General features: G+C 39.4%; 11 protein-coding genes and 1 long non-coding RNA gene across 30 annotated transcripts; 7 read left to right on the plus strand and 5 right to left on the minus strand.

Moving 5' to 3' along the window:
• Positions 1–59435: 59435 nt before the first annotated feature.
• On the minus strand, positions 59436–114949 carry ALDH1A2 (aldehyde dehydrogenase 1 family member A2). 2 transcript variants are annotated; one of them, XM_068143925.1, is made up of 13 exons: positions 114621–114949; positions 89067–89171; positions 88730–88870; positions 87010–87139; positions 82067–82128; positions 79230–79358; positions 78989–79102; positions 69993–70095; positions 67296–67480; positions 66421–66585; positions 65896–66053; positions 65038–65112; positions 59436–61717 (listed from the first exon to the last, which is right to left on the minus strand). In XM_068143925.1, the coding sequence occupies exons 1-13, from the start codon at positions 114717–114719 to the stop codon at positions 61645–61647; spliced, it is 1539 nt and encodes a 512-aa protein (XP_068000026.1). In that variant the 5' UTR covers positions 114720–114949; the 3' UTR covers positions 59436–61644. The 2 variants fall into 2 exon arrangements, with proteins under 2 accessions (XP_068000026.1, XP_068000025.1); XM_068143924.1 differs by lacking the exon at positions 114621–114949 and adding an exon at positions 113138–113487.
• Positions 114950–116484: 1535 nt separating this feature from the next.
• Positions 116485–168729, minus strand: LOC137443841 (uncharacterized). Its single transcript, XR_010988002.1, has 5 exons — positions 168666–168729; positions 140248–140388; positions 139593–139760; positions 122229–122308; positions 116485–116659 (listed from the first exon to the last, which is right to left on the minus strand). It is a non-coding gene; the product is annotated as an uncharacterized lncRNA (long non-coding RNA).
• On the plus strand, positions 126588–155103 carry AQP9 (aquaporin 9). Of its 5 annotated transcripts, none has more exons than XM_068143927.1 (6): positions 126588–127026; positions 140003–140129; positions 142414–142551; positions 144807–144925; positions 147025–147242; positions 149097–151594. In XM_068143927.1, exons 1-6 carry the CDS (start codon positions 126925–126927, stop codon positions 149110–149112), a joined length of 720 nt encoding a protein of 239 aa, XP_068000028.1. In that variant the 5' UTR covers positions 126588–126924; the 3' UTR covers positions 149113–151594. The 5 variants fall into 5 exon arrangements, with proteins under 5 accessions (XP_068000028.1, XP_068000027.1, XP_068000031.1 ...); XM_068143926.1 differs by lacking the exon at positions 149097–151594 and adding an exon at positions 151626–155103 and having other exon boundaries at positions 126598–127026; XM_068143930.1 differs by lacking the exons at positions 126588–127026; positions 149097–151594 and adding exons at positions 127095–127177; positions 151626–155103.
• A 7225-nt stretch (positions 168730–175954) lies between the features above and the next one.
• On the plus strand, positions 175955–217813 carry LIPC (lipase C, hepatic type). 2 transcript variants are annotated; one of them, XM_068143949.1, is made up of 9 exons: positions 175955–176104; positions 202488–202675; positions 203853–204032; positions 206179–206296; positions 208247–208480; positions 209835–210077; positions 212873–212993; positions 213645–213863; positions 216610–217813. In XM_068143949.1, the coding sequence occupies exons 1-9, from the start codon at positions 176023–176025 to the stop codon at positions 216707–216709; spliced, it is 1485 nt and encodes a 494-aa protein (XP_068000050.1). In that variant the 5' UTR covers positions 175955–176022; the 3' UTR covers positions 216710–217813. The 2 variants fall into 2 exon arrangements, with proteins under 2 accessions (XP_068000050.1, XP_068000051.1); XM_068143950.1 differs by lacking the exon at positions 208247–208480.
• Positions 217814–220737: 2924 nt separating this feature from the next.
• ADAM10 (ADAM metallopeptidase domain 10) lies at positions 220738–264817 on the minus strand. Its single transcript, XM_068143946.1, has 16 exons — positions 264529–264817; positions 252629–252779; positions 244582–244700; positions 243791–243949; positions 237208–237311; positions 235643–235792; positions 234630–234722; positions 233829–234012; positions 231685–231848; positions 229561–229744; positions 228479–228629; positions 226010–226193; positions 224729–224837; positions 224218–224438; positions 223476–223602; positions 220738–223016 (listed from the first exon to the last, which is right to left on the minus strand). Exons 1-16 carry the CDS (start codon positions 264581–264583, stop codon positions 222922–222924), a joined length of 2250 nt encoding a protein of 749 aa, XP_068000047.1. The 5' UTR covers positions 264584–264817; the 3' UTR covers positions 220738–222921.
• A 1832-nt stretch (positions 264818–266649) lies between these two features.
• Positions 266650–293972, plus strand: MINDY2 (MINDY lysine 48 deubiquitinase 2). The gene is made up of 9 exons (XM_068143947.1): positions 266650–267443; positions 276335–276392; positions 278066–278130; positions 281428–281586; positions 282461–282563; positions 283119–283261; positions 288956–289129; positions 290252–290425; positions 291720–293972. The coding sequence occupies exons 1-9, from the start codon at positions 266772–266774 to the stop codon at positions 291837–291839; spliced, it is 1668 nt and encodes a 555-aa protein (XP_068000048.1). The 5' UTR covers positions 266650–266771; the 3' UTR covers positions 291840–293972.
• A 5791-nt stretch (positions 293973–299763) lies between these two features.
• SLTM (SAFB like transcription modulator) lies at positions 299764–327616 on the minus strand. Of its 6 annotated transcripts, none has more exons than XM_068143937.1 (21): positions 327315–327616; positions 326470–326557; positions 316027–316091; positions 315578–315763; positions 315243–315290; positions 314375–314402; positions 312558–312972; positions 311951–312000; positions 309898–310016; positions 308140–308289; positions 307937–308046; positions 307684–307844; positions 307250–307341; positions 306863–307026; positions 305884–306058; positions 305201–305325; positions 304026–304193; positions 303160–303474; positions 302568–302706; positions 300770–300924; positions 299764–300432 (listed from the first exon to the last, which is right to left on the minus strand). In XM_068143937.1, exons 1-21 carry the CDS (start codon positions 327507–327509, stop codon positions 300324–300326), a joined length of 3057 nt encoding a protein of 1018 aa, XP_068000038.1. In that variant the 5' UTR covers positions 327510–327616; the 3' UTR covers positions 299764–300323. The 6 variants fall into 6 exon arrangements, with proteins under 6 accessions (XP_068000038.1, XP_068000037.1, XP_068000034.1 ...); XM_068143936.1 differs by having other exon boundaries at positions 312558–313026; XM_068143933.1 differs by having other exon boundaries at positions 302568–302718; positions 312558–313026.
• RNF111 (ring finger protein 111) lies at positions 327567–383525 on the plus strand. Of its 7 annotated transcripts, none has more exons than XM_068143939.1 (14): positions 327569–327657; positions 347604–348499; positions 355902–356028; positions 359796–359959; positions 361277–361474; positions 362349–362668; positions 363425–363680; positions 364453–364810; positions 366408–366533; positions 367248–367374; positions 377946–378038; positions 378956–379051; positions 379913–380040; positions 380597–383525. In XM_068143939.1, exons 1-14 carry the CDS (start codon positions 327608–327610, stop codon positions 380712–380714), a joined length of 3057 nt encoding a protein of 1018 aa, XP_068000040.1. In that variant the 5' UTR covers positions 327569–327607; the 3' UTR covers positions 380715–383525. The 7 variants fall into 7 exon arrangements, with proteins under 7 accessions (XP_068000046.1, XP_068000040.1, XP_068000041.1 ...); XM_068143940.1 differs by having other exon boundaries at positions 363428–363680; XM_068143941.1 differs by having other exon boundaries at positions 327570–327657; positions 379937–380040.
• A 968-nt stretch (positions 383526–384493) lies between these two features.
• CCNB2 (cyclin B2) lies at positions 384494–391692 on the plus strand. The gene is made up of 9 exons (XM_068143954.1): positions 384494–384601; positions 385708–385836; positions 385914–386036; positions 386387–386557; positions 386630–386788; positions 389224–389460; positions 390275–390415; positions 390983–391093; positions 391399–391692. The coding sequence occupies exons 1-9, from the start codon at positions 384575–384577 to the stop codon at positions 391495–391497; spliced, it is 1197 nt and encodes a 398-aa protein (XP_068000055.1). The 5' UTR covers positions 384494–384574; the 3' UTR covers positions 391498–391692.
• Positions 391693–392636: 944 nt separating this feature from the next.
• MYO1E (myosin IE) lies at positions 392637–480083 on the minus strand. Its single transcript, XM_068143953.1, has 28 exons — positions 480012–480083; positions 451045–451188; positions 447996–448085; positions 446997–447091; positions 439917–440004; positions 438229–438318; positions 437114–437245; positions 435604–435738; positions 433366–433498; positions 429655–429851; positions 428065–428145; positions 427592–427678; positions 426514–426600; positions 424664–424831; positions 423812–423897; positions 423168–423249; positions 422288–422394; positions 418355–418453; positions 414701–414845; positions 412480–412594; positions 411654–411823; positions 411080–411225; positions 405448–405594; positions 403883–404040; positions 403034–403126; positions 400139–400343; positions 394131–394300; positions 392637–393708 (listed from the first exon to the last, which is right to left on the minus strand). The coding sequence occupies exons 1-28, from the start codon at positions 480012–480014 to the stop codon at positions 393632–393634; spliced, it is 3330 nt and encodes a 1109-aa protein (XP_068000054.1). The 5' UTR covers positions 480015–480083; the 3' UTR covers positions 392637–393631.
• A 5139-nt stretch (positions 480084–485222) lies between these two features.
• On the plus strand, positions 485223–501918 carry FAM81A (family with sequence similarity 81 member A). 2 transcript variants are annotated; one of them, XM_068143951.1, is made up of 9 exons: positions 485223–485415; positions 489129–489196; positions 490433–490706; positions 491443–491561; positions 496155–496284; positions 497478–497584; positions 498690–498825; positions 499190–499385; positions 499782–501918. In XM_068143951.1, exons 2-9 carry the CDS (start codon positions 489150–489152, stop codon positions 499919–499921), a joined length of 1149 nt encoding a protein of 382 aa, XP_068000052.1. In that variant the 5' UTR covers positions 485223–485415; positions 489129–489149; the 3' UTR covers positions 499922–501918. The 2 variants fall into 2 exon arrangements, with proteins under 2 accessions (XP_068000052.1, XP_068000053.1); XM_068143952.1 differs by lacking the exon at positions 485223–485415 and adding an exon at positions 486303–486634.
• A 14386-nt stretch (positions 501919–516304) lies between these two features.
• CHRNA7 (cholinergic receptor nicotinic alpha 7 subunit) lies at positions 516305–564327 on the plus strand. The gene is made up of 10 exons (XM_068143955.1): positions 516305–516539; positions 517659–517798; positions 546094–546138; positions 549544–549653; positions 553432–553511; positions 554687–554854; positions 555193–555387; positions 556713–556799; positions 557823–557932; positions 559960–564327. Exons 1-10 carry the CDS (start codon positions 516485–516487, stop codon positions 560476–560478), a joined length of 1509 nt encoding a protein of 502 aa, XP_068000056.1. The 5' UTR covers positions 516305–516484; the 3' UTR covers positions 560479–564327.
• The last annotated feature ends 12389 nt before the right edge of the window (positions 564328–576716 follow it).

Here is a 576716-nt window from a genome sequence, read left to right on the forward strand (position 1 = left end):
TGAGGAGCACTTATACCATGGTTCCCCAGGGCATTTCTCAGGAGGAGGGCCATGTATCTAAACAAATACCTGGCAGGGGTAGGACTGGCAGAGGTTTTCACTTTTGTATCTTTGTTCTGTGATAAGTATAACATAATGCCTTTCACTGAAGCTGAGAAAATTGAGATGAACTGAGTTTAAACCTCAGAACTCTCTACCTTTCCATCTCTTACTCCATAGCAATGTTTGTGTTTCACTCCAAATTATTGCCAGTCTTTACTGCTAGAGGGACAACTCCTGATAGTAAAAGACTAATTACTGATTCTGTGTTCTAGGTACTGCAATACAGGGCTACTCTGTATCTACTGGTTGAAATCGTTGATCCTCTGGTGGTAAGTGCATAAAAGCACATTTCTGCAATATTTTATCTGGGGTAAGAGTAGTGCTCTGCTTAGATGGAAATAACTTCTCTCTATTTACTCATGTGGTCTATGTGATCTGATGCAGAGTTAAAACGTGCCTAAGTATATAGATTAGTAATGGTAACATACTTACCTCGTTCTGTTTCTGCTGCTGCCAAAACATTATTTATTTCAGTAACTCTATGTGGCAGTGGGTTTCACAGGTTGTACAAAGAAATGTTTCCTTTACTTAGTTGTAAACTTATCTGAATGAAACTGGGTTCTATATGTGTGTATGTAACTTCTGACCTTGCATTCTGAAAGTGGAGTAGGTCTTCCTTTTTCTTCAAAAGATCTTAACTTGATTAAAAAAGTTTTCATTGCCCAAGTTCTGCTGGTCACATCACATATAGCAAAAATAAACACACCAGCTGATGAATGGAGGACTAGTTACAAGGCTAGAAGAGGGGGAGGTTGTCACCTACATCTGCACAGGAAAATTAAGATTTATTCTTGCTTGATTTCTGCATGCAGTATATTTCTTGCAGCCAAGCTGAACTCCTGCATTTAAACACGTAAGCTGTATATGTAGTTAATTTAAAATACAGGGATAATCACATCACTTACTTTGAGTTAATTTGTAAGAGTTTAACATGTCAAAGCTTTAATCACACATATTTTTAAAAATCCTACATCACTTTGAGCAATGATCTAGGCATAGGATCTTTGTATTGACCTGCTAATGGAATGGGAGCAGCATTTGAGAATATTGCTTTGCTTAACAGACTTGAAAATTATTTAAATTAAAAATAACAATTAAATGTTTTCACTGAGGGGTGTCTAAGTGCATTGCAAATTAGGGTAATCATAAAAAAAATAAATAAATTAGTCTGCATCAAAAGAAGCACAGCCAGCAGAGAGAGGTGATTCTGCCACTTTACTCTGGAGCCCTCAACACAGGGAGGACATGGACCTGATGGAGTGGGTCCAGAGGAGGGCCACAGGATGACTGGGGGGCTGGAGCACCTCTGCTGTGAGGACAGTCTGGAAGAGCTGGGGTTCAGCCTGGAGAAGGCTCTGGGGAGACCTAATAGTGGCCTTCCAGTACCTGAAGGGGGCATACAAGAAATCTTGAGAAGGACTGTTTACAAAGGCCTGTAGTGATAGGATGAGGGACAATGGTTTTAAATTAGAGCAGAGTATATTTAGATTGTATGTTAGGAACAGGTTCTTTACCTTGAGGGTGGTGGAACATTGCAACAGGTTGCCCAGGGAGGTAGTTGAAACCCCATCCCTGGAGATATGTAAGGTCAGGCTGGACAAGGCTCTGAGCAGCCTAGCCTAGTGTTGGATATCCCTGCTGACTTTAGGGGGTTGGGCTAGACCACCTTTTGGGGACCCTTTCAACTCTAACCATTCTATGATTCTATGATCATTGTCCCTTTACACCTGAGGAATCTAAAACCTGTAGAAGTGTTTTCACAAGTATTAGAACCATGGAAACTTACAAAAGTCTTATTAGCCTATCCTCTGTATCCAGGCCAGAGCCTTAGCCACAGGCCCAGACTGCTTCAAGATTCTGGCTAAATATACTGTCATTCATTTTCCTAATTCTCACTCCTCAATCAAATTAGATATAGGAATTGGAGTCAGTCTTGAAGAGTATGAAAGTCTTGTTCTTGCATTTGCTGGGGACAAGAGTGAGCCTTAAGTTTACAGAAGTAATCTGTCATTTATTGTGTTTTCCTTGTATCAGGTGTGTTCTATTTCCTAAGCCTTTTCCTATGGAACTATAAATGAAAAATAATTCTAGTATTTAACAGTTTGCTTAGGAGAAAGTTAAACTGGGGAGAGGTTAATTTGGTTGGTTGGTTTGGAATTTTTTTGTGTCATTATCTGGAAGTACCACTATTTCTTCATTTATGGCTACTTTGCATATTTGAGAGGGAAAACCAAACTTGCACTGAAAACAAAAATGTTGATTTTTTTTTTTTTTATAACAACATGGCTAATTAACTAAACTAGGCTATTAATGGAAGCAAAAATAGTCAAATATTTGTCAGGCCTACATGTATTTGAATGATTTGTTTGAAAGGAAGGCGAGTCCTGTATTCCACTTTAGACAAAGTAGTGACAGAAAATGATTGCACTTCATTTAGGTATTTTTTTAAGTTACCCAAAGGCATAATATTTGCAACTTAATAACTTAAATATCCAATGAAATTAATTTAATTGTAAGGAAGCTATTTCATATTGTTTCAGTTCTGTATTTCTTCACATTTGACAAGTACCAGCATTTAACCTTTTAATTGAAAATTACTTCGGAGAGCCTGCCAGAAACTGCAAACACTAACCCCCATTACTGAGTCATGTAATACAATAGGTACAAAATCAGATGTCCTTTACAGGCACACTCTGGGGCTGTATGTGTGGGAAGTTCTGTGTCTTTCCAAAATTAACTTCCTTCTGCTACCAAGGCTGATTGTGCAGTTTAGAGATCATTATTTCTAAACACAGATACTTGTAAGAAGCTAAGTTGATTATTCCCCTTTAGAGAAGTGCTTTTACTTGATATTGTTATAGGCAGGAGCAGTGCTTCAAGGGAAAGAAAAATTTGATTTTTTTATGCTGGTAGTAATGGCTGTGCATAGCTATAGCTCACATCATGCAACCACAGCAGTCTGAGAGGATGCGTGCAACTCGAGAGCATGCCACAAGGACTGTGGAAGGGTTACATTTCACTCTGTGAAAGATTCTTAGTTGAAATCTGCTCAGTGTTACTATTTTGTCTATAATGGTGTTTTCAGAAGTATTTTCTAAACATGAATTTAAACTGATGACAGTCGTTGACAGTTCCAAAATTGTTGCCCAAATCTGGGCACCCAGAGACAAAATAGATTTGTTTTCAGACCCTCAGAGTGTTTTGGCTGCCCTGAAGGCCACAGCTGTAGGAAGTGGAATTTAAGAGTCCACAAAGTAGGAATTTTTACTCTGCTAATGTGATTTGTGTTGATGTATCAGGATTGCCTACTGCCAGTGAAAGGTATTTCAGCATTGTAGGAAAATCTAGATTTTACTGGCATGAGAAGAACCTACAGACAGGACCTAGGCTATATCTGAGTTAGGAATGGGAAGTTAAAGGTGATCTAGGGAACAGCAACCTGCTAAAACAGACTTGCTGTTCTCTGATGGTGACAAGTGCTGCATCTGGGAAACTTCTTCATGTAACTTCTTTATAGCTCTTTTGCCTTCATTGCATTTAGGTGAAATGAGTTAATGGATTAAAAATTTAATGATAGGTGAAAAAAAGGGTAGAACTGGTGATCATGTAAGCTTCCTTCCTCTAAGACACCAGCCTCAACAGAAAGAAAAAAATAAAAAGGTTAGGTTTAACTCATTGTGTTTAAAATTTAGGTTGTGCAGCTTAAAAATCTGCGTTGTGGTGATCTCTTTTGAATAGGGGTTAGTTTTGAGACAGAATGCATGAGTGCTCAAAAACCTTTTGTGTAAAAATGTGAGCCAGACTTTGGTCAAAGTAGAATTTATATACACTGATATCAGGCAAATTCTCTTGAAAAAGCATGCTAGAGTAAACCCTTTTGAGAAGGGAGACTTCACTGAAGTGAGAACTGTGGCTACGTTGTTCTGTGGACTGGCAGGGAGCATGCTGCAGCTTGAAGTGCTTTGCATTGCTAACTCTTCTTTCCGTAGTTAGGTTCCACAGCTACTGGGTGGTTATATATAAAGTTTGGAATTTTTGTTTCTAAATACATTCAAATTTATTACGGTATTTAACTGGAAATATAAAACATTAAAAACAAAATTGAAAAAAAATCTTGTTGAGTAAGGATGAATTTAGTCTGTTAATAAACTAAATGTGTGCATATACCCCTTGAATGGGAAGTAATAGGGCATATTATGTAAAAGCAGGGATTAAGCTGTGATTATGGGAAGGAACACATAGAGCTCTGAGTGTGTGCTGTGGAAATACCTGTGCCAAACTAAAGGAACATAGAGACTTTGGAATCTGGAAATAAGCTGTAGTTAATGATATTTGCAGATAAATTTTCTGCAAGTATCCACTTAGATATTTGTATGACAGAATGTTTATATTTCTTTAACACTTCATCCTCAGTCAGATTGCTCACGTGAGGCAGCAGAATGAAGCTACAAGATAGTGCTGGTCAGCTTCTCTTTTCAGATCTGGATGTTGTGTGGCCAAAATGAAAATGGAGTGCTTCCTGCCATCCTAGCTTTACTAACAAGTTTGGTTTTCTGAGAGGTCAGCACATGAATGTGTCCTGTAACATTACACATTGCCTTTACTCAAAAATTCACATGCATGGAGAAACTGACAGAAGAGTTTATTTTGGAAAATTAGTAAATCCAAATGATGGATACCATGTGTCAAAATAATCCTCCGTGCACGTGCTTACATTTTCACATAGATATTTTTGAAAATGATGCTGTGGAAACTAAATAGAGAATCAGCTTGCCAATGAGCAGGCTTAAGCCACTTTTCTGTGCAGACTGCGAGGTATGGTATCCTTTACTAAACATGGAAGCAAAAGGAGTTCCAGTTACTTCAGCCCTTTGCTATTCTTCTCCAGAGGTGCCAAACGAGATCTAAAGGACCAGCTAGTGGAGTCAAGCAGAGTAGGATTGAGGCTGACATTTCAGAACTAAAGGTGTGAGAATAGCCAAACTGTCTTTCAGATTCATTTTGCATCCCTCGAGCGCTCTGAAAATGTGGTGCTTAATTGAAGCTGGTTCAATTCTAGAGCTACTAGAGAGAGATAGGCATCTCCATAATGAGTTTATTTGATGTCCATCCTGTATGTTCTCAAAGGGAAGATGTGATGGAGAATGTTATAGAAAATGTTCTTGGCCTCTAAATGCAGTGTTTAAACAAGTGAATAGTCTTTCTCTTATCTGCTTGCCTTAGGTAAATCTCAAACAACTTTCATCTTTGTCAAATGTGAGTAGAGAATGATTTTGGGGATGTTGAGATTCTGCTGCCCTGTTTGATTACATTTCATTTCATACAATCATTTAATTGATTACATTCAGGGATGGGCTTGCTTGGAATTTTTTTTTTTCCCCTTCCCCAAGTGCCCAGATACAAATGAGCACCTGTACCTGTCCAGGGTGATACATAGCAAAATCTTGAACTGTAAGAATAAAGCAGAGTTCCTAAGTTTCAGGACGTTGAAGTAACTAACAAGATAACTACCTGTGAACAGAAGGACGTGAACTTGTTTTAGTTACTTTCTTAGGTGTTCTGAGTATAGTTAGTGCAACATTTCTACATAATCAACAAGTAATTTGAAGTAGTAGCAGTCTGCTTCACCTGCACAATGTTCTGTATGTGGGAATATATATGGAAGAGAGGTGGAGGTCTCATTGGTAACAAGGCCTAGCCTGCTTTTTTTCTGTCCCACCTCCCCCCCCCCCCCCCCCCCCCCCCCTTAGGGAGCTGGGAATGGGCAATCCACCTTTAACAGCATAATGTTAGTATCACAGCGACAACCAAAATGTCTTTTGTGGACGCTTAAATTTGTGCAAATATTTTAAAACTTCGATGGAGTTAGGGTTTCAGTCCTCTTCCTAAAGCAGAAAGAGGCCTACTGCTGTCAGGCTAAACTGTTGCCATGAGAACAGGGCATTGCCTGCCATTTTCTTGCTTATATATGCCTTAAAAAAGATGCTGGGACTGTAAAATAAATTACTGTTTCGTAATTTAGCTTTAAGCAAAAGAAATATTTCAATGGTGATAGTTCTGGAAATGCTTTAACTTTTAAATGCTGACACCAAATAATAAGTAAAACCTTGTGATTAATGTTTCCAGAAGGGGCTATTAACATTATCCTACATCTGTTTGTGATATAATCTCCAAATGAAAAACACTCACTTAAAGAAAAAGAAAAGGAACCCTAAAGAAGTATATGTTTATGCAGCATTTCAGTGCAGACTTAACTCTAATGTGTGGATATCCTTGGTAAGATTTAAGCAACTAATTTTTCATCTGATCATTATTTAGTCAAGCCTCTATGGTACTCCTGAGGTTGCTTAAATTTCATTGACAACATGTCATTTCATTTGCTGAAAAATGTGGCCTTTTTTAATTACACTATGTGACAGAGCTTTTTATTACTTGGACTAAAATTAGTCATCCTATTTGATGAAAATGTTTAATAGTAGGTCAGGCATAAAGTTCTGTGAAATATCATTTCATAATTGTTCCTTGCTGATTTAAAGATTTGGGATTGTATAGGAGAGTTGCTTTTTATGACTAGGAAGAATTCGCAGGCCTCCCATCACCTTTTAGGAAACACTTAGGAGTACTGATGCAGAATTTGTAGAATCCATAGCAGCAACTCATTCAGAAAATAATTATTCTGACAATGATTACCTGTATTGGTTGGGAACAATTTGCCCATTTAAGACCAAACCCTAAATTGAGATATGTCACCAAGACAGTTGTATTAATATCAGACCATATGTCTTCACTTCAAATTTATTTTGCTTAATGAAGGAAAGTTTGTAGAATTCATGTGTTCTGTGAAAATGTATGCTGAAAAAGCATCCTTTTTTATGTGAAATGGTGTTTTTCTTAGTGTTAAACTACAGTTTGCACCATGCCAATATACTTTCTAAAATTGGCATTTCTGACAGGTTTCCTAGATTCCTGCTGATCTCTGTTGAGTGCTGTTCTCCATGGACATACAATGCCCAGTTTTCCTACTTCTCTTCTTCTAGCTGGCATGAGAAATCAGTAATAAACTTAACAGTTACACACTGTATCACTTAAGGACCATGTTTGATTAATTTTTTTTAAAATGTTTTTTCTTAATGACACATCTTTTAGTTGGTGCTGTTTCCTACTAGCATACTTGAGCCTCAACAGTCAACTCTGTTGTGGTTTGGGTACAAAAGTGATGTGTAATTTGCGATGCATGGAATGTAGCATGCATATTGTAAGATGTCTTATGCAGACTTAACATCTGCCTGTGGTAGAGCTAAAATACTATCACAGGTGCTGTGGAGTGTCATCTATGAAAAAAATTAATGTATGTTCAAAATGAATGATAGGATAGGAGCAATGGGTTGATTACGGCATGAGATTTAACACATCTAAGTGCTGGGTTCTATACACTGGCCACAACAACCCCATGCAGTGCTACAGGCTGGGGTCAGAGTGGCTGGAGAGTGGCCAGGCTTGAAAGGACCTGGGGGTATTGGTTGATAGTAGGCTGAACATGAGCCAGCTGTGTGCCCAGGTGGCCAAGAAGACCAATGGCATCCTGGCCTGTATCAGGAATAGTGTGGCCAGCAGGAGCAGGGAGGTCATTCTGCCCCTGTACACTGCACTGGTTAGGCCACACCTTGAGTACTGTGTCCAGTTCTGGGCCCCTAAGTTTAGGAAGGATGTTGACTTGCTGGAATGTGCCCAGAGAAGGGCAACAAAGCTGGTGAGGGCTTTGGAGCACAAGCCCTATGAGAAGAGGTCAAGGGAACTGGGGTTGCTTAGCCTGGAGAAGAGGAGGCTCAGGGGAGACCTTATTGCTGTCTATAACTGCCTGAAGGGAGGCTGTAGCCAGGTGGGGGTTGGTCTTTTCTCCCAGGCGGCCAGCACCAGAACAAGAGGACATAGTCTCAACTGTGCCAAGGGAGGTTTAGGCTGGATGTTAGGAAGAAATTCTTCACAGAAAGAGTGATTGGCCATTGGAATGGGCTGCCCAGGGAGGTGGTGGAGTCACCTTCACTGGAGGTGTTTAGGAAGAGATTGGGTGAGGCGCTTGGTGCCATGGTTAATTGATTAGATAGTGTTGGATAATAGGTTGGACTCAATGATCTCAAAGGTCTTTTCCAACCTGATTAATTTATTCTATTCTATTAGTAATCTCAAAAGTCCCATGTTTAAAGTTAGACTAATTCCTGTATGCTTTGCTTGTAGTGGTCATACATCAGGCTAACCTCTGCTAGCTAGAAAACAAGCAAATCCCCTTTAAAATAAATGGAGTTGAAGGTTGCTCCATAGTTTATCCTAGAACACTGTATTTCTAGCCTCTATGGATAGATCAAGATTTAGTCCAAGTCATTTTTGCCAAACAAAATCCTGACAACCTTGGACATGAGATTCTACCTCATACTTAAGCTGCCTGAAAATGCTTTCATGGAATTGAGAGTATTTTAATGATGAAGTCTGAACTTCATATTGGCAAATAATTTGTTTAACCAATTGCTTATATCAGATATGCAGGGCTTTTTTAATTTCTCCCTTATACACACACACACATACAACTTGTGTGTGTTACATGCATGGAGTTCAGTAACAACAGATTAGATTACTTGTCTTTCCAGGAAAGAATGTGTAATACACTTAATTTATGCCCATAAGAAAACAAAATTAAAATACCAATTAAAATAAAATTTCCTCATATTTTTCAAACAGTTTTTATCCTCAGTTATTGAGTTAGAACACAATGAGAACATTGCCATTTGAGGATATGTACTTCTTCATATCTAGGCATAGAGCAGGAAGAAGGTTTCAGATTATTTTACTCTGTTTACTAAGTAACGTCTCACATACATCAGTTGAACTTTGTGTGAATGAATAAACACTGTTGGTATTGATCATAGAAGATGACATTGAAGTTATTTCATTCATTTGGTTGTCCCTTCCAACCCAAACCATTCTATGATTCTATGAAAATGAGCCACAGCAAGAAAATTTTAGTAAAATATATCTTTTATGATTTGTCTCTGCCAATGCAAAGATGTAGTTTGCCATTTTGTGTTCAGTCCTTCAGACTAGTGTATTAATTACTATTTATTTCTCTGTATTAGAGGCTCATCTACTGTGTCACATTGTAAAGTCATATTTTGCACAGTTAATTTTTTTTTCCTTTGTAAGGGATTATGTAATGCATTTTACCTGTTAGTATTAGTGATTGAGCATAACTGACTCCTTTCTGTTGTCTTAATTATTCTGTTTTGACATATTTTTCTCTGTGTGAGCTCTGATAAAGTGTGACATTTCCCTTAGAGAAGTGGACCTTTTTACTGCTATTTGTTTTACATTAAATCTCTTTCTGAAACCAGTTTGTTACTTGAAGTGTAGACAAAACAATGCCAAACTTCAAACTTGTATGCTCATATCAGAGTTCTTAACTAGCAATATTGAAACAGCTGTGCATGCTAGACTTCTTTATACCCACAATTACTGAATGAATGTGGAAAGAGCGAGTGCAAAGGAGACTCCAGTGGATATAGATCTCAAGTTTTTTGGTGGTCATAAAAATTATTCTAAGTAGTCTCTCAACCTGCTGAGAGCTTCCTGAATTCATTATCAACAGAATTTACTCAAAGATCCTTTATGGAATGCTCCTGCTGAGTGATCAGAAATTATGATTGTCATGTTTTCCTACAAAATATATCTGCAACCAAGGCAGAAAGAGTATTGTTGAGGTATTTTTAGGCTCAATGCTACATGCATTGTTATCATTTTCAGAGGGACTTAAAAAGTAATCGTGGCCAAGGAAATTCAGATTATTTCCCTCATCCCAAACCAGTTTAAGCAAAGCTGTTTAGACAATTAAAAAATACCAAACCAATCCAAACCTAACCCCCCCCAAAAAAAAGAAAGAAAAAAAAAAAAAGGCAACAGCAAATCTAACCAATCAGCCAAATGCCACAAACTCAAACCAACCATTTATCATATTATCTGCCACTCTGGAGACAATGAAGACTTTAAAGCTATAAAGTGTAAAGAGGTATGTTTGCTTGGTTTTTTAATAGACAGAATTTGTTGCTTATATTTGTTTTGGAGGGAAATGTGTGCATGCACTTGTAGACAGTATACTTACACAACATATGTGTGAGACAAAAACACTAGAGAACATGGCATCTTCCAAGCAGCCTGGAAAAAAAGTCTGCTTTCCAGTCTGGGTAGGTGTCTTGTTCTCTCATGTCTCATACTTAATTTCTCTGCATGGTTTCCCTGAATACTGGTACAGGTCTAGGTTTCCACTGACATAAACAAGAACAGATTTTGGCTTTTCATTCAGCAAGTCCAGTTTAAATCAGTAGAAATCCAGAACTGTGTTATTAGTATTTATATTAATTACTTCAGGTTGACTTCAGAATAGTGAAAGTAGGTCAAATTTGATCCAACATTTGATAGCTAGTTTATACATATGAGATGTGGACTAAAGGCCAATAAGGGTTAAGAAGACAGTCCCAAATTCTCCTGCACTTTACCTTAGATAAATCTGAGTGCAGGCCTCCAGAGGTGAAAGGCTAGCACATTAACTGGGACCTTAAAAGCATGCTTCAGCACACAAACCTGCAGTATCTTTTGAAATCTATGCAGGTTTCTCCTGCCTGCTGTGCGTAATTTCAGAATATGCTGTCACCATTAAAGAAAAAAAACAAGTTTGCTCTTTCATCTGTGCACCCCACGGCACTGATTGGGGGAATCAGTCCCCAGGCTCCCCTAAAATTTGTGATCTTTGGCTCCTGCTGTAAATTGATTCCGTGCTGTGCCTCCTGACATGTGAACTGGGTAAAATCCATTTTGAAGTCTTTTAAAACCTGGCATTAACCCTGTGGCATCCTCTTAAGTGCCGATGTTTTCTCATTATATTATTTACTGGGAAGAATTTGCCTTTAAAACTCTAAAAGCATTGCAAGCTAACTTGTTAAAATCTCAGTATTAAAGATAGGCACTATGTCATTCTTTGAATTTCTCCTGAGACCTGATGTTGGGAAAAGTGAGTTCAATTAGTCGTGAGTGAGGTGAGTGCCTCACTACTGTGCAAATTGCTCTGGGACCATTTGGCCCATGTCTACTCATGAACCTCCCCCCTCATAAATACAGATGTGTAAAGTAGTCGATATTTTGTTTAAGCTTATCTTGGACTGATTATCTGAAGCACTCCATTTTATTTTTTTTTTCTTCAGTGCCATGTAATAAAAAGACTTACAATTTTCAGATTTCCCCCTCTGCTCTTTTATATAGAAAAGAGTAATGTCTTTTGTACACATAGGTCTCTCTCTCTTTACATCTACCCTGTATGACTTGGTTCACTGCCCACTGAAATGAAGTGGACTTTGGGATTACAACATAGCAATGTTTTACTCAAGAGTTTGGGACAGGAAGTCAGAATGAATAACTATTGGAAAACTCCAGGGATTTTTAAGTAGTGACAACTTGATTCCAAAGAGAAGATGACTTTGGAGACATAGTAAAACCAGTAGAAGTTCTTTAATGATAGAAATGAGTTGCAACCCTTGTGTTACACCTTAAGACAACAGTACTGGAAGTGGAATATCCTTGCACTATAAAATCGTAATAAGAGGGATCTGAATTTGACCTGATGGGCTTCATGCTGGCAGATGCTGCTTGCTTTTGTGCAAAGGGCTAATTATGAAAATGGCCTCTCTGTTCTTTAAGCACTTACTTTGGTTTTGTTTTTAAAAGAAAAACTGAACTTCCCTTCAAGGAAACCATGCTCAAACTAACTGGACCCTGACTAGAACAAGCTTTTGAGAACTTGCCAAAATGACATCTTTTCCATCTCCATTCTGCTGTTTATGTAAATGTCTGGCATATGGTTTAGTTGGTAGCAACAGATAAGGCATAATATTACTTGTTGTTGTATACTAAAAGTGAGGTGAAACTGTATTTCACTTTTCCTTTGAGAAAAATGCTGGTAATACAGAGCTTGTCAAGACCCTTTCCTGTGTTTGATAGCTTTATCACAGCCCCAGCTCGAAAGGTTAAATGTTTTGGATTACACAGAATGTACATTATATGGAGGGCTTACTATAAATCAACAAGGCAGGTATGTTAAACACAGAAAAATATCTACAGCTGTTCTCTTACTCATCCTGGTTGTTATTTAACTCCGTCTCTACCCAAAGGAATATTTTTAGTTGTACTGTCAACAGTTTCAAAACAAAGAAGCAACTACAACTGGCAAATGAGGAACCCAGCTGGTGCTATGTTTAGGCTCCCAATGAATATACTCTAATCCTGACACCTGCAAGCTATTTAATCAGGATTTACAATTGAACATGAAGGATGAGAGGTCCAGAGGGCTGTGTTCTTGGTGTTTTGTTTGCAAATGATGGAGAAAAACTTTGTTATCGGATGTTGTAGTTATTTGAAGTTTGGTGCCCTCTAACCCATGAGGGGACCAAGAATCATTTATCACTTCACAGCAAAAGCAAAAAAAAAAGTGTGTGGCTTACACACTAGCATTCTCCATTAGCTTTTCCTGTATTCCAGTGTAAACATGCCTTGGATTTATGAACAATGAAAAACAATTTCCAGCAGGCACATGGAAAGGAGAGATTATAAGGAAAGTATGCATTATCAGTTCTGTGTCAAACTGAAAAGATCACTTTAAATTCCTCAGTGCCAGTAATATACGTAATGATGAAGTGTACTTTAAAGATGAGCAGAAAGAATATGAAGGAAATTGAATAAACCAAGGTTTTGTTTTGGGGGCGCTTTTGTTGTTGTTGTTGGCTTTTTGTTTGTTTGTTTTGTTTGACAAAAAAAGAAAAGAAAACGATGCCCTTTTCCATAGTATGAATCTTGAATCTTAACATGGCACTGTCAAGGGTGAATGACCCCCTTCATAAAGGTCTGCATTGATCCTCCTAAACCCCTCCATTTCCCCAAACAAGAGACATAACATGAATAAATTTGAAATGTCACCATACCATACTATAACAAGCCCAGATGTGCCTTTATGTTGCTGTGCTTGTTTATTTATTTACTGAAGGTTTCTAAGTGCTTCTAGCTGAGTTCATGACAAATTTAACACGTCATTCTGGCAGTAGCATCAGCCTGTGTACTTGGGGTTTGTTTGTGGGGGGTAGTATGCTTTCCTCTTGCTGTGTCGTGCTGTCAACAACATAGTTATGAACAAGCAGGGTGTGATGTAATTGACACCCAACAAAAAGTGGTTAATCAGATGTCTGAAGTTGTTAGGTAACAATGCTGCTGCCTCTGGGTTTGATTCAATGATGTAATGCCTGTAAGTTATTTTTCTGTTGGTTGAGGCTGTTGTGTAACTCAGTATCCTGCAGAGGGTTTGTATGGCTGGAGTCACAGTACAAATCAGAATTAATTTCAAACTTGGCTATGCTGTTTAATTTTGTTCTTGATTTTTGAAAGTTAAAAAAAAATCATGTTTTTCAAGGCGAATGAGTGGGAACAACCCGGAAGGGCTCAAAGCAGTCATCTTGGGGGTTGGAGTCGGTGATCTTTCAAGGTCCTTTCCAACCCCTAATGTTATGTGATTTTGTGATCTTCATGGATTCTGTAATCAGCTGGAGGCAGACTGGGGCCAGAGAGCTTTGCTCCAGAGCAACTTGTGTTCTGGGCTGCTACAAGTTGTGCTGGCCAGGATGATCCCACAAAGGCTCTTGTGCTATATGACCCCTCTGCTGCACTCCCCCAGCAGGCCTATCCCACACTGCACAGCAGGGAGTCTTTTGGGCTTTAAAGTTTTACTTCACAGCATTGACTATACAGAGGGACTTAATCTAGGGTCTCTTCAAATTTCTGGTTATAGCTGCAGAAACATGTATTTTGGAAGGATGTCAGCACTCCCCCTTTCTAGATATATGCAGTCATCCCTTGGCATGTGGATGGATTACATCACTTATGCAGCACTAATGATATGGGATCTTCAGTGCTTGTTGAATTTTTGCACTGAAAAGTAATTAAAACATCTCCCTTCTTCCTCAGCTTTATCAGTTCAGGCTTTGCAGTTTCTTTGTTACTACATTCCTTGAAACAAGAAACTATGCCTTCTACAAGTATTCTTACTTCTCTCTCAACATCTTACCTTTAGTCCAGGCCTTCAGATGTCAGTGGCATTGACCAAATATTTCTTGTGGTGAATGCTCTGATTACAAGCCCTGGAGACCTACCAGACTTGTACTAAATTCTTCTGTTAGGGAATTATCAGCTGTTGTTAGCCTCATTCCAGCTCAATTCTCTCTGGAGAATCTCCTTTACAGTTCTTCTATTGTCCTTTGGTGTCCTTTCTGCTACAACTTGACCTTCCCTTAGCTTGTCATATCCACTTCCTTCATTATTTTTTTTTCTGTTGATTCCAAAATTAAATTGCTGCCCCCAGCTTTGTCAGATTAATACAATACTGTCAAGTTTTTCATGTGGAGTTATACATGGCATTGTTTCTGTGGACAAAGGAAACAATGCTCAGTACTGTCTAGGGACCCATAATGTGAAGGTACAATAGTCACACGTTCTGTTCTGGTTGGAGCTTTGCAGCATGAACAGGTTACTGCCCAGGGGCTCCCTTCTGTTTCTTTTCCTACTCGCTAGAGATCTGTCATGATAACTGTGTGTAAATGCTCTCTAGGCTAATCTGAGAAAAAGGTTATGCATATATTTTTTAAGTGTTTAGGCTAACCTAGTCATTTTAATTGGACTAGATTAAGAAGCAAGTAGTGGGGGTGGTGATCTTGGATATGCTGGGAAGCAGCTGGAACCAGTAACTTCTTCATTTGAGTCAGCTGCAGCCAGAACAAGACTGCTGAATTCTGTATCACTTGGCACTGCACTTAACAGCACTCAGGTTGACTTTTTGCACCCCTGAACCCTCATCCTGTTCATAATGTCTGTGAGGTCAGATACAAAATGTCTTTCAAGGCCATTTGAGTAGGGAACTAGCATTGTCAATCTTAAACCTCCATTTCCACAGTTGTGTTTCTTCTCTGAAAGCCTCTTTAGAACACAAAAGTTACTTTAGATATGTTAAAAAGAATGGAGAAATGAGACAAAGAAGAGTTAATAAAATAGGCAGCGTGGTGAAATACCAGCACTGCAGCACAATTTACAGATAAAGAACCTAAATCACACACACTCTCTTCTACAAGGTGAAAACTTTACTTCAAAGATCTGCCTTAAACACACCTACTTGATAAAACATCAAATTTCTTGAGACACTTTTTTTTGTAGCTAAAAGAGATGCTTGCTTTCACTGACACTCTCCTGTAAAAATATCAGTGATGCAGCAAAATGTTACATCAATAGATTGACTTGCATGCTTGAAATCTTGTCAGTCTTTCTCAGTCTGTGAGTTCAAATGACAAAGGGTATTGCTTCATTTCAGGAGCGCTGCCTTGCTCCCCACAGCTGCCACCAACGTTACTGATGCAGTTTGAAATGTATCTGCTTTGGCAAGGTTGTAAGATCTTCTCCAATGCTATCTGAAGTATTCCAATAGGTATTACATCTCTAAAAACCCCCCAAACCTGGGGAATAATTTGTTAATTCTTGGGAAAGCACCTCACAGAAATGTTGATTGCTTACAGAAATGTTGATTGCTTACAAAGCAAAGCATATATAAATATCCTAATTCCTGGGTGTGTGAAGGGGTGTGGGTCTGCCGTTAGGAAAATGGAAGCTTTGACACATGCGTTGCTACCTCAGGTTTGAGGATGCAACAAAGTTATGCTGTTGCTTTCGCAGCACCTGGTGAGGAGGGGAAATCTTGGCTGTTTGACTTTGTAAATGTGCTACAGTACTGCACAAAATAATAAAAGGCTCAGAAGAACACTGAATTTATCTATTGTTCTCCATTGTAATAACTTAGTTGCTTCGTTAGTCCTTTCTCATTTGAGTAACAGTTTGGAAAATACTAATAGGGATGGTGAAATGTGTTTCACAGCACATCCCATTTAAAAGCATTTCTGTTTTAATGTGGAGTTTCAGATTTAGCATTATGGACAAACACATCAGTTCAATTATTTTGTTGTTCAGATATATTGACTAGTAAACTGACAAGTCAGGCATAACCCCTTTTGTGTTTAACTAAGTGTTGTGAATTACTGCCTGCTTCAGCATATGAAAATGAACTTGGCTTTTTCTTTGAACTCTGTCTTTAGAAGTTCAGGGTGGGGAAGTACAGTGTTTATTCAAGAAGGCTGTGAATCTATGTACCTCAGCTAGATTATCACTTTGCAACATTGACGGGTGGTTAACAAAACAAATGGCTTAGTAATGCATGAGCTTGGTTCCACAGTTTCTTTTCAACAACCAGATCTGTTCAATGATAGAATCTGTTAGCATTGTGAAAGAGAAGCCTCTGTCCTTCAGATTATTTTTTCCCTTAAGAAATATGAAATATGGAAGAAATGGTAGTTGTATCTATTCTTAAACTGGATGAATCATTAAAAAAATGAGATCCTTTACTCACAAGTATTCCCACTGACAAGTGTCTCTCAAGACAGAATATATTCTCTTTAGTTTTTCTTCTGAGGAAGATTTTGGAGGATTAGGTCCAAATTACTGATGGGAAATATAAGATGTAAAATGTTAGTTTCTTGTGGTACATAAGCAGAGTTGTTCCTAAACAAACAAAAAACCAAAACCAACAAAAAACTCATGACAGACACAGCAATGCTGCTGGAACAATTCAAGTGCTTCAAGTCTTATGAGGAGCATTTCCATGAAGGGTTCAGAATGTCTAAATGTTACTTAACATACAATTTCTCTTGGCAATGTCATAGTAATGCTCATGATTGTGAGTTGTATAGAGCCACAATTGGCCTGATTTACTTTCTAATCCTTACAGAAAGTGAGGTATAAGTATGAGTTACTTTAGGAATAAAAAATTTTCAAGCAATATTTAAATTGCATGTGGTTTCATGTTTCAGAAGGTGAATTGTATAAAGTAGCAGAAACAATCAAGTTGTTTGGGTCTAGGACTAGTCTGTTCTGAAAGCTGAATCTTTGAAACCAGATGAAAATGAATACCTCCTCACATAGAATGGGCCTGTTGAGGCAGCAGGATATGATGCTAGCCAGACTGTAAGCTGTTGCCTCCACTAAGTACCATACCTTAATGAAAGCAAATAAACCCAGGAAGAACTTCAATTTTTAGCTAGTTAGATCCAAGCTTATAGTCTATAGGAAAATACATAAATTCACCACATGGGGTGCAGATCAGATAGTTATCTGCATAGCCAATGTAAATCTCAAAGGTTTAAAAAAGTAAAGTGTTCTGATTAGAGGTTTTCCATTCTTGGACATCTGTACATATAAACATAAATGCACACATATCTCTTTCTCTCCTCCCTCCCCCCCAAGTGAATTGCACGTAGGTATTTTCTGTAGAACAATATCAACAGACAAATGCATTTCCCACATTTTATCGTCCCTGAAAAGGGAGAAAAGAAAGAGAGAAATAGGAGTATAAAACCCAAATGTCAGAATAATTTTTAGTATATATTTGAAATGAACAATTAAAAGTAAATGAAAACCAATTTGCTTTGACATCAAAGTAGTTTTGAAAATGTCAACATTTGCAGTATTTTTTTTTATGGTTTTGAGTTCGTTCCTAAACTGATCTTCATATACATCTGTTAAAACCTTTTCAAGCTCTGGTGACTAGAAGGTGTGCAATAATCATTCTGTGTTCTCCTACCATGATTAGACCTTCCAGAAATTATTATTATTATTATCTTTCTGTTGTTGAGCATTTCAAAGCATGTTGCAGGGTCCTGTGGGAAAATATATAATGCTTGTTTCCTAAGAATCAAAAGTAGACCTGAAAATATAAAACACTTTCATCAGAATGTTAGCTTCTATTGGAGGGGTTTCACTGGCACTAATTCTCATATATTTGAAATGTTTGAAGATCTTCCATACATTCCTCTTGTGAGCCATGTCAATTGCAAAGGAAGGCAATAATACAATTTGCAGGCCTTTGTCCTCTCATGATATTTTTGATTAAAGGTTATTGTGGTTTAGCAGAACACTGGCAGATCCAAAGGCAACAAGCTTTCCACAGATACTTACGCCTGTAAACCCTGCTCATACTGCAAATATTCTGGTAGTGCCTCTGATTACTAGCATGAGATATGTTTGTGGACAGATAGATCTGGGATGAATCATAGAGAGAATCCAAAAGAAAAACAAAAGTTTCATAAAAAGCACTTAGTATATATACGAATAGAATTAATGCAGGTGCAGAAAAAACAAGCAAAATTCAAAGACAGGGTAGGTAAACACTGCTGTTTTGCCTGCAGGTTGCATTGCACATAACAGCTGCAGTTTACATGTGTCTCTTTCCTTTAATAAGTGCAACAGTAATAGATAACTTTTGCTATGTCAGGGAGTTAGTATTTTGATGGGCAACTGAGGCAGAATCTCTAGCACATTCCTCTACATCTCTACACTCCAAATATATTGGATTTTGTATGAATATGAAATAGTACAGTTAAACAATTGTGCATCAGTATATTTCAGTGCTTAGCTTGGATTAAATTAATATTAGGCTACCAGAAAAAGACCCAGGACATTTGGGTTTAACTGTTATTAATATGTGATGTGATGATGTTGGATGACATTTTGTGTGTTTGTTCATATGCTGCTTGACCACACTCTGGACTATTGGTATGGACTCAATTTAATGGAATTCCCATTATGACACCAGATGTAAAAACCTGAAGAAAAAGGTGGGCTCTTTTCCAAAATGGCTAAATCTATAGCCACTTTTAAATAGCTATACTCAATAAACATGTCCCATTTTGATATGGTGCCTCTCAAATTAGTCTCCAAATACTAGGATTCAACAAATTTTTGTGAGAATTTGGGGAAAGGATTATTTATTACCTAGCTATTAGGATATAGGGAAAAAGAACCCAGGGTGAACAAGCTGTTTGTTAATCATCTCAATAGCATGGGAATTTAAACAAATGTTGCATATGCTTGCAAACAAATGGTCAGCTTCTGAACCATGTGTTTAGTTAGTGAACTGGTTCTCTGGTGATATTCTTTCATGTGCTTACTGAGGACATGACTATGCCTGCATTTCTTCTAAAGATGTTAACTTAAAAGCATCATGACACTGAAAAGAAGTTGTCAACCCTGAGATTGCAACTATTCTTCATGATTCCAATGACATTAAAAAAAAAAATCACTCCTTTCATGAGAAGAAATGAAAGTGTTAGACCATATGGATCTACATCACATACTTCATAGCCTTGTTCCCATGGTACCTGAATTTGACAGAAAGTGCTGCTCAGCTGCATCTTAGCTTTTAAAGAGAACACTTTGTGCTTCTGGTTTTGCATCCTCTTATGAAACAAACACCAAGCTTTGAACTGGGGGAGGAAATTTGGGTTTGCTTTGTTGCTTTGCTTTTATAATCCAATTAGAATGTGCACTCCTGTATCTCATCGTGTCAGGGAGGGATGGAAGAGTTAGGTTCTCAAGCACTCTGTTCATTACTGTGAGGGAATACTCCTGCTGGCAGGAGAGCTTTCACAATACAGTGACCTGCAGCAGCTTCTGTAATTCATTTTCTGGTATGTCCTCCCCTGTCATACCAGTCTTACCCCAAGAAAATACAGCTTGTCGCAAATAGCATGAACTGGATCTCCACAACATTTTTGGCTAAACCTGAGAAAGCCCTGAATAATGCTCTGGGCCTGCACATAGCATCAGGCGGCTGTTCTGACTCCTTATGGTTTCACTGCTATTGTGCCAGACTAGTTTGATGAGAGCTGATCTTGGCAAGTCACTGCAGTCATGCACTGCTGTTGCAGGGCACACATTACAATTGGGTCAGTAAGGAAAGTGCTCCAGAGTGATCTTGAAATCTAACAGTGACTGTATGAATACCTATGTGCTCCTTGACCTCAAACAGTACATGGCTAACAAATGACAAACCACAACTGTTTCAAAGATTTGTGTGAGCAGCTGAGCAGAGACCTTTTCCACAGGAAAAGAAAAATATATTTCAGGTTTTATGTTTAAAATAGTTGAAAAATGCTTAAAGTGTTTGATGCTGAAGAACATGAAAAGCTGCAAGCCACTGTTCATAAAGCTGTTGAGTTGCCTAATCTTTCAAAAACTCCTGGGGAGTGGGTTACTATAGCTATAATTGTGTTAAAGACTGGAAAGCAAGGCCATATCTATCATCAAATTGTTATTTCTTAGTGGTATTTGGAAAAATTCTGAATCCTGGGTTTCCCATTCCTTTCTGAAGAGCCTTTAGAGTAGGGTAGGAATAAAGCGTATACATTTCTGTAGAGAGAACTCTTAAAAACCTACAAGCCCAAGAGAATGACAAGTTGAACTTCATTTCCCCTTGTAGGTTTTGTATGTTTTTTCGTAAATAACTTAGGTGGAATATTATTGGTATCAATTCTACAGGACAGCTGAAGAACAATGAACTAATAGAACAACATTTCCTGCTGTGTTGTATAGAACTCCTATAAGCTTTATCTGTCTGATGTTTATCCCCCTTAAAGCAAATAGCATACCTGAGAGCAATGCTGAGATGACATGTGCTTGTGTTGCTGGCTACACCAAGCACAGCTGTTGATGTTTGCAGACAACTTAGCCCCATGCTTCTATTCAGCATGTAGTCTCAAGGTGATGAGAAACTGTTGAGATCCCTGCTGAGTAACAGAAGAAAGAAGCATCTTCTCCTTCACAGCTTTTATCTAAAAACAAGTTAATCAATATGCTAAACACTGATAGTAAAATACACTCACTTAGGCTGATGTTCTGAGGAGGTCTGGAAGGCACCATTTGTCCACAGCAAAACTCTGTCAAAGGAAAAATTATCTGTGGAAGTGGTGGAAGGAGTAAGAAGGAAAACAGTGGTAGAAACAGTCAAAGGTGTTATTTTGCCAGCATGGATAGTTTTGTTCATTACAGACCATCATTTCTTCCTGCATCAAAATCTTTTATCTTCATAAGAATAAATTCACACACATTTCTACCATAGTCTGTGTAACTAATTAACAGATAGTTGGCCTGTTCTCAACATTGTCAATTTAGGCTGAACATATAATATTTTCTGAGGTTTGATGACCCTTTTTTGTGCTCACATTTATTCTTGATGATGATTGCCAACCCATTGTCTTTAAGTCTGATATGAACAAGTTGTGCAAGACAGTGACTGAAAGATCTCCTTCCTGGGATATAATAGGTCCTATTGATTAACATGTATAACTGAGGTTGCTTTTAACTTTCCTGCATTTCCTTGTATGTAGTAGCACTGAATTTCTCCGATCATTTTATTTGCTCATTCATGTTGCAAACACTTTTTTTCAACTCTTCATAATTATTTTTAATGTTGTTTATAGGTTGAATTGCTCCCAGCTGTTTGGGACTAACTTCTGCTAAAACTTGTGGCACATAATGACCATTTAATCTCTACTTTTTTGCTTCCTTTCTTTTAAGGGAAAGGATCTTTTCTCTTTTTCACATGACAGCTCAGAGTCCTGAAGAGTGTATTGTGAAAAGTTCTTGGTTTGATTTCTATTTATAAGAATCAGAATTTTCTTTCTTCTTTCATTTTTATCTCTGTTTATCATTCTGTTCTTTCTTACAGTGTCAGATCACTTGCTTAGTGTGGAAGAAAGGCTTGCTCATCTGTAGCTATTCAGATTTAACTTCTACCTGCTTGGTTTTTTTAGAGCCAACCAACAATATGACTTCAATTTTTGATGAGATGTCTCTTCATGCTTTTTCTCCTCAAGTGAATCTGTGCAAGAGTGGCTTTTAAGGGGTAAACCAGTGCATCTGATCCTATTGAAAGCTGATCTCTGGGGATCCCTTTGAGAGTGGGAGCCACTGTTCTATTGAGTTCTACATACCTGAAGCCAGCCAAAATGCATTAGTGATGGTAGTACTTCCAGAGGAGACTGATACCTAATTAGCTACTATGTTCATACTTGCAGTTACATCTGTGCCCATCTGTATGATATGTGTTTGTATATAATCAGTGCACTATCTGTCTTATACATATTTCTATCATCAAATGAGAGTGTTTGAATGGAAGTAATTAAAGAAAGAGAAGTTAATGTGACCATCAGAATTCCATATTTCAGGTCCCCTTAAGTGAGGCAAGAAAGTACCACTGCTTTTCATGTCTGCTCCTGAGGTAACCCTTGAGATTATGAATGTAAAAAATTACTTAATTTGCTCGACAACGCTCTCCAAACATCTTTCACGTGCCAGCATTACAAGACTACTTTTCACATAGGAACTTAAATTGTGATCTAATGGGTTTTTTAAGGTGGGAAGCTGATTTAAGTTATTTGTCTTGATAGCTATGCACTTCCCTCCCTTGCTTCCCACTGCAGGAAGATGCCTCCTCAGTTAGCCCTGCATGCATTTGTTATTGGCATGTTAAGCAAAAGCTGAAGTTACTGTCTCATGTGGCTGCCCATCGCTTACTCATTCTTCCTCAGGCGAAACAGGTTTCTTCTGCAAGTTCCTGAAACTCAATCTTTACTCATAAATTTCAGTTTTCTAAGCAGCAGAAACACTGAAAAGATGATGAGATCTGAGAAAAAACACTCTACACAGATTCCTGTTCTGCAAATCAGTTTCAGGCTTAATCAGGAGATATTTAGCCTAGGATCAGCACTGCACTAACATGGCTTTGGGAAACAAGGCTGTAAACCCTAAAATTTTCATTTGTATAGGAAGTTATTTAAATATTAAAGCTTTTAGAGTGCTGCTGCTGCTTTGGTGCTTGCCTTTAAGATCCTCTATAAACTTGAAAAATGTTTTTTTAAAGAGCCCCCAAACAAAATCAACAATGAAACAAGCATCATCCTTATTAGACATTTCAGCCTTTAGGATGTAAAATGGAAGTCAGTGCTCACTAACACTCTCTCTATCTAAAGATAACAACTTTGTGGGTTCATGCTCTACCTGCTATCTGTTGCATTGCCTAAGAAATAACTTGCTATATGCTCTTGACTGCAGCAGTCTGACAGCCAACTGTGTTTTCACTTGCATCTTTGTGTTTCAAGTGAAAATGGAATATGGAATCAGTCAGGGTTTGCAGCATGACTGTGTCATGGTGTCAACATAGGTGAGGAATATCCCTTCCCAGCTGTTGTATCACAAAACCTGTGCATCTGGCTAGCCTGCTATGTATTTTTAAAACTCTTGAGTTCCCACTTATGCCTTCACAGCTTATCCTTCCTTCCTAGTTCCCTGGAACACCCACTGTGTTAATACATTTTCTTGACCAGGGCATTCATGCACTCAGCTCTGGACAGGTCCAGATGCTAACTGGATGAGTCACCACATCAAGTGATCCTGCTCTGGCACCAGCAGCTGCTAAGAAGTAAGGGATGGAATAAAAGAATGCACAGCCTAAGAGCATAGAATTGCTAACTGTTTCACAGAGAGGGGAGACTTTATAAAAGGGATGACTTTAACCAGTGTTATCAGGAAAGTATCACAGATATTTTTTGAGTGGTTGAGTAGTCTCCCTAGAGACTTTATGGAGGATCTATTTGATCTATGCCTTAGGTGGTCAAAACTAGATTGCCCAAAAAAACTAGAAAGTTTGCTGCCAGAGACAACTGTGCAATGGCAGGCAAATGATAGAATCATAGATTGGTAGGGATTGGAAGGAACATCCTGAGATCATCGAGTGCAACCCCCCTGACAAAACAGGATCACCCAGGGCAGGTCACATAGAAGCACATCCAAATCAGTCTTGAAAGTGTGCAGAGAAGGAGACTCCACAACCTCTCTGGGCAACCTCTCTGGGCAATCTGTTCCAGTGCTCCATCACCCTTAACAGTAAAGAAGTTTCTCCTCATGTTGAGGTGGAACTTCCTGTGTTCCAGTTTGTACCTGTTTCCCCTTGCCCTATCACAGGACACCACTGAAAAGAGGTGAGTGTTGATATCAGGTAGATCTTCCTTCTCTTTGTTCTTTGACCACAGCTTTTAGAAGGAGCACTGTTTGTAAATGTTTGGATAGAAGTTAGACTTCCTCACCATCGTAAACCTCCAGGGCTTTGTTTAATACATCCCTCTGTTGAACAAGATTCTGGCACGCTGATAGCTGGAAAACAGTTCAGAACTCACTTGAGATCCTAAAATATATAATTTAATTGGACACTTTACATAAATTCTTCTGTGACAAAATTATTGTGAAACACCAGAGAATACAGGAACGCAGCTGAAGGGGTTTAGTTTGCCCCATTCCAATGGATATACTAGTTGTTGACAAAAAAACCACTTTAGTGGTGAATACTTGCTCTTTGCAAGAAAAGAATACTGAGAAACTCTGATTATAAGACTACCACAATCTAATCTGTCTCCTTTCCCTAAGTTTGTGGTTAAAATCTGTTGGCACATGGCCCACAACATATTGCCTCTCTTACAGCAGAGCAAAAGTATGCAGAAGTATTTCCTCTAGCAATCAAAGCTTCAGTGCAAAAGTAGTGACCTAAATTAACTGTTTGGAAGAAAAAGGTTAAAGGTGTTTTAAAAAAGCATTCCTAACCAAACTGAAATAAATCAGCAAACTTCACCCACACATCCTCCAAACCTGCAATCAACAATAATTTCATAGAAATAAAACAAATGGATTGCCACATTCCTTCATGTCTATTACACTTCTGTCTTCATTGCAGAAATTACTCAAAAATGAAAAGCTGGAAGGAAACTTGGCTGTTGGTAATAGCTTTATCACTTGTGCTACAGCAAAAGTACTCTCTACAGAAATTTCTAAGATGCACTGTTTCTGGTTCTAATAAGCCTTCTTAAAGTCTTCCTATAACAGCTCTAAGTGCTGATTTTGTACATAATAGGAGTGAATTAGGCCTCTGGATAACAGAAGTGTGTTAGAGCTATGGTTCAGTTATGCCTAACAAAGTTTACACCCACCCCACCCCCCAATCCAAGAAAGGAGCTTATTGCTTGATAGAAGCACCTTAGCATGCATATAAACTGTATTTTGTATAAGGTTAAAGTGATCTCTGGAATGGGGGCTTACCTTTAAATCAGCTTTTAGGATGCCCTGTTTACATAAAAGGATCAATAAAAGGGATCATTTGTAAAATTCTGTGTTTAGCTAAAAATTGAAAAAACCCTACCACCACACTTAGTACTTGATGTTGTAAGAGAAGAGATGGGTGGTAAATGGAGGGTATTTTGAATTATATCAGGATTAGAAAGGTGTGCCCATTTTTGCTGTTATTTACTTCAGATTTATAAGAAAGCAATGAACTCCACAATTTCAAATCAAAGCTACAAAGAAATTGGTTCATTTGCATCACAAGTATTAGCTAGGAAGGGAAAAAGGACAGCTTGAGGCTTCTTCAGAAGTAGGGTTGTGGACTAAAAGTCATTTTGACTATATTAAGTTTTGTGTTTTAATAAAAGATGGATGAGAATGAAAGATTATTTATTAAGTGTTTTGCAAGAGAGTTTGTTGTACTTTAATGTTTTTGCTAGGGAGGGTATCTTTGGCTCTGAGAAAAGTGGGTATAAAAATTCCTAGCCTGAAGTAATGGCTTGTCAGTTTTGACAGTGGACAGCAGGATAGGTAGTTCATGTTGCATGTGGAAAAAGAGAGGGAAAATGAGATGCTGAATCTGTCCAACAGGAGAGGTGGCATTTATTAGGAAGAAACTGAGTAGTGTACAGTCAATTGTGTCACGGTAAAAAGAGAGCTCCTGAAGAAGGTCCCATTACAGGAAATAGTGGTACAGGAAATACTGAGAGCAAGAAGCAGAAAGAATTTGGAAGGCATTGCTGAAGAGTTTATTGTGCTCTGAGAACCAGAGAGCATAGGAAAAAAACCCTCCCAAGTAGAACTCAAGAAACCTCACATTTTCCTTAGCATTGTGATGTAAAATATGAAATGCTTTAGAGTAAACTGTTGAATAGAGTACACCAATGTTTGTATTTTTATTTGGAAGAGACACTGTCACATTTTTCTCAATCTCATAAAATGCACAGACTTCATTATACTGCTTGAAAACAGTGGCAATGTATATACACTAGAAATGTATTTCAAATTGACATCTCTCTCCATGCCAGAACTACCTTCCTGTAAGTAACTTCTTTCAACAGCAAATTATTAGCATTGTCTTTTGGCTATTTGCACAGAAATAATGGCTAATACAGACTCATAGGTGATATAATGATTCCTAATAGAAGCAGAACCAAAGTAAAATCAGTTATTAAGTGCTGATTCTGTGATACTTGTTTTGTGCTCAGCCAGGTGCCACACTGTGTATGACACCTAGATTGATATCACTCAGCAAAGTGAAGCCCTGCTTTTTCTCTGCCCAATCTTTCATGGATGCCATGCTCTGACAATGGGAAGACAGTAGAAGTGGGAAGTGAGCTCTGTCCCCGTTTCCCCCACTTTTGCTGATACTGTGCATCTCTCTTCCTACCAAAGGCTCAGAGAGGGTTAAAACGCTGCTGACAAGAAGGCAGCTGATGGCAAGAAGGGAGAGTGACAATCTGTGGTTCACGCCCTGCAAGAGGAGGAGGGGAAGGAAGAGGTGCAGGCCAACATCCTGGGGACACTAGCAGAAAAAGGCCCCTGCAAAAGGTCCAGTCTCTTAGTAAGGTGACATTGGCTGGGAGAGGAGGTATTTCTGACAGAATAAAATAGAAACCCTGCTCTATCTTTGGTGCCCACACACTTTTCTCTATAGAGTTTAATGATATTGAGATTCTTTCTTTTATAAAAATCATAGGTGCATCAAATGGTACAAGCATCAAATGAAAACATTCACTTCTTTCTTAAATTGAAACCCCATGTATGTTGCAGTAAGGAAAGAATTTGCTTATTAATTATTTGACTAATTTAGTATCTGGATTCTCCTGAGAGAAGATTAAATCTCTATTGTATTTCAATTTGATATAAAGTAACTACCTGTGAGAAAAGGTTATTAATTCAAAAGTTGCTCTAAGGACTCCTCAGAACTGATGCTAATGCACTTTTGATCAAACATATCCCTGGTGTAAAATGCTTAAATACAGATACACTGACAAATATTGTTCTGTATGTGAGCCATACTTATAACATTGAGGGATGGGTTAATGTAGTGTTATTTGACACTGACCTTTACTCAGTAATAACTCCATATGTCGGAATGGGTATCAGCTCTTACACATCACAACAGACCATTTTAATTGTTTCCCTAGATTATTCTACTTACAAAAACTAACCAGTAAATGTAAAGTGGTTTGCCCTTCACTCCCTCATCTCCCAGCCACATACAATCCAGAACACAGAGCTTAAAACTCCAGCTGTTTATGTTCTGCAAAATGTACTTCCATCAGAGGAGAGCAGGGATTTGCCATTTCCATTTCAGTAATGTTCCTTATATGGAAAGGAATAGCAGCTGTAACCAAGACCAAGCCCACGTGAAAGGTAAATGATAAGGAGAGGGATAAGTGGCAACAATAGAGACAGAAATTAAACAACTGGAGGAAGCTTATACAGCTAAACAACACCCATTTAGGTATTCTCCACTTTCAGCACAGTCTTTTTCTGAGTGTCTTCCCTACAGTTCCCCAGGATTTCATTGGGGGTTGTTGACATGGAGCAAATTAAGTGTTAAAAATGTCCCTTACTCCCAAACAATAAAAGCAAAACTCACAACAGGTGCAATGACACAGGCATCATCTGCAATAGAAGGTAGTAGGCAGGACCCAAAAATTTGTCTATCAAGTATAAACATAACTAAAATCATTCTGTAATACAAGTGTGAAATGAGGGAACAATCAAGCTCATAAAATGGCAAGATTCATATCCTTTAGATAATTTTAATCTATCTGTATAGAAACAACAGGATTGGTGTTAAGTGCTTTGCTAACAATGCTTATCTTAGGCAGGCAGCCAATGGCAATGCAGTAACAAGAGTAAGAAGAGTTCTAATTTTCTTTTGACATCAGTGCACGTGTCAAATTGCATTATCGTTGCTCCATCAATTTCCCTTGTATTGTATATGTTCATACTCGCACCGAGCTGAAACTTGGCTTCCAAAAATTAGTGAAATAGATGAATTTTTCTTACTGCTGAGATCCTGTTGAGAGTAGAAAAACAGATCTGCACTGCTCAGTTGTCACTTTAATTTAGAAAAAAGAAAAAAAAACTTTTGGAGGGTACTTGTAAGTTTAAAAATAAATATCTAACATTGTGACAGAGGTGATGGAAACAGAACCCCAGTAAACATGACATTTCATATGTATGACTATAACGTGAAAAGTTATGTATGTCTGACTTTACTAATGCCAACTCCGACTCCCAGCATTCTTATGCTTTGCACTTTATCAATTACATGTTCCAGGCTAAACCAAACCTTTATTAAACCACAACTTTTATCCTAAGATTTTCATGTACATCTGCCTTCTGTGGCTGCCTTGTAGATCAAAATACCCAAACATGTCTAGAGTTATTAGCTGTAGTCCTTCACACAGTGAGGACCTAGGTACTTGTGCAGCTGGAAACTGATTTTCATAGTTTCATAGTTTCATAGTTTCATTCAGGGTTGGAAGGGACCACAAGGATCATCTAGTTCCAACCCCCATGCCATGGGCAGGGACACCCTACACTAGATCAGGCTGGCCAGAGCCTCATCCAGCCTGCTCTTAAACACCCCCAGGGACGGGGCCTTGACCACCTCCCTGGACAACCCATTCCAGGGTCTCACCACTCTCATGGGGAAGAACCTCCTCCTCACATCCAGCCTCAATCTCCCCACCTCCAGCTTCATTCCATTCCCCCTAGTCCTATCACTACCTGAGATCCTGAGAAGTCCTTCCCCAGCCTTCCTGTAGGCCCCCTTCAGATACTGGAAGGCCACAATTAGGTCACCTCGGAGCCTTCTCTTCTGCAGACTGAACAGCCCCAACTCCTTCAGTCTGTCCTCATAGGAGAGGTGCTCCAGCCCTCTGATCATCCTTGTGGCCCTTCTCTGGACACGTTCCAGCACCTCCACATCCCTCTTGTAATAGGGGCTCCAGAACTGGACACAGTACTCCAGGTGGGGTCTCACCAGGGCTGAGTAGAGGGGGAGGATCACCTCCCTCGAGCTGCTGGCCACACTTCTCCTGATGCAGCCCAGGATCTGATTGGCTTTGCGGGCTGCAAGTGCACATTGAGAGCTCATGTTGAGCTTTTTGTCCACCAGCACCCCCAAGTCTCTCTCCTCAGGGCTACCTTCCAGCCAGTCACTGCCCAGCTTTTCAAGTGTTATAGTCAGCTCTAGTTAACAGAATCATTTGATATGTGGCCATCCTTTATGATGTAGTAGTGGTGCTTATGTTCTTGCAACTCAGTGCATTTCTGTTGCTGGCTCCCACCGATCACAAGTTTACATGCTATTGCACATGAGTAAATTAAATCTTCAGTATCCTTTTTCTTCAGTGGTGTGACTTACTAGATTCATATTCTGTCCTTACCTTCATCAGGGACTGATTCTTTTGGGAGGGTGCAGTTGTTGATACTTAGAACAGGTGGGAATCTTTTATCAGTTATTTCCTCTTCTCTTGTCCTTTGTAGTACTTCTCTCTGCACAGTTCTGCCCAGAGATCTCAGAGCAGAGCAGTTCTTGCATTTTCCCAATTGTGAGCTCCTTCTTGGATTGCTTTACTTTTCTGGGACTCCAAACTGGTTTCCTCTCTGTCCTTCTTAATTCAAAAGGATGAAAGAGTAAAAATGAGCTAACTCACTACAGCTGTCAGTTTTGACTCATAAGGGGCTTTAAAAAAAATCCCAGACAGCATAGACCTTCCTCTTTAAAGCTAAATTCTGCTGGTGTTAGAAGTTTGAAACTATAGGTTATGACCAGTATCTTTAGGTTATGATGTTTAGTCCTTTATCTCCATATATGATAAGTTGACTTCTTATGGAAATGCATAAAAACTGGGATTTCATAAAATGTGTTTTGTGCTCATGGTAAAGGTGAGTACAATGGGAAATGTATAAATGATGTTCTTTGAAACTTCAAGATACCAAAAGATTTTTTTCCCCACCTATTGTAGGACACATTTTGCCTCCTTTGCAAAAGTACTTTGTCCTATGTCCAAACTAGTAGGGGACTGTTTATAATCAGCCTAGTTCATGCACAGTTTCAAATATAGGCAGTATTTGTTGTTACCTCTTCTGATCTGTGGCTGCACAATATTCAATGATAGCTGTGCTTCTGTCCCAGATGGTTTCCTTCATCTGTGAGCAGGATGAATCTTAACATGTGGCCCAAGTTTGGAAGTTTTAAAACAGCTAACTTGGTAGCTACCAGTAGTTGGTATTCTTGTGATCCAACTTAGAGGTAACTCAGATACAGCCACAGTGTACTGCAGACATTGTCAGTACCTTGCAGCTGTCGAGCTATTTGGTCTTGTCAATGTCTAAACAATGATGAAGCTGGAATTTAGGAAAACACTGCTTTCTTGTGATTGTCCCTCCAAGTATTTGTTTGGTGGTCACTTAGTGAGGTATTGTGTTGTCTCACTGATAATTTTTTCAGTATACCATCATAAAGCTTCACATTTGTACAGGGCATTGATACCACAGTTTAGGTGTGTGGTAGCTTTATCTCTTGCAGGGAATTAATACCACAATTTAGGTATCTTTATTTCTTTGATCCAGGTGCATCATAGCAGTAACATATATTGCAGTATTCTTAGATTATGCTACACATGATGTTATGAGGATAACCACTTTGTATGATTAAAAAGAAGATAAAGAATGACTGTTGCTAAATAAAGAAGCATAGAAGAAATGGGACCAACAATAGAGCTGGTATAGAAATTGTTACCATAGCAATCTCTTCAGATGAACTAGAGAATGTTTAATTGCCAAGCCCATCGTAGAAGGGTTTATAACTTGATTACTCAACTCACAGAGGGGAAGTAGTCATGGGGCATGCCTCAGAAATCTCATTCTCATCTGGGATCCAAATGTGAACAGCCAGATTCATCTTGATATGATTAGGAATAGCAGAGATGTTTTTGTCTAGACTGCAAGCTCTCTGGGATAGTAACCAGGCTCTTTAGTATTGCTCTATAAAGCACCTATTTTGGGTGGTGTCCCTGAGTGTCTAGTATAAATAATGACATGGAGATAATGAAAACTAACCAAACATAAATCTGTTCATTTGTTACCAAACTATTCCAGTTTATTGAGAGGGTTTTGCAAGCCAAGGTCACTGCACCAATATACCATGCTAATTTACATGTGATGTTTTCTGACACTCATAGATTAATTCAGAGTGTGTCTGTGGGTCACCTTTCTTATCCTCCAGCTAAGACAGGACATCCCTCACGTGATTCCTACTTTCTAACCATCTCAGATTTCATTACCATAGCTTCTCATGGCCTATCCATTCTGTATCCAGGGGACAAATTCTGCCTCTAGTATCCAGACCCCTAGCAACATCATGTGTTAGGTATACTCTTTTGCTGCCTCCCATACATGGCAGGCACTCCACAAACATCCACAACACTGTCTCAGTCTTTCCCTTCTATACCATCTCTAATATTTTCCCTTGCTTATATGTCTACAGAAAACATGCTGGTGAGTAAGTAATCAGGGTGCTGTTAGGGTGGTGATTATATTTTCAGTTGCTAAGTGCATCTTGCCTCTCCATGTACAATTAACTGTATTTCAGTCTACATACTTTTGGGGCACAGATTATCCTTGGACTGTTATAGATTAGTTCAAGATTTAGCACAGATAGGCCTAACTGGTGCATGTGTTCTGGGAGCATGTTTTATGTAATCACAGAGAAGTACAAGTAGTATTTATTTTCTGTGAAAGTTCAGAAAGAGTCTGTTATACGTGGTGGTGAATACTTGTTAGATTTGTTTAGATACAGTCTGAAAAGTTAATAGGAAGTAGACTGGTTGGCCCAGATTGCTGACAAAATCAGATGGGTCTTCCCTAATTTGCCATAAGAGGACAGGAAAGAAGAGTGTGGTTCTGAAGTGTCAGGTAAGTAAGATACAGTCCATACATGGTAGTAGTGATTGTTTATGTGGAGGCACCAAGCAGAAACAAACTCTGCAGCTGATGCACATTACACACATCCCACCATAGATGAAGTATTACACCCTCCAGGATGTCTGTACCTGAGCATGCTCAGTTGCTCAGAATTTTTTGTCAGTTTCCTGGCCTTTTCAGACTTTTGTAGTTTCAATTTTAAAAAGCCCTGTTTCACTTGGTAGATTTTCTAAAATCCCAACAATTAAGGTGTGCCACCAAACCTGAAACATTATTTTACATTTTCCATCGCTTTTTTAGAACACTTTTTATATCTTCTGGACTCTTCTTTTGTTACATCAGTGAGTGTAAAATTCACTGTAGCACTGGGAGTAAGCCCCACCTGTACTAAGAGCACATCTGCTTCATACTGGTTTACTGCTTTCACCACCTGCATTCATGTTACAGAGGAACATCTGGATACTATTACAATTATAAAAGGTGCAGGTTTTATTCTCAGTGCAGGACTGGACTCTTGATTTCACAACCTTCCTCGAAGAGTGAAGCTCAAGTAAATACATCCTGTCCCGTTTATAATCAACATATACTTAACATCAATAAAACATAATAGATCTTTATGTTAATTATATCTTCATCATCATCAAGCATAATTGAGGTAGTACTAATAATCAGTGTTGCCAAAGCGTAAAGACTATGAATTCAGATCACATCAACTGAGAGATAATTCTGCTCTTTATGTCCTTTTCTTTTTTCAAATAGCAAATCAGTCATGGATTTCTTTATCTCACAGAGAGAGGAGAGATGGAAGGCATAAGGCTAACTGGTTCTTGCTTACTTGAGTTCTGTCACACAGAACAGAAGCAGGCACTATTAATTATCCTTCAGAGTTGTTTCTAGAACCTATTCCTACTCTCCCCACCCAAAAGTAACCCAGTAGGACAATGTCGCCTGTCCTTGATTTCCACATGAGACTGAGCATTTGCATGTGCAGGGAGGTACAAATCTGTTCTGCAACCATACCCACATAATGGAACAAAACACAAAATGAGTAAGTGAAAGAGAACATGGAATGGAAAACAGAAAAGGCAGAAATGATATAATGAAGTCCAACTGGGAAGGAGTATGAAGCTGTACCTGCTGCATGTGGTTCCTGATTTTTTTTATGGCAGTGTTTTAGAAATGTGAGAGACTGTTGTTGTGCCAGAATGGACAAGGAAGCATAAATGTAAACACAATATGAAATCCTTCAGGCATTTTAGCTCATTTACAAATGTGTTCACACCATTTTATCAGTCAGGCATTGCTAAACAGGTGTGACCATTTCCTCCTGACATGCTTTCCATGTTTCCTCTTTGTGTGAGACTTTTTACTTCTGGCCATGGCTTTTTAAATACATAGAAGAGATATGAGCAGCTTGTACAACACAACTGTGCACTTGCTGAGTAATGTATTGGTACGACCAGCATATTATATGATGGCAGAAACTAGGTTTTATATTACTTCTTGAAAGATGGTGTTTCCAAAATAGTTTATCATAGCACCAGATGATCAAATCAGCAATAACATACCTGTGACATTGTGTCAGTGAAAACATTTTTGGAAAGATCAAATCCTGAGCTTTCATAGATGTCTGTGCTCAGGCTAGAGAGAGACATTGTAGTTTGTCAGTTACTCTTTTTATCCTCTGGAATGTTCAATTAAGGAGTTTGTTACATGGAAGACAACCATTGTGCATGTATTCTGCCTTCAAATGCATTCACCCTTCTGAACTGGCTCAGCTGTCCTCCTTCTTCTGACATATTATGTGTATCATCCAGACAGCTGTCTCCCCTTCTGTATGTAACGATAGTGGTCTCTGATAATATATTTACCTTTATACTGTCTAGGCCTCTGCCTTTTTCACTATTTTCTGTCTCTTGGACATCATTAGTCTCATTCTAAAACATGGACTGTGTTGTATTTGTATGAAATGTGAAGAAGACTTAATTTTTCAATTACATCAATGAGGTCAATATCAGTTATACATAATAAAAGTGCTACTCTTGCTATGGACTGTGCCTTGGATTATAATGGCTTTAGTGACACTGTTTTCATCTGAATCTGCTTCAACTGTGAATCTGTTCAGAAGTTTCAATAAATATCTTTTGGCTAACTTCTTCAGATAAATATCTCTCGGAATCAGAGCAACTTCATCAATGTGATTCCGTATCATCTGCCTTTCTTCTCTGCTCAGATGTTCTGATCACTCCCACTACCTATAAATATGGCCTTCTGTTTGAACTCTAAATTAATTCCTCCTCTCAGAATCTATCATACTTCTACCACACCAAACATGTATGCCAGTGTTCAGATTTGCTTTAGCCATAATCCTGTCTGTGGCTGGTCTTGTCTTCCCACATTTTCCTAATGCAGTTTCTTTCTGTGTGGATTTCCCTGCTTTCCCTCCTTCAGATTCTCACTTGTGTAAAGCAGCACTGTCTAGATTCTCTCATATGTAAGAAAGCATAACCACATTGCCGATGTCCTCAAACACCTCAAAAGGTTCCCCACTCAACTCACAAGCTGCTTCAAAAATCAGCATTACTTGACTTTAAAGTAATCTTGGGACTATTCTATCTTTCTTCATGGACATCTTTTCTTCCTTTGTTCCTCTCTTCCACTAATGGAGGCCTGATATCTACTCCTACATTCTTCTGTATTTGTCTTTCCTTGATTTGATTTCTTTGAACCATGGATTTTCACCCATTTTCAAAAAGTTTTTCAGTATTGATGTAAGAGAAGTGATATTAATTCACACCATCTTCTTTCCATCTTTGTCTCCAATTTTCTCTTGCAGTTTTACATTTCTGAAGCCTCAGTATTTTCACAGTAACACCTATTGTTGTGAAGCACCATCTGGGATATGACTCTAATGAAAAAGGAGATACAAAATAACTTGGGTTTGGAGATATGCTGGTGAGAAACATTTGCTTAACCATATGGAAACTGCATTTCTCTAGAGTGCAGATCTAAAGCTAAAACAGTAGGGATGTCAAGGCTGCTCCCCAGAAAATTCTTAAGAACTTGTACAATATCTTTTAAAAAGTCTGTCACTTTTCTTGTTTTAATGGAGAAGTTCATTAGCAAGTTAATGAGGAATGGCACTTTAAAGATGTTCTTCTGTAGCTTCACTCTGTTCCCATTTAAGTCCTTAGTAAACTACATAACTGAGAAGTGTTGTGACAGTGTTAGTGTTGTTGATAAGTCCACTCTAGAAATCCAAGGCAATCATATTCTAAATCATTGCTATTCTTCATGAATTAGATGGAGGATATATATGGTGTGCATAAATGTTGCTCTTCCAGATCAAGACTTGTGAAATACTAATCAGAGAAAGTTTGAATGAATCAAAAACCCACAACAACCAAGCTCTTTTTTGGGGTAGGATGTAAGAACTGAGTCACAGTTTGATTTGGTAGATTTTTGGGGCAGGAATGCATGTGGGTTTTGTTTGTAAATAGAATTTAATTTCACCCACTGGAGGTAGAATTATGCAATTAAACTTTCAAAAAAGCTTCTGGCACAAGGATATTGCAGCACTGTAAAACAGCGAAAGGACATTTCACACCCAGAAGTTATCCATATGGCCACTGACCACATGTTTGGTAGAGATGTGAACAATATGTCATTGGTATTTACAATTCCAGGTAGTTTTCTTGTATGCAATAAAAAGTAAATACTTAAGCAACAGTCTTTGCTGAGTAGATCTTTAATGGGTGTGGGAAATTCTCTTTATTTAGCCAGGAATGCCCATCATTTGCTGTCTTGGGAGATGTGTTGGCAACAGATGGGTTCTCAAGAGCTTTGTTTCATTGTTATTTAATTTTTTTATTTTTTTTTTTAACTGAAAGGGTGAGAGGAACTGTGGAAAATAGGGGAATAAGTAGAGAAAAAGAGAAAAGAAAAATAAATTTGGAAGAAATAATGGAATGAGAATCCCAGGAGAAGTGTTGAAAAATATGGGACAATTGAAAGCAGTAAGTTAGGGTGGAGAATCCTGGCAATATTCAGCACATCCAGGGTACTGTAATGGCAAAAAGGGAGAAAATAAGAAAAAAATACTACTTAGAGATCTGTGGCATTTCCCCCCTCTTTTCCCTCTCCTTTACCTGTGGTAGTGGAAAACATATTGTGAGACCATTTTTAATGGAACTAAATTCAATAGTGCAAAACATGGTGCTGCCAGAAAGTGGCATCTGACTTGGTCTTCTATGCAACAGTACCACGTGCAGCTTAGCAAAACAAAATCTGGGTTAAACCCCTTTGATTTCTTTCTTCTTTGGGAATTTTATTTAAGGATGTCCTGGGAGGATGTTTGGAGATTGTATTGTTGTGTGGAATATGGCATGCTGCCCACATCTGTGTGAGGTTTTTCAGCAGAACCTTAACACTTCCAAACAGATGTTTAAAAAAAAAAACAAAACAACCACACACAAAAAAGCCCCCAAAAAACTTTTCTGAAATGCAATATGCAAAGGCCTGACTATATTTTTGTTACAGAACAAGGAAGATAATGTTTTGAATCTTACATGAGAGGTAGTCAAGAGCATTAGTTTAAAAATCCTGTCAACCTCTTGCATTTTTTTTTTTTTTTGCCCACAAGCCTTCTGGGATGAGACCTTTCTTCTCCACAGGAAAAATCAAGAATAATTTTGCATTAGGCAACATAAAAGAAATGATACCTGAGCTAACATGAAGGTGGCCTCACTATTTCAAAACTGTGTCAGTTGCACAGAAAATGATGGCTGTGATTTCTCAGTACAGGACGTAATTTGAGGAGATGGACAAATGCAATCTGTCCTTCACTAGTGAAGCCTGGAGAAGAGGAGGCTCAGGGGTGACCTCATTGCCCTCTACAACTACCTGAAAGGTGGTTGTAGCCAGGAAGGGGTTGGCCTCTTCTCCCAGGCAACCAGCACCAGAACAAGGGGACACAGTCTCAAGCTGTGCCAGGGGAGGTTTAGACTCGAGGTGAGGAGGAAGTTCTTCACTGAGCGAGTCATTCGTCATTGGAACGGGTTGCCCAGGGAGGTGGTTGAGTCATCGACCCTGGAGGCGTTCAAGAGGAGATTGGACGTGGCACTTGGTGCCATGGTCTAGTCATGGGGTCTGTGTTGATAGGTTGGATTCAATGATCCTCGAGGTCCTTTCCAACCTAAGTGATACTGTGATACTGTGAATTGATTTTGTGGTTTTTAGACTTATTACCCTTCAAGACACGTCAGTAACTTCTCTGTTTGGTTTTTCCATTCCAAACCCATTCTCTAATTTGAATGTCTGGAAACTAGAGGATTTGAATATTAACACTAGCAGAAGTCTAGTGTTGTTGTCTAGTCCAGAGAAAGGAGTACCATTTAAGACCTACCAGGTGATTGATGAACTGCAATGAAAAATATGAACATTGATTATGCTGAACAAGTGTCCAGTCCATCTCCTTGCCCAGAGGAGTGATACTGTATCTCTCAGGCATTCCCAATAGACATTTAACTATTTGCAAAGATGCCCTTGGACACCACAATTTTTCAGATGATCTAGTCAAGCATAATATTTTAACATTAAAAGGATTTTTCCTAATGTCTAATCTTAATTCCCATTGTCAGACTGTTTCAGTACTTTTCATATAGCCTTTTACATGTTCAGAGATTGCTACCATTCCTAATCTTACCACTCCCCAACACTTTCTAGGGTGTTTTCAATGGGTGATATACCTCTAACCTCATTATTCTCTTCACTGTCGCAAGTCTGCAACTGTAAACATGTGTTCTTGCTTATGCTTCTGTTTCTCCACTGTTGTGTTTCCATTATTATTGCAACAACCTGACATGGCTGACTTGTATCCAGTTTGTGATCCACAATAAACCACAGTGTATTTGGTTTGGCTGAGCTGGAGTCAAATCTTCTCAGAGCATCTTTCTAGTGCTGTGTTTTGCAGTACCTTTGCTGGGTGTTGATACCACACCAGTGTTTTTCCTACTGCTGCAAAAGCACCCAGGCTGTGCTTTTCCAACATTTTCCCCACTCCAAGAATATTCGGGGGGGGGGGGGGGGGCAAGATCTTGGAAGTGGACACAGCAAGGCCAGATGACCCAAACTGTCCAAAGGGGTATTCCATGCCATATGAGGTCAGCTCAGATGTAAGAATTAAGTGAAAGAAGGAAGTGTGGGCATAATGGTCAATGGCTTCTGTCCTTCAGAGCAACCATTACACGTAGAGCCCTGATACAGACCGACCACGATGTGATGATAGGAAGTAGAGAACAACATCTCTCTTCACTTTTGCTTTCCACATGTGGCCTTTTGCTTATTATTATGATTATTAAATTTCTTCTGTCTTATTACTGGCTTATATTTTCCTCTCTCCCCTGTCCATCTAAGATGGGGAGTGATAAAGCGGCTTTGGTGGGCATTTGGCACCCAGCCAGGGCCAAACTGCCACACACAGATACTTTGCTGTAAGTTTCCCTTCATCTGATGTGTCCACAACTGTGTTAGCTGTGCCATATTTTGAACACATGGTTTGGTTCTGGTATCTTCAGCAGAGTTAGTTCATTTTTAAAAAAAGCTTAGAAAGTAATGATGAAGTATTTTTGTGGTCAGGCATATTTTGATTCATATCTGACTCCTTCCCTGACTTTTCCTCTATGTTTTTTGTGTCCTGAGGTCACCAGAGATAAATGATTACAAATTAAGTCAAAATACCGAATCTGAGAAGAGGCTTATTAAGTATCTTAAATTTGATCATTCTCCTTAAGGTGACATGCCTGAGGACTACTCATAATAAAGGATCACCACTCTTTTCTAAGTGCTTTAAATAGGCCACAATGATTAACCTACTCTGTCTTGTCTAATTGTTTTCTCATCTGACTGCTGCTGGATATTATTTGATTTGGTTCTTTATAGGCCGGACCCAAATAGTTTTGAAATAGGTGTTCAAGAATGCCTCATTCTGAGGGATACACACTTGATGGAAATACCTTCCCTTGCTTGTTTCTGTCATGGTTCCTGTAAACTCTCCTCATTTCCCCTGTCAGAGTTTTGTAAGTCCCTGTTTCATTTCCAGTTGGCCATCTTACACCATTACAGCTTTCGACAAACATACTGCTTTGTTTTACGCTTTGAAGACAGAAGTCAAGATTTCAGGAGAGATCATGAGGACAAAGACTAATGGTTCTCTGCTGTAGTCACAGGTCTTCTGCTTGGAGCTTGCATGGTGCTTTGGAGACTGTAACTGGCACTGGCAGCTGGCCAGCTCAGGGGGACTTCTCTGTCATCTTGACAAGGAAAAACCTATATAGTAGAGGGGATAGATAATAATTACAGATATTCTCCTGCTTGCTGTATTATTTAGGGGAAAAGTGGTGTTTGGTAGTAGTGAATCATGCTGAAAGTCTTTTCAGTACTTGTCAGTTTAATGGATAGCCATCTCTCAAACATGGTACTGCTGTGTCCTGTTGTCTCAGGGTGAAGAAACCTTATGGTTATTATCTTACAAGTGTCTCACAGTGCTGTCAGCCACAGTACACGCATCTTGAATTCTTGTGAGTAGCTGCTGTTACTGGACACAGTGGCATGATTCAGAAACTTTTTTTAAGGTCTGAAGTTCTTGAAGTTCTGAAAAAAGTACATGTTGGTGATAGGCAGAACTTCTGACATGAGTCTTATACTCATATGTCTGTACTGTAGAATTACGAGTTAGGGACATATATGCACCATCTTGCAGTAGCAGATTGCAGCACTTCAGTAAAATATTTCTGAACATTTAAAAACAGCAGGTTTGAGCATTCTGCTGTACTGCTGCTGTTAGGCACAATGATCACTGCTGTATTGTGCAGACATGTGGCTTCCCTTTACAAGCTACTAGCTTACTTTACTGCTTGAATTTCAGTAGCAGTTGAAATGCAGAGGGTAGCATTTTAGCAAACTATTGCAGTAATATTTGGGGAATGTGAAGTCAAAGTAGGGATGATCTCAGAGTCCTAGAAGCTCTTGAATCCTACCTACTGATTGAAGTCACCTTTTTATGTAACAGCATGACAGTTTTGGCAGCTCTTAAGACTGTAAAGAGCTTGCTTAAAGTGAGAGCAGAAACTGAATGGAAGAAGGAAGAGAACTAGGCAAGACAGAGATATTCTGTAGTATCTGAACATATTCTGATCTCATCACCATCTACACATGATCTGTAAACGGTAATGATGATCATCTGTGTTCATCATGGCAAGACAGTATGGTGGTCATGTGAAGGACCAACCTAGCAAACAGCGAACATGAACTAACTTTATCTGCGTATAGAAAGGAGGCTTCCATCACTATGGATAGAAAAGCCTGTGGAATTTTTACATTTCTAATCAATAAACATAACACTATACACAATATTCCCCATTTCTTCCTATTTAACTCCTTGCAACTGTAAAACCTAACAGCTCTCTGACTGATGTGCTGTGACTCAGTTTGAGCCATTTCACTTCTTTATCTCTGTTTTTCATCAACTTCTTACTCATCTTATCCATGAAACTAAATTATTAAAACAGGAACTTTCTCTTCCTGTGCGTATTTTTCTTGTGCCTAACAACTGCCTCGATCTTGGTTGAACCCTCTTAGTGATACCAGAATACAAATAACAATAGCAGGAGCAGCAGAAGCAATAACAAAGTAGGTGGTTTAACCTTTGATGGTCTTTTCCTGAGACATCTCTAGATACTGGAATAGAGTCACTTATCTATTTATTTATTTTTCTCTCTGTGGTGACTTTGAGTTGGCATATTGTCATACTATAATGCCAAGTCAACAGCAGTGCATGCATAGGCTGGCTTTATTGGTCACTGATCATTTTTTATTTCCTGTAATTGCCTTTTGTTTGTAGTTGTTATTTTAAAGGTGACCCCTAACCCTGCTCATGGAAAGAAATAATACATAGACTGAAGTCTGAAACTTTCTTAGTATTACTACTCAGAGCAAATGAATATTAGCAAGGGCTGGTACTGCTGTTCATCTGCACCTGCATGAAGGAAAAACTTGAGGGGTGTGGTGGTGGTGGGTGTATTTTTTTTTCCTGCTCTCCCACTCATCCTTTTCCAGCTGGTCCCTCATCCTGCTCCTCTCTTGGATTTCAGTTTCTCCTGTACTCATTTATGTTGTGTGGAATTTGAGGTTTCTCAATACACATTCCCTGCCCCCAGCTCACACACTCCCCATGGACTCAGCTTCCTCTCACACATTCCACACTGGAGCGTACCACTCTGGAGGCAAAGTGGGCCCAGGGAAGAGTCCATCTGAAACCTCTCTGTCCCAGGCTTGCTCTTTCTTCATCCTCACCGTGTGAGAGTACTTTCACCAGTGAAAATGCAAAGATAACCGTTCTCATGGCACTATGGATTAGAAATTCCTGAAATATTTCCAACATCAGCTAGCAGAAAAGCAGGGTGATAGAAAACAAATGGTGACAGGAAGGCAACAGGGAAATAGGGAAGAGAAATTTAGGGCTGTATAGGCTAAGGCAACAAAAAAAAATGAGAAAGAAACAGACAATAAAGCCAGGAGCCAGGAAGGAAAAGAAAACAGGGGAAAAAAAAAAAACAGCAGAAAGAGATGAAAAGTTGAGAAAATGTGAGGGCAAATCAAAGAATGAACAAATGAACCATGCAGGCTGTAAAATGAAAGAGAATGAAATTAAGTGCATGGAACAAATATTCAAATAGTGATCAAGGATAGAGAGCAGATGCTGAATATGAGTGAGAGCCAGAAACACAACAGGGATTAAAAAAATCCATCAGAAGATTTGGTTAAATTCTTGTTCAGTTCATATTTGGTTTGATTTAAATAACCCATCCCTCATTTTCATTTCACCTTGCCCACTAGGAATCTGGTGCATGCCACAGCAGATTCTTTTATCAAGGGCTGTTGCTAGTATTTTGCTTCTACTGTGTTTTTGTTGGTTTGGGTTTTTTTTCTACACTAGCACTAACTGGGCCTGTTATCTGGTTAGGTCCAGGATGTAAATGTTGTGACCTTTGTGGGAAGGGATTTCTTCTATCGCTTAATGTGTTCATGTCTGAAATATATGCTCAAACGCATAGTCATCCAAACCTGCCTGCATCTTAGAGTACACTCTATTCGTGGGAAGTCTTGGTGCTCCCCATACCCACCCTGCAAGGGGGGAAAACCATGGGGAAAAGAACCAATGTACTGGTGTGTAACTTTTGCACCAGGGAAGGCCATTATATAGCAGTTCAGAGTAGCACAATGAGCAGCAGAAATAAACAGGCAGAAAGGAACTGAGCCAAATACAAGGATTTCTCCCTCATAAAGTATTAAAGACAAATACAATATAAAACTTCATTTATGAGCTGCTCTCAGTTACAGACAACCTCTAGATTGGCAACAGCACCTTTGCCATACTACTTTTAACAGAAGCTGTCTTCCTTTGGTACTGTACTTTTCCATATGAGCTTGAGGGGAAAGTAATTTACTTTAATAGCAGCCACCCTCATTTTGAAGCAGACCTGGATTTAAAGCCGGAAGCAATTAAATGTAATGAAGCCCTTAGCTTCTGCACTAGTATCAGAGCCATGTTATTCACAGCCATACTTACATGCCCTTGTTGCTAATGTGTCAGTGTTTGGTTTTTTCGATCACTGTGGCCTGCATTTTTAATACCTGCTGGCCACTCTGTGATACAGTATCTGTGAAGGTTAACAGCTTTACAGTAACGGTCTGAAAACAAGGAACACTCACCTCAGGACTGGGGTGTTTATGAGATTTCTGCTTATGATCTAAATATGGCTTTCTTGTGCTCTTTCTCTTTTATTGGTTTATATAGCAGCAGACTGTCAATTCCCAACTCTAAACACAAAATCTTTAAGTCAATTATTTCCAAATTTCCCTTTCAACCCACCAAAAGTGGTAAAATTAAAAATAAAGCTTGTCTTTTAAAGGAACTTGCATACCCTTGACTATGCCTTCTTCTTTTCTCCCTCAATAATTTAATCAGATTTCTCTGGATGTTCCCTGAACGTGCCCCTTGCTCAGCTTGGTATCTACATGGCTCCTTCTTTTGTCTGGCTTGTTAGCTCTTTGGGGCAGGGAGTCTGGAAACTTCCTGAAGTCACTGGGAAGTGAGCCATTGGCTTGAACAGGGATAGGCAAAGGCCTGTTTGTGTTAGCTCACTGGTAACAGTAACCAAACAAACCTCTCAGTGTCCCTTTCAATTTACCAAGATCCAAATATCAGATGTAATGTGTGACAGAATCCCAAAAAGAGGGTCATCAAAACAATCAAATCATACAGGAATGCTGTGGGATCCACCCGCCAGTGTAAATAACTCTGTGACCTCAGCTTCATTATTCTTCCTTTCTAATGTCAATAACTTCCCACCATAAAAGTGTACCATGAAATGGAAGATGGCCTACCAGCATGGCTTTCATATTCAGAGGATAAGTAAAAATATATCTTTCAGTGATATACATATATACATGTGTGTGCATATATATGCAGTGAGGCTGCACACTGACTTTTATAAACAGTTATTTTAATTTTTTTTTAGAATGTTCTATTAAAAGCAGGATCATACAAAGGGCTTTTATTGTGGAGACTCAGGAAAGCAACCTCAGCTATCTGCATCTTCCTTCATCCAGTGGGACTTGACTAGTCAGCCCTAGGGAGTGATATTTTCCCATATCATAATCATGAATAAGGCAGCAATATAACAGTGCCACAAACTCTAATCTCTTTACTCCTCTAAAGAGACTGTTGATTAGTCTCACCCTTACCAAGCTATTTTCTAAACAACACTAAGAGTTTCCTCATGAGATTAGAGGAAAAGTATGGCCCAAGTATTTTTATTAAAAAAAATAAAAAATTACTGAAATTGTTACAGTGCTGAGGTCAGCAAGATTTTCTCAGTGGCCAGTACCCTGTTTTGGTGTCTACTGCCAAACTGGGTGTTTCCTTCTGCAGTTAGAGGTGAAATATGTAAGTAGATCAGAGCTACCACAGATTTCTTCTGGCAAGGCAGCACTTCCAGCTCCTGAGGATTTCCAGATGGGCCAGCTGATGGGTAGGTAGTAGGGTGACTCCAGGTGGAACTGAACTCAGTGGAAGCTGGGAGCTGATATTTCCATGGACATCTTCCTCCAGCTTTTTAAAGTTTCAGCTCTCAGCTACAAAGTAGCCTTCCTACACGGTTCCATGTGCTGATTTTTTTTTGGCCATGAGTGCCACTGGTCCATATTCTATGTCCATATTCTAATGTCCTATTTGAAAAGAGTGAATTTTCAGAGCAATGTTAGTGTGGGTTGACATTCATGTAGACTGCCTGTTACACTGCAGATTATTTTAGCAGTCTCCTTGCTATGATCCTGCATTCCTTTACCTTATCCCTTAACCAAAACAAGCCAGTCTCTTTACTTGCCATTCCAGAGCAAAGCTTATCAAATAGTACTTATTTATTTAGATGCTGATGGATAGCCAAGATCATGCCTTTTGCAGTAGCAGGGTATGAGAGTCAGTTTCAGGCCCAAAAGGCTGTAATTATTGCACTGTGGGCCAATTTTAAATGAGATTGTCTCATTCACTTAGTGCCAGTTTGACATTAGAGCTGCTTTTATAATGTGGGACTGAAAAGATGGCATAACTCTGCAAGGCATACATGTAATTCTTAGGTGCATATTCTATAGCACTGCTCATATGTAGTTTTTCAGGTCCCATTCTCCTCAAAGCCCTGCTTCCCCCCACTTTCCCCCCCCCCCCCCCCTTTTTTTTCCCTGTCACAGGCTATAACACTTTAAATAGACTCTAAGCTTTCTTTAGAAAACAAATGGAAATATATAGAGTTAACAAGGTATTCATGAAGCAAGAGCATTTTTCCTTTCTAGGTTTGGAATGATCCTTGCAAAACCCAGCAGATGTGTATCTTTTGCATACACGCAGAACAATTACATCAAGGACATTATGGACTTGTTACTTGACAGATCTTATTGTTTCTTCCAGCATATGTAGAGATGCCTTTCCAATTCAGTAGATCTTGAAAGATCATTTAGAGGAATAACATCAAAGCATACCTTGCATAGCAGTGAAGACCCTTGTCTTTGAGACACTTTGCATCTCTTAAGAAGTGACAGCTATGCTTTCCACAAGACAAAACTTTAGTTGCTTATCTGACCTCCTGTAAACAACTGTCTGCCCCAACAGGCTCACTTTCCTGTCCTCACTAAATATAGGAAGACCCTGCCTGCCAGGCCAGGGTGATGGCCCCTGGGCAGCACCTGACTGCCAGAGCTCCATTCCCAGCAAGAGACAGCAGACATAGATATTCACTACACCCATGGCAGTGTGTGGGGCCTGGAAGCACCCTCTTCCATCTTTCTGATGGAGCAGACCAGCACCATGACTTTGTGAACAGTGTGAATGGGAAATCTACAGCAACAGGTAACATACTCTTTCAGTCGTCTTCATCTTCCCCACACAGAGAGCTGGACACATCTTGGGCACTGTGAGGGCAGTGTGTACACTGCCCCACAGCTTCCTCTGACCCCTTCAATGCAGCAGATGCTGTTAGAAGCTGTGGGGTTTAGAAATCTGCCCAAGCCACTAGGAAACATCCTGGTCTCTGGCACAAGCTGGACATGAGGAGGAAGTTCTTCACTATGAGAGTGGTGAAGCCCTAGAATGGGTTGTTCAGGGAGGTGTTTAAGACCAGGCTGGATGAGGCTCTGGCCGGCCTGATCTAGTGTGGGGTGTCCCTGCCCGTGGCAGGGGGGTTGGAACTAGATGATCCTTGTGGTCCCTTCCAACCCTGACTGATACTATGATACAACATGGCAACTCTCACATAGGCAGCAGCACAGCCCAAACCTGACCTGAAGACTACACAGACAGAGGCATATGCTTTCACAGATGTAAAGTTTGTGGGTAGTGTTGAGCTTTCAACATAGTGTGCAAACTTTCACTGGTTTTATTAATTACTTGTTCTCAAGTTTACAGATTTTATTATGTTAAAGTTTATGTAAGAAGAAAGTATCTTTTTTAAACCCCTGTGGATTTTTACATTTTTGAAACTTCTATGAATTACATACAATATATTGATACAGCATTTATTGATAGTCCTAAAATCTCCCATGAAATCTGTATGTTCTCATATAAAATGAGTAAACACTTATGGGCACATATAACAACATATACTGTCAAATCTTGTCTCACCTGAATATGTGAATATTGACACTTATTCAAAAGTGATGCAAACCTTCATGGAACTGCTTTATGCCCTTCATCAAAGCTTTAAGTTGCAATATGCCCTAAATTTCAGAGCAGTATTTGTGATATTATATACTATTTATATACTATTAAATGAAGCATTGCAAATTGCAATCAAAAGTTAAATTTAACCTGGCAAAATTAAGCGTACCACATATAAAACCAGTTCTTAAATCCAAAGTTTTTGTCATAGTTCACAGTTACCATGAACATCTATTTTTACTCCTCCAAACTGAAAGGCAGAAAATGCAATTCAAACCAAGTAAAGGAAAAGAAAACCCAACCAGCTCCCACTCGCAAAGTAGAAACCCAAAGCACTTAAAATTACTCCTCCAAGGGAACAATTTTTTTTTTCACAGTTTCAGAAAAAACAATCTCCCCCTCTGCTCATAGCTCACGTAGTGCACTTCTGAGTTGATGTACAGCTTTCCACCGGCTGCTGTAAATGTAGGGAGGCCATTGTGGCTGGTTCATCCCAAGAAAGCACTGCATGTCATTGGTCTTTCCCACACGGCTGCTGACAGCAGACAGCTGCTTGGATGAGGCTGCAGTGCAGCAGGTGCCTCAGGCCAGGGGCCGGGAGAAGCAGAGTAGAAGGGCAGGGCTGCAGCAGGGTCTTGGCTGCCCTGGCAAGGGTGCAGGGATGGCTAACAATTCTTGGCCCCGAAGCTTCCCCGCCCACAGTGAAGGGCCGCGCCGCTCCCTTCTCTGCAGGCTGCCGGTACGCGGCCTGGCTCAGGCAGTCTCTGAGGAGCGCTGTGACGGGCAGGGCTATACGGGTCAGCCTGATACCAGCAATGACCCGGTGTGCTGGCGGCTTGGCTGAGGACAGCTGCCGGCCAGGATGGCCTTGCAGCACTTCATCTGTTGTCGACATCCAGAACGGGCCTCGCTAAAGCTGCCTTTCGCCGGTATTGTATCCCTCCTGTCCCCATCCAGTGCCATTGCCTTGGTGCATAGGGTTCATGCATGGGGTGAGCACTGGCTCAAGAAGCAGGTATGGGTAGTTAAGAACATGGTGAGGGTTAAGCCCGTCCTTTGCAGTCTGGCCCGACTGAAAAGCCACTTAACAGCTCTCTAGCGGCCTGTTTGTGAGCTTGGAGTGCATGTGGCCTCAGTAGTGGGCTCCACCATGGCAGAGTAGGGTGTCTGTGAGGCTAGGCACAGGTGACTGAGGCTTGCTGGCAGCATATGGACATGGGAAGGGTGTGTGGGTTGAGCACTGGAGCAGTTAGAGAGGAAGCTTGAACTGGAATCTTCCTTCAGGTCAGGTGGTTGGGGTTTTTTTTGTGGTGGTGGTGTTTTTTTGGTGTTTGTTTGGGGTTTTTTGGTATTTGTTTCTCTCTCCCCTGGCCCAAAATAGTATGTGGGATACAACTAGAGTGGTTTTATAGCAGAGGGGAGCAGCATATGTTTGATCCTATGTCAGCACTGGTAAGACTACTAGAAAAGGGATATGTATGTGGAGTAACTGAAAAGCAGGGGACAGGAGGGTTGTGCTTTCTTCAGCTTGGGAATTCATTTTATTTTAACTGTGAATGCGGAGGAAGCTTTCTGCAATAGGCCCCCAGAAGGCTCCTTGGTGGTTCCTGGAACCCCATACGAGGGCACAGTAAGCCTTGGAGTCAGCAGTGAAGGCAGGCTGAGCAGGTGCTTGACACCTGATCAGTCACAGGGGCTGCATGAAGAAGACAGTGACAGAAGTGGTGATCTGTTCCAGCATATTTTAAAAAAGCCCTGTAGATCATGTATTCTCTGACTGCATATGTTTTCTGAAAGCAAGATAAATCATCTTGTACATGGGTCTGCTTTAGCATTTTAGAACGCACCGAGTGGTTAAATGTCTTAATAGCAACTACATGCAACCCAAACCCTGGCATTTGCATGATGATACAAGGTTGTCAGACCTGTTAAAAAAATCCAATAATCTAATCCACTTAACGAGTTATATTAAAGTTCTATAAGTACAAGATGCAAACATTGTAGTTGTTTTCCCTGTTTATAGCAATCTTCCAGCTGTTGCTTTACTGGGACTAATTTGTCTCCAAGGGGTTTCAACACTATCCTCCCCAGTGTATTATGAGAGCCTGTAATGTCATGTAATCGGGGCCATATTATTTTTGTCAAAATCTCTGGGAGTGATGTAAGAGGAAAAAGGAAACCAGCTAACTCCCAACCATTTGACCAAAGGTTAGATTAGTTTTGGCCTTCTCCCAGCTAGACCTGAAGCTTTTCAGTCAAACATTTGTTCTGCCCTGCTCAAAAAAAAAAACCCAAACCAAAACAAAAAAACCCCACAAAACTTTTCTTCCTCCAATATGTTTTTGTATTTGTTTTTCTTCACTAATGTCAAGTGTTGCTGTGGATTATGTCACTGGATCAACAGATATCACCTGATATCAACAGGTATCACTGAGTTTTGGTTTACAATTCCTACAGATGCTATGGAATGCCATGGGCATTAAGATTAAATTTAAAGTAGGTCATATTACACTGTGCAAGAAAACTTGTTATTTTTATTGTGTATAATAGCTGCACAATCTTAGTCCAATTTACACCAAGCTGGCCTGAGCATGATGCTTTATAACACTGCAGAAGCTGTTTATCTGCTCTAAAGATGCTAGAGAATCTCACAGCAGTGATGTTTTGTAGGTGGTATGAAAATCTCCCTGCAGACCGTTCTAGACCACATACAGTCTGAGAATCTTCCGGTAGTGCAGAACAACTAGCATCTGTTTTGTGTGTGTATATTTCTACATGAGTGATGTATTCTGGTTTGGATTTTTCATTTTTTTCCTTACACTTGTGTATACACACTTAGGGCAAAAGATGATAAAGTTTGTGAGATTCTTTAGGCTGTTAAGTAAGCATCTTGATTTCACTGTGAAAGGATGGCATTAAAGAGCTTCGTTCTATGTTATGAGCAAGTAATACCTGAAAAGAACAAAAAGAACATTGGTCTTTAAGAAGTCTGGCTGCTTCTTTGGTGTGGAGAGTAGGTTGGGCTGCCACCACAAGAATAGATTTCTAACTGGTCAGCTGGACTGAAACAGCTGGTGCACTAAGCTATGAAACAGATTCAGAGTGAGAATGAAGCAAGGGAAGGAACAGGAAAGGGCTGCACTTGGATGCTAAGTTTTGATAAAAGTTCAGAGATGTGCAACATTTTGCAGACATTCAAACTATGTCTTAATGCATCTGACTTGTATGCTTTCTTTTAACTGCTTTTCTGCTTGTGCTTACGTATGTATTGACTGATTGACTTCTATTTGTCTGATTGACTAAAAGTCCAAATCCTATTAGGGGCCAACTCAGAGGTATGTATTTTGACTGCTTAATGAAAAAAAAAGTTAGTGAATAACAAATGTAGATATTACATGGTCAAACAATGATTGTCATAGAAAGAAACCTGATTAATAACTGAGAAATGTTTATAGTACTAATCCTGTTAAATCCTTTGTTACAATAACTAATACATTCTATTGTCCTTTATTTCCATAGTGCTTTAAAAAGCAGAAAGCGTAGAAGTTGCAGTCTATTTAGATGGTGTTGTTTTACTTCTGGTTAAATCAGTTTCTAAATGATAAATTTAGATGGGAATTACCAATAGTTGTTATGGAAACATTAAGAAAATAACTGAGGGTTGTGCATTTGAAAATCACCCATTACTTCTACATCAATGTGCTAGCATCTAATTTAAGCTTCCAAATAAAGTCACAAGAATTCAGTACTAGTCATGTACTTTTTCAGATTGTTTAGGAGAGTCTTTCAATCCTTTCAAGTGAAGCTGCAATTAGTGTTATGCATTGCTGTTTGCTAGTCATACACTCTGTGGAGGAGCAGAGATAGTTCAGAGGTTAATTTTATTTTCCTGTAGCTATGATGGGTGGATTGTGGCCACCCCATGGGAAGTAAAGGTTCAAAAGTGACCTTGCAAGTTATTCTCCGTAGGAAGAAACAAGTTGAGAGTCTGGCTGGGGTGTGTTCTCCACCCTTGGGAAGAACACAGCTTGCATTGCATCACTTGTTTGCACTGGCTCAGGCATATTATTGTAGGTGTGAAGACAGCTGAATTGTCTGTAGTACCTGGTACCTTCTTAAGAGGATATTGCACTGTAATTACACTGTAAAAAAGAGAGCTAAGACCAGGCAGCTAGTGTGATGTAATGCAGTTTGTTCAGTATTAGACACAAAAGAGAGTAATAAAAGAGCAGAGAAGAAAAACATACAGGCCAGTATAAATCACCCTATGTAAGTGCTTAGGTGAATAAAGAACCGAAATAATAAGTGGCATGAATTTAGGAAAAAAAGAATTGTCATTGATTATCTGATCAGTTTACAAAATCATTGGTGATTATCAAGAACTAGAATTTAACTTCTTGAGTTTCTGCTTAAGTGTTCACTCTCTATATATCTAAGGTGATATCTTTCTTTTACTTAAAGGCATGTATTTTGTAGTTTTTTGGTTTGGTGTTGTGGTTGGGTTTTTTGTTTTAGTGTTGACATTGTCAAGGCATTGTGCCTTTGTTGTAGTGCAGTTGTATATTGGTGCCTTGATGGTTTGAATTCTCAGGATTGAAGAACAGTGTTACTAAGAGGCTCTAGTCAGAGTTCCCTGAGGGCAACCCAGCACACTGCGTATGTTGAAATCAACAATAGTTTCAGGTTTAAAAAAAATGAAGCACTGACTATAATTTGGATTAATCTAGGCAGGGATGTCCTTCAAGTAAGACTCCTAGATTAGGAACATGTGCCAGCTGAATCTCACCCTGATTTGCTGTATCTGTGCTGTAGGTGCTATCACCTGTTCTGTGGGTCTAATATCCCATTGCTGTCTGAAGAGATGTGGTCAAGAGGGTCAACAGAGTTTAGAGAACAGTTCATCTCAACCTGGAGCTCTAACCTGAATGCTACTGCCTGTGCTGGCTGAGCCTGTTAGAAATCTCAGGTAGTGGTCTGTCTCTAGATGCAACTTTTCAAAGCTTTTAATCAATCATCTACAAATTGATTAAGCACAAAGCCAGCCACAAAATGATGCTGGATTGCTTCCTTGAGTTAAAGCCTTGCAGGTACCTAAATACTCATAGATCATAGGTTTTCAGAGGTGCTGTCAATTCAATTGAACTCAGCAAGGATGCAGTCTTAAGTCCTCTGCAAGCTCACCTCTTATTGTGGGGAGCGACATAGGAATGGGCAGAGGAGGAGAATGCAAGGAATTGAACTGTGTACAGCCAAATGAAACACATGCAGCCTGAACACATATGTGTGTGTATTAAAATGAAAAAATAATAATTAGTAACATCTAGGCATATATGTAACTGTGGAGCTTGCCATATAACTGTGGAGAAACAGGAAACAACACTGAGAGATCCTGCACCGAGTCTAAATATCTAGAAATTAATGACTGGTGTGGCTATTTCTAACAAGAAAAAGCGATCTCCCTACCTAAGTTCTTAAAAGGTCATTAATTTCAAGGGGTTTCCCCAGCTGAGTTCATCAGAAGTGAAAAGTATTTGAAGTCTGTCCCTACAGATCTGCAGACAAACAATCCCTCTGTAAGAGTCTCATCAATTCTCAGCCTGTGTGCTTGTATGTATTATTTTTTCTTTTACAGTAATATAACTATAGTTTTGGTGTGCAAGAAGCATGACTCAGATAAAAGACAGTACCAAAAAGGGTGCTGTGTTGGGAGTCAGGAGGTCTGTGCTTGATCCCAGCCTTTTTTTAGCAGAATTCTCTCTCTAATCTTAGAATGAGTTGCTGCATTTTTTAATTTCAATCAGCTCCTTGTCCATAAAATGATAATAATATTTTTTCCCCCCTGGCTTTTCATTGTTAAACTTACAAGGCCAAGTCTGTGATGTTTGTAGAGGACAGTATGGTCATGGTTTTGATTGACTTCATACAAATAATGAGGTGATCAGTTAATGCCTGTATCTTCTTCTTCCTCCCCCCCCCCCCCCCCCTTTGTGCCATGAAGGGGGATTGACAAAGATGATGCAAAAGAAAGCAAATATTGTTATCCCTGCAGGTCATCGCAGCTGAAATAACTTCACTTTATTAGAACAGTTTCAAAATGAACTCTTACCTTATAACTATAACTCCCTCAGTTCTTGTTACTTTGGTTTGTAGACTGTCCAAAGCCTGTTTGTGTTGCAAATCTATTCCATAGAAAGTGCTCATATCTGCTTTCTCATGAAGATAGTACAAGTTTCTTTCCAGATCTGAACTTCTTGAACATCTTTGATTATAAATAAACAGTTGAAGCAAATTCATGGCTTTGTATTCTGCATGGATTTTGGAAATCCTGAATACTGTGCAAGATTTATGTATTTCTTATACACTGAGGAACCTTTCAATTTAGATTTCTAAAATAATGGCACTTAAAGGGCAATTGGAGCAAGCTGTAGAAGAGGAGCTCTGTAGGGGACATAATCAAGTGCGTGACTGGGAGTGAGGCATGAGGTTGTATGAAGTGTGCTAAGGACAGCAGGGGAAAGAAGAGCTGAAAGCCCACTTAAGCCACCTATTCATAGTATAGTATCAGTCAGGGTTGGAAGGGACCACAAGGATCACCTAGTTCCAACCCCCCTGCCATGGGACACCCCGCACTAGATCAGGCTGGCCAGAGCCTCATCCAGCCTGGTCTTAAACACCTCCAGGGACAGGGCCTCAACCACCTCCCTGGACAACCCATTCCAGGGCTTCACCACTCTGATAGTGAAGAACTTCCTCCTCATGTCCCACCTGAATCTCCCACTACCCCTTCCCTTCCATAAATTTCATTATGGTTAATCAATTTTTCTCTTTGCTCAGCACCTTCTATAGCTGCTCAAATACTAATTTGCCTATGACTGAAATGGGAGGTGGTTTGTGACTCAAGATAAAGCAAGAACATTTCCCAGAGCTTTAACAAACATTCAGAGCAGAAAAAGTCTTGACTACACATACAAACCTATGAAGGTTATAAAACATGTTTGAACAATGTTATGAACATGCAGTAGCTGCTTAATTTCCTGATAAAAAGAGATTACAAAATTATTTGCTGTAAAGTTTGATCTCTGTAATTAGTAAAAAGGTATGTTGAACTGGTGCAGATGAGACTAATAATGTATTACCGAACATTGGCTGCTGTGGCTGAGTCCAGTCTGGAAGGTCAGTTATGTTTGCTGCTTTGGTTCTGCAGACAAAATCACCCAGGAACATAATCTAATGAGGAGCAACTGCGTGGCCTGCCCAGCGTTTAATGGCAGAGCTGGAAAGTACTAGCAGAGATTATATGCACAGTGAAGTTAAACATCCAAGTGCTTTGCCACAGCCAGAACTTTTGTAGAAGTGCTCCAAGAGGAGGAGGAATTAAGGGAGAAAGAAGTCTACTAGAGAGAATAAATAAGAAAAATTGATAGTCCTGAAACTTTGTAAAAAGAAGATAAATTGGAAGAAGCCTATTTTCCTTTGTCAGGCAAAATATGCTGGTGGCTCAGCACGCTGATCTGCTCTGTGCCACATGGTTCTTGCTGCTGAGCACAGCTTTCACAACTAATGCATGCAATTCACGTTTGCATTCAGAACTGCTGAGAACAGCAGTTTGGTGACTGTTACTACCCCAAAGAGACAAATAGTAATACACTTTTTTTCCTACTTAATTTTTTCAGAATTCCAGAAACATCATGAAATCTATTGGCCAGTCCATAATCCTAAGACTTTTAGAAGCTCTGAGCAAAATTCCCTCACTCAGACAGCTTCTGCAGCCCGTAGTATGAATTTTGCCTGAAAAAGAACATGGCCTCAAATGTTTGAAACTTCACGCCAGAAGTCTAGCTGGTAATTAGTCTTCCTGGAAAGGACATTATAAAAACAAATCATTAAGCCATTTGTTGCTGTTCTACCCTAGAACACAGTTACTTAAAAGAGCCTCTTTGCCAGAACCCTGAGAAAGAGCTTGGGATATTATTTGTGTTTTTAAAACAGAAATCAACCAGCAACCCTGTATTTTAGCAGGGCTGTGCAATAGCCATTCTATTATATATGTACCTCTTACTACAGGGAAGAAAACAGGTTTGACTTTCTCATAGGAAAGAACTGCAAGGTGGTTTGAAGCAGTGAGAAACAGTATTTGCAGAGATTTTGTTGTTGTATTTTTTTTAATGTCTTTTATAATGGAATAAGAAATTATTTCAAAACGTTTGTCCCAGAGCCTTGGCTCTGACTTCCTGAAAGGCATTGGGCAGCTGACGTCTACTGACATTTTCCCACTGGAGCAATCTGAAATGGTGGCACCAGAAAGGTTCACAAAGGGAAATCTACTGGGAAATGTGGAGGGAGTCAAATGTCCTGCATTCCCTAAAGAAACTTTGTACCAGCAAGTACATTTGTCCTTGGGAGGCAAACACTGCAAGAGGAAGACTGATGGAGAAGTCAGGCTGCAGCAAAGACGGGACAGTAATCGCTCTGGGTTTTGTTGCAGTTTCAGTTATGGGAGTGGGTGGTTCTGTGTATATTGATCTGATCAGAGGTCAGTCAGTCCCCAGAAGATCTCTAGTAATGGCATCCTGTGGCTCAAGGTGCCTAGTATGCAGTGTGGAGAAACTTGTTTCTCCACAGATTCTCAGAAGAGTCCATTGCTTCAGTTTAGTTTCATACGAGGACAGAAAGGGCACAGTGGTCTCAACAGCCTCACTTAGACTTGCCTCCTCCCCTATACTGGATGTGGCAGCCTCTGTGATAAGGCAATCCTGGTGCAGTAGAATATCATAGTGTAGAAGCTTTCCTTGTTCTTCTCAGAAGCTACAGGCCACTCAGAAACCACAGAGTGGTAGCTCTAAGAATGCCCATTGCTTTGGAGGTAATGTAATTTTCTCCTTAATTTCACAGCCAAGTAATATTTAAAAGAGAGTTTGCACATGATGTTGGTAGAATAAGGCTAAAGAACATCTGGAGACTTTTCTGGGCTTTTTGTAATGCTTGATTTGTCTGCTTAGTCCCCATAGCTGTACAGCCTGGGGATGGGGCATCTCACTAGCCAGCTCTGAGTGAGAGTCACATTCTCATGGTAAATGAATAAGTGGGAAGTTCTGACTAGTGGCAGGACCATCAGATGCAAGTAGCATGCTTTAGCTGTCGTTAATCTGCAGTTTCTTGGTGGGAACAAGGCATACCTTTCCATTCAGCATCTTTCCCAGAAACCTGAATGTTTGTGAAGTTCAAAATTAAAAACTAAAAGGAGGCCTTTCTTGTAGGAACTGACTGCTTTGAGATTGGATGTCAGGTGCCAAAGACTGAGGGCGGTTTTGAACAAATAGGAAGCAGGAAACAGCAGAAACTTCACAAGAGAGCCTGTTCTGTGTCCCATCTTGTGGTCCCAGGAAAATCTGAGAAGAGCAGTGCACCGTGAGCTGGAGCCTTTTTGCCAAGGAAAGCAATGCAAACACATTTTCTTTTTGATCAGCAGCAGGAGTGAGCTGCACCCAAATGTCTTGCTAATTAAGCTGCTGTAGGAATTGGGAACTCAGACAGGCATACAGAGCAGGAAAACCCCCCAAAAATATGCGAGTTAATATTAGCACAAGTTACACCAACCTCATAATGAGGAACCAAAGGGAGAAGGATTTGGGCTAAGCAAAATCATGAAAAAGGATCAAATTGTGTATGAGTGCATATACACAAATGCTTGAATACTTCTCGTGGTGGATTGTTGAGAGGCCAGTGAAGCTAAGTTCCTGCTTCATTACATAGACAAATTGCCAAAGGAAACATTATCCGAACAGTTCTACTTCAAAGGCAAGCTTTGGGGAACTTGCGGTACTTTCAATCTGGCCAAAAACCAAGTGTAAAGTGTAAAATATACATGTTTAGGAAGTAGGACACATGCCGTTCAAGACAGGCCTTTCCCATGCTCTCAGACCAGTGCAGCTTCATTTGATGTGCAAATGCATGATGTGTGATCTGTCCTGGCAATGTGCTGCCTGCCAGCAGCACAAACATTTCACAAGCACCCTTTTGGGTTCCTTCAGCCTGCTGTGTGTGCACAGCCTCCTTGGTCACTTCTGCAGCTGGAGCTTTTCTTACAATCTGTTGATGTTGTGGTTGCACAATCCAGGTTTGTTTAGCAGGTCTCAGAAAGAAATTCCAGGCAGATAAAAACACTTAGAAACTAGCCTGGAATTGCAGGATTTGATGTTACGTACTAGGATTAAATGACAATACAAGGAATGGTTACAGTAATGCACTGGGAAACATATCAGTAATGCAGAATTGATTGATCCTTAAGGCAATTTGTCCTGCCAGATGTTCCAGCCATCCTGGGCATTGGAGACTTTGGGACATTACGGCTGATGACAAGGGCCCTCCATACTTTTTTCATAAATGTCATCTAAAATCAAGTGAAACAACATTCCCTGGCGTGCTTCCTGGCACTGGAGACACAGCCAAAAATGTATGTGCCATGTACAGTACAGGATGGCCTCTGCTCTTTGATGCAACTCATCCCTTGAACTAATGAAAAGTAGTAGGGCTCGTCACAGAGAAGCAGTGGATCATGGGTGCAGTCCCTCCTTCAGTAGTGGCTTGTAGTAGTATGAATTTAAATCTGTTGATATCAGGAAAAAATAGCTGTGTTCTTTATACTGCAATGGGGCTCTGGAGTACCTGTGCTAGGGGGGTGAGTTCAGTTTTAGCGAGGGTTCAGCTGGCTGAACTGTTTTAGAATTAACAATTCTGATTATCCAGTAGATGTGCTTTTTCTCCCTCCTCTAACAGGAAACTCAGTGGATTGGGCACATTATGCAACAGCTGTAGTGACCTATCCCAGTTGTACCAAGAGGGAAGTCACCCTTGTGCTGCTGCTCACTATCTTTGGGACAGATAGTCATATGTATGTGTGGGTAGTGTTGAGCCCTCCGTCTTAGATATTGGAGCACTTGGCGCTAAGCACCACTCCAGCGTAGCAGCTCTTCACTAACATGACTGAACCTGCACTACGGCCAGCTGTAATAATCTGTTGCTTGTGTTAACCTTGAATTCCAGTGTGTCAGTTCTGGTCCTCTGAGAAAAATTAGGCAAGTGCTTATTGAAACCAGCATCCCAGCACTCCAGATTGTGCTGTGTGGAAGAGGAAAGTGGGGTGCCAAGCCCTAGTAGTAGCATATTCAAGCCACACTTCAGTCACATGAAATGATACCACTACTTTCACAGTAGTCTAGTCTAGCCTGTTAAGCAGCCCAACTTTAGCATGAAGTCCCCTGCTTCGATTTAGAGGTTCCTGGAAGGGCCACACATAGTTTCCTGATACCTGTGTGCTGTCAGTGGACACAGAAGATGAGGAAGAAAAATGTGTTTTATGCAGCTGTAGTGTAATGTGCTGAGAAAAGTCTGTTTTGAATGGGTTGGGAATGCTGATGGTACAGAGGCGCTTCCTGATAGAGCACTGTGAATATCAGTCATTGTGGTATGAAGTTGTTATGAGAAAAATAACTTCCTGTGTTGATGGACTTAGCATGCAGTGAAAGAGCAATATATGGATGCAAATGTAAGGTGGTTGTATATGGCCTCTCCAGAGCTGTAGATGCAACCATGCAGACATGAGTAAACAGTACAATGTATTGCTTGTTTTTGACTTCCTCTCTAGCTAAACTAGTGCCCTGAATTCAGTTATGGGTTCTGTTTTTCCCAAGACAGAACTGAGAAATGAGAGGAAAATGTAACACAATGCCTCTGTGGGAAGGAAGGGAAACAGTGGTGTTTGCATGCTGCTCAGGTGGTATCAATATCTATCGCTTTGCCTGAAGGGCACAGAAATGAAATACCTTTAGCCTTTCTTCCCATCTTTTTTTCTCAGAAGAAATACATTTATCCATTAATTTACTTTTAATGACTGGTGTTCCACAGACTGCTTATTTGCTATGGACTTAAATTTGCTGTCAACAGTCCTTGTTTTTATGGGTTCCAAAACAACCTACCTTCCTTCATTTTGCTTTCAGGAAAGGACTCCATTGCTAGTGCCTATATGACTGCTTGGAGTGGTGAGATAGGTTGCAAACAGGTCAGAGAGAGACAGGGCGTATGGTTAAGTGCTAATTGTCCACTCACAGTCCAATGACAAGAGTGTTGTCCCTGCCACTAGTTAAATAGAAATTAAACTGCTAAATATATTCCTGATATCCCACACTATCAGGAACAATACTCCTTTTTAAGAATGCAATTTCACTCCTGTTACTAAGTTTTATTCTCTTTTATCCCATCTATTTTAGTCAAATTACTTTATCATGATTACCTGTAGAGTGCTGATTAAACCAACAGTATTATTCTGGGACACTGAGGTATAACCATTGCTTGCTATACAATGAAGTTTCTTGGCCCTGTTAACTCCTGGTGCCTAGGCACCATTTCAAAGAGGAATGCTGTTTCTAGAAGTGGAAGTAGCCCTGAAATAAAAGGATTGCTTGGGGGAGAGTTATATAGAGTACCTGACCATGTGAATTTTTACAGGCTGTCAAATAATATTCAGTCTGTCATTCTCCTGTTTTAGCATTTTGAAATTAAAGACAAGTAGAATATCACTCTATAAAAGATGGGAGTGTTAATTTCATCATCTCTGTGACTCATCTACTACAGAAAGAAAAGGCATCATGGGTTTTTTTTTAAACATTATCTGAAACTCAAGCTGTGATGCAGCAGTTTGCAAGGGTACCCCACTGGTTCTGATGATTTCAGACCTTCCCCCATAGCTAAACTTTAATGACCATGAGGGTGAGGATGAACTTTGGCTATGACCTAGATCTGCAGTTCACAAGTGTTTTTCATACAGCTGCAATAATATTCCAGAAAATGTAATTGGCCTTTTACTTCATTCACTTTTGCAAATGAAAATAAAGCTACTGTGAGAGCAGATCTTTTGCTAAGAAAATATTGTTTTAAATATTTTTATAGCTCTGTCAACAATAAAGGAGTCTCACAGTCTAAAGTCTTTCTCTAAACCTTTTTAATGGAAAAAACTTCATAGAAAATATCCTTTTACTTTTTTAATAACATATAACTATATACATGATTAAAAACTGTAACAAAAAGCTGCAGGGACTGGAAGAATGGTGTGTTGGATCCATGCAGATGGTGCATTTAAAAAAGGATTTCACAAATCCATGTACATCAAATGGAGCTGCAGTGAGTGACGGGGTTGAATAAAATGGCAACTCTACATTACTTTCCTGAATGTACTGGGAGTACAGCACAGACATACAAAATACACAAAGGGAATACAAAAGAGTACATGGTGTAAATGCTGTTAGCACAGGAAGTTTCTCTTTTAAGTAAAGAGGAGAAAATAAGTAAATTCTCCTTTTTCACATTTTTATATTGTTGTTTAAAACATAACTAATCTCTTATTTTCTGTATTTTGTTTTTTCTTCACTCTGGCAAACTACAGAGGAAATACATGGCATTTGCATTTAACAACTCAGGAATATTTTGATTCCTCTCCATGTTTGTGAAGGTACTGTCATTTCTGAGTAACATCATGTATACCTATTGCTCTAAAAACACATACACAGTTTGACAGGAGTTAGAATGTCAAAATACAAAATATTGAGGACCACCACACTAGAAAGTGCTGGATACTCTTGTTCTGATCCAGCAGTATGTTTAAGGACACACACAACTTCACATCTAAAAAGAATTCCTTGGAGAGTAAAGGAAGTTAAGAACGTGCAGAAATGATTTGCTGATCAGGCCTGGAGTTTTCAGCAGCTCGTTGTATAGATCCTGCAGCTAGAAAAACTGTTACACCTGAGGCCATAATTCTGTTCTTCAACCCCAAATGGTGTACCTACACATTGTAGATTATTCAATGTACTTTAAAACTAAATTTCCATATCTCTAAGTTAAAAAATAAAATGAAACCTCTTTAAAAAAAGACTGGGGAATCAATGAGCCTTGCAGCTGGAAAGAAGAAAGAGATAGTGTTCGGTTTGTTAGTTACAAGTTGGAAGAGATTCTGTAGGCAGCAGGTAATAATGTGACAGGTTTTAAACACCTCACTTCTAAAAGAACTTGCTCATATTTTTGCCCTGGGCCAAAAGTGAAAAAAAAAAAGACATAACTGAAAAGTCAGTACTACCCAGTAAGCTCACCTGAGGCTCACAAGCACAGTGAGGACAGCAAGCCATCAGTTAGCAAGAAAATAGCCAAGCCTACTTCTTGTCAGGTGGCCTTTTGCTGGGTTCTTCCTGCTGTATCAAATAAAAATTCCCAGTGTAATCACAGACAGTTTAATAGTAGACAAATAAATGGAGTCTGTGTGTGCATATACTTGCTTTTTCAAAAGTGAAAGGAACAACAGCAATGACAACAAAACTAGACAAGTAGTGACAGCTGAAATATCCTGTGAAGCCTCAGGATCTGTTCCTGTTCTCCTTAACACCCTCCCACCCTATCTGGCCATGCTCTTTTGGCAGGCAGGTAAAACCTTTCAAGTTCAAGTAAGTGAGGGAGGATTTTTCCTTACAGCAAGACATAAAGTAATTATGAAAATAAACTCTGAAAAGCAGATTGCTGTGGGTCCTGAAAGCCAAATCTCTCTAATAAGTATTTGCATTTCATTGTCCATATAGTGGTTTGATTCCCTCCCTAGCTTGACCTCTTTGTGTGAGCATGCTAATAGGAAAGTTGCCAGTGCACCATTTTTTTGGCTTGTTAACGGTCAGAGTCTTTTATTTCTTTAAGAACATCAATGGTACTTCTTTATGTTGTTCACTGCTAGCATTTTGGGTAAAATCTGGCTTATGAAGTTCTGATTGAAACTAGAATGTTAGTACAATGCAGGTCTGTTTGAGAAGGCAGTCTGAAAGGAGTAAGAATTACTTTGTTTATTTGAAGAAGGGATAAATGTGTGTGTGCATGCATTTGCATTTAACAGTTTTACAGCTAGAACCATTATTAAATTATGGCCAACAGCAATGTTATCTCTTGTACAATTAGTTTTATAAAGATGTAATGATTCTCAGGAGAGTTCTATGAAAACATGCAGAGTTGGTTTGCATTACCTACACAGTTATGTGCCCAGTATATATGTTGCAACCTAATTTCTTAAATATATATTGTGTAACACTTTTCATTCCTGAGTGCTGGTCTCCATAAGGAATAGAGGGTGGTATCATGTGCTCTTCTGCACACTGTGGTCCTTCATCATTTTAGGAGTTCTTCTGAGGGATCTTTATTGTCACAGTTTTAACTTCAGAATATTCTCTCAATCCGCATTCACCCCTAAAAAACAAATGGTAGCATCATCTTAAACCAGACCTTAATTTGTTGTTAAGCAGAAGTCTGCGAAGTGATTCCTTGATGAAGTTCAGATATAACCTAAAATTCTCCTTGAAGATTCTCCCTTTCAATGGCCCTGTGAAGAATTTAATGCCAACTGCATACAGAATATTTCTGGGGAATTCATCAGAACCTTCTTCTAATGACTGTTGCTTTCAGAATGCAGTGGATGGTCTGCTGCTCAAAGCAATCAAACCCCTCTGTATGCCCTTGGTGTTGCATAGCCTACATTTTAAATTTTACACAAAAATGGGGGGAGGAACTCCTGTAACCTTCCTTGGGAAGTTAATTCATTTGGGCAGACGTGTCAGTATTTACCACCCATTACATTCCACCTGCAGTTTTGAAAATGTTCTGAGGTCTGTGTTGGCTTGGTGAGCCTTATATGTGAGTGGCTGATGTTTGACTCAGACTGATGACTTGATAGGCATTTTAAGATTTACCAGAGTCTAAGTACATGCAGGGAAATATATTAGTAAAGATTTTTTGACATGTGGAAGGTTCCCATTGATATGGAGCACCCACCCACAGCTTTCAGTAGTAGATTTGTTTCCAAAGAATGACTAAGACTCAAATGGTCCAAAGAACCATTCCATTGGCTCAGTGGAAGCTGTCACCAGGGGCCACTTGGAGCCCAATAACTAATGCTAGTAAGTCTGTCTGTGTGAAAGTTCCTGCTTGTTTCCATAGGGCTGCAGCGTGGCTCCAGACACCTGTTTGTCGGACACATTTTTGCTAGTCAACAGATAATCTAGCCTAGAGTATCCAGTGCCTTTAGGTGTGTTCCAACTACCCTTTGGTTTCCTGTCTTGGTCTGGCAAACAACATTCAATGTATTTATTGTCTGTTTCTGCAGCGCAAAGCTTTTGTTTCTTACATGTTTGTTTTCTGGCCGAAAGTTTGAAAGTGGTCAGCTCTGATGAATTCTAATGCAAGCGTTTTTCAGAAGTTAAAAAACTGTCCTTGTTGAGTAAGAAGATGAGTTATTCCAGACATGGAGAGCAGAAGAGTCAGTGTGTGTGCGCTCAATTAAAGGACTCATTTGTCCCTACAGCCTAATATAGGGAATTAGAGAGCAATAACTTCCTGTTCTGTGAGCATTTTGGGTCGTCTTGGATTACAGCTTGATATCAGGGTGAGAACAAGAGCTTGTGAAAATGAAGGAGCCCACAGGTAAGGTTTGTGTGATGCTCTTCCTTCTGGTTGTGTAGGTATGAAGAAGGGGAACAAATTGATCTTTAGAAAGAAATATTACATACTGTCTTTCCTCTCTCTGTCCCAGATAGAAAAAAGACAAGAAAAAGAATTATAACTCCAAGCCATTCTCCTGCTGGCACTGCTCTGTCTCAGAGCTACCCAGACAATAGTAATTCCTATGACATTAGAGGATGATTCTGAAATAGAATGGTACCTCCTTCCTTTGAAGATTTTTGGAGAGAGACTAGAATGGCCACATGTGGCTATCTGGGATGAGTCACCTGCTTTTTATTTACAGGAGTTACATTTTACCCACTCAAGTAGTGATAAGTTTTTTTAAAGTGTAAATGTGAAAAAACCCACCTCTTTTTGACTCTTCAATCAACACAAGAATATTTTAAGTAACCTCAATGTAAATAAAGTTGTTTTGTATGTATGAGTTCTGGTTCTCTACTGGCATGCACATATACCCTGCTACATTTTGTGGGAGTGTAAAATAAGTATAGCAGATCTCAGCTTTCTGTGTCCATTTTTCCCCATGTGTGATAAAAATCTGTGAATTTAAATGCAGGAGCAAAACAAGTCCCAGATAGTACAGTGCTAGCACAGAGAGCACAGTGTCACAGTTATGATCTGGCTTAGCAATGACACACATATATAGACACTTTCTTGTCTCTCTTTTTCCTTTGTTCTTTAACTGCCTGACAAAATTACTTATGTGTAAAATGTATCCCTTAAAACAGGGATCTAAGAAACTATACCATTTTAATTAAAAGTACAGATATTAACGCAGGGAAGAAGAGGAATTAGAAGGTGATATCTGATCAAAGAGGTTCTGAAAGGAGTAAAATAATTAGTCCAAAGTAGGTTTTCAGGCATCTTTGAGAGATTACTGCCATTCCAAACATTTATTGTTTATGATGAATATTTTAAAAGTTGTAGATGGGAATCAAAGCATACAACTACTCTAGATTTTTCTATGGAAATTGGGGTGGTGCCTACTTTCTCTCCACTTTCAAAAAGCTCTACAATACCAATATGTGAATATTTTGGTTGCACAGTCAACCTCCCTGAAGTCAATGGGGTCATTCTTGGGTGTCAAGTTACTCATGTGCTCTATCGAGCTTAGTAGTTTTAGAATATTTTCACAATGATAAGAGTTAGATGAGCTGACATATTTATGGCCAGTGTGAGATCACCTCATAACTCATGAATGTGAAGAATAGTATGAATGTGTTATTCAAAGTACTCCCTAATGAGGAAAAATATTTCAGACTACATAGAGCGTATTTTATAGATCAAGTTGTATACTTCAACATATTTAAAGTTTTAAAGAGTTTGACTTTCCTTCAGTTTTACTGCTGAGTTTGCCATTAGCCATGGGCTATTTTGAAAGCTTAGGTGAGGCATATCTGGTATACATGCCTCCTGCACAGAAATTAATAGAATCCTTTGTATGAGTAACCAGACTGGGGCTGATGCAATTGCTAAACTTCCTTGTGATTGTAATGAGAATTAAAAACTGCTAAGATTTTAAATTAGGTACATGGGACAGTATTTGAGCATGGAGCTCCATTTCAAAATATTTGGCACTTTGTTCTAAGTGGAATAAGAGAACACAGAAAGCTTTGTAATGGAAGGTGATTTTGTGAAAGGAATGTAAACACACTTGTCTGTCCTTCTCTAGGCCTGATTTTATTTAAAATTGTTTATAAATCTGGACGGGATAGATAAGATTTCAATAAAATTCAGATGCACCTAATATTAATAAAACTAGGAAAAAGGAAAATAAGGAAAAAATAACAAAAGAGGCATAATATATGGCAGAACAGCTCTCAAACAGGTACACCAAACCAGTCAACAAGCACACAGCAGTACAAAAAAGGAGACTCTTATCATGTAAATCGATTGCATTTAGAAAGGGTGATGCTTATCAGTCATATTACATTATGCCCTGAGCCTTAGATGGGACTATTTCCTGATCTTAATTTGTATGGAATGATTCACTAATGTTTCTTATGTTGTAGAGCTGAAAAAAGTTTACAACACAGCAGTGTAATACTTACATTTCTCTCCCATTGCCAGACATTTTGAATCCTCCAAAAGGACTTTGGGCATTTAAGGCGTTGTAGCAATTTATCCTGTAACAGGAAGAGGCACTAAGTCCCAACTGTGATGTCAAAGAGACATTTGGACAACTCAGGGAGAAGCTGAAACTTGGGAAGCTAAAGACACTATACCTCTTAGTAATAACAAACACCACATGTTGAAAAGAAATGAGGGAGTTATGACACAAAACCACTAATCTGCTTCTTACAAGGAGAATGTGGTTTTGCATGTGAGGACTGGAGGAGGGCACCAAACACTTGGACCAACTTCAGTATTGAACTCTTAATCTGCTGACAAACGTCAGTGTCAGAGCTATTAGATTAGAATTTGTCCTTTTTCTCCTTGATTTCTCAAGAATCTTTAGTTTACCCAGGCTTGACATACCAAATTGCAAACTATTAAACTCTGTAAGTGACATTACCTATTTCTAAGGACTAGAGAGGTGTCCACTCAGTTAAGGAACTGTTGTAGAAAGTACAGGATTCATTGTGACTTCAGCATAAACCTCACAGGATTCTTCTGCTCCACAGAAAGGATTGTTTACAATCTGTTTTGTTTGTTTTCAGTAATGCCATTCAGCAGTGTGGCTGCCATGCTAATGGCAAGCAAGGTGCTTTCCAATTTCCAATAGTATTCTCCTTCAGTGAGCAGTCACAACACCTCCCTACAGCTGTTCCATATCTTGGCTAGTGATTTACCACTGGGATGGTCTAGATAAACACTTCTCAGACAAGAGTACAAAACTGAGGTGTCTTAATGATAGTGAGTCAAACTTTCTATCTCCAAGAGCTGAAGTGTGATAACTTTTGCCTTACCAGACTGTCCCAGCCTGCATTGCTGAAGAGACTGTCAGGGCCTTGTTTATGTCATTTGTAAAGACAGCAGCTACCAATCCAAAATCAGAATTGTTGGCTCTCTCTATAACTTCATCCATGGTTTTAAATCTCAGTATTTCTTGAACAGGTCCAAAAATCTACAACAAAGATTAATCATTAATTAATAAACCACTCCACTCAGAAGCATGTAGTTCATGTTTTGTTCGGCTTTTTAAATTGTCTTCTCTCTCCTGTGGTAGTCTTTATGAATTCCCACAGCAACGTTTAATAGTGATAATAGCTGTCTGTGAAACTATGAATTTCTCAAAGCAGTTGACTCAGTGGTGAGGTCTGAGACTTTATAGTCAATGGAAAAATATTAGCTTCTTTACCCAACAGATGTCATAAGTTGCTTTTTTCTTTTTCATTTTTTTTTAATCTAGTGGTAATTTTCACTGTAAACAAAAGGGAAAAAAGGTCCTATTTAGGACATTATAACATGATGTTGCCCATGTGTGTGCATACCTCCTCCTTGGCAATCCGCATGTCATCTGTTACGTTGGAAAACACCGTAGGTTCAATGAAGAAGCCCTTTCTTCCCAGCCCTTTACCCCCACATTCAAGTTTTGCTCCTTCAGTAATGCCACTTTGAATCAGTTCCAAGATCTTGTTGTATTGTTTTTTATCAATCTAAAAGAAAAAAGAAACCATTTGACTTGCATCCTGTGTGTTTGACAATCAGGTCAAAATTCGCTCTTTTAGGCAAGTTATGTCCCAGCAAGTACACTTATGTTTATATTCACTACTCTTTGAGCTGGAGATCCCAAAGATCTACAAATAGCTGTTGACTGTAACCTAGGACTCAGTCTTCTTAAGGCTATGTTTCCTTATGTATATGGCTCAACCCACATTCTTGCTAAGCAATCTATAAGCACAAACAAAGCAGATTATTTTTTGTCCCATGTTGACTTCCTGAACATGGTATAAGCCCAGCTGTTTATTAATGGCAGGAACAGTTTCCAATTCTGCCCATCTTTTGCTTAGAATTCCTGTCTCTCTAGTGGTCAGCAAGCACAATTGCAATTGTAGACAATCCTTGAAATCAAGTGCCCACAGAGACTTTGAGAGCTTCTCACAGTTTACAGCTGTATCTTGGGGGCTGAAGATCAGAATCTTCTTGTTAAAGCTGGGAGACTAACAGTGATATTTAAGATGAGAGTTTTTAGTTAACTTGAAACACTTCTAAGCTGCACTCCATTAGAATTTTAATCTTTAAAATGTTTTTCATGTCAGCTACCATGAACCGTGAATGAGTATGCCATAACTGACCTCTGTCATAGTAGAGTTTAAATGTTTGCAGGTACCTTTTGGGCTGTAGAGTAGAAGCTTTATTCCTTTACCTGTGGGCCTTGTTCTGTAGTTGGGTCAAAAGGACTTCCCACAACTCTCCTCTTTGCACGCTCTACACTTCTTCTAACAAACTCTTCATAGATGGATTCTTCCACATAAATCCGTGAGCCTGCAGTACAGCATTGACCTTGATTGAAGAAGACCCCTTGGTGAGCTTGTTCCACTGCATAGTCCACTAAAAACCAAGACAGCATATGTTGCTGTGAAACTTCATAGACACATTTGCTATACACAGTGTCATGTGTAGTGATCAAATCAAAGCATACTATTGTGTGTTGGGTCATAATAATTTAATTTTGTGTCATAATCCCTGTGAAAATATGGAGGGTTTAAATGTACCTAAAGTTGTTTCCCCCCCCCATGTATTCCACCCTGGGCACAGTAATGCTAGAGGAATATGAGGAGCATTACAGCTATTTCAGAAACACTAGACTGCAAGGGACCACTTGGCACTTCAGGCATTGTCTAGGTGAAGAAAGGTCCACAGGTAATAAATTCCACATGCCATCTCATAACACAAGCCACAAAATATTGCTTAATAACCAACTGCAAAAATTAAATCAAGACAATGCTTTAGCAGTCTATAGGATTGGGATATGCAAGAACAACTTCAGCAGTGTCTCATATAATAGCAATATCTAAATTATCAGCTGAAATATCCACTATCCCAAGGAGAGAGGATCCACTTACACATTCAGATCTAAATTCTCCCACTGGGTACAATAGCTGGCTAGTCAAGAATGCTGAATTCATCTTTAATTAGGGATACCCTGCAGCACTGTAATCAGCTGTTGCACTTTGGAACACTGTTTCAAGTATAACCTTTTATGGAATGAACAGAGCAACAGTGGTTTACTTGCAGCACATTTTAGACAACTTCATCTAACAGAAACATCTTATTCTGCCCTCAGCATGGTCTTGAAATCTATTTATTTTGGGTGTTCCCTGGACCACATTCAAATTTTCCCAGGCATCTCCATAGAGACTGAAACCACTAGTGGGTAGAACTGATTAACTGACGCTTCTTCCTCTATTGTTAATGGAGTTTTCACCATGAAAGGGTCTAACCATTCTTCTCTGGGTGTTTTGGTGCTCTGAACTTTCATCAGCTTTGTCATGCTTTCTGCTAACTTTTGGCACACGGCATTCCTCAAACAGAACAAATAGCTCTTTGGGAATGGTAATCAGATTGTCTGCTGTTCTTAAATCATCAGAGCTTCAAAGTCTGAATCTCAGGTCAAGTGCTGCTGCTTGTAATTATGAAAGGGACAGAGAGCTTTAGTATGATATACTGTGAAACAGACAGTCCTGAAGTCCTATGCTCTCCCTCTGTGTCCTGGTAATCCCCCTGTTGCCTACAACATCTCCCTGGGTCCTCAAACTTATTTGCCAGATATGGCAGGTCACAGATACACAGCTCTGTGTGGCAGCTTGGAGCAATTGTCCTTCCACTGTGGAAAGCCATAACACAGACCTGCCCTCAGCATATATCAGTCTGCTAGAAGTGTTCAGGTGATCCAGTCTGAGTTAGTAGATTAGGAACATTAGAGATATGGTAATTTCTGGTGGGAGATGGAGATGAGTAGGTGAGGTAGATGGCTGTAACATCTGAGTCTGTCTGCAGCTGACAGGAGCCTTTTTAGCTTACCAGGATGGCTGTGGCTGTAATGCCCTCAGCCTGGAAAAGCATTTCTATGTAGAAAAGCTGCTGAAAGTTCTACAACTTTCCCCAATCTTTCAGACACAGTTGAAAATAAATATAGGATTCTAACCAAGTATTGTAATTCATGCTATTCAGAATCATTGTTTTATTCATTTTCTCCCTTTAAATTGAAAGACCAAATCTTTATATGCCTATGTATTTAGGTTACAAAGTTCTCAGAAAATACACTGGGTACAGGGTGCCTGCACACAGCCTGAAACAATAGCTCAAACCAAAGTGTGAACTGTCCCATTGATCTTAATGGGGTGTTAACCTTAAATCCTCCTGATGACAACTTAGATGTCAACATTTTTAACTATTTAATTGCTGAACATTTAAACAGAAACACACAGTTTGTGCTCTTACGCTGTCCTAAGTGGCTGTCCTGTACCTTCTCGGGTGCCAAAAATCTCAGCTGCATAACATCATTCAGCTGCCAAAACCTTCAGCTCCCTGCTGACGGTGGCAATGAGGATGTATCAATACCCAGTTCTTCATCTGTGATATTTTTTTCTTAAAGGAATAATCTCAGCTTATAGCCACGATCAAAACAGATTAATAAAAGTATACTGCACTGACTAGATTAGCAACTCACGTGTAAATTAAAGCCTTCCCCTTTCAGAATTGTTGTGAAGCAAAAAAATATACAGAATTTCTAGATTTAAAGCACTAAACCACCTTCCTGCAGAGTTTAGGATGACAAATGTATGACCATGACTATGAATAACACCATTTCTACGTGCTTGGTTGTAACTTCTGTCAGTTTTCTTGATATCTGTGGATCTGTGGGTTCAAATGTTGTATTTTCATAATAAATATCACACCTTAGGTTGCTGCTGTGAGATTAAAAGTGCAATTAGATACAGCTATACTGGACAATGTCACCTTGTATAGAATATATGTCCTAAAATGGAAATAAATTAATAAAATAAAATAGACATCACTTGAACATGCTTTTAAGGAAAATACGGAAGTGCTGACTTACAGTCTGCATCTGCAAAAATAATGTTTGGGCTTTTCCCACCCAGCTCCAGTGTAACTCTCTTCAAATTACTCCTTCCAGCTGCTTCTTGGATCAGCTTTCCAACCTGAAAGGAAATGGAGACATGTTTTACAGGCAATGTAGTCATACAGTTCACTTCAACAGCCAGTGCTGGCTGTCACTAGAACAGCGCTTTATATAATCCAGCAGGTTCTTCAAGCCAAACAGCTTCTCATCATCAGTGGACAGCTTCCTAGGTTTTCTAGAAATGAAGAAGTGGTTGTACCCTTCACCCATTTGTATCTATGCTGAGAACCTGATAACCTGGCTAAGTGCTTTCTTTTCACAGGGACATATTTTAAGACTGCAAAGAAAATTCTATGTGAAGTGAGATGACAGTGAGTTCAGACTGTTTTTATTCACGCAGTACTCTAGCCTCTATACCAGTTTTCTTGTTCTAAGGTCAGGTGAGTGAGATTCCTTGCAGTAAGGGGTTAATGGATGAGAAGCCGAACATCTTAGAGAACTGAAGGCAATCTGTTGGAGAAAGTTAAGTTACCACTGGAGTAATCAACAAGCAAATGAAACAGAAACCAGGGCCCCCACAGAAAAAAAAATTCAAACCAAATCAAACCCCCACAGGATAATGAAGGAATTGTCAACCACTTACTGCACCTTTGTACTGGTGATACTACAGCTGAGTATGACTGAGGTTATTTCTTTTAAAAAAATTGTGTTTTGATGGAATGGAGTGTTAACATTATCACAAAATTCCTTGCATTTCCCCTTAATTGGAGCTGATTTTATTGCTATATTTGACTGAGAGCCAGGAGTGAACATGAAAAAGAAGGACTCTATCTGCCCTCCACCCCCACCACATATACTGAGCATGTCATCTGGAAATTCCAGTCTCTCAAACTGTGCTGAAAATGTACACTGGAAACCAGTGAGAGTGCTGTGTTTATAGGCAGTGCCAGCCTAAGCCATTTACACCTTCACTACCTTGAACCTCCCTCTTCCAAGGAGCAACCACCACCTCTTTCCCTTCAAAAATTCACAAAGAGCATAACAGACCAAGAAGCCCAAGCTATGTGTCTAGCTCACCATCTCTCCACCTTCCATTCTACCAGTTTAATGTCAAAAATCTTGCCTAAGTAAAGATTTTGAAAGGATTCTTTGCAAACAAATGATTGGCAAATATGCAAGCCCAAAGACAACGTGTATGGCAAATATTAATGTCCACAGGGCTCCCAAACAACCGTCTTAATTTGGACAAGTATGGTGCAGAATATTGTTAAAACAGGGAGGTTGTTGTCAAGTTTCCATGTATAAACTTAACAGACAGCTTCACTGTGTCCTTCCAGTTAGAAATCAGTGTAGACCTCAGGATGGCAGGGCTCATGCTGTTCAGAACTTTTGCTCACTGTGCTCCTATTGTCCCTATGCACTCATAGATTGAGAAAAGTCTGAGCGAAGGCACCAGTGCTGTGATTATTTAGTGACAAAGGCAGCCTTTTGTGACTGACCCTCTCTTTATGGAGAAAGACAGCATGAAAGGGATAAGTGATAGTGTTGCAATCTGCATGGTCTTCAGTACATGCTTCCTGCTGAGTCTCTCAGCTCTATCTGTGAGCTCCCAACAGGCAGCACAGCCTTGTGAGGAGCACTGGAAGAGAGGACTCCCCCACTGATAATGGAGCTTGCGATTATTCGGCAGGAATGTTGGCAGAGAAAGCCCTGACTCCCCATCCGTGTTTTGAATAGGCTTCAAGATTGATATCAGGAGTATCCCTGGATAGCTTGTGAAGTGCCCTAACCTTGTAAGCAGCATGGAGGGTGAGGCAGATGTAATTTGGCCCATTTCAAAGAAAACAATTTGTTATTCACAATAACAACAAGAAGAATAAAGAATCATTTTGTGGCACCCCTGTACAAAAAAACCCATCAAACCCAAACGACTATTTGATGAATAGTCCTGGACTCTGAACTGTATGACATCAGGCATTGAGAGTGTATCATGATATAAAACATTTGATTGTTGCCTCTTTATGCCTTCTGTGTTTGGAAGCTTAATGTCCTCTTTCAAGGATTTACACAGGCACATTCTAAATACTCTGCAGAAATTCAAAACAGTCTGTTGCCTTTTGTGTTCTCCGGATTTTCTGTTTTCAGACAGAAATCAGTCTTTCTAAGTGGTACAGGTGGGTTGGCCTGTTACTCTTAAAGCACCACAAGTCTCACAAGTCAAAAGCAAACCACCAAGTTTTGTGATACTTTCTCTGCAGCTGTGTCAGAATATCTGGCTTCTCCTTGCTCTAAGTCTTTGCTTGCACATTAAAGTCACTAGGGAACACCTGAATGTAGGAGAACACTAGTCCAGCTGAACAGCAGGTATTTTTCTTGCATGCTGCTACAGACCGTGAAGGTAAGGCTGCACAGGAAGCTATACAGATGAAAATATTCCATGAACAGTGCAAAAATTGACAGAGAAGGCACACATCTTCAGTTACATAGGCTTTTTAAGTAACTGGGCTGCTCTAGTCCAGCTATTACACCTTTCCTGGGATACTGCTAGAATAGCTGAAGAACAGTAAGTGGTTTAAGTTACAAGAGATTAAGTTTTGAGGATATGGCACAATCAGACAGAAATTTTCTGTTTTCTGGAACTGCAGTTTTCATTATCCAGCCATTGAGGCATTGGGTGTCAGTGCTTTGACAAAACCTTCAAACCTATTCTGCAGCTTACTTTATTGTTGTTTTGTTTTGTTTTTTAAATTCCAGCTTGCATGCAGAATTTCTCAGTAACATTTTAGGGCTGCATGGCATGTTCAGGGTGTGTCTTCAGCAAAGACAAGTGAATTTTGAGATACTGACATGAAGAAGAGCAGCTTTATTTGACAGTGTAATGCCCTGTGTGAGAAGCAGCCCTGAAAAAGAGCATAGTAAATAGTGCAGCACAAGTAAAAAGACAATCCCTTACAGAAAGTCCTGGAGAGACTCCTAAACTAGAAATTGCACATTTGTTCCTTGGGTTAAATCCTGGGACTCCCTGTGGGAGCCCAGAGCTACACTGTGAACTTTGTCAGGGGTGATATGACACCCTATTTGTTTCAATTTTAAGAAGATGAATCCTTTTGACATCCATCTTTTATAGGCCTTTGCCTATAAAAGACACAACAGTTGTCCAAGAACAGCTCCCTAAGCTTTACCAAACCCATCAAGAGAGTAAAAGGGAAACAGCTACTTTTAATTCAGGAGGCACAAGCTGCCCAAGATAGGATGGAAAAGATAAAGCAGAAGCAGGAATAAATGACAATGTAGCCTCCCTAAAAACGCCTTACATTGAACAGGGCAAGTGTGTAGCATGGTAAACTAACACACCTCTCAGAACAAGTCAAATCACCTTTAGAATTCTTATTGCTAAAGTAGAAAATGCCAGGATGTAATTCTTCACGATATCTAAAACCAGCAAGAGATTGTGTGATCCAGGAGAGCTGGCACAAGTCATCACTCATGCAGTAGGTAGACATTCTGTCTACATCATGTATTGTGTCATTCATCTCACTTCAGAAATGAAAGGAGAATCCTGCTGAGTAAATTAGAATCAGTGGTAATACAGCTGTTAGCTACAAACATTTGTTTGGCATGAATCAGCCTCCACGCTCCTGTAGTCTGCTTTGATGGTCTCTCTAGTATCTTGTTGACTAATGATGAGATCATGGTTTGTTAATCTAAGTGCATAAGAAAAAACATTCTGCCAAGTAAAATGCAGACTCTCTTACTGGGGTTTATTGCAGTTGTTTACAGATCTTTTGTTTACACAGGCATCCAAACCAATTTGTTGGATATTTATTTGGGTTACTCTACAGAACTTCATGAACACAGACTTGAATCCTATCTTTAATCTGTCTGCATTTTAATGGGTGATAGTTTGAACAAAGTGGAAACCATCCACTTAGGATACATTTTGTCTTGGCCAGGGCTTCAAATGTTTTGTGTGCTATCTATAATTCTCATCTTGAGAGTGTTTAATAACTGGAGTTGTAAGCTGCTCTGATTTTGACATAGCACATTTGATTCTGAACAGAAGTTATTAGAACTCATTAAACTTTTGCAACAAGCAAAATACAATTTTCAGTCCAGCCAGTGCTTTACATGCATCTATTTTAAAATGTATTACTTCTTGCTGTCCATAATCATCTCTGATCTTAAGCCCAGAACATACTGCACCCAACTATTCCATGTGCACCAGGAACTTAGGGCTATTCAGTTCCCATTCAAAAGGAGCACACACAGAGCCCTGGCCAGACAGCTCACAGCAGTCAAAACAGCTGTATTTCCAAAGCCTGTAACTGAATTCACAGATTTGAGTAAAGGCAAATGAAGCGTAAAGCACCTTTTGATGGCTGTTTTTCTCTGCTTTTGAAGGCATCTCACTGTTGCTACTTAACAAAAGCTCTTTCAAAAAATAAGAAAGCAATATGAAGACCCTCTCTGCATTTCTGATAGGTGTAAAAGTTATCCCCTCATCAGAACTTGTCTTGGAAGAAAATGAGGTCCACTATTTGTTTAACTGGGGAAGAGACTCGTATAACCTCTCCTGTACTTCTGAGCTCTGCAGCCCAATGTAACAGACACATGGGTAAAGCCAGATATCTTGAGTTTGGATCTGTTCTTAAGCTCAGAAAATATAAACAACTGAATTCTATTTTAACTGAGTTGTTGCTAGAAATTTTTTATGAGGAACTCAAATAGACAGGAATACATGGAACAGTGAAGAAACTGAGGCAGTAAGGCGCAGAGTAAAAGGGAAAGAGGTGTATAGTGAACAACTGGGATAGTGTGGGGAGCTTTACAGAACCACTCCCATGGTCCTGATGAATGAGAATTTCACCCTACAGGTAGGGACTAGAAAGATCAAGCAAAATACAAGAAGACATAATGAGATATTTAAATCAATTATGGGCTTTCAAGGGAAGGTAGGAAAGGGATAGGAGCAAGTGTTGACATGGTCAGATTGGCTGGAAGAAGGATTGGTCTTGGCAGTTTAGGTTTCATCTGATTGTGGAAGATCAGGTTAAAAATTATGTCAGCAAAGCCTGAGGAGATTGTTGTAATTAAGGAGGATCATGGATTACCCCCGACTCACTAAAAGCAAGGCAGCAAAACCAAACAGGTTTGTTAAAATGCCCGTACCAAAGAAGCTGCTGAAGAGCATGAACCAGAGCAAGCAGAGAAAGGAAGGGGGCTGCTGGAATCTAAGGTGGCACAGTATTTTTAGGCTTGCTTTCGTACTTGGTATGATTTTTGTTTTCAGTGTGACAGTTGTCAAAGTGAAACTTGTAGCCTGCCGAGTGTCTGCAGAACAATTCTTGGTGAGCTGTAAGGGAAGGATTTTGAGAGCCATACATTAGGGGACTGGGAGGGGAGGGTGTTTCATAAAGAGCAGGCAGGCTAAGGGATTAAAGAGCTGGCAGACTACTCTTTTAATGTGCATAAGCTAACCCATAGAAGAAGAGGTCAGAAGGAGAGGGGGAGAGAAGTGAAATCAAGCAGTGATGTACCACAGAAAAAGAGCTCTATGATTTTTCACATGCTATTTGGAGGGGAGTGTGTGAAAAGTAAACAGTACTACTAAAAACAATTTTCAAAGCACTATGGAACATAAGAAATGGAGAGTCCAAAGTGGACCAGCATCATAGATTAGAAATCAATATCATATATTAGAAGTCACTTACGTGTTATCATTGCAGAGGCATGGGTTTGAGGCCTCACAATAGTCAGGAGGTTCAAGAGGTACTGGACTAATGCATGGATGACAAGGCCAGGACTTTCAGGCTCAGGAAGTTTTTAAATGGTTGATTACCAGAAGTTAGTTGTGAGGCTACAGCAAGGAAAACATCACTCTACACTTGCTCTCTTCTTCTATAAGCCTCTGTTACTGGTCATACTGCAAGATAAGGTGCTAGGTTGGATGGATCTTTGGTGTTCCTATGTCAGGCTTTATTGTGTTGAGGTTGAGAACCTGGCCTTTTGGTTCATATTTCTATGGATAGAATTGTGCAAATTTTGGAAAACATTAACAATACATGCTTTGTAGGAAGAGAAACCTGGTTTCTGCCTTTACAAAAACCCTTGCAGGAAACAGATAATTATAGTCTGGGTTTTGTAATATTTACAGGCAAATGGGCAGTATATACTTCACAGGTTAAGAGTCTGTAATTTTTTTTCCAAAAGAACCTCATGGTGAAAACTTGAGAAAAAAACTATGCTTTAGGTATCTCAATTTGAATAACCTTGCTTTTGTATTGATAGGTTTTATCATTAACTTGCTCAACTTGAAAGTATTCCCTGACTTAACTAGCACCTGGATGAAATGGGGAAATGGAAGTTAATATCATGGTGTTTGTATATCTGATGGTTATCAGAAATGCACATCACTGAATTGTAAAACTGACATGCCTCAGACTAGACCAGAGAGACAAAATATTTTCATTATTATTTCATTAGGAATTGATACCTGTTTTGGAAAAGTCAAAGACTGTACAGTACAGCATTGTGTTTAAAATGTTACAATGTTGACTTGCTGATAAAAAATTTCAGTGTTACAGGAAATCAGAAACAATATGGAATAGTTTACACTAAATCTGAATTAAAATGTTCCATCTGTTCTTGCTTTAGGTTCTTAGAGAATTGCTTTTTCATCTCTGTAATGCTTTTCACTTCCTATTAGTAAGGCTTTTAAAGGTAGGCACTGAGTTAGTACAAAACCCACAGCTTTTGAGTTTAAATGCCTATTAAAACTAAAGCTGTCTGGAACTACAATAAAAATTTATTTTGGCTACAAAAGACAACTTTGAAACCTAACCCATCTGTATTTTTCCTCCTCCAAACACTGCAACATCCTGTATAACAGAATATTTATCTTAAACAGAGATCACATATCTTTATGAAAACAATTGTTTCAACTTAATTTATGGGGGGTACTCAGCTCATATTAAAGTTTTCAGTATTCCAGGATGCTAATATAAATTGGTTATAGGAGACATAATGCATAAAGTAATTCCATAGAATTATCTGAAATCTGATGTTACATAGAATGTAACTTGTATATCCTAAACTAAAATTGTCTTTAAAATCATGTACAGGTATGTAATAATAGCAAAACAACTGTGTGTGTGAAAATTAGGTGTATGACTGCAGCTACATTTTACTGGTAATTTAGGCTCCTGCATGGTGACTTCCAAACTCTGTTACAGGATAATTCCACCCACACATATCTAGTAGGACTGCTTGGTCAAGTGAATTTATCAGCTCAAATCAAAAATAAATTGACTCACTGTGAAGAGCAGTATCCCTGTGATCCATAAAGCCTCCCACTGCCACAAGTGGGAGTCAAACATATCAAAGATAGCCTGGATCTCTGGGGTTTAGCTCCTTCCATACAATAGTTAGTCAGATTTTGAATTGAAAAGGGCTGGGTTTAGCACTCTTTAAATATAACCAGCCTTGAAACTCCCACTGAGATTCCTTTCTGTCTGCCTTCAGACGATGAGATAAGGCCCCTTCTCCTGTGACTTCAGTCTGGAGTACCTCTATCATCCCCACCCCAACCCTGATAACAGCCAGCTTTGCACATATTTGAGAGCAAGACATGATCTGAGTTTTGAGGGATTCATTACTCTTTCTGTAGATTACTGCCTTTGTCTTCACACTGAACCTCCTCTGTAACATCTGCACCATCAGGTTCAACAGTTCTAAGTGCTGGATCCTATACTTGAGACACAACAGCCCCATGCAATGCTACAGACTTGGGGAAGTGTGGCTGGAAAGCTGCCTGGCAGAAAAGGATGTGGGGTGCTGGTCAACAGCCAGCTGTGCGTGAGCCAGCAGTGTTCTCAGGTGGCCAAGAAAGCCAACAGCATCCTGGCTTTTATTAGAAATAGTGTGGCCAGCAGGACTAGAGAAATGACCCTGTACTTGGCACTGGTGAGTGCCCAATGTTGGGCTCAGTTTTGGACCCTTCACTGCAAGAACAGAATAAGGTGCTGGAGTGTGTCCAGAGAAGGGCAATGAAGCTGGTGAAGGGTCTGAAGCACAAGTCTGGTGAGGAGCAGTTGAGAGAACTGGGGTTGTTTAACCTGGAGAAAAGCAGGTTCAGGGGAGATCTTACAGCTCTCTACAGCAAGGAGATTGCTGTGAGATGACTGTTGGTCTCTCCTCTCAAATGACAAGCAATAGGGCAAGAGGAAATGGGCTTAAATTATACCAGAGGAGGTCTAGGTTGGATATTAGGAAAAACTTCACCACCAAAAATGTTGTCAAGCCCTGGAACAGGGACGTGGTGGAGTCATCATCCCTGGAGGTATTTAAGAGATCTGTAGATGTGGCACCTAGGAATATGGTTTAGTGGTGAATTTGGTAGTGCTGGGTTAATGGTTGAACACAATGATCTTAAAGATCTTTTCCAACCTAAACAATTCTATGATTCTACCATAGACTCATAGCAGTACATTTTTGGCCGTGGACAATCTCCTTTTCTTCCCGCACTCCTTCCTTTTTTAGACCTCCTCTTCATCCTCAGTATACTTGAATGCAGCATCAAAGCTGAAGTACATTTGACCCAGTTTGCCCCCTTCCTTTTCTCAAGTAGGCCAAGATACACAAAGTATATATGCTAAAGCAGCATTTATGTGTGCTGCAATATACATGGGATGTTCTGCCTACTTGCATGTGATTCACATCCTCATAAGCCCACAGGAAATCCCAGCAATATTTTTCCAGGCATATCTCCTATGCTGAGGTGCCGAGCACAGCAGGGGCTGGAGGAAAGGAACCATTTCTGCTTTGGATGTACTGCAGTACATACGTTTAGCTGGCAAGGACAGACTGCTGTTATTTACATATAGCTCTTTTACTCAGGGACAGTGAGAAATGTAGCACAAGGACTTAATACTATCTCCCTAATTATTTATTCACACATCCATGAAAACTCTTACCTCAGTGGATCCAGTAAAAGCAATCTTATCAATGCCAACATGAGCTGCTATGGCTGCACCAACAATTGGACCAAATCCTGGCAAAATATTGACAACTCCTGGTGGAAAGCCAGCCTGTCAAAATAGGAATGAATGACGGGTAGCATGACTTATGAAAACTGACACAGCGCATTAAATCAGACATGTGCTGGTAGTTCTTTCCCCAGATGGAGAGACAGAGACATTGTTCAATTATTCTTACCTCCTTGATGAGGGCTCCCATATAGAGAGCGCTGAGTGGTGTTTGTTCTGCTGGTTTAATAACTACTGTATTGCCACAGCACAGAGCTGGAGCAATCTTCCACGCAAACATCAGCAGGGGGAAGTTCCACTGTAGGAAAATACAGAAGTTGATGGAAAAATATTGCAGTGGTGTTTCAGTTTTTTTTAAGATGTCAAGCTGCTACCTCACTTATTTCTCAGGTTGATTCTTGGCATAAATCTTTCTCAGCACAAAGCAAGGATTTTTTTTTAGTTACTGCCATTAAGAAAGTGACAACAGTGACCTTTTAGTTCTTTTCTCTCCTGTTCAAAGAAATACAGCTGCATCCACAGCCTTTGTAAAAGAGTCTTCTGTTATCCATTAATTTTTTCAGTCACAACTTTTAATTTAATTTACTGCTTTGCAATTGGCACTTTTAATTCCCCATGACAAATAGTCCTCGCTTCTGCTACGGTTGGAAAAAGTTATTTGTTCATGCTGAACCATTTCTGGATGAAAAATTCCTATCCCTGAATACATTTTAAGATTAAAAAAATTATACTCAAAATTAGGTAATACTTAATTGACTCAGTTGCTATTAAACCCCCATAAATGTTAGCGCTTGATCAAAGTATTTCATTTTCTTGGAAACTTCTTATTGAGTAATTTATATGGAAAGCATTAGAAGAACAGTAAAAACCACTCTTTGCTGGTACAAGATTGTGTATCATCATTAATTTCAACTTCATTTACCTGCAGCAGAAGGTGTAGTGAATATTAGTTTTGTGTACAAAGAAGTTGTGGATAAAGGTAAGAATAACAAGACTTTCTACAAGGCCTGATCCCACCAGCTTAGGTGGATAGTCCCACTGATTTCAGTGGGAATGCCAGAGCAATCAAATAACTGCTTTTGCACAGTCACTTGTACAAATGCATAGAATAATCTCCTTTGGAAAGAAAATAGAAAATATCAGTCACAAAGAGTCAGCCACTGGCTAGAACATGTTATTGTGATGCATATCAGCTGCCACTCTCACAGACATCTCTCTAGCCCCTGGCTAGGTTGAAAAATACACAACTGTCTTTCTGTCACCGAACACCCAATTTTTTACTCCCTCAGTTGTTTATAAACTCCAGAGACAAAGTGATGTTTTAATTCCATCTCCAGTATATAAACCTGGGAGGGGAGCTATAGGGCCAACAGTGTGCTGACAGCCTGCACTTCTAATGGTATTGCAAGGACAGCTCTAATGAGTTTTATAGGCCGGTCTGTAGCCTTGTTTATGCTACAAAGCTGCCAAAGAGCATATATTTTGATGGAAGGTAGGATGTGAGAGCGGATGAGGAGTTTAGTGTTAGGCTTGCTGTTTAATTTTATTTTTGTAATAACACATTTGCTAGTGTAATGGTTGGGTGCATGCAGTGGCCCAGGGGCTGTATTCTGTGCCTGGTAGCTGTGGAGGAAATACCTAACAGGTTTGCAGTGGTGTGAGAATAGATGCGTACTATGGTCATGCTGAAGTTTTGGATGACAAACTTGAGGGGAAGAATCAGTTAGTATGGGGATGACTGGGTACCCTGAACAAAGAGTTTCACAAATCTAAACTAAATACATCCTGCTTTTGGCATGATCTTCAGCAAGTGGCCAAGTTTCTTCAGCAGACCTGTCAGTTAAGCTCAATGAGACAAGAATAAGAGACATCCAGGAACTCTGGGGTATGATGTTGGGGGTGTTGTTTTGCAAGTGCTTAGCCACGTGCCTGGCTGGAGAGTAAGGCCAGAGCCTAGAATCATTCATTCACAAGCACTACTCCAGAGTCAAGTTAGGAAAGTGCCTAAGTGTTTGCAGGAGGCCTATGGAGCCACTGCCGAGTGTTTGCACATTTCTCAGAGTTTCTATGAAGCACCAAACACAATAGCCACCCCTTAACAAAGACGTGAGATAACAACAAATCTAAACAATGTTAAAGCAATCTTTTCTGGCTGCTTCTCTTTTAATGGAATTGCTGCATGTTGCTGTTCAGTGGCTTTGTGGTTAACATGAACAGAATTTAAAAAAAAAAAAATATCAACAAACATTTCAGAGAATGTCCTGATCAGTTCCCCGATGCTTTGTCAAGGGAAAAAAGCTTCCACACAGTATTTTAATAGCTGTGTGTGAGCCTCCCGTTGCAACTTCTGCCAAATCTGGTTAACTGGTTCTTCTGAAAAAGTTTGCTTCTCAGTATAATTCCCATGCAGTGTTCAGCAAGGCTATATTAAGGATGTATATTGAGATGTAGGGGGAGTATTAAATTTGATGAAATGCTGTGCTTCTCTCTCATAACAAATAAAACAAACATTTCATGTCTTTTATTATCATTACAATTAACATTGTGTAGCTATGTCTCCTGGAGTTCCCTTTTCTCCTCCAGCCTTGTAAAAGAAATAGCAGGAAAGAATGGAATTAAAATGCATCACATTCTCCCCGGAACTGAGGAGCCTGTTAAATCACAGTAAAAACTAAATAAATAAAAAGACTACCACAGCAAAGCATCAATTTTCCATAAGTTGTGTGAACATCCATAACCACTGACAGCATATTAACACTGTGTTTTGCTTTGCTTGTTTTAATCATGAGAATTCTATGACTTGAGACCTTAACTCCTAATAACAGAGCCTAAACCCTATTAGCATGTTCAAATAAGCATTTGCAGGGAGGCTGTTAAAGATATGTCAACAATATGAGCTCAGCTTTTTTTGTAATGGAAAACACACATAGCTGAAGACCATGTTTTATGTATCTTTAAAGAGAGCTGGTTCAAATGAAAATAAATAGCGCTAGTAGAGATACTCACAGGGATGATCTGTCCACACACTCCAATGGGTTCATGCCTTGTAAACGTAAAATAATCTCCATCTGAAACAGATGAGCACTGTTACTCTCAAGTGTAGTTTGACTTGGCAGAACAAAAAAAAGAGGGGGGGATGTAGCTCTAAGAATCAGCCTTTGATGGCAATAAAGGAAAGCAGACTGCATATTCACAAACATCAGATGTGGATGGTATGATGCTAAAGGGAATTATTCAATTAACTTTTTGATCTGATAATTATTTTTAAGGTCCTGATGACAGAAATGGCACAAACTCTAGCGGTGAGAGGTATAATTAGTTAAAGTGAGTGCTGTGCTATATCTGCAGACCTTAAGTAAAGCACTGTTGAGCTCAGGGCGGTTTGAGGCAGGTCCTGAAACAAACAGATCTGTGATTTGGGGTCAGACCTGTGGTCTGTGGGAACCTTTCATATAGCCCAGCCTACTCCGAGCAGCAGGTCTCTGTGCTGGCTCATTTCGCACAGTTGGTGTAAGTGACTGTCATGGGGGGGCTGATGGAGTTCATGCTCTTTAACAAATCTGTATGGTTGTTGCTGCTTCAGCACTTGCCTGTGGTCTGGGAGTACACGCTGAGGTTAGACATGCTGTGATATGATGTAGGTTCTTCCCAACTGATAAAGAGCAGAAAAATGAGCTGCTTTTTGTGGGGACTGGTTAAGGTATTGTCTAACCATTGATGTTGTTAGTCTGCTCAGCCTGCATCTGTGCAAAGTAGATTTACAGCACTTTTGTACCTAAGTTGAATCTTGTAGCTGTATAAACTAGCCCAGGTTCAAACCACTTCTGAATTTAGGTCAAATATTTTTTAGTGAGGCCCCGGCTGAGCAAAGGACTACACTAAAGGCATGAGCTGAAGATGCCCCTTGGCCCTGCTGTGCTTGGTGATCTAGAAAAACTTGAATCTTTTTACTACGAAATATCACTTCAACTGAATATGTGAGAATGATGAGAAGGTGACCTGGGCTCAGCTACAGATGATTTATCAGGAATGGTCAGACAGAGAAACAGAGTAAGAGGAGGAGAGATTGTAGTGCTTTTGCTCCCATTGTCCCTGTCCAATACAAGGGTATGTGCTTTCCTTCACACTGTGAGAGCTGCAGCCAGCCTTGTTCAGTATCAGGGAAAGACTTACGTTCACTACAGAGAGTACCTTTTGGGAACCTGCTGCAATGTCCTTTACTATACATCTGGTAACAATAAATTAGTTAATCCATAAAGCCCCTTGAGTTCAAGTAATGACTTCAGCTTCAATTTGATTAGAAATAACTTGTTTTTAAACATGCTTATTTCTGTACATCTACTTTATGGGGTTTGCTCAGTAGAAACCTGAGACAGGGAAGCTAACACATCAGCTGGGAGCTAGATACAGAATAATTATGAGAAAGGTAACGACAGTTTGCAACCAAGGCAAGAGACAGAATAGGGGAAATAAAAGAAGGGAGGGAGAGAGAGAAAAGAGGCTTAACTGAGGAAGAGGAGGAAGAAAATAGTTGATCAGTTGGTTTGTGCTGCACTGAAAAAATGTCACTCTCTAGACGTTTAACAGCTTTCCAGTGGAGATGAGACTACTTGTTTCACAAACTGAGATGATGTTTGATTTTCTAGGTTATCTGTGACAGATGCTATCAGTGGTTCACAGACCATAGGAAGTAAAGTAAAATAGAAGTCAAAATACAGGAAGTATCAGACCAGACAGAAGTAAAGTAGAAGTCAAAATACAGGAAGTATATACAGGCAAAACTGTCTAAAGTGCTCAAGAGGCATATAAAGGAGTCAGCTAAAAATACCAGCTTGTACTTGGTAGTAGTGAGAGGTGGATTCTCAACCAGAAGGATGGTGACAACATAACAGTAACACAGTTACATTAGTACTGTCTGACTTTAGATTGTCACTGCATAATCACTGCCACATGTCTGCATGATTCACAACATAAAGTTATAGATAACCTGAACCTGCTTGCCAAGTCAGGCAAATGGTGGTTAATTCTACCAAATGTGGGCAGAATGTTCTTTCTACAGAGCAATACCTCCCATGCAGAGCTGCTTGTCCTGCTTTCTTCCACTAGACTCTAGACAGCTGCCCTTTTATGACACCTACTTCCAAAGTTCATCATCCACAGACTTAGTATCAAAATGGGATTTTTGAGGAAGTGAATCACCTTTTCTGAACGGTGAGTACGCAAAGCTCCCCTGAGCTCAGAAATTAAATAGGAGACTTATAAAATGTGTTAGAGTTTTATGATTAGTTTATACAAATCATGCCAATGACACATGCTATTGCTGATGATTGTTACTTTTTATCCCTCTACTAGCTAGCTAGAAGCCAGAAGAACATTGTCTGAGAGGGCACTGCCCATCAGAGGAATGTGACAGTCGGATCCCACATCCAACCTACAAATTTGCCTTATAAATTGGGGTTTTTTTTAATCGTCTCAGCTGATGTAAATTTTCATTCTTCAGTCCTCACTACTATTAATAGAGCTACATCAATTTGCAGCTGCTTAGCACCTGGCCCAATTATTTTTTATATTTTTAATCAGAAAGAAAGCAAGCCCCATTTATCCACAGATCTCACCTTGGGACAGCAATACCTTCCACAGATGTGGATGCTCAGATTTCCATCAGGAGCTCCCATCTAGGGCATTTTATTTGTATAACAACTGTAATACAGTCACATGCCTCATATAGTAGGACACAGCAAACAAGAGCGTAAGGAGAGCTGAGCTGGTTCTTTAAGCTATATTATATCATATATTGATGTAAAGATATGTTTTTGCTTGCATTCAGTTTATTAGTTTAACAGTTGCGAGTCTAGCCTCATTCTGTTTTAATTTAAATAATCAAGGCTTTACACATGGGAGAAACGGCAATATGAAGGTTTTAGCAGCTCTGGGACCAAAAGGAATGTGACTGTAAAATACACTGTTCTTCTGCTACTTGTCTATCATTTGCCTATTTTTATTGTAAAATTACTTTAGAAAAGAAAACCTCAACAGAAACAGATGAAAATTTGGGAAGTTTCAGATTTAGCAGCACACTGAACAGAAAGAGAAGATCTAATAGAGCTGGGTTTTTTTAGGTTGGTGGGTGGTTGTGGGTTGTTTGGGGTTTTTTGGTTTTTTTCCTTCTTGTTTGGCTTCCTTTGATGAACTGACAGTAAGTGAACCATTGTTTAACACTGGCCTTGCTCTAAAATAGCTTTATGAGAATGATATATTTATTGTGTGAAACTAAAGACTACAGAGGAGCATTAAACCAAAAGGAAAAATAGTTGATACCCTGAGAAAACCTGTAACTATAGTTACAATTCCACACTACTGAGAACTCTGTATGTTATCACTGAAGTTTGCATTTAGGAAAGCATGCTGAAAGTGTGCCTTCATTTCCACCAGCACAGACCAACACACTGAAAAAAATCAGTTTTCATCTGAGAGGAGGACAAGAATAAGCAGAGAATATTTATTCTCCTTAGCCTGGCAATGCCTTTTCGTGACCGACCTAAATTCTGTGTACCTGCAGGGCTAACAAGTGAGAAGGAGGCATTCACTGACCAGGGAGAAAGAGATTAGAGAACAGGAAATTTATTGAATATATGATTTTATGGTGTGCTCTGAACTTTTGCACGTTTACATGTGAAATGAAAGCAGCAAAACCAGAATTTATGAATCTCAGCCTAAATGGCTGTGGAAATCTTCAAGTGCTCTTACAGGAGAGTCTACACTTGAAGCATTAACATTGTTATTTCTTTGATGAAGATACACTAGTCATGACAGACATCAACCAGTACACACTGCAATTTTAATAAGCCAAAACAATAACAGTTATGTGATCAGTTTTCCTCCTGAATACTTTGGGGCCACACTGTCAATTTCTCTGCTTGCCTACATTGCTTGCTTGATGCTTTGCTGTACAGAGGCAAGCTAGTATACTGCAGATACCATATTACATAATGCAATTTTATGTGTCTTCCTGGTCTCCTTCAGTAAAGTGTAATAAACGTGCATGTATAATGAACAGTGTGCATCACAAAACCAGAAGAGTCCACAGAATAAATGTTGGGTTTCCTTACTCCTTTTCCAAAGCTTTATTTTACACAGGTAAAAGATGAATAGATTTATCTTACTGACTGCACCTGTGTAAAATCATTCTTTGCTATCACATGACACTTGGCATCATTACAGCAGTTGGCACATCTAGCCAAGACTGCAAATTACTATGTGCACAATGGAAAAGGCACCTGTATTTGCTGAACAGCTGGGAAGGAAGGGTGGGAGGTAAGGATTTTTCAGTTTTTAACTCTTTAGGATAAAATAAAAGCAGAATAGTTTCCTAGCACTCATAAAGATTTATCTCATACATACAGGATAAAACTCATCCCACTCAAAATTTGAAGAAGCACACATAACAAAAGAGATATCTGATATGTATGTACAGTTCTCTATAGTAACATTACAAATTCTTTCACAGTAAAATTAATTTAGATCCAGTGTTACTCCCAAGTAAAATGATTTGCATAGGCATTAAGAAGACATAAATAAACAAGTTATATATATGTAAGCATACCATTTCTTAAACATGCAGCTAATGCTATTTTCATGTGTTTCAAGGTATTTGTCAGGCTTATACCACATCCATTTAACAACATTTAAATGTAAGTATTGAGCTTTCTCCTTCTCAAATGGACACATGCAAAAGAAACAAAACACTCTTTTGGATATGTATGTAGGGCAGAGCAATAGTAGGTCATCTAGCCCTTGCTGACTTTTAAACAGATGCTTCAGCCACGTACTACACATGAGAAGACCAAACCAAGGTTTTCTTTCTGCCTTTCACAGAGCTGTAATCTATTAGGCCATTTGGCCACAAGAAAGAAGTTTTAGGAGCATACCTCTGCTTTAATCCCCCTTACCTACAGGAATGGTCATTCCATGGATTTTGTCTGCCCAGCCAGCATAATACCTCAGGGTTTTTATAACTCCCTGAAGATCTACATAGAAAGCTTGCAAGAAGGGCTTGCCACTGTTCAGTGATTCCATAGTCTAGAGGACAAGAAAAAGTTAAGAGATATAAGCACAGTAGCATTTTGTACCTCAGTATTCACGGTCTTAACAGCTCTTCAGTCATGACAAAGATTTTAATGAACAACAACCGGTTATGCCTTTGCACAGTGTTAACCCAGAAAGTTCAGGACAACTCTCTGATCCCCTTTGTTACTTCTTTTCTGAGAATGTGACCCAAAAAGCATTTTCCTTAAAAAAAAATGCTCTATGGAGCTTTCTGGGGGGGACTGCTTTTAAGAACGTGCATGCACATGTGTTGCATGTGTGTATCTCTCTCTTGTGGGTTTGTGTGTGTATCTACATGCATGTACACATGCTTGTGTCTATTTTGGACCTAATAGCCCCTGTGTTTGGTCCAGATATATAAATGCCAAATTGCTTTAATCAGGAGCCAAGGAAAAAATGCCTGTCAAACTAGGTTCTGTTATGTTAACGATAACAGCTGAGAAGGGGCTCCTTGTAACCCCATATTAATGATCTGAATCCATAAAGAGAAGAATGGACATATCCCTCTTTATATAATTGATGTGAATATAAAAATTTCTCTATACGGCTGCCAAGACTCCTGCTGAGGTCTGAGATATCTGTACTGTACAGCCAGTTTATTTATTGCCATCAAATAAACAAACTCTCCTCTAGGGAAGCTCATAAATTAACAAGCTAATGTTCTTATTTTTAGGTTAATATTCCTACTTTTTAAAGTATCTTACAAGCTATCCTCTTAGGAGTTCCTAAGATCATTTAGCAAAAAGAATCCAATAAAATATCGTAAGATGTTGAGCAGCTTAACTCCTTCTCAATAGCTGTCTAATAGAAATCATTAAGAATGGGCAAAATACGCCCATGTGTAACACACCAACTATCAAATGAGTTTCTATAGAGAAGAATGGAGGCCTAATTCTGCACTGACTTATATCCCCAGGAGCAATTAATGGCATTGCCTGCAGTGCAATTCAGTAAAGAACTTGGCTCTAGAAATACAAATCAAATGACAGGCAGAGTAAACTTGATTTGCTGTGCACTTCCTTCTCCCTGTGGCGATTTTACAGTATATGCTGGTGGTAAGATGATTTAAGTGTTGACAAAGCTGGAATTAAGATGTTCATCAGCTTAGTTCAAAGCACTTGACATGCGGAAAACAACATTAACAATGCCACCGCTTAGATGGCTTCACACGTGAGTGAAATAGTGCAGTACCCAAAATTCATGTTACCAGCTGAGAGGCAGCCAGCATGTCACCTGCCATTTCATTGATCTCGGCACAAATCACCCAGTCTTCCATTTTTTAGTTTAGAAAAGTTACAAGTGTGCATAATAGGCATACTGATGTGTGCACACCCCTTTGCTTGTCTGGTGTCCAATGTAAAGCTTGTTTCTGAATCAGTTGGAAGACTCCTGTTCACTTCTGTGAGCTCTGGATTAGGTCTTAAGTAGACAATCAGCCATCTTAGCCATCAGGCTGAGTGTAGTTTTCAAAGGTAATTGGTATTAACACATTTAGGAACCAATTTGCTCTGGGAATGTAAAATTGACAGGTGATTTGACTGTTGACTTTCATGTGCCACTTACAGCAAGAATTGCCCTGTCTCTTTCGACCAAGTCTGCTAGCTTGTCCAAAAGGTGGCCTCTTTCTGATGCATCCATTCTCCTCCAAACTGAACCCAGAGAAAAAGCAAGGCGAGCTGCCCTCACTGCTTTGTCTGTATCAACCTGTCAAAAAGGAAATAAAAAAATCAAAGGCACTGAGTTAAATAAATCACCAGGCTTAGGAAATTGCTGTTGTACAACCTTTGTGACACAATGGGTTTTGGAACTGTGGTTAGTAAAATAACTGTCCAGCCATGCTATTCTGAACTTGTTGTTTTGATCTGTTTATATGTTACTACCCAGTCATGGGATGTATTACCTTGTCAGCTTCCTGGATCTCACATATCTGCTCTCCTGTTGCTGGATTATATACTGGGAATATCCTCCCACATTCAGAGTTTTGCCACTCATTATTGATGAAAATCTATAAAAGGAAGAAAACTCATCAGTCCTGCATGAGCAAACTAAAGTATACAACCACAGACTCCTGGGAAAGGCTGCAGATTCTAATACAAAAGAGCAGAAGCTTAGTTAAGCCTGTGAGGATGACAGGTTTTAGGAGTTAAGGCTAAGGGTCTGCCTCTTATGTCTTTCTCTGACAGTGTCACTACAGAAGCAACATCAAACTCTAAATAACTTGTTTGACATTCAAATTTTGCCCGCTAACTGTAGCAAACAATTAAAAAAAACATTAAAAAAATATATAATAAATGCCTGTATCAGAGAAAAAGCCTTGAAACTGCTGGAAACAAGACAAGGATTTGAGTAATCATTCAGTTCGGTAAGTAAACATTTGGTCACTGATACAATCCAGTCAAGGCTGAATAATCTCAAACATCACAGTTCTTCAATACACAGCCAGTTGATTATGGCTTCAGTGATGTCTTGCAGCACAGAATTAACTTGCCTGTCTGCTTGGAACAATGAAAATTGTTCAGTTCTCTCAGTGTTGACATAATTTTAATTGTCACAGACAACTCAAATCTCAACTTTATTGATGTTGACAACTGTCTTGAGTTTTTTTAAAGTAGATTTTTACTGATAGTTGCATACCTGCCAGTTCTTTTCTACTGAATGACTTTCAAGAACAGAATGCTGTTATTTTTTTAGCAAATAGGGAAATCACTCTAGGAAAATTACTGAATATAAAGTTTTCCAGGTATTCAGACTCTTCCTGTCCTTGCAATCTAAGAATGAAAGTTTTCAAAACATCCATGCGCTATATGGGTTCACTGAAGTTCAAGTACCAATGTTCTTTCATTGTATTGCATGAGATATAACTTTAAATTTGTAAGGGGAGGTTTTGGCAGCACTGAAATCAATGGAAATTTTACCAATGACTTCAGTGGGGACAGGAGTTCATGCCTAGAATGTTTTTATCCCTTTTTTTGCATGTGGGGTTAAGTTGTCTTTATACAGACAGGGACCTCCAGTTAAAGCAAAGCCCCATACTCCATACAGATACTACTGCTATGGAAGAGCAGGAAGCCAAGGGATTCTTTGAAAGATTCAGGAGGCTCAGTTCTAATCACATAGTGGAAAGTGGCCTATAATTTAGGTCAATATAATAAATATCAGTCCAGCTTCCTCACAGAACTACCTAGACACTAGGACAAAAATTTCACACAGATTAGGCAGACTAAACATAACAAACAACTTGTCCTGAGTAGTACTTTGCCATCTCTTAATTCTTGCACTTTCTGCTGCCTTACTACCATGCAATAAGGAAGCTGTTACCTTTGCGCTGGTACATGGCTCAGGTCAGCCAGGAGCGCTCTGGGAGACAATGGAAGACAGTTCATAGGTAAGGACTTTGCTTATATGGTCTTAGGTTGTTGGTTCCTTTTTTGGCTTGTTTTCTTTACACCAAAGTTTGATGTGGCAAAACCAGGACAAAAAAAGATTGACATGTTTTGAGTAGAAATGAAGGAAATGTAAGACCTCCCTTTTCTAGTCAAAGAATAGTATGACAGAATTACAGATCAGCTGCTGCTTTTTTAGACTTGAATCATGCAGTGAGGATAGCCACACCAACCTGCCATCCAAATAGTCAAAAATGTGCTCTAGTTTGCATGTTGCAACTTGTCTGATGGCAAAAAAGAAAAAAAAACAAAAGATCATCATCAAAACACTGGGTGTTTAAGCAAAGAGGATCACCAGAGTTTTAACATATTTGTAATGAAGAAAGGAAGCAAATAGGGAGGTAGCCAAAAATTGATGAGAAGAAACTGATCTGGGAGAAAAAATCCAAACTCTATTCTAGCAAAAAAAGAACATCCAGGAGAAAATACAGTCATAATGCTCAAGATGAACAGTTGTAACACCAAAGGGCATAAAGTGTCTGTAAAAAAAAAGAACATGGCGAGAACACTGGTGTGCCTTTGCATTTGAAAAAGAAACTGCGTGCTGCTATTTGCACACGAAGGCAAAGATGCATCTGTTATCAAACATGAGCTTGCTCAACCTGTTCTCCAAACGGGGCTTATTAGCTCAGGCTCAGTGCCACACTAACTGCAGTGACATAGCTTCTGGTTTGGAGGACATGGGCAGATATAACCCGTGCCTGCCTGGAAAAGACTCTGGCAATTAACAGCTGTGCACAGAAACCAACACTTATACGTCCTTCTGCTTTTACAGATGCTTCCATTGTGTTTCCTCATCTTCCCAGTGCCTCTAGCCTCAGCCACTTCACTGCATGCCCTTCCATCCATTTCAGAGTTTCCCCTCCCCCCCCCCCCTTTTTTTTTTTACTTTCCTACTGCACCATTACCCATCTATTGCTTTCTTTGCAAACTGAATTTACCTCAAATCTGTTCATGCCCTTGGTCTGTAAGCTCCTCAGACAACTGGTGGTGTCTCCCCACTCAGTGATTACACTGCTTTACAAACTGAAGTCCTGGTCCCCATTAGGGCATTGTGGAGCTAACACAGCCAAAATAAGATAATGAAAGAATCACCACTATGATCTCTGGTGACTACACCATAAGCCGAAAACCTCCAGTGTATCATTGTCACTTTTCAGACTGTAAGTGAAACAAAGAAATATTGAGATCTGTGACCTGTGTGGAAGAAGCATTTTACTATCATCCTTTCCATTGAGTTCAGCGGAGTTAACTCCCTGACCAGTGTGTGTGGTGTGTGCTGAGGAGTGAGGGAAAGGGAGAAAAGCTTTCAGCTTCAGGAGCAGATGGCCAAAAGGAGATGTAAGGATGTTTGTTTAAGGTTACAGTACATACATAAACACATAAGTTCCTCATGTAATCAGTCTTGAAAGAATAAAACAGTTGGGTTGAGTACAAGAACGTGAGAAGTGGTGACACCCACAATTCAGTACTCTTCCCTTGTAGAAATCATCTGTTACTTTAAAAAAGTTTCTTAAAATGTTAACTACATTCTGCTGGGACAAACACCAATCATCAGGTTTGTTGGTACACAGGACACACATTTGTTCTTAAAATATATTTCACCATATGAATGAGAAGAAATGCCTTGGAATTACAAAAGAGTGTTGCAGTTCAAGTTGGCTGGACCTATAAGGTGTAATATTTTACTGACTGCTCCATTTATCCCACAGATTTAGAAAAAAATAAAAAGCAGTAATAGATATTTCAGATAGAGCATGGGAAGAATCTATTTGGCATAAAGTTAGAGCTGAAGGCAAGAGAAATTGCTACTGTTAATGGTTAATGTTAGTTTCTTCCTGTTCCACTTTCTATAAACAACGTATTGCCTATACAAGCTCATTACTGTAAACTGAGCACATTTAAATTGGCAGTAAAATCAGAGTATTTACTCTAGTGCACAAATAAAGTACCTAGTCCCACGTTTTGGAACAGTTTCAAGTCTTGAAATCCAGCAGCTGGCGGCTTTACAAGCAAAACCTTACACTTAAATAATTCACTTTTGAAAGTTTTAGGTGTTCTGTGTCAGGTAGTACCATTCAGCAGATATCCCCTACCACCAAGACACAGATTCTTTTGCAATAAATTTGCATTCACGGGGGCTTTTATAACTCTTCCAGCACTACTGACTCCAATGGCTGTTGATTAAACGTATATATCCTGTACATTTAATCTGACTTTCATTATGGCCACTTCGTAAAAATGCCATGAAATGGACAAGCGATGACACATGGCAAGAACAAGGAATCCCTGCAAAGCCTCAAATTGTTGTTTTTTTTTCTTTCTGCCTTATTTATAGTGACCATGGTAAAGGCTGACTCTAAATCAGGGAGAATATTTGACAGCAAATGTTCCTATCTATGGATTATATATAACCCATCCTAAATACCAGATGAAAAAGAGGTAACCCTAGAGAAAAAGAAGGGCTTGCTTCCATGTAAATCATGCTACAAATTGGACAACACCCAGTGAGTTCATTATTCAACCTCAATTGTGAAGGCTATTCACGTTTATTATTCCTCTGGAATCAATGTTAATTAAGGCTGACTGGGGCTATAAATCAGCCTTTGGTTTTTACAACTTAATTCAGCATTAAGCCTATATATGTAAATAAAAGGTAACTGATTAACCACTTGAGTTTTCTAGGAGTTACTGAGGTAATTTGTTTTTGTTGAGTCCTAGTGTTACCTTTTGTGATTTGCAGTAAGACAAAGTATATGGTATATTGGCTGTGTGATACTGTGACTAGTTAAGTAATATGGGCTGTTGGGTGCTATCAACAAAACTGTGCCAAAATGCAAAAGCAAGAAGGACACACTTGAAAATTCTGGAACATGTGAACACTTAGTTTGCCATCCACTCTCAGTAGAGCAAATATCTCCAATAATGTCAGAGCAGGAAGAGAAAAGGCAAACCTTTGTGTTTTACTTAGGTGTCCCTGTCAGTACAGTGATTTGGCCAAGAACAAATCCAACTGGCAGAATGGACAATGCCTCTTGTAGTTGAGGAATCTGGTTACAGTTGGTGTACAGCGGGCTAAGGAGAACACTAAACACTGTTTGTTCAGCAGCAATGTGACATGTAGAACAGGGCAGGAACTGAGGTAGCAGAGGGGTGAGGGGATGGGGAAGTTTTGAACGGGCCTTACAGTGTAATAGAGGCAGTTGGAAGCTCCCAGTCGTCCATGTGAATGTGACCTTCAAGTGTCATTATTCTCATGAGTTCTCATCCTAAAGGTCTCTTGATAATTTCTGTTCCTTCCCAAATGAAAGATGGAGAGGGCATAGCATTTTTCCTGAAAGAACAGGCACATCCTGCCAGGTATTTACAATAACACCCCCCCCACACACGTTCTCATAGACCTGATAGGACTTTCTAAGATACTTGTCCGACCACATATTTTCCAGGTTCAAATTCTGTCAGCGGTTAGTTGCATACAACTACTGTTGACAGAGATCCATAGGACTAATCAAGGAAGCAATCTGACCTATCCCACAAGGCACTTTGAGATTCCATATCATACAAAAGAAATATTAAAATAAAAAGTAAAATTCAATGTTATCATGTAAACATTCAAGTTACTTTCAGGCTCTGATGACCAGTGGCTGGAAGGAAACCATATGCTATATTTTACAGAAGACCTGCATTTCAGAAGCATGATACAGTTAGTTCAATAGCATTTTTGGATGCTCATCAGTTCTGAAATCAAGCCAAGAGTAAATGTTTTTACCATAAATCAAAGCAAATTAAGCTTTGCAAATAAACAACTACAATACCTTGTTTAGGTAGTCATCTGGCCCTGGTAGCCATTTCAAACTGTGCAGGTAACTGAACAGATAGTATTCAAAGAGGAAGGGATGTGCATAAAACCAGGCTGAACAATCTGATCTGCAATGCAGTAGCAGCAAAATTTCGAGCAGGGAGAAAATGGATAGGATTTCCTGTTTTCATCACTCTTTACCACTGAGGAGGTACTAACAACTCTCTTTATGGGTGTGTGTATAAATGTAAATATAATTACTTAAAATGCAGCACAGATCTAATGCCTCCCTTGTAGCTCTTAGCTGAATGAGATTTGGTTTCATGGCACCATAGATTCCCTCTGATGTTCACCCAGGGGCTAGCCCTGGATTTGGAAAATGGAACTGATTTTTAAATTCACTGGAGATTCCTGCACGTTCACTGCCTCTCTTTTGTATTGTCTTGCTTTAAAACCCACACAGAAAAAAAGTAATGTGGGTTCCTTTAATTCATAAGAGTAATCAACACAGGTGGCAACAATATAACTTTTCATTTCCTTTCTTGAAATGTTCTTAAATGATGTGCGAGTGAAATGATGAGCCACATTCTTAATTAGATACTGCTTCATGATGATGTCATCAGACATTTTCTTCAGGCTCCCCAGCTGTACAATAAGAATTTCAGCCAGTGGACAGACAGTGGGCTAGCATTCAACTCTTTGGAAATGGAATTATTTTCCCATGGATTTAATAAACAATGTTTTTGTGCTCTTGCAGATCCAGAAATGTTTTTTTGGTACAGGAAGAGGATTTTAACATCCAAATAATAATGGCTTCCCACAGGAGAAATGGTTCTGGATGAATGGAGGAAGGAATGGGAATTTCCTAACTCAATTGATTTAGTAGCTGGTTATGGTTTCATTCCATCAAAGATATTTTTTTCATATGTGACTTTCTCCTTGGAGAGCTTTTGACATTAAATCTGCACGGATGGGGGAGGGGGCATCAGATGCCGAAGTACTTTACAAAAGAATCACAGCTGTTTGGCCCTCAGCATCTTCTCATAGCTAGAGGCATTAAGAAAGACATAATGGCATTTTTTTTTCCCTTTTTTTTTTTTTTTTGGTGGGGAGGGACATACAATTTTAGAGGCATGCAAAAAATCCAGCAGCAGCATTTCCCTTGGTAAATACTGCACAACATCACAGATACTGGTCACCTGTGCCTCAGTCTGGTCAGGAAATTTCATATCCTTTCCCATCTCAGCAACTTCATTTCCTCTCCTTTGGAAACATTTCAAGAGTCCTAACGATTAGTGCAATTGTAAGAGAATGAAGGGGACTGCCAATCAGAGGTGCAGCTTGTTTATTTTTTCAAGCTTTGTTTTCCTTCAATTTTATGGCTGTCTTGATACAACAAATCTCTTACATTCTAGCCGGGACACCCCTGGGAGTGACGGGAAATCAACAGCTGCCTATGGAATTGGCAAAAACCTGGTTTATAAGTAGGCACTAGGGAAGCAAAATCCAACCCCAACAGAATGATTGCCGACTGGCCAGCGACTGACCAGTGGTGCCATTTTATTGTATTTTTGCGAATAGGATTGTTCAGGTGAACAGCAAGAGTCACTGCTCCTTACTGGCAGTTCACTGATAATGAACAGACTTTGAGGCCAACCTTTCCAAATGTTTCTCAAAGCTCTCCACAAATGAGGTTTTCATTGGGCAGTGCCAATGACTGTGTCACTTTCAAAAGATAAGCCTACATAAACCAAGGCAGGCAGGCCTGCTTGAGCACACCACAGCAAAGATTATCATGTTGTTCATTGCAGTTACCACAGAGAGTATTAGTCCTGCAGAAGCTACCCAGTTTTGTTTCTTGCAATGAGATGGCTTTCAAATGTGGAGGAGCCGTAATTGCCTTAAGAAGAGTAACTGTGAACTGTACATGAGTAACACTGAACTTTGCACCTAACTTCATTATGGCAAGCAAGCTGCTGTGGACATAGCTGGTTTTCAGCCACTAGAGGTCCAATCCCACCCACAGTAAAACAAAAGTCCAACTGGTTTCTGTGGGAGCTGAATCAGGTCCCAGCTGAAGAAAAGAAAGCATCCAGAGGGATTTCTATAGTGGGAGACAAAGCTGTTTCAGTGGAAACTTGATACTTGCTCTAGAGCCTGTGAGGTCTGCAAAAGTCAAACAAAACCAGAACATGTTGATTTTTATTTTTCTTGACTACTGTGTTGTCTTGGCTCCCTCCTTCTCCTTACCTCACACCCTCTCCATTAAAAAAACCAAAACCAAACAACCCCGAACCCAGAGCCCATATTTGTAAAGAAGATGAGCTGTTTTCTAAAGCTGTGTGTGTTCTGGGTTGTTCGGGCTTTTAAAAAACTCATTGGGACCTCACAGCCAGAAGGATATTGTCATGACCTTTAGACATGGTCTAACATAAATGGAGGTTTCCTTCATAAACTCAAACTTGGAATTTCACACAAGAAATCTAGAGACCAAACTTAAGAGTGTACTGAGGGGGTTGGAGAGTTTTAAACACTTAAAAACATACTACGACAGGAGGCTCAAGAACCTTGACTCAGAAATAAAATGCATGAGTGAACGAGTCTGTGAACACAGCAGCACATCCACATCCAGTAGAATTACATTTATGCCCCAAGTTCTGTGCCAAGGTGCATGTCTGGATGAGAAGAGTAGAGTAATTGGCTTTTCTTGATATAATTTCCAAGCAGCAAGTTCTGAGCCAAGCCTACTGAAATCAAAAACAGTCCTTGACATCAGCGGACTTTGTATCTGAAGCCAAGTATTTAAAGTGTGCATAACTGAAGTCAGACTTCAGCAGACATAAGCTGGAAGAGGATGCATACGATTGAGCACCTAATGGTGGCATCTTATGCAGCAGCTCAGCTTCTTTACATTGTCTGTGGGATGGGAGGAGAGCAAGAGGCACTTCCTCCAGGCAATACTACCACTCTTCTGTCCCTGTCTCTTCAATGCTGTTGCACTGGCCCACTGATCTAGACATCTTGTCGAGGTGGTCAAGTCCCTTGCTGGGCTAGCTCACAGTTAGTGTAGCTTTGAGAAATGGTATGTAGGAAATAGGCGTGACTAAGAAAAGAAACTGGAGGAATTTGGGTCTCTGAGCAGCAAATGGAATCAGGAGAGAAGGCTTGAAGCCTCCTGTCAGTCTGCTGTGAAAGTGGAATGTAACATGATTTTTTTCTCCCCTATGTCCCAAATCCTTCACACCAAATGTTTGACCTGCCTGTCTTCCTGTCTTAATTAGTCTTCTGTCCTTCTGGGAGCTGGGTCTGTTCTTTTGCAAATGACGGCACATCAGACAGGGGAAACCTGTCCTGTTTATTTTCTAAGCTGTAGGGGGCACCCATTTGAAAAAAACTCCCATATTATCTAAACGGTTTTGTTTGTATGATTTTGAATTAGGAAGTGTGAGTAATTAGTTAAGAAGATTAAATAAGTCTTAACAACATGCAGTAGCATGCTTACTTTCCTCCTACCCCCCAAGTATTTCCTGCACAAAACCCCAGACTGCCAAACTGTGATGATACCCTTTTCTACATCAGTTTCTCACTGTGCCACATGCTGGCATAGCATCCGTTATTTCAATTCAGTCTCATTATGGGGACTATTTTGTGCCTGGTTGTTCAAGAAAATTAATCTAAAGAGAAGAAAGTCCAGATTGTATTGTCTGTGGAACTATACCCACCACAAACATTTCACTTCTTCTGGCTGCTTTATTAAACCTGTGGGAAGAAATTTTACTTACAACATGTAAAGGCTTTCCCCAAAGTACTTTATTTTCTTTTTTTTCCCCTTCCCTCCAGTTAATGAAGACTTTATCTGCTATGAGTAGCACAATACAGGTGCAATAACACTTTCCCGTAGCTCAGGTAATATTTCATGTATTCCTAAGAAATTAAGCTCCTAAGCTTTACTGATCCTTTCACTTGTGGGGCTCTCTTTAATTGCTGAAGAAAAACATTTACTGTCTTGCTTAACTGCGTCAGAAAACATTGTTTCTGAAGCCAGAATGACTAAAACATTAAGTATGCTCTATAGTTCCAGTAATTACAAAAAAAAAAGCCATTACTGAGTAGCTTGGGAAAAGATGGCAGCACTTTTTGTAGAGTATGATCCTTGATGTCACTTACTGCTACTGAACAAATGAAATAATGAAAGATTTCTAAAAATGAATGAAATCAGGAGTGGAGAGATGGGAGTGCTTATTTACAGAATCCATCACTGGGCTGTCACTGGGCTTCAGTGAAGTTGTGGCTATCAAGAACTTGATCCTGGAAACTCTTCCACAAGCACTCATCTATAATGGTGGAAATGAGGAGGGGTTTGTACAAACAAGACTGCATTGTTTTCCTATGTTTTGCATCATTTGTGCATTGCAAGTCTTGTATGTTCATTACATGTGACATAAACCAGCACAATCTATTTATTTGCACACGGGAAACACTTTCTGCCATTTCAAAGAATCCAGCAGATCATCACTTGATGGTAACTGCCATTTTAAATGTTCATCACCAAAGAGTAAGTTCTCCCTTAGAAATTGGCTATGCTGCATAGACAAACACTTCTAGGAGGATTTTAGACTATAGACAACACAGAAAAATGCAATGGGCAAATTTGTTTTGACTTAAAAGCTCTGTCTGAGAAAACTACCTTATAACTACACATGAGAAATTGCTGGAATGTCAACTTCATTTGCAGTGGCCCCTTTTGGCCTGATCACCCTCCCTGGCACGATAAATCACTGGCAAGATCCTTACCTTAACACGTTTGATCTCAGCTCAGCAAGACTTGGTTTTGATGTGAAGAACTCCAGATCTGTTAGGTCAGAGACAAATAGCAGAGCCACTGACCTGCAAAGTGCTAACTCTATATTAGACCCAAGTGAGCAGCCTTTAAGCTCCTGGAAAGTTTGCCTTCACTTCTACTTTTCATCCTGAATATTTTCAAACGTTACTGTTAGCAAGTTTTTGCTAAATTGATGCCAGTGAGTTTTCCTTTCATGTCATTTTGCATGTACACAACCCACAAAAAGTCAAACAAAATAATCAGCACACAGTATGAGAAGCATTATCTTGGATAACCTTAGAGCAACATGAAACAAAACTTTGTATTTACCAGTGTCTTTGTTTCATGTATATAAATGCCTTGTACTCACCCTTTTCTACCTAGTCCACACTTCCTAGTATCAGAAATAATGATATGCACTAGTACATTCATTAGGGGGATTTAAAGTGCCTGTATGTACCTGTTTGTACATACGGAAATTCAAACTACACCAAAAAAATAATAAAACTATTCCAGCTTGTGACATTTGCATTCCCAAACTGAACTTTCACAAAAACCAGTTTTGTGGCCACTTGGTTTTGCAGCCTTGGTTTGAAAGTATTCCTCATTGTCCTGGTTAAACAGTCACTTATCTCTACGGCAGTCAGCAGGAGCGTTAGTCTACCAGAAAATTGGATGTTCTTAATGGGCTAGGGGAAAAATAGCTTTGCATCGTCAGCATTAAGCTAAATCACATTAAGTACCCACTTACAACATAGGGATTACCTCTTATGCCATCTTTGGTGAAAGCCTTTAAAACAAATTGTTGTGTTTGTTAGAAAAAGCTGTGAGATAACAATTCCCAGAAGTCTGATTTAGAAATCCTTTTTGCTCTTCAAGAAAATACAAAGGAACCCAACACCTGTCCTCTTACTGACTGCTGCAATGAAATCACTCAGGCTGTAAATTCTTCCTAATAAAAAGTATTGGGAAATTCATGTACTTACAATATTCTTCTGAAGAGAAGAAACCTTTAGCTAGATTCCTTTCCTCAGAGTTCAGTTCTAATTTATTCTCCAGTTCTTTCTCTTGGAAAGATGTTGACTTTACATATACAAAACTGGAATAGGTCATTATACTCATTCATAAGGCTGACTGGGGAGAACTGGGCTTAAACTGTCAAAGAAACCATCCTGACATTCTTGGATACCTCACAAATTTACACCCCAAAGTACACTGTGGTGCTAAGACTAAAATTGGATGTGAAGCACTCTTGTAAGAGCTGATTATAATCCCAAGCAAATAAACCACTTCAGGGTACAGCAAAGTAATGTCCACATTTAATAGAGTTTAACATTTTTATATATGACTGGCAAGATGTTCTGCATAGAGATATATGTAGGCCTGGGTGAAAAATGAACTCTTCTATTTACTTTTAAATAGAAGCAGATTAACATCTTTAAGTGTGTAAATTAAAAACATGACCCTCACATTTTGCCAAACATGCAGCATTAAAAACATGCATTAAGGCAAACCAAAAACCTAACTATACAGAAATCTCCTTAAATGAGCAAAGTAGATTTTAAGTCCTGTCAATAAAAATCCTTCCTTAAAAGCAAATGTTCATATATGTAGAACTGAGATTCCACCTCCACCCCCCATTTCCTTTAAAATTCATGTTTCTTTTCCCTTTTCTAACCAAATTCCCTTTTTCTCTGCTGGAACCCCTTGTAATGATAACAGAGTGTGGGCATACCTCATTAGTCTCCCTGCAGTTTACAAGACAGGATTTATGCTCAGTGTAGTGAACACAATGATACATGATCACTAAGTGCCTAAAATCACTATAAAAATTTTAATCTGAGAATTTTTTCACCCCAAAATTGCAGATGCTTTTGGCACATAAAGGTATGAAAAGCAGCATTAACTGCAGCAAACATATGTTACCCAATGCCTGGCACTCTGCAAGGAGCATACCAGTAACTCACCTTTTGTGAAGGTTAATTTCAGGCAACCTTTGGCAGTTATCTGGTATAAGGTATGTCGCCAATTCAATCCATTAAGTAATAACTAAATTCTCATGGGACCTAGCTGAAGTCAAATGTTGTTATTCCAGGTTCACTGCCTTTAGTCTCCCCAAAGACCATTTAGGCAAACAGCTGGAAGAGCTAACTACAAAGGTTCCCACTCACAGGGAATCACTCCAGGAAAGCAGGTAAAGGATTCTAAGCAGGCAATAAGTTATGAAGGATTTGTCCTCTTGCTGCCTCAAGGAGAGAAATTCACTGAGACAGAGAGTAAGAGCATGAATACATTTGTGTTTCAGCTAGAATCCAAACAGAAGAACTGTCCTGCACTAGTCACAGGACATGTGCTGCACTGGGCTTCTGGCGGTTATCAAAATAGCAGGGCTTTCCTTCTCCCTCCATGTTGGAGCACCTTACTAAAACAAAACCTTTGAAAAGCCAATTGAAACAATACCAGAGACAAACACCTGGGCTTCCAGTACTGTCACTACACCACATGGATGGCAACACTCCTCCTAACAGAAAAGTACAGAGGGGTACTGAAAACACCAGCTTTGTATCTTCCAGCAAAGAGGGCACTGCCTCCCAGACAACGTTCAAGGGAGTAACAGGGACAGCTGCTGATAAAGTGACACAGAAAGAGAGTAAAGAGCACAAAGGAAGGGGTCTTTTCATCTATACTCTAGGTGCATGTAGAGGTGAGCACACAAAGAAGCGTGCAATTAAGATCATATAGGACTGTAGTCATGCATTCATGTGTAAAAGCTGGCTCTGAAATTCATCTGAATTTCTCTTTCCCAGAATAGCATGCACAGAAAAAGAGGGTTTATCTTCTAGTAGCCTGGCTGGTTTAGCAAGAGATCCTGCCTCTGACACTGACCTACTGTCTGAATTAGTCGTGGTTACACCCCCACAAATTTAAATCCCCCCATCTGTGAAGGAGCCTTGTCACCAGTTTTACAGTGAGACTGAATCAATTAATGCTTTCTAAAAGCTTTGATGGAAGGAGCAGAATATTAACACTTGCAGTTGAGTGATGCAAGCTAAAAATACCTTCAGTAATGTAACAAATTAATTTTGAAACCACTATCAAAGGGCTGAACTACCAAGACTAGGTCAGCAGCAGCACAGCTAACCCGGTCTCGTACAATGTTGGATGGTCAAGTGAAAAAGCACAACTGCATTCTCACCTCTCAGGAAAAGAGCATCCCACAGATATTACAAAGACAGAAGAGGCCATTAAACAGCTATGGTAAAGAAAGGGTGATAAGAACAAAAAGAGGAAGAGAAACAAAATATCAAGCTCTGATGGAAAAGGGGGTGAAGGCTTAACTAGATGTCCAGAAAAACGCATATACGTGTTTCTCCGGTAAAGGACTGCTGCAACCATACATGACAACTGAAGAAACTAGAGGGAATGAAATAAACCCCACCGTTTTGAAAGGCAGGTGGTAATTTCTTGGTAGGTTCTAACCACTCAAGAGTAAACTTAAATTATTTCTGTTACAGATGGGGAAAAAAAAGCACACAAGAAAATGTATATGGTACTAGAAAGTTTTGAAAATACCTAGTGGAATCTGGATGCAAAGAACATGTGAAATAAACTCCAAATAAGTGTCAAACAACAAAATGAAGCAGCTCTGTTAAAGAAAACCAACTATGTAGCCAACTGGCAGTTACATAAATGCCTTCTCAAATAAATTCAATGGTAAAGAAGTATCAAAGGCAGTTTAAAACTAATTTCTATTTTAAAGACTTCTTATACTAGCAGAGTGATAAATAAGAGTGAGTTGCGGTGTCACGGGAAGTGCTTTACTGGTTGAGCTGAAAAGACTCTGCGTGGTTTTTCAGCTAACTAGATTACAATTTTCATCTAGGTCATCTTGTAGTTAGAAAAGTGCAAGTGCCTACAAACAGGCATAGAAACCTAAGTGTAAAAATGGGCGGTTTGGACTGTATCACAGAGAGGAAAAAACCCTAGCATTTGTGAGCTTAAGGAGGTGAGAATTATCATAGGCACACCACGATTTCTAAGCATGACCTACGTAGGGATGACAAGTCAGGCTGCAGAGAGGGAGGAGTAGCTCTGTGTACAAGGAATCGCATGGATATTTCTTGGAAGAGAAACAAAAAACATAACACAAACCCACAGATATAGAGGCAGTGGGGGGATAATAGTAGGAGTGACTTCTGGTAAGAGCAACTGAAGTGGAAAAATAATATGAAGGCAGTAAGATTGGTGCAAAAGTAACTGTATTTTAGTTCAGTGACAGCTGCATTGATGAAGCGTCCAGAGGACATAGAATCTTCTGTATCCTAATCTAAACAACGTTTGACATAGTCCCGTCAAGGACTAAAAATTGTGTCTGAACCCCTGAGAAATGGTTACCACATAAATAATTTCAGCTTCATTGCAGGAGAGGAACACATGAAGAAGCTGTACTCTCTGGGATACTAAACTTGAAGAAACAATTTTTTTTTTAAAGAGGAAGTAGCTTAGAAACTCCCTGCTTGAAGCTAGGAAATTAAAATCCACAGAATCAGCATGGAGGCTTAAGAATGTGAAAGAGTAAAAGAAGATTTGCATTCCCAAGGCTAAAAACGGGAAGCAGAAGCAAGAAAATAAATGGGGTGGCTAAGCAGTGGGATACAAGATGAAATGCACACCAAAAACACAGTGATAAGAAGAAACAAATTCCTAAATTTAAAAGGCTGCAAAACACAAGATAAAAACTAAAAATGGCTTCTCAGTATTCTGAAGGAAAATACCCAAAAGGTAACACATATTAAACAGCCAAGAGAAGCCTAAGTTAAATAAACAAGTAAATACAGGCTGTGGGAGAGTCACTGGATTCTGAAAACAACCTAGCTCTGAAAGGTATAAAAGGGAGACTGAAGGTAATTCCAGAAGTGGCTGCTCACTTGGAGTGATCTTTATTTGCTATACCAAAGTAGATTATATTTGTGGTCACAATTTAACATGTATTGTAGGGCAAAGAGGGGGGGACACACAAAAAATAACAACATAAAAAAAAAAAGGTTTGAATGCTAGAATATGACAGGTAAAATACTTGTTCTCAGGAATCATCTTTATTAATAATCTAACACCATTCATACACCAAAGATCATTTAAAGGCCAGGTCCAAGACAAGGGTTCTTCAGTCCCAGCTGTGCTGCCAGAGTTCAAATGTTTCTGAAATAAATCCCAAATGCTTCACAATTCTTAGTTTTCAAAAGCTGAGGCCTCAGGAATTGCACAAAACCCACTAAGGATATACTAGAGTGGTGTGGGAGGTGATGAAGGTCATGTATTAATTGGTGTTTTTCCCACTGAAGCATGAGAGAACAATGCCACAGTACAGACCTGGAAGCACCAATTGGAGAGACCTAATTTAGATGAAATGTAAACTCAAGGTTCTGCCAGCTCTAGTCATTTGAGGCCAAATTTAAAGGAAGTTGACCTGTTCACAAGAGGATAAGATCAGCTTTTAGATTACAGTGAAATAATGCCTATATTTATCTGAAATAGTAAATGTGTCTGCTTTGAACATAAATCAGTTTCACTTTAGAGCAAAGTCTGTGCAAATATGCATTTGAAATTCCTGTAGGGAAAGGCACTTTTTGATAGTTTCTGATTCAAAATGGAGAGATTTTTTTGTAATCATTGCTAGATGACCAGAGTGTGGTAAGAGAACAGTACCTCCCTGGCATCCTCTTGCCATCTGAGAACAGCAAAGTGCTTGCAATCTGTTCTCCTTTGCAAAAATGTCTACATCTTTATGACTTTCCAAACAGATTTGTGTAACTCATTTTAAATTGGGGCATACTGGAAATCCACATGGACACTAGCAACGTGGATCCCTTGTGTAACTCCAACAAGTGCTGTAGGCCCCACCACAGCTGTCCCCCTTTTAGATTCTTGAGTTCAATTCAAAGTCTTCATTACCTATGGATCCCTGGCAAATTAAGGTCAATACACTCTAGTGGTCAGCATGTGCCTTGGTTTTTTACCTCCAGGTGAGGTTAACGGAGATTGAGTTGACGTTAAACATTTTCATTTGGGTCACAGAATTTGATGTGGATGGGACTCTGCTCTGAAGTATTTTCCCACTATAGCCCAACAACACTGGAAAGTATTATGTTTCAAGTCATAGGGTAAAAATCTAGTTCATTAGGTTCTCAAAGAAAGAAACTGACTTTGAGTGTCCAAGAATGAAGGCTGCCTTTTCTTTTGTTGGTTGGAGACTATTTCAGCAATGCTCTAGCAGCAACACTTTGATGTGGCTTCACATATCATACTTTCAGTAATTAAGTACTCCTAAAGCTTAATTACACTGCATAACTTAAAACTGATGTGTTGCATTCACCTCACAAAGGTAGATTGCCATTAGAAGTGACAGAAAATGCTTGTCAGTAGAAATGTATTTAGACAAAATCTGAAACATGGAACTTGTGTTTTGGAGGAAAAAACCCTCATAGGTGTATGCAGTCTGAACAGGCTTTCCTCTCTTCATCTGGGTAAGCACAAAAGTAATGCATATTTGGGCCCTTAGATGGCAATAAGTTTTTTTCATACTTCATCTTTCTCCATATAATACTTAGTAGTAAGTCTTCACATAGCTATTTATGCACGCACTTGTGCTTGAGTAGGGATGCCAGCACTTGTCGGAGGATTCCTCACTCAAGGACTGCACAGAACTGCAACTTCCGGAAGATTCTTTTAGACTTTAAAGCATCTGTGCTGGTAGTCTATTTACACAGCTTCCTTACAAAGTTGTCTCTGTATAAATGCATTTTTTGTCTCTCATTTCTTTCAGCTTCGGTTGCTTGTTTCAGAGACTTAAGTTCTACTCCTTAACACAACAAACGGACTAAAAGTTGTGGGCTTTTTAGAAGTGGTCAGAATTAAACAACTTCCACAAAATAAGCAGCAAAGTGTTTACAGTTCACTTTAGGAAAGACATTTGCAAAACTGTAAAAGAAGAAATTTACTTTATGCAGGAAGAATTTATGATATTGACCACTGAACTCCTCTTTTGCCATTTATCTTGGTAAACCTGTGAGATTTCTTGGAAGATAGTTAGGCAAATGAGGAGCTGAGATGAATCAGTGGATATAATTTATTTAGACTTTAAAAAGGCTTTTGATGATAAAGTCCTTAGCAAGAGGCTATTAAGGAAAGTTAGTAACCATATGGTGAAAGATAAAGTCCTGCCATGGATTAAAAAGTGGTCAAGAGATAAGATAAAAAGTCTGGAAATAAATGGATAATTCTCCCTGGAAAGAGGTTAATAGCAAGGTGCCCCTCCATTACTGTGACTAGCAATCGATACCTTGGTTCACCTGCTTTTACAGATCAATAATAGTAAGATACATAGTTTGCAGATAAAAATATTCAGACTAATCAGATTACTGAAGAAAACAGCACCAGGGCTGAAGTTAAAAAGCATTTGGGCAACTCAAAGGTAGATGAAATTTTCCAAAAGTAATAAATGCAAAGCAAAGCCTGCTGGAAGGAAGGCTTCAGATTATGTTTAGATGCCAGTATGTTCCCAATCACAGAATTGCCTGGTTGGAAAAGACCTTAAGATCAACCAACCATAACTTAACATCTGCCTGGACACAACTGTTAGATCATGTCCCTAAGCACCTCATGCAAACATCTTTTAAACACCTCCAGGGATGGTGGGCAGCCTGTTCCAGTACCTGATGACCCTTTTGATGAAATTTTTCCTAACATCCTATCGAAACCTCTCCTCATGCAACTTGAGACCATTTCCTTTCATCTCATCACTTCTTACCTGGAAGAAGAGGTTGGCACCCACCTCACTAAAAACTCCTTTGCAAGTAAGTTGTAAAGAGCGATGAGGTCTCCCCTCAGCCTCCTCTTCTCTAGGGCCTGAACAACCCCAGCTCCCTCAGCTCCTCATGGGACCTGTATTCAAGACGCATCACTGGCCTCATTGCTCTTTTGTGGACGTACTCCAACATCTCATTGTCCTTGTATGAGGGACCCAAAACTGAACACAGTACTCAAGGTGGAGCCTCACCAATACAGCAGTAAGATTGCTTGCCCAGTGACTTGCAGTATCTGTGAACAGCTTATTGAATGTAACTGCTAATGTGAATTGTAAGGGACAGCAAATGGACATAGTAGCTCCGTTGTGTGGTACTCCCAAAACCAAAGCAGTTTATGTCAGCAAATAACTTCAGACTAGGAATGCCCACTAAGGTCTGTGGGGAACAATTTTGCACAGACAAGCTGAGCAGATGTCATCAAGAGTTTTTGGATTGTTGGGATTTTATCAGAAAACATGGATACATCAAGACAGAAATTTAATATGGCAACGTAGCAGGATTGGTGAACTTCAGTGGGAAATGCTTCCAAAGGACAGAATGGAATCCAGAGTTAAAAAGGGATTTACTTTTGTCAGGTGTGTGTTTGTAGGGATCCATACTCAAGTTTCTGCTCTCTTCTTTTTTGCTTCAGAGCAGGGAAATGAATTTGTCTGTGCTTCCACTCATGCACTGATTATTACTGACCTTCTGGGTTTTGGCATGCCAATAAATATATGCATCTTGTGTAGCTGAATACTTAGAATCATACACATTTTTGTAAAGATGAGAAAAACCACTAACTGCATAGCTCTTGTCCTTCCAGGTATCATCTGTCCTTGCAGACTGGGCAAGGGGAAGAAAACTTCCCCCTAGCCAGCAATATAGTACTGTACAGCTTGATGCATTAAACCAGTTTGGATTTTCCCTAAAGATTCATTTTTTTCCTCTAAACATTCCACACAGTAACAGGTCACTGTTGCAACAGTTACCTGTAGCAATAATAGTGGTTGTCTGCAGCAGTTTTTCTAGTTGTTGCGAGTTTCAAGCTGGTACTTTCTGTATTTTTAATGCTTTTAAATTAACATGGTTGCAGCAGCTGTATTGGAGTAGAAAAGACAGGGGTCTGGATATGCATAAGACTGCAATTGTTCCTTGATCCCTCATGCAAAACCTGGGCAAACTGGGTTTGTGCAGAAGACCTTAAAGGATTGGTGGGACAGAAAGAATCCTATATTCAGGCTGTTAATTTGAAAGAAGTGCATAAATTGCAATTGCTATATGCGTTGATGGATGGTAATGCTAACCACAAACTATGCACACACTAGAAGAGAATTCAAATTTCAGATTTAAGCATATAAATACATACCTTGAAACTTAATATATGATGACGCCAAGGGACATACCTAGTGTCAGCATCAGATGCTGAAGTGTTCCATAAAGGGTTAAAGCAGGTGTTCTATTTGTCTACTCTTCATGCAAACATCTCTAATTTTCTGTGACCCATCTCTTCTAAATGGACAGTGCTCACGGAGCTGACCCAAAAAGCTAGCTGATTTCAAGTGTCAGTCACTGACTCTGACTTCAAAAGGCGTTAAAAGAGTGAGCTTGCTCAGGTGGGGAACAGAGTGTGTTCACCGCTTCGCCAAGCTTTGCCAAAGCTCGCCTTTAGATCAAAAAGTTACAAAATTTCTGCATGTTATTCTAAACAACACAGATTTTTCTGCCTCCTATCTTAATGGCAGTCTAGAAGTTTATCTGTAAAACACATGCCAGAAATTTTGGTGGAAAGAATTTGTAATAGTGTTCTGCAGCATTCATTTCTGGGCAATGCCAAGAACGCCCAATGGGAATGAAAATACAGAAACTCAGTAACAAAATGCTTCAAACCCAAATGGTTATGACAAGAATTTGAAATATATTTGTTAGTTCTTGTCTTCCCAGGAGCAGTTTGCCTACACTTAATACAAAGTGCTGCATGCAGTTTTCTGCTGCACTGCTGTGTAGTTTACCTGATCTGCTAACATCAGGCAGCAACTGACCTGATGTTACCCTGCAGTGTTAAGAGTGCAGGCAAACTCTTGTACACAGGACAAAACCACATGGTACTCAGCCAATTCACAAACTATTGGTACAGTAACATTTCTGTGCCTCTTCACTGCCACAGCATCATAACTTCATTGCTTTAGGGCATCTCTTTATAAACAGCTCTCAGAATTCTTCAGCTTTCCTCATGCTAAAGTTCTTCACCTTTTTCTCAGGTTTAAATCAGTTGGCAACCAAGAAACAAAAGGTGAAACATCCACCTGTTTAGTGTCCCAAAGATGATGCAAACTGAGAATGTTTGTTCACTCAGTTATTTGAATTAGTGACAGAGGTAGGACAGGACAGAACTCTAGGGTCCTCATTTTATACCAAGCTGGCTTTTAAAGACAACATGACTTATTAAAACCACAATGAAAATACTTTGTAAAGCTGACTGTGATTATGTTGTAACACAAGAATGATAGCCACATCCTGTAGAAACGCTTTCAGCCCCTCAAACAGAGGCAGCAGACGAAAATGCTGCAGAGGACTCAATCCACTGGGATGATTCCACATCTACTGTCAGATACTAGGGAGATGCTCAGGTCTCAGGAGGGAAAGTGGAGTTCTGTAAGAGCATGAAAGTGGGTGGCCTTAATATAATAATCTGAGAACCCTCTGATCACCCTCAGAAACTATCAGGTTCTCAGAGCCATCAGCTCAGAGGTATGCTTCCTGTACAAAGCATATTAATAACATGTCTTTACTAGACATCATGCTATGGCTTATCTCACGCATATTATATTTCTGGACCTGCTCATTCTGTGAGAGTTTCTGACATGCAGCTGACATTTGTGGAAGTATGACCTGTTGTCATACTTTCTACCTGTATGCTCTCTTACTTACAGAGTATAACACTATCAACATTCTCCTGACAAAAACTCTGAGGAGGGCTTGCTGTGCCACAGACCTACAGAATAACCTCATTCCAAGCAACACTGGACGATCCCCTGTTGTGCAGCTGCAATCCCTCCCCAAATGTTAGCAAGTAGAGAACTAAAGAGTCATAACAATGAAAAGAGAGATAATCTTGCATGGAGCAGCTTTAGTACTTGCAGAAAAATTCTACCCACTGTGCCTAACACTCATCTTCATGCCTAGTCTGGATCCTATTCATCAGTTCTCACTACACACTTTTAAACTATGTTCTTTTTCACAGAGGCCAAGCTAAAGTATTAAAAATCTAGGAAGAGTATTTCCAATGGCTGTTTTTTTCAGAGAAGCATAGCCTGACTCCTTATAAGAAGTCATGACAGATACCACTGCACATCTTACATAAAAACACGGCATTGTGTAACTTTCATCATTAAATTTATTATTTCTGACCAATGGAAAACTCTCTGTGCTACATCAGGTGTACAGATCAGGACTGAATGCACAGCTCTGCTTACTCCAGTAAACCTGCCAGAGGAATACATCACAAGTTTCAATAATTCTGAGAAATAATTGAATGCATGAAAATTACATAGGGAGGACTTCCTTTATCTGTGCTCTTGGAAGGTGCTTTCATAATAATTCTAACAGCAATGTAGTGTTTTAAACATGAATGAATGATAACTCTACTTTTTTTCTGGTACTTAATACAAGTGTTCAACAAATCTTGCTAGGGATCCCTGGAATATCAACATGTTCTATCCTAATACAATTATTTCCCAATGTTAGAATTCCAGAAATAGGGTTTAATTGGCAAAACACATGGTAAAATTACTTCGCTTAGTTTAAATGTTCACAGGTACCTCTATTTTTCACAAAGAATTAACTCCCAAATGGTTAGGATTTCATATAAAGAGACAGCTGTAATAAAGGGTTCAAGAATTCTGTGTCCTGGTTGTGTATTTAACATTCTCAGCTAACTAGCAGGAGCAAGGCTGCTAGGAATGCTTACAGATGTCTGATTTTACAAGGTTTGGGGTTGTTGTTTCTTTCTTTCTTTCTTTCTTCCCCCTAAAGTGCTTCAGTCTAATGTTATTTATTGTTTATGGAAGTTGTTTGTCATTTAAGACATGAAGTGACCACTCCCTCAGAAGAAAGAATCAAGTTACAATCCATTATTGCATTTTTGATTGTTTTTCTTTGTAATAGGTGGGAAAGTGGATCCTGGATAAAAGTTCTGCCCAAGACAAGACCCCAAGCTGAAGACTCCAATTATCTATAAATCACTTCTCTTCCCTGCAGAGGAAGCGAAAAAGGAGTGAAGAGCAAGACAGGCAGAAAGAGACAGAAGATATGCTAAGTGAAATATTTGATACCTGTCCTAAACTTAAATTTCTCTCAAAAGCAACCTGATATCCCAAAACCAAGGTTACAAGAAACACGTTGCTATTGTTGTCAGCTTAATAGTGAAGAAGTGAAATAACTTTGGTTTATTTGTTCCATGAGTACAATATGTGTAACATCTTGCATATTCCCAAGTTGATAGCACTATTCTGAGTAATTAAAGGTTACTATCCAGCTTAAAGTCTCACAGATAAGAAGATGTGATTGCTGTCTTTTAGATTTTTCAGAACCAATTCTTTAGTTTCAGAATAGAGAAGCATGAGTACACTTACTACGCAAACTGACTGCGACACTACTCTCAAGTATTACCCTCTGAACGCTCAAGAAGCATTTTTACACTGAAACTAGCAATAAACAGAATTCACACTGAATACCATTTGCACAGTATGATTGCTCCCAAAGCATAACACCACACAACATCAAATAACTACATTCCTTATTTAAACTATTGTCAAAGAAATTACATGCTTGAAAACATTAGGCACCTTTCAATTTTCATATTGCAGTTTGCCTTAAAATGTAAGGAAATCTAAAATTCTTGACTTTCCTCTGGAGCATTCTTCTAGAACATGGAATTGTAACAAATTAGAGGACAAATTAGTTTGGGCACCCACTTTAAAAAAAAAAAAAAGAGAGAGAAAAGATGAAAAGCTTTTAAAGTGATGGGGGGAGGAAGGGGGAGAATCCACTACATTGGCCAAAGTGAGTTTCCTATCAGCTTTAAAGCTTCTGAAGTTGTATTTCCAGTAGATAAAAACATTATCACCTTTTTCCAGTGCTGATGTGCTTACTGTCCTATTAAGTTACCCAGTAATTAGAAACAAAGTCTGACACATTGTAATCTGTTTATACAATACATTTGAAACTTCTCCAACAGCAATTAAAACATTCTTTAACTGAGGATACTAAAGATGCAAAAAAATTCAAAAGATATCAAAGAATTTTTAAAAAATCAAATTGCATTTATGAACAAATGACTCTTCTTAAAGTACATTCTAATAGACAAAAATAATTTAGTCACTTAACACACCACGGAAAAACAGCATATTTTTTCCTAAATTGCCTCAATGGGTTTGTTCTTAAGTCTCTTTATGGAAATCACACTTAAAGGTTAGTAGGAAAAAGTATGTCTTCTTGCAATATTGTTCAAGGGTGTATTCAAGTATCACAGAAGTTAGTAGAGAGACCTGTTCCAGGGCTGTAACAACCTGGTAGTATTAAGAGTCCTCCAGGAATTGTAAAAGAGTCCCTTGGGTACCCAGGGTAATTCAAGAAAGAAAACATTTTTACTTTCTGATTGAGATAGACTGGTATGTATAGTAACTTTCTCTAAAGTACATCAAAAGCAAATTAAACTTATTCAAGAACTACTGATTTTGCACTGAAAATAAACCCAAACAGCTCTGTAGAAAACGTGTTTGAAGAGAAGTGGCAAAGCCAGTCCCAACAGATCTAATTTGCTTTTCAATTATCCTGTGGTTTTTCAATACAGGGTAAAAATCTGTTTCCCGTATTACAGATTCCAAGCAGCCTTTTTGTAAGTTGTTGGGGGCTTTTTGTTTTGGGTTTGTTCTTTTTCTTTTCTTTTTCTTAACATCTCAACACTCAAATTGGTTAGGGAAGAATTAAATTGATTTAAGCAAAATTCCTCCTTTGGAGGGAAAGCCATGATTTTCCCTGTCAGAACAAATGAACACAACTTACCTTGGTGTATTTGATTTCAAGGTTGAGAGTGGGAGAAGGCAGCAGATGCAGAGATGCCATCAGAGCTGCAGGATCTGCCTTCACCTCCCCTGGCATCTCAATTTTACTGGAAGTCATAGTCTTGGGGGGGTTTTATAGTACCACCGAGCCCCCCGCTCTGGCCTGATCTTGTGTTGTGTTTTGGGTTGGTATGTGTATGTCTCCCCCCCTCCCCCCCTCCAAAGACCAGCGCCGAAGACGTTGCTCTCGTCCTCTGTATATAGGCAGGTGTCAAGCCGGGTCTCTTCTTATTGGACATGGGGGCAGAAGCAGGGGGGCAGGTCCATCCTACCTAGGGCGAGAGCGGCACAGCCCCGCTCATTCACGCGGCGCAGCCGCGGCTCCCCGCTGTCCTCCACCGCCCCTCCTCACACCCTCCATCACACACACTACCCCCCTCTCTCCCCGCCGTCCCGTCCCGAGCGCCAGGGATTCCCCTGGCAGCCCACGGGCGGACAGAGCTCCTGGGCGCGAGAGCCTAGCTCACGTTCGAGGAGCGGGACTGGGGAACCGATTCAGCGCTGGCGAGAGAGCTGAGGTCACTAAAACTCCACTACTCCCCCTCGTCTCCCTAGTGCCGGGCAGCGGCAGGGAGACGCCGTGGCCTCGCGTAGCCCCGCCCGGGGCATCCTGTAGGGAACCCCGACAGTCCCGGCCGCGGCAGGGGGCAGCGCCGGGAGGCACTCAGGCAGCCCGGGCGGAGCGGGGAGGGGCTCGCGTGACAGTGACTCGCTAACGGCATTGCCTTGCAGCACGGCTGCGACCCGCAGGAGCTAGCGCGCAGCCGGCGACGGCCAAACAGCGCAGAGGCAGGAACTCTTCACGGAGCCCTGGCCGAGGCGCGGTTGAGGGCGCGGGGCCGTCCCGCAGCGCTGACGCCTAACCGGCAAGACGAAACCTCCGTTTCTGGCGCAGCTCGTCTGTCGGCGCTCCCCGGCCCTCTAGCGCCGCCCGCTACCTCCGCTGCGTTGCCCGCTGTCCTGGCCGGGGCTCCGCGCAACACCTGGCGCTGCTGCTCTCCCCTGCTCCCACCCACCGGACGCGCGCTCCCTCGCAGCCGCCAGTCCCCGTGAGCTTTGCCCGCAGCGCGCCCGATGCGCCCCGGACCGCCTCGCTTTTATTTTTGCGGTAGCTGGCGTGACAGTGGCCGCGCGCGCCCGGTGACACTAACGGATGCGCGGAAAACAGCCCCCGCGCCGGCCCGACCCGCGGAGCCATCCCCGGCCGCCTGCTGCCCTCTGCCGGCCACGCCACCGCCCGTCGCTACGCCACGGGGCCCCGGCCGCCCTCGCCTCGCGGCCGCTTCGCGCCACGCAGCGCGCCTCGGCTCGCGCCATGCAGGTCGCAGTGTTCCCCCGCCGCGCTCCATGTCAGCCCGCGGGGCTTCCCTCGCCTCCCGCCCACCCTACGCCATGCCGAGGCTGTCTGCCACGTGTCCACTCACCTCAGTCCTCACGTCCCACAGCGTCTCTCCCACGACCTGGCTACTGCATGTCCACACGGGGCTCCGAGCTGGGCCAGCATTCCTGAGCTCAGTCCTCATGTGGCCTCAAGGTCCTGACCTCCTCCAGGCAGGCATTGCGGGATGTGCTCCTTGTCCTGCTTCCCTCAGGCCTGCGCTGCCTTTGGGCTGGGAGCACCCTTACCTTTGATTTGTGGAGCCAGTCCTCACAGAGTGGGATTCTTGCTTGCCCTTCTCTGCCTGCATGGAAAAGAACTCTGCACTTTTCCTCACTTCCATTGCAAAGCCCAACACTTTGCCCTTCTCTCTTTGGCTGGGGACTCTGCAGTGCTGCCTTGCCTCCCATCTTATAGTGCTACTGCAGCTGCTAAAGACACGGACAACCTGTATGGAAGCTCAGGGGCTTGGGACTCGTGCAGCAAGGACACCCAGGTGCACCTCTGCTTCCAAATTCCTCTCATGAAAGAAAGCTATCAGGAGAAACAGGTGCTAGCTGCCAGGGCAAGTACTGCAGCCCAGCTGTGATTTTCTCTTTTCTCCAGCAAAAGGAAGAAGCCTAAGGAGTGGAAGAATTTGTTCAAGCAACAGCAACCTGTTCCCAGCTATTATTTTTAGGGGGGAGCCCTCTTAGTGGAAGGCCACATCAGGCAAGAGCTTGGGCATGCCATACAGTGGGTTACTAGGACATCAGCAGCCAAATAGAGCCAGATCCACTACTCACCATCTCAAACTCATGCTCAGCAAGCAGCAGACATGTGGTTGACATCTGTATTAATTTGCAGGACGAAACAGCAAATGGCTTGAGTTTGCACTCTGACTGGGCTGGTGGACATAAGATATTTATTGTCAAAGCCCTACATTCTCTCTGGCCAAATTGTCCAGTGCATTTTTGTTACTTTAGGCAACATGAATAAAGTTGTGCTTACTGATGCAAACACTCCCAACATGTTGAAACCTATCAGATGTCATGTTATGAGATTACCATGTTGAAGATAGGTAAACAGAAAGGACACAAAGGCTTACATCTGCCTAAAACTGGTAAATCAAAGCAGCAAGAAATATTACACATGACCTTTATATTCAGCTATTCAACATTACACAACGGGATCTGTGCATGTCTTGATTTTGTTACAATTCCTGTTTGATTCTGTGCTCTGTTTGCCAAATTTGAAGACATTTGAAAATACCATCCCAGCATTCTCTCAGTGTTTTATACAGGAGCATGGGACAAAGACCGCTTCAGTACAGACATCACAAGAAACAGTGCCACTTAAGTAATTTCAGGATGATGTGCATATTTCTGTAAATTTCTAGCTCAATAATGAAGAGACTGGAGATTCTGCTTTCTCTCATTTTTCATCTTCTTTTTTTTTCCCTTTTTTTTTTTTTCCCTTTTTTTTTTTTTCTCCCCTGACAGAGGAAATGGATCCATAATACTGTGCTGTAATGTGACATGCAGATCTGTCAAAATGTGACACTTGGGATGAGTGAGACTTTTAAACGTCAGAAATTCAATTTTCAATGGCACACTGGCAACACAGACCTAACACTTCATCACAAGGATGACACCTTCTAAGAGCTGTTTTAAAATAAATCAGAGTGAGGAAGTGCTCTTTGAAAAAGAGACTGCATTTAAACAAGTTTCAGGAAGGAGGAAACTGTATAACAGTTTTTATTATTAAATAAAGTCAATAAAGTTCAAGAAACTTGATGAGAAGGGATTCCAGTGCACATGAACATGCAGTTCAAATCCACATGATCTGGAGCTGCTTAAGCAACCTCCATCAATTACTTGTACAAACCACATTGTTCTCACACCTAAGAGCAAAAGTAAAAGCAGTCAGAGCCCACCACCTTCAGACTAACTGCTACCTATGCCTTGTTGGCAATCCCCAAGTGGAGAATGGCACTGCACTTACCACACTGCAAGCATCTACAGCCAGCCTCACAGGACCCACCAGAAGGGCATGGTGGATGTGGTGCTGTCATTCTTCCCAACAGGAAATGACCAGCCACAGTTCCTGCAGAAAAAGAGACCAAAATGAAACTTCAACCACTCTGTGTTCCAGCTAAGATTTCCACTTACGAAATCTGAACTTAATTTTCTGATATATATATATAGAGAGAGAGAGTAAAAACTTCAGCCTTATGTGTCTTGTTTTAATTGCCTGCTATTTTCATTACTGACCATGATGGTAGCAAATGCTCTTCAAGAGATACTTGTATTTTAATTTATCTGCAAACATAAATCACACATTATAGCACTTTTTTTCCTCTAGGTTAATTGAATCAATTCTCTAAATGTCTTTAAGCCTGATCATTTGAAAGAGGCTCGCTGTTTGAAATCTGTTAAGAATTATGGCCCTTGAATTGTTTGCAGGGTGATAGCAGTCCTTGCTCCAGACAAAGGTATTTCGTATATATAAGGTAAAAGCATTGTTATATGCATAAGCCATATTAGCTGTAAAGCAACACCCACGATACTGTAATTATCCTACCAAATATTATTTCAGAACTGTTTCAGTTATCCCAGTGAATTGCCGTAATATTACAAGTCTTATTAACAACTGTCTGAACCTGGATGTATTTTAAGTTCTAAAATAAACAAAACAACAAAAGGAAATCTATCATTGCAGAAAACTTGATATAATATAATTGTTACCATAAATTAGTAAATCAGATCAGTTTTCTTACATGTGATATTGGGCATTTTATACTCAGTAGAACTGTTAATTGCTGCTATGGTAAATTCAGTCATAAGATGAGACTTGGATTAAAGCAAGCCACAAATAATTCAGGACAGTGTCAAAGCAAATATGCTCAGAAAGACTGTCAGTGTTTGGCTCATGTTATAATTGGATCAGTTCAAAATTCAGAATTATTATTTAAGCTGGCAGTTGAAATGTAACATGGCCCTCACTAAACTATTGTGCTGGGGCTGGTTTTGCCATGTGTGGAGTGACCCTGCCAACCCCTTAGTCTGAAGGCTTTCTGAGACCATCCAGCTCACGCCTGCTCCTTGGCTGGTCACCACCCTGTGCATAGTAACACAGAGCAACACACAGCCACGGGGGTGGTTTAGCCCAGTCTCTGCCCAGTGGCACCTGTACAGTGAGTGGCCGTGCTGTGTGAGAGTGCTGTAAAGAATGCATGTTGTTAACTGTGAAGTTAAAGGCAATGTGCACTTGATTGTAGGGATTCTATTCTGACTTTAAATATATAAAATCTTCTCTATTCTGAATTTCTGTTTGATTTACCTGTTTGAATTTATTATTTGTAAAACACATTGTGCCTCAAATGGAATGACCTTCTGCTAATGTATATCACCTAATGAATGGATGCAATTAACTAATTCATATTGGAATATTGCACTTTCCAGATCACATTTATCATCACTAAATGTATGATCTAGTTTGCAAGTTTAAATTTTTTATTATTACCCTTTAAACTGAAGAAATAAGTCTTATATTTAATTACCTGAACTTACATATTCAATTAATAGCTTCATTACCTTAATGAATATAGATACTGCACAGAAGTAACAGAAGATTGCTGCCTGAGTCTGCTCCTAAGTGCACCCTCTAAAGTGTCATCGATGACAGCTTCTTTTTATTAAAAAAATCTCGACTAGGGAGTTTGAAGGAACTGGGCCTGGCAATCCAATATTCCTGTTTGGGTAGCAGCCCTTAAGTACCAAGGGGTCCAGGATGGTTGGACCTTCTTCAAACAGGAGTTCTTGAAGGCACAGGAACTGGCAGTTCCCACGTGCCGAAAGATGAGCTGCCGGGGAAGGTGATCGGCCTGGATGAGCATGCAGCTCTTGAACAAATTAAGGGGAAAAAAGAGGGTGTATCACCTTTGGAAAGGGGGGGAGGCAACTTGTGATATGTTTAAGGATGTTGTTAGATCATTTTGGAGAAAGCCCAGTTAGAACTTAAGCTGGCCACTTCTGTGAAAGACAATAACAAGCATTTTTATAAATATATTAATGCTATAAAGGACAAGAAGAACCTCCACTCCTTATTCGACCTGGAGGGTAACATTGTAACTAAAGATGAGGAAAAGGCTGAGGTTCTAAATACCTTCTTTGCCTCAATTTTCAACAGTAAGGCAGGAGGACTTCAGGATAACTGGCCTCCTGAACTGGTTGATGGGGTCAGGGACGAGTGTAGTACCCCTGAAATCCACAAGGAATTAGTTTGGGACTTGCTGAGCCACTTGGATACTCACAAGTCCATGGGACTGGATGGGATCCATCCTAGGGTGCTGAGAGAGCTGGCAGATGAGCTGGCCAAACCTCTCTCCATCATTTTCTACCAGTCCTGGCTCACTGTGGAGGTCCCAGATGACTGGAAACTGGCCAATGTGATGCCCATCCACAAGAAGGGCTGGATGGAGGAACCTGGAAACTACAGGTCTGTCAGCCTGACCTCAGTGCCAGGGAAAATTTTGGAGCAGATCATCTTGGGGGCAATCACTGTGCACCTGAAGGATGGCCAAGGGATCAGGTCCAGCCAGCATGGATTTAGGAAGGGCAGGTCCTGCCTCACCAACCTGATCTCCTTCTATGATCAGGTGACCCGCCTGGTGGATGTGGGGAATGCTATTGATGTACTCTACCTGGACTTCAGCAAGGTGTTTGACACCATTCCCCACAGCAAACTCCTGGCCAAGCTGTCAGCTCGTGGTTTGGACAGCAGCACTCTGCACTGGGTTAGGAACTGGCTAGAGGGCAGTGCCCAGAGAGTGGTGGTGAATGGTGCCACATCCAGCTTGAGGCCAGTCACTAGTGGTCTCCTGCAGGGATCAGTCTTGGGCCCCATCCTGTTCAATATTTTTATTGATGATCTGAATGAGGGGATTGACTCAGTCATCAGTAAATTTGCAGATGACACCAAGCTGGGAGCAGGTGTTGATCTGTTAGAGAGTAGAAGAGCTCTCCATAGGGACCCTGACAGGCTGGACAGATGGGTGGAGTCCAACATGATGACCTTCAGTAAATCCAACTGCTGGGTGCTGCACTTTGGCCACAACAACCCCATGCAGTGCTACAGGCTGGGGTCAGAGTGGCTGGAGAGCAACCAAACAGAAAGGGACCTGGGGGTACTGATTGACAGCTGGCTGAACATGAACCAGCAGTGTGCCCACGTGGCCAAGAAAGCAAATGGGATCCTGGCCTGCATCAAGAATAGTGTGGCCAGCAGGAGCAAGGAAGTCATTCTGCCCTGCACTCAGTATTGGTTAGGCCACACCTTGAGTACTGTGTCCAGTTCTGGGCCCCTCAATTTAAGAAGGACATTGAGAAACTTGAATGTATCCAGAGAAGGAACAACAAGGCTGGTGAGAGGCCTCGAAGATAAGCCCTATGAGGAGAGGCTGAGGGAGCTGGGGTTGTTTATCCTGAAGAAAAGGAGGCTCATGGGAGACCTTATTGCTCCCTACAACTACCTGAAGGGAGGTTGTAGCCAGGTGGGGGTTGGTCTCCTCTCTCAGGCAACCAGCACCAGGTCAAGAGGACACAGTCTCAAACTGCGCTGGGGGAGGTTTAGGCTCGAGGTGAGGAGAAAGTTCTTCCCAGAGAGCCATTGGAATGTGCTGCCCAGGGAGGTGGTGGACTCACCATCCCTGGAGGTGTTCAAGAGGGGATTGGATGTGGCACTTGAAGCAATGGTTTAGTAATTATGAGGTCTGTGGTGACAGGTTGGACTTGATCCTCGAGGTCTCTTCCAACCTTATTGATTCTATGATTCTATACAGCAGCCTGAGATAAATTTATCACCTGCACTGTTAATGTTTAATATGTAAAGGGAATCCCAGAAGCAATGCTTTCGTTTCTGGAAAGACAGAAGTTTTAAATGTTCAAATGTATCATTCTGAGTGAAAGGGAACTAAAAGACGAAAAAGCAGACAGACTGGCACTTCACCTACTACAGGACAAAGGATGAATGGAGCATGGAGTCAAACCAAACAAACACTCCTAATGTGGGATAGAGGGGACAAAACACCAGGAACTGCAGCTGTTACAGAAAATGGCAAACTTGAGAGGCCATGTTGAGTGGGAAACAGCTGAAAGTAGGTGGGTTGGTGAGTCAGATGTAGGAAAAACTCTCACTTTCCTGACAGTAATTAGGTTTCAGAACCATTAATTGACCTTCTTATTTAGCTACATCTGTTTGCCAAACATGCTACTTGGGTTTTGTGTGTTAGTGGAATCAAATCTGTCATTATCTTTGGCTTTTGTGTTAAAACTCTTGTACTGATTAGGTAAGCTCAGATCACCTGCTCTTCACAACACTACAGGTATCCATAATAAGTCTCAAGGTGTCATTTGCTATGAGAAATCAGTGCTCTGTAGAAAGATGGTTTTGACAATGTATCCCATTCAGGTTAAGAAAGAATAGGGTTTAGATGACTTCAAAACTCATTGGATATGCTCTGAGGTTTTCTTCATGCTGCATAAATGCATTACCAAGGTATCTTTCTAATAGGAAAACTGAATTTAAAATTTTTATCTCTATTTCAAGGGCTTTTTATAAAGAATTTGGAAAACCAGTTAGCTTGAAAAGAGCATGCTGTCAATAATCTCCCCTTGCATTTATTTCTTGTGTACATTAATGTTCAAAAAAGGGAATATGCAGAAAAAGAGAGCAGGGAATTGGCTGCCACAAAGCATTTGTCTGTACTATTTGGTCTATTCTTTAAAAGTAAAGTTCTTTTACAGAAAGTCTTTTTCTAAGGCATTTCAGAAAGTCAGCCCTGTCCATACTCTAACCTACCAGATAAGCTTGCAGCAGAATCACATCCAGCACATTCAGAAGGAGCACTGCTATTGCAGCAGATAATGCTGGTACACGTAACCATCTGTACAGCATTGCCCTAACACTTCCACATTTTGCCTGCACTGACAGTCCTGTCACAGAGGATTGGCTATGGAATGTTATCTATGCCCCTTTATGCTAGCTATCACAGAGATTAAACTGGCTTGGAAACTCTCAGGGCCTTTGTATGATACACACAGACTTGTCTGCACAACGGTTAAAAAATGTACTGCTGTCAATCAAATAACTATATATAATGTAGTTGTGTGTGTAGTAACGTCAGTTATGTACTGAGGCCTAATGGCACGCCCTGTTGATTGAGAACAAAGAGAAGCCTGAGGTCCTGCTTTAGAGAAACTCCAGTTTCATTCTCCCTGAAATCAGTTTCAGCAACAGTGGACTTCATCAGGCTTTGAGTTGGGGTTAAAGACTACTGGCAAAAAGTTTAGAACACACATATGAGGTGTGGTTTTGATCTCATAGACATGATCTGGACCAAAATATTTTATCTGGACATGGAGATCACAGAAATAGAGAAGAAAAAACAAAGAAAATTTCTAGGTCACCTTATGTGCCCTGTCCCTTCTCCAAGCTGGGCTCAGCTAGACCTGAGCTGCACATTGCAGATGTTTGCCCCCATGAGCACCTTTTGAGTAGGAACCATAGCAGAGACAGAAGGATTATACAAAAAGACAAGAACTAAAGAAATAGAGTGCTTGTGCTCTCAAAAAGCTTAGAATGCTGAATTACGGTGTGTTCAGATCATTCTCACCTGATTTTTTTCTCCTTTGAGATCCTCAGCAGCAGGACCAATCCATACATCAGAGAATGTCCTTTAAGGTCTTGCAGCATCTTTTGTATGAAAACATAAATACAAATTAGGTAAATGAATTTGACCAGGGACATGAATTATAGTAGATGTACACATTCAGATTTTGCCCAGCTCAATGAAAATCATCAGATTTAGACTTAAAAAATAATTTGGCCCATATTAATACAATAACCCCCTCCCCCAAAAAAAAAAAAAGGAAAAAAGGTATGGTATATTTATAGCCTTGATCTCTCTCCATCTGTGTTGCTTAAGGTTTTATTACATCAGTAATAACAATTTATGTGATACTCTGAATAATGTGCTATTAAAAAATTCAGTACAGTATATACTGTTGCCCATGGGATTTAAACTATGGGAGCTAGGTATATTATTCTCTACTTTGCTATTTCTGTAGGACTGAAGATTACTATAAAAATGTTTTGGTTATACACACTGTGTGAATTTCTGCTCTGCTTGAATCCAGGTGAAGAGAAGAAGTAGTTCGGCCTTGGGCTAAGGGTCTCAAGGGTCTTAGTCTTGAAGTCTAAGGTTACACTGATCACATGTTCAGGCATGAACAGTAATAGCAACATGCTTTTTTGATGCCTTTGAATAATGTCAATAGACTTTTGAGGCATAACATCCCTTAAAAGAAGCCATTTAGGCCATACTCTACAGCATAGCAACTTTATCTCTGTCTATTGATTTTATTTCTTGTAACAGGCCATCTAATTTTCCTGGCATAGAAGTCACATCGACAGTTTTGCAGTTGCTATGATCACCCTTGAAGGACTCTTGAAATGCCGGTGGATCAGAGGTATGTTTCCTGTGTTTTATTGTGCTGGTGGTAGGATTTGGCTCAGCAACCCCTCTGGTGATGGAATTTAAAAACGTTTATATTGTGACTTCTTCATTCTTGGCAAAAATCTTAAGATCTTTTTGGTCAACTCTGTTGTGGTTCTACATTTAATATGACAGCAGCGTTTACTCTCCTTCTATGCTCTTTGCTTGTATACAACTTCCATTTTGGAAAGATGTCTGAATTTTGTTCCCTCAGGCAGCACAGCTGTAGATATTTATGGGTGGCACTGCCAGTATCCTCACCATTATGACTCTGGGAGCAGGGCCCAGGTGAAGGAGATAAGTAGAAAACAGTAATCGCAGTGTATTTTTCTTTCCATTGTTCAACCAGGCAAGCCCTTGCTCACGATTAAAAGGCAAATAACATGAAGCATGAATCACATGAGTTAGTAATTATGGTCAAAGTTTTAATGGTATTTATCTTCACATGTTACTTTTCTTTCTTATAATGCTGCATACATATTTGTTAGCTTTGGGAAAGCTCTTTAGACCCTCTTTCTGACTACAATAAAAGGAGAAACATGACTCAAATTTTCTGTGCTGCCTCCTTTTCTATTTGAAAATTGTTCCAAAGTGTAGCACAGTTGTCAAAAGCTGGAAGGATTTACCAAGGGAGCAATCATTCCCCAGGTACTCTCTTCTATATTTTCTTAGAGCGTCTACTTGAATCTTGTTATGGAGCTGAAGAGGACCTTTAGTCTAACTTAACACCACAGATAATAGTAATGGAGTTAAATCATATGACTCCTGTAAAGTCTTGAAGAAAAAAAAAAAAAAAGGCAAAATATACACATTTGTGTGAGTTCTCCATCCTGTAAAAACAGGAAATTGTTATGAGTATGGCCACATGGTCTGGACAAATGAGTAGAGAGGTTTCTGTCTCTGACTTGTTATTGCCCTCTTGTTAATTGAAAAATATTACTAATGCCTTCACATCCATTATGAGACTAAACTAAGAAATATCTGCATACTACTTTGTGAGGGAGACCTGCATCTGTATTAAAGAAAGAATTGCTATGGCCCAGCAATCAAAAACTGCTTTCATGAATGTATTTATTTTTTCCTGGAAGAAAGGAAGTGGTTTATCTCATTCCTGCTGTAATGAATGACTTCCCTAGCATGCTCTCTGTTCCACTGTATACATAATTCTGAAAGACTTCTCTCACAGACACAATAAACATATACTTAAGCATGCTGTGATAATTAAGGTCCTGAATAATATCTTTGTTTTGCAGTGGTGTAGGGTAAAGGTTTTCAAACTGCTGTACACAAGCTGTTTACCAGAACTTCTCAGGGGCAGCTCTCAGCTGCCTGTGCAAGTGTGGACCTGCACTACAGGACCTGTAGCACTCTTAACACAACAGTGTGCCTGCACAAGTGCTCACCCTCACTCATGCAGCACCAGTACATTAGCAGTCATCTCATAATTTGTTAGCTACACGCCCATATGTACACAGGCCAACGTTTTCTGAAAGAGCTAAAGGCAGAGTAGTATTTGAAAGCAGAGGTAGAGAAAGGTGAGTAAAAGGACACAGAAAAGCAATGAAGAATAGGGGTGAAGTGGGTGGTTAAGGGATGAAACTGGTGGTGGTAAAGTGCCTACATTTGCTGGGAACATGCATCAAGTCCTATCTTGAAGCAAGGAAGAGCACTGATCAGATAAAAGAAATGGCCAGTTTGCCCACTGCTGTCCTATTTGCAGCAGACAACAGTACTGACAGACCTAAACATATTTGCCACCAAGGTGGAAAATGTTGAGTACATATACAATCCAAGGCACTGAGCATCTACAACACATGCCAAAATAATCTACCAGAACTGAACTAAGACTATGGTGTCAAGTCAATGACAGAAGTTTTTGGTAAGTCAACTAGATGGTTAGACAACAGAATCACATATGATAAAATCATACGTCATAATTGCTGACTTGGATGAGGTGATTGAGTCTACCATTAGTAAATTTGTGGATGACACCAAGTTGGGGGGGAGTGTTGATCCGCTGGAAAGTAGAAAGAGACTTCAGAGAGACCCGAACAGGCTGGGTTGATGGGCTCAGGCCAACGGTATGAGGTTTAACAAGGGCAAGTGCAGGGTCCTACACTTTGGCCAAAATTACCCCGTGCAGCGCTACAGACTTGGGGATGAGTGGCTGTAGAGTGGCCTGGAAGAGAGGGACCTGGGAGTGCTGGGTAACAACTGACTGAACATGAGCCAGCAGTGTGCCCAGGTGGCACGGAAGGCCAATGGCATCCTGGCCTGTGTCAGGAATAGTATGGCCAGCAGGACTAGGGATGTAATTCTGCCCCTGTATTCAGCACTGGTGAGGCCTCACCTAGAGCACTGTGTACAGTTCTGGGCCCCTTACTCCAAGGAAGATACTGAGATGCTGGACTCCAGAGGAGAGCAACAATAATGGTGAAGGGACTGGAGGGAACATCTTATGGGGAGAGGCTGAGAGAGCTAGGGTTGTTTAGCCTACGGGAGACTCAGGGGGGACCTTATCACACTCTACAACTACCTGAATGGATGTTGTAGTAAGGTGGGGGTCGGGCTCTTCTCCCAGGCAACCTGTGACAAGATGAGAAGGCATGGCCTGAAGCTGCGCCACAGGGGGTTTAGGTTGGAGTGGACTGCCCAGGGAGGTAGTGGAGTCGCCATCCCTGAGTAGAATAGAATAGAATAGAATAGAATAGAATAGAATAGAATAGAGTAGAATTAACCAGGTTGGAAGGAAAGATTCGATGTGGCACTTAGTGACATGGTCTAGTCAGTGTGGTGGTGTTAGGTCATAGGGTGGACTTGATGATCTCAGAGGTCTATTCCAGCCTCAATAATTCTGTGACACTTAAGAGATGAAGAGTGCAGTATTTTTCTATAGGAGACCCAATTCCTAGCATAATGCTCCATATGTGCAGCACCTGTGCCCTTTTAAGGTAAACATATTGGAAACATACAGCCACTCAATACTTCACTTGCCTGTGCCCTATATACTCCCTATACAGGGAGCCACTGGACCAAAGCAGATTTCATTAGATGTTCCTAATTTATTCTGCCTCAGCACTCTTTTGTAAACAGGGTGGATCACTAGAGAGCAAGGAATTTAATCCAAAAAGAGGATTGTGGGTGAATATGCAAATTCACCACGCTACACCGAGGTAGGATTCCTCACTATTTGCTGAAATCCCTCAGAATTGACAGGCGCTTTTATTTACAGGGCAGAGCACGGCATTCTCACAAGCATTCACTCTCTTTTACAATCTCCCCTTGAGAAGTTTTTGGCCAGCCAATAGCAGCATCGTTTTAATCCCAATCTAGGTCAGTGGGAACTTTTCAACCATATTTTGTTTCCTTACTTTGTGGTGTCTTTTTTTTTTTTTTTTCCCCTTTCCTTTCTTTTTAATCAGCGTGACAGGAACAACATTTTGTTATTTTTACCAGAGGAAAATAAACAAACAAACAAAGGTAACACAACAGGAAAGGTAATGATTAATCCATTCTCCAAGAGAGGAAAAAAAGAAGGGTTCTGATAGTGAACTTACTGGTATTATCTAACCAGTGTAAATAGAAGTGAACTCAGAGAAGACACAGGATGGAAAACTCAGGATGAATTGTTAGGGCATGTTGAGTTAGTTCTGTCAATGCCTGCAGTCAGATGATTTCACTGGCTGCACAAGATGAAATCTCATATTTCAATGTATGAGTAAAAGTGTCAAAGTTCAGCTGGAGCAGGGACAAATACAGAACAAATTTTGTGTGTATTTCTAACTACGGCACCCGAGCAACAGAGGAAGCCAAAATGAGCCGGAAAAGCAAAAGGAGCTTAAAGGAGAAATTTGTCTTGAAGAACAGCTTGATTAAAGAAGCCCTCTCAGAATTCCTGGGAACTTTTATATTGATAGTAAGTGTCAGCTACTTTCCTTTTTTCCTACTGATCTAATGTTGGACAGTGCTTGTAAGGCAACACATATGCTTTTTCTTGCACTGTACCAGCAATGTGGTTACTGCCTGACAAACATTGCACAGCCTTGAATGAATAACTTCTATTTCTGGTAAGTTTGTAATTCCTTTCTTCACTTAATGCAATTATAGGAGCAGAATTTCAGAGAACTACCACATTCTGAAAAATCCATATATGCACAATGAACATTAATAATATTCTTGCTTTTTCTTTTTTTTTTTTTTTTTAAGATCAGTTGATTGTGCTTTGATTTCTGTGAACAACTTTCATTTGTTTTAACAAACACACTGTACTGCATATTAAGAGAATTTCAGATGAATTATTTCTGTGCAATATAGTAATTTAGCTGTGATCTGTGCTGAATTTTGGGGGAGTTGCATTGCCTAGCCTTCGGAGGTTTTGTAAGTTAACTAGTTTTTGTTTTTATCTCTACTGCATGAATTACATAGATACTTGGTCCTGTAGTACTGCTACAGTTTAGATAAATAGCAAAACTTCCTATTTTCCTATATCCCCAGATTTTTTTCCCTTAATTTCTTGCTCAGTTTTTCCATGCATTTTGCACTCACTGGGACACAGAGCACTGCCCTGTGATTTACCAGGGTAGAGAGCAGGCTCAGTAGCAGAGCTGGAAGTCAAGCAGCTGCAGTATTTATGCCGAACTCTTTTTTTCCTCCTTTTAGTCTGAATAAGACAGGCTTGCTCATTGCTAGATAATTCATCATAGTGAAATAACAGAAAACAATAAGAAGCAGGGCTAGTACTGAGATGGTATATTTTATAACCCTAACTGTATTAGCTAAATTTCAAGTAAGTAGCCTAAAAATTACAGTAGCTCATAAAATACATGAAAATAATGGTCTTTGCCACACTTCAGCTAACTGAAGTGCACAGGCACTAAAGTAACATTATTCTCAAATTTAATACCATCCATAAGACATTATTACAATAAGGAGCACATTTAGAAGCAAGAAGCACAAAGCACTTTACAAACATTAATTAAGTGTCACAACACCCTGGTAAGAGGGGAAATGTCATTATCTTCATTTTATATATTAGCAAACCTGATTACAGCAGATGGCAATGGAAGCCCGTGGCAGAACTCTGAACATGACCCAGATCACCTGACTTCCAGTACTCTGTCCTCACCAGACGATCATCCGCCTCTTTCCATTAATACAATTAAGCAAGTGAAGAAAATGTATTAAAGGGCAGATTAGACCACAAATGCCATTATTTAATGTCCTACTGCACAAGACCAGCAGGAAATGCAAACCCAAAGCCCATTTTCTATTACACTCACCATAATGAATGCAGTAGAAAATGAAGCTACAAATTTGTTGATAATCTGAGCAGAGAAGAGCTTCAAATGGATTAAACTGTGCCTTTCTCACTGTTTGGATACTCCAGTGTATCTGTAGTGTTTACTATGAAGAAACTGACTTTTCTGATGTTATTTATTGCTATTGCATGTAGGTTATGTCAGCTAGTAAGTAGTTTCTCTTTGAGAACAGACAAACATTACACCCCTAACTTAAAGGTGAGCTAATGAGAGGGGCACCCTGGTAAATCAGAGGGCAGAACACTTGCAGAACACTTGTAAAACAGACACCATGTATGTGAAAGCAGCAATAGCTTTCTTCCACCATCCTATTCATAGAGTCATAGATTCATAGGTTCATAGAATGGTTTAGGTTGGAAGTGACCTGAAAAATACCTATGCCTTAATCCTTTTACAAAGTGAAAGTGAGATGAGAGCTCACCACCTACATTACAGTTGATCCAGATCTTTGCTGAAAGACATTTCATGTTAGCATGATGGGTTTTACAGCTTATGAGGAGCACCTGAACCAGGGAGCAAGGCAAAGATAAATGTTTCTGTTGCTCACAGGCTCTGTCTGGAAGTCAATGCTAACTGACTGAACCTTAATCTGCAACCAACCTAGCACCTCTGGCAGTTAGTTGGGTGAAACTGTGTCCTTCCAAATCACCTCTTTCTATTTTTTCTTGAGAATAGCATCACGAGCTCCCTATTATTAAAAGCTTAAACTACCATCTCACGTCTTGTAACATTATTTGCCAAACCGGAAAAAGGTATAAAGTGAAATTGCATACCAGGCGAAAACCAAGCCTTCACCTGGGGTGAGAAGGGTTCTGCCTGTGATGTTGAATAGATTTGAGACAATAGGCCTTGGAAATTCACTAGGTATACAGTTTGGACAACACCTCTTGGTCATCCCTACTTAATATGCTGTGGTTTGCCTTGCTGCATGTTTTCAGAGCATGTAAACAGTTATTTTCTGATGAAACTGAAGTGAAAGGTGAGCTCCAGAACCACAACAGATGTGCTAATTAATGGTCAGACTGGAGATACTTTTCCTGATATGTCTGTATTCTGGCTCTCTAAACCATCTGCTTGCTCTGTATGATTTGGTAATACAGACAGAACTTGTATGAGTCCCTCTCTCCGCTTATCAAAGCAGCAAATTTCAACTTCAGCACTCAGCGTTTCTCACTGAATCCTCAAGGAACCTGAAAGCACCCTGCTGTACAGGTGGGTCCAACGGCATACAGAGCAGCTGCCATTATCACCTCTCTGGGTAATTCTTCTGGTAAATAGGCAATATTTTACTCAGCTGTATTCTGCTGGGGAAGCACAGATTTCTTTCAGTATCAAGCCTTGAATTCTCCAAGGCATAGCACAATTTCTCTAATTATGCTGTGTGACAAGAATTGGGGCAGAAGAACCAAAATGTACAGTCCATAACCAAATCCAAATTGCCTGTGATTTTGGTTATGGTGACCTTTTGGTTACTGTCTTGATCTACACAGCATTCTCTTTGCAAGGTTCCATCAAGCTGAGAAAACATTGCACTGTCACCTCTTTGGTGATGTTTTAGAAAACAGAGTGATGCATAGTACCCAAAGCTTGGTCTCCACCTGGAGGTGGGGCACCCCTTGCAAAACTGAAGCAAAAGTCTGTTTAGGCATAGAGGATGCAGCTCATGAGCATGAGTTGAATTCAGGACAGCCCACACTGCAAAATGTGCAACCCATCCCAAGGAAGGCTAGTTATCTTTTGCTCATCAAAAAAAAATGTGTCTTGCTTTCATATTCTGAGCACTTCATTATTTACATTATCACTCCTACTGTTTAGCCCTGCATGAAAAATATTTAAGTATGATATTCCATAGATCTGCTCAGGTCAGGAAACTAAAATTTAAACAAGCTTTCCATATCTTTCTCTTTGTGGCCTTACATCCCAGTGCATGTTAATTACAATGCTCTACAGTAATATATATACCTTGTTCTAAGCATGCATTAGAATCTGTATGACGTTATTACTTAAGAGCAAATGCAGCTTTTGCTCATTTACTCCTTAAGTGTTTAACATTAATTGCTACTTAGAAATTTATAACAAAGCTAAATTCCACATTCTAGATTTTTGTGAAAGGGAGACTCTATATGGTGAAATTGCTTACAAGTATTTCCTGAAGTACATAGAATCACAGAATCAGTAAGGTTGGAAAAGACCTCAAAGATCATCAAGTCCAACCTGTCACCCAACACCTCGTGACTACTAAACCATGGATTCAAGTGCCACGTCCAATCCCTTTTTGAACACCTCCAGGGACAGTGACTCCACCACCTCCCTGGGCAGCACATTCCAATGGCCAACAACTCTCTCTGGGAACAACTTTCTCCTCACCTCGAGCCTAGACCTTCCCTGACACAGTTGAGACTCTGTCCTCTTGTTCTGGTCCTGGTTGCCTGGGAGAAGAAACCAACCCCCACCTGGCTACAACCTCCATTCAGGTAGTTGTAGAGGGCAATAAGGTCTCCTATGAGCCTCCTTTTCTTCAGGATAAACAATCCCAGCTCCATCAGCCTCTCCTCATAGGGCTTGTGCTTGAGGCCTCTCACCGGCCTCATTGCTCTTCTCTGGACATGTTCAAGAGTCTCAATGTCCTTCTTAAACTGAGGGGCCCAGAACTGGACACAGTACTCAAGGTGTGGCCTAACCAGTGCTGAGTGCAGGGCAGAATGACTTCCTTGCTCCTGCTGGCCACACTATTCTTGATGCCGGCCAGGATGCCATTGGCTTTCTTGGCCACCTGGGCACACTGCAGGCTCATGTACAGCATCTTGACTAATCAGCTCTTAGACAATGAACTTAAGTTTGTCAAAGTTAGATAAAAAAAGGATATAAAACATATTATTTTTGCATATAACTTGACAGCTTTTTAATTATTATATACAATGTCCATGCAATGCTTGCATTCTGAAAAGCACTCATATCACAAGAGATATCACAAGGCTTTTAACAGCAATACTAAAGTACAATCAATAAATAAAAGTCACTCATTAATCTACTGTCATAGAATTTAATCCTACACTTCCAGGCCCAACCTGTTCATTCTCTGGGACTAACATGCTTCCTTTCCCTGTCATGACCAACCCCAAGTTCTTTCTGTTTCTATAACTGGAGCAGTTGCAGATATTTTGACCACTTGAAACTTTGCTAATGATTTTGCTGAAGATGTGCGAACTCTTCCTCTTTCCTGCTACTGTATTAAATCAGCACTGCAAATGGGAGTCAGAATGGTAACAAAGACCCTTAGTTGTGCTGAGGTTAAGGAGGTGTTCTTGCACACTGGTATCATTTCTATATATTTATTATAATCAAAATCAATTTACTTATTTTTCTAGACAACAGTTCTGTTTCCCTGAGGTCATTCTTTAATTTGGGTGAATACTTGGCACTGTGAAATAATTGAAAGGAAGGTTATCCAATTGTTCTTGTACCCCAAAAGCAAAAAATAAATCTGAAAAGTCACAGGAAATCTTTTGTTTTCAATACAAAATGAAGTTTTCCGGTATATGACATTTTAGACTTGTAGGTGACTCAGATGTTCTGTTTCATGAAAAAGAGAGTTAATCTTCATCCTTGCAACATCAGCCCCACCCCATAACTCATTTAACCAAAAGGTTCCAGTAAGCTTAATTTTCCAAGATTTGTAGCTACACTCTTTTCCAGGAAGTTTATATCTGTAGGACTGAAGTGTAGGCACTCTCCCTGAGCCTCACAGAAGACTGGCATCCATTCAACATTCAACTGCAAGTGTAAATCTTGAATTATTTAGTTTGTGTTTTAAAGACACAAATTGACAGGATGTTTTTTCAAAAGCTAATAAAAGTAATAACTTTTTAATTGTCACAAACAGTTGAAGAATGGAATAAAAAAATAATGAATGCAGTTCATGCCATACAGTGAGTTTATATCTTTGTGAGCTCAACACTTCAATAATTCTCTCCTTCACTCAAAAATTCACTTCTGGCTAAAAGTGAAGTCTAGTCAGCTCTCCAAGCCATAGTCTGGTTTAAAGGCAAACTCAGATCAGTTCCTCTAACCCATTTCTTAAAGGTTTCTTTACTTCTAAATGCATTCCTTTTGTCCTTCCCCCTCCCTCCCCCCCCCAACAACAGAAAACAGCTCATGAAAAGAACATAGTCAGACTTTAATTACATATGTAATTACATATAACCTCCAACTATGAGGGCACAACAAAGATCCAGCCACCATGTTCCTGCACCCAAAGCAAAGAGTAAAGGAAAAGATACATTCACCCTTATACTCACGCCTAAGAGGACAGAACACCTCCTTTCTCAGAAACTGAAGTGCCTGCTCCTGTGATCTCTCTGGATTGTACAATTCTTTGAGCATCACTAAACACGTATTAAGAGTCTAGAAATATTTCAATTGCTTCAGTTGGTGTAGGAAGCAAAGCAGAGAAGTGCATCTCAACTCAAGAATAAATGAGTTACCTGGGAGGGAACCAGCACCTATATAAGCTCTTCTTTTCTCCTCCAGAAGCTACTAGGTGAAATTTTCTTCCCTTGCCTAGCTTTATTTCCTTGCCCTTTTGCAAGGAGCCATGTTTCACTCCTGAAAGTTTGTATCTGAATATGAAATGTTTCACTTCCTCTCATTCCTTAGTAAAGAAAATAACAATAACCTTCACTGAAGAAACTGATTTAAGCCAGTTACCCTATATAGTTCAGGAAAGAAAAGCATTTTCCATTTAGGGTGAAGAGTGCAATATTAATCATAATAAAATATGAGAGAATGTAGATTTTGCATTCTCCCTAGGTGAGTTCAAGCTTTTAATTTTATGTGTGCAAAAACAATAACAAAAAATGTAAAGCATCACTTTATATAACACAGCACAGTCTGCCCCTCAACATTTTCAGTGTTTTTTCAGAGCAATTTGAACCAGCTCTTCATATGTTTTAAAAGATCAATATACTAAATTTATCCAAGGCTTTATTAAATTTACATTCATGTCTCCAAGTAGTAATGCTTTCTGTCATTGCAACAATGGTTTCAAAATGGCAACCATTTTAAGGCTTATGCCAGTGCTATTTAATTAAATGAGAAGGGTGTGGTTTTTGACTCCCTAAAGCTTTATTTTATTAGATAGGAAGTCTGGGGAACAAAAAATAGGGGGAAAGGGAAATCCATTTGAACCCCAGAGGATATTGGTTGTGTCCCAGGAGATCATCATGAGAACGGATATAGTGATTGCTTTGTTACTCCAAGTTTGATTAAATTGTATTGTACAGAAATCCTCCCCACCAGAATATTTAATTAAAAAGAGCCGTGTGCTTGTAAAGTATTTAAAAATTACTTTACTGGTAAGCTATATTTTTATCTCACATTAAAAACTTTAAGTACTACCTGATTTAAGAAAAGAAAAAGAAAAGGAAAAAAGGCAAATATTAAAAACTAAATTAGATGAAGATTACTCTCTCCTGGAAGAACAGGATTTCCCTGCAACTTGAATTCTTGTGGAGGTAATGCCCTGAATTTTAGTAGATCTAACACATCTGGCTTGGTTACTATTCGCTTTGCTGTCCCTGTTGAAAGCATGCTCAGGAGCCCTGCCTGAATTAAAGTCCTACACAAGACACAAAGAGAGCAAAAATAAACTCTGAGTGGAAGGGATTTCTAATCCATTGTAAAATATGCTGTTATGCAATGCAATAGACAAATTCTTAAGCAAGTCATGTGTTGTAAATAGGGATTGGAAATGAAACTGAGTTCTAAAATATAGTCCAAATTAAAGACCTTTGGAAGGGCACCAATTTACTAATCAGCCTCATATATGAAAAGTTAATTTTTTATTATTTTTTACTTTTTTTTATAAGCAACATTCTTACCATATATAGAAATATTAATAGAGGGCAGGAGGGACTGCACAAGACTACAATAAACCACAAACAACCCTCTCAGGCTTTCATAGGCAATTTTGGTCAAAAAGATTCCTATTTGCAGTGAAGGGTAAATGCAATCACTTCTCCCAACCCTCAAAGTACTTCCTGCCTGTATCCCTGTTTTTAAGGGCCTAATAAATATGCAGTGCTAAGTCTGACTGCTTGGAGAAGGCACGGAGGTTTTAAGAAGTGAAATACCAGAGCTTGCTCTCATATGCTTGAGTGTCCCAGCAATATTGCTCTGCTTCTGCAGACTAAGAACAGGTAAGTTTAGGACAGCAGGACATTCATGGTAAGCACATAGCTTGAGTATAACATACTGGCTCTTAAGAGCCTGTCCTCTTCACAGCATTGTGCAGGTGTGCAGCAGAATCCAGAGCAGTACAGTCTAGAAAAGGGGAGCAGACAAACTTTGGTCTAGCAGGAAATGCCTCTCAGGAGAATGACAGAAGAACATAAGTGGGTGAATGGTGTGGGAAAGGGGCAGGGTTGCTGTCTTACCTAAACAGGCATTCATGCAGAAAATTGTGAATCAGAGAAGGGATCCTTGGAGATTATTCATAATTAGCTGTGGTTGTTCAGGTATGGTTCTGTCCTGAAAACTGACTAAACCAGACCTTTCTAAATGTTTTTCTAGTGTTTGCTGATTGAAGTTTACAGTTTTGGGTTTTTTTTAAGCTGCTGACACTGTATTCCTTGCAGCACACTGAATTTTTGCATTTTTGTAGAGCATCATCAGTTGTGTGGCCATTGAGGCCATACTCAGGGCCCACAGGGACATCTGTGATACTCACTGTAGGTATGTAACTCACCACAGCTTGGCAGCTGGTGATGTACAAGATAGAACAAACCAGGACACTTGGCCGCACCTTTCGTGTTGCCTTAAGAGTGTATGTCTATGAATGCAGTAGGAAGGGGACTTGTTTTATATAACCATTCTGCTTTAAGATGTCTAAAGCTTTACAGGCCATGTAAAAATAAAAAAAGTAGATTCCCTAAATTCTGCAGTCAGATCTTACAGGAAATCCTATTTACACTGAAAACTTCCATTACAATCATTTGCAAAAGATAGAGGCAAAATGGTCATCAGGCTTTCTCATGAAAAGTTTTGCAGGAGTAACAAGACATTATGCTCACTGGAGGCCAGTCATTTTCCTTTCCTAACTCCAACTTTGTTAGCCAAGACAAAGAGAAGGATCTCATGTCTATGAAGGAAGTTCTTTGGCAGAGAGCACACAGACAGCTATTCCACAGCTGAAAGTGTTATTTACATAGTAATCTAATTACTTTGTGGAAAAAAAAAGTCAGTACTGAAGCCACTCCAGTAAATTTAAGCAGATCAGGCTATAGACAACTGCTATGATGAAAACCTGGTAACATAAGATAAGACAAGATAAAGAGATCTGGCTGTATTCTACTGCAAATTAAACTCCTATCAACTCCTCCTGTTTTAATCAATGAGCTTGTGTGGGTGCAGCTGATAGTTGAGTTTGGCCTAGAAACTTAGAATATTTAGTTACAAGCTGATGATCTAGTTGGTCTTAGCTCAGCCGAAAAAAGATTCACAGGGTATTAAATTGCTGCTCATGTAATTACATGATTAGGTGATAGTTTCCAGTTATGTGACCCCAGCTCTAGTAGGTATGAGAAATCTTTTTTTTCTCTCTTTTTTTTAAGATGACAGCAGATGAAGAAAATATTACCATGTCATGGTTCACAACTGCAGGTTCAGTTGCCAGTTTCCCCATCCCAGAATGGGCACACACTGACTTGTGCCTGCAGTAGTGTTCATTGAGTGTACATGAGTACAGGTAGTCATTTAACCAGTCCACCAAGCAAGATACCAGTGGAGCTGTATTCAGGCTGGCTTGTTTGTCTTCTTATTTGTAGACAGAGTTTTCTGAGACTACAAATCTGAGTGTCTGGAGTTGCACATCTCCCTCTGACATGCAGAGCAGAAGCTATTATGAGAGAGGACTACTACCCAGCTATTTTTGTAGGACTCTATTCCGTTCTAGTAATCAGGGAACAACCTCCTGTTGTTCTTTTCTTTCCTCTTCTGAATTTGTCATTGATATACACGTGTGCTCACTGTACCTTACCCTTTTCTATACTCATCTCCAACTCCTGATCCCTTTTTTTCATCCTCTTTAAAGAAAGGGGTAATATTTTCAAAAGAATGTCCTTTTCTGTGAATCTGCAAAACTTTGCCTGTGCCACTTCAGAACACAAGTGCATAATTTTAGCTCTAACTGCTTGTCTGAATGCAAACTGCACACCAGTGTACACAGGGTCCCATGCCAACCTTCTGAACTTGCTCCTTGTCTGAGCAAGATGCAATTTCTCGAATAATCCCTTTGAGAAGGCTGGAACATGAAGGCTACAGCATGCTAAATCCATCTCTTCTAGACTTGTACCCAAATCTTAAACTTCAGAAATTCCAGCATGCCCATACCTTCCATATTAAACATACAAATACATGATGAGAATTATCTCATATGAAGTTTTTAAACATCCATGTAATTTAATCTACAAATGACTAAAGCGTATTTTGGTTTTCACAGTATCACAGTATCACAGTAAACTAAGGTTGGAAGAGACCTCGAGGATCATCGAGTCCAACCTATCAACACAGACCTCATGACTAGACCATGGCACCAAGTGCCACGTCCAGTCTCCTCTTGAACACCTCCAGGGACGGTGACTCCACCACCTCCCTGGGCAGCCCATTCCAATGACTAATGACTTGCTCAGTGAAGAATTTTCTCCCCACCTCGAGCCTAAACCTCCCCTGGCACAGCTTGAGACTGTGTCCCCTTGTTCTGGTCCTGGTTGCCTGGGAGAAGAGACCAACCCCTTCCTGGCTACAACCACCTTTCAGGTAGTTGTAGAGGGCAATGAGGTCACCCCTGAACCTCCTCTTCTCCAGGCTAAACAATCCCAGCTCCCTCAGCCTCTCCTCATAGGGCTTGTGTTCAAGGCCTCTCACCAGCCTCGTTGCCCTTCTCTGGACACGTTCAAGTGTTTCGATGTCCTTCTTAAACTGAGGGGCCCAGAACTGGACACAGCACTCAAGGTGCGGCCTAACCAATGCAGAGTACAGGGGCACAATGACTTCCCTGCTCCTGCTGGCCACACTATTCTTGATGCAGGCCAGGACACCATTGGCCTTCTTGGCCACCTGGGCACACTGCTGGCTCATGTTTAGGTGGCTGTCGATCAGTACCCCAGGTCCCTCTCTGTTTGGGAGCTCTCCAGCCACTCTGACCCCAGCCTGTAGCTCTGCATGGGGTTGCCATGGCCAAAGTGCAGCACTCGGCACTTGGACTTGTTAAATGCCATTCCACTGGATTCCGCCCATCTGTCCAGTCGGTCGAGGTCCCTCTGCAGAGCCTTTCCACCCTCTAACTGACTAACATCTGCTCCTAACTTGGTGTCATCTGCAAACTTGCAGATGTGTGTGCACTTGTGCAATGAGAGAATGCTTAACGTAAGCATACGTCATCCTCTGCAGCTTGGAATATGTCTTGTGTCTTTGAATTACACAGTTCAATCAACTACAGCTATCTAACACCACCCTGCCCTTACGTAACCTCATAGCACCAGTCAGCATTTTCTTTGCTTGCATGATTATAGCCTCAAGGCAAGAACTGCACCTTGGTATATGACATAGTCTCAGGGCACTTTCGTAACAGAAACTCTGTCAGCCTTGCAAAGATGGTTAAAAGGATAATTTTATTGACAGCTTTCCTATCATATTTTGGTACTAGTTAAGACCCTTGGGGAAATAATGGAAACAAAGTATGATTTTGCCTGTTTAAATTGCATCTATTCTAGCAGGACTTGCTTGTTAAACCTCTGTCACCAAATCTTTGATCTTTGGCACAGCCTATTTCTAAGGCAGGAGAGATTTTCCCTTTATTTTGCAGTTTCTGAATGCAACTGCCTTGCAACTGAACATAAGCATTGCTAAAATAACTAAATTTCATGTATGCAAATATGCATAGTTGGGACGAATATTTGCAATACAGTCATTGGTGACAAACAGTAATGGCAGAATGCCTGGAGAGGAGGAAGACTCAGGGGTGACCTTATTGCTCTCTAGAACTACCTGAAGGGAGGTTGCAGACAAGCGGAGGTTGGTCTCTTCTCCCAGGCAGCCAGCACCAGAACAAGAGGACACAGTCTCAGGCTGCACCAGGGGAGGTCTAGGCTGGATGTTAGGAAGAAGTTCTATACAGAGAGAGTGATTGCCCATTGGAATGGACTGCCCGGGGAGGTGGTGGAGTCACCATCATTGGAGGTGTTCAGGAGGAGACTTGATGGGGTGCTTGGTGCCATGGTTTAGTTGTTTAAGTGGGTTGGATTGGTTGATGGGTTGGACGTGATGATCTTGAAGGTCTCTTCCAACCTGGTCTATTCTTCTATTCTATTCTATTCTATTCTATTCTATTCTATTCTATTCTATTCTATTCTATTCTATTCTATTCTATTCTATTCTATTCTATCTAAAGTGAAGTAAGGAAATTAACCAATGGCATTGGCTAAAAGTAAATGATTTTATAGGAAGAAGACAAAAAATCATATTCCCATGTACCATCAAAGGAGGAGTGTGTATATAACATATATCCAATTCAACATCAAAGTAATTAAGGTGGCTCAAGATAAATGTAGTCACATCCCAGAAATGGTATGATTCAGATCGCTTACAGTTGCAGAGACGCAAAACTTTCCAGACCATAGATATTATCAAATGGATGTCTTCCATAGAATGTTGTGTTCTTTTTATCTGCATGCCTGTGTTTTGCTGAATAAGATTTTAAAGACTCAGCTTTCCTACCAACTTTAATAGGACCTAAATACATGCCTGAATCCAAAGAGAAGCTTTAGAAGTGAATGAGCTAAACCATGTACTTATATGTGTTGCTGAACTTCATTCTGAGGGGTGCCAACATGAAATGGAAGCTAGCTTAAATGCATTGAGAATACTCCAGTGTGAATTATTCAGGTATCCTCACTTCAGTAATTGTTTTAGCTGCAGAGACAGTGAAATATTTTGATAGAGCAACATGTGATATCAAGGCTGCGTAACAGTAACAAACACTTTAACCTTCAGACTGTCTCATTCCAGAGTTCCATCATTATACAGTAAAAGAAGTTGAAGTATATTTCATAATATTTATAGTAACTTTTTAATGGCTTATAACAAGAATCTGGAACTTAAAACTTACCACAGAATTAATGGCTGGCGTTGATGATCTCAGAGATCCTTTCCAGTCTGGACGATTCTATGAATTAATTCACTCTTCACCTTCAGATACAGTGATTTTTTTGTAAAGGCTGTGAGATTTTGTTTAGGCTTCAAGTTCTGATGTGTATTGCATCATTGTACTCAAAAACTGTTTGAGAGAGAGAGAGGGAGAGGTCCTTGTTAGCAGACATCCTTCCTGGTCACAGAGCTAAAGCACAAATTTTCGTTGTAGCAAAGGCAACACCGGCAACACATGCTGCTAATCTCAAATTCTAGCATTGTTAGAGTATTTAACAACATTTTCAGGTATACCTGGACAGCAGCAGGAGTTGCAAACTAACCAATAACATTTTATAGACATACTCACAGTTTTACTTTTTCAAAATACAGGCACTTGGATTAGGGTGTGTAGGACAGGCTGTCCTCAGCCGAGGAGTCCATGGTGGGACCGTGACAATAAGCATTGGATTTGCAATGGCAGTCACCATAGCAGTTTATGTATCTGGAGGGGTTTCTGGTAAGTGAATTTTTTTTTTACATATAACATTTATTGCCATGGTTTTCAGGCTATTATATTAAATTACTTCCATTTCATGGTATAAATTATGTATCTAGCTATAGCAAGCACCACTAACCTGTTCTGCATTTGCTTCTTTAAGGGATACTCATCTCCATTATATGCAAGATTACACTTCAATCCCAGTAGGGCAGAGCAGTTGTAGATGATGCAATGTGTTTTTCTCTCAGTGAAGGATTCTGCATGCAGTGCATTTTCTCTGTTAAAGAGGAACAGATATTTCAGTAGGCTGTGACAATCCAACATATGAGTACTACTTTGGAATATTAGTTCCTATGTAGAATGTTAGTAAATTGTGTGGCTCTTTGGCCATGCTGAAATATTTTGCATCAATTCATTTATGAAATCCTAAATTCATGTTAGCATAAAATATATAGTCTGCACACTTGGTCAATTTGAGATGTTTTATTTATGAAAAGTACCATTTTGATTTTTTTCCATCCAATTTTCCTCAATGTCTAAATAATTTCCCACCATTTTTTCCAACTTAACATTTCACACAAACTCATGAGTGTGATCAATTCAGCCACAAAAGAATGGGGAACATACTGTCCAAAACAGACTTTAAAAAAAACAAAAAACACTATACTACCAGTGGTACAAGAACCAAAAACCTTTTAACCCCTCTGTTGTCAGCATGAGAGCTGACTTTTCCTTTCCACATTTAATGTTAATCACACATCTTTAATATTATTCAGATTTGTCCTGGCCATCATAATTGCCCAGTATTACATACAGGTGGAGAACAGTATCAAGTGTTGAAAGAAAGGAAAATTATTCATTCCAGTCAGAGTAAAGAACAAAAGACAAGATAACAATTTATCAAAATTCAGATGAAGGGCTGTTAAATCAGGTGCCATCCATCTATTTGCTCTGTACCAAAGAATTTGAATCCTTCAGCAAGGAACTCAAAATTAATTCAAGACTGGTGCTACTAGGTCAGCGTTTTGGAAATGATACAAAGAAGGTTTCTATCCAGGTTGTTATCTGTGTTTGTCAGTTCATTATGTATCAAAGGTGCCTGGACTTCATGGGGTAATGACTCACTGACCTAAGTGCAAACAAACACAGAAACTGTACATAGAGGCCCTTTCTTCATCACTAGCTTTTGACAGACAAAGGTCATGCTCTTTTAATTATTTTATTAAAAAGTTATTTTATTAAAAAACAAATTCAATTTTTTCCTGGTAACCATACAGCTGAAATGAGTCTTTACCTAGAAGGTAAGCAATGGATCTGCTATGTCCTTGCAAAGCTTTTTAATCTGTTTATTTGGCAATTTTGTAGTTCTTAAGTATTAGATAATTGCAAAACATGAAGTTTTCCAAAAGTATTCAGCACTTTTTAAAAGCGTTGATAAAAGATGTTGAAGGAAGTGACTAGCATGTGACTTAAATATGTTTTAACAATTGAAATTGTCACAGAGAATTTCAGTGTTCCTGAAATCTTTTCCATGTGAGCTTAGGTGTAGCTACTGCAACATACAAAGGAAGGAAATTCCACAGGAAATAGAACTCTGTTTCAGCTCAGTTGCTTTATCAGTTTCCTTATCATGGACCTTTCTGGAGGGTGTAAGAGCTTGATGAAAACATGCGATGAAAAACTAAGCACTGCTGTTCACAGATCCCATCTAGGCATAGCTCACCAATAGGCAGCATGATGTTGGATAGCCCTAATATAATATTATTTTATTTTATGCTCATGAAAAATGAGTGTCTAGGCAATCCCAGGTTGAAGAGAGGGATTTAAACATGACTTAAATGCAGGGTACTCCAGATCTGCCTCAAGATATATGATCAAGCCAATAATATTTCTTAATCTTAATACGTGCTTGCTACACTGAACGAATGTTCTGTTGCCTCAGTTCTCCCTTAAAAATAAAAAGGCAAAGACCTTGAGGGGAATGATGGACCCTCCCATCACAACCAATAGGGCAGATTTAGGCTTTTTCTAGAAAAGCTTTCTATAGATTTATAGATTACATACTGCAGGACAACAGTCTCATAAATAGCAGTCTGCAAACACCAAAAGGGAAGCTGGATCTTGGTACCTTTCCCCCTCCCCCTCTAATTTCATCCAACTTGTTTTAACTTAATTGCAAAATAACATCTAGAAAAGCATGTACTAGTCTTATGCTGAAAAGTGGCCACATTTTTACAAATCCTTCACCTATTCTCATGTATCTGAGTCATCCATAAGACTTATTTTGTGATTTATATTTTAGGTGGTCACATAAACCCAGCTGTTTCATTAGCCATGTGCGTGACTGGAAGATTAAAATGGACCAAATTACCAATTTACATATTAGCACAACTCCTGGGAGCATTCATGGGAGCAGCGGCTGTCTTTGGGATTTATTATGGTGAGTAAGCCTTAGCCATGCTCACAGGACAAACTAGAGGTCAGGCCCCAATTTTTCAGTGAATGCCAGGAAGGCAGAGGACTGTGTTCAGACAGGGCTAATGTCAGGACTGAACCTAAAGCCATAAAGAAGAATGGAAAAAGCTTAAAGAGTTTGCAGTAAAAAAGAAGCTCAAACGTTCCAGATATCCTACAGTTTTTCTGAAACACCAATACTCCAGGAAATGTTCTGAAATTTAGAAAAATTATTCATGGGAAATCAGATACTCTGAGATCATGTATTTCTCAGTAAGGATTTTAAATTACTTAATAGCCAGGATATAGTGCTATTCATCTTCCAAGCAAATTGGAAACATGAAAGACCTGATTCAAGTGCCTGTAGGCAAGTATCATCAACATCGTTCATTGAAGTTACAGGATATGAGATCAAGTCCCTCCTGACTAAACTTCAGACCACCCTAGAGAGGTAGTTCTCCAAGGGAATGACCTCTGGGTAGAGTGATAAAGGGATCACATATTAGAAGGGGGAAAAAAGAAAACACAAATTGCCCCTACCCTTGAGGCATGTTTCTTTTACACGGTGTGCCACAAAAGGGGAAAAACCTCAGTAATTGAGTCTGATTTGATGAACCCACTGAATCTGATCAGTTCCTTCATTCACCTACTCCAGTTGGGGAGTGGGGGATTGTGCTTTTGTGTGTGTGTGTTTCATTTGGGCTTTTTTTGTTTGCTTGTTGTTGATTTTTAAGCTTAGAATTTGAAACTCTGGTATTCCAGAACAGGATTTCTGCCTGAATCTAAGTTCTCACACTAGACAACAAGGAATAGTGCTATAGCTAGGATGCAACAGTATGTCAACGTGCATGTGTTCTGCCAAAGAGCAGCATTAGAACAGGGAGTCAAGATAGAGAACCTAGTCATAGGGTTGGATTTGAACGCTTCTTCCTGTTATTCATGTGTGCAGGATTTTTTCCTATCACTCCCTCTGATAAAGTACTTTTGCCTCCCTCTTGTTCCTATCAATTCCCAAACCTCTCCTGAACTTTTTCCTTCCTGCAACTTGCAGGTGTGTTGTGTAATCATTGAGGTCCAGCAAAAATTCACCAGTAGAAAAACAAATATAGGAGCTCAATGTCTCTATCTTCCCCATATGCATGTATTTGAACTAGGTGCTTTCCTTCTAAGCAATGTCCCTGAAAGAGTGAGGGAATATATGTGCTAGACTGCTGAAGCTGAGGCCTTTTTAAAGTTACACAAAGTAACTCACAGCTGAGAAATTTTCTTTTCCTTATCCACGTTTTTCCCCTCTAAGAGTTAAATGTAGTGAAATAATCTGATGCTGCAAATGAGAGCACCCGACCAAAGTAAATAACTAAACATTCTCTGCACCCATGTGGTGGCCTTAAGCAAAGCTAGAAAAAACAGAGGCAAAGAGAAAAAGATTTGTCTTCAGAAGAAACAAACAATCCTCACCCTAATGTCAGTGGGAGATGGGAAGCTGTTTCTTTACTCACAAGTATGAGTTCATCACTGGACCCACTAGTGAAATGAAGGCAAAGTATTTCTCATTCATGTCTGTCTTCATCGGTGTTCTCCTAATTCTAACATTTCAGGTATTGCCAAAGCAGCAAATTATTCTGACAGAGAAGTGATAAGCATATTTAAAATATTTAAATATAGTAACATCAATATACATAGAAATACACTAAGTATAGTAAGAACTGAAGTTTGGGGGCTGAGCTCTCCCATCATATCTTGGATGGCTAGCACAGCAGTTGGGTGTAAAGCCTACACAGAGCACAAATTTCAAAATCCTTTACAAAAGGAAGTCTCTCAGGAGAGTTCATTCCCAGAAGTCATTGCACAACTGCTAAATGGAATAGCAGATTCCACAACAGTACAATCAGGACACTATGCATTTTTGGGGGCATTATGCCAAATACAGCACCTCCTGGAAAGTAAAGTAAGTGTGCTCAGAAGCAGAAAATGCTCCTTGGCACTGATTTTGGAGCAATAAATAGTGGGGGAAAAGCCCCATTTTGAATGCTGTGATACAGCACTTCAAACAAGTACGTCACAAGGCACAGGAGGAAAGATGAGGCAGAAGGGTGTCATTTGTAAGTACATCACCTTCAATCTGTTAACTATGCTCACAGAAAAAATTATAGGTTCCAGTTGGGAATGTGAAGTGCACAGACTTACTACATTCTAGTCATAGAAAATGCAGTGCAATCAAGTAATGACTTTTTTCTGTAGATGCCATTATGGAGTACAGCAATGGAAAATTTGAAGTTACAGGGCCTAATGCAACAGCACATATCTTTGCAACATATCCAGCTCCCTATCTGTCCCTTGTAAATGGATTTGCAGATCAGGTAAGTGCAATCCCTGTCTTTGTTCTACAAATTAAACATATTGAAGACAGTAAAACCAAACAGAACAGAACAAACCAAACAAACCAAAACACAGATCTCTAACAGGTATGATGCATCTCACTGTTTTGGTCATGTCACTGTGTTCAATAGCAATGATGATGCAGTGCTGTTTGTGGGGGTTACACTTCGGTCGTAGTTTACAAGTAAGACAATTTCAAGTTGTTATTTTCACATGCATCATATTAATTATTGCACCCTACATCTTTAATGCAATACATGTAAGAGGTTTTCCCCAGCACAAATTAATGTTTCTTCATAAATTTTGTTTGAGCTGTGTTCATTTACATCAAAATCCATCCCATTTTGTGGACCTATTATTCCTTAAGTAATGCTTAAGCAGCCAATTTAACACACCTTGAACTACTGAGTTTTCAGCTACCATACATCTCCTCTCCAACTTCTCTTCACAAATAATTTGCATTCATTAATATTTTTTCAAATTAATGAATCTGGGGGGAAAAAAAAATCTCCATTTCCAATCTTTCTCCTCTAATCCCACTTATCCAACACTGAAAAAATGAAGTTCTATATCTTCTACCCACTTCTAATCAATTTGCCTCCTTCTTCAGTCATACAGGGAAGAAATGCTCTGTAAGATATGAAAAACTAGACTGTTGAAGCACAGGAATTTCTTATGTAAAGGCTTGAAGATTGTGCAATCTCACATCAAAAAAATCCAAACCTTGTTATGAAATTTTATAAGAAAGACAATCCTTTGGCTCAGCCTTCTCCAGAACATTTTTGTTTACACACAGATATTTTAAAACAAAATTAAAACCAGAAGAAATAAAAAAATTTTAAATAGCTACAAACATAATTGTCGTTAAATCAGTATAGAAATTGAATATTTTGACATGACTGAAACTTTTTCCTGCTGTTCCCCCAAAGTTAATGATTAATAAAATTGACGTTTACAAAGCACTGGATTCAAGCAGATGAGTACCTCTGTCAAAGTAATTCCAAGAAAATTTCCCTCATCAGCTCAGCTGTTAAGTTACACCTGCAACCTTAATTTAGGTTATTCCTAGTTTTTAATCTGCTCAGTTTTGACATTATAGATTTCACTTTTTTTTTTCTAACCTTATTGAGTAGCTGGATAAAGAGATGAATGTATAGGCCTGTAATGGGTTGGGCAAGCCCCCTCCCCACCACGCGCAGAAATAACGACTCAGACAAACGGATTGCAAAAGTGATGGAAAGTTTAAATAGAAAACCAGTGAGTGCGTGCAGAGAATTAGAAACACAGTGACAAGAAGAAACCCCAAAACAGACCCGGAGAGATCCCATTCCCACCAGAGGGTGCACCCAAAACTCCCAGGGCTGCTCCTTCCCCCCCCCACTGCTAGGCTAGTCTCAGCTGGCCAGATCTGAGACTGCCCATCCCCCTGTGGCCTTGGGCCTAACCAGGCCCATGGCCGGGAGATCTCTCCCCCAGTTACCAGGTGGCGGAGAGGAAGGAAAGAGGAAGTGCCAGACCCCGCCATGAAACTTATAGTGGTGCAAGGGATCATGGTAGGAAATAACCTAATTCCCTGTGTCCACCCACTGGGCTGGACTTCTGGACACAGGAAACACCCCTGTAGCAGAGGACACCCAGCCCAAACTACAACAAGGCCAATTTATCAGCCTGAGCTACAGTCATATAAAATACTTATATCAATGTAACTGATTGTGTTGGCATAGCAAAATCACCCCAAATGAAGTAAATGGAACTGTTAAAACTGATGTGGTAACAAGGCGTCAGACCTCATATAGCAGATGCTCTTTAAATCCTCTATTCTTCCCACACCAGGTTGTTGTAGTTTTTAAATTTTCAAATGCCCTAGGCACATTTATTGTATTTTTGTTTCAGCACAGACAACAAAACTCTTCATTACTGTGTAGAAGCACTGGTTCCAAATTTTGCTGTTCTGTATAGTGAGATAAATCTAAATACCAGCTCTAAGCCACCACAATCCACAGAGCTGCCATAGTCTCTCTTTATTAGTGGAAGGAACCAGCACATACTTACTCAATATTCTTTTCTTTGCATTGACCAGGTGATGTCAACAGCTGTTCTTCTTCTGGTTATATTTGCTGTTTTTGACAACAGAAATAACAGTGTACCAAAGGGCCTGGAGCCAATTGCAATAGGACTTCTTATAATTGCTCTTACTTGCTCCCTGGGAATGAACAGTGGCTGTGCCATGAACCCAGCCAGGGATCTAGGCCCAAGGCTCTTCACAGCCGTTGCAGGATGGGGGATGGAAGTATTCACGTAAGTATGCCTGGATATGAACTAAAATGCTCTCGGCTAAAGTTGATTTCTTGGAAAGACAGATCCTGATTCAACATGGTACCAAATCATACTTTATATACATATAGGTAATTCCTTGCATACCACAAGAAGCTATTCATGCACTTTAAGCCAGATATCCTCTAGGAATGAGGCTTTAAAATGGATTTCCTGCTTCTAGGGCAAATCAAACATGCATTATCTCTAATATCAATCATTGTTTCAGGGAGACCCTTCCCAAAATATTAGAGATTCTTAGAGGTTACTGAAAACATAAGCGCTCTTTCTTCTCTTGTACTGTGCCATTTAGACAAAAAGGCGGGGGGGGGGGGAAACAACAAATCATGAGAGAGTTAGTTGGGAGTATTTATTGGGTGCTGTAAAAAACAGAGAGGTATTAGATTGATTTAGCCTATTATTACCACTGAGTTATTGCAGGAATACACAACAATCTAAAAGCCTGACTTCCTGCCTGGGAGCAAAGGAGTGAATGGAAGAAAGCTCCCTTCATTTTCCCACATTTCAGAGCAGACTCTCAAATCCCTGTGCATGCATGTACGCATGCACACACACACACACTCTTGGCTGGCTGAATGCACAGCTAATTATTTGCACATCAGATCCACAGCTTACACATACCCAGTGTAAAAGGCACTCTGGGATATCTAAGTAAGAGTAATCTGTCATCAGGAGATAGACTTTTTGGTTTGTTTTTCCAGTTATTTCCAGTTACTTACAAGTAGGAATCCCCAGAAGTATTGCAGACCACTAGAGAGCCCTGGTTAGCAAAGACTTCCTTTTAGCTACTTCACCATGTGCAGATAATCTGTATTTATTTAGTATGACTTCCATCTACATAAATCATGTGCCTTACTAGAGGAGAGCAGTAGCAAACCTTTTCTCACAGGAAAAAAAAAAAAAAGCCAGGCACACCATGGAAGAAAGAGGCACAGTCATGCCACAAGCCAGCCCAAAGCTCTGATGTAACACAGCTCTGGCCAGCTGTTAGTGGGAGGTTAGTTCTCCATCCCAGTTACCTCCACACTTTTCCTTTCCAGCAGCTCTCACCACTGTGCCATTAGACGTAGTTGTTGACTATGATGGTAATTACAGTGTCCTGTGCTGTAATCTGTAATGGATTATGAAATTGCATATTTGCTGAAAATGTCTGGAAGCCTTGATTGTACTGTGGCCTAGTCACAAAATACCTGTGAACTTCCCTACTCCCCAAAAGTAAGGTCTTACTCACTTACATTGAAGCTGTTATGGGAAAACGGTACATCTGTACCAATATGGGCCCTTCTACAGTCTAGTGTTAGGATTTATATACAGAGGGTTAATATATCCTTGATGTAAAGAGCACACTAAGAAATTTTAAAATGAGAATGTATTAAAAGAAAAGAAAAAGGAAACAAACAAAAAAAAAGAGATACATGACATTGCTGGTCATTGCCAGAATAAATTTACAGCAGTCTCAGGTATGTGTAAATTGAGGAAAAAAAGGCTTTCTCCCTGCCTTCAGTTGTAAGGCTACAACTATAGCCAAAAATGAAGGAAATGATAAAACAGGAATATGTTCTCATTTATTTACAGCACAGATCCATGTGTGACTTAGGAAGAACTTGAGCTTTGTTGGGTAGGTGGAAGCTCTGGATCCGTTACAGACTATGGGAGAAGTCTGAATAACTGTAGGTGGGATCCTAAAACTTCTAATGCTCTGATGGCATTACATGCAAGACACAAGTCTGTCTTGCACATGCAATGCACAAGTGATGCATCAACAGTTGACAGCTAATCCTTGGATGCCTCAATTTAACTGGAATTCATTACCTTGAGGCAGATGCTTAAGTAAAAGGCACACCCAGGAACGGGGACTTAAGCGTGAAACCTCCACAGTGATATGAGGAGTGTGCTGTGCAAACGGAACAATTGGAAATACTGAAGAGACATCAAAAATTCATTGGAGTGAGGGTGGAAGTAGCTCTTTGGAGCGACGATGAAGTATCTCACGATGTGTAGTCTTGGTCAGCAGTGTTTGAGTCCTGCCCACAGAGGAGTGAGAAGCGGCCCTACAGAGCAGTGTTTCGCGCCAGCATTTGAAGACTATTCCACCCCTGGCCTAGTGCGGGCTCTCTCGCAGCGTTGCTGAGGCTGGGTCTGACCAGCAGCGGCAGCACAGGGGGTGCAGTGGTGGCCGCTGCGGAGTGGGAGGTGGGGTGGGCACAGCCCGGCCGCCGCCGGCGCGGTAACGCTGACACCTCGTGGCCGCCGGATCCGCGCAGGGGAGTCATCGTCCGGAATAAACGACACTGCATTTTGGGAAAGGTCAGGAGACTCGCCTCTTGTCTGCACAGGGATTTGGGCGGCGACCTGGCCTCTAAAGTATTTTGCATTCTCTCCAGAGTGTAGACAGCAGGCAGACACTTCCCGCACTGGGGAATGCCGGAATTATCCTGGCATGTCTTATAGCAAACAGCGTTATCTCATCGTCCCACAGCAGCCGTCTAGGAGAGAAAGGTATCTGTAAATCTAAAATGTCCATGTAGTTCACATGCTGTAGTTTCTTGGAAATTCGTGCAGTTAACCAAAGTGCCATTTAGCAGTCCTCGCCTTCACCGCCAGTTCCCTTCTGCATAACACCTGATGATGACAAAGGCAGAGCTGGATGTTTCCCTGCTTACTTGGCAGCAAGGCTGAAAGCTAGGGTGAAGTTATGGTGTAACTAAGGTTACTTCAGTGAAGCTGTCTTTGCTGTCACAAAGAGTATCTTGCTCCTGTGATGGAGGATTGAGTCTTACGGAAACTCATAACTTGATGTGACCTGATGTTATTTCAGCTTTGGCGTTGTCCTCTACAAAGGCTTTACACCAATTGCCTTAGCAAAGGGTGTTTAAATTGCAGCTGACAGCAGCTGTGCAAACACAGGTCATGATTTGGAGAAGATCACGCAGGAGCCAATGAAGTGAATGTCAGCTCATGGAGCAAGCTGAGATAAATCTGCCAAGGAACACCTTCATTAGATGCTCACGTACACACATGGGCCCACACAGAGGAATACATGCAAGTACTTGATATAAATGTTCTCATGCTTATTCATTCAGTAAAACCTTAATCCATGCTTGTTCCAGAAAGTCGAGGACTCAGCCACGAACAGATCTATGAACTCAACAGAAAAATATCAGGTGTTGTTTTATATCCTCAGGGCAAAATATCAATAATTCCGAAGGCAAGACATGCATCTCCAAGGCATTTCTGAACAAGAAATAATATTATCATTAACAGAACACTGTAAGATTAACTTTTGTGTTGCTGTTAACCACAAGTTCATTTATGCATAAATATATAAAACTGAGAGGTATCCTTACATTTTCAAAATTGTCCTGGCAACTTCCTGTAAAGTTCCTCTCACAGATGAATTTGTCCCTGTGTATTTCTGGGAGAGAAAAAAAAAATGTTGCTTCTCTGTATGCGTGAAATTGAAGTGGCTGGATTTTTACTGCAGACTCACATAATTATTACAGCATGTTATCAAAACACCTTCATGCATCAGCAGAGTTAAGAAAGTTTGTGCTCCAAACACAATACTCAAAATTTTACTGTCTGAATGTGAATCTCCAGGAAAGGGAGAGCAATTCTGCAAGCCCAAGTCTCCTGCATAAAGAGGCCATTATTTATTATTTGATAATCTGTAATGGAGGATTTGTGTCTTTAAAAACATTCATAGATCTACACATTTGAAAATGAAATCCCAGTAGTTGTACAAATATTTCAGTGGAGCCAATGTGCTGGACTTTCTTAATGAACACAATAATTCCATAAAAGACTAACTTTTAGGTGTATAAAATGTCTAAACACTTATTTGCCTCATACTGAAAGACCCTGTATTTTAAACAGAGGTAGGATACAACATCGTGAACTCTGAAACTTAGCCACTCTGGTCAAGTATAATCTACTTTACAGTCACTGTGTTGCATTATATTCCTCAAGGCAAATATACTCAAAATCCAGTATAATCTATGGGACTGTCAAGAAGAGCACTGTATGCTATTGCAGGCCTGAGATCATTTTCCACAAATTATTCCCTGCCTCAAAACAGACAAGCAGAAGCAGTAAAGGGGCCTTATTTACTCAGGTGCAAGTACAGCACGTATACCAACACGTCTGGTGGTTGTTTCTTAGCATTTCAATTGCAATATGGGCAGGACAGACGGCAATGTCATCCATTCACAGAAACATGAGGCAAAAAAGAAAGGTCTATAGTGTTGTGAGTGTCATGCCATCATATTGGTTCACGATAAGGTACGGCGTTCACTACAGTAACAAAAATAGTTAATGTTCTCTCTCTTTTTTTTTTTTGTCTTGCAGGGCTGGAAATAGTTGGTGGTGGATCCCTGTAGTTGCACCCATGCTGGGAGGTGTACTTGGAGCAATGACCTATATGGTTTTTATTGAAATCCATCACTCAGATACTGAGCCAGGAGAAGAAAATGATGTGTATGATAAATACGAACTGACCAATATGGAGTAAGAAGTGAAGACTTTTTGCACTCATTTTATTGTGCAGTTTATACACAAATGAGTATTTGACCCATTTTATAAACCCTCAATTTAAAATTCACATTTCAAAGGAGAAAATCTACATAGAAGACAAGTTCAAAACTGACCATTGGGCTGATTAGTTAGGGTTAGGTGATCGGTTGGACTTAACGATCTTGGAGGTCTCTTCCAGCCTGGTTGATTCTGTTATTCTGTGATTCTGATCACATTCAAAACTGGGAACTTGGGGGGTGGAATGTGTAAATAGTTGGATTTTTTCATACAGCTTTCAGATTGAGTTATCTCCTAGACAAAAGTGTAGTGAGATGATGCACTGACCTGCTAATTCAATGCATATGATCTTATTTGTGTTGCCTAGTTAACTAAAGATAAATGAGATGTTGTCACTTCATGCTTCAATGCTGAATTAATGTGTAAGAACATCACTTAAGAAAACTAATTATTTTTGAAAACTACAAACAATATCCAAATTGCCTAAATATTAATTGAAGTAGTTTTAAAGCTTACTAAGTTGGAGGCACTAATTGAACAACAAGGAATCAACTCATCAGTAATGGTGTTTAATAACTGAGGATATGATCATAAAGGGTATGATCACAAACTGTGTGATGTAAGATCAACAGCAAAAAGACAGGGGTCTGCTTCTGCACAGGTTCTTCATTGAACAGCATCCTGTTACTTTTAAACTAATTCCCTGACTTTGATAGTAACCAATATTAAAAGCCTAACACAGAATATTAACCTATGTTTTTGTACTTTTCTGGATAAAATTGATTCCTATGAAGACTGGCCAGGAACAGAGGTTTATGCTGTACCAAAATCAGCACAAGGTCCATGTCTGTAAAAGGTTTACAATGACCTTGTGCTTCTAATCTACCTGAGGGGATTTAATCTGGTTCATGGGAGTAATTTTATATTTTGGTAGCAGTAATTAAAATTATAAAATGGTCTTAGATCTAGATCTGCATTCCCCAAGGAAGGCCAGCTCCACTTTAGAGTGCTGAAGCGTGGGCTCCCTGTCACAAAATATAAGTGGTTGGACATACATCGCTTCCTAAATATCCATCCTTGAAAAGTGAAGGTTTTTTTTCTGATTAACCATTGTGAATTGAATGTATCTGATTAAATCAAAGTTAATTTCTACTATGTGCATTTATATACATACATACATATATATATTTGTATGTATGTATACACACACACATGTGGTTATTGGTGGTGATCATGAATAAGTAGACATCCTGCTCAGTGATCCTCCTGAGCAAACTTGGCAAAACTTCAGGGTCTCAGTTCAATGTACTCATTTTAGGCTGTCCTTCCCTGTGGGTTCTTAAAACTCTGAACTCTAGAATTTCACACTGGTTTTCTGCTTTCTTTCTGGAAGGGGGGAGCCCTTCATGTTGCCAGTAGTTGCCTGTGGTAAGGCATCCACAAAAGCAGTTTTGAAAATGCCGTTACCAGAATCTGTCAGCATTTGGGCAGATCAGGCTTATGTCACTGCATGTCTTTATTATGCTTCCTGGTATGCCATGTTGAATTGATGGCAGCAAAGGGACAGGATAAGCAGGTCAAGCAAAGCTTAGCTTGCTGCAGGTAATGCTATATACTCAAGGGAGTAACATTCCAATTTTAATTATGTTTTTGAATAAAACTTACAGCACTAATGAACTCAGGCTGCCCAGAGACCATATAAACCCTCTGCAAAATGCTCATTTGATTCAGCATTTCTCTGTTGTGAGTTAAAACCAAAGTAGCTATGCTCATTCACATCTGACTGCCTCATATTATGATCTGGATAACTGCAATAGCAAAAAATGGGGTTTACAGAATCAGTCCACAATCTGAGCAGAGGAAAATCAAGAGTACAATGTAGAAATTATTCCTAGCTGCAGAATTTTCATATATTGGCAGCACAAACTAGTTCATCTGTCCTATATAGTGATAAATTGCACTATGTAAACCAAACAGGTGTGGGAAAGCAACTACAGACTGAGTCTTTTGCTGTCCCTTGTAATGAGTGCTGCCTCCCATCCCTTGGTGACACTTGGCAGGAGCACTCCTAAGTGGTTGCCAACCATCTGTGTCTACAGAGGGATTACATAAGTAGGAACAGTCAGAAGTCTGCTCTCAGGTCTGAAAGGCACTTTGCCACCTACACCAATATGTAGCATGATTTCATGTGTGGAAAATAAAAGAACAAACAGCTAATTAACCAGAAATAACCAATTTTATCCAAAATGCAGGCTATCGCTTGCTGTGCTAGAATTTGGCATAATCAATAGTGGAATACAGGTGAGGAATGAAAAAGGGATGGTTTATTTATAGAATCTACTGAATGATTGGCCGACACTTGATGTGCATCTGTGGATCAGCCAAAGTAAGTGAAGTTGTGCACAACAGGTTCTGCCTGTAAATCAACACAAAATCTTGATTCTCCTACTTATGCCATTCCTATGTGTTGAATTACTGTACAAATGATATTTACTTGTCCAAAGTTTCAGCATGCACATTGCAAGCTGTGACATAGTAGTGTGATAGCACAGCAACATAAAAAATATTCTCACAACTTGTTTACAGTTCTGTGCTTGCTTAAATAACTTCCTTTTAAACAAACAAGATGTTAGACACCTGTCTCAGATTTGACATGATTTATGTTTATAAGAATGAATGTGCTTTAAGGACTAAGCTGAGTCTTAACTACAGAACTATGACCAGTGTCTCCATAATACAGTGGGAACAACAGCAGCAGTCACATCATGACATCATGATCTGTTTTGTGCATAACAAAACCAGCATTTTTCCTTTGCATAAACTATGCAATTTTCTATTATCAGCTGATATTCAGTGGTCACATTCTCAATGAATTAATAGAATATGGTTGGCAACAATCAACAGTTTTTCCAGCTGTAAGACCTTCTGGTTAATGAATTAGTAGTTATCAGGCTTGATCATTTTGATGTTGAAAAATAAATAATTTTCAGAGCATTGCTCAACTTTCAGTCTGTGTTTGGTTTGGTTGTTTTTTTTCGGCAATGTGTTTGTTCTTTAGAGCTAAACTTAGTATGGAACAAATCTGGAGAGTGATCCTGCAAAGAGTACTGGGTTCAAGGCTGTCATTCCATGGAAGCCAGTAGAATTATTTACAGCAGAAGGCAATACAGGCAAGGACGAATACTCAGATAATTGACCTTGGAATATAATGGAAACTGTACTTGTAGTTTTGACTGTGGGTCTGGATGAATGTCTTGTGGTTCAAAATAAATGCAGTCAATCCATAATAAATGCATTTCAGTGCTATTTTTACATTTATAAAAAATTATCTCCCCTCTGGCACCTAAGGACATATTAAGAAATAAATAGCTGCCTATTATGACCTACAATGTTTTATAGCCTTGTGCTGGAAGAACACATTGACTTACAAGCTGTATTCCCAGAGCATAGACCCTGTGGCAGATTTTGTGGGTTTGAAGCAGTGCCAAAGCAGAGAAATGCTGATAGATCAGTAATGGATGGTGAGGAGCCACCAAGGCAACAATGAGAAGGCCAGACGCCTCACCTCTGGCCCTTCTCTTGGTCCTGTCTGCAGTCTGCCTAAGGACACTTTCTGCCACTGTTTTCCCACTGATCTAATGATAACCTAGGTAGGACTCGATGATCTTTGAGGTCTCTTCCAACCTTAGTGATACTGTGATACTGTGATACTATGAATCAGGATATTTTGCTTAAGTTCCTCTTCAGAGATTGCTTTTAAGGCAGGCATATCTCACATCAGATTTGGATTACAGTGCTTAAAAAAATGCCCCAAGATAATTTATCTATCTTGTTATCCACAGATTTGTAACAGGGCCATGCTTTGCTAATTTAATTTAAAAAGTACCTGAAGATCTGATCAGGAGGGGAGGGATGGAGTTGTGAAGGGGAGACAAAAATATTAGGAGCTTCAAATCTTCTTAGGAAGCCACAAAGGCAAGAAACCTCAACATTTGAGTTGCAGCAGGCATATTTTCCTTCATCCATCCTCATGACTCTTGCCTTCCCGTCAGGATTTCTGATATCCTTTTCAACTTCCTGACAGTACTATATGCTGTACTCTATAGGGTACATCTCCAGAGAGTTAAATACAGCATGCTTTTCTCTATTGCTTGTCAATCGTAGAATATTCTCATGAGAGCAAACTGAAGTTCGCCTCACATGCTTGTTTCTTGGCAGTTGCTTGCATTCCCCACCCCCCTTCACACTAAATAACTTCCAGTAGCAGCTGCTCTTCTTTTATTTATTATAATTGCTATTGTGCAACAGATTACCTCTTCCAATAATACAAAACAGCACAAGATGATCCACCAAAAAAGAAAAGAAAAAAACCCAACCAAAAAACCCCTAAAAACACTGTTCACATTATTTGGTTCAGAATTTGATTATCTTTGCATTTACAATTTGTTAAAAAAACTGTTTAGCATTATTGTACTGTAAGCATTAGTGGCTTTCTGCTTATTTGCACATTTCAATGGCATATAGTATGAAGCTATGCATGATGCATTTGCAGCATTTCTCTCTATCTGCTGAACATAATTTCATTGAAAAGGTGTCACTAATATGGGGAATATTACAGCAATGATCAAGCTTTCTGGCCAGATGACCCAGTTAGGTCCTTTTCCATGACATGCAAGGACAGAGCAACACAGTCCATCTTAGACCTGCCCAGGGACTGAGCAGTCTGTTTCAAATTATTAGAACTCAGGCTTTCCTTTCACACTTCAAACCATCCAGAAATCAAAAAATAAGGATCCTGCTACGTGCTGCACTGACAAATAAAGCAGTAATAAAGAAAAGGGAACCTTTCAAGAGTTGGTAAACTAAAGCAATTTCTTTTGGCAAGAGGTCAACAAAAAGCCTGACTGATAAATGCTTCCTTGCTTTGGAACACAGTGTATATTTTACTGGGGAACACTGACATAAAGAGACAACAGTACAAGTAACACCATCAGAGTACTGTCTTTAGGTTCTCCTATCAGAAAATTCACACTGTCTTTGATCCAAATTCTAGCATTTCTGTATCACTAAGAAGACCAGTTTGGGCACATTAATACTATTATTTCCTCAGCATCAGGCACACCGTGAGGAATAATAGTACTTTGTTTCACTGCACAGCCCCTCTGAGGAAGCCTTGACTGCCTTCCAGTTAGCAACAAGGCTGTGAATGAAAAAGAACAAAGCAAACAATAAGACTTGAAAAGTCAGCATCTGAATAGAAAGAAATTAACAAAACCAGAACTGAACATATGCAACACTTGGCAAATCTCAGGGAAAAAAAAAAAAAAAGGCTGGGGGGGGGGAACACAGCAGTAACTCTCCTGAATTAATTCCCAGCCCTGTCAACTCTGTTGCAGCCCCTCACAAGAGATTTCAGTTTTGGTTGTGTCAGAAAATCTTGTGATTCTCAAGCAATTCTGCTAGTTGAGTGGCACATTACACATGGAAGAGCTCAATCCCAAAAAATCATTTGCAGCGGCCTCTTCTTCTGTCCAAATTTCACTTGAGCAGTGCATTATATTGACTCTCAAACTCAGCACACAGACAGTTGTTAAGTTTGTGGTTAAGGTGCACGTACATTGCAGCTTTTGCTTTGCCTGACTATGCTGGCAGGTACTGTACAATTTGTTAAACTTTAAATCAATATAACTAGGCTGGTAAAAGCTATCTGAAGTATTATAAGCTATTCCACACAAATAGCAGGGAAAAAAAAAGTAGCCAAGTGATAGCACCTAAATTCTCCCCTGGTTACTAATTGCTGTTGCTGCTGTGCTGTTTTTCTACACAAACATGTTGGACTGCATTATGCTGAAAGTGTTTCAGTCAAGTAGAGAAATGCTTGGTGAAAGCCAAGATGAATAGTCTTCAGAAGAAAGTAAATAAAAGAGATTGAGTATAAAGACTGTACCTGCATCTGGCATCTGAAGATTTCACAGGGTGGAAATGTGGAGAATGCCTTAGAAGAATAATAAAGATTAACAGTTCAGCAGCAGATGCAGAGTGCTCTGCTAAGACACTGTTCACGCCTGTTGCTTTATGTTTCCAATTAACTTGATTTTGGAGCAATGGATGCAGTCCAAAGATTTACATAACTAACAAGTATAGTGAAAATTACAGATTTCCTGGGTTGGGTTTTGTTTTTTTTTTTTAACTGAACAGTCACCAGATGCATTTGCAATAAAGGCTGAAATAAAAGTCTTCTGCTTAAAGCAGTGAAACCAGTTACTTATCTAAAAGGAATACTTCCCAAAAGATCATGATGGCTTGTAACTATTCAACATGGCCAAAATTTTAAATACTTTTAGCCAGATCAATCCCTGTGGTGCATTCATCAACCACTGCTATGAAAATATGGTTAATAGGTTCCCCAAGGAATATACCTGAAGAAGGTATCCCTTACTTATTTAGCCGTCGAGCACTCAGTGCTTTTTACTTACAAATCTTACAACGATCCCCAGTGATTGGAAAGCTCTGACTAAATGGGAAAGCAGACACAGAAATAAACTGAGCTGGTAAATGTCATGCTTGTTGGAGCATAAGCAAGAGCATGGCCTGGCAGAGGGACACAATCTGTGTGGTTGTGCTATCACACAAGAACAAAGTGAAAACTGTTTCTCTCAACAAGACTTTGGACAGTAAAGGTAGGGATGAATTTTCATGAAGATAGAACAACTAGTTGGGTATAAGTGGGCACTATGGAGATTCATCTTTCCCTTCATATGGGAAATCACCTGGGTTTTAGCAGTTCATTCACTGCCTTCAAAGAATTTCCCAACAATTTTCTAGAGCTTCCCCATCTACACTCTAAAAATCCTGACACTTTCCAGGAATTCACTTGGTACTTTCTAGGAATGTCCTGCCTGTTTTCTAGGAATTTTCCCTATGCTTTCTTCAAGCTCTCACAGAGTGCTTTCCAGAGATGCTCATGATTCTTTCTAATACATCTCCACTCAATTTCGGGTTTTGGTGTTTTTTTCTCTTTTCTAGAAAATCCCCTGTTCTTTTATAGAAACCTTTATATCCTTTCTTAAATTCATCATCAGAGAGCAGTAAGAGAAGGGCTGCTTGCTGAGCAACTAGAGCACAGACAGGACAGCAATCCATGGCACCTGCTTGAGGCAAACAGCCATCATCAGATAAATACAAGCTAGCAAGGCATGTACAAAGACAACTGCAGGAAATCAAAATCAGTCAGTATGCAAGACAAGCAGAGAACAGGGCTTGAAACAGGCTCACCTACTCAATGTAGCTCACGTAGGCACATTTCAAGGAAAAAAAGTACTGCCATTGAATAATGTCTACCTTCAGTGCTCTGTGAAATAACCTAATTAGAATCTCTCTGTTCCCTTTCAAATGACAAATTGCTATAGATTTTTAACATGAGGATTTCTGAAATGTTCATTTTCCATTTATAATCCATTATAGAATTTATTTTATGATGGGATGTAGGCAAACTGTTTCCTCTTCCTTCTGAAAATGCATGAGAAGTTATTCTCATAGAAAACCATTTCATCATAAACTTAATTTAAAGGTCTGGTTTCTTGGATCGTACATTAGCTTCACATTTCACCCACCCTACAATATTTAAATCATACCCTACAGCTTGTTTTCATCATTCCTGTTTACTCCACATTGCAGAAAATAGTTGTTAAATTTCAACTACAGGATTCTTGTAGTTGCTCAGCTTTAAAGTTGCTTAGTGAAAGTACCAGAAATAGTTTTCATTACTCCAGGTGTGTTACTCAGTTTCTTTGCTAATTATAGACAGCTGGCCAGCCATGGCATGTCAATATACCTCTCAGTGCCCTTGGATTCATAGAAAGTCCAAGTTAATGTCTAGTGAAGAATACATTTTAAGTTGTGTCTTCACATTTTATGTATATCCTCATTGTGTAATGAAATATGAGATGTACTATATTAAAAAAGCACATTTTTCTAAATGCTTAATGTTTCATATTGAAAAAGTGGGGACCAGCAAGTATTTAGCACATACACAGACAGCAGAACAAACTTTCCTACACATCCTTTTTCAGCTGCTACACAAGCTATTCAAATATTGCACGTATTGTTTTTATTGCTCTGTGTTGAGCATTCCTCACTACAAAATTACTGCAGAATAAAGGTAAAGACAAAATTATATTGTGGTAGGACTACTTTTTGGTAGGAAATTAAAATATAATTCAGACTTTGTGCTATGGCCAAAATCATTCTGTTTAATATATCTGCACATTCTCTTTCCATGTTTGATAACATAACAAGCTCCTGATTTAAAGACCCTTGAAATCAACAGAAACATTCCTATCCATTTCAAATTAAATGTTTCAATTTGAATTACAGAGATGGAGTAAGGAAATCTGATATAGTGTTGCCTTCTGTAGATTGTTAGTGCAGCCAGTGGCAGGTGCTACTTACTACCCCATGGCTGACATGGAGGTGACCTTCTCCTACTGCAAATAAGTACTTTCTTTTTTTGAAGAGTCAAGGTACCTTTTATTTGCTCTCCCTGTTTGTTCTGTAATGCACATAGAGGGTGGGAGATGAAGGGGTTTTTGTAGGCATTCAGAGCTATAGTGGTCTAAAAATTTGTTCCATACACATGACTCCATTCACTTCAATAAAACTGCACACACAGAATGCACAAACTGAGCCTTTAGCTCAGTTAATATAAAATTAACTTCTCCACAATAGCAATTACAACACTGTGATCAGTAATGAGATGGTTTGTTTGGATTTGCCTCACATCAGCTATTCAGCATTTTAGCATAAAGCTGCTCTAACAACGGCAAGAGAAAGAACTGAGGCAGACATTGTGTAGGAATGACAGCACACTTTAAAACCATGGTAAATCTGCTGGTCCTCCCTTCCCTGTATTCCAGCAGCTGCTAACAAGCACACTGTGATGCAGCACTGGCCCTCATGAACAGTAGGTAAGCAGCAGCTGCTCATTCTGAGTTCCTCCACAGTGACAGCAAAAGGTGTGACAACGGAAAATGCCATCTAACTTTTATGTCAGTCAGCTGTTTTGGTTACTTTAATAGCAGTGGTGGCACAGATCATGTAAGCCTTCTGGGAAGTCAAGTGACTCAACTGGCTAAGCTGTGCAAAAGCCTTTTGATTCCCAAGTTGCTCACCAGAAAGCTGGTGTGTGCTGCTGCCAGAGCTCCTACCAACAACATACCAATCATTTGTGCTGCATATTACCTTCATCATGGTGTAGAATGAGAGTTTCAGAGGACCCCAGAGAGCTACTGAATTGATCTCTTCTACTGACTCAGCTTTTCATGTAAGTGAGCTGATGCCACCAAAAATTAAGAGAACTCGAGTATTGACCCTCAGTATCAGTTAACATAAATTGAAATGTGACTAGCTTATTAAGAGACGACTGACGTGACAGCCTGAATTAACATGTGGCAATTTCTTCCTGAAGAGTAATTACAGTAACTTCTCATGCTGGAACATAGCTCGCCCTGTGTTCCAGGGATTCACTGTTGTCAAAGAGACAAGCACCAGCTAACAGCAGTGGTTTTAAAATGCCTTCTTCATGTACTTTCACAATTTCATGATGTTTGCGTTTATTTCCACACCTGTATTGGCTTAAACTTCACAGGCTGTGCAGTTTTGCTATGAGGCCAGCTTCTCTCAGCCAGTTCGATGTGCAGCCACTAGATGTCACTTGGTTAAGGTGTTTTTCCCCGTCCGTGAGTTTATCAGTGTTGGCCGGTAACTCCAGACGTATGTTTTGATTTTAAATCGTTTTCAATAAGAAATGAGGATGCTGATGAATATTTTACCAAATTTAATGATTATGATTATTTCATGTTTCAGAACCTGGGCTCCTAAAACACTGTGACAAAGGTTAAGTCACTCCTTTTATTCAGAAAGTGTAAGTCATCTACATTTTTCTATCATGTTTGAAATTTAGGCCCAGACTTGTAGCTCCACTAAATCATACGTTTGCTTGTTTTGCAATTCTGTTGCAACTTATGGAATTACAGAACTGGGAAACACAGTGTGCAGCAGCAGCATGTCTGATGAGAGTAAGTATGTGGTGACTTTGGAAGAAAAAGCACAAAGCCTCAGCTAGTTCCCTTTCTTCTGCTCAGTTCATATGATGAGTCAGAAACGAGAGACCAGAGAATGAAACACACAGAAATAAACCCAAGAAGTGTCACTTGGCCTGCTGTGAGTAACAGAAATGCTGTCAAGTACAGCATTTATGGTTTAAAAGCTCTATGTATTTTATCCTCAGTGTAATAACTCTGCTTTCTAATGCTTCTGACTTTGAACCTGGACTAAAAGCTCACCCTTGCACAGCAGACCCAGGTTGAAAAGCATTCTCCCCTACAGAAAGCTTTGCTTGATTTTGGTACCATTATTAAAGAAAGCTGAAATCAAACTAGAAAACCCCTTATAACCAAAATTTTCTTTCATGATGTCAGCGTCACATCAGAGATTAGTGAAACCATAGACTGAAGACTTTGGGGAATTTAGGCAGATGAAATCAGAGGAGGATTTGTCCACAGGATTGTCTTCCAAAACCCATTTCTGACTGTGTATCTTGTGAAGCAGAAGTTTTATACAAAGTGACTTTAATGTATACAACCTACAGATTATAAATCAATTTGTAAATGATGCATCTACAGAGTCTAATTTGAAGACAAACCTATTCAAGAAGAAAATGAACAAATAGATGGATCTTTTCAAGCAGACTATATCAGCTTTCCTAAATAAACTGGTCCTAAATGATTCATGGCCTGTGACCACTTTGCTATGAGAAATCACATTCAGATTTCAAAGACTGCAGCAATTAAAGCTGAAAGCCTTCCCTGTGAATTTAGCTAAATAAATTCATCATAGCAGCATATGACATAACATACTGTAAATTGCATATCGAAAGCATTAAAATATCAGAGATTAATATTCAAGAACTTCTTTGCTTATTCTGATAGTACAAAGAGTATGCACTTCTAAGGTGAGGGTGGAAAATTTAGTTATGCTCTTTTAGGGTGAAGGCTAAAACCTTGAGCAGAGAAGACGCCATAAAAAAAATAGTAGGAGATACCTGGGGTATCAGGTTTCTCTACCAGGCAAGCCAATGTTCTTCCAAGGAGAGTGCAAGATGCAAGAAACTTTACTCAGTGTTAAACCAACCTTAATAATTACACATAGGAGAATGCTTGCAATTATCCAGGGGGGTGATGTCGTCAGCACTTCCACAAGATGACAGCTTAGCCATTACAATGAAGGAGAGCTGGAGTGCAGATTTATTACTAAGTTCTGGGGCTGCCAGAAACATAAAATGGAGAAGTTTTAAGGGCTGTAGAATATTGCAACGATATGCAGAATGGTGAGATCTTATGTTACTTTTATGGTTTATTCCAAAATGTTGTGCACTTCGAAGTAATGGCTATGTTAACTCTCTTAGGATGTTAGTTCCACTCTAGCAGCTCTAAACCTCAGTTCAGCTGATTATTCTAGTTGCTAGTAATTAAGATTGCATTTCATGAGTCTCAGCCTTACTAAATTGTTACATTTTTGTATGCTACAAAAATAATACTAACCACTATAGTAATTAAATTATTCATATTTTACATTGGTTCCACTTCAGATGTATGTATAATGAGTACCAGAGCAGACAGACAATTTTTTTGTTTGTTTGTTTTGTTAATGGGAGAAACATGGAATCATTCACATTAGACTCGAATCTTTCTAATTTATCTGGCTGCTTTAAAAAGAACAAAAAAAAAAACATCTTCAAGCTAAACCAAGGAAATTAGTCTTTGTTCATCTTCACACCTCACTTCAGCCCTGCCATGGTTCTAAGGATTTCCTTGCCTGGATGCCCTGCTGTGCTGCAGAACGCACTAAGAATAATGAGAAGGTTGCTTTTTTCTCCAATACTACCACACATGTTGTCATCACTGCAGTGCAAAACAAGAGTAAGTCTATCATTTTACAACACTACCTAGAGCCATCCCACTAAGACCAGTAAGGCTTATCCAATTTACACTATTGTAACAGACCCATTTCTAACCTATACCAGGGAAATCAAACAAAATTTGGTCCCCAGACCAAAAGATTAAATGTTTTGGGTAATTTTCTGCCCTGCAAATTCATTGTCTCACTGGTGGAGAATATGTTAGTGAGATCCCAAGTCTGTAGCTGAAAGTGAGTTTCTGTCCTGGCTGGGACAGAGCATTAGAAAACCTTCAAATTTAAAATAACATGGAAAGCTGCATCTTCAAAGCCTGTCCCCTTTCCTTTCTGAGCACACATCAAAATGTCCTGTTATAAATAAAAGTAGCAATTGCTCTTTACTTTTTCTTTCTTCTTAAATTCCTCTTTCAGTAAAAGTTCCAGTCACAACCAGAGATCAGATCAATGATTGTTATACAGATCTTTGTTGCAGATTGTAATGGGTTGGGGCAGGCCCCCTCCCCACCACGCGCAGAAATAACGACTCAGACAAACGGATTGCAAAGGTGATGGAAAGTTTAAATAGAACAGTGAGTGCGTGCAGGAAAAAAAAAAAACTAAAAATACAGTGACGAGAGAGAGAAACCCAAAAAACAGACCCAGAGAAACCCATCCCTACCTGAGGGTACATCCGAGACCCCCAGGGCTCCTTCTTCCCCCTCCCATTGCTAGGCTAGTCTCAGCTGGCCAGATCTGAGACTGCCCATCCCCCCGTGGCCTTGGGCCTAGCCAGGCCCAAAGCCAGGAGATCTCTCCCCCATGTTACCGGCTGACGGAGGAGGAAGAAAAGAGGAAGTGCCAGACCCCGCCGCGAAACTTATAGTGGTGCAAGGGATCATGGTAGGAAATAACCTAATTTCCTGTGTCCACCCACTGGGCTGGACTTCTGGACACAGGAAGCACCCCTGTAGCAGAGGGCACCCAGCCCAAACTACGACACAGATTTAGTCAAAAATTGCTGTCTGAGTTCCTACTGCACAAAACACACTGTCCAGATACAATAAAGATGAGCTTTACAACAATGTTAATGTGCACAGTGAATCTATAGGAACTTAACTCGCTGATGTATCTGAGGGGCTATCTACAATTAATATGTAGTAGTTGAGTTATTTCATTAGAATTGATTATTTTCATTGATGGTGGCTTGGAATGAGGAGAGAACCAAGAATAATGGCCATCTCTAAGGAATAAAGCACGCATCACCTAAGAAACTACAATGCAAAGCAAAACCAGTTCACAAATACCTGCAGATTCTAGTTAGCACCAAAATGTATGGCAGGTTCCTCATCTTCCTGCCACCAGATTATTTCCACAAGTGAGGAATGATATAATGATAACTTAGTAATTGCATAGTTAAGCTGCAAAAGCGTCATACATCTGTCTATACATCTGTTCAATTATCAATAAAGCATAGAATCATGTTCTTCTGATTCAACATGAACTGTATTCCATCCACTGTATATTCTATGCCAACTACAGCTGTGACATTGTATTCTTGAAGACAGCAAAAAAAAAATTAGAGAGGTAAAACCTTTCCTTCTGGAACCCCCTTTGATTTGCATTCACAAAATCACAATTTCCAGGGTATTCATGCATTAAGTCTTCCAGTCTGTATCGTATAAACCTTGCACTGACTGGTGGTTTTGTAGTTGTGCTTCCATCTGATCAATTCAATCCCATTTATTTTATTTCTATTTCTGTCAAAATTCATATCTTATTACCTGACCTCTTTTCCTGCACAAGATTCAGCATGTAGAATACTACTGTGCACACCAGCTTGTGTATCCTCAGTCACAACAGGAAATCTGATCTCATTAATACACAGTTCCTTATTCTTTCACTCAACCATAAAGCCAGCTTCAAAGTAACTGCTCCTCACAGGCAAAATACTGGTCTTTTTTTAGGAAAAGACAGATCAGACTTTGACTTAAAAATTACCAGGATCTGAAATCCACATCAGAAATCTTTTGTGCCTTTCTCTTCTGGCTCTGAAAGTTTGCTATAATTTGAGGGAAGCAGTTCTTCTCAGTTTGGGTAGTCTCACATGGAGAATAGCATTTAGTTCTTAAGAGAGGCTTGTTATTTTACAGTTAAAAAAAAATTCTGAGGTCCTGTCCTGGATGCCTAAATGCATATGTGACTGACTTACAAAGAGCATTTTGTGTGTTTTGACAGAAGAATGTGGTACACAATGATCTTTTTTGGCAATATTTTGAAGAACATGGAAATTTTGAAAAACCAGACATCCAAATACGTGACAGAGCTGAGCTCTAAAGAGGGAATCTTCATGAACATCTTTTCTCAATTTCCAGTTTATAAAATAGGTTATGCCAATTTGGAATATATCATCAAGTAAGGCGAAGTTGGGTAAGCAAACTTTTTTTGTATGTAATAAGTAGGACATAGTGGTCTGAAGTCTGTTCAGACTGAAGCTGTTTCACTAAGCTGGTTGAAGGTGATTTGTCTGTTTTTACAGTGAGGCTAGGAAAAAAGCTTCATATCAGTGTGAGATCCCTTATCACTTCTGAATGAGTGAAGATACTAATTTGTTCACAGGAGAGGTTTATGAATCTATTGTTCTTATCCTGTTAAAAAGAATCCACTCATCCTAGGACCCATCAGAATGAAAACTGCGGACCTGTACATTTTACTTATGTTATAATAGGTTTTCCAATATATGATAACATCAATGAATTGGACTATTGCAGAAAGAAAGGAAAAGGGTATGGATTGTTTCTATCTGGATAAAGAAATGCTGATTTTCTAAATGAGAATCTGTTATTCTGCTGGAATTGTTCATGATGTACTCTGTTTTGATATTTTAAATTAACTAACAGACTTCTGTGTTTTCTTTTAAAGTTCTCTACATGACAAACAAAGTAATAAAATGGAAAATGAGAGTGAGCTAAATGTTCAGGAACCATCTTGAAGCTGTTACGTAATTTAAAATATTTAATATAATGTTATAACATCAATGGATGGATGCTTGGCAAGATTAACTAAAACATGTTGAAAGAAGAAAACTAGTAACTATTAAACAGTGCAAAAGGGCTCTATCATGCTTCATATCATAGAAAAGTGATACGATTGGTTATTCTGTCTGCCAATTCAATAAAGCTCATCCAATTACTCAGAGCAAGCAAAGTCTGTTTTAAAATGAACCCATCTTATCCATAGCACACTATTCAAAGATGCTACAGTTTCTATAAATGTTTGGTTGGTTGGTTTGGGGGGGGTTGCTCTGTTTTGGTTTGGTTTGGTTTAGTCTGACAGGGATTAGGAGACCATGCTCTATGGTCAGGAGACCCTTTAACCATTTCTTTTTATTTTTGATTGTTGTTCTTTCCCTTAGTGATGAACTATGGAAATTGAGATTTTCCTACTTGTATAGAACACTGTACTTTCATTACAGTTTCATAAGAGACAAACTAAAAAAAGAAAAAGCACCAATAGAGCCTTACAGAAGTAAGAATAAATTCTAACAACACTATAGAGGCATGATAAAAATTTCAGAGAACAGCTAATGAACTGGTATAAATGTTTCAAGGTTAGGAAAGAAAAGAACCCACAAGGATGTAGTGGTACCAGTCACACAACTAACAGATACTGAACATATCCAAGTTTACCATGAACAGCTGGATAGAACACATAGTTTCTTAGAAGAGGTTTAGGAATCAACTGCTCTTATCCTGTCAAAAAGAGTTGACTCATTCTCATCTTTCAGGCAGAATATGGACTTTTTAAAAAAGAAGCTACAAAATAATTAAATTTAAATATAGAACCTTAATAAATCATGCATACAATTTCTGGAAGAGTTTATCAGACTTCTGAATAATTTTACCTGTGGTGAAATACAAAACAAAACAACAATCCATCCTGCTAGCTAATCTCATTAAACAGAAACAGGTATCCACAGAGCACTGGCCCTCCTGTTTCTAGTAAATCTCCACTCCCTTTGCCTCCCCTTCTGCAATGTTTGTCAGTGAATGCTTGTTTTTCATGATAAGCAGTAGCCACTAGCTTCCTAACCCATAGTACACAATCTCTGTTCCCAGGTAGTCTCATGCCTTCACCCAGCTGCATCACAAAATGCTAATGGTTCTGTGAACACTCTTCAGTGCCTATACAGTCTGGATCTAAAATTAGCATTTATATAGAGAGCACCATTTGTCCCAAACACTTTTAAACAAGCCAGAGATATACATGCTCTGTCCACAGGCCATTTATTCTACCATGGAAATACAGTCAGCCATGGTTTGAAAAGCAGCAGCAGTTAATAGTGCATAGCAATAGAAGAGCAGTTTAGGTCAGCAAATTATGAATGCATTAGTTCCCAATGAAGCTGTTTCTGTAATTTCATAAAGGAGTATGCAGAGTAGTTATTCAGTTAACACTTTAGAAAAAGACCAACAGCCATTTTTTGTATGAAGTAGCGTCTTTCAGTCAATCTGGAATCAGTAAGATGTTTTTGTTTGTTTGTGTTTGTATTTGGTGGTGGTTGGTGGGTTGGTGTTTTTGGTGGGTTATTTGTTTGTTTGGGTTTGTTGGGGGTTTTTATGGGGGAGTGGGGTGGGTTGGTTTGCGTTTTTTGCCAGGCGATCACATCAAGATTGCTATACAAGTAGCAAGGCTGCATGAGTGCACTTAGACAGGCCTACAATCAACTCTTGATCTTGGCAGTAACCACCAACTGACATAATTGATAGGTCTGGTTTTAGTCATGGAACCTAACATTTACACTCTGGCCCATAATTATATTTAGAAAATACACACACACCTCTTCCTGCCCAGAGGAAAAATCCCTGCACAGTACATCAGAAAGACACTAAAGATTCCACTCACCCATCCCTAAAGACAAATTTCCTTTTCAATGCTGTGCAGTCAGTTGTTATGTTGCCAACCTCCTATAGAAAGAAAATAAGGGAACAAATTAGGATACAATTTCATCATCCAAGTAATAAAAAAAAGTCCTTCCTTACAACAATCCAGTTATTTAGAAAGTAGTGCATATTACAAGATGTGACCAAGATATTTTTTTCATCATATATAATGAAGCTGCAGCAAGCAAGGTGAGACTTACCATCTCAGTAAAGACTTAGCACCTCAGGAGGCCAATACAAAGCATAAGGTTTTTTCATGTTATTTTATTATAAAAGTGAGCAAGTCATATGCATACTTAACACATAAGAGGCTGCAAAGTATTAAAGTAACTCTAGATCACATTAGCATAGCTTTGATCTGCAAGAACAGTAGTGGCAATAAACTTTAGCTTTGTACTGATTTTTTTTTTTTTTAAACTCCACCATAGTTCCTTGTGGTATCCTTTGTTATGCTGAATCCTAAATTCAAACTCAGCATGCAAATTTCCCCATGTGTTTAAGTCTGGTCTTGATTTATACCAAAAACACATTCTATTTCTTCAAAGGCTGACTGAACAAAGTCCAAGAACTGCAGCCACAGGATTCTGTTTTGGTTTCAACTTAGCAGCTGAAATTAAAAGTTGTGAGGGTTATATTGCTGAGACGTGCAGCTTTCTTTAGGGATGTATTTTGTGACTGCATCCTGAAAAATGGTTGTCTTGCTTAGTATGAGAAGAACTAGAGGATTTTTGTTCTAGATGATCCATTCCTAACATTCTGTGATTCTGAGCCATTATAACAGCCTAGTCTGACTCTTTTGTAATTCTTGATCAAGGCTTTAAAATTCTTTTCAATAGCTGTGTAGACCAAAGAAAGTTTCTGATCTCTCAAGACACTTTTATAGAACACTACATCCCTGCCTTTTAACATTGTACTAGATACTCTGTCTCAGAAGGCATTATGGACTCCTGTAGACAGAATTTCCTTTTCTGGTGCACACTCACCTGAAGTATAGAATAAACTAGAACAACAAAAATTTAAGCAATTCCCCAAAACTCAAGTCTTTAACGTCACCTATCCAATATTTGTATGTGTGTGAGAAATTACATCTGTCATTCAAACCTAAATAAATTTGCATGGAAGAAACTGCAGAAGTTTGTTTAAATAATATTTTTTGTATCTGTTTGCAATAGTTTTTATGAGAACAGCCTGTGTTGAGCTTGCTTCATTGTCCTACTTTATCTCCCAACCAAGTTACTGAAAGATGAGCTTTACAACCACAATCTTATCTGAGTGAGTTTGTGACAATTCTCTCGGTTACTGGCCTTGTTACTCACCCAAAGTTTATCCCATCACCCAACTTGCACTTAACTCTTTGTTCAGTTTCCTTTTCAAGGGAAAGGCATTTCTCAAGTGCTTTCTTGAACTGGACTGACTTAAAAGCCACCGGTGCAAACTGGTCATTTGCTGAAGAATGTTGCTCTTACAAAACTGACATGATCATACTTTCTCAATTAGCACTTACGTATGTAGCATAGGCTCAAGGTCTTGTTTGCACGGTGCTAGACTGCAGTAAGTAAGAATCTCAGATGGAGAACTAGCTTTGTCTTATCTGTGTTGTCTCTACCTAAAATGTTTCCACATACAAATGAATAAATGTGGTTAGAAAAACATGAGATACACAGAGCTAGAGCAAACACCCAGCTGTAGTTTATTTTTAGTGTTATGCCTTCTCTTTTGGCCTAACCAGAGAGGGAAGGCAGGGCCACTGAATACTGAAGTTTTACTGACCTTTTATAGTAGGAAGCATCTGTGTTAAATTCAGTTTTTAGTAGCTCTTCCCATTTCACATTTCAGTTGTGGAACATTAGTATTTACAGGACAATGTTACGAAGCTGGTTTCATACATGGTTACAGTCACTTCAGACCTAATACTCGTTTGTTGCTCTCAATCATTTCAACAACTATGGCATTTAGAATGCCAGTGTACTTAATCAATTATCTCATGATTAATCCAGTTATCAAAGATGTGCAGTACCAGAACAAATAGTGAAATAAGTATTAATTCATTTGCAACCAAAATGCTATGATTTATGTGAACAAAGTCTTTCACCATTCTGTGCTACCACAGCTGAACTTCCCTATTATGTGAATTATCTCCTGAGCAAGCCAATTTCCAGCCTACAGTTGTTACTGAAACATGCAATGGATCATTTGGCACTGAAATTTACATAGCACCACACACAGGTGGAAATCTTCAAAGCCAAACAGCTGTCTCTAGGAAGCCTTTGTTTCTCAAACTCAGTAAAATATCTACCTCCTTCTGCACTGCCAAGAATGAGGCACACATTTTCTGTATGTAGCTCTTTTTGTCAGAGGAAATCTGATTCTAATGTGGGACTGAAGACAGCAACATATCCCAACCCAGCAGCCAGGAGAGAGGAAACAGGAATGCAGAAGGCAACCTGATTGCACAGACTAGCTTGAAACTAGCTAGAGGCATCTTCCATTATCTGAAGGACATTTTCAGTCTTTGTTTAAGGACTTAGCCTTTTTTTAGTTATTTTCTTCTGAATTAGACTGAGATGATTCTGACAGGGTGTATATGGCGAGATACTGCCAGGCCATCCTCCTCCAGCTTAACCTGTGAGATTTTACTAATGATTGTACACTGAGAATATGTATTACAAAGCCAGTCAGGCGAGAATGTAGATAACCATTTTTACATAGAGGCACAATAACAACTTTTATTGACTTATCTGGGATGTGTATAGTTTTCACTTTCAAATAAGTTTCATGCTCAAGTATGAGTCTGACATTCTCCAGTGTTGCAGAATCACAAAACAAATGATTCATAGTTTACACCTGTCAAAAGCTTTTTTGATACAATCCCTCAGGGGCCTAAAACATAATCTGCAGATTATACACTGCTTATCAGAAGATACAATGTGACAGTCATTTTCCTTAACTGTGCAGATTTGCAGAACACAACTTGGGATAAAAAGTAATTCCATGCTCGTCTTATAGCTCTACCTTTAGAAATAAACCAGAAAACATTGATCCTTGCATACAAAATAAGTATAAACTTGCGCATTTTCCAGAAAAGCTTGCAACTAGCACAACTCTGAAAATCTCACAGCAGTATGAAGGCTGCAAAGCTTTCAAATGCTCTTATTACACCTACAGAACTGCCAAGCAGGCAGCTGATTACAAACTCTGCTGATATATAATGCCCATTAAAAAGACCACATTGCTTGTCCCTAATCAATTAAGATTGGTCAAGTTGGTTCAAATGTATATGCCAAACAGAACACGAACCTAAATTGAAATGTTAAGGTTCAAACTAGTTAAATACTTGCAATATTGGTTTAGTGTTCTTTTCTTCGGCAAGACCTCCTGAAAATATTTTCAGGCAGTTTTTCAGAGTGGATTTTCATAAATTTCAGAGAAGATTTAAAATGTAAGTTTATCCTAACTGATGCTCAAAGTATTTAAGGCTTCCTCATCCCCCCAAGTAAGCCAATTTTCTAAACTATAATCTTCTCTAATCTTGTAGAAATGTAGGAACTGACAGCAATCTAGTATCTAAGTTCTGCTAAGAGTAGCAGGAGCTGTTTAAGGCCTTGGAACAAACTAAATATTTGTGGTTGATAATTAACCATCTCAAACAATCTGCTTCCCCCTCATACTTCCTCATCCTCCTGTCCTTTACACTCAGAAGTGATGACTGAAGTGCTGGAATAAAAAAAGCCAAAACACACAAGCTCTCAAGACAGAGTAAGGTGAAACTAGGGTGAGAGGAATGGAGGAAGGAACGCAGGAAGTTGCCAGGAAAGGTCCTCCCTCATCCTATCTTTTTGTTTTATTTTTTAATGCAGTATTTTAAACTTCATTATTGCCCATGAAAGTGCCTCCTCATTCTGTTGGTCAGAACCACTTGTTGCAGATACAGGTGTTGAAATCATTCATTTAGCAAGTACAGAAGAAATGGGTGTCTAGAAATATTTTCTACTCCAGATTTGTCTGGCTCTGCTGTGAAGATTTTTACTTACTCAGGTAACAGGTTTGTATCTCTCATTGTTTTTCCTAATTGTCAAAGAGATTTATTTTTCATTGTTCAGACCTACTTGTTTACATCTCTCCTGTGTATTTTTCTCTGTGTGTTCCTCCCTCTCTGTAAAGCCTCAATTTCCGTGACAGCAGTTCCAAAGAAATACAAGTTCTGCTCTCATGAGGGTGTAACTCCTAAGAGTCATTGTTAGTCACCAGTTCAGCATTTAATGTCTCTGAAGTTTCTTCCCTCTAACACTATAAAGTGCTTTTAAAGTGTATCCTCTTCGAATATGTTGCCTACAGTAAGCCCACAAGCACATAATATTCCACACATAATGCAAGAGCATAGGCAGCCCAGACTTACTGGGCTTTGTTTTTCCCTTCTATTTAATTCTCATTTGTTAAGATCTCAATGACATAACCCCAAAATGAACACGATGTACTCATGAGGAAACCAGACTGACACAAACCAAGAAATAGCATTCTTCTAAGGCAACTATACAATCACTAGGTTAACACTGACAGAAACAAGCTAAACCCACCTTTTATTTTTAAAGTGGAAGTAGGAGCAGATGACCCATGCATTGTATAATTACATTTATGTTTGGCATTTGTATTTGGCTTCTCTTCACTTACAGCTGTTTATAATACAAACTATGCAGTGCATTATAAAAGTAATTAAAAGACACAGAAATACAGGATGTGTTAACATTTCAAGAATACTCTTTCTAGTCTCAGCTGTGTGTCCATGGAAAGTCAAACAATACTCTGGGTGATGAGTCCTGAAAGATTACCTTAGGGGCTACAGACTATGAAATGCACCTTGCAGATGATACTCATTTCATGAGGCTACGCTTATATAAACTAATGGGTTTATTTCATACCAGAAAATGTATGATGGCTTGATATCTATTGCTGTAAAGGAAGTTTCAGATATGTGTGCAGCCACTGCATGTTTGACATAGGCCATGAATCCACACACAAAAGTTCATCTAAAATAACTCCCAGAAAAAACGAAACATGAAGAATGAATTCTGGATTTAAAAATCACATTAAAACCTCAACCCCATCAACATTTTCTTGCTCTGTAACCTCTGATGGATTAGCATAACCATATAATTTTTTTTTTTTTTTTTTTTTTCAGATACCAGTGGGTAATTATAGGAACACAGAGTGGATCCTCAGCTGGTGAAAAACGTTATAGCTGCACAGATGCCAGTTTATGTCAGCTGAAGTTCTGGCCCATAAAATCCCTTCTAAACCTGAAAGAACATCTTGTACTAAAGTGTTATTGGTCTTTAGGTGATTGAAAACTGTCTTTATGAACAGTGTGGCCTGGGGGGAAAAAAACAAACCAACAAAGACTGCATGTCTAACAGCTTTCTGCTCTATGTTCCTTTATTTAACTGGATTAGAGTGATACATTTCAGCATAAGCATGCATAGTGCAAGGCACCATCATTCACATGCTGCTTCCCAATAGTGGAACCATCAGTTTTATTATAGATGTGACTATGTGCAAGAAGTCTAACTATAACTGGAACATAAGCCAAGAAGCAGATGGGGACTCTGATTAAGAGTATACCTCCTGGGTGTATGTTGTACAAGCAGCATCTCTGGCAGAAGAGAGAAGGATATCAAGCCCTCTTGCAGGTTATGCAAGATAGATATAAATACAGCAACATAAGCTAGAAATTTAGTTTTAGATGCTGTGCATTAAAGAAAACGTTCTACTTCATGTGAAGTAGACAAAACACTAACCTCCATGCAACATAAAATGTGTCCTCTCTGTTTCACAGGAGAGCAGTTTGGGTTACCTAGCTTATTATTTAATACTTAAAAAAATATCCTCATCACTACAGTAGGTAACAGTGATTTCAATGTGGAGAATTAAATACACTGCAAATGCTGGGTGTAGTGGAAAAGAGAGAAATACTCAGTAGAAGAATAATATTTTTTTAATGGGTCCTTTAAATTTTATGGTTAACATATTCAAACCTTACATTTAAGAAATTGATTTCAGACCTTTTTTAAGAATCAAGGTTTTTGTAAACATCTATTTGCTTCACCCTGGGTAACATACCCAACTGTAAAGAGTAAACCTAGTCACTCTTTAAAGTCACATCAGGACACAGTGTCACCTGCATATTCAAGGTGTCATTATCCCACACTAATCTCTCAACTTTTTAAAGATGTCTGCTCTCTGATTTTCTAGTACTTGTATTGCTGTTGGAAATTTTGTTATTGCCAGTGGTACAGAACTGTAGCAGAGCTGTCTTACAGTTCATACTGCTCTGGCAGTCCAACCAGAAATATAAAATTCTCTATGATTGACCAGTGAATGAAGGCTCAGAGCATTCTCTTTTTTTCTAGAGGATTCTCTTTTTCCCCCCCCCCCCACATTTTTCATCCAGAGAATTTCAGTTCCCACTCACCACAGCTCATGCAGAATCAAATGTGGCTGAGCAGAGCCATTTCAATATGCGATGCAACACGCAGAGAGTAACTCCAGACTGATACTGACAAGGCCCAGAGGACAGAATTTTGTCCTGTTCATGTGTGAGAACATTCACACATGAATAACGCTGTCTGTACAAGAGTATTTTTTTGCTGTCACACTGCAGTATGCACCTATTCTTGGGATATTTACACACACTTGTGTAACTAAGATTCTGATTTAAATCACTTCCTTGTGACTGTTATGACAATTACACTGGCAATGCAGTGATAATTATGCTTCATTACTAAATTTCTTACATGATAAAAGTTAATAATTTTGTGATTATTCAAATTGGTACCAATTTTGTCAGTGAAATAAGGGAAGTGTTAATTATGCATAGAATTCTGCTGTTTCCCTTAGTGGGGTTTGTCTATGTTAATGAAATCCTTAGATAAACCTTCAGCTCTTATTTTGCAGTGTGTTCAGACTGACGCGTTGACTAACCAATTCAAGCTGACTACTTGCAGCTTTAGCAGTATTTCAGTGAAAAAACATCTTCAGGTCTGCTGTGTTTGAAGATGTGCACTACTGAATGAGGTGGTAAGAGCCAGATCCAAATTGTATCTGCCATAGGCAGCATAAAATAAAAAAGAGGAGGTTGGAAACAAGCAAATTCTGTTTTGAATTGCATAAAAGGAAAGACTAGAAAATTCAAGGACAGGAGAATTCAAGGTTAATGATTAATGGGAAAAGAATTTATTGCATACCATTGATAATTCTGTTCCTTTTCCCATCTCTTGACAGAATTTAACAGGGCATTCCCTAACTCTCATTCAGAGAAAGAAGAAATGAAAAGTTTGCAGCTTCTCTCATTTTTGCTGCTTTCCTGTATCATCACCCGAGCAGACACATATGGAGGAAAAAAACAAGGTAATGCTCTTGCAAACACAGTGATCATGAACTTAAAGAATGTTTGGGCTATAAAAATGAAGCAGTACTATTTAATCATAAATATGTTGGAATTTGCAGGGAGTTGAGTGGTATGTGGGAATTTGTTCACTCTGAGACTCTTGACTTAAGGTCTTTAACAAAAATCTGATGAATGTAATTTAAGAATGTATTAGTTTGAAAATATACACTGAACCAAGATCAGAGTCTTGGTCTGCAAGCATTCTATAAAATAGAATCAATCTATGATTATAAATTTGCAGCTGTCAGTGCTTAAGCTTTCATTTTCTGAATTGCCTAATGTAGGCTGCCTTTCACCACAAATGTGATAAATATCTTTGAGTGAAAGAGATACATCTACAGTATGTTTTATAGATAAGTGCTGTGGGGGATCTTTACCATTTATGAGGTTGTACAACCATTGTCTACATTTGTGACACTGCACATTATGTCGATACCTGCGTGGCTGTTGAGTATGACAGTGCATCACAGAACTGCATTTCCTAAAACATCTCTAATGTGACAAAGACAATTCAATGTTTGCCTTCATGGTTAAGCCATAGATAGGAAGCACTAGTTTCCTTCTTACCTAACTGCATTTCTAATTTCCTAAATCTGGAGGGGGTAAATGTAGCTTTCTCCTTAGCCAGAAATAAAGCAAGATGCACACATTCACAGAAGTGCAGTCTCTTTTGGTAGCTGGGTTTACCTTTCTGTTAATTTGTATTAACAGTTTTAGAAAACATTTCCTATTAAAACCCTTTCTAATAAACACAATCTACAGGAGACAGGACCACTTTCCTTTGATTCTGCACATTAAGCTTCCCCTTGGGTTTCACTTTGAGCAATATAAAATCCTTGAGTTAAATGACAAGAATCATAAATTTCCACTAATGCCGTAACTTGGCTTGGCTTACCAGGCAGTAAGGCCTGCACATCCTTAATAGCTTAGAAATTCAATTAGAAATCGTGATCAAATTCTGTATTTTTCAGAGAACCAACAATCCTAATTTTAGCTTGAGGCTTCTCACATAATTTTGCTCCCTGAAGGGTCACTGCTGGGACCAGGGAAGAGATGAGGGAACAGAGTGCACTGACAGCAAGTTTACTGATGACACAAAACTGGGTGGAGTAGCTGACACACCTAAGGGTTGTGCTGCCAGTCAGCAAGACTTAGGCTAGAAAGTTGGGCAGGAAGAAATTTAATGAAATTCAACAAGGGCAAGTGTCAAATCTTGCACCTGGGAAAGAACAACCCAGTATATCAATATAGGCTGAGGACTGGCATGCTGGAGCAAAAGAACCTGGGGGTCCCAGTGGATGGAAGGTTGACTATGAGCCAGCAGTGTGCTCTTGTGACCAAGAAGGCCAATAGTATACTTGGGTATATTAAAAGAGGTAGGGTTTGTAGGTCGAGAGAGGTTCTCCTCTCCCTCTACTCTGCCCTGGTAAGTCTGCATCTGGAATATTGTGTCCAGTTCAAGAAGGACAGGGAACTGCTTGAAAGAGTCCAGCACAGAGCCAGAAAAATGATTAAGGGAGTGGAACATCTTCCTTACGAGGAGAGGCTGAGGGAGCTGGGACTCTAGTTTGGAGAGGAGGAGACTGAGGGGTGACCTCACTACTATTTATAAACATGTAAAGGATAAGTGCCAAGAGGATGGAGTCAGGCTCTGCTTGGTGATGCCCAATGACAGGACAAGGGGCAATGGGTGGAAGCTGAGGCACAGGAAGTTCCATGTAAACATGAGGAAAAAAAATTTCACTGAATGCATTCCAGTGTGATCTGGTATACATGACCCTGCTCTGGCAGGGGGGTTGGACTAGATGATCTTTCAAGGTCCCTTCTGTCCCCTAACATTCTATGATTCTGTATCTACTCAAGTACCACTCTGTGTTAAAGTTTAGTTCACCTTAGACACAAACACAAGGCAGAAAGAGGAAGTCACTGCACCCCATTCTTTCAAAGTTACTGGTCACGCTTCATGCCAGCTCACATTCTTCTGCTCACACATCTGTGGCACCATTTTATCAGGGTAAACCACTTCACTCTCTCAGCCTCATAAATTGCACACTTCTTGCAAACATTGGTTTGATAGCTGGCTGAATTTAAGATAAGAACTTCCATGAGTAAGTTTGATTTCTGGTCACCTTTGTCCTACATATACTACACATCCTAAATTCATGTCCCAAACTCCAGATGTGCTTCCATTGCATTCCTGTCCCAAGATTCTCAATTTTTCCCTTGCTCTGTATACATACTACAGTTATCTTAGGCATATGCTTGTGTCTATTGACACAGGCTTATGGATCAGGTAGTGACTACCTCAGAGCTGCTCACTGTACTAAGAAGCTACCATGTATCAGTAATCAAAACCTATCAAATTTCAGGAACTAAATTATTTGAGCTAATTGCATCCACAACATTTTCATGAGTTAAAGTTAAGCACAATCCAGTCCTGAGTTTCCCTGTATGATGGGCATTCAATTGTTTCAAAATGACAGCCAGAACACAACAGCTAAGCCTTGTATGCTAGACTTAAATGTTTACTTGAACCCTATGTTAATGCAAGAACAAATGTGTTTCTACAAAGGTGTCCAGCTGCTGATTTTCAGAAAACATGTGGGAATTTCATATTCAATACCTCTTCACTATGAATTTGTATTTAAATCAGGTGGGGAAAACACTGCAGGGAATTTTCTTTCTCTCACTGTTCTCCATATGCAGAAATATATCATGATGATGTCTTAGGGAAACAAGTCCAAAAGCCATTTAGAGTTCTAATCTACTTTGACTGAGTTCAGGCCATATCTAGTTAAATCATTTAAACAGGGGTCCATGGGCTAAAATTCATGACATACTGAAATACTCGTCCTAGAAGTCCCAAAAGCTAAAAGTTTGTGTATTAGGGTTCTAACCATTTCCACTATGCTATACTACTATTATTAAAAATTCTACCCATGTATTTGCTGCCATTTTCTGAGTGTCTGTGTTTTGGAAATACAGTAGGTGTACAAAGCCATTGCAGTGTTCTCAGGAGCCTTAGAATTCTACCAACATTTCTATCATCTAAACCAGTTATTCTGCCTTTTGGCACCTTGGAAAAAAAAAACCTACAAATATAATTCAGACATAAATTTTCAACATAGAGTCCAAATTACAACTGTAGTCTAACTAATTGAAGACCCTCTGAATTTTCCCATGAGAAGACACAATAATAAGAACTCGTTTGACAAAGGAACTATTCATGCATGACACGAGCTTCAATATTTCTACTAACACAAGTGACTGAACATCTTAATGAGGAGCTTAAACTCACCAGAGGCTTGTAATTCACTTGACTTAGGCAATACATTAATCTCACTACTACTGTATGAATAGTGGTTGAACTCATATGACACTGGTGAAATTAACATTTCTAGAAAATGTGATGGTGTCATCTAATTGCTGAACTTACTTTCTTTTTTTTGTCTCAAATTAGAGGAGATTATAGTTCTTTCTTAATATACATATTTTTCATGGTAAATAACTATCACCAAAAAAATATTATTTGTTTTTCTATTCTGTTTATTGTGTGCTTCACTCTACGTTCATATTGCACACTTCATTTTGGAAAACGTAGTAATCCATGTGGAGCTTCAGGGTTAGAAAAGGGTTGCATCAACAGCAGCGTAATGATAATATAGCTCATAACACTGTGTGGTTCCCTAAGGGGGCGTTAGCACAGTGACCTTTTTCCCTATATGTTAGCTAGAGCTAAGAGACTGTTTGCTGAAGGAAGGTTGGATTCCTTATACAATGGAATAGCTTGGCAGCAGGTGGATAAGCCAGCAGCCACTTCCAAGCAGCATGATTAAGATTTCCTGGCAAAATAAGCAATAACTGGCAAAAGAGACAGAAGGGGCTATCTAAACACGCATGCCAAGGCAAGGTGATAAAGTTCACTGCCAAATGTGAATTACAATTCTTGCCAATTAAAAAACCAGTAGTAGGTAATGGTCTAAGTAAAATATATACTACTTCCACACTTTGTAGCCTTTCTTCTAGAAAAATGTAGTGGTTTTTAAATTCTGTTACTATGTTACTGTGACATCTTGCATGCTTGGCACTTTCAATTAAAAAAGAAAGAAGAAGAAGGAAAAAAAAAAAAGGAATAAAAAAAAGAAAACAATTGCTAATATTCCCAGGAAGCATTAACTGCAGAAGATTGCACACCCTTGCATACACCCATTAATACCAGCTAATGAAAGTTTTTGTTCGTGCTGGAATGCTTCTATTACAACATAGTTGTGTTGCTTAAAAATACAGACATTCTCCTGCCCTCTCAGATTTTCTTACCTTTGCAGTAATATCAATTTGAATCTTTTAGCAGCAACGCTGTCTATATTTGAGCTCCTACTTGGCCTCCAGACTTCGTGGTGTTGCAGCAAATAGCTATCACATAAACAACAGAAAGGAAATGCAAAAAAAGGAATCTAGAAATATTGAGTATTAGTGGAAGAGGTATTTAAACACTGGCATTTAAACACTGGAGGTATTTAAATCTCTGGAATAGAACTAGCACATCCCATTTGGTTCTGTCCCAGTTGTTTTTAGACAACGCCTCAAAATTTCTTCTCTTTTTAAATATTTTATCTAAATACCACTTTTTAACTTTGCATGTTGTTGTACTCAGCAAGTGAAGCTGATGGAGATGACTTACACAGGAAGGTACTTAACCATGGGTGATGATGACAAAGCAGGCCCAAGGACACAAATGCTTGACCTTTGCCTCTGGAGTTGACAAACTCCTATAAATCTCTGCTACAATGGCATATTTTCACACATCTTAATGCTAACTTTGTAGAAGATTGCATTTTTAATAATTAAAAAAACCCCTTACATATCTTAAATCACTTGTGGCTTTACTTTATGGATCTCAATCTGAAAATACTCTGTAGTATCTAACTGAAGGATTTTATTCAATCTTTCAAGCACCACTCTTCTCCATTAAAGTAATCATAAGGGATGTTGGAGGACAGCAGTTAAAGTTTAACTCTGTGTTTGCCAATCTGCATTTCCAAAAGCTATCCAAATTTGGAATTCTGTCAAACTGAAGGGTGGCTGAGCAGGGGGTGTTCCTTATTTGTGCAAATAAACAAAATAAAATAAAATACTGAAAACCTGCCAAAATGCATTCTGATTTATCAAGTAATTCATTGTCCAATTAATTTATTATCCTAGCAACTGTCATGACTTAAGCCTAAAACCTGGCTTGCAATAACATTTGACTGGAATTCTGTGAATTGTTATATGAATACCAGTAAATTTCATGGACTTGAAGACCAGGGAAAAAAAAAGGAAAAAATGTTAAGAAATTATATTTATGATTAGTTGTATGTCTAGTTGATTATTTTATGTGGGTTGGCCAAGTATAATTTCTAGTTTTCCTATTTATGTCACTTGTACTTAGGATGATAGCGCCAGTATCTTCAGGACTTTCTCTTTAGCTGCTGACAATAAGAAGGGAAGGAATAGGGAAGAAACTCTGATCTTTTTTTTTTAAGGGGGATTTGTTAGGCCAATTTTTATTCACTACAAACAAAACACTTTGAGTGGTATTACTCAGGAAATGTTTTCACCCCAGAGCTTCAGCCTATCCAGGAAATCACTTGTAAGAATGATGCATACTATTTAAAATGGTTATTATTATTTTTCAAAATTGATGAAAATTACTGCTTCTCTGTAATTCATTACTTACTGCAGCACTATATTGCTTTCAGTACCTAAATTGTGAGGAAGAAATAACAATATGAATTAGATATGTTTTCAGGATGCATGGGAAAGGCTTAACCTTCAGTTTATTGTGTCAGATACACAATTTGTAAACTACGCACATTGTTTCCTAAATTACATTATGTAAGAATCCCCAAAGCCTTCCACAGACATTGAATCAAGTTCTTAGAAGCTACTTACATTTTTTTCTTATGTCTAATCCTAGACTCCAGTTTCTATTAATGCTGCAATATCAATCCTTCTGCAGTTCACTAGAGTCAGCAATTTTCAAACGTCTGTGCAATTCCATAAGTCATCTTGATTAAAATAGCTTATGACTATGACAACACACCACCTACACAACAGTCCCTAGCTAAACTGCAAGGAAACTTGACAACTCTAATTACATTTTGAGTATTTATGTAAATGACCATAAGATGGATGCAGTGTGACCTAGAGCAGAGGTTCTCCATCAATATCATCACTGTGCAGGATTCCTCAGATCTGCTGTTCAGGTTAAGGACCAACAGCAACCTAAGGAAAAATGGAGCCTTCTGAGATACTTAAAATTATCCTCAAAGCTGTTGGGTTTTTTTAATATTTTTTTTTTTCAAGAAGCATTAGAGCATTTAATGGACAGAATCCATTTTACTGCTACCAGCATAAAGCATTAGTGACTGGACCTCTGCAGTGCTAGAAAACACACAGAAAGCCAGCTGGCACATCCTCTAAAAATCTGTTGTGCTCTCTATCCATTAAACTTCACTTCCCTATTTGGAAATTAAGCTTGTTGCTTTAATTTGGAACAGTTTTCTGTAAGGAACAAAAATTACTGCTTTCTTGATAGATGACATGAAAGTGCCATGAAAGATGAGATATTAAAATGAAACTTTTGTATCAGAATTTTTGTCTATATCTTGTCAATAAGACTCTAGAAAGATTCCTAAACAAAACATGTCAGCATGCCGTACTGAAATTGCCCTTCTAGCATTCATTTGAATAGAAATCTGACATCTTTATTGTACTGTGTACAATACCAACCCTGGATGTGTTTAAAGGTTTAGATATGTTGGTGTGGGATATGGTTTAGGGGTGAACCTTGTAGAGTAGAGTTATTGGTTGGACTTGGTGATCCTGAGGGTCTTTTCCAACCTGAATGTTTCTGTGATTCTGTGATTACTCCACATCTTTTCCTGACTGGGTTCTCTGAGCTCTCACAACACATGCTTGAAGTTAGCATTTAGCACTCTGTAACTTCAGCACATCATTACTTCTGATCTCATGTTTAGACATACAGAATACAGAATTAACCAGGTTGGAAAAGACCTTTGAGATTATCAAGTCCAACCTATCACCAAGTGCCTCATCCAGGTGCTTTTAAAACACCTCCAGGGATGGTGAGTCCACCACCACCCTGGGCAACACATGCCAATGGCAAACAATTTCTTCTGTGAAGAACTTCTTCCTAACATCCAGCCTAAACCTCCCCTGGTGCAGCTCGAGACTGTGTCCTCTTGTTCTCTCACAGGTTGTCTGGGAGAAGAGACCAACCCCCACCTGGCTACAACCTCCCTTCAGGCAGTTGTAGATGGCAATAAGGTCTGTCCTGAGCCTAGTCTTCTCCAAGCTAAGCAACCCCAGCTCCTTCAGCCTCTCCTCACAGGGCTTGTGCTCCAAACCCCTCACCAGCTTTGTTGCCCTTCTCTGGACACGTTCCAGCAACTCGACATTTTTCCTAAACTGAGGATCCCAGAACTGGACACAGGACTTCCCTGCTCCTGCTGGCCAGAGTTCCTGATACAGGCCAGGATGCCATTGGCCTTCTTGGCCACCTGGGCACACTGTTGGACCATGTTCAGCCTATTATCAACCAGTACCCCCAGGTCCCTTTCTGCCTGGCCCCTCTCCAGCCACCCTGACACCAGCCTGTAGCTCTGTATTGGGGTGGTTGTGGCCAATGTGTAGAACCCGGCAGTTAGATGTGTTAAATCTCATGCCCTTGGACTCTGCCCATCTGTCCAGCCTGTCAAGGTCCCTCTGCAGAGCTCTCTACCCTCTAACAGATCAACACTTGCCCCCAGCTTGGTGTCATCTGCAAATGTACTGATGAGGGACTCAATCCCCTCTTCCAGATCATCAATAAAGATATTAAACAGGATGGGGCCCAGCACAGATCCCTGAGGGACACCATTAATGACTGGCTGCAAGCTGGATGTGGCACCATTCACAACCACTCTCTGGGGTCAGCCCTCCAGCCAGTTCCTAACCCAGTGCAGAGTGCACCTGTCCACGCCACAAGCTGACAGCTTGGCCAGGACACGCTGGACCCAGTCCAGAGCAATATGACCAGACAAGTCTTGGATCTTTAGTAAATGATTAAAGATTTCTTCCACAGCTACTCAGTTACTATAAGTAACAATTCAGTACCTGGATTTTTGTTTTTCAATGTAAACACAGCTATGCCACCTAACTTTTCTGCTACAGAGCTCTCTGGATCTCTAAGATTTCCAAATGGAAGGTTGTTTCAAATGTTCCTTTATTTCATTAAAATATTATTTGATTTGTAGCTTAAGTAAAATTAATTATGTTTTAAATTAAGTTAAATTATTTTTTATTAAAGCTGGTAGTAGATTTCCCCATGGATTTTATGTGAGCTGATACTGTCTGGAAATCTCTACCATGGATGTATGTTCTCTATGCTTGGATGGTGTGCATAGTTGGAAAATCCAGTAAACCAATACTTTTCAACTTGCTCTGCAGCAAGTTAGTCCTCCAATTGATAACTGAGTTCCTGAGCAAGCTTAATTGACCACAATAAGGCAATCAAATGTGAATATCCTTTGTTCAGTAATTTTTTAGAGTGCCATTTAACAGTATAACCAAAATCAACAGAAGAGGTGACATTTCACATCTGTCTAGCTCTGGGGAAGATCAAGGCCTCAAATACTTGATTTTTATGTTTTCTATTTAACCTGTGTTCAGTGGTGGCAGATGTCAAAGGGAAAGGTTGTAGTTCACTACACATTCCATTACACTAATGGTTTAAGCAGCTCTTACCTGAGGCCACTGTTGCAGCTGCTTCCACTCCATTGTGCCAGAACAACTGCTGAAAAACAATTCTATTTTTCCCTGGTCATCCTACTTTGTAGCTGGATCAGCTCTCTGATCTTGTCCACTGTGCAACTAAGTGACCAGCTGTGCTGTGACAACAATGAGGACTACAGGAGGTCAGGAGTGAGTGGGTGGCAGCAATATGGGGAAGAAATCTGCTTAAGAGTTCCTCAGGCAGCACTGAAGCCAAATGTTTGGCTGGCTGACTGATTTCCAAAAATCACTTTAGTGTAAGAAAGATAAATCAGAATCACCACCACTACCATTCCCTCTCTCCCCTCCCCCAATTTATTATTCCAAGTCTTTTTTTCTGGCTAGTGTAAGTAATATTATTTCTATTGGAAAGTTCTAGAGCATTGTCCTTGAAATCACCATTGTTTTGTGCACCATCAGCAATCTAGTAGCCAGATAAAAAGATCTTGTACCTCAGAGCTTTTTATGTACTTGCTCAAAGCTTTGAAGCTTTCATTTCCCTAAGATCCTCTGTATATATTTCAGCAAACTAACCATAGAAAAAGTACTAAAACTGGGGAGAAAAGTTTTAACTAGAAATAAACTGATTCCAATTCTAATTGCTTTCCTAGCTTTATTTCGGGTTTATGCAAGGCTATTTAACCTAGAAGATAAATCCCTCTAATAATTTTCCAGGTATCTCTTTGCCTTTTCATCTCTTGATTCTCCCAAGACCCGTACTTCTTTTTCATTCATACAAAAGCAGCTACTTAGTTAATTTTGTGTGATCACTAAACACAGAACTGTGAAGAGGTGAGCATCTCTAATCAGACGTGTGCAGAATCAAAATCTCTATCCTTCAAGTACAGGGTAATTTCTGTCAGGCATTTTAAAGCCAGGGCAGGTCATTGAAGTTATTATTAGCTCTAATTAGCACTCCCACAGGCTCTTGAATTCCTTACCTGCAGCCAAAGAGCACTCAATATGGTGCAGAATTTGCTAACATCTTTTGAAAGCATGAGAGAAATAGTTTCTCTTTAGAAGCATGGATCTGCTGCACCTGAATAGGCTCCTGGTAAAATTACATTTGATTCTTGTAACAAATGGCTATAGAAGCTACGATGAAACTGTTTCAAAACAAAGGAATTCTACAAATGTCTAAACAGAATCTCAAAGAGAAAAGGAAGACTTTTGATGTTAATTATTATATATAATTTTACAGACAATTCATACCCCATCTCAATTACAACACTCTTATGTTTTATGTAGGAAATTGAAGACACATCTGTATTTTCCCTCTTGTGAACAGTCTTCCTTTGAGATCTGAACTGAATCACAGCATTCAAAAAAATGTACTGATCCTAATTGTGAAATAGACTGAGAACTTATGAAAGACCAGGAAGCCACCACTTTCATGCATCAGGCACATTTCTAACAAGGTCCCATAGTGAGGAAGCCTGCAATAACTCTCATTACCAAAAAGCACTGCTACAGAGCAGTAGAAGGATTTATTTGAAAGAGTAGAGAAAGAGTGTTGAGTCTAAAAAATATTCCACAGTTTCATCTTCAGTCTAGAGAGAAATTTTCTACAAAAAAATAAGTGAAATTGCAATATATGATGAAAAGTGAAACTAGGAAAACATTTATTGTGGAATCCAAAATGCACCTAAATGATTCACCTCCAAACCCATGCCACTATCCTCTATTGCAAGATCTTGGAAGCAATGGAAAGTCTTTAAAGACATAGTCAAGATGTGTCTCCAACTACCATTGCAAAATCAGAGAGCATGATACAAAGAGTTAAAAGCGTACTGCTTGCAAATCTTCAAGACCCATCTCAGTGCAGTTCATTAGGTGGAATCTCTTCATCAGCTGGATGTGCATCCCACCAGCTAAAAGCTGGCTGAATGGCTGATTGAGAGTTGCCTGTATCACTCTGAGCTACATAATTCTGTTACTGAGCAGATGGCAACTTCACCATAAGCTCCACTTACCAACCCTGGAATTGTATGCATTTTCATACAGCTAAATGTCAAATACCAGATAATAAGGACCCTAGGATATATAGTTAGAGGGTAGAAAGGCTCTGCAGAAGGACCTCGACCGACTGGACAGATGGGCAGAGTCCAATGGGATGTCATTCAACAAGTCCAAGTGCTGAGTGCTGCACTTTGGCTACGGCAATCCCATGCAGAGCTACAGGCTGGGGTCGGAGTGGCTGGAGAGCTCCCAAACAGAGAGGGACCTGGGTGTGCTGATCGACAGCTGCCTGAATATGAGCCAGCAGTGTGCCCAGGTGGCCAGGAGGGCCAATAGCATCCTGGCCTGCATTAGGAATAGTGTGGCCAGCAGGAGCAGGGAAGTCATTGTGCCCCTGTACTCTGCTTTGGTTAGGCCGCACCTTGAGTACTGTGTCCAGTTCTGGGCCCCTCAGTTTAAGAAGGACATCGAAACACTTGAACGTGTCCAGAGAAGGGCAACAAGGCTGGGGAGAGGCCTTGAACACAAGCCCTATGAGGAGAGGCTGAGGGAGCTGGGATTGTTTATCCTGGAGAAGACGAGGCTCAGGGGTGACCTCATTGCCCTCTACAACTACCTGAAAGGTGGTTGTAGCCAGGTGGGGGTTGGCCTCTTCTCCCAGGCAACCAGCACCAGAACAAGGGGACACAGTCTCAAGCTGCGCCAGGGGAGGTTTAGACTCGAGGTGAGGAGGAAGTTCTTCACCGAGCGAGTCATTCGTCATTGGAACGGGTTGCCCAGGGAGGTGGTTGAGTCATCGACCCTGGAGGCGTTCAAGGGGAGATTGGACGTGGCACTTGGTGCCATGGTCTAGTCATGGGGTCTGTGTTGATGGGTTGGACTCGATGATCCTGGAGGTCCTTTCCAACCTAAGCGATACTGTGATACTGTGATACATTATCCCCTTCCACATGATGTAGCACGTCATGTTTTGTAGCCCAAACGGTCAGCCTTTTGGCTTTATATCATCCTTAAAGTACTTCCACACCAGTAAAATATTAATGGTAATAATATCAGCATGATCAGTATTATGACTCATCTAATGTAGATCACATCTGCTGTAAGAAGTACTACAGTGCAATAACCACAGATTTGCTCAGTGATCCCACTACAGGACTTCATGGGAGAAGTAGGAATTGCTTTGGATTGGCTCTAGTCCATTTCTGTGAATAAGTGCCCATCAGAAAATCAAAGAATCACCAAGGTTGGAAGAGACCTCAAAGATCATCAAGTCCAACCTCTCACCACAGACCTCATGACTAAACCATGGCACTGGAGCACAGGATTTCATGTGGATTAATCTGTAGGGAATCTGCTTTGTGTGCACCCCACAACAGGATGGTAAGATCAGGAGATTTACTTTGGAAGTGCGCTTCTAAAAAAGTTCATTCAAGCTGATGCTGAACAAAAATTAATATGTAGCTGAATCTTAGTTATTTCAACTCTCATGACACAGACAAACTGTTTGCCCAGGCACTCACTCTTACAATCTAATTAGCTTGGGAACAAGTAATTTTAGAGGAATCATTATTTGCCTAATAATTTCCTTGAACTCTGTATCATTATAGATATCACATATCATTACCATTATATAAGAACACAGATATGTTCTAAAGCAATGCTACAGTTTTTCCTTTGTTAATGACAGTACCTTCACTCCTAAATTGTCTAAACAGCATCCCAACAGTCAACCTAGGTAAGACAAGCTAAAAATATTCTGGTTTGTGAAAAGCAGTCTAGGAAGCTGGAAACAGGTGAGCTTCTTTTGTGGCTCCATTCATTGCAAAACTACACTTAATTTCTTTCTAAAAGGTCATCAAGCTATTGTTAAATAGAATTTTCACTTAACATTTTCATGAAGTGATTTTCAAAGAAGTTAATCTTAGGTTATTAAACAGGTTAACCATACCAAATAATCATCAGTCCAACACTTCTACCTTCAGCAAAAAAGCAAACAAACACCAATAAACTGTTACCTCAAGGGTTTCTTTTTGTGAACTTAGCACAACAATAGATTTCCAGTACAATGTATAGAGACTTAAACAAGAAAATAGTAGGGTGTCCAAAGAGAATAAATACTGTTAAGGTCAAAATTGGCTTTTACCTTTTTTCTCACAGGAAGTCTGCATCAGGATTAGTGCTAGGAATTAATTGGAATTAATTATTTGTATAATATTCTCTGCCTTCCTTTTCAGTAAATACTTTCAGTCTGAACAGTCTTACTGAAAGTTAATTTGTATTCAAGTTGGTAAACAGGTCAGCTATTCTCATCTCTCTGCAGAGAGATGACAGGTCTACAAATCAATAATCCTTCCTTAAATACATTCATTATCACATGATAACCACTACAGAATTCCCTTCAAATTGCTAATGTTCAGTGAAGGTGCCGTAGGTGTGTCTAGCCCAAAACTAGTAGCAACCGGATTTAAACTCACAAAGGATCTTTAGGGCTAGAGTGACTTTTCATTTATACCTTCAGATAGAGTTATCTTTCAAACCGACACAGTGACACACAACACTAGTTGAGTCAGGTTATGTGTGGGAAGAAAGGAGACAGTACAGAACTCCTGCTGTAATGGATGCAAATACTGTGTTTTCACACCTACACCACATATATCACATATGCAACTGTGCTGGATTGTCCAAACCTGTTCCCTGCCTGCTGGCCAAGCTCTTGACTTGCTGACACATTCACAGCTTGTAGAGCCAAAGACAAGATTAGCAAAACTGACTCAACCTGTTGCCTGGGAGGTTTAGGATGCCGGCAAACAGCTCTCTACCCTAGGCTGAAATGCTATGGTAAACTCCTTCACATGTTTTACTGCCAAACTAAATTCAACAGAATATAACAGCCATTTGACTGAAGAAATAAGGAATAGAATTAGCAGAAGCTTTTTAGTGCTGTAGCTGCTGCTGTGCCCCACACCTAGGCAGCCTCTGCCCTTTGGGACGATTTTGAGCTGCAGACACATCATGTGGCAGTTTCTGTGCAAAGGAATATAGTCCAAACAAAACTGACTATAGCAAGCTTATGATTTAGATAGGTTTTATGTTTTATTAAGACCTGTAGTACAAAGAGAATGGTGAATCTTGTATAGAGGTTTTTTTCATTATTTTTCCTATTTTACCCTCATTCCAGACTGAAAAGAGCCTTTGAACTCCTTTCCATTAAAGCAGATAGTAATATCTCTTTAAAGGATTATGAACTAACCAAAGACTACTCTGTTTCCACTTGGACTTCAGGACAGCAGAAATACAATTAGACTGTCACACCTCAGCTGAGAACTTCTGGCCTAATACAAAGCTAGTTTCTTTCACCTTTGTGTCAGAGACAAAACAGATAGGTCAACATGGACTAGAATTTAATTTTTTAACTGCATGTTTGTAGTCCTTCTGTTCCCCACTTCTTATATAGCAAGAAAGACTATTTTAATTCCATCTAGGATTTGGAGAAAAATACTGAAAGGAAACTCTTCCTTCAGTTAATAGAAAGTTTTCCTAATAGATTTGTTAGGTTTGGGTAGAAGAAAATTTATTTGTGTCAGTTTAGGCTGGGTGCCTCCTGTTGCTGCCACATAGGTTATACCTCCAGTGTTCCGAGTGTCCAGCCCAGTGTGTGGACATACAAAATAGCATATTTCATACCCATAATGCCCTGCGCCCTAAAAATCTATCTGCAAAGTCTTTCAATTCCTCTTTCTTCCCTCTCTGTCCTCATGGGAGATGCTCCCTAACGGGTAACAGTGGGGAGTTATCTCAAGGACTCTTAGGTCTGGCTAGGCCTAATGCCAGGAGGAAAAGGGGGAGAGGCAGACTCAGACCTGGCCAGGTGAGACTAGCCTGGGGGAGGGGGAGGGTGGGGGGGGGGAAGGGGGAAGGGGGAAGAGGGGAAGAACCCTGGGGGGTTTTGGGTATACCCTCAGGTGCAGAGAAGGGAAGTGTTGGGAGGCTTTTGAGTATGCTGTAGGTGATTCTGTTTGCTTTGGGTTTCTTTTGTTACTATGCTTGTAGCTTTCTGTAAAATGCTTACTGCTTTTCCGTTTAAACTTTTCCATCACTTCGCAATCCATTTGTGAGAGTGTCATTCTTTTGCCCCTTTCAGGGGCAAGAGAGAATCTGCCTGGCCTCAAACTGGGACAATATTTCTCTTTTAAAAAATAACATGCCCTTTTTGTGAATCAGTAGTGGAAAATTATGGGAGTCATTAAACTCACTGTAAAGGGGTAATAGATGGTTCTAATTCAAAATGAACTGAGTAGAGAGTGACTTTTGCTGCTTGCAATGACAGTTTTTCAGTCTAGGCAGTCTCCCATAAATCTGAACAAAATCCATGATGCTGCTCTAAAGTGAAATGAAAAAGAAAGGACAAATAGCTTCACTTTCATTTCTAACAACTGACCCAACCCCCACAGAAAATGTGTGATTTATCTCCGGCTGATAGCTACAGGAGCTTGAGAAGTAAGCAATATCCACCAGCACTCACCACAGTTGTGTATGGAATATCTATTATCAGATACACACTTAAAACCAAACCAAAACAACCCAAAACAACAATTCACAAATGAAAAAACCCAACAACAAAAAAATCAACCAACCAAACAAGCAAACAAAAAAGCCCAAACCCAACGAAAACAAACAAAAAAACCCCAAACACCAAAACCTCTTGCCAGAGGCAAGCCTGAAGTCACAATTTAATCAGTAAATGCAAGCACAGCAATGTGCCATCTGCAATATTATATATAGTGCAAGAGAATGATCAATAGACAGTACCTGTACACATACAACAAAGGCAGTTGCCCACTGCTATCAATTATAGCAGCCAATGTGTTTGCCACATTCTCTTTAATTATTAATTCTCATATTGTCCATGTTGTCCAGACTGCACTGGGAAAACAAAATTTGTAGGGCATTATATCTCTAGCTTGTGGGAGATGACAAAAAGCTGGAGGTGGTAACCTCTTCATTGGTACAGATGGATGCAGACAAGGATGACTGTCCACTGCGATAATATGCTCCCTTGTAATGAATGTTAAAGTAGTGGTTTTCTGCTTCATGGAGTTATATGCATGGATACACTTTCAGGTTCTTTTATACAAAGGAAACTTGGCATTGGAATAGCTTTGTTTCTATTGTTACAAAAATAAAAAATAATAAAAAAACCCCAGACAAACCAACAAACAACCCTGAATGCATGTACAATGAAAAGAAAGAAGCCTTCTGGAAGGACTTTCTATTACTGTTTTACACAAGACTTCATTTTGTTTTGAATCTTTAAGTCTTTATATACAAATAGCAGTTCTACTTTCTTTTGCCCTAGGAAATATGACAGGTTCTAGATAAAACATGCCAACCAAAGTCAGAGGCACGAGTTGTAGTGTCATATGCACCAGCTATGCACAGTATGGGAAAGCAGCTTTTGACAAAGTGATGTAGTTAAGAGCACAATGCAAAACTGAATTCCTAGTCAGAAATTCACTTCAGCACAGAAAGGTAATCTTCATATTTGTGCATTCAGGTTTCCATCTCTTCAGATGCCGCTACCTCCTCACCTTCAGAGAAGCCTATGTACAGGATTCTGATCTGCAGTGCCACCCAGCTGTTACCACACCCTGTGGAGTGCCCCTATCCACAGTACCAAGCCCAGGGTTCAGCCTCCTCCCTTTCTACTACATGCCCTAATGCAGCAACTTGGTCAGAAGAATCAAAAAGATGACCATTAGGATTGTACTCAGACAGCTATTCTTATAAATGGTTGCATGATAATTCTGATTACACATCTTCTGATGTCTTTATTTTGTCTTTACATTTATGCTTTGCACAGAAGGGCTGGGAAAAACAAAATGCCATTCTAACCTTGTTTGAATGCTTTTTGTAAGCTTGCCATCTTCAACAAGGGCAGCTGCTCACCAAGCAGCAAAAATGGATCTCTGGCTGTTCATCTGAGCCACTGATCTCTCTTCTGGGCTTGTGAATGTAAGAAATGGCAATTTCTGGATTGGTAACAAAATGTTCCTTTCCCCCACATTGTGTTCATGAGACTTTTCGGCTCTGCTGTGTCCCTTCTCAAGTATACAAGAAGAATACACTTCCAGCTGTCCTCTTGAGAGTCTCATTAGGTTTTGCCAGCCACTTCAAAGAATGTTCAGACTGTTGACCAAATACAATTGGTCTGTACCTATTTGGAGAATTTAACTTCACAGACTACATACTTTGTGCTAGTCAAATGACCACAGAGATTCAGTTAATAAAAAAATAAGGGAAGACATGAGCAGGCCACATTGGTATTTTTCACAGAATAATCTTGAGCAAATTCAAATGTAAATTTTTCCACAATCACAGCTTTTGGGTGACATTTTTGCTTAAGTCTTTTGATGTATCCTGCCTTTGCTTTGATTTTCACATTTGGGGGTTTGGGGTGCACTTGCCTGATTAGTTCTGTGATCTCATTTCCTTCTTACTCCTTATGCTGACTTACTTGCATTTCTGCAAGAGTCTTTTTAGCTAGCTAATCCAACAGCAAACTAACCCAGTAGAAAAGTGAATTTTCACTTGTTGGCTAACTGAATCAGATGTGTGTAAGAGCCACAGCTGCACTGCTCAGGAAGGAGGGAGTGTTCTCTAGTATCACTTTCATGGATGCAGAACTCCACGGACCAGATCTGGGTCCTGCCTTGGGAGCATGGAGTTCCATCCTGACCAATATAGTATATGTCTTAGTAAAATCTTCATCAGTATGAACTATGACACAGGGCACATCCTGGCACCAACCTCAGCATCACAACTCACCCTAAAAGGCAGCACACCATCCCCACGCAGCAAGACTCAGGCAAGGATCCTAATCAAAAACGTTACTGCTAACACCACCTAGTACCTCTAGAAACAATAATTTCTAACTCTAAATGTCTCTGCTCTCAGTGATGTATGCCTTTTCCCATTGTTTTTTTTTTTGGTACATTCAGTCTTGAAACTTTGAAAAAATTAGTTCCAATGTCCCCACTGAACACATAAGATTATCTTAAAGCTATATAAAATTGATTTACAGAAGCATATACAGAAAGTCCCCAGAAGCAAGGCTGAAGGATATGAAAGGACATGAGCTATGCTCATGAAAAAATCTGCTGAATCAATACGGCTCTCAGGGGAAAAAAATCTTGTTCACCTAATATTCTTGGATGGTTGGTAGCATTTACCACAGTGGGGCTCCTATCCTGAATAAGCCTCTGAGTATGCCTAGAATGCAAATAGTAATTCTCAGAGTTGTTATATTCAGGGAAATTACTCTGCTGTACTAATGTGTACATTACATATATTATTTACATAAAAGTCTAAAAGAAATGTTAAATGAACATCTTAACACGCAAGCAGAATGTAAATAGGCTCATTCTAATAATTTACACTTAGAAAGAGCAATACAGCATAAACACCTCCATTTCTGTTTTCCATTATTGCAGTATTTTAAAGTAAAGTAACCTCTTTCCTTTCTTCCTAAACCACTGTGAAACAGTTGCACAACGTGATCAGTGATTTCATCAGTGATACTGCTCTTGGATTTTTACCAGTTAGCTAACATTTTCATTATTGGGTAGGTGACTATTTCTGTACAAGAAAAATTGATGGTAGCATGGAAGACTGCAGAATATGAATATTAGACTTTCTTTCTCATATGGTAAAGTCTCAAAACCAATGCATTTTTTCCAAAGCAAAAAATCTTCTAAAAGCCTACTTTTTTTTTTTTTTTTGCCAGCAACTTTATTTCTTGCTACCATACCAATTAAACTAAGTAGCTATATCACCACTATCAGATTTTTTCTAATATACATTACAAGCAATTTTACCTTCAAGTAAAGAAAACATGAGCTTTTTCCAAAGGTGATCAGTTTATAATACTGAAGTCACAGAAGGCAATGCAGAGGCTACGGAGATGTTACTGGGCATTGTGATGAAGACAAGGAAATTAAATTAATAACTTCACTGATCAGCTAATACCTTTCCACAGAGCATACCCCCCTGCTTACTTCCCAAGTGGTATTATCGCTCACGTGCAACTTACCCAAGTTTAGAGATGGTCAGCATATAGTGCTTTTAGTGATGGCATCTCATGAGATATCCTTACGCAAGGCTCTGTGCACTAGCTCTACTCAGTAATTTACTGAGGTTTGAAGGCTATAATCTCTTGTCTACCTGTCTTTTTTACTAAGCTACAACCAGAATACTTTGAAACTTGGTAAATCAGCCTACTCATTAGGAATCCAAATGCAATATGATCAGATTCAACTTTTACCAGAGAAGGGACAAGCCTGTTATGAACTTCTAAGTAAATCTGTCAGGAAAGCATCCATGCACTGAGGTCAACTAACTAGCCATCTGACTGTCATCTCCTTTTGATTAAACTAGCTGCAATTCAGCAATAAAACTAGGAAATCTAAAACATGACAACGTTATAGTAGACAGAAGTTATATCACTGATCAGCAAGCAAAGCTGTTAAACTAACATTATACTGTACTAAGCACAACAGAAAACCCTTGAGGTGACAGTCCACAAACTGGTCAGCATCCATGAAGAGTACTAAGTACCCACAGCTTCCCCTGATTTCAAAAGGATAGCTTCAGGCCTTTTGTTACCCTTGTTGTTGCATGATCAACTCTGAACAACTTCCTTTTCACCATCTGGCAACTGAACTCTTGAGTCTTTGTTTGTGCTTTCCAGGCTGTCAGATTTGATATCCCAATCTCACCTTGAAATTTATGGAGGATTTTTCTGTTCTAATCCCAGAAAATAGCACAATCCAAACATCTACATTTCTACTCCTGGAAGATGAGACCTCGTTCACCAAAATGGATACTTCTTTCTGAAAGATTTCTTACTTCCAACTTATAAACTCTGCAAATTTAGAGGAAGATACAATATTGTCCATGTTTATTTTCTCCACTAAAGTAGATTCAGTTTGCTTTGCAACGCAAACTTGGCTTCAGTACACTTTCACTGTGCTGCCCTGCTGATTTCTGTTGAACAGCTCCTGGTGACAGACACAAGGCTGTTTCATTACCCACCCATCAACAAAACTAATAACATGTGAAGAATCTCGACAGCTCATTTATGGTTCAGTTAATTCATGATAAATTCCTCCCCAAAGAGATATCACAAGCAGAGATCAAAGAAACTTAGGAGAAGGAATTCTCATATTCATACATTTGTGAAACTAGGAAGTCTAGAAAGAATGAGTAGGAGCAGCCGACGGATTAAGAACAGCTTGCACATACACTATGGAAAACAGTTATAAAATAAAATCAAATCTCACCCTGAGTAGGAAAACAATGTAATGTGGAAAAAAGTATCTCAAAGTATGTACTTCTACCATTTGGAACACTATTCATAAAAAGGTTTTCACTGTGTCAGAGCCTGAAAATCTCTGTTAACAGACCCAAACCATCAAGGCCAAAAAAAGCATCTCAGGGTTGTTCTAAACGTGCAGAACCATTTGTCTATTCCTGGCTTTCAGCTTCTTCTGCTGACAACTCCTACTTAATCCAAATTATTGAGTGACATTTTTTGTATCTCAAATTCCAGTCTTTCAAATAATACTTGCATCTCATACATTTGTCATCCTAACTGTTTTGAAATAGGTTTTACAATCTATGATTAAGAAACATTAACCAAAAAAAAAAGAACATGCATGCTTTCAGGTGTCCTACAAAAAACAAATACATAACAATCACATGACAATTCTCTTTGGCAAATAGTGATTTTTTTCACAAATTTCTATGTATTCACAATATATAAAGTAACTTAATTCTTCACAGTTTGATTCAAGTCATTCCGCAACTGATAAACAACAAACATGTAAATAAAAAAATAATGCAAGTGAAAGTTAAAACTTCCTTTAGTCTAACATACTGTTTTCAAAGCCCAAACACCTAGGACTACTGGAACAGGCATAACAGGTAAAACCAGAGATGCTAAAAATCCAGTTAGAGAGAAATCAGTACTGAATAATCTGCTCCCCCCCCCAAAAAAAAAAGAAATTAAATTTTATCCAGTAGCTGACCTGAAGAATGAGGCTTTGTACTCCTCATATACTTTTATTCCCTACTTTAAATCTGGATTTGCTCCTTCTTCCTACCTGCCTGCAGAGAGAAGTTTTTGGACAGCCTGTAAAACTGGGCAAAAAATTAAGAGTACATGCAATGCATAGTCTAATCACAGAATTTTCAGTGCTTGCTTTATCTTAACCAAAGTCTCAAGTGAGCAGACAGCACTTCAGAAGAGCTAGGGTTAAAGGATAGATTAGCAAGAAACACAGAAATCCAAAGAAAACAACTAGGCTGATCTTATAAGATGCTGAGTACTTGGCAACACCCATTAAAATGAAAAGTAGTTGACAAACACAAATAATTTATTGAAATCATGTCCAAAGTTACAGTTTCTGCCTTTCTGTAATGGATACACAAAGGAAAGGGTTCATCATTTTAGTCACTGGTTGGTCAACAAATTTTTTATCTGTCTAGACATTCTTTCTGAAAAAACAAACATCCAAGCAAACAAAATGACAAAAAGCCAACATTTCTTTCTTTTTGTGGTTGCCCTCCCAGGGGAATCTCAATTTTTATATTTCCCTTTTCATATACTAACACATACAAATCAACTAAAGAAAACATAATCTCTGCCTATGGACCAACCACATCCTGAAGCTTTATTCAAATTAGTCCCAGGGAGATGAACTGGGGAAGATTCCAGCAGACTCAGAGGATTCTTCTAGTCCTGTCATCTCTTATGCATTTCTTCTCTTCTGCCCCTATCAACCAAATTATTCTCTAACTTATCATTAGGTATTATTTTATTGCCTTCCAATACATATTTACTGCTACGGGCTTCTGGACTTTTAGACTTGGAATAGCTCCAAAACATCCAATTTTTTAAGTCACCAGGAAACAAAACAAGTATTGCTTTCTCTCTCCATATCAAATTTAGAATTTTACTCCTAAACCCCAAACACTGCCAAAGGTTCAAAGACAGAATTCTCACTGCCACTCTGGTAGCAGGTTAAAATCTCAGCACTGCCTGTCCTTGCAGTGCTGCCAAGAGCAGCTTTATCTCACTTGAAATGGAGATTTAAGGCTTTGAATAGGACACAGATCAGCTGCCTAGCCATATAACTTGCTGGACCTTAGCATCATTAATTTAAAATACATTTTTAGTAATTTTATACATCTTGTCCCTGCAACTGGACTCACAGTATGCCTTATGGGTAAAAGGACTAAGACTTCTAATAGAAGTTTCATATGCTGGTAATATTTTGAAATTATTTTTGCATTGTATGATGCATGAGTATTAAGCATTCCCAAAATAATCTTGCAAAATAGTTTCCATAATTTTCACAGAACTCCTGGAAAGGCCTGCAGAGCTCAGAAACAGCTTTGCCCATTTTGATAATGGTTCATCTGAAACTAATGTTCATAGTATCATAGTATCAGTCAGGGTTGGAAGGGACCACAAGGATCGTCTAGTTCCAACCCCCCTGCCATGGACAGGGACACCCCACACTAGATCAGGCTGGCCAGAGCCTCATCCAGCCTGGGCTTAAACACCTCCAGGGACGGGGCCTCAACCACCTCCCCGGACAACCCATTCCAGGGCTTCACCACTCTCATGGTGAAGAACTTCCTCCTCACATCCAGCCTGAATCTCCCCACCTCCAGCTTCATTCCATTCCCCCTAGTCCTATCACTACCTGATATCCTAAGAAGTCCCTCCCCAGCCTTCCTGTAGGCCCCCTTCAGATACTGGAAGGCCACAATTAGGTCACCTTGGAGCCTTCTCTTCTGCAGACTGAGCAGCCCCAACTCCTTCAGTCTATCTTCATAGGAGAGGTGCTCCAGCCCTCTGATCATCCTCGTGGCCCTTCTCTGGACACGTTCCAGCATGTCCAGATCCCTCTTGTAATAGGGGCTCCAGAACTGGAGGCAGTACTCCAGGTGGGGTCTCACCAGAGCTGAGTAGAGGGGGGAGAATCACCCCCCTTGACCTGGAGATTGTTAAACAATCTCTGAAGGACACAACTGCATGACGCCTTTTATTAGAAGAAAGAGTTGCTATAGAGTATTAAATAAAAGTACTTGAGAACGTTTTGTGAACTGTCTCTCAAACAACAGCAGCTATAAGATGGACTCAGTTTACTTGTACAAGGAAAATCCTAACAAAAATTGCATGACAGCAATACTGAAAACTCTAATGCTGGTTCAGTATGCAGAATCTACTTCAAAATTATTTCCACAGTAAATTTTCCTTCCTCTTAGACTAATTAAAAACAAAAATTCAGCATATGATAGGGAGACTTATCTCCAAACACAACTGCATGGAGATAACTTTGTAAACAGCATGCACTGCAAAGTTTTGGAAGAAATAACTACAAGCATCTGCTGTAAAAGACGAGTTGGGAGAAATTAAGGATACACTTAAAATAATCAAAGCCCTTTGATACCATCTTAGGGAAACCACCAGACTCTTGCTTAGATGAGCACACCTAGTGATTGTCAAAATTTCTACGTGATGCAAAAACAGGATTCCCCCTCAGCTATTTTGGCTTAGCTAAAGCTTTCAGACAAAACCAGTAAAAATAAAAGAACTCTATTAAAAACATAACAAACAAACAAAATAATGCAATGGAGGAAAACCAGGACTATAACTGAAAGTCAAGAGAACAGGAAACAAGCAGAAGAGGGTGATTAAAGAAAAATACAGCTCCTGGAAACATACCCTTAAATTTTTTATATGGATCTCTGCTGACAGAAGCCATGAAAAGCACAGGAAAATGAGTACAAATGCAAACAAGTTTCCAACTGGTTCAGACTTAGATGCTTATCAGCAAGTTGTGCTTTCCTATTTCAAATATTTGTGCTTCCAACAAATACAAGCCGTCCAAAGTTCAGCTTCCTTTCAAATTGACTTAATTTTTCAACTGCTTATGGATCAGGTGTGGGCCACTGAAACAACTTCAATGGTCTTCAATAAGACCTTAAAGAGAAACTCTTCCTGTAGAGTTCTATGACAGGAAAAAGGATGATAAACACTATTTTTCTTAGCCCTAAATGTTACTTTCCTTAGTTGGGAATACAAATTTTAATCACAGTTTTTATGCTGTACTATCAGAAGGAATTTAAAGGGCATGACTTAGCAAATATTAAAACTTTGCTTTTAATATTATATAGTCCTACCATGCTTTGTCTTCATTCCTGACACATCTTTAGTCAAATTTTACAGCCTGAAGCAGGTATTTTGTAGTAGTATTTGTATTAACAATTGGATATGATATAGAAAGAAATATGTTTAGATTCTGGATCTCTCCTTCTAAAAGCCATGATATTTCATGGTTTCAAATGCTGGCCAGTGTACAGACCTTTCTCTAGCTTCCAGTAAATTCTTCATTTACAAGCCATAGAGCATTATTATGGCATATATAAATTTCACAAGTTCAGTTTGGGAGTTTTTTGTTCGTTTTTCTCCAGAAGAGCCATTCAATTAACCAAGATAAATATTATATTTGTATCATGTCTTATCATTATACTAAAATAAAGCCATGAATAAAATTTGCGACAAGACTGACATATGGCAAAAATACAGTCTGATTTAAAGCCAGCATGCTTTCACATTAAAGCTCTTTGTGCTGGGCATTTTAAGACGCTACTACTACAAATGTATAAATATGAGAGTTTTCCACCACTAAATATGCTTGCAGGAAAAAGGCTTATATGCAAATGTATGGAAGTACCTTGTAAATCATCCAAATGTTATTAAGACAACACCATAAAACTTCAGGGCATGTTTGCTGACTTAGAAAATGAAATTAAATACAATATTTATATTATTAATTTTGTATTAAGGAGCATTTATACACTAACAAAACAAAACAAAAAGTTAACTAATATCAGTCCTGCTCCAACAGAGATTATTGTATGTTCTCAGTGAACAAAATACTGCATTTTTCCCTCTGAGAATATTTCATGCTTTGTTAGGTCTAGTAAAACAAAAGCCTTCTCCCTGACCATTTTAGTGGTGCTGCTGAGCAGCTGTTGCAGCATGAAGTAATATCACCTGAACTTGGTGACAAGAGCTACAAAGACTGTTACCTATGTGAATAGCAAGTGGCTTAACTTACTGGTACTAACGTTCTCTCCTCCTATTAAAAACATCTTCCTTGATGCATCTTGGAATTGTATTTTCCGTTCTCACAGCCGAATCACAGAAGTGACACACAGTCAGCTTTGTTATTGATTACTGTAGTCAAGTCTTTTTACTGTTCTGTCACTTCCAATTTATGAGCCCCATTTACAGAAAAATTCCTATAACTGTATGACCTTGTGCTTCATAGTATGAGATTTTTGTCTTTTTCTGTTGCTGTAATTTCAAAGTCATCTAACTCTTAGAGTTTAAAGTTTCAGTCTCTTCAGCATTAGCAAATGCCTTCCAAATTTCATTAGTTTTGTGACTTTCCTGTCTGCTGATTTAATGAATTAAAACAAGATTAGTCAAACAGTCCCCAAAGGAACTTCATTAGTAAATTCTCTCCATTCTAAGTTTCCTTTCCAACACAATGAAATGTATCCTCTTATTTGTGTACTTCACCACTTCCTAACTTTTCTTCCACTAATCCCCACTTTCTTTAGCTTAAATAATAATGTATAATATGGATTATTCTCAGACAAATAAAATGTCTGAAGTCTTATTACAAAGAAACACCAGGTTTGCATTTCCTAGTGTGCTTTTTGTAGTCTTCTGCTTTATTTTAGTCCATTTTTCAGCTGTTTCAATATTAATATTTTTAATTCTATGTTCATAATGTTGATAAGACCACAGTTCACCTTGCCCTCTCTTTCCTAAATACAGATACCATCCCAGGTACTTAATAGACATTTGCAAAAATGCTATCCTACATGTACCAAGCTATTCTGTCTAAAAATGAAAGCAGCAAAAAAATTACAAGTAGAGCAAGCACATCTTGCCTTTTTAGAGAAAAAACAGTTATTTACTATGTGATCTTAACAGTCTTAAACAGTCACCTAATTCTCTAAGCAGAATTATAACCCTGGCTGAAAGGGCTATTTTAGTGTAATGAGGCTTGCTCAGCAATTACTAGCAAATGCACATTAGTAAAATATGCCCTGCAATGTTAATATCCTGTGAACATGATTGCCACTACATGCACAATATTGTAAAGTCACAACACTTGTGTTTTAAAAATATATATGTATTCTATAAGGGCCTGTTGTAATAAGATCAGCATTTCCTGTGGAACTGTTCCTGTTCAAATAGATGGACTAAAGACACACATCTATACCATCTCCGAATTCGAAAGACATCATTTTTTGACCTAAAAGGTACAGCTTAGAAGAACCTGGAGTGGGCAGCAATTATACATAGCTAGAGTTTCAGTCTTACTAGTCTATGCTGTCTTATAAACTGTGTTTCACTAGTAACTTCTTCAGGTTTTAGATTCAATCCTATTTTGACTGTTGTTATGAATTTAATTTCAGAGGCACTGGGATCACAGAGTCATCATACAAGAACAAAGAAAAATCATCAAAACTTAGAAACCAAATTTCGACTCTATACAGATACAACTGGAGAAAGCTGCCAGATTTTTTTAAACCAGTTGGAGACTCTTGACAAATGCAATTTCAACATCTCTCTTCCTCTGGCGATCATAGTCCACGGCTGGTCGGTATGAACTCATAATTTATTTTTAATTCAAGCTGTGTTTGATTTGATATACTTTCCTTCCCATTATGCTAATGCTAAAAGTGGCTTCAGAAGAAAGCTTGTGATTAGAAAGATGGTGGATTTCACTGGTAGCAGTCATGGCTAAAAACAATACAAAGTGGATATTCCTCACTAAGATTCTGAAGTAATAGTCTATAAGCAATTTTTCACATGAGAACCCCATGCCAAGGATTAGATTCAGCCCTGCTCTAAACTCAGCAGATTTCAAACTAGGAGCTGAATTTACATACTCTATCTCTGGAGGACTGAATACCGATTTAATTTCTCCGATATGTTCACTGCCAGATATTTACAGGCTTCTTGGAAAGAAGAGCACACAAACTCCCCACATTGTTCTCACTGATACATCTTTAAAGGTGACTTCTCTACAAACACCTTCAACTGAAAATTAAGTCTTCAGCATCAATAAATTATCATTGAACTGATTCCAGTTAAACCATTAAAAAGAAATCCACCATGAAACCCAGAAGACATAAGGATGTAATATCAACTCAGGAAATATGTGCAACTAGAGCAACAATTAAATCTGATATACTAAATAACTCTGGCCCATCAAATAATAGGCAGTCTTTGATGCTAGTAAGGAAACTGTGATCAGGTCCTTAAAAAACAATGGCCAAAAAACCCCAGCAGATCTCGAAATGGAACAACTGTGGAAGGTAAAAAACCCACTGGTCTGCAATCCTCCAGCTTCTCTCCCTCTCCAAGACTTTTAGCTTAAATTTACAGGACAGCGGCTCCTGAATGAAAACAGTAGATTTCTAGGTATTTGTGTCTTTCTTCTTAATAAGCAATACCAGCATAAGTGAAGGTATCTAGGGACATCACTTCACTGATAAGTGTTCATATTACATGACATTGATTCTTAGTTTTCTTGTCCACACAAAAATTCTCAGCACTTAAGTATGCTGAAACCCCTAAAATCTAGTTGTCAGCATAAAGCCCTCCTTGTTGGTTGTTATTTTGGTTGGTTGGTTTTGGAGGTTTGTGTGTGTTTTATTTGGTTTTGCTTTGTTGTTGTTTGTTTCCTTCCTTGAGCTTTTCACAGGAAATATTTGGCAAAGGCTGCCCTTCTTTAAGAAACCTCTTTTTTTTTTTTTTTTTAAATAACAAAACAGATGGATGGGGTGTTAGAAGGTTGGATTTGGAAAATGGCAGCAGCTCTGAAGTCTCAGCGTAAACGCATTAATGTGATCATTGCAGACTGGCTTACGCTTGCGCACCAGCACTATCCCATTGCTGTACAGAATACACGCTACGTAGGACAGGAGATAGCAGACTTCCTGGAATGGCTGGAGGTAAGAGCTACTTCAGCTTTTCAATTAGCATGTGTGCAGACAGCTGACAGAGTCCCACACTCTGAAAGCAAGCACACATCACAATTTGCAAGCTTTTAGTTAAGTAAAATGAGTTTATCTATGCTCTGTTTCTGCTTTAATGCAGAATTCAAGCATGACATTGTGTTGGGCTTTTGCCTCCATTCTCCAAAAAGAAATATTCTAAAATAAAGGCTTAGAGATCCAAATTGTAAAGGGAAACCTTGTAAGAGGATGTGTCTCACAAAGCAGATGACATGAAGGCAACAGTGAGTACAGAACCACAGTAATGCAGTGACTACTCATCAAAACACCTGCCACATAGGAAGTGGTGGCCATGGCTGGAGTGAAGAGGCTGCAGACAAGTCTGCAAGGCATCATTGGTCTCCAGCACTAAGAACAGGAAAAATCCCAAATATTAGAATGAGATCATTCATACAAACTAGGCACCCCAAGCAGCTCTTACTGCATCTGTATTACTAATCACTGTATCAGTAGTACTAAATTAAGCTACCTAACCTGAAGTAAAATTATACTTCTGTACCTCACCATGAATTTTTGAATATTTTTAAGTACAGTGATGGTTAAGGTGGAAGGGAAATAGACTGCAAAGCTGAAAAATTTGTACCAAATACCACTGAAGGGCTAAGCTGCTTTCAACAGGAATGACTGGGCTGGAAGTTGTCAGATAACAGACCCAGTTAGGGGCAACAGGCACAAAAGATAAGGAAGAAGAGCCAGAGTATTCTGACATGACAAGAGATGTCAGATCTTAGTCAAACGTAGTTTAAGGTGACAGAGCCTGAAGTTGTATTTTGAAGTTGTTTAATTATTGAATGAATCAAACAGTGGACTTCATTCAGTTTCCAGGACACAAAACAGTGTCAAGCCTGTGATTTCTCTAGTGTCAGTAAACAGAACCAGACTTGAGTTCAAGTTACTCCTTGTTCTAGCATTCTAGATAGCTTCTTTTCTACCTCATGATACACTCCAAGATTTAAATATACCATAAAATTTCACAGCAAATGAACTCTCTCAAGCAGTAAACCTTCCTTCTGTTGAGAAGCCTCCCTTCTGCGTTTAACAGCTAAAACCCCCTTCATTCCAACTCCCAGAACTAGCTTTACACTATGCTTCTGTCTGCTTACAGGCAAGCATTTGAAATATCAAACCCTACGGTGCTGTGCAACACTTTAATAAAGAGTAAAAGTTAGTGCTCTTAGTCCAAGACTTAAGAGGCCATGATCAGTAACAATCTCAACAGCATCTATCTCAATGACACCTGCCAAGAAAACTGGTCAGATCTTGTGATTTCTAAGAGCTACCTCTCTCACAAAAAAAGTTGCAAGTTTCACCTCATCTTCACAAGACGCAAGAATCAAGACTGAAAAGTCACTTCACTGGGACAGCCAGTATTCACAATGAAATTAAAACAGAGGCTTGCTTTCCTGCAACAAAACCATGACACATTTTTCTTTACAAGTCAGAAAAACTTTGAGCTTTGCAACTTGAAAGAAATGCTTAAGATCTAGACAGTATTGACTAGGCAGAAAGAAGGGCCTGAGGCCAACTCTGCTTCAATAGGTTTGTTTCAGATCAGATACCCAGTTTTGTACGACCAGTCTACAAATGTCATTGCTGCAGCACTTGTCATGCCTGATCAGGGGTTTGATACTTTGGTTTCTTATTTGGCCTGTGCTAGCACCTCAGGAAAAAAAAGCAAGGCATTTTCTACAAAGGACTGTTTTACATTGAAGTTAAGGACACATACCAACTTTATAATCACAGGAAAGACAAATGCTGCAGAATAAAGGCAATGCACATTTGCATCACTTGCAACAAACAGCAACAAAAATCACGCTGTCTGTGTAGAGTTTTCCCAAGCATTAAACATGTAAGCAGCAGTTCCAAAATGTGCGGCATTTTCCTTCTGCATGAAAAGGAGGCAAACAGCAACATTCAGCCAGCAAAGAAATTTAGTGCACAATCTATGCATCTCACTTGACCTTCATCATCAACATGCAAATTTCTTGTGTTGTAATTCATGGAAATATTTGCTATGAGCTAGGAACACATTGTTTACTTTTCACATTTTATGCATTTAAATCAAGCTGCTGCTATCTTCCAGGAATCCATTCAATTTTCTAGAAGCAACGCTCATCTAATTGGGTACAGTCTAGGAGCTCATGTTTCAGGATTTGCTGGAAGCTTTATCAGTGGTACAAAGAAAATTGGAAGAATTACAGGTAAAAGACTTAACATTTCAAGAAATGTAACAGTCAACTAATTTAAGTTGTACAGATATTGGACATGCCAATTTTGGGTCAGTATTTAGCTGCCGATTAGCAATATTTGTCACAGTTTATAAGTTTCATCCCGTTGGTTTAGAAATGTAACAAACACACTTTTAAAATTCAAGTGTCGCAGTATTTCTAGCCTTGGTATTTCCTAACTCAGTCCAAATTATGACATACAGAATACACAAGAGTGAGGACTACAAATCACAGATCAAAGACTCAAGTAACATGTTACTTGAATTTATCCTGTATCCACTCCCAGTAACACTTTATAGTAAATGTTAGCTACTAACATTGGTGTACTCTCTGCTGTATTAAAAACTGGATGGATGACCAGGCCCAAAGAATTCTGATAAATGGAATTAAATCCAGCTGGTGGCCAGTTACAAGTAGTGTTCCCCAGAGCTCAGTATTGGGGCCAGTTCTGTTTAATATCTTTATTAATGATTTGGGTGAGGGGATTGGGTGCACCATCAGCAAGTTTGCAAGTAACACTAAACTGAATGGGAATGTTGATCTGCTCAAGAGTAGGAAGAGATCTCTCACTGTGGAGAGATCTGGAGAGGTTACATTGATGGGCTGAGGTTTAACAAGACCCAAATGCTGGGTCCTGCACTTTGGTCACAACAACCCCAAGCAATGCTACAGGCTTGGAGAAGAGTGGCTAGAAAGCAGCCCAGTGGAAAGGAGCTGGGGATGTGGTGGACAGCTGGCTGAACATAAGCCAGCAGTGAGCCCATGTGGCCAAGAAGGCCAACAGCATCCTGGCCTACATCCAAAATAATGTGTCAATCCATAGTAAGGAAGTGATTGTGCCCCTGTACTCAGCCCTGGTGAGGCCACAGCTTAAGTACTGTGTTGAAATCTGGGCATCACAGTACAGGGAGAAGACTGAAGTCCCAGAGCATGTCCAGAGAAGAGCAATGAGGCTGGTGAGGGATTTAGACAGCATGTCATAGAAGGAGCAGCTGAGGGAGCTGAAGTTGTTTAGTCTGGAGAAGATAAGGCTAAGGGAAGATCTTACTGCTCTCTACAACTACCTGAATGCAGGTTGTTGGTCTGGTGTCGGTCTCTTCTCCCAGGTAACTAGCGACAGTACAGGAGGAAATAGGTTTAAGTTGTGTCAGGGGAGGTTTAGATTGGACATTAGGAAAAACTTCTTTACAAGAGTGGTGAGGCTGCTCAGGGAGGTGGTGGAGCCACCATCCTTGGAAGTGTTCAAAAAGCGTGCAGATGTGGTGCTTCAGGATAGTTTAATGGTAGTTGGTTTACAGTTGGATGCAATCTTAAAGGTCTTTTCCAACCCTAATGATTCTTTGATCATTATCTTGGCTCAAAGCCATTCAAACACTCTGTTCCTTGTTAGCCATTTTATAAAGAAAATTACCAAAAGGAAATTGTCTAACTATGTTTGAGTTCTCAATTGTGGTACATTGGTCATACAATGACTTAAGTGAAGCTTTACAAAGTTTCAGGTCCCAAATGTGGACTAAAAGTCAGCCTCGTTGTGAAATAATAGTAAATAACGGGACCGACGCCTTCCAAAGGCCTCTGAAACACAAAAGCTAGAGTATGGAAGAACAAAGTTACATAACCACCACTCAAGTGACAAAGCAGTAGTGAGCATGGTTTGTCCATAATAAACACATTTATCTCTGGGCCTGTGTCCTTGGGCATGCAGCAGGTACTGTTTATGAAGTGCCTTTGTTTACTTTTCATTTGGTGTAACTACAAAAAGTCTGCAGGATAAGTGCTCCTAGTAGTGCTTTTATCAGCGAAAGACCTTGCTAAAGTACCAGGATTATTTGTTTTTAAATATTTATTACAGACTTTCCTCATAACAGTAAAAGGACAGCCCATCCACATGGTATCACAATGGAGTGTTTGCATTTATCATAGGCCTTGACCCTGCTGGTCCCTTGTTTGAAGGAATGTCACCAACAGACCGTTTATCTCCAGATGATGCAAACTTCGTAGATGCAATTCATACATTCACTAAACAGCACATGGGACTGAGCGTTGGCATCAAGCAGCCTGTAGCTCATTTTGACTTTTATCCCAATGGAGGCAGCTTTCAGCCCGGCTGTCACATCTTACACGTGTATAACCACATTGCAGAATACGGAATTCATGGTAAGAGCCAATGGCACAAAGTGGGAAGCAGCATTGCAGCTGCAACGACAGTATCTTTAGGAAACTTTGCATATCTCTGTAGTCTTAAATATGCAAGGAAAATTCTTTTCTAGAAATTGGTTGTCTGATTTTCACATGTACTGAGTTCAAATCATTCCTACTGACTCTAGTAAGGAATCTGGCTGTCCATCACTTCTGAAAATGAAGTCAGGAGCATCCTGCTGTCAAGCACCTCTGAATAGTTTCATGGCATTTGATTTAGCAGCAGAGAAAATAAGAAAATTTATTCTAATTAAGCCAGATTCATCTAGTATGCAATTTCAAATTAAACGAAAAAAAGGGCTGTACTACTCACACCTTCTTAACTCACCTCTTCTCAGCTCCCCATCCTTCAGCTCTGCAGTTGATGCTCTCTCTAGAACCTGATTGTCAGTGTTCCAGGCTAGGTTTTATATATCGAAGCTTATTTCCAATGTACCTAAATGTAAATGTAAGAGAAACTGATGCAATATACTGAGAAAAGATAAAAGTATTGATGCACACTGACAACCAGAACTGTTCAGTGAAATACCCTAAGAGCACTGTTCACTCAACATGCTGCATTGCAAAACTATTTCTCAATTATTGTTACACTATCTGAAAGCAGACCTTACTTGTCAGCAGGTAATTCATGACAAATATGAAACCAAGCATCAGCTAGAAAGCTTCTCAGTGAAGATATACAAAACTAGTCCATCCTGATATAACCCTGTTACCACAGAAGAAAATAACTTTTGGAATTTGATGAGGCTTAAATAAGGAAGGGGGGGGAATTAGTATTTTTCTCAAAGTAGACCCATGTATTTAATAAACTTTAACATACTTAAAACATATTTAATATACTTTTTGCTCCTTCTTCCCCAGTAGCTGGAAGCAAATCAGTTCAGCATAAGAGCTCGTTACAGTATTATTGCATAAGCATCCAAAAGACAACCATGTTCAACCATTCAGAATGAGACTTGCCAGTCATATAACAAGATCTGAAAGACTGCAAGTAGCCTCATATTGTATTTCATATTGACCATAACAGCCAGGACAGTAAAACCAAGATTCCTATTTACTTTCTTAGAGTCAGGCTAGAGAAGTCTAAGCAGCAAATTATTTATTGTCATGTTGGTTCAGACAAACTATTTTTGCATTGTCCTAAAAGTAAATTTGCCACAGTGAATGATGTATGAGGCAAAAATCACAACATTTTAGTAGTAAAGGGGATGGGAGTTAAAACATCATATGTTTACAATTGGTTACTGTACTTTACTGGAATGGTAAAGAGGAACAATGGCATGCAAAATTTTGTTGTTTGCATTTTTTCAAGGCATCGCTCAAACTGTGAAATGTGCCCATGAGAGGTCAGTTCATCTGTTCATTGACTCTTTGCTTCACACTGATAAACAAAGCACAGCGTACTGGTGCAACGACATCAACACCTTCAACAAAGGAATGTGCCTCAGCTGTAAGAATAATCGCTGCAACACACTGGGCTACACCATCAGGGAGGAAAGACTCCCCAAAAGCAGACGACTCTTTTTGAAAACAAGAGCACAGATGCCTTTCAAAGGTTTGTGGGAATATATTACAGTCTCCAGATTGACCACAAAGTGTGAGAATGAGCCTAATGTTTGTGATGCTATTTACCCATTTATTAAAGCTTATAAAAATCTATGTGAATAATCAATTTGCTGAGACAAATGAGAATCCCATTAGACTGTCTTGGTGGCTTTTCATCAAGTTCCTGAAGTAATTTTGCTGCAATACGGTCAGGTCACTGTCAGAACTGGGAAAGTGAACCGCTCTGAGGACACAGCATCCACTACCACCACACCTGGGCATGAAATGCTATTCCTGTGTTGCATTCTCTGAACACAGGGACAGTTTCAGCTCATGTTAAAATATCTGTGCTCACTGCCTTTGATTTCAATTTGAAACACATTGCGTTTTTATGCTTGAAACCGGTTTCGCTTCAAAAAACTGTCCCTGGTGCATACGCAGACATCAGTGCCCCAGACAATGGTCTCCTTTCACAAAAGCTCCCAAACAAGGCAGCAACTGTGGGAATGTGTGTACAAAGTCATCTTTGTGACACTAAAAAAAAAAAAGACAGAGGGAGAACAGAAAAAAGAGGATCATGTGAGAAGCCCTAAACACGACATATTTGAGAAACTCAGCATTACACTTCACATCTTCATGAAATCTGACATATCATTTTTCAAGATAATAGCATTGTATTCTGTAGTGTACGTTAATCCACTTCTAACAAAAAACCAGTTACAAAGCTGTTAACATTTATAAATAAAGCTTCAACGGGACCCTGAGGCAGAATCAGAGAACATTAAGGGTTGAAGGGCCCTTGAAAGATCATCTAGTCCAACCCACCGGCAAGAGCAGGATCCCCTAGGGCAGGTCACACAGGAATGCATCCAGGCAGGTTTTGAATGTCTCCAGACTTTCAATGTCCAGAACTGGACACAACAGTCCAGATGTGGCCTCACCAGGGCAGAGCAGAGAGGGAAGAGCACATCTCTGGGTCTACTAACCACACCCCTAGATACCTCAGGCCTTAGCCACAAGGGCACAGCTACCTGTTTCCCTGGGAGTTCCCTCTGTGTCACAGTTTCTCTCGACCAGTTTTTGGCCAGGTTGGAACCCCATCTTAACCTGACTGCACGACTAAGCATTCCAATTTCCAGGATGCACCCAGACGACTCCCCCTTTGCTGCTTGGTGCACAAGGATCTGCGTCCAGGGTGTCGCCCACACGCTGCGCGCCCTCAGGGCTTCCTTGAAGAGGGGAAGGCTGTGAGCAGCGCCAGTCGCCCTCGGCACGTTTAGGCCTCATTCAGACCAGGCGCCGGGCTCCACCCTCTGCTCATGCCGCCTCAGCAGCCCGCCCATCAGCTGCCAGCCCCTCAGAGTCGCCGCCTTGGCTGCAAAAAAAGCACGAAAAAGAGCTCCTTGCCCGGTCCTTTTGGCGGCGATTCCCTTCCCCAGTGCGGACTTGCCAGCTCTAGCTGGGGTCCTCGGCGAGAGTTTTGATAGGACTACGTCGCCCCTTTTCCACAACAAAACCCTAGGCTCTATCAGAACAGACACCAGAACAACCAGTTTTTACAGCAAGGGAAAACTTGGTTCTCATGGGGTTTGCAGCAAAGAATAGGCCATTTTGTTTTCTGCCACCTTCTCAAAAGAAAAGGTATCTTTCACTACATACTACAAAACAGCAACAAAACCTACAGCTTTTCTTCTAGTAAATACTTTCAATGGGAACCCTTGAAGCTCGGGGTGGGGGGGAGGAAATACAATTGAAAATCTGTGTATCTATTTAAAAGAAGAACTTCCTCAGCAGCCTGGTGGAGTCATTCTCAGATCTAGTGAAGCCTGAAAAAAGGAAATGAGGGAAGAGCACCTTTCTGTGCAAAAACTAGCATGCAATGTTTACCAGAAGAGTTTCCCATGTGTAACTTGACCATAATGCAAGGGTATATACAATTTTCAAAACAACTGTGGTTTTGGCTAATGGAAATTTTATTTTTTGTTTATTTTTAAAATTAACAGCTAAATCTGTTTTGTTAAGATGCCTGGCAGAATCATCAGACAGTTTTCAAATCTGTCTGACAATATCTACATGCATGTGACCTCTAATTGATGTTGGTGGTGTTTGTTTGGGGGTTTCTTTGTAACTTGCTAAATGTCAAACTGCTTATAATCAGTCCACTGATGATTTCTTCATTCTGATAATATTCAGTTGAAAGACTTTCCTAAACACTATTCTTCTAGAAGCCCACCAATCTCAAAGTATTAATGACATCTTTCTTACAGTACTGTGCTTGAACAAGGGCACATTGTTAATAGATGCATGTTAAGCACAATGTATCATTATGCAGTCAAGGAACGTTTGAGAGTCATCTGTTTTGCAGAGCAAATTTCTAGTAAATCAGAGAGAAAGCCTGACTACATTGCATGAGGTCTTCAATCTATGTAATAGATCTCTACCCATGTCCAGTCATAAGGATTTGCCTGTTAGAATTTCTGGCAAGATCTCTATCGAAGCTTCAGAAAAACTGAAATATTTCCCATGAAAGAGTATTTATCCTACAAAGCGTACTCAGCCTGCATTGTATTTTTTTTTCCTCCTTCCTTTTAAATAGAGCAGCAGTACCACAAACCCTCCAGGATTACAATAGCCCAGCAACAATCAGAAAATAACACATTTTCATTTCAAGAAGTTAAGTTTTAAAAATAAAAGATGGAATATCAACTAAGTTTCTGCTCTGAAAGGCAAAAGTCTTCTGCCTGAGAAATCTACTGCTTCTATGATCATTAACTTCATCACTTTGAAAACTCTTCCTTTCTATAGTCTATCATTACCAGTTCAAGATCCACTTCATCAATGAAATCGAAGGAAAGCAGCTAGAACCAACATTTACCATGTCTCTGACAGGCACTAAGAAGGATGCTAAAAACCTGCCCATCACACTGTGAGTATTGATATTACATGTCATTGTACAAGTGAGAAACAAAGTGCCAATTTATAATAGTGTATCATGTATACTATTACACTGTAAGTGAAATCATTAGCACAGCTAAACCTTCACCCATAATTCCTTAAAATCTCAAAACTTTTACAATGCTTTTACAGTTTTTGCATGAGAAATCTCCATAAACAAACTTAATAATCTTGGAAGTTTCCATTAGTTATCCTGTCCATTTACCTTGTGTCCCTCTCATGCTTAGCACAATTAGGTCTAACCAATTAAAACACAAATAATAAGCTGTAATTTAAGGTAAAGAATTTTTAGGTATTTCTCATGATGGACAAAGGCAATAGTGTGGGTCAGCATTTGGTGTAGATGCTATTGTAAGATGTCTTTTGCTATTAGAAACCACTACTGCTTCACTAGCTGTTCAGGCTTCTTCCACATCTTCTTTTTTAGCATGATGTCCTATTCTTTATGCACCTGGAGGAAGAATATCCTAGAGGCAGTAATGTGCCCCCCTGGAGAAGGAGGAAATACAATTTGTTGTTTGGTTTTAAGGAGAAGAGAAACTATTTATTTCTCCACTTTAATCCACAATAACTAGGGCAGTGTTATTTTGATTTGTTTTATTTTGGTTTGGTTTTTTTGCAGAGTTGAAGGTATTAGTGGGAATAAAACCTACTCTTTTCTTGTCACCCTGGACAATGATATTGGTGAGCTAATAATGATCAAGTTCAAATGGGAAGGAACTGCAGTTTGGGAAAACATCTGGGACACATTTCAAACCATAATACCATGGACAAAAGGTACTCATCGACCAGGACTTATAGTGAAGACAATAAGAGTGAAAGCAGGAGAAACACAGCAGAAGTAAGTGTAATGAAAAACACAATTTTTCTCTAGTAACACCACAGATGTTTGGCACACAGGTTATTCTAGTTCAAATAGAAGCATCTGAGTCCCAGCATTCATGCTAAATGTGAATTTATTCATGTACAACTTCTGGTTTTCCCCCCTCCGCCTCAGATCAGACTGTATGTTTGTTCTCAGGTCAGATATGACTAGTAGGAATGTTTTGGCTCATCACTGTCATTAACCTGAATTTAAGGCACAGTAACTTCAGGTGACAGTTTTGTTGATACTTGGGAATAGAAGATAGAGAAGGAAATAGCACACAGATACAAGAAAGAATTTTAACAAGTTCTGCAATGTGATTTTTATACACAATTAATGACAATAACTGATGACAGTTTCTGACTTGTTTTTAGAAACTGATTATCTCACTCCATAACAATGATATGAAATTTCAAACAAAGATACCATAAAATATTGATTCCAACATTAAGGCCATGAAGATTCAATTTACTACTTACCCCAAAATATGCCAAATCTTAATTATTTCATTTTTACTATCTACTTCATAGAGGATCTACTTAATTAGAAGGATCACATACAGAATTGCATAGTCATCATTCATTGAAGATGAGGGGTTTATAATAAAATTCCCTTATTGTTTGCTCATTCTTGAGTCAGCTTAGTGTCTGATAGTTGATAATGAATCACTATACTATGTAGGCTGTATAACGGGTTCCTGGAGTGGTAAACTGTGGAAACAAAATTTCAACTACAGCCATTTTGAAATTTCTGTAATGGGTAAACAATGTGAGCAGTTCTGCATAACAACAACACTATCTGTGCTTCTGCATACCACAGTTTCACTGCTATTTGATAGTAATTTCTGCATTTCAGTTGTGCAATTTTATATATAGTATGAATTCAGAGATCTGAATTTGTCAGCTCAACAGGTTATAGGTTGGACTGGATGATCCTCAAGGTGTCTTCCAACTTTAGTTATACTGTGATACTGTAACAGTGAAGTAGCATCAGAGAGCCGTTTTTTGAAGAAAACAAAAATTGTTAATGCAAACGGAAGCCTGTGTTTGGAGGCTGTGGGTTTGATGTTTTTCTCATTTGTTTTGTTGGGTTTTTTTTGAGACTGGTATTCCTTTGTTTTTCCCCTGCTGATTTCTTTGAAACTAGATCAGCAAGTATGAGTGAGCCCTTTTCTCTATGTACTGCAATGCTAACTCTTTTGACTGTTCATTCACACACAAAAATTTCAAGTAGAAGAAATAATAACTAAATTTGTAATGATTCCCACTGCTGTAATCCGTGGAGAAATTTTAGCTGAGCAGTTTAATTAAGATTAATGAGAAAAGTGGCTTACCTTTTAATTGTGGTTCAGTCTTAGAGGTGATTTTTCCTTGCTACAGTCTCTCTCTCACTAGCGTAACTACTCCAAACTTTCTGTAGAACAACACTTATTGACAGAGCTGCACTTCTTTGATACTGACACAAATGAGACAATTAAGGCATTTCTATAAAACAATTTGTGTGTGCTGGAGGCCAAAGTTTTCTTGGGTTTTGTCCCCCTGAAAACATTTTTTTTTGCAAGTATTTTCCTCTCCTAACCCCGCACTTGGTGCATGCTCCTGTCATAAACCAAACAAACTTCTGTAACATATCTGTTTTAAAAGTGATGATCCCAAATCAGTATTGACCTAGCTGCCAAAGTAAATTAAAAGCATAGTATACACAGCAAATTAAAGAACTCTATTTAAATACAGATTTTTGTACCTTGAGGAAAAAGTATGAAGTCTGTGAGAGAATTGGTATACTCATTTTTGGAGCCAGAAAGCTCTAAATACAGATTTAAACACAGATTTTTTGTACCTTGAGGAAAAAGTATGAAGCCTGTGAAGGATTGGTAGATTAGATTGGTGATTGTATGCTGGGTTTTTGTTCCGTGCAGTCTGGGCATGTCACGGTTATGGAAATGTTACCATTGATATACTGTATTAATGCTTGAGGAGAGAATAAAAGAATATTATTTCAGTCTTCTTGGAAAGACCAAACATCACAAAGAATTAAGAATTTTGGAAATTCAACATTGGAAAAAGATAGCAAACAGAGATGTGTTTTGCATTGTCTTGTGCTCTCTTGGCACTAGAATGAACGTAACTTTACCTTACGTTTTGTGCTATTTACATATATGGTGAATTTTTCTTACACTGTCTGATAAACACACAGAACATAACAATATAAACTTAAAAAGTAGTTAATCAACAGCTATGATAAGCAATAAAATATTGGATTCCAACCTATTTGAACTCCAAATATGGACAACATTTCTGTACCACATGTAATTGATGAAGTTGTTGGCACGCTACATAACTCATTATTAGCAACCTCACAACTAAATATTAGTAGTCCAACTAAGTACTAGCAGGCCAAATAATACAATCATCACCATCACAGAAATAGTGACAATGACCACTGAGAATACAAAGACCAAGTCACTGTGTTATGGAGAACAGCATGCTATGTATGGTATCAGAAAGAGATGGAGGCATTAATGCACTCAGTAAAAGGGAGTTGCCTTCCTTTTTTCTTTTTACTCTGTACATACTGCCTATCAGCCAGATGCAGCTCTTTCCTCACAAGCCTGTAAAAACAATCAGATATCTTACTGTAAAAGATGAAGTCAGATTCAGTGTATCTCGAAAGCAGAGTTTTATGCAAATAGTAACATTTTTTATATGCTGTTCTTTTCTAGAATGACATTTTGTCCTCAAAGCATTGACAACCTTCACCCAACCCAAGCAAAAACATTTGTGAGATGTGAAGACCACTTTCTGAGTCAAAACAGAAAATGAGCAAGAACAACAACAAAAAAACCCTAACTACTCACCAAAATAAATTCTGGTACAACATTTTTAATGCAACTGTGTATTTTTTAATTAGAATATCCTGATAGATTTAGAGATGCTGAAGAAAATACATTTAAAAAAATGTAGATTTTGTGATGCAATGGTAAGGTGAAAGACGGGCTTTGCTTATTTCTATGAGTCTACTCTCAAAGTGATCAAGGAGCAATTTTCATCAAAGGCAACTGCCAATTGTAAATGTTATGAAGTTTTATTTCTAATGAGCAGGTATTTTAAAAAAAGATTACTATTTGAAAGAATCATTGTCATAAGCCTTTGAAAATGTTGGGTTTGCTCAAGGAAAAATGAAGCCTCATTTTGCATTAAATACTTTACCACACTTTACCTGATAGTGACTACTATCAGTTAAAATTTTCCTAAATTATCTCCTAATGAAGAGGAAGTTAAATAATTTATAGAAGAAATTATTGCAGTGCAGATAACACTGTTAACCAAGAGTTTCAACCTTTTACTTTATAACATTTGAAAACTAATATGCATCTGAACATACAGAATGCTGGGGCTCTCCGTCATAACCATATTACAAGCCAAATAACTGTATCAGGTAAAAATGCTCTACTAAGCTTTATCCTGTTGGAAAATGCTTTGCTGTCTAATTCATTTAAAGGTAGTGACGTAAATGACTAGTAATTCAATGGTTTAAATGATGCTTAGTATACTACACACAATGCTACCACAACTGAGTTCAGTTAACTTTGGCATTAGAATTATATTCACCCATTCAAACAAGGTCTGAGATTTTTAGATCGTATCACTGTATAGCAAACTCTAACATGATCTGAAACTGCAAAAAATGAAAATGACAAAACCCTGAAGCATCTTCAGTGCATATAAACAAACTTTATAAATACAAATATATACAATTACCTTGATTCCTCTGTCAGAATGTAAAGTACCTAAAGAAACATTATCTCTATTTTTTATTTTGTGGTTAGTGAATACTGAAATAGAAATCTGCATGTCTGTCATAGTATTTCATTTGTCACTTTGTAATGCTAAGCACAAGATTAATTAAAAACTATGTTTCTATAACTCTGTATTCTGATTTCAGTGTTCTCTACATGGCAAAAGATGTGCAAGGTAGTCCTGAGACCTGGAGGAAAGCGTATTTTCTATATCTAAAGAGTGCAAGGAGTTTTGAATCAAAATATACGAATGTTATCTGGATTAAAGTAATTATTTGTTTTAAAGTATGGGGAGTCAACAAGTGGAACAGTCAGCAATCCTGCAAGCAATGAAGCAATCAAGTGCTGAATACAGGCATTTCTTACTACCATTCAGAATATTAACTTCTAACTTTTAATAGCTGTTTTCAATAACTACCATTCCTTTAAACAGGAATATTGAATAAACAGAAAGGCTGACTAAATATGATAGGAATGTTCAGGACAAAGGTACAGACCTTTAGCACCAGAAAGTTTTTAGATGACATTTGCCTTGCTACCCCTTGTTTTTATTTTATACTTGCAGTAGCTATAATCCACTGGAGAAAATTGCTAGAGACCCAGTGACAGTGTTTTTAAAGCCATGAAGTAAAAATGGACTGTGTCATGAAAAATGGTAAGACAAAAAACAAATGACAGTGTGCCCTGGCCACTTCAGTTTTCCAAAGCATTATTTAAAATGAAACAGAGAGAAGTATGTGCATCTGGCTAACTCAAATTATGCATCTCCCTAGATAATTTCTAGAATTCAATCTTTCTCTCTCCTGGACAAAGCTGAAGATCATGTACTTTTAGGGTTGCTTATAAAATAATTGTCTATTTACAGAAGAATTGAAATACATTCATTGGAATGATCAACTTTTTAAACTATGACCTTAGCAACTTCCTGAACCAAATCACACCCCACCTCCTACAAAAAACCAACAAAACAAAAAACCCAAACTCTCACACGGAAAACCCACAACACCCAAAAAAACCCAACTAACCAACCAACAAACAGAAAACCAAAAGGGCTTTGTTCAGAAGGTATTGAAGGATGACAGAGCAACAGAATGTCTACAAAAAAAAGGGACTGTGCTTCTCCAGTGCAAATGCTATGATGTTAGCTATGGCGAGACAGCTTTTATTGAGATTTGTATGATGTAAAACATATTGACAAAGCCTTTCAATAATGACTTGCCTGTAGGTACACATACCTATGCACTTAGAAATGTTAGACAGTAACATGAAAGAAATACAATTTTAATATCACTTGCTTGGGTACAAAGACCAACAAAGCTATCAAAACGTTAGGAGAAACAAGCTTGAAAGCATAAGTTCAACAAAAGCAGGTGGAAAAAAGGTCAGATGGGTACAGTGTGCTGAAACTCAAGTAATGGAGATACTGCAGTTTGAGGACTTCTAAAGCTTCTTGGCGACGGGGGGGGGACACAAAACAGGACCCACACTCTCCAGTTCACCTGCAACAAGCTAGCATACCCTCACATAAGACATCTTTTTAAAAAGTCAAATAGGAAAATGAAAAGTTCATCATTATTTGAACTCTTGCAAATATGAAGATACTTTTTCTAGTGTTGCGTCCAAATAAATCCTGTCCCTGCATTTTGATAGCATTGTAACAATTTCTGATACAAAAATTAAAGTCCAAGTTGCTGCATAGTTAGTCTTAAAATGCTTAAACACAGTACTAAAGTCACACCTAAATGCAGGTGCCTATAGTGGTGCCTTACTTCATACTCATGGAAATTACTCCCAACTCAGTCCAAACAATCAAAACCTTGATTACCATCAGGAGCCTAACTCCTGCCAAAGCAGGCCCAGCTTAGAATGATGTAATGACTACTGTCCTTTCACTCACCTCTCTGTAATAATAAGCATCCAATATTTGGAAGTAAAAGTATCTTCTTTCCTTTTTTGTATGTTTTCCCTGAAAGAAACATTGGAACATTATTTAAAAGGCAAAGAATATAGATTACTTATAGACTCTCTAAGTTTCATAGCTTGAGGAGTTCGGTGTTCTCACATTCACACCATATTGACTATACATGACTCTGCATCAGAGGTGAATGTAAACATGTAATGACTAAACACTAAGAAATACAGCTATTTAAGTTTTCCCTCAGACACACTTTAAAATAAACATAAAATTTGTATTTTAGATGCTTAGACATTTTTTCTACCTCTCTAGTCTATGTTTTTAGGCAGAAATTTAAAAACAACCATCACCAGATCTATTAGGCACCTGTGATGTTGATTTGCAGGACTCTACTCCACCCTGATTATCTTTTAAGAGCTTTTGCCCTGACAGTGCTATTTAGCTACAAGAGGAAGCCCTGCTATTAAAAACAAAACAACAGAAGAAAACAGTGCTGTGAGGAAGGAACTGTGAATATGAATACATCAAAGCATATGCTGCTCAGTTAGGGAAACAGATGTCTAAGCAGGCCACTGTCAACAAACAGCCCTAAAGAATGAAATCTGGCTTTTAAAAAGCAGTCTTACCACTTAAACCAACTATGTGAAACACAAACCCAGACTCAGCCTGGCAGTTTTAAAACACCTTGAAAAAAGCAGTTTTGCTCCTTCTAAAAGTTTTATCCATAGTTGTACATTCAAAGTACTGCATGTTAATTACATTATTCTTCAAAAATATATTTATTTCAGAAGATATCATTCAGTAGCTACGCTGCAAGGCTTGACTATCCCACCAGTAACTAGTTTCCATTTTAATGATAAGAACAGAGAAAGCTTTATTCCTGTGACTATACAAGTAATGCAAAAGTAATTTTAGGGTTTTTCCTTAAAAAAGGTTTCACAAAATCATTTACTCTCACATTTAACTGCATGGTCCTGTAATTAGGAGGTGCAGTCTGATGGTGTAAATATAGTACAATTACTTTTCTTGCTTGACAGTCCCTTTCCAGTGGAAGTCAAAAATTAAGCAGAAGTAGAATCTGTGTGTTCCTTTTTGTTTTCACAGTTCAAAAAGTAAATGGATCTTTAGAAGATGAATTCATCAAGTCTATTTATTAATGCATTTCAAGTTTCAAAAAACCTTACATATCTTTGCACAATACTTTATTTTTTGCATTTTTAGTAAAAATTTCCAAAGTGAACAAAAAAGATACTGTATAAAACACAGTGGACATGAATCGACAGTAGTATTCCATTTCATTGTCTTAACTTTCGGTTTTACCACATCTTGACTTGCAGTGGAGAGTTCAGTGCACATTTCTGTTTTCAGAAAACATTTAACTTAGACTCAAAATAAAATAGGGCAGAATTTGTCTGCCAAAATCCTACCACAGGATAACATTACAGGCAAAAAATTTACATGTTCCAAAGTCTACCACACTCAAGAAGTTACTAAGAACTCTTGCTGAATAAAAGTCACCATTTTAGAAATGCAAACCCACTTCCAATCTTTGCACAGTCTTAAAACAAATGTATTTTAAATGACTTAAAAGCAACTACATACACTTCTAACTAGTTAAGATCATTTAGAATTATTTATATAGTCTATTGGACTTGGGGTTTCATGTACAAAATTTGTCTCTAAACCATGTACAAAAAGCTGTATTTTGAAAAAGTTACCACATACTGTACAAGTTTACAAGGAAGAGAACCCATTATATTCTGTAACATTTTTGGCCTTTCTGGCTTGCGTCACATTATGAGAATGATTGTGTAAACCTTATACTCTTAAAAAACATAACAAAAAAAAACAAACAAAGGAAGCCTGTCCAACCCTTAGTAAATTTTCTCCTAAGCAAAGCCAGGAAAATTATAGCCATTTGCATCTCTAATTAGCTTGGTGCTTTTGGAAAACAAGCAATAAATATATCACAAGCTTAAACATTTTGTAATGCCCCCTTTCAATTCCTGCATAGCAGTAAGCACCTTAAGACATCTTTTGTTTCTCCTCTTTCAAAAATGCCAATTATTTACATTCGTAATAAAAACTTTGGAATGGGACATTGTGCTGTTGAACTTCACTACTGGTGTAAAATGTGGGAAACTTGGTAATCCTAACTACAATTTTAACTCTGCCACAGTAGCTGGGCAAATCACTCTACTTTAGTGGTTAACAATAGTATCATGCTGAAAAGTTATCCAAAGACCTGATAAATTAAAACAAAACAAAACCCAAACCAAAGAACTACAGCTTTTCTTTCTCTTTCCACATCCTTCAGAATACAAACTTAATTATCATACTGGAAGAATATCTGAACAGCCCAAACAAACTGATTTCAATTTTTAAAACAAGCTGAGTAACAGGCAGAATTTTCTAACAAAGCATGGAAATAATTCATCTAACTATTCATTATTTAACTGAACAATCAGACAAATTAAAAATATTTATGTTGAGCAACAAGAAATTAGACACTCACATAAAACATTTTTGAAACATTCTGGCATTTGCAAAGTTTGCAGAACACCTGTTACCTCTAAAAGACCATTCAATCTTGTATGCTGTATCTTAGCAGCTGTTTGATAAAGATGAAATGAGTGCTTGAAACAATTTTGATCATGATAAAAACCAATCTGATTTGATTCAAAACTGCTGCATAAAGCATCACGGGATCCTTGACCATTACACACCATCATCCTCTGTTATCCTGAGTATGTCAATTAAACAGTAATTTCTTCATTAATAGCGGAAAAGTTTTATAATACAAAGAAACATCCATATTGCAATTCTCTTGTTTACAATTGCACACAAGTACGGGTGTACGTTAGAAATACATGTCTGCATATAACAATGTATATACATTGACAAGTAATGTCTCCATTGCTGAGGTGGTCTACCTTCCTAGCCTTGACTGGCAGGTGAAAAATAGATCTTTTTTTTTCAATTCTTGAATTAAAAGTTTTACTACAGCCATATTTGCCTGCAAGTGAAGAAAATGCAGCAATGAAGAGCACAGAAGGGGGAAAGAACCATGATACCCTAGGACTTTGTGCCACTAAATTAAAAATATGCAAGAAAAAACTTCTCTTCTTTTTTGATCTGGAAGATTTGCTCATTAGAAAATAACCATTTCCACTTCTTTTGAGGGCATATCATGCCTTTTTTTTTTTTTTTTTCCTCTTCAATTTTTGAAAGTTAGACTGGGGATAATGACTTATTAGGTTTTCTTTGGAGTGAATTTTCCCATTGTAGGCACTAGGAAGAACCAAGGCAAAAAGCTGGAGTCAACGTCTCATATGTCCCATCTGATAACTCTCTCGGGGTCTTTGCCGCTGTGGTGGCTGAGTGGTTTGTGGTGGTCTCCTCCTTTTTAAAGTGCCTATTTAAGGAAAAGGTATCATTATTAAAATGAATTTAATAAATACATTATTTCCAGAAAAGCTGCCTTGGCCATGAAAATTAAATATAACTATTTTTCTGAAAGCCTTCAGAGTTAGAGCTGCAAGGTTTTAAATAGATGATTAACTGCATGGAGTATTTACAGAACACATTTAATTACCTTAACAGTAGTTCTTTAAACAGTTTCATTCTTAAAAAATGTAGCATGGAATAGGAAACAAAATGAACTCTGATTTAGAAAAAGTCTTCAAAGCTTTCTTTTGTATGCCTGTTATGTTGTAGGAAGACATGAATAACGTTTCTGTAAGTCGTTTCACTTGCATGAATTCCACTTGTAGTTTCAGTGCCAGACTAAGAACTATAGGTTAGCACACCTGCAATTTGTATTTCATACGAAATAGTTGAGCATAAAGCATTTCTCTCTATATTAATTACTCACCTGGAAGTGGTTTATGAGGAGGCAACTTTGGATTACTGCTTGGAGTATGAACACTGCATATCTTAATGAAACCAGCCATCAACATGATCAAGGCAATTCCCATAAGCAACACTGCCCACCAATAAGCCTAAAAACATTAAAAAAAGTATTTTTGCAGTTCTGGCACACATGTACATGACAGAGGTCACTGAATATGGATGGCTTTCTTTTGCTTATTTTAATAGTAAAAAACCATTTCAACAGAGCTATATAAACTTAAAAAAAAAAAATCAACAGCTTACACAAAATTGACTATACACCTCTATAAGTGTTTCACTTTAGCTCTCCTCACAGTCTTTCGTTAGGAGAGTGTCATCTAGTGTAGTAAAACTCATAAATGCTAGAGATTAATACATTTAGCTCTTTAAAAGAGATCAGAACATTCACATATGAAGTTAAAACAAGAAAACCCTCTAAATTAAAAATATGAACATTAACACCAAAACAGTGAAGAGTTATTAACACACAATATTTACTTGTTAATTGTTTCTACTATTCCCTTCAATCTGTCAAAATGATTTGCTGCACTCAAGGTGCTCATTGAGAAACTAGTAGAACAAGGACTGATTATACTTTGAAGAATGCTGAAGTATTGTGTAAGTATAGCAAAACTTCATAACTGTGATTATCATAAGGGAAATTTTGTATTACACTGGTAAGAAAAAAGCCCAATCGAAGAAAACAAACACAAAAACCACCTTACCACAATCCATTCTGCAATATTTTCATATAGTTCTGGATTAAAAATTGCTTTCTTTAATCTAGCTAGAGGTCCATCAGCATCTACTAGCCGACACCTCATGAACACATCACAGTAGCCTTTGAAGTCGTTACAAGGAGATCCAGGTTGCAAAGTAGTAGTTTTACGACCAAAGTGTTTCTCCCACTGATGAGAGCCTGTACTTGCACAACTAGCTGGGTCCACTGAAAAGCAAACACAAATTAGATAAATCTTTATTGTATTAAACTATCTGCATGTATACTATGGTGTTCACTTGCTTAAAATGCTTTTGAAAGACATCAAGTTCCTATTTAATCTGTGAAAACCCAAAATGTATTGTTTACATCCTACAAAATACAATGCAATGTCTATCTGAAAGGAAGTACAAACAAAATTGCAGTACACTCTCAACTAAATGAAAATATAAACAGCATGAGAAAATTCCTCAGATACCTACTGCTATATTTATGCTTACAATTCAGACAAATCTTACTTTTTCTCATGCAGCAGACATGACACAATTCTCTATCGTCCTTGCCATCTGAACTAGCACATGTACACTCCTCCAAGTCAAACTTCTCACAGATAGAGCCAGCACATTGCTGTGAGACAAAAGCATGAGAACACAAAAATCAGTTTCACTTTTAAGAACACTGACATTAGGAAAGATATAGATTTTTAATAGCTGAAAACACAATGGCAGGTGTAAAGATGCTTATCAATAAAAATAAGAGCTTGAATGTTTTCTAAATTTTATACAACAATTATTGCAGTTATTCAGTTGCAGTGTTCAGGGTTCTTCGATTTTTTGTTTTTTTAAAGGGGATTTACCATATTTTATTTTTTACCACTGCATCTTCTTTTGGTATCTCAAAGTACCCTGCACAACAGTCACAGCACTGCAATTTACACTGCAACAGAATTACACAAAACTGCTTAGGAAAAGAAATGAAAAGCATATCTTCAAAAATATTTTCTCTCAGAAAACAGTAAAACTTAATGGTGGGAAAAAACTATTTAATTCCACTGTGGGAGGACCCTTTCAAGGTCAAATACTACTGCTAAATAAACATTAAAAATATCTGTGTATTTATAATCATGACTAAAAACCCAGTAACTATATAAAGACAATTCATCTATCCTTAAGATGTCTCTAAATTAAGACAAAAAATTATTACAAGCAGTATCACTTGATTGAAAAACTGGACTGCAGAAAACAGACTAAAAGCAACACAAGTTACAGCCCTTTAAGAGGATAACTTTTAGTTTGTTTCTGTTTCCAAATAAACAGAGATCAATTTTATAAGAGGCTTGCAACTACCATGGACTCTTTAACCCTGGAAACTAATGGCAGGTCAGCCTAATTCTATATGCTTGCACATCTGTGTGACATGCACATGGGTAGAAGAAATGAAAACTATCATTGAGGCAAATTCAACATGTACTGACAGGGTATCCAGTTTTTTAAGGCAACAAAAAAAAAAGCACTTGACCAAGACTAAATGAAAATGGAAAGATGGAGCTAGGAAATACAACATTTTCATATTCCAGATTTTTACCAAAAAAAATAAACAGAACCTTCCAAAATAATAAAGTTATCTTCTTCTTAACATTCTGTGTGCCTCCATTTATTCTAATTGGAATTAATAAGTCAAATGTTGTTGAAGAGAAGAGTAATCCTACATTCTTCTCCATAACGTATTGAAACCGTATCGTTTCATATTACAGTGTCTGGCAATAGATGACAGTAGTTGCATGTGATTCTAAGACATACCCCATTTAAGCAAACTTGTGTGTTCCTGTTGCAAGCTGTGAAGTTCTTTTTAGGCTCAGATGCTGGACAGAGAGCACTGACACCATCACACATTCCTTCCTTTGCACAGTCAGAATCATTTCGACACTTATCAGTCTTCAGTTTGAAATTACACTGTGCAGTACAGCAAGGGCCTTGACTAGGGCTAGAAATAAATAGAAAACATGGATGTAAAGAAAGCATGAATGATTCCAGAACTACTATTCATCCTGAGAATGACTCAAATACTCAACATATTCCTGATTTCAGTAAAATGTGAATTGAAAATAATTTTCTTCTGTCTCTTAAGGTAACAAAAGGTTACTGCACTGCATAGAAATTTCTTAGCCATGGAGTAGGTCATTAAACTACTTGCATTAGTTTAGAAAAACAGTACAAGCACATTTTAGAGCACAAAGAAGAGAAATGACATTTCAAAGTTTATCTATTCAATTAACAAGTTGGCAAAATTATTTCTAAAACAACTGATTAGTTTGATAGCATCCATATCAATGTAATAATTAAGTCAAGATTTATCTGTCACTGATTAGCATCTGTAAGAAATATTTTTTTATATATATTTTGCAGCCATACCACCTACACTGTTAAAATAAACAAGAAAGGGGAAGACAATGGGTCAGACCTTTTATCAGAAATCACACGTAAGTATATGAACAAATTTTGGGGAGAGACTTGTGAAAGAAGCCATATAGCTTCACTGGTTCCCCTGAAACACTTTGGCTTCTTTCTGCCACAGATACCAAAGCACCTCCTTTTGCTATGTATATATACATATATGTATATATATGTATATATATATATACACACCAGTATACAATTTCTCTTTCTGATGCTGGGCTTCAGTACACATGCCATTACAAGCAGCAGCATGAAGGTTATAAAACATACAGAACTACTGGATTAAAGCTAATCCTGAGTTATCATCTCAAATTATTCTGTATCTCAACACTATTCGCAGTATGTACTCACTGGCATTCAGTGGACATCAGAAAATAGCACAGACCTTCTATACATCAGGATCTATTTTTAAATTACTGCATGCTAAGAAAAAAATCACTTATATCACATATGAAAGACTAAAATACATGCAAAACAGCTGGAGAGATACCACAGTTTCCTTAAATGTATTTATGTGATCCATTCTTACACTTAAATTTGCTCCATATTTGGAAATCTTGTTGTACAGCAAAATTTTCAACTTTAACAGAACTGAGAAAAGGGAAAATGATGCAGCAATGAATACTTAAGACTGTTTCAGTAGATCATAAAACAGTCTGCTGAATACAGAGAGCAAAGTAAGGAAGTGGTGATGGCACCTGATGTACTACTCAGAAGACAATGGCCCTTCCCCATAAGTGCAACATAAAATCTCACAATCAAATTCTAAGACAAGACAATATAAGGTCTGTATGTTGGCAGAAATCGTAGAATTTACAAGGGAAAAGGAAAAAAAAAGGCAAAATTATTGTGACTATGAATTCACAGGAGAGGGTCCCTTCTACCACGCCTACACTGTCAAACACATTTTATCAGGGGATGCCACCTTTACTTTCACTGCTAGGACAAAGATAATTTTTAAGAGCAGGATAGCTTAACTAAACAAAATTGTTTATGTTGTATTAAAAGGCTGAGCTGATTTAGACTTGAAGGTATCAGCAATTTTCTCTTAATCTTTGGCTAGGATTCTAACCTAATGTTAGATTAATGTCTGTCTCTAGAGAGAAACAAAAGGTCATACCCTTCATGTGAAAACAATCCACTTCAGTTTTCAGATAAGGTAAGAATTTAACACCTATCTTAACTCACAAAATTAAAAGGCAGAAGTTGACTTCACCATCAGTCTTATGATCTTTGAAAGTTTCTCTTATAAATCATTGCATACACAACACTGCCAAGATACAAACTGACTTTAAATCATAGTTCAACTTAATTTATAAACCAAGCATTTAACAAATAAGATAAATCAACTATATCCTTCAGTCATCTTCCAGTTAAGCCATGTCAGAAATGACACTAGGCACTGCTTTATCCTTTGGGCAATGATTACTTTACTGTACCCATTGTTAAAACAGCATCCTGGTTGTGGCTTTTTCAATCATGCACCTTTTACACAATGCATTTCTGATAAAAATTACAGAATTTCAACACATTTTTCTGTGATACCTTAGCACTGATGTAAATCCATTGCTGTATTATGTTTTTTCAAAAGTTAGAGAACAGTCACCTAAAGGAAAGCAAGTTACAAACAGCACCAAAAACTGTATAGCGCAATTGTGCTCATGAATTTCTCTCTCACAGTATAAAGCCTTTTGAACAAAATAAAACACTTTGAAAATAATGTGGGTAAACAGATTCTGATTCTAAAATATTAAGTATAACTACCAATAAATCTCTCAAATTAAGATATACTGTAACAGACATGCACAATACCTGCAAGATTTGCCTGGTCTTAGCTTGCATTTTTTATCTTCTGGTTGGTTTGCATCATAACAGCATTCATCTTTACACTGGTCGCTGTATCCACAGTCACACTGTTCTCCTTGTTCAACCAGTCCATTACCACAGATGGGCTGACCAGATTCTGAAAAATGCCAGTATATTTATGTACAAAGCTGTAAAAATAATATGCAAACAGACTTAAAAATGTTAACGCTGACTTGCAATGGTATCCAGCTAATCATGACTGAAAACACCTGGTCAAGATGGATTTCAGACTAGAGATCAAGTCAACATGCATTATTTACTTGCCACTCAGTCATTCCTACAATTCACAGAATTCTACACCTCTGAGTAAAATGTTTCAGCTGATAACAATGGGAATTTCTTGAATGGATAGGAAATCAACTGTGATTAGTAGAACTTTTCTGCTAAGTCTCCAACAGAGCTGCATCCTTTCTTGCACTCCTCTCTTAACTTTCTGAGGACCTCAAGGCAAAAGCTGATGGTGCTATGTTAAATTACTACTACTCCAAAACCAAAACCTTTGTGCTGCACAAATCTCACAAAATTTGAGAGCTCACACATCAGACTGCAGAAAGAAAACTACTGCAAAATAATGTTAAATAGAATTTCCTGCATTTTAATTCCTGCTATTTAACACTTGTCCTTTCACTGGGCATGTCTGAAAACAGTCCTGCCCTGTACTCTTTAATCTCTCCCACCAGGCACTGAGAAAGACAAGAGCCTGACATTCTCTAGCCTTCTCTTCTCCAGACTAAGCAGTCTCAGCTCTCACAGCCTGTCCTCATGTCAGATGTTCCAATCCCTTGATAATCTTTGCAGCTCTTTGCTGGACTCACAATAGTATGTCCATGTCTTTTCTGTACTTGGAAGCCCAGAACTTGAAACAATACTCCAGATCTCTAAAATTTTGTAGTTACAGAACCTGTCAGTAAATTTTAAAAAAAGTAACCTAAACACAGAAATGAAATAAATATAAATAAAAGAAATTTCTAATCAAGTGTAACAGCAATAGCTTAGCCATTGTGCTTCCAGGATGAGCGAATACATACCAACAAAACAATTATTTCTCTTTTTCTCAAGAACTTGGCTGATATTTCGAATGCTACAGATAGAAAACTTGTTGTTGTTCAGTTTGTCCCCAGATGTAGCTCTTGCATACATGATATAATTGCCATTTTCTTTCTGTCCCAAGTTCTTGGACTCTCCTGGAGTACACTCCATTCCAGAATCATGCTGCAAAACAAGTATTTTAAAGCTATTTCTAATTAAGACAGCTTCTCCAATTTTTTGCATACGTATAACAAGACTTCAAAAGTAACCCAATTCAGTAACCTTAACACAGTGAGGAGTAAAAACAAAGTACTATCATATAATCTATGGTTTCTTGGAATACAAAAAGCATACAGAAAGTAAAGATTTGGGTTTTGCTTCATTGGTTTTTATGGCAATTGTGGGTTTTGTTTGTTGTTGTCATAGTCCCAAGCTGAAAAAGTCATCTCCTAAAAAGTGGCTTTAGGGTCACAAAGTCTTCCGTGGAATAAAAGCAAGAGGAGTTAACTGACATCACATTCTATTCTTTTTGCTTGTTTTGAAGGCGGTATAAAGAGATCTTCAGAGCAGAATTTTGTTTCTGTGAGCCAGTGCCTAGATCTGTATGATAACTGGCACGATGAATGCATTGCATTACAGGATGGCACACTAAGAACTAGCATCTTGACAAAATGCTAAGTGTAAGAGCAACTCTAATGCTGTTTTGATGCATCCAGAAATACAACCTCAGTCCCCAGATGTAGTAGGCAAATTTTCAGCACAGTTGCGAGAACTATAGAATCCATTATAGTTTAGTAGGACCAAACGTGCTTTCACTTGTTTCTCTGGATCAAATGCAACTCAAAACTAAAATGAAAAGAACCATTTTCCAGGATGATTCAAAAGATATTTCACAGCGTGGGATTGTTTTTTCACTTTTATTTGTTCGTATTTTCAGTTATATTTGAATGGCCTGTTCCCACTCAGAGCAGTGTTATTAAGAATTATCTCAAGGCACATGAAGAAAGCTTCACATGTGAACATCTGGTGAGGCCACACCTTGAGTATTGTGTCCAGTTTTGGGCACCTCAATACAAGAAAGATGTCAAGGTGCTGGAGCAAGTGCAGAGGAGTGCAATGAAGCTGGTGAAGGGCCTGGAGAATAAATAAATCTTCTGAAGAGCAACTTAAGGAGCTGGGGCTGTTTAGTTTGAAAAAGAGAAGGCTGAGGGGAGATCTCATTGCTCTCTACAACTACCCAAAAGAACACTGTAGAGAGGCTGGTGCTGGTCTCTTCTCCCAGGTAATTAGTGATAGAACAAGAGGGAATGGCCTCAGGATGCAACTGGGCATTAGGAAAATTTTTTTTCATGGAAAGAGTGCTCAGGCATTGGAATGGGCTGCCCAGGGAGGTAGTTGAGTTGCCAACCCTGGATGTGTTTAAGGTTCGTTTGGACATGGTGATTGGGGATATGGTTTAGGGGTGAACCTTGCAGAGTAGGACTTGGTGATCCTGAGGGTCTTTTCCAACCTGAATATTTCTGTGATTCTGGGATCTCTTTTTGGAAGAACTTGTCATTCAGTTGACATCTGGATTTCATTTTACTTCCAAGAGTAGAAAACATATACTTAAGTTCAAAGCTCAAGTTCTCATCTCCAGCAAAAGCAAAAGCTTCATGCTTTCAGCTTGCCATAAGCAAATCACATCCCTAAATGACTGGGAAGACAATTTTGCTTTGGTGAACTTGTAAGTATAAAGAATAACACGTAAAAAAGAGCCAGTTCTTTCTTCATTTGTTGAATAAAGTGTCATCTTTATCAATTCTGCATTGCTTCTTCCTCTTCTACTATACATTTGAAGGATGTCTTCAATAAGAAAGAAGCAAGTTGAGGGAATACAGCCCCTCCATAGTAGACTGAACTAGTAGAAATAAACAATTCACAAAATCCACCATTGCACCCACCACTCATAGAAGGAGCTTAGTTTGGCAATCTTTTTTTTCTGTTTGTATGCCATGGGCTTGCACACATGCACATGCAGCTATGACCATATTTTCTTTGTTAATAAGTAGTAAAAACTCCATTTGCAAACCATGAACTTCAAAACAGTTGAACTGAGTTAACAAATCAACAGTAATACTCACAGGTGAGCCAAAGTTATGCCCAACCTCATGTGCAAAAGTAATGTGAGAAACCTTGGGAGGCACATGAGAGCCATAGTTCTGAACTGTGATGATTCCAGTGTTCAGTGACTTCTTCTTACCATCAGAATACAGTTTGCTCTTTTCACATATTCCACCAGAGCTCCCTGCATTTAGACAAAAGTACAACAGTTAATAATTTAAGGAAAGAAGTGTTGTGCTTCTTTTCCTAGTGATATTTAGAACAAGAACCAGCTTGCAGCTCAGTGGATGAAGACAGACTAGGAGTTCTTCTGTGTAATTATTAACCCAACTTTGAAAGTAGATTAGATTTATCCACAGTAATGCTCTCAAGCACTGAATGGATACATTCACAGAAGTTAGCTGCCTCAGAATAGCTATTAAGCAAGAGCTATTTTGGGCTTTCACTGCACAGACAAGCTCTGATTTCTCATACTTGTAATATCAGACGAGCAGGGTGCAATGTCCAATACAGGTAGCCTCAACCTACACTCCATTTGGATTTCACTAAGCAAAACACCCCACAGTAAAATCACTGGAGATCCTCTCTCATAGCATAAACATTTACATAAAATGCCTAAGTGCATTGAACTTACTGTTTAGAAAAGTCTTGCAATTATGACTTTTATACCCCCCAAACTTTCCACAATTTGTCTTTGTACTGAGACATTATCAATGTTCTAAAATTCAGGTGTTCTTTTCCTAATATAAGCTGTATCTAAAAAACACTCTCAGGAAGTTTCCTTGCTCTCCAAAGTACAACTCACTTTTAGTGAAACATCCCATTTAACCTAGGTCAGTATGTGTGTTAAGGAAACAGTGTTTATGGAATGTACATTCCAACTCATCCTGTGCTTGCTCAGTATATAAACTAGGCTACTCATGACAGACTCAGATTCTTATTTACATAGGCCACTGGTGTGTCCACACAGGTCCTTCTAACATAGTTCATGGGTTCAGTGATCCCTTACCTGTCTGAATATTCTACTAGTATTTATTTGAACATTTTCGTTTCCTGTGATCAAAGTCTGAGAGACTTTGTGTCTGGCATGTGGCATGATGTGTTGTTTAAAAACCCTCTGTCATACCACAACAGTTTTCCACATAGCTCCAGTACTCTTCAACCAATGTGTGCTTTAGAGGAAATTATAGCAGTAAATAAAGTAAGGTTACAATGTAGCTATATCTCATGAACAGTTTAATGATTGTTCCACATTTACTCAAATTTTGTTAAAACTCTTGATAATGTTGTCAATAGAAGTATCCACTCTCTTGCAAATGTGTCAGAACTTGCTGATCCTCAGCATAATTCCTTATTACAGAGAAATATGCTTTAGGAACAAAACAAGGGCAGACTGTTCCTTACGAATTTCTGATTTTGATTTGTATGAAATTTGTGCTGAGCTATAATTAAAGAATTTGCATTTACTCAAATTTAAAGACTAAGAACATCCTACTGTATCATTTCATAAAACTAATATATTGTATAAGACATATATCCAGGGGAAATGTCTTGAGATGCTGCACACAAGAGACCATTGTTTGTTTTCTTAAATCCAGAGACATGCTTCAGACCCAAAATAAAAACCTAGATGAAAATGAATGAGAAGTGGTTCAAGAAAAGTCACACAATAATTGTTCTAGTATTTCCCAGAACAAGATTTCACCTGTTTTACTGTACTTTAAAAAAATACAGAAAGAAAATTACTTCCAATGCTATCTAGAAAAGTATTCTGCAGTATAGTTTTACTATAAAATTCAAACTGTGTAGTTGCAAGCTTTGTTTATAGCAGAAATGCTTGTTTCTTCTGCCACTTTACCGGTCACTTACACCTATCATAAACAAAAAGCCATCCCAGTAATACCACCTTTGTATAAGAAAAGAAACACATCTTTCTTTAATGATCACATCTTGCTCATCAGAAAGACAGCAAGACTAACTGAAGTGACATAATATGCTGTTAAATAAAATTAAAAATCAAACCATACCTAAACAAAATTGTGACAAATAAGTTTTGAGATTTTTTGTCTATTTGCTGTCAACTTAAATGACAGTTTCTACCTTTCTTCGTTGTATCTGGCCACAATACTTAACCTTATAGCACTGAAGTTTTCAACAGTATTACCTGAAGGGGCTCCAACCCAAGCCAGACCAAGGACTCCATCATCAAAGTCACGGTCTGTAAACACATAGGCCAAGCAATAATCATCATGATTCTGCTCCGAGTTCAGTTCCAAAAACTTTTCCACACCAATGTTAGGAAATCTGAAGGGATTGGAAGAGTCCTTTTCATCTACAGTTGTGTTAATCTAAAAGTAAATTGAAAGAAACTGTAAGCCATGGTTCATTTGTACTTCTAAATACCAGCAAAGAGGCTCTCTCTTGTCAACACCTTGTTATGTTAAATAGTGGAATATGTTGCTAAAGATTTATAGGTCTTCACAAATTACCATACTAATATTCAAAAAACTAAGTTGTACAACAAAGGAAGAACTGCATTTGTATAGTAAATTCCCAGTCTCTTATTTCTTTCTTTTTCCTTTCTATCAACACCCAAAAGTTTAAATTTAGTATCTTAAATTTAACTTTTATAAGGAACTCTCAATCTGGATAGCCATTATCTATTTTAGTATTAAAGTTATTGGAGAGTAACATAGTCTATTTGCCACAAAAGTCAACACTACACTGCTACAACAACTGTTATTCCCATAAAAATTGCCTACAGCTTAACAGAAGTAGTGGGGTTTTGACAATAAACACTAAAAATCAAACCAAGTAAATGGGTTAGGGAACAAGTTGCTGCAGAGACTTGCATTACAGAGTTTCTACCAGTAAGCGGTTACAAGAGAACAGCAACAGGCTTTGTGGAAACCACAGGCCTCCAAGCACTATCAGGGAAGCTAGAAGTATTTCCAATACAACTTACTCTTATTCGTTTCACCATGAAGCTGATGTTACGGATACCTGAGAAATCTGTTGACTGGTAAATTGTGTCAATTGCTTTGACATGGCTGGAGATCTGTCAAAAAATTTAAAGTAACCACAGTTCAAAGATCCACACCGTGCACTGTAGCTTAAACAGCAACAACTGCAAGGTCTGTGCTTTCACATGTAAGATCATTGTGCCACGTGACTCTTCACAGGACTTCTAAATCAAACACCGATGGCAAATAATGGGAATCAATCACTGTATAACCTGATAACTGCATTGCCATGAGCAGCAAAGTATTCTGCAGTTTCCCTTTTTCTCCCCTAACATACTGCTATCAACTATTCATATACCTGTTTGTGATACTGGTTTGATTAACTACTAAGATAACACTGTTGTTAACATCGCATTCGAAGTATTGTATTTATTTTGTTTGATTAAAAAAAACCACACTTGTTGCAGCATTATTTAGTTTCCAGTATAAGATAAACATGGGGAAAAAAAACCCACAAGGATCATTTACTTTTTTCCAAGAGCACAAAGAAATCACTGAAGGTCTTTGGAAAATGTTACTCAAATCAAACTATATATACACAACGTAAGTCAGATTTGCAAGTGGCACTAAACTTTAGACATCAAGAGAAGTATGTTAACATGCTAGCTATATTTTTAGCAAGTGATAGAGGAAAAAACCCCACTTTTTCCACTGACTTGTATATTGATAAATGAAAAGCATCTACCTTTAGATACCACTGTTCTTTTAACCTTCCACTACATCAGATACTACGAGGACAGATGTCAGTGTCATTAGCTCAAGGTATTTTGAACTAAAATTTCCAATGGAAGGCAATGCAAGTGTTAACACAGAGGTTTGCCAGGCTGTCAAACAGAACAGAACTCTTCAGGAAGTAGTATTTTTCTGAGTAGGAATGGAGAAAAGTCAAACTGCAGGTCATGATCAGAGTTTCTAAACAAACCACTATAATGTTAAACAAAGGAATTGGAAATACCTGTGCAATTACAGCTTCCCTTGTTCCATAATGCTTGTAGAACAGATGATCAGTCTGAATATACAGCTGACATGTATTTTTTTCAGCCTGAGTAGCACGCTTTTTTCTTAAAACCTGTGGACCATTGTTTTTAGGCTCTTCAACAGGCTTCTACATATACATAGGAAATAAATAGATTAATTGTGCAAACCTACATGCTACCTAAAAAATAGCAATGGGGTTTTCTAAACATACTCCACTAATACAAACATATTTCTGTTCTTTAACCCACAAAGCTTTACAAATCCTGAATGAAACTAAGTATGTTACAGCCAGTTTTCATGTATACCATCTATTTTACATGGTATCTCTGTCAAACCTTTCTGTGCATTTCATTTTGCATCAGAAAATGCAGCTGATGTGAAATAGACTTTTTTCATTTGTGTGATCTCTGGAATTTTTCTTTGATAATCCCTTCTAAAATGAGTAAGTATTTTGTAGATTTGGGGGGGAGGAAATCAACAGTGCCATAGGACTTAAATGCACCCTCCCTATCACAGGTTATTTCACATTGTAACCACCTTAGTCAGCTGCCTCAGCAAACAGAAAAACATAACCACTTCAGCATGGAACAAATGGTACCCTAAACATGAAGTTAAAATAATGCTCATTAGTCAGAGATGTATCTGCTAACACATTTGCATTCACTGAGGTTCCCCACCCTTTCCATGAGGTCTTACAAGTAAAAGTTTGGGAAAGTATGTTATTGTTACCAGCACTGAATTGTATAATACTGTTGATAATTTCTTGAGTCACAACATCAATAAACTTTAAGCTGCTGCTACTATTTAACAAGCCATATTGTATAGTTTTGTTGGCATATACTTAAACTGACAACACAAGATGTTGCCAAAACTTAGAACAGCTCAAAACACAGCTAACACAGCTGAGAAACTCAATTTACTATTGGAAGGTATTGGAAAAAAGGTCCAGTTTCATTGGAAGTGCTGCAAACCTGAAGGCAAAAAACTGCAGGACCATAAAGTGATACACAAGTCCCCCTTACACTTGCCTCATATTATAGGCAATCTGTAGATTCCTGTAACCCCTTCAATCTTTTAACATGGCTATTATAATCTTCCTACTCTTATCACTTCATTTATGACTGAAAGCACTCAGATATTACAAAAATGAGTTACATTAATGTAACTTGAAAATCTAAGTTATTACTCTTTAAGAACCAATACATTAATTAAGAGATGAAGGGACCCTGCAACTCTTCCTTAACTGCAATAAAACATATTCCTCATCTCCAGCTTGATTTATATATCCATCTAAAATTCCAATTGTTGAAAATTCTGAGATGGTGTAGGATTCATTAAGACTATGAGCTAGCACATCTATGCTGTTTTAAGCAGAGAAAGAATTTAGAGAAGTTATCTTAACAAGAAAACTGAAGCAATAATTTAAGTACCTCACAATGTCAAGGGATGATGACTGACCAAATGTAAAAGGGACAACATCCAAGTAATAGGAAGTTATAACATAAATTTCTAATCAACATAATCCATTAGCCTGTGTTGTACCTCTGTTGCTGGTTCTTCTATACCAGTCATCTGGTATTTCTGCATTCTTTCAAATACTGAATGATCTGCACAACCTCCTTGTGGTCCATATTTATGTGGATATTCTAAAATGAAGAAAGATAGGTTGAGTTTTCAAATTCCAAGTACCACTGTAAAATATAGTTGTGCCACTGCAAATTACTGGGTTTGTCCAATATTGTCCACAAGGTCTTTAAAAAAAAACACCAAACACAAGAAAACAAACCAACAAACCACACACACACACAAAGAAACAACAAAACCCAAAAGAAACAAAAAAAACAACAACAACAACAAAACCAACCCCAAAAACCCCAAATACACACACAAACAAACAAACCAACCTCACCCTGAACAAACAAATGCCCAAACCCCACATTTCTAGGACGCATTCCTAGTTTTACAAACGGGGGTGGAAAAAAGGGAGGGGGTGGTGGTGGTGGAATTGCTTCTTAGCATTCTTTTCTTATAGACAGCAAAAGAAAATACGATGGGCAAATATCTTAACATAAGAACAAGAACTATTATTTACACATATGTACCAATTGGCTTAAAATAACAGCAGCCTTAAATAAAGTGAACTCACAACAGAAAAAATTCACTGGAGATTGATTACATGAACGAGCAATTTGATTAACAATGGAGTGGAACACTGGCTTTGCCATAACCAACATTAAACAAGAAGCACTGTTGGGATCCTGCTTACTATCACTAGATTGAACTTTAATGCAAGGGATTATATGTATGATCCTTCCCTTCTCCATCTCCACCACCTTTTTTTATCCTCCCACTGTAGTATTTAAAACCTAAAGTTCTCACTAACCACTATGCAATTTCTCACCATCAAGCACTTCGCTGAAACAAAAGCACATTACACAAGGGTATGAGCAATGGACAATACAGCCTCACCATCAGCACACTACCTATGTAAATCCAGTGTAATGTTAAAGACCCCTGCAGGTGGCAATTGCTAAAATCCATGGCAATTAACTGGAAATATGACTGAAGAGCATATTCTGCACCAGCACAAAAAGCCATTTTGTGCTGCCATCACACTTCTACTCATATTCTGCAGCATTATGACAATTGACAGAATAGTACTAGAAATAAATGCTCTCAGTGCATCAGACAAAATAAGCAATCTTTCCTCTGCATCCTGTTTCCCAAAGAGGTTAGGAAATCTAATACATTTTTAATACTAAGTGCCTGCAAATCAAATATTTCTCACCTCACAAATAATCATCTAATAATAAACACTTTAAAAGCACGACAGATAAAATTATAAGAAATTGAACATGAAATAGTGTGCAACAGCAATTGCCATGGTTTTGCATTTGCTGGAAAAGACAAGTCCTCCCTGACAGGTTTGAATCTGCCCTGCAAAACACGGGAAGCAGGTTATATAGGATAGTTCACTTTGGCACCATGCCTAGTTTACCAAGGAAGTCGCATACAACATATTCCTGTGTGACCTGTGTTAGCTTCTATGGTCCTGCTCTGGCAGGGGGGTTGAACTCGATAATCTTCAGAGGTCCCTTCCAAACCCTAACATCCTGTGATAATCTCTTGACAAACGCTGCATTACCCCCAAACTGTGAAGGCACTGTTGCCTCTTCATCTTTTGTGACTTCTTATTTCCACCATCCCCTGCAGCAGTTCCATTTCTGGAGCTAAACAGGAACCACATGATGTCAGATGACTTGGACAGTTTTGACCTTCATCACAGAAGTGTGGTCCATGCTTTTGTGAAGTTTTTTAATGCTTTCAGAGTTACAGCCTTCTGCCAGCTCTTTGGGATTCAGAGCTTCTTACTCTATTCCTAACACAATCCTGAGAATTTGTTACAAGAAAACACGTGCCCTTACCAGGAAATCACTTCTTACAGTTAATGCAAAGTTGAGGAAAAACTAGAAGCGTACCTTTCCTCATGTCTATAAAGGAAAATTTTAATGGAGGGTCAGTTCTCAAATTAGAGACAGTCCTCAGGCAAAACAAATGCTTTCTCTTTCCGTATTGTCCAGTTTCCCATTTCCCACTTTCAGTTTTGTACATCCTGACAGCATGTTAAAAAATAGTAAATTACAGATCTTAAAAGAAGTCTTGTCATTTCATACTTCTTGACAAGGAAATCTTATTTTAACTAGATGGCAGATTATTATTAATGATATATGCAACTACAGACCCTCAACAGAAGAATTTTTATCCTTTAAAAAAAGGCATTATCTGCTGCAAACAGATTCCTGATCACATTCTTTTTTTTTCCTTCCATGTCAGTAACTAGTTTGATCTGTTAAGCATTTAAGTTAACAGCTTAAATGGATATTGGATTTAGGCATCTGGGGCAAAGATATGACATTGAACTTCCATTAAAAATGATGGAAATTCAGTTCTTCAGCAGCCAAAGTGATATGTCCAATACTAGCAAAAGCAATAGCATCAGAAAAATGTTCAAATTTTAAGCAGATACAAAAAATTCTTACTACAGATTTCACTCTAAGCAGTCTATCATACTGTGCTCCCATGACAACTGCCAAGTAGACCTTTCCTTGTTAATTCACAACCACAATATTGAAAAGAATTAAATAAAAATCTAAGAAACCAAGTTGCCACACAGCCTCTACCTGCCTATAGAATAATTCATCAACCTCTTCATCCTGGTTGGGTGGTCTATAACAGACTCCAGGATGTCAGCCTTGTTGGCCTTCACTCTAATTCTCACAGGCACTCAAGCTGATCATCCTTAATCTCTAGTTCCATGGTGTCCAGAGCATCCCTGATGTACAGGCCCACCCCTCCAACCTTTCTCCCTCACCTGTCTCTCCTGAAGAGCCTGTAGCGATCAATTACAGTGCTCCAGTCATGTGAGTCATCCCATCATGTTTCTGTGATGGCAACTACATCATAACTTTCCTGCTGTAACAAGGCGCCCAGCTCCTCTTGTTGTTACCCATGCTGTGTGCAATAGTGTACATGCACTGCAGCTGGGCTGCTGGTTTCATCCTTGACTCCAGCTTACCACCCTCAGACTCCTGTGCCCAGGTGGCCAAGAAGGCCAATGGCATCCTTGCCTGCATCAGGAATAGTGTGGCCAGGAGGAGCAGGGAAGTCACTCTGCCCCCGGACTCAGCACTGGTTAGGCCACACCTTGAGTCCTGTGTCCAGTTCTGTGCCCCTCAGTTTAGGAAAGATGTTGAGTTGCTGGAATGTGTCCAGAGAAGAGCAACAAAGCTGGTGAGGGGTTTGGATCACAAGCCCTAGGAGGAAGGGCTGAGGGAGCTGGGATTGCTTAGCCTGAAGGAGACTCAGGGCAGACCTTATTGCCATCTACAACTACCTGAAGGGAGGTTGTACCCAAGTGGGGGTTGGTCTCTTCTCCCAGACAACCTGTGACAGAAGGAGAGGACACAGACTCAAGCTGTGCCAGGGGAGGTTTATGCTGGATATTAGGAAGAAATTCTTCACAGAAAGAGTGGTTGGCCATTGGAATGGGCTGTCCAGGGAGGTGGTGGAGTCACCATCACTGGAAGTGCTTCATGATGAGACACTTAGTGCCAGGAAATGCCAGGGTTGAGTTGATTAGATGGTGTTGGTGTTAGATAGGTTGGACTTGATGATCTCAAAGGTCTTTTCCAACCTGATTAAGTCTGTATTCTGTAATTTGGAGTTTGCAATGGCCAGTTCATTCAGCAGATTCAGGGATTTGCAAAAACTACAAAATACTTTGAGTTCTGAGTTGTATAGCTCTTCCAAGACCATAAAATTAAACGTATTTCTGAAGGTCTGATATTGATCTCAGGAAATACCAAATTTGTGTTTTATAATATGAAGTCAGGAACATAATTGAAGTATATATGATTTAAATAAAGTAAATACAGTTCCAATGAAATCCTGAATTTTTTTAAGAGAAGTTTCCAAAATATTTTAATGGAAAAGAAGAGTCATTTGCATCTTCCTAGCACTAAAACAGTTTGATCAAGTAGTTTAGAACCTAAATTATTCAACTTGTGTTTCAAGTCATGAATAGAAGGCTGCCTTCCACTGGTCACCATATCCACTGTAACAGACAAAAGCTGCTTTATGAAGTTGACAATATAATCCCCATTTACAAAAACCCCTTTTGTTTCACTACTGAATAAGAACTCATTGAGATGCTAATCATATGTTGCATTGTGCTTTCTGAAAAGCAGTAAAAAGCATATAGTTTCAAAAGGCTGAAACAAGGGTGACCAAAAAATATCTCAAAGTAAAGATGACTTCCTCCCCCCATCTCTTAGAAATGTAAGCATTTTTGCTGCTTTTGTCCTGTGTAAGATACTAATGGTTTGACTCTTACTTCACAAGTGTTAGCTTTAGATTAGAGCGAGAACAAAAGATTTGCATGCTTGGTTTTACTTTTAAAACTACATTGAAGGTTAACTTTCTTTTAGTTGTTCAGGCTGGGTTTTCTTTGGAGCTGCTGTTCAATGCAAAAATAGGTCAAAAAAAAGAAAAAAAAAAATTAGCCTCAGAAGCATTATTCCAAAAGTGACAGAAGCAGTTGTATACTTCAGATAATTTAGAGCCTGAAAATTCTGGAGACATCTAGGATACCAACAACAAAAAAAAATTAACTCATACAATCAAAATGCATGCACATCAGATTCTGCATTGACAGCAACCAACAGGAGTGGCACATTTTCAAACAGTGCTGGTTCGACGTAGCTCCAGGAGGGGTTATTTTCAACCATGCTGAGCAAGCAGACCTGTTCACTCACTTTTTGATTCAAAAGCTGTATCATATTGTTGGTTTAATGCAGCTATCCAGAATAGATCTAGACAATCCCCCTCTGATTTTGTTTCTAACTTATGGTTTTCATGCACCAGATTCAAGAGGAAAAATGAAATATATCAACATTCCATAACTTGAATAATTAAAACCTCACACAAGTATCCTGCTCCCATTCACTTTAATAAGACATTCACATGAAGCAATTTCATCATTAGCTTTCTCCAGATGTCAAGTGATGCATTTACTCCTTCAACAGAGATCACTTCTACAAAACTGCAATACTAACTTACATCAAATCAAATCATCTGCTTCTTTAAGGTAAAATTCTATTTCTTACATTAGTTGTTAGCAGTGAAGAGAGTATTTTTAGTCATCCACTATTCACAGCATAAAGAACTGGGACATGAAACAATATTCTTGCTTGTCTCATCCCTTGGAAAACCAGGCAAATCACTTTACTGCCTTATGTCCATTTACTTTGCTCCTCCTCCTCTTTTCTACAACAGGATTAATTAAACCCTTTGTAAAGCAGACAGTGACTTATTTACAGAGCAAGCTACGTAAGTGGTAGTCCAGTGTTCCCACTATCAAGCAGTGAATTGAACTGTTTGCTAAGATCTATAAAACATAAATAATTTAGAAGTATGTACAAATAATTCACAGAAGTATTGTTATAAAATACATATTTTATGGCTTCACACCAGGCTTTTTCAATTTCTTGGTTACTTTTCCCCACTACTTATTACAGTGGCAAACCCTGCAATACTCCAACAGCAGCTAGCACAGCACACTGCCTTCTCAGACTCCCACCTGCAATGTTCTGTTGAGATGAAAATTAAACACAAGCTGCAGTTTCTCTTTGGGAATCAAAAGCAGTATATGGAACACTGTCCTATAAAGTTACTGTATTCTCAAATATATGTCTTGTAAGTACTGGGAAGATACGTATTTAGTCAGAAAATAAAAGTGTAGCTCACAATGTACATAAAACTCAGTAACTACATTCATTCAGAAGCTCTTTACAATTATGCATCTTCTATTTGAATTTGGATTAGTAACAGTATTTACAGAATGGGGCAAGAGGAAGGACAAACATGTGGTAGCTCACAGAAATTTTTTACACGCTCAAGATTACTTAAAAATGAAATCAGACTGATTTTTATTATATCTGAAAACTGATCATACAGGAAAAGGAAGATGCATGAGTACTCTGCATCAGTTCTGAAGGTGTAGAAGCATTCCCTGTTATTATCTCATCCTTCTAGGCATTTTCAGCTAAACCTAGACTTCTGGGGCTATAACTCTTCAAATTCAGGTAGTATTCCACCAGCTACAGTGTAAAATGGGACATACAGGGGTGCCACCACATCTTCTAAAGAGCTGTCTGTGACCTACAGATTCAGGGAAAGCTTTTATTTTCCACAAGTACCACTGTCACTAGATGTAAATGCATATTGAGGTGAACTTTAATTATGCTTCACTTTTCAGATCACATAAGAACAATAAATATAAAGCATTTTAAGAATGTTTTTTTCATGTGAAACATGTATCCATTTAGCAGAAATTATACTGCTTACATGCTTAAGCTTGACTGCTAAAGATTTCTTAATATGGCAGAATAAAGAAGACTCACTTTGGTTTGTATATGAATTGCTTCAGGACAGAACGATCACAGTGTCATATGCAAGCCCAAGTCTCGTTTTATGCTTGTAAGTGGCTTGAGTTTCTGACATTTAGTAATTTTAAAAAAAATAAAATATATACACTTCATCTGTAGCACAAAATGGATATACTCACTGATATCATCTTCATGATACATGACAGAATGGAATGGTAGAGTCTTGTCCTTTATATATCTCTCTGCTGGCTCAATATAAAAGGTCCCACTGTGAGTTTGGATGAATCCCTCAAATTTTCCATCAATAACTGACCCATGGGTAAAACTTCCCTGCTCACCTGTAAGGGGAAAAGTGCATTAGTATTTTTATACCGTTTATACACCTTTCTAAAAACTTAAGTCAAGTGACAATATGCGTCTAGGTAGACCAATTTAAGCACTGAAGGTGTATATTTCTTTTTGCAGATTAAAGCAGTCACTTCAAGACCATAGGACGTAACAAACAGATTACTTTCAGAACTAAAGAGACTGTATAAAGAGGGAGAGAGTAAGTCCTAATCCTTCTTTTCATCTGCTTTTAATTCCTTAATTCTCCTTTCTTTTTAAATCAATTTTATCTTTTGTATTTACTGAAATTTGGTATATTACCCTTAATGATGGCAGTTCTACTTTCCTTAAATTCCTTTTAAATGCATCGGACATCAATGAACAGTATGCTCACAACCAGAGCTGAACTTCAGGCTCTATGAATATGAAAATCATTAGGTGAAATAGTCATTTGTGTAAGTGTAACTGATAGGAGAATAAAAGCAAAGTTTAAAATTATACAGATACATTATTAAAGTTTAATACATAGATAACCTAATCCTACAGACACTAATTATCGACATGTACTATATTAAAAAAAAACCCACAAAAAACCACGTTTAAAATGAGTGCACTTCAACTCATTTTACCATGTTGCACTTACCATAAATGTGTCCAGTGTAAATATGGGAGGTATCATAATCAATTACTTGGTTTGATATTTCTACCTTAAAGTCATCACTAAAAAGAGATGTATCTCTCCTCATTCGAAGGTTGAAGTATCTAAAGTGAATAAAACAAGACGGTAAACTGACTCTGAGCATCAATTAAAAGAGAAGCAAAGTGCTTCTAACCAGCAGTTTTATGCAAACAATTTGCAGACCTTGTAAAATTAATCTATAGAAAATGTTCATACTGTACAAGAATTAGACCAGTCTAGAAGATTTTCTTAAGCAAGATTTAGAAGCTTTTGATACAAATAGTAAAATTCACAAGATTTAAGCCAAAAAGCAAGGCTAGACCTAAATGTGTAAATCTAAAATGCTGACCTAAACTATACACTTGTTTCCATTCCTCCAGAGGACACAGATGTAGCTATGAAGCACCTATTTTACTTCACAGCACTGGGAAGTAGAAAAGATAAAAACAACTCTCAGGTTATTTGAATTTAATTGCCAACATTTGAGCAATGCAAATTAAATGTTGATGAGCTAATTACTGTTTTAATTGAAACTGGGAAAAAAATGGGCAACAACATTTAATAAAAAACAATACTTAAAACTAGTAGAGTTACATGCACAACTAAGTCAACAACTCTACTCCTTGAATGATCTTGTTCAAATTACATTACATTCTTTGATGCAAACCCTACTGCTAATCTTTATGTGAAGCACACTATATTTTCTTTTTACAAACCCCAAAGTTTTATTCGGTGAAGTCAAGCAACTGTAGTGTTTTAAAATGCCTGACATCATGTGATTTCATACCTGTGACAATCATTAGCTTTCTTCAGAATTTCATTTGGTATTTCTTAACTTTTTTTTATAAACACATTGTGCAAATACAGATCAGTAAAACTGTTGACACTTCAGTCATTCCAATTTTACCCTATTTTCTTCCTGTATTTTTCTCTTTCAGCACAATCATGAAATTAAAGGCGTATTACATTTATGCCACCAACTTGTTACAGAAGAAGTAAGTCTGCTAAGTTGACCACATCTGTGTCAGTCTTCATCTAAAAAAATATGATTAATTTCTCAGTATGCACAGTATACTGACAGAACTGACTTCTCCTAATGAAAACTGGTATCCATTTTTACTAACAGCAAAATAACCATCACAATTAAGCACCATGGTGTATAACTGATTAAATACAATCACTTTTTCCTGTGGCTAAAGCATATACAAAATATACCTTCAGTCTTCACTTGCACATTAAATATGACACTACAGTTTTAGAGATTTTGAGACAACTGTATGTTACGATGCAAAACTCAACATCAAAGAAAAAAGTCCTGCCTACACTTAAAACCTGGTAAGGGCTCTTGTGATTCATGTTGACTATTCTGTAATGCAAATAGTATTATTTCACAATCAGGCTGTATTATTGTTGCACAGTGTTAATAAAGCTTCAAAGTGAGTGTTCTCCTCTGTTAATGCCTTAGAAGTATCTACTACAAGGTTATGAAATTCTGAGATGTGGCTGGTAGTTCCCTGTGACTCTTGGGCTTTCTGCCAAGCCAGTCAGTGGTTCTACAATAGCTTTTGGTATGGATGTTATTTTATGAGGGTTGATTCTTCTGTAAAAATGAAGCAGTTCACTACAGATGCACTTCAGTATTGGAGTGAAACAACGCACACCAGATAGCACTTAGAGCTATTATCAGTGGTACTCATAAGGGCAGGCTGAGCAGGCAAAATCACTCAGTGACCATAGGAGATTGTTTTAAACAATGAAGCAAACAATCATTAAATAAAAGATTGAGCAGTTACTCCACAGCTGGAAGTGGTAAACAAAACAGAAGGTAATGGGCTGACAAGGGTACAGAGTGCAACTCCAGTATAATGAGAGTCCATTTAGGTTCATGCTCTTTTCTTCTCAGTAGAAACCAGAAAAACCTTCAGTTTTGCCTCCATGAGCCTCTCCTCACAAGTCAGGATCTGGAAGATACTACTCTGGATTGATGTAAGGCTTTTTAATCCTTACTTTTCTCATTTAAGATGTCAAAGACTGTCTTCTCTTAAAAAATCAAAAGGAGACTAAAAATAGAAGGGGAGAATAATTTGAGTGCCTTCTAACTGCTTTCACATGAGGCATTCCAAAATCTAAACTCAATTTCCACAGACTGTCAGCATCATCCCAGCTGCATGAAACACAAGAGAGCTGAAGAACTCAATGGTGGGCTTAAACTACTCACAAGCTAACTCTACAGAACCATCACATTTACAGACATTATTATTTTTCAGTTTTCATTTATTAAGCCCATACAACATAGTCCATTACCATTTACTAGACAATTCCCATGATCCTACTTCTGACTCTAAAGAAAAAGTTACCTTTGAAACAGCATATAACATCTCCAGGTTTATCATTCCTTCTATTACCCACCGAGATGCAGACAGAAAGCATCATCCTCTAGTAAGTACTTACCTATAAAACAATCTCTACAGTATTGCAAGCCTCAGCAATTCCAGCTAGAATGCTTGCAGCTCATATTTGTTCTCCATCAACAACTCTCAGGTGGCACTTGCGATTTTTCAAAGCTGTCTGGCCTAACCTTCAGAAGTCAGAGCTGCTAAGTGTGTTATTATTGAACACAACTGAGGATGCAGCCTTCATCCTCAGTATCTTGCCACTGATTATTCTTGATACACACAGCTGTAAACACATAAGCTTGCTGAGATAACAGACACCATCCAAACAGGATTACAAGTAGCTACCTGTTGGCTAATTTACATGCTACGACAGTCAGTCAAGCATCTGTCCTGAAGAGTATGGTGTAGAGATTTTAATAGCAGAACAGTCTTTACCCAGCATTGATTATTTAGTTTTTATTCTCCCTTTCAGTTACAGTGCTTAGTCCCTGGACTAAAATCACATCTGAAAATGTTGGTTTAAACACAGGACTTCAAATTCAAGATTTGGACTGCTTTTCTGCAACAGTTACAAATGTGTTTTATCATTAGTTAGAAGGCATTCGAGTTTCTGACTATTATAGCGTAAATCTCTACAGGCATTTATGCAGACTGAGGTAACAACATGATGTAATAGTCCATTTTGGGTCACAGTAGAAGAAAGTTAAGTATTTCTAAGTCCCAATGAACCGTATAAGGTGGTAGAAGTTGAAGAATATATTATTCCAGTTGCACCAACTGACCTATTTACATGATTTGATGATTAATGATATGATTGATGCTTACATGATTTTAAGTACATTAAGCTAGTTTTTAAGGTTTGAATGTGCTGGGTTAAAGGAATCTGGACACAGCAACCGTGACTTGAACACCCAAATTAAAACACAGTGAAATATTTTTATTAGTGAAGACCTATTTTTTAATTCTCTCAGACTTCATAGAGCAACCTAACAATATTCAACAAATCAGTACTTTTAGTATTAGAACAACCATATAAAAGGTCTTTTTATTCGTATGGCTTACAAACAAGCGATGTTAGAAGTGTTTCCAGTAATAGTTTTCCTATTATAAGGATCACATATAGACCATACATTCTGACAAACATGTCTGAACTTAACTCTAGCATTTTTTTTAACTAAAACTTTAGGTAAAAATCTAATGAAAATTGCAGTTAAATCTGCAAAGTTCTCACTCTATCATTAGTGACAAGAGGCTGCTACCATGTAATTCAAGTCCCAGACGAATTCAACTGTTCATTAAAGTTGCTTAGACAACTTTCCCAACCAGGAGTAATCAACTAATCCAGTATGAAGAGTGGAAGTGGGTGTGGATGGGTAATTAACAGGACAGATTAAAAAATATTAGAAAGTGTGAATTATTAGGAATTTATTAATTAAAAAGTTGACTAGCAGCACAATTATGCACTACACAGATGTAGTTCCTTTCTTATTCTGATTGCATCAGAGGAATTCACAGGTTTGTCATTAGGTAGAAAGTTCAGAGAACATAAGATGTCAGAGATGTTCCCTCAAAATGAGATTATGATGAAGTACCAAGCTGACAATTCAGTTTAAGATGTTATACAATTAATATTTTGCAAATGTTTATACTGAAAACATGAAGAAAACAACTTTCCAGCTTCTCTGCATGGGCAGGGTTGTGTTCAGTACATGCAAGTACACTCTTTGTGATTAAGTCAAAACTAGGTATAACACACAATAGCAGTTTTGGTGAAGTTCCAACTTCATTGTCAAAATTACTGATATTATCTTGACTCACAAAATAAAGTTATGCCATATTAAATTCCTTCACCACATCTCAAGCTGGTGCCAAATTAATTGCTCTTCTATGAATCGCTTCATGTTGGCCTGGTTTTGAGGGGTGTGTGAGTGAGGGAGGCTGTGGCAAAGTGGTTTCAAAAGCTACTTCATACTGGGAACTTAACTAGGTAATATCCACACTGTGCATTCATGGTATCTGTATGAACCTTCCCTAGACTCAAAGGGTACTTGAACTCACACTAACACACTTGGAATAAACTGACAGGTGTAAGAACTATGATATGTAACCAAGACTGTTTTAAAACTTCATATTGCTTCCCATTTGAAGCTTTTTAGAAATGAGTACTACTGGTGAAGCAGTAATGTCAGCTCATCTAAATTACACAGTTTATTATTCAAATTAACAGGTATCCATAGCTTAATTTTAGGAACTTAAACTGCCCTATTAAGCTAGTATTTCAGCACTGAATAGTGGCTAGTTTGGTTTAAATCATTGTATCTGCCGTATGTTGTATTCTAGATTACTCAAGAAACTTTGCAAGATTTCTGTCCTTAACAGTACACTGCAGAGTATTTAACTTTCAGATGAAGGTTTAAATAAAGCAAGGTTTCCCAATGATGGCATGTTACACAACCATTTGCAGAACTACTAAGTTTGGTGTGAAAAGAGGTAGCTTTGCATTGAAGTCCATCATTAATATCTATTTCATTAATGAATTATTAGCCCATGGCTAAATGGTCACTTTAATTTAGTATACAAATATAGTATATAAATTTCATTTTTACTTTTCCCTTTTTTCAACCAAAGGGTACTATGAAATACAGTTCCTAAATCAGAACTGTCTACTGAAGAGAACAAAAGCTATTTGCACAATCATAGAATGCTTATAGCTGCCAGCCATTTTCTGGACAATGAAATTGTAAGTTTGATGAATGGTAATATGGCATATCTCAGCACTATGACTGAAAGGGGGAAAAGGGTAGCACTACAACTTCCCTTTTACCACTCCTGTCCTTTTTCCTGCACCCTTTCCTCTTACAGCAAGTTTGCTTATATACTGAATTGAAAGACATAGTAGCCTGGCTGGAAAACAACCAGCCAAATCACTTTCTGATACTGACTTTCAACATGACCAACAGGTGTTTCCTCTGTCACAAATGGAAACATAAAGCTTATAAAACTAATACCAGAGATGCAACATAAAATCTGTTGTGATGCAGCTAGCTTTACCTGCTGTTTGTAGCAGTAAACAGTAGTAAATACCAGGACAGCTTTTCCATTGTTTCCTGGCTACAGGAGACAACCGTTCCATCAGAAGCCAACTCAAACCAGAAGATCATCATTTCAGTACTTATAAGTTGATGTTTAGTATCTTACTAAGTTAAAAGAGATGCAAGTTGGACATCTGTATGCCAATAATCCACAACACCTGGACAAAGTCTTAACTAAGCATTTGGTATAAGGCCATTCAAAACAATCAGGTTTAAATTTTCAGAATCTCAAGCCTTATGTTGACTTGAATGCCTTTAAGTTTCATCAGCTGTACTTAAATAAAACAGCACTTTAGAAGTCTGTGAGCTGCATCTAAATGATTCCAGGATTTTGCAAAAAACTTTATTTTATACCTTAGCACAGAGTAATGTGAATAACTGATAGAGAGGTTTTAATGGTGTGGCAACACATGATTTGTAATTATCTGATATATAATTTATAGTTAAACACACCAAATAAGATGCAATTACTAAAAGGCAATCCTATTTATAGTTTTGAAACTGCTACACACCTTCAGAACTTCTAAACAGTCTGAAGTAAATTCACTTGATCCTTCCTAATACATACTGAATTAAAAAAATAGTTTGTAAGAACACACTCATATCAATTAAAGAAGTTTGTGGACTAAATTTACAGCCTGTCAATTACAGGCTTTCGCAGGAACTTAAATATGTCACAGGAGACGACCAAAATCCCAAATTGTGGACTTGTGCAACCTTATAGTAGGCTGCCATTCAGCCATCTCAGTTAATGATGGTTTTGTGCCTCAGAGTACAGGGATTTGAATCAATTCCACATATAAACACTAATACTTACATTCATGAGTAATAGTAGCTGTTATCAAAACCTTTACAAATCTGTCTGCTGTGACTAAGGTCTGAGAAGTGAGAGGAAATCTTTTTTAGACTTCTTTATGTTGAGTATACTCAATATTTTCATACAATAAGGATTTTCAGCCCACCATATTAGCGCAGATAGAATGCACAGACTAAGCTAAGAGCTCCATTTTAGAGAAGAGTATTATGATATCTTCACCAATGACAAGATGAACTTGCTCAAGTAGACTGCTTCCCAAAAGAATGGTCTCATCCTCCATCCATCACCTTTCGAGTCATACCCATTTACTTTTTATTCCAAGCAATTTTCATCTGGATCAGTTCCCAGATCCTACTCCTTGGAGTTTTATGTCTATTAGTGCTAGTACAAAAATGATGTTGGGAATGCAGTCACTTTGGAACATCTAATTAAGCATCAGTTTGCATCTTAAGAGGGGCAACATTAGACTGAAGGTAAACTCACTGTCTTGCAGCCTTGCTGGACCATTTAAAACTGAAGAGGTTTATAATATGAGGAGCCTCTGAAACATTTTAGTCTGTAGTATTGTTTATTAAAACTATTTAATAGAGACAAATAGAGAGTGCCTGTGAAGCTATAGCAAGGACAACATCAACATGTTTCTTCTTTAAATAATACAAATACCCTGGACTAAAAATTGCACCCAAAAATGTGGTTTAAAGGACAGGACTTCAAATTCAGCATTTAGATTGCAGTTCTACAACAGTTACAAACACAACCCTACTGGTAGCCTTTTCAGAGCATGCACTGAAATCCAGTCCTTACACCATATGCTTCCAATAGCAACACTTCATTCCTTGAAGAAATTACAAGATGGCACAGAAAGCTTATTCATAAAATATTCCAAACCCATTCAGGAGACCTGGTTTTACCTTTGCTCTGTTAATCTGCCTATTTTTCTACTTACAGTAACTGAAATAAGAGGAAAAAGCAATAGCATTACACATTCCTAAAGCATATTAAGACAGTGGTGCTGCACTGGGGGAGGTTATGCAAAAAGCTCACAATTCTAAAGTACAAAGAGATCTTCCTACAAACTGTGAAACCTACAAATTGTACATCACATGCTCACGGTGAATATCTAACTTCTGTACTGAATCCTACAATCACAAGCTGAATACAAGGCAAAGAAAGTCTTGTAACATCAGTTGTTTTCCTCATATCAAGTAATTCCCAAATTCCACAACAGCACAGAAAACAGATGACACCATTACACACAGAATACTTTGGGGCTCATTTTTCAGTTTTGAATGCAATTTGAAATTTCCTTTCCTTTTTCTCAATTAAATCTCCTCAGGCAGTTTGGCACTGGAAGGGACTCCAGGAGATGGGAATGGGGGAAATGGAGAGAACTATGGTGACATTTTCTGTAAAAAATATGGCAAAGCTGCATTGTAAGTATAGTCAACTACCATTGTGTTTCCAACATAATTCCATTGCTTAAGCTTCAAAGTGCATTATTAGTTACCACCTGAAGTTTCAGTAAGTCATCACAAGTTGACAATTTCACACTTTTACTGGACATCAGAGCAAATACTTCACAGCAATTGTAAGCACTGAATTTTAGTGTATTCCAGCCAGAATTAGTTTGGTAAGAGTATTTCACTATAATTAAAACATGTATGTATAAAATATTTAAAACTAATACCTTCTAAAGTACCACTAACCTTCCATGAGCATGAAAATCCAGGCGCAAGAACTGATCTTCATGTGATACTGCTCGTTTGGCACGCTGGTGTTTTTGGTGTAATAAATCCACATCATATGACAAACCTTCATAATGTCTAATATACTTATTTAGAGGATTTCCATACTGGCCTGAAAAGAGAAAAAGAGTAACACTTATGTCCAAGAAATCCCTAGGACTACAATTACAATACCAGGTATGGGAGATCTGTGGTGCAAAACACATTATACGCATTTCAGCTTTCTTTTTTCTCTCTTGCACACTTCAGATTGACTCTACTCTGGTCCCACAGAATGAATGCACACTTGCAGTTACAGAGTGCATTAATTTGTCCGTAAAGGACAAGCCCCAAAACATGCACTAACCCAGACAATGGGCTATGCACCTGTGAATGTGCAAACCGGGACATTTCCTGGGGTCCAAAGGGTCTAGGTAAACATGTAGCATGTGTAATTAACCCTGTAACACTCCTGTGAACTGTGCGTGCCCCTGGCCATGTTTGGATGTGCCCCACTCTATAGGTTCAGCGATCAGGTTTCTCTGTTACCAATGGACATTAAATTATCTTTGGACTGTATTTAAACCAGCTGAGATGGTAGGCAATTTGCCTTGTTCTCACTGAGAAAGCAACAAGAGCCAAATGCTGCCAGAGTTGCAGCTGAAGAGCTTATCCTAGCAGGCAAACCAAACCTGGGCCTTGCACCTGGACCAAGGTGACCGACACTCCAAGAGACCTGTGCCAGAGGCAGAAAGGGGAAAAGCCCTTAGAGAACTGATTCCCAGAAGAGCCAAGGAAGGTCAGCAATGGAGCACACAAGAGAGGACCCCTTAGGCCTCTCCAAGCCAAGAGCCACTTGAATCATAGTTACAGTGTCTGGGAAGATACCAGACAAAGAATCAAGCTGTGAGTACCCAGCTAATTTGCTACAGAATCCCCCTTGTGGGAAACTGCAGATCATGGCACCTTTATTCCCAATTTAAATCGCTGTATTAGAAATTCTCAGATTTGTGCTTAATTCATTTCACTGTCTTCATATGTGCAATGTAATACCCACAACTGAATAACAGAACCTGTAAACACACTTTGTAAATAAGTTATGGCGGTGTCTGAAGATACCAACCACCAGAAATATTAAATATTAAAATATATATTTTTTATTACATAAGTGAACCTTAGAAAGCATCTTCCACCTCAATTTCAATGAAAAGGAGTACAGTTCATTTACTCTGAAACTACTCCACAATGCAAATTTCATCAGTGTAGACAGGAATGCCTGAGACATGTTTCGGAAATGTACTCTTGATGCAAATATGAAAAGCTCAACAACTGAACATCTTTCTTCTGTTTCCCTAGGATTATGCTTCCAGTTTCACTGTGCTCATGACACCAAATACTCTGCTATGCATGAAAAATATTTAATCTGCCTGCCAAATATAAACACAGATCTTGTGTAAGGTAATATTATGATGAAGCAATTTAGTAACTGTGATCAGAGACCAGAAGAAGTTCCAACAGGAGAAAATAATGTGGAGAAGCAGGAGAAACAAAACAAAACAAAAAACCAACCAGCACAAACCCAAACAACTTCTGTAGCAAATCACTGTGTCTTTGCAATGGAGGCAGTGAACACAGTACATTTTATATGCACAGTGAAAAACAGTTCCTAATTTATGAATTAAATATCTATCTTCAGAATCTACAGTGAAAAGTGAGATAATTTCAGTGGTTCTGGTTTCAAAGACAGATTATATATGACCCAAATTACATCTCATTTCTTGATGTATTAAACATTAAAGCCAGCAAAAAAATTAAGGCATTAAACAATATATAATGTTTCAAAACTCCAAGGAGTAATTGCATGTTTTGATATCAAACTTTTGTCAGTAAGCTACCATGAAAACGTTGACCCTGTTTGAAAACAGCCTTGCAATGTTCTTCAGTAAATTTTATGCAATAAACATACAATCAATTCTTTTCTCTTCTAGCTGCATAGAAGCAACTGTTTCTGAAGAACAATCAACTATTCATTACAGAAACTATGTACCAAATCAAAGGTAAACACAATTTCTTAGTGTTACTACACAAAAAGTCAAATTTTCTTCTAAGCTGTGGCAGCAATATACTGCCAAATGTATTTATAGAAAGAATGTTTCAGCACTCTCATTTTTTAGTAAAAATGTCCACACAAATTCTTCCCTACAGATTTTATTCTTGCTTATTTGTGTATATGCAAGTGTTTGCTCCACTCTTCCTAGCTCCTCACCCAGCTTCAAAGCCCTCCTTCCTCAACCTCTTCTTTTAGAAAAGCAACAAATTATTCAATTTATGCTTGCTTTTTTTCAAGAACCTGACCTGGGCCACTGTATTGTTTTTTTCCTGAAGAAATACCAATGTGTAGCATTTAAGAGATCAAAGTAAAATCTCAAATTTTCTCAAAAATTCTTAATGCTGCAAGAAAACCAGGATACTTCATAGTCAGTTTAATCTCAGACAAACCTAAATGTGAGAATTCTCAGATTTCAAGTACTATTTTTCTTCAGATATGTACACTGACAAAGTTCAAGAAGGCCCCACGAGACAAACACATCCTGATGCCAAAGGAAAAAAGTAAGTTACTCTACTACGAATACAATTCTGGTAGGCAAAGGTATAAATTTGCCTTTCCCTGCATTTATTGTTATGAGGTCTTCTTTAATAGTAGATTTCTCAGCGCTTCTCTTTCTTTTCAAGGAATCAGAATGTCTAATCACCAATAAGTTCAATGAGCAACACAAAAGACGACTAAGTAAATGAATGTTTTCAAATGCGTTGCTTGCATTTAGCAGCAATGTGCACAGGATGATCCTTATCCTTGTAACATTCAAGTGATTACATACTGTGCAGATAAACCACATACAGGTTTCTGCCAAGTGTTCAGTCCTCATTGTTGACTGCAAAGAATCCAATAATAAAACTCCATTCTAATTTCCTATCGCTCTTTGTCTCAAGATACAAGTCTGTTCTCATTCAGCTTCTACACATCTTAAACATTAATAAAAATCTATGATTTAAGCAAGTCTAAGTGAATTCTAATCCAAATAAGACAGAGAATGAATCCATTGTTTCAGCAATCAGCACAAGGAAGAACTTTGAGGAAGAAGTATATTGTCTGTGTCAAATGTTTCTGTAATCACTTCCAACAATCCCACAAAATGAAGTAGGAATGCCTCCTATGGCCCAAGAACATCTATAAACTAAATAAGATTAGCATGAATTCAGCTGTTACATTAAACTGATGTACAACATACACTGGCCTGACTACAGATACATGCTTTTGAATTACAGCTCTGTGATCCAAACCCATCAACATTAAAGAAGGTAAGCTTCAAAATTAATTGATACAAGCTAAAACTTACCTAAACTTTCATTTTAGAAATGTATGTAAATCTAGAACAGAATATTAAGAACTCACTTTAAAAACTTTATAAAAACTAAAGAGTTAGTATGCTGTAGAATGCGTAACTATACTCTGTAACTTCATGACTATCTAACAAGTTAAATATTTTCATCTTTTCTGTGATAGGAGGCTTCTAATAATGCATTCCTTAAATTATTTTAAGACATTTTTTCTCAGTATTACAAGGAACAGTTTGAATAGCTTCAGGCACCTACTGGAAAAGTTTTAAAGCTAACTGAAGACCTATCTGATCATGCCCATATGGAAAACCAAGAGAAAGCACTCAGCTGACTCACAATGAATAGTTTTAAAGTGCTAAGTACTATGACAAGACAGCAAAGACTACTGACATAAAAAAAAGCACTGTAACTGTTCTCTCTGCTAAGCAAAAGCAGAGGGCTTTAAGTAAAACAACTTTCTGTGACCACAGAGAAACAATGCTATTTTCCCTTTCTCCAAATCTTGAAAGTCCTTATGTTTTAAGTACTCTCATACTGAACACAACACAAACACTCTTGCTACTCTCCTTCTGCGAAACCAAAGCAGCTGCGTACCACCTTGAGCATGTGCTACTTCATAGCTTTTCTACAAATAAGACTTCAGTTAGGGTTGAAATCAAGTCTTCAAAATGAACAGTTACTTTCAGTTCCATAAGGACATGTAACAGCACCATTGCCATAGCAGCCAAATCTCCAATAAATATCAACAGCAATTTGTCTTCTTTACAAAGGTAGCTTAAGTAACTCAGCATTGGTAACAAGGATTTACAGGATGCTCTGGTAAAAGTTTGTTAAATTGTAAAGAAGATTTCACTGAGGTTCATGAGGCAGGAGTAATTGCAAGATGCAGCTTTCATTCTGCATCAAAAAGGAAGAGGTATGTCACAGAACCTGAGTAGTGGAGCCCAAGAAATTGTTACAATATCACACACAAAGATCTCAACCTCTGTGAGAAACTACTGTTATTAAGTTATTGTAAGACTTGTCGTCTCTATGAAAAAAAAAAAAAAAAATTAAATTCAAGACAAAGGTCTTTTCCAATCAGTTTATGATCAGGAAGTCCACAGTAAGGAAAACTGAGCTATAAGGATCTAGATACAGTTTAAGGCAGCCAGTCTACAAACTGCTTATAGCATGTTGCTATCAGCCAAACATCAAAGGCGGCATGATGCTTTTGCAGGCAACCTAGTGGAATAAGCCAACATTATGCTTCATCTAAATGCCAAGCTAGAGGACAGGAACGCTTTAGAATAGAGGTATCCAAGTGACAACAGGATGGATTTTGAATTTGACAGGGTAGTTTCCCAAAGGCTTGTGAAACTAGATGTGGCATTTCCTATGATGAAAAAACCCTCGGGGAATGAAGCTTTATTCTCATGGGCTTAGAAGTAAACACAAAGGAAGGAATTTAAACTGAATTAGGTGGAACATTTAGGCAAATGTCCCAGGGTGACAGTGCCTGTAGAATATTTGTGTGTACTAAGGTCTATAGCTCTTCAGCATCCCTAGAGAGTTGTAAATAAAGTCTCTAAATTTGTGGTTCTGAGCAGACACAAATCCCACTGGACATGTAGGGAGCCTGAAGCACACATTCTCACCTTTAAACTAGCTTATGCGAAAGGTAAAATGTACCACCTAAGGGATTATATCTATAAGCCTCCTGGCACAACTTGAGCAGCTATCTATAACAATTGTTTGGTGGCCTGTGCTAAATGATCTGGTTTTCAGTTTGTTTATCACAAGTTTCCTACAGAGGACCCATAAAGAGCTTTTCCCGCTCCCTAGAAAAAACTTTCCCCATCTGTGGGAATGAAGCAGTACCCCTACAGTAAAGGACCTGAACTAGGGAACACCTAAACCATTTGGATGTACACAAGTCCACCGGATCAGATGGGATGCATTCAGGAATAGAGGGAGCTGGCTGATGCCATTTCAAGGCTTTCTATCACTTTTTTAAAATACTACGGTGAAGGAGCAGGGTTCCTGAGAACTGGATGACAAACATCATCTCCATCTTCAAGGAGGAGGGCCTGGAAATCTACAGGCTGGTCAGACTACAGTCAGTATCTGGGAAGACTAGAGAGGAAATCCTGATAGGAGCCAGCTTCACACACATAAAGAAGAGTGGTAATAAACAGTACTGAAAGATTGCCAGTGTAAACATAAACATCTATTACATTTATATAAATCACGATAAAAGATGACAATTTAACTTCCCCTAAGAGGATAAATCAGGCAAACAGTTTAAATATAACCCAAGCGTTAATTAAGACAATCAAAGAAAGTTGTACTTCAAGCTGTTTTCAACATCAAGTTTATTTCTCTTAGCATTCCCTTTACATGGGACATTAAGGAATGCTTATGCCACCAGTATAAGCAATAAACAGATGTCTGCTTTTTTTTTAATCCCACCCTCTTTCTTCTTATCCCATGCAAGTCCCACCTCTTCCTCCCCACTGGGCTTGAGTCTGTGCAATAAACCAATGGAAGTTACACATCTAGCAAAACCCAGTTAATTTCTTTTGTTTAAATTATCAGGTTGAATTGGCCTCTCATGCCACCAGACAACAGAAGTGGTAAGAGAGAAGAGATGAGAATGTATGGTCAGGGCACAACTACTAGACAGCAGTAACTCATTACAGACATGCCATGGAATTTTTAAGTTGCCATCTAAACACACAATTTTATTTATTTTTCATTACCATAGGCATTTCTGAAACAACCATCTGACAGCTGTCTTTACCAGACACTGTCTCATCCAGTCATACAAAATTCATGGTTTGTTTTTTAAACTCCAGATAAATGCTGGAGACTGAGTGTCATGCTAATGAAGGCTAATATTCTTCTCAATTTATAGCAAGGATGCAAACCAAATCACTCAGACACTGATAGGTCATAAATGCCTTCCCACAACTCCCCCATGTGTCCAGAAGATGATCAAAATTTCTCCTTGTTCAGGGGAACAGGTAGTTCAATATCCAGCAACACAAGACAAAGATACAACTTGGAAGTCCTAGCAACATAGAAGAGTGTGCGGTACCAGAGAAAACAAAATTTATCCTAGATTTGCAACAACGTTTAGCATCTGATCTCTCTAGCCAAAGCATGACCCCTTTTGCTAAATCCAAGCTTTTGGGAGTTCTCAATAGTTCTCTCTTTCATTTTTTTTTTCAATAGTTCTCAGTAGAAGGAGAGCATCTTTCAGTTATTTCCATTCCTCAAAAAGCATTATTATGTACAGATAATTAAGCTCTGTTTTAATACACATGCATGCGTCTTAATCACATGCAACAAAGAATGATTATGTGGTTTGTTTTGTTGGGGTTTTGTTTGTCTGCTTGTAAATAAAATTAAAATGCAGGGCACATATCTTACCCTCTAGTATACAGTACCTGTTTGAGAGAAACTTTACCTTTCCTCAATTACTAATAAGAAATTGCCACAGCTGCTTCTTCTCATTTTTGAAACTGATCTATTGGACCACTTGTTTCATGAAGTTCATACTTATTCAGTAGTAGCAAAGAAAATCTTCTGAGAGGCCCCCAAAAGTGATCCAATACTAAACATGATCAAGCATGTTTGGCCTGTTTAGACCAAATTGCTGATAACCTGTCCATTTTAACCACAGACCAGACAGACAGCTATAAAGCAGTGTAATACAGACACAGTGGTACACCATTAGTGCAACAACACTAATTACTTACTTTTGATTGCATTCTTTTACATAATTTTAAGAACAAAAAGAAATTTTCCAAGCGAGACAAAGATTTCACTAATCTTTGTCCTCAAATCAACCATCTGATCATTTAAAAATATTGGCTGTGATTTAGACTTGTGAACTGTTACTATTAGTTCTGCTAATCTATAATATACTTCTATGACTAAAGTACTTAAAGACTGTAACAAGTGAGTCTACAGAGTTGAAAGGATGTACAGTCTAGAGTGAAAGAAAAGTTCAAACTCAGGCATCCTGTAAAAGTATCTAAAACTCAATATAGAGAAGTGCATCTTTTTTAAAAGTGCAGATTAATGCAATTTAAAAATGTATTACTATGCTCAGCTAGAAATAATCTACCCTGATGCTGCCAGTCCAGATCCCTCTGAGTCACTTTCAGCAGCACAATCTACCTGCTGGTTGTTCTTTAGAGGCCCAACTCTCAGGGTTCAGGGGCATCCTCATGACGTACTTTTGACTATCAAGCTCTCTGTCTGAGAACCAGTATCTTGCCACAATTCAGCTGCCCAGATGGGTTTACTTCTCCACTGCCAGTTGATTTCCTTCTGTTGCTGTAGCCACCCTCACAAAGCATTTGCCACCATCCATAAGTCTGTATAGAGATAGAACAAGCATTGGTCATTTCTCTTGCTCAGCAGTTATCTGACGCTAGCTGGATGGCTTTCACCTCAATTCACCTTCTCCCTCAGCAGCTTCTGCAACTTGTCATGTACGACGTGGGTTTGCACACAAGGGGGAACAGCAAGCCTCCCACCTTCAGTGCTTTACTACAATGCAGCAGGAACCATCAGTGAACAGAGCAGGTCACTTTTCATTTTCTGGCAGGTTTAGCTCTGATGATATCCCAAAATCTCTGCCTTCTGGCCAGTTTGCGATGATTTCTAAGACTCTTGGGCAGTTAGGGCTCCCTAGTTGAGCCTGTTGTATTATCAGTGTGACCCACTTGCTTCACATGGCATGATAGGGAAAGGGGGCCTTGAAGACCCAGTTCAGCTGTGCTCTACCATCTGTGGTGTAGAGCACATCTGTAACACCCTGTCCCATCCAGACTGGCCCAAGGGCTACTGCATGCACAGTCTCCTGTGTGATTTGTTCAAAGGCCTGTAACTGCTCACAGCCCCATTGGAAATAATTCTTCTTCCAAGTCACTTGGTAGAGAGGGCTCACAATCAAAATACAGACTGGGATACGCATACTCCAGAAACTCACAACACCCAAGGCAGCCTGAGTTTGCTTCTTATTGGTGGGTGGAAACATAGCTGCAATTCTATTAATGACACCCATCAGAATCTGGCAACACCTGTCTTGCCACATCATCCCTAGAAAACTCTCTGTCTCATGCAGGTACCTTGACCATACTCCACTTTATAGTGAATCTGGCTTTCAGATGACTCTGCAGTCTCTCAAACTTCTTCTGCTGTGTCACACCACACAGTGATGTCATCAACATACTGAAGTGTTCCAGAGATCCACCCTGTTCCAGTACAGTCTGGATGTGTACATGGCAAACGATGTGGCTGTGTTGCACCCTGGGACAGTTGATTCCAGGTATACTGGACAATTGGCACTTGTTGATCTTTAATGATTCACAGACATGCAGCTAGGGCTGAAGTGGTTTTTCCATCCCACTTTTCATGTTGTCCCCCAGGGTCACACACGTAAAACCAGAGGAAGCATTGTGGTGTGTGTTTCCCAGATTCTGTGCCTTGGACAGAAAGACACCTGCTTTTAATAGCTGAACTATGAGACTGCACATGTGGGGAGTAGGACATATTCTCTTGGATCTGGTCAACCTTCAGGACAGTTCCTCCAGAACTGAAACACAGGCCTGTACACTACAAGAGAGGCTTCCCTTATATTGCCACAGCAGGGTAACCATTTAATTCACATCTAGGTCTGCAGGCTGAGGATTGTCATTCATGTCAGTATAGAGCAGTTCCAGCACAGCTAGTTCCCTCAAGTACTGGATGCCTTTCTTCATGGTGACCCATCTTCCCAGATGACTTGTCATATCACCCTTGAAGGGCTAACTACCCCTTCCACTTGCTAGAAGCCATCTCCAGAGGCTGAGGGATTGTACCATTTTTCCATTAACCTTGTCAATGCCCCCTTCCCTAGACAGGGATCCCACCTGCTTAGTTTCCCTACCTTCTAATTCCAACCACTGGCTTCACTTTCCCAGCATTGGAGCAGCCCGATCATAACGAGCTCCCCTGGATGGTGGCCACAGTCCTTCTCTAGGTCCTGCAGTTCATCCAGGGAGATAGATCAAGTGATTATCTCTGACTCTTCCTCTCGTTCCTGGCCATCCTCATCCTTTGGAGGATGAGCCATTTTCCTTGTGTACGGCTCTCTAGTGTAACTGCCATGCCTGCTGATCTGCTTATAGGCCCAGAGACGACTTCCTCTGTATGCTGAACAGCACTGAGAAGAGCTCAATAGGAATAGGCCAGGCTCCAGCATGTTGCAGTGATTTATATCTTTTGGGAATTTCTGGGCTGACAACATCTTATTTCCAAACATTTTACCAGGTTATCAGGAATTTGCACTTCCTCAGAGGTGAGATTCCAAAACACTGGTGGTGAGCACAAGCCTAGGCACTTGCCCATACTCTCCAACATACTGTGCCGCTCAATTATCCAACCTCAGGGCAGACCTTCAAATGGTACTCTTGGAAAAAAATTGTTACTATGATCAAGACCAGACACACATTTAAGAGAAGATGACAGAAGCAGTTTGGTGTTGGTGTCCCAGGGACACTGAAAACCAGCAACAGGTGGGTAAGTGCTCTCTTGTGTTCCATTTATCAGTTGTGTGAGATGAGTGATAAATGATGACACAGCATACAAAACTCATTAACTGAACAATCAATGACATAATCCACTTATATCAGACCTGCCATTAAACAGCACAGTACCACCAACACCTTTAGCATCAGGGGTGCGGGTGTGGGGGCACGGCATAGCCCCATCCTTACTAGCGGTGCGAGTCAGTGTGAACCAATGCAGTCTTTTATAACTACATTGAGAATTTTACTCAAAAAGTTTCACAGGAAATGTTAGTGATATGTGTCAACTATCATTTATAAATTTCTATCTGGCATTATTAAGCTTTCTTTAAAGATCTACCTGTGCTGCTAAACACTAAAATAGACACGTGCTTCTGTTACCAGCTAGCGAGGTGTGCTTCCTAGCGTCAGAAATACTGAAGATGCCCATTCTTTTCTCAAACAAAAGAAGTAACATGAATTTCTAAAATATGCTTCATCAATTTGCTTCTATATATTCAGAGAATTGTATTTTGGGTGCTTACTGTGACTTTAAGATGTATTTGCCTGACTAGAATTCAACAGAGAAAAAAACCCCTCACAACTGGTTAATGAATCACTTTGAATTAATTCTGTGCCAGCACCATTTAGTTCAGAAAACAAAGAGGCCTTGAAAAGTATGCCAATAATTAAGTCTGAAATATCTTGATAGTTTAGAAGAATTTCTGAAGGAAAAGTCACCAGCAGTCTTGTTAATCATATAAATAATGGGATGTCTTCTGACCATGCAAATCTGCTTGCCTTCCATCTCACAGCTTAGTCTCAAGCACAACCTACTGAAATTTTCACATACTTTTATGTTACTTTTTGAGTACGTGTAAAAGACAAAGATTTAGGACTAGATTCTTTGTTAATAAATCTACATACTGATGTAAAAAGGTGTTGAGCACAGATAAACAGGAATGGTGCCAAACGAAACAGAGAAACTAAGTCCTTATCAGCTGCTCCAGAAGTCCACCTTGTCCAGTGTTTATTCATGTAAAGACTCGAAACTATTTTCCTACCATGACTTGACCAATTTACCAGACACAGTCAAGAAACTACCTCACAAGTTTCCTAATGGTGAAAAATAACTCCTAACGGTTGCCGTCACAAAGTTATAGGTTCCCCGTAAACCTAACCCTGTTTTTCCTTTGCCTGAAAGAGAATGGAGACCCTCCCCGAGGCTACGGTCACACCTCCGGGAAAACCCAGGCTTGTCGTTATTTCCTTAACCTGAACTTTACGTCTACCCGTGCTTCCTGGTTTCGGCGACTAGCAAGGCGAGGTTTGGGGGTGCGCCCCGCTCCGCGGGCGGTGAGATACCCAAGCGGGCAACCGCACCGCTCCCGCGCATTCGCAGCTCAGGTCCCCGGCCCATCCGCCGCCTCTCCCCAGACAGCAGCTCCCCAGAGCCGCCGCCGCCTGGCTCCGTCCGTGCGCGAGGAACGGGGCGGAGGAAGGTGACAGAAAAGCGACTCCTGGGACCGTGAGGGATTGAACAGCGGAACCGAGAGGAGGAAGCCGGGCCGGAGAAGGTACAGCTAAGCGCCGCAGGGGAAAAGGGGCAGAGAAAGAAAGAACAACTGAGTCGGTCCTCGGTGGGGGAAAAGTCCCGGGAAAGGGGTGGTGGCGCCGGTCCGGCCCCAGGCAGCGGCGGAAGAAGGCCCAGGCAGAATAATGAGGACCGTGCTCAGAAGCGAGCGACGGAGAACCACGGCCGGCGGCTCAAGCCGCGGCCTGCCGCTGGAGCTCTAAAGAGCGGCGCCCCGGCGAGTGGGGCCCGCCGCCCCCAGCCGCGCCGCGGCGAAAAGGGGGAAGGGAGGTAGGGAAGCCGGCAGCCCCGAGCGAGGGCCGCAGGCCACGGCCCCGCGGGGCTGGGCGGGCCCGGCAGCTCCTCACCTCCGGCGCCCACTGCACAGGAGAACAGCAGGATTATCGTCCCCGCCAGATCCATCTTCACCGGGCCCAGGCCCCGCCACCGCCTACCCACAGCACATCCGCTCCGGTCGGCACCGGTATGGGGAGGGGCGAGCTCCGCGCCCTACTCCGCTTTGTCCTCCGCCGCTCTGGAAGACTGTTTCCGCCCACGGAGCAGCGGCTCTCTCCAGGACCGCCGGCCCCGCCGCGCTCTGCTCCGGTCCGGCCCCAGCACCACGACTTCCTCCGGCCGCCTGCCCCCGCCCGTGCGACGCTACCGGCGGGGCGGGGCCACAAGGCACACCCCGAACGTGCGAGCCGCCCCGCCTCCCGCGCAACGCGCGGGGCCTCGCTGCCTGCTGCCGCTCGGGGGCGGACGGAGTTCTCTCGGCGCCAAATCAGGACAGGCTCCGGCTGCATTGTCCCGCCCGAAGCACGGCAGGAGGACCGCCCCAGGCCGCCTCCGGGAGCGGTTTTTAACGGGGTTGTCGGCTTCCCAGCTGAGGCAGGGCAGCGTCAGCTACTGTTCTAAGGCTGCCTAGGGGCGGGGCGTCAGGCGCGGAACTGCTGCGGCCTCCTGGGCCCCTCCGGGGCTGAGGCGCCGATTCCGAGTGAGAAGGATTCGCGTCCTCAGAGGTGAACGAGCTGGTACACAAGCTTCATTTGCATTTGTCGATTAGGATTTTTTCTGACTCCTTCGAACCTCCGTAAGAATAGCCTTCGGGCCGTTCACCACAACGACATCTCACGAAGGTGTAAATACATCAGCTGGTTTCCTTTACCCCTTATACATTTTTCCTTGCAGAAATTAGTTTACTCCATTTTCGGGTCCTATTTTAGGTCACCCATTTGTCTTGATGCTCCACGTGTTATGAAGCATTACAGGCACCTCAACAGAAATTTCTCCATTTTCTGACTGTCTTGGACAACCCTCACAACTCAAGCGTAAAGGAAAATCCTCTAATGAAGATTAACAAACTGTTTAGACAGAACGTTCCACGTCTTTGTCAACATGCTAATTCTTACATTAGCTTATGCTAATGCAAAGTTTTCTGTATCTTAATATTAGAGCTTGTGACAAGTTTCACCCCTTCCTGAGATTTTTTCCTTCCTATTTTCAAAATACGGAAAAAAAGCCCCAAACCCCACCCTTCCCCCGATAACGTTGCAGCTGAGAAAAACTTATGTCAATACAGAGAAATCACACTAACATACTTAAGGCTGATGCAACTGTCTATAAAGCACCCAGATAAAAGAACTGCTGGAAGCAAAAAAGAGAAGATAAATTCTTATCTTCCCAAAACTGTATTTAAAACATGCAATTACATCCTGAAGGTTTCTACAGGGAGTAAGTTCATTAGTCAGATAGTACAGCTGCACTAGCTCTTCAATGATCTATTACACTCCCTATAATCACATTTCAATATCACAGATATTTAATACACTACAATTAAAAGTACTGAAAACCTTTAGGAAAGCTGAACTTGCTCGTAAACAGATAAACTACCCGTAATGCAGCGTGTGACCCCTCCCACTGCGCTCCAGCCTAGCGCTTGGGGGCGAGAGACCAACGCCGGCACGGGGGCGGTGCGCTACCCGCCGCCCTGCCCGCGCAGCCGCGGCCCCGCCCCTGCCCGCTTCCGGCAAAACATGCGGGGCAGGGTAGCAAGGGTGCCTCCACCCTGCCTCCCGTTCGATGTAGCCTTTAGTACTCAGTGGGGCGGCTTGTTCTGCCGGGAAGAGGGAGCGGGTATTCTCAGTCCCTGCACCGCCTCTGAGGGGTGCACTGAGGCAGCCAGCAAAAAGCAAGGCCGTCCCGGTGCTGTGCTGTCCTGTCCTGTCCGGTCCTGTCCCGTCCCTTCCCGCCGCGCCTTGTGCCACCCCTTTCGGGCTCGCACCTCTCCGCGCCCTCTTACGCGGCCCGAGAGGGCGCTTTCTCCCCACCTGTTCCCCCGTGTCCCTTTTTCCCTAGACGTCGGTGCCACTGCTGCCTTCTCTGGACTCGTATCCCTCCGCCGGGCACCTCCGCCCCGCCAGGCCCCGCCCTCGGGGCACCCCTACTCCGCCTCGAGCCGCGTTGTGACCCGCGGCTGCTTCCCCATCCCGCCCACACGTCCCTGGTGGGGCGGAGCCGTCGCCGCTACTATGGCGTCTCGGGCGCTGTTGGCGAAGAATCAGCTGCTGCAGTGCCAATAGAGAGTGAAGGAGCCGGCGGCGGGCCGGGCATGGAGAGCCTGGCGCAGCCCCCGCCGCCTCCGGGCTCACTGAAGAGGGGCGACGGGGGCGCTGCCAGCCCGCTCCTCCTGGAAGAGGCGGTGGAAGGCGAGGGCGGCTGCAGGGACGGGCCGGCCGCGGCTGAGGAGGGCGGCGGACGGCACAGCCCTTCCCCTCAGCCGGGCGCTCCTACCCCAGCCCCTGGGACGGCGTCTCCCTCACGGGCCACGGAAGGTAGACTGCCAGCTGCTGATGGCGTGGGGCTGGTGGCGCCGGAGAGCCCCGGAGCGGCGCCTACCTCGGAAAGCGGTTCCGCCGGGGCCGGCTCTGGAAGCAGCGGGGCTCCCAGCCCGCCAGGGGAGGAGTCCCGGAGCCTGGACTCCCTAGAGTCCTTCTCCAACCTGCACTCCTGCTGTCCGAGCAGCTCCGAACTCAACAGCGACGTCGAGGAGGCAGTAGCGGTGGGGGCCTCCTCGGGGGACCCGGCCCCCGAGCCTGAAGGGGATAGGCCTGCGGCGGGCTCCCAGCTTCTCTCCGCTTCCAAGGAACGCTTCCCGGGCCAGTCGGTCTATCACATCAAGTGGGTCCGCTGGAAAGAGGAGAACACGCCCGTCATCACCCAGAACGAGAACGGACCTTGTCCGTTGCTGGCTATCATGAACGTACTGCTTCTGGCTTGGAAGGTACGGTGCGGGCGCGCCAGGGCGCCTGCCGCCGCCATGGCGGGTGCGCGCCGCGTCGGGGCCCGGGCGGGCGGTGCCGCCCGGGCAGCGCCGTGACCTGGAAACGCCGGCACCGCCGGGGCTAACGGGGCATTTCGTGTAGTGAGGGAAGCGTTTAGGGGGCACTTGTGCTTGAATCACTTTAATGCACCGCTGGAAGTTTGTGCTGATTAAGACGCAGACTCATTTTTGCTCGCATGGGTAACTTGCAGTCTGTTGCCAATATACTGGTTAGATGCAACTGTCATGTAGACCTACTTTGTTGCTGCCTTAAAATAGAAAAAAAAGTCTACGTGATGCTTTACTAAACTGAGCAGTATATGGTTTGCAGATACGAGGGTTTCTTGTGAGTAAACATTATTATTTATAGCACTGAAAACATAGGTGGTGCTTTGAAGAAGTAGGTTAGTTACTGAAGTGTATGCAGAAATGTGCAAAATACAGATTTGTTCAAGTTAACTACCCGAGTAATGGGATTATATTGTACAGTTGCACAGCACAGAATGTATTTAAATTAACAAGTAACTAAGGTGATCTCATGTATTGCTTTGAGACCCGGAAGTTTTTGTGCCATCATGATTTATGGACTTCCTGTCTTAAAACAATTCTTTGTAACTTTTAAGCCATTAAAGTTAAAGGCATAATGTAATGATTTATATGTGAAGAAGTAGCTACTGGAGGAGAAGTGAAGTTATAAGGTGCATTGCAAATCAAGACAACAGAGGTACTTCTCAGGAATTTCTGGCAATTCGACCAGAAAAGATTGGTGAGCTGATAGAGTTGTAGAATACTGAAGTTTTACAAAAACATTTAATATTTCCATATCAAGGGGGAGAAATTTGGTATTGGAAGAGTGTAAGGTGGTTCATTGTTGAAACGTGACAGAGGAAGAGGTTAAATGGAAGCAATATTACAAGAATATTTTATTTCTTCTACAGGAATAACTTTGTTCAGAGGAAAGTAACTTTTCAGAAGATTAATGATTGAGTTATAATTTTTGCACGTTTTCCTAAGTGGAATAGCTCATGTATTAAGAGCAAAGCTATGGGTACAGTGATGTAGATATTTAGCCATCGGTGAAAGCAATACAGGGAAGTTGTTTGTGGCTCAGGTATTAAGTAGGTTCCCCTATCCTCAGAGTGTGTGAAGATTCTATTAAGACTTCAGTATTTAACATTCACTTTCTAATACTCACTTAACACCTAGGGGTGAATGGAGGGCCTTGAACTTACCATTCCATATCTCAAAAATAAGCAGGGAAGTTGATACCCCAGAAAGGAAGATCTTGACAGACTGGCCAAGTGGGCAAGAAGGAACTGTATGAAAATGAGGCCAAATGTAGGGTCTTGCATCTGGGAACACATAACCCAGGAATGCAGCTCAGATTGGGAGCCACATGGCTTGAGAGCAGTCCTGGGGGTCTTGGTGGATGAAAGGCTCAACATGGACAGTGTGCTGCAGTGGCAAAGAAACTTACAGGATGCTGAGTTGTATTAATAAGGGTATCACAAACAGGGATAAAGGTGTCATTCTGTCACTCAGCTCAGCACTGGTCAGGCTGCACCTTGAGTACTGTGCACAGTTTTGGTCCCTGCTATGAAGAAGGATGTGGACAGGCTGGAAAGGGTCCAGAGAAGGCCACAAGAATGATCAGGGGACTGGAAGACTTGTCATGAAGGAACACTGAGAGAACTGTTGAGTCTCGAAAGGGCTTAGGGGAGACCTCATAACCATGGGCAAGTACCTAAAGGGTAGCTGTCATGATGAGGGAGACTCCCTTTTTACAAAGAGTCACGTAAAGACAAGGGGCAATGGGTACAAGTTGCTACTGGGGAGATTTGGACTGCATGCCAGAAATTTTTTTTCACTGTTTGACCTGGACATTGGAATAAACTCCGAAGGAAGGTGGTGGATTCTCCTATGTTAGACAGTTTCAAGGCCCAGCTTGACAGGGTGCTGGGCCATCTCATTTAGGCTATATACTTACCCTGAAAGGTTGGACTAGATGATCCTTGAGATCCCCTTCAACCTGGTATTATATGAATCGTGCTGTATGGGAGTGTTTTAAAAGAAACAGCTAATTACAGGAGTTTCTTTTTTAACATTTAATTTAGTGGGAGCATATATATGGGACAGCACTGGCCTTGTGTATTTAAGTTTCAGGAGGTTTTGTTTCTTAGCCTCCTTAAATTTGATTGCTTGCTTTTGCTGTCTCCCATACAGAATTTTAACTGACATTCTGTTTTGAACAAATACTGCATTAGCGAAAATTACTCTGATACCAAATTTTATAAACAAGTGAAAAATCAAAATTCCTCTTCAGAATGCATGAAGAATTTTCTGTTGTTGTGCCTATGTAAAACCTCAGCAGAATTTACATGAGTTGCACTCAGGCAGCATAGTTGGTGAAACTGTCATCCCATAATTTATTATTTATATGCTCAAGGGTTTTCATGTTGGTGGTCTATTTCCCTTGCTTAGAATTGACTTTCCTAATGAGTGCCTTTCTGAACCACCTTGACATTGTTTGGACTGGTAAGCTTATTGTCAGATCATCTGCACCTCAGTGACAGTACATATCAAGGCTAAGGGTGGACATATTCCTGTCTTCTCACTTCTCCAGAACCAAGATGAACACTAGGCTGAGTCAGGTATTTGTAATGTGGGATCAAGAAAGCAGACTGGGAGATGAAAATAGGTGAAAGCAGAGCAAGAATACTATACTATGTTACGTGGAAAGAAGCTATGTGACACGGAGGACAGGAGGAAGAAGATGAGGAGGGGAAATAAAATAACAACAGAAAATATGAAGGTAAACAGTTAAGATTTGGGCTCTCTTTTTTTCTATCAGCCACTAACTTTCCTTCTCAGAAATGTGTTCTGACAAGGTTGAGAGTTTTGGTCATCCTGTAGGTAGGTAGATGCAGTCTCAAATAAACTCATATAATGTATGCAAATGCTCAAAATTGAGAAACAATTAAAATAGAAGTTTTCAAGTTCTCAAAAATAATTCCCGTAGCATGGCCATGCTCCCATCATTCCAGGATGGGAGTGAACATCTTGAAATCCAATACTGTGTGTTGTCTGTGCTTGTGCAGCAGTGAAATGTGAATTCCCTTACTTGTTTGTGACAAGTGGCATGTAAAGATTTTTGTTCTAAGCAAATTGTTTATTTACTGCTTAGCAACTAGTGGGAAGTCTTTAGAGGGCGTGTAGACCACAGTCACGGAAATGGTTATGCCTAAACATTCAGATTAACATTTGGCCATGTTAAGAAGAACTTGCTTTTTCAGGTTCAGCCTTTCTAAATGCCAGCTTCTTACTTCAGTGCTATAAGTATTGTTTTGACTTTCTTTTTGTATGTCTCAGTTGCCCTCGTTCAAAACATCTTTTCAAGATAGCCCTCACTGAGTGCAGAGAGACTATAGATAGTTTAATTAGTTTGAAGGATTGCAATAACACAAAGACTTAAAATGTCCCTTAGATAAATGTGCCATATACTCAAAATATTTCTTCCTAGTGGTTATGAAAATCTTGTTCATTAATGCAGTAAGGTTCTTCTCTGTTCCTAGTCATTCAGGTTTTATTATGCTGGTTGTAAGTATTTTTGATATTGGAGGGGTAAGATATTTATTTAGGAATACAGGTAAAAAGATTGCTTAAAAGTAATTGATTTTTATGAAGTGCTGCATCTGTGTGCTCTCATCTGTGAGACAGTAGGTTGTCAGCACTCAGGTTCTTGAAAATTCTGAAATAGTAGCACACATTGGAACTGTTCAGATTCCTTTTTTTATAGTATCAGGTTTTGGAACTAAACTGGTGATAAAACTGCTACCTCTCTTTTATCCTCCACTTTCAAATGTGTCTGTATATACAACTTTGAGGTGGTAGATTACAGAAGCTGTGTTTTTAAATGTTACAATTATGAAATAGGTTTTTTTTTTCTGAAGTGCTTTTACAGTTTGCCTGTATTGGCTTAACTTAAAGGTGGTTTAGCATTTAGAAGGTAGAGTTGAAGAGTTCTGCTTATGGAATTGTTACAGAAGTGTTATTCTAAATAAATAACATTAGCATTTAGAAGGTAGAGTTCAAGAGTTCTGCTTATGGAATTGTTACAGAAGTGTTATTCTAAATAAAAAGAAAACAAAAGAAACTTGATACCAACTTGAAAAAGTACTTGCTGTGCAAAACAGTATGGCATTTGTTTAGGGCCCTGTGATGGAAATGAAAACAGGAGTGTTGAAACAAACATTTTAAAATGCATGCTTGAGCGTGGGTTGTCTTCTCTGATGTAGAGTAGCATAGGATGCTCTTTTTCAGCTTGTCTGAAGATGGCTCAGTTTTTCCGCAGACCTGTGGCTCACTATGCAGTAAAGCTTTTGAGTAGTTTTTGTGATATTCATTAGGTGTAGTTCATGCACCACTTTCTGATAACTTCTGAAGTTACATTAAACTGTAATTTCTTGTTGGGGTATCATGGGGCAATCATAAGATGCTAAAAACTTAAGGGTGCCATGTAATTTTACTGTGTGTTTCTTAGGTAGGATGTGATGTCTTCTAGTTGAAGAATTCTGTGAATTTTAACACATTGCACAGAAATTACACATTTGAAATGTCTAGGGAACAGAGAAAATTGTTTCGAAACATTAAGGGAAAGCATAATGTAACAGAAATAATATTAATACTGCCTTGAAAAATGAGTCCATACAGACTATCTTGCCCTTACAGCTGTAGGTGAATAATCCCAGCAGCATATTTGACAGTGCCTTTAGAAGATTTTTCTATCACAGTCCTCCCAACAAATTGAAAGTTTGGGGGCTGATGTTCCTTACATGCTTAGTTCCTCTAAAATTTCAGTACCTTTTAGAATTGTATAAATTACCTATTTAGGTGATTGTAAAAATCATCTAAGTGTTATTATTTCTCTTTATGCTTAGATGTATCCAAACTGAGGAGATGAGAAGTTGAGTAAAAAATTTCTGCTTAGACATTTTTAGTTTTAGGTTTTCATAAAAAAAGCTTCTTTTTTGTCTTCCTTTTGTTTTTCTTCCTGAGGAGCTGACTACAATATGCTCCTGCTGACATCCATTTGATTTGTTGGAGCCTGTAATGGTAGTGCCTGCTCTGAGGTTTGGCATTGGCCCTTTGCACGTGACCCGCTTTTTCTTGTTGCTCAGCTAAACCTCCTTATGGTCAGAATTGGCACAGATTGCTCATGTGAACTCAGCCTCCAAAGGCGAGTTGCTGGTGAGCTTCTGATGAATGCTCAGTAGAGGCCTTGGCAGCCTTCCTCTGCATCTGTGTGATGAGCGGAGCTTACAGATCAGTAGGCCTGTACTATGCGTTTCCCAGAACCGGAAGCCTGCTCAGAGGGACCGAAGGAAACCTGGTTGAGGAAAATGTTAAGTTTATTGGAGTGGCACCATGTACTTTCAGGCTGCTGTGTGGTAAGTTCATGAAGCCGTTCCTGTAAGGCAAGAGATACATATTTGCAGGGAGTATTAACTTATGCTTGTCAAGGCTATTTGAAGCTACTCTTTTTCTTTGCTGGAACACTGAATTCAGGAGAGTTCCATATCTTAGATAACATGTGCTGAGACTATAAATAATAAACCATTAGGAGTTTGCATGGTCCATTTCTATATGCATATTATTTTTGGCACTCTGTTTTTTTTTAAGCCCATCTGAAGAGTGGGAGAATACAGCAGAAAACATTTAAAATTAGTGTTATGTGGTTTCCCAAATTTACAGTGTAATGCATAGAAACTGTAAGTTGTACTAGACATGCTGTTCAATATGAAAAATGTGTTTACCAGTCTTATTACAAAAGCAGCTCAACCTTGCCTTATGTTATAGTTGGGTGAGAAGCATTTAGTTTACCACTCCCAATGTGGGTAGTTGGGAAGAGACATCAGGGCAAAAGACCTGGAAATGGCACTAAAGGGTGGGGCATGTGGGGTGTGGTGTACAATGTATGGAAAGGTATGGAAGTTGAGGAAACATGTTTTTCCTAAAGCATCAAGTGAATGTAAAATCTAGTAACCAAGCATTGAAACCCATTGAGAAAACTTGAATAGATTATTATAGACAGCAACACATTTTACTACTGTTGCTTACATTGTTTGCTTGCGTTGATTTACATGGAGAACTTTACTGTGGTTTTGTACGATTTTCTTCCCCCTCTCTCCCTTAAGTTTGAAGATGTTTTTCTTTCGCGCTTCCTTTTTGTTGTACATTTCCTGCAGCTTAAGTCCTTGCAATGAAGGTCTGAACAGTTAGCAAATACTGTGTTGGCTCTGTAACTTCAAATCAGCTCTCTTTAGAAGTACTTATGACTATGTTGTAACTTGTTAGTTCACCGTTAAGACGGGATCCACAAAACACACCATCCCTAAAATTATGATGTGAAACAATCCATTGACTATGTTTAGCATTGAATTAACCAGTTAATATTGAGATTTATCTTATTAAAAGATCTAACAATAAGAGATTCTGCAGATATGAGTAGAACTGCTTTGTTTCTGCAGTAGGAAAAAAATTAAATTAACACTGCAGTTATGAGGAAGACTTCAGATTGTTAACCAATGATACATTTAACACTTCCTTTAATTCCTGAAGTCTGAAACATTAGTACATTTATGCCATAAGTACACAGAGGCAAAATACAGATAACGTGTAATTAATTGAGCTTGCTAGCTGCCATTTGTAGTGTAGGCATACTTCTAGATTCCCAAATGTGGTGCAGAGCACAAACCCTCAAGCAGTGCTGGCTGAGCTGCTGAGAATGATTTTTAAATAAATGAGAAACAAAATCTAGCTTCAGTACTTAAAGAATCATCACAGTATTCTGCTCATAGTGGAGGGAACAATGCTAATTTTTCTTCATTTTACTACTATTTCTAGTCCTGGAACCACTTCAGACATACCTAGCATAATGAATTCTGTTCTGTGCTGATACATTGATGTGGTTTAGGAGCTGCAATGAACCACACCCATCTCAGGGGTGTGTGCATCTAATGTTTGTGAAGCCTTGAATGCTGCCAACTCGGAAGTTTAAGAATCAGCTTTTTTAGTCTGTAATCTCGTTATTTACATGGCACAATGTATTATATGAATGCTCAGTATGAATACTATTAACAGGATGAAAAAGTATTAGTGAAACTTAGAGGAATTTTGGGAAGAGGTTTAGAAATTTTATAAGTTGCAATCAGTTGTCACTCATTTAAAAGATATTTTCAAAAATTCATGTGCTTATGCAAGCATGACATGTTTAATTCATCTAATTTTGTATGAGTTTGCCTCCTTTTGTATGAATTTGTGCCTCACTGATTTTCTACTTTTCTAACATTTTATGCTTTCATTCACTTTCCACCCCAGATCCCAGCACTGTTAACTTCTTTCTATGTTCACCATCTATGGCTTGATCAATGTGTGGCATATGCTGTGTGGCCAACTCTGACCTCAGTAAGGGCATATTTCTTAGCCAGTGTATAAATAAGGCCATTTAATGGAACCCCTTTTAAACCCATATGTTTAACGTATTGGCCTTTTGTCAAATATGATTAAGATTGGTGATGAGATAGATTTAGTGCAATCATGCATCATTTTCTTTGGGAAGTTATTAAAATAGCTTAGTTTTTGGATTGGGAGGGAAATCCTCTCCATCATCATGTGAACAATGTAATGTGTTGTTACAGTGTGTCTTTGTTTGAATGCTGCATCGGAGGCTTTATATGTATTGTTCTTCCATCTCATAGCTTTCTACTTAGTCTTTCTTTTCCACAACCATGGAAATAGTTGCCTACTACATCTTAAGCATGAGTTGACAATCTAACATCATGTCTTTCAATCTTTGTAAAGGAGAACATTGATAAGTGGTGAGGAACTTGACTAAAGATTTCCTAATAAAATGCCAAACTTTCTAAATTTTCTGTAGTAAGGTGTTTTAAGAGAAATAGGATGAGAGGATAAAAAATGGAGGAGAAAACCCCCCAAAATCCCAAGCTGTTTTTTAGGCTCTGTAAAAACAAAATTCATGTTTATGCAAAGAAAAATTGATGATGCTATGGTCAACACAGTCCTATGATCTTCCTTCAGATTGCTGGAAGCACGCCTTCACATGTGTTTGTGCTTTATCTATTATTAAAGGGAATTATGTAAATAGAAGATTACAACCAAAATATTTGCTCAGGATGGAGGAGTTAAATATATAAGAAGCTTTTGGCTCTGGCTACTGTGAAGGTGGTTGGCTTTAGGACGTGACAATAACAGAAATAGGTCAGGAGAGAAGGGAATGGAAGCTTCACCACAGAGTTGTATGCCTGGTCGCTCTATATGGAGTTAAACCAAACCTTTGAAATGTGAGCATGGAGTGAGAGGCTGGGAGGTAATTTTCTCATAGCTGCGTGAATCTTGGCTTCCCTCTCCCAATAGCTGCTGGCTGTATCCAGGAACTTCTTGAGTTGTAATAAAGGCAGGAAGTCAAATGGCTTTCCTGAGTAAGATGAAGTGTGGCTATAGTTTCTGTTCAACCTGGTTGCTTTCAGCTGAACTAGCACAGTGAGCAGTGTGAAGTCCTTATAAATTTGAGGGGAATGCTGGTGAAAAGTTTTGGGAGCACTAAACAGAGGTGAAAGTACTATGTGCATCTGGTTTTGCTAAAGCAAAATGCCTTATTAATCTCTTCTTGTAGCTGTTTTTTATCAGAAGTTCTGGAAACATTCTTAGTGCCAGTGCACTAATGCTTTTATGAATTGATAAGGCAAATGCAATCAGAAGACTTCCATCTAGAAATACCTTATTGATGCTTTCTAAGTTGTAGTGTTAAAGAGGATATTCTTTTGTTTCCACAGATTAAGCTGCCACCGATGATGGAAATCATAACAGCTGAACAGCTGATGGAATACTTGGGTTAGTAATTACAGTAACTGGTTTTCAATTATATACTTACTAATGCGTACTAATATGGGACAATAATTTTATTTCATTACTACTTTATTCAGCTTTAATTGAATGCATGCTTCAGGAAGACTACTTATAGTATTCAGTTACTCATGCTTTTCCTTAATTGCTTTTAGAATTTTTTTTCGTACTGCTTTCCTAAGTGCTTAGTGTAGTGATGCAGCTGATATTGCTTAATACACCAACATACTGGTAGGCTTAAACTTATTCATGTCTCTTAAAATGTTATTTTGTTATAGTTGACAGAATACAATAAGTTAACTGTGCCTTTGTCTGCAGTAACTGTAATCCTTGGTAGTGTGACCCAATTAAAATAACGGGAAAATTTAATTTAATCATCACAGTGGTTAGAGTCTTATATGCAAGCACTAATCTGTTCCTAGATGGTGTTCAGCAAAACTGCAACTGTTTTCATCTGTTATGTCTGTAATGTCAGTAGCCTGGAATGATCCAATTTTAAAAGTGCAGTTGTGAAAGTACTTAAGCTTCATATGCCACAGTTCCTTCCCTTTGTAGCCTAACAAATATAAAATGTTTCACCTTAATAAACCAAGTTTGGGTTTTTTTCTTTAGCACGAGTGGAAAAAAACTTTTTATTTCTTTTTGCTTTGTAAAGAACGTTCTGTTCAACAGCATATTGTTTGATGAGTGGAAGAAAAAAGTTAATTACATAGTTTCAGAAAAATATCTTAAATCTTGCTGCCTTCCTAAGCATTTCTTTCAATTGCATTGATAGACTTATGTCTCAAGTCACTGCAAAATCAGTTGGCTAAACGTGTGTATTCTTTCTTGAAGGTATGTGTTAGTTACTCGAATTACCAAATAGGGTAACAAAGTTATTTGCTCAAATGATTTAGGTTCCTATTCAGTCAACAGGATTAGCAGTTGCCAAATAGTTCTTTTACATCTCAAAAAAACCCCAACCAATCAGAAATCTTTTCAACCACTTTCAAGAACCTTAATTTAAAAGATTATAAATTAAGAAACCTGTAATGATACCGTTCTGTGAGTAGAAACTTACTTTTTTTTAGGAAGGGGGCAAGGTAATAAATAATACAAACATTGAAAATCTGAAAATGAGAGAGATCCAGTTTATGGGTATGAGTCACTAAAAATGTTATGTAAATCTTGAACCCAGCATGTTGATTAACTGATAAATTATCTTTGTGTTGTAGCCAGATATAGTACAGGTCTTTCAGAATTATTGGTGCATGCAAACATGCCAAAATAGAAATAATATCTAAGAGGATAAATGGTTGCATTTTTAAATTGCTACATAAGATACAGTGGTGTTGTGAACTTTTGGACCTTTTTGTATTATTAAGTTGAAGAACAGAGGGAGGTAAATTTCTTAATAATGAGAATATTGGTATGATAGCCCAAGAGGTTACGAAATGCTGTGTTAGTAACGACATTGGCCATTTGAATTTGATTTCTTAATACGATCTTACTATGGCTTTTTAATATTTGTATTTTCTTCCATAATTATAATTCAGGTTATAAAGCAATGGTAGAAAACTTCAGTGGTGTTATTTATGGTCAGTCAGAATTGTTCATAAAAATATTACAGATTTGAGTGTGGAATAAACTTTGTTTTCTTTTTGTGGTGGTTTCTTTTTTAGGAGACTATATTCTTGATGCAAAGCCTAAAGAGATATCTGAAATTCAGCGTCTGAATTACGAGCAGGTAAGGAGCTGCTCCTAAAATAGAATTGCTTCTGTCTGAAAGAACCAAAACTCTTTTCTCACCAATGGCTTACCATCTTTGTGGGGAAAAAGAAAATCATAAAATCCATGGTTTGTAGCTAGTTTTCCCCTTTTTTTTTTCAATAGACTTCATGTAAAGTATTACTTAAAAATATTTTTCTTATCACAGTTGTGTTAAAGACAACATTGTTATTTAAAAAAAGTTGTTCTAATATGTTTTGGAACAAATTTTTTGAAACACTATGTAGTCACAGCTGTATTCTTGATTACTCATGGAAGAGTGGTTTAAATATATTATAGGTGTTAGCTTTCAAGCTAGTTCTGTTTATTATTAGGCCTTTTATTGCTCTCAGTGTTGAAAACTGGACTATCTTAGGATAGTTGAAATTAGAATGAAGACTGAATTTGGGTTCTTTCAATAATAATAAAAAATATGACTCCTATCAAATTTTATGAATTATTTTGGCAGTAACAGAATTGGCTGTTTTTGTCACACGATTCGTTGCCGTAGAACATTATGGCTAGAATCAACTTAGAGCAGGTTGATGAAAACTATATAGGTGATTAAAGTACAACTTCTGTGACTTTCGTGTGCTCAGATATACTGGTTTACCATGTAAATGTCACAAACCTTTTTCTTAAATATTTAAGAAATATTTTCCTGGTAATAGAAATTACACAACTGTGCAGTTGAAGGGCTACAAGCAGTAAAACGTTCTCGTTATTAGCAGTCATTTGCAAGTGCAGACACCAGATAATGATGACAGTGTTTTATACCTGTGCTTTATCAAGTGGTTAATAAGTTTTTCTGTGTAAGCTTCAAGTCTTCTAGGAGCTTTCCAGGTTTAAATCTGCCTAGTAACAAGGAAATATGTCTGCTTATAAACTTCATGAGTTTTCAGATTCCTCAAGTAGGAGCAAGCTTCTTGTCATACTGTAATTTTACTACAAAGAACATTTAAACTTTGATACCAGTAAGAAGAATACCTTATGCCATTAACTAAAATGGAGAGATGGTGAACTTATGTTCCTGAAAACTCCATTTTTGCTCTGTGCCTTAATGTAACCGTGCTGTTGCATGTGTAATACCTTATGCAAAGACCTGTAGGCAAGACCACTGTACACAATCTGCTTACACAATTTTTATGTAGAAGTTCTGGTTTAGAACTCTGTTGCATGCAGAGAGATGTCTATAACTTCTTCCAAGTGCTGGGTAACAGTCATCATTCCGACAGATGCAAAACTGCTTAGAATTCGATTGTGGAGTATTGAGTGATGCAGCTGTTTGACTTAACATATTTACTAGTGTTTTATGTTTTAATTGGTTTTAATTAGTGTGTGTTTTATTGGTACATTCTTTACGATACCAAGTTTCAAAATGCATAGACCTATTTCTTAAACCCATTTTTAAAAAGTACTAAGCTCTGCCTTACATTGTAATATACAGCCTTTTGTTGGCGTTCTACTCAGTCTATTAATGTGCACACTAATGTGTTGCAGAAGGAAATATTCAAGTTAATGCTTTGGTTATATTATTGTTGAGTGGATCCAGTTATTTATAATCTTCCTTCATTTTGGCAAGTTGCTTTTAATTGGATAAAATAACTCATTACTATATACTCAGCTTATGCTTGCTTAGTCTATGTAGCACTTATCCTTTATAATCATCATCCTTATTCTTAGTTTTATCTCTTCCCTTACTGATTCCAGTAACTGTAGTTCTTGCCATCAACTGTCATATTGTTTAAAGAAAACAGCATAGAGGTAACTGTCTCTATCAGTAGTTTTAGTACATGAATCTTTTCAGTTTCTGTGTTCTTCCCACTCTGTATTTCTGGGGTTTGTCATGCTTTTTTCCTCAGAGTTGCAATCCTGAGTTCCTCTTAAGCAACACTTGCAAAATTGTTCGAATATTGCAAAACAGAGCAACCACCAAAAACAAAAAAAGGTGAACAAATTCAAATGGAAGAACACCAAACAAACAAACACACACTCCAGTTTCCCTTTTGCAAATACTGCAGATAGTTTCTGATGATATTCTTTGTGGACTCTTCTCACGTGGTGGAAAATTCTCTTTTCCTGCATGTCAGGAAACTTGCTGATCCATTGGTTCTAGAGACTTATCTCACAAAGCACTTTTTCTTTGACTCGTCTTTACTTTTGATTAGGTCTTCATAACTTGATAATTCCCCCTAGAATTCCATTGGGATCACTGCTATAACAAGCTTTACTTTCATGACTTGCTTCCACAGTATAATCTGCATGCCATTTACAGGTATGCACAAAATAAGATCATAAACCTTTTTTTCTGAAACAAAAAGATCAGATTATTGAGTTTTGCCACTTTACTTAATACTGAACCCCCAAACTAGAGTTGGCAAGTAGATCTGTGTAGATCTGTTTTGTTTTGTTAATTCATTATGTGGTTCCTGCATTAGGAATAGTGTGGCCAGCAGGAGCAGGGAAGTCATTGTGCCTCCTGTACTCTGCATTGGTTAGGCCACACCTTGAGTACTGTGTCTAGTTCTGGGCCCCTCAGTTTAGGAAGGACATCGAGACACTAGAACGTGTCCAGAGAAGGGCAAAGACACTGGTGAGAGGCCTTGAGCACAAGCCCTATGAGGAGAGGCTGAGGGAGCTGGGATTGTTTAGCCTGGAGAAGAGGAGGCTCAGGGGTGACCTCATTGCTGTCTACAACTACCTGAAGGGTGGTTGTAGCCTGGAGGGGGTTGCTCTCTTCTCTCTAGCAACCGGCACCAGAACAAGGGGACACAGTCTGAAGCTGCACCAGGGGAAGTTTAGGCTCGAGGTGAGGAGAAAGTTCTTCACGGAGAGAGAATGTGCTGCCCAGGGAGGTGGTGGAGTCACCATCCCTGGAGGTGTTCAAGAGGGGATTGGACATGGCACTTGAAGCAATGGTTTAGTAGTCACGAGGTCTGCGGTACCAGGTTGGACTCGATGACCTTTGAGGTCTCTTCCAACCTTGGTGATACTGTGATACTTCAGCCTGACTTAAAAGGCAAGACTTAAGAGGGAAGAAAAAACAGATACAGTTGATGAGAGGCAGAGTTCTTCGCAAATTTCTGCTGGCACAATGGAAACTAGTAATGTGAAAATACATTAAAACAGCTGTTCAGCTAATTTCCCCTGCTGTCATTTTTTTTTTTTCCCCTGAAAATTGAGTTGGTGACTACTAAATGATGAAGGGTTACAAGAATAACCACCAAGTGTACAAAGCTCTACGTGCTCATCTGTTGTTTTCTCTTTCTGCTGTCAGAATATGAGTGATGCAATGGCGATTCTGCATAAGTTACAGACGGGTCTGGATGTCAATGTGAAGTTCACAGGTGTGCGAGTGTTTGAATACACACCTGAATGCATAGTGTTCGATCTTCTTGATATCCCCTTATACCATGGATGGCTCGTGGATCCTCAGGTAATTATTTTTTTTTCCACTAATTCAAACCATACAAGTTATCCTGAATTTTTCTGGGGAGAGCTGTTTCAGAATTTTGGCTGATGTCAATAATTATGGTAAGAGATTATTTTTTTAAAAACACTATTCAGGAAAACTATTTTATTCAGAGGGTAGTGAATACAGACTGTGCATGTGTTTTTGCTGTGGTAACTTTGCAGATAGTAGGTCTATAGTCAAGCCAACTTTCCAAACCTGTGCTGAATTTGTGACTGTGTAAATGGGAATCATTTTTCTGAGGGAGACAGCAGAGGTCTGGTGTTTCAGTCATTGTTTTTGATAGCTCATTGGAGAACACTGGATGAAATGCAAGATGAGTTTCCTCCTTTCTTTGATTTTGGTTTACTAGCAATTGCTTTTGAAAGCTGTAAGTGTTAGAACTGATTGTAGATAACTGCATCTTCAACAGACAATTAATTTCTAATGGCACTGATTACTAAACAGTAAACTGGTACTGTTTACTTAGATTATTCCAGTCAAATTGAACAATTTTTCCCCTATGTTAGATTTCTCTTTCTTTTTGTGCCTTGTTCATAAGTTGTTGTTCACTTGGACTCCCTACCTCCAGCTGAGCCAACTGATGCCCATTTCTCTCTTCCATCTGCTTTAGCAACACCTTTTTATGTTAAGTGTTAAGGATTTAAAATTACCTATGAGGCAGCAAAATGTAACAGTCTGGGCTAAAATATTTTTGCTTAGTACTTTTAGAGGGACAGTGTCCTTCCTTTGAAACGCTTCTTACTTCCTTATGAATAATTGCCATAGGTTTACAGTTGTATTCGATTCTTCACAAAGGTAAATTACCTGTTTTGTGTGTTGTTCCTTCCTGCTCCAGGTTGCTGACATAGTAAAAGCAGTTGGTAACTGCAGTTACAATCAGCTAGTGGAGAAGATAATTTCTTGTAAACAGTCAGACAACAGTGAACTGGTCAGTGAAGGTGGGTAATGGTGTGGGGTTTTTTTACCCTGTGCTTTATCAAACTACCTACCCTATCAAATCATAGTTAGGTGTTTTGTATGTAGAGATACAAGTCTGAAGAGCTGCATTCTGTCTGTTAAACTTCTTGCCGTGGGCAGGCAGACTGCACTGTGCCTCTCTTGTAAACTTCTGATGCAGTTTCCCAGCCAAGGGTCCACCTTATTTTCTTGCTCTATTAAATAAGCCTTTAAAAAGCTGCAGTGAACTTCCTTTTATGAAAAGGTATTATGGGCAGCATTAAGATTTCAACTTGTCTACATCTCTTAGAGTATAAATTATACACTACATGATGACAAGGAAAAAAATGTGTAATGTAAGGAGCAGATACAGCACTTCTAAACATGAGAGGGTTATCTACAATGCTGAGGTTTTAGAACGTTGATCTCCTTTTCTCCTGAGTATTTCCTTTAGATTTGTGGCAATATGGGGGCATATCAGGAAAAATAGTGTAACCAGGTTTTATATGTTAGGAGGCATGCAATAGACACACAACAATTTCTATTGTTTTTTGCAGGATTTGTAGCTGAGCAATTTCTAAATAACACAGCTACACAGTTGACATACCATGGACTGTGTGAGTTGACTTCAGCTGTCCAGGAGGGAGAGCTTTGTGTGTTCTTCAGGAACAACCATTTTAGCACCATGACCAAATACAAGGTATATTCAACATTTTCATCTCTGCTGTTGCAGTTTATGTTCTCATTTCAAAGCAATCTTGTTTTTCCCATCCTGAGAAATTCCAGTTTGTTGCTGTATGTAAATATGTGTTCTGTTTAATCTAGGGTGTGTAGCAAATGTTACATGTGAATTGATTACAGTGTTTTAGATGGCAGGATACATTATAACTTTGAATTTCCTTGTAGTTCGTTCCTTTGTGTTCAGTTTGCTCCCTGTGTTAATTCCCTTTGTGGTTATGAATAATCATAGTATCAGTCAGGGTTGGAAGGGACCACAAGGATCATCTAATTCCAACCCCCCTGCCATGGGCAGGGACACCCCACACTAGATCAGGCTGGCCAGAGGCCTCAACCACCTCCCTGGACAACCCATTCCAGGACTTCACCACTCTCATGGTGAAGAACATTCTCCTCACATCCAGCCTGAATCTCCCTACCTCCAGCTCCATTCTATTCCCCCTAGTCCTATCACTACCTGATACCCTTCTTATGTGGCTTAAATTTACTTGCAGTTTGTGAATGTCAGTGTTACTGAGTTTATTTCAATATCTTGTTTCTGAGGATACAAAACTTTGCTTTACATTTGGGCCAGTAGGGGAGTAGCTGCTTCACGGTGGTCAAAATATCAAACGTTTGGAGAAGTTTAGATAATCTGCATTATTGGTTACCTTTGTTAGGGAGGGTGTGCTTTGAGTCAGAAACCAGGGAAGCAAAATGGTGAGAATTACAAAAGTATTCCAGGGTATGAAAAGCAAGTGACAGCTTGGCTAATGCTCCTGGAATTACTTCTGCTTTGGATTGGAGAATCTTGCTTGGCGAGTTCACAATTTTATGGAGCCCTTTCATCCTCATGCAACTTTGCTTTTACTAAGATGATAGTGTATTTTTATATTTGTGACTTGGGTAGAAACTGTCACGGTCAGAGTGACTTCTAGGAGTTAATTACTCCATTTTCTTCAGTGATAAATGTGAATATTTTTAAGTAAACTTTTCACTGGTTTGCAGTGTCAAGTCATCCTCCAAGGGAGACATTTCTCTCAAACACAAATGGGAATCTTTACCCTTTGTACAGTACTCTTGAAATGATACTTTGGTTATCTGTTATGTAATAAGTCTTTAATTTCTCATACACTTGCTTTTATGAGTAATGGTACTACATGAAAAAAAAAAAAGGGAGTATGTAACATACTAAAATGGAAAAAACAATGGTTCCTTAACATTTATTATATGGTCATATTGTATACCTGTTGTGAATGACACTAATTTTTCCATTTGACAGTACTATTCCTTTTCACTCCCTCCATTAATCTTGACTGTCAGTATTTATCTTTGACATTTTGAATAACTGCTCATAAGATCATCATGAGATAAGTGTTTGAACAGTCCTGATAAATAATCAACTCAAGTAACACATTGGCTCTCTAATAGCTTCTTAGAGCACATGTAAGAATTATTTTGAATCTATGTAACCCCATAAACCAATAGGACAGGTAAAAGGATCTTTCTCCTCCCTCTTTCTCAGTTTAAAATAAAGAAAAAAGCCCTATGGAGTGTATCTGCTTATATTGTTACATTTCGTGATGTAGCTCATTAATGTCACAGTTTTAAGAGGTAGAGTTTTACTTCTCTCCATTATTCTAAATTTACCTCTTGCAGGAACTGACAGTAGTTTGTCATGTAAGCCCGTAGATTGTTTTAGGGTTGCTTTCATTATGGGAGAAAACCACCAAGGTCAACACAATTTGCTCTTGAAACAGATGGACTTTCTGGATACAATTGGTACCTAGAGGTGCAGGAAAGTGTTTTGTTTTTTTTACTTTTTAAAGGATATTCCAGATCAAATACTGAAATCCTCCTGGAAATAATTTGGTTTTGTGTTCTTGTTATTGTTCTGGTGGTGTTTTTATTTTTTTACTATAAAATGTCCTTTGTATTAAATACACTTTGACCTTTTGAATTATAAATACAGAATTTGGTTTGTAGAATGTAGATTTTGTCCTCTTTGGCAGCCCAGTGTTTAGATTAAAGGCCAAAAGCTGGTCTGTTTATCAGTGCTTTATAAACTTCATACTTGTAAAGATACAGTTGAAGTCCTCCTTTTTCCTTTCCTTCCTCCAAAATGCAGCACTTCAACTACTTAAATATCCTTAACCCATGTTAACAATACAGAACAGGCTAAGGCAATGATTAAAGATGTGTGCTGAAATTGTAACTCTAGGAAGTAAATCCAAGCCCTATGAAGTACTGAGTAAGTATATTGGAAGAATAGTGGGGTTTTTTAAGGTGTGTTTAAGCTTTACAGGCACTATTTTTAATCATGTTCTCTTTGAGAAGTCATAGGCTTTTGAAATGCTAAGTTTTGGAATACAGGCCATTATTCCTGTGTTTCATAGTCATTATGGTGACCTTAGTTACAGCTAGTGTTCAATTTCCCGACTTTTTTTCATGGGGTTGTCACAGTTAAAGAGATTTTTCATTTTGCCTTGGGTTTTTGGTGAGTGCTGCATTACAGAATTTGAGATAGCAAGAAACTCTTTTAATAAAGACATAAATTCTCTATTTTTGACAGTTGGCAGCAACTTTTCTGTCTGTCTTGAACTTACCTAATTATTTGCTATGGTGATATGACTAGGTGGTATTTCATATCAAGGAAGTCATAAACAGACTTGATGGGCTTTTAGCTAAGATGAACTATACAAAGCACTTTGGACCTCCAGGATACTCATATGAGTGTCAAATGCATTGGTGTCAGAGAGGTGAGATTTTTTTCAGTTGCTTTACTCGTTCCTTTTACTACTTGTAATGCTGTTCTTCAGATTTTTAATTGAGTTTCTTTCACTTCATGGTTTGAGCAGTAACCATCAGTAGCTGAACTGTGGAGAAAAGTCCACCAATTAGGAAAACTGAAGAAAATGAAAAGTGTGAAACTTCTAGAGCAAGAACTATGCAATTTGTCTTACTCTAACATTTCCCTTCTCTCTTCCCCTTCCAAACCAATATATGGAAACATACAAACAAAGCGCAGTTAGAAGGGAATTAAAGGTGTGATAGAAGCTGTGTATATATAATAAAACTTAAGTATTTTTTGAAACATTTGCACTTTGAATAATTGGGAAGACTTTCTAATGTAAACATTTTGGGTACATGAAGATACCTAATGAAATTAATATGTAAACTTTTACTTGGAGGCTTCTGTATATACCTGATACAGTGACTCGTAGGCTCAGGGTAGTTCTTAAGTTCAGTGGGGTTTTTTGAGGCAAATATTTTAGTGAAAGGACTTGGATTTCAGTATGTTGTAGTTCAAAGAAACTCAAATGAAGGTTGATATTAATGTCAATAAGAAAAAAAAAAAGGGATTGCTAAGATTTTTTCAAAGCAAAGGCAGAAACCTGCTCCAAGTTCTCTTCTTTGCTTAGTTTTTCTGGAATTAGCTTCAGAATGCAGGAGTAGGTGTGAGTAATTTAAGAAAAATAGTTAATAATATTGAAATAATTCAAAGGGCAAAATAGTAAGCTGAGCATATAATTTTTTCTAATAAAAAATGAACCCAAATAGCTTTAATTCTGTTCTATATTGGTGCCATACAGTAGTGTGGTTGCAATTGAGAGACTTTTAATATTTGTGGTTCTTGAGGGGATTAACTTTTTCAAAGTTATATCAGAATTTTTTCAACATCCCATCTGGTGAGCTTGTTTTAGAGATTGTATGTTGAAAAACAGAAAACATCTACATCCATCCATCTATCTGTCTATCCATGCATTTATCTGTCATTCATTAACACGGAATAATCTGTTGGGTATTTTAGAGCAGAAATGGGAGAGGTGGAGACTGGTAGTATCCTTTGTGTATGTAATTTGAGGAGCCTGCTTTTGAAGTTTTTATTACAAAGTGTGCAGTATTTATTATTTCACATAATATCAATTTTAAAATAGAAGTTTTACTAACACTGACAACACTTTACCCAGTTACACTGACTTCAGAGTGGCTTTCCACTGTCACATCAAAGGATGTTTACTTTGCACTTGGATTGCTTATTTTAGAGGGCTCTCTTACTGAAATGAGAGTTATGTGAAAGCATGAATAAACAGCCCAGTATTCTGAACTCCTCTAGCTTTGCTTGGGCGGTTCTTATTCATAGCCTGCTGTTCCATTATGTTGCATAGGGGCAAGAACGTTTTTTTTCATGATCACTAAAGGAATTTGTAAGGAAGGGAGCTGAAATGACCTCTCAAAGGTTGTTTTCTTTGTAATATTATTTTTTAATTGTAACCTTTAGGTTTGAATTGGGGAACTTGTCAAATAAAATTTAAAAGTTTCAAATACACTTACCTTAAAGATCCTGTGGTTTCTTTTGCCTACATTTTTTAAAGATTTCTTACATAGAAGATGCTGTCAAATAGGTATTCTTTGTAAAATGGAAATATTGTATGATTATTTCCTTTTCTTTAGGTGATTTTTAAGCATTGGAAGTAGCATTCAGGTTTTAGGCAGTTTTCCAAGGGAGAGATGATTCCTTAGATCATGTTACATGATCAGATTTGTGGCTGACCATTGTATTTTTGTCTGTAAGATCAGGTGCGCTGGGGTAACTGCCATTCCAGAGCAGGAACTGACTCTTGTGTTTTGGTACCTCTTTGAGAACCCTTTGTGTGATGCTGTAACACAAATAGCAAATCATTGTGGTTGTCACAATAAACTGCTTTGATTTTTACAGCTAAAGTTTTGCATTGAGTATCTTGATCTGGTACATTTGGTAATGCTACTGGGAGGTTGAGTCTTAAGGTACTGTATGGTCAGTAATAATATTCTTGGAGTATGATTCTAAAAATGTTACTAGAAGGGTAGGATAAGATGAAAATCTAACTGAAATTGAAATTTAAACATGGATTACTTTGTACTGCATTGCTGTCCCTCAAACATGCAACACTATCTCCTTTTACTTGAGCCATGCTTTTGTAATTTGTCTTTGATTTTTGGATCGTCTCCCATTTCTTCAACCTTGCATTTCATCCTTCCTGTATTGTGGCTTCTGGACTTGCTAGTATTGTCTTTTTTACTCCCAGACTAGCCCCATTTTATAATTTCTGAGTTTGAAATCAAGAAATTTGGCCTTGTGCAACTGTGAAAAGGCTTAAATCCAGCAAAAGCAGTTATTAATGACAACTGATAACAAGAACCTTATTTAGTTTTCTTTCCATTGAAATAAACCTCAAAGTCTATCAAAATCCATTATAAAACATGAAGGCTGTGATGTGGTCATTTTATGGTAGTGCCACTTGGATTATTTGGAAAAGATCACCTTTGTCTCCAGACTTTGCCTTTGGAATTTAAATTTACATTGCCAGTCCTGTGGTGTGGTTCTTTGGTGTGTTTCAAAGGTACTTCTTCATGTATTGTGTTAATTTTTAGTCCATAAGAACTTTCACTAATAATGAAAACTTAAGAGGTGAAATACAGAAATTAAGCGTGGCTGTTAATGTAACAACGATTACTAGTATCTGCTGTTTTTATGCTGTATACCAATTCATTTGAATTTTAAACTTGCTAAAAAGTCTAACTGAATGTTTTCCTGGCATGCAACAGTTGTATTAGCTGATCATTTCTGCTAATTGTATCAGATGGTGAAAAATAGGTTGTTAACTCTTACCATTTTCTGAATTCTTCTGCCTAGGGTCAGCTTTACCTGCTGGTGACAGACCAGGGCTTCCTTACAGAAGAGAAGGTTGTCTGGGAAAGCTTACACAATGTGGATGGTGATGGAAATTTCTGTGATTCCGAATTCCACCTACGGCCTCCATCAGACCCAGAAACTGTTTACAGAGGGCAGCAGGATCAGATAGATCAAGTACTGGATTTCTGCCTTTCTGTTGTTTTCTTTGCTTGTGATTATATATATAGCAGCTAGTACTTATTTTTAGCCATATGTATGTATATTTATACAGATGCATATGTATTCACATGTAGATAGGACTATTAAAAAAAAAGATACTTAGGTTGATGTTCTCAAAAGTGCAGTTTTGAAGTATTCACATGACTTCACGGGGGGGAAGAGTAAGACTGTGAATAATTTTGAGAATCCAAATTTAGTCTCTCAAAATCCACTTCTGCAAAGAATTTATCTGGTGAAATGTCACATCTGCCTTTTATATGGAAACAGAAGCAGCACTGTAAAACTTCTGTCCTGTAACAAATTAATTTCTGCTCATGAATATTGTCTTAACTAAACTATGCCTTCTGATGCCTTCCTACTGAATGTAGGACAAAAAAAACACATAGTAGATTGCATGTGATGGTGGTTGTTAATCTTAACTATAAACAATAGTTTCCAAAGTCATGTCTAAGACAGGAGTTATTTGTACCAGGTAATGCATAACAAGAGAGTAAGACCAAGCTGCTTGGAAACCCTATGATCTGAACAAGCAAAATAAGTTTGTTTATAATTTTAGAATGATTGCAGCTGGAAAAGACCTTTAAGATCAAGTCCAACTATTAGCTAAGCCATGTCCCTCAACACACCATCTCTGTCTTTAAAACACCTTCAGGGATGGGGATTCAGCCACTTCCCTGGGGAGGTTAAGAACCCTTTCATGGGAGAAATTTGTTGTAATACCTGATCTAAAACATAACCTGGTGCAACTTCAGTCCGTTTCCTCTAGTCCTATCACTTGTTACTAGGGAGAAGAGTCTTGACACCCACCTTGCTACAACATCCTTTCAAGGAGTTGCAGAGAGCAATAGGGTCTCCCCTCAGCCTCTTTTGCTCTGCACTGAACCTAGCTCCCTCATGGATGATCACCATTACTGGTTTTTTAAAGTACAGGGGAGAAGAAAAAAAAAAGTAAGATTCTCTTCAAGCGCTGTCTTGTAGGATAAAGCATCTGGCAGAGATTACAGGGCTAGTAGTATCTACAGTTGCTTTTCTGGATATATCAAAGACTACCTTTTAATAAAAAGGTTTACTCTTTAGGATTATCTGATGGCATTGTCTCTACAACAAGAGCAGCAAAATCAAGAGATTAACTGGGAACAGATCCCGGAAGGCATCAGTGATCTAGAGCTAGCAAAAAAGCTCCAGGAAGAGGAGGACAGGAGAGCTTCGCAGTACTATCAGGAACAAGAGCAAGCAGCTGCTCAGGTCCAGGTAAGAAAGCATTATTACATAGCATGTTCCTGAATTTGAGAGAGTATTAGTAGTGCTTTAGACTGGCAAGATTAATATTTACATTCTATATGGCAAGTGATGAGATGAATGCTGGAATCTTCAGGAACATGCTGTAATTGTTGGGGGGGGGTGTGTGCAGATATGGCAGTTGCTGCCACTTACATCTTTTGAAGTAGGCCCAAACTAGTATTTCATCATACTGATTAAGTTGCAATGATGGGATGAGTTAATAGGTAAGGTTTCAGAGATTGTATTAGCTAATATTTTACATTCTTTGCAAACTATGAGCTTTTCAATAGTAGTTTATCAGGTTTTGGCTTGTAGAAGATTGTTGCTTTACATTTTTAGGTGTTTCAGTCTATGATACCATGTCAATCTATTCAGTCCTCTTTTAAATTAGTAAATAGTTTCTTCTGGTACACATCCCCATAAACAGATGCATGCAGAATGCTTTAGATGTGCTTCATCCACATCTGTGTACGAAACTGCCATGTAACTGAGTCTTATGTGCACAAGGCAATATTCAAATTGGTATTCTGGATTCACAGAGTTCACTGAAGACTCTTAAATGCTTTTATTTACAAATCTAAAAAAAAAATCTGTATGAAGGATAAATCTTTGATGGCCTGAAGCAATTCAGAACCATTAACTGATGTGCTCCTTAAGCATGAAACAAGAATTTTTCCAAAGATTGTGTTATTTCCAATATTTATTTAACAGAATCACCAGTAGCTGCTTCTGAGGCAAAGATTTGCTGCTGCAAAATGGTAGAACAGAAAAACCTGCTTAATAGGACTGAACAGTGTCCTCATTTGCAGCCATGAAAACTGTTTGCCTTTGCACACCAGCCCTCTCTTTGCCAAGTTCTTAATAGGTTTCTGGTCACAAAAAGCTGCTGCTTTCCCATTTCTGGCTGTCAAAACCAACACTTTCACTCTGCAACTTGTGAAATGTGGATTAAGTTCTTAAAGAAACAAAGGAAATATTCCCGTACGGTAATACAGAAATGCCAAATTTTGACTTAAAGCCAATTTTTTTCATTGAAACAACTGATCTGAATATGTGGACACACTAGAAAGGGCATGAAGGGCTGGAAATATATTTGCAGTGGACTTCATTTTTTAGAAATCAGGAGTTTTGTGATGGAGTATTTATACAAAACGACCGGCTGTTTTTGTAACAGTTAAACTTTGCGAAGTTGAACAGAGAAACACTTCACAGTGCATCTACAATGATGTTTGCTTTATTGAGGACTTTGTTTTTTTCTACATAGCAGGTGCAAGCTGCTGCTTCTCCAGCAAGCGGAAGACAATCTGGGAGTAATGAACGCAAGCGTAAAGAGCCGAGAGAGAGAGAGAAAGAAAAAGAGAAGAATAGCTGTGTTCTCTTGTAAGAGAAACTGGATTTAGTCTGGAGCCAAGTGCATGTCCTCAGAAGCTAAAACAAGGAATGAAGACAAACCTGTTACATGCCGCCTGTGCCTGATTACCCCATGGATTTTGTTCATGTTTCAAGAGCGGATGGGTGACTTTGTTACAATCACACAGACTTTCTTCAGAGTCATAGTGTGTGCTGCTCAAGAAGGAATTCCAAATCACAGTTGGATGTGGCTGTGCTTTGAGCTAGTCATAAGAAATACTGCACCTTGTAGCTGAACACAGAAATCATGGCAAGTTTTGTGTCATAGTGACATCCATTACTCATGACATCAGTTAGTAAGCTATTTTATCTTCTACTCTAAACAAAGGAGGTAATTCATTTTCCGTACAGCTTTTTCTTCAAGTCTGTACACTAGCACAAGAGTTCTGTGTTACTTACAAGGTATGAAACTATATCTTAGACTGGGTATAGTCTTCACAAGAGAAGAGCCCAAATAACAGCTGGGCACTGCCTCCTCAGTGAGTCCAGATTTCTTTGCATCTGGATCTGTTTGTTTTCTTGAACCCAGATTTATACTGTGTTACTGCTATCATTGCACCTCCCAGCCAGCTTTCTTGCCCCAAGAATAAGTGACTTGATAGGCATTATACGAAAAATTGTCATAGAAAATGGGACACTTTATTAATAAGCAAGATGAATATTGTTTGCTTTTCTTGCAATTACAGACTGGGTATGGCAACTCAGATTTTATCAGGGTTAAACAAGTAATTTTATAGGTAGCTTCTTTTTCTTTTAGTATTTTTTTTCTCTTGTAGGTAAACTGGACCAGATAAGTTCTTATTTATTGACCTCTCCATATGATAGGTGAATGATGAGAGGAAACTAAGGTCTGTAATAATCATTATTCTATGTAAGAATGCAGAGTTAAAATAACTAACTATCTGCCTTTTCCAGAAGTACCTTGAACTTTAACATGTTAACATGTCCACTTGTATATGTAAGCAAGTGTACTGTAGTTAAAAACACTTTTGTTCATTTTATAAAACATGTATCCTTAAAAAGCACACTTCTGAAGGGTAAGAGAGAAGCAAGGCTGCTCTCTGAGATTGTTTGGAAAGGTGGTCAGGTGTAATAGTTCTGTTTAAATCACTAATTTACAATTTTTGGAAAGCAGATTTTTCTAATTTATGGGAACCAAATAAACATGTTATGTCTTGTAGTATTTATAGACAATACAGAAACAGAACACTTGCTGAATTTTGAGGGAACCACAAATCTTCCTCCACTTCCATTCAGTCAATAACAATTACCTTCTTGCTGAACCTTTTTGATAAAACTCTTGATTTAGCAATTTGTAGATACTTTTTAAAAAGCCTACTTCTCCTGGACAAGTTATGTGTTCATGCTCTAAGCCTGGGTAAGTGCATTAATATACAACAAACTGGGAAAGCCGAGGCAGCCAGGTGGAATATGACATTCCTGGTTTTAGGTGTTTGGAGAATGTAAGAGAGTGGGTGTCAAAACTTAAGTTCACTGGTAAAATGCTGCTCTATTTCAGGCAGCCTTGCTGCAGTGATGGAAACTAGTCATCACATGTCTTACAAAACTAGAATGGAAACTAGATGGATAAAGGAAGAATGTCTTATTAACTAAAGGGCCACTACTTTCTTCCATGCCTTTTTCTCTTTTGCTTGTGGGGTTCTTTTGTTGTGGGTTTTGGTTTTGTTTTTATTTTTTTCACTTTTGTTACAATTTCCCTTTTATAATAATGTAGTGAACAGCAGGAGGGCTGTCATACATAAACTGTCAATTTTTTAATTTCTCTGTTCTACAGAAAAGTCATGCCCAGAAAAGTAATTTTAATACTTAATGTATTAGATAATTTTCTATGTCAAAGCAAAGGTCAATGGCTTTTTTTCCTTTGCAGCATCCTAACTTCTTCAAACAGATTGGTGTGACGGAGGATCACCAACATAATGACTTACCTACTATAAGCAAATAAGAAAATATTTCAATAGTGTCAATAACAAAGACTTTAAGCCAGAATGTTGTTTAAAAACATTCTGTTACTAAGATTTTTTTTTTTTCTGAATTTGTGTATTTACATTTATTTATTGACCTTGAAAAATAAATATGTCGAGCTAAATGTTTGTTATCTTATTATTTTCAGTGACTGTATTGCCACTTTAAATTCCTTTTTGACCAAATCTAGCTGGAGCAGGCATTTTGGCCATTGAGTATTTCATTATGCCTAAGATAGTTGCTCTGAATGGAAGAATTCATGTAATGTTTCCCACAGATGTGCCAGAGACATGCTTGTAGTTATGGTACTACTGTCATTTGGTCATTAAGGAAGAAGAGCTAAATATCAATGCTCATCATGAAGTCTTGCACTTTGAGATAATTGAGTTTCTCTTTCAATAAAGGAGTGGAAAAAAAACCATTTCATGTTATCTGAGATGGGAAACAGTTCCACAGTTAATACTCTCTTTTATTTTACAGGTCTTGAAGCTTTGGAAAGTAAAGAATTCCTGAAATCTAGGGCATTGTTCTGCATGAGTTGAGCTTGTTAAAGCAAAAGTTGTAAGCAGATGAGTGCATTAATATCTAAAATGAAACACATACAGAAGCTTAATTTATACCCTCCTGTGACTATCCATTCCACAAGCAACTCTCATGGTTGGTATTTGTGACAGGATCTCGTAGTTTAAAAAACTGAACAGAATTGGTTATATCTCAACCAATGAGAGCTTGAGAAGAATATTACCAAATACTCATGGAGTACCAGAAAGATAATGTCTAGATATTACTTCATTTGCCTCTTCATTTTTTGAAGCTCATGTTCTGGAGAAAGGGCACAGATCTATACTATTAATCTGTTTATACAATTTAGCATGCACATGCTCAAAATCACTACATTTTATATATCTATAAAAACTGTCCAGAAAAGTAGAGTAGATCTTGTTTTCCACTTGATAGAAGCTAGCACAGGAAACAGAATCACAGAGTTTTTGTTGTTGTATTGTAGTTGTGGAATAAAGCTAAATACAAGTATTCTTAAAATTAGCAAAAAAAAAGAGCACTCCCATAGGGAAAAAATGTTTGTTGGCTTTTTTTAAAGGCACTTTGTAAATGCTCAGATATACCACTTTCTTGTGAGACTCACAAGGAGTCTGCAAACCAGCAGGACAGATCCAGAGGAAGACTATAACACCAGAGGATGAAATTAACAGTCTTGAAAATTCACTTAAACACATTGCACAAGGTCTATAAAGTATTTGTTGAGAATGTCTTCAGAGCTGTTCTTGTGGATCACAGGCACACTTGCTAGAAGTGAAGCATATGCTCTTCCGTGTACACCTGCATTGGATTACCAGTCACTCTGCACTCATTTGGTATTTCACATAAATGTTTCTTCAAACTTGTATACACAAGTTATTGGAAAAAAAAGTTTCCAGTATGTAATAAAAGACAATTTTGAGTTACTGAAATTGAATCTTTTGGTGTATTCAGCAGGAAGTATGTGAGAACCCAAAGCTAGCTCATTGCTTACATCAGCTTTCTTACCATTAGGATGCTTATTGTAGTCAATTACTGAAGTTTATACAAAGCACATCCTTAAATACAGCTCTTAATTCAGTAAGTTGTGTTTATTTTATATAAAAGTAGACCTTTCTTGTAACATTAAACAGCAGCTGACTCAGGAAATGCAAGTTAATTGATGCAGTATTTGCGTTAGGAAGCATGTTAGAGAAAAGCAAAAATACCAAGCCTTAGTTTGTTCAAAACACAGTGCTCACATTTTTTCCATCTATGCTATAACAAGATTTTGGTAACAAGAAAAATTGGACACTGAAAAATGTTCATGTAGTCCAAGGATAGCAAATGTCACATGGAAGAATTTCTATGCATTTGATCTTGTAATTCTATGCAGCTACTTTTAAGCAGAAGTAGCAGTAGACTGTTAGCAGTGTTGTTTGGTAGTGGGGAAATTTGGTAAGGAGGATGACATTTTCTCATACAGAATCATTTACACAGGAGTCTACTTGATATTTCCATAGCGATTCCATATAGCTCCTTCTTGTTCTTACAGCTGTCCAGGAGGAAAGCAATCTATTTAAGATCAGCTGCCATCTGCCCCAAGGGGGAAGAAGTGCTGTAGGGAAACATTGATGAGGAAAGATAGGCTGAAATATAAGTCTGCACACCACCACCTGAGATTGTTTATAGGGATTTGTCCTTAATTTTGCTGTTAGACATAAATAGCTGTAGCACAGCACTCATCCAGGTAATGACCAGCATGTTAATTTCATAATGGTTTTGCAGTCTGTCCCTGTAGGTGCTGTTCTTCATTCCCATAATGCTTCTAGGTCAAAATGAGCTATTCTCACCCTCCCCTCTAATATCTCAGAATATGTTTACTAGACATCAGTTGTCTTATTGTTCAATTTTGGTCATTATGTCATCTCTGTCACTGTGAGCTCTCTTAACCTGGAGAGTTAGCTCTAGAGAACTTGCTGAAACCTGTAAACTTGCATTTAGAGTTCCTTTTCTAGTCTGTAGGATTATTTGTGCTCATGGAGAAGCTTTATGTGCTGAAGTGAGTGATTCTTTATCAGTTCAAGTTGTTAACCTTAAGTAGTTAATTAGAATTCACAGTCTCGTATTTACCTCTACGTGACAGCATACAAACATTTTCAACAAAACACTGGTAGGCTTGGGAAATCCCACAGGACTAATTGAGGTAAGTATCAGTATTCAACTGAAGAGTTTGCTAGTTTAGTATAAACAGTACGCTTGCAAAGTGATTTATTTTAACAATATGATGTTAAGAAAGGCACAATTCCCTAAAGGTAACTGGTGATGAATCCTGAAGGTAAGGCACTGCAAGTGCTTTCATCACTAGTGAAGTCATGCATTTAAGGAAACAGGTGGTGGTGATGTAGCTAACAGTTTTGCTGGGGCTAACAGTGAGTGAAATAGGATTGTCTGACACAAACATTAAGCCAGCGCATTTAGATCTTGAGGACAGACAGGGATGCAAACTCATACAAGTCTTGTATTAATTTAATGAATCTCTAAAAACTCTTTCAGTGCTGACCCCATTGCAGTTTAGGTCCCATGCAGCTTAAATGCTAACTACTATGAAACTCACAGGGGAAGTAAGTGATCTACCTCTGTCTCAGGAGATGATACCTTTAGCCCACACAAACTTAGATTCTCCATCCCAGCTGGATGAAGTAATGTGGTGCTTAGTCTGTTTCAGCCTGAAGTTCAGATTATCTTTTCTTGATGCCAGTAGCCAAACAAGCATAGACTAAGACCAGCTGTAATTTTTTCAAAGTTCAAGTTACACTAAGCAGTCTTGGAAATGCTACCTGACGTAGTTTAACATTTTTAGGTTTCTTCTAAATGTGAACTGGTATTCTTGCTGGAAATCTGTTGACTTCTGGTTCACTGACACCTGCCGAGGAAAGGCTAATACTGCTACTGGAAGAAACACCCCATGTGTTCAGCAAACTGAAATCAGATGACTGGTGAGTACATCCTTGCTTTTCATCATTTTTCTTGGGGGAACTAAAAAAACAACAAAACCAACACAAGATTTCCGGCCCTTCCCTCCCCCCCCCCCCTTAATATGAGCTGGCCAGATGTAGTCATTAATATCTGTATTGAGTATTTTTTAGGGCTTGCTGACGTGTCTGTGATGCTTATGAGTTAATGTTTGCTTCTTATCTAGTAGACATCAAGCAACACTTCTGCCTTCAGCTGCAGAAGCAACAGAATAAAGTATTTACACTTATCAGCTCTGATGCTTTAAAATACAAGAGCTGTAGAACAGTTAAAGGATAAACAAAGCTTTTTACCAGTGCCAAAACATTCTTTTGGCAGTAGTAAGTTATAAAATTTAATTAGTTACAAAACCAGACATAAGAAAATATTAGTGCTGTTATAAATCACATCTCAATGAATACAGAATAGGCAGTTTTACAAGATTAGCTGTGTTAGCCAGCTACTGTTGTGCCCAGTTCCTTTAATGTACAGTAATGCAGCTCAGGAAGACACAGTGTGGTTGAAAGAGACATAACCATGCCATCTTTATCCAGCTAATGCAAACAACCTTAATACCCAAGACACAACGATACGGACTTCTCCCTGTAACGTATGGTTTCAAAGTACATACTGTCATTGAGTCCATACTGTAATTTACTGTACGTGCCAGGTGTAACAATGCTGGCATGATTATTTGTTTGCCATAAATGCATATACTTTCTGTGAAAGAAATACAGAAAATTAGATGACTGCTTTCCTTTGAAACATTCTTTGTAATACTGTCTTTTGCAGTCACACATAGACATTTTTGAACCAATGTAATGATTTAACACAAGGTTTTTCTTGTCTCAGGGTATGTTAATATGGAACACAGTATTATAAAATGACCCCACCTTTATGTTGATCTGAACTTCTAAAATATTTACTTTTTGGCAGCTTGTTTTCAATTTTTTTCCCCCTCCAGCATCCTAATTTGTTTCAGTATTTTAAGTGAAATATCTACATATGCACAACCTCATTTTTACTTCAGCAAGAGAGAGTCAGGAAATAGTTATACTTTCGACAGTTGGAATGCACCTCTAAATCTGTTTTACTGTAGGTAAGATAAGAGTCACATTGCAAGGTTGAATTTTGTACCTCTCTAGAGCTTTGTCTTTTAAGGTTACACATGTTCATACTTCCCCCTTGATCTATGAGCAAACAACCTGTGTTACAGCAACTATTTGACTTGTATCTGTGCACCTAATCTGCACAGACTGCAGCCGAATGTATATACACTATTTAAAATGCACTGCTAATTTGTACAGTCTTTTGGAAAATCCTGCAGAAAAAGACAAAGTAAACTGAATGTAATATTTTCTCCTAGGAACTGAATAACAGAGGTTGTTCTGTCAAGGTAAGTTAATGTATGTATTGGACAAAACTGTCCTGACACATTTTCTGATACAGCATATTTCTTTCATTTAAGCCTAAATATTTATCTGTTGTGACTATTATTTACAAACAATTCCTTACAGAAAGTGCTGTTAAACCATGTTTCTCTTTTCTTGCCTGAATGGTTACTCAAAACCAGTACGTAATTCCTCTGGAACACTGCAGATACTTAGCTGCTGTTCTACACAGCAAACAGAACATAACAATATGCAACATCTGCATGTTCTTCCTGGTTCTTGCCTTAAATCATTCTTTAAAAGACAATCTGGACCAGTAAAAACTTCTAGCTCTTTGCTCAAATAGTACTTTACATGCTCTTGTGCTCTAGCATGTAGCACATCTACAATTTGGTAAAGCTGTGTGGGGGATTAGATTTGCTCCACCCTTTTTTTTTTTTTTTTTAATTTGCTGAGCAGCAGCATTGTAGCTTTAGACTTCTGCTGCCTGGGTGATAGAGGAGTCTTGGAATACCTGCTTATCACTTCTGACTAGGCCTGGTCAAGAAAGATTTTGTATAAGCCATTCAGTAATAAACAAGCCCAAAAGTTTTTAAAGTACAAATCCCTTCTGTTTGAGACCACATCATTGAACAGTTGTGGGTATAACTGAACAAGGCTGCATATATTGGATTCCCCAACTACTGTGTGCAAAGGTCTGGTTTAAAACAAACAAACAAACACTGCATCAAAGTTCTGCCAGAGCTTTGTGAAACACAAAGAAGAAACTATAAAAATCATTTCTTCAGGCCTCCTGTGAGTGTTCTACTTTTTAGTACTACTCTTTTATAATGCTGATCAAATGTGAGTCTAGTTCTTCAATTTAATAATTGAGACAAACCCAATTAAGAAGTTCTAGTTGGAAGCTAACAGCACCTGTGTTTTGCTATACCAAAATGTCTGTTTAATTCTGTCGTCTTTGCCCAAAGACTGTTTCAAAGACTTACTAGAAGCTATACAGAATATGAAGGTTTATTTCAAAAGAATACATTTGCAAGAATACACATAAATGCACTCAATGTAACAGTACCTTCTGCAAAAATAGGTTACATAATACCCAGTAATGAAAGAACAATCTTATCTCTCTACAAATTAGAAAGCAGAGATCATAACCTGGACAACCTTCCAAATGGAGGCTAGAGTTGTGTATGTTGTGAGAAGGAGCTAACTTTGAAGCGTGACACCACAGAGCTAATGTTGGTAAATTAAACTACTAGCACACAGCTGCAACCTCTTATTTTATACAGGATTAACAAATAGTTTGGTTCCAATTTGGTTTTTTTACACAGCTCTAGTGCCTCAAGGAAAATGCTTATCGAAGATACACAAAAACTATCCAAAAATTACAACGTAACTATTAAAATGCCTCCAAAATTGAGAGGAAAGCAATCATGTTAAATTAAAAAAAAAGAAAGAAATTAACCAGGACTTCCAGACAAGATTTCCTGTTTTTAATCAGAGAAAGTTTACAAGAGATTTCAATAAGTTATCTTGAAACCAAGCAGCTGTAGATCTTAGAATCTTCGTGGAGGTCCACCTTTAAATGGCTTAAATCCTGAGCCACTTCCCCTCTGCATGGAATTGCCTGTGATCTGTACAACTCTATTGATTGGTGAAGAGTTACTGGAAACAAAGGTTTTAAAAAAAGTGTTACTGTAAGTATCTGAGTTCTTGCTGCACAGGTAAAAACACTGCTGCATCTCATATCAAAGTGTAAGTCTTAAAAAGAGACTTGAAACTATGTCTCCGCAAGAAGTCACTCACTTCTGTTCAGCTGAATTAGCAATACAAGTTTGGAGCCATGTGCAATCATGGAAAGATGGGTTTGCATGTTGTGCAGCAGCAACCCATCCATTCACAGAAAGCAATGTTGCTTGCACTGAGGTTACTACACTTCCTAAGCACAACCAAAGCATTCAGAGCTCAGTAGGGAATTGAGAGGAAAGAACGGGGTTTGTACCTTGCATGTGGAGACATCATGCCACCTCCACGGCCATCCCCCATTCTCCTTGTATCATGATACCCACTTCCTTGAGAACTAGGTCCATGCCATTCTTTTCTTGGTCCAGTTTCACGACTGTGGCGTTCGACGACGTGTCTGTCCTCACTGTAGTGCTAGCAAGAAAGTGACAGCCATTTTCATAATGAAAGGCATATTTAATGAGAAATGGGAAATGAGATTTTCAAGGAAGGTAAGATAACAGATTATATAAGTCAAGTATCTTGTAAGATTTCAGCCCACAGGCAGCCAACCTAACCTAAGAACTCTAAATAACTCTAGATATAAAACCCAAACTCATTTCCAGTAACACCTGTGAGTATGGAGGGAGTTAAATTCCATCATTTTTACAAAGTTGTGGCAGACAGGTGAGGTGCCTAAGGACTGGAGGAAAGCCAACGTCACTCCAGTCTTCAAAAAGGGGCAAAAAAGAGGCTCCTGGAAACTACAGACCAGTCAGCCTCACCTCCATCCCTGGAAAAATGATGAAGCAGCTCATCCTGGAAGTCACCTCTAGGCACTTGGAAGAGAAGATGATGATCAGCAGTAGTCAGCATGGATTTTCCAAGGGGAGATCATGCATGACTAATCTGATAGCCCTCTATGATGTTGTAATTTAATGGGTAGATTCAGGGAGACTGTGGATGTAGTCTACCTTAGTATGGCTTTTGACACTGTCTCCCATAACATCATTGTGATCAAGCTCAGGAAGTGTGGGATAAAAGAACAGACCGTGAGATGGATTAGGAACTGGTTACAAAAGAGTCCAAAGAGTGGTGGTCAGTGGTGCCAAGTCCAGCTGGAGAGAGCTCTACCTAGTGGAGTCCCCCAGGGCTCAGTGCTGGGTCCAGTCCTGTTTGATATCTTCATCAATGACACTGATTAGAGGACAGAGTGTCTGCTCAGCAAGTTTGATGATGATACCAAACTGAGAGGCTTGGCTCATACACCTGAAATTTGTGAGGCCATCCAGTGAGACTTAGACTGAAGAGCTGGGCAGAGAGGAACCTAATAAGGGCAATGGACAAATTACAGCCCAGGAGGTTCCACCTCAACAGGCGGAAGAACTTCTTCACAGTGAGAGTCACAGAGCAGTGAGCAAGCTCCCCAGAGAGGTTGTGGAGTCTCCTTCTCTGGAAACTTTCAAGACCCATCCTGATACATTCCTGTGTGATCTGCGCTAGATTCTGTGGTCCTGCTCTGGCAGTGGGGGTTGGACTAGATGATCTCTGGAGGTCCCTTCCAGCTCTTAACATCCTGTGGGCTCACAATCACTTTACTCCCAAATTCTGCCCCTATCTCATACTCACTGATAAGCATATTCCATATAGCTACAGAAAGAGAAATACTATTCTTTAAATGCTTCAGGACCTTGTAACATAGAGCAATTCAGTTTGTGGATTTCAAACCCAAGTCTTAGAAAAGGGTTTTCTCTCAGCACATTCCAGATTGCAGTGACAAATTGCACTGGAAGTAGCAGCCAGTGTAGGGTTAAAAGCTGCAAATACAGGATGGTAAAAGCCTAATCAGCAGCTCAGGTATTGCTCTGATCTACTTGAAAGATGCTGGACAAAGAATGGCATTTGTTTTCTGCAGTTTCTTGGGTTATTAAAAACACCCACAAAAAAAAAACCCTTGAAAATAAACAATGAAAACAGCCACAATGCTTGCTAAAGAATTGTATGATGCTACCATTTTTCCAGCACGGTTTTGCTTTTTTCAGGCTCTCATTCATACACACAAACAAAAGATGACTCACTTGTCCTCCACCTCGTTCTCCCATCACACCTCGTTCTCCTTCCCTGCTTCCATACCCAGAAGCACTGCTACGGCTACCAGGAGGTGCACCTCTCACGTGTCCAGACACTTCTCTTCCTGATCGATCTGGCCTCTCGCCTCTGCAAAAATTGCTTTTATCAAAATTTTGGTTTCAGTATAATAGAATTGGTACCAAATCATAACACAAGTAAACACCTAAGATTCCTTTTTGTTTTTCAGGTTCCTAGGAACTTGCAAGATAGCTTCAGAAACATTCTTTTAGATCTATGTGGCTCTCTAAATAATTAAAGCCTACATGTCATTTGTTTACACCTGCAGTCTTGCACAAAGGCCTCCTTTCATAATCATGTTGCTACACATGACTAAGAACAGACTGCTGCAAGTTCAGCATCAAGTTTACATATGAGGTTTAGCTTATGTGATGACATGCACAATCTCTTTCTAATACTTTTGGAAAGTGACTTTGCCATTCTTGAGGAACAAGTCTGCTCTCGCTTTGCATCCGTTCTTGAGGAATTGCTACTCTGGGTAAATTTCACAAGAATCAGCACCTTAATTAGTTTGTTGGATACCTGCCATCCCGTTTGTCTGTGTTTATGCTTCCCTCACTCTTCCAATTTGTTTGTCTAGGTGGATTTGAACCAGGCTCTCTTGGATGTCGACCGTGAGGTATTTCAGGCCTGTCATGAATTATCACCGTTCTTCTTTCATCTCTGTCTCCTCGCACTTCTCGTCTGTCTGTATCACGAAGTTCACTTCGTGGTTGTGGTGGTTCATTTCTTCTGGAATCACTGAAGTTCTTAGGGTATCTCTCAAATCCTGGCTCTTCTCTTCGTGCTGTTGGGCGAGTCTTTTTTGCTTCACCTTGGTTTACAAAACGTTCTCGCCTGAATTGTTAAAGTAGGGAAAAAGTAATTTGCTGGTTCCCCATTTTCCCACTTCTCTGCACATGCATGCATATACAGAAATATTATTCACCTTTCTATTACATCATCTTTATCACTATATGATCCTTCCCACTCCAAATTACATTTATTTTTACAATTGTCATTTTGAGCTCAAGTTCTTACAGCCAGTTCAGCATTCCTTTATGCATTTATCTTTTCATGTTTTGGTCTGTAAAATTTAAGCAATTGTAGGGCCTCCTTTTTGCCTAGTATAAAGCAGAGGGAATGCTGGATTCCTCGAGTCAGCTAGAAAACATAATTCTTGTTCACTGCAGCATAAAAGTCCAGGAGCTTTCTCCTCAGAGGAAAACAAGTTAGATTCCATTATACAAAAGTCCAGACCTGAAGACAACAAATTTCAGGACACGATTTCAATTCTGCTTCACTAGAACTGTATAAAGCCTTTAGCAGCATTTTAAATTTTGATCAGTTAAGACTGAAATCCAAAGAAGTGTTGGCAGGTAAATGTCTGCCCTGTGATCTTAACTTACCTATCAAAAGATGAGGATGGAACAGAACCTTCTGGATATCGGCCCCGCTCTCTGTGATCAAAGTCATTAAACCTGTTCTGCTGACGACTATAATCTGAACTGTGACTAAAACGTGCATCTGTATCAAGAGGCATCTTCTTATTCTCATTCCAGTAAGGATCATCTCTCCTTTAAGCAAAACAAATGAGCCCTCATTAGCTACACCTCCAAATCAAGGCCTTTTAAGCAGAAAATGAAATTAGTTTTAAATTTTAAATCTGTTTTAAAGATGTTTGACCTTTGGAAAACCACTACCAAAAGGTAGACTTCCAAAAAGAAGAGAACAAGAATGTTTGAGGAAATAAAGAGAAGGGAAAAAAAACCACCCTACAAAACCACACCCCTGTTTGCAGTGCAAATTAAATAGACAAAATATCAATAAATCATATAATGAAATCTAAGTAATAGTATACCATCTTGGGCAGTTAAAAAAAAAAATTAAAACCCCTCAAAATGAACAAAAATAAATCACTTCAGTAAATTTTTGCCTTGAAAATGGACTCCTAGGAAGACTTCCTTACTGGGAACATTCAGGTATAGAGACTCTGTAAGAATGTGAGATACTGAAGTGCATAATCAGTACAGAAAAATGAAGCTGTCTTTATTCCTCTGGTGAAGAAGTATTAGTGTTCAGCTATTTCATCTACCATGATGACTTTATCTTCCACTGGACCTCTGATATGTCAATTTTATGGCTAAGGTCTCTGTCCCATTCTTACAACCAGACAAAGATTAAAAACAGTTCAATTCATGTGGTTCAAATAGCAAATGACAGGCATCAGCCTCAGTAAGATTTAAAAGCCAACGTATTGACTTGAATTTACCAGAATTGTGAATTGCCCACTGAGTAGAAGCTAGACATTTCAACCATTAAGGTTTGTCTCTTCTCACAAACACACCCAGTTGCATTATGCTTTTTGTACAGTATGAATTAATTCATGGGATGCTTCTCTTATTTCAAGATTCTGTCTTACAGATAACACATGTCTCATGCCTGCCATAATCTGATATTAAAAAACCAAACACCGGAAATCTAGTTCTTCTGTGAAGACTTGCTTCAGGTACAAAAGCCTGAACCAAATCTGGCAGCTGTTTCTTTTTTACTAAGCACTGTAGACCAATGGTTTGAGAATTACCTATGATCTACATCACGGGGACGTTTCAAGGAATTTCTCTTTTCCTGTTCATAACGTAGTTGCTGCTGTTGTCGACGAAGTTCCTCCCTTTCACGAGCAATACGCTCTGCTTCTTTTCGACGTTCCTACCATGAAAGGGAAGAGTGAATAAACACGACAAACCAACCTGTTCTTTAGTACAGATACCTACAGAACAGGTAGGGAGTATACAAAATTATATCCGGTAGTTTTATATTAAAAGGTTATCTGATATAATTAATACTTGCATAGCATCTTCAATTAAAGAGTACAAGGAATGTTTCTCTTAAGAAGCAGACAACAGATCTGGAGAAGCTACTGGGTGTTAAGACAGAAGTATCTCCAGGCAATTGCTTGTATTGCTACTGTATTTGTTGCCCAGAAACACATCTCATTAAGACTGCAGTAACATCCTCTAGGAAAGATCTAGTAAAATCATGGAAGAGTAGTATGGGCAATATGATCTGCTGTACTTCACTTTTAGTGACAGAAATACAATCACTGTATAAACCACTAGCAAGAATTTGCCATCAAACTCCTTGCAAGTCAAGCACACAAGATAAGGATTACTGTTGTGTGCTGTGGGTTACACAAGAGTTAGGTAATTATTTTATGAGATGAATGAAGAGTAGGGTAGTGCAGTACAGTCCAAAATATACACACACCTGTTCGATACGAACACGCTCTCTTTCCAAACGCTCCCGTTCCATCCTTTCCCTCTCTAGTTTTTGCCTTTCAATTTCTAATCGTTCCCTTTCTCTCTGCAAGCATTCTTCTCGTTCATGCATTATTCGTATGCGTTCTCTTTCACGACGCTCCCTCTCTGCAATTTCTCTTCGCCTGAAGAAAGAGGTAGCAGAAACTCATGTGAAAAATTTTCTCATCTGAAGCTATCATCATCTTAGACATAGACAATAAAAAAATTAGAGGAAGCTATTTACAGAAGTCTTGGTCGTGGAGATCTTTGAGCCCTGAGTAGCAAAAGTGGGTTTAACCTCTTCTATAGAGCCATTTAAGCAAACAAGATATAGCAGGGAAAAGTTCTATCTAGAATCATTATTCCTGATGTGTCCAATGTTGGGTTCTTATTTCTATGTTGTCATCTGTTAACAACTTCACTTTGCCTTGTCCTGTACAAGAAGTAGGAAAGGCATTTTGTCCTTTAGGCTTCATGCTTCCTGAGAATTCCTTGGTTTAGGTATGTCTAGCTAACTATACAAGTCATTTAATTAGCCTTTGCAAACTTTTGGCCATATGAAAAGAGCAGAATAAATAAAAGGACTAAAGGGCTACACTACGTGCTTCATTTGTCATTTAGATAAACAACAGTTCCCTGTTTAAACAAACAAAATTCCCAAACATGATTTCTGACCACCACTCATCTTTTTAAAAAGAAAACTCCTATGCAGTAGTGCTTTTTAAGATATGCTTCCCATAACACTAAGCTATGTGTGGATATATATGGCCATTAAAAAGCCAACCAAAAATCTTGTAGTCTGTTAATTCATATAAAGATACTGTAGAGTTCCAGACTTTAACATCTGAATAAAAGGCTTGACAAAATGCATTCTGATTAGATTTCTAAATGTATCTGATCAATTACCATATATACAATAGCCTTTAGGGAAAAAGTTGAATTACTACCTTCGGAGTTCAACAGCTCGTCGTATTCTTTCCAATCGAACCATGTGCTCTCGTAATCTCTGCTCCTTCATCTTTTCGAACGGCAAGATATCCTTTCTACCTCTGTATTCCCTGAATTTCACTTTATCTGGAATAATACGCTCTTTGTTCCTCAATATCTGCGGCTACAGACAGAGATTACAATGGTTATTTCAGCAGTCTTATTCATTTAGGGAGATTTCTGGATGCTATATTCAAGTATCATTAACTATTTAGCTATCCTAATGCAAATAAAGCTTCTATCTAAGCTTAACAGTTTGTGATAGTTTATTGACTCCTCACTCAAAATATCAACTCTAAGGCAGTATCAAATCAGGTAAGAATTGCATCAAATCTATAAATACTTACTTTATCAAACCTTCCCCTTCTAAATGTCCTAGTGTGGCCTTGGTCTCCCTTCGTTTGGTCTAAAACTACAATTTGACCTGGGCTTTTACCACCTAGTGAAGAGTGGAGATGGAAGAAAAAAAAAAAAAAAAGAAAAAAAGAAAAAATGCTTTAAACACACAGCCAGCTCCCTGCATTTTCCTATTACAGACTCTGCTTAGTGTTTTTTCTAAATCGAACTGCTACTGGTAGGAGAAGCGTACCAGCACATCTCTAACTAAGTGGCAATATAAAATATGGAAGCTTTTACATCACCTCTAAAGTAATGCATGTTACTCAAGTCTGAAAAAGAACAGGTGTTTAACTGTCTGCTTTTCCAGTAAGAGTAAGAACATGCCCCCAAAACAAGTCGGACACACAGATTCAACAGGAGGAAACATGGCTATATTGCATACTTATTCTTTTCTTTTCTTCAGTTTTTTTACTGGATTCTTGATTAGGGCCACTTGCTCCATTATCACTCTTCTCATCTTTACCTTCTGTTTTCTTGGCTTCTTTACTTTCTTTTTTTTCGGACTTCTCAGATTTCTTTTCTTCTTTTTTGGTTGACGGAGTTCTTGTTGGGAAAGAAGCACACAAACACCATGAGGAAAACTCAACTTACGGGATTGATTTTCACAACTTCAGAAGGTATGTGAAATTTCTTACTTGCTGGCTTTATCACTTGATGTAGTCTTCTTATCTCCTGTGCTTCTACTTGAACCAGATTTCTCATCACTTTCCTTCTTCAGTTCTTTTTTGGAAGGATCACCTTTCACCTATATTATTAAAAAAATATTAAAAATGGTTAATATACATTCTTACAGGAGATGGGTCTATTTTTGGAAACATTTTCATCTTACTAAACCTACTTTCTCCACAGAAATTTGTTGTCCGTGCAGCTCTGTTCGATGAAGGTGTGCAATACATCTAGCCACTTCTGTGCTAGAAGACATTGTTACTATGCCATAACATTTTGCCCCCGGGCTTCGTGCATTTGTGACCACCTTTGCGCCAAGTACCTACATAAACAGGTAAAATTTAGGTTTTGAGAGAGACATTTCTAGTAAGAAAGTGATGGTATCCCAATAATATTTTTACTGTAATATATAAAACCACAAGCAAACAGTCACTTCAGCACCAACAAAAACCCCACTCCACTAGAAAGACTGGTGCTCTAGGTTTGCAAATCTATGCCAATTCCATGGGGAGTTGCAGCTTTGAGAACTGTATTGCAATTGTCACATCAAGCCGTATTAATGCTTACATTCTGTTTTGACTAGTCAAAACCTCATGAACATTACTTAAATGTTTATTTTGACAGGTTCCATCAAAATTCATTCACAGAAACACCACTGAGCTGACCTTGACAGTTTATCTCTGACCCCACCAAGAGAAGTTGGCAGCTGCCAGTTAATGGCAGGAAGGTTTAAGCAGTATTATGCAGTAATGTGATAAAGGAGCCAGTTCGTCAAAGGCACATAGCAAGTGTGCCAATTAAGCAACTTTAGCAAAAAGGTCTTTGACACTTGCTTCTTTAGCAAGTATTAAGCTTTGTGCTCCTGCTCCAGTTGCTAGAATTTCTCTAACTACTCAGCCAGTCTTCTGGCTGTAGTCATACTCTAATTCAGAGGTTTTGTCTTTCTAACAGCCTGCAATGGTACAGTCACTTAGAAGTAAAATATTTTCTGAATAATTTAAAACTGGGAAGGTGAGTAAACACAGGGACCAAGTATCTTTACAGTAAAAAGGGTCAAAGAATAGGAGGTTTTAACATGATAATACTCTCAGGTTTCAACACTTGTGAAGGCATCAAATAAAATTACCTACTGAATTAATAAGAAAGAACAGATATCCCATAATTAGTAGACACACTTGATATTCACAAAACTAAGATTTTAGCTAGTTCCCAAGAAATAATAATGTAACTGCACAGGCTTATACAAACACCATGAAATCACATAGTTATCAGCTAGTGCTTTGAAAAAATGAGAACTGCAATAAAGACTCTTTTCTGAAGACTGCCAAGCTTATATGGGTTCTGCACTGTTCTGCAGAATTTGCATGGTAAATGAAACCAAAATCCAGGAAAACAGACTTAGTTTAAGTAGCCTGGAAAAAACAAAAGATTGTCATTACAAGAGTCCCTAAAAGAACAGACTTCAACTGTCACATTTCCTTATTCTTTTTTTTTTTTTTTGCATTCATAACCCTCAGAACACAGTCTAAAAACAGTCTCTCAAAGCAGCAAGTTCTATAAAGGACTGTTTATACTACAGTTTTCCTGGTTAGCAGATTATTTTACACTCATGGTGCAATACAGCTGCTGCAAAAGAACACACACATAATCAATTAATTTTAAAAGCTTTTGGAAGCCAGTCCCAACCAGTCATATTTGTGACATTTCTTTTGCATCTATCTTACCTCAACAGGAAGAAAAATTTCTGTTAAAATTAACATAAGGTTCCTCCTGAAAGCATTCACTCTTACTTCAGAGGCTGAAAATACTGGTTTGTTTTTTTTTAGATGACACTGGTTAGACAATCTCAGACTTATGACTCAATTTCTGTAAGTGATAGAAGAGGCAGAACTGACACACACACCACACGTTATCACACTTCACAAAGTACCTTTCCATATTTGCCAAAGAGATTTTTCAAGTCAGCAGCTTTTGTGTTGGAAGACAGTCCGCTAACCCACAGGTTTCTAGTTGAACTTCCACTGCTACCACTAACACTGCTTGTGCTTCCTGAAACAAGTTTTACAAAACAGCCAAAAAATTAAGGAGAAAAAAGTTACCATGAACATTGAGCTATACTGTAGCTGAAAGGAAAAACTTAGTCTGTTACCTTTAAGTAACTGTTTATCCGGTTACCTTTCTTGAAAAGACTTCTACATAAAAAGAATATATGCTGTAAGATTTCATTCATTTACCCATGGATTGAGACCAACAGCTTGCCTAACTCATACCCAAATGACAGAGCTAGAAAAATCATACCATTCTTTGTTAAAGGCATGGGTATGTACATTAAGCTTCAACTTCTGGCTCTCATGAGTAATTTCCATCCAAGAAATTTTGTTTAGCATTCAACATATTTTTCTTCGTTGGTACATCTTTACTGTGTTCTCTTTACCAAAAAGATAACACAAAGGTAAATAGAGGAAACTTAGTTAATCCTAGACTCCAGAATAATATGGTCAATTTCCACAGCTTTTTCAACTGTCTGCCCTTCATCCAGAGCAGATTTGTAAAAATACTGCTGGATGTAGAATGTGATACAACTCACCAAAAACATTTCCCATATATTAAGAAAAACACTGAAGAGAAGCTTTAAATGCCAACCTGCTTCTCCCCTGCCCCCTCCCCTAAATATTATTTTTTCAACACAGAACTAAGAACTCAAGAGATTCATGCAGTCTTATTCCCAGTATCTTTTAGTCTTATTTATTTCAGCTTGCTGTTGTTTGCTGCTAAATGCATGAACTGCTTTTGAGTATGCTGGCATGTAGCCAGTCAGGCAGGCAAGACCAGAACTGGATCTCCACCTGAACAGTTAAAAAATCTGGTGGTATGCAGTGTTTTAAAAGGTAATTTAACCACTTTGAGGAAAAATGGTAGTTTTCTTTTTTTCAGTGCATCAAGATTACATAAGAGCAAAATGTAACAAACTGCAGTTATTGTCAAACTAGAAATCTACTGATTATCCAGGATTTACCATGAGGCACTTAGAATGTCATTAAGTATCACTGAAGAGCCGCTACACAGGCTTTGGCTATGTATTATAAGACAGCTTTTCAACAGTTACTATTGCAGTTATCATACACGCTACATGAAAGCAGATTTGCTCTATATGTAATTTCACTGTGAACATACAGCTATCATAAAAAGAGATGTATCTACAGAAGACTGAATTATGTCTGTCTCAAAAATTCCTCCTTACAAAGTAATTTATCAGTTAACATTCCATTCATTCATCAGTGATAAACAACGTTTTTTGGCAGAGCTGGTAGGCAAAATAAAGAGACACATGAGTTTATACAAATGCATTTGTTCAACAATGAAGCATCAGCATAACTGGTGACCTTAACATGCTCTTGAGCTCCACTACATGAATTTGTAATCATAATACAGGGTTTTATGGTAACAGATGGAAACTCCAAGGCTGAGTAGTAGGTCAAACTTTAAGGAACAGCCATGAGTGCAGTTTTGCTAGCTAATTTCTCAACTGTTACACTTGGTTGAGATTTTGACTTATTTAAAAATGAGCTAGAATTAAAATAAGACCAAAAAAAATCATTTGCACTACATTTAAGTATTTGCAATTATTTTTTGGCTTATTCTGTGTATAACAGCAACCCAAACCACTGTAAGTCACAGCCTCCTTATCTGAAAATTACATCTTATCAAAAGACTTGGGAAGCTTTAAGTGGAACTTGCTCCCAGAAGTACTTTGAAATAGGAAAATATACTTTTGTTGAATATTTAAAGTATTTTTGATCTTATGAGGACACTGGCACAAGGAGAAACAAAAAAGATACATAGCTAATGACTACTGTACCCCTAGCATAACATCCTACAGATGGAAAGTTCAATTATATATGCTGGTTTAGTACGTACCAAGCAATTTTTAAACAGGAAAGTGTTCAGTTGAAGATAACACTACCCTAATTTGTAATAGTTACCTTTATCATCCTTGGATGTTGTCTTGCTTTCTTTAGATTCCTTAGCAGAGCTAGAGAAGCAAATTAGAAATCAGAAGAAAATTGAAAATACAGAATTTGTATGTGTTGCAGTTAATACTACTAGTAGACAAGTTAACATTTCAAAAAATAAAAAGGGCTAGACTGTGTATTTGAACAAATGATTCCCTTATGGATTCTTGCACTGATTTTCCCCAAGATGCCTGAAGATCTAGATTTTCTGACAACTCTATTCAGTGGATATATGGCACTCTTCTCCAGATTTCAGGACGGGGACTTGACTTCATTTTGTGTTCTTAGAACTGATAGCTGTTCATTACCATCATCACAAGGACATTTAAAAAAAAAATCGTCAATTTGAAAAACAAAAAATAAACAAATGCTGACAATTCGACAATGCAATCAGTAGGACATAGTGTCTATACGAAGATCTTGAATTTTTAAAGGTAACTTATGGCGGTCAAAAAGAACTACAGGCAGGAGCATAGGATACTAATTATAAGATTCTTGCTGCTACCCCCTTAATGTAGAGTGATCTTATTGAATGCTGGTACTCAGTATCGAAAAGAACTGACATAGAAAAACAAACCTCTTTGCTTGACCAGAGGCCCCAGTAGACGAGGGACCTTTCTTCAAAGTATCCTTTTCTTTGTCTCCAGATTCTGCTTTCTTTGAACCTTCTCTGGCTTCCTTCTTGATGGGATCACCCTTCACGCAGTCTTCCTTCTTACCATCTTTATGGTTCTCAGTCATCTCATAGTCCTTGCTTTCCTTCTCCAGGCTCTGTGAAATGGTATCCTGCCCATCCTTTGGCTTACTTGCTTCAGAATCTGTAATTTTCACATTTTTACCTGTTTCTAGGAGGTCATCACCATCAAAATCCAGAGTGATGGCATCTTCAGCCTGGATTGTAACCGATATGTTATCATCCTCAGCTTCTTTCACAGAGGTGTTAGCTTCCATCTCTTCGTGAGCCGTGTGATCAGCCTCAGCTAGGCTTTCTTCTGAAGGAAGAGGTTTAGATACTTCTTGTGTACCATCACCAGAACCTGCTTTATCTAAGAGGATTTAACAGGAATAAATATGGCAAAACAAGAAGTTTAAACAATTTCATATGCATCAGCTAGAATAGGACCTAGAAAATACAAAGCCAGTTATTAGCACTGATGGAAGGTTAGAAAAAAAAAACACAAGGTGTATTAACACAAATATAAATCCTTTACCCAGGATCACTTATTCTTCATGGCAAAACATTTTCTAGGGACAAATACCAAAACATTAGGAGGGAGAATACGGTTCCATCCTGGAGGTACCCGTTCTTCATAGCAAGTATCCATTTTTCCAGTTTAGGATGTAGCGTTCCAGAAGAAAAGAGGTGCTTTGGACGCTCACAGTTTGATTTAAGCTGTCTTTGAATCTTCCAGGTTCTAGGACTTCTTCCCAAATCCGAAAGAATTACAGTCTTGGAGAATTTCAGCCAGTCTTCCACTCTAGTGTTCTCATTTACTTTTCCTTTCCAAGCAGTTGTTTGGTAGTGAAGTTAGGTGTACAAGGCTGCTGCAGAACACGTAGGAGCGAGCTTTAATCTAGAGTTCGTAGATGGCCGGTTCTCAGTCTTCATCCACCAGACAGATTTTCCGTCTCAGTCCCACAGGCATCTCCAATCATGTTCTTGGATTTGTGCAGATGAGGCACTTCAGCCATATGGTCCCTCGTAAACATGGAATCTGAAGTTTTATCCTGTAACTTCAGTAATGTGTTTATTCCATCCTGTGTAAAGTGATGGTGTTCCACATCCTTTCTAGTCCACAATATGTAGAATCCTTAAGACTTCTGTCCAGGAAGTCTATTTGCCCAAATCCGTTACATTCCTTCTATAGTTTCGCTAATGAGCACAGCTCAAAAAAAGGTAGCCACTCCACGGGTTGCCAAATACTTGTTTTACCATCCCATATACAAGTGGTATTTCTAAGTGACAATCAGCCAAGCATATCATGGTCCATACACTTGTTGGGTGCTTAAGCTCAGTGTAAGGGTGTATCATTTCACTCCATTAAGCATCAGTTACTGCAGTGCAAGTTGGAAGCTTCTGCATCAAGACTTACCGTACATTAAAATCAGACTCCTTGAATACTATGTTTTTTTAAATTAAGAATCATAGTATTACAACTGCATTATACATCCACCACAGTAACTGATTAAGGACTGTAATAACTCTTAAGAGTAAAATTACTCTTAGGAGTTAAATAAACCCACTGACTGCAGTGATTCCAGGTGCTGAGGAGACAACTGATACTTAGTATTGGAGACAAGCCTAATATTAGAAAAGAGATTGGATGTTTCAAGAGAATGTTGCCTTCTCTACCAGACCAAAGATGTCTTAACTCTATTAAACTTTAAACATACCTTTCTCATTTTCTTCATCTTCACCATCCTGCAAGAAAAGGAAGCCAAGACTAAATGTCCTCTAATTTTAAACTTCAAGCAGAACAGTTAATGTTTTCCCCAGAATCTCTATTGTATGAAAACAAATTAACAAACTGAAAACTACTTTCAAGAAAAAGATGATCTAGAAACCAAGCCTGGGCATCTCCATTATCAAATACAGAAAATCCATCTGTAACACCTGCAGCTTGCATTTGGATGGAGCATGTAACTATTTTCTACCCCTACCCTTAACAGGATATTTCTAAACTGTCCCATGTCTTGCTAAAGCCTTCAAATGGATGTCACACTGCTAATTACTGCCTTCAGTGAAACATGAGCAGTATGTGATAAGCTTTAGAAATGTAGGGCAGAAGTCAGAAACTCCACTAAGTACTTAAAAATGAAACTGATTTTAACGGGTATTTACTTATTTATCACTAGCCTCACTGAGCAAGACATGCTATATGAGACATCCCTTTTCAAACATTAATTCTGTTAATTCTGTGTCATTCAGAATCAATTTCTGAACTTCAAGATGCTACAGATGTTAGTATTAACAACCACCACAAAGAAACAACCCCAAACACTGACCACCCCGCTCCCTCCACAAACCTCGACAAAAAGCAATTTTCTACATTAAAACAGGAATTTTAACTCCTGTCTGTATGTATATACTATGTTAGCATTTGGATTAGCTGCATTATAAAAAAGTATGAATGAAAGCTTCTCATACTGGTTACCTTTACTGACTCTAAGATGTGTGCTGGAACAAAACAACAGTCTAAAGTGATTATTTCCAACAGAACAGACATGAAAATCACCTTAAAAGAACTGATTTGGAACTTACATGGACAGCTGGAAAAGTGTAGTCTTCTAGGTCTTGCCCTTCATTATCCTATGAGAACATAAAAAGGTCTTGCTCAACAAAATGTTTGACAGGCACTTAAACATTCAGAGCATCAAGAGATGCATTCAACTCATAAAACATTTTAGTTAGTGGATATACACTCAATAAGGTGAGCATTAATCAGTTCTCATGACTTATCTTTCAGTTCAGATTATGTATGTCTCTACAGTTACCAGGGGAAAGGACCAGTAGCTTGTTCTGACCTCCTAATAATACAAGCATACTAAGAGAAATGTACATTTTGCTAATAAAAATGCATGTGAAATACAAAGTACCTGATTTTCAGAATCCTTTTCTGCATCTTCTGTTGTCTCTGCTGGCTCTGGGTTGTGGTATCTTTTCTTTTCTGCAGAGGGTAGTTCTTTAGAATTCAAGTTTTCATCTTCAACAGGTTCTTTAATGTCTTTTAATTCATCATTTCCATCTTGATCACTTGCATCATGAGTCTCCAATTCACTTTCCTTTTGGTGTGAACAACAAATATTTAACATAACTAAGGATACTAGTTATATTCTGAAAGAATCACTGCTAGAATCACTGTTTCTGCATCACATCCATAATAGAGATTTATAGCATGTTTTTTTAAAACTCTACACCTTCACACATTGAGGCAACACAGCTGTGAACACAGTAAAAACAATACTCCAAATTTCCACATAATTTAACACAACATTAATACTAAATATAAGGTGAAAAAAAAAGAAAGGGTACATACTTTTATTACCTTGACAAAGGAATCCTCCTCAACGGAAGCATCACCAGTTAATTCATCAGCTTCCTGCTTTTTACCTGAAATGACAGGATACACTAATGACTAGAGCTGCCATGTAGAGTACACTTGCTTTAAATACTGATTGTGTGTTGAGCCTTTATTATTCTCCATATGCTCTAGTTGATCAGAACTGTTCGCTATAATATAATCCTCCCAAAAACCTAGTAGTTTGAAGGTGAGGAGAAAAAGTGTCAGCTGAGCAAGCCAGGGCGGGGCAGATATCAGTGCTGTTGCATAAACAGGAGGTTACATCTAGTTTATGGATTTTAATACCAATCCTTCTACTCTCAGTAATAGTGGAATTCAGGAGAACATTAAACTGTACATCTATAGAATTACTGGAGTTAACTAGACTTCATGACTTAAGCCTTTGGAAAGGCCTGGCTTTATACAATAATTAGCATCACTGAGCAATTTAGGTTAGAAGAGACCTCTACAGGTCACCCAGTTCACCCAACCTTCTGCTGAAAAGTAGAGCTACATTCCAAATATGATCAGGTTTTGCTTAGCATTTTATCTAGCTTTTTGAACATTCACAAGTATGGCAACTGCAAGCCTCTCTAAAACACCTTTATCAGTGCTTTTCATCACTAGAGGGAACAATTAGCAGAACTGAGTCTGGTAAAGCACTTGGGGTTTTTTACATATTCTTTACCATACTAAGAGCACGTTCCACTGAAGAATTCTGTCCTTCCAGCAAATAGCTTTGTGGAGATGTGACTAAACAGTCCCATTCAGAACCCATTACATTTCCTTAATCATCTGCAGAAACAAGACTGAAGAACACTAGATATAAATATCTTCACACAAACACACCCTTTATAGAGTGCTCTGTCTCTCTGATTCATTCTGTCAAAGATTAGCCTATGTGATGGTCTTCAGCAGCTCAGGGTACAAAAGCAGTTCTGTTAGGAAGTGGCTTTACTATCTTCTGCTGAAACTCAGCATCACTTCCAGATATATATGAGACAGCAGTCACAATCAGCATTTAATGCTTTATTTTTTGACATCGTATCTTGCCTCATCCCTTCATCTGGTAATGACTGGCTAAATCAATTCTATAGATAATTAAAAGGAATAGGAAAAAAACATAAGCTGAAGTTTGACACAATTATGGACATTTTTGCTGCCTGCAATAGTCAATTTTTTTCAGCAATTAATTTCCCATGACTTTCATATACACTTTGAAATTTAATTTCAAGGCTGGAAACTGCCCAACTACAAAGCAAGAAGGGAGACTACTGTTTTGGTTTTACTTAGATTCCAGCTGGTTTCACCCATTTCACTAAAAGGTGGCACTCTGACAGTACTCCTATATACAGCATATTGCTGTTTTGCATTCAGGCATACACTAGTCTCCAGTAGAAGACACATGACAGAAGTTATTTCTATGATTCCAAACACAAGACCTAAATATTCAGATCTAAATGCAAATCTTGCCACTGATTTTACTTCATTTAAAACAACCAAAATATTCCTGGTTTATATTTGTAACACAGCTGACTTGTACAAGAAGCCAGCAGCACAGGTATAGGTAGGGAAGCTAGCTTTCCTTAGAGAGAGAATGAACTTGCACTGAGAAGGACAGGTTTTGATATGCATGAAAGCTGATGCCTGAAAGCAGGACTAACCCAAATTCTTTATTACTGTTTAGAATTCTGTGACAGAATCTACAGCCACATATAGAACAGGCCATGAGTTGCCCATGCAGCCAGGGATCAAGTTAGAAAAGCAAAAGCACAAACAGAGTTACAGTATCACAGTATAACTTAGGTTGGAAAGGACCTCGAGGATCATCGAGTTAAACTTGACTAGGGACATAAGAAAGGACATCAGGGACAAAAAGGCAGCTAGGGAATATGCAGGGCCTCTCCAACAGGAGAATGGAGACCTGGTCACCACAGATATGGAGAAGGCTGAGGTGCTCAGTGATTACTTCACCTGTGTTCACTGGTAAGGGCTCTAGCTGCACTGCCCAAGCTTGCCAAAACACAGATAGGGAGTGGGAAAAGGAAGATCTGCCCATTGTATGCAAAGAGCAGGTTCAAGACCACCTAAAGAAGCTGAAGGTGCACAATTCCATGAGGCCTGACAAGATCCATCTTGAGGTCCTGAAGGAACTGGTAGATGAAATTGCCATCAGGTTTGAAAAAAGTGATGGCCATCTGGTGAAGTCTCTGCTGACTGGAAAAGAGGAAACACAACCCCCATCTCCAAAAAGGGAAAGAAGGAAGACCCCAAAAGCTATAGGGCAGCCAGTCTCACCTCTGCACCTGGCAAGATCATGGAGCAGATCGTCCTGAAGGCCTTGCTAAAGTATACAGAAAATGAAGACAAGGTGCTTGGCATTAACCAACATGGCTTCACTAGGGAAAATCCTGCCTGATGAACCTGGTGGCTTTCTATGATGTGAGCTGCAGCACCAGTGTATAAGGGAAGAGCAACTAATGTAATTTACCTGAACTTGTGCAAAGCATTTGATACTGTCCCACATGACATCCTGACCACCAAATTGGAAAAGTATGGACTTGAGGGGTGGAGCACTTGCTGGATAAGGAATTGGCTGGATGGCTGTACTCAGAGTTTCAGTCAATGGCTCAATGTCCAAATGGAGACCAGTGACAAGTGGTGTCCCTCAGGGGCGAATACTGGGACCAGTGCCGTTTAACGCCTTTATCAGCAATATGGACAGTGGGATTGAGTGTACCCTCAGCAAGTTTGTGGATGACACCAAGCTGTGTGGTCCAGTTGACACACTGGAAGGAAGGGATGCCATCCAGAGGGACCCGGACAGGCTTGAGAGATGAGGCCAAGCCAACCTCATGAAGTTCAACAAGGCCTACATCCACATTGGGGCAATCCCAAGCACAAATATAGGCTGGGTGAGGAGTGGCTCAAGAGAAGTATCAAGGAGAAGGACTTGGAGGTGTCAGCTGATGATAAACTCAACATGAGCTGGCAATATGCACTTGCAGCCCAGCAGTCCATCCTTATCTTGGGCTGCATCAAAAAAAACTGTGAGGGTGGTGAGACATTGGAACAGGCTGTTCAGGGAGGTTGTGGATGGCCCCCTTCCTAGAAGTGTTCCAAAGCCAGGTTGAATGAGGCCTTGAGCAACCTGGTCTAGTGAAGGGTGTCCTTGCCCATGGCAGCGGGGTTGGAACTTTATGACCTTCCAAACCAAACCATTCTATGAATACCTTCCATAAAAGCAGTGAGAAGCAGCAAGGACTTCCACATACATCCAATCACTTTGTGTTTTACTCATATTTCAGTTCTCTACTGTGTTAAACCTTTAAGACCAAATTTTTCTTCATCCCATATCCAGCTAAGAATACAGAGACATGCCAACACAGCAGATGCTAGAAAGATTTAGCAACTCTCTAGCATATACTACCATGAAAGCTATGTAAATTCACTTGTGTTGCCTGAGAATAGTGGCAGGTGAACTAGAACCTAGCCTTTAGAGGGAACAGGAAAAAAAAAATGGACAAAGTAACCTCAAGTTACTTCCAACATTCTGCAATAGCAGCTGAAGAACTGTACTTTACTGACATGTTCTCATGGAGACAAAGTTATACCTCTCAGTAATAAAGCTGTCCGTATCTTTTGCTGGCTGCTAGATTGAGCCAGACATGAATATATGTTTTTGTTACTTCATTAGTAATTCATTCATGTTTGTTTCTTCACTCTTTCTTTGCAGTAAGTCCCATTTACTCTGAATACAAGAAGTATTTGAAGGCATAAAGAGAATTAAACAATGACCTTCACTTTCCAGCTTGAAGTCAGAAAGTGGTAGGAAGTTTGCTTTCCCTCTTAGCTCTGTGTTTTAGATTACTTTGATCTGGTTAGACTCAATATTGCTCAAAACTGGCACTTCAAGGTTCTGATACAGATAGTTTTTAGATGTTTGTACAGTAACTTGCCAAAAAGCTAGCATCCCCCAAAATTCAAAGCTTTTCTACACTGGTACTCATCCACATACATGGGTCATAGTTTCACATAACAAAATGGTAACAAGCTGTAACAAACACCTTTCAGATACTATTTCTGTGAACTGGTATCACTTCAGGCAAAATAACTGGGATGAAAAGGTATGCTAAAAATCACAGTCAGAACAGCTGGACTGTCTTTACAAGTTGCCAACACTTAATAGAATTTCTCTACAAGTTTATCCATGAAGCACTTATTGAAAATGTCAGTAATGTAACAGCACACACCATGAATCTGGGTGCCTGACGACACAAATACTAATTCACCTTGGAATGATGACACACCTTTATAAGCCATGCTCAATCTCTTTTCTGGAAATGGCAATTGCTACACACCACAAAATTGCAACAGATTTTTTACATAGAGAATGATTAATCTCCTTAGAAGTTAGTAGATTTAGAATACCCTTAAAATGTTGGTTTAACATTATGCAGGTTTATCTTTCACTTGATTTACAAAGCCTACAGTAGCATAAGTTTGTTCTACCTATTTATGGTCCCCAACATGAAGAATTCAGGCTACCTGAATGTAAACAAAATTATAGAAGAGGGTGTTTTTGACAATCCTTGAACAAACTGGACATCTGCATCTCATGAAGAAGTAGAGCGATACACTCCTTGAGCACCTCTCCTATGAGGACAGACTGAAGGAGTTGGGGCTGTTCAGTCTGCAGAAGAGAAGGCTCCGAGGTGACCTAATTGTGGCCTTCCAGTATCTGAAGGGGGCCTACAGGAAGGCTGGGGAGGGACTGCTCAGGATCTCAGGTAGTGATAGGACTAGGGGGAATGGAATGACGCTGGAGGCGGGGAGATTCAGGCTGGATGTGGGGAGGAAGTTCTTCACCATGAGAGTGGTGAAGCCCTGGAATGGGTTGTCCAGGAAGGTGGTTGAGGCCCCATCCCTGGAGATGTTTAAGACCAGGCTGGATGAGGCTCTGGCCAGCCTGATCTAGTGTGGGGTGTCCCTGCCCATGGCAGGGGGGTTGGAACTAGATGATCCTTGTGGTCCTTTCCAACCCTGACTGATACTATGATACTCAGCATAAAACTTTGGAAGAATTAGCATTTGCATTTCTTCTGGTATTCCTGCAACACCCCTGCCCCCTAGCAGGGCACTGTCACAATCGATGGTAAACATTCATGTAAAACAGGAGGCAAAAAGGAGGAAGGAGAAAGAAAATGTTTACAATGGAATAAACTCTCTACAGTATTGTTTGGTTAAGAAATCTGCAATTTGAATAGCCTCATTTACCACAACAGTATCAAATTATCCAGTTACATTTCTGTATTCTTAAACAGTGTCATAGGGCAACAAGAACACTTAAGTCTTCTATAGTGTCTGCAGAATACCTTAGTCCTGAATGGTTTTTAGAAAGGATGCACTTCACAAAGTAAGATACTCTGTGACCAACTAGCTCATAGTATTTGCCATCATTTGTAATCACACAAACATTCATAACACTTTCTAATGCAGCTCATTAAAGACACCACTCACTTAAAATCATTTAGGAAGTATTTGCCAACATAACTTCTTCCTATCTGATGGCACATGGAAGGCACACCTACAGATTGTACAGTTTGGCTTCAATAAGGCATGATCTATCATAACTTTAAAAAATTAAATCTACATTCTAATATTGGGCCCATGTATGCAAAGTGTTTCTAAGGTTCAGTCTGCATGTGAAAATATTTCTAGTGGTAATTATAATTTACGATATCTTACATTTCTATAATCAATACTGAGTTCAGGTATTTCAGCTCATTAATTCTCTCCCTTCAGAGAAAGATTCTTTTCTATACATCTACTCATCAACATTCAAGAAGGAAGTCTCATTTAAAATGAATGTTCTCTACAAATAATTTATGTGCATCTCTCCTCAAAAGAGGAGAATGTATTCATTTCCATATAATATCTTGGGTAAAACATTTGAGAAGGAGTAGGGACTCTACAGTTGGGTTTATCTTGACAGTAATACTTTGAAGTTTGAAAGGATAAATTGACTGAGCACCACTGGATGGATACCTAGAAATAATAACAGAATTTTACAACCTACTTTGTGAGTCAATTAAAACATGCCTCAGAACATTAAGAGGTTTAATTAGACATGCAATAGCGTGTGCAAGGGCACACACGCATCACCAAGAACATTTGGAGAAGTCTCTTTTCAATCTTTACTATTTTATTCAGCAACTGCAAAGTAGATCAAAGGAAGCAGCTACTGCATAGAAACAACAAAGAAGCTTCCTGCTTGCCTTAACAGAAGTTAAAGAATTTTTAAAAGAAGGTCAAAGCTGCTCAGGAAGAATATTTAGAAAATTCATTCTGAAAAAAAAAGTACATGGGAAAAATAGAAAACTGAGGTTCTTCAAGATTTAAATCAAGGTACTTGTACCTCACAGATCATGTCATGTATGTAACATAGCCGTGAGACATCTATTTTCAGTGCAGTTGAGTGATTCACTGGGCAGGAAAACTGACTTAGGGACAAGCTCACTGCATAGCACAGTGTTTCAAAAATTCAAATCACAGAACTATTGTTACAGATGTTAATGACTACAAAAATGACACAATGAGTTCACATTTTGTTAATATAGTTATAATATTACTGAAGGACAGATGACATCATTAACACATTACGTCCCCCTCTCTGCTCCCCTTTTGAAGGCCAGCAATATACAACTTTATAAAACAAACTAACAACCCCAAAAAACCCACAATAAAAACCTCCAAGTAATAGAGGGTTTTAATAAAGGAGTCAAAAGTATTTGGGCAATAGTGCAAGCCAGCTACTGTCAGTTGTCAGCATCTGGTCTAAGAAACCATATTGTCAAACAGGAAATTCTGTTGGAAACTAGAAGGGTACTTAAGACAAATTAAGAGGTATCCAACTGGCTTCAGAAACGTGAAGACCAGCAATTAAGCATGTTTGACCACATTAATACTCTGTGTTAAAATTGGTAAACCTAAAATGATTTTCATCCACACTAATTCCAAAATTTGGCAGGAAAAGTGATTTTCAATCACCAAGTTACAATGTATCAATATGCTACACTCTTTTTGCGTGTAAATACTGCAGAGGAATGTTCACATGAGAAACACTTGGAGAAAGTTTCATGCTAGCAGTAATTTCCTTCAGATAGCAGAACAAGCAGCACAATGTTCAGTCTTTAAAAGACCAGCCTTTTCCAAAAATTGCCATCTTTTTACAAAAACAGAAGTTTGTCCCTGCCTACGAAATTCCAGGGCGGAGAGGCACAGCTGAGGCTAAAAAGATGGAGCGCTGGTCTTTGTTCCAACTTAAAGCTTTCAAAATAACTGGCAAAACCAACTGACCTCACCTGTATACCTCTCCTCTGATTAGCTGTTCTGCAGTTCTTCTGCACCCCAAATATTTCATTAAATCGGCTTCTGACAAAAGCTTTAGATTTTGACAAGCTGCCTAAGGGATTGAGCAGAGAGTCTTGTTGGAAGTAAAGAATGCTTGCAGAAGGATTCTAAAGTTGTGATGCAAAATCCTGGAATTATATACTTTCACAAGGAAGATCACATGGCGCTCTCCACATTATCTCAATTTTGGGCAAGTCAGTAGATGCCCTATTTTAAATGACTCCATCGTCATACAGTATCTAACGCTGTGGAACTTGGTATTGGACACTGGCAAGCTGCTGTTTACTTTAAAAGGGGAAGATGGTCTACATTCAAAGCCGTTTCATCAAGGTTTTATTCTTCTACACACAGTAATCTGCAGATGCTACTTTCTCATCCCATAGCAAGTTGGCTTTGTATTATCATCTTCAACAGCTTGTTATAGATCAGCAAAAACAAATAATTAAAAAATGCAGTACCTACTTAGTTGATGAATCAATTGATCAGGCCATTACAAAAGCCTATTCTAGGAATTTAAGTCCCACTTTTAGCCTCATTCCTATTAGTCTTCATTTTCATCAGTATACACAGAAAAAAGCAAGAATAGGGGAAACAAATATATCACTCACACACACTATTTCCTGTCTATTCAGCCTGCATTAATATTCCAAATCAAGTTCTTCTAACAGACAGTGCTAGTGAGTTAGACATCCCACTTTCTCCATGGACCTCAAGAGTTTCAGTAAGCCTGGCTACAAAGACATTCAGATCTACAATGAAGTGCCATCAGACACAGTTCATGATTTTTTGGAAGGGAAACCTTCCTCCCTCCTTCCCACCCACTTCTCTAGCTTCTATGAGGAGGTTTATCCATTACTCCCACACTGTGGCCTTTTCTGAGGCTGTGTTTTCTTCATATGTGAATACCTAATATTCCTACTCTCTTTTCTACAACCATAATAGTATGGGGATTAAAAAAACAACAAACAACTATAGGACTAGTAGCACTGTTAATTTTACCACCAAACAGCAGTAAAATAATTGAAGATCCATTAGTACTAGTCTGAAGCTGGAGGCTGGGGGGGGGGCATGCATTAACAAAAGGCAAAATCAGTAAAGGCAGCAAGACTATTCATAGCAAAGAGCCCCTCCCCACACAAGGAGGGTCAAGATAGTTAATTTTAAATGAATTCCTACTGAATTCAGATGGAGGCCATGCATCTTCCACATGCCTCTAAAAGTTTCCCAGTAACATATTAGGGAATGGATTCTTGAAGGGCTGTATTTCAAAGTTTTGAGGGATACCTTTTGGTTATTAGTAACGTATTTCAGCTGAAAGCACCAGTGAGGGAGGTGAGATCAGAATCAGCAGTTAACACATACAAAGAATAATTTAATATATTCTTGCTTATAGTTGGAGGCAAACCAATAAGACTTTAAAAAAAAAATAATTAAAGAGAGAGAAAGAGATCTTCCCCAGACAAATTAGTAAGTTTTCCTTGTTCCACAGTAAGGCAAATACACAGCATGAACCTCACATACTCTTGGCACAAAATGTACTTGTAAGATTTTTGTAATCCAAAAAGGAATGAGGAAAAGCTTGAGCTTGCAAAGTGTAGAGTAGGTAAGAACTTCATGAAGGTTGTGTTTTACTCTGAGGTTAACCAACAATGTACATGTCATATGTATGCTTTATGATTCAGTTACATAGAAGAGGTGGCAGAGAACAGCTACTGAACTCCTGCCTCAGGCAGCAACATCACCCAAGTACTTCTGCAGAAGGAAAACAGTATAACTAAACAAGAAATTGATTCAAGAACATTATGGACATCATGGTAACCGTTTGGAGACAAGGAAGGTGAAAAACAGCAGGTAGGAGGAGTGTTCTTAAGAACAGAACAAGTAGTATTTAAATCTCTACATGAAAAATTGTGGAAGTGTTCCCTTATTTAGCTTCCATGCAGTTTTCTTAAGCATCAGTTACCTTCCCAGAGCAGGAAGTAAAGTAATGTCACAGATAACGACACCACATCATTAAACAGTTTATTTCCTTTCACTTTTCCAGTATGTAAAAAGCCTTCTAAACAAATTGATTTTATTATTCCCTTTCCACAGCACCAGGAATAACCACTTCTAAGAAAAGTGACAGAGGCATAACACTGATCATTTCCAAAACAGGTATCTACAGCCCACTCATTAACATTCTTACTATTCTTCATTGAACATACGTGCTATGCATAAAACACGGACTTCCTTTCCCTCTATGACTTCATTACAGATGTGCCCACAACAACAGAAAACAAAAATCCCTCAGAACCCAAACTCACAAAGCACTTTTGCAAGAGAAAACAGCCAACACAATCACTGCCAACCAGACTGGTATAGAATCTAAACAGTTATCTTCTACAACAGAAAAAACTAAAATTTCTTAATTAGACATTTCACAGTAAGCCTTCAGAGCCCAGTCAGGTAATTCATATTTATAAACCCTCTCTTCAGTAATAAGTATACTAATAAACCTACACAACAATTAACTCCATGCAGTGACCCCCTACCACATATTACCATACACTCATCACTAGCCTAGTCCAGTACCTTCTCATGGCTGAACAATCTCTTAGTTCTTCCTTTGCTCTTGCCACAGATACTCTTGGGCACTACACAGATACACACCCCAGCACCAGAGCCATGCAGCACTTTCTATATCCACTTTGCACCTGTAACACTCCACGTTCAGGATCTGTTAACAAAGCATACTCCAAAAATCTCTCAAATTGTCTACACAGCCTCAGCGCACATGGCAGAAGTCTCCAAGATCTGCAAGCCACTACCACTTAACACATTTCCTAACCCACCCATTTTCCATATATATCCAGCATCCCTATACATTGCCTGAAAATAGATGAGTAAGCAAATGACATTTTGCATGACAGAAGTCATAAACAGTGACACCACAACTGTTTCCAAACTACACTCCTCCTCTAATATGCTATATGCAAGAAAAACTGCCTAAGAATATAACCAATAGATCACAACCTTTGCCTTTCGTTGGTTTCTTGGTGGGTGTATCAGCTGAAACAGTTATTTCAATATTATCTGGATCGCCTCCTTCCTCTTCAATAGCCTAAATAAGAGAAAAAAATAGAATTACAACAGATTTCAGTGGGAAGTTAGACAATATGACTTCAGCAAAAGTCAATGAACCAAACAGATTTGTTTTCTATCTTAAAAATAGCGTATAAAACACTTTGGGTTGAATCTTTCACTTACAGCTGAAGGAGAGAGAGAGAGGGTACGCTAGTGAAAACGACAGGTGTTTAAGCTATTAAAGTAACATTTTCAAAGTTAAGCTTATCAAGGATCAGCACATTTTTCTTTGGAAACAACATTAGAAGGCCACTACGACATTCATGATAACATTAAGGGCAGTACAAAAACAAGAGGAAGACAAGCACAGAAACCCTACAGCAACAACCAGCCCCGGAGCTCTTCCCGGCGGCCGCCCGAAGAGCTCCAGCACCCGGTGCGGCGGGCAGGTAGGCAGGCAGGAAGGAAGGCCGCGGGGAGAACTCCACCAACAGGACACCAAGCCTAGCCCAGCCCGGTCCGGCCCCCGTCCCCCACTCCGGTGGCCCAGAGGGGCGTGCCACCCTACCGGGGCCACGCATTGCTACCGGGGCTGCCCGGTCACGGCAGACCCTCACCCCAACACCGGCGGCGACAGAGGAAGACGTCCCGCCCCCCCACACCGGGGGGCAGCCGCTGGGGCCACAAGGGCCCCGCCCCTGGAGCCAGGCAGCCAGCGACGCCGAGCCAGGCCCCTCGGCCGGTCGAGCTGGGCTAGGTTGGGCCAGCCCCCGCGGCCTGTACCGGCCTCTCACCTGCTTGAGCCGGGATATGAGCACAGTCTTCACCCCGGTGATGTCCAGGTTGCGCCGTTTCAGTTCCGACTTGAGATCGATGACCCGCAGGTCGGTAATTTTCTTACTCTCAGTGAGGGGCAGCGCCACCACCGCCGGAGCGGTGACTGCCGCCGGAGCCCCCGCGGCAGCAGGAGACGAGGCGGCGGCGGCCATTTTAGAACGACTGAGCGCGGCAGCTGCACGCACAATGAACCCCCCCGCCCGGCCAGGCCGCCGAGTACCCGGATGGAGTCCGCGGCCGACCTGGAAGTATGCGCAGGCGTGCTACGGCTTACCTGGTCCCGGGACCTCCCCGCGAGAGGTTGGCTGCGGGCGGGGTTGCTGGGCTGCGCTTCGGTCTCGGGGAGCCCGCCCAGGAAGGAGGGATCATGGCTTCGCATGGTTTGGGGTTGGGTTTTTGTTTCTGCTTCTGCTGGCAGTGGTGCCGAGAGCCGTGAGGTGCCATGGGGCGGTGTGGGCGCCGGGGGCCGAGCCGGGCGGGCGGGAGGGAGGCACGGGGCCGGGGGTTTGTACCGAGGCGGGAAGGTGTCGCCGGTTCCTGCGTTAGGACCAGCCCGGGGAAGTACTAAGCTAACCCTAGTTAGGCCGGCTTGTCCTTTGCTGGTTTCTGTTGAGAGCTTGTGTTTGAAGACTCCATGTAGCTGCGAGCCTGTTCGGGGGGTGGTAAGTATCGTTTAGTAAGAGTGCAGTGGTTGCTTGTGCGCATTAGTGCAAACAGGGAGTTTGCTCAGGTGCGTACAGCGTTGCAGCGGGCCTTAACGGAGCTGCGAGCAGCCGTTTGCCCCGCTTTGCCATTCTGAGCGGCCGGCAGTGGTCTCCCGAAGCGGGAATCTACTGTAGGTGTTCTTTTTGTAGCCCTTTGAAAGCTTGGCTGAGGGGCGTCTTATCTGCTGTTCGTTTGCTGTTGTAATGAAGTGTTCATTGGAGTCGTGTCAGAATAATGTAATTTTTTTTTCTTAAATAAAATACTTACATATTTCTGGTGCTTCTCCATTTGCTTGATCTAAGTCACTGACATCTCAGAGTTGAGGAAATACGTTTGAAGAATTGATGCTGGTTTTGCCAATTTTACTCAGGTGAAATAGTAGTTTCTTTAATCAGTAGCTCCAATAGCTTTTACAGGTTAGAGAAGAGTGATGTAGAGAGAAGTAAACCGATTTGTTGGTTGGTTTTTTCATTTGAAGTGTTCCAGAAGTATAATACCAGTGTTTTAAATGGTTAACAAATAAAGTATGAGTTGTGAGCCTGTATTTGTACCAAGTAATGGAAGGTGTTACCTCCTAACTTGTTTCATTCGCATTCTGTAGGGAACACTTGAAGATTTGTCATTACTGCATGTAAAACCAATGAAGGTTCATTTTCTTTAATATGTCTTGGTTAAACACCTTTTTGTGCAAATTAAATCCTGAATGCTACAAAGATTTGTAATGTCATCTTTCTTTTCAGAATGCACTTGAAGTATATGATAATTTAACTAGTTATCAGTTAACAATGACTAATACCTATGTATTTAAAAGTTAAGCATGCAGAGAAGTCTAAAAACACAATTTGGACTGATAATTGCATGTGTGTTTTAGATATATCATGCTCCTGTTGCACTTTATACCAAGACTTTATAAGAAGAGCAATCTTAAGCAGTTAGTACATGTTCTTGCTTTTGCTGTTTTCTGTGATAACACTTGTACTAATGTCAAATACATTAGGGTTGACTTTGAACTCTTTAACTTGTAGACTACAGAAACAGATTTTTAGGAGTGTGTAACATTTAAACTGCATGGAAAAGTTATTTTTAATTTGCATATTGTTTTGAATTCAGCAATGCAACAGGCTCTTAGTTTTACTGTGGTAAAGTGTTATACAAATACACACAAAACCGTTTGATTAGGTTCTAGTATTGGAGGACACATGTTTACTGTGTCCAATTTCAGGAAAGATGAGAAGACTAACTGCAGCATTCATACTGTTCTATAGGAGTTGCTTGCCTTATGTAAACGTCAGTGCTTGTTGGTTGATGTATATAGATGTCAAAGATGTACACTGTGTTCACCCCCAATAAAATACAACCAAGAGAACCAAAACTGACCTTGAGATAGATTCTCAGTCATCTTACTGCCTCGAGGCATAATAAGCTATTATGGAAATAACCTTGATGGATGTGTGCCTAACCTGTTCTTAGAGCCTTAAACACAGATGCCACTCATTCCTCAAGCATTCTAGTCTAGTCCTTAACTATCCTTAGTCAAATATCTAGATTAAATCCCTTTTGCTTCAAATTAGCCATCTTATTAAAAGTAATTATAAAGGACAGTGTTCCCTTTCGTTTTGCAGCATCCTTTCACGTAAACTAAGATTATTAGCATAATCGTGTTTTTGTTTGCTTTGGTGGTGGTGGTGGTTGTTGTGTTTGGTGGGGGTTTTGTCTTGTGTTTTGTTTATTATTAAAAGCATGGATCATTTTCTTTTTTTGAGTTCTGAAGCACATGATCTTTTGGGTTTGTACCCCTCAAGCTTTTGTCCAATCTTTCCACACTTTCTCCCAAGTTATCTTGGTGACAACACTTCTTATTGTGCATCTCAGTAGGACATATACCTCTTTCAACCTCATTAACTTATTATGTTCTGCTTGTGATCCACTCTGCCTATTGGTTCCTTTTCTGCAAGTTTATTACAATATGCCTGTTCTGTGTTGTTAATGTGTTTCTTGCAAAGTTCACAACTTCACACTTGTGTTTGTGGATTTTTTCCACCCCTCCAGCAACTCTAATCTTGACTTTACCCTTTGCAGAACCTCTCAACCAGGTGTCAGATGCAGGTTTATTAGCATGACCACTAGAAAGCCTTTACCCAAAGAGACTACAATATTGAAGTGTGTAAGGAGTTTTTATAACAAAACTTAGATTTTATCAGTGATCTACTAATAGTGATGCTCTGAGCACAACCATTTTTATATCAGTTATGTTGTTTCTATCCAGATTAAGCTCCCACATGTACTTTATGAAATGTCAATGAAACAGTGTTGAAAGCCTTGCTGAAGTGAAGATTTTTGGTTTATTTGTGTCAGTGGAACCATAAATAGGTATTAGGTGGGTTTCATAGATTGTCATGAACAAACCATGCTGGCTCTTAGTTATCACTTGGTTATTTTCCAGGTATCTACAAATATTTTGATTTTGTCCAGGAATTTTAATTAAGTTCCCTGCTTTCTAATTTCTTGTTTGATTCTCTATATAATTATTTCTTTTTTCTTATAAATTTTGGCTATATATTGTTTTAATGTTTTCCCCTGGGCTCTGTAATTTTGGTTTTCTGCATAGAAGTCTATCTCAGTTTAAGCAGTGTTGACCAGTCTTTGCCAGCCTTACGCTGAAGCAAATTAGAGGATCAAGCACTATGTATTTAATCTTTTACGGTTCAGTGCAGTTGGTATATTCTGTGATTTGAACATGATTTGGTTCTGTAAAAATGCAGTGATAGTCTATGTTTGTAAAGTACAGAGAAGTAGTTCTTGCCTTTTTTTTTTAAGGAAGTGTCCTGGCTTGAGCATTCATCTAGAGCTGAACAGACTGTCCCAGTTTTCTCTTCTTCACACAGCCACTCATTTGTCCATATCCCCTTTTAAAAAGAGGAGATGTTGGTTTAAGGAAGGGGGAGGAGCTGGGAGTGTTGGAAGGTCACCTCCAAATGAAGTGCATTCAAGTAAACAGAACCCTGTCTCTTGTGTATCATTTTATCAGTAAAGCTGTGTACAGTTCTCCGTTTAACATACTGTTTAAGAACTGATTTTTGCCATGGGTGTTTTAATTTTTAAGGTTTTGTTTGCTTCAGAAATCCCAGCTTTTTCAGATTCTGCTTTGGGTGCTGACTGCATCAAAGCTATTTGTTACAGCAACAAATGATGCAATGATTCAGTTCCTTTTTGGACCCAACCCATTTTTGGAAAGTGAGAAATTGGACTAGTGCTAGAGTAACTGAAATCAACAGGAAGAGTCCCCTTTACAGTCATAAAGGCACTGAGTCTTGTCCTAGTTCTTCAGCTACATTGCCAGGTTACTACAATTTCAAACTTCACTTTTAGTAATTAATGACATTAATCTGTCTGTATTCAAACCTCTGACCAAGCTTATTTTTAAAAATTATTAGCTGGTGTGTTTATGGAAGTATTTCTCTCCTCTCCAGACAAAGCAAGAATGAATTTTGGGACCTAGTAGACATCTTCAGTCTGACAGTAGTGACATTTTGAATTTAAGAATCACTTATAATTTAATATGCATCACCTCTACAAAAAATAGCTCTACTCCAAGTGTATAGTTTTCTCTTTGATGTATCATTGATACACTGTCTGATGAGCAGCCAGAAGGTTGCAGAAATTGCTGATATGTAAGTGGCTCTCATGTTACAATTGGAGATTATTAGAATTATAATCTACTTGTACATCAAACAAATATTTTCCTTTATTTTATTATTGAATTTCTTACTGTAAAGTCAGATCATTAAATATGAGATGCTTTTGTTTGTTTTCAATTTAATGGCCCTAAAAATAGCTGCTGATTCATCATTAAAATACCAAAAAGCCCAGTAATTTTTGTCCTGTTATTGTACAAGCACTGAAAGAATATGAAGGAATACCTCATGTGATCTGTTTGTTAGCATATTTTGGTTTTGACTTTTAAAAGAACAACCCAGAACATTAGAAGTGCTAAGTAGCTATTTCTACATAATTACATGACAAATACCTAAAATATCTTGCTTAGCATATCTAAATGTTTGAGGCCTTGATAGGAGTTTGCATAATTTCTGGTATAATGTGTTGTGGAAATGCTGTTTCTAACCTTTAAATTTCTTATCAGGCTGTACAATATGAAATTAAATGAGTACTTAGTGGGTCATGTGTCTATCTACATTTTACTGTACTTAAAAATAGACAGTTGTGGTACACATTCTTTTCCAGGCTTTTGAAAGCTTTTAGATCAATCACATTAGAAAATTTCCTCTATTTATCATCATAAGATATATAGAACAAATGGCTGTCAAGTTTTATTTCTGACTCTGCAAATGCATCAGTGTCTTGTATTATGACAAATTGCTAGTAGGAAACAAATCTTGCAGCATTTTTTAGCTTTTCACTATTTCTCCAGTCTTTACTGATAGGATCTGGGCTGATAAGAGCTGCGAGAGTTTGTATCATCTGGTATCAATTCCACAGTTTTCATGATGTGTTTTTCTGTGTGATGCAGCATACTACCATGAGAGGCTCTGCAGTTCACTACTTGTAATTGTAGATTTACTTAACACAAACATTAAAATATATGCCTCAGTGTGGTCTATTTTAAGTCTGCACTATTACGTATGATGTAACCGTCAAGGATGGGCTGTTTCATCTGGATTAGTACGCTGGCTGCAAGTGATTTGGAGCAGTATTTGTTACAGGAGATACATAGTCCTGTGCAAGTGTATGGTGTTGCCTCCAGTCAGTCAGCTGCTCTATCATCCACAGCACGCACATCCCCGAGAATGGGAATAAAGGAAAGGAGAGCTGTGGGCTGAAATGGAAATTAATAGAATAATAACTAAAAGCCCTAATATTTAATACTTTGTTTAGTCGTTTTGATCTGTGCACTCCCAAGCAGTGAATGCTGGGATACCTGGCACTGCGAGCACCACAGCTCCAGCAGAAGCACAATGGTCACAGGAGAGAAGCCTCAGAAGCATGACCATTGAGTTAAAAAAAAATGTAAAAATGTCTCCAGCAAACTTTCCAGTTTGCAGTGTGTGGTGTTTATGGTATGGAATAGTTATGTTGGCCCTCTTGAGTCAGGAGCCCTGGCTTTCATTCTTCTTGGGTTTATGACCCTGGCTAGCTCAAAACTGCAGAAGGCCCTGATCACTATGGAGACCCACATACAATGACTGGCTGTGAACAGAAGCAAAGTTTCTTACCAACTTTGATCTCACCACATTGGTGCTGATGTTTTATCAAAAATGCACCTTTCCTGAATAGAAAATTGATTCTGAAATTCTATGCCAGCAAAATCAGGACAATTATTCATACTGTCCTGGACCCTACCAGGCTCCAGTTAACCACTCATAGGGAAGATATCTTTCTGAAGGCACGCAGCTTGTATCTTGACCACATGCCCAGTGGGACTGCGTTCCAGAAGCTGGTGTCTGTATCTGGAAAAAGCTATGCCTAGCTTTCAGCCATGAATGAGCAAACTGAAACAGCACTCCTACAACAGAACTATGTCCAGCTATGAACCCAGCCGGCTGAATGTACCTCAGGATAGGGGGTTGCTTAGGGGTTTGTCTTTTTGCCAAAAATGTAAAGTGCAATCTCCTGCTTGTTGTTATATTTTGATAATTAATTACACTTTTTTTCTCTAGTTCTGCCAGGCTCTGCAGTACAAATATAACTTGTTTGGTTTAGCTCTAGTTAGAAGAATTTGAAGAGTTCAGAATTAATTGATAGCACTGTAGCCTGAAAGCTGTTCTGAAATTTGTGTTAGTGACTTAGAATGAATTGATTTAATCTTTTGGTTTTCTGTAGCTAAGGAAAATCTTTTCATTTTGCCCAAGGAATCCATAAAGTATTTTAAGAAAACTGTTTCCTGAGATAATAGCCAAAGTATCTTTAGTAAATATAACAAAGGGCATAGATAGAATTTTAAAAAATAATTACAGATAATTGTGAATAATTCTGGGCACTTCAGTGCATTTTCTCCATTACTTTAAAAATTATGTTAATAGCCAGTCAATAATTGACAAATTTAATTTCTTTCAAGTTTTAATTTAAGGGTGAGTTACTAGCTTCTTGTCAGCTGGTAGCCCATAGTGAAACAGGAATTAGGAAATCATAGCTAATAAAGATCCTAAGAATTCTGCTTTTATCTTAATTTATCAAGGAGCAAAGGTCTATCAAATCATACACAGTTAAAGCATTTACAAATCAGGTGGCCACTAATTTTGCATTGGCAGAAAATCAACACTGTATTTACTGTGCATTGCTTTTTAATTTGTGAACTGAAATTTCTAGTCACTCTATAGTTGCTTGTGTTTTGGTTTTGAAATGGTCTTTCTTTGACCTTCAGTGGATGGGTATTGAGAGACTCTCTACGTTTTCTCTGCCAAGAACTGCCTTTCTGGCATTTTTGGCAAGAGTATTCAAAAATACTGTTAAGTAAATAGGTAAATACAAAACTAGCTGATGTTTGTTTGTGTGTGTGTGTGTTTGTTTTTTAAACTGGTCTTAGTCTCTGATCAGCTTATAGGAAATGCTCCTCTGTCTCATAAGATAATCCTGTCAAATTTCATTAGCTTTCTCTCACATTATATATGCTATGTTCCCTTGAGTGACCTGTTAAGATTAGAGTTCATATTCCCTGAATACATATTAAAAAAGCTGGATAAAGTAGTTGTAAGACTATTTCAGGAACAAGTTTTACAACAGCTTTGAAACCTGTCTCTCTGAAAAAGCGTTACACTAAAATACTGTACAGACGTTTGGCTTTTTTTATGTCCACATCATGTTGGTAATTTTCTGAATTACATACTTTATTGAAGTTTTCATCCTACTGCCTTCTACAAATTTTATTAATGTATTTGAACTTCACTTCCTGTCATTAATGAAAAATATTAAAATTGCTTATACAACCAAGCCATTCATGACTTCTGTTGAATATGATACAATGATCTTTCCAGTGTTTCTATCTGCTGTTGTGGGTTTTAGTTATGTCCCTCATTTTTGTACTGCTTCTCATTCTTCACTATTTCAGTGGTTATTTCATATGTGTTCCAATATCATTTACTGAAGTCTGTCTGGATGAGACATTCTGCATTGCCTTGAAGTAAGAACTAATATCCAAACACACACCTATGTACAACCTGTGTAGAAAAAGGTATCAAGTTAATGCTGGATGACCTTTATTGAAAACTTAAATTTATTATTATTTTGGTTCTGGAACTACACAAAATCACCTGTGATTCTTTTTTCTGTCTTTACATGGGCCTAACTTTTTCCTGTGCTCTCACATGAGATGTAGTGCTGAAAAACTTATCTTCATATAGTTTGTAGTCTAACCCCTTTTGTATTTTTTTCTACACTTTTTGCCTATTTGTATATGTCTTTGGTTAGTAATCTTTTTCCTGGCCCCTAAAAATACCTCTTCTTTTGCAGCAGACATTTATTGAAGTAAAGCCTTTTTTCCTTGTTTGAGAAATAGTCTCTATGTTGTATTATCCACTTTTGCCTTAAGGAAATTCCATTCAGAGACCTGTACAATTAATAGTCTCAAAATGCATTTTTTGCCAATGACCATTTCTTCTGTAGTGATGCATAAAGGTTGCTTGGCTTCTTTAACACATATAAGAACTCTTGCATACTGCTGACTGGTGATGGTGGTGTATCACATCCTTCACTACTGGTAGATCAGACTGCATGTTTCTGCTCCAAAATCTTGGGATTTATGTATCTGTTTGTCACTGACAGTATACAACCTGTTTCTAGCAAGTGTTTTAAGATGAAGTGTTTTGAATGTTTATGCTAACGTTGATGGAAGATTGTCCCTGGCAGAAAGATACCATGGTCACTGGCAGACTTGAGCATTTACAAAATAAATCAGGCTTCCTGATCATTCATAGAATCAGAGAATGTTTTGGGTTGGAAGAGGCTTCCAAAGCTCATCTAGTCTAACCACTCTGCAGTCAGCAGTAGCATCGTCAGCTAGAGCAGGTCCTCAGAACCCCAGCCACCCTGACCTGGAATTGTTCCAGGGATAGAGCATCTACCATCTCTGGGCAACCTGGGCCAGGGTCTCACCACCCTCAGTGCAAATTGGAAACTTTATAAAGTAATGTTTTCTGTGGTGTTAGGTATGCCTGAGACTTGATCACTGTATAGAATATATGTATTTCAACGGCAGGAGTTCCTTAAAAGCTTTACTGACATCAGTAGTGCAGTGGTAAATAGGAAGAGTGGGTAGGTGCACCTGTTGGTACATCAGTAAATGCATTACTGCAGTAAATACAAATTAAATCCCTATTTCTGAAGTGAGTAAATGCACCTGCCGCTATCATAGGCACTATCATACAGTACCCATGCTGTTCTCAGAGCACCCTGCCACTAGTGCAGGCAGCCGTGGCATCCCTGGCAGCGTGGCAGAGGCCTGGTACTCTACAGGTCAACTACGCTGGCTTAGCCACAGCTAGGCAGCTGTCAAACACCTCTACGCAGAAGGAACAGACATCTCTGGGTAGAAAGCTAATGTTTTAATACAAAATCTGGAAGGAGAAATGCATTAAGAGTAGCAGTGTCGCGGCCTCCGAGTAACACTGTCCAGGACTAGTGCTGCCTGCTGCTATCCCGGCTGCGCTGCTGTCCTCGACTTCTGCTGACATAGTCCTCCGCAGCGCGAACAGGCACCCCGTCCTGCGCCACCGCTTCCGCCCAGGAGGGGGCGCGGCTCCGTCAGCGGCGCCTGCCGGGAGGAGGGGCGCGGGCCGGCGCGGCTGCGCTTTGCGGACTGCTGTAAAGCAGCACCGAGTGTCGCGCTGCGTCTGGGGAGGGAGCGGCGGTAGCGGCGGGGGCTGCGCAACAACAAAACGTCGCCTGTCTCGCATCGTGTCACTGGGGCCCTGGCAGCTGCGGCGAGGTCGGGGGACAGCGGCGACGCGAGGGGCGGCCGGCGGGGCAGGGCGACGCCGCGGAGGAGGTAGTGGCCTCCCGGGCCGCGCCAGGCAGCGGCGCGCCGTCCCTGCGGTGCCCGCCGGGTCCGCTTCCTTATCTCCGGCCTTGAGTAAGGAGCCGGCGGCACCCCCCTCTTCCCCCACGGCCTTACAGTCTCAGGTATGGGGGGAGAGGGGCGGTGGGGGGAGGGGTGTTGCACCGCTCCCGGCGGGTGAGGCCTGCAGGGGCCGGGAGGGGGGTAGTGGGCTCTCCTCTTCAGCCCCGCCTCTCGCCTTGCCCCACAACAGTCACCGGCAACGGTCAGCCGCGCGGCGAGGCGAACCGCGTCTCGGTGGAGCTGGCCTGAGGGGTGCGGGGGCAGTTAGGCGGGTGGGAACTTCACGCCGATTTTTAAGTTTGTGTTTGTTGTGTAGGTTTTTTGTGTGTGTGGGTTTTTTTGTTTGTTTTGTGGGTTTTTTCTCCCCCCCTCCCTCCCCCCTTGGTGCCTCGTTGACGCACAAAGCAGCACCTTCACTGCGGGAATCTGCAGCACTCTCTCGGGTTTTGTCTCCATAAAAATTTGTATGTTTTTCTTTAAGGAAGTGAGGGGGTTTTGTGTGCGGAATAGGGTTTGTTGCAGCGTCATTTGTTTTGTTGGCAAAGTTGTATTCTGTTTCTTAACCCGTGTTAAAAAAATAAATAAATAAGTCATTGTCAGATATTTTTTCCCCAATAAACGAGGAAGCAGCATTAATTCGGAAATGTAGGCCAGCACCTTCAGAGGTAGGTAGGATTGTAACTCTGAGTAACTTTTATTGAAATGGGCAGATGTGAAGGGTCTGTGTACTTATTTTTTTTGTTAAAGAGTTATGTTTGGTGATGAGAGCTGAACATACATTTGTGGGATTTTTGTGGATTTGGAGTAAGATGTTTCACGGCTTGGAAAGGTTTTATGAAATCGTACATAAGGCTTGATTGCTTTAGTTAATTAAATGATAGCCTAAATTGCTGAAACTCAAGTATTCCAAAAGAAGATCTATTACAGCAAGATCCTGCCTCCTGTATTAGCCCAACTGAATTTGATGTCTTTACCTCAAGTTTTTGAGGAAATGAAAAGAATTGACTGCTTGATATGAAGACCGAGGTAGCATTCATCATGGTGGAATATCCATGTTATAAACCAATAAAGGAAAACTAGGGTTTGAGGTATTGAAATGAGACCTTACATTGTTTTGCTGTCACCAGTAGAAAATTAAAAAATTAGATTAATTCTGTATACCTAGTAGAAACAGTTTTTAGGAAAATTAATATTTAAAGTATTTGAATATTTTGTCACTCTTAAAAACACATTTGAAAGCTGCTTGTAGTTCACATAATTGCAGTCCTTACTATCAAAGTATTTTTTCCACCAATTTAAATGTTTTTATTAATCTTTTTGTTGGATAGAGGGCTACCTGAGGCAAAAATAACCCCGAACCCCCACAAGCCTGTTAGCTAAGATTGCCACTATTCAGATTTGGTTTTGTGCAGGTGTGCAAAGATTGAAAGATGTGATCTTGGTTCATTTTATAAAGTGAACATCTGGTCACCTGTTCCATGCTGTTATCCACAGTACAATTCTATAAAATGACCTATTGAATGCATAAAGTAGGAAAGGCTATGTGCACATTTTGATTTTAATTTAGTTAAAGGTATATAATACACCAGGCTTACTGTTTTAAGACTCTTGATGTCTTTCATATTTAGAAATATGTTTGTTGATGGATGAAGTCCTGGCAGCTACAGCTGTGGTTATGTCTGGTATTGGGAGCCAAGGGGTGAACAACAGCTCTTAGTATTCATGCATATTTCACATGTCTTTTCAGAATCTGAATGGGAACATTCTGACCTTCCAGAAATGTCTTTTATGAAGCAGTGGCTTTTTTAAAAGTGTATTAAAAATGTATCTTTAACACATCTGTGGCTACTTGTTAATTTAACAGCTTTTGTGGGCTTAACATAGCCAGATCAGTTGTAACAGTTGTCTCTTTCAGTGGACATGGCCATGTTGCAATAACACTTAGATGGCTGCAGTTACAGCCTTTTATCCCATCTTTCACTTCAGTTTGTATTTCTTCTGATGGCAAGGACATTACTTTAAGAAGATACAGGTAATAGTGGCTCCCTCTCTAGATGGCAAACTATGGAGGCTTGGATGTTAGACAGTTGGATAAATGGGGGAAAATTGCTGGGGGGGGTTGGAACTGGGAACAGGATTATTTAGTTTGTGTGTAAACAATGAGCCAAGTATGGAAAGATGGGAGTTGCCATAGCCAGATGCTCTATAAAGATTCCCATCCTCTGGCCTTTAGGCAGCCTCCTCTAGGTCAATTTTTGTCACCAAATCTGTAGTGCTTTTGCTGTTTGCATTTGAGGGAGGTTGAGAAGAGATTTAGGGATGTGTATATTGAATAATGTTGTGTGTGACATATATACAATATAGGGATAGGACAACTACTCCCAGTTATAGTCTCTCAAGTCTTGTCAGTGTGACATTGACAGCGTCTTCCAAAGTCATCTGCAGTGCTCTTTAAAGGGAACACAAAATGTATCTCCAAAGTGTTATATTGGTGAACTTCCTTTAGAATTAACTTCAGTGATTTTGTTGGTAGGCAGATGTCAGGCCTAACAAAGGCCCCTAATGGAGCAGAGGGGAAGGAAGAAAAGAAAACCCTTTCATGTAACTGAAAGTTTGCTAACAAGATTATTTTGTTACTTTATGTGTTTTTTTCCCCCCTATAGTTTATGCTATTTGGAAAGGTAGCTACTGTGAACTGAAGTGTTGTCATCTGTACTGTTTACATAATGAAATCTGAGAAGTTTGTTTCATGACTTTACTAGCAAGTGATTTCCTTCTGTTTGTTGTTTTGGTGTGGTTTTTTTTATTTGCTTGGGGTTTTGGTTGTTGGTTTGTTGTTGTTCTTTTTGTGTTTTGGTTGGTTGGTTGTGGTGTTTGTTTTGGGTTTTGTTTTGGTTTGGGTTTTTTTGCCAGTAAGATGCAGTCCTAATACTGGCCACTTTTATTATTTGTCCACTGCCACTTGGCTTTGCTGGGTGACAAGTAGAGAAGTCTCCTGTGCTGTTACTACCTCTTAAAGTGGTAGATCTACTTGGTTTAGTATCTGCATAGTCTCCTACTTCTCACACCTTTTATGAAGTGCAGGATAAAAGTGTCCTAACGGTTACACTTCGAATTCTCACTTGCAAGCTTCTTGCTACCAGATTTGACAGTTTTATCAAGAAGTCTTTGTAAAATGACACTGCATTAAGGACAGTTACACATGCCTCAGGGGTCAAAACTGCCAGGGGGACCAAGAAATACGTTTTTAAAGTATTTTTATATAGCAGTATAACTCAGAACTTACCTAGCTGTCTTTGCAGGCAGAATTCCTGGTTAAGGTCTTAAGCACCAATTATAAAAAAAGTGTATTTTGTCATTCTTTTGTAAAGCTACAACTCCTTATTCCCAAGATCATTGCTGTTGTGTTTGTCTTGGAGTTCACTAAAATGAAAACATTCCTGATTATCAAATCATAATGCTTTTGTCTTAAAACCATGATTTACATAGTGTTAATGTAGCTAACTGAGTGCAAGCCTAGGACAGAGCAAAGAAATGTCTAGACTGAAGAATGCTTGTTAACATCATGTTTGTCAATTCCACTTGCTTGCATCCATTATGCAAAGCCAAGCAGATTCCTTTCCCAGGTGGGCATGTGCATGATAATGCTTTGCTGATGCTTGATACTAGAATTTCTATGGGTGCCTTATGCTCTTGGACTGAATGATAGTATATTGTGAGAGAACTAACTTGTTTATAAGACTTTGCAGAATTGCTCTTAGCCTGCCAGCTGATAGAGATGGGGCACTTCCAGCTGTACATGCTCCATGTACTCTGTCTAGTCCAGCTGGAGCCAGGCCATAGATCAATCTCTAGGGAAGAGCTCTTCTATTTGCAGCTGTCCTGTGCTGGATTCTTTTAGAAGATGCGAGTGACACTTTGAATTGTCTCTCCATAACCATACAGTAGTGGTAATTCTCAGGGGTGAATAATAACATGTCATAACAGAGACATTCTGTAGGTATTCTATAGGCGGCTTGACAGGTCTGTTGCAAGGTAATTGCTTCACTGATATGAATTGACTTATGCATTAGGAGAGAAGCCTTGAAGGTCTCAGAGGAATTTTTGTTGCAGATAAAATTATGGAGACTCTGCTGGTCCCTGGGGATGGATACTGTTGATTACAGTACTTTACAGGACAGTTACAATGGTCTGACTTCTCTTTGAGATGACTTTGCAAAGATTAGTCAGGCTAGTACAGTACCTGAAATAACATTGTTTCACTTTAAGTGTAGATTTTTCAAGCCAGTAGTTGCTCCTAGAATTGACTACAAGGAGTGAATAAGCCTGCTTTGTGTTGCTTTGTCGTCTTGTGCAACTGTAGCACCCCTCTGCAAAGCACAGACAAACCCTGGGCTAAATGTCTCTGGGAGACTGCAGACAAGAACCTGTCTCCAGAGCATTATCATATATTTAGTATCTAATACTATGCATGTTCTTCTGAAATACTGTAACATTTCTGTATGGCAAAGGTAAGTATTCTGTTTGGAGAATTTTCAGGTAATTTTGTCATTCAAAAATTGAATGTCATCATGGTGGCTGCATTAAAGCAAACAAAGTAAGTTGAGAGTAGTTTGTAATGGTATTTCATATTATCCTGTGAATAAAGACATATTCAATGCTACATAATATCACAGCAACCGTAACAGTGTTCTAGATTACCTTCTGATTGTTGTTGTTCTATAGAGAGATATAGATCTTTGACTATCAGTTGCTTTATGTTCTGTCAGAGATTAGCAGACTGATATATAATGTGCTAAAAATTAGTAGCAAAACCAAGCTTTTGCTTGTTTCGCTTTTTGTTTTGAGCACTGTTTGCTTCATGAAGTCGTGAAAATGAAGAATGACCGAAGTGAAGAACAGTGCAATAAAGTTTCAAAATCCAATTGCGCTTGGTTTGCTAATACTGCATTGTATGGGTTGTCCCTTCTTGGTAGGAATGACACAAGTAGGGCCTGGCTGCCTCTTTCAGTCTAACAAGAGGGTTTTTTCCATGAACTGCTCCATGAGTTCTTATTTTTGTTGGAACGGGGCGTGATAGCACTCGGATTAAATCTTCATGGGATTGTGTTGGAAGCACAACTTCTCACATGGCTCCCAAGTCTTCTGTTAACCTCCTTGTGTTAGGGCCACGCGTGAATCAGTCCTCTTTGGTTCTCTGGCCTTGAGAAACAGAAGTGGTAGTACTTAGGTTATCTCACTTTTGCTGAAGGTCTTGTATGAATTTTATAAGCTTTTTCAACATGTCTTGATTTATCCAAGTCTTGCCAAAGAATAAAAGTACAGTACAGCTTTTTAAGGAGAGGAAAGGAATGACTCTTAGTGTTCCAAAATACAACTTGTGCAATACTTTCATTCACTAGTTCATACTTTGAGATCTTGATAGCCATATTTGTCAAAAATATAGTACTGTGGCAGGAGCAGTATACACAATGGAAGATTTCTTTGTGCATACCAGACCTCAACAGTGAGGTTTTTTCATTGAGATAACAGTGCCAATATTAAGCTTGTCATAGCAAAAATAGTGTTAAAGATAAAATCTGATGAAGGCCACATATTAAGGAAGGGAACTGGTTTTGAAAGTCAACTGTGAGTTCAGTGAACATCTGCAAAGAAATAAGAGGGCTGAACAAAGGAACTACAAATGCAACTGGCACAAGCTTCCTTTCTCATACAATCTTCAATACTTTCTTGCCTGATAGCATTCTATATATGTACACTTGAGTTGGATACATAAATGGTCTAAGACAGCACAGCATTTTTATGGACATGGAATTGCTGTGTTCTTTCTGTGATAATGACAACAGCGTGTTCTGCAAGTTCTTAGTAGTGTTAGAGAGCTGTGGTATTGGAAAGAATTTCTTTCTGCATTGGTCTCTAGGCTTAACCCTACTGCATACCTGGGTTGTCTGTAAGTGCATTTAGGGTGTGAGTGGTAGGGAGTGCATCAGACAAGGGGAAATAATACTGTTTGTAATTGAAGGAAATAAAAGATGGGGAAAATGAGGAAATAAGCTACTAACTGCTTTATAAATAAAGCTTTTTTGTTCACTGCTTTTCATCAAGTTGGCCAGAAGTGTAGAAATTTGCTGAATAAACTGACTGTCTGGATGTAGGTGTGTGTATTGCACTAACAGGACAGAGACCACTAATTTGGGGTTATACAAGAAGCATGTACTTAACATAGGCATTTCTGCGAAGTGACTGGCTGGTCGTGTGTCAAAGCACTGTGTGCTTACTGTAGCCAAAGCTGGAGAGAATTGATCAAGGTGCTTTTTGACACCTGAAAGAGAGATTATTTCTTGGTGGTGAATGGAGTTGACTGTTTTAAAATGTACCTAAAAATACATTTTCAAAGTCATAATACATTAGATAATCAACCAAATTTACACACACACAAAAAAAAAAGTAGATGTGTAATGGACCATTTCACTGTTTTATAATGCTTTCTTTATTGCTGTAATTTTTCAGTTGGTAGTAATGAAATGAATTCTTAAGGACAAAATATGTTGCTCCATCTTTAATTTACATGTGTCCTGCTTTTATATGTGATCATAAACTTGTCTGCTGTGAAGAGCTCAAAGTTCAAGCTTGTATTTTGGCTTAGCAATTTTGAGGGACTTCCCTAGTTTGCATGAATTTTCTTGTACTGCTGTATGTTTTGGCATTGTTAGTATCAAAGGTCTTCATTTTCTGGTGTTAATGGTAAAAGCCATGTACACGGTCATGCACTTTACAGGGGAACTTGGAATCTATTTATAGTTTTCAAGAACTTAACTCTTCATAGAGTCATTACTTAAAATGGCTTACTCTTACTACATAATTTTTCTTCTCCAAAGTATTGATTCTGTAAGCTAATAGGCAGCTACTTTGATTAGGAAGGAGGATCACTGGTATTCATTGAGCGTATTTATTGCATCTTGTCACTCTTTGAAAAAGCATTTGAAGACTACTTTTTAATTAGAAGGAGATTTTGTACAATGGTCTAAATATTTAACAGCATATTATGTCATTCGAATGAATTTTAATTATTTGCATGATATTTTTGTAGTCCCTCTTAAATTTTGACTTCTGTGTAAAAAGCATTTGAATTATATGTAATATGGGTATTTCTTATGCCTAACCACTGAAAATACTTTAAATGGATTGGAGTCTACACAAATACTAAGCTCTTCTTTCACCTTGTCTCTTTTTTGGTCAGATCCTTTGTTCAAAGGTTTGCAATAGCATTTCTAAATAGTGAAGAAATGGATTATTTGTCATTGCTGATTGCTACTATTCACTTCAAAAATATACTCATGTGTAAGCTGTTTTGTAATTTTTAATTGGAAGCCATCAGCTCTCCTGTGAGTAATCAGTTCTTCAGGTTCTCTGTTGGTTAGCAAAAATCAAGACTTCTTGTTTACTAGGTTGAGTTACTGCAGACATGTCCATTGTTTTAAGCATGCAAATATAAAAGATGGATGAATCCGAGTTAGGTATTACATGTAGGTTTTGTCAGAATGAGACTTGGCTAGTATATAGTGTTTGCATTTTGTGGTGGTTTAGGTGTTTTGCTGTCTTGCAGTAGTTTGAGAATTAAAAAAGTATAAACTTTTTTGCCTTTTTTGTTGGTTTGGGGTTTTGATTTTTGTTTTGCTGTAACTTAAGTAGTCTACCTGTATTTCAGCACAGTGGTCTTTGTGCTAAGGTAAATAGAGTTTATACAAAGATAAATGCATTCAGAATGCAAAATTTAACATACTGAGGGAGATTTCCATGATGGAGTTGAACAATAAGAGCAGTAGAGGGAAGGAGCTGGGGGGACACTCCAGTGATTAGAACTGAGACTTTTGTAAACCAGCCCCTGATTGTGTTCACATAGTGAGGAACACTTTGATTTTTTGTTTCTTGAGAAAACTTCAGAATTGAATGAAATTACAATTTTTTAGAATGACATTGTTGATTATAGGCTGGACATGTAGTATGTGATAGCAGATTATGACTGTTTTTGAAGCCTGTAAACTATGAATAAATGAATCCACCTCTCTCCAGTCATAATATTTTGTGGATTTTCTGAAAAAAAAAAAAAGCTATGAAATACAGGATTTTTGTGGGAGGGGCTGGTTTGCTTTTGGACTATGGAAAATATTGACTAGATTGTGTGGCATTTTAAAAAACAGTGATGCATAAATAACATGCCAAAATACTGCCTTAAAGGTGACCTTGAGAGAGAATGAGGAAAAAGCCTATGCTTATTCTCTGTGTGCTTATAACAAGTTTGAATTATCATTTTCTGTCCATGTATAGAAATTTTGTAACATGAAAGTTTCAATTTTCATGTTTCAAAGAAAGATGGTGCATGCATGTGATGGCAAGTATGTGCATAGGGAGGAGCATGTGAGACCTGGTATTTTACCTGGGAGCTGTCAGGAGTGGAAAAGGGTAGATACCTGAATTCTACAGCCTTAACAGACACTTCTTAGTTTGTTTTTACACTTCTTACTTTGTTAAGTTTTATTCAGAGGTGGTTTTTTTTTTTTTTTTCCCCCCAATTTAGCAATTTTTTTTTCCAGTCCTAGAGAAGAGTGTAGCCTTATCTAGTTAGTGCATTCCGCTAAAACTTACTGCAATAAATATACGTGTAGTCCAGGATGTAACAGTTTTCTGTTTAACACTTGGAAATAAGAAATTTCTGCTGCGAATTATGTTTTGAAGAAGCGGAAGTAAGAATCTTGTTTGTTTGTATGTACTGAGGAGGTTGAGTCCAACTTGCCTGCAGTTAGCTTTTGACTTAACTGATGTGAAGCATACTTCTCTGCTGTAATTCCAGTAGAAAACAGCAACACTTTCTCAGCTGTCAGAGGGTATAGCGTTCTGAAGAATTTTAAGGCTCAGGCAGAAGATCGTGGACCTGACTAGGCATATTGCTTGACCTGCTGTAGATCTTCCCATTGCTCCCTTAGACTTTTTTGGTGATTTCATGCATAAGGAGCATCATTTCCACATAAGGTATAGTTGCCTGTGTTTTTGTTACACAGCATTCTGATAGTTCAGGGCAACCTGCTGCAAGCTAGGCATAGCTGTTTGTGTGCTAGTGCGGTGAATTAGATTGGGATCTGATTGGGAGATTTATTTTTCAGATTGGCCAGCTCTGCATTCTGGTTTAGTGTATTTAAATGTTTCTTCTAGAAGAGAATAGGAGATGTTCTGTCAAGGAACTGATGAGGGAGGGAGAAAATGGGGGAGTGCTTGACTGCTCAAGTAGTTCAAATGTGTACTATAGCCTTATTAATTTGAGACTGAAAAAAATTGCTATTAGCTACAGTGAAGAGTGATTTAGTGGTTATCACAATGGGAATTCAATTATTTTGTCACTTCCTTTTGTGAATTTAAACAGAAGGCAGAGATACCAGATGAAGCAGGTTGAAGGTGAATATATTACTGAGTTTAGTGTTGCCTGTCTTTCTTAGGAGTCTTCCCCTACTACAGAAAATTTTCTTTGAAATAGTCTTTTGGGCTAATGTTGCATTGTTGTATGCTGGCAGCCTAATATTTTGACAGGGGGTGGAACCTATCTGGTACCAACTATTAAGGAAATGTGATATATTCAGTTTCTGTCACAGAATAGAGTCAGAAGTACATGGACTAAAAATCACTTTGTACATGACTTTCTACTATGAATGTATAGGGACTTCTAAAAAAACTCTAGGTAATAAATGGATTCCTATCACTTTACCCCATAATAATAACAGTCAAAATTTCTCCTGTTTTACACAGAACAGGCTTGAAAGGGACCTCTGGAGATCATCTAATGCAACCTCCCTGCTGAAGCAGGCTTACCTAGTTCAGGTTGCATGGGAACACGTTCAGGCGGGTTTTGAAAGTCTCCAGAGAAGGAAGGAGACTCTACAACCTTTCTGGGCAGCAGTTTTGTTCCTTTTCATGTCAGAATAGGACCATGAATTCTAAGAAACTGATTTTTATAGCTCAGTTGTCACTGTACGGTAGTATTTATTGTGTTCTAGGTGTTTACTATCCATATATACAGTCATAGGGGATGATGCAGGCTTTATTTCAGGATACAGTTTAGTTGATCGCTATTGGAACTGTGTCACTGAAACTCAGCTAACAATAAGCAGCAGCCTGTAAAACTCTCATGTTTAAGAGTTGGTAAAACACATTGCCTGTGAATTTAGCAGACAGCATACATCAGTATTTACTCTGTAAGTGATCTTGTTTTCATCGACTGTAAGAAGTTCCCTTCACTGCGAGTTATAAGAGTTCTATCTTCATTCTAAATGATGTTGTTAAGCAATAGTCTTACTATTATGAAACAGTTGTATTTCAGTTGCTGCATCTCCCAGTGGGGGATTAGTCTTAGCAGTAAATGGCTTTTCTCCTATTTCAGTTTTGCTTCTTTCTCTTAATGCATATCTATTTTTATTTTTAGGCCTCTCTTAAAACTTTCCATGTCTAAATGGACTCCTGAATGTAATATAGTTTATACTCTAAAAGCGGATATGAAGAGTGAAGTTCCTTCTGATGCACCAAAGAGACAGGAGAGTCTGAAGGGGATCCTCTTGAACCCTGAGCCTATTGGGGCAGCCAAAAGCTTCACTGCAGAAGTTGAGATGATTGCCAGTAAAGTAGGAAATGAGTTCTCTCATTTATGTGGTGATTCTCAAAAGCAGAAGGACATGAATGGCAACCATACAGACCAAGACAAAAGTATTGTGGTGCGAAAAAAACGCAAGAGCCAGCAGGCTGGTCCTTCATGTACTCAAAATTGTCCTGATAAAGAAAACCAAGGAATCTTAGGATTAAGACAGCATTTAGAAACACAGAGTGAAAGCAATGATTCTTCTTTTAGTGACTGTATCTCTTCACCTTCATCTAGCCTACATTTTGGAGACTCTGACACAGTAACATCTGATGAAGAAAAAGATGCTTCTATGAGACACCCTCAGGCAGTGTTGAATACTACAAGTAGAACTCATAGCGCAAGGTCACAAAAGTGGCCTCGGACTGAGGCGGACTCTGTGCCTGGGTTATTAATGAAAAGGCCTTGTTTTCACAACAGTTCTTTAAGAAGACTTCCATATAGGAAGAGATTTGTGAAAACAAGTTCATCACAGCGGACACAGAACCAAAAAGAAAGAATTTTAATGCAGAGGAAAAAGCGGGAAGTGTTAGCTCGAAGAAAGTACGCTTTACTACCCAGCTCCAGCAGCTCCAGTGAGAATGATCTCAGTAGTGAATCTTCTTCCAGTTCATCTACTGAAGGGGAGGAAGACTTGTTTGTGTCGCCTGGTGAAAACCACCAGAACAGTACAGCTGTTCCTTCAGGTAAAACAAAGTTTCTGATGTACTTCCTATGAATGAGTTTTCATCGTGTACAATACATGTTTTTATAACGTGCTTTGAAGCAGTTGTGTTTTCTTAGCAGGTTATACCACAAATAGACTTACTGCAAGTAGTGTAAACATTACACCATAAGTTCTTGATGGGAAAAGCACATTCATAGCTTCAAGTCTGATTACAACAAATCTATCTAGCATTAGTGTAAAAGAATCTGATTACTCAATCTGATTAGTTGCTTGCTGTGGAGTTGCTCCACAAATTTTTCTTTTTTTTTTTCTTCTTAGCTGTTAAACTCTGTGAATTTTAGCTATTCTAGCTTTGTTAACTGTTTGTGGGAATATCAATTCAGATTTCAGAATGTAGAAGTAACTGCTAATACCTAATTAACTGTGCTTGGTTACTGAAATGTATAAGAAGGAGAAAAAAAGTGCTTATTGTGATGAGAGCCCAAAATAGGATTCAGTTGAAAATCGAAATAATAGGAGAAAACTCTACGGCCTGAAGTTGTGGAAAGTAAAGTGTTGTGTATACACCAGATATTTTACCTAGGTAAATTCAATGCTGTGTTCTTGCAGTTGGTTTACATAGATGTCTCTCTAGCATGCCTCGACGCAGTGCTTAAGGGCATATTTGTGGGGACACAAATGTTGTGGTTGGTTTGTTTTTCTTTAAAGCCTAGAAAAGTTACGTTTGCCAATTGTGTTAAAGCATATTGAAGAGTATGGTTTGTAAATAATGTATGGGGATTGCATACATCCATGCTAAAAGATAATTTGGAGAACTGCTGTGTGAACGCTTCTGTTTCCAAGTCAATAGTTTCTTCTCATTTTCAGAGAGGATGGAGATTTGTGTAGCAGTAAAAGGGTATAGGAGCATTAAATACTCTTTCTCCACACAGACAAACAGAGCACCATGCCATGGTGAAACTAGTATATGGATGAGAAAATGCTGGTTGTGTTTCTTAGGCTACCATCTATTTATAACTATGATAAATATACTTACAAGAGAAATTTCAGGTTGGTGGCTTTTGGTTGGTTTTTTTTTTGTCATTTGCTTGAACTGTTAGCCTATTGCCCTTTTTTAACACAAATTAAATTAATACTACTTAGGTACTTCTGTTTCCCTTGAAGTATTGAACAAGTACTGCTGTAGTCAGGCTTTCCATAGGCATTTTCAAAAAACTATTTTAGAGAGCAATCTCTTTAAAAACCACAATGATTAGTGAATATCCAGAGGGACCTTGACAGGCTGGAGAGGTGGGTACAAGCCAACCTCATGAAGTTCAATAAGAGCAAGTGCAGGGTCCTGCATCTGGGTCGAGGCAATCCCAGGCACAAATACAGGCTGGGCAGTGGCTGGCTGGAAAGTAGCCCTGAGGAGAGAGACTTGGGGGTGCTGGTGGACAAAAAGCTCAACATGAGCTCTCAGTGTGCACTTGCAGCCCGCAAAGCCAATCAGATCCTGGGCTGCATCAGGAGAAGTGTGGCTAGCAGGTTGAGGGAGGTGATCCTCCCCCTCTACTCAGCCCTGGTGCGACCCCACCTGGAGTACTGTGTCCAGTTCTGGAGCCCCTATTACAAGAGGGATGTGGAGGTGCTGGAACGTGTTCAGAGAAGGGCCACAAGGATGATCAGAGGGCTGGAGCACCTCTCCTATGAGGGCAGACTGAAGGAGTTGGGGCTGTTCAGTCTGCAGAAGAGAAGGCTCCGAGGTGACCTAATTGTGGCCTTCCAGGATCTGAAGGGGGCCTACAGGAAGGCTGGGGAAGGACTTCTCAGGATCTCAGGTAGTGATAGGACTAGGGGGAATGGAATGAAGCTGGAGGTGGGGAGATTCAGACTGGATGTGAGGAGGAGGTTCTTCACCATGAGAGTGGTGAAACCCTGGAATGGGTTGTCCAGGGAGGTGGTCGAGGCCCCGTCCCTGGGGTGTTTAAGAGCAGGCTGGCTGAGGCTCTGTCCAGCTTGATCTAGTGTGGGGTGTCCCTGCCTATGGCAGGGGGCTTGGAACTAGATGATCCTTGTGGTCCCTTCCAACCCTGAATGAAACTATGAAACTATAATATTCATACTGTTGAGGTAACTTCTGATAATTCAGTTATTCACTGTGGTGTTATTTTGATGGTAAGAAGACTGAAGCTTGCAATTTGTTTCATCTAGTTAAATGGAAAAGTGCCTTGTCCAATGGCTTAATTTCCATAGTGTTTGAAAATAATACTTTGTTTATGAAATTGTTCATTGTTTATTCTCATGTTGTGAATGAAAAATTTATTATCTCTGCACCAGATAATTTTAGATTAAAATACTGACATCAGCTGTAATTTAAATAAGATATGCTTTAAAGAATTTGAGTTATGGTGGCTGTATGTCCAGACTACACTTGCAGTGAATGGAGAAGTAATTCTGGCTTGCAGTATGTTAATACTTTTTCCAGTGGGAATATCTATTGATAGGAAAGTTTTGAGCATTTTATTTACATTGTAGATAAAATAGGAATTGAATAGACCTATGTTCTATTTTTAGTAAGATAAAAGTGTGATTAACACTTTGAATTAACTGGAATAGAAATGAGGCCAGATGGAAAAATAGCTATGAAATTTCTCTGTGTAGTGAGCAAGCATGATGGTGTTTCTATATGAGGAAAGAGTTGTATTGCTAGCTTGTTAATGTTAGGGAAGATTTTTTTTTTCTCTACATTGGCACATGAAGCTTACATATGCATCTGCTGAAATTACAGAATTTACTGAAGGACAAAACTTCTGCCAAGAATACGAGGCCTGCAGCATATATAGAATCATAGAATCAGTCAGAGTTGGAAGGGACCACAAGGATTATCTAGTTCCAACCTCCCTGCCCTGGACAGGGACAACTCACACTAGATCAGGCTGGCCAGAGCCTCATCCAGCCTGGTCTTAAACACCTCCAGGGACGGGGCCTCAACCACCTCCCTGGACAACCCATTCCAGGGCTTCACCACTCTCATGGTGAAGAACTTCTTCCTCACATCCAGTCTGAATCTCCCCACCTCCAGCTTCATTCCATTCCCCCTAGTCCTATCACGATCTGATATCCTGAGAAGTCCTTCCCCAGCCTTCTTGATAGAATCAGTCAGGGTTGGAAGGGACCACAAGGATCATCTATATGTAAAACTACTAGAGGATAGACTTAAGAAAGGAGGAGAATAGTAATAATGATCAGAAAACACAGTTTTAAAAGATACGGTAACAAACTAATAAACATTCATGTGATGTGGGTCATCTTATGGATAACTTGTTAGCAATTTGAATTAAGAATATATCACAAAATATTTCTTTGCTTTGGTTGCTCCTGTTGTGGTTTAACCCCAGCCAGTAACTAAGCACCGCATAGCTGCTCTCTTACTCCCCTCAGTGGAATGGGGAAGGAAATCAGAAGAGTAAAAGGGAGATGTCTCAGTTGAGATAAAGACAGTTTGGTCAGTAAAGCAAAAGCTACACGAGCAAAACAAGGAATTTGTTCACCACTTCCCATCCACAGGCAGGTGTTCAGTCATCCCCAGGAAAGCAGGGCTCTGTCACATGTAACAATTACTTGGCAGGACAAATACCATCTCTCCAAATGTGTCCCCCGCTTCCTCCTGCTTGCCTGTTTTTATTCTGCATATGGCATGGAATATTTCCCTGGTCAGTTAGAGTCGGTTGTCCCAGCTGTGTCCCCTCACAACTTCTTGTGCACCCCCAGCCTACTGGGGTGGAGTGGTGTGAGAAGTAGAAAAGACCTAAAAGCTGTGTAACACTGTTTAGCAGTAACTAAAATATCCCTGTGTTATCAACACTATTTTCAGTACATTTAAATCTAAAACACATCCCCATAGCAGCTACTGTGAAGAAAATTAACTCTGCCCCAGCCAAAACCAGTACAGGTGTTTATCTATAGGGGTGATGTTTTTCAAGAACCACTAGGTTTAATTAGCACATACTTTTCTGGAAAACATTTTCTGATTATTGCAAGAAATTAAAGTAGCAGATCCTTTAAAGCAAGTTTAGTATGTTAGTTCTTGTAGTTAAAATTGAAATGGCCTTCTTTCACCCCAGAACCCCCCCAAATTTTTACAAAACCTTAAGCAAAACAAAACCAAAACCCCCAAACATTGTAATAGGGAGTTTTCTCCTTTACCTTTTCTGTCAGGGCTTCAGCTATTTTTCTGGTGGAACTCTGTGCTTTGGGAGCATGAGAGTAGTGAACAAGTACAAAATCCTGACACCTAGGAACAAATTACATTGTTTTGCCAACTGTTTACCATAAAAGGTAGGTACCCTCATAGATCTAGGGAACCAGATGAAGCTCCTTCAGGAGATGGAGGAGAGTTGGGGGCCTAAGGACAATGTAAAAACAACTCTATGTTTTAATGATACAGTAACAGTTGAAGGTGCAAGTTCTTTCAGAGGTGTATATTCTGATCTGAGAGTTACCAGTTGGTTTTAATTGAAATACTGGACTTAGAGTTAAAATGACTGCCAGCAGGGACATTTTTTTTTTTTTTGCTGTGAAATAAAAATTTTGATTCTGTGTTTTATTTAGGTTGCTCAGAAACTTATCTCTAGCCCTCAGAGGACCTGACACTATGTGGGTGACCTATATGTCAGGCTCTAACATGTTACTTCATATTTTTGAGCAGCTAGTGCTAGACAGGCCATACCTCTTTCCTTAGAATGCAGTGATGAGAAGCTGCTTCAGTTGTTCAGAACTGCTTAGAATGATGAGAGTGAGTTTATTCACTACTAGTGATTCCTCCAACATACTTGTTGTCTGTTAACCCAAAAATGTTGAATATAGACATCCAGTGTTTTAAAGCCAGTAGCTAGTGAAAATATTAAACATGATCATGCTAAAATAACCTGAAGTGGTCTAAGATAATGTGGATTAAATGGAAATTAACTGCCTGTGGTAGAGTTGATTATTTTTCAGTTACTTAATCCCTTCTAGAACTATGCATGTGCTCCTTTTCCCACATTAACTGATGCATTTTTTTGTTGTAGTAGCATTAGTGGACAAGGAAGTGAATATTATTTCCACCATGCCACTTCAGAGGGGTTAGGGAAGAACTGGAAAGTGGTGAGGAAAGAATACCTGACACTAAGAGCAGTTGACATTAACCATTGTTGATGTATCTGTCTGCATTGAATTTGAGCTTTAAAATAGCAACAAGTAATAAAAGGGTGGAACTCATGTCAACATTTCCCTGTAGCTGTGGTAGCTTTCTATGATGAGAAGATGCTATTTCTAGAATTGTCTTGCAGAAGCACTGCTGATAGGATAAAGATTTATATGCTTGGTTAAGATCAGTAGAGTTCTGGATTAGCTTCATTTGGACAAGATCCCCTAAATTCTGGTTGTTGACTGTTTTTCACCAGGGTTCAGACTCCTAAGCAATTTGAAATTTCTCCTAGCATGCACAGCTATTGGAAAGTACATTCCAAATAATATGAAGTACAGAAAAACTGTCATTATTTAACCTAGTGTGACCAACACTAAGGAGGCAGGTTCTTTAGAGGATCCTTGTTAGAATGATAATAGTAAATCATAGTTAATATTCAAGCTTTCTTTTGTTAGCAGTATATTGATTAGTATAGCATAGAAGTTATTATAAGAATGGGACAGGATTTCTACAAGTACAATCAGTATAATGCAATTTGTAAGTAGCATAATACAGAATTTATAATACAATTTAGCTTACAATTTCTAATCACTTGGACTGTCTGCAGATCAGTGGATGTTAATATGTGGTTTGCTGTATGAATATAACAGTCATAATCTAGACTCAAAAAAAATTATATAAAAGAATACAAGTCACTCATTCAATCCTTGGAGGGAGCAAGTGATGGTAGGGGGCACCCTTGGTCCCTGTTGAGCAGCAGTTCTGGTCCAGGTTCCCACAGTGCTTGGTTGTGTAGACATCACTCTCTGTTATGTGGAGGGGTCATCAACACCACCTGCTTGGCTGGGTGCCTGGGATTATCAAGGCCAGCAAGGAAGGGAGTCATTGTCCTGACACCCAGGAACCTTGAGGCTGGTAGTGAGGGGGAAAAGAAAACTGTTCAGTTTGTTTACTTCATTCACAGGACCTTCAGAGCCTGAGAATCAAATAAACACAGAATGTTTAGGGGCTGGAAGGCACCTCCAGGGATTGAGTCTAACCCCTCTGCCAAAGCAGGATCACATAGGGCGGATCACACAGGAACGCATCTAGGCAGATTTTGAAAGTCTCCAGAGAGGGAGAACTCCACAGCCTCAAGAATGAGGGGAAGGGGAATGAATATGTGACCCGGAAGGTCACAGATAACGGCTGTTTGCCTCATAAAATTAGGTTAGTTATGGGCTTGCTCACGTTCCAGGGAGTTCTCCTTGATAGCTGTATTGCTGCTCATGTGCTGTAGGCACCCTGCATTGCTTGTTAACCTGTCAAGGAGCCTCTCTCCTGGGACCTCACTTTTTGAGGAAATTTGCAAATCTCAAAGTGGTAGTTTGCTATTTCTAAGCTATCTAGCTCATTTATTTACCAAGTTATTTTGTGTTCAGTGGTATTACTATAGCAAATAACCTATATCTCAGTTAAGTATTCTAGATAGCTCAACCTTGTTGCTGTCAGCACTACAGTTGTAGTGAAGTGTTTCCCTGTGTATTAGGCTGGAACTTTAGTCTTTCTTCCTGAAGTGGATATTTTTCTAAAATTTGTTTCTGAATTGATTTTTTTTTTTTTTAACTTTATTGCTTTTTACCATTTTTACTGTCTAGTATGTCATTATGAGTGTCACTGAAAGTGCAGATGTAGAGATGTTTAGAAACACCCATGGATCTGTAGTCTTCATTTTGTTGTAGAAATAAATAACATAGAATCAGTCAGGGTTGGAAGGGACCGCAAGAATCATCTAGTTCCAACCCCCCTGCCCATGGGCAGGGACACCTCACGCTAGATCAGGCATTAGTCAGTGGATGATTTTTCTCCTTCTGCCACTGCTTAGACTTGAAACTTGAATCCCTACAAAAACATTTTTAAAACTGATAATTTTGTTAGTTTGAAAGTTTATTTTGTTTTATTTTAGATGACTGAATTTAATTGGTGTTACAGCTCATAAAATTCACAGTAATTGCTTCCAATGCACAGTAGAATGTAGGATTGCGTATTTACCCTCCCCCTAGTCTTCTGTCTCACTCCTTTTTTACTTCAAGATTTAGACAGCATTGCTACCTTTAATAACTACCTTGTGTGTTTGACAGCTACACCTAGATTTTTGGCATACACCATAAAATTTTCTACCTATGTGTATTTGAAGTCTAGGAAAAATTAGTCTCTAAAATGGCAGCTCATGAAATAAAGTATACAAAGTTTCTTCCTTTTTCTTTATCAGGAAGTATTGATGAAGATGTGGTGGTGATTGAAGCATCCTCCACTCCCCAGGTCACTGCTAATGAAGAAATAAATGTTACCTCAACCGACAGTGAAGTGGAGATTGTTACAGTTGGAGAAAGTTACAGGTGAGACTTGCAGCTCTTTGTATTAAGACATTTTGCTTGGCTCCAGGTTTATCTGATAAGGCTTTGTATCATTAAAAGCCCATAAGGTAATGCTACAGCAATTCTAACCAGGATGCGAGTATGCATTTTTTTTATTCAGAATGACAAAAAGGAAAAAACAAACAAAAACCCCAAGCAAACAACAAAACCGAAAACCCCACAAACCCAATGAAACCAATATACTGTAGCCAACAACAAAGAAAAAACAAAACCCCCAAAAGAACAAACAAAACCCCAAACCTGCAAACCACAGCTTTATGAAAGCTTGGTAATTGAACTAACCTGGGAACTGTTGAGGTGGCTGTAGTTAGTGTAACTGATGGGCTGGTTTTGGGGGAAGCAAATCTTTACAGTGGGGTCCTAGAGAGCAAGTTTAGGCTATGTTGAATATTTGGATATGAGTTGAGTATTTTTCAGGAGAGCATCCTACTTTTTTTGAAGCTGATGCTGTGCTTGCTTTCCTGTTCTTTCATGCCTCTCTGGAAATTTTCACAGAATCAGAAAATGTTAGGGGTTGGAATGAACCTCCAGAGATCATGGAGTACAACTCCCCTGCCAGAGCAGGATCAGCTAGGGCAGACTGCACAGGAGCACATCCAGGCAGGTTTTGAAAGTCTCCAGAGAAGGAAACTCTACAACCTGGGCAGTCTGTTCCAGTGCTCCATCACCCTCACTGTAAAGAAGTGTCTCCTTGTGTTGAGGTGGAACCTCCTGTGTTTTAGGTTGTACTTCTTGTTCCTTGTCCTGTCACTGGGCACCACTGAAAAGAGACTGGCACCTTCATCTTGACACCCACCCCTCAGATATTTATAGAGGTCATAAGATCTCTCATCCTTCTTAAGACTTAAACAGCCCCAGGTCTCTCAGTCTTTCTTTATAAGAGAGGTGAGTTTTAAGTCCTGCCATCATCCTTGCAGCTCTCCTTTGGACTCTCTCCAGCAGATTCCTGTCTCTCTTGAGCTAGGGAAGCCCAAAACTGGACTCAGTATTCCAGGTGTAGTCTCACCTGAGCAGAGTAGAGGGGGAGAAGAACCTCTGTAGGTGTTCTGGACATGCTTTCCTTAATGCATTCCAGGATGCCATTTGCCCTCTTGGCCACATGAATACGTTGCTGTCCAATGGATAATTTGCTGTCCACTAGGACTCCAAGGTCTTACTCTGTAGAGCTGCTTCCCAAGAGGGTGACTCCTAGTCAGTACTGGTCCCTGGGGTTATTCTTCCCCAGATGCAAGACTGTGCTTGTCATTATTGAACTTCATGAAGTTTGCCTTCACCCATCTCTCCAGTCTGTCCAGACCTTGTTGGATGGCAGCACACCATGATGGGATATGAACCGCTGCCTGCCCCCTGCTTCAGTTTCATATCATCAGCCAACTTGCTGAGGGTACACTCAATCTCCTCATCCAGGTCATTGATGAAAATACTGATCAAAACTGGACCCAGTACTGATCTCTAGGGAACACCACTGGCCACAGACTTTCAGCCACACTGCACAGTTGATCACAGCTCTCTGAAGTCTGTTGTTGAGCCAGTTACCAATCCACCTCACAGTCCAGTCATCTAACCCACTTCTCTTGAGTTTGCCCACAAGGATGTTATGGGATACGATACAAAAGCCTTGCTGAAGTGAAGATATGTGATAGCCACTGCTCTGCCGCCTTCTACCTGTTTGATCATGCCTTTGCAATGGACCCACATTTTCCCTATTCCTTTTACTGCTGATGTATTTAAAGAAGCCCTTGTTATCTTTCAATTTTCTAGTACATTTAGTTCTAAGAGAGCTTTGCCCTTTCTTACCTCATCTTGACATGCTTTGACAGTATTTCTGTAATCCTCCCAACTGCCCTTTTCCCAGTTTTTGTGGACTTCCATTTGAGTTTTTCCAGCAGGTCCTTGCTTATCCTTGCAGGTCTCCTGCCTCCTAATAGATAATTTTATTTTTTTTTCCAAGGTATAATTTTTTTTGAGCTTGGAGGAGGCAATCTTTGAATATTAACCAGCTCTATTGGACCCTCTTACCATCTAGAGCCCTAGCCCGTGGGACACTTTTAAGCAGTTCTTTGAGTAGGACAAAGTTAGCCCTCCTAAATTCCAGGGTAGAAGTTTACGATTTGCCCAGCTTGCTTCCCAAACAGTATTAAACTGTTATTTTATGGTCATTACAGCCAAGGCTGCATCCTACTTTAACGTCTGTAATGGTTTAAGTCAATCCATGACAATGTCCTTGACTGGACCTCCTTTGTTTGTTAATACAAGGTCCGTCATCACCTCTCCTCATTGGTTCTTCAACCACCTGCATCAGAAAATTGTGGACTGAGTATGCCTGGCTGTGTAATCTTTCCAACTAATATCAGGGTAATTGAAGTCACCCATGACACCAGGATATGGAATCTTGAGGCTCCTTCCAGTTGTCTATAAAGGGCCTCATCAACAACTTCCTCTTGGTTTGGTAGTCTGTAGTAGACACTCATGACGGTGTCATTCATATTTACATGTCCTTTAACTTTTACCTGTAAGCTTTTAAGGCTTTTTTCACCACCCATCCCAGGTTAAGCACAATGCATTCTAGCTGCTTACTCATGTAGTAACTGCGCCACCTCATCTTGTCTGTCTGTCCTTTCTGAAAAGAATATAGTCATCCATGACAACATTTCAGTCATGGGTGCTGTCCCACCATGTCTCTGTAATTGCAATGAGATCATAGGCTGTTGTCCATGCACAGATTTCTGGTTCATCTTTTTTATTCCCCCTGCTTCTTGCATTGGTATACAGACATTTCAAGGGACTTAAGGGAGCCTCTGAAGTTTTGTTCTTTATTTGTCAGATTTTGTAGACTCTATTAGTGTATTTCCTTGAAGGAGAAAATTTCAAATTGTCATGTACATGGGGCTGTTGGAGATGCCTGCCTATTACATATGTTTTCATATTAGTGAACATGAAGGCAAAACTGTAGAATATGAAGAATGGCTCTCCTTTTTTTGTAAAATAATGATGAAGGAACAATAGGCAGTAAATTATGAAAACAGTCCATCTGTTTGTCTTCAGATAGTGCTTTCGTTACTGCAGTTTTAAATTTGAAGTAAACAAGTTTTCCTGCAAAAATTACCTTTACTGGCAGAAATGTTACATTACACAAACCAATTTTCTGTTCAGGACAAACACAATGCATAATGTATTTTTCCTGACCATGTGGAACTAGCTGAATTGTTAGGATGTCTTGGAAACGTAAACTGAAGTAGTAAAGTTATGTTCTGAAAATATTCTATCACAAGTTAATATGCAAAAGTACTTGAAATTTAGAGATTTTTGTTGTCTTTGCATCTCTGTCATCATTCATAGATCTACTGTTTCAGGCTGCATAGGAATAGTGTAGGATTTGGAGACTTCATTTACTGTTAACAAAGTTAAAACTTAACATCAATTATAATTGTTGCCTGACTGCAGCTGTAGAGTTTCATAATGAAGCTGCCTGTATGCATTTCTTAGGAACCTGGCTTGAAGATGTTTAATCTCTGCCTGTTGGGTATTTGCCATTACATTATCTGGAAAAGGCAGCAGTAAAATTTGTAAATACACACACAGTGAATGCGCAGTAGTAGGGTATTTCAACAGAACAAAATGCTTCTCTAATAATAATAAAACAATACCTAAAATAGATCCTTCCTGAGGAGAAAAAATGTAGTAACAGCAAAATTTACGTTGGTGTATAAGGTGTTATCTTTTTTAAGGTCTCGTTCGACTCTTGGACACACAAGATCACACTGGGGACAAAGCTCTAGTTCTCATGCTGCACGACCTCAAGAACAGCGGAACCGCAGTAGGATTTCCACAGTCATACAGCCACTGAGACAGAATGCAGCAGAAGTAGTGGACCTTACAGTGGATGAAGATGGTAAGTTGCATTGGTTTGAGAAATCTCTTCCTTTTTCTGAAAAAGGATGATCAGTGTAACGGGAATGGAGTTAATTGCATCATTTACACTATTATGTTAAAAAACATCAGTTCTAAACTTGAGAGCAGCACTGTGGAGAGGGATCTGGGGGTCTTGGTGGACAAAAGGCTCAACATGAGTGAACAGTGTGCTGCAGTGGCAAAGAAAACCAGCAGGATTATATTAATAAGGATATCACAAGCAGGGATAGAGATGTCATTCTCCCACTCCACTCAGCACTGATCAGGCTGCATCTTGAGTACTGTGTATGGTTTTGGTCCCTCTGCTATACAAGAAGGATATGGACCGGATGGAAAGGATCCAGAGAAGGGCTGCAACAATGATCAGAGGACACATCTTCTTCCTTAAAACACACTGAAAAACCAAAATTAAATCCAAACACTTCCAGCTTTCCAATCCACCCCAAAAATAGAGATACCTTGAATAAGAACATATTGCAGGATATTAGCTTGCAGTGCTCTCAGGCACAGAAATAAAACAAACTTCTGTTTGCTAGGACTTCTGTGTGTCTAGGAGCAAGGAGTCATAATTTATTTAAATCTGTTTACAGTCAAGATTTATCAAGTGTTTGGTGTATTTCCCTGAATCTGATATTGATGACTATTACCTTTACAATACCTTTACAATGTGCTTGTAACAGAAGTCTAAAATGCTGATTTAATGAATTTGCTTTTAACATGTATTGAGACTAGAAGCCAAGTATATTCTCCTATAGCCTTTATTATAATGTATCTAGAATGAAGTTTGTGAAGTAGTGTACAGCTAATTCAGATGTTATTGTGTAGTCCTTGATTAATGATCTAATTTGGTTCTTTTCTGTGTTTTGTAGGCATTAAAAAAGCGGTAAGGGTAATGTTTACTCATTTTAGTAGTTTGGCTGTGGATTTATGAAAGATTTCATCATGAAGTATTTGAGTATTGAGTAAATGAAACTTGATATGTTAGGCTTGCTTGAGAAGTGATTGTATATTCTTAAAATTTGAGCTGATTTAAAATTAAAAGCAAACAAAACTAAATCTTTTTTTTTTTTTTTCCCCTCCACACCTGAATGAAACAGAATTAACGTTGGTATTTTGTACGTGTCAGGCTTTTGTCTTCTAATTTCCATAGCATCTGGCAAGACCAGAATCAGGAATTTCTTGTAAAAATAATGAATGGCAACAACAATAAAAATAAACAAAACAACAACAACAAATCCCAAAGCAACCTGCAGCTGTTAGAGCTTAAAGAGCATGAAAGTTTTTTTTCTTTCACTAGAGCCGACAGTTGTGCCAACCACATCATCTAGAGTGGAGCCACAGGTCGTGAGTTCTGCTTCCAGTAACAGTTCTAGTACGTCTACCTCAGAGCAGGCCTCTGATGCAGCTCCAAACATCTCCAACAGCCAGCCCTCTGCAGCACCAGATACAATTCCTAGTCTTCCCAGTGGCAGCACCGCTGGTACTTCATCTGGAGGTATAGAATAAGAGAGTTTTCTAAACTGTTGTGTTGCTTCCTAGCAGAAAGGAGGTAGGGGAAGTTAGTTAACATTTCCTAGATTTAAACTGCATGTGAACTTTAGGACTGAACATAATAGTAGTAAGTTGAGAGGACAGGAATCTGAAAAATACCGTTAATTGCTCCCCAAAGATGAAGGAAGTTGTGCTGGTGCTTTCTGCTTTTGCCTACTGGAATGATTTGATTGTATCAAATGAACCACATACTTACTTTTGGTGGCATAGAATGTACTTCAGGGAAGTAAGTCTTCCACTGCAGCGTTACAGGGGTGGGGTTTTTAAAGTGTACTGTAAGGCAGTGAAGGATGTATATGAATTCCTTGAAGCTTCCCCTGCAGATTGCTCCACTGGAAGCATATTTATACAGACCTGTATAGATACTGACCTATAATAGAGCTGCATATACAAGCAGAACTTGTAACATATCTGAAACATAGGTGCTATGCCCCTATATGCAAGTCAGATGAGGTTCAAAACACCTGAACTGACCACGGTTGCATGAGAGTTTGAGGTCTCTGGACACAAACCTCAGGGGCAGTTTTTCCTTCTTTCTCTACTGATAACATGTCTCAAATTAGTCCAAAGTGCAATAAGGCAAGTGCCAGTCCACATCCTCTAGTGGTTCCCATGAACATATCTACCTGAACCAATCAGTTTTGTTGCATCTGTAAGGCACAGTTAAATATTTTTCTAATGTCCAGTTTGTTTTAGTCTAGATCTGGTTTTCAGTTGGTTAATTACTTCATCTTGAAGTACAATTATTTTTATTAAGTCACTGCTGAAAGTGATCAACTTTACTAATTTGTTTCACCTTAATATTAACTTGCTTCAAGATGATATAAGAAGAACTGCATCTAATACAACACTGGAAACTGGCCCTCCAGCCATGCCAAGGTTACCGTCGTGCTGCCCTCAGCATTCTCCTTGTGGAGGACCTTCACAGACTCATCACGCGTTGGGGCACCCACATACAAGCTGCTTTCAGCAGCATGGCCACCACTTTCAACATCACCACCACCACCACCACAACCCTCATCCGGCTGTTCCACTATCTCCCTCATTCAGTGAGTCCAGCTGCCCTATTGAAAGGCCCCCTCCAGTGCCTGCACCTTGTGGAGCAAGCAGCAGTTCTGGCAGCAGTTACCATGACCAGGCATGTTTAATTCTTTTGACTCCCTTTATGGTTTCAATTTGTTTGCAGATATGAGAGGTTAGAATGTCAGATTGCTGATTTCTTGTTCTGTAGCAGGCATTATGAAAGGAAAATTTGAGCTATAATATATGGACATACAAAAATTGAAAGTCAAAATCCAACAAGTAATCATTGATAGTTGGCATCTTATTAATGACACACAGTGTTGATCATAGCAGCTTTGCAATGCAAATAATTGAGCTGCTTTAAGGGAAGAAAAGAAGCAAATCTAATGTCCTATTCCTGAAATGTAAGAGTTGCTCTTCTAAAAGCATTGTTTACTAAGACTTTTTAATTAACTAAAATCACAGATCTAAACCACTGAAGGTTATAAGTAAATGATGCTGTACAAACAGTTTACAACATGCAGAACTATCTATCTGGTTTCTTTTGCAAGTGTCATACATTAGGCACAACTGAAAACACATGTAGTGCATGTAGCTCCCATATACTCTGTTTTATCCGTCATAGAGGGATTGGGTGTTTTTACACAATCTGGAGTAACAAATTTGTCTCTCTCAATGGATTCAAGAATTTAAGAATAAAAAAATGTTAACCACATTTAAAGAATATTCCAGAGTTGAGCCTTAGAACTTAAAAATTTGAATCCCAGTTGCTTATGATAGTATTTATTTTAATTTTTTATATTATGTTTGAGGGTGACTTTATTTTCAATGTGTGAAGAATTGGTTGAGAAAAGATGGTTTGTTTATGCAGCAGGCATTGCCAGTAGACTTAAGCAGCAGTGGTATAAGAAGTCATGGAAGTGGTGCTTTTCATGGAACATCTGCTTTTGATCCCTGCTGTCCTGGTTCTTCATCTCGAACTGCAATTTATGGGCATCAGGCTGGTGCTGGCCCAAGCCAGTCAATAACAATAGATGGATATGGATCAAGTATGGTTGCACAGCCACAGCCCCAACCTCCTCCTCAGGCATCGCTCTCTTCCTGTCGGCATTATATACATTCTCCTTGTAAGTACTGGGTACCTAGCTGGGGGGAACCGAACAAATGAGAAAACAGCTACCCTGACAGCGCAGGAAAAGTCTTGCTATCTGCTTGCTTTGATCTTACCACTGACCTGGCAAAACGCATATTGAAATATACATTTAAATAACAGTTCAGCTTGTGTTGAGGATTTGAACAGGGTCATGCTGAAATTAAAATTTTCTTTTGAGTGACCCTTTATAGCATTTAAAATCTAAAAAGAAATGTGTTTACTATGAAAAGATTTTTTCATCTCCTTTGTATTTTAGCAAGACTTTTTTCCTTCTTTTTCCTTGGTCCATCTCTAATCCTTGTAAGCTTGAGCAAGCTCAGGGAATCAACTCATTTGTCTGGCTGTGACCTCTTTTTTAGATTTTATTGCCTCTACAGAATAGTGGAGTTGGGAAGATTGAATTTTTTAAAAATTAGACAACAAACTTGAAGTAAAAATTCTTACCATACATGCATTTTTCAGTGTGCCTCACACAGATTTGATTTTTTTTTTTAACCACTATTTCTTATTTTTCCTTTACCGACATATCATACAGGCAAGTGGAATACTTCTGGCTGCAGAAAGTGTTGGATTTTTGTAGGGTATATTGGTGGAATCACTTTATTTAAAAATTGCATAAACACATACTCCCATGTTGTCACTGTTTACATTGGTGTAATAATATTGAAGCACCTGTGTGAAGATACTTAATTTATGGCAAAACCTACTACTGACCAAATTAAAAACACTTGATATTTCCATTGCAGATGCTTCTTTGACCAGACCTCTTCACCATCAAGCTTCTGCATGTCCTCACTCTCATGGAAATCCTCCTCCACAGCCACAACCTCCACCTCAAGTAGATTATGTAATCCCTCATCCAGTGCATCCCTTTCATCCTTCCATATCTTCTCATGCATCTTCTCATCCTGTTCCACCTCCACCTCCTCCACCAACTCATCCTTTAGCCAATGCAGCTGCTCCAATACCACAGCATCTTCCTGCAACACATCAGCCTATATCCCATCACATCCCTGCAACAGCACCTCCAGCACAGAGGCTACATCCTCATGAAGTGATCCAGAGGATGGAGGTCCAGAGAAGAAGAATGATGCAACACCCAACGTATGTCACAAATGTACTCAGAACAATAGCTAAACGTATAATTCATTTCCTTCAGGTTTGTAAAATGTTGCATGTGAATCTCAAACTGTTAATTGCATGGCTAGGAACTGTTAGTATTAAACCATGGTAAGAAGTGTCTTTACATACCGTCACAGTGAGCATTAAGACTGAACCTGTTCCATTACATCTTTCAATAGCGTCTCTGGGTAAGGTACAAATAGGGCATGGAAAAGAAGGGAAGCTAAGTTTCTCCTGCCCATTACTCATTCTCCAGATAACAGACTTCCTGTTCAAGCTGGACAGTCTAGAAAGTACATCATAAGGTCCTTTCAAACATGTTCCTTGATAGTATGATTTTGCTTTGTATGTAATTAAATGCTTTCAAATAAAATGAATGATTTATTATAAGAGACCATTTACCAGGTTTAATTCAGAGGGCTCCAGCCCTCTGATCAGCACAGGATTTTAGGAGTTGGGGGTCCTCTGGAGATCATCAAGTCCAGTCCCCCTGCCAGAGCAGGATCATAGAATCTAGTGCATGTCCATCCAGATGAGTCTTGGAAGTCTCCAGAGACACCGCAACCTCTCTGGGGAGCCTGTTCCGGTGCTCCATGACCCGCACAGTGAAGAAGTTTTTCCTCACGTTCTCCTCCTGTTTATGTCCATTGCCCCTGGTCCTGTCACAGGGTGCAACTGCTAATAGGTCTGTTGTCATGTTGGTCTGTATTGCAGAAAGCTAATACTTCTAGTATAATTTTTACAATCTTGGTAGTCTTCTCTGGAGTACTGTCAGTTTACAGTAATTAGGAGAACAGTGGACTGTTAGGGAACTTTTTCATTCTCTAGAAGTGTACATTTACAAAATGTCTCATCTACTTTGTCAAGTGGTTTAAAGTAGTACTGGATCTGAAGGATCTAGATTGAATTTTAAAAAGTTTCTTTCTGCATTGAAAGCAAAGGAAAGAAAAACATCAGTCTATTTCACTCTATAGCTTGGAAGTGGTAAAATAAAAGTCATCAGCCAGAGGGCTCTTTTGCAAGTTGACTTTTTTTTCCTTCTCCTCCCCCCACTTTTTTTTCTTCTTTTTTTCTGCAGTTGTTCTGTACCATGTGGCATGGTTTAAAAACTGTATGCTTTTATTATTTGAGCTATGATGTGAATATATTTCAAGAAAAATGTCCTGATTAGTGTGTTAAATTTCCTAATTACTTCTGTTGGTATAGTTTTACTAGAAATAAATGGCAGCGTAGCTGTGAATGTCTGAATCTCAACTTTACCATCGCAAGATCTTTGCTTTCCTTAGCAGTTCAAGGTTGGGTTTAAACACTTTGTCAGTCCTTCTGTAGTCAGGTCTGCCAAGTGTGAGGTAGATCACAGTGGCTGAAGCAGGCTTTGTCTTTGAATATGAAATCTGCATTATAATTGTTTTGTAACTGATACTTAAAATTGAAACTAAAATACTCAATAGGAAGTTTTATTATTTGATTTTAAATGCAATCTAGTAATTAGTCTGTAATGTTTTGATTGTGGATGTTGGTTGCCTCCGTGATACTAACAAGTATGTGAAATTAATTGTTGCTGGTTTGTGTTGTTTAGACGTGCTCATGAGCGGCCTCCTCCACACCCTCACAGAATGCATCCCAATTACGGTCATGGGCACCACATTCACGTGCCTCAGACAATGTCTTCCCATCCTCGACAAGCTCCAGAGAGAGCTGCCTGGTTAGTAAGAAGATACTATGCTTGTTCTTTGGGACTGAGGACGAGAGACCCATCGTGTGCTGTTTCAAGTGCTGATACTGCTGACTGTGTTTTTAAAATTTTTATAAGGCTTTGAAATACTGTTCTGAGTAGTATCTTAAATATATTTTAGTGGGGGAGGGGTGGGTATCCATTGCTTTTGCAATGAAATTGAGTGTTACTGACTCTTAAGGAGTTGTTTTAAAGTAGGTACATAAAACATTAATGAGGACTATCCATATGTTTATGCTCTTACATAGAATAGAGGTTTGGACTTGAGCTGCAAACTGATCTATTCTCTCTCCTCTTTGTTTGAACTTACTTAAAATTGCAACAGTCCTACTCGGGGAGGTTGTATTTCAGTTCCACAATATGTTTATTTTTAAAAGAGATATTTTAACTGTCAGGGAAGAAATGCACGCATGGCAGCTGCTTTTCCCATAGTGTGAGCTACAGAGAAGCCTCCCACTAGTAATAGTTCTAGGCACAATAAATGTGGGGTTGTCTCTACTGATTTATCATTCTTAATTTTCACAGCTGATTTAAAACCAGCTCTAAGTTATGGTAAGATTAAGATAATTCTTCAGCAAAACATAAGTGAGTTTACAAAGTATTCTTAAGTAAAGCTGTGTATGCTTTCCAAAGTGGAATTTTATCTAGGAGTCAAGATGTAATGCCACTTTCTTTCCTGGACAGGGAACTGGGAATTGAAGCTGGTGTGACTGCAGCTACTTATCCTCCAGGGCCCTTGCATCCTCACTTGGCCCACTACCATGCACCTCCTCGACTTCATCACTTGCAAATAGGGGCTCTTCCCCTAATGGTAAGGAGGTAGCTTATGAAAAATTATGGTCATTGGTTATTGTAATATTGTTTCTGAGGAAAATTATTGTAAGGTCTACTGTATTTAATTGGACAAGTATATATTGCTGCAAAAGTTAGTGGTTCAGCTGAAGAAGAAAACGGCCCAGTGCTTCTGTGTGTTGCTCCCAGATAGGGAACTAGGCTTAGTCTGTTAAAACAGTATAGGGCACTAACATTTCTACTTCAGCTCTTGTAGCGTGAAACATATTTGAATTAAATTGTTACTTCTATTTCAACACATTGACCCTCTGCATCTGATTTTTAAAGTTCAGATTCTTCTTTAATGAGCTTAATGATTGTTAAATATACCAACTTCCCACCTAGTGCATGAGGATTAGCACTGGTACTTTTATTTTTAAGGTGAATACAGCACAGCTAGAATTCCATCTAGAAATCTAGTTGTTGTCAATATTTGACATTCATCAACCTAATTTTGTAGAATAAAGTATATAATTTTGTTGCATAAAGATTTAAAAGTAAGAGGAAGTGTGAGTGTAAACTAGTCCTTTGTTACACATTATTTTTTTCATCTGCACTAGAAAACCAATGAAAATCAGTATAACTCTCTGATTTCGACAGGGTATTACTTTAAAAACATTTTTAGATGTATTTAAAATATTTTTAATTTTGTTTACTGAAAATTCAGAGACACAAATTTAGTTTTAAAAGAGTCTGTTTCGTGTTTCTTGGAGTATTCTGTGTAGCTAACCCATGTTACTTAACCCTCTTAAAGCTAGATAATCTATCAAAATTTTGGTTTCATCTGTAAACAAATGCTAAAATTGTAACTCACAGCCAACCTGCATGTGCCGGTGATTCCTCTGTTAGTAGCCAGAATTGATATCTAGTGATTGAAATGTAAATTTACAACCAATAGTGTAACAGTGTTCTCTTCACAATCAGGTCTTATATTGCTTGTTCCTTGCTATTTTACTAACAAACATGATAGTAATCTGTAAGTACTTTCCTGATACACCAGGTTTGGTAACACCTTTATGCACAGCTTGCATTCTTACCACTGACTTGCTCGAGCAGTCTGTAGAATTTGTATTTTAGTGTAGTCTCCTGTATGCTATCTATTCAAATGAAGATTTTCTGCATTCTTTTTTAATTTTTATATGGCTACTTTAGAGTAAAAACACCCTCCTGATAGTTCAGGAAACTACAATTGCATTAGGAGGCAGCAAGTTAAACATATGCCTCTTCTATCTCATTATTATATCAGGGATAAGTCAGTTATAGGATTTATTTCCACTATTGTTCTGACATTTCTAGAAACCTCTGAGTTCATCCTTATATTACAATATGATAAGAAACATTTAACTGTATTTTAACTTTCATAGGGATATTCCTATAACTAAAATAATGCTACACAAGCAAGGAGGTGGGCCCCCACTGTTTATCTTTTTTTTATCAGTAGAGTGAAAGCAAGCTGTGGTAGTCTTCAGAAGTATTTCCTGAATGTGTGACAAAGTACTTCAGGGAGTCTTGTTCTTTTCCTCAGTATGGCTGTTACTAATTGATAAAAGTGGCAGGTGAACTAGGGTTCCTTTAACTCTGCTGAAACATGTTCATGTGCTTGTGTAGAGATATCTGATCTGCATAACAGTACTTCATGAATCTCTGGATGAAATTTAATGGGAGGTGTTGGTATTTTGAGTTTTTGTACATGCTTTACTGATTGCATGTTTAACAGTGTATACAGAGCTCTAAGCAGTACTTCCTCAAATGTCTGGTATCTGTTTTGATTCTTGATGTGATCAGGTTGTGTTAGTACAACTAAGTTGTACAACTAAGTTGTGTTCTGAGTATTCAGATTACACAAACTAGAAGAATATAAAGGCAGGTTAGAGCATTGTTGGAAGGTAAGTTCGAAGCATTCTGCCCTTTCTATGGCAATAATGAAAGCCAAAGATTCTTCATTTGGATGTATGTGAGACTACAGCAGATCTGTCAGCAAAATTGATTTTGAATATAGAGCAAGTAGTGTAGTGAAGGTTTTCATCTAGCAAACAGCTGGCTATTAAACTGAAGTGCCATTTTAGTTCTTATTAAAAATCAACAGCTTAATTGCAACTGTTACCTGGGAGTTACAAAGGAAACTTTAGGAAAAGGGGCAGTGAAGGAAAGGCTTAACTATGATTAGAGTCCCTCTGCTAAGTGTGCTACATAGCTAATGGTATGAAGAATGCTTTCTTCTTTCAGTTAGTACAGAGGGTACTAAATTGCCATTTACAGGCCTCATTAATTGGATTCTTGATGGCAACTTTACTGGAGGGAGAGTCTGTTAAAATAGTTCCTGCAGGAGCTCAGCTAAAAAAGTTATTTGTGAAAAAGCAGGCAGAATGCATTTTTTCCCTGTCTGTTCTAGAGTACTAGAAACTCTTCAAGTTACTCCCAGACTATAAAGGGCCTAATGGATTATTTGGTCTTTAATGCCACTAGCACTCTTGATTTTAATTGGATGCAGGTCACAGAATCAAAGAATGATAGGGGTTGGAAGGGACCTTTGGAGATCTTGTCCAACCCCACTGCTGACTCAGGTTCATCTAGATCAGGTTGCACAGAATGTCTCCAGAGAAGGAGACTTCATAACCTTTGGAGCCTGTTCCAGTGTTTCAGCACCCTCAAAGTAAAGAAGTTTCTCCTTAAGATAACCTAAACTTCGCTGGTTCAGTGCTGGAATGTAGACTGCAGTTTAATGCTCAGGGAGAGAAAACAAAGTTATCTTAAGGGAGATAATGTTCAATATCTTTGACAGTCCAAATAGAGGGTGGGGAAAACAAAATCTCTTTTTCTGTTAACTTGGTTGAAAAAACTTTCGCCTGTTTAAGTGTTGCTTCAGGATGAGTCCTAGATTAAAGGCAGCTAAACAGCTTCCTGTCTCTGTAGACAAGGATTAGGCTGCTTCCATCCTGGATTTAACACAATTATGTTGTTAAATGTAACCCTGGCATAGAGTAGCTTGTGTTCCCATCATTACTGCTTTAATGTCATGTATGTGTTTAGGAAAAGATTTTTCTGTCAAAGTGATATTTATGCTGAATTCCTTTCTGGACAAATACCATTCTGTGAACTTGAACCAGCATTTTTAAGAAGAATCAGCTGAAGGATCACTGCATGGAATAACTAGTGAAATGTCAGAGAGCAAAGGCCCAGGAGACAGAGGGATTTATCTGTTCTTCTGTTCTTTGCTGATGCCAGTGCTTGCTGTTAGATGCTGCTTCAGTTTCTGTTTACTTTGTGACTTTGGCTGCTCTTTGGCACTGTTGATGAAAGGCTTTTTGACACAGAGTACCCAGCACCAATTGTCACATATGGGTGTACAGGATGGGAATTTTTGTAATTTAATAAGCTGAGGTGGATGTTGAAAGTGACATGATGTTTTCATTATTAACTGTAATACCAGCCATGATTCTGACTGGCTTAACCATATTTACAGCTGCAACACATATCCAAGCAGAATTCCCTTTCTTCTGTTGCTTTAGGACAGAAAAGGCATCCAAGTTCATAGTGAAATCTGAAAGGAGGAAAAATATAAAAATAAATCTCTAGAAGATGTTTCTAAATTTGACCTGAGAGCAACCTGAAATGATCCCTTTCTCTATTCTGATGGCTCTCCTGTGTCTCCTGTTTTTCAGATATTGCACAGTTACCTGAATGACCAGGATACTATGTTTAGCTGTAAGATTGGTTACTCTTTGTAACTGCAAAGATTAGAATATTTCTAAGATTTTTCAGACTTCAAAAAGTAAGGATCAGAAAAATGAAGAATAATGTGGTATTTGTTATAAAGTTTCAGAAGTCTGCAGACATTCATTTAGAAATTGTAATTTAGTTCAGCTTTAAAATGGGAGCTTGCTCTGAATATGAGATTACTGCTAGGAAACTTAAAAAGTCAGTGCTTTATATTTTAACTATGCTTTTTTACAAAATGAGTTATTTTTATGGATTGAATTTGTTCCTTTGCCGTTTAATGGAGGGTAGAGTAGAAGGTTAAAACTAGAAGGTCTTGTTTTTTCTCCTTTCAATCTTATCTTTGTAATCAAAGAAAAACAAAATCTCTTCAGATCTACACTGATAAGTAAATGTTAAATGCAATATAGACCTGAAGTGAGCAGTGTTCCCTCTGTGCCTTTTAACTTCATATACTTACTCCTGTATAGGTAAATAACTTACCACAGCCGGTCTGGGATTTTGACTGTTTAAAACTTAAGCAACAAACCTGCCACTGACAGAGTATTCTATTAATCTTGTTTTCAAAATACTCAAGCTGTCAGCTGTAATTTTCAGATCATATTATGCATAGTAGTGTGATATGGTAGCGGGCAGTGTCTTGTGGGGGTTTTGTTGTTTTGTTTGTGGTTTGGATTTTGGTTTCTTGGGGTTGTTTTTAAGTTTGTGCTTTATAAAATATATCTTAAATAACAGAGGCTATTGAGATGCCTCTGAAATTGTTTCAGCTGCCTGTTACTCAAATTAAGTTCCTGGGATATGGTATGCTGTTCCAGTCTCTTGACCCCAGCCTCTTCTATCTGTTTAAATAGTGTCTTGTTGATCATGAAATTCAAGGGGGAAAACTACCTGGACTCTACAGTTTGCTAGCTATGGTGTGATAAATCTCTGTAGGATTGATGCAAGCCTTAGGAAAATCCTTAATTTATTTGTGATCCTAAACTGCAACTTCCTGGTCAGAGGGAGATCTCTAGATAATTATTTAAGTATTTATGGTAACTTAACCTCTCCTAGGTGTTATACCTCCAGCTTCCATATGCTGTTTCCTTTTTTTCCAGAGCCTTACTGTTTTGTTCCTTTTACTATTTAAGGACTCTGAGTGGTTGAGGCCATTTTTACACTTACTTGTAAAAATTGGGAGTTAATTGGAAGCATAGGCAAAGAAGTCCCAGTACTTTATGGTAGATACGTGCTGGTCAGAATAGTGTCATTCAAAGTGTAGTCACACAAGTATCACAGCTCTAAGAGAGGCAAAAAATGTCTGTAAAAAATATTACAGGCTGATCTGTTGTGGTGTTGTTTTTTGTTTTTTTTAATAAAAAAAAAGGTAACAAACTTCCTGTTAAAATATTAGAACATTCAGTTCAAGTTTCTAACTTTGTGTAACAATAGTAGCTTAATGTGAAAGTTTAGGTTTGAAATACCATTGATTAGCTGCACCAAATGTAACTACATTTTTCAAATAAGAAAATAGACTTCTGTGATGCAGCTGCTGCTTTTTTCTTAATGAATTACTGTTACTTGGATTTTTTGGTAGTATTTTGTGCTTTTGAAGAGTGCTCATTTTATGTTCCTCCCAGCTACAGTTCGGTTTCAGCTATGCAGCATGCATTGCTTGCTCTTTGGCACAGTGTCTGTCTATGAAAACTACTTGTTTGAATTTGGCTTATAAAGATATTAATTGATCAGCTTTACTTATTTTTTAGTATTAATCTGGACCTAAGCAGCTAAATGGATAGTGTTATCACTGGGATTTGTTTTACAGAATCACAGAAAACATCCAGTTGGAACAGACCTCTAAGATCATCCAGTCCAACCCTCAACCCATCACTGACTGGTCAACACTAACCCATGTCCCTAGGTGCCAGGTCCACATGCTGCTTAAACCACTCCAGGGATGATGACTCCACCACTGCCCTGGGCAGACCATTGCAATGTTTGAGAACCCCCTCTGTGAAGAAATATTTCATAACATCCAGCCTGAACCTCCCTGGCCCAGCTTAAAACCATTTCCTCTAGTCCTGTAACTTGACACCAAGGAGAAGAGGCTGGTCGCCTTCTCCCTGCAACTTCCCTCCAAGTAGTAGTAGAGAGCAATGAAGTCTCCCCTCAGCCTCTTCTCCAAACTAAACAACCCCAGCTCCCTTCATGAGCCTCATTGCTCTTCTCTGAACACCCTGCAGCACCTCAACGTCCTTTTTGTAGTGAGGGGCTCAGTACTGAACACAGTACTTGAGGTGTGGCCTCACCAGTGCTGAGTACAGGGGGATGATCACCTCCCTGTTCCTGCTGGCCACAGTGTTTCTAATACAAGCCAGGATGCCATTGGCCTTCTTGGCCACCTGGGAACACTGCTGACTCCTATTTAGTTGACTGTCAACCAATATCCCCAGGTCCCTCTCCAAGTCACAGCTTTCCAGCCACACATTCACAAGTCTGTAGCTTAACATGGGGTGGTTGTGACCCAGGTGGAGGATCTGGCACTTGGCCTTGTTCAACTTCATACAATTAGCCTTAGCCCATTGGTCTAACCTGTCCAGATTCCATTGTAAAGCTTCCCTCTAGCAGATCAACACAGCCATCCAGCGTGGTGTCATCTGCAAACTTACTGAGGGCGCGCTCAATCCTCTCATCCAGATCATTGATAATGATACTGCAGAGGACAGGCCACAGTACTGAACCCTGGGGAACACCACTCATGACAGGTTTAGCTCCATTCATCACCACTCTTTGGGCCTGGCCATCCATCCAGTTTTTAATCCAGTGCAGAGTGCACTTATCCAAGCCTTGTGCCATGAATTTCTGAAGGAGAATGCTGTGAGAGACAATGTGAAAGGCTTTGCCTAAAGTCCAGGTAGACAATGTCCACGATGCTTCCCTCATTCACTAGGTAGGTCACTTGTAGAAGGAGATCAGGTCAGGCAGGCAGAACCTGCCTTTCATAAACTAGAAACATGATACTTGTTCTACAGGAAACAGGTTTTGACAAACTTGTACTGGAATGTGCAGGTCCAGAGCATATTGCTTTAGCATATATATTATAATTTGAATCCCTACAAGCACTAGTGCAGACTGTCATTATCTTTAACTCTTTACTTTCTTCATTGGCTTCAAGCTTTTCCTTTTTTTCTTGCTTTCAATAGGAAAAATTCTGAAAACACACATTTGTGTGTGGAACTGTTTCAAGAGAGCTGAAATCATCTCTTTGATGCTTGATGGTAATTGTCAAAGGAATTTTTCTTAGACTGTTCTTTTAGTTGGTGTCATGGTTTAACCCCAGCCAGCAACCAACACTTACCCCAGCCCCCACAGAGTTGCTTCACTCTGTCCTGGCCATGCTTCTTCCCAGCTTTTTATACACACCTTCTAGAGCCATGGGAAACTGAAAACTCCTTGACTTAATGATAAGCACTTTTTAGAAACAACTAAAACATCAGTGTGTTATCGATGTTATTCTCACACTGAATCCAAAACACAGCACTACACCAGCTACTAGGAAGAAAATTAACTGTATCACAGCCAAAACCAGGACAGTAAGGCATTACTGATAGTTTTCTCTTGTCCATCTGTCCTCCAGCTTCTAGTAGTCAAAAAAATTATCAGTTTAAATCTTGGTCTTGTTAGCAGACTGATTTCTGCAGGCATAAAATAATTGTTTTATTCTTGCTGAGATGGTTTTTCAAAATACAGTGTTTTTCCCTGCTCTCTCTCAAAATTTTGTAAGAGCCTGTACATGATGTATGTTCACATAATTTTGCAGAGGCATTGTGCTGTTCCCCATCAGAATAATATGAAGACCAACTTCTTAGCATGAAAATGTATTGTCCTGCCCAATATTTCCATTGTCTAAGTTCAGTAGTTTGTTGTGGTATGTACTCAGAGAAATTCTTGGTTGGTTTTGCAGTGTTTAAAACTAAATTTAGTAGGTTTCTTAAATAAATAGACTCCAGTGGCAGAACTGTTCCAAATGGAAGCCCTGTTCTGGTACATGTCAGCACAGTTGGTAAAATCTGACCTTTAAAGCAGATGGAACTTCACTTACTGCATTCCACAGGAGTATACCTGTGATGTAGTATCTGTGCTATCAGACACGTTGTTTTCCAACAGACTGTTTACATATCCAGGTGAATAAAACAAAGCAAACAAACAAAAAAAAAACCACACAGAAAAACAAATCAGGGAAAGTCAGTCCTGAGAGGTTAGGTTTTGTCAGGAGTTTGTTTTATCCTCTGAGTTCAGGCAGTCAATTGACAATGTAGTAAGAGGCAACAGGAATTTCCAAATGATGCTGAACAGGTCTATGCCTAGTAAAAACATGGAACAATAGTGTAGGTGAGTTCACCTAGTTCTTTAAATGCATTTTCTGTAGTTGAAAGACCAAATAGAATTGCACACTTAAATGGAGAATGGGTCATAAATCACTGATTTTCTGAGTCAGATCTCTTACAATCTAGTTTTTACAGATTACTGTATTTTTAATGCAGTCTCCCAAATTCCATTGTTACTCCTATAGTTTATATTGTCAGTGAGACCTGTGACACCAACACATATTATTTCCATGAAACATGTAGCTATGAAGATGAATATATGTGCCTGCTGATGTAAAATCCTGTAGTTGCAATCATACAAAATTAAGGTATTAGTATATAATCTCTGTAAATACACTCTGCATCTTGCATAATGACTTAGATCTTTAAATTGATACACTATTGGAGTTTGCAGTAGTCATGCTCCTTGTTTGTTTCCCATCTCCAGCTGTAATTAGCACAAGACCTACCAGATATTTAGACTGCTTATGAGAGAAGCACACCCTGTATTAGGATTCGGGAAATATTCTGAATGTTAGTTTCTATTACTCTGACTTGCAAAAATCTAATATTGTGGTTGCATTTGTGGCTTATATTAGCACTACATGGCATCACTTACCATGTTCAAATAATCAGATTCTGTTTCTCTTTTCTGAAAGAAAAATGAAATAATATACAGAATCACAGATTAGTAGGGTGTGGAAAGGACCTCTGAAGATCACCTAGTGTAACCCCTGTGCCAGAGCAGGATCACCCAGAATAAATCACACAGGAACTCTCCAGGCAGCTTTTAAATGCTTCCAGAGATGGAGACTCACCAGCCTCTCTGGAGAGCCTGTTCCAGTGCTCACCCTCAAAGTAAAGAATTTTTTCCTTGTATTTCTGTGGAACCTCCTGTGTTCATGACCCCTTGCCCTGTCACTGGACACCATTGGTAAGACTCTGGCTCAGTCCTCCTAGCACTCTTCTTTAGATATTTAAAAGCATTAATGAGATCCCTGCTCAATCTCTTCCAGACTAAACAGACCCAGATCTCTCAGCCTCTCTTCATAAGGCAGATGTTCTAGTCCCCTAATAATCTTAGTGGCTCTCCACTAGACTTTCTGCACTAGTTTAGTCTGGTATATTCTGGCCAGAGAAATCTTTTCTGCTTCTGTCAGCTTTTAGTTACCAGGCTGGATTTGAAAAATATGAAAAGGTAGCTTATTGGTTTGTTATGCAAGTAACTTTGTCTAAGCCTATGCTTTCTCACAATGCATAAATTCAATTTTACACTTTCATATATGTTAAGTTTAGAAATGTTTACTGGGAATAAGAAAAGCCACACATGAATATCTGACCTCATAAATAATATCTGGGATGCTTGACTTGTTGACAGCCTCATGGTTTGACTTCTGAGCTGTTACATACAGCAGCAAAAATGTTACCAGCTGATAGAAGAGAAACTAAGATAGTACTTAAGTACTTAATGTTATTTCCAAATGACCTTTTGCTTACAGTTTTCATACCGGTGCACATTACATGGCTACATAAACTGCATCTGCTGGTCATTTTGAGGGCTTTATAACCTGATCATTAAAAATTGATGCTAGTTTCTCTAGCACAGGTGTTACAATTAGATGATCTAGATGATCTTCAGAGGTCCTTTCCACCCCTTACTATTCTGCTATTCTGTATATTTGGGTTTTTCTCGGGAAAAAAAAACCAGAATCTGATTATTTGAACATGGTGCTTGTTAAGTGGTGAGAGTGTAGTGCCAACTCTGACAAAAAAGTCGCTACTGTTAATCACTCATCTCGTAGGGGTAAAAATGGAATGCAGAAGCTCTACTGTGAAAGTGGCCCTTTGTTTATTTACTATCTTTCTGCTTTCCTGTATGAAAAGCACTGGTGCTTGTAGTGCCCAAAGGGTCTATCACTCGACAGTGGTATTCTGTTCACTCCTTATCTCCCTTAATATACAAGAAAGCAAGGAAGTCACTGGATGTTTGAATGTAGAGTGTATGTAAAGTTGCCGGTGACTTCAGATGGAAGTTGTGTGATTATTTTCTTTTTTTTTTAATTTGCCTCCACATTTGAAGTATATTTGAGGATGTTCAGTTATATTTGAGAATTCATAGCAACTTCTTTTTGTAACTTCATATGCAGTTTTCAGGTGTTCTATTGCAAAAATAGCTAGATATTGATGGTAGTTTATACACAGTAGGTTGAGGTTTTGAGACTTGGGAAGCGAGACCAAGCAGTGCATAACAGAGATGTGGAGAGGTTGTAATGAAGGGTCTAGTCTCATTTCTGTTTTGCTTCTAGTTTTGTTTAGAGAGCTTGAAGTGGTGGTGTATGATGCCATCAGTTGGAATTGTATGCTCAAGGTGAGGAATACAAATAAGTGATTCACTAAAAGCAAAAGGACTCTAAATTTTGCAAAGTGGACAGTAAAATACTGAAACTGTTCTGAATAGGTTTAACTTCAATGTCTGCTGTTTGAATAGGTACCAGACATGGCGGGCTACCCTCACATCCGTTACATTTCATCGGGATTGGATGGAACATCATTCAGAGGCCCTTTCAGGGGCAATTTTGAGGTTTGTAATAGAATAAAACTAGATATTAATCAAAATCTGTTGAGAGGGAGTATGGGGAGGGTGTATGCTAGACCTAGTTCTATATACAGCTGTAAAAGAATCATAGAGAAAATACCCTTTATTTATAGAATGATCTCACTATCCTGAAGTGGGATTAAAGCATGTTGAAAAGTCAGTCAGTAAAAGGTGCCCTGGAAAATGTAGGCTTAGTTGGTTATTAACTGACAATGCATCTTGCTCTGCCCACCAACCCAGAAAGTAGGATGTAGTATTCACATGATATGTTGGTAAAAGGCAGTGGTGTCTCTGAATAGCTATCCTAGGATCCACCTATGGACGCCTGGCAACTTTAACAGTGCTGTCCTGAAGGGGGCTTAAAAACTGACACTGAAGGGGGCTTAAAAAAAAAAAAGAAGAGGTATCAGATGCAGAGAGTTAATGACCTAGTCCACTGAAAACATCTTCAGTGACATTTCATAGTTCTAATAAACTCATTGCTGGAGAAAAATAAATTGGTCATGTTTAAACTTCAGCAACTTTTTTATCTTCTAACCCTTCCTGACTGTTAAAAAGCAAATACTGATGTGGTGCATTTTAATTGCATTTTCCTCATTAGAAAAGCAAGTACATGTGAACATACTGATAACCATTCCTAGCTGACAATTTCCTGTTGTTTTTTTTTTTTGGTAGTAAAATAGTTTTCCTGTACTTAAAATACCAGGCAGTGTCGCGTGGGTTTTTCTACAGAAGCCCATCGCTATTCCCACGCCACATACTCTCTTACTTTGCCTGCACTTGAATAAGTTGGTAATTGTGAACTTGGCGTTCTGCAAATGGCTTCCAATAAAATGAATATTTGCTCAAAAGTGGTTAAAACAACAGTTCTTACACTGTTTATTCTTTGATAATTTTTTTAGGAGCTGATTCACTTGGAAGAACGATTAGGCAATGTTAATCGTGGAGCGACACAGGGAACTATAGAACGATGTACATATCCACATAAATACAAAAAGGTGAGGATTTCTGACATTGTGACCTGTCTGTATTATTTCTTTGAAAATCTAACAACATTTATTGAGTTTAAAACTGCAGAAATGTCAGCTTCAAAGAGTGCATGTTTTCTGTATCTTGCAATTTCAAGATAACAATTTCAATGCCGCTTGTTGTACAACGAAAACAAAAAAATTGGTCCCTAGATGAAGAGCTACTATGATGTGATAAAAGTGGTTTGTTATGGTTTAGTAACTTGCCCAGCAGTTATTAATAGCTTTGTAAGCAAAGAAATAACTATTAGTAGCTAAATGGTCAACAGATTTCAGTAATAATTCATCAGATCAAGTAAGACTTCAGTTTTGTAATCAATTTTTCATGATGTGTACCTGCTTGGCGTGTCATTTTAACCTGTACTCTGATCCCACTAGGAAGACTGGGACACTAGGGAGTTTTGCATCTAGTACAGGCTTTTGGAAACTTGTCTCTCACTAGGAGATACTTGTATTAGAATCCCATCCATATTTACATAGTGTTTTTTCAGACTTGATAAATAATAAGATAGGTTTGAAAGGACTGTATTAATTATTAAAGTTTTTGCCTCTTCATGAATAAAATTAAGATATTTATACGTATACAACAAGTAAAAGGACTGGTTGCAACAATGTGGAATTAATATATTTACAGTCTGGGAGACTTTTGTCATTAACAGTAGTTAAATCTGACATGCCCTGTGATTTTGCTCCAGGTCCTAGTTCTTGATTCATTTTGGTTCAAATACATTTGGATAAATATTATTAAATGTTTTCAAAGAAGTGTATGTTGAATATGTGTTAAAAACAGATTTTACTCAGTTTGTCAATAATGTCATCTCTACTAATAAGGTAACAACTGATTGGTTCTCACAGAGGAAACTGCACTGCAAACAAGATGGGGATGAAGGAACAGAAGAAGACACAGAGGAAAAGTGTACCATCTGCTTGTCTATATTGGAGGAAGGTGAAGATGTCAGGTAAATAGTACCTCTGAAAATCAGAACATAATGTCCTGGCTTTGAGACTATACTTGAATACAGTACACTACTCTGCAACAGAGGTTGCAGAGGTTAAGAGTTATTAAAGACTATATGTCGTTGAACTAATAAAACAGCTTGCAATTGAAAACATACATTGTTGAGTCTGTATTGTCTTCAGGTAGAGTGTAGGTTATTGTCTACAGTCTTCCATAAGTTGACTGCCTATGTTACGAGTCCAAGCTGATACTTTGAATTAATCAGGCCTATCAATTTTAGGTTTTCTGGAGTAATGCTGCTTAAGCTAGAACAGGTTTAAATCCACATAATGCAGCAGAAGCTAGCTGACGCTTGATTTCATTGCCTGTATGCATTTTTTTTTCTTTCTATCCAAAACACAGGCTCAACTGGAAAGGCTAGTGAATCTTTAAAAATAAAAAATGCACCTGCCAAAAGAATAGACACCTCAGTGGCAAAACCACATTGCTTTTTTCCAATGGGTATGTTGATACAGAAATACTTTGCTAACACTAATGTTTTCCTGTTCTGATAACAGGCGCCTTCCATGTATGCACCTTTTCCACCAAGTATGTGTAGATCAGTGGCTGATTACTAACAAGAAGTGCCCCATTTGCAGAGTGGACATTGAGGCTCAGCTGCCTAGTGAAAGTTGACACCACTTTCCAGAACTCTTGTCCTTCTCACTCCCTCTCGTCCTCCTGGTACTGCAGTCAACCAAAGATGGCACGACTTACCTGCGCAGATTTGGAAGCATTGAACCTAGAGTGCTGGCTCTGCTATATGGTACAACTAATGCTAGACCTACAGTTTATGTAGAAGACAGTTGAGTTTCAGAGTATTTATAAACCTTTTGGGTTTTTAGGTTTTACATTATTTCTTTTAATTCATTACTGTATTTTGCATGGTTCCTTGTATTGCATTTGTTTGCACATATTATGGGCTTTGTGACCCCAAACTTGCAGGCAAGATTAGCTGCTTTAGGAAGTAGAACTGTATGGTCTTGTTTTTCAGTTTGTTTTACATAGTATCAAGCTTTGAAAGTATGATTTCATTCATTACTAACCTCAGATTCCTTAATTTAATCGTATTTTTTAGTTTAAATGTATAAAGATCATCTAGAAAAGGATAATATTATGTATCAAGACATTCCTTAAATAGGAAAAAATGGCTGCTGTATATTTACAATATCAGTTCTGAGTCAGAGAACATCCTTAATACTGGGAACAGAATGCAAACTATATTGTTTGACAGATACATATAGCATCTTCATCAGCAGAGGTTTTGTCTGATCAGATTTTTGTGTTTGTTTTTAAAGTTTCAGCACAATGCAGATATAATTGAATGTCAATATTAAAACATTTAGACTGCTGTTCGGATTGTATTTATCATTTTCTTCCTATGCCTAGAAATTTGAATCCCTAACTTAAATATTTGCTGCTGTGAAACAGCTCTAGTTGAACACTAAATGTTAATTTTAGTTAGCTGGATTGTAGATGCTTGCAGAAAGAATTGAAAGAATTACTAGGGAAATACAGAGAGACCTATTTGGTCTTCTTTTAACTTAAGTTGAAGTATCTGCACATATTGAGGAGGGTTTTCTTTTGTTTGTTTTTTGTTTGTCTGTTTCTGTCTTTTTAATATGAAACCATTCAATAAGGACTTAGAGCTGCAGGGTTTTTGTGTTTCAGTTTTTTGGTGGGTTTGGGTTTTCTTTTCAGTTGTGGGTGGTTGTTTTGTTTGGTTGGGGTTTTTTTTGGGTTTTTGTGTGTGGCAGATATACAGACATTCATAGAACTTCTAAAGATCCAGGCTTGTCTTGGGATTTTTATTAAACTTAATAGTTAGCTAAATCCACTTGTCTCTTGTTTTATTTTTTCATTAGTAAATTGAAAGCCTGTAAATTTCTGTAGAAAATGAGACACAAATTCTGTGGTTACCTAGTTTTTGCCTTGATTATAGATTCCCTCTTTATAAATTACCAACAGTCCATCACTGATTGAAATATTTTCTATAGTTAAGATTTGCTGCATAATATAGTATATAGAATTAAGTTATAATGTACTAACATTTTGCCTTTGGAGGAGGTTTTAATCCACATCAGAATTCAAGTTGCTCATCAACATTCATTCACATATAATAGATTCTAGTTTATTTAAATGTGCTCAACATTGCAAAATGCAAATGTGCAAAAACATTGAGACAGTGTTGCTGTCACTTTGGAAAAGATGTTCCTCGGGGATCATATATATGATCATGTCAATAAGCTTGCATTAAGCCACCTGCTTTGTAAGTGGATTGAACAATAAATACCTTCAGTTTCTCTTGTCTTTGTCTTTCATAATTAAATTGAGTGTAAAATGGTTTACAGTAAACCTACAAGATGAACTGTTATGTTCACACTAAGTGATCCCTTTCTAAATATTACCTTATCTAATCTGATGCTTGGTTTTGTCTGGTTAAAGCTGCTTCCCTTTTTTCTTTTCTTTTTTTTTTTTTTTTTTTTTTTAAATCTGTTAGGAGTAGCATTTCCCAGTACAGTGTCTATTGCTGGCAACAAATGTAACACCTCTGCCACTGAAGCTTTAAGTGAAGAGAAATTTTAGTCCATCTTGTGTGATAAATGGATGTTTTCAAGCTTAACTGCATTACTAAAATGAACTTAAAACCACTTTGTGCTTCTATGATGGGGTATATGGGAGAGAGGTTAACACATGATTTGAGTGCTTCAAAACCTGACATGGTTTAATGCTGAAGCTTCTTGAGCATGTGGAAGTTGAAGCTGTGTTGGTAAAAATGTTCTGTTCTTCAGTGACTGTTGAAAAGGAGGGAAATTAGTTGACCACTGATTCTTGGAATCTGATGATACTTTTTCCAAGAAGGTACTTGAGAGACAGTATGGAAAAACCCAGCAAGGTGTCTGAAGTAATTGAGCCCCTGGGTATGTTCTGTAAGGAAGTCAAAATTGATTCTATCACAAAGAAGCACAAGTTTGGGAAATATGTTTCTTTTTTAGGACATCTTTTATGCACCTGATTTGGGTGCCTGGTACTAGAGGTATTTTAGTGGTCCATTAATTGACTTGTTTAACTGCTACTGATACTGTCTTGCTTTTAAATGTATGCATAACATTGTAATGTGGTGTTGAACATGTAGGTATTTGCCAGGAATCACAGTGCTCCGACCTTACATGCTATTGCAGGGCTAATAAAGCTGCAGCCTACTTTTGTTCCAGAAAGTTGTGACTTAATAATTTAAGAGAAGGATAAAGAATAGGCTTTTGATTTTGAAAATTTCCACCACTTACTGTGCTTTATATGCTTAGATGCATTGCCTTAAGTTTACTGCAGCATCTTTGACTTTGAAGATCAGATTCTCAACAGTATGCATCAAGTTACTTTTCATATAAAATTCCATTGTCAAAGAAAATCCTTTTGTATGCAATAAAATAAAATGTTAGACTGGTATCATTCAAAATTTGTTTCTTAGCAAGTTCTTTTTTTGTTAGGTTGTGGTGTTTGGGTTTTTTCCCCCCTTTTGCTTCATTTTGCCATTGTGAGTCTTGGTCTATAACAATTCTTTTCCATATATGTATTCCTATAAGTAGTGTCTAAGAAAAAAAATTCCCTCACTGAAGGATCACAGTTAAATATGTTGATAAATAGAGCACCTGGAACTTGGCAGTTCAGGAGAACTGCCCTTATGAAGCGTATAAAAATATTAACTTGCACATATGTGAATAAACACAACTGTCAATATCAGTTGTGATCAGAATTTTCTGGCAGTCCGGCAACTACTCAAATTTCCTGAATCTCAGGACAAGTTCTTAAGCTGATCATGACTAGCTTGTTACCAGCTGACGCCATGCCTTCCTCAAGTCTTAAGTGAAATCTAAAAGTTTTAACATGATCTCTTCGGCATTTTTTCCCTGGGTGAAACGTCTCGAGTTGTTCTTTTGAGTGAGGTAAGCCCACTCCACAGATAAATTGGTTCTGTAGCCAAGTCAGCGTTGCGGAGGTTTGGTTCATCGAGTACAGCAACTGCTGGGGGCGGCTCTGCTTTCTTGTGTAAACTCGATGGGCAGCGTGGGTACCAGCTGCGCCTGGGCTCGGCTTTTGCATGGCCTTTAACTACCCCAACCCCCCTCATCACGTGTCTTCCGTGATAAAGCGCACAGCTGTGTGCAGTTTTTAAGGTAAAAACTCTCGTGCTGACCTTGGCTCGGTCTAAACACGACGTGAGGTGGCTCAGCCGCGCCCCGCCTTCGCCCTCCAGCGCTGGCGCCTCCGGCCCGCCCCCCTCGCCCTAAGTTGCTCCGGCCGTTTTCTGCTCTTTGGGAGGGGCCTGACGAGGTGGACCAATCGTGCACATGCATCGTACAAAGCTGCCCAATAGGCGAGCGGGAAGGGTTTTAAGACAAGCCGCGGGGCCGCGGGGTAGTTGGTTTTGCTGAAGGCACGGAAGGGTTTGTGAGCATTCTAAGGAGCAGCTGCGGCCTTCCCTTAGCTCCGGACCCATGGCGCTGCCTGCTCGTCGCGCCGCTGTGAGTACTGCTTGCGTCTGTGGTTAGGAAGGGAGACAGCGGTGAGAGAGGGAGCGGGATCGGGATGGAAGGAGCCAGCGGGCGGGCGAGAGGGGGCCCGGCAAGGAAAGAGCGGGCAGGCCAGAGGGGGCCCGGGATGGAGAGAGCGGGCGGGCAGGCCAGAGGGGGCCCGGGATGGAGAGAGCGGGCGGGCAGGCCAGAGGGGGCCCGGGAAGGAGAGAGCGGGCGGGCAGGCCAGAGGGGGCCCGGGATGGAGAGAGCGGGCGGGCAGGCCAGAGGGGGCCCGGGAAGGAGAGAGCGGGTCGAGACGTCCATGTGCTGTGCTGTGCTGCTCTTTCCCTTCAGGTAGCTAAAGGCTGTGACCGGGGTTGGGGGGAGAGGGTGAGTGAGAGCACTGGAGGCACCTCTCGGTCCTCTCTCTGACCGGGAGATACACACACACGCCCCCGACCCGTGCTTTTGCGGGTACGAGCAACGGCTAGAGCGGAGCGGGGCCTGGCTGGGCTGCACTAGGGGAGGAGACTGAACCCGGGCTGGGCTTTGAGGAGGTGCGCGCAGCCCTCAGCTTGCGTCCGGCTTTGGCCGCCTGCTCCTCCCCCTCAGAGTGAGGAGAGAGAGCGCGTTCGGGAGAAAGAGCACAAGAATCACTTTCCTACGGGTTGAGAGAACCTTCACGAGAAACTCTTGAAACGTGATTCCTTTTGCTGTGCCAAACAAAGGATATTTATTTTGTACGTTTGTTTGTTTGTTTTAAATTTACGTGATACCGCTTTGTTCATCTTTATGCGAGTACTGGTGCAGTTACAAAGCATGTAAATAGCTAAGTAGTAGCTAAGCACTTCAACGTTATAAAACTGCCAGTGATGAAGAATGAGATAAGGGTGTATTGCTCTAATCTTTCAGTGTTCTTTAGAGAGTACAGTACTTTCTGAAACCTACACAGAGGAGACTTCTCTTTGTGGGTTAGTAGGAAATAAATGCTGGTTGTAATAGCACACACAGGTGCACATTGTGACAACAGTGGTAAGTGTGTAACAGAGCTAGACATCTCAGAATGAAATGAAGTGGGTCTCTTGAGTCTTAAAGCTGCAATTTTATTGTTTTAGGTCACTAGAGGGGTGGAGAATGCTGTGCCTGAACTCAGAAGTAAAGCCAGAACTCACCTTGCTGGCAAAAGGGCTGTTTTGGAAGAAATTGGAAATAAAGTTGCATCAAGAGGAACACGTTTAGCTAAGGTAAAGGAATGTTTGAAATCTCATAAGGACAAGATAGCTTACTAGCTCTGTACTAATAGTAATTGTTTTCTGAACAGAAACCAGAATGCTCCAAAGTGTCTACAAAGCCTGTGAAAGGACCTAGTAAGATAACAAATGTAACTGTACCACCTAGACCTCCAGCTGCTGTGAATTGTGCATTGAAAGAAACTGTTTTAAAGGTAGGAAGCAGCAATGCTGTTCTGATTCTTAATTTGATTTGCTCTGTCTTTAGAGTAGTTTATCTGTAGATGTAACCCGTTTCCCTGCTGAAAAAGCTATGTCTCTGCACTGATGTTTTTGGCTTAATGTTGTGCTTGAAAACTAAAGCGGCAGGCAGAACTAACTGTTGATGTATTTGAATGAAGTTGGTGCTTTAGCTGGCAATTACTAGAAAGGCTTCTGAATCTGTACAGCATCTTGTTGAAAGTTTGTGGCACTAGAATGCAAGCTCAGCTTCCACTTTCTTAAGAAATTGCATTAGTAACTAGATTGCGTTGTAGATGTGTAAGCACTATAAACTGTTTCTTAGGCTCTGTCCCCCGTCCCTATGGATGTATCTATGCAAGAGGAGGATTTGTGTCAAGCCTTCTCTGATGTTTTACTCAACAACATAGAAGACATTGATGCTGAGGATTGGGAGAACCCCCAGCTGTGCAGCGACTACGTGAAAGATATCTATTTGTATCTGAGAGAACTTGAGGTATGACATCCTAAGTCTGTGCTTCTGCAGGATAGTGTTGATCTCATTGCTTACGCAGCTCTTTCGCCGCAGCTGAAGCAGTCAGTCCGCCCGCGTTACCTTGATGGGACGACGATCAATGGACGTATGCGTGCGATTTTAATTGACTGGCTTGTTCAGGTCCACTCAAGATTCCAGCTTTTGCAGGAAACACTGTATATGTGTGTTGCACTTCTGGATCGCTTCTTACAAGTAAGATATTTTTCAGCTCATGTTTGCATTAAGAGACTTGTTCAATGACTGTTTTTAAAGGAGTAGAGAATTTATCCTTTGTTACATCTAAAAACCTACAAAATCTGCTCTTTGCGTAAGATCTCTAGATCTCTGTATAATGTGGCACCTTAACTCTGAGGCTGTGATCCATTTTGAGCCTATTGTTTTAGAATAGACTTAACCAGGTTGGAAAAGACCTTCAAGATTATCGAGTCCAACCTGTCATCCAGCAGTACCTAATCAACTAAGCCATGGCACCAAGTGCCCCATCCTGTATCTTCCTGAACACCTCCAGTGATGGTGTCTCCACCACCTCCCTGGGCAGCCCATTCCGATGGCCAATCACTCTTTGTTAAGAACTTCCTAACATCTAGCCTAAACCTCCCCTGGTGCAGCTTGAGACTGTGTCCTCTTGTTCTGGTGCTGGTTGCATCAGAGAAGAGACCAACCCCCACCTGGCTACAACCTCCCTTCTGGTAGTTGTAGATAGCAATAAGGTCTCCTCTGAGCCTCCTCTTTTCCAGGCTAAGCAACCCCAGCTCCCTCAGCCTCTCCTCATAGGGCTTGTGTTCCAAACCCCTCACCAACTTTGTTGCCCTTCTCTGGACACGTTCCAGCAACTCAACATCTTTCCTAAACTGAGGGGCCCAGAACTGGACAGAGTACTCAAAGTGTGGCCTAATCAGTGCTGAGTACAGGGGCAGAATGACCTCCCTGCTCCTGCTGGCCACACTGTTCCTGATACAGGCCAGGATGCTATTGACTGCTTGGGGACCTGGGCACACAGCTGGCTCATGCTCAGCCTACTATCAACCAGTACCCCCAGGTCCCTCGCTACTAGGCCCCTCTCCACCCACTCTGTCCCCAGCCTGTAGCACTGCATGGGGTTATTGTGGCCAATGTGTAGAACCTGGCACTGGTGTTAAATCTCATGCCCTTGGACTCTGCCCATCTGTCCAGCCTGTCAAGGTCCCTCTGCAGAGCTCTCCGACACTCTAACAGATCAACACCTGCCCACAGCTTGGTGTCATCTGCAAATTTACTGATGATGGACTCAATACCCTCATCCAGATCATGAATAAAGATATTAAAGAGCATGGGGCCCAGCACTGATCCCTGGGGGACACCACTAATGACTGGCTGCTATCTGGATGTGGCACCATTCACTGCCACTCTCTGGGCTTGGCCCTCCAGCTGGTTCCTAACCTGTCACAGTGCTGCTGTCCAAGCCATGAGCTGACAGCTTGGCCAGGAGTTTGCTGTGGGGGACAGTCTCAAAGGCCTTGCTGAAGTCCAGGTAGACTACATCCACAGCCTGCCCCACATCTACCAGGTGAGTCACCTGATCATAGAAGGAGATCAGGTTGGTCAGGCAGGACCTGCCCTTCCTAAATCCATGCTGGCTGGGCCTTATCCCTTGGCCATCCTGTAAGTGCTGTGTGATTGCACTCAAGATGACCTGTTCCATAATCCTGCCTGGCACTGAGGTCAGGCTGACAGGTCTGTAATTCCCTGGTTCCTCCTTCCGGCCCTTCTTGTGGATGGGCATCATGTTGGACACCTTCCAGTCATGTGGGATCTCTCTGGTGAGCCAGGACTGTTGGAAAATGATGGAGAGCAGCCATGGGTTACCTCACCTTCCTTCCAAAGGTGATACACCCTCTTTTTTCCCCTTAATTCCTTCAGAAGCTCATTGCCCATCCAGGCTGGCTGTCTATCCTGGCGGCTCATCTTCGGGCACATTGGCACAGCCTCTTCCTGTGCCTTCAAGAATTCTTTCTTGAAGTAGGTCCAGCTCTCCTGGACCCTTTTGTTTTTAAGGGCTGTTTCCCAAGGTATCTTCTGAGTTAGTTCCTTGAGTAACCTGAAGTCTGCCCTCCAGAAGACCAGAGTGGAGGTTTTGTTGCTGCCCCTCTTAGCTTGACTGCATATTGAAAACTCAATTATTTCATGGTCACTGGACCCCAGACAGCCTCCAACCACCACATCTCCCACCAGCCCTTCTTTGTTTGTAAAAAGAAGGTCAAGCAAAGCCTTAGCCCTGGTAGGCTCACACAGCAGCTGTGATAAGAAGCTATCCTCCATACACTCTATGAACCTTCTAGACTGCCTCCTCTCTGCTGTGTTAAGTTCCCAGCAGGTATCTGTCAGGTTAAAATTGCCCAAAAGAACAAGGTCTGGTGATCTTGTGACAGCCTCTAGCCGCCTATAAAATAATTCATCAACCTCTTCATCCTGGTTGGGTGGTCTATAACAGACTCCAACCTGGATGTCAGCCTAGAGATACTGCTGACTCAAGGTGGAAAATCGCATAAAATTGAGCCCTATCATACTGGTGTATAAAACTGGTAAAGTAGAATCTGCTTATCGAGAGTGATGTTTCTGTGCCTGCTTTTTATATTCCTACATTGCAGGACCATCCAGTACCTCGTAAGAGACTTCAGCTGGTGGGTGTAACAGCACTACTCATAGCTTCAAAATATGAAGAGATATTCTGTCCTGATGTAGCAGATGTTGTTTACATTACTGACAATGCATACACCTGTGATGAAGTTAGAGAAATGGAAATGGTGATTCTTAGAGAATTGAACTTCGATTTGGGACGACCTCTTCCAATTCACTTCTTAAGGAGAGCATCAAAAGCTGGGGAGGTGGGTACTTGTCTTCATTAGCTTTCCTGTATGTGTAAAATCTACCAGGATTGCTTCTGGCTCTTTCTCATACAATCTTAATTGCTTTCTGCTTACGTGCTGGATCAAGACCTACTCGGCTATGCAGCTCCACCATGTGGAGTAACATGAAAATACAGCCCTGTGGCAGCCAGTAGTGGTTCATGTTTGTATTTACTATGCTCAGTTTTAGTAGCAGTGATTTTACTCTTAAGCATACCTAGGGGAGAAGCCCTGCTTTTAGAGTAATCATTTGTCTGGTGATCAGGGTATTTCCTAGTAAATGGGGAGCAGTGTTGCAGTTAAGTTTTGTATAGGAATGTGCTATTTAATAATCAAAAGCTTTCTCTTTGACTTGATACTTTTTTCCTACCTCAGTGATTGCCCTTGAGTAAATTGTGTTCACTTGAAGTGAGCTTCAGTTACCTTAACAAACCACAGGCTAACTCTTGAAGTTAGCTGACTGCTTTAATAAAAATCTCAAGTAATTTTACTGTTTCTTTCTTCTTCAGTGTATAGCAGAGGAAGTGCTCATATCACTAGCTTGGCACAGCAGTGCCTGATACTATTTTGTTAAAAATTCCTCACTTGGCTGTGTATCCAAATTCCAAATGACTGCTAGACTAGACTGGACTCTGGTCTCAATTTGGAGATGAGTGCTTGTTGGTATGGTCCCTAGACCTTAATGAAGATTTTGGGTGACTATTTGTCAGTTAATTCAGGATTGTTTATTGTACTTGCTATTATGATAAGGTGAAGTGAAACTTGGTGGATTAACATGTTTTTAATCTGGCAGGCTGATGCTAAGCAACATACACTAGCAAAATACCTAATGGAGCTGACACTGGTAGACTATGACATGGTTCACATTCATCCTTCAGAGACTGCTGCTGCTGCGTTATGCTTGTCCCAAAAGATCCTGGGACATAACAAATGGGTAAGTGTTTAAATCAAACTTCTTAGGAGGTTTTTCTCTTATTGAATTTTGAACCATTAGAACAACTGCAGCTCTTTAGGGCAGTAATAATGCTGGTGATCAAAAGACAGTTGGACAGCTTGATGCACAGTTGCAGGTAAAACAAACTACTGAGAGCTGGTTTTTTTTCTCTGTGTGAACACTGGTATGGATTTTTTTGTAAGTATTACCTTACAAAAGGCCATTCTATAAATAATGGTAGATTTTAGTAATTATCACAGTATACATAAATCAATGAAATCATGGCCTGTGGGTAGTGATTGTAATTTACCTAGTGGTCACTCCTATGAGGGCCGCTTGTTTCATGCTCTCTGCAAGTCTGGAGATGTGGTTCTTGATATTGCTGTATCCAGACTTCTGCTCCACACCAGAAGTTATTCTGGATCTGTCACCTAAACTGACAGTACTGCAGTTCATAGCACTCAAGCCTAGGGCATGAAGCTTGGGGCATTTGCTGCCTGAAGTGATTCTGCCTTGAGCAGCAATCTCCACTTCATAAATCTCAAACTTCTTACTGTTGTGCTGCAGGGTACAAAGCACGTGTACTACACTGGATATACAGAAGACAGTCTTGTGATGACTATGAAACATATGGCCAAGAATGTAGTCAAAGTAAATGAGAATCTTATAAAACACGTTGTAAGTATAACTAATTAAATATTTGTCGAAATACCTTTGCTCATACTGTGACTCCTTAGGTAAATGTTCTGTCAGTTATGTTAAGGCATATGCTACTGTGACAAGTCTGTGAGAGGATGCTGCTGTTTTAGTACCAACTTCAAAAGACTGCAGACAACTGATTTGCTCCTTTGCAAGCTGGTTTACTTCCAGCCTTGTTTATTCATGTGTTTTCCAAGCATTCATAGCCTAATTGACCTCAAATTACCTCTCTGTATTTAAATACTGTAGTAAGTCTTTTTGTAACTCCATTCCTCTACTTCTAGGCTATCAAGAACAAGTATACAAGCAGCAAACTACTAACGATCAGCACAATCCCTGAACTGAGTGGTAAGATAATCAAGGACCTGGCTTCATCACTCTAGCCATGACACCAAGCAGCCAAGTCTTGATGCTGCCTGCACTTTGTCCTTACTTTTACCTATTGAGGCAAAACTACTGTGGTTTGTAGCATTCCAGCCCTACCACCACCATTTCAGACCTGCCCAGAAGGTGATGTTTTATTTGTAATACAATGTTGCATCTAGAAATAAAGCTCATTTCCTTTTTTAAAATAAAAATTGACTGTTGCATATGCATGTTTGGAACCTGATGGCCAAGCAGGACATTTAACTAAATGATAGAACTAGACAGATGTGGATGATTGTTCTCAGTGATTTGTTCCAATTAGAATCTCCAGGCTTAATAATAGCTTATGTTTAGTAACTTGTTGCTTTTAGTCTTAAGTAAGGGTGAGCAAGCAAACCATTTTTACTTGGTGTATTTTAAAGGGTGGTAAGTATGTACCTTATTTCAGTTCCTTGTCCCAGAGAAGTGTGGAGGAATTCCATTTTTTGTAGTTGTCTTCAAGTTTGGGGAAAGAGAAGGCTAGTATCTGTAGCAGCCAGCTACGTAGTCCTACATAACTAATGTAAAGCTACAGCCCCTTAGGTGCTTTCCAAGTTATACTGAACTCCTTACCCCCTTCTCCCAGTGTCTCCTCTTCATGGCTCTGGCGTAGAAGTTAAGAACCCAATACTACAAAACTAGCCTAGCCTAGGCTTTGATGCCAGCTCCCCACCATCTTCTCAGGCTGGGGACTTTTCCACATGACAAGCAAGCACAGCACTTACTGCAGCAGGTCTTTTGAAAAACCTGTTTGATCCCTTGTCTGTGTTTTACCATTTAGTTTTTTACCCTCTGGATTGAGACTAGTTTCCAAAGCCAGCTTCTGCAGTCAGTCATCTTTTAATGGAGGTTTCAGTGTGCCTAAATTTCACTGACTGACTTAGGGTTACAAGGGAAGGGATTAGACTTGTAGCTTTAAGATAAAGCTTATGCAGCTTCTTAACATATGCAGGGGTTTTTTTTAATGCTCTTAAGGGAAAAATTCAGCAGTGGGAAGGGTTTGGTCCAGAGCAAAGGAAGGGGATTGTTTGTTTTTTGTTGTAGAAATCAGTGCAGTAAAATCCAACACAGTGTTACTATACATAACTGAAAACAAACTGCACAGAAATGACACCTGTTCAGCTCACTGCTTCTTATGTTTTATTTTATGGAGGTTAAGGCGGCAAAGCAGCAATGCCTGTAACTGTATGGCAAGCAACAGCCACTGGTGTGGGAGGCAATCGGACTTAAGCAATAACAGGTTATGCTTTTGCCATTTCAAAGGAGTAGTGCATATCTGTAAGTACCTGGCATAAAATTCTAGTAGAACTACTTCATGAACAAGAATAGTGGAATACTACATTACACATTCTTATACATTTCTATCATATTCAGATTTTATGTACAGTATTGATTCTATAAATGTACAGCTCTGCATAAAGTTGCTTCTTATAACAGGTAGAGCATTAAACATAAATCCAACATGGGCCAGCCATATTAAATTATAAATCTTGAAAGGCAACATCATTTAGCATACAGTACTATGTGGGTTTCTCTTAGCTTCTTACAGTTCCTGGTGAAGTCCCTAAACACATCAGCAAACACAAACCAGTTCCATTACAACTCTGTACAGAATTACTTAAATATACCATCACATGGGGTTGTGGATAGTACTATCCCAAATGAGCCTAAATATTTTTGACATGTAGCAGCATACTTAACATGTCCCCCAGAATGATCTGCACTGGAGGAAATGTGCATTTAATGTTATCTTCAGTAGAAAATTACAAAGGTTACTGATACTCAGCTGAAGGCACTTAGTATAAATACAGCCCTTTGAAAGTCCTGTGTCCCAGACTGCAGAGCACCTTGAGGATGGTATGTTTGAGCACTCTTCATAGGTCTTAAAACCCAAGTTTTAAATATAATAAATAATTGGTCATTATGTCCATTGCTGTACGCTTCTGAGAGAAAAGAACAAGGTCTGTGCTCTGGGTCATTTTCTTCCTACTCATATACAACTTTACTGGTGAAACTACTGCTGAGAATGGTAGATCTCAGAAGACACCTGGAGGCAAGAGGAATCATCTTGAACTACTGGTAACGTCATGCCAATTTTTGTCTGACAGTCTTTTATATCTTGGTGACATAATTGTTGGGAAAAAGACCTTGTTTTCCTCGTAGTCTTCCTGTCCACCAGCCAGAAGGATCTATGACAAAGCAACATAAGAGAATCTGTAAACTTCTGTATACTTTTCAGGTTCTTGTAATGCTGTTCCACACGGTGAGAGCCTTGTGAAAGACTGAGAGGACAGAACCTGACCTTGCTAATCTTAATGCCTTAGGAGGTTGAGAGTTGGAACTACTGAAGTACTTTTTTGGTTCTTGTGCTATAGCCAAAGCCTGTGCTGGAATTACTCTTAACATAAATGCACAGATCTGCAGTACTATACATACATTGTATATCTGACAGACTGCTATTGTCTGGATACTTCTCCCTGAGCTATCATAGACATTTGCAAGCCTAATGAGGAAACAACTGTGAGGTGGCACAAAAAGTTGTCTTAACTACTTATGGCAGTGTACCTTCAAGCTTCGTACTTACATAACAGAAACTTTTACCTCTACATACCTTCTTTAATTATATCAATGACATCGTTGGCATTAAAGCTGAGTTCATCTGTGTCCTGAGCATCATATGCATACAGTGCCCTGCACTGTGGTACCTGAGGCTTAGGTTTTGGTTGTGGTTTTGGTCTTCCTCCAGCTGGTGGGGGTCTGTTTGTTGTCTGCCTCCGAACGCTGATGAGGGGAGAAAAAAAATGGCAATGTGCTTCAAACTTCTGAGTTGAACCTAATCTTTTTATCAACCCCTCTGTCTTAAATTGATTCTAAAGAATATTGCAGAACAAGGGAAAAAACAATTCTCTTAAATGTCACATCAATTAAAAATAGCAATGTAAGACTTCCCTGCTAAAGGGACAGAGTAGACATTTCTTTCTTTCCTACTGATGAATTGATACTTCCAAATGGCAGTTCAAATGCATACAAGACATTTTAGTGTCCAGGCTGGAATGTAAACAAATGTGCACATGGAGTTCATGCATATCTTGGTATCTACATAGTTTAGTCTGGTTTTCCCCATGCCCCAACTTCACCAGGAATTTAGTTTCCAGTATGAAAAACAAAGTGCTAGCTCACAGGCTTGCTACTTTACCATTCTTGTGACTAAGCTGTAAGAAAGACTGCATCTCTTTTAGGTTGCCTCAGATTTCCAGGGCTGTCTATGGATGTGTTCTGTTATAGTCAACTGAAGCAGCAGGGGAGATGGTGCACAAACTCACAACTGTGACCACTCCAAAGATTAGGAAGGGAAAAGAGGGAAGAAATGCATTTTGCCAGCTCATCGGCTAATAAAGGCTGTAAGAGAGAAGAGGTATTAGATACACTATGTCAGTTTAAAATAAATACTAAGTGTGTTGAATGGCTAAAAATGTGGCAGTGATGTGGATGGAGAAGACCGAATGGTTACCATGTAATGTGATGCCATGACAACGTCACACAGCTCTTGCGGAAAAGGTCTGTAGTTGCTTACCTGAGGTCCTAGACTTAAGTTTTTGTCAATATGTCTGTGCCTAGTTCTCAGTTTGTGTAGTGAACTGCACCAGAAAGTTAACTTTTAAGTATGTGTTAACAGCATTTTCGTTCTAAATTTAGCTACTGGGACGGAGGATTTTCTCCTGTTCAGCATCTATTGACTTTGGTTTGGGGGGGATTTACAGTGTGAAGTGAAACCTAGACATAGGTACAAAAATCAGAGAATTCAGAGCAAGTCTTTGGAAAAGAGCTCAGCTTTTCTGTAACCATAGGAGAACAAAAACATCTGAAGTGTGATTTTATTTTTTTTACATATTAGGCCTGTACTGGATTGTTAGTGATAGCTAGAAATCAAAGCTGTGACAGTACCAGTGCATCCTTCCCTGTGCTAAAAATAAATCTATCATGGCTTTAGGTTTGCTATACCTACATTCACACCTCTTCAAGCTCACTCAGTGTACAGGGAACTCTAGAGCATTCACTTTGGGGGGAAAAAAACAGTCCTACAGAAAAACTTTCTGAAACCTACTGCTGAATATAGTAATGGCTCCCTTTCAGTATGTTAGAGGAGCTCATAAGCCCCAGGAAGATAGCACTTTCTGAGTCCTTCCTTTGGTCTGTTACTGCTGTACAACTAATTCCTCTAGGATGTTTGTTTTTTCATAATGAATATAGTGGAGAAGTGTGAGGCTAGTAATGCTGGGAATGCCAGTGAGCAGGCAAAGCCTCTCAGGTGCCAGGCATGCTTTCCTCCTCCATGCCCCTGTGCCTGACACTGCTCTGGGCTGTCTTTGGGAATTAACTGTTTGAAAACTGACCTACTGACTTGGCTAAGTTACTGTTTGGTCCTGCTGAGTCTTCAGTACTTGTGCTAGTTGAGGGTGACAACAGGCAGCAGGTAGTGAGAGGGTGGCTTGTTTTCTTGGCAGCACTGTAGAGTGAGATATTAATAGGCAAACTAAAGCCTGTGTGATGCTTGGCTGTCTCCCTCACGTGCCGAAGCGCTGCTTGGCAGCTCTGCTAACGGCCTCCTAACGGGGGCTGACGCCAGATGCCTGGCCTCTGCCCGGTGCCCGTGGCCTAGTGGTTCTGACCAGGCTTCGATACGCCCCTGACGCTCCCGGCGCCGCCAGCAGGGGGCGCTCCCTCACGGCCAGGGGCTGCCGCCAGCAGCGGCCGCTGGGGCGTGTTCGCAGCACAGCGTGTGCAGGGGGACTGCAGGCCCTGCTTGAAAGTTGGTAGTAAAATGCTCTTGGAAACGTCTACTGCAATATGCCTCGTTACGGTTTGGTGCTGGCAGGGACAGTAGCTGTCTTTTGTTAGTGTTGTGGCCATAACAGATGAGTCTTGTGACTATGTGCTCAGAATGTGGTTATTGCTAGCATTAACATAGCATCAAATACGCTGGGTTAAAATACTCCCATTACTAGGCAGACAGCAACTCCTAGCTCAGAATCACAGAATGTTAGGGGTTGGAAGGGGCCTCCAGAGATACATTGAGTCCACCTGGCCCCTGGCAAAGTAGGACCACCCAGGGCAGACCACACAGCAACACATCCAGGTGGGTTTGGAGACTCCACAACCTCTCTGGGCTGCCTGTTCCAGTGTTCTATCACCCTCACCATCAACTGCCTCCCCTTGTCGAGGTGGAAGTTCCTGTGTTCTAGATTATACCTGTTGTTTCTTGTCTTGTGCCTGGGCACCACCCAACAGAGACTGTCATCATCTTAGACCTTGCTAAGGTCTAAGAAATGACTTTGCTGTGCTCTTTTAAGATGTTCCCTTATCTTGCACAGTAGCATCTGTATTGCTGCTGCACATTGCCTACAGCTGTGGCTTACTTTGAAAGAAAAAACAAACCACAACAAAAGAAAAAAACAAAACCACCCTTACTCCTCAACATCCCCTTCCTCTTAATTGTATGCTGTGTAACTAAGCACACTTGTCTTGCTTCCTATACAGAAGCCTGACTTCCACTAAATCCATCCAGAAGGGAGCTCATTCCCTACTTCTTTTGTTACTGCTGTGGCTGGTTGGTTTGGGTTTAGGGGTTTTTTGGTGGCTTTTTTCCTAGTACTGTTACACTTACCAGTGAAAACTGGGGCAGATGGTGAAAATGCCAATCTAATACAGTCTTGTTTTGTTGGTGGGTTTGGGTTTTTTTCTTTCCATAGACTTACACTGATCATAATTGCCATTTTAAATGGTAACTAAGTAAGAGAAGCTTTAATATGTGCTAATTATCCTTGTGAAGACTGAAACAGATGGGATTGTTGGTGTGTACCCAGAGTATTAGGAACTGTGGTATGATGCAACTGACCTTTTTAATCCAGCATGATAGTTCCTATCTCATGTACTGGGCTACTACAAGTCACAGTTGCCTGACAGAAATCACAGCTCACGGAGTGGTGGTGTTACATGACAAAATAGAAGTCTAATATTAACTAAAACAGCTTTGACAGGGTAAGTTGACATGCAATGAGAGAAATTCACTACTTAAAGGCATGGAAGTTACTACTTTACAAGGGTGGACATGCATCTGAAAGCATTAGCATGTGCTGACAGTTTTGGAATTGTTAATATATGTAGCAGTGGCCACTTGTTTCTGATTTCCTTGTCTGAAGACTGATCTTAAGCTTACTTAAGCTTAAGTATCTCATGGCTAACACAGGGTACAGAGTTGGGGAAGATAAATGTCATTAGTACAACTGAAAAGACATTCTGTACACGCTTTATTTTGCTGGAGAGCTAGCCACCTCTACTCTTCGTGTGTAGGAACTGCAAGGCCCCCACTGTGCACTTCTTTTGATAATGGAGAGCTGTCAGTTGTCTATACACTTATTTATTTGTTTTCTGCAAGGTGTCTAATGTTCACTAGAAGCAAAATTCTAAGTAATTGCTAACTCAGTACTGTAACCTGTTGGGACAGAAACACAAAATAATGCTTAGGCCAACAGGAGAATGTAGCACAGAAGACCTACTTGCCTGTCTACTGACAGCTAGGAAGGGTCTGTTGGTACTTGAAGTTGCTCTTGATATGCTTAAAAATAAATAATCTTTTGTTGCCTCTAAAAATACCCATTCATGTGGATCACTGGAGAAGGGCACAGACCTGCTGCATCTAATACTCCAGAATATTCTAGGGCTGAGGGCTGTGGAATGTTAAAGGGCTGCAGAAGGTCAGGTTGAAACTTGGTGAGAGTTTGACTTGATCTTTAATTCACCCAGATTACCCCAAGTGCAAGCTCTCCCTTACATGGCAAAATGATCTGCTGTCAGGTCTGGGAGCCTGGGTCACAACTGACAGCTCGCTCAGAGTAAAAATATCATGACTGCATGTGGGCAGCAACAAAAATCCTTGAACATGACAAGTCACGCTGTGTCACAACAGTGGACGAAGTAAGATAAGGTTGAAATAATGTAATATCAGAACAAGACTGTGGGAGTATTTTAAATACCTGAGCAGTGTCTGGTTTTACTCTAAATTTACATCCCTTTCAGGGGCTACATGGTGCTCTCTGTTGTGGTAAGCAAAGACTCAGCTTTACCTTTCTCCAGCATCCTGACTGACTCCTTGTGGATGCTGAGTGCTGTCAGCAGCTACCTCTAGGAGCCTGTCTCACTACAAGGGGAGGTAACAGACTGCTGAAAGGGAGGGAAAGAGAGAGGCAGTTTGGAAGGAGAGAAGCTGAGGAAGACACTGAACTGTAATTCACTAAGAACCTGTAAATATAGAAGTCTCATCAGAAATAGTCCAAATTTCTTCTTGTTTTTTTTATCCTCTCAATGCTATTTGCACAGAGGTACAAGAATAATTGCTTGTTCAACATACTCAGGGCTTTCCTACTTAACAAAGATGTATGTTTACACTAATGTATACTTGAAAAGCTGTGGACTGTAGCATTGTCAGTGCACCGTCACTGTGCAAAGCTATTACACCTTACCAGAATGCATTCTTTATTTTATTTGCTAATGTAACTTTCCTTGTTGCTTCAATATGCTCTAGGACAACCAGATGTTACTAAGAGTAACTCCTCTAAGACTTGGTTACATCAGAATTAAATCCCACAAATAGGAAGGCATCACCAATAGGAAATACAAGCTGCTTATTCAAGACCTGTTTGGTATTTCTGCTAGAACTGCTGAACAGGCAGCACTCGGATTCCCACTATATAGTAAAGCTCCACTGATGTTCTACAAGAGAGTGAAATTAAAGTAGGAACTCATCAGTCATTGAAAAATTTAGTTTTGTAAGGCCTTTAACGTTCTGGGACTCTCAGGTCCCATAAACATTTGACAGACTGAAGTGTTGATGATTTCCACAACTCAGAGATCTTTGCCTGCCTCTGGATTTGTTTTCAAGGTCTGAAGCAGTTAGTTTCAGACTTGAGAACCACCTGTTCTGCTTCCCTCTACTAAGTCATTCCTGGATTCTGTCTGTCTTTCTGCCACTTCTGGTGATTGATGCTTTTCACTCTTGACTCTTGACTATTAAGAAATACCTACATACAAAACTATGACTTACCCACCCCCAAATCTTGTATGGTTGTCGTAGTAACATATTTGGGAAAGGTGCAGCTGAAAATTTCATTTGATTCTGAAACAATCTTGAGTGTCACACTGCCCAAGCTTTCTCCTAAAAAGAAGTCTAGTCTGTGAGTTGGGAGTCAAAGCTGAAACAAAAGGACTATTAGCCAGCAGTGCTGGGCATGAGAGCTGCCATAAAATACACATCTACCATGTATGACCTGTGCACCAGAAGGGAAAGCAAGCCTAGTTAAACTCTACCAAGTGTCTTAATACCCTTAAATAGAAGGTACCATGCAAATTCCAGATATTAAACTATGGGTGGTTCACCTTCATTCCTAAAGGCTCACAATGTGCTTTGAAATCCTATGGAAGATAATGATACCTTTGAGTACAGCTCAATAGCACAATCTGGTCATCTATGTACACAAGTTTATCAGCCATAAACATTTTGAATGTGTGAAGCCATTTACAAGAATCGACACTTTTTTCTCAGATGTAGTACAAAACTCTTACCCAGCTGCTCCTTGGTCAGGTACCTTCAGGAAATCCAAGCTTTCTAGTTGTTGTGAGATTTTGCCTGATCCTCCCGATAGTTGCCTTGGTAAAGTTGGTCGTGTCATATTTGTATACAGATTTTTCTGACTGGCCCGTTGATTTCCTGGGGCATGGGGAACTGGTGCAAACTGTGGGGCATTTATTATTCCATTTTGTTGCTGACCTAGAAGTAAATGAAGTATATAACAGATCTAGCCAACATACAGCTCAAAAAAGGTAAGCTTTTCCTTGTGTTGATGGCTCAGCTATCAAGGAACTTCAAAATAATACTGAAATCTTCAAGTTTGATTTATATGCAGTTTAGGGTCTGCTGGTGATCTACTTTTCATTCACATCCTTGTGAGTTACCCAAGGCTGAGACATGTGCCTTGAGGCTGAGCTCTCAGATGGATTGAACCTTATGAGTGTTAGCTAGAATGTAATCACCCTACCTCTATTTAAAAAAATGCATAAGATGTTACTCAGATAAGGGCTAAAGCTAGCTAGAATTGCTGGGGGTCTCTAAGTTCAACCTCCATATAACTCCCTGACAATAGGTAGACTTTTTAAAGTTGCTGTCTTTGTCTATTTTAACCAGCAAGACCTTCCTCCACTGTGGGAGGTGGGGTGGTAGTGGTGGTGGGGAGCTGTGGTTTGAATTTTATAGGTGGTGATAAAGGTAAATGGCTTTAAATAATCATGCCTCTAACTTGAATTCAAAATAAAGGCACCCATGTCTGGGCTGTGTGCAGGATCAGGGCCTAAGGAGCTCAACTCTACATGCTTTACATTCCTAAAATTCCCACGGAATAAAATGGGAGCTCTGCTTATATTAAAAATCAACTCACTCAATGCTGTCATTATGCCTGCTGAAAATTAGCAGAACTAACAGTTTTGCAGTGAGAAGACTTGGGAAAACCTTACTGCATTCCACAGCTAGTCTTTGCTTCTGCTATTCCCTTGATACTGTTGCAGAGCTTCGTAAAATGATATCTAAAACTCATTTTGGAAGCCAGGCTAGTATGACACATACATTATATTTATATAAAGGTTTGTTTTGTTCTGAACATACAGCCTGTTCAGCTACAGGCCTGCTAATTTCACAACAGAAGTGAAAATAGCAGAATACATTTGAAATGATCAAGGGTGTTACTTCCCACATTGTGAGAGCAGGAGGGAGAGAATTCTCAGTGACTTTCAAGGAAGAATGTGCCCAAAAAGCCTGGACGGTCTAAGTGGAACTCTTTCGTAACACCTGTCAGCAGTCGTATTTTTCCAGCTACCACTGGCTACTTGACAACAGAGTTTTAACCAAAAAACAAACCAAATATGCTCTGGTAATTCATCTGAGGTCTGTATAAACTGCTTTTAATTACCTTTCGAATATGATACCTTAATGCAGAAAGGATCAACAGAGCTTTTAATTTCAGAAGTTACACTGGACATTTTTAAGACCAGGCTGATGGAGCTCTGAGCAACCTAATCTAGTGTGAGGTGTCTCTGTAGGGGGGTTGGAACTAGATGATCCTTGAAGTCCCTTCCAGCCCTCACAATTCTATGATTCTGTGATCCTGCCTGGCCAATATAGTGTTGTTTCACTGGTCATAAACATCAAGTTCAGCTCCACAGCTGAACATCTAGGGTCAGTAGAATAATATTCTCACCTCGGAGTTCACAGGCTAAATTAATTGTTTCTTTCTAGGCCAGAGATGAAGTACCCTGATGACATCAATCCCATCCAAAAAGCACAGTGTCTTGCTGCACACAAGACAGGCTCTTCTAATTAGGAGTCTCTGTTGATGTGTCTGTTCAGGAGCTGTCATAAGCGCTAGATGGATATACCATTACAAAAAGGCCATACTACAGATACAAGCATCTACTGCTGCCTTGGACTCGTGTGTGCAAATCTACATACAAACTACTTTGCCTACCTGAAGCAAGTTTGGGCTTGGTCTGCACACACAAGACTTCTTTAGCCACTGTGTTTATCTTTTTTGGATAGCTATAAAACTGCTGAAAGAGGTTTTGAAAATAACAGAACAGGCTTGCCTTTTTAAAATCATCCTGGATGATTATTTACTGTGTCTGCAGACAAGTCAACTCCTTTAACTATAATAATTCCTCACTTTACTGCAAGCAGTTCTTGCAGAACATGCAGTCCTTAGTTTGACTTACATGGCAATAAGCATTGGGAATTGTCACACAATTTACAGCTTTTGCACTGTGCTTCTCAATAAACAGCTGGTGACTGAAGGAGAACAAAGTTAAAAAAAACCAAACCAAACAAACAGCAGTCTGGGAGTGTAAGTAAAAGAAACAACATTTGGGAAATCTTGGGTCAATGCAACATTGTTCTGCTCTCTGAGTTCACAGGCTAAATTAATCCTATCTCTCAAGGGCAGAAGTGAAACACCCTAATGACATCAGACCCATATAGAAAAGCCTTGCTGCTTACTGGCACAGCTGATACATCTCAGCATTCAGCATACACAAAAGTTGTTACCTAACAGGGTAGGACAATTAAGACATAAATTGCATTCTATTGTTTATTGGCACTGAAAGCAGTTTCATTGCCTGATAAGGGTATAGGTTTTACCCTTGCAGGGGAGCTGGAGAAGGAGACAGGGTTAGTTTTAGATTCAGCATCTCATGCTCAGTAGCTGAACATGCCAGCATCCACAACAACCAGGGCATCTCAGGTGGAACACCAGTTTGACTGTCTGCAGTACACTTCACAAATTGCTTACAATGTATGTCTTCCAGACAGGACCTTCATTATGACTTTTTTAACAGGTAAAAAATTACCAGATAACAAGAATAAAATGAAAGCCTCAGTTTGGAATTTTGTTTTTGCCTGAGGCTAAGAGGACTTACCAGGTGGAGGTGGTGCAGCTCTCATAGGGTAAGTCTGACTTTGAGACTTGTTGGAATACCCTCTACTTTGGGTAAAATTCCGTCTGGTAGGACCTAAAAGAAACCAGCAACGTTTCACCAACCTTTCATAATTAAATTAATTAGCTAAGTCCTTCTGGCTGCCAGACCCCTACTCTATGATCAGAAAGAGCTGATCTCCAGAAATAACAAACCTAACTGCCACAGTATTGACCAGGTTGTTCTAATGCTCAGGTACAACAAGAAGGAGTTAGGCTTGTTCTCCCTTTGTGATCCAGTTCAGCTGTCTCAAAGCTACAGTAAATGAGACCCAAAAGACCTAGTTTTATGAACTGCTTGTAAGCTGGGTATAGCTGGCACAGCAGTACTTTTTTGGCTATGCTGCTTCTGATCAGAAATTAGCATGAGAAAAATGTAGGACACAAAACTTGAGAGACTGGTATATTTGCAGCACAGTCTTTGGAAAGGTTACTTTTCCTCCTATCACATCTTGTCTTGTCCTGATGCAGACCTTTCTTCATCAGCAAGACTGTATGAACTGCAGGAGCTCAGAGCAGAGTAAAAGACTTCTCTCCAAATTGCTTGGCTAACTGTGCCATTTATACTCCATCACATGATTGTCACATGGCAGAGAATTTCAGATGTTTCAGAAACAGCTGGTATACAGCAAAAGGAACAAAATTCCAGCATGGAATTCTGTTGTATCATTAGGATATATAACTTGGATCTTCTTTGAAGTGTTAGAGAGAAATAATAAAAGAATATGCTGAAGCAAGCAAGGAGAAAAAGGGTCAACCATCCTGGGGATTTCTGAAGGAAATTCATACTTACGAGAATTCTTTGGTAGCCCTGGTCCAATGCTGATCTGCAGCACTTTATTACTTGGCTTGAGAATGGCTATATCTCCTTGGCCTTGCATAAATTGCACTTGTCGAGACCCACCACTGCTCCAGGGCCCCCAGCTCTCCTTTTTCAGCTTCATTTCAAGTCTAATATAAACACATGGACCCATGAATTTAAAAACCATAACATTTCTATGTGAAATCAGGACAATATTACTTGACAAGATAACTTAGAAACATAACAATGATGTTTTAACAGTCCCAGTAAAACTACTCCAAGGAAATTTAAGATGTCCTGGAAAGGATGGGAAAGTACAGTGAACTTTGAAGAAAAATGTGCAGAGGTCTGAGTAAGAGATATGTCTGCCATCAAATGTCACTGCCTCTGCAGCAGACTCTAGTGGAGCAAGCTTGAGTGCTCTCATTGTAAGCATGCTCCTGTATATATACACTAGCTTTGTGCATGTGTGCACTGGCATACTGGTATATACCAGTATATGCTTTAGGAGTGGGCCTTGTGCCTGTGCTGGGAGTAAGCATTTTTGCATACATATACTTCAATCTTTACAATTTAAATGGTTTTACATGCACACACATTCCCAGCATTTCCACACTGTCATCTGCTCTGAGCTGCACTCAGGTGTGATCTAAGGAAATGATGCTTTGGTTTTGGCCAAGACCCTAGAAGATAACACATTACATCTTACACAGACAAAAAATGTATTCCTGCTACTGGCTTTGGATTTCCAGCATACAGAAGCATACAAGAATGTTGCACACCTCAGTTATACTCCTACACTCTTTCCAAACTAAAATAATATTCTCCTCTTACCTTTTGTAATTCTTCCACTTTTTCAAAGGAAATAAACATGAATCCAAGGCCTGCTGTTGCTAATCTGCTTAGTAGGTAGGAGTGTTCACAAAAGTGTATGTTTGTTGGCTTAGTTTCCAGCATGTGCTTACAGCTAAAATGCACATCGAATGTTCTATAGCTTTCCAGGCTTGTTTCTAAATTGTTTACTTAATGAGGCACCTTTGGAATTAGCCTTTCACCCTGCAAGTTCTCTGTCCACACAACAAACCAGAATTTCAGATTGTTAGATTATGTCTCCAGAACTGTTTCAAACTCTTCATCATGATGCTTCTACTCCTTGGTTAAGACTAAGAAGCTGCCCCCTTCACATGACAGGAGACAGCCATTACAGGGATAGAAAGCTTGCACTGTGACTGCATGTTAGTTCTGCAGTGGCTGGCTTGGCCCTTGCTGTGGGGCTACAGCTCTCCTAGCACAGAGCTACTTGGTAGCATGAAGCTGCAGACCCTTGAGCCTGATGTTCAGTAGAATGAAGACAACTCCTCCATGCAGACAGTGGAAAGTGGCAGATAAACCAGGTACAATCCTAACTTGTTATTCTGATAAGCTACTCAAAGTCTGGTCTCCTTGCACGTACAGCTTCAGTGTCAGGACTTGCCAAGGGGCATTCACTCATTTGCCTTGGTGACAAGAACAAAGAATATTTCATTCTTAAAAGCTTATAGGAAAAGACAACTCACGTATTGCTAAATTTCAGAGGTAGCTTTCTTTGCGTTTTCTCTTCAAATCGTTTTGACAAGAGGCTTAAAAACTCCGTTTTGAAGACTGACTCGAGCAAACTATCATATTCCTGTTCATGTAGAATGAAAATGTCATCCTGCATTGTGCTGAAAAGAAACCACAGCATATACCATCCAGATTAACATTTCATCAGCAAATACAATCAGCATTGCAATGATATTTGTGCACTACTCATGGTTAATTTTTGAGCCCAAGCAGCATCAGTTACAGAGTCTTGCTTTCTGAGAAGAGGCTTGTTGGTTGTTTTTTTCAGGAGTTGATAATGGAATATTGGAAACAATCCTTTTTGAGAGACAGAAATACTGCTTGGCCATTTTAGAGTGATTACAGTCAGAAAAAGAGTACGTGCTATTAAACTTACAGCTCCAGTCCACCTCTTCAATAATGGCAAAACTTGTGATTACAGGTGAATTGGAAAGTTGAAAGTTACTAAACAAAGACTGAAACCCCAAAGCAAGCAAATGTGGAATTTCTACCAGCTTTAGTTTGGACTGGTTTAACAGAGTATAAAACTCACACGTGTTTGGTTCCATTGTCACCTCTGGCTCAACTCCTGCTGAGGATGCTGCAAACCACTTCAAAGTAAATGATACCCACATCAGTAATCTGCAAGACTGATTCCTGCTCTTCAGAGAAACCCCCCCACCAGTTCTGTCACTCCTAGCCAGAATTACTCTTGTTGCAGCATGCTGGTGTTTACAGGTGCATTGTTCTTCCTTTTAACAGCATGCTACCGCTTCCTAGCTCTAACTACATTAGTGCCTGTCTGTTTCTGTGTCTTCTCCACTAAAAGGTATAAACAAAGCTTTCCAAAGAAAACTGCAAGACCTGAAAATGGAGGTCATGGCTCCTCCCCTTACTTCCTGACTTGATTAATATATAAGCAACCATAGGATGCTCTGATTCAATTTGCTTATCCCACAGTAAACAAATTGTATTTTGAAGCTGGTCAGCCCATCCCATCTGAGCTTACAGAACCAGGTTGCTGAATGGGAGCACAATGCTTAGATCAAACACAAGAAAATGGTGGAAGCATAATGACAGAGGGAGGGGACTGTCCCTTGAGCAGCTACCCACAAGAAATTTCTATTTTGATGTGTGATTTAATAATCAGTTTAAATCAAGTTAACATTGTTGTGCAGTCAGAAGAGGCAGCCTTTCCTCTGTCTCTTTTCATGAGCATTTCTGTTCCTGCCCTCATGCTAGAACCCCCCCTGTGACCTTCCCTGGTAGATGAATTTTGTGCATCCCTCCTTTTAAATGTCTCACCCATATCTCCATGCAGCCATCTGAGTGATAGCTAGTGTGGGAAAGTGTAGCTAGTAGAAGAGACAACACAGGACTTTAGACAACTGTGTAGACCTGAGAATTACTTAATCTTATCACACAAAACAATAACCACATCATCAACATGGTATTTCACAAAGTGGAGAACAGCCATTGAAGAAAGGAGCATTAGCTGGGTATTCCTGGCAGTTAAGTATTTCCTGGCAGAAAACGTGTGGCTTATTTTCATAGTTGTTTAGTCCACTGCAGGGAGCCTGAAGCCAAGATTTTCTGCTCCTTTGTCACCGATGTTAGTCAATCTTCTGCTGCTATTACTAATATCAGAAGGCACCACTTTATAATGACAATTTATTTCAATACATTGCATATCACCTTACTAAGTGAAAAAGGCACTCTCATTTTGCATTTGTGTCTGGAAAAATGGACCTTTCTGAAGCAAAAGTTCAACTTTAGCCTCATGGAAAATTACCAGCCATAAACCAATCATTAGCAATATATGTAAGCATTTGGTAACCTTTTGAGAGGAGCTAGTCTCCAGAGCAGAGATCCAAGGCTGAACTTTCTGGGACTGATCACAAATGGAGTAAAGGACCAGGAAGATTCAAGTTCAACAGAAAAACTAGTGATGAAGAATAGAGGAAGTAAACAACCACCAGAGGTCCTTGGAGACCACCTAAGGACTATAGCAGCCAAGGGAGGGGTGTTAACCTATGACAATGAGTTTTCAGAAAAATGATGAATATATTGATTCTTGGAAATGTTTGGGGGCTATAAAAACTTTGCTCATTTGAAGTTCAGGTGATACTGACTCGGGAAGAGGTTCCTCAGCACTGCAATAAAGAATACCTGCTCAACAAAAGCACATTGCCTGTTGAGTATCAATCATTTCAAATCCTGTTGTATTTAGAATTAGTATTTGTTAGGAGCTTTCAGCGTTTTTTCTGTACAAACAGCATACAGAATTCAAAACTGTGAATGTCCACATTGCAGTGTTTAAGGCTGTGGACAACCAGGCAGGTTGCTTTGGAAGCCAGGTGAAGGGCAAGCCAAAGTTACACGCTTGTTATTAAGAAATAGTTTCCTTCAATGGTTTGCACAGCAATACTTCACACAAAGAAGGTGATGATATCTCAACTAAATCTGTATACTACTGCTTCAACATTTCAGAGTAACTCCAAAACTAAATTAAGGCCGTAAGGAACTCCAAGAACATTCATCTCAGAAAAAAAACCCAAAAAGCCTACTCTTAGAGAAAATTAAGTCTATTTGCCCTAATCACTGTTTCCTGAACCTAATTACCAAGCAATCAACAGCCTTCCATTTTGGCCATGCTCCTCCCAACTCATTTGCCTGTTTGCTGACTATAAATCTGAAAGAGGGGAAGAGGGCTAATTTTCTGACCCTCACTTTTCACCTGATTACTGGAGACTATACAGTTCCCTCTACAGCCTGCGAGTACCTTTGTATGCAGATTTAAAAAACAGCTTCCTGGGGCTCTTGACTGTCAGGTGTGAAAACACAATTCTAACCCACCTGAAGCATTAGGTAAAGGATAAGTTGCATCACTGCCTAAATATCTACCTACCACCCATGTGATCTGTAATCTCATTTTGAATTCTGAAATCTTTCCCTTCATTTGGAAAAGGGTGTATGAAAGCACAAACATACCTGCTTAGTATTCAAAATTGCTATGAGAATCCTATAAAAATACAGAGAAAGAGCATGACCTCCTTTTCTATCATTAAGTAAATCTAAAGCCTCAGCAGGTGAGGAGAAAGTTCTTTACAGAGAGACTTGTTAGGCATTGGAATGGGCTGCCCAGGGAGGGGGTGGAGTCACCACCCCTGGAGGTGTTCAAGAGGGGATTGGATGTGGCACTTGGTGCCATGGTTTAGTCATGAGGTCTGTGGTGACAGGTTGGACTTGGTGATCTTTGAGGTCTCTTCTTGGTGATTCTGTGTATGAGTCTGTGAACAAGGCATGCAAGAAAAGCCTAAGACCTACAGTAAATGTTATCCAGTCTGCAGTCTTGTCTGCTAACGAGACAGCCTGGCAGTCTGACTGCACAATACTGTTAGGATGTCCCATGTCACTCCTTATCAGATGAATTATAAAGCTCAGTTATTTGTTGTTACTAAAAATGCAAAAACATTTTCATGATTAGGGGTTGTCATTGTCAGTATCCTGAACCCAAGTTCAAGATGCCAAGCTGGGCATTTGCACCTTAAATTGCAACTCCTTTAGTGATTTAAATTGCTGGGTAGTGTTAATAGCTGTTAATACATGTAGATAGTGCCAATTATCCTGCCTTTATTATGCATAAATGTATTGACATGAGCTCACATCCATGCATTGTGCATGGGTTTCCTGAGAGGTATTTTTCACATAGCAATACAAGAATTCAATTATCCTCTCTCTCCCTTCTATTTAAAATAAATTTAATTTTGTATTGACTTATTTTTCATGTAATACTAAATTTTAACTGAGTTCAAGTAAGAATTGAAACTTTGAGGCTGCAATACAAAATAGAACTAAATCCATTGTGGATAAGGTTGGGGAAAATGTTATTGTAATTATTTTCTTCCAGTACAAAGGTTTGAGATTCACTTCTGAACCAGTCAGAATTCAATTGTCTTAGAGGTGTGGAAAATTATAGGAATGATAAACTGGAGTTCTGAAGGCACATGAGAGAATACAAGTTAGAGCAAATGCCATTTTTGCTTTGAGCCTGATATCCGAAAAACTGCTTTAGGGGGTTTTGGTGGTGGTGTTTTTGTGTATGTTGTTTTATTTGTTCTCTCCCAAAAATATAGTAGGTAATAAGGTAATACGTGTATGAAATGAAGCTTTCGCTCTGGTCTTACTAATTGCAGAGTGTTACAAGTGCTAACTCTTGTTTCAGATTTGAGAGCAGCAATACATTTTACAGCCTCTGCAGCCAGAGTGTTGTATGTCTACTAAGCCACTTCAGAGTTGAGATCCCTTGGATTAAGACCCATTCTGACTCAGGCCACACTAACATCCTAACAGGGGAAAGCCCTCTTGTCCCCACAGGTTCTTTAGGATTTGGGTTTGGAGGAATAGCTGGACAGTTCGATGGCCTGTAGTTCTGAATATACCAGATATTTTTGACAATAAAATAAAATCCATAGGCAAAGTTCAAAATATTATTAGACATAGCATAATATGCATATTTCATGTGAGCTAAGCACATTGTGTTTTGCTTCAGAAGGTTCTGTGGAACTGTTATTTACATGTGAGGAGTGTAACAGCTTTCACTAACTTGGCAGGCAGCCTTTCTTTTAGCTGACTCAATGTGACTGTGTCTGTGGAATGCTACCGTCCCGATTTAAGCATCTGTGTGCAATCTGTTCAAGGCTTGCACAGCTCGCAGTCCAAACTTGGGAGTACTTAAAAAGGTTCCACTCTCATCTTTAACCTGGATCTACTACAGTTATTTGTTGCAACTTTTGTTATAAAGATACATGATAAATAAGCCACAGGTTTTGCAAAAGGTACTGTGAGCAGACACTTCTTGCAGACCTTTACCTCATCTTGAAGGGGCTGTAGAGAATTCTGAAAAAATATTAAATTAGCTGTGTTTGAGTACTGGATAATGTCTGTGAGATGATTTCTGGCTGTGCTAATGGGAACTTTTTTCTAAGCATATAGGAAAAGTGTAGCTTTGTATTCTGTTACAATAATAATTCATTTCAATATTTAAAGCACACTTGTTACCATGGTTTAAATTACCCTCAGCTACCAGCTCTGATAAACTGTGATGATAAATGCAGAAATATCCAGAGACTTGGTTCACCCATCCTCAAAGGGGTGAAATGATACAGGCAAGAATCCACTGGTCTTATGGTTTTGTTCACCTAGCTGGGATTTTCAGCTCTCTTGGACACCTCAGGTATTTCAGGCCATCTGAGATTGGCTTGACATTCAGTCAACAGAAGTGATATGAAATCCAGCTAGAAAGAAAGGGTTTAGTAGCTCACCAGAGAAGAAACAACCCTTTAGGAAACAGTTTACACAAGGTGTACTTTTATAAGTAAGACTTATTTCTGTGATATGAAGCTTGAGCCAAAAACTTACTGGAATATGCTTGTACATGGTGAATATATTGCTTCACATTTTGGGGGACTCACTGGGTAAGCGGGACCCAGTGTAAGCAAAACATTTCAACAACTAGCCAGAAAATGTTCATGTACTGCCTACAAACAAAAGCATTTATTACTGTTAACACTTACTGGAATGGAAAGGTATTTTCTAGGTACTGACCTTAGAGAAACAGAAAGAATTCTCTCCACTTCCATCCTTCGCTTTAAGACTTCCTTCACTTGGCCCTTCTCTGGACCCTGCTTTATCTTCTCACGCCCAATCAGGTATATGCACTTTGGAGTGAGGACAAGATCTCGCTTCACACTCTGAAACACAAAATTGTGGTCATCAATGCATTTGTCTTGTGATGCTGTTCCAAAGACAGATAATACACTAGCATTTGGGGCAATATTGCTAGTGAAACCCCCACACACCCCAAACTGATGTGATAAATCACATGACTATGGAGTCAGATTGCACAGGACAGGAAAGCTATTTTGTTTCCCATTTCCTAACTAATGTATTTTTCGTCCCAGCAAGTCCTCCTGTAACGGCTTCATCATAGGTCTAGAGGTTCACAGTGGCAGTGTTCCAGTCACAAGGGTGTAACTCCTTCCCTATGTGTTTTAAGTCAAAGACACTTTATTTTCAAGCTGGCATGACACTAACATGATAGTTTCTTTTAATGGACGGTGAAGACATCTGTAACTGCCTAGCAGAACTAATCATTAGTGGATGTTGCTCTTAAACCTACCTTAAACCGTCTGTCATACTTAGTTACGGTGTCTGCAAAATCAATCTTCTCGCGTTTGCCCACAAACTGACGGAGCTCTGGATGGTCTTCCATGCCTATGTAATCTCCCACAAAGTTCCTGTTAATGCTGTTACGCCTTCTCTCTTTCTTGTTCAGCAACAGATCTGATGCTTAAATATAAAAAACCCCACCATCAATTAACATCAATTTTCTAAATCTATGATCTGAAAGATCTGTTTCAAGCAGATTTTTTGGGAATAACTGATAACAAAGTTATTTATAATATGGAAAAAACAACAAAGCACTGCTCCCAATCCTTTATATAAGGATCCGTGTGGTTATTGTATCTGTTCCTAATGCTAAGCAGGTCTGATTAATCAGGAGCACTTCTGGAAGTAGGGAATTTCTCTTTAGAAATTAAATATTAACTTGCCCAAACCCAGAATGTTGTTTATTGACATTACCCAGGTCCCACATGCAACTAAGCAACACAGTCCCTGGATTGATTTGTATCAACTACAGACAATGTAGGTCCTGTGTAACTGTAGGAAACTCTTCCTTTTTCGCTTCCCCTGAAACTTCTCTGATCCCTGTCCTACATGGTCTGGCTTGGCTTTGAGAGCAAACTGTGGGTAGCCCAAGAAATCCATGCACGCAGAGCAGCCAGACTCATCAGTGGTACCTTAAAGTTCCAACAATTTTCAGTCACTGCTAGACAATCATTTGCAATGCAGTGGTTTGCTCTATATTTTCTTTGTCTCTGGTAGCACTGTTTCTGTTGCTGAAACCATGTGTGAAATACTGGTCATCAGAAATTACAACCTACCTTCTTCTCTCATCTGTACATATTTTTTCCTGGCCACATACTTCCTCCAGGCCTTCTGGATGGCCCTGGCATATCCATCATACTTCCTCTCTCTCATCTCTTCTAATAAAAATAGCTGTACAAAGAGACAAATGAGTGGGCCAAACATTTTACATTGAAAGTTCAAGAAAAAGCTATGGTTTAGTTTCCAGTGTATTTTACTCTAGACCCAAGTTGGTGCCTCCACAAGTATGGGACCTGAGATCTGAACGGTAACATTTTCTGGAGGAAGTCTCTGACGCTTGAGTGGTTCTGACCCAATGTACCCATTAATCTTGATACTCAGTGAATATGGATTCTCTGTGATATACTCTACCAGTGCAACTCAAGGTTCTCCACTGGGTGTCCATCCAGGCTCCATATTCACGCTCTTCGAAATCTCTATTGCTGTCGTCAGAATGCTACCATGCCTATGGGGATCTGTGCAATGTGTAATATGCAACCATATTTCCTGTCTGGGTTTCTTACTCTTCTGCCCCTTGGCTTGATTCTCTCCCAGCAGTGACGTTTGTCATCTGGCTGCAGGATTTACAGCTATGATCTTGTATTTCAGTATGACATAGTAACATTTTGGGGTTTAAAATGCTGTCAAGAACTCAAGAGAAAATGCTGATTTATCAAAACAGAAATGACACTTTCCCAGGCCCCACTGAAATCTCTACATTCAATGCATTAGAACAACTTCACAATTACTGAAGGATACAGCACAAGCATTTGGATAACAAAGAACTAAAGCATCTCACTGACATGACTATTCCTTCTTATTTCCTCTTCTCTGTATTAAATATTTGTAAGGACTTTTCTAGATTTCAAAAGAGATAATACTAATAAGAGCAGGTATATCAGGAAGCCCACCTGGGCTTAGGATCCTTTTTTAATTTGCTGCCCTAAACCATGCAAATCTAAAAAAAACCAATGTCATTCAACTGATCTTTAGAAAGGAAACTTGATCTAGTGCAAGCCATTTCCACAGAGCCTCATTTGCCCTTGTACAGAGTTATTTATTCAGGTGTTTGATGGAAATGTAAACAATGAAGCCTCCTTTCTGCCACCCATATAAACCCTTATTTCACGGTTGGCAACTCTCCACCTACAGCAAACTGACTGAAAATAAAGTAATCTTCACAACACACAAGCACTAGATGGGGTTTCAGCACACTGAGTGCTCCTGATGCAAAAAATTTCTCAGCTTCAACAAGCCATAATCAAGCCCTTGTGCAATTGAGGTTAGAGTAACAACATTAATGTTGTCTTTCATGAGCATTTGCCACTGACTTCTCTAACAATAATTGCTAACTGCAAAATCTCAATGAAAAATAATCCAGTACCTGCAACTGAGGAAGCTCAGTGAAGACAGCGAGTTAAAGTATGATTCAAAAGTATTTTCTTGTCCTAAAGTATATATTTTAAAGCTTCCCCTCAGTCTGATCAACCACAACAGATGCTCTTTGGTAGAAAGAGATATTTTCATTGACCATCTAAAATATGTTTCTCCAAAGTAATATAACCTTAGCTAGTACTTAGTCAGTATTCAGTATTCCTAAGGTCATGTGAGAGATGATTGTCTTTGATACTAAGAGATATGAATCAACAAACTTTCCTGGAAGTTGATGTAAAAACACTTTTTGCCAACAGATTTTGTGTGTTAGCAAGCACAGGATAAAAACAGCATTATGATGCCTCCCTATGTGTGACACTGAGTTGCAGTCACTCTGGAACACTGATTTACTCAGTGATGTGTAACATATCCATACTGCCACTGGGGGCTATTCTATTTTCATCAGTAGTTCTTGTACTGAGAAGCAACTTGTTTTCTTGGGATAATGGTCAGATATGTTCTAATGCCATGATATTCCATCCTGTGACACACTCCGATCAAATGTCACCCAGCGCAACCTGCCACACACAAGCATCTTCACATTCAATCTCCTCTTCTTTGATGCACTTAATGCTCCTTACATTAGCGTCAAAATCGTGCAGGGTCCTTATGTATAGTACCCATTATAAAACTGCCTGAATCCTTGTATACTTGAGGCACCTGTGACAGACCTACCCAGGCTGACTTGTATACTCTTATGCTTCTCCCACTTCAGCAGCTATAACACTCAGCTTCTGAGTGTGCAGGCCTTTTATTTCAGCAAAATAATTTCATATATAAAAACTCAAGTTCTGCCACACTTACAGACTCTGGAGCTTTGATGAAGACTTTGGATTTTCCAAGCTGGTATTGATCAAGATCCATGTTGACTGACTGAAGCAGATGGAGAACTCCTTGTTTCTCATCTCCCTTCCAGGAAGGCCAGGTTGCTTTGGTCAGAATGGCGTACCTTAACCAGCAAGGAGAAGAGATTAAAACCTGGGATGAAACAGCAGCAGAGTGCCACCAACTCCTGGTGTTACCCTGGGGAAGCACTAAATTTTGGCAGGATTTAGAGAAATCTGACATGTGAGAAAATGCACAGTATTTAGATGTTACTTGTTTAGCAAGACCAAAGTACCTGCACCCTTGGTATTCTAGAGTCACTCTGAACCACGTGGCCTATTTCCATTTAAGCCTTCTTTGCTTGTCTTATTCTTACAAAGGCTGCCTCTAAGCAAGTGACCAGCTCATGCTCTTAAACCACCTGTTCAACAGCTGGTCTGCATTTAGCAAGAAGCCATTCTTGTCTTTGTCCCAGAGTGCCTCTGGTACAAGAGGAAAGATATAATGGTGCTGGTGCTACCTAGAGAAAACACTGGTAACTGACCACACAGGGCTAGGGAAGGAGATGGGTAAATGCTAAAATGATACACCTTTGATGTGAAGAGGTGAGTAGTCTCCTGTTACATGTTATTCTCTTTAAGCCTTGAAACTGGAGTGGATGCCAGGTTGCAACCCTTTTTAAACTGATCACTTTTTCTGGCCTAACTTTGGCTTTTGGAACTGCCAGGCTGGAGAGACAAAGCTGCCTTGTTCCACTGCCCACCAAGAAGAACTGCCTCTGCATCTCTATGGGTAACTAACTTCTTTAGCAGCAGCTTTTTAGACTCCTTTGACAATGGGACCAGAGAACAGATAAATATGTTGTAACAAATTTCCCCCTGAATTTTTACATCCATTACTCTTTATAACTCCTTTTAGTGTCATGCTGATTAGTAAAACCATTCAACCAATGACAAAAGTGATTAAGTGATTAAGCTCAGTTTGCTGCAATTCCCAAGTTCTCGTTTCTTAAGAATATTTTAGCAGCTCCTAATAAAATGTTCTCAGAAATGACACAAAGAATTGTTAGAAAATTCATTAAGGGAACATTCATTACTCATTCTTGTCATATCTAAAATGTTATCCAGCCAGGAAGCAGAAACAGTGTCATGCAACTTAACACAACAAACAGAAAAATAGCCAACAATTAAAAAGGAACACATCACAAACCCCAAACACCTCTGAATAGCATGTGTATGAAAAGAGAAAGCTAACTGATTAATAATTCAGTAGGATTCCAAAGGGTCTGCTGCTGCTGTGTTCAAATCTATTGTTAGTTAACCAATGCTCCTGTAACAAAGTAGTTCTTATCTTAAATGTAGAAGTACATTCAACATAATCTGTCTACAGACAATATGTACATTTATATATTTAATTTACTGGCATATTATTGAATAAATAGATGGACTTGCAACTCTTTGCTAGGTTTCAAGTAACTTCCACCTTATTTACTCAACAGTCTCTTTTGCAGATTCATATAGTTTTATAGGTGGGTCTAAGCAAGTCTGAATTTAAAGGAGCTGATGCTAATGAAGGCATGTGAAACTGCTACCTTCCACACAACAGTCTGACACTACACTTCAGCACATTATAAATTCTTTCCTACATCGGAGCTATACAGGAGGGCACATGGAAAGAATTTTTTAGGAGCTTTTAATGTAAGTAAAGCTTTCAGGTACAAAATATGAATAGATTTTAAACTCTCCTTTTGCATACATTAAAATTAACTTCATACATTTTACTGGTGTGACACATCTACAGGTCAGAATAAATAGGTTATTCTATACCATGCCCCAATAAAGAATGTCACAATTTTCTAGCATGAAAATGCTATTGCTCTTCACTGCTGTTTATAAATAGCACTTTCCTCTAAAGCACTTGTGCAATCTTCCCATACCCTGGCCACATCACTATTCGTGCATTTTTCATGTGCTTGTAATTTCATCTTACAGAAGATTTCAGCACAAGTTCTAAACATGTTTTAAATTGCTTCTGAAACAATTTCAAATCATGACTGACACCATCTATTATAAATTCATAGTAAGCAGTTAGGTCTTGCGTCTAAATATGGGAGTATGGAGTTGAGCTTTCAGATTGGTTATGCTTTGAAACACATAGGCCTTCTCAGTGACTGTGGCTTTTTGCATGCAAATGCAAGTTTTGTACATAAAAGTCTATTCAGCCCAGAAAACTCCACTTACGTGGAGCTGCCAAGGAACGCCCAATGAAAACAAGTGTACAGCATGCATTTCCTGTCCATCCCATGTCTCAGCCCACTTCTACTCACACTGACTCAGGGTGTCAGAATAGTGCTTGTTCTGGATGCTAGGGAACTGTGAATGGAAAGTTTCAAGGAAGAGTTTTACTTGCAACAAGATTGCAAATTTAACATGACTAATTTGCAACAAGTGGATGAATTCCATAAAGAAGGGGTTTGGTGGCCTGTGGATCGCTACACAAAGTGAAGTATAGAAATCTGTCCACCTTACAGAGGTACCATGTAGCTTTCCTTTGTGCAGACTTCTCAGGCAGTTTTTGCTAGAGCTGCACAACCCTCAGAGCTCAACAACTGTGGAGGCTGGATTTAATACACATTATTAAGCTGTTATTCCGCCTCAGCAACAGACTGTGTTAAGTAATGGAACCTGAAGAATATATTCATCTGGGCTTAAATCCCTTTTCTTCATGATCTTCAAAATTGTTCCATAACAAAAATTAAGTTCATACTTTAAAATCTTTTAGGCTTGTCTGTTACTAGATGACTAGAACGTTCTCTGTATCATCAGTGGCTTTGTTTTGTGCACTGATCAGCTGCACTCCATTCCTTGCAACAACCAATTGGGTTTTTCTGTTTTGTATTCTCAACTGTAACACAGATTTCCCACAGAGGCAGGTCTGTCATGTGCTCAAACTGATCGCTTATTAGCTGTATGTCTCAAATTTCTACAAAACTCAGAAGATGAATGCTGTATAAATCTTGAAACTGCTCTTAAATAAGAGAATTTCATTAGCTAGTTATCTTAATCATCTTAACAGCTGGTCCTAAGACACTGAAAAAAGGATTGGTCTTAGTGCTGACTTGCTTCCATTGAGTGAGCAGCTGCAGTGATTTGAGCTGTAACCATTTCCCAGCTGTTTGAACACCAGTCAGAGGACACAAAGAGCAATTTAAAATAAAGCTACATTTTACACTGAAAGGGTTGAATGGCAGGCATGTATTTCTTTACCTATCTTCTGTCACAGGAAAGGAAGAGTTGGAAGAACTAGAGCTGTAACATTAGAAACAAAGACTAGCAGCTAGAGGCTTGGGATTCCAGGCTCTGTAGCTCATAACTCAAAGCTCCCTTTGAGGAGCCCTCTGAACAGCACTACATAAAGAACTGAGGTCTCAGGTTAAGTTTACTGAAAAATTAGAAGACTTTTAAATGACGCAAAGCCAGACTTAAGACACTTTCAAATCTGTGAGAAAGGTAAATGGGGGAAAAGGAAAAGGGTAAGTGGAAAAGGAAAAGCTTTTGAAACTTGGAACTCTGATTCCTCCTCATCACAGAAACAACTCTGTAATAAATACTTCAAAATTAGTATAACCCCTACCTCTGCAAAAACTTCTTGAAAACCCGCCTGTAGGCATACCCAGCTCTTCTCACTCGAATGTTTTCTTTCAGACCCAAGTATTCAACTTGATGCTTTACCCTGTGGGCAAAAACAACGCAAGATTGACAATCCATTTTATTTCAACATATTTGTGGATTGAGGTATTCTCAAAAAGTCCACATTGTGTTTAAAGACAATTGACTTTTAAAGCTCATGCACAGGTATATGAATCTCTTCTTGTGCACTACCATGCACACTGCATGGTAGGAAAATTATTCAAGGCAGGTTGCCTACATTACTGAAATACATTTAGCACATTTATCTTAGCATGTTTTCCTAGTTTAAATTCCCATCTCAGAAATTCATGCATTAATCAGTTAACTAATGTTGTTATCTATAAAAGGAGAAGTAACTCTTTTATTGTAGGTTTCACCTGTGTTTTTACATAGCTCAAGTATCAGCAATAGCACACAGTAGCTCTTATTTGATTGTTCCAGAGAAAGGGACAAATCTGATAGCTGGCAAAAGCCCCAGATGCCAAAACTTCCAATACACTAGAATCAGAAAGAAGAAAGCTAAGCACATATATTCAAGAAAAGCTAACATTCCTCCTAATTTTGCTATGCTGCAGAGGAAGGATTTGAAGACAGGCACAAGACTGGCCAAAACACACTGGTAAACTTGTTAATGGCATACTTTAAATACAAACAAAGACTGAGCTACTGCCAGTCCACATAAAGTGTTAATGGCTGTAGAGGGACTCTGCACATGTTAACTGAAACATCATTATCCCAACACCATTACAGTTCCCTCATTCAAAACACGTTCACTTAGGTTCTAAACAGGGAACAAATACCCCATGAATCTCAAAGCAGAAAAAAAAAGCAAAGGGGAAAAAAAAGCTTCCTTTTGTCACCTTTTCTTCTTTCTGGAGCTGCAGTACACTATTTTATGCTCCTCCTTGCACATCCTGTGGTCTACTATTTAATTGGAGAATTTTAGTTAGCTTCCTTAACAATGTATGATTCTTGCTGGTTTCCTTTCCATTTCGTTCATTTCCCTATCTAAGTCATGTAGCTGGAAGAAGCAATGTCAGCTTTTAACTCTGTAAAGTGCTGTTCAGGGGCTTCTGTTATGGGTCTTTTATAGGGCAATTTTCTAGAAGATTTAGCTTTTGGTCAGAAATACAAGGCCTGTTACTATTTTAGTTCTGTATGTTTAACAAATGGTATATATAAAAGAGCATTTTTTAGTTTTGGGGTTTTTTCTAAAGCCTGTAATGTGTTGTAATGTGACATTTAATTTTGTTTTGCTCAACACCTCTCTAATTTTACCAAAGATTTTTTTTCAAATCCAGAAAAAAATCTTGGTTCACTCAGTGTTCTTTCTGTAGCTATTTTGAAATATTAGATTTCAATTTGAAGAGTATTGCCCATTGATTTTTTTCCTCTTTTTTTAACCAAGGCATTCTTTTCATATGACTCAGAGTATAAACTGAAAAAAACTTCTAAAATCCCATGCTACAAATGGCAAGTCCTTCAGTCATTTCTCCTTTTTAAAGAACACTTAGGAGAGGTATTTTACTAAATGAAGCTACTGTTCTTGTACCTCATAACAAAGAACACTGCATATTTTTAATCTTGCGGTGTTCATGGAATAAACGCCCTCCAAGAATTCTGGTACAAAAGTTGGTGGACAAAAATACATTTTCCTGTTTATAGCTTTCCCTCCTGCTCACATCTGGAATAATGCACTGGAGCAACAGGATTACTCCCACTTTCTTACTGTCCTGCCAGTATTAGTGTCCAGCAACGGAGCATTTAAGACATTTTTCTGGTTTTCCTTTTCTTTCTGAGAAAAGGCACACTCCAGGCATCAACCTCAAGCAGGTCAGGGTCTGGGAATTCAGCTAATGCAGCAATTTTGACTACAAGTCCAAGTGGCTGTGCCAGGACCTGAATAAAAAACATATTGCGAGAACACCCCAATTATTACACAAGGTTTAGATACCATACTAGATCAATGTTTTGATGATAAATACTCTGGAATTATTCAGCAATAGTACAAAGCTGGAGTGACATGGCTTCTGTGAGCATGAACTCCGTCTTTGTGAATGTGTCTTTCCTTTTTCAGTAACATTTTCACCATCTAGTAATATGCCACTAGTAAGATTAGATATACTACTCCCATCACATTGACTATGGCAGCACAGATATGATACAACACTGCGATCAGAGAAGAAAACAAAAAGGAGCCAACATTCAGCAAAGTATCACAGCAACTCAGTTATGCTTTGTATTTCCTTCAATGCAGCTTCCTTACAGTCAAATCATGAAACTATGGAGTTAAGCTTGAGTTGTCATATGCATATAAATTTTTTTTCCCCAGCCATGTCACTAACTGCTTGTCATGGATTGAGTTGAGCCTGCTGCTGTTATTCATACCACGCTGCAGATGTGTCACTGACTGTATATGAATCCCCTATGTGAGGTCCTACCACAGTTATCTAGGGAATCACAGTTTGAAATGGGAGAGAATGTTAGAATTCTTGAACAGGAATAAATACTGCCATTACAAGAACTACTTCCATTTGTGTCCAAGGCTGGTAGTATATAATCCTTTATATTTCACTTGTTACCAGTAGCTGCTGCATTTCCCTCATTATGGGAAAACAAGAAGAAATCTTGCCCATTTTTGCTCTAAAAGGGGTTTCCTGAAAACTGGCCTCTTCTCAGGACTAGGTTTTTGTTTCATTGGTTTCCTAGCAACACCTTCCACAATAATAGGCTTGTATTCCAGTATGTAAATGATTGCTTTTAAAAGCCCTTCAACTAATTTATAGTTAAAAGTTTCAGACACTTTTTTACAGGATCACTTACTTTCCTCCTTTGGTCCCCAGTTTCAGTAGAAAATAACCTGCTGCACAGAAGGGTTTTCAGGAGTGGAAAAGCTAGAGAAAAGGGGGTCTACATTTACAGCCAAGACCGAAATGACACTTTAAAGTGCAGTCCCAGTTGTGGCTTCTGTATGTGCTCTACATCTGCATGTAATCACGTTAGTCTGTATGCCAAATAGCAGGAAGTGAATTCTGGAGTGTGGTTGATATGCTCAAGAATGCTTTTTAACAGACTTTTCAAGTGTTTTCATTGTGATAAAAATAACCAGCACTTTTACCAATACTGAAAGTATTTGGTATATAGTAGTAAATGTTATTGTATAGTAGGACCTCACATGGTATGCATACTGTACCAATCACCTACCTCAGTCAGATAATAAGATGCTATAAAGCATCATATAGTTAAAGATGCCTTAAAACAGATGGAAGAAACTAAACTGATGATTTAGACTTCTATTTCATGTCCATGTAACTACCCAGTATGACATTCTAGTGATTCTCTTTAAATATCTGGCTAATGAAACTTAGAAGTTAAGAAGCAAAACCAGAAGCCTTACATATTCTTGGCTATAGAGACTTTTTGGTTAAGTTTGATACATAGAAGCAGATACAGAGATCCTGTTGTTTTTTCAGCTACTTAACAGAAGCTGTTTTCAAAGCATAAAACAGAAGTTAGAACTGATGTACAATGCCTTTGCAAATGATTATTTCAGAAGCATGTAGGAGGAAAACTAAGAACTGCATATACTAAGTGCTCACTAAGTAAGCACAACTTACCTTCAAAGTTTAGTGGAGGTCATGCAAGATTTAATTTCTGAAGGTTCTGCTCTGGCAGGGGCACTGGACTAGATGATCTTTTGAGGTCCCTTCCAACCCCTAACATTCTGTGATTCTGTGTAATCTAGTTCTGTTTGTCTGTATGACCGATCATTACCCATTCATGATTTTTTGTGGTTTTTTTGGGCTTGTTTGGGTTTTTTTCTCTTTTATTTCCACTAGTAGCATTATTTTTTGTTACACATTCTGCTTATCCATACCTGCTCTCTTCCCAGTCTCGAGACTTCTTTGTTTCATTTGGTTTGATGCAGCGGATGTAATGGGGTGTGCACTTCATCAGAGTGCCAACAAGGTCATTTGCTTGTTTCTGTAACATTGAGGGAAAGAAACAGAATTTGAGCTGAACAGGGTAAATCCTGTGAGAGAATTCTAAAAATTACCAACTATCTGCTGCTGATTCATTTAACTGGATCCAGCTGACTTTGGTCTTTCTCCAAAGCAACCACAGTATCCTTGCATAATGTGCACCTTATGAAAAATTTAATCAGTAAACAGAAGGTACTATTAAATAAAAGTATGGAGTAACAGGGATGCATCAGGTGACTTTGACTGCCAGGGGGAATATGAGGAAAGAGGTTGGAAAAACACCAGTTTCCACAGTCTGCAAGTGTGTAATCTAAGCATGTATTTTACCAGTCTCCAAAAAGATGTGTGCCTTCTAACACTTCCTGCCTTATACAAGGCACATTATAGCCAGTAAAAAGACTTCTGCTGACTTCAGTGGCTTTTGGATCAGGCCTTGCTGTATTTCTGCACTATGAAGAGACCAGCTATCTATACTTAATTGTAGGATATTAAGTGGCTGAGTGAAGGGGCTCATTCATTATGCACATGCAAGTACTATTATCACTACTATCAACTGCTCATTTGCATGAGAATGCAGCTGAACATAACATTTAATGAACAGTGATGCTAGGCAAAACATGACTCTAACAGCTGAAATAACAAATCACTTTGCAATCAAGATACTCCTGATGTCTATCCTTTAAAATTACTGGACAGTAAGGGAAAAAAAAAAAAAGACTCTTTTCTTTTCTATGTCCATATATGCATACACCAACATAGCAAAGCTAGACGTACTTTGATTTTACTGCCCGCAGTGGTAGGACGGCCCTTCTTGTCCACTTGAAGATTTTCAGGAAACAGAGCCTTTATAAAAGGCCTAGGAAAGAATTAATAAAACAGTGTTGTCATAGAAAGACTATTCAATGCAGGACTGTCAAGGAATATGGTGTATCAGTTGATAGCTGAGAATACCAATAGCTATTTCTATTAATCTGGAGATATACCTATTTTAAGACTACTATTTCCATTGAGCTTCATTCCTCATAGAGATTCCTTGCTATTTTAGTGAGCATTGGAAGACATGATACCAGAATACTAGACTCAAAGAAATGCAGGCTTCTTAAAGAGTAAGCATCAATTGATAAAAATACATCATCAAAAAAACTTGTTACTTCATCTCTTAAAACAGTGCCTGTTCCAAGAGAATGCCAAATCACTGATGGCCTTATTTGAGGCCAAAACACATTGCTGCCATTATACTGTTTGATTCTGACACAGCAGGACCTTACTTATTCAGACTTCCAGAAAATGAAGGTCGATACTATGCAAGTGATGCCATTCTACTGCAATGATGTTCACAAGTTCACAAGCTGTAGGCCCTCTGCATTCATCTAAACTAACATGTTATTCCTAGCTTTAAGCAAGTTTTGCTTACGTACAAATCACTGCTCTGCATGAGTTCAATCAAGTCCATGAAAAGAACATCTCGATTTCTCTCGCAGAATCCATCCATATCATAAGATACCTGGGCCAAGGTGGAAATTGATTGTTTGTGGTAAGTTGAGAACCCAATAATTAAAGAAAATTCTACTTCTGTCCTCATCAGTAGCTGTTCTGAACTTTTTGGTTCACCTGGTATAACTAGGAGATACTACAATAATCACTAATCCTTGTGTGTATCATTAGTTTAACTCATTCACAATAAACAAAGGGATTTCATCCATATAGTTAAAAAATTCAGTGGAAAAGACTGTTATGGAGTTAGTGTGAATAGAGTATGACAGAAATTAATTTAATACTGAACTTTACTGATGAAAAATTTGTACATAATAAGGATTTACTGTTATTAACTGTAACTTCAGGAAATCATGAACAGCCTGACAAACATACCCAAAGAACAGAGAACTATACATTACATTGCTAGTTTTACTGGTGTATCATCACCTAGGGATCATCTTTGTTTCCCACGTTTTTAAACTTACTGGTACTATAATCTTAATTCTGGGTTATAATCAATAATCATGGGGCATTTATTTGTTACATTTATTAAATTCTGGTTAGTATATTTGATAGCAGCAGGGCCCAGACTCACCTCTCCTATGTAAAGGACTTATGTTAGAGCATATTTGCTCCAAGCTTCCTACACTCTGAAAGGAGGACATTGTTTCCTGAGATAATTTGGCTGTTGAAAATAAAAACAGCCTGCTACAGAGCTTCCCCCTTCCTTTCATTACTGTTCTTTTTCTTTATAAGTGAGGTATGCAGAATTCAGTGATGATTTTCCACATTACCTTTCCAGCATAATGATGGATGATAAATCCCTGGTTCCAGCTGTTGAAATGTTCATGAGTCCCAATCTGCATCTGGAGTTTTTGAAGCAGTGTTTGGTCAGCTCCTTCTCCCACTGCATGCATTGTGGCGCACACATCATCTAAAATGCTCATAATTCCTGGGGGATTCTAATTGCATTGGAGAAGAATATCAAAAACAGCAGAAGTAGTGAGAGGAAAAAAAAATTATGATGCCAGTTTTAACCCCCCAACAGTAAATAAGTTGCTACAAAAAGACTAGAGCAAAGCCCCAGGAAGAGGAATTCACTCCCCATCAGTGATGTTTGCAAAAGAGATTAATTTGTACACAAGTAGGAGTCTAACTCTGAAGCAATGCACCACTTGGCAGTCAAGATACTCCCCATGTCTACCTTTTACAGTCTCTGGACAGTAGAAAAAGGCATGCAAGAAGTTTAATGCTACTTTGTGTAATGATAGTGGGAAACAATGGGGAAAAAAATGACTGCTGTTCAAAACCATCAACAACAACAAAACCCAACCCTGCACAACATTTGTTTTTAATTCCTTCACAAAGCAATAGTTCTTCTGATTGAACCAAGTAAGAAACACATATCTGAGGTAAGCATGCTGTAGTTTGTCAAACTAAAGAGCTAGATAGCTAAAATTGCAACAGAAATCCTATCCTCTTCCTAGCTATCCTGATATAGATAGGAGATGGGCAAAATCTGATGTGCATTTAAGAGCAAGTCAGAACACAGATTTAACCAGGTTGGAAAAGACCTTTGAGATCATCAAGTCCAACCTATCACCCAACACCATCTAATCAACTAAACCATGGCACTAAATGCCCCATCCAGTCTCTTCTTAAACAGTTCCAGTGTTGGTGACTCCACCACCTCCCTGGGCAGCACATTCCAATGGCCAATCACTCCTTCTGTGAAGAATTTCTTCCTAACATCCAGCCTAAACCTCCCCTGGTGCAGCTTGAGACTGTGTTCTCTTGTTCTGGTACTGGTTGCCTGGGAGAAGACACCAACCCCACCTGGGTACAAACTCCCTCCAGGTAGTTGTAGATGGCAACAAGGTCTCTCCTGAGCCTCCTCTTCTCCAGGCTAAACAACCCGAGCTCTCTCAGCCACTCCTTGTAGGGCTTGTGCTCCAAACCCCTCACCAGCCTTCTTGCCCTGCTCTGGACACATTCAAGCAACTCAACATCTTTCCTAAATGGAGAGCTACTTGAGCCTCACATGAGGACAAAGAACTAAATGGGGAAAAAATCCTACTTCTCTCAAAAAAAAAACCCCAACTAAACAGTTGTTGCCTCTCCAAATTAGAGCATGAAGACTTAAAGATTCAAAACATTCTGTGGAACAAAGACACAATTTTTTATCTACACCACCTCCCAGGACTTCTACTTCACTTGTTTCTGCTTAATTTGTGACAATACCTCAAAAGGAAGCTGGTACTGTAGGTTCCCCAAACCAAAATACCTCTCCCAGGAACACAGAGAGCCTTATCAGATGTACAGTAGCACATGTCATGAAGTTCATAATAAATTTTGGTGAACAAAATTTTAATTTCCATCATTACCTTTTTAGTCACACATCAATCATGTGATCTTATGGTTCTCTTTTTGATTGCTATCTTAGATAATGTATATCTTAGATGCCATAGATCACAGAGCTCTTGTAAGACATCTTATGTAAGATTTATATATAGGTTTAGCATGACTCAGTGGCTGAACGACAGCATTTTTCCTACGAATGTTCTTGAAGGCAAAGCAGCTGCCCAAAGAATTTGGAGGAAAAAAATCTTGTTATTTTATCCATCTGTTTGTTCCAAATACTTACCACTTTGTTCTCTATAAGGTCACACACTATTTTGTTGTTAAAGTAGTCTATTGGTGTCCATCTAATTCCTTCTTGCACGTATTCTTCCTGTTACACAAAAAGAAAGATGCAAATAGTGCTGTGCACCGTGGATGCAGCACTCGATTGATAACGGACTGCATACACACACACTGCACTACTCACGTTCAGAAAGACTTGTCAAAGGTATGACTTTTCCAGCATCCTGACCATGCACCTAAGCATTCCTATCCTAATCTACTTTTATACTTACAATTGTGACAAGCTTATCAAGGATCAGACCCCTCAAAGGAGCACATTTAGAAATGCACATGAAACAGAGACACAGCTCTACTTTTTATTTCTGTACACAATTACTGTAACCATAAAGACATTTAGAAACTGACTGGGGGGGGAAATCATACTAAAATTCTATTAGATTGACCCACCCAGCTGCATACATGATGTCAGCTAGACACTCAGCAGGTCATTTGTATGCCCAACTGCAACGATCAGTTACTTTTACACAAAGGCAATTGTGTATGTGCATTCTTGAAAACAGTGTCCTAAAGTTGGTGCCAGGCCTGAGCTCATACTCTCTCAGCTGCATTCTGTCTGCCCTCCCATACAGAAGCTCACTTTTATGTGAAGTGAGTCTTTGTAGTAAGACTGTCAGCAGAGAACTGCAAATACTTTCAGAAGTAATTTTTCATGTTTTCAGTAATCAATTTCATTCATATATGTGTATAGATATAAGAGAAGTATTTCTGTTGAAGTGCATATTATGTCCCAGGAAAGCAGAGGGACAGAAGCAAGCGGCAGCTTTCCACTTCTGCCAATGAGTCAGAATATGCAGCATGTCTGGGCAGAGTCAGATGACTGCATTAGCACACACTGTGAGGGACTCGCTTCCGTAGCTGATGTGGTTTCCAGTTTTAGGGTTAGCCAATGACAAAGTGTTTTTTCTTGTATCTTGCTTAACAAAGCAAATTTTATTGTTAGCAGATGACAAAACCTCAGTTTTTCCACCAATTAAAAAAGCAATAGCTTATGAATTCAAATACAATAAATGTCTGGTTACCTGTTCTGCCTTCAGTGTTAGTTCAATAAAAATCTGCTGTAGCTTTTCATTAACAAAGTTGATGCAGAACTGCTCAAAACCATTTTTCTACAGAAAAGGAAACAATTTCAAGATTAGTCTCATGCTTTATATACAGTAATTCCTAGTTCTTATGCTGGCAAAAACCTTCAAAGAAACACTGTCAATGATAGATGGGTTGCTGACTTATCGATATCCCATGGAACCTCAGGCCTTCCTTTTACAATCAATGACCTCCTTTCTTCAATACTTTATGTGCTTTAAGTCAGATATTATCAATGAGAACTCAATGCCAAGAAAACTGGATTGGTTTTGTGTTTGGGTTGAGATTTTTTTCCTTTATTCTGGCCGCAGGATTTGTTTGGTTTCTTTTCTGGTCTGGATTTTTTCCCATCTAATAATAAAAATCTCTCCCAGGTCAGATCAGCCAAAACCCAAGTATTGCATTGCCTTACCTGGAATATTTCAAATCCATAAATATCAAGGACACCAATGTTATATTCTTCATGGTCTTTCTCCATAGCCTTATTAATAGACTAATAAAACAGAAACAAAATGTAAAATGAAGTGTAGTTTATATATTTAAAATATATATTCATATCCTTTCATCTTATATATAAACTACTGAGCTTCTTCCAAAAAAACTTATTTAATGGAATGCAGATATATGTAATAGGGTATTTTACCTTCTCTTAATAAAGTGTTATTGACAGCTAGGAAATGAACAGTATCCTATCCTGTTTTCCAGGTTAGTGAGCCTTTGGAACTACTGTTGTAACTGACTCAGTTAAAGGAAGGGAGCCAACAAAACTGTACAAAATTAAGTCAGATACTCAATGCATTTTGCAGAAAGTACTATGAATCTTTTCACCTATTTCTGTACTGCCCTACTTTGTAGCGTCAGACACAGGAACTACAGAGATGCCATGATGAGGGAGACTTCTGGAAACACTAGCAGGGCCACCACAAGAGAATATTTCTGCTTCATCTAGCCAGCATTTGTGGCCAAAAGTAAGGTTTCTACTCCACTGATCCAGTCCAGGATCTCATTCTGAACAAAAGTTTACTTTAGCATGGAGAATGGAATTTGACCATTTGCTCAAATGCCATAACATTGTGTGGTGGGTTGAAGTTTTCCCCCCAACTTTGCCAGACCAACTCAGCAGCAAATGAAGCTGTATTTACAAGCAAAAACTACACTCTACCATGGAATGCAATGAATATGTACAAAATGTACAATATTTACAATATTATACAGATATTTACAATTAGCAAACAACACAAAAACCCCTCTGGTCAAGTGACCGGGGAAGCAGTTCCATTGCCCACCTCCCCACCCCCACCTCCCTGTCCCAAGAGAGAAAGGAGCGGAGAGAGAAGCAGTGGGTTAGACTTAGCCAAGGCCAGACAAAGCACGCAGATTATCTCTCCCAATCAAAGCAAAAACAGCCAAGATCAGAAGAGAAGAGAAAAAGGGAAGAATTTTTATGGTACAGCTCACTTATTCTAGGTATTTACCCAATGAATTTGTTTAGAATAATCTTTTGTTTTCCCTTTTACACCCAATAGTGATTTATTTGTATTTTTTTACTTTTCTGCTCAAAATCTGTAACTAAATTTTAAAAGCATAGCCTAAAACCACCACACATTGGGACACTGAAGAGTGGGCTAGGAAAGCAGAGAACCATAACCTTTTAGTTCTGCTCATGTGAAGACACCAAACTACATAGGAGAACCTAAGACTCTAAGAAGTATGGATGCTGACAGAAAGGAGATGCCAGAACATCCTACCAGACAGTGGCAGGAGACTGAGCAAATACAGGATTGAAAGCAGAGCTCATTTTATTCAGAGCAACCGTGGCATTTATCAAATAATCAGTGGCTTGTATTTGATATCTGTGGTCAAGTTCCCACTGCACTAATCAGTGCTGCTGCTAAGGATTAGGCAAAAAACAACATACTGGATGAAAGAAATGAACAAGAAAATCACTGCAAGGAACATGCCTAGTGTACTTGTTTTGATACTCCAAGAAAATCCAGCTTACATCCACCAAGTAGTCAAAAACACGGGAATGAAGGGCCTTGGCCAGTGCATCCCTGGTGTAGCAGGCTTGCTCCACATTCAGCGTTACGTGAATGGACTCAGATTTGCCTCCCCACTTGCTGTCCATCTGTCTGCTGGTCAGCTTTTCCTTCAGGCGGTCCTGGTTAATTCCCAGGAGAAAAGCAGGAAAAGCCAAAACTGCAAGGAAGATTGGCATTGTTGTATTAGGAGTTAAAAACTAAACAGAATGAAGGAAAAAAAATATTAGGTATATCTCTGATAACAGTCAGCAGTAATAAACTTCGTGGGATATGGAGCTTAAAAAGAAAGGAGGAGGAATTTAGGCCTTCAAAATTTTCTGAAGCTCCCCAAGGACATTTTCAACTCTTCACTTACCTGGATTTAATTTAAGATAGACCACCTTAAAGTACAACAGGCAACTATTTCTGTAAGTTCTTCAGTCTTCAAACATGTAAGCTTGCTTAGGTCATAGTTTAGAACTATGTGCTTTAGAACTATGAGATGGAAATAAAATGTAGAGCTCAAATATGAATAAAAGTAATGGAAAATTCTTTGTGAACATTAAAGTTTTAAAATATAATCAATAATATGCTATCTACTTCCTAATAGTCTTTCCCTTTCTTCTTCTAAGTTAGGATACTGCAAGAAGTTTTCAGTTGCCTTGCCATTTATTTGGTTTCGTTTTTTTTTTTTATCCCTTATTCTAGAAGTACTTTGCAAATCCTATTTTTCTTTGTTTAAAAGTAGACCAGGAAAAGACATCTGTGCAATAAACAGCCACAAGTTCAGTGTTCTTTGCATTCTTAGCACATGGTGCAGATGTTAGCTGCAGGTGTCACACACCTTAAGGAACGAAAAAAGAGAAAACCTTGGAAGCACATGGAAATAGCTCCCAAGGGCAGAACTTGGAGCTGGTATTGCGCCTCTGCTAAACCACATAATCCTTTAACACTGTTTCCTCCATGATCTACTGCCCTTGGATCTGCTTTACTGGTGTGTGGAGGATGTAAAATAATCATTAAGGCAGCAGTCACTTGTGCTTTACAAATCTGTAATATCACAGCATGTTTTCACTAAACTCTTGAGTATATTAATCCAAAATTATTTTAAAAACTGCAAATAGCTTTCTGAAATCTGATTTATTGCATCAGCAAGCTGATTAAATTTACCCAAGGTAACTTATCCTAAAGTTACCAAAGTTGAGTCACTGGCAACATCCCTGGTAACTTACTGAGAACTCAGGCTGAAGAGCGCACGAAAAGGTCAAATATCATATGCTTTACTATGGAAAAGAACGTTGGAAATTATAGATCAAATATGCCAACAGGTACTGTAAAGATGCCAGGGTATTTAGCCAATACTACTATAAGAATTCATGTAGATAGTGAATTGGTAAGAACCACTTAGAAACCTTTACTTCACAGTGTTGTAAAAGAGGAATAGCTTGCCATGACTTGATATAAACTTCCCACTCTAAAGATGTCTATGTTCCGTGGTTACTACCTTCCACAAATTCTTATAAAGTAGCATATGCATGTAAATTGAAAAGTGATCCTCAAAGAGTAATCAATAGGGGTTCTGTGGAATAATTTTAAACACAACCTGCAAAGAAAAGCTGAAAATTACTAGGTTCACTTCACTGGTGAACCCGAAACCGTAAAACAAATCTTACAATACACTGCAAATGCAGTCTAAATTGTTTTCTGCATCCAGGAGAAAACCAGAAGTATCTAGCATGATTTCCAACATGGAAGACTTAGAATAAATAATGAGAATAAGTTAGTAGGTGGGAAAAAAAAACCCAAAACACATATATATGTATAAAAAAAGCAAGCACTATACCAGATAATCATCACTTGCAGTTTTCAAGAAGCATTTGTCTAAATGTCTGTCAAGAACAGTCTGTATAGATTTGATTCTGACTCAGAGTAAGAGACTAGAGTTTTTGGTGTCTTGAAGAATGGCCTCTGCATGTTTTTCTGCAATTGGCTATGTAATAACAAGAACACAACTGACCAAATCATTAAACTTTTTATTGCTTCAAACTTATGCAAAGCATGGCTTACCAGTAGTCTTTTGTTGTGTTTTATCTCTCACAGCTATTCAGGCTAGAAATTTACAATTCAGTTTAGAAATTTAGTTGGCTAGGCCAAGCAGTAAACTGGGGTGAGGATTAATGGAAAGAGAAATGAACCCAGCTTTCAACTTCATAACGCAGAAATTTGTACTAGACAATGTGATTTCTTCTCTGGCTTCTTTAAAATGCAGCATGTGTATGAGTAAGCTCTATATTCATTCTCTCAGCTGGTTTCTTTTTTTTGCTTTTTTTTTGTTTCCCCCCCTCCCCCAATGTATTAATCATACACAACTTCTGTATTAATAGCCCAGCAAGGAAGAGAAATATGGTATACATGGCTCATCACAGAAATATGTTCACATTTGCTAACTTCTTTTCAACTCATGCCTTTTCAGTTTGTTACTTTTTGGTACAACACATTGTATCTATCTTGTCTGGCTATTCAATGTCTCGATTTCACAGAAAAACTTCATACTGTGATTTAAATGGAAGCATGGTAGCTCATTTGTAATCCTAAGGCATGTAAAAAATCCTGTACTTTTCTTTGGATGTACAAAAATGCCACATTTTTTTCCCTTTGGGTTCACTCACTATTCTCTCAAATTAAGAAATACAATTTACTAATTTTTAACTTTAATTTCCCTATTTTAAAAAAACAAATATCAAGAGAGTATGAATACAGCTGGGTGGGAAGGTGACTGCAGAAGACACTTTATTCATGTTTAACTTCCTAAAACTAAAGAAATGCAGTTTTCCTAAACATAAGGACCATGTTGAAATAAGTTTAGAGAGCACACAGATATATGCAAGCTTGCGGTGCGCTTATCCACTCTGTCCTTAATTGATCATGGTGGTACAAAATCAACATTAGATCCGAGGTATAAATTATGACAAAAATGTTTAAAACTCAAGATCCATTAATCTTTCAACATCTTGCTGATGTCAGCCTAGCTTATATAGAACAGCAAAAACAGATGAAAAATGGGCACAGAGATAATAAAGAGACAGCAGACATACATGACGACAGAGTCAAGAAACTTGAGGCAGGGAAAGTAACTGTAGCATGCAAATTCTGCATTTCAGTTCTGAATTTCTGTTTTCAAGGCATCTCTTCTGGATGAACAAACACATATAGGGGCATGAACACTGTGCACCTAAGATCAGAGATACTCCACAAGCTGGTAGCTGCTTTTGCAGGGCAACAAGGTGAAACAAACCACATTACAAACAGGAGTTTTAACGAATGTATGCTGCTGCATTGAAAGGAGCAGAGCTCAAGTTTGCTTGAAAGTGTTTCACTCTATTTCTATTATAAAGAAACTGTAAAACAAATCTTAAAATCTTAATCACATCTTCTCTTAATCACATACTCAAAGCTTGGAAAAGGATTTCTTAAAATTCAAAATGCCAAACTGCACACCTATTAAGTCAATGGCACTGTACAAGACAAAACAGGCGGCTGGGTACTGTTGGTTTTGGAGCAAGTCTGTATCAGCAGCCTTGCACTAGGAGAATTGATGCAGTGTGTTTGGATAACCAGCTCAAGGCTGCAGTTCACTTCATCTGGGGTTTCAGCTCATTGCTACTTCTGTAACAATTTCCAGTGGTACTTACACTCCTCACTCTCCACTCCTGCATAGTTGCCAACCTCCTTGAAGCTGATATTTCCCAAATGCAGTATTCCTGCCACTATCTGCAGCACCAATGCCTGTTCCTCTGCAAAGATCCCAATCACACTCATTGCATGCTGGGGGGGAAAAAAAAAAAAAAGTTGTTGAAGAATCTGTTCAACAGAAGTTCAGTCACAGAAGTTATTTTGAAATTTTGATGTTAAAACTGAGTTTTTCAAACCAGTTCAAATACCCAAGGCAACCAAATTTCATTACAGCCCGCACTGAAGTTTCAAAAGGTACCAGATGTCCTACTTCCATGTTTTTTTTGTATTATTTAAATTAAATAAAGAAACATTTAGAAGATGTGTTAACAAAATAAAGTCTGGGAAAAATAAAGCTCCTTAAAAACAGACACCTGCTCTTAAGTGTCATGCTAAGAAGACACAATTTCATTGTAAATTATTTAATCTACTGAAACCAAGAACTGTGAAGCTGCACTGAATGACTTTAAAAAGCAGCTATGAATTTCAGCCACTTAATAGAAAATAATCCACAACAACACTGAGTTTTTCAGTCTAGAGAATATGGCAACCTATAGAATGTCTTCTGAGCTGACTGTTTTTCTAAAATAACCAATTAGCTAGAATGCAACAGTAACTATTTTTTAAAGCCTTCAGATGTGCTACATAAACATATAAAACCACCTTTTTTATTTATATATTTTAAATAGCGAATTTCTCTTAACAGGCTGCCCAGAGCAGTTATGGAGTCTCCTTCTCTGGAGACTTTCAAGGCCAATCTGGATGTGCTCTGGTGTGGCCAGCCCTAGGTGATCCTGCTTTGGCAGGGGGGCTGGACCCAATGATCTCTGGAGGTCCCTTCTAGCCACTAACATTCTGTAGTTCATAACAAGAGACCAGCAAGCTGATTATCTTGCATAAAGGTCACACAATGAACTGTTAACAGCACTTGATAAAGTTCCCTGATCTATGCTGAGTCTTTTCTTCTACCCTTTCACAGAATCATAGAATGGTGGGGGTCAGAAATGACCTCTGGAGATCATCTCATCCAACACCCCTGTGCTGAAGTAGGCTCACCTAGATCAGGCTGCACAGGAATGCATCCAGGTGGGTTTTGAAAGTCTTCAGAGGAGGAAGAGTCGACCACCTCTCTGGGCAGCCTGTTCCAGTGCTCTGTCATTCTCAAAGTTTTTCCCTTATGTTTAGGTGGAACTTCCTGTGTTCTAGCTCGTGCCCAATACCCCTTGTCCTATCCCTGGACACCACTGAAAGGAGCCCATCCCCATCCTCTTGACACCACCCTGTAGGTGTATATATAAGCACTGATAAGATCCCCTCTCAGTATTCTCTTGGCTAAACAGCCCCAGGTCTCTCAGCCTTTCTTCATAATAGAGATACTCTAGTCCCCCAGTTATCTTTGCAGCCCCCTCTTGGGACTCTCTCCAGCAGTTTCCCATCTCTCTTGAACTGCAGAAGCCAGAACTGGATACAACAATATAGATACGCCCTCACTAGAGCAGAATAAAGGAGGAGGAAGAGAAGGACATCACTCAACCTGCTGGCTACACTCTTCATAACAAACTTCAGGATACAATTGGTCTTCCTGGTCACAAGGGCACACTCCTGGCTCACGGTGACCTAATTGCCCAGGACTTGCAGGTCCTTCTCTGCAGAGCTGCTTTCCAGCAGGACAACCACTAACCTATACCGGTACATGAAGTTATTTCTCCCCTGGTGCAGGACTCTATACTTGCCCTTGTTAGACTTCATGAGGTTCCCCTTGACTCAACTCTCCAGCCTTTCAGTTGCACTATTTTAAATAGTTATGGTAGATCAGCCACCACTAAGAATTCAATTAGAACTGGGCACTCTTTTATAGTTTCTTCTAATGCAAGCTTCTCACTGCATTTGCATTTTCACATTTTTCATACTACAGACTTACAGCACTCAAATACATTTCACTGAATTTGCAACCTTCTGAAAAGGAACAAACAGAAAACAAAACACCTCCCATAAAAAAATATCTATCTTTCCAAGACTGCTAAGCTGCAACACAGGACCTCTTTGGTGTAACATGCCTCTTTCTCAGGGTAAAATATCATCAAAGTTAGTTATATTGACATTGATTTTCTCATTCCCACACTAATACCATGTCTCTGCTACAAAATTACAATGAACATACATCCACTGCTATGCCAATCTCAGAGTGAAAAACTCACCAGTGTTTCTTGGAAATCTGATTTGTCATTGATGTCATCAACTTTGTAAGACCCAGAGAGACTCAGGTAGTAATAGTAGTCCATACTGGTAATGCCAAGACTGCTTTTTTGTTCCGAGGAGGCTCCTTCAATTAACTAGAATAAAAAGCCCCAAATTAGGTATCATACAACAATGTTCAGCAGAGATGAGACAGGTTGGAAGCAGGTGACTGAACCTGAAATGATTGGCTAGTACTATGCCAAGGAATCCTTCCTATGTTTTATGTTTAACTTTAAAGACCATATTCCCATTTGTATTTGCATGAATGGTTTAGTTGTAAATTCCACATCTAATCAAAACCAGAACTTGTGACTGACTCCAATATCTTCCATTGTCTTTACCTTATAAAGATAAGACAATGCAGTTTTTCCAATTTTCAATGTATTATCTAAACCTTCAGAAGCAACTTCTTTCCATGCCTACTGAAAAGCAGTCAGTTAAAAGAATACACTGAGAAAGTGTATTTGTGAGTCTAATTGTGAGGCCAAGTATCCTTTATGCCCATTATGGCATATGTTACGCAAGTTCTGAACCGCTCCAATAATATGTTGGTTTGAAGCACAGCTTAAGTCTCACTTCTTTGCATCACTTAGGCCAATAGGACCAAGAATAAATAACAGAGTAGTTAAAAAAGGTTCCTGTACTCTGTGATGCCAGAGGAGAGGCTCCTCAGGCCTATGTAAAGTCTACACAGTTGTGCACAGACATAGCTGCAATAGGAATGAATGAACAAACTAAGCTCATACAAGAATAGTCAAAAACCCATAGTCTTTTAACTCCTGTGTCAAAAAGCACCTCCAGCCCACAACGAAGTATCACCAGGACAGTACAAATTGTTCATGTACCTCAGAACAGGAGAATACACAGCTCCTGAAGTGTTCTATTCTGACAATGGCACTTCAACTTTATGTCAACCTGCTTAAAGTCACTTACAATGCACTGTCTTTAATTTTGTGAAGCTTGATCAACAGCATTTCAACAGATTAGGAACTCACCACTGAAGGCCAGAAAAGCCTTTTGAAACACAAAAAAAAGGCAGGGATGCTTGGAGGAATCAACAAACAGATATTTTCCTAAATGTTCTAGACCACTTGACTGAGATTCAAATCTCTCTGCTCTTATTACAGAGCAGAAGGTATCATTACAAAAGCCAGTTTAAAAAGAAATCTGTTGGAAAGTTCTCAGTTTCTATTACATTCTATTGGACTTTTCCATATGGGAGTTCACAGTGAATTTACAAACAAAGCCTCTGAAATACTGAAGTATTTTTGTTCTGGAACTGAAAGCAGCTAAGCAGGTCTCTCTTATATGCTGTCTTAGCATGCTACCAATCTTCCCAGAGATACCTAGGTTACCTTCTCAAGTATACTTTCAGTAATCTCACAGGGTTAGGAATCACATTTCAAGCAAAAAGGAAAAACTGGTCCTAGTTATTTTAAAAAACTCAGACAGGATCTGTACACTACTGACCTGGTAAAAAATGTGAAAACTCCTCTCTCCAGGATTCCTCATTACAACTCGAGATTTTTCCAATAGAAAGTTAGAGATTTTTCCTCCATCTGGTTCTCCACCTGGGCTAAACTGGATTTCAAAGTATTTCCCCTGCAATAAATAATTAAAGCTGTTGAATGATTAGTAAGTACTTATCTGAAATCATGCACTTATACAGCATCTCAGGGAAGGTTACTAGGATACTTCATCTTTATGGATGCAGTGACATAGCTGCCTCAAGGCATAACTTAAGCTCAGATTCCTGAATTATCACCCATCAGTTTTCCTTTCAGCGTTTATGCAGCACTAGACTCAGGATAACGTATCATGTGTTAATGTAAATGTAAAGAGGAAGTCAGTGGCTTCTCTTCACTGCTGAGACTCTTGCTTAGTATAAAGGAAACCGTAAGATTCACCTATATGCAAAGTAGATTGAACACATTTTCAAACAACAGCAAACATAATGCTGTACTTGGAAGCATACACAACAATTAGCTAACGATTAGCTCTTTGTTTCATGAAGACATAAACTGCATTAACACTCACATTGGCTGAGGAACAAATCTCGAATTTGTAAAGCCTATGTGCTACTTTTAAAAACAGCACCTGCAGTGTATTACCTAGTGAACAGTCATTTCATTACATTATCTTCAGTATTTTGTAATGACAGACTGAAAATAATCCCTGCCCATATTTTGTATATAAAGGCATTTTCCATCAAACAACTCCATGGATTATTTAATCTTATTTTTTTTTAAAGCTGACAATATTAATTAATTAATTAAAAAACCCCTATTACTGCATCTATTTCACTGATCCAGAGAACTCACTAGCTTGTTGACGATTAAGTTATCTACTTGCAGACTCAACATTATATAAAGAAACTGTGAGCAGTACATGTTGTAAGAGAAACAAACACAAAGCCTACATTTAAGGAAATACAGGCCTCTCAATGTGTAACCTGTGATTTTAAAACACACTTTAATTTAGATTAGCCTCACTTGTGGTCAGTTTATATTATACTCCTTAATACTGTCTCTGTAACAGCATGGAAGTTGGAGGAATAAAATATTCTGTAAGGTAGAAGGACTTACAAATCTGCTGGAGTTGTTGTTCCGTACAGTTTTTGCATTCCCAAAGGCCTCCAGTAAAGGGTTAGACTGCAGAATAATATCTTTAACATGCTAAAATTTTAGAAACAAGAGAAATAAAGAATCAGAAAGAGACACCTTTGAAGTTCTTATGGATCTTGTAGAAAACCACAACATCTAAATTATATATTTAAAAAGCAAGAAAGCTGGCATCTTTAAAATCCTCTTGAACAGATAAGGAAAAGACTGAGCGTCTTTTTTCCAATTCCTATTTTAAAAATGTCCATCAGAAACAAACAAAATGCCTGAAGCTAAAAACTAGTCCTTCTGCTCACTGTCCTGCCAAGTAACACAGTCAATAAATCAATCTTGTCTGTTTGTTTCCTCTTTGGATCTTGATTTTAAAAAGTTTCCTTCTTACACCTGAGCATTTAAATCTTTTTGCAGGTCTGGAATCACAACCAAAGAAATCAGGAACTACATGACATCTAGCAATCCACAAGTGTTCCAGCAACCTTTTTTGGGGATCCATGATGCTACTATCTGTTAGAAAGCAACCAAGTGCGTCATAAGTGTCTTTACCTCTGATCCAACCAATTGGAAGTATGGACAAGATACTAGATTTGGAACAAACCCACTGCACGATGGGTTGTGAAGAGAAGACTGAATTTTATTTCAGAATAAACACTCAAGGCCACTTACCCACTTCATCAACTGCTACTCTGTAATCACTAAGAATATTTTTTAATTTTGCAGAAAAATCTTTTAAATTAAAAAATACTTAGAAAATGCCATATTTATTCCAAAAATAACACAATGCATACTTTCTCCGGATCATTCTCTTGGTTAGTGACTTACTCTCTGCAATGTTATCATACCACTGTTGTGCAAAACTCAACAAAGCAGAAAAAACATACAACATAGACTGCAATAAAGCAAAAAAGTAGCAGTAAGCACTCAGAAGAGTGGACTGGTAAAAGTGCTACTACCTACCTACCAACCACTGTCTGTCAGTGTATGAATGACATTGTAAGGTCATTAGGCGAATTTTTACAGCTAATTCACTCAATTAACTTTAGTTGATAGGTTTTAATGGACATTAATAGCATAGTTAGAAACAAAAGCAACTACTTCTTGTTTCAGCTGGCTTTCAGGTCCCTACTTTTGACTAGATAACCTCATAAAACAAGATGTTCCTGCTGTTTGCACTCTGACAAATCAAAGACTTAATGGAAGTAGTAAAACCCCAAAAAGCTAGTCAATTTGCCACTGCTTGCTGTTCTTAATAAGGTTGAGGGCAGTAACTGAAAGTAACTTTCACCCCTTTAACTAATTAAAAAAAAATAAATGCTTGTAGACATAATTCAGCACGAACAGGGGAGCTGGAACTAGATGATCTTTGAGGTCCCTTCCAACCCTAACAATTCCATGATTCTATGAGAGTTACAAAATTTTCAGCAGAGATTGTTCTGGATCTGTGGGTTTCCCTCATATGGCTCCCATCATACAAGCAATCCCAGCAATCTGCAAACAACCAAGTTCACTGTCCAGTTCTCCCTGCTCTTAAGGGCTTGTTATGTATCTGCTCACCCACAAGCTTCTTCAGTAGAGTGCCTCTTGGCTGCCTGTGTCATACTACCTCTGTAGTAAATCTTCAGACTATGCTTCAGTTTCACCGTATATCAACTCACCTGTACTTTAGGGCCGCCTCCTGAAATTTTGGAGATATAACTCATGATATACTTAGCAGCTACAGTCTTTCCAGCACCACTTTCTCCACTATGAGAAAAGGAACATAAAAATGTACCTGTTAGTTTGTAAATAACTAGAATGGCGTAATCTGAGGTTTCTCACATTCAACCAAGATTAGGTACCTTAACAATGCATAATAATAAATATACTACATATTTACATCAGGAAGGCTGGTAATATAAAGATTGTGATATAATGTAGGATGGTACTTGGATATGTTTGTGAATAAATAATTCTGAACACATCATCCTGAATGGACAACAGAATCCGCATGGGGAAACTATGCAAACTGGGAAATAAACATACTTAAAGCAAGATGCTCAAATGAGAATAAGTGTGTTAAGAACTCAATTCCCATCTAAATTTAGTATGATTCAGATCTTAACACAAAAACTCATTTGAAAATCCAAGCTTTGAATGTCATGCCAGAAACCTGCTTCACTTCAGGAGTCTTTTGTTTTAGGTGTTCCTGAACAAAATAATGAGACATTATTAATCACATCCTGAATGACGGAAGAACTACCTTCCTGTTACTATGCTTCTTGACACAGGGTATAAGAAGTCTTAATATTCCATACTAGCTTTCACAATTCCTTCCTTCCATTATAATATTTCATTTCAATGGTGAATAATGTTTACATCATCAGTAGATTTGCCTTCTTGCAATTAGTAAGCTACTCAAGAAGGAAAGAAGATTGGCATGCCAGACAATCCAACTTCAGGCATTATGTAATACCTTAAAGCTAACGGAATTCCTCCAGACTTAATAAATCTTGGTGGAAGGTAGCTTTGACCTTAACGAATGTATCCTAACCAGGTGAATTATACTAATACAAAAAAAAACCAACACATGGATGTCAGTTCAATGTCATAAAGATAACTGAAATGATTTTTTTTTTCTTGTGTGAAAAATCTGTGCTATCTTTAAACTTCTGAATAATTTCAGTGAATGTTGTTGACCCTTGTATCCTGCTCCTACTTGCTCCTGGATATGGATCAAATGCACATCTTTTCCTGCACAAATTTTAGCTATGCTTGTCAGAGAAACATCAGCGTGCCCTGCACAGGAAAAAGCCTTGCTGAGAATGTCATCCCAGAGCTCCTTATCAGCATGAGAAACGGAGACATTTCCAAAGGTTTAATTCTGAAAAAGCTTCCCAAACTGTTACACTATAAATATCATTTCACATCTTTAAAGCTCCCCAACAGTACAAAAATATTGAAAGGCTTCCCCACCACCCCTCTGGTGAAGCATTTCCATGCTTTTGTCTTCTTCTGACTGCAGTTATACAGATAAAACAGGAAAACTGAAAAGGCACTACTTCATCTGTGAAATGTGGACCACAATTTTCATTATTCTGAGTAATTTTTTTGTAACCATCAAGAAGAAAGCCTTTATTATTAGTATCTCCTACCCTCACAGGGACAGAGAGAGCTTGCCAGATGGTATTTAGAATCACAGAATCACCAAGGTTGGAAGAGACCTCAATGATCATCGAGTCCAACCTGTCACCACAAACCTCATGACTAAACCATGGCACCAAGTGCCACGTCCAATCCCCTCTTGAACCCCTCCAGGGATGGTGACTCCACCACCTCCCTGGGCAGCACATTCCAATGGCTAATGACTCTCTCAGTGAAGAATTTTCTCCTCACCAAATCAACAATAGTTCAATATTTAAAATATTTCTTCAAAATCTGCTCACAGTAAATTTGTTCATCCTGTTGTAAAACAAGAGAGACTCAGTCATCATATATTATATTCCTCAGTTTATATAGACAGTTTTCAACCCAATACAGAGGAGGATTTGGAGTCAAAAACTGAATTAATTTGATCAGGTATTATTTATCATACAGTGAAAAACACATTTCAGTAAGATTTTATTTGATGCATAAATTATCCTTCTGCTCTTTGCTCATATTATGTGTGCCTTACACTTTCATAGATTCATAGAATGGTTTGGGTTCAAAGGGACCTCAAAGATCATCTAGTTCCAACCCCTGCTGCCACAGGCAGGAACACCTTCCACTAGACCACAATGCTCAAGGCCTCGTCCAACCTGGTTTTGAACACCTCCAGGGAGGAGGCATCCACAACCACCCTGGGCAACCTGCTCCTGCATCTTACCACCCTCACCCTCATTTGAGAGTGTCTGTCATAGGAACTGGCAAAAACAGGAGCACCTTTGCTTGTGAAAAAAGCTAAAAGAACTAGGACTGTTCACCCTGGAGAAGAGAAAGCTCTAGCAAAACATTTCAGTATCTGAAGGGGACCTACAGGAAGGCTGTGGAACAACTATTTAGCAGGGTTGGGAGTGATAGGATGAGGGGCAATGGTTTTAAACTGAAGCAGGGTAGATTTAAGTTGGACATAAAGAGGAAGTTCTTCACAATGAGAGAGATGAAACACTGGAACAGGTTGCCCAGGGATGTGGTTGAGGCCCCACCCCCCAAGGTCATTAAAGATCAGACCTGATGTGGCCCTGGGCATCCTGACCTAGTTGGAGGTGTCCCTGCTCACTGAGGGGGGTTGGACCTTTGAGGTTCCCTTCCAACCCAATGCAATTTGTGAATCTGTGAAACTGACCTGGAAGAATGGAGTTCCATTTTATTGTTAGCCTCTGTTTCAGTAAGTGGTCCTTTTATGCATGCATACACTGTTTTTTTCAGTTTTATGCTTTTATTGATCAGGGACCAGTAAATTACTCCAATTAAACTAAAATAAAACAGGATGATGCATTATTTATGTACCAAAGCAACTTTATCTGAGGGTGTGGTACCTCGCCACTAGTAAAGCTCAGGTAGTCAGCTCTAACAGGGAAACTGCAGCATTCTTTCCAAATGATTCTCATACAGAAGCTTTGTCACATATATATTACTGCTCTTCTGCTATTAAATCTATTTTAAGATGATGCAAAAATAATTTTCTAGCTTGGTAGTTTTAGGTATATATTGGAAGTATGGTGGTTTTAAAGTGTGACAAAATTATTATAATGGCTTAAAGTAAATGGATTGTGGTACTGACAAATTTCTCAGACTTTTCTTACTAAAAACATTACATAGTCTCAATCACTAATAAAAAAGATAATGTTTTGAAAGATATACCGATCCTTCTAGCACTATTTGCTACTTCAGAAAAATGACATTTTGTTCAGCAACAGTAATTAACACTTATCTGAAATCAGAGTAAGACTACAAATGCAGAGAGAATTTTTGTTATGTTCTTCAAGAGGAAATAAAATCAGTGATTAGAGCAGAGATGCAAGATCTGATACACAGTCTCAACCTTCTCCCCAAAACTAATTTTCTGAATTACATTTAATACAGTATCCCTTACTGTAAAACAATAGATGTAATACTTAATTACCTTGCCAGGACAACACAGACATTTTAGTAACAAACATTTTTCAGGATCTCTTAGGTCTACCAGTAAAGAACACTGCATACATAAAGCACTCTGATGTGTTTGGGTAAGTTTTCAAATCTATTTACATAGAAAATCTGCTTTCTCTAATTATGCTCAGAGAAACATCAGTAGCATAACTTTCATGAAACAATTTTCCCTTCAGAATCAGAACTTTTACCTAGCTTTTCTTACTGTGTTAGGTTTATATTTCTTCCAGTCCCTTATTAAAATTCAACTGTATTTCCAGTTAGATTCTGTACAGGCATTTTAGAACAATCAGTCATTCCAGTGCTCTGGAAAGTTGAGATACAGAACCTGACTAGAAATCCCATATTACATTTTGAACTCAACAGACTTAAGATAGACATGAGTTGTTCACTAGAAACAGTTGGGGTGGCAAATAATCTTTCCATTACCGTATATTTGTACTATTTAGGATGCATTGTCATTTCAAGTATGCAGTCAGAATAAACCAGAATAAACCAAACCAGGTTGGAAGAGACCTTCAAGATCATCGTGTCCAACCCATCAACCAATCCAACCCACCCAAACAGCTAACCCATGGCACCAAGCACCCCATCAAGTCTCCTTCTGAACACCTTCAATGACGGCAACTCCACCACCTCCCCAGGCAGCCCATTCCATAGCGCAATCACTCTTTCTGTATAGAACTTCTTCCTAACATCCAACCTGAACCTCCCCTGGCGCAGCCTGAGACTGTGTCCTCTTGTTCTGGTACTGGGTGCCTGGGAGAAGAGACCATCATGCGCCTGTCTACAACCTCCCTTCAGGTAGTTGTAGAGAGTGATAAGGTCACCCCTGAGTCTCCTCTTCTCCAGGCTGAGCAGCCCCAGCTCCCTCAGCCTCTCCTCATAGGGCTTGTGTTCCAAACCCCTCACCAACTTTGTTGCTCTTCTCTGGACACGTTCCAGCAAGTCAACATCCTTCTTAAACTGAGGGGCCCAGAACTGGACACAGTACTCGAGGTGTGGCCTAACCAGTGCAGTGTACAGGGGCAGAATGACCTCCCTGCTCCTGCTGGCCACACTGTTCTTGATGCAGGCCAGGATGCCATTGGCCCTCTTGGCTGCCTGGGCACACTGCAGGCTCATGTTCATCTTACCATCAACCAGCACCCCCAGGTCCCTCTCTGCCTGGCTGCTCTCCAGCCACTCTGACCCCAGCCTGTAGCACTGCATGGGGTTGTTGTGGCCAATGTGCAGAACCCGGCACTTGGATGTGTTAAATCTCATGCCGTTGGATTCTGCCCATCTGTCCAGCCTGTCAAGGTCCCTCTGCAGAGCCTCTCTACCCTCCAGCAGATCAACTCTTGCCCCCAGCTTGGTGTCGTCAGCAAATTTACCGATGACTGACTCAATGCCCTCATCCAGATCATCAATAAAGATGTTAAAGAGCACAGGGCCCAGCACTGATCCTTGGGGCACACCACTAGTGACTGGCTGCCAGCTGGATGTGGCACCATTCACCACCACTCTCTGGGTTCGGCCATCCAGCCAGTTCCTAACCCATCGCAGTGTGCTCCCGTCCAAGCCATGGGCTGACAGCTTGGCCAGCAGTTTGCTATGGGGGACGGTGTCAAAGGCCTTGCTGAGGTCCAGGAAGACTACATCAACAGGCCTCCCCACATCCACCAGGTGGGTCACCTGATCATAGAAGGAGATCAGGTTGGTCAGGCAGGACCTGCCCTTCCTAAATCCATGCTGGCTAGGCCTGATCCCTTGGCCATCCTGTAAGTGTTGTGTTATTGCACTCAGGATGACCTGTTCCATGATCTTGCCTGGCACTGAGGTCAGGCTGACAGGCCCGTAATTCCCTGGCTCATCCAACCAGCCCTTCTTATGGATGGGCACCACGTTGGCCAGCTTCCAGTCCTCTGGGACCTCGCCAGTGAGCCAGGACTGCTGGAAAATTATGGAGAGTGGCTTGGCCAGCTCATCTGCCAGCTCTCTCAGCACCCTAGGATGAATCCCATCTGGTCCCACGGAGCCATGACCATGGTCCATGGTCATTATATATCACTTTCCAGTACTAGAATACTGCTACAAGGATGTAGAATATAAATTAAAATTACAAATAAGGAGGACTAAAAACTGCTTTAAGGTGACTGCAACATCTCCTGACAGAGGTCATAGGAAGACAGTAAAAATAAAGTCCCCAGCTTTACAGAAAGGTAAAAGCTTAAGAACAATCTAGAGAAACATTTTTATTGCTACATAAAAGAAAAATGCTAATCACAACCTCCACTCTCTTAAAGGACAATGACAGCCCAGGAGGAATTGAAAACCACAACAGACAATTCCTTGTCATTAAAATCTCGATTGAACAACTCCTTGTTGATAGCTTGGAAGGGCTGCCACTTCACACAAGGAAGAAATGCAAAGTCTGTTGGTTCAAATAGAGGCTTAAATACTACACTGCAGCAGAACATGAACTTGATGAGAAATCAAACTCCAGCATAACTGCCTTACTCATATAAGTAAAGTTCCTTTGTAATTCTGTCCAGTACAGACAAAAGGAGGGAAGAAGACTGCTTTTTGCTTCTCCTGCCTAAGCATCCTCATGTCTCCATTCCTGAGACACCATGCAAACTGAATTATTTTTTCTTTTTCCCCTCTTTTTTTCCCTGTTTCTTGGGAAAGTCACATAGGCCAGTGGTCTCCAAATGCTTTTTATCACACACACCATCATTAAAAAAAACTGTCTGAGCACATACTCCCAATGTCTGTATGCAGAGAATTTCTATTTATAAATTATATATCTACCATGAAAGGTGCACTATTTTAATCTTGCATCCCGATGGATTTCACTGAACAGCTCCTGTGAGTTCTTGCATCCCACTTTGGAGACCACTAAAATAAGTAAAGTGTAGTTCCAGGAATGCTACAATGGACCTCTGACGTTTTCTATGTAAGAAGGAAAGTCAGATAAGGTATTATGTACCAGCTCAAATATCCTGCAGAACTAGTAACAGTGTGCTCTCTGCACACTTTTTTTTATCATACTACATCATACACCCACAAATGAGAACAAAGCACACTTCTAGACCCAAAACTCACTTTGACTGTGACTTAAGTAATGCCTGTCATGAAAAAAGTTCAGTAATTAGTTTACAGTAAATTCCCTCACACTAATAATTAAAATAGAGTAAGGACAAAATTAAGTTTTCCAGTATCTCTCTCCTCATCTTGTCTAAATGCAAGCAGAATTCCAAGAGAAACAAAAGTATATTTATTTTTAACAGGGAAAAAATGAAACAATACTGAAAAAAGAGTATGGTGAATGTAGTTAATGTGAGAATGTTGGCTTTAACAGTATCTGTGGCTGCTATAGCTGTTAATCCATCTCAGTCAAGCATTGCTTTGGTATTGGGCACATGAAAGAGATTTCTTATGGCTAAGCTATCATCAGGATTTCACTGGAAAAAAGGGTCAGAAAGTACTTAGCTATCCCAGAACATCCAAAAATGGCCAGTGGTCATGGACACAGAAGATTTTTATCACAGACCATGTTACATATATATATATAAAAACCCCACACCAATTTTTCTGCTTTAACACCAAAAGAGAATTCTTAAAAAAGATCTGTTTCTTACCTAATGATGACACACTGATTTTCTCTGTCAATAATCATGTTTCTGTACATGCTGTCTGCAAGAGCATAAATATGTGGTGGGTTTTCATACTGTGCCTAGGAGGGAGAGGGAACAGGGAATAATTTTTCAATATAGCATTAAACAGCACAGAAAGAGCAATATAAATTTTAATTTCAATTGAAATAATTATTCTCCTGGAAAAACAATCCTGAAATGCAATTTATACTGAATTTTACCCAGAAATTTTTGGTTTTAATAGAAACAAATCTCTGGATTTCATTACTGATCTTTCTCTCATCCATAATTTTCTCCCAAACTATCATAAACTCCACATTCCAAAAGTGTTCTGTGCTTGAAATATATTACTTATCCAAGAGAAACTCAAGTAATTTAAGCTTATTCCACCAGTGGTCACATGCTAACAATAAACTACCTAAATGGCTACAGAGAGCCTGGTGCTGTACATTTCATCTTCATCTGCTGAGTCCATTCACACCAACCAGTTTCCTGAATTTATGGACATGCCCAAGATGAGCAGAACAGAAAACTGCATTTTAAGTCCCTAAGGTCCTTGTGCTGATTCACTCTTCAAACTGTATTTTCAAAAGTGGTATCTAATTTTGGCATCTCCTCTTTTTTATTGTTCTTGTCAAGACAGAGAGTTCTCAAGTCATCATCTTGTCTGGTTTTTGCTGTGCACTACACCTTAATCATGCAGTAGCTTAAAAACTGCCTTTGCAGCAGGAGGGACATTTCTAGGGGAGAAACCTGACATGGAGTAGAGTTAATCAATACAAGTATTTTCTTGAAATGCTAACCCTGTGTTCCAGGGAATCTAATTTGAAGACTCAATAAATGGTAATGGATATCAGCCAAATTCTCCCTGGCTAGTACAATGCTTCCAAAACCTAGAAACAAAAGCTTGCAAGAGTTTAACCATGCAGAATAGTATTTACATGCCTCTGAATACTGTGGTACATTTTAGACAGCTTTACTTACTGCTCCTTGGTACATTTCAATTTCCTTTTCCCCAAAATAGGGCATTTGCTTGAAAGGATTCACAGAGATTAATACAGAACCAATATATGTCTGTATTCAAAACAAGTTAAGGTAACTACAAGTTTCATGAAGTACTATCTTACCACTAGTGACTGCCAAATAACTTTTCCATATACTGCATAACATTGCATAGCTTCAGATAACAGTAAAAACCCCACAGCTTGCAATAACTTCTAATCAAAATGCAATTAGCAGGCTTAGAAAAACATAAACACATCAGTCAATGGCATACTCTCGTATTATCAAAATATTTATTTTAGGACAAGCTAAGTGGAGAAACATCCTAGAGGCTCAAACACAACACACCTTGAAAAAAAATACAGAAAGGCAACAGTGTATTTAAAGTGGTTTACTCCTTTGTAACTGTGGAGGTCATATTGTCAGTGTTAGAAAAGATTGTTTTGACCTTTGCAGACTGCATAGTGACACATTCTGATCTCACATAGATAGTGCTGAGCAAGCACAGACAGAATGGAAACAGCCACTACTGAGCTAAACTGGACAATTACTCATCTGCATGTACTAGTGGGGGAGCTAAGGGAATTAGGTAATCCAGTATGTGGTGCGATTTTATGAGTGTAACTATTAACAGTCCCTAGGAGTCTTATCCTGCAGGCTGCCCTGTAAGAAGACACTTGGTTTCAAGCTATTATTAGTCCCAGAAAGGTTTTCTGCAACATTTTGAATGTTAACATTTTGAATGTTAACATTTCACTGCTCTGCATTCAGCTGCACATGTACCTACATTTACAAAATACTTTAGAAACTTTGGAGTTAGAATTGCAGAATACATACATAAAGTAACCAATACTACTTTACAGGCAGGATTGGTTCATTGAGCTGGGAGTCAGCGGTGTACTCGTGTCAAGGAGTCCAAAATACTGTACTGCAGGTTTCATTTAACAATCTGGAATTGTTCACAAGCAAACTTAGTATCTAAGATTTCCATACAAACACAGAAAAATTAACAAGTTTATCCTGCTGGCTTATTCTGTTGTGATGCCACAGCACAAAATGGCAACTAACAATTTAGAGAAGTATAACTCGGTGAACATTATTTCTGTATTGTCAATTTGCAATGCTTTCTTCATACATTTCTAACTTTAGTTCAAAGAAGAGTGACAACTTCTGGGTCTTGAATTTAACAAATCAAGCACTTGTTGTGCCAGTATAAATATCCAAAGTGACCGCTTTCTGTTGGTAAACAATACCAGCATTTTCTGGGGCAATTCAGTAACCTCTACGCAATGTAGCAGAGAAATTGTTCATTCATGGGTGAACATACAAACCACTGAAAGACTCAAGAGATGATCTCCATGTTAGAGTGAAAAGTCTCTGCAGAACTGCAAAAGCAATCTTTTCTCTCTACTCAAAGGAATTATAATGCTTTAAAAGAAGGCTGTGATCCCTTTTGAGAACACAAGCCCCCCTGGAAAACATTATTCCTGCTTCAGTGGAAAGACCATCTCCACGTTCATCTTACTTGTTTTTATAAGAAAAAACATAAACCCATTTCTTCAGCACAGAGCACTGAAGACTTTGTGAATGCAGTGCAGGGAAGATGCAGATTCCATAGGGACAAAAGTGCTTGTGTTACTTACAGGAAGAGTGCTTTGCTTTGTTACATTATCACGTTTCTGAAAGGCACATTTAATCATGCTGTGGCATGTTACTGAACAGAGGATCCAAACCCACGTGCACACACATATAAAAACCTCTGCTGCTTGGGATGGAAATGTCAGTGTAACTGCAATATTAACTTTCCTCTACCACTCCTTGATAAATTGACCTGCTAACAAGCTCTTAACCATCCAGGTGAGGATCAGACTCCTCTCCCAGGCAACCTGTGACAGAAGAGGACACAGTCCCAAACTGTGCCAGGGGAGATTTAAGCTGGATGTTAGGAAGAAATTCTTCACAGAAAGAGAGACTGGCCATTGGAATGGCCTGGGGGGTGGTAGAGTCACCATCGCTGGAAGTGTTTAAAAAGAGACTGGATAAGGCACTTAGTGCCATGGTTTAGTTGATTAGATGATGTTGGGTGATAGGTTGGACTTGATGATCTTGAAGGTCTTTTTCAACCTGGTTAATTCTGTATTCTGTAAATTGCCAGAAGATGTTATATTTCCTTCCCTTTCTGCTAAAATGTTAAACTCTTCAAGGAAACTATTCTCTAGATGTTAGGTTTCTCTCTTTTTCTCTCTCTCTCCTGCCTCCCAGACACCACATCTAGATGCAGCTGGGAAGAATGAAAACTAGGCTATAGCAGAAGAAAGAACAGTATCACTTTGTAGTATATAACTAGATTGACTGGTGTTTACCAACCTAATTACTGCAGCTCCTGTTACATGGTGAAAGCTAACAATGAAATAGTGACTATTCTGGTGTCATGGAATTCCTTTCAAAGGAATTTTAAAAAAAGGTAAATCAAACCTTTGGTGCTGAAATCTGTTTTTCTTTTTAGGTTATATGTTCAGTTTAAATCTTTCATATTTTCATTAACCATAGAAAAAAATACTAAGTGTGAACACTGTAGGTTTGCAGATGCTCCCATGTCCACCTGTTTCCATCAATCCATAACTCACAGTATTAACAGTTCCAGAGTATGTTGTACATGGGGCTGTGCCACAGAAGAAATGCTGTTTTGAAAGCATTAGAACACTTATATATATAGACACTTATATATACCTGAAACCTATCAATTCTTGCTCTTAGAAGCAGCATTACTGCAGTAGCTTCATGAATCATGAGGATACAATCACAAGAACAATTCCAAATACTAAGAACACCTTAAAATAATTTTTCAGATCTTATTTTCAACCCTCATAATTAGCTCAATTAACAAAGCATTGCATTTTGTCTAATCTCGGGTGAACTGTGACATAAAATGCTCAGCATTTTTGAGTAATATGCTTACACAGAATACATTAGTGTAATTACTTTTACATTGGCTAAGCAAGTCCACTAAAATACCCTCTATAAAGGATACAAAAATATAATCATCCATGTATCGCTTCTTCAGGTTCTCCACTATGGAATCCTCTGTGATTTTGGAAAGCAGGACCATATCATCCACTCCACTGTGCTTGACATTGTGGCTCTGCCAGTGATATCTGTAGTGTCCTTTGCTGCCCTGCAGGTAAGCACATCCAAAAAGGTTACTACATTTCACATTAGCATAAAATAACTGAAAACCAGCTACACAAATTCCAGTATTTCTCTTTAACCGAATTCCATTATTTGATCCAGATATTCCATAGAAGCATACACGGCCATGAGCCAGCAGCGTGGCCTTGTGGTCAAGAAGGCAAATGGTATCCTGGGGTGTATTAGAAGGGGTGTGGTTAGTAGGCTGAGAGAGCTACTCCTACTACTGTACTCTGCCCTGGTGAGGCCACATCTGGAATATTGTGTCAAGTTCTGGGCTCCTCAGTTCAAGAAGGACAGGGAACTGCTTCAAAGCAGCGCAGAGCCTCAAAGACAATTAAGGGAGTGGAACATCTTCCTCACGAGGAAAGGATGCGGGAGATGGGGCTCTCTAGCTTGGAGGAGAAGAGACTGAGGGGTGACCTCAATAATGTTTATGAATACGTGAAGGACAAGTGTCAGAAGGACAGAGCCAGGCTCTTCTCAGTGGTGTCCAGTGATTGCCCTGGGACAAGGGGCAATGGGTGCAAGCTGGAGCATAGAAGGTTCCATCTAAACATGAGGAAAAACTTCTTCACTGTGAGGGTGGCGGAACACTGGAACAGGCTGCCCAGAAAGGTTGGGGAGTCTTCTTCTGTGGAGACATTCAAAACCCACCCAGATGTATTCCTGTGACCTACTTCAGGTGATCCTGCTCTCGCAGAAGGTTTGGCCTAAATGATCTTTCAAGGTCCCTTCCAACCCCTAAGGTTCCACGATTCTGTGATATAGAAATGATGTCTGACTTGCCTCTGAACTATTAAAGAATTGCACTGCCCTCAAAACCACAGGAGTCTTGTGAATATCTACACACAGAAAGGATTTCAGATGGGCAGACCTTTCTAAATCTAACAGGAAAGAACCACAATTATTCCAACTGAGATGCAGTTATTGGAAATGAAGGATGTAAAGACTACACTCTTACAGGGCAGCTATTAGTAATGAGGATAATTACCACCTGATTGAGTACAGTGCATGCTCCATCCTTCAGACTGTTAATGAAAGGGAAGCCGTGAGCCTGATGCAGTAAGTATTCAGAGATGTTCTGCAGATTATGCTACATTGTGAGTCACCATGCTTAACTGACATCTAAACAGATATTCTTTCCACACAGAAAGAAACTATTTCAGGATGCTACTGAAAACTTGTGACATTTCAGGCTCTACTACTTGAAATAAAAATCTGGGTTTTTTTTTTCCAGCTGATTGGAACAGTAGTTAGGTTCTATGGATACACCCACAACTAAATTTAAATGAAGTCTAGATAAATGCTATTAATTCAACTTTAAATCTGTTCTCCAAACCCAAACCCAACCACCATGGTCTAGTCATAAGGTCTGTGGTGACAGGTTGGACTTGATGATCTTTGAGGTCTCTTCCAACCTTGGTGATACTGTGATATTATATATACTTGTTATTATAAAGCATTTTGCAAATAAAATAATGCATACTTCCACAGATTAAATAATAAAATGCAGGTACTCTGAACACTTTGGCTGCCCTCAAGTATTTTGAAATGGAGCATTAGCAATCTACAGAGGTACAACTTCGGTGTGTACACACTTCCCCATGAGCAAATGACCTGTGCAACTGTGCTAACAAAAGTGTGTCTGCCAAATTGTTTCCTTGTGTAAATATTCAAGCACTTGTACCAACAGCAGACATGGGAGTGAGAACTACAAATGAAGTCAGGGGAGCACAAGGTTCTCATTTTAACCTAAAAGAATGGCTAAAAGTGTTCATTAAACTAGTCTCACAGTACATTTTTCCACAAACTTCACTGCATCTAGCAGGGGAAGAACTCCCAAAGCTTGAGACACAGATTTAATATGTACTCTATATTAGCAAATGGAGACAAGCCTATAGGTCAGACTTGTCTCAACTGACACAAAAAACAAGGACCAAGTGGATTTTTATCTCACATTAGAATAAATTGCACTAAAAGTGGACCCACTTTACTACTGCAGAAAGCACAGAACTTGTGTGTTTTCTAAGTCTCCAGCCATTGCTCCTATTGATGCTGCTCCTGCACTGTGAACAATACTAAAGAACAGTTGCAAATCTGAACTACAAGAATGTTTTTTTAAGTATAGCACAGCAGAGGTAAGTGTCCAAAAATACACAACCTCAGCAATTTTCTTGAACATTCACAACCTTACATGAGCTTCAATAAAATAATAATAATCTTAAACTAGCTTACTTTGCATGAACCTCGTCAACTCTGCACAATGTCATGATTGGGAAGCACTTATAAAATGAAGGAGCCAATTAATTTTTGGACATTGTTGTACAACATGTGACTGTAAAAGATCAGTTGAAGGTTGCATTATTGAAGAAAAGAGAAATCCAACAGAGAAGCATAATTTCCTACAGTGTACTCATCAGCTACTTGTGATATTACACTCAGAAAAAGGAACTGGCAACAGGGACAAAAGGTATGGTATCAAAATAAATGCAGACAATTACAGTCTCCACAAAGCTATATAGAATGTGACTTAGTATCAGAGAACAGAGTAAGCTATAGAAAATGTGTAAGAAATCAATGTGGGGGAAGTAATCAAACTTCCCATTAGAAACTGTGGCATCAAACCCAGTAAATGCAATGAGGACAAAGCTCACAAAGCCACAAGATACATGGAAAATGAGCACATGATTTGCAAAACAGCAGACTTTATAGTAAAGTCAGCGACTATTGCTTACTGTGATTAAGCCACACATGCTACCAGGCCAAAGGGTTCTTTCCCAAAAGCAACGCAAACCAGCACACAAGCAAGAGGGGCAGCGCCAGGAAGGCTTAGCCTGCCCTGACAGCTCTCCTCAGGGTCTGCACACTGCTGTAATCAAATCCAAGTACCGCAGCATCCCAAGCAGAGAAATGGAAAAGGATGCAGAGAGATGTAATACAAAGGCAGCTGCCTAAATACCCAAGAAAGTGGGAGTACAGAAGACAGTTGAGAGCAGTAACACTAAGTACACTTTAAATGGCAGTTTCTATCAGTAGTTTGGGACTACTCCTTTGTCCCTTAAAGCATGGCCTTACATGTAAATACACAGAGAAGCAGCTAATCACCACCAGATTACTGACAGTCTTCTCCCTAGCATCTAGAAACAAGCCCAAGCTTTAACAGTGCCTAACCGCATCTGTGATTAAGTTTTGCTCTCACTCTCCCTTCTCCAGGAACCTATCACCAGTAGGATGGCTAGCACCTCCTTGGTCTGGGCAACAGAACATGGAGTGCTGCTGCTACAGGACACTCAGCTACCTCCACTTTCTTGCTCTTCCAAATATGAATGATGACTGCAGAATCTATGTTGAGTTTATCAACTCCAGCAACTTCCAACTGGTACTGTAACCATGTCCAGACAACAGCTGACTCACTTTTATATACAGTTTTGGAATAACTTTTTTTTTAAATCCTGTCATTTGTCATACAAAGGAAAAACAAAACCAAAAACCAACAGCAAAACCCCACATCATAGCAGTTGTAAAAGCAACACTTCTTACTTCTCCTGAGCGCACATCTCCTAAAGGTCAAAGATACATACTTACAAATTGAAATGCTTTTCAATTGCTCACATTGCAAATACTAATGACTTCTTCTTACTGCTTATTTCTTTAAATTTTAACCTTTGCTTTAGCTAGAGCTATAAACAGCCACATAAAATTGCAGTACTCTAATCAGGAGACAATATACACCTGTCCTAGTTACGTGGCGTCCTGGTATCTCACAGGGTGGACGGGTGTGAGCTGGAGCACAGGAGGTTCCATGTGAACATGAGAAAAAAATTTTTCACTGTGAGGGTGACAAAACACTGAAACAGGCTGTGCAGAGAGGTTGTGGAGTCTCCTCCTATGAAGACATTCAAAACCCACCTGGATGCATTCCTGTGTGACCTACTCTAGGTGATCCTGCTCTGGTAGGGGTGTTGGACTAGATGTTCTTTCCAGGTCCCTTCCAACCCCTAACGTTATGTGAGTCAGCTGCTAATTGCCCTCTGCTGCACTCCACCGACTCTCAGGACAGGTTGGGTTTCCTGGGACTGACCAGGAACTTCAGAGCCAGCAGAAGGGCCAGTAGAGCTACCATCCCCCCCACCACCCCCATGTCAGCACTAGCCACAGTGGGGACTCAGTTACTTGAACAAAGCTCCCCTGTGGCATGGTCAGACCTGGGCAAACAGAGAGGCTCAGGGCTTGTGGTTCATTCCTGGGCAGATCCATGCAGGTCATATGTCAGCAAGTAATATCTTGGCTTCTCTCAGATTTTCTCAGTGAAAGATGTGATCTAACTGCACAATAAGCAAGGAAATGAAAGTCTTGTGTCAGCACTAGCTACCTAAGCAGCTGAAAAAAGATGATCTTGGCAGATTAGGAAAAATAATTAAAAAAACAAAAACACACAAGGCCAAAAACATAATAACCTGCTAAAAGCCACAGAAGTGGAAACACAAGTGTTGAACAACCTGGCTGCCAGGCCTGTTTCAGGCTCTCCTTGAGCTTCAAATCCAGCATCTGAGGCTGCACAGGGAATGGAGGCTGGGCGGGTGAAGCTGGAATTAAAGGCGTGTACTGCATTGCTGTCAGCTGTTATTATTCATTTGGCTGCTGTTTTAGGCTCAACTTCAGATCTGCTTTGCACTGACAAGAATAATATTTATGAGTCACAAGATGACCCCTGTGAGCTAGGAGCCTACTGTTCCAGAGCCATACTGTTTCAGGAGTGCAAACACAGCTACCACCTGGCTACTGATGAGGCAGCACTGTGCTCTCCATTGCAGCAACTTTGTTATCTTCAGCATCAAAACAATCAAGACTCTAAAGAACCTAAATATTAATCACTTTGTACATCTCCCTCAACAGCCACTCATTAACAGATTTAAGACAACTGCTGCATTAATATTGAGGGGGGCATGTAAAATACTTTCTATATATTAAACATTGTCTATACTTTCTGTACTACTTTTGGTATGATACAGTTCAAGCATACTATTGTTTTGTTTGGAATAAGTAAATATTGATGAGACATTTATTTACGTTTTTTGGTTGCCCTCCACTTTGTGTTACAACAGCAACTGCTGGTTTCTTATTTTTGCCTTCATTGTTGTTTGTATCATTTTACATCATCCTAAGCAACACGTATTTGATGTGGCTATAAAAAGACTGAGTCATGCTGTGTCACAACAGGCTTTTCTTTTAACTGGAAAAAAAAAGGCAAATATTTTTGTATTGAAAGCTATTTAAAAATAGCATGTCTGAAAATAAAGCACTAAAAATAAGGGATCAGAGGAGACAGTATATTCTGCCCCCAAGAGTGAGCCTTATTTCTCTCTGCATCAGAACTGTCTAAACTACAACAACCTACATGCCATAAATAATCGTTCTTGGTTCCCACAACGGGAAAAATTACCATCCTGAATCTGACAGATATGACAGAGAATTACTGCATGAAATCCCAGTAGCTTTGGAGGCATGTGTATCTACTCAGAGCAGTATTATGAACACAACACTAAATGACACCCAGCCATCATCACAACCAAATGTCACAAAACTGAAACAGCTGCACAACACTTCCTCTCCACCTGACACTGATGCATCTACCAATGCAGGCATGTCACTGGCGTCATACATGCATAATTTGTACCAGTTTTTCCATCTAATAAAAAATAAATTAAAAAGAAAAACCAACCCCCCAACTTCTTGCAGTGATATCACCCACCAAAATAGCAAACTTGTAGAATCTATTTCTACAAATTTTTCCTGTATTTCTATAAAATGAAGGATTCTGCTGCTTTCAGTAGAGAATACTGCAGAGACACTTAATGCAAATTTTGGCCCTCAACTTAGGCAATCAAAACTGAGAAGCGATAGTAGGCAAAAGTGCTCAAAAATAGCTCTTGTGTATCTAATGTTAGAAAACGCAGATATTGGCTGCAATGATGTCAAGTTATTTCAGAAAGGAAATTAAAGGAAGACAGCAGACACAGCCAGACGGACAAAGATAAAAGGCAAATTATTTAACATGAGGGAAATACGATGGGGAATAGTGCTTTAAGATTTGAGGAAAGAGCAAAGCTAAAATATTGAGCATCTAGCAGCAGGACAGGCATTTTATATAGAGAACTACAAATACCAAAAATACATTGAGGAATGGAAGCTACTAGCATGTTAGTATTCCAAAACACATAGCTACAGAAATAAAACAATGAGAAAAAGATTTCTGGAGGGAAAAGTCATCAGTTCTCACTCTTTGATCTTGGACAGGGGTGGATGCAGCCCCATGTGACTAGAAGGACTGACTCCAGAGCTAGTTAAAGGCTGCAGGAGATCCCCTTGCCAAAATACTTGCTCCCATCAGCTCCTGTGTGCGTGCGGCCTGGCCTGCTCCAGCAGGGCCTGGCCCAGGAATGAGACAGAAACTAAAGCCTGAATAGCAAATGAATGCTTGTAAAACAATACACATCGTGGGAATGTGAGGTGTCTACAGGGCATCCAGATTATGCTCATTTTCAGGAGTTAGGAAAGACATCAGCGTTCTTGTAAGATAAATAACAGAACATTACCCCAAATAAAAATGCTCCAGTGTTTGACAGGGAGGATCATGTATTGAAGCAGTATTAATTTTCACTAATATTTTTTAAAAAGGCACACCTACTTGACAGAACAAAATAAGGATGGGAATGATCTTAAAAGCAGGTCGTGCTAATGTGCATGTATTTTTGACACTACTTAGAGAAAGAGTGGGCAGACACCAGAAAGTAGTTAATGAACTGCAAATTTATGTTTGCTTATCCCACAGTTTTTTGGGTGGCTGTGACCTAATGTTCCAAGAAATAATCTTCTCAAGGGAGTGCAAGAGTAACTATTTAATATAGCTGACTTGCTCTTAGACACTAACTGCCTTACTTCACTTAAGGAGCAGATTCCAGAGGTGTTCTAAGTTTAACTTGTTCCTCATGGCACGAATATCAAATTTTACTGTGAATGTGAATGAATGTGTACATATGTATATATATTAACATGTACATACACACATACCCCATTCTAATTATTTCACTAAGCAGCATCCACGCACACTAGCTCTTGATCTGTACATTGTATATGCTGGTTACATCAGTACATGCTTATTGTGCAAACTAAGGAAACGCAAGAGAACAATTACAACAAAGTCTCTCCCTGGCTGCATCAGTCCTTGATGTGTAATAAAGCTTTTATATCTGCTGCTCTTCTCCATTAAAAACAGGTTTTAAAAGGGTTTATACAACCATGCACCTAATACTGCAAAATACTGTACCATTTCAACCAAAATTGCTGTACCAGTTCTAGAGAATATTAAAATTGCACTTGTGCAAGATGAGGGCATATATGTGTATGTGAATTTTTTCTCCCCTTCTTCACTGTTATGACAAAAAAAAGGATGTGTTCTTCCTCCTGACTTTTCCCTGGAAGAGATGTTCTGAGATTATTTCCACCCCTTAAGAAACATTGTTTTATTTTTTTTTGGTTGGGGGGGGGAAGAATCAATTCTTCACAGACTTTTTTTTGAGTCTTCCTCTGTGTGTCACACTTATAAAAAATAGTATTATGACTCTTAATTGCAATAGAGTGGTTTGAAAAGTCAGTTGGTCAGTTCAGACAAAATGTCACTGCCTCTCCCATAGCATTCAGACTGAAAATATTTTTCCTTAATCATCCTGAAACTAAATAAGAAGCTGAAGTCAAATGGGAGCTTATGATCTGGTTTCCAGAGAGAGGAATCTCAGAAGCTCTGTGCATGAACCAGTGCCTCATGGACGCACTGCTAGAAGACAGCACTTTGATGCTGTGGTGCATGCTAGATCAGTGCCAGCTGACATTTTCGGAGAAAGTAAAACCAGTGGCAGATTGCAATAATGCCACCCCAGCCATGCCCTGTTCTAGTTGATGTCAGTGCTTTCTTCCATCTCCCAGCTTTTGAAATCCCAGGCTTTAGCACCAAACCATTCTCACAGGCCACAACCACCCCAGTGAATTCCTTTCTGCTCAGTCACCGCCCTCTTTGTACTGGCTGCACATGAACAGCAGTTGAAAGCAGCTCTTCCTTTCCTCTCTTCTACTGACCCTTTTGTTTCAAGGTAAAATGAAGATTTTTATTTCTTTATCAGACTGATACTGCTAAGACACTAAGCTCAAAGTTTAACGCCAAAGTCTTTCCCCAGGAGTATCCCTGGTTGATGACTTTGCGACAGAGTGTTTTACTGGAAAACAACTTCTCTGCACAGCCTAACTACTCCTGGAGCCTCCAGTTACCCTTTCCAATGATAGTTTCAAGGATGGTTGTTCTCATCAGCAGACTAAGGGCACACTGATTCTGTAGTTCAAGTCAACAGTTCAATGTCTGGTTGTCCAACACTTACTGCTCCACAAAGATACAGGAGAGGGGGTGTGAAAGAGGAGAGGGAAGACTCAATAGTCTTTAACTCAGTTACCCACTTGTTTCTCTGCATTCTACATAAAGGGACCAAATGCTTACCATTTTTCCTTCTGGAAGACATGGTCTCTGACTAGACTTTGATGTTACCTGTTCCTTCTGTCACAGTTTCCCCTTCTGCATTTTTCATTTATTTCTGAATTAATTACTTAGTACTTACATTGATACATTGACAAGGCAACACTGATAGATGAAAGGATTAATCACCACATTTCTGCAGTGTTAGTTCTGCAAGCAATAACAATGTAGATTGTAGTATTTATAGAACTTCCAGGGAATAACATCACTTCTGTTAAAACCCCATTTAGTGACTACTCCATTAGAACCAAAGGGTATCAGTTACAAAAATCCACTATCTGCATCCACAGACATCACTAGCACTTGTAAAGGACTGGAATATCTAATTCTCAATGACAAATGTTTACATGAGGAGTGCAATGTTTTAATTATAAGGAGAAAAATACTATGCTCAAAAGGAAATACTTACAGCTTGTACTTTTAGTTACCCCTAGAAAACCCATGACATCTTTGGAAAGCTTAAATAGCATAACGTACTATATAGCAATATGATTTTGCTCAAGAACTGTATTTCTACCAGTAAGACTTTTTATTTGATTTTTCATTAGGACCATAATATATATTGACACACTTAAACTATGTGTGTTAAACTTTGGTCATACCCTATTTCCACAGACTGATAAGGTTTTATGGTTGGTTGGTTGGGGTTTGTTTTTTTTCCTCTATTCTGCACCAGCACACACACAATAGCTCTATTTTTTCCCCCCATTAAAAATACTAAATCACTGAAAAATATAAACAAAATCAAAATAATCCTAATCTAGCCTCTTGTTTTCAATCTGTAGTCCACTACTTTTAGAAGATAAAAGAAAAGAGCACCTTTCTGTTACCCGGTTAATTAATCACAAAGCAGCTCATGCAGGAAACTCCTAGGTGGCCCACACACTACACGCTGTTCCCTGGGGCAAACAGTCACAAGACGCTTGCCTCAACTCCCTTGAAACAACCGAGCGAGGGGAGGAGGTCTGCCCGAAGAACCCCAGATACCACCAAACCACTGCTTCTGGCGCCCTTTCTAACTCTGATGTGACCCTTGCTACTTCGCCCGAGACTGCTTTTATCCATTCTGTTTCAGACCCCGCCCAGCGTGGGTTCTGAAGAAGAGTGAGCTGTAACTGCAATGTGACTACTTCAGTGTTACTCTTTGATGCTACTTATGCATTCTAAAATTTTACCTCAATATACCTTGGCGTTCTTGGGTATCGAACTCTGACCTACAAGCACTATTTTGTACTGCCTCATCAGCTCCCCCCCCCCCCCCAAAAAAAAACCCAACAAACCAAACCCAAACCAAACAACCAACACCCCACCTCTTTAAACATAGAGGTTTAATGCCATGCACTGGCTCTCATACAGAGGTGACAATTAATTTACTTAGTGTTGTTGTAGAAAAGATGTAGAAAAGTATGCTTTCCAAATACGCACAGAAACGGAGACAAACTCAATAAATGTATTCTGGTTTGTTTGCTTACAGATTCAGTAATAAAAAACAAATTAAAAATATCTCGGCCCCAGCATGCCCATGTCTTTCAATTAAAAATATGCTCCCCACAGAGACACGCTTACTCACCTAGCACCCTATACTTACAGGGTTTTTTCATTTGCTTAGCATATATTGTGACCTCTGACTACAAACCAATTTAATCCCAATGGGATACACTATCCCACTCCAGCACTAATGAAGATTACCATATTCTACACATGGAACTGTGTTATTTTCTTCTCAAATGCACAACTACACCTCTTTGGGTATATGCCCACTCATCTCAGCCTTTGCTAATGGATTGTGGGTATGAATACAACAGGTTGGGCAGACTATAGAAACTGGCACAGACCTTGTGTAGTTGCTGTTGTTTTCAACCAAAAAACCCCAATGTTTTTATGTCAACAGCTTCATCTAGGTGGTTGTATATAGCTCTACATACAATTGATGCAGCAATTGTGCAAAAATCATCATCATGAATCACATCTGAATTTAAAACAATTTTGAAAAACTACTGCTGAGTCTCTTTTGGTTTGTTCCCCACCCCTTTTAGGTATAAACTACACTTATTTTCTGAACATATTCACAAACCAGGGGGAATATTGACTTTAAGTGGAGATTGTCACAATCACATGCCTGTGACAGTTCAGGTTTAAGAAAAACACTTTTTCACAGTATCACAGTATCACTTAGGTTGGAAAGCACCTTGAGGATCATCGAGTCCAACCTATCAACACAGACCCCATGACTAGAACATGGCACCAAGTGCCACGTCCAATCTCCCCTTGAACGCCTCCAGGGTCGATGACTCAACCACTTCCCTGGGCAACCCGTTCCAATGACGAATGACTCGCTCGGTGAAGAACTTCCTCCTCACCTCGAGTCTAAACCTCCCCTGGCGCAGCTTGAGACTGTGTCCCCTTGTTCTGGTGCTGGTTGCCTGGGAGAAGAGGCCAACCCCTTCCTGGCTACAACCACCCTTCAGGTAGTTTTAGAGGGCAATGAGGTCACCCCTGAGCCTCCTCTTCTCCAGGCTAAACAATCCCAGCTCCCTCAGCCTCTCCTCATAGGGCTTGTGTTCAAGGCCTCTCACCAGCCTTGTTGCCCTTCTCTGGACACGTTCAAGTTGTAATAGGCATGATAATACAGCAAAAGCTGCAATGCAGCAGATAACTGGGGCCAAGGTTGGTTTTTCAACAGCATGTAGCAAAAAACACATTTGTGATGACACTACAGAACTTCATTAGTGCAATACACTGCTCAGAGTTGTAACATTTAACTGCTTAGATGCCAAAAATATGAAATAAACAGCTGACAGCTCATTTCCTAATGCAGGCACTGAAATGGTCATTGGTTTCAAATTAACCTGCTTGGTTAATTGATACATTAGCCTTTATCTTCCCAACTCTTGTAACTGGGACCTGCCCTTCACATGTGCAGCATTGTTTCCACTGGTATGAGCAGGGCACAAGACGACAATTGCTGCTGTGTTATACAAGGGTGGTGCTCCATGATAGAGTTGGTTTGCCAAAGTCTTGCTTGCAGAATTTCAAGTAACACTGTTAAGGCTTATCTGTGATTTTCCCAGTTAGGTGGCATCAAGAATAATCCAGCATGAATGAAGCAGATAAAGAGCTGCATAATCTGTCCTTGGCCTGTTTTCAGACACAGAGCACAGGTGACTTGATTTCTATATGAACCTATAGTAGGGAGGACCACCTGGCCAATGAGAGCCCTAGGAACCCCAGTCCTGCAGTGGTGGACAGCCGCATCATTGGGAGTTGGGATATGCAGTGTAAAAGCTTTTATTGCTCACTCAGAAGCAGGAGTGCTTCCCCCACAGCAAAACTACCATTTCACTTGTGAGCTGTCACTTCCTTTCACTGGTGACAGCAGCTGGAGAAGATTGTTTGGGGGGCCAGAGGAGCTCCTCAGTGTGGGGGGGTGTTCTAATGTAAAAATTGCTTTCTATGTTTATTTTAATTTCACAGAGTGCTGAGTAAACAGAGTAAAAGCTTCAGGACTACAGCAGCTTCATGTTTACCTCAGCAATACTGACTCAAAGCAACAGGGGCAAGGCTCAGGGAGTGGTGCTCACTCACCTACAGTGGAGCTGACACCTGGGTGGTGAGATACATGTGGCTCAACCCACAAAATCCTCCTTATAAGCATTTATGTTTCACTATTCACTCAAGAAATCAGATTTGATTCCAGACACTGTAGTAGACTATTTGATGTACTGATTAAACCTTTAACTCTTCAAAAGAATCCAAGCAAGATTTATTTCAGTGCATACAGATACAAACACTTCCTTGTTTAATTATTACACAGATACAAATGAGAATTCCTTTGAGCATTCCATTTCAGGAATTAGTTATACATATTTCCAATGGACCAAATTTGTTAGCCCAAACCAATTCCCAAAAAGTTGCTATTAATCAAGAAGACAGAGGAAACAAAATCTTGGTAAATGTTGTATACATCAGACCAAACAAACCACAAGTAGGAGACTCCACAGGATACACTTTCTCAGCTGAACGTGCATCTCTAGCCTGACCTGCAAAGTGCTTAGTATCTGCTTCCAACATAAGGGTCATCATGGATACTCAACACCACTGTAGCTTGTGAGCACAGTTTCTCAAGTTCACAGGAGTCATCAGAAAGCACACTCCCCTGCCAGGCTGAGAGTCCAATTCCTTCCCTCAGCCTACAGCAGACCACTCCAGGTTTTCCATTGTGCACATGAGGACCAAACCTAAACATTCAGGGGCAGAGGACAAGATGACAACAGGGATAGTGTAAGCTACTCAAAGTGGATTCAGAAATGGGAACTAAGGGATAAAGAAAGCGCTTCATGCATGAGTTCATTCATCCTCTCAGAAAATGAACATTTTCTGTTGAAGACACCAGATTCAAATAGAGGTCTGTATTTGAACACTCAAGTATAGTGAAGAGATGCAAAGTATCCAAAAACTGAAGCCCAATCTGAGGGAGCAGGAGAGGGAGCGGGACCCAACTGGAAACAGAGTGTATGGGAACATTTTTACATGAAATAACAAACACCCAGGAATGGGAAAGATTTGAGCAGCTCTCATAATGCAATGCTGAGGCTTGGCACAGTACCAATCTTCTTGTAAACATCGCTGAAATTTTGCCAAATAATTTGTGTGCAAATATTATTAACCAGAGAATATTTGTGAATAAAGAAACATGGCAAAGTCTTTTTTTAATCAGTTGCTTGAGGGTCTTTGGTGTCATAAACAAAGATTAGCATGAATTATTCGACACCTAAAATACTGAAACTCAGTGAGGCTTTCATAAACAAAATTCTTCTGATTATGAACACATAATTAAAAAGGAACAAAACCATGAAATATCCAGGTATCTGTAATAACTTGACAACCTATTTTGTCATCTTAATTTATGCCTGGTTAGGTTTTGTTGAAAACAAAACAAACCACCATTCTCTCTTCGCCTCCACAAAAAATATGTAGGCCAATTACAAATGTTTGTCTCTTCAGTACTGTAAGGAAAGACAATTCTGAGGTAGCCTATCCATTTTTATAGGCAGTATCCTTATTTTAAAGTAATAAACCAAAAGGAGGACATAATCCACATCTCTCAGGTATTCCTCCTTGTGTGCTGTTTCAGATTTTGAAAGACTAGTCAAAACAGATTCCATCTAACCTGACACACTGAAGTGAAGGACACTTGCTTCGGTGCTTACGCAATTGGCGCTTCAACACATCGCAAGGTAACCTTTCCACAAGCACACAAAAAACCCCCAACAAAACTAAGTCTAGTAGGACCAAATCCAACAAAAGCATAGTAACTCATTACACAAACAGGGTAGTGTGGGTTCTGTGCATGTGATGTTCAGGTTTTTTTCAATAAAAACAACAAAAAAGGCAGCAAGGTATAAGGGTGCCAGCAACTGCACACATTTGGAAGTCTTTGGTACTTTGAATACAATTTGTAGTACTTCAGACTCACTCCATTGTTGATACATCCAGTTAACAGAAACTGTTAGTTACCTCTATTAAGGAAAGCCTCAGGGTTTTACCCTCAGGGTTTTTAAAACTAAAAAAGCACATACTGGTAGAAATTGTTCTTTAGTAAAATCTGTAAGTTGTTCAGAAACAGAAAAAAAATGCCTCTCCTGTAGGTTGTATTCCATTTGAATGCAGAAACATTCAATTAAAAGCCTGTGCAGCCTAGAATGACTCATCCAGTTGTTTTTAATATGTAGATGAATAACCCAATTTACTTTCCTATAAAATCTGTTAAGTTTTATATGCAGTACCATAGAATTTTATTCTATCATTTCAGATGTCTGATTTCATTTGAATTTAGTGAAAAGCTGTTAAGTTTTAACACATAACATTTCCTTATGTTACAGTAGCATTTACAAGTAGGTGTAGACCTGGAGTGGAGTTGGTCCAGAGTACACAGTTCACAGCTATTCTAAATTAGGTATAGTCTCTTGAAGCCAGTATGCTATCCTGTTATGACTTAAAGCATGACAGACAAGAGGCTAAAGTCACAAGGTATGGAATGCTTTAACCATTTCAGCAAATGAGGCGGGATTTGAAACTGTGAAGTTGGTCATTTCATGATGTCGGTTTGGGATTTACAGTCCCATTCTCAAAACCCTCACTGATGCCATTACACACTTTGGTACAGTAACTGAGAAAAGTTTGTTTTCTGCAAGGTTTCTTAAGCATGCACAGCTCTATGTATCATCTAATGAAGCAATAGTGGAAAAACACATCACACATCAGGCATGTGATCTTTAACCATCCCAGCCCTCTGCCTGTGCCTTTTTCTATCCCTTACAAAACGTTAATCTGAACAACTGTATGAAAAACTTGTGCAGCTAGCATGCTAGTTCATGAAAGCATCTCTTAAAATCTGCAGATTAAGGAATTAGATTATTACTTATGCAGATGTGCTTCTGCATACTCCTTGTGCAATGCCTGGCTGCCAAACCAATTTTCGTTCCACTGAAACAGAGCAAGAACAGGAGGCAGCCTGCAGCTATTTTGCTCTGGAGTTTGCTCCCCTCAAATCTCCATGTTTAGCAAGTGTTGATTTACATAGTGTTTGCAAGGGGAGAGCATTATCAAGTTTCCGAAGAGAGCAATACCAGTAATTTAGTCGTTGATGAGTTGGTAATGGCACACTGCTCAGCAGAAGGGCTATCAAAGGCACAAACCCTTCCAAATAAAGTGTCAGAGGTTTCAGTATTCATAGTGATTACAGGTGCCACGGACCATTTTACGAGGACAGGTTTTTATATAACGAAGTCCAGTTCTGAAGTAGTTGTATTGCTTTCACATAGTGTTGACAGCAGCTAAAACACTGCATTTAAAATCATACAAGAAAGCCCTTCTGTCATGCTAGTTATTACTGTGTCTTACAACACACCCGCAGTCTGTGGTACAGTGCCAATATCTAACACCAACAATTTCATAGATGCCTATTAGAGAATTATCTTCAGTGGTGTTTTGCCACTTTAGGGCTAATGCACAAATTGACTAATGTGTGTATTTGATTGCACTCAATTTCCCAGCACACCACAGCAGTAGCTCTAAGGAGTACTATAATGCTATTTTTTTTTTTTAAATCTACTCTTAAAGTCACATGTCATATAAGTAATTACTTAAATTACATGTAAGTAATAATGTGACTCAGTCGACCAGGTTCAGGAATGGAGATAACATCTGTACACCCATTTTCTTCTCCATCGCCTTACTGCAAAGTACAAAATAGAAGTTCTTTGCCTTCATACAATGTGCTTCATTACAAGTGTCTCTTTAGTATGCGCTGCCACAGATATTCACCCTTTAAAAGGGACCATAAAAAGTTCAAAGTTTACACACACCGTTTAAGAAACTGTCTGGGCAAGGTGAAGCCTGTTTGGAACTACTATTAAAGGCATAATTTCTACATCACATTATGTACTATTATAGATAAAATTTAAGGGGCAAACCCCAAAAATCACACTAAGTCTGTAACGAAGTAGAACATGTCCTTTGGGATTTGCAGATGAAAATAGAGAACCGCTGTAAAGGCTTGCTGAAAGTTAAAAGTCATAGAAGGGAAAGGCTGGTGAACACAACTGCAGAAGCCAAGAGATAAGACCACAAAGCTAGTTGGAGTTTTTCAAAAACACATGGTTGATCAATCGGAATAAGGACAAGCACAGGTTTCCTCTAAGAGGTTAGCATCAAGAGATCACAGAACATATTTGGTTGGAAGAGACCTCAAAGATTATCCATTCCAACCTTTGACCCAGCATGGAAGGGTCAAAATGAAACCATGTCTTTAAGCACCAAGTCTACACACTGCTTGAACACCTCCAGGAATGGAGACTCCACCACTGCCCTGAGCAGACCATTCCAATGTTTGAGAACCTCTTCAATGAAGAACTGTTTACTAATATCTCCCCGGGTGCCGCTTGAAACCATTTCCTCCAGTGCTGTTTCTTGTCATCAAGAAGAGGACACTTCAGCCTCTCACCTAGTTTGACTGAACCAGTGAGATTCTTGCACACTGGCACTCTAGAGACTGGAAGACAGGAAGAAGAAAAAAGTGAAAAATAATATGCTTTATTGTAGCTACAGGAGCATATAGAACACTAAGTACTTCCCTGTCTGCTAATTCTAATACTTGCATGTCCTGATTTGTTTCAACTGATTTTAAAAACCTTCTAAAAAAAAAAAGTTTCAGTTCTTGAGTATATTTAAGTCTTCAAAGATATCAAGAATGAAAACCAAGTGGCTAAGCATCTCACTGAGATGATATGCCAAAAACAAAAAGAATAAGTGGGTTCATTTAAATGAAGTAGATTTCTGCCCACCTCAAGAATTCCAACTGGTCAAGAACAATTGCAAAACAAGCCCTAAAGGGCTACAGAAGGTAAAGCATTCTTCATTGTTCGCTGTATCCTGTTACCAGCTTGAACATAATTTTAGCTACTCAACTGGTGCTTTTTTTGTTTTGGCAATCAGACGATATTGACTTCCTTTCCCTCACCCCCCCACCTTGTCCTGTTTGCACACCTGCAGTGTCAATGAGCAAACAGCAACAAGATTAGTATTTTATAGTTAGCCTACTACTCTACTTTTTTAAAGAGTATAATGACAAAATTACTTCAGAGCCCTGTGAAAAAAACAAATAGAATTTAAAAAGCAAGCAAACAAAAAGCCATCAAATAACCAACCACACACACACCCCCCAAACAATTAAATTGTCATCCCCAGGTAAATTATTTTGAAATAAAAATGGATATTCTTCCAAAGTACTGTCTGCTTCACATGTTAACTTCATAACCATAGCTAACTCATAACTTTCCAGCTGCATACTTTGAACTGTAGACTAGGAAGAACTCCCCAAAGTCCTAAGTGCATTCTAGAGTAGTAGGAAGTTACCACTGGTAATTTGATTCAAGTCTCTTCCCCCCTACTAAGTTATGAGCTATTTAATTGTCCTTGAGTATCAGAGGTCCAGGTTATAATCAAACTGATGGGGAGCAGTTCAGCTTGCACTCCCAGGCTGGACTCCAGGAGCCCTCAGCTGAAGGAGTGGTATCAGGATAAGCCTGTTAGCTGCTTGTTCAGTTTTAAATGTATCTGGCCTGAGAACAGAACCACATACTGGACAAGTCAACTGAAAAAATTACCTAATGGCCTCAGGTGCAAAAATGCCACAGCCTGTATCAGTAAGAAATGATCTGAATAAAAGAAAGCCTGATTTCAGTAGGTGAACACTCTTGAGGCGTATCAGACTAAATAAGCTATTGATGACTAATTCATTTTGTGCTAACATGTTTCTCCACTACATTCAAGATACTACCCTCAAAACAGATTCATCAGAACATCCTTTAGTGATGGTAAGAGGTTTATGAAGTATTTGCCTATATGCTAAGGCTACAGGCTGTACCATCAAAACATCCAAGTATACTTGCTTCAGCACTTATCACACAGTCCAGACTGTTTTCAGAACAAACAAATTCCTTTCTACAAAAAAAAGTAAGGATTTAATTCATTGAAACAAGGATTTCTAATTGTGCTGTGTACTCTTCCAGGTAGGTTTCAGATGTTCGTTTCTCATCCAGAATTGTAGGGTTTTGGTTCTGTCAATACTGTAACCATAATGGCTTAATTTGGGGCAGGACACATACAGTTGAACTTTCAGTCTCAGTTTAAGTACAGATTGCAATACTTAAGAGGTCAAGCTCAGTACTACTAAAGATCAAAATCTGCTGTCACAGAATAAATGTATCTTTTTACTGATGAATTGGATGGGAGCAGGTAAGGCAGCTAACTATTTTGGTAAGAGGGCATGCATTTCTAGTGACTGTAATGCTTTTCTGAAGCACACTGTATTTGCTGCTTTCCCCATAATGCTTTATATGTGACTGTTTAATAAACCAGATTCAGGGTTTGGGGTTCACCACCCCAAAATCTGTACTAGGAGTACAGAATACAATGAGACCCCATTTGAGTACATGTCTTAAGAGGAAAACACAACCAACCAAAACAAAACAAAAAACCAACAAGGATCGAGTTAGGAAGTTTAACTTTCATGGTGTCCTAATTATTCATTCCTCTACTGCTATCAGCAATTAAAGGCTGAGTGTTCATTTCTCTAGAAAAACTTTGTAACCTTCATTAATTCAAATTCTCCAGTTTTAAATATACCACTACTAGGCTATAGAGTAATGGAAATTCTGCTGCAGAACGAGGATTTGTAACTATGTAAAGATAAGCATTTAGTATTGTGAAGATGCAGGCCAAATTACCTTAATTCATTCCATTAGTGCCACCTAACTGCTTAACATTACAACTCCACATAGAAAACTGCACACAGCTACAGTGTGACCCTCCAAAACTAACCCATGGTTTCAGGAAAGTTAGACTATCTAGAAACAGTGTCACCCCTCTTTTAGTGAAGAAGGATGCCCATTATGTCTAAAACAATACCAAATATGGGAATAAGTAGTCACTGTTCTTCTGTTTCCTCTCAAGTATTCCTAGAACAAACCAAGAATAAAACCGCAAAGTAAACTACAGGAAGAAACCACTGCTGGTCATGAACTTACTCTGCATATTGAGATCAGGTCTCTGTGGAATGGGTGTGCTGGTATTTCAGGCATTAAGAGCCCTGGAGCCAGAATTCCTATTTACCACTAGAAAAGCTTTAAACAGTAGTACTCATGGGAACAGCTTCTGGAGAAGTCAGCTGGGTAACCAGCACTAGAAATGGGCAAACTAAGTACTCCTTTCAATTTTAAAGCTGTCAGTTAACAATAGTATTATCTACATGGAAAGCATTTTCTACTACTGTATGCTACTTAGGTTTAACCACTGTCTAGCTCCACAAGAGAGGCTCATGCACTTCATTAAAGGTATTCCCAAGGAGACCTTAAGTCAGTGGAGACTGCAATGAGTTCTGTAGAGAACACACATTCAGTGTGTTTGAAAGCAGCTTTAAGTTAGGACAGTTTAATCTCCATTATTGTATGTACTTCATTTAAACTACAACAGAATCCAGATCAGTTGTATCAAATGTAAGTTCTGTTCACCACATCACATCATGCATGCCAATTTGTTATTTAAAGTATTAAACTAGGAAAATTCTTATTTTCTTTAGATCTAGTCCTATATTGCTAAGCAGATGTAATTATTGCATAGTGCTTGTAAGACAGGAGTGACGTTTACAGACATAGCTAAGCTATACAAGTTGCTAGAAATGGGTACTCAACATAACTCTCAGGTTCAACACACTGGATACTGAGGCACTGTCAAACCCTTTTTCCCTTGGTTAGGTTCTTGCTCTGCTGAAGGCCTATCCACTCACTCATCTGAAAATGATAGTGCCTTGAACCCTGTGCTACAATCGAACACAGAGACAAAAACCCAAGTGAAGTATAGCAAAACAGCAAAGGCTTCTCCTACTCTGAAGTCATTCTCCCTACCCCCACTTCCCCCTCACTCTGGTTTAAAAGGAACCCAAGCTTTTGCCCATTAAAGGCCAAATATTAAATCAGACCTCCATAGACTTCCCCTTCCACGAGGGCAAATCAGTTCCAAAAAGTCACTGTATTCCAGCCTCCTTGAGTCTTGCAGGTTACGAAAAGAACAGCCAGAATACTCTTAAAAACTGAAAACATCTAAGTGGCTCTACTCTGAGAGGTTTTTTTGGCTTTTCCACAGCAAAGACCAGAATGTTTTTGTAGGAATCTTCGGTTTGCTGAGTCTAGCAATTATTGACCAATATAGTAGCTTCCAGCATATATTTAAAGTGGAGGGGAAGTACTGAAAAAGGCTTTGGAGACTATCAACAATATAGCATCAAGTTCTGGAACCAACTGGAACTAGATGACCCTTGTGGTCCCTTCCAACCCTGACTGATACTATGATACTAAATTGAGGTGAAGTAATTTTCATTTTAGTGGAATGGGGGAAGTCAGACATTTGTTTTCATGGACTGAAGCAATTAAAAATTTGGGAACTAATCAAGTTTACACAAAAACAGTGTCAGCAGGATACTATGTTGCACAGAAGTTACATGTAATTAAATCATACATTGTAATACATCTGTTCCCATAGTATCCAAACTTTTATTTCAAATTATGGAAAGAGATCAGATGTCTCCTGACAGTAGTAGTGTCAGTCTGACTTGCTTCCCTAAAAAGTATACTATTGAGAATCAACAAAAATTATACAACCAAGATACAAGAGTCTACTACAATGATTACTGGGACTAATTAGCTTTTTCCTTAGATGATCACGTCATATTACTAGTTCCATCAAAACCATGGTCTGTATTTAAACAGCAATTTGTGGCAATACTGAGAGCAAAAACAATTATGGAAAATCCATATTTCATTTCCCTTACCAGACAATAGTGGAGCATTACTTATTAATTCAGACTATGTGGACAGCTAGCACCTCTGTGCTCAGAAGGCATGGATGGGTGGGTTTGTAGCTTTGTATCTTTTTGCATCTCTGCATCAAATTTGAAATCTCCTATTAAGTATATCTGCACTATGACTGTTTTCAATTACTGTTATAAATACTTCTGCACATTTCCCTTTCTTTACTGAATACAGCTGGGGATGCAGTACAGGAAAGCAAATTCTTCTCAAATACTGAAAGGAAAAATAAATACCAAAAATATGCACTTGCTTTTGAATACCATGAAATGGCCTTTAAGATTAGGTTTAATGAAAGTATTCCTTCACCATGCCTCCAGAACACTGCTTTCACTTAGCAAATGAACTGTTTTCTAGTTCACATACCATAACATCTACAATAAAATAGTCCAAAACTTGAGTGATCAAAAGGTGTTCAGTAGAATAGAACAGATTACATGCCAGAAGAACTACTACAGCTCAAACCCCAACAGTTTACAAAATGCTAATGCTGTAAGTAATACACTTACAATATTTAGGTAAACTTTCATCCTTGGAATCCTCTTACTAACCCACTGGAGCAGTAGTATTTTCATATTGAATAGGCTATCAGAGTGTACAGAGGTCACAACCCAAAGGACTTTGAATGTGTTGGCAGCATTTGTTAAAAGGAATTCAAATACACTTTGTACCAGTGTACTTCTTTAGAGCTGGGAATAACACAGGGTTATGAGTTGCTGCAAAAGCAAATTTGAAAGCACTCAGGCATTTGTGGAGATTTCTATCCTTTAAAGCAGGGGGGAAAAAAAATAAGTAAATATCCCAACAACAAAAAAGCAAGATAAGAAATTCTTGACTACTGCTTGGCACAGCAAGTATGTTACTGACAAGATGTCTCAACTACCATCTTTCTGTTCTTCTGATTAATCAATATACAACTCAAAGCACAGGAAAAGCCATAAATCATGGCAGAAGATAACAGCATGCACTGGTAAACTGTCTAGAAATTCAGGTCTCACAAACATTGTGGAATGTCAGATCTAAAACAGACAATTGTCTTAGGCACAGGACTGAGCACCTGGCAGGACACTCATCTCAAGCATGAAAGATTTAAAATCCTTAGTGTTAAGAACCTTTGACATGTTTTATAAAGGAGAGCAGACTGCATTGTTCAGACTCAAATACAGCTTCAACACTTCCATTAGACAAGACTGACCAAGAACTGGTTACAGATTCAGGCTCAGCTGATGAAGGTGATTCAACTAGTGGTTTGGAGCTGGCAAGGAAAAAAACCCTCACACTTCCTGTAGGAGGACAAGTGCAGCTAGTCACTCACTACAAGACTTGTAGTCCTGTTTGAAGTACGCCAACAAAACCCTCTCATTTAGACTTCAGATTGCTGAACAAAGCATTAAAATAGCTCCTAGAAGCACAAGCTTGTGCATAAACCATTTATGTTCTTTTTTTTTGATGAAGTAGGCTAAAAAAACATCTATTACCATCCCACCTCAAGAGCACAAAGCCGTTGCCTTTTGCACTGTTCCAGCCAGCCAGAACTGGCTTTCACCACTGATACTTCTGAATCGCCCCGATGACAGCAGAATAGGGCACCAGATCTGTTTTATAGGCCTTACACTTCCAGAATGGTGTTGACCGTGAAGCACGCTCAAAGATCTGCTAAGACCTGGCTTTAACTTCGAAGTTAATGCTCAGCTGAATTCAGCAACTTATGCTAATAGGTAATTCTTGGTACTCAAGAGCACCTCTTAAATATGCTTCCCAACAGGCATCACTTCTGCTAATGATTCATGCTCCAATTACCAATACTGCTTGCCTAGTCAGCTTTAAAAAATGCATTTTCCATTGCAAGTAAAAAAGAAAAAAATTAATTCAGATTTTATTTACCTTTTTTTTTAGAAATACACTTTACTGATTATGGACCAAATCCACCAACAGTTTTAATGGCAATTAAATGCCACAGTCTTTGGAAAAAAGATCCTTAAACACACACCCCTAAGCTATCTACATTAAATAATCTTGAGCTTAGACATACTTGCTGTTGTACATGAAGCAGTCAAACTTCAATGCCATTTATACATTTGTATGAATTATATTTAGTAAAATAGAGCACACCTGTAAGGTTCATGTGTGAAAAGGGTTTAGACTAAAAAAAACCTTTTCCTACCATAGAAATTACTTCAAGCAGAGAGAACCAATTCTATGCACTGCCAGGACATGAATGCACACCTGGTCTCCCCAAGGGGTGTTCATATTTTTCAAGAGATGAGGTTAGGAAAAAAGGAAGTCAGTAGGTGGAGGATAGGAAAGCAAGTAAATGAGGATGAGTCAAGGAGATGAGTGATAGCCATACTTCCTGGGCAGGACAGTGATTGGCATCTCAGGAACGTGGGGGAAGGGGGCAGGAGATAGGAAAGTCTGACTAAAATACAGATCCTCACACCCAAGCTCTCTTAGGAGTGCAACAGAAGGCTAGATTGCACAAGAGTCCTAATGATCAGGCGAGATGAATGCCTGAACAACTTGTCAGAGACAGCTCTCTGATACAGAGAAAATTTATGTTTACTTTCTGCAATGTTTCTGATCTTTTAAAATGTTTTTATACCAATGTAGAACTAACAAAAGCCGAACAACACACAGCAGCTAGCAAACTCCTTTGGCTACAGCTGTTTCAAAAATTAGAAAGCAGCCCTTACACCTGTAATACTTCTCCATATAAAAACAGAAAAGGAAAAAAAACCAAAGAAAAGGGGAGGGAAAAACAAACAAACAAAAAAAAACACCACAACACTTCTGCAGAAGTTACAGGAAAGGTCCCTGGCAGACAACAGGACAGTGCAGAAATGAGTGACCTACAACAGATGAGAAAATGTGTAAGAGAATCTCTACATGATTTTCCCAAAAAGGTTTATGCTTTTACATTGATGTAAGCCTTTGCTCTTATTTGAGGTGAGACTTTGGACACTACAAAATGGCTTCCATTCAAAAACCTAGCATTCATTCAAATCAACCATTCCTTGCTGAAGCCTATGCCTGGTGTTTTCTGTGTTTGAAGAGAGACTGAATTATTTTCCAAATCCTTTGTAAACCAAACATACACACACACACACCCCTTTTCCCCAGTTGCGAGTCTTGCTGTTAATTCCCAGAACAAAACTTGATTTAATGAGGTGCAAAATCCCTAAGATAGCTCTTCATGCTTTCTAGTAGTCACACATCATCTAGACCTGGAATCCAGCTTCCAAAACAAAAAAAAAAGAGGTCAGTCTTAAGTATTGCTTTACAACAGCATTTTAGGAAATTGAAAAGGAAAGCAGATCACTTTGTCATTTTTAAACTACACATTGTGTCAATGACCAGAACCAAAGTGTAAACAAAAACCTGACAACTTGCAGGTTAACATATTTAACATAGTAAGCCAAATCCCAGGCTTATCTGTCAGCAGAACTACAACCTATGTCAAAACTCTTCATGTAAGGACAGTAAGCTCACTCCCAGGACTATCCAGGGACCTTGGCAAAATATAAGAGCTAGGAGTTGAGGAAGTAAGAGTAATTCTTACTTTTTTGCTCCATACCTCATTAGATGCAGCAACTAATTAGATTTGACAGATAGGATTCTTCTGTAGCTCTGAAGATGTTTACTTACACATTATCTCTGTAACACACATATACTGTACTAGAATGTAAATCTAAACATGCAGGCATTTCTGATTCCTTATGTAGAAATTAGGTATAGGAAAGTATAAGCAGTACATGACCATTTAGATGTATGTCACTTAAGATATTAAACATACTTGTGAAGAAAAAAATATTGAAAGTTATTACAGAAGAAGCTGAGAAGACATCACTAAAGAGATATAGAATTCCTTAATATTTCAAGCAAGGAAATGTACTTTCCATGTTAAGATGAGAATACTACTATGATTTTACTGAGAACTCAGTAAAAGCTTGACTATACTTCCCTGACTAGCTATCATAAAGGCTCTAAAAAGCTTAGTTTATCTTTCCCCATTCCACTAATGCAGCAGTGCTTCAATACAAAGCAGTTAAGACTGGGACAAGTTATCCCTTCATGTTAAGAAAAAAGTAGCTGTAAATACTAATAGCATTGTCATCTCCTTTCCTTCACAACAAGCAAGTTATATATGGAGAGGGGAAAAAGCAATTCTAGAAGGCAAAAGAAATTATGAGAAAAATGCTTAATATGTACATGCATTCAAATATTCCGTTTTCACCTGCAAAGGCTGCATTTGGATAGCATTCTGCATGCATCAGTGTTTCCTGAAAAAGTGTTCTAACACAGATGACACCCCCATAAACTATTCTAGAGGTCTAAAGTAGAAAAAAAAATGAGGACAAGCATGCCCACGATGTAAACAAACCAAAACACATCTAGTGAAAGTCACTAGTTTTGCTACTGAACATGCTACTGTGTTTTACTACACTTTATGTATTGGCCAGACAGAAATACCATACATCTAGATGATTTTTCCATTAATGGAGCTCTAGACATAATGTAAAGCACATGCTGTTACCCTCTCTACTCTTCAATATTTGGCAGAGAGCAAGGTTTGAGCTGCACCAGACAGAAAAGCACCCTCTGAACACAGAAGCATCAGTGTCTTGCTTGTGACTTTCTTGCAGGAAAAAGACTTAGCATGAAGTCCCAGCTCACATCACATTAGATAGCAAGAGGTCCCAGCTCACATCACATTAACTACTTTAGGTCCAAATCTTAAAGGGTAACAAGTCCTTTCAGACCTATCATGTAATTTTGATTTCTGCATAATTTCATATGCTCTACATACAATCAAGACATCCCCAGCTTCTTGCTGAATTGGGCTACAACATACCTGACCTCTACTGATGTCAAGCTATGCCATTCTGCTAGAAAAAAGGTTACCTTTTAACAATCAACCCTCCACCTTTGTTGAAGAGGTAAAAGTGCTAAGACATCAAATATGCCAAAGTAAAATGCACATACTGACTACAGCGCTACATAAAAAATGCTTAGCCTTAAAATGCCGGTTAAAAGCAACATAGGAACACTTTATTTTTTATCTTTAAGCTTGCCCAAAAAATTGTGAGTTACTCCAAATACTGCTGGACCTGCTTTCTCTTGGAGCCTTCCATTCTCACTCTCCCCAACAAAGTAGCACAAAACTCTAGTAGAAGTAGTCTAGAACAGAGAATATGCAAAAAGTTGGAAAAGTTGACCACTGACTGCTTGTTGTCAGAGTGTTTATTTAGGTTTATGACTTACAAACAGTATTGTGTTTGCCAATTAATGTTCAACATTTTATCCTAAGAGAGTCAAAGCCAGCTGACAGTACTGAGGGCAACAAGTTTTCCCTAAAGAGCTCAGAATTACTTTAAATGAAACATTTAAGATCACATTGTCACATTAACATCACAAGACTATTTTTGTAACACGATGCAGATTCTTTGTCTAACTTGATACAAGATCCTCCAATACATTTCCAAGAACTACTTAATGACTCTATGAAGGTGCAGACTCACAGTATAAAAGCAAAAGCTGCATAATGTGTTTCACTTCAAGCAAGTTTCAGCTTCATTTGCTGAGAGGTTTCCTGAACATTAAAGATCTAACCCACCACTGCAGTGGGACTACTTTTACACTTAACACAATCCACATCTTTGTGGATTTACACGTAGCAGCTAAACTATTGGAGGCCATCGTTTTGAATTTTAGAAACTGAAATGCAAAATCAACAGGAGGGATACATTTCAAACAAAACCAATTCAACAGCTGTCACACATTCCTTAAAACTGTCAGCTTGAATGCAGATTTTCCCCACTGCTGCTCACTCCCACCTTGCACTACAGTGTACATCCATGAAACAGCTCACTTGCTCCATATCTGCAGAGCTCCTGAAATCACAGTTAATCCAATATAGGTAAAGCAGCAAAAAAGTGCAGAACTATTGCTAAGTTGCACAGAGCTGCACAATCATGCAAGCAAACCTGCTAGGGGCTATGCATCACAGCACAGGAGTTAGAGAACTAAGACCCATGAACACCAGCACAGCCTTCATGTGCTCTGCTGTGTCAGACCACCCAAGATGCATGAAACTACTACAACCGACGTCAGTGGTAACTCAGAATCCTGCACTACAGACCTTCTCAGACAGGAAAAGTTCACACTAAAGTCTATAGATATGGCATGGCTGAAAGACCAAATTTAGAAAACACAAAGCACTCATAAGACATGCTGCTTTTTCCCTTCTCCACAGAAAACAAAATTAATGGTGCACAACAGACTCACTGGTCTCAAAGTGTTAACAGGCAGGTATCTCAGAAGGGCCTGCACCAAGGACTTTCAACCCCATATAATGACGTAATTTAACAATGATACATAATCTTTACCAATTAGTCTGTGAATGCCACAGGTGTCTGTGACCTAGCAAGTAATGAGGAGGCAGAAGTTACCTGAAAGAGATGGTATGAACCAGCTGATTAAACAATCATCTCACAGGGCACACGGGTACCTATCTTAATCAAAGCTCCTTATGGGACTGTGCGAGTTGGTGGTATCACTGTCCCTTCCTGTGACACAAGCTTCAGCTTCCTAACCTCTGCAATGCCTTATTTAAAGCAAAGACTTGTGCTCAACATAGGTGTAATCAGGCACAACTATATTTGCCTCAGGAAACTTAAACACAGGCCCTGGTCATAAGAGGGGCATCCTTTAAAAGGTATCAGGAATGAAGGGCCCAAGTTAATACTCCACGTGAGTCATTAAGACTCTGAACACAGGAACTAGGTTAGTCGCTCTTTAAAACTTCACTTTAGCTAAGGTTTAGTAGGAATGATGCAGAAGTTTTCTAAGTACCTTAACTCTCACAGCTTTAGTATTCCACTTACAAGAGTTTTTAATAAAATACCTGCTTAAAGGTTATGGATTTTAACCTAGCTTATTGCCACATACTACAAGGTCTTGTGTAGCAGGTTATCATAATCATTATTTGGATTATTTCAGGATGAAAGCAATCCTCAAGAGACAATTGCTAAGAATAAACCAGGTTCAGTTGCCGAACCTCAGTATTCCCTCAGTCTAACACTGATGTGTTTTACCAATACCGCGTTCCCTTATCCTATCAGACCAGCAGCTGCAGTGACCAAACATCCCGGCGTCGGGAGTTGTATCTGTTGTTCAGACCAGTGTTCTCACTACCTGTCACCAGGCCAGCCGCTCAGAAGGCGGCCGGAGTGGACACTGACACTCGGACAGAGATGCTAGAGGGCCACAGCTAGGGGAGCGTGGTCTCCACGCAGAAACCCCTCCAGAAGCGCGCTCTGAAGCGGAGATGCGTCACCTGTTGTTCAACAAACGCCGCCGGGCTACCTTCCCACGAGGTTTTTCCTGCTTGGAGAAACCAACAGCCAAAATCTCTTTAGGTCCCGAGAAACGACGGGAAACGAGGCTAACACTCTGCAAGACAGAGCAGAGGGGCGTCGGCCCTGCCCGCTGAAGAGCGAAGCTGGCGCGCCCCAGCAGCGACATCTACCCAGGGGCCACGGGGCCAGCAGCCCACGGCTTCTGGCCCGCTTGCGTCCCCAGTCAAGTACTTGGCACCGTACCGATTACACAACCGCTCCTCACCGCGGCCTCTCTACAACGAGGGGCAATGAGGGCTGCCCGCAGCTCCTTCCCGGCAGAGCACGAGGGAACACGTACAGGCACCGAGACAGTCACCTTCTCCCCACCAAGCGCCGGCCCACCCTCCACAGCCCCCAGATCACGACAGCCACCCGCAGCCCCACCAAGCCCAGCGCCTACCATCGCGGCTGCTCCGCGCTCCCCTGCCCGCGGCTCTGCCCAGACACTCCGGCGCCCCAGGACGGACGGAGAGAAGGGAGGAGCGGAGAGCAGGGAGGGTCTGACGGAGGGAAACAGAGCCCGCCCTCCCCGCGCGCGCAGCTCGCCGCCGAGGCGGGGCGGCGGCGCGAGCGGCGGTGCTCGCGCTGGCGGGGCGAGAGCTCGGGGACGCGACAGCTGCTGCCGCGCGCGCGCGGGCGCCGTGTCCATAAATGGCGAGCTCGCCGCGGGGCAGCCAATCGCCTGAGAAAGTCCCGGCGCGGCGGCACGAGCCCTAATTCCTCCTCCCCACCCTTCTCCGCGCCCTCTCGCCCGCTCTCGGGGTGCGGCACATCGCAGGTTTCGTCGCTGCCGTGGTAGACAGGAGTGTTGGCGGGCCCCGGCACGCGTGCTGCTCCCTCCCGCAGTTCTAGCTCTTCCCTCCGTCCACGTGAACGTACCCATGGAACTTAGGTGCTTCGTGTCCCTGGAAATACTGCAAAGTATAAAGTGTCTGGATACCGAAACGGGACTGAAACAAGTCCTAGGTGAACCCCACAAATAGGAGGAACATGGGGTGCCCCCCTAACAGTTGGTGTTTGCCAGGTGTTGCTCATACAGCTTTGACCAGAACATAATGCAACAATTTGTAGGGGCTGAGTATTCTACGAGGTCAAATGAGTAAACCCATCCACAGCTGAGGACCATAGGCCTAGCAAAGCTGCTCCTCAGGCCTTGATACCTGTTGTTGGCTTTAATAGATTCCTAGCCACCGCTTCTAATAAACTATAAGCAATCTAACAATCACTACAGCCAGACCCCAAATCATATGATAATAGTGCTTCCAAACCACCCTGAAAAGCACTCCCCATGGCTACAGGCCCTGATTTTATCATTTGGTATTACAGTAGTTCCTTTTATCTCTGATTAAGAAGTGCAGTTAGTAGGAAAAAAGTGGGACTAGGTTATACAGAATGTATTTATTCAATTTTTACCGTTTCTTTTTCTAAGGAAAATAAAAACTTTCAAACTAATGCAGAGATTAGGCATAAATTGATTTAATTCCAGCATGTAAGAGAACACTGCTCTGTCTGCTCCAAGGCAGATGGTCCTGCAACCAGACCTGTCAGTGCAGAGGAAGGGTGTTGCCACTCCACACAGATATATGGGAATCCACAGAGCGTACATAGGGCCAATAAAAGAAACTCTATATAGGTTTTGTAGAGTTTTCTGTTTGCTTTGGATGAGGGTCTAGTTTCATTTTCTTAAGAAACATGTATTTGCATGTGTGTGTATTTACATACATACAAACATCTTTATAGCAAGTCATGAGAAAAACTGAGAAACTTGCTTGAGAAAGAAGAGTAAAAAGTGCACAGCTAATTGAGAAGCTAGTCCCAAGCTTACTGCATTTTACATATGCTATTGGGGTCCATCTACTCTAAATCGACTGGAAGATGACTTACAACAAAAATTTTAGGGCCAGAAGCATCAATGCTCTGCACCTGCCTGAAACTTTGCTAAACACTGTGTGTACCAAGCAGAGTCTCATTCACAATGAACTCTTTTCATGCTTTTAAACATAGTCATTTAATTCTGCTTATTTTAATGATAAACATCTAATTCCCAAGTTGACTATATCAAGTCAATGGTACTTTTTCAACATCCATGCTCAGAAGCAAGGGAAGACACTTCCATTCAAATGTGGCGGTGTGCCTGAATGGTTTGCATGCCTGGGCTCGTCTAGCCAATAATGGATAATAGTCATCTCTGAGAAAGGCAGAGCACACATTCTCATCTTGAGGAGCTCTCTCTGAGTGACAGTGTGCCAGCACCAAACACTAATCAGGCTGCTGATGGACAGTGTAAAGCCTAAACTGTCTTTACCTCTGGAAACACCACAGAATACAACTTTCTTTGCCCTTCATACTGTGGCTTCAGAAAGAAATAGCTCTTATGAGAAGTCAGTGAATCTGGAAAAGATTAGACATTTTATTGAAATAGGCACTGCCCTGACAGCTTTCTCATTGGTTAAGACTGACATCAAAGAAAAAAATATATCATTACTGCTTTTACTTACAAAATGTATTTAGAGTAAATTTTTATAAGCTGCATACTTGTCTTCTGTTGACCAGGATAAATTAATTAATAGTTTAATTAATGCCTGAAATCAGCCAAAATAACACTTAATACCCTTAACAAGGCATCATACTTTTACTTAGGAAATAATACAATCTGGTATTTCTTAGAAAGATAGTATAAAACTAAGGAAACTTTAAAATTCCAATTTTTTGTTGTATCTGCTTACCCAAGAATAAACATTTGTAATCTTAATGTTTTCTGTTAAAATGCAGATGGCTACATTCTGCCTTCATAACTGAATGTGAATGTAGAATTCTACTTACAGAAAATAAAAACAGATTCAGCAATTTCTTCTTGTGACATGCAGGGAGAAACAAAACATCACCAATAAAACAAAGGCAGTTTATGACCTAAAATGTGATGAAATCATTCCAATGATTAGGACAGGTTTCCATGTGGGAAAACAGGATAATAATTTCAGCTTTCTCTCACTCCCTTTCTCTGTATCCAACACAATCCCTTCCTTGTTTCTCTCTTTTGTTGACCTTAAAGAAGCATACCTGTTTAGAAAACATGCTTATTGACATGTTCAACAAGTCAACCTAAAATACCACTAGAGTAAAAAGTACAGTAATAAAGTCAACAGCCCTTTTTCACCCTCAGTTTGTATTTTGTTTTTGAGGAAAAATACCATGTGGCTCCTTTACTCTGGATCTAACTAAGAAAAGCCTCAGACATAAGAGACACTCCAAATTCACATTGTTGAATTTTTCTCCAACTGTAAACCAAGCTGTATGAATAATGATGTTATTTGCAAGGCTAGCATAAAGCTGGAAGAAGCCCATGAGGACTTGGTAACAGGAGTTTTGCCTCTTGCTTTCCTGTGGCTGACTTCAGCTAAGTTATGTAGGTTCACATTAACAAAGTACAAGCATTGTAGTTTTTTCTTCCTCAGAGGAAGACTTTTTAAAAACATTACACAAGCTTTCAAGATGAAAACTTTATGTTCTGATGAGCAACCTGATCTAACATCAACATTAGCCCTGCTTTGAGCAGAGAGTTAGACCACAATCCCTTCTGAAGTCCCTTCCAGCCTAAAGTGCTCCATTCTGCAATTCTAGGATTATTTACAATGGAGCTCCATTCATGAGTGAGACAGTTGAACACACGAGAATAAATAAACCTTATTGTCGATGTTGTGCCTTGATAAAAAAAGTGATCTGAATTTGCCTTTAAGAAAACAAATCTATATCTCCACTATTGATTCCAAGAAGATGTAATTACATAAAATACAAGAGTTTGGTACTGCTTTAGTGAAAAACATCAAGGAAGTGATAGAAGTACAAAATCAATGATCGCTGGCAAGACAAGATGAAGGCAATATCTGTGTGACCAAACCAAAGGCAATTCACCTGACTATCCTGTGTCAGGCAGTGGCCAGTACATATGCCTAGGGAAAAGCATAAGAAGAGACAAGCCAAGGGCTAGAGGGAGAAAGCAGACTGAGAGCTAGTATGGAGGTACATTTTAATGCTCAATACTACAGTAGGAGGTAAAAAGGTTGACATGTTTTTAAATTAAAATAACTTTAATCGAGTTGGTTTAAATAACAATTTGTGTTCAAGTCATACTGGTGCACTCAAGAAAACACTGAATATCCAAATAGTCCTTTCACAAGACAAATCCCTAGATAGGTGTACAAAACCTCAACAGGCGCATGAAGTTAATCTGGGTATTTTTGCCAAGTCAGAGAATACAACTGTGTACATCAGTAAACTAGAGCAAGTCCAGCAGAGGCTGGAGAGATGGTTAGGGGCTGGAGCCCAGGCCCCTGATGAAAGCTGACTTTGGGGGACCTTTCAGGATTCCCCAGTACCTATGACAGTCATCAGGATGGCAAAGCCTGACTTTTCACAGTGGTGTGTGGTAGGAAGACAACATAAATGCAATCAGGAGAGGTTCAGACTAGGTATAAGGAAATGTTTTCCCTATCATGGCTAATCAGCCATGGGAGCAGACTGCCCATAGAGGCTGGGCCGTCTCCATAAGGTTTTCAAGAACAGTTTAGATAACCCCCTAAATTACTGCATTGTCAATGATCTCACTTGAAGCATTTTGAAAGTACATGCTTTGTTTCTGGTCCTATCCTTTGATGTGGGTATTACTTTAAAATAAATAGGTCAGTCAGAGTGTGGATTCATACCCCACCCCGCTTTTTACAATAGCATGTGCACACTGTAACATTTTTACTCTTTGCAGCTCCTAGTTCTGCAATGATTGGCCTAGACAACAATATAGGATGTTATGTGTATGTTAACCAAAATCAGAGACAGTCTCCTATTTCAGTGTGAACTGATGCAGAAAGTTTATTTTTGATCTTACCCTCTATTTACCCAAGGTGGTTGTGCTGAAGTCCAAAGAATTACACAACCAGGAAACAAAAGTGAAGGCAGACACACCCTCTGTGGACTTTGTTTTTCCAGTAATGCTTTCTCTTAGCTCATATGCTTCTACTGTGCAAACAGACCGATCATCTTTTCTGTGACGTGTATAGTTTTACTGAAGCTACATGTTAGATCTTGTTTGAAAATATAACTCAGAAATCTTGCAAATTAAACTATTATTCACCATTGCTTTTACTAGTCCTGCATTCTGCCAGGATTTGTTTTATGCTCTGGAAAAATCCATAATTTCAGTTTTCAGCACCTTTAGAAATTTGGAGTAACTGCCATTCACCAACACCAAACTTTCTTCCTGGGGACCGACATTTGCTGGCGCGGCAGTCGCAGGCATGGCCCCGAGCTCTGCGCATCCCCCGCACCCAGGGAACTCAGCTGTTCTTTGCGGGGTCCGTCTCCTCCACCCACTCCGAGGCGTTGGCATAGCTATGAGGTATCCTTGAGGAAGCGATGGCTAAAAGGAGTTTGTCGGGGCGGATGGAATATCCCTCTCCCCCAGCAAAGGGCTGCCGCCGCCGCGGCGCTGCCCTCCGCCAAGCGCGTTCCCATGGTGACGGCGTCCTGGCAACGGCTCTCGCAGCTCGGCCTGCGGCGGCCGCCTCGCTTCGCTCCGCTCCCGCTCCCGCAGTGCCCCGCTCCGCTCCACGCAGCCGGGCTGGCGGAGGGCCGTCACGCCGCAGGTGGGCAGACAGACGGACGGACGCCCGGGCTGCATAGAGGCAGCCACAACGCTTCGTAGACGGGCTTTGTAGCAGTGGCCACTGTGGCGGTGAGGAGCGGGGCTCGGCCGACCGGCGGGATGCGGGGAAAGGCGGGCGGCCCGGTCCTGCCCTGAGCCAGCACTGGTGAGTGAGCTCAGTGCCCTGCGCCCTCCGCACCGCCCGTCCCAGCTCCGTCCCCGCTCCGTCCCCCCGTGTTGCATGGCTGTAGAGCGGTGTCCGCGATGTGGTGTCCTGTCAGACGTGGTATATCGTCTCCACCAACAACAACCGCGTGTACCGATGACCCCTCCAGTGCGTAGCGCTACGGTCCCTCGGGGTTCCGAGCCTGCCTGCGTGGCGAGGCCGCGGGCGAGGCAGGGCGCAGGCGGAGCCGGTGCCCCAGTATGGCACCACACAGGCTCGGACCCTAGCTCGGACCCAAATGCTGCGCAGCTGCATCAACACAACCAAACATCAAGCCGTCGGACCTGCTCCTCAGGAGGACCCTTGGCCCCGGCTCAGAACCAGGCCGGCACGGCTTCACCTCCCTGTGGCAGGGAGCCGCCCCCTGCACCCTACCCTGCACACGCATTCACGGAGTGTCACAGCAGCGCAGAGGCGGTTTAGCAAGGGTTTGTTTCATGTGGCTCACTGGCACGATCGGGTTTTGACCTCTCTTTTTGCTGAGTTGCGACACGGACTTTTTCACTTACTCCCGAACGCTGCCCCGAAGTGCCTAAGAGCAGCAGCGGGAGCTTTCGGCTCCTGGGCTGGTGTTGTCGTATGTTCCCTGCACAGCAACCAAAGCGGTTTCTATTTTAAGAAGAGTGATTAAAGTGTTTGCCTAGGCAGGTATTTCAGTATGCTTTGATTCCCGTGTGACTTTTAGCAAGTCACATAGCCTTCCCCGTGCTTCACTTCCCCACCAGAAACAGAAGGAAAATGTTATTTTCAGGGAGAACAATGCTTCCGTACCCCACAGACATATTATGAGAATGAATGTGAAAACCACTGCAAGGTGCACAGGTATTACAGCAGCTGTTAGACATAGGTTATAATGGAAGTCAGAGAGCTAAGCACTACAGAGGTGACTGTCCTTCAAAACAGGAGAAATGGAAAACCTACAGAAAATAAACACGCGAGGCAGGATGCTGAAGTGGGGAAGGGATGCCACAGCACAAATAGCAAGGAATGAACTTTGGGTTGCTGCAAACGTTTCTTCAACATTTCCTATGTCTGATTTTTCTTTCCAAGCTTTTATGTATCTGCCGTCAGTGACTGCAAGAAATGATAAAGATGTACCCCATGTTTGTATGGAAAAGCTGCCTTACATATCAAGTGAACTGTTATTTTTGGCAATCAGGTATACCATTTGCAACTCTGAGAAACCTTTCTCTCCTCTGTGTGACAAGTATACTTAGAATATTCAGTAGATTAAATCAACCAACGACAATCTACTGGGTTAACATATCATGACTTAAATTGCTGTCGCAGTATCAAACAGGAGGCAACATAATTTCTAAAACACCAGTTAAGCACCTGAAGCCAGTATTTCAAATGGTATCTAAGTTAATTCCAGTCTATTGCCATTGAAATTGGAGCTATGTGAAATTACACTTCTCTGAATCTAGGCAACATATTATTTTTTTCTCTTTTGTGTTTATTAGTCTAAATCAGTGTTACACACACTCATAGAGAGGGAATTTGTCAGTAGTTCTGACACCAATCTGTTATTGTTCACTGCAGTCAGCTCCAAACTGCAGAAAAGTTTTGTAAAACTGCTGAACAAGATCTTAACACATCCTTTCTGGATCTTGGGCCAGATCAAAAAATCAGATAATTGATGATACTTCGCTGTGCATCAAGTGATGTGCTGAAGCCAGCAATAACAAATGAGAAATCCATCTCTGTAACTTTTTCATGTGCACAATTCCTTCAGACATTTGCATTTAGCTGCACGTCTAATGGCAGTCTGACAGAAAAAAACGTCAAGCAATCTTGCGCTTACTCTGCTGCAAACATATTTCTCAGTCAACAATAAATGGAACTGAAGGCTAGAACAGTAAAACACTTGAGTCGAGGGGTTTTGTTGTTTTGTTTGGCTGGTTTTCATGAGGTGTAGAGACCCAGAGGTACAGACTTGAACGTTCTTCATTTTTCTAGATAGCACCCAGTGCTTTTCTGCTGTGACATGCGTAACTCTTCTTAAATCAGTGGGCTATTCCTGTGTTTATAGCTTCACTGAATTAAGATCATTGAAACGTGTTATGGCTCAGAAAACTAAATGAGCTCAGCTCTGCTAATAACTAGGTGCCCAGTTACTGTCTAAGTTGGTGGGACAGCTGGGAGTGATGCCCTGCAGAGTGTTGGCATAATTAAAAAAAAAAAACAAAAACCACAACAGGGAAATGAGTGTGATGGACAGAGTTCAGGAGTGGACATTCCACATCTGTGCAGGACTTTGAATGCAAACTCATCGTAATGATACCTCGCTCTTATACCACACTTTATTGCCTATATGCATGTAAAAACTTACACAAGGAGGTAGGTATCATTATCTCGGTCTTTGATAGATGGAGTTTGAGTCATTAGATCTGGAGATAACTTGTCCCAAGTCATCAGGATGAGAGATTGAGCAAGGAAATAAAATCAGACGTTCTGAATTGCAGTCTGGTGTCATTGCTGCTCAGCAACCCAGCTTCTCTTAAAACCACTTTTTTTTTTTCTAATTTGTAGTTTCTGAAGCACTGTGCTATAAATAGAAGACACATACTGTGACAGTGTTTGCTCTCTGCTTTTGGGCAGTGCTTTCATACTTTTCTAAAACACAAACATGCTTTGCATTTTGAGATCTCAGAGGACAGTCCTTTAGCCTCTTTCAATCGATATTTGACTATTTTGTTTCAATAACCTTGTTTTTCCTCTTTCTCTTTGTACAGCATACTGCACCAGATTTCACCACCAATTGCAAAATTCTTTTTGTACATCAGCCTTTAGTTTTCAGAGAGAATTTTAGGTTTCCAGGGAATTCAGACTCAGGCCATACTCATTCTCTTTATATAAAAATACTTTTTTGTTTTATATAGGATGGAACAGTTGGGTTTGATCGAGGCTACTGTCCTTTTGATTAATTTCTGTCAGCAGACAAAGCTACTGAGTCAGGTGGTGGTCTCACAGCAAGATATCTAAAATGTCTTTCTGAAGCTATTTAAGAGACCTACCCTGCTGTAACAACTGCCACAGTCTGGCTAGTTATGTCTAAAAAGTTTAAACAGAATTTATACTTAACACAGAATAATTTAGTTACAAGAAAGTTTAGTCACTTAGATTTGAAGACAAATCAATAAAAGACTCAGTTCTGCTAAACTACGCTGATTTCTAACTGCCAATGCTTTTACCTAAAAAAAGTACCCACCATACCCTTAATAATCTGCTGCCATGAAATATTTTTATTCTCTAGCTAATACTTTCTTCAACTTTATGATAATCCTGTAGATCTTACTTTTTATTCACTGATTGATAATGTCTGAGGCCACTAGATACATCAGGGACAATAATTTTGTTTGCCTCTGTCCTGCCAAACCAGTTCTGTGGGTCAACAGCAGATTTCTGTTTCAAGGCTGTCAACTTTGCTTTTTCAAGAGTATCATTTTCACTACAAAGAGCTATTTTCAGTTTTCAGTCTTATGTTTTACTTTTTATTTGCAATTATTCCATAAGAAGTATTTGAACTCCAAGATCAGAGCTGTCAGTGTAATCTTAAACTTTACTTAAAGATTCACTTAAAGCAGAAGCATTAAGTCATTTCAGTGCCAGATATAAACTATTAAATAATTCAATGTGTACTTTTTCAACAGAAATAAATTACTGACCAGAAAATGGCCCAGCGAAGCCCAATCTTCCCAACTCTTGCCCCTTCCGAAAGGTACAGTTTCAAATGTCAAAAATGAAATCTTCATATTGCAGAGTATTATGTGTCTCTCAGTTCCATATATATAGTAATGTTGCAACTTGGGGCTTTGGCATTAGCATGCAAAGTGAAATACCATAGACTCATTCAAACCATGGCCCAAGTCATAATTCCTTACTCAGCTTTTACTTAGCCCATTTGCAAAAGAATTGCATAGCTTAAACTGTAACCTGAGAAAGCCAAGAATACTATATGTTAGCCAGTCTTCTAACAGTGTGAAATACATGAGAAAACTCAGACCCAAAAGACCTTTGTTGGAGTTCTCATACACCTCTATTTCTATCACCACGGTGAAAAGAATCTTAATTTGGCTCATTAACAGGAAACAACATGGAAAATATAGAGTAAATAACAGAGTTCCAAGAAAAACATCTCCCCTTTCAAAATGGGGTTGAACTTATACCTTCCAATTATGCTTCTGAAAATTCTGTTTAGAGAATATAGCAGCAGGGAAAGATTGCATTCATGAGCAGCCTCCTTTTTTTTCACTTTGAGCACCCATGAGCTCCATTGTATTCCATGGAAGCTATGCAGTGCAGATTTCTCTTGAAAAAATTAAGCAGTTATTCAGGCTACCCAAATACAAGCTATTTGGGGGAAAATTTGACTTCTTAGACTATGAGAAGAAGCTTGTCATAATTTTGGTCTCTTCTCAGTTTCTACACCTGTGTATGCTCCTGTCTTTCTCATGGGGGATCAAGCTTCTCTATGGTATTACAGGCTAGAGACTGAAGAAAGGAATGGACACAAGCTACTTCTTATTAATCTTGGTCTGGTGTAATTTACTTTGCAATATCTACCTTCTCCAGTTACTGCTTTGATTAAGCCTGAAAACTGTAAAGACAAATAACATTGCTTTTGAAACCCATTGAGAGGATTTTGAATTTGGATCCTTAATCAAATTATGATTCTGAGTTGTAACTACCTTTATAATGCTGATGTCCTTAAGATTCTATGCTTTCTAAGCTTCTGTAAAGAGTAGGAAAAAGAGTCTGACATGCCTTTGTACAAGATACACACAGTGGCCAACATAGCACCCACTTATTTGTAACAGTAGGCCCTCTCCATGTGAGTGTTTTGGTGCTTCTCCCCAGTACCACTACTAAGATAGTATCTCAGTGTCTCCAGTGGAAAGACATTGCAGAGTTTGGTGTGGGAACATAACAACATCTGGCTATTACTCTTCACTAGACGGGTTCGAAACATACCGCTGCATAGCCAGGCGTTGACAGCAGTCCCATTGGCATCGGCAAGCCTGGTAGATCAGCTGGAAGACAGAATCCTAAGCCATGAGAAAACAACGGCGGCTCTTGTGGAACACGCTTTTCGCATTAAGGAGGACATTGTTTCCACTCTGCACAGAATGCAGAACAAAGGGGGTGGTGACCGGTTGGCTAGGCAGCTCTTGGAAGAACATATCCGAAACATAACGGCAATAGTGAGGCAGCTTAATCGAGACATTGAGGTACGTTAAGAATGTTTCACAGGACTAATGCCATCTCAGCCTCTTATTCCCCTCTAATCTAACAAAAAAATTTACCATAGGCTACATAAAGGTCAGACAAGGTCTGAAGATCCTGTAAGCTTATAAATTGGTTTTATAACTTGAAATACTGTTTGCAAATTACAGTGGCTATGAAAATAGTACAGGATATTACCATATAAACACAGAAACCTTTGTGGTACTAATGAGCTTGCTTTCAGAAGCTGCACTGGAAACCCTGAGAAAATTAATTTGACACTAACATCAGCTTCAGTCCAAAGGCTGCGCTGCATAAACACTAGGAAATGCCATGGCTCGACAATAAACTTTCACTTCCAACTTGCTGAGAGCATCAAGTAGCCAAACCCAACTACTCATTTTTATGACCTAATCATAGGCAGATACATGACTTTGTGTCTGACCTCTGCTGCAATGAGCAACAGGGGCGTGTGTGTGTGAAAACAAGAGAGTAAAAATTAATATCTCCATTCCATTGTCGAGTTATATTTTCCACATATTATGGCATTTATATGCAGATTGGACACTCAGAAATAATAAATGACCTAAAAGGTATCTGGTTTAGTACAATGCAAGACAAAGCTTTTAATAAAGTAGTAATAAAATGGTGTCTGATGATACTGAGAAATAATGAATGACATTTTACTTGTACATTAAATGGGACATACTGAGTTTCTATTTGCATATGAATGCTTTGTAGATGCTGCAGGAACAAATACGTGTCAGAGACAATCTCAGCTATGGAACAAATTCTACCCTGAAGAGTCTGGAAATGCGGCAGCTTTCTGGTTTAGGAGATCTTCGAGGAAGAGTTGCAAGGTAAAAGTCAACCTGGAAGTATATTTTGAGGACTCTCCAATGTTGTTTAAATCTTGAAGTATGAATGATAATGGGCTGAATTCAGCTTTGGCAAAATTCCCAGGCTAATTTTGCTCAGTGTTTTCAAGATAATGAAAAATAATGATTTGCAATGCAGTGTTACATATTAAACTTAACAGCATCATCCTTAATTCCTGAAATTAGTTTTTAACAAATTACCTCAAATTCCTTAGGAATTTGGATTGCATTCAGCTTTGAAAAGCACTATGGTTAGACTGGTGCATCTTTGAAACAAATTGATTAGCACAATTATAAGGGCAGTACAGAATAATCTGCACTTGCAAAGATTAGAATAATTGCACCTTTTTTGCATACATTTTAAAAGTAAAAATCTGTGCATTCAGTTATCAGTTAGCCATATTACAAACTATATAGGTAAGGTAGAGAGGTTTTATAGGCTACTTGAAATTCAGATTGCAATTGTACAACTACACAGACTTCCATCAGTTACAAATTTACAAATTCCAGTACAACATTTGCCTAAGTGTCTGTAAAGTTGAACACAGAAGACAGAGGGCAGGTACAGCTATAGTAAAAGCAGCTAATCTGGCCTAATGTACCTCAGCTAATAACTTTGTTGGAGTTGCACTTGTCCTAAATTTGACCTGTTGTCTTCACAGAATCACCCCACATTAGGGGCTGGAAGGGACCTCATAACATCATCTAGTCCAACCCCCTATCAGATCAGGATCACCTAGAGTAGGTCACACAGGAAGGCATCCAGGCAGGTTTTGAATGTCTCCAGAGAGGGAGACTCCACAATCTCTCTGGGCAGTCTGTTTCCCTGTTTTGCCACTGCCACAGTGAAAAAGTTTTTCCTCATGTTCATGTGGAACTTCCTATGCTTCAGCTGGCACGCATTGACCCCTATCATTGGGCAAAAAGTCAACTCTGAGATCATTCTACATCCCAAGAGGTGTCCCTATTTGGAACAACACAGCTACTGACACCTTGTAAAGCTAAATATAATGTCTTTGCTTTCAATAACAGAACTCAACGGAATAAACAGATGCCAGCACGAGCTTCAGTGGGGCCCCTGCCTGTCCTGAGGTCTTGTTATGGAGATCAGTGGTGGACTATCACAGTCTGTGCCAGTACTTCTTCCTTATTTACTTAGGCCAACACCCTTGTACCGTGCCTGGGTTGCAATTTATCTGATAGCTGTATGAGATTATACCAACCTGCCTTATGTCAGACTGTGTAATGAATGTTGGATATTTGCACTCATTACTCTAAAAGAATCAGTTTATTGTGTTTTAACTGTTAGCTTCTAGTCAGCATTATGTTATCTACCTAAAAATTTTCCCTGAATGAGGAAGAAAATAAGCTTTCCTTTATTTACAGGCACATTCTACTTTGAAAATTAATGTTCCTGTAAATAATGATTAGAATACTATCTGGAGATCACGGTCAAAGTGACCATTTGTTATGCTGCTGGCACTGTATAGATACTTACCAGAAACCTTCCCTGGGATAAGCACTTTCTGATTACCCTAGACAGCATTCCTTATATAAAATAAGCTGACCTCACTTAGTGTAATTTTACTTTTACATCTAGTCCAAGTTTTACATCCTAGCTTTCAGATGAGTTAAAAAAGTGAAATCTTGGAAACATGATTAAGTTACTGCGGATTACAAACTTCCTGTGCATCAGCTCTCAGTCACAGTCAAGGTACTATGTATGGGCTCAGGCTGTAGTCACAGTAGGCAAATTTAACTCCAAGTACATCATATTTGCTCTAGGCTAATAGTGTGCAGATGAACAATCAGTGCAGATCAGTTAATATATTGCTGTGCCTATGTCTGTCCTTTTGGTCCTGTAATAATTTCAGTATCAGGATTTTGGCCAAATTTCAGTTTCAGTAATTACATGCATACCAAATATCATATTGAACTTCAGTATTAGTGCATTTATTTCCTAACACTAACTACTCTGTAACATGTCAATATGTTATTGAACAACTGTCTCATTATTTCCCAAGTTGCTGTTTTTAATGATGAGAAGAGGGATCTCTACATGCACATGCAGTTCTGAAGCACAGCTCCAAAACCATGCTACCCACAGCTCTGGAGGAATGAGATCCAGACAGACCTTGCCATTGACCTCACTTCCATCACAGAGTCTACCAACACCTCCAGCAGAAGGCTGAATATACATTTCAACTCATCTCTCTGGGCCATTTCTTAAGTGTAATTTACTGATGAATTTGGAAAGGATCAATTACACCATGAATGATGCTGTACATTTTCCTAAGAATCAGCATTATTACTAACTTTAAGAAACATATTACCTCCACTAAATTCAGTAGCACATTCAGCAGAAAATTAAATAGATGCTGTTACATCCATTACTCCAGCACCCCATCCTTGATGTTGGCAATTTTATATAACCCAGATTTATTTACCAATTCTATTTCTAGAGATATTAGATCATAAAACTCATGAGTAGTGCCTTATCATTGATTTACAGAATAACTTGCTGACAATGACCATTTGTCCACAAAGTGTCTGACCAGCAGCTTGGTCAGAGGCATAGCAGTAGCTGTCTCTAGAAGCTTCCTGATAGCTGAAACACCCAGAGAAATGACAACTGTGCATATTCAAATTGGGCCTACTTTGCATATATAGACTTTTATATATATATTATAGATCTGATTCATTTCAGACACCCTGGACTCATTATATGTAGGCAGATTTTTCCTACATGGCACAGAAAATGAGTCTGATGCATCTGGGATGCATGGCATTTCTTCATACATACAATGAATCTGCTGCATTCTGGCTACTGGCTGCGTAGGAGACGCACACAGTGAGACTGACAGGGGCTCCCTGATCCAGGCTGTTCAAAATCTGCTGTTCTTGCCCAGTGGATCCCCTGAATGTATCAGCTTGCTTTTCATACTTGTTCTACAGCTAGTATTCTTACTAGAAATCTTAATCTATTTCTCATGTCCTTCATGGTGCTTTTAAGATGAAAACAACTTCTGAAGTTTGGTCAGCTTTTGTCTTCATATGCATAGTCCATTGGCTTCATTTATATAGAGAGGAACTTAAATCCAGCATTCAGCTACAGCAGTTTCAAAGCTGTTGCTTTTTATATTTTCTGTTGTGCCTCAGAGAAGCAAAACTAACTGTTTTTTTGAGCCCATAGGCTTTTGGTGACTGGATGAAAGATGATTTCATTCCTCTGATTCTCTCTGATTTTAACAACATGGAGAGATTTGGCTTCTCCTGTCTTTCTAAAGAGACCACCTGATTCTAAGATCTACAAATGTGGTTCACTGCTATGTAAACTGGTCTTCCTACAGGTATTACTAATTGGTCTCACAATGCTCAGCTGCTAAGTTATATACCAATTTCCATGAGTTTTATAATGTCAATGTGTTGTTTTGAATTGCTGATTATTTCCTTATTTAAACACTACCATAATACCAAGCAGATGTTCCATTTGTCATTTTAGTTGTTACTTTCCTCTTATGTTTAATGATAATGGTAGTTGTTGTATCTGAGGTGACAAAAATCCATGTTGAAATGAAAACCTTCCAACTGAAATGTGACTAAAAACAGGTTAAAATGTATCATTGGTTTAGGTAATGACTTCACATGCCTTAGCTTCTTCCATTTTACATCCTCTTTTTCCCCTCAGGTTGTAACTGCTGTCCTCCATCAGTTTCATAGATCAGATTTGGTAACACTGCCAATTACCTATTCCCCTTAGAAGAAAATACACTGCACACTTCACAGAAGTTTTACACCTGAAATTACAGTACTTATACTTTTACAGCTCAGTTTATATCTTTATTGTATTACTGTAGATGAAATCCACCTGACCAAAGTGGTTTTGAAATGTGGTAGAAAATGCACATATTCTATAGCACATTTATCCTGGAAAAGTTACAGCATCAAGAAACGTTCCAATGTGAAGAAAGAAAGGAAACAATAATTACTATGTTCTAGGGCTGCACTCATAGTCTTTTGTGAGACAAAACTGTCATTGCTTTCAATAATGGCTTTACCTAATAAGGACCAATAACTGTAAAATTTGCCCCACATTGTTTACAGTACATATTAATAATATACTGCTATTTAATAAATAGAAATAAAAATGCAAATCTCAGAGGGATACAGATACAATAGTGTAAAAATGGTCCTCAATTTTAGGCTTCTAATCATGTAGGTGAAATCATACAACGCCTTAACAGATGTCTGAGTATGACAAAACCAAAAAGGTATTGAAATTCTACATCTCTGCATTTCTGATGTGACTTTCCTGATTGACAACTCCACTGTCTACATGTATTATGTCAGTGCCAAGGAGACAGGAATGTGCATCAGACTATTTGACTTTCAGTCCCATTTGGGAGCAGTCTGCTGAATACTGTGAGACATCATCATTCTTACAGTCTCATAAGACTTTGCTAGACAGAGAGCAATTTCACAGAAATGCTCATTCTAAAATGGATAATTTAAAACCCCTGGATCTTATATAGTGCTCAGCTGTTGGTTTTGGTATGTATTTATTTATTCCAACAGGTGTGATGCTGGGTTAGCCAGACTCTCTGCAGAGCACAAAATTACGTATGAAAGACTTCAGAGCCTAAGTAAAGACCAACACACCTCCAAGCTGATCTTAGAATCTAAAATCAAAGAGGCAGAAATACAGGTATGTTATTTAGACCAATGCAATCCATGTACAACTAAGAGTTACAGTCTAATTCACACAGATTTGATTACTGCTAATTATTATCCTGGGAAATGACAGATTTACAAATGGAGAGGTTTAGCTGCTCACAGTCTTTATTAGATTATTAGTACCTAGCTGTATTATTGTACCAGTCTAACTGACTAAAAGGTCCTTAATTTGCTGCCTTTAGCATGCTGGGCAGAAGGGGCATCTGAATGGATTCCAAGAATGATCAAAAGTCAGGGATTACTGGCCTGAAGGGCTTTTTTAGGTTATAATGTGAACTCAAGATGGATGCTCTACAAAACTACCACAGTAATGAAAGAATCAGTGTCTCTTCCTGTGTGCTTTGGCCTTCCAAGGATAATTTTATATGTACTTGAACATAATTTTTGAAGGTCTGCAAAACAAAACTGGTTTGGGGTTTTGTGAATCCATTCATCTGTCTGTCAGGTTTCTCTTCTATTGGGTATGAGAACGGAAGTGTGCACTACATACAGGCAGACCCTTATGACATTAATGAAAAGAATTCTTCCTATCTCCATCTCCAGGCCTTTTCATTCTCTCAGGCAACAAAAATACTTTACATCTTCATTTTGCAGTAGGTAAATGGTTAAAATCCACTTCCTCTTTTATAGAAGACAGTATAGTATATTAGCATTCCAGCATGCTAGGAGCTTATTGGCATGAATCTTTGTAAGACAGTAGGTTTTGTAAAATTGGGACGATAGCTTTGGTAAGAAATAGTCTCTGTTAGTAATGAACTACATCTGGTTAAATTCAGCTCTTTTATCACTGCAATAGCCATGATACATGAAGGGATGTGGAGCATTACTCAGTACTGGTGGTGTGCTTTGCTATTTGTTTATTCTGCTCATGTGGCAACATGGAATCTATAGATTGTGTAAACTCGGCTGTCTCAAGTGGGGAACCAGGCAATTGCTTTCCAGGCAAGATTGTTCAAATTATTTGTGGCCTAAAAATAACAGCTGATACTGTCTCATCTTGTGAGATAGTTGATTTGTCACTGTAAAATAGAATGGGTAAATTCAGTAATTTTTGGAGTGTTGGCAAAAATAGCTCTTAAGATCTACTCTATTGTTATGAAAATGTCCCAGATGAGACTGATTAAATGCTGTTGAAAAAATAGTAAATTCTGAATTTTGTTTCAGATTTCCCACCTTCTGAGCAGATTAGAGCAATCAATAATGCAACAAGAAGCAAAGCTGAAGATTGCCTATAAAGAGAGCAACCAACAGCTCCATCTTCTGGATATGAAGTGAGTGCCAGGGAAGCCTTGAAGCTTCCACAGGCCTTAGAAGACAGGGCCTTAATTTTCCAAGTTTGACTGTTATCATCTTCAGGTCTACAAAAGCATGAACATGTTTAAATATGTGTATTTAACAGATACTACACAATGGCCTATCAAGTGGGACTTGCTTGCACCCCTAATATGGTTAAGCAATTTTTAAAAGCCCAATAAGTCCCTTGTTAAGTATTCTAGCAGAACTTGTATAAAGACCACAACTAAGGATTTTTGTAAGAGTGGCCTGGTACCTGTTTGCAAGAGCTGTACAAAAAAGCAAATGGTGGAGATGGCTGTTGAGAGCGGTGCAAAACGTTCAACTCAAACAACCAGGAAGTGAGGAACAGCATTTGCAAAGTCTTATTATTTCAAGCCAATTTAAAGCATGGACATACAACTCAAATACTTAAAGTGTTAATGTTAAGCTACTGTGCTACTACTAGACATTATTTAGGGATATAGTGAATTCAGATATGAACTCCCCTTTAGGCATTTCACTCAGTCCTGTCTTGAGCCATTCATATAATTATTTCTTGCTGCTTATTGCCGTCCTCATACGATTCCATCAGTTACATCAGTAAAACTATTTGCAAATCAGAAGAAAGAACAGGTCTAGATTTTTCCAGTGAACATTTGAAAAGACTGTCTGAAGAAACAGTTTGAGTGACACAACCAGTTGGTGTAAACTTAAGGTGGTTACAGGTAACATAAGTGGGGATATATGAACCAGAGTTGTTACTAAAATAAAGGTTTACCAAATCTTTGTTCAGATTTAAGACCTATAAACACAAAGATCATAATCTGAAAGGGTGACTATATTCTATTTTCAGTGATGCAAACTATTTCCATACACATTGAGATGTGTTTTGTATAAATGTATCACTGCACTCTTTCACCTTTTCTAGAGCAGTGTGACCTTAGCCAGTTCAGTAGCCTTAGAGTTCAAGGATTCAACTTGGTATGGTGTCAAGAATGTATTAAACTAACATTTTTGTATCAGCATGTTCATAAAGAAGCTACCACTGAATGATCAAAAGTTCTGCTCTTTTGTATCTGCTAATTTCTGTTATGCTCTTAGATTAAAAAATGCTATTGAGGAACTCAACAATCAGATTTTGTCTGCACGTAGCTGGTTGGAACAAGAACATGAAAGGACTGAAAAAGAGCTTGTGCAAAAAATTGACCAACTCTCATTGACTTTTAAAGAAAACACTGTAAGTTTTGTTAAAATGTTCTAATAATACTTTTCAGAAAGTATTTGAAAGCATTATTAATAACTAAGATGAATTGAGATACTAGAGTGAGTGTCAGACCTCAATACTAATTTCTTTTCACTGATGTCAAGTATAACATCTCCAGAGCCTTAGAGTCTTCAAATAAATCTGATCACTTCTAATTAAATCAGTGTTTTAGCCTAAAGTAATCAAGTCAGTTAAACTGTTTAGTAAAAAAATTGTATTTCTTTACACCTTTGAATTCCACATAAAGGATGATTAATTAATATCTATTGCATATTTGGAAAGGACACTGCAATTTCATAGACAGAGTAATTAATTAAAGTTCTTTTTCTGGGTCCAGGAAATTAATGAAAGAGCTATAGAGATGAAATTCAACCAAATGGCAGAGAAAATTGACAAAATTGAAGAAATGCAGAAGATAACTATGGAAGCACATGAAGCAAAACAGACTGAAGAAAAAATAAATATTCATATTGGCAAACTACAAAACGAGATAAATGAAGATATAAAAGAAATGAAAGCTGAAGTTAATGCTGGTAGGACCACAGCTATTCAGTTCTTTATTCTGAATTGTGATAACACTGTCTGACCTATGATAATATGCAAAATGTCTGTGCTTGTATCAAAGTAGTTTAAAGACCTTTGAGTCAGATTAAGTGGCTGCACCTATGGCATTAAAAAGGATTTTCACTGAGCAAAATTCAGTGCAACAAGAGGTGACATCTCATTAACTGAGAGGCACTCTACCCAGACCATACATAGGCATAGCTTGGATGTGATCAACATGCAATTACAGTGCTATGTTTCTTCAGAACTTTTGCTGTCTTCCTACTGTAAAGCAACATGCTATGGCAGGAGCCACATTCTGATAGTAATTATGTGATCATGCTTGCTTTTGATTATGAACTAATTTAATTCTCACCTGCAATTAGGATTTGCAGCTATCTATGAGAGCATTGGGTCTCTGCGACAAGTTCTAGAAGCGAAAATGAAGCTGGACAAAGACGAACTACAGAAGCAGATCCACCAAATGAAGCAGGAGGTTTCAGCATGGGGAGACGCTGTACCATGAGTGCAAGATTTTGTCTGAGAGATTAATGTTTGTTTGGCTAAACAGGCAGCCTATAATCTTGTTCCAGTCTGTAATTCAAGCTAAATGCACGTGCCAAATGACATCATGCTGTTGCACAGGTCTGTATGTTCACTGCAAGTGGTAAATGCAAGCTCTTCATAGATTGACTGACAACAAGCTCTTAGAGCCAAGGTCCTGATTTGCCACTGCACTACTCTAGTAGGTCTCAGGAGATTAAGCATCGCGTAAAACTGGAGTAATATATTGGTGAAGCTGGCACCTAATTTGCTGAAAGCATTCCAGTGCTCCCCAGTTTTGCAGGCTTGATCAGGCACTCCCCCACACCCCACCTTTCCCCCCCCCCCCCCAAAAAAAAACCCCAAACAAACTTAAAACCAAACCAAAAATACCAAACAAGTTAATATAATTTGCTTACTATCAGTTTGACAAGGTTCTCCATCTTGATGTGAAATACTACTTAATTGAAGTCATGGACACTTTTACAGTGACTTTCTCTACTGTTGACTTACTGGGGAGACAGAACTGGCAGTAAAATGATTGATTTTCAAAACCTAGACACCATCAGAAAAATCTTTGTTTAGTTCTGCAAATATCTACTTTGTGTGTGCCTCTTTGTGTGTGAAGACTAAGTAGTGCTATATAATGTAGCTGTAGACTAAGACGATCCATGAACAATGTAAAAACCTAAACTCATGTGGTCTTAAGTATTGTGACCTTTTAATAACCAAGCCAAGATGAGACAAGGTAAAAGATGTACATAAAGCATTTTATAACTGGGCATGTGTTCCTGTGACTTGTTTCATTATATTAGCAGAAACTTTGAAAGGTTTGAAGACAAAAGAGAAAGACAATCTAATATAGTCTGGAGAATGTAATGTAAAATGAAATCCAGTTTAAATTTTTATTGAACAATTAACTCTTCCAATTTAAGTAGACTTTAATAATTTAGTAGATTCAAACTGCTAATTGCATTCACAGGATTTCCAAATTTCAATAGTGCTTATTTCCATATGACATATTAATCTAGACAGGAAAATACATATCTGTTGATTGTTGTATCTTCACTCATAGCTTGATATTACTCCACATGCTTTAAGTCATGCAGGATTAAGCACTCATGAAGAATAAAGTACTTCATCCAGTATTCTATTAATTTATACTGTTAACAGTTATTCATGTACAAGACCACTATTCATTTATGCAGGCACTACTGTAAACGTAAGTTAATAGGATGTGTCTGCACTGCCTCTAATGGTCCTTTCTTTTGGCTAATATTGTGAAACCATATTCCCATTTGTAAAATCAGTGGCCAATTTTTCATCACTTTCATGAAAGGTTTGGTTCACAGAGTCACCATAATTAAACTAACCAACCAACCAAGGAAATTACTCAAAAACTTAACTTGAGGAGGAGAGTGTTGTGTTTAAAAATCAAGAAAATGCATATAACTGTACAGGACTAGCACCTAAGTTTATATTAATTGCCTACATAGTTGAAAGTAATGAAGTTGAACAATGACAACAACAAAACATAATCAGAGATACATGAAGTTTTTGCAGCTCTGACTTCCAATGCTCTCTGGTAACAAAACTGCCTCTGTTATTCCTGGTATGTATTGTCCATGTACTATGAAATATTTTTACAATGGCAGCTATGGGGAAAGCCCAGCACACTAAGGGGAGACAATGAAATGCCTGCAGTTATTTCTTAACACTTGTCTTTAAAATTCATTCTTTGTTCATGTTTGTATTTTTATCTATTCTAAAATATTTAGCCATGTGCAGTGGAAAAGCTATCACTGGTGTTTAATTAAAAAGTTAAAAAAAGTGAGAAGAACAAAGAAGGAAGCAAAAAAAAAAAAAAAGAGACAGAACAAAAACCCAACCATTTTTTCTTTCTTCTGTAGTTGGAAATCTGTAATTGAGTAAATCTGGTGTGATATGAAGAGCATACAAGGAATCAGAGAAACAATTTATATGGACTTTAATAAAATGTTTCTCTTGCAAAAATCTTGTGTGGTTCATCCAGATATACAACACCACATAAAACCCCTATCCAAGTTCACTTTTGCTGTTTTGAAAATATTTTTTTCCTAAATTTCAGCTACAGTGAAAAACTAAAATCCTAAATGAAACCATATTGAAATGCAGCCAGCTGTTAAACAGCGCCTTCAAACTATGTAAGGTGCTATGTGGAGGGAAGCACAGGTTACAGGGATTTGTATGATGGGAAGAGAGGGGCAAAACTGGTGAGCTAAGCCTAGATACACATACGACTCAGCCAAGTGTAGCCTGCCCATTGTCCATCCTTCTCACTGAGTGCTTGAACTAGTCAGTTGTGAGAGGAAGCCACATAAAAGACCAAGAGGGCTCTGTGTAAAAACTGAGGAAAGATAAGAAGAGACCAAAGTAATAATGAAGAGATGGTGAAAAATCTGGAGAAGTAGCAGAGAAAAAGAGCAAGTCAGAAGACCAGAGTGATGGAATGGTGGCTGCATGGGCAAAACCAAGGAAGAGTAGCTACTGGCTGATGAAGCACAAGACTGGTATGAAGATTTTAGGAAGATCTGGAAGCTACAAACTGTAATATATTTGATACAAAGCACAGACTCCACAGGTTAATTGGCTTGTCACAGTTCATGCCTCTTACTTGCCTGCTGCATTTTACTCTGCTTGAACAACTGGAAAAATGTTTTCCCTTTGGTTGCTTTCCTTTTAGAGGTTTGGGGTTTCTTTTCCAAGTTTTTTTGCACAAAATAGATCAACAATATCATATCTGCACAGTTTGTCAGGGAGTGCTCCTATCTGCTGAGTAACAGCTGAGATATTCAAGGGAGAATTACAGTCTCTCTATCTTTTGGTGTTCTTAAAGTTGCATGTCAAAATCCTCTCCTTGGAAACTGTGAAGCCAGGAGGACACTATTACAGAGACTATGGTCTATGAAAGCTTAACTTTGCAAATGGGAAACTGATTCTGAAAACTGACTTGCAGAGATTCTGGCAAACCAAACATCAGTTTAAACTGAAATGTGAACTTTCCTTCTTTTCTCAGTGTTGGTTTGCTGCTCTGTTCTACTTCTCAAGTACTTAGCCATCAGGGTCAGAGAGTGTTCTCTGTATCTTGGAATTAGTGTGCTCCTAAGAATATTATATCCCAATAATGGAAACGTCTAGTGAGAGATAAATGATGAACTACTATGTGCAGACGCAGCATTCTCACACAGTGTAAGAAATTCAGAAGTGAATTTGAAAGAAATCAGTAATGGAAATTTGGTGCAAGTCCTCTATGGAGCTGGCCACTGGGTGCCACTGTTACTCTTGGCAGGTAAAGGAAGATGCTCAGTGTATCTGTGATCCATAAATGCTGCACTACCACTGAAGCAGGTCTGGAAATAACATCATGCAGTTTGACAAAAAGAAAAAAAAATTCTAAAGACATGACTCTTCAAAATCTCAGTAAGGGCAGATGTTTAGTTAAGCAAAATTCTCTGAAGGTGATTGTGATGGGCCTTTAGTCAATGCATGAGGAATACTCAATGAGGACTAAGCTCTCTGCTGCCTTTTCTGTCAGGAGAACTTTCTTTGATCAGCCTAAAGCAAAGATAATCAGGGACAGCTCTTCTAAAGCTCAAAATCTTAAATCAAGCAAAGCTCAAAGAGCAACAAACATTTCACACTGATCCAGGAGCTGCTACATACAGAAGAGGTTCCTCTTCCAGCACTGCCTTTGGCTGAAAGACCACAGGATATTCTGTACAGTTACTACCAGATGAAGCTCTGGACCCAGCACAAAAAGCTGTTCTCAATCCATACAAGAATTATCTTGATAAATAATACAGTAAATAGTCTCAAACATTGCAAAATATCTGGGAGAGACATAACTTTTGCTGGCAAAGATCAGCAAGAAAATGGTTTGAACTCAGCAGAGTATCAGTGATGTATACTAAATCAGGCTCTAGTTTAAGAAGAAAAATGTAGTATTAACTGTCATAATACAAAAAGCCTGAGCAGTATGAGAGGATGAGTAGAAACTGCTGGTGAGAGAGGAGAGAGGAGATTTCCTTGTTTAGAGTGACAGGGATGAAAATAACATGCATTATGCACCACTGCACATACTCCAAATACTCTCATTAAATCTGACTTCACTTTCTCCTAAGGGTCATTTTCAAACGTCATTGCTGCCATTATAGGTGACTGAAGTTGATGCAGACGATAAATGAAAGCAGATTTCACTGACTTTGCTGTCTCATCATCAGGAAATGGTAAGAATATGAGAACTGCCAGGTACACATTCACTTTGCTAGGTGGCCTTTGTGATCTTGCTATCTCCATTAAGGCTATCTTAATGGGTTCAATAATTGCCTGTTAGACTATATATACCTCTCTACATATATAAGATTGCATTTCCACATTGTGCCACACTCTTTTTCTTCTTTACTGGCTTTGAGAATTGTAATTTCAGCACCTTTCAAGTATATCATAAGCCATTAAATTCTAGGAAGATAGAACAACTCAAAGTAGAGCTTTACAGAATCATAGAATGTTAGGGGTTGGAAGGGACCTCGAAAGTCCACCCCCACTGCCAGAGCAGCATCACCTGTACCAGATCACACATCCAGGCAGGTTTTGAATATCTCCAGAGAGGGAGACTCCATAATAACTGAAAACAATAGAAGTTTAGATACATTTTATGGTACTGCTTTGAAAAGACAAATGCTAACTGGAGGTCAGCCACAAGTGGTGTTCCTCAGGGTTCAGTGTTGGGCCCACTCATGCTTAACATCTTTATCGATGATCTTGATAAGGACACAATGTATATCATCAGTAATTTCTCAGATGACCCCAAGTTAGGTGGGAGTGTTGATCTGCATGAGGGTAGGGAGACTCTACAGGGGGACTTGGATAGATTGGATTGATGGGCCAATATTAATGGGATGAACTTCAACAAGGCCAAATGCCAGGTCCTGCACTTGGGTCACAACAACCCCAAGCAACACTACATATAGGCTTGGGGCAGTGTGGCTGGAAAGCTGTCTGGCAGAAAGGGACCTGAGGGTTCCAATAAACAAGCAACTGAGTATGAGCAAGCAATGTGCCCAAATGACCAAGAAAGCCAACGGCATCCTGGCTTGTATTGGAAGTTCTGGGGCCAGCAGGAGTAGGGAGGTGATTGTCCCCTTGTACTCAGCTCTGGCAAGGCCACACCTCGAGTATTGTGTTCAGTTTTGGGCACCTCAACACAGGAGAGATGTCAAGCTGCTGGAGCAAGTGCAGAGGAGGGCAACGAAACTGTTGAAGGGCCTGGAGAATAAATCTTCTGAAGAGTGACTGAAGAAGATGGGGCTGTTTAATCTAAAGAGAAGGCTAAGGGGTGACCTCATTTTTCTCTTCAACTACCTGAAAGGATGTTGTAGAGAGGGTGGTACTGGTCTCTTCTCACAGGTAATTAGCCATAGAGCAAGAGGGAACATCCTCAAACTGCAACAGGGTAGCTTTAGACTGGACATTAGGAAAAATATTTTCACAGAAAGAGTAGTCAGACATGGGAGTAGACTGCCCAGGGAGGTGGTTGAGTCACCAACCCTGGATGTGGTTAAAAGTCATTTAAATGTGGTGCTTGGGAATTTGGGTTAGGGTTGAACTTTATAGAGTAGGGTTAATGGCTGGACTTGATTATCCCAGTGTTCTTTTCCAACATGAATGATTTTATGATTCTATCATTCTATGAACTTTGTTGCTACTATAAATAATAAACCTTATTTACCCTAAAAATGTTTTATGGGGATTGATCACTTCTTATCTTACACAAGTTTGAATATGTGAAATGCTGTGACCCAATTTCACATATGCTCTCCTTTGTGAGATTAGTCTCCCTAAAATGAATATGGCAGTTCAGAGCATAGAGTAAACTGCTTGCTTACCAATTTGCATATATAGTATTTTACAGAAGGGATTGATGGTCTCTGGTATGGTCTCTTTGTATCTTGCCATATTAATAGCAAAATCTCAAACATTATTTAACCTTTTGGATTCCCAGTTGTCATGGATTGAGACAAAAAAATAGTAGTGTGATATTAACACCAATTGTTTGTAGAAATGTATCTCCATTATCCAGAGTGAGAGGAAAATCCAAACAATGTTGACACCATGAGACAGAGAATGGTAGTGGGATATCCCGATTGATTCTGGGCTAATTTGGGTCCATTATCCATAGCTTTGTGCCCTTTATTTCAGTAAACTAACCAGTGATAAATTGATTGTTTTTACATTCATTGTTTATATTCATTAGGTTATAGTAACTCCCACACCATAGTAATCATACTAAATCAAAAAACTAATGAGGAAAAATTGTGGAAGGAAATGAGTATTATTCTGTCCCAAGGCCCTACTGCCACCTGATGTCACTATTCTTGTCAGGTAAGGGCATGCTGTGTGGCTGCAAGTCTGCAAGAACTGACAGCTCTGGAAAGAAACAGGTAGGAATCATTTAGGAAAGTCACACAAACTATTTCAGTAGGTCAAAGACCATGTCTTCTGGACAGCAGTTGTTAAGATAAATCCATTAACCAAGGCACAGGCACAGATTCATTTAAGTGTGTCTCCTGGTGTTCTTCTGTGGATAGACTAGGACTGCCTGGCCCCTGCATGCACACAAATGGACAGGAATTCCATGTGGCAAATGCTGCATTAGGGCAAAAAACCCTCCTCCACCTGCACTATAAAAGCTTGGTTCCCAATAAAGTATAATGAAATAAGAGAACATCCATGAGTAAGAAGATAGTTGTCTGACACAAGATCTAAACCCAAGCAGCCACCAAAGGACGTCATGCATTTCATACTGACAGTGGCACTCTTTCTGATGGGGGAACAACTGAGGAATTCAAGGTAAGATATAAACAATAGGGACAAGAATAGAGTCATCTGTACTACAGCAAGGTGTTCACATCTGTCAAGGGCACCAGAATACCATGGTACTAAAAACCAGAACAGCATGGTTTTCATTCCTAAATTTAAGAAGGAGAAAGAAATAAAATGCACAACTGTGCTTATTTGAGAGCCTTTTGCTTTGTGAGCAGAGAAACAAGAGAAGGCCTGTTGGAACAATGGCACAGGATCTGGGTCTCAGGGTCTTCTCAGCCTAAGGCCATGCAGCATAATTAACTGCAACTGATAAACAAGCTCAATTACTAGGTATTTGCTTGCTCACATAAGTATGTCATGGTTAATAAAAATGTCTACACATTTGTATGTGCTATCTAAATCACCTACTAGGCACCTGAATGAAACTGGGGACCTTGCAGGTTAGTATGAATCAGGGTTCCTTTCATTAGTTCCTGAGCATTAAAGCAATGGATTTTCAGTTAAATTACACAGCTCAAGGTAACATTAGAAAGACACAGCTAAGTCTTGCAGGCCTCAGAAACTGGAGATTCAGACACCAAGCTCTGCTGATTCTTGTAACATACTTCACTTCAATCCTATCTTGTTTGAATTTTAAGGAATTTTCCTAAAGGAGGTCTCTAAAATCATATGGCTCCAGCAAGATATTCAAAGAGAAACATTGAAAACGTACCTGTCTGTCATCTTCCTCCAGTCTGATTTGTGTCTCAGCCTCATCAGTTCAACAATGATATTCTTGTTTTCTTTATGGCCTATGCAGCCCCTATTGGAGAAATTGGATGCATTGAAAATATCTCAGCAATTCTCACTGGATAATGAATTGCAGAAGTACATTTCTTAATTAACCTGAATGGGTGCTAGCACCACCACCACTATTATGTATGAATTCCCACACTTCATTATAAAATGGAAAAACCCCACAAACCCAGGAATTCTAGAATTACTCACTCTTAAGAAAGCCAACATCATATTAAAATTTCATCCAGAATTCAGTTAAACCTTCCACTAAAGGCAAGCCATATTGGCCAAGTAGATACCAGTTAGATAAAAAAATTTTAAAAAAAAAGGGGGGGGAGGGGGGAATTAGAGGTCAGGAGAGAGAGGATATCATCTTACCATTCTAACAAAGCCCATGTTCTCAATATAGCACCTCTATCTCTCCTGTTCCTGCCCCAACTCCTAAACCCCACTGTCTTCCTCAGGTGGGAACCATATCAGCACCCTCCTCTGTATCACCTGGGCACTTCCACAATCACAGAACATGTCTGTTTCCTCCTCAGAGGAATTCCACCACTTCCTCCCAAAAACAAGACACTGGAATTTGGGGCTGAATCTGGCTATCTAATGCACAAATCAAGCAAACTGCTACACAGGGATAAAAAATCAACAGAAAACCTAAAGCAGCTCAGAGCCCATTAGAGAAACAGAATGATTTACTGGAGTGACACAACTTCAAACCAGGTCAACAGTGAGAAAAAACATGTGACTGCCAAACTGCTGTTCAATGAATTCTCAGGATCATGCTGACAAGTTACAGTCCTCTCTCACAGACTACCCTAAAGCAACCAGCAGGAAGACAGCACCTGTGCTTGCCTTATGTAAGACCTGCTCACCAGATCTCCATTCTGCCGGAGAAATCTGGGGAAATTGTGTTCTTATAATTCATTTAATTAGGAGTTTCTGGGCTTTGACATTCACAGCTTTCATAATCAGCAGTTTAAATGAGTTTGTTACACAATATTTAAACTCTAAATATTAAAACAAATTATAGGGTAACTTTTTAAAACCTATTCTGGTGATTTATTATTTATTCTATTCCTAAGAATAACATGCAGCTGCCTGCTTAGAAAACCTGCTCTCAGGCATGTAAACTCATTGGGTTCCCATAAGACTTAAGTTCCCAGGTGACCAGAATCTCTTTAAAAAGTATGACAAAGGCTGTAAAGCACTGCAGTGCTTTGGAAGGCCTTACTGTTATTAACACAGTCTATCTTCTGATCACCATCATGTGAAAACAGTGTAATGTTCAGGTTATAAAAATCAGTACCACAGTTAACGGTTCAATTAAATTATTACATTAAATATTCAAGCCATCTCAGCTACTCACAAGCCATCCTTGCAGCCTGGCATTAGTAATGTCATTGTTGCCTCTGGCCTGCCACTTTGCATTATCTTCATAATTAAGCAGGAATCCAGAATAACAATTTTGACCGTGATAAAAAGATAGTCTTGAATTACAGCCATTAAAGAGACCCATGGCATTTCTGTTCAGGCATCCCAGTGGATTTAGTAGGAGCAATAGCTTCAATTAGAAGTAAAGATCCTCTTATGTAAATTAGTGAATGTGAGAGCACAGTTTTAGTTAGACATTCTAGGTAGAGAGTTAAAATAGACAAATCTCTCAAAGTTTAGTTTCACTGAAAGAAGTCTGGATATCCAAAAAATCTGGTTTAAAAAATAACCTTGAACTATGGGAACAGAAAGCACTCAATAAGCTCCTGTAAATTTCCTGATTTATCTGGCTAGCTCAGGTAACTGATAATTTAGCTGTTGCTCTGGTAACATACCAAATGGATCAAATTCAATAGCAACAGAACTGCAAAGCAAGGGGTTTGGCCTCTTATATTCATGCTAGCAAGATGTGCAGAAGAAAAGTCCTAGAGTTGCGTGAAGCAAGTTATTTACTTTATTTTTATCATCTATTTTATAATTAGTCCCTAGTCATCGCACTGTGTAAAATTCCTCCTGCAAAACAACTGCTAAACTCAATACCTGAAAGTTTATCCAACCCTGAAAAATCTTCCAACCTAATTAAAATCACTGAAAAAAACAGACAGTTCCTTCTTCTCTCTATAGCCCTATTTTTTTTTTTTTCATATCCCCTCTGTCACGTTAAAATGAAGTTTAAGGAAAAAATGTTCAGAATAACTGTATGAGCTAACTGTGATCTTTTAAATCTAGTTCAAGAAAAACACACTGAAAGCAATTTGCATTCACTCATGACTAACAAAACCCTTTTGATGTTATTTGAAAACAGGAAAGCATTATTTTAAGAACTATCACTGAAATTCATGGCAGGTTTATTACTGGAAGCCTCTCCTCTGTACATGTGTTTATTTTCAGTGGTGCCACCCAGCTTGCTCAGAAAATGGTTACTTCAGATATCTAAGCTAGGACCATTAGTCAGTCACTTATTCTGTTATGTTCTTCAGTGCTGAGGACATGAATCACAATGACTGAGGGCTGGATCTGCTATGTATCCCTTAAATATCTGATCCATCCATTCATATGACTGTGCCACACCCACTAGCTGTTCTGCAAGGCCTGATTTTAGTCAAGTGACAGGTACTGGAAGCACAGGGCTTTAGATTTGCATTTGCGCTTTCATTTCCAGAGGCCTGAGTGCACTCTTCTGCTTCACTATTTATGCTACTGACACTTGGTACACCCACTTACAGTCAGTGCCTTTGCAGTCAATGTAACAAGGAGACTGCCTGGTCTACCCTAAATCAAGAATGAGCAGGGAATAGTCCCACTCACTTTGTCATAAACAATAACATCAGAAATCCATCTGGAAGAGGGACTCACTACTCCCACACACTTGGCTGATTCAGCAAGCATAAGAGCCAGTAGGTGTTTTCTGCCATGTTTGGGAAGTCAGAGCGTGGTCTACTCCGTGCTGCCCATGTGGAAAAGCCTGGCCCACCTTTCTAGTACAGCAAAACCACAACCAGTCTTCTTCAGCACTTTGGACACATGGTACCCAAGTCTGTATTTATCGGTCTAAGGAATCCATCAAAATATGTATTTAAAGTAGTTTCAATTTCTCCCTCAGGAGGTCCACAGTCCTTCACCAGTGAAAGAATCTGGCAGCTGCTTTGAGAGTTCCTTTGAATCCAGTGATGAATCTCATTTTGAAAATCTCTGTTTCTGAAGGATCCCTGTCCTCCAAATACACTGTATTTTGACAATAAAAAATATTCTGTTTGTTTGCTTTATTCCCTGAATGACAGTGTCCTTGAAGAAGCTATCATCAGCCTTTTGGAAATAAACATAATTTTTCACTGAGCCATCACCAGTTGCCATTTCATGGAGCTAGGAGCAATGAATCCCTCTCCCATCTCTAACAACTCACCATGGCATTTGCCCCTTTGTAGCCTGTTGTTGATATCCATGTGTTATGCTAGGACAAAGATGAAAATACAGAGAAAGAACAAGATCTCATTTAAAATAGCAGATGATACATGCTCTTCATTTTCTACGTGCTTGAAAAACACCAATTTCACCCTCGCCAGTGATTAGTTAAAATAAATCATATAAGGACTGGACTGATGTACTTTAGAAGTGACACTGAGACTTTGCAAGAGAAGTTGGAAGGGAGCATTAGCAAATGCTGGTTTTAGGCACCATAAGAAATAGAGTTGCAAGTTTACTATCTTTGCAGTCCAAGCCAAAATGCAGAGACCTGGAAAGAAAAAATCCTTTCTCCCCTTAGTCATATTAAAAATTTATGTATTTGATGAACTGAAATGTCACCACTGGAATTCTAAAGGTCCTGCTAGAGTCCACCCTGAGTACTTTTCTTCTTAGAAATCTTATCTGTAAAAATTGGGCTTTGTCAGACTGACCTGTTTGGTGTCTCCTGCCTCAACTATAACTCCAAAGTTTAAATGAATTTGCTCTCTGTTTTGATACATTATTTAGCATTGCTACGAAAAAAAAGTCACTTTTCAAACATTTCTGTCTTTGAAAGGATTGGAGATTAGCTTTGTGGCTAAGGCCCTATTAGCATGGCCTTTACAGACCAAATTACCACTTTGGTGGAATTCATATTAGCTATTCAAATTGAGGCAGATGGCAATTTTTTTCTTCAGCAAAGGAAAGTTTCTGGTATATGCTTTAGGACAAGATAAACAAGGTTGATCTTTAGATGCTTATGGATGAGGATCTGTTAAAGCTGCAGGCCTAAAAGGCAGATTTCTTGTCAACATTAATTAGTTTCTGTGAACCCTAAATATAGCAATTTAAAAACAAGCATGATGAAGAAAAGCAGTTTTACCAACTTTCTGTTGTTCACACTCATGCAAAAAGATGGCAAAATGACTCTGACACTATGAATTCTGTGTCAGTGAGAAATGAATACCAAGCTCTGGAATTACAAAATTACTCAGAAGGACCTGACAGAGGCTAAAATGAGAGGAATAATTAATTACTTATACAGAAACCAAAGTGGAAATATGATAAGCATGACACAAATGAAAACCTGTGCTATTTTCTGACAGAGGAAAACATGTGGCGTGTAGCTATGCTGATAAATCTCTGTAGTTATTTCATTTGAGATACTTCATTCACAATATCACAATGGTGTTGTCACTGGTTCAATAACTATGCTCAGAATTTGAATGTGAGAACAAATTTTGAAAATTGCTGACATTACAGAAATGACTGCAGGTCCCATTCATTAGGTGCGAAAATTAATTAGGCAAATTTTACAAACCCTTACTTTTGACACCTGAGCAATGTAAATGCTCTCTCTCTCACTACTTTGTTCAAAATGGGAGGGGATTTTTAAACAACAGAATTGTTTGTGCTGTTCTTTGTCCTTCCAACAAAAGACCATTTTGGGAATGGGTCACTTTCTGGAAATCACATACTGCTGTAGGAGCTAAGAATTTGGGAAGAGATTATCTTTGTGTACCTCTGTTCAAGACTGGATATATAGAATACAAAGCTGAATTACAGCATTAACCAGATTGCAGATTGATAATTTATTCTGCAATAGAAAGCTCAATATCAAAACTACCTACTACCTCTTACCAAGGAGACTACTAGCTGTGACTACAGGCTGTGACTAGCTGAGACTACTAGCTGTGCAAAGTAAACAACAAAGAAAAGCATGAGATACCTTTTAAAAGGCTGACTAAAACTGGAAGGGAAAAAAAAAAGTAACATAGAAGTAAATTCAAATAACATTCAAATAAATGTGGGTGTGTCTCATCAAACACAGAAGCTACCATTTAAAATTCTAGACTATTCTACCTTCTCTAGAAAGATGGAGAAGCAGATATGCCCCCCCTCCCCCCCCAGTATGGAAGTCCTGAGTTATTACATAAGCACAATAATTAGATCAAAGTCAGAAAGTGCTGTGGTTGCTTTAGCTGCATAGAGCATAAGATGGCCACTTCTTCACTATCAGCCCCATCTCAGGGCTACCTTATCATCTTCTGTCATCTTAAGAAGTTGTATGCCTTTTGCTCATCTGTAAATCTGTGAAGGGTATATCTCACCTTCTGAGCTATTATAACCCCTGGACAACTGCAACATCTTGTAATGACTGCATGAGTCATTCTGAATATTCTTCAGTCCTTGGTTCTTTTAACTGACCAATATGAGATTAGCCTTATAGATGAAACTAGAAAAATACTCTTTGGGCATAAACGAACATCTTACGGTGAGAGTCTTTTCTTTAAACACATTCATTCAGAATCCTGTATCTGTCTCTCTAATAGCTCTGTGCTTCACTCAGACTCTGGAAATAGACATGAAATAGTACTTCAGTGAAAACTTTTACTTTTTGTACAAGGCTGTATTTACTTCATTGTTTACCAGTAAAGGAAAAACAGACGGTATGCTGCTATTAGATGCATACTATTACCACAAACATTGCCTTATACCTGACCTTCACATGAAGATACATGATCTGTGCATACTACTATCTCCATGAATATACTGGGTATTCACACAAGACAGACATAAAATTGGCCATGTCTAATTTTGTCCAGTGGATGAGAGAAACAAATTGATATTAAGGGCTTGTTTTATTCTGGCAAACGTCCAACTGTGGGAGACAGGCTGGGAGACACACAATAGTTTCTACAGCCTGTAATTGTAAAATGAACTTGCATTCATCATTGTGTCTAAAAAGTTATTACCTCAGGAGGGGAAACAGCTCCTTCCAAATCACCTGGATGGATAGCATGCAACAGAAGTAAGAATTAAAGTTCAGAGAAGAGTGAGTCTTACATCTGGTGGGCATTGGAGACAAAAAGAGCTTCTGCTGACCACAGACTGTACAGCTTGCTTTGAAGTAGTAAACAATACGTTTTTACAGTGATAACTTGTTGTTATAATATAAATCAAGGACTTCAGTATAGAGTTTGTTCAGCTTTCTTTACTAGTGTCTGGTCAATCAATCCATATAAATATTTGTGAAATTAATTAGCCAGGATGTCTAACACAAAGCCAGTGTAAACTCTTCCTGTTGTGTGCATTCACACTGGAATATCTGACTAGAAAGGTAAAGCCTTTAGAAGGAATGCACCTGACTGAACACAGTTTAATTAAGGAGTTGGACTGCTGATGGCTGTTACAGAATATCTAAAGAGAAGAATTTCTGAAGTGCCCATAAAATTTAATTTGCTAACATAAAAAACAAATGGGACTGCCACAAACAAAACCTAAGTCTTTATCAAAGGACTAGTTATTAATCATTATTTCAGCTATTGGAATTTGGATTATCGGCACTATCCCCTGAAGGGTTCAACTTTGGTGTCCCCATCGACAAACTTGGGCTGTGAATGCTTCTTGCAGAGCTATCTCTGTTGACCCTGCCCTCACCACTGGGGTAAGGCAGTTGTCAACAAAGCAATGTGCAGAGCAAAGTAATGAACCAACAGTAGAGGTCAGCCATGAACTGTAGATATCTTCTCCAGGTATCTTGCTGAACAATTTATGTTTACTGTACACCCAGAAAATTCTGGGGCACCTGTGCCAAAACAGCAGTGGATAACAAGATTAGGAGGAAAGAAAATTAGTTTCTTTCCCAGAATGAGACAGGCCAAAAAATCTGGGTACCAAGAGCACTGTCATGGGAGGTATAAATGGGTAATAACACTTTCTCTGTGAATAAGTAAGCTCCAACAGTGACTTGCTCCTCTCTGCTAGATGGTCCAAAAAGGTCAAGAAAATTAAACAAAAAATGAGAAAGAAGAAACTCAGTCTAGATGGACTTCTAAAAATAACACCTGAGAACTTTGACAGTGTATGCCCCTACATCAGCTATGGCCTGGCTTTTGGAGTTCCCATTGCCACTTGCTGCTTTCTACTACATCTTAGCAAAGTTGTTCAGTGTATCAACTCATTTGAAAAGGGAAATGTTTGGGGGTTTCTGTTGTTATGGCTGTAATTTATCATGCACCGATGTGCTGGGCTGCTTGGGTTGCCCCCACTTTCATCTGGTCCCATGCTCTTAAAAATATTTAAAGAATGGCTCAAATTAAGTCAGTGCTTCAGACAAACCAGATTACTTAGATTTTTAAAGTAGAGAATTATTATGGACTAACAAACTGCTGTTTGCTGGGTTATTTAAGAACAAGCATCTGGTTACCTACTGCAAATGTGGACACTCTTCAATATCTTTCTCCCCTAAATGCAGCTGCCTAGGATATTGATTTAACACAGCAACCAGATTGAAGGCCAGGGGGTTGAACTGAAAGAACTCACACACACTGTCAAAAATGTGCTTGAAGTTGCAAATGTGAACCAGACAATCAAAAAAATGCATTGAATTTGCTTTCCAACTGTGGTGCATTTTACCTATACCACGCAGGAGCTCAGTCATCATTTTGTTCGATCATAATTTTGTCAAGCACTAAACACAATGCCCCTCAGCCATGGCTGTTTTTTTCATATCTAGACAAAGCATCTAGCACCTGAGCCTCCAGTCCTACAACTCTGTTGGGGATTTAACAGTCATATGTGCAACATCATTTAGCCTATCTCCTTCCTCCCCAATATGAAGCCAAACTCCTGGTAACTGCCAGCACGACTTGCCCAGCCCTGGATCCCTAACCTGGCTGTCCTCCTGTCCTCTGTCTGGCTTTCCTCAAGCATCAGCTATCCTGCCCGGGCCACTCTGCTGCCCTTTGAGTAATTTATGCCTTCGACAGCAGCAGCTGCTGCTGCTGCTAGCAGAGTGGCCGAGCACTTGGGCTGAAGAGGGAAGCTGGGAGGGCAGCTTCGCGACCCTCAGGGCCCCGATGCCCTTTGGCCTCTTGGCTTAGCGCGGGCAGGCTGTTTTCCCCGCGGTACCAGGGCACGCAGGATGCCCCGCCGGGAGCTGAGCGGGCGGGCAGGGCCGACTTCATGAGCCTCTCTGCAGCCCGGGTCTCTGCGGGTGGGCGTGAGCCACCGGGGCTCGGGGACAGGCCCCGCGGGAGTGGGGACGGCTGTGGGTGGGGTGCGGCTGCCCAACAGGGGAGGGAGCTGCCCCCGCTCCCGTCTCTATAACGCCGGGGTCGCTTTACCCCAGCGCATCCTATCGCTTCGGTTGCGGCAGCAGTCGCTGAGCGGCTCCCTCCCCTCCGGCTCGGGGACGCTCAAGGATTAGGGAAGAGAGGGAAATCCATCAGGAGAAGCAGGAGGCGGGCCGTCAGCATCCTCCCGCTCCGCCTGAGCCGGCAGCGCCACAGGGCGAGCTCCGGTGCGAGCGCAGGAAGGGGCCGAGCTGCCGGAGGTCTCCGGGGCGCCGGCGGCTGCCAGCGATTCCCGGCAGCCCGGATCCGCCGCTCGGGGCTGGCAGGGCTTGGCGGCAGGAGAAGCCGCTGGTGCTGTTACCCTCCCTCGCCGCGCCAGGTCTCCCGGAATGGGCCTGCAGGAGCTGGCGGTGTGGCTGCTGGCGGCGGCGGGGCTTGTGCGCGGTGAGTGAACGCCGCGCTCCCTCCCGCGGGCTGCGGGGACAGCGAGTTCCGCGGGCAGCCGGGGGTAGTCGGGGCGGGCTGCGGCCCCGGGTCCTCCGCGGCCTCTCGCCGTCCTCTTCAGCCACCTCCCCAGGTCTTGCCGCTGTGGCTGTGACTCGGTCCCGGGCCGCTATACGGGCTCGCCAGCCGCTGGCTGCGAACATGGACGACGGACAGAGCGATGAGGATTGGGGTGCAAACTCTGCCAAGGCACTTAAATGGTAGCTGCTTCAGGGCAGAAATGTTGTGGGGGGAGTTCAGGACTAGAAAACAGGGAAGAGGGAAATCCGTCTGGAGCAGAGACCGGGAACGTTTGCATGCAGGGGACCTGTTCTTACCGTGACCCAGATTTCCTTTCATTCTGGAACTGCCTCTGTCCCTGATTTACTCTGCTCCATTCATGTGGACAAGCTTCATTCATGTGGACCTGCTCTATCTCCCTCCACAGAAAAACACCCCATAGAATAAAGACCCTCCCTGTGTGAAGTGTAAAAAGGACAGAAATCCCTGTTATCATCTCTGCCAGGCACCCTGTACCCCACTCCATGTATAGTTGCATGAACAGAGAACAAAGTGGAGAGTACTTGCCCCAAGTTCTCAGTCTGAAGCAGTCTGAGAGCATAGTCAGTCTAACCTGTGGCCATTTTTCTCCCATTGTCTTGCCGATGCCCTCTGCTGTATTTGTGTTCTGCTCTCTGGTTATAGCTGTGCCAGGACAGGTGTCAAAATGCAGGTAGGGTATTTCCACTTCATCACTTCTTGCTGCTGGACCAAAGGGTGCATATGTTAACCAAGCATCATTAGCATTTAAAATTTATCACTCCTTGCCAGCCAAGAAATGATCAAAGAGGGAATCCCCCTTACAGGCTGGGATGAAAAGAAAGAGTGAAACACTTGTTGTAAGATTTTGCTGTATTATCTAATGAGCTACGTGAACTGCAGTTGCAATTTTCTGGGAATGCAGCAAGAATAGTTAGTCTGATAGCCTGTTAATCTGATAGCAGGAAAAGAGGATATATTCTATCTTTATTTTATGATGTCCAATCCTACTCATTTATGTATTTATTCCTCTGCCTGAAGAGTCCCTGCAAGGAGAGTTCCAAAGGAAGCTTTACAAAGATCTACTGAAAAACTACAACCCTCTGGAGCGACCAGTTGCAAATGATTCTCAGCCGCTCACTGTCTATTTCACCCTCAGCCTCATGCAGATCATGGATGTGGTGAGTCTGTAACCTTCTAGGAAACTATATCTTTATAAAGGTAGATTTTTCCTTCCTAGAATGCAGACTTGTAACAGCAAAGGAAGACTGCAAGACATTGGAAAGCCCAAATAATTCAAGATACAATGCCAAACTTTGACTGCTTTTTAAAAGAAGTTGAAGTTTGCTTCTTCCTTAGATCTCAGTGTTTCTCAACATTTTTAGCAGTATCAACTATTTAAAATGAAGCTCAACCTACATATTGTGCCTTTTCAATCCTGCTTATAATCAGCAAGAAGTGTAGTCAGGGTGGGATGGGGTATGCAAAACCTAAGTTCTGGATTTCTCATGGCCACTAAAGAGCTTATTTTTGGAGATGGCAGGGGAGGAAAGAAAGTGGCTATCCTGGACAAAATCCAAGTTACAACATTTCTCTTGTTTAGACAAGATTGCTACATTTTATAAGCTTAAACTTTGGCTGCTCTATTTGTACCCATGCTTGTTTGGTATATCTCCCGGGCAGGCTTGTAAAACACCCTCTAGGATCATTTGGGTTGAAATATGAGTAATTTAAGCTTCTCTCTGTCATAGTGGCAGAAAGATCAAACTATGTATAAGTGGATTCACAGTATTCATTTTTACTGAATTCAACTAGCTATGGCCACTAATAAAGAAGTTAATTACTTAAAACTAGTAGTTAACTTCAGAATGTAATTATTTTTCCATTAGATGCTTAAAGCTTGAGGTACAACAAAAATTAAAAAAAAAAAGATGAGATTGTTCATGACAAGTGTCTTGCTTTTTGTACCCTCACAAACTGCCAATTGCCAAAACTGAGACAGTGTTCATTTAATGTCTGAAGGACAGCACATGCAGAGAACTCTGCAAGTTTAAATGCTCATAGTTTCTATGAACAATGTTGCTAGTTTTAGATTTATTAAACCTAAGGTGAAAACTATATTGCCAGTGCAATATTTACTGTTTGCTAAAGTCAGAGTAGGCAGGTGCAGTCAGTGAGCTGTTGGAGTATCAGTGCCACTAAAAACAACAGGCAAAATATGTCAGTTCTATCCTTGTCTATGACAGTTAAGTTTTAGTATCTGATAACAAGGAGTGAAACAGAAGCTGTATGGAGTCATATGTTCCTTGAATGATAGTTAAGGAAGAAGGTGTGTTACACAACGTGAAACAACTTCAGAAGGTACTAGCAGACTGAACTCTCTGCAGACTGTGGCTATACTGCATGGACTCACACCTTCATGGGTCTCTTGCCACGTACAGTAGGCAAACTGGAGGACACAGCAGAAATAACCACGCACTTCTCTGAGCCTCAATATCATTTGTGTGATGGAGATTTGGTCTAGCTCCTCTTTCATGTGCATCAGGCCCCTTAATGGCTCCTGCAGCAGCTTCTACTGCCTGCACATCTCTGATGTTTATCTTTGTTAGTAATAGACCAATCTGTTCAGGAAAGATTGGCCAGTCTGTTCAAGGCCTGTTCAAACAGAGCACCTGAAGAAAACTCCAGATTGTAATATATCTCTGCAGAACTCAACACAGTTTTGAGTGTATGAGCCTTAAACCAGGCTTCATTCCCAATCATGGACTTAGCTTACAAGGCCTTCTGTAGTTCCCTTTCAAGAAATGACCTCCTGCTGCAGTATGTGCCTTCTCATAGCTATTGGAGGAACTTCTGCCTTGGTACAGGACAGTTCAACACAACTTTTTTTTGTGCAACTACATTCAGTGTTTGGTTTATTTTCATAAGCAGGATAAAATCCCTGATGCTGTGGGGGTTTTGTTGTTTGGTTGGTTTTGTTACTGTTAGTACTACACAGTTCATTTCAGAACAATTTCAGGTAATTTTTTCATCAATACCCTTAGTTGCAGGAAGGAATACTGAAAGGAACAGGAACGCAGGTGTAATTAACAAGTGGCCCAGAAGTTGGTGCTACCAAAAGAATTTTGGGTTTTTCAACCTTGGGGAACTTTCTATGGCACCAGGTCTGCTAGCAACAGATGGAATACATCCGTCCCAGAGGGGGAGAAAGATCTTAGAACTTGAGAATGGCCTATCCCCCAGAGGGAAAAGGGTTCTATCAAGGGAGTTGGCAGGTCTCATTGACAGGGCTTTAAACTAGATTCAAAGGGGGAAGGGGCTGAAACCAGTCCCTCCAGACAGGAGTATGGGGGTGGTAAGATGGAGTCAGGGGTGAAACCAGCAGCCCGGCTGAAGTGCATGTACACTATTGCACGCAGCATGGGTAACAAACAAGAGGAGGTGGAAGCCTTGTTGCAACAGGAAAGTTATGATGTAGTTGCCATCACAGAAACGTGGTGGGATAACTCACATGATTGGAGCACTGTAATCGATGGCTACAGGCTCTTCAGGAGAGACAGGTGAGGGAGAAGGGGTGGAGGGATAGCCCCGTACATCAGAGAGGCTCTAGATGCCATGAAACTAGGTTCAAGGATGATCAGGTTGAGTGCCTGTGGGTGAGAATTAGAGGGAAGGCCAACAAGGCTGACATCCTGGTTGGAGTTTGTTATTGGTCCCCCAACCAGGATGAAGAGGTTGATGAATTATTCTACAGGCAGCTAGAGGCTGTCTCAAGATTGCCAAACCTTGCTCTTATGGGCAATTTTAACCTGCCTTTATCTGCTGGGAACTTAACACAGCAGAGAGGAGGCAGTCTAGAAGGTTCTTAAGAGTGTATGGAGGATAGCTTCTTATCACAGCTGCTGTGTGAGCCTACCAGGGCTAAGGCTTTGCTTGATCTTCTTTTTACAAACAAAGAAGGGCTGGTGGGAGATGTGGTGGTTGGAGGCTGTCTGGGGTCCAGTGACCATGAAATAATTGAGTTTTCAATATGCAGTCAAGCTAAGAGGGGCAGCAACAAAACCTCCACTCTGGTCTTCTGGAGGGCAGACTTCAGGTTACTCAAGGAACTAACTCAGAAGATACCTTGGGAAACAGCCCTTAAAAACAAAGGGGTCCAGGAGGGCTGGATCTACTTCAAGAAAGAATTCTTGGAGGCACAGGAAGAGGCTGTGCCAATGTGCCCGAAGATGAGCCGCCAGGATAGACAGCCAGCCTGGATGGGCAATGAGCTTCTGAAGGAATTAAGGGGAAAAAAGAGGTTGTATCATCTTCGGAGGAAGGTGAGGTAACCCATGGAATGTTTAAGGATGTTGCTAGGTCATGCAGGAAAAATATTAGAGAGGCAAAAGCCCATTCAGAGCTTAGACTGGCCACTGCTGTGAAGCACAACAAAAAATCCTTCTACAAATACATCAATGGGAAGAGGAGGGGCAAGGACAACTTCCACTCCTTGGTGGACATGGAAGGGAATATTGTAACTAGAGATGAGGAAAAGGCAGAGGTACTTAACACTTTCTTTCCCTCAATTTTCAATAGCAGGATAGGTTGTCTTTCAGACAACTGGACTCATGAGCAGCAGAGAGATTCAGGGAGCAGTATAGTTCCCCTGTAATCCAGGAGGAAGTAGTTAGAGACTTGCTTAGCCACTTGGATCCCCACAAGTCCATGGGACCAGATGGGATCCATCCTAGGGTGCTGAGAGAGCTGGCAGATGAGCTCACCAGACAACAGTCCTGGCTCACCAGAGAGGTCCCACATGACTGGAAGCTGTCCAACATGATGCCCATCCACAAGGAGGGCCAGAAGGAGGAACCAGGGAATTACAGACCTGTCAGCCTGACCTCAGTGCCAAGCAAGATTATGGAACAGGTCATCTTGAGTGCAATCACACAGCACTTACAGGATGGCCAAGGGATCAGGCCCAGCCAGCATGGATTTAGGAAGGGCAGGTCCTGCCTGACCAACCTGATCTCCTATTATCAGGTGACTCGCCTGGTAGATGTGGGGCAGGCTGTGGATGTAGTCTACCTGGACTTCAGCAAGGCCTTTGACACTGTCCCCCACAGCAAACTCCTGGCCAAGCTGTCAGCTCATGGCTTGGACAGCAGCACTCTGTGACGGGTTAGGAACTGGCTGGAGGGCTGAGCCCAGAGAGTGGTGGTGAATGGTGCCACATCCAGCTGGCAGCCAGTCACTAGTGGTGTCCCCCAGGGATCAGTGCTGGGGCCCATCCTGTTTAATATCTTTATTGATGATCTGGATTAGGGGATTGAGTCAGTCATCAGTAAATTTGCAGATGACACCAAGCTGTGGGCAGGTGTTGATCTGTTAGGGGGTCGGAGAGCTTTGCAGAGGGACCTTGACAGGCTGGACAGATGGGCAGAGTCCAATGGCGTGAGATTTAACACCAGTGTCGGGTTCTACACATTGGCCACAATAACCCCATGCAGTGCTACAGGCTGGAGACAGAGTGGGTGGAGAGGAGCCTAGTAAAGAGGGACCTGGGGGTACTGGTCAATAGTAGGCTGAACATGAACCAGCAGTGTGCCCAGGGGGCCAAGAAGGCCAGTGGCATCCTGGCCTGTATCAGGAATAGTGCAGCTAGCACTGGTCAGGCCACACCTTGAGTACTATGTCCAGTTCTGGGCCCCTCAGTTTAGGAAAAATGTTGAGTTGCTGGAACGTGTCCAGAGAAGGGCAACAAAGCTGGTGAGGGGTTTGGAGCACAAGCCCTATGAGGAGAGGCTGAGAGAGTTGAGGTTACTTAGCCTGGAGAGGAGGAGGCTTAGAGGAGACCTAATTGCTGTCTACAGCTACCTGAAGGGAGGTTGTAGCTGGGTGGAGGTTGGTCTCTTCTCTCAGGCAACCAGCACCAGAACAAGAGGACACAGTCTCAAGCTGCACCAGGGGAGATTTAGGCCGGATATTAGGAAGAAGTTCTTTACAGAAAGAGTGACTGGCCATTGCAATGGGCTGCCCAGGGAGGTGGTGGAGTCACCATCACCAGAGGTGTTTAGGAAGAGTGCTTGGGGTGCTTGGTGCCATGGTTTAGTTGCTTAGATGGTGCTGGGTGATAGGTTGGACTTGATGATCTTGAAGGTCTTTTCCAACCTGGTTAATTCTATTCCATTCTATTCTATTCTTTCAGAGTAGAAGAGCTCAAAAAAGCACTTTGGTCCAAAATAAACAGGGCCATAAGCAGACCAATTTTTCCCCCCAGCTTTAAGAAACTGCACTGCTAGTGCCATTCTGTATAGACACATTTGGCCTTAATATGTTAAACTAATGTGTTTTTAAGTATTATCCACCCTGGGGAAGGTCTATTGTATAGCCAAGCCCTCCTAATGCTGACACAGCCTACAGAAGCCTTCATCAGAAATGTTTTGTGAACAGAACAAGCTGAATGACCACAAGACTCTTTTCCTACTTAAACTGCATCTATACTGCAAAGGTTTCCTTTGCATTTCTATTAATGAATCATGGGGTTCTCTCTTACCCACACTCCTTGCCCAGCTATAACCATGCCCTTGACTACTGTAGGAATAGTTGGCTTTTGGAGACCCAAATGGCTAAAGGCCAGTAGGCAGTCAACTTCAGAGTTAATTTCTCCTGCAGCTGTCAAGTTTAATTAAAAAACATGCAAACTGAAGGTCAAATATCCACCTATCACTAGCCAGTCTGGGTGTAGTCTGTGACTGGAAGTTTTTGATCCCATGTGCCTTTCAAAACCACATCCCTCTATAATCAGTAAGAAGCCTTTTTCTTTTTTTTTTTTTTCTTCCCTTTTTTTCCTTTTGAAAGTACTGGCCATTTAGTCACAGCTCACTTTGCTTGCTATAAAACTGACTGCAGTTTTTTCTCATAGATCTGGGATTGACAAGCAAAGAAAGAAACCAACCATGAAGTAAATTAAGCTTCACTATAAAACAAATGAGTTTTCTTCATTGTCAACATGAAGCAAATGCTGGTGGGAATGACAGATACTTGCAATAACAATTACTGATTTAACAAGCTAGAAACAAAACATGTCACCATCATACTTTCCTGCACTTTATAGATTCATTTTAATGGCTTCTTAGTTGATACCAGCTGTGCTGGGAGTTAGACCTGTCTGGAGCAGATCTGTCAAATCCTGGTGCTGGTACAGATTGAGCCAGGCTGCATCCTGGCTGCTGCTATTCCTTACTTGAAGTCTCTTCCACTCTGCTTTGATTTTGCTGATAGGAAAAGGGACACAGATAATCATAGAATCATAGAATTGTTAGGGTTGGAAGGGACCTCAAGGATCATCTAGTTCCAACCCCCCTGCCATTGGCAGGGACACCTCACACTAGATCAGGTTGCTCAGAGCCACATCCAGCGTAGCTTTAAAAACCTGCAGGGATGAGACTTCCACCACCTCCCTGGGCAACCTGTTCCAGTGTCTCACCACCCTCATGAACTTCTTCCTAACATCCAATCTGAATCTACCCATTTCTATTTTTTTTTCCATTCCCCCTAGTCCTATCACTACCTGACACCCTAAAAAGCCCCTCCTCAGCTTTCTTGTAGGCCCCCTTAAGACACTGGAAGGCCACAATAAGGTCTCCTCGAAGCCTTCTCTTCTCCAGACTGAATAGCCCCAACTCCGTCAGTCTGCCCTCATAGGAGAGGTGCTCCAGCCCTCTAATCATTCTCATGACCCTTCTCTGTACATGTTCCAGCACCTCCAGATCCTTCTTGTAATAGGGGCTCCAGAACTGGATGAAGTACTCCAGGTGGGGTCTCACCAGAGCGGAGTAGAGAGGGAAAATCACCTCCCTCGACCTGCTGGCCATGCTTCTCTTGATGCAGCCCAGGATGGGATTGGCTTTCTGGGCTGCAAGTGCACACTGGTGGCTCATGCTGAGCTTCTCATCCACCATCACCCCCAAGTCCCTTTCCCCAGGGCTGCTCTCAAGCCAGTTCCTGTCCAGCCTGTATCAGTGCTTGGGATTGCCCCGACCCAGATGCAGGACCTTGCATTTGGTCTTATTGAACCTCATGAGGCTGTCATGGGCCCACCTCTCCAGCCTGTAAGTATATGAAAACTTCTCCAAATGAAGTGGATGTTTTCTACTGTACCATTTTTAGTTTAACCCTTTTCTTCTAAAAGGAGCAATTATTTCTAACCTATGCATGCAGATTCATTTTTATTTTTGTTGGTAGTGACATTAACATGCATGGTAGGATCAAGACTGCATAACAAGGGATTTGTAAGTGCTGATGCCCTAACCTAGTTTAGCTCACAAGAAAGCAGTTATTGAACTGTCTAATGAGGATACAACCTGGCACAGTAAAATATACTAAGTATTGCTAAATGGGGAGGGAAAACACTGGCATCATGGGAAAAGTGCAGTTTGGGGACACATGAAGGAAGAGGAGAGCTAGGAAACTGAGGGAGTGCTTGGAGAAGTGGGAATGCATGGCAGTAGACCTGAGAGACAGCAAAGGAGTTTGGAAGAAAGGTACACTTTAGGTGGCAGAGGATGGAGGTGAAATGGAAAGAGTTTTGAAAGGAGTTTTCTTCAAGGACATTTGAGTTGTAATAACAGAAGATGGAAGAAATGGTTTCTTCTCCTTCTAATAATTGCTTAAATTTTCTTGAAATGAGAAATACCAAGAAATTAGATGAAAGAAATTAAAAACAATCCACTTCCTCTCAGATTTGTTGAAATCTTGTTTCAAAACTCCTTGCAGGAAATTAACTTATATTGAATGAATAGCCTGATAATAAATGTTTCTCTGGATCTGAATCAGAAAATGTTTAGAAGTACCTGACTTAAAAACCTAAACAAAATTTAAAAATAAGCACAGAAGGAAAACCTTAACAGAGAAATACTAAGGAGAAGAAGAGGTGTTAATGAATGGTCATAGCTGGTCACAGTCATAGCTTCAGTATAACATCAAAAATATAAGAAACATGATGAGAAGCTACTTACTTTTCTCTCCATCTCACCTCACAGAACCCCACTACTAGCACAAAAAGCTGTCTGTTTAGTATTTCACTGCTGGCATGGAGTATGAACCTAACTTGTCTTTAGGAAAAGCTTCCAGCATATGCATTTATAAGAAATAGACTCTTGAAATATGCTGATACTATATAATTTTCACACTGGATAAAATTAGATCTGCCACTTTTTTAAACACTGTGTGGAGGCAAACACCTTCTAACATTCTTTTTTTCTCTTGTAACTCCCTATAATAGCATCAGAGGAGAATATTCAACTGCTACCTAATGGTTTAGAGTGCAGAGTAGGAATAGACACAGTACTGCTCCTACTCTGCTACATCTCCTGCAGAATACTGAATGGCATAGAAAAACTAATACAGTGATTGCAAGGTCTGAATTTGGTGTCTAGCCTGACATTTACACCATAGACATATTTGCATCTACTCTAAGATGACACAACTAAGAGCAACCTATCTCAGGGAATTCCACCCCCAAAAGTCAGAAGATTAAACCTTAGAAATTAATGCAAAATGATCATATATTTACACTGCAGATTACTGCTTAGAGACACAGACATGAAGAACTGGAATACACTGAGATAAATAGGGATAGCTCAGCCTCAATTTTTACTGCTATCTACATGAGCAGAAGAGTCCTACAGACTTAATTCAGTTTGGAAGGGCCCTCCAGAGGTAATCTAGCCCACCCCCCCTGCTTCAAATACATCTAAATAGATCAGTGAAGTGCTGAACACCTCCACAGAGCGAGATTCCATATCCTACATGGGTAACCTATTTTAGTATTTGCTTATCATCACGGTAGATTTGTTTTCCTAACATCTAAGCAGAACTTCCCATGTTCCAACTTGGGAACAACACTAAACCAAAAACCTACCAGAAAAACAAGGCACCCTTCTTCAGCAAAACTTAGCACATGGCATAAAGATACTTCTGGCAAAGTATACCAGATTTCTTAACTAAGTAGTCAGGCATGTATTTTGACTGTAATAAAATGTTTCTGAGTAACATTCTTAACAGAAAACTAGAAAATAAAGTGTTGGTAAACCCAGAAGTGGGAATAGAATAGAATAGAATAGAATAGAATAGAATAGAATAGAATAGAATAGAATAGAATAGAATAGAATAAACCAGGTTGGAAGAGACCTTCAAGATCATTGCGTCCAACCTATCACCCAACACCATCTAATCAACTAACCCATCTAACCAAGCACCCTGTCAAGTCTCCTCCTGAACACCTCCAGTGACGGCGACTCCACCACCTCCCCGGGCAGTCCATTCCAATGGGCAATCACTCTCTCTGTGTAAAACTTCCTCCTGACCTCCAGCCTGAACTTCCCCTGGCGCAGCCTGAGACTGTGTCCTCTTGTTCTGGTGCTGGTTGCCTGGGAGAAGAGACCAACCTCTGCCTGTTTACAATCCCCCTTCAGGTAGTTGTTACAGTAGTTGTTGTTGTTGGTTCACTGTCAAAATGGTGAGATTTAGTTATGTGATGAAATTTGCAGGTGATGTGAGTTTGGGATGGGTCCAAGAATGCTGGGAGCAAAATTAGAATTTAACATTGTCTTGTTATAGAAGTAGCGTAAAAGGAATGGTTCAACTCAACTTGATGCATGGTTTGTTTTTTTTTCCCAAAGCCTCTGGTGTATGAAATTCTGAGTACAACATTTTAAGAAATATTTGGTTGCACTGGAAATAATCCATCTGCTGGAGACTTTGATTGTACTGGATGAATTTAATTTCATATGTGCTTTCTTAACTGGAGCTAGAGACAGGTCAGTACTGCCTCTGTATAGGAGTAGATAGTTGTATGGTATTTAAAATTTCCTTAACTATAACCATAGTAAGATCCAGACTCTCCCTGTACTAAAGGATACGTAAACACATCTGAAAAGATAATATTTGTTCCAAAGCATTTACAAACTAATTAAATTTTGATGAACTAGATTGTTTTAACATCAGAAACATCCATATGATAAAAACTGTCGTAGCATACAAGACAGTGTGAAATAAAGCTTGAGCTTAAAAATACTACGATCTTGGAGGTCTCTTCCAAGATGGCTGACTCTATGAATTATTACATAGGGATCATAGGATCATAGAATGACTTAGATTGGAAGGGACCTTAATGATCATCTACTCCAACCTTCGTGCCATGGGCAGGGGCATCTCTTAACTACACGTGGTTGCTCAAGGCTTCATCCAAACTGACCTTAAACTCCTTCTGGGAGAGGGCATCCAGAACATCTTTGGGCAACCTATTCCAGAATATTATTACCCTCCTACTAGAGAAATTCTTCCTAAGATCTAGTCTAAACCTGCAGATGAATGGCTTTCTGATATTAATTTTCTTTAATATGTCTTAGCTTTGTCAAAGGAATTTCATCAATTTTACTCTGTAACTGTCGAAAACATTACTGTGTTCTGGGGCTTTCTGGTTTGAATACTGAATTTATACAAACTTTCTAAGTGTAACTCAGGGCACCCTTTTATGAGGATCCTAACCTGATCTCAGTACTCTACCCCTCTGACTTGATGTAGTGCCTCTGGGATTGAGCAGTTGGCGGTACCAATTTTTTGAGTAGCCTTTTTTTCTAGATGACCTGTACTTACTTTCAATTTAAAGTGCTCACAAACCTCTGTCTGAGGTTCTTCTTTGCTTAAAATCTTTAGCAAAACCCTGAGCTAGTTCCACCTCTATCTGAGCCAAGTTCCTGAGCTAGTTCCACCTCTATCTGAGCCAAGTTCCTAAACTCAGGAGAATGACGGATCAATACTGTGTTAGCTTTTGACTTCTGTAGCACTTTGGTGGCAGACAGCATGCAGGGTATTAATATGTCCATTTTAATCAACTCTGATCATAAGTTAGTTCTGGGCTTTTTTACTAGCAGAAGAAGCAACATTTAATAATTTATTTAAGAAAGTTGTATTTAGTTATTTATCTATATTAATATTCAAGTTCTTATGTTACATAACGTCATTTAGTAAGGAATCTTTCATCGTTCCTCTAGACATTTACTAGCTAATTAAATAATTTACTACACAACAGTTTTCACTTATTTCTCAGTTTCTCCTGTTTCTTTTAAAAAATTCTAGTTAGGGGGAAAAAAAGTGCTGAATAGTTGTTTATATGTAGTGAGCACAGCAGAATCTCAAGAGAAATCCTGTTCCTTTAGGCTGTTCAACTCACTTATGCAGACCAAAGGAAAAATGAAAGCATGCAACTTTTAAAATGCTTCTCTGAACTCAAAGTTTGCTCATTCTACATTGCCCTTGGTTACTTGTATGACTTAGATTTATATATTCAAGGGCTTTCGTCCTTGTTTCGCTTCACAGAGTGTGACACAGTTGATTTCAGTGATGTACATTCAGCACTTAGCAAAGCCTCTGTGTGAATAGAATAGAATAGAATAGCATAACATAGCATAGAATAGACCAGACCAGGTTGGAAAAGCCCTTTGAGATCATCGAGTCCAGCCTATCACCCAACACTATGTAATCAATGAAACCATGGCACTAAGTGTCCCATCCAGTCTCTTCTTAAACACCTGTGATACTGTGATACCTCCAGTGATGGTGACTCCACCACCTCCCCGGGCAGCCCATTCCAATGGCCAATCACTCCTTCTGTGAAGAATTTCTTCCTAACATTCAGCCTAAACCTCCCCTGTCACAGCTTGATCCACAACTCAGTAATTGCAATCAAATACCTTGGCCCCACCAGGCAAGGTAGTAATATGAAAAATCTTGAAAATTCAAAAAGAAAATGATGCTGTCATTCAAAGAAGCAGAACTGCTTCTGTAAAGAATCAGACTATAAAACAAGCTTATCTCTCACTGAAAAAAAAAAAAGGAAGAAAGACATTTAAATCTGTGAAGACAAACACAACAAGCAACCAACCAAATCAAGAGGTTTGTTGAGAAATGGTGCTGAAGAGGTTCCTAAACTGTTTATCACACTTCAGCATTGTTGTGGCAGATGCTGTTCAACTCATTATTTTTATTTTTCAGCATTCATTTGTGTATACTAGAAAAAGTCTCCCCAAGTTTTATTTACCTCTCACTTTGCTGCTTATTTTTTTATTCCCTCCATGCTACAGGGAGAAACTATTTGCACTTTCAGCTTGCAGCCATTTCCATTGAACTGTTCCTGAAAGTTTAGAAAACAGGAACAGTGCTGGGATATGCTTTCCAATATTTTTAGTATTCTGATATTCTGGTTCATCTTGAAATATGAAGAAGAAATCCTTTAAAATAACAGTCTGAAATATTCTGATACTCAATCTATTTAAACAAGCAGACAACACCCCTCCCTACCCTGCTGTGGTGAGATACTGATGCACTATGAGAAACGGCAACCTTATTTCTGTGAGACTCGTTCATTCTTACTGTGCTTCTAGCTGTCTTTTGGCTTCTTTGACTATTTATTCCTCCAAACAATGTTAGATCTGGAAAGATATTTAAGCACAGTCTATGTTCCCTAGGATGGAATGGGAAGCAATTTAATTTAAGACAGTGTGCAGGAAGGCAAAAAGGACTGACTAAAGCCTATAAAGAAACTCCTGATAATAGTTAACTATGGGACATAAGATATGTTCATGTGAAAATTAGAACTTCTATTCTGCTTTCTGTTTCCACAGGAGGGGTCTTTGAAACTGAAGTACAAATCAGTGGGGTTTTTTCTGTTTGGTTTTACGTATAAGCAAAACAAAGCAGTTTCTCTAACTTTTTTCTCATGCTTTGTGATACACATAATCAGCACAAATAGTATTTAATTATTAAATATTAAGCAATGTTTAATTTATTTAAGCAGTGTTGCATTTATTTTCTAGCTACTTTGGTACGGATGCCCCATTAACTTAAAAAGTGAGTAGACATCTACTGGTGCACCACCTGTGATGAAGGTTTGCATTCTTACTGTGACAAATGAACCAAGACCCTAGAAAACAGATTCAGTTGTGATGGACTGATGTGAATAGAATAGAATAGAATAGAATAGAATAGAATAGAATAGAATAGAATAGAATAGAATAGAATAGAATAGAATAGAATAGAATAGAATAGAATAGAATAGAATAGACCAGGTTGGAAGAGACCTTCATCGCGTCCAACCTATCATCCAACACCACCTAATCAACTAACCCATGCAACCAAGCACCCTATCAAGTCTCCTCCTGAACACCTCCAGTGATGGTGACTCCACCACCTCCCCAGGCAGTCCATTCCAGTGGGCAATCACTCTCTCTGTGTAAAACTTCCTCCTGACCTCCAGCCTGAACCTCCCCTGGCACAGCCTGAGACTGTGTCCTCTTGTTCTGGTGCTGGCTGCCTGGATGTAAAGCTTTCACATTTTACACAGAACCTCTTATTAGGACAACAGAATTTGCAAAGTCACATCATCTAGTAATTACTAATAATCCTTAGTAATTACCCAAAACCCAAAATTACAGCATGAGACATTATTTCTGAGAGTCAGGTCTGGCTAGCTAATACTTGTTCTTACACAAAGATTTTGATTCACCGAAGTTTGGGGACTTAATATATTCCCTGTAATATTCAGGATTGTTTCTTTTAATTTTTAAAAACTATATATATAAAGGGGCAATATTTATCATATTCAAGTACTAGACAATACATTGTGTTGCTACTTAATATACAAATTCACATCCTTTGTTTTGACAGGAATGAGCTTGGTAAGAGTCTGTGGAAATTTGTATGAAATGCTTGAAAGCCCCACAGTTTTCTTTAACAACGATCTCGTCCTCATAGTGAGTGGGGCTACACCGATCTGTACTGGCTGAGGATCTGGCATTTTCAAACCCCCTTTGCCTGTTAAGTTAATTCCTTGTTCCCATGATCCTGGGAGACCTGCAGATTCAGGCCCAGCCATGGCATGAGCTGATGCACTCTGTGTGTGCAGCTCATCTGCTGCAGTTTTAATGCATATACAGACTAATTACATGCTCTATAAATCTGGTTCTTCTTGAGAAAGCCTTTTTTGCTGTGGACATAAAGATAGGAGTTGACTTGCTTCTTCCTGTATGTGATTTATATCAGACTGCACTGTCAAAATACATTGAGGAAGGAGTTCAAATGCAGGTGCTCTTGCTGGACCCATTTATTTTCTGGAAGTGCTGTGCAAATATGTGAGCTGGATGAATTATGTGGGGAAAGGCAACCCAGACCTAACCATCACAACCTCTGCCCACTCCTGGAACGTGATATGTATGGGTCCACAAGGTGGCAGGAACTGTGCTGCAGCAATTTCAGGGGTGATGGCAAGGGAAGGCAGAGAGTGCTGCTGAAACAATGCCCCTAACCTCTAACATCATCTTTGGGAACACCTGTGTTAGCAGAGAAGCCTGGGGACTAGATTAGATTACCAGTCATGGTTTAACATTTTCAAATGGTACTCTTGATGAGCTATGAATCTTGAGCAATCAAGTAGGTGGTATTCTATTTCTGTTCTCTGTTTTATTTTAGGGCTGTATTCTGAGACCTGGGTGGATGCAGTGCCTGCTTTTCATTCAGAAAAGCACACACTAAAAAAGTTTTCACTCATTTAAAAATCTAATAGGGCAAACAGCAGTTGAACAAAGTATTGTCAATGGATTGAAGGCAAACACTCTTCCATCCTTGAACAGCGTATTAACATAGAAAACATTCAAATGTTAATTATTTCAAATTTAGATGATACAGATGTGAATTCTTCAGTTTCTCCCAAAGTCCTCACTGTTTGCCTGAATAGACTACTAAACAATCCAACTGTTCCCAATCTAAATATATCTCTGAGTTACAAAATGGGGGGGAATAAAAAGTAACAAGATCTCACAATGGGCTGGCAGCAGGAAGCAGACATCATGTACAAGCACTTACATAGAAAAAGATTTATCTTAAAATTCACTTAGAATTTTAATTACTCATTTATTATTAATGCATTAACTAATTTATATTACATTTTAATTTACTCAAAAATAAAATCATTCTTTTTCAAGATTAAGAGTAAGATGCCTAAAGTAAACTTGCAATTGTATTTAACCTTCACTTATGCTTGCGTGTCCATGCCTGCTGTCTGAAACTGGAGTTTGATTTATAACAGGTGAAGGTTCTAATAGTGGCTTCAACAGTGAACTGCAAAATGCTAACAGCATGGTGTGAAGCCATGTTGCTGCTCACTGGCAGCAGCATAAGAAAATTGTATTTCTCTATTTCATCTCTCCAAAACCCTCTAATAGTGATGTGAAGCCCTATTTGCTTGGCCTATAATCATGATCCTCAGAAGGGAGTAGGCTGAAGGGAAGATGATCAATACCCATGTGCAGAGTTGATGGACCTATGTACATCCAGCACTACTACTTGGACTGTCATTAGGCTTGTATTTTGAGTTCAGCCATGACTCTTAACATAGTCCTGCGGTTAGCATCCCCATAACTACAGTAACTACACAGTTGTGTCAGTTCAGTATTTGAGGGAAAAGAAGCCAGGCCTTTTACCCTCTACCACCCATGCTACCAAAAGCAGGGACAAACACATTGAAAATAAAGAGCACTGGTAACCTTGACTGAACCACTGATTGAATTCAAAGACATTCAAAAAAGCATTTTTATGAACTTTGGAGTGCTCAGTCAATCTCTGACCGCACAAGACAGAAATGTTCTTTTCACAGGAGAGGTTTTTCTCTTGTGCTGCAGGAAACAGCAGCTTGAAGGACTGTGTAGGTGTTCTGACATTTCAGTCTTGACGCTTGTTGCATTTCCAAAGAGACATAGTTGATTTTCATCAATATATTTTTCTCAGCCAAGCTCACAGTTTCTCAGTACCTTTAGCAGTGACACTTACCAGGCATTAAAGAGAAGTGGAGGACCATATGGAATTTTAGGGAAAGTTGAAAGTGAAGACCCTGTAAAAAAGGACTCTCAAACCTATCCATCAGAAGATGTAAGGTAAGGAATAACTAGAATTTCTGTAATGCTGATTCATCCTCTCTTCCTGCAGAGGCGTTCAGCAAGATAAGCAAAGTATTTTGTATTATACCCTTCTCCAGGGAATTTTTTGATTGACATGGTGATGTCCACACATCCAAATAACACATCCAAATGCCGGGTTCTGCACATTGGCCACAACAACCCCATGCAGTGCTACAGGCTGGGGTCAGAGTGGCTAGAGAGCAGCCAGGCAGAGAGGGATCTGGGGGTGCTGGTTGATGGTAGGCTTAACATGAGCCTGCAGTGTGCCCAGGCAGCCAAGAGGGCCAATGGCATCCTGGCCTGCATCAAGAACAGTGTGGCCAGCAGGAGCAGGGAGGTCATTCTGCCCCTGTACACTGCACTGGTTAGGCCACACCTCGAGTACTGTGTCCAGTTCTGGGCCCCTCAGTTTAGGAAGGATGTTGACTTGCTGGAACGAGTCCAGAGAAGAGCAACAAAGTTGGTGAGGGGTTTGGAACACAAGCCCTATGAGGAGAGGCTGAGGGAGCTGGGGCTGCTTAGCCTGGAGAAGAGGAGACTTAGGGGTGACCTTATCACTCTCTACAACTACCTGAAGGGAGGTTGTAGACAGGCTGATGATGGTCTCTTCTCCCAGGCACCCAGTACCAGAACAAGAGGACACAGTCTCAAGCTGCGCCAGGGGAGGTTCAGGTTGGATGTTAGGAAGAAGTTCTATACAGAAAGAGTGATTGCGCTATGGAATGGGTTGCCCGGGGAGGTGGTGGAGTCGCCGTCATTGAAGGTGTTCAGAAGGAGACTTGACGGGGTGCTTGGTGCCATGGGTTAGCTGTTTGGGTGGGTTGGATTGGTTGATGGGTTGGACACGATGATCTTGAAGGTCTCTTCCAACCTGGTTTGGTTTATTCTAATAAAGAATATAGTTTATTCTAATGTCTGTGCTATATCCAAGACTGAACAGGGACCCCAAGACATCAAGGATAATGGATTATGTTACATATCATAGGAACTTTGGAGCTACTCCTTGCTTTATTTGCCTACATTTGAAAAGATGGAGAAGTGTAGTTAGACTGTCTGGGATGAGTCATAGCACTTTGCTAACTGGTCTTCTGAAGCTGGCTTTAATTATGTCTGTTTGTAGTGGACAGAGCTATTCTTCATGGTTGTGTCCTAGCCTGGTATCTCTCTCTGTGGCTCTGGTGTTCTTCAAAGGTTCTGCAGTTTCAGCATGTGAACAGATGCTAAACCAAGGACAGCATGCTGTGGTCATTTGTAGAAATTTCTGTTGCTGTTATTCACAAAAATAGGATAGAAGAATGCCAGCAGCAGGCTGGTACTGGAGCTGTGTGCCCTGATCACACATAGGGAGCGGAAGAGATATTTTTGTGTTCAGCTCCATGTTCTCCCATAACTTCCTCTTCTCTCCTTGAAGAAATCACCTATTTTCATTCCACCTTTGTTTGCTAAATACACATGCTGTAACAGCATTTCCATATGACTTCAGAATATTTTGAGGAGAAAGGCTTAACAAAAAGTCAGCTATGGCTTGACGTTGATTGGTAAGAATAAAAATAGAGTAACATCCTTTGATGTTGTCCTGGCATTAATGGTAAAACTGGTTGCTACCTGACCTTTCAACTTCTATGTTTTGCAGCTAACCTCTGGGAAATTAAATCTAGTTCAAAAGCTTTGATTCCCTCTCATTTTAATGTTAAGGAGTGAGGTTATGGGGTTCAGTTGTTCCCTCTTAGCCTGTGGAATGGTTAGTAGTTCCCAGGACCCAGCATGTGTTTGAATGTGGGATACCTACCTGTGTCAGACTGGCAATGGTAGGTCATCGCCTGGAGCCAGTATTTAACATTACAAAGTTTCAGTCCTCTCAATAGAAATCTGCCATGGAACACAATGGAATCAAGACTTATTTGTAAATAAAGCAATAGTTATTACTTTGCATGCTTACAATAAATGTAACTGCACTTTAAACTCTAAGCTATATTTAATGTGAACTAAGTGAAACCTGTGGTGAATCATAGGAATTCATAAGATAAGTTGAAAAAATGCAACCTCTACCTCCCTCTCTTGCACTTCAAAAGAGTTTTTTCACATAAGATGTGCTGAAGTATGTTATTGGCTATGCTGTACTCTGCTCATTTCACAATATCACCAAAGTTGGAAGAGACTTCAAGGATCATCGAGTCCAACCTGTCACCACAGACCCATGACTAGACCATGGCACCAAGTGCCACGTCCAGTCCCCTCTTGAACACCTCCAGGGATGATGACTCCACCACCTCCCCAGGCAGCCCATTCCAATGACTAATGACTCTTGGTGAAGAACTTGCTCCTCACCTCGAGCCGAAACTTCCCCTGGCGCAGCTTGAGACTGTGTCCTCTTGTTCTGGTGCTGGTTGCCTGGGAGAAGAGGCCAACCCCTTCCTGGCTACAACCATCCTTCAGGTAGTTGTAGAGAGCAATGAGGTCACCCCTGAGCCTCCTCTTTTCCAGGCTAAACAATCCCAGCTCCCTCAGCCTCTCCTCATAGGGCTTGTGCTCAAGGCCTCTCACCAGCCTTGTTGCCCTTCTCTGGACACATTCAAGCGTCTCAATGTCCTTCTTAAACTGAGGGGCCCAGAACTGGACACAGCACTCAAGGTGCGGCCTAACCAATGCAGAGTACAGGGGCACAATGACCTCCGTGCTCCTGCTGGCCACACTATTCCTCATACAGGCCAGGATGCCATTGGCCTTCTTAGCCACCTGGGCACACTGCTGGCTCATGTTTAGGCGGCTGTCGAACATTTCATATGTCCAATCCCAGCTTATCTTTGCAAAGTCAAATGTGTTCAAATTAAATACAATCTCTTGTTAAAAATGATGTACTAAAAAAAAAAAAATCAACAGAAAAAAGACTATTACAATTACATCCCTATGGTAGCAGAAAGAGAACACCACAAGGCTCCTACACATAGTTTCAATTTCCACTTCTTTTGTGTGAAGCTTGGTGGAAATACATCTCAAGCCCTATCGCAGATAGTGGCAAGCATGACTGCCAAAATTTGTCAGAAGAGAAACAAATTTCCCACATTTTAAGGAGGGACTTCACACAGATGCTCTGCCCAGAGTGAAGATGGCTTCTCCCTGCTCTTTCTCCAGCACTTTTCTTGCTGTGTAAGATTTACATCCATCTGGGAAGACCTGTGTATGTTTTGAGCAAACTTCACTTTTCTTTTAAAGCAAGATGTCTGGGGAGAGAGCAAATGCTTCTTTCAAAAGCATATAAAATTAGTTGGTATGGAGAAACCACTGGGGTTTCTCAGACTTGCAAAATAGAACACACAGAGCACAATTAAAAAACCAAAACAACCACAAAACAAACAACCACCCTGAGAATTTCATCTGAATTAAGTTAAGCAAAGCAAATTCCCCAACTCATACTCCACATTCAAGCTTAACCCAGGTAAAATCCAAGTGACATTTTCCTAATTTTTAAAGAAAAAACCCTGAGATATTCAAAAGGCCAAAAATGAGTATCTGCTCCTATCCCAGCAGCACAGAATGCTTTTGTAACATTTTAGCATTTTAACTCTAGAAACCCTTACAACTCCACAGAACTTTAGCTATAAGTAGAACCATTCTTGTCTCTTGTATTCAGGTTTACTTCCTCACTCTTTTGTTTCCCTCCTTCTTGTGCACCTGAAGAGTGCATGGGACAAATGAACTCAAGGCTTCAATACTCATGCAGAACACAAGACCTGAAAATCTTCATTTTTTTAGGACCTACAAACAGGTCAAGCTCTACAGTCACTAAGTCTGAATTGTAACTGTGGACATGCTCAGACTAAACCTTGCATTAAATGCATGCTGGCTCAAGTGTTACAATACAGACCAGAACTGTAGGTAGTCTAGTGTTCAGGGCATCTTTCCACCACTCACACCAGGAGAAATTCCTTTCCTCCTCTCTCATTCCCTTCCTCCCACCTGTTGGTTGCTTTGTGGCCCAGTGACTTGCAGACTACCCTATTGCCATTTCCACTAATGCGAAACCAGAAGCTCACCATAACAGGCCTGACCATGGCTAAAGCTTGTGCCTCTGCATAGGTGCAAGGTGTCCTGTCCCAGAACCCTTCTGCACCCAACAGCAAATGCTTGTTTCTGTTTGTGGTAACTGTTCCTCAGCCTGTCTCTTCTGCTTGTCCTCACTACATGCAAACATGTGGAACTAATGTCAGCAGACATGTGCTAAGACCACACTGCTAAGGATATTTATAGCAGGGCCGAAAACTCTCAGGCTATGTAATAGCTCCATGGCAGCACCGTATTCACTTGGCACTGTTGCATTATTTGTAGCTAGGTACCATTTTCCTTGTGTTCAATTTGCTGAAAGCAACGTGCTTGTAGGTCGGAAGGAAGATACACAAAGTCATCTATTAAAAAGCATGTTGATTTTCTATTAATTTAATCACACTTACAATTCTCCAACACGTCCCCACACCCCCTCCTCCCCCCGAAAGACAGTAAGTAGTCTGCAAAATTTCACATGTTCCTGATGTAAGGGACACACTTAAAACTGTCAGGACAGGAAAACGCTCTACTAAGTATCATATGTCATAAAAGTTCACACCCAAAAGTTTGCTGTTGAACAGCATAGCTAGCTGTCTTTAGGTACCACTGGAACTGGTTTACTCCACAGCCCAGGGAATAAATAAAATGGCATTACACATCTATATGTAGGCCAGCCTGGATGTGTCCATTTCAAAGGAAGATGACATAAGTAGATACTGATTTGAAATAAATCTTCCCTATCTTGAACTTTATACATTATGCTCTGATTAGGTAAATATTTATGAAAAGAGGTCATATTTTGAAGGTGAGAATCTGCACACAATGGAACTAATAGCAAGATGAGGCTGTCACAGAGCTCTGTCTGCTAAAGAGAGGTAGCTTGAGTGGGAATGTTTGTTTTATCCAGCATTATTTCCAGCAAACGTGGCACATTCCTTAGTTTGTACAAGAAATAATCCTAGTAAATATGGTCAGACAGTAACTGAATATAGGTCATGGTTCTTAAACAAAATGACAACAAGAAATAAAGAGAATGAGAGCACAGAGTCAGAGCTTAATCCCACCTGTCTTGTGCAGGAGACTTCACTGGATTAACAGTGGCCCTCTCCTACAAATATTTATAAACTGTTTTTGTTCATAAAACTGATCCAATATATATAGCAGTCATTAACCAGAACACTTTGCATGGATGATTGAACTCCTTCACAAATACTCTTCAGCTGCATTCTCTTCCAGCTGCACATTCTAGTACAGGTTCCTGCTCAGCTGTGCTGCGCTGTTCACACAATGTGAAGAGGCTGATTTTTTACTTCTAATAGTATTGCCACTCTATCCTGCAAGATTATAAAAGAGCCTTAGGACAGCAGGCTTTGTTGGGAATAGTCCAAAGATTTGCCTTGCCTGGTACCTGGCTAGAGATTTAGGGAACCTTCAGCAAACTTTACTCACTCTACTACAAACAAAAGCAGGGGCAGAGTGAGAAGGGTGTCTCTTTACAGGGAAACTGCCTATTTCTCGTACAACTCCAAGTATTTCAGTTAATCCCAGAATTTATTGTCTTGCCTCTCTTTGTATTTACTGTCCATAGTCAATGTATTAAGAAAGAAGAATGGCTAGTAGCAGCGATATGTATCAGTTTGTATTATCTCCAGCAACAAAATTCACCTTTCTGTAAGGAAGAGCAATTCTGCAGAGCAGTGCTCTATTTGAGAGACCTTCAGCATGTAGAGAGTATGAAGGGCAATTCATATGCCATATATTATAAATCTAATAAACCTAAGAGATCCATAGAAAGTAAGTTTTCTTTCCAAATTTCACTTTAATTAGCTACCCACATTTTGGTTTGCCTTAAGGTTGTAATTCTTTGATTAAAAAAAAACAACAAACCACAACAAAACAAAACCTGGAAGAATAGAACTCAAAGGTCAAGGAGCATACAAAGTGAGGAAGGCATTTTCAGGATGGACTTCAGAGATTTAACTTCAAAACTCACATTAATGCTACAGAAGATATTAAGCTAAATCCCAAGCATATCTGCAACACCTTATCCCTAAAAGTCTGAAAGAGCCAGAGAGAGTCTGACTTGGAAGGTGAAAAAGTCACAGAGAGAGCATCCTAGCAGTGAAGGTGCCTCAGGACTGAATTTGGCTTTGAAGTAGAAGAGAACAAAGGGTCATGTCCTAAATACCTTCAGCTTTCACTAAAGTCACTAGTACCATGGAATGGCTGAGTATAAAAATAGAGAAGAGTAACTTTCAGGTTTTTTTTTTTTTAGCACAAAGAGAATCAGGGCAAATCTGCAGCTGATGTAAAGCAAGCTGGCCTAAGGAAAGCATAAGCCTACGGCAAAGTCATGCAGGATTGACACACTGACATACTGACTAGGCTGTGTAGTAAGACAGACTATCTTTAAAGTTTGCAACAGTTGCTGTAATTCTGAGGGAGTGTTGCTTCCCAGCAGCAGGCTGTACCACTACAAGATGAAGTCATGGATGTCAGAGCTCTGTTTTTGTATGAAAATCTCACTGATACGGGAGGTCAGAACACCAAATATAAATGTGTTTGAATTGGTCTCCAGAAACATGCAGTGAAACAGAGAAAAGTAGTATTTTCCACTTCCACTTATTGTTGAACCAATTTGCACTTTTTCCATCAATTTCAAGAAATCAGAAGTATTCAGTGGTCTCTTCCTGGGGTTGAGCCTCACATGCTGGATCATAGAATATGATTAATTTTCTTTCTGCATTGGTAATGCCTGTTTATACACAATTTTCTGCATAATTGGGAATATAGGTCATCAAAAACATTTTACTATGATAAAAAGGTGTATTACTGACTACTGGAGAAGTGAAGGGTAGTTTTGTGGTGAAAGAGAAGTCAGGTGAGGAAGAGGGATCAGGAGTTAAAACCTCTTTCATCTCACAAATCTTGTAAGCTGTTTAGTTCTTCACCTCCATGTTGTCTAAAAATCTCGTTTCACCCTGCCAAATTTGTGTGTAGCTTTTCATTTCTATGCAACTTGTCCTCCCCAAAAACATTCTTTAATTCCATCCAAATTTGCATTTTAATTAATCTTGCCTTTTGTCAAGTACAATGTAGGTGATGCCTTGGGCTTTAGGGGTAATGAATGTGCACCAATTACAGGGTATCTGGTCTCTGCACCCTCTACTGTGTTCTTCAAGATCTAGTCTTGCTGCAGCTACTGCCCCACCTATGGATGACTAGAGGTAGTCCTTAGCAAGTGGCTGTAGTCTTCAGTGTCCTTGAAGAATCATCAGGCTAGTTTGTTAAAGTAACTGTTTTTCATACTCTCTCCTAAGAAAGCAAAACTCAGTTTTGCCTGCACCACTAAGAAGCTCTGAGCCACCTTTAATACAAAAGTTTACCATTAACCTTAGCACATCAGGAGAGGATAACTGCAATCTTTTCCCATGTTGACTTAGTGCTATAAAGAATGCAAAGCCACTGTGGTGTTTTCAGATAGGCTCCAGATGGGTGAAAGTGGACCACATGCTGCTCCTAGGGGCTGGACACAGGCTGCTGGTGAGTACCACCATAATGAGCAGGAATGGAGAAGTCCAGGCCCTTCACTATTCTCCATAAGTTTCAAGGAGCTCAGACTCATCTTGTCACTATGGCTGCCTAAGGTATGGACACAGCATCAACCTTTTGTCAACTGGCCATTTTATGAGTGCTCAACTCAAACTCCAACTGGCCCTCTCAGTACTAGTTTTCCAAGAATTCAGGCTTTTTCACTATATACAGTTTAGTGAGATCAGTGCATGACTTTCAAAAGGAAGAGGAAGAAAATCTCAAGCTGTGTGAAACAAAAATTAAACATAATGAGTTTAAATGTTGTGGGGAAAAAACATCATTAGGTGCTAGTGATGTGACACTGTGGATCAGAGGATGTTGAGAATGTTTTGTAAGCAAGTGTTCACACAATGAGATAAGAGCTAATGAACTGATCAACCTGCTGCTTTCAGTAGAATGGCACTCAAGAAAACAAATGTGAAAATTTATATAAAGAGTGCCTTATGTGTCTCTTACTGGCTGCCAGCCCATTTTTAAGTTCAGACTACAATTATTAACTTCAGTCTTACTATGAGTACCAGTCAGGAACCAAGCACTACTGCTAATACAAAGGATGTCTTAAAAATGTTTCAGCAAGTTCTTCTATTAAGGTTCATAGTGATTGAAGCCCAGTTGAAAGGCATTACCTGTTCTGTAATTCAGATGTGATTCAGCCATGTTAAAAGAACTAATTGGGATTTGAAGTGCAGGAATTAGAACTAACAGGTCTTAGCCAGGACTTTATACAAGTCTTCTGGGAAGTATGTGTTTATTGCTAGGTGCTGCATGTCAGTGTCTGCATGCCAGTCTATAGGTGTGCAGGCTTATTTTACTTCTTTTTTCTCTTTCTTTTTTGCTGCATATCTTTTCTATGGAATGTGGATACTAGATGTCCTGACATCCCTTTGAAAGTCAGCATATAATGTTCCTTACAAAGTTTGTAATGTCCAGCTTAATGTCCTTCACAAATCCATCAAATTTTCATCCCTTCTTTTACATATTCTGGTGAACACAGAGTAGGGGAAGGATAATATGAGAATCTGATACTGTGTTTTCAAAGGTGATCAGTCTGCTAAACTCTTGTGCTAGTTTAACACAGTCTTTTCCCTACAACACAGAAGTGAGGAGAGTAACACACAGAAAAAAAATCTTTGTGATGACATAAAGAACTGAGATAAGGTATGATTAGAGTTTAATAGAAATGAGATCACATAGTGCACGATTGCCTTAGCCTATTTGCAGAAAAGGCACAGCAGAAAGCAGTAGCAAGCAGAAAGCCAGCAAGCTAAAAACCCAAGCTAGGGAGCTACTCCCTCATCCCTCCCTGTCTGGCTGCCATCTCAGCAGAAAAGAGCTAACACCCAAAAACCCAGAACCCAAAAGCAGCAACCACAACAGGAAGGCTCTCATGTTACAATCTGAACTTCAAGCCCAATAATACTTTGCTCCAGCCAGCACTTCCATTTTGAAGCTGGCATGACAGCAGCATGGGATTGAATATCAGCAGTAGATTCAACTTAAGCCATGACAGCTGTTTAAATTGAAGAGACAGACAAAGCCAGAGATGGAAACTGGAAGAATGGAGACAGTACAATTCCCTTCAATAATTTCCAGAAATTGTTACCTCTACCTTCAGAAATGCAGGAAGGAACATTCAAGTCTCCCTGATGTCAGCTACTTTCCCTTCATTAACTACACTGCCATGAAATACTGTGATAAGCAGTCAAGTAGCAATTTGCCATCTGCCCTCACAGATCATGACTACACTTACGAATCAAGCAGACAGAAGGAGCCTCCTGCCCACCTCCCCTTGCATGAATGAAACCAAACTCTTCATTGTCTGTGCTGCTTGGCCAGGATGTAACATAAAGTAGCTTATGTGGGAAAAAAAAACAACATTCATCCAAACAACACAGCGTAGTTTCTGGTCTTACTCTCTGACTAATTTTTTAAGCATCTTGGAATATATTGGGAAGTGTTTTTTCTTTGCTCTTTTATATTAGAAGAGGTTTGCAATAGGAGCTGCCTTGCTTTTGTAGTCAACACTTTTTTATAAGTGTTTACAAAATACTGCAGAGTGACAAAAACTGGTGAATTTTTATGAAGCATTTCCAGCCTCATCATTATTCTATGGGGAATACTGCACAACTCTGCTAATACAGTTCACTGTAAAACTTGTTAAAACAAGTGTCCAATAAAACTCTCCTAGCTGAGAGAAACTCTGCAGGCTATCTCCTGCCCCACCTTTCACCAATTTCACTTGGGACCACAGAGAGGGACAAACCCTTTAAAATCAGAATCTTTCCTCTAGTGACGGGTGAATCAATCCAATAATGACTAAAATGTTGGAAACCATTTGCTCTAACAAACACTACAAAACCCCGCCACTATAAACCAAGTCTCAGGATGCAGCAAATTATTGCTAAGGAGCAATGGTGGGATTTATGATACAAACACTGATATAACTTTAACTACAGTAATCCAAGTAGGAGTTATTTTTTTGTTCATACATACTCTTTCATGCTCTAAATACTTAACAGAAAGAAATGCTAGGGAAACAGCACGGGGCATCTTCACTGAAGGCTTGTCTTCATTGTACAAATTACTTTTGAGTCAATACCACCTTGGAGTGAAGGATTATATTGGAGAGTAACTCTTGGCTTTCAGAATACCTCTGCAGAGTCTCCTTCAGGCAAGCCTGCTGTGTTTTGTGGCATGTGCCCATGAAGCATTCTGCCAGCAGCACAGCTGAATTGGAAGTCTATCATCTTCCTCAGCACTGCTAATTTGACTGTTTAGTGATGGCTCTCCAGCCTAGTTCTGTGATGCCTGCAGGTAGATTAAGTAGAGTCCTTTGTGGTACTCCTAAAATAGTTCATCTGACTATGCTGTAAGCTCAAGTCTTCAAGTTAAATTCCCATGGAGTACCAATAGTTTAAGCATGAGCAGCATTCTAGCTTTAGTACAATCTTTTCCTGCTACTGAAAATGGAATTTTTGAACCATCAGTAATCCAAGGCTGAGGTCATTTATATTCAGAAAGAGATCATATTCAGACTAAAATGTGAGTTTAACTCAGAATTTAACCATGCAGGAGTAGATGCTGTTCAGACAATAGTTCTGGAACAAGCATACCACATGGTTGCATGAATTATCTCTTAATGAGTTATCTCGTAATGATGGTTAATTAATGAATTAAGTTCCCATGCAAACTAGTTTTGTTGTGTTCAAACTCCACAAGCAGGTTGTTGAGAGAGGCCCCAAATTAATGTGTGTATGGTTAGAGAATAACAGATACTATTGTAAATTAGTTACTACTTTGCTGGGCTGACATCATCAGCAATGCATTCAGCACATTAATTCAATGCAGCTTAATAATGGATTCTTGAAACCAAAGTGTTAAAGGGACCTGCTTCCCTAGGATGCTATTTAAATGAGTTGTTCACTTGAAATATTTTTTTAAAGTAAGGTTCATGGAGGTGATGAAGCAGAAAATGGAGAGGAAAAATGCTGAATCACTAGCAATGGTCTGTGCTTTATATTTTTATTTTCGTTTTAAAGCAGGGGAGGAATGTGCATCTGAAGGCAGACATTTAATGCACAATATCAATCTATAGCTAAGATTTTTTATCTGTATGTTTGTTGTACATTTTGTTGTGATTATACACATCCTTGTTACCGCTGCCATGTATATACTGATGCTGCTGCTCAAAAGGTTTCACTTGCTTTTAAAATCCCATTTCACATGCGGTGTATCTTTTTATTACTGTGCCATTCTAAAATAGCTTCGGTTAAAGGTCTCTCAAGACTTTTATTCAGTTAGAACTCCGCCAAACAGCAGCAAAAGAATGAAGAGTAAAGAGTATTGACCTTCAGTAAAGAGTATTATGAAAAAAGAAAGCTTTTTTTCCTACAAAATGTAATTTTTTTGTTGTTGGGTTTGTTTTTGTTATTTTTGTTGTTTGGCCACTTTTGGTATTTAGGAACAACATTGAAGTTCAGCTGCTGCTGTACAGCTGACTGGAACTTGCTATGACATTTCCTTAGACTGTAACTTGCTGTGACATTTCCTTAGACTGTAACTGCAGCTTTGACTAGTGTTGGGACAGGGATTATGCATTTAATGTGAAGAATATATATAGTATATGTCATCAGTTTTACGCAACACATGTGGATACTGATAGAGTACCTCCACAGAAATAAGATCACCAATGTTAGCCTGAGAAGTGAAGAACTAAACTCTTGAATTAAAAGCAGCATTAAGATGGCTGTTGTGTCACCTGAGCTTACATCAGACAGTCACAGGAAGCAAGGGGGAAGATGTTAACACTGGAACTGTTTGAAACACTACAATGTTCTGGCCAGACAACAGTTTTCTGGAAAAGATAACAGAACACTTTTTATGTAGTTCCAGTGATGGCAGTGATACTACTTGCCTGTTCAGAAGCTACTCAATATGACCTCAATACACAGCATCTGAGCTTAGTCACACATTCTTTGTTCAGTATTTTTATGTCTACCCCGTGAATACATCTGCTGTGTAATGTTAATTAGAGAGAGGGCTGCTCCTAACAAAGGCGAAGCAAGCAACCTCTACTGTAACCTGTTTTGCATTTTGAGATTATGAAGGAAGGAGCTCCAGGTAAGAAGGATACCCACAGGAAATAGCCTGACTGCAGTAATACAGAATACATTAAACAGTACTTGTGAAAATTTCTATAGTAGTAGGTTAGAGGAAATAGCACAGCTGTCTATTTTGTAATAGTCAAATATATTTAGCAGTGGTGTTTTATCTGTATAGTGCTAAGATGTGGGGTTTTTTTTTGGTTTTTTTTTTTTACCTTCTTCCTCTCTTTCTTCCTGTAGGATGAAAAAAACCAAGTATTAACAACAAACATCTGGCTACAAATGGTAAGTTTTGAGACAAATCATGATTTTTCCCCCTTTGGACTTTGGGGTTAATCTGGTGAGTAGTTTGAATTTTAGGAAAGCTTCAAGAATTTGTTCTGTGTCTTGCTACTTGGTAGACAAAATTAAATGGAATGGAAAACTGTAAGGCTGAGTGAGTTATAGATCTTGATGTTTCAGGTATTTCTGAAAACTTCTGAATTTAAGTCCCTATATCTAAGTAAGTTTCTAACTCATTGTAGATTATTTAGTCACCTGAAACTCTTGATTGTCCTAAGATAATGGCGTCCTTAAAATCCCAGCTATAGTAACTGTAAGTGCAAGTCCTTTTTCAAGAACTCCACTATGTTGTGGTAAATCATTAGACTGTGAAAGAGCACTATACATGCAAGAAATGCTTTTCATCTGTAATAGCTGTTCTCACTGGCACTCTGAAAATCATCAGATAGTTCTGATACAGGGGGAAAGGGTTCCAAAGAGGTTCATTATGTCCTGAGAGCTGCTGCCACTGTTCTACCTGAATGTTTCTACCATCCTACTTACTTTGTTATTTGTCTCCCTAAGAAACTGCATTAAAATGTCCATGCTGTTCCCACATAGTCCAAAATGTTGTTGTTTAAATCATTTCCTCACCAGACGTTAACTGGGACCATGACAGGTTTTTTATATTACTTCTCTTAATTCTGTATCTCAGTTACATGACCAAAATGGGTACTGGAAGATCAGTTCAGTTTCCTGATGTTCAGCTGGGAACAATACAGTTTTTTGTGGTTTTCCAGTTTGTTTTGCCCATATAGGGTGTTTGTTTTCCAAACAGTGGTTTTAGTTTAGCTATTGTTGCAATGTTTAGTTGCTACAGCTGTCACAGAATTTCACATCCTCTTTTAGTACTTAACCATAACTATTGCCACTGCAGCAGAACTTGGCTCCCATTAACTCATGTCTGGCATGCTGGGCAGGACTAAGTTTCACTCACTTTTTAACAAATGGATCAGATGACAAATATTCAAGCTTTGTGAGAGTATTTTTGAGTTTCTCATCTCTGAAAAGAGCAGCAAGAGAGCTGCTCCTAAGCAAAGCATCCTACATAAGTTTATTCCAATATGATTGGTTATCTTTGTGCATGTTTTAATTAAGACAAGATGCTTCTAACAAGATGCTTCTTACTGTTCTGTAGGCTCCTAATGGTTCCACAAAATATTTCTACAATATGTTTGTGCTTTACAAAGATGGGGTGAGATGGGGAGATTTCTCCATGCTATAGCATCCAGGAGAAGAATTTGCCATTAGTTGAGTTCCCATCTGTGCTACAGAAACTGAACTGCTTGGGTTAAGTAAAGGTTTACAGAAATGTTTTATTATTCAAAATAATCATCCAGCTTCCACTGCAACTTTACACCTTTCAGTTTCTTTAATCAGCTCATTCAGTTGAAATGTATTCTTTTTTTCTTTTACTGTTAACATTTTTTAAATAGAGCACTGTGGTAGGCCTTAGGAAACAAATGAAAAGCTATTTTGATGACCTGCAAAGGGCAGGGTGACTATTCCATTTATTCACAAAGAAAGGCTGGCATGGAAATAGTCACCCCATCTTATTTTACAGGTTGTTTTACAGTAGGATTAAATCCATCAAATATAGTAAGTTTTGGGCTTTGAACAACAGTTGCCATCATTTCTTACTAGGAAAACTGATGGCAATTCATACTTGAGAAAATACTGTTTATTTTCTTTCTCTTTTGTCCCACAGCATCCTTCTTCTTTTTGACATTTGTAAAATTATTCTTTTTTGTCAGAAAATTCCTGATTCTTTTATATATCCTGTGTTTCTTTTGATTTATTCACCTTAGCATATATGTAGGTGGAACATGTGACTGCAACGATCAGATCCCATGATTATTACCAAAAATGCAGCCATTCTTTCTGTCTTATGTACACATCATAAAGAAAGAGAGAAGTCTGCACATTAACTGTCTATTAGTGGTATGCTAGGCAGATTCAAAGCATGCTTAAGGCAAACATACATCATGTTATTATGCTAAATGGTCTGAAATAAGTTTTTCCCTGAATTTTCCTCTCCATTTGATAAGTATGTATAGTCAGCCATTTATCTTAAATATATTTTATGTAATCATCACTGAAATACTTAAATGCAAAAACTAACCTCAGAGAAAGGGGAACAGAAATCTAGCTTTTATACATGCAGACTCTTTGATCATGACCGGTGTCTCCATGGCAATACTGTTCAGTATCAAGATCTCTAACCTGATCTAAGTTACAGTAGGAGCGTTGCCTAGTCACACAGATTACTACTAACCCAAGTACCCTGAGCTGTTTGCTACTTTAATCTGCATAAAATGTACTTCAGCTACAGTGAAGACTGTAGCTCCTAAAATTAAAACAAGATGAAGAAGCTCTTGTCCAGCTGTATGGATAAGCATTTTGTATACCCGTCTAAACAGAGCAACCATACAATCTGCTTACCATTATCTCTGACACAGATTTTAGTATTAAAGCTTTCTATCACCTTTTGGATTGTTCCATGTCACCCTATGCTACATCTTATCAGCCAATGCTAATTCAGGAAAATACAGTAGCTCAGTCTAGTATTTCTTGGAAGGCAACCAGCTTGCCAGAGCTGCCACAGTATTCAACTGCCTGCACGTTGGGGCAGTGGGGGTTTTTATGACTGTGCATGACCATGTTTGAATGGCAGTATAGGGGATTTAGCAACAATAAATACAGATCAAACCCTCATGGTCTGGCTGTGTCAGATTCCCTGCCAGTGCTGGTAGTCAAGGGCAGGTTGAAAGGAGCACAGCTACCCCCAGGGTGGATGCATCCAGTGAAGCATCAGCCAGGAAAGAAGCTTGTGGAACAGTGCAGTGCTGCTGAGCATCTGCCTCACAGGTTGCCTAACTTCAGGCCACAGGAGCTGCCAAGATCTTCTATGCTAATATTGACCATTCTGCCATTTCAGTTGTTTTTGCTGACAGCAGGGTCTACCAGCTGCTCTACCTCATGTCTACAGTCAAATTATTAAAACCTGAGAATTTGCCACAACAGTAAACAAAGGTGTCTGTGAAAATATATGTTATTGAAGTCAATGTATGAATTGTAAAAGAAAATCTCTTCTATCCCAAATTGGCATCTGAGATAAGGACCCCAAATCTTTAGTAGGCTGTTACGTGCACTGTAGTGTGAATTGAAAATGTAATCCTTATGCTTCTCATTGAGCTCTAGGTCACCTAATTCATACTGTCCAAACATTTCACTGCCTGAAGCTAGACAGTATCTCTTTAACAAGAAAACACCTATTGTTTCAAGCTCTGCAGCCCCAGAGAACTACAGTAAACCAGGGGATGTGCTGGCCTGATTTCCCTTTTTTTTTTTGTGTGTGTACTGTCTTAGTACTGGACAGATCATTATCTACAGTGGAATGTGTCTGAATACCCAGGAGTGAAGAATGTCCGTTTTCCTGATGGACTGATCTGGAAGCCAGATATTCTTCTCTATAACAGGTAGACTCACTTCTTTTTTTTTTTTTTTTTTTCTTTTTTCATATGAGGAAGAAGAAAATATCACAGAATTATAGAACAGCTCAGGTTGGAAGGGACCTTGGAATATCAGCTGGTCCAGCCTCACATGGAAAAGGGAGCCTAGATGAGGTTATCTGGTGCCCTGTTCAATTGCAGATAAGGCAAGGCAAATGATGTCATAATCTCATTAAAATGCCTAGCCTTTAAAACACTTTCCCCTAACTTTCTGGGGGTTTAGAATATTGGAAAGCTATCAGTGTCCTGTCTACACAACAGAAATTTGTATTTGCAAATAATTTGTAAATAATGACATCTTCCCTCCCACCTCCCTCCCTACCTAGTTGAGGTTTGTGAGATGATTAGAAACCAAAACATTTCTGTCTGTGTTAAATGGTACAGGTAGAGGAAATTTCCTATTAAATTATGTCCTCATTTTGAATGTTGACTTTTGACTGCTTGTCTAGTTTTATTTTGGGTTTCACTGGAGACAGGATAGTAAATAAGCAAGTTTGTATTTTCCCATGTCCAGTTTTGATGTCACTTTCTTCCTGCTACAAAAATAGCTACAATATTTGCTGCTCTCCTCTTCATTCTATATGTTCTGAGTTGGGTTTATTTCAGGGACAGACAGATTGCCATCATTCTACTGCAGAACATTTGGCTGACATTGAAAGATTCTTTGGCCAGTAGTTCCCACTGTGGAATTTGTTTAGCTTAAAAAGATGAAGCATCAAGAGCTGTCTGCTCTTCTACAACTTGCCTTTTTCTTGCATGTGTTGTGGGCCTGTGTACTGTTACGGTAGCCACTATTCTTTTGTCCATGCAGATGACATAAAGCTTTTGTCTTCCTGATGGCTTTTTTCATCTATTTCTCTGCCATATGTCTAATGAGAATCCTGCTGTGTTTATTAACCTGATCATCCTTCCTCACCTCAGGAGCTGCTGTTTGTTGCAGCAAGACCTAGAGAATAGCTGTTCTGAACATGTCAGCTGCAGTTCAGCTCCCTCTTGCCATTTGATGATTACCTTTATGATCAATGTCACTGTCACTGGTGTTGTTGAATTGTAATAATGTGGCAACAGCACTTGGTGACAGTATTTGTGACATGGATGTTTTTATGTCCTAAACTAGACTACTTGTTGCTCTTACTAATTTCAATTAAAAGCAATTACTTGTCCATGTCTGACATGGAAACCTGTTGCAGAACTTGAAGTGTGGTTTTCTAAGGAAGTAAGACTTATGCACATGTGTGCATGCATGTCTGTGTGAATACATGTTTGTATGTGATCTTTCTTGTTGCCCCTTGCCCCAGTATCCTTTGAATCCATTGCTGCCCAATTTAGCAGTAGAGATCTTAGCAGTACCAGTTTCTTACAAATCTCATGAAAATAGGCAGCCAGGATGAGGAGGAAGAACAACAATTAGCGCTCCAACTTTTGGAGAAGCTGCAACACAGAATCCAGCCATGAGCTGTGCAGCTGACGGAGAGTGGCCTACATTAACTCAGCTGCCCTTGAATTGAATCGCCTTTTCCCCTTCAGTGCTGGAATCCATTCATGCTACATACACAATATTCAAGACTCCTCTGCTTGTCTTCAGAGTTCAATAAATAAATAGTTGCCAAAATTTTCAACACTGGGAGCTTTCTGGTCACCATAGGAAAAAGTACAACTCCAGGAGGGCAAGGATTATTTGGATTTAGAGTTTTTCTTACCTGCATATTTCACAGACTAGTCCAGGTATTTTTTAAATGCAATTTCTTGAAATACATAAGGAGAAAATAAAATGCAAAGTAACAATGACTAAATAATGACTGGGCTTTTTTAGCTTCTGAGATACAAAATTGGTATCAGAATATATAAAATACTAAACTTCTTTTAAAAACCTAGCATCTCAATAAAGGTGTTTCTGTTGGAGAACTACATTTATTATTCTTTACTTTCAGCTAGAATATTTCACTTTCCCCCCATTTCAGATTCTTACTGTATTTTCGTGATGATGTTTTAGAAGGCGATTAGAAAATTGTGAGATACTAAACCACTAACAGGCAAAGAGACATAAGACACTTGTCATGTTTAAATCACCCTAGAGACAGCACAGGTTTTTAGATGCAACAAAAGCACAACCTACAGCAAGAAGCCAGACCCTGGGGTTTGTGTGACCTCCTCTGAACTGCCCCAGAGCGGTTGACGCTGAATTCACCCTGTGTGCCAACCCATCCCTGCAAGGTGACTGTTTGGAAACCACAAACAACACAACAAAGTACAGTAGCCTATGTCCTATTTTGCTTATTCCTTGCACAAATGAAAGCCCAAGAAAGGAGCTTCTGTCTATAACCAGGGCCAACAGCCATCAGATGCAAACTCAACACAGCAGTTCCTAAAAGAATTTTGAGATACAAAGATACCTCACTTCTAGTATCATTCCAGTCCATACTGTGCAATTTAATTGAGGCACCAATTTCAATAGCTATGACAATTTCTCGAATACTTAGACATAGGACTTTTAAGGATATATAGATCTGTAATACCTTACCACAAAAACTTGCAGTAGTATATGGGAACTGTGAAATATGGCACAGTACTATTTAAGTATATATCCACTGGAATAGTAAGTAATCTAAACATCTTTCATAAAGTGAAAGTCAGCAAATTAACCTTTTTATGGAAAAGAGCCTTTATTTCATCATGTAAATATATGAAACCAGGCTGTTTCCCATCTAGAAATTATTGTGGGAGAAGGGTTGTTTTTGGATAGCTTTGGAAGGCTTTGGGGAAGATTTGCCTTTGCTCAAATTAGAGAAGGCTATGTTTAGTCTTTGACTCGGAGAAGAATGTAAACATCTTGTAACTGAAGGAGAGAAATTAGGCAAAATTTGGTTGGATGTGTTAAAATATTGTTTTGTTATTTTAGCCTATTGTATGCCTTAATTACACACATGCCAGTAGAAAATAACCAATTAAGGTGTGACACATGTGCCTTCTGCTAGACTGTATAACATAATAAACGTCTTTGCCTGCTTACATCTTGTCCTGGAAGCTGTGCTCAGGGTGAATCAAACATATATAACACAACAAATGGTGACCCCTATGTGAAATTTTAATGTCTGGTAAATTTTGGAGTCATAGCAGCCGATCTGTTGCTTGGCAGTAGTTGTCAGTTCATAATTGCCAACTCTAAGTAACCTTACAATTCCTTTGTAGAGACTTACAGGAAGGGCACAGTAGGGCAGTTCTGGCCAGCACCACTACACTGATACTTCTAGCAGAGTGAAGGGATTCCTCTTTCACTGATGCCAAAGCTGAAGCTGCTCTAAACAGTCTTGTATATGACATGTAGTAGTAATGTTCACCCATGCAAGGGAGTAGGGTGATGTACTGGAATATCCATCTCCTCAGTATTCATTAGTTGCTGGTAATGTAAACAAGAGGACAGATTCCTCTGTACAGATGTTTCAGAGGATTTTTTCAAAGCAATTAATTTCCAAATGGAAATCAACAGAGCCAAGACACTATAATGAATGTAAAGGGATAGCTGAGCAGCAAGGATAAGGTAGCTCATCTTCACATGCAGTTGTTAATCAGGAACAAATCTAATAGTATCAGGCCAGTTATTCTGAGGCCACAGAAGACTGGTGAGAGAAGAAAAGTTTTCAGGATTTTGGGGAGAAATAATCCTTTTATGAAAAATAGATTCATCTCAGATATTCTTTAGTCAGTCAGACAGTATATAATCCATTTTGTTTCTTCCCTGTTCTAGTGCTGATGAAAGATTTGATGCTACGTTTCACACTAATGTTCTAGTCAATTCTTCAGGACATTGCCAATATCTGCCACCAGGTATTCTCTTTCCATGTCATGAATTTTGATAACTGAGGCTGCTTATATATGGTGTGATTTCAAATTGTCTCAATACTTTATGTAAGTAGCATAATCTGATGACAGATTTGAGCCTAGATTGTTTATGAATTATGTGGTTCACACTTTTGCATGAAAACTACCATACAAGGTACATTATTTTTTGCATTTATGCAAATTCTTCTGTCATAATACACTATTTCAAAAGTGTAAAATAAGATAAAAAAGAAAAGCTCTTAACATAAAAATATATTGTTACAGGCACAGTAATGCCTCTTAATAAAAAATATTTCATTAATTTAGCTATTTCTTCCATTAATATGTTAATTTTTCAAGTTACTTAGTAACATCTTGAACATATCCTCTCTTTCAAATGAATCACTGGATGCTTTATCAAACCAATTTTTAGTCTGGAAAGAAAGTATTTGAATAAATCAAATATTTATTTGATATAAGAAATAACCACTGACTCAGGATGTACAGCAGTGGAGCACTGTTTCTGCTCCCAAATTCAATTAGCATAATTCTTAGAATTAACTCTTCCTAGAATCTGAATTTTAGAAACTACTGTAATAGAGCCATGTGCTTTCCAGACAAATTAGCTTTTCCATCTAATACCCCCAGAGGATTTCAGGAGTTTGCCTGGGTTTTTTAAGACACTGCATTTGGTGAGGTTTTTTCAATTCAATTCCAAAAGCTGCTAAATGACAGGGCCTGTCAAGATGCTACCTTTCCTGAATAAATCAAGAGCATGTAAATCTAATAAGAGATTACACAACCTTTCAGGATTTCTTATTTTATTCAGTACAAGAAATGAAAGAAAGAAAATGCATATTCAGCTTCATTTCTTTCTGGAATGCAGTATTCTAGAAAGATGAACTCTTTTCTACATATTCTGCCACTATATGCCCAAATGGAGAAACAGTTAAAAAAAGAGTTTATATCATCAATACATTAATGAGGCCATTCTCTCCCTTTTCTGTGATGGACTTTTGCTATTTGTATGTCAAGACACAGCTCAAGTTAAATGTGCTTCACAAGTAAAAGAGGGCAAAACGTAGAACAAGGTCTGCTAAAGAAACATGAAATACTTGTGGTATATGAAATCATGTGGAAAAGCAATTAAATTAAGAGTTCTTGTTTCAAATCCAATCTAGGCATATTTAAAAGCTCCTGCTACATTGATGTGCGCTGGTTTCCATTTGATGTTCAGAAGTGTAACCTGAAGTTTGGATCCTGGACTTACGGAGGCTGGTCCTTGGACTTACAGATGCAAGAAGCAGATATATCTGGCTATATTTCAAATGGAGAGTGGGATCTAGTAGGCAAGCTGCTGATTTCTTATTTACACGGTGAACTTGCAGCCACTGAAATGGATGAAATAATGACTGGGACATGAAGACAGAAATTAAATTAATAAATTATGTTTGAAACTCTAAGAACAGTTGTGAGAAAAAAAATCAACATAAAAAGTCAATGACAAAATTGCTGCTCCAATTCACTAAGTATTTTTGTTTGATTTTATCATCTGTTAAAAATGACTTAAAAGGGAATTAAGCTTAAAGAAGTAAAGCTATATATATCCTTTTAATAAATATTCTCTACATAATATACAGATTATTCACATTAATTTCTGGTTTTCTTCATCTTCCCTCCTACACAGGAGTTCCTGGGAAGAGAACTGAGAGCTTTTATGAATGTTGCAAAGAACCCTACCCAGATGTAACATTCACAGTAACTATGAGACGTAGGACTCTCTATTATGGTCTCAATCTTCTTATTCCTTGTGTACTGATATCGTCACTTGCTTTGTTAGTTTTTCTGCTTCCAGCAGACTCAGGAGAAAAGATCTCACTAGGTAAATCCCTAATGGGGTATTGCAAATATGACCAAAATTAAAGAAGTTGTCCTTTTAAATGGTTTTTACATAGGTCTAGTATGCAAGTAAGAATTGCTTATGTGCCCTATTTGTGACTCATGAGCTATTTTTACCTTTTAAATGCTGAAGCTGTGTGATGTTTAACCCTTGTGCTCACCTTAGCATACACTGAAGTTGTGAAATGGAGAAATTAAGCCACCCAAGCAGAAGCATGACAATTCCTGACTAACCTTCCTTAAGAAACAGGATTTCATTCTTTTACATTTATTTGCTGAAAAAAAATCTCTACTTTTACTGAGTAAAGCTTACATTTACATATAAGCATTTGTACACTTCAAAATGGAATTCTTCTTAATATTTCTTTTTAATAGTGAGTTGTATTAAAAGCCTAAGGTGTCTCCTCAAAAAGATTGATTCTAACTGCTCCTATTCTAATTTTTATAGGAAACTTTAATTAAAGTATTGATTTGTGAAACAAATCTGACAACTTTAAGTACTTGATCCTTAAGATGGGAATTGACTATGTAAGGAAACTTTTTTACCTGATACAAAACTGCAAATATGCTGGCTTCCACTCAGTGAACATAGCTGTCACAAACTAAAACCAAAACTGACTTTCTTCAGAATGTGGGTTAATTGAATAGTAGCCTCCCAAATCAAGAAGACTTTGCTGATATTTTAGGATTAATTCTTTGATGCTAAATTTTTTTCCACCTGACAATGACTACTTACTGTTTAAGACTGGTCCCAAGAAGAGAGTTTTAAGCCTTGTTCCAGGAAGAAGGGAACTCATCACTGAGCAACATAAATCAAAATCCTAAACCAAACAGTCAAGACTGCTTGGACATAGCCACATGCAGAACCCTGCAGCTATTATCAAAAGATATCAAAGTCTGCCTAAGACAACAAATCTGGTTTTCAGAAGTACTATGCATTACACCACTTGTAGATTCCACGCCAATTAATCAAAGTGTCATATGCTCAAATACTCTAAGTCAGATTGTGTTTCTAAAGCAAACAAGCAGGGAGAATTATTTTGATTCACATTAGCTAATTAACAAATGGTGATAAAAGCAGTTACAAGGATCTAAAAATATATGTCAGTGCAAGCATTGGTATTACCTTGGCAGTACTGCTGATCATAACTTGAAGCAGTACAGGAACAGAGTACGACTAATGCACTGGTGCAAGGGTCACACTGGGAATACATCTTGCAAAGATCAGTCCAGATTGATTTTCTCCTTCTTACTGCCTTGTAATTACGAGCTACTGAACTGATTTCATACTTCACGTTTCTCTTTCAGGTATAACAGTTTTATTGTCTCTCACTGTCTTCATGTTACTTGTGGCTGAAATTATGCCAGCAACATCTGATTCTGTGCCCTTAATTGGTAAGCTAACTGTAACTTTTATTCACTTTTAAACAAATGAAGTGCAGTGACTGCATGAAAGGTAGCAGTAGGGGAAGTTAGCACCTGTACAATGGCCTACTATGATTGAATCAGAAAGATGTTGCCAATCAATGAGAGGCTCTGATGGGCGTGACCCCCTAAATAATTTCCATGCTCTCTGCTCTGAACAAAACACAGAAGCTATGTGTATTTTGGAGTTGGTTTTCAGTGGGAGAAGTTGTGGTGGTTTGAACACAATTGGGCAGACATTAGGAATACAAAGCTAAATATGATTAAATCTTCCCATTGAAATTGCTCAACAGAAAGACAGACTTTTCAAAAGGAATACTAGCCAGTGTCTACAATACTAGAGAAAGAAAATTAGAGGACATATTTTTTCAAGTGTGCTTAGAAAAGGCTGGTTCTGAGTTTCACAAAGGCAATTACTAAAGGCTGGCTATGAATAGAATAGAGTAGAGTAGAGTAGAGTAGAGTAGAGTAGAGTAGAGTAGAGTAGAGTAGAGTAGAGTAGAGTAGAGTAGAGTAGAGTAGAATAGAATAGAACCGAACCAAAACAGGTTGGAAAAGATCATCAAGTACAATCCATCACCCAACACTATCTAATCAATTAAACCATGGCGCCAAGTGCCTCATCCAGTCTCTTCCTACACACCTCCAGTCATGGTGACTCCACTGCCTTCCTGAGTAGCCCATTCCAATGGCCAATCACTCTTGCTGTTAAGAAATTCTTCCTAACATCCAGCCTAAACCTCCCCTGGTGCATCTTGAGACTGTGTCCTCTTGTTGTGGTTGCCTGGGAGAAGAGACCAACCCCCACCTGGCTACAACCTCCACTCTTTCTGCTTTTGAGAACTTTTTCACAAGTACCTGAAGCAGCATATGTATCATTACACTGGAAAAAGGACATAATTCTAACTATGCATGCATATAAACACCCCTTACAATAGCTACAAGGCAGTATCAGCCAAAGTATATTTGTGTAATTATCTGTTTATTTTGCAGCTCAATATTTTGCCAGCACTATGATTATTGTTGGTCTTTCTGTTGTTGTCACCGTTATTGTTCTACAATACCATCATCATGATCCAGATGGGGGGAAAATGCCTAAATGGGTAAGGTTTGATTTTCATTCATTATCCATTGCATCCGGATGAGGAATGGAATAGGGTAGCTAGTGATCCATGTTTAGTTCTTACTCTTAGAAACACATAAATCCTTTCTAAACATTTGGTTTTGAAAAATTATTTCATCATAAATGAGATACCCAGATAAATTTTGTGAGATTGGCTTCTTAAAGAGTGTGTGTGAGCAAGAGAGAAAGAATATACCTGAACTTGCTTCTGTATTCAGAATCTCCTTCATGAGAGCTGGAAAAACTCAGGATTTTGCTAAAAATTCGATATATAAATGAAGGTGATGTTCAAATAAGCTGCAGATGTAAAAAGTGAAACAGGCAGAAAGAAGAGTAAGGTGCTGATGGAGAATACATCAAATACACTACCCTCAAGGTGGAACTGTGCAGCTGCCTACATATTTAGCTGCTGTGCATACAGAAACATCAACAGCCTAAAATGTTTTTAAACATGGCTGTTAAAGCAGAAGTGAAACTTGCTCTTAAAATCCTCATCTTTACATCTCTAGTCAAGAAGAGCTGTAAAGTGTGGGGGGGAAAAAGTAAGAGTATTTTTATAAGCATGTAAGATTTTCTTTATAATGTACTTCTAAGAATGGCTATTTTTACAGAGAATGTTACACTGACATTACACTAAATATTGAGAAACATCATCAGCTAGCTCTGCCCTCTTCTGAACTTCACTCAGCTAATGGCAGAAACAGGTATTACTGAAGATGGGAAGACCTCTCTCTGTTTCTTCTCTCTAGAACAATGATTTATTACTATCCTTACTAGCCAAAAAGAATGTGCATACAGCAGTGCCTCATGGGCAAGAGATAATGAGATATTTCCTGGCCTTTTCTGGGGTAGTGACTTTAAAATGAATTTCAGTGAAGAGGAAAAAAAAACAAACAACAAACCAAAAAAATAAATAATTATCTTTAGAGCATTTTTTATGATCTAAAGGGGACATAAAACAGAATACTTGAGGTTGAGAAGTGAGCTTTAGTGCTGAGAAGTTGAAGTCCATTAAATGTTACTTGGGTAACAATGGCTTTTGGATCAGGCACTCATTTCCTAGTGAGGCCTGATAGTGTAAATAGAGTCTGTCTCTGGTTGGGATGTTTGCCTGGATATAATATCTACTTTGAGTGGCAATCCAGAGTCAGAGTAAATGGACCAAATCTAACATTAATTACAGTGTAAGAGTTACATATTGTATGACACAATAATAATTTATTAGTGCTCTGGAAAGAAACACTGGAATGAGCTCTTAAAATGTGATTGAAAAAAATTGCAGAAGCTTGTATCCGAATGGAACAGTCTCTGGCTTGCCTGTGCTTTCTTCAAGGCTGCATTAATGCAATGGGGAAAACAATAAAATTATATACCCTGATTAAATTTGCTAAGTATTTTCAAAACCAAAGTAATTTTTACATCTGGATTTTTGTTGGGTTTTTTTTTTTTTTTTAATCTGCAATCATCTATTGTGAAAGCAATGCAAGGACGTTGTAAAGCTTGGTGGTACAGTCCAGTCTAGCATCTGTTTTAGCAGCTTCCTCCAAACAGTAACATCATATGAAGTTAAGATAAGAGCACAAGTATGAATGAAAGAATTGTAATTTACTGACTACAATCTAAAGCAGCACTATTAAGACTATTAAGTAACTCTTCTTGGGTAAGTGGTTATATTTTAATTCATTGTTTCTAGCAAAAGTGAAAAAAGCTGCCATATGTTCACGTGTAAGGAAAAATAAATCCTACAGACACCTTCACCAGAGTGGGGGGACAGACTCCCAAAAGTGTTAGTCAGCCTGAGGCAATCAATAGCACTTCTAGAATAAGCAAGCACCTCAATAACTGGCAAATTGATCAGCTGCAAATCTCTAGCACCATTTTCTGTAAGTCCTGTGCAGACTAAAGAAAGACCATGCACCAGACGGTCACCAAGACTGCAAAAATACCAAAAAGTGTCCAAAAACAGTGGCTTTGAAGATATGATTATTCTAAACAATTTTCTTTCAGACAAGAATCATCCTTCTAAACTGGTGTGCTTGGTTTCTGAGGATGAAAAGACCAGGGGAAGATAAGGTGCGTCCTGCCTGTCAACATAAACAGCGGCGATGTAGCCTATCAAGTATGGACATGAACACTGTGAGTGGACAGCAATCCAGTAATGGGAATATGCTATACATTGGGTTTAGGGGTCTGGAAGGGGTCCACTGCACACCTACCACTGATTCAGGGGTGATCTGTGGAAGAATGACCTGCTCGCCAACAGATGAAGAAAACCTGCTGCACAGCGGTCACCCCTCTGAAGGTGACCCAGATTTGGCTAAGATCCTGGAAGAGGTGAGGTACATCGCAAACCGATTCAGAGACCAGGATGAAGAAGAAGCCATTTGCAATGAATGGAAATTTGCAGCTTCTGTAGTGGATCGGCTCTGCTTGATGGCCTTTTCAGTCTTCACAATCATTTGTACCATTGGTATTTTAATGTCAGCTCCAAACTTTGTAGAAGCTGTGTCTAAAGATTTTGCTTAACTTCTAACTACAATTCTCGGAAGTATGATATGTAGCAAATAAGAGTGTGTTTTACGTTTGGTCACTTGTTTTTAATGAGTATAGTGCTTCTCATTGTTTGCTTTCTTTTGCCCCACTCTCTGGTTCTGAGCTCTTTTTGGAAGAGCAGCACCATTTCAGAAGAAAAGCCAAGGATTTTGCCCTGAGCTGCTTGTGTGCAGCTCCTCTGAGCACTTCTCTGTGGGAGATGTAAAGTGACTGCAAGTCCCTTCAGAATGGCAGGGTATTGCATCACCATCTCCTACACATTTTTGAACTACTACTAAATAACAGCTAGGCAATGCCAGGAATGTCACTTTTTCCAGACTTTGTTATAAAGATAGAGGGCAGCTCATTTTAACTGTTTGAATAAGTGATCATAAACGTGTTTGTAAGAGGATTAAATCCAAATAGATGGAAGCTCAACCAGCAGAAAAGGGAGAAACAGTGTGCTTTTCAGTTACTGCTTCTTACTGAGCTGTGGTGTGTAGCTCTCCAGCTCATTCATAACCAGTCAGGTCTTTAACTCCTTCCATGCATTTACGTAGAGCATGTGCAGCTTTGTAGGATTCTGAACTTGCTGAGGTACTAGAAACCTGAGAGTTAAGATGATACATTGCATAACTTGTCCTTCTGTGTCTTTCTGGATTTGACCTAGAAGTTTGGCCTGAATTCCTAAACAGGCTTCACAGTAATTTTTGCAGTGTTTACTATTCTTCCTTCTTCCTAGAAAGACATTCTTTCAACTGGTGACCTTTTAAACTATCAAGAAGAAAGTGAAAGATTTATGATGTCTTTCTCCTCACTTGTTAAAAAAAAAACAAACCACACACTTGTCTCTTTATTGTTAACCAGAGTCCAGTGTGGAAAAAGTCACTCACTGTCTTGTACAAGCTTAAGCATAAATGAAGAATCTCAAGCAAAAAGAAGCCATTAAATCCTGAGATCAAGGTTTTAATTTAAAAATTAAATTTTTGATCTGTTGTATGCTAAGGGTTTTATAGACCTCCTTTTGTTGAGTCATCATAACACATCTTTACAAGAAAACTTTCATGCTCAGTTTATCATTCAAAGAGCACTAATGAATAATAAAACTCCTGTGGGTCTGTCCTACTATAAACTGTATAAATATATATTTATATATACACACTGAATATATGCCCAAGGAAAGGTTATGATTTAAATACAGATTGTTGTAAGTCTAGACAGACATCTGCAAAGGCAAAGCTTCAGTTCATCACTTTATGTTACTTGTGATTCTGAAACTCTCCCATCAAAAAATGCTTAGTTTTATGTGACTTCAATATCTGAATGAAACCAGCTGAGCTGAGAATACCAGTCCTTGAAACTCTGTGTGTACAAACCAGCTGAGAATTAGTCTTATGCTGATACACCAGTATTCCGGACCAGTGATATAAGTGATAAAAGATGTGGGGATTACTTTAGCACTGACTGCTTTCTTGATCCTACAGAATCCCAACATTTTGGATGAGGCCTTCAGAGACAAAAATAGAGGCCTGTTGTTATGTCTCTTTTACTGTAAAATAAACTCAACTCCTCAATTTATCTCTTAAACTGGCTAAAAATAAAGTGAATTGAATTCTTATTCTCCCTAGGTAAGAATTTCCTTCTCAGAATCCACTACCCTGAAAGCAAGAGAATCAAATGGCATGTAAGCCAAGCCCAGAGTCACCTAAATGAACACCTTGCTCAAGCACCTTCATGCCAGAGAAAAGGGCAGGAGGCATGAAAGGCAGACAGAATATTTCTCATAGTTCATGAATTCTGTCTTCCCAAGGATTAATTCAGAATTTCACCCTGGGAAGACATGAGTAAAGTATTCAGATTCTTCTTAAAAAACTCATCTTGAAAGCATGTCTCAGAGTTATCTGTGAAGGAAGTTACATTTTCAGGAACAATTATTAAGGATTACCCATGCACTAATTCCTGCAAATAGGTTCCAGTTTGTAGTTTGGATATGAATAGAAAACTCTGAGTTCAAAATCCAAACTGTGATTTTTTTCATTTGTGAGTAACATCATGTGGCATGTGCTGCTCTTCTGAGTAATGTTTCTAGAGTAGGCTTTCTGATGAGAATGTTGATTTGCATTGATATTTTTGCCTTCTGCAAATATCCCCAAGTGGCTACACAGAGTGTTCCATTTAGTCTTTGTAAAGTTTTAGGGTCCTCTTGGGAGAAGAATTTTTCAAGAAAAAAAAAAAACAAGGCTTTTGGGGACAACCTTGTACAATGTGATACAACTATTGCAATCATAATACATGGCACATGTAATACAGGAAGCATGAGAGTATGCCTCTTTCAACCAGAAATCCATATTCAGTATCAACTCTCTAAATACAGGAGCTCTCTAAACAAGGATAGAGAAAACAATTTATAATTTGACAATAAACTTCATCAATGACAGACAACTACACCTCAAAACTGGAGACTGGTATTTGGTATATAGTGAAGTCCTGCCAAAGTCTGTAATTCTGTCACAGTTTGCAATACTGTCAGTGAATACCAGGTGTTAGATAAAGTAGCTGTAAGACACCAGCAACATGCCTACACTACTGCCTTTATTGTTGATTGGATTCATGAAAATGCACTGAGAGGACAAGTGAATCCTACTGTTAACACAACCTGTAAACATTTGGTAATATAAATTTTAAATACAACAGTGGCAACTTCTCAGTTATGTTATTCTGCATCCATGAGTTAAATTTTCTATAGCTGAGCTGAGCAAAATTGCTGTTTCTTGTCAAATGGTGTGTGTCAAATATATTTGTATATGCGCTAAACAGTATTTTGATCTAAATGCTGTGAGAAAGTATTTATTTACAATTCTAGGCTTAAAGATGGAAATCAAATACTGTAGAGAGTATGTGTATATAATATTAAAGACTATATATATTGATGGTAAGGATCTGTTATAATCTTAAGAGTCTAGAGAAAGGATAAGCAAGTGGTTCACCACATCTAAGCTATGGCTTATCTGACAAATTCAAAAGCTCACTCTAGAGCTCAGCTGTCATGTACAATACTATGTGTGAACAATGTATATTACTTTTTCTGGTTTTATATTGAATTGTATTGAATATTGAAAAGACTTTTTAATATTTGAAAAAAAAAAATATTTAAGTGTTAATGCCAAAAAAAAAAAAAAGTTCCAAACATTAAATTTTAAAAGGTTAGTTTTAAATACAGATAAATTATTTAAACCGTATTTAAAATACTAAATTATTTTATATAGGAATTCATAATACTATGTAAGAATTTTTTTAAAGGTTTCTTTAAATTCTCTTTACATTCTCTCTAGCTGCAGCATGTAATCTCAATTCACCTGTGGCAATTCAACTTTTCACCTCCTTTTAGAAGAAAAGATGGTAAACCAAAGTCTCAGATTTTCTTTCCATTTGTTATACTATTTTTTACATTAAGAAATTGCATAAAGGGCATTAGAAAGAGATGTTACATCCATCAGGTAATGACTGTCATATAAGTAATCCAATACCTTTTCAGTCCAGTACAAATAAAAGATTTAGATCAAGACACTCTTGATTCCTTCTCATTTTGCTAAGATGGAAACAAACTCAAGCAGTAGAAAACATGAACGGCCATAAAAGAAAGAGAAATGCCTTTGGGTATATCAATCTTGGATGACAGAGGTCTTTGATAATTACAAATATATTCATATCCTCCTAGTAAACCAGTCCCACACTGAACATATTACTTCAGTCTTACAAAAGTTGTCAATGTTAGCATTGAAATACAAATGTTTTGAACTGGCTTTAATGCCAGTATTCATTTACTTCTTGAAGTTTAACACATAAGAGAGAAACAAGAGAAAAACCAAATCCATGCAAGCTGAATAAACTGTTTGGTTTGCTAGCTGAAAATTTTGTTTGTTGGCTACTGATGAAAAAGTATCTAATCAGCAGAATATCCCCTAAAGTGTAGTTTTCTAGAGATAGATGAGCTGTACTGCCTACATGCTGAAACAGTATCATACCTTTGCAACATCTGATGAGCATGTGCCAGTAGTAAAAATCAAAGGTTGCTGAACTTAAGGCTTAATTTTGTTGTTGCTTCCACAAGCTTGTAAGGAGCTGCTGAAGAAGACTAATTTGGACAAGGTTAACGCACCAAGTCATACAAGCACGTAGTGGTTTCTGAATCCATACTGTCTTTAGATAACAGCTGCCACAATTCACAATATCAGATATTCAGGTGAGGCTCATGTTGATCCTATTCGCTCTGCCAAGCCAGCATGCCTGCCCTCTCCTCTGGAGTGCCAAAAAGCAGCACATACTATGTCAGACTTACTGTTATACTTCAACAGGGTCATACAGGTTTAGCTCAGGACACACAACGCAGTTGCCTGGCACTGTGTATAAAGCTGCCATCACACCTTCTCCACCCCTGAAATACCTGTGAATGGGAATTAAAATCAGAGTGTTGTATGTTACCACTCTCTGGCATGAAGTGAATGGTCAATGCTGTGGTTTAGGAGTTTATACATGAAGAGATGCAATATCATGGCCCTGTGGGTGGCAATGTCTTTCAGAGTACTGGGTCTTGGGGCTAAGGAGACTATCAGTATCAGCCATTGTGGTGAAGGCACATTATGCCCAGAATTATGCCCACAGATACTGAAACTTGTCCCAGCATGTGCAGACACATCCCCCTCCTTTCCTGAGGGGAACAAAGGCCAAGGATTTAGTCAGGCGGCATAAACAACTGCATGCACCTATCGCATGGGATGGTCATGCTACTACCAAGTATGAGCATAATTCTAGCTTCACTCTTTCTAGAGGCTAAAGCTGGTTGTTTAAGAGAGTGCCCACTGGCCAAATCCAGCCTCGAGAAACTTTAAAGTATTATCCCAACTTGTAAACAAGTAGCCCTTTCTCTTTGTCCTCTTTCTCTTTGCTTGAGCTAACAAGCTCTCTGCCTACGTGCCATAGCCTTTGCTATTAAGCTACTATTAGTAAGTCTTCTCTCTAGCAAGCAAACTAGCGGCTTCTGCAAGACGAGAAGAAGCCAGCATCCGGGCAGGCCCATCAAGCCTCAGCCCTGAGAGGCTCCCGAGGAGGGACCCTCACTGAAAGCCTGGGAAGCCACAGCATTGTATTGCCACCCATCACCAGTCGGAAGAAGAGCCCACCATGTCTTCAAGAGGATTGGACCACCACGGGTAAGATTGCCCAGTTGACGGGGAAGGGACTTAGCCGAGTCCAGCAGTCCAAACGCCTGCCTCAGCCTTAAGCAGCAGACTGACGAGCCACAACTATGCGTACCAGCTTGCATAAAGCAGGAGCGGCACTTAGCCACATGCCTGCGTGACCCCACCATTTGTGGGAGAGAAGAGGAGCAACCGCTTCCGCCACTCTGCCCTGTGAACCCCAGGGAAATCTAGAGCACCGTTCATGCCCTGTGCTCCCCAGCTGGGAACACACCAAGAGGGTCCCGCCCGCTCCTTCAAGCCAAGCAAAGGGGAAGCCGCCACTCTGCACAGCCACGCCTCTTCCCTGGGGCTGTCCGCACTGGCCTTGAAGGCTGTTGCCGCAAGGGCTGACCCCATCCAGGGCCCAGACCTACCAGCCCTGCCACGCTGACCCCGCAGAACCGCTCCCTGCCTTCTGGAAGGAACCACCCGAGTCCTGCAAAGGGAGCCTGCCTACCTTTTAGCCTACATTCTGTGCCCCCTCCACTGCTGCGGGAGGGAGAAGGTTGCTCCCACCGTTGCTGTCCAGACCAGCCCAGGAGCCAGCCCCAGCGACAGCAGCCTGCCACAGCCCAGCACCTAACCCTGCTACAAACAAAGGACACTGTGTATCTTCCACGCGCTCTGCATTCACTAACATTCAGTTCAAAGCACGCGCGCCTAGCAGCATAACATTGCCAGATCAAGCCTCTGACACATTGTAATACTTTCTTAAGCAGCCACCAACATACTGTCGAATCACCTCCTGGTGGACAAGCAGCGAAATTGCACCCTTCATTATATTAATAGAAATTAATTCTGTAAATATTCCAGTTGGGTCCAAATTGTAACTACTAAACCACTTAGAGGATGTATTTCACAATCGTGCACTAGAGTACATATATAAAATAGTGATTCATTGGTTATTGATACTTCTAATAATAAAATTAATATTTACATAATTCATATTTCATGTTCATAAATGAATAACCTCTTCATCACAGCCATCCAGTTTAAAATATGTAAAAACTATCAGAATACCTTTTCTCTTTGACAATACTGACTGCTTAGGCTAGCCTAATGGTACTAAAATACCAATAAATCTTAAAACCCTGTGAAGAGAATCTGCATGTTACTGCAAATTTAAGATGCCATTTGATTGCCAGGTTAACAGGACTAAAACCACAAATGAAAGCCTTTTCACTGTTCTATTTTTTCACATTGCTTCTGCTGCTTAAAAGAAAACCTTCATGTTTATGTAACATTTACTTGTGCTGCTAAGCAATTTGCAGATTATGGCACAGAGAGAGAATAAAGAACAATCCTTTACACTCCAATGACTACATTCAAAATGGCAATTTATTAACAGAACATGAAAGCATTCAATTTCAAAACCTAGCATCAGTTTCTGATCTATACCTTCACTGTAAAGACAGTACTAATAAATCACTGTGTTTTCAGAGCTGCAGTGACTTGTCCCTGTAATAAAGCTATACAGGACTAGCAGTTAACCTAAAGAAAATCCAAACCAAAACCCATCAAAAAAGTAACAGCCATGACATGATATAATGCTACTTCGGAATATGCACACAGGAGAATAACACCCACAGAGGTTTTCCTCTCACCTGAACATTTCAGGATATAACCCAGTACCTCAGTGCTTGTAAAAGACAGAGGAATCTTTCTAGAGTCCAGAAGCCAGGGAGACAGAGTTGAAATAAAACATACTCAAAGATGTAAAGAAACACTTGCAGACTGTTCTGAAAAAAATATGCAGAGAAAATGTATATGTTAGCTCAAAACAACCATGGCTTCTGTTGCTAAAAATATACTGGAATTAATAGATTGCCAGTAGTTTTTCAGTTGCAACAACATGCCAGGGCTTTTAGTGTGCCAGTTGATACATGGGAAGGAGTAACAACCTTGCTGAAATTTTGAAGCAATCTGTGTGGGATGAATAGGGTATAAGTGAAAAGTCCTATGGCCAGCACAGCTTCTGGCCCCAATGCTATTGCCTGCCTTTTAAAAAAGCTCAATGTTCATTTGCAATCATTTAATGGGCTGTTCTCTGCACCCAACGGAAGCCAACCCATAATGAATGGCACTGCAGAAGATGGAAGCTTCCAACTTCAGTTTCGAAAGACTGGATTTATGCCCACTAAATACAATAATAAAAGGCCATTTATTTTGTTATGCACTGGAAAATGTCCTATCTACTTGCAGCAAGATAAAACCTGCACAGTTCCGTTTCTGAGATTTGTATCTCCAGACACTGGCTTTATTATATTTTTAACTGTAAACCTACATCAGTGATAGAAGCCCAGCGTTATATACAAACCACACCATTATTTTGCAAATTCTGCCAGTTCCAGCTCTTTGTCACAAAGGCTCCAAGAACAGTGGTATAATGTCTTTGCACAGAAGGCAGAGTAGGAACAGCAACAGAAAGATGCTTTCTAAGAACTTTTCTGAATAAAACCAGAGCACTTTCTGAATTGCAGTATTTGTCTCTGATACATACACCTAATTTAGGTCATTTAGGCTCAAAAATAGTTCTGTAATACTCTCTATTTGTTGAGATATCAGAGATGGCATTTTTAATGAGAAAGTTTCCTCATTAGTATGCAATGTGTTTGATCAATGAGCTTTTATTACTGACAGTTTTCGTAAGGGGCCTTCACCTCCAGTGAGTATGGTTAATATTTTCTCATGAACTAACTATGGAAACTTCAACAGTCTTTCCATAATGCCACCAAATGCGTAACTGCTTTGGAAGTATTATCTGTGTTAGGGAGCCTCATGAAGCTACAGGTGCTCCATAGTACTTTTCCTCCAGACAGCACCAGCATTGATTTTTCCATTTGCTTCACAAAAAAGAAAACACATTAAGGAAGGAACTCTTCCTTCATGTTACCTGACACATGTCTATGCCCTAAGCACATTTTCTTTGCTTCAGTTTGATAGCATTTGGTGAATGCAATAGATTATAGCCCAAAGTGTAACTACTATAAAAGGATTTGTTGTGTTTGCTTTTATATTCGCCTCTAGTCTAAATGATTAAATCACGGAGTAGCTAGGACCCAACATATGTGACAGCAGACCAAAGTTAGAAAGCAGATGTACTTAAAGGAACTGGTAAAGTAAGATGCATTTTTCATAACAGAGTAGTTCAAAGGAAACTGTAGGGCAATGAATTTTCAGTTCCCACACTGCAGAGGACTCAGCCTGCTATTCTGTGACAGAGCAAAGCACGAGCTCTTGCTGAGTCAGAAAGCTGCTGAAGATGCGCAACTATGGAAATGCTGGTCTGCACGCAGGCAGAGTGAGTCATGCTGCCAGTTGACACAAGCAAATAAGTTGCATGGAAGAGACAAAGACTAGGCAGAACTTCAGTGAAGTCAAAACTCTACAGGGAAGAAGTTTAACTCTTTCTCCACTTTGCCTATCTGGCTAACAAGATTGTCTTCACAGAGGATGAACACTCAATCACAGTGTATATGGAAAACTTTACATACAAAATCTTGAGATTTGGAGGTTTTGGGGGTTTGAGGTTTTTGTTTGTTTGGGTTTTTTCTGGTTTTGTTTCTTTCAGCTTTTTTTGTTTGGTTGTTTTGGTTTGGGTGTGGGTTTTACATTATTTTATTTTTTATTTAATAAAGGGACATATGGGCATAAAGCTATGTCAGAAAAAGGGTATTTTTATAGAATCATAGAATGACTTAGGTTGGAAGGGACCTTAGAGATCATCTGCTCCAATCTCCCTGCCATGGGCAGGGATGCCTCTCTACTAGACCAGGCTGCTCAAGGCCTTATCCCACCTGGCCTTTAACACCTCCAGAGATATGGTATGAGCAGATTTTGTTTTCCTGTAATTCACTGCCTGACTGGCTGTAGAATGTAAGGCAGGAATCAGAGATGGGACAAATATAACCATTTAATATCTGTTACTATTTACTACCTAAATATTGAACAAAATATTTTGTCTAAACTGTAAAACTTCAAGCTTTTCAAACAATGATGCTTTAGGTAACACATTTAAAGTGGTTTAAATGTCTGAAGAACCTCAGCCCAACTTTCAAAAGAAATTTGCACACTTAGATCTGGGCTGAAATGAGGGCTTCAATCAAATCAACCAACAAAAACCTAAATAGAATACATGGAATACATAGAATAAGCCAAATTATCCCAACAGCTCTGTGACACAATTGTAATTTTTATAATGCTAGGTTTATGGTGGAACTTGATAATCTTAAGGGTCTTTTCTAACCTAAATGACTCTGTGTGTGCCTATTTTTTGTTCCAGAAGGCAACATGCATGCTAAGAGAGTGCCATCCTTCCTGCATACAAGATACACACAGACCTTTGGCATTTGGCATCTACTTGAAATATCTGACTACCTCTCCTTTGCCTGTTACATTTCCACCTTGCTTCTCACCTGATTCTGTGACATGATGTCCCAGAACCAAATAAAGATCAATCACCAGAGTCATGATACTGGCTTTAATATGAAATAGAGTGGAGAGGAAAACTAGCTACTACTTACATAAATTACACACATTACTCACATTACCCTAAAGAGAATCCAGTCTGCTGCAGATTAAAAGAAAAAAAACAAAACAACCAAAACCAAACACAAACCCCCTTTGTTTTAAAAAGCTACTCACCATGATGTTGCTTATTCTTGAAAGCTAAAATGAATTTCTGAAATGAAGAAAGCCTGAAAACTAGCTGGTCAAGAAAACAATGGGTGTATTTTGCTCTGAAGAATGGGGGAAGATGAAAATGGTGTGGCACTCAGGAGGAAAGGCAAGTGAATTCACAGGGGACATGAAGAGCAACTGTCTTCAGATATTAGAAATATGAGAAGAATTTACTACAATGGAGACAACTTGCCCTTAGAGAGACAGCAGGACCTATATGATGTCTGGAATCTTTTAAATATTACATCCAAGCAAGTAACACAGTTTCGAGCAAAATGTCAGAATCTAGTGAAGACCACAACAAAACTGATGTCCAATTGGGGGGTCACATGATAGATTTCTAGATCTCAACAGGTTTCCAGGAATTTGCCTTAGCAGGCAAATAAGGAAAGACAGAGAATGAGGGATTACAATAAAGATCTGAAAACAAGGATTTTTAGAAACAGATACGCAACCTCCTGAAACTGTACCTGCAAAAATGTTCAGCCTACAACCTCTATGATCACAATTTACTAAAGAGTTGCACTTGAGCTTATGAATATGTTGACAGGATTTCCCTATGAAAACAGGTATGTTTGTTTGGAAAAAAAAATCCCTGAAACTATCAGAATGTATTTTTGGTTTTTATTCACAACATTTGTTTCAATTACTGCCCATATGACTGTTCTTAAATCTCATTGAATAAGTTATCTGTTTTTATTTTGCTGAAAACCATGTCTAACTTGAAAAAGGCAAACAGACTGCAGGGACAACAGATGAGTATCAAGAAAGATGTCCTCCTGGAGGATATGCTTCGGGAGCAAACGCATTACCAGCCTGAGCAATGTCTGCTATCAGTTTGTAAAGAATTGTCAGTACTTGTGTTGGTGGGTTTTGTGGAAGGAATACACTCTGTCCCTCCCTACAGAGTGACTGTACCACCATACCAATGAAAAGGATTGAATTTAACTTCATGTAAGGCTCCTGCAACATTCAGCGCATTGTTTACAGGAAGAGTAAGCCAGAACACTCCTGCTACCAGAGAAAAGATACAGTGTAATACATTTAGCAGAGACCAATTACTGACTGGCTTCCAGATGTTATTGCATTATTAATAGCTATCTTTATGATAGTAATTTATTACTGTAAGCTACACTGACATATACTAGAACAGAGACTTATGGGGGGAAAGGAGGGAATAAAAATAAAATTATAAGAAAATAAAAAGGGGAGGGGGGGGAACATTTGATTTTACCAGGAAAGGATGCAGGTTGGGGGTATTTTGAAACACCCCTGAGTCAAAGTATAGTTCATGCATTAAAAAATTATGTGCCTGTACCATCTCCATTTGGAATACCACACACTGCATGCAAAGGAAACACCATAAGGGTGGAAGAGTATGGCACAAGTACAGTGTTACTAGCCCGAAAACCTCTGTGAACTATGTCTGAATAGGTTTATTGGTGTGGGTTTTTTTTCCAGCATATGAATTACAGTGTAGAAAAGGTTGTTACTATGCACATACAAATTTTATTTGGACATTAACTATCACTTGACTATTCTGCTTAAAATCCTGCCTACAACTACAGTTGCATTATGCATTTTTATGATTCACAGATGCCAGCAATCCTTGTTGGAGTAATAAGTTTGTGAAGTACTCCTAGTTGTGAGGCTACTAAAATACAAATTCAGGTTTCACCTCTCAGAAAAGAATTGCACAACCAAACAGGCAGCATATAACAACATGTGCCTGGAGCTAGTGTGCTGAAATTATGAAGGAAGTTAAAAGAAATGCTGGGAAAGTGCACAAATTTCAAATTAAATGACAGACTAAACACTACAGTACGACACAATCTGCTCCCATAATTGTCCTTCACCTTATTTTATCATTGCGCTTGACGTGAGCTGGCAATGTGCACTGGCAGCCCAAAAAGCCAACTGTATCGAGAGAGGCATAGTCAAGGGAGGTGATTCTGTCCTACTCTGCTCTTGTGAGACCCTACCTGGAGTACTGCATCCAGCCCTGCACCCAATGCCTGCAATTAATAAAAAATTTCCCATCCTCATCATCAGAGAACTTATTACAAAACTCAGTGAAAACACTGTCTCCATCTGTGGACTTCAATTTCTTCAGGTTTTCTGAAAAGTTCTGCTTCTGAAGCTTTGCAGGCAATTGGAAAAGGAATATGTGGTTATATCAAATATATCTGTTTAACACTGCCTTGACAGAGAAAGTGGTCTGCACTTAGGAGCAGCAAGAAGTAAGACAATGATTCATAGTTTCATAGTTTCATAGTTTCATTCAGGGTTGGAAGGGACCACAAGGATCATCTAGTTCCAACCCCCCTGCCATGGGCAGGGACACCCCACACTAGATCAGGCTGGACAGAGCCTCATCCAGCCTGCTCTTAAACACCCCCAGGGACGGGGCCTCGACCACCTCCCTGGACAACCCATTCCAGGGTTTGGGTTTCTTTAAGACTGTTATTATTCTGGGCACAAAGAAACAAATTACAAGGAGACTAATGTGGTCACTTCTTTGAAGAACCAGTATTACAGACTGCTCTATAAATTTGTAAATACAGTTCTGAAAATGCATTCAATTTGCTTTAGAGCTTATATATATGGACTGACTATAGCTATACACATCTGCATTTTCTAATTAAAAATTCAACATCTTACTGTCTTTTCAGTATCACAGTAAGTTTCTAGACAAAGTAATTACTTTCTTTCAAACTCATAATAGGTACTGCAAAGAGCATAAAAGTAGGATTATCTTGTGACTTCTTTTGAAATTTATTGTTTTAGCAAATACTCTCTAAACCCACTTTGAAGCCTGTATTGCTAACCTCATTCTGTCTTCCAAAAGGGTATTTCCCTGGAAAACTGCATAATCTTAAATAACAGCAAAGTAAAGTAAAACTCTTCGGAGGGATTTGGTTCTTACACTATTCTAATTAAAAATTTTGCAAGCAGCTTAAACAAAATGTACAGTTACTCTCAAATGATAGACCCACTTTGAAGAAGGAAGTTAGTTCAAAGATGAGGAATAAGACTGTGAAAAGGATTAGAGGGCACAAGACAGGGCCCTACTGCAATAGGGTTACAAAATTGACTGTGAGTTTGAGATGAAATTTGCTAAAGCCATTAATGCTGAAGACTCCCACTGAGTGTAATGGACTTTGAATCCATGTCTGTTTAAGAGAAGGCAACCTACACAACTTCATTCTGAGTACATGCAATGGCTCAAACCACTGGAGCTACTTGAAAGAAGGCAAAAAGTTGGCGTGCAATGTCTGTTCATGGTGCAGTTGCTATGGAGAGCATGAATAAGAAAGTATTCAGTTTGAAAATATCTTCATGTTTAGTAAGCAGAAAAAATATTTAATTCAATTATACATCTACAGTGGGGATCCTGTGAAAGACCAAACATTGGCTCAATGTTTTTCATTGACATCCTCCTATTACGTGTCAGAGCTTGGGTGATGTCTTCCCTCTCCTCACCACTTTCTGTTAGTCTACCAGGCAGAGCTGATGATCATTATAATGCACCTGAGAAGAGGTCTTATCAAGGAGTGTTGCATTTAGACTTAATTTCTACACTAAGACATTGGAAGAAGGAAACAAGAGAGAACAGGGAAGAACACACAAGTGAGTGACCTTCTACTGGAACCCCTGGATCTGAATTCTGCATATCTACAGGAATCTGATCAGGTTGAATATGTACAACTGAATGGAATAAAGAGTTGGATCCATGTATTAGCTTCACTGAGACATCTGTACCTATCATGCCTTCAGGAAAATAGCCTCTGGATATGTTTGAGATAATATGTAACATACATTAAAAAAAAATACAAAACCACCACTACAGCTATAACTAATCACAAGAAGAATTATAAAGACCATCAGTCTATGTGGTTAAATGCTATTCATAACTAATATAAAACTCAAACAATAACTATCAGTTACCATCAATTAAGTCACCATCTGCAGATACACATTTTTGCAATTATGGAAATCAAAAATAACCATCATGTAACATTTTCATTTTCTAGTGCTTCCATAACTCCTGAAAGCTTGGGAAGATTAACGATTTACAGAATTATAGGAAGACATATACCTATGCATAGGAATGTTTTTCTTTGTCACAGATGGCTTCATATGAAGGTATTTACTCAGGAAGAAATGGATAAGAATCCTACTCATGCCTGCTGCTTTCCTCCTGCTACATTTAAAGGCTTGATAATCGAAACACACATGGAACCTGGGAAATGAGCCAACAGTTACCATGGGAGACTTGCCATCACAGTGTATGCTATTGGACTTCATTTGTTTTCTCCTTCTTATACCAGCAATGGGAACAGTTTGTGAAGACCCAGAATCCACGTAAATGAAGAAAAGACATTATCTTTTCTCCACAGTAACAGGCCCTACTTCCCTCTTCGCAGGCCTGTTGACCATGGAAAACATCTCACAGCTCCAAATGCTTCAGATGCAGCCTCTCTGTATCTATCCTGAGCAGAAGCAAAACAAGCCAATGCTTTCAAATCCCTACTTGTATGCTGACAGCATTCTACTATGAAGTCTGCCTTGAGGACACAGTAGGCAAGGTGAAGGATGGCTGTAATGTGGACTGCCACACTGATGTGGCAATCTCCTGAGTCCAAATATGCTATGCTGCAGGTTTTGTGGGTTTTTTTGTTTGGTTGTTTTTTTAAGAAAATGAAACCTATGCTCCTCTTAACACATGCAAGTGTTTCTTTCCTAAAGGACTGATGTATCAGCATCAGAGAAGCAACTGGCCATCAGCAGTGTTTTAAGAGTCAACTGGGTATTGAACTCTGCATCTCAGGACCTCATTAAAACAGCACAATCTGCACTCAGGGCACAAGTGAGGACTTTCTGTCCACAAGCTATTGATACAGAGCTGGTTTACTGGTATTTTCTAATCTACTATGTTACCTTTTTTAAAATCTCAAGTGCGTGCAGTGAAAAAATTAGCAGAAAGTGTTGCATGACTACCTCTTACTAGATAAAATTAAAATTAATGCATTTCATAGCCATGGAATAATTTCCAGCCAGAGGTTCTTTTCACATACTTCAGTATTTAACAGAATCTAGCTCCTTTCTGCAGCAGTTGTTCAGTAAGCTGCAGTTTTCTTGTATCTGGGAAGATAAAAGCAAGTTTAAATTAATGAATTTCCAACATTACAAATGAGCGTGTTTGCATATTGCTTTAGAGATAGAGAAGGAAACTGGGAAGACTGGGGGGCAGGGGCTGTGTTTCTGTTTTAAAAAAGGAAACACACACAATTCATACCAACTGTACTAAAAACACTACTCAGGATTATAATGGCACTGGTAGAGTAATAGACTCAAGAGTCAAAGTGTTTAAGGCCATACATCATCATCCAACCACACAGCCTTACGTTCTGTACATCACAGTCCATGAATATTTTGTCCAGGAGCATGTGCATTGAAGATGATAACTTGTGTTTAGGTATGATATACGTAGAAAATGGAGAGCTTCACACATGGATAAATGAAATGCAAAGATAATTTCACTCTGTACACTTTTGTTATTGTGAATTTTTACCAACTGTAGAAATTTGCTTATAAAACAATACGGGAGGGCATGAGTATGAAATCCACAGCTTGCATTATTTTAGCTCAAAATAAAACTCCCTCACTGATACTCCATGGCTGAAGTTTCCTGTTTGGCTGCTCAGGTTAGAAATGCATTTTATTCCTGCAAGGGTTTGTTGTAAACTGATTATTTTATATTCCTAAAAAAAAAATTAGGTGCTTCTCTATTGCTGAAGGTCAATGGATTTTTAGTGTCTGGCTTATGTAAGTATGAAAATGCTGCTGAACATACAAAAATAACAAAGACACAGTGTTCTCATCTGGATCATTTCAAGGGTGGGTTGCACTAATCATCTTCAAGTCTGAGTGCTGGTTTGCTTGAAATAACATCTGTCTGGACACAGCACTTGAGGCTCATCTCAAGCACTGAGAGGGAGTTCACATCCAACACAAACACATTCTGAATAATCAAGCCATTTACTCAACAAGTATCACAGAATGTTAGGGGTTGGAGGGCACCTACAAAGATCATTGACTCTAACACCCCTGCCAAAGCACGATCAGCTAGGGCAGGCCACACAGGAACACAGCCAGGCAATGTATCAACAGTTACAGAACTCTTAACACCCTATCACTATAGTAAACACTCACTTGTCCACCCCCATCCCATGTCACTGTTGTGTGCACAAGAATATACAATAAAGAATGTCCTTTAAGAACAGATTCAGATCATTAAAACATAATGAC

Source organism: Melanerpes formicivorus, unplaced genomic scaffold (assembly GCF_026170545.1).
Source record: "Melanerpes formicivorus ecotype bairdi unplaced genomic scaffold, bMelFor1.0.p_v2 SCAF_10, whole genome shotgun sequence".
Lineage (NCBI taxonomy): Eukaryota > Metazoa > Chordata > Aves > Piciformes > Picidae > Melanerpes > Melanerpes formicivorus.

What these genes read in the sequence shown, in the direction of transcription:
- CCNB2 (XM_068143954.1), top strand. Translation starts at nt 384,575, where the DNA reads ATGGCGCTGCCTGCTCGTCGCGCCGCT. An exon ending in TGAAAGAAACTGTTTTAAAG is followed by an intron (nt 386,037 to 386,386) that starts GTAGGAAGCAGC and finishes ACTGTTTCTTAG; the next exon opens with GCTCTGTCCCCCGTCCCTAT. An exon ending in TGTATCTGAGAGAACTTGAG is followed by an intron (nt 386,558 to 386,629) that starts GTATGACATCCT and finishes CTTTCGCCGCAG; the next exon opens with CTGAAGCAGTCAGTCCGCCC.
- RNF111 (XM_068143939.1), top strand. Translation starts at nt 327,608, where the DNA reads ATGCGCAGGCGTGCTACGGCTTACCTGGTCCCGGGACCTCCCCGCGAG. An exon ending in GCAGCAGTTACCATGACCAG is followed by an intron (nt 362,669 to 363,424) that starts GCATGTTTAATT and finishes TTGTTTATGCAG; the next exon opens with CAGGCATTGCCAGTAGACTT. An exon ending in CTTTCAGGGGCAATTTTGAG is followed by an intron (nt 378,039 to 378,955) that starts GTTTGTAATAGA and finishes TAATTTTTTTAG; the next exon opens with GAGCTGATTCACTTGGAAGA.
- FAM81A (XM_068143951.1), top strand. Translation starts at nt 489,150, where the DNA reads ATGGCCCAGCGAAGCCCAATCTTCCCAACTCTTGCCCCTTCCGAAAG. An exon ending in CTTCGAGGAAGAGTTGCAAG is followed by an intron (nt 491,562 to 496,154) that starts GTAAAAGTCAAC and finishes TTATTCCAACAG; the next exon opens with GTGTGATGCTGGGTTAGCCA. An exon ending in TCAAAGAGGCAGAAATACAG is followed by an intron (nt 496,285 to 497,477) that starts GTATGTTATTTA and finishes ATTTTGTTTCAG; the next exon opens with ATTTCCCACCTTCTGAGCAG.
- MYO1E (XM_068143953.1), bottom strand. An exon ending in ACAACAACTCCAGCAGATTT is followed by an intron (nt 437,246 to 438,228) that starts GTAAGTCCTTCT and finishes TATTTATTGCAG; the next exon opens with GGGAAATACTTTGAAATCCA. An exon ending in CGAGACTGGGAAGAGAGCAG is followed by an intron (nt 418,454 to 422,287) that starts GTATGGATAAGC and finishes TTTTGCCCACAG; the next exon opens with GGTAAAGCATCAAGTTGAAT.
- LIPC (XM_068143949.1), top strand. Translation starts at nt 176,023, where the DNA reads ATGAAAAGTTTGCAGCTTCTCTCATTTTTGCTGCTTTCCTGTATCATC. An exon ending in AAAAACCTGCCCATCACACT is followed by an intron (nt 212,994 to 213,644) that starts GTGAGTATTGAT and finishes GTTTTTTTGCAG; the next exon opens with AGTTGAAGGTATTAGTGGGA. An exon ending in GCAGGAGAAACACAGCAGAA is followed by an intron (nt 213,864 to 216,609) that starts GTAAGTGTAATG and finishes GTTCTTTTCTAG; the next exon opens with AATGACATTTTGTCCTCAAA.
- AQP9 (XM_068143926.1), top strand. Translation starts at nt 126,925, where the DNA reads ATGAGCCGGAAAAGCAAAAGGAGCTTAAAGGAGAAATTTGTCTTGAAG. An exon ending in TGTATCTGGAGGGGTTTCTG is followed by an intron (nt 140,130 to 142,413) that starts GTAAGTGAATTT and finishes TTTATATTTTAG; the next exon opens with GTGGTCACATAAACCCAGCT. An exon ending in TGGGGGATGGAAGTATTCAC is followed by an intron (nt 147,243 to 151,625) that starts GTAAGTATGCCT and finishes TTTGTCTTGCAG; the next exon opens with GGCTGGAAATAGTTGGTGGT.
- MINDY2 (XM_068143947.1), top strand. Translation starts at nt 266,772, where the DNA reads ATGGAGAGCCTGGCGCAGCCCCCGCCGCCTCCGGGCTCACTGAAGAGG. An exon ending in CAGTGAACTGGTCAGTGAAG is followed by an intron (nt 282,564 to 283,118) that starts GTGGGTAATGGT and finishes TGTTTTTTGCAG; the next exon opens with GATTTGTAGCTGAGCAATTT. An exon ending in GCACCATGACCAAATACAAG is followed by an intron (nt 283,262 to 288,955) that starts GTATATTCAACA and finishes TCTTCTGCCTAG; the next exon opens with GGTCAGCTTTACCTGCTGGT.
- ALDH1A2 (XM_068143924.1), bottom strand. Translation starts at nt 113,254, where the DNA reads ATGACTTCCAGTAAAATTGAGATGCCAGGGGAGGTGAAGGCAGATCCT. An exon ending in TGGGAGCCCTCATCAAGGAG is followed by an intron (nt 79,103 to 79,229) that starts GTAAGAATAATT and finishes CTATTTTGACAG; the next exon opens with GCTGGCTTTCCACCAGGAGT. An exon ending in TGCGGATTGCCAAGGAGGAG is followed by an intron (nt 66,054 to 66,420) that starts GTATGCACACAC and finishes TCTTTGTTGTAG; the next exon opens with ATTTTTGGACCTGTTCAAGA.
- SLTM (XM_068143932.1), bottom strand. Translation starts at nt 327,509, where the DNA reads ATGGCCGCCGCCGCCTCGTCTCCTGCTGCCGCGGGGGCTCCGGCGGCA. An exon ending in GCCTCTGGTCAAGCAAAGAG is followed by an intron (nt 312,001 to 312,557) that starts GTTTGTTTTTCT and finishes TTGCTTCTCTAG; the next exon opens with CTCTGCTAAGGAATCTAAAG. An exon ending in CCCCGTGATGTAGATCATAG is followed by an intron (nt 304,194 to 305,200) that starts GTAATTCTCAAA and finishes TTTTGCTTAAAG; the next exon opens with GAGAGATGATCCTTACTGGA.
- ADAM10 (XM_068143946.1), bottom strand. Translation starts at nt 264,583, where the DNA reads ATGGATCTGGCGGGGACGATAATCCTGCTGTTCTCCTGTGCAGTGGGC. An exon ending in TAGAAGAACCAGCAACAGAG is followed by an intron (nt 235,793 to 237,207) that starts GTACAACACAGG and finishes ATGTATATGTAG; the next exon opens with AAGCCTGTTGAAGAGCCTAA. An exon ending in TTGGGTTGGAGCCCCTTCAG is followed by an intron (nt 231,849 to 233,828) that starts GTAATACTGTTG and finishes GTCTAAATGCAG; the next exon opens with GGAGCTCTGGTGGAATATGT.
- CHRNA7 (XM_068143955.1), top strand. Translation starts at nt 516,485, where the DNA reads ATGGGCCTGCAGGAGCTGGCGGTGTGGCTGCTGGCGGCGGCGGGGCTT. An exon ending in TCATGCAGATCATGGATGTG is followed by an intron (nt 517,799 to 546,093) that starts GTGAGTCTGTAA and finishes TTCTTCCTGTAG; the next exon opens with GATGAAAAAAACCAAGTATT. An exon ending in TTGCCAATATCTGCCACCAG is followed by an intron (nt 553,512 to 554,686) that starts GTATTCTCTTTC and finishes AATCCAATCTAG; the next exon opens with GCATATTTAAAAGCTCCTGC.